This window comes from Calypte anna, chromosome 2 (genome assembly GCF_003957555.1).
Source record: "Calypte anna isolate BGI_N300 chromosome 2, bCalAnn1_v1.p, whole genome shotgun sequence".
In the NCBI taxonomy this organism is placed as follows: domain Eukaryota; kingdom Metazoa; phylum Chordata; class Aves; order Apodiformes; family Trochilidae; genus Calypte; species Calypte anna.
In genome coordinates, this window is record NC_044245.1 from 44,492,909 (window position 1) to 45,069,624 (window position 576,716).

General features: G+C 39.3%; 3 protein-coding genes across 5 annotated transcripts in view; 2 read left to right on the forward strand and 1 right to left on the reverse strand.

Annotated features, from left to right (window-relative positions):
* The first annotated feature begins 147,470 nt into the window (after nt 1–147,470).
* On the forward strand, nt 147,471–445,558 carry TPK1 (thiamin pyrophosphokinase 1). 3 transcript variants are annotated; one of them, XM_030446013.1, is made up of 8 exons: nt 147,471–147,695; nt 204,073–204,147; nt 260,033–260,102; nt 288,555–288,627; nt 321,853–321,954; nt 337,967–338,113; nt 380,015–380,126; nt 444,671–445,558. In XM_030446013.1, the coding sequence occupies exons 1-8, from the start codon at nt 147,653–147,655 to the stop codon at nt 444,787–444,789; spliced, it is 741 nt and encodes a 246-aa protein (XP_030301873.1). In that variant the 5' UTR covers nt 147,471–147,652; the 3' UTR covers nt 444,790–445,558. The 3 variants fall into 3 exon arrangements, with proteins under 3 accessions (XP_030301873.1, XP_030301874.1, XP_030301875.1); XM_030446014.1 differs by having other exon boundaries at nt 321,853–321,948; XM_030446015.1 differs by lacking the exon at nt 204,073–204,147.
* A 712-nt stretch (nt 445,559–446,270) lies between these two features.
* On the reverse strand, nt 446,271–449,400 carry SEC61G (SEC61 translocon gamma subunit). Its single transcript, XM_030446016.1, has 4 exons — nt 449,293–449,400; nt 448,406–448,505; nt 447,202–447,304; nt 446,271–446,383 (listed from the first exon to the last, which is right to left on the reverse strand). Exons 2-4 carry the CDS (start codon nt 448,497–448,499, stop codon nt 446,374–446,376), a joined length of 207 nt encoding a protein of 68 aa, XP_030301876.1. The 5' UTR covers nt 448,500–448,505; nt 449,293–449,400; the 3' UTR covers nt 446,271–446,373.
* Nucleotides 449,401–576,402: 127,002 nt separating this feature from the next.
* PRR22 (proline rich 22) overlaps nt 576,403–576,716 on the forward strand; it is a 2,236-nt gene continuing 1,922 nt past the window's right edge. The window contains exon 1 of the mRNA XM_030444640.1: nt 576,403–576,505. Within this exon, the coding sequence (XP_030300500.1) occupies nt 576,403–576,505 (103 nt within the window). The remainder of the gene's footprint in view (nt 576,506–576,716) is intronic.

A 576,716-nucleotide genomic window follows, 5' to 3' on the forward strand; every position in this document is an offset into this window, starting at 1 on the left:
ATAGTTGTAACCCCATATTATTAAGGGGTTTTGTGAGCTGTACAAGGGAAATGACATCTCTAAAAGTAACCAAGGGAAGTGTATTTGAAATTCAAGGAGCTGTAGCCAGGAACAATGCACCAGAGTGGGGTTCAAGCCTTAATTTTATTGCAAGAAATTCCTTTCACAGATCTGATTCAAGTATTTATGGCTGCAATTGGCATCTAACGGAAGACTCCCGGAGAAAATAAATGAGTTATCAGAACAATTTTCAGTGAGATTAGGCAGTTCGTGGCCTTCTTATGATAACACTGGTTTTGGCTAATGTATTAGAAACTATCTTACAGCAATTGTAATAGAGAAAAGACAGTGAAGTATTATTTGAGGGAAAACACATACATGCAGATAGGTTTAATAACAGAACAAACCTTTCTGCTATACACAAAATAAAAAGTAAGGCAAGCAGATTCTCTGTCTGTCCAAAATGCAAAGCTGGATCTGTTCCTTTCTTTGAATTTAGAGAACTGAAATGGGAGAGGAGTATGTGTTTCTTAGAACAAAGGATTTTTTTTTCTTCTGAAAGAAGCTATTTTAGTGTATGCCATTCATAATTACATAGGAAGAAAACACATATACTCACAAAACAGAGCTGCCAACTTGGTTGTTTTTTTGTTTTTTTTTCCATCTTTTTAGTACAGGCTAAGTGGGATGAAAGAATTATCTAGAAAATAGCCTCTGCATGTGATAATGTGTGAGAAAGATCTGGGTATATCACATCTAAAATAGTACCTTACATCATTGTCAAAAAAATGCAGCTTGAGAGCAGTTTCAATGACTGATCACTGTGGCCTGTGTTGTAATGACATTTAATTCTAAACCTCCTCTGGTTTAGCCCCATGTATTTAAGAGCAATAGGAAAGGTTGAATTTTTGTTGAATGACCTCTTGTGAGCTTTTTTGTTCTATATTTCTAAACATCTGTCTTGTGACTATACACAGAACAGAGATACAACCTGTTATTTTTCCATTTAAATGAGCAAATTTAAATTTGCTGTACTGAATAGAGTACAGGTATTTTTTGCTTTTTAAAGAAATAAGAAGGATTACTAAACATTAACAGAAAGATACAATATTTGCAGCTTGATAGCTCTACTGCTTTATTCTTCCTAAACACACTCCTAAGGAAACCAATTACAGCTATAAAATAATAACCCCCTCCATCAGGCATTAAGTCATGCAAGATTGTAGCCGTAGGGTTCATTTTCATTCATTCACTGAGTGGAGTTTGGGATTTCTTTATCGTTACTGTGTCTGAACAACTTCAGAAACACTGTGGGTAATCCTCATAAAGCAGTACCAGGTTGGAAGAGTTTGTGCCTATGTTTTCAACTGGACAATCTTTTCTGTTCTTTGAAAAATCTCTTCTCCTTTTTCCCCTTCCTACTCTCAATTTCTTCTGTCCCTGAACACAAATGAAAAGAAAAAAGCAAAATCAAATAAATATTTTGAGTGCACTCCCTCACGTTCTGCTGTAACTCACTGCCTGACCAGCCACTGTCCCCTGGCACCACGATGATGCCCTATGACTTTAACATTTTGAGGAAAAGCAGGTTAGCACCCTTTCTATTATTAATATCACATCAAAAAGGACACCTTGGCACTCAGAGAGAAGGAATGGGAGTAGCTGGGAGGGGAGATGTGGAATGAGGGAGAAGGTGTCAGGGATCTGTTCGCTTGTTCTCTGAAGAACAACCAGTTGTTTTCCTAATATGCAAGAATGAAGAAACCCTTATAGCATATTCTGTAATATTAATGACTAATTGCATATCATCTGACTGCAATTCCTCTGTGATAATTCATCATCATGAATTCAACATGACACTATGTCATGAAAAATCTTGTTAGGGACATAATCTTTCCCATTCTTCTGATTTTGTTAGCATTATGCTTATGGAAGGATGTTTGCTGGAGAGAACAGAGGAAGCATGTGATTTTTCCTCCTGAATCCCACATCCTAGCTCCCTTTCTGTGGCCCTCACATACAAATAATTTGTACTTGTGATAACATGGGGTTATCTGCTGAATTGTCAGTTTATATGACAAAACAGAGAACTATATGACAAAGCACAGAATCGTGTAGCAGTCATATGGTCAAAGGTCAGGACTGACCTCTCAAAACTTGAACAGAGAAGAAAGTTTTTAGATTGATAAACCCATAACACGTACAGTGATCAAGAATAAGAATAACTGTATGATTTAAACAAGTCATTTATCAACAAAGCATAATTCTAACAGGCCTAGAAAACTCAAGAAGAAAAGTGTCATCTTATTTTCACAGCTTTATCTAAAACTACTTCCTAGCTCACTATAATTTGAGTGATAACTAATCTTTGGTAGTGCTAAACAAAGGAAGGCTTTCCAAAATGAGATGACATGACACAACACAAAGCCCAAAGCAAAAAAAGAAGCAAAAACCAACAAAAAACACAACCTACTGCTCAACATCAGTCTGAGACCATAGCTCCTCTGACTTTTCTCTTGGGCAGCTGTTTGGTGGCTTCTGTAATTTCTGTCTCATGGTTCAGCTGTTTGCAATTCAGCAGAGAAGCAACAGCAGTGAAGGAAGTGCTCTGGCTAAAATAACTATAAAGAAAAGACAGGAGGTTTCTTTTTCTCGATTGTTTGTTGTAATGGTTTGTGTGACACCCAACAATGAACAGGACCAGCATGGCACAGGAGCAGGGAAGCCACTCTCCTTGAAAAAAAATGCCCAAGCCAGCAGTGTTTTCCTGGTAAATGTCCCTGAAAGCACAGCCTCAGGGCACAATCACTAATGTGGCAGAGATACAGCCCCGCAGAGGAAAAGTGAGTGGCTCACTGCATCAATTTGCTGTGCAGGTAGATAATTGTCAGAACACAGAGAGGAGCAGTGCTGGGATCCAGCAGGTGGGACTTGGGGATAGAGGACATGGCAGAAATGGAAGAAGCTATGGTGGTCAATCCAAGGAGAGGGGAAAAGAACTGTGGTATTCAAAAGCAACAAACTGCTGGATGAGGTCTGCTGTCTATTCTGACTGCATACGGCATTGGTGCACATTTCCCCCTTTTTCCCTGATGTAGCTGCCATGAGAAGGTGTGAATGTCCCAGAACTGCATTTCACCCTCCCTGAAGTTGGGCTTTTTCTCTGCTTGGAGATTGAGGTTCCATACTGGGGTATCAATGCAATGATGCAAGTAGAGTAAAAGATACGATTTGCAGGGTTTAACACTGGCCCGGCAATTAAACCGAGTAACAGACGCTCTCTATTAATCTCTCTCTCCTCCCTGATAAAGAAAGGAGAGAGAATAAGGGAAAGAGACTTATGGGTTGGAAACTAAACTACACAACTTTAATGAAACAGTAATGATAAATAGGAAAAAATTACCAAATATATACAAATATACAGGAAAATGGATACCACATTCCTGCGCCCTCTTCCCCCAATAACTCTCACGTCCCCACCGAGGCTGCAGGGCAGCCCTGGGAAAGTCCAGGCTGGACTCCTGGACTCGGCAGCAGTTGGGAACTGGAGGCAGGAACACACAGATATGGGCTGGCACAGATCAGGACCACAGGCAGACGAACAGACGGAATCCTTCCAGGATGCCGGGTGAAGGAAGGGAAGCAGGAAAGGCAGGAAGGGCAGGCAGCTGGAAGCTGGAAGAGTGGCTTGGCCCTCATGATCCACCCAGTGGCCCCACCCAGTGATCCAGTGGTCCCTCCAGCAAATGTCATTCAGTTGAAGAAACAGTGGAGTGCAGTCTATGGCTGAGGTGAAATCACTTCTGTGGGAGACACAGGTGAAACCAGAGAGATTTCCTATGCTGGATTCACCAGGGAAGAAAGCACATAATAGAACTACATCTTAAATCCATTTATCACTCAGTCAATGGGTCAAGTTAAATTAATCCCTGTCTGTGGAGCTCAGATAATAAGAGCTCAAAAAATTCCTTGTACTGACCCTCTGGTAGGTTCAAACTAGCAGAGTTTCTGGTTTATTGTAAGTTTCTTGGGATTGTAGTAGGATTTTTGTGTATGTACTAACTCATAATCAACAGTTGTACTTTGCTGGAAAAAAAACCCAGAATAAATGCTGCATGCTTTAGGGAGTAAAGTAGTTTTAGCAGAACTGTTCAGTAAATCTGGAAATTTGAACTACTCAGCAAGCTTCAAAACCTGTTCTTTAAAGCTGTGTATAGATAAAAATTAGATCAGTGAACCAATAGCCCATTCATTTGGGCCTGGAAGAGGCTTATCTCCTTGCAAAAAATGTTCAACATGATGCCAGTCTTTCTGTGTACTTGTACACAAAGTACCATCTCATTGATGCTGAGCATCATGGCAATACTTGAAGTTAACCACTTGATGAATACCCAACTTTCAGAAGCCCAACTCATATGTATCTCTATCAGCAGCAGACACCAAAACTGGAAGTTCCACTGAGGTTGAAATTGATTTCCAGATAGTAAAACATCAATGCCAGCTTGAAACTTCTTCCCATTAAGCTTCTCTACTGTGGTGCTTCATTCTTTGAGGATGAAATAGGGTGTGAGTAAAAAGGTTCCTAGCTTTACATACTACATCTGTCAGATTCATTTTTTAGATATGTTTAATGCAGAATTTGTTCTTGTGACAGTGGTTTTCCAAGGTTTCTTATATGCAACTTCATTTACATACACTCGTGGAAATGCAACTTCAAGTCTGGAAATCACTATGAGGTAGATCCCACAAAAAGATACAGAGAACAGCTTTCTGGGCCACATAAAACATGACTGGCTCCAACTGCAAGATCAAAACTTACATATTTGTAATTCATTTTATTTGTATCTAATTCCTAAAACAATACTTATAAAGCTTACACAGACAGCTTTTTTATTCTTCAAAAGCACATAGGAACTATTCATCCCATGCACTGTCTCATATTTCTTGGAATATAGCTCCCAAATATAGTTCTAATGTTTCAGACTTGCTACCCAGGACTTGTGAAGCCTTGAAAAAGTAGATTAATCTTATTCGACTACTAATTAAGAAGACAGAACACAACGCAGCAGAGACTTTCTCTGGGCAGCTGAAGGACATAGGTTATGGCATATTTGTAGTCATTTAGATATGGCTCTAGGGGAGCTGTCAGTAGATTATCTCATCTTCCTCTATGAACTGAGTTTTGCAGGTGGACTTCAACTCCCTTAATGAATGGGACAAAATAATACTGTCTATATCACTGAAAGGGAGATTGAGACTAGACATCAGGAAGGAAGTTTCTAATGGATTAGATTCTGTGTAGAAATTTTGGAATCACTGCTACTAGAGATCTTCAGGAAGAGGCCAGAGGAACATGCTAGGATGGCAGAGGCACAGATGCTCCTGCCATGAGGCACATGCACAGAAACGCTGTGCTCTCCAGGGCTTGATCTGTGTCTGTTTACCATGGGCCTCACAGGGACTCTCTCTCCTCCCTGATGTTTGTCCTCAGCAGGAGAGGTGATGGCAAGGGGAGGTGAGAGATGTGGTCCTGTGCTGGGCCATCTCTAGCACTCAACAAAGGGTGTGGGGAAAACTTCCATGGTAACTTGTACAGCCTGTGCCCATCTTTTTCCATACTATTTTCTTTTTAAGAGGGGGATTTGTTTTCTTATCTGATAACTAGCTGTCATGTGTATTTACTAAAAATAATGCATTTGGCCTTGCAAACTGACACTGCAGTCTCTTAGGTGCAGAGGAGTCATTGGACTTTGTTCCACAGCTCAAGACAAATAGAATTGAAGGAAAAAAGAACTGACTACAATCTCAAGTACTGATAAAACAATCAACTTGCACAAAGGGTATTTCAAGAGTACCTGCAACCTCACAGAATCAGAATCCATGCCAGACCAGATAGATGTGCTTCAGGGTAAGAGACAAAGCTTTGTTCAAACAAGTAGCGATAGGAGTTTTGTTTAGGATGAAAATGCAGGCACTTTCCTGTAATAAATGGGGTTATTTATTATTTTTGTGGTTTAAATGGGGCAACAACAGGCCCTTTGTGTCAATGAAGTGTCATGAGAATATTACCCTGCCAGACTATGGGTGATTAAAAGGGGATGAGACACTACTACCTAGCCCTGTAATCTAGAGGCAAAATGAAACAAGACACTCTACAATTACAATAAAGTGTTAACAACTCTGAAATCATGAAGTTAGATGTTAGTAAATCACTCTGAATCATTTAATAGAAAAGCCTGACAGAGGAGGGGAAAATGTGAAGAATATTGCCAGATGTCAGAGAAAAAATTATTTAATATAGTTCTACTACATGGCCATTTCTTGGCACCTTCATACAAAATACCACTCAAAGTAAGTAAAAGTGGCAAAGTTCATCTCACTTTATTTTATTTTATTAAATCCTTTTGAAGCCATGTTCTAATGTCATTGCTTTCCTACAGTGAGACTGAAATAAATTTGAGTATTGTGAGAGATTAACAGAATGCACTTCTTCATCACTTTGATGCAATAGTACATTATACCACCACAAGTTAAGATCCAGTGATATAACTCCTGAAGAAGTCACCTGCTAAAGACAGCTGAAAGTGTTAGAATTCAATCTCTTACAAAAAAAAATCTCTCCTCAATCCAGCTTGCATTGCTCTATTGTAGTTCTCTTTGCAAATTCAAATGATCACTAAAATAAATATTACCCCACAGAAAGAAGTGAAGACTAAGACATCTCAGCATGTAAAATGCTCAGGTAATCTTTGCCATTATTAGGGTTATGTTTTGGTTTTATTTCTATTTTTATCAAAAAATTCCTTAAGAAATGTTGGCATGTCTCATGGCTTTAAAATATTCTCTTTTCCCCACTTCTCTGCTATAGTTGATAATTTGACTAGAAATAGTACAAGAGAATTAACATTTAAGTAAATAAATGGTGCTCCAAGCTTAGAAATATTTTTATCCATCACTAGCTGTATTTATTAATATCTCTCTTTTTAAAACTGCATTTGTGCAGCTTGAAAAATTTGGTTTTGCTCTTTTTAAATGCAAAGAGAGCAACAACAATGTTACATCAGGCTAACAAATTATGTAGAGCAAAATAAGACATTTTTTGGGTACCAATTTGGGTAATACAGAAGCTGATTTAGGTCTTGACTGCATTTTTTCTTTGCAATGGATACAGCTTTAATCTGTGCTCACAACATAGAAATTACAATAAAGGTGAGGGTTAGAGAACTGAGGCAAGATGAGGAGGGGAGTCTAAAGGAGGATTAACAGAAAGCATCAGGAATAAACCAGATGCTGCACTGTTTTCCCAGAGCAACACACTGGAGTGTGTAGAGGCCACAGGCTCCTTCAGAAAAAAAAACATTTGGGGGGCAGGAGAGCTATGATCATTTAGATTAGATGATGTTCTGTAAAGGGACTAGTGAGAAGTAAGGGCCAGCAGGGCAAATTCCCTAATTGAAAGAGTAAATTAAAATCCCTGGGACAAGTACAGAAGATCCAAGATGTGTCAAAGAGAAGAAACCAAAAGCAAAAGGAAAGTGAAAATTCATGATTCAGTTAATAATGGACCTTTAAATTGGAACTGCAGGTGTTCCTCCTAGATTTTCTCAGTATATTCAATACATATTTTTTTGGAGACATTAGAAATTATGAAGGAGGTTATGTTCATATTTCCAGCCTGTCTCACACAAAAACTGTCTCAAGAAAATTTATTCTTTCACCCTTGAAAGTCTGCAAGGGTTAGTGTTTTCTTGACAGCCTGTTTACCAGACTGGAAAGCTTTGAAAATTATTATTAAAGAGTTTCAGAGCTGACTACCACTTGACCTCAACGATTTCTATGAATTCCTCACCAGAGAAAGTATTGCTAAGAGCCTGTAAGCACAGCAGAATCCAACCTCAGCACAAAGAGCTGATCTATTTTTATAAACGAGGACCATGGGGAAAAAAATTGACAGTGAAAGAAATTACTGAAGATTACAGTCCTACTCAAAGCTTTTAAAACACATGCTGAAAATTAAACTTGAGTGGGTTCTTTGACTTAAGCAGAATTGTTCATCTGCTTCAACTTAAAAACATATAAATGGAACTGGATCGGGTCACTATGATTTCCCACTTTTCTACAGAGAGCATTGATACAATTGAACATTTAAATCCTTCTCTGTCAAGGGGATGATTAAAACAATGTTTCAGTGAATCAAGTTCAAGTGTATCTGGGTTATGGAGTAACCTCAGTGTTAAAGTATTCTGAGAGAGAGATTTTGTAAGAAAGCATTTTCTTTGTCATCATTGGGATGCACAGCTGTTAGTGACCTGACTATTTTATAGAATGAAAGAACCAAGCTGTTATTCTCAAGAAGCTCACAAGCTGAGATATCTGCCTGAGAAGCTTAGGCTGAAATGTGTCAAAAATAAAAATAAACATCTTGAAACATCCAAAGGGAATAGCAAGATGAATCATTTCACACGGTTGGGACCTACCGTAGGAAGAAATATTCTGTAGTTTTAAAGTATACCAAGGGATGTTTTATTGGTCCATTAATGCACATAATAGGAGCACTGCAAAGCACAGAAATGATACAGAGGTGAATGAATCTCAGTGATGGGTGAAATGGTCCCTCTATGTGTAATCTCTGAGGTCTTCTGGGCTATTTCTGTGTGAAAGCAGGAGATAAATATCATTAACTTTTGTTGCCTTTGCTTTTGGGAGATGCAGTGATGTCAACTTCTCTGAGCCTTATGAATTCATCTTCACACATATTTTGATGCACTGTTTCCAATGTGTAGGGCAAGAATATTCTAAGAAATTTTCACAAAATAATATAAAAATGTGCTGTGCTAAAACACAAATATATCTATTTAGAAATGGAAATATCAGGTAAAGCTAGCGTTGTCACTTTTCTTAGCAGTTAGGAAGTTTTCTGTAAGTATTACTGAAATAAATTTGGGAAGGTATTTGATAGCAGCTGGTCGCAAGCACATCTTATTTATTTTTATGTCACAGCCAAAGATTTTTGGAAAGTCTATGGGTCACTATAAGGGTTTGAAAACACTAAGATAACCAGACATATTATTAGCATTCTTAAATTCAGTATCTAGGTTCAATGCCTTTTTTTGGAAACTTTTAGAAATAATTTTAAAAAAAGGTGGAAAACACTATGTAACACAATATAACACAATGAGATTTTACAGAGCTCATTCTTCACTAATCCACCCCAAACACATTAGCATGAATGATGAGCCAATATTCAGTGTCTTGCTGACTTGTTTCTGTTAGAGAAACTCATGATGTAGTCAAACACTGCTTGCATGCAATTTTTCTTCTTTTGGGGAATGTACACAGATTTCTATTTCCCTCCACAGAATAAAAATAAGAAGCAATTTCTTTTTCCAGCACTCCAAGCTGGCTCAGTTTTCTGGCTCCCTTTCAGCACCATTGTACTAGTGCACTATGAATTTTCTCCTTGTTTTCTGGCTTCTTCTAGTGGTTTCTTTCTTGTTTGTTTCTTTCTGACAGGCAAAACTCAAAAGCAGCACTGTCACATTGCATCCCCAGCCCCAGAAACCCAAGGATCCTGTGGCTCAGCTTCAGTTCACACTGTTCTAAAGCTCTGGATAATGTTCCTGCCATTTCACCTGTCCTAATCTGTATGAGGCTAAAATGCTTCCTTAATGGTGGTTAACATGCCCATTAACCTCTCAGACACTCAAGGTCTTTCTCTGCCTATCAGCAGCAATGCCTGCTGGTAGCCATCAGGCTTTTTCAGCCTGACAGCTTCATTCAGAAGCTACAATTTTCAGAGGGCTGGTGACCAGGAATTTCTGACAGCGAGCTAAACAAAAAGTACCCCATGGCATAACTCTTCCTACAGTACCTTCAGAAGCACTGAAACTTTCAAAAAAATATTTATTCAGAGCTGTGTTATAGTTTCAAGGGCTATGTTATTAGTTTCACCTAATATCCTGTTCTGTTTCTTGGATGATGTGGAAGTTTGAGGGAAATATGCAGTCTTCACCATGATCATGTCAGTCAGCTTTTGTAGCAGCAGCTTTCCTAGTAAATCTTTGGGAACCGGGATTGTTTTAGATTAGAAGTCCTCATTCACCTCAGCATTTGATACTTTTTTCTGTTATTCCAAATTAAGTAGAGACAATATGAAAGTTTCTTAGTGAGGAGACCTCTTTCTGCATCACAGATGGAAAAAGAAAGAATAATTATTCTGGCTAAGCGTATGCCTCAGGCAGAAGCAAAACAAAAAATGAAAGAGGGAAAGTCACCTGAAACTAATGTGTTTAGGAAAGAGAGCAGCTTGCTCCTTCACCACTAGCAGAGCAAGTACTGCTGGGTTACACATTTGAGTAAGGGATGATAGTAAGCAATCACACTTTCCCCCCTACTTTTTTTTTAATGTGCAAAGAATAATGCACAGACAAATTAGAAAGACTACAAACACAATGGAGACATAAAACATAGCCAGAGGAGAAAGTGGGGCTACATTTTTGTTACTGCACCTGCCTGCTTAGTCACCTTCCTCTCTATTTTTATTTCCAGCTGCTGAAGCTGGGAGGATAAAATAGAACTTTTGATGTTCAGAAACACAGGACTGAATGTCAGGTAGCAAAGAGTTTTTTTGGTTTTTGGAAGAAGAAAGGGATAAAAATCTCAAAAAATCAATATAAAAGGAACATGCATTTATCTGGTACTTTACCTGGGGTCATTTCTGAGAAGAAGGACCATTCAGAAACTGCAGACAACACAGTAGTCATTGAGAGAAACCAAAAAAGCTGATGTGAAAATTTGAACAGAATATCTGTCTCAGATCCTTTATCTGTTTAATATCCCAAACTGTCTTCTTGATGTACAGTAGCCAAAGGATCAAGTCATTTGTTAAATCAATAATGAGGAAGGCAGAACTCAGAAATCTACTTCATATCTGAAAGTTCAGTGTGTGTTAGACTGTACCTTTGCCCTGGCAGACACAACTTCAGCTACCAAGTAAAAATCTGCCTTCTGAACCCTGAACAACCATGTGTTTTCACCAACTCAGAACAGAAAGTCAGAGTGTTTTAGACCTCTCAGCAAACCTTGCCCAGAGGTACAGACTCAAAGACATTTCTGGGAGGGTGATCAGAGCATTCTCAGTGTGGCACAGCACTGATGTTCTTCTCAGACATCTCAGTTCCAAATCACAAGGCCAGCATGGAGAAAATTCATCTACCCAGAAAATTCCTGTTGCTTTCTAGGTAATAAGGATACTCATAAGAGAAAAAGACACCATTATTAGATAGCCCCGCTCTTCCTCAGAGAACTGTTGTCATATTTTACCAGTTTTCCAGGTAAGAAAATGAAGGCAGGTCGAAGTGACATATTCAAGGCAATCTGGCAGGAAGCATTTGCTGCTGAAGAACTTGCAGAGTATGACAGTCTTACACTGGATGTCCTCAGGCCAAAAGCGTTAGCTGTAGGACCTGCTCACCTGATGGGCAAATTCTCCAATCCCAAAGTGGTGTATTGTGGGAAAAAGTATGCTTTCTGCCCAGAAGAGGCAAATGAACTGGGTAGATCTGTACAGCTGTGCCAGCAAAATGGAGAGACCAACAAAGGACCCACATAAGTTTGGGAGAAACAGAGGACACTGTCTACTTGAGAATAACCTCCATTAAACATCAGCCTATTTATTTTCTGAGCAGTTGTCTATGGGGGCTGAGGAAGAAGAAGCAGATTGCTCATAAATTAGTCATCCTCATTAGTAAGACATGCCCCTCCCATTCAGAACACATTGTTAAATTTAGAAGCTTGTGAATTAAGAAACAGATGAAGCTGCTGCTGCTACTGATGTGAAACATCACTTGATTTCATTCAGGGGAAAAGAGAGAGGGAGAAAGAGACTGTAAAGGCTGCAAAACATAATCTGTGGTTAGATAGTTCAAAGACAGTTATTACTTGCCAGAAAGGCAAATGATAAGTTAATTTGACGTCCAAGCCAGAGTATGCTTTTTAACAGGATAAACTGGAGTTTGATTACTTGCTATACACTATAATTTAGTTTGGAGTTTTAGAAGAAAAATGTCCTCTTTTACTATTTTGTTAGTGTCTTGCAGTCTCACCATAGCTGCTGGTGCCAGGGCTCCATAATTATTTTCTTAATAATTACTTCCTTACTTTTTTCAATTAAATGTGTTATACACAGAATTGGGTGATTTAAAAATATAAACCATAAAAACTAGCCTGCTAAGCTTTAACTCAAGGTATCGACTGAATCCAAGTAATGAAGAAAGACTTTGAGAGAAATCAGCATAAGCCACATGGCACAGGAAAGCATGCTGAGAAAAAAATAAGAAAATTGGGTATAAAACACATTTTCCAGCATTTGTTGCAAGCCAAGAAATCCAGCTTATCAAAAAGATCAAATATTTCCTGAGATTTGTGCAAAAACAAAACAAGAAACAAGTGACATTTTATGTAATGACAGGGGTTTTTTACTGGGAGGTTGGAAGTCTTCGGAACACTTCCCCTTCAAGTACTTCAGATAACATTTTGACTGCTATATGAGAACAGTGAGTGCATCATGTTTGCTGAAGAACAGTAGGTTTTAGGTTTCTGAAGGGGTTTTTTTGTTTGTTTTCTTGCATTGCACAATACAAAGAAGGTACATCTAAAAATTTGCCACCTCAATTTTCTGCTGCTTGTGTCATAGTGCTGTTGCACTTCAGTTTCAGGAACTTTGAAATCTTTAAAGATTATAGAGCTGGAGCCTGCCACATATAAAAGGCCGTAAGCTTTCCTTCACCTCTGAGGTGGCAGCTGCCAAAGAAAGTCTAAAATAGCTTTTTGCAAGGAAAGGAAAGCCTTTGATGTTTTCTTATCTAAGAAACTAAAACTGAAAATACCCATAACCCAGTAAGTGTAGGATTGTTGGGTTGCTTTTTAATTTTCCCTGGGTTTTGTGAAGAAAAGCTCACAGTTTTCTGGCCTCTGACTTTCCATGGGGTACTTATCCTGCTTCTTTGGATGGTCACACCCTTTCCCACCACCCCATGCCTGTCCTTAACCATTCCAACTAGGACTGTGTCAAGCAGGAGGGAACGTGTGCCTGTGACTCAGCCCCTGCAAATCACAATGCAGCCTAATATACCAATGTGTGTGATTTTGCAGGAAAGTACAGAGAGTGATGAGGCCATCAGACATTCTGCCTGAACTCCACCATAACAGCACAGAGGTTCCTCATAGCAGGCAGAAGTAGCTTGTTAAACCATACCAGGTATTGGCTCAGAGAGCGTGAGCTAAGAGTCCATAGCTGTTCTCTTCCTTTGGATAAACCAGAGTATTTATTCTATGCAAATTAAGACCTAAGTCCATTAAAATTTAATTATGGAAATGCTGAAGTGGGTTTCCAGCAGAATGTGTCACTTTTTTTTGCATTTGCTGGCACAAAGCAGGAAAAACCAGACAGAAGTGTGTGGCACATTTCACTCGTGTCATTTAGCTGCTTTCTTCTCCCTCGCGTGCTTTCAGAGCTAAGTCACATAAGATTTTTACTGCTCTTACAATATGTTATGTCCATTTTTCTTCTTTGACAGACTGAAGAAGTCTGCAGAACCTAGTCTATTCTTCTCCCTAGTAACAAGCAACAGAACAGGAGGAAATGGTCTAAGTTGTATCTGGGGAGGTTTAGATTAGATATTAGAAGAAACTCCTTCACTGAATGGGTTATTAAACACTGGAATAGGCTGCCCAGGGATGTGGTCTAATCACCATCCCTGAAAGTGTTTAAAATATATAGAGATGTGGTACTTAGGAACATGGTTTATGCACTGGACTTAACTACAGTTATGTTAGTGGTTGGTGTAGTTAGGTTGATTGTTGAACTAGAGGATCTTACTGCTCTTTTCCAACCAGCATGATTCTGTGATTTCGTGTTCCTCTGACTTAAACTTTAGGTAAAGACTCATCCAGTCTCACTAAAATCTCATCCTATTTTATAACACAGTGTTGTAAGGAAGAAAGCTTCCTTTTGTTTGCCAGCTTGAATGATTGCAAAACAGAGTAACAACTAAAAATGGAGAAAGACTCTTACAGGTTTTATTATATAGTTGCAATAAGAATGATGCCATACTATTACAGCACATCTCTACATTTTGATATATTAAAGCCTTTCTCCAGTGTATATTATAAAACCACACAAAGATATTACAGGAATATTTGTAATACTATTCCTACTACTTATTCTTGATTGCTAAGGGTAAATGCTTCTCTTCAGGAAAGGACTTTAAACCAAAACATTTTTGCTTCTTCCAGGAGTCTCATTACACCTAAGAGCCATTCACAATCTGGGAATGTTCTTTTTTTGGAAACAAAATTAAACACTCTCTTCCAGCTACATACCTGAAGAATTTTCCACTCCTACTAAAAAGCACCTGTGCTTCCCTTCCTTAAATTAACTTGCTCTCTCCAGCTGAGACTTCTCCTCAGGTTTAGTCATTCAGCAACTGGAACTTATTTCGGTGAGGACAGAGTTTCTTTTTTTTGTTTTTGTTTCATTTGGGGTCCATCAGATTTGTGAGCAGTTCATGGGGAAGAAAGTGCTTTCTGTAATTTGTTAAGAGTCAGTGAATGTAATATGACCAGTAACTGGAATCCTTTATCTCAGAATCACAGAATCATCTGGGTTGGAAAGGACCTCTGAAATCATCAAGTCCAACCCATAATCCACTACCACTGTGGTTACCAGACCATGGCACTAAGTGTCACATCAGTCTCTTCTTAAAAACCTCCAGGGATGGAGAATCCACCACCTCCCTGGGCAGCCCATTCCAATGCCTGATCACCCTCTCTGTAAAGAATTTTTTCCTAATAGCCAACCTAAACCTCCCCTGGCAGAGCTTAAGTCCATTCCCTCTTCTCTTACTGGGAGCTACTTGGGAGAAGAGGCTTGCCCCCCCTGGCTACCCCCTCCTTTCAGGGAGTTGTAGAGAGTGATGAGGTCTCCCCTGAGCCTCCTCTTCTCCAGACTGAACACCCCCAGCTCCCTCAGCCCTTCCTCACAGGACTTGTGCTGGATCCCTTCACAGCCTCCTTGCTCTTCTCTGGACCTGCTCCAGCACCTCAATCTCCTTCCTGAACTGAGGGGCCCAGAACTGGACACAGGACTCAAGCTGTGGCCTCACCAGGGCTGAGTACAGGGGCCGAATCCCTTCCTTGGACCTGCTGGCCAAACTGCTCCTGATCCAGGCCAGGATGCCATTGGCCTTCTTGGCCACCTGGGCACACTGCTGGCTCATGTTCAGCTTCCTGTCAATCCAGACTCTCAGGTCCCTTTCTGCCTGGCTGCTCTGCAACCACTCTGTGCCCATCTCTTCTATTAAAAGGCATCAAGAAAAGAAGGGCAGTAGTTTAATTATTACTCCATGAATGTTTATTTCTCTTTGAGATGAAAAATGCATTTCTAGAAAACCAAATTCAAGTCCCAAGTTTTGCAGACTGTTTGGCTGTTGTGTGAGAGCCTCAGTAGCTATAAAGGGAATGTTTCCTGTGCAAATTGATGTTTATGTATGCAAAATGATATCTAAAATCACTGTGAACAACATGCAGAGTGTTTCAGACTTTCAGATTTGTAAATGTTTCTCTGAGTTATAACTGTATGCTTTTCCATTTTTATTTCAATCTTTGATCATGGAAAGCAGTAATAGCATTGCAGAAGACCATGTAAAGTAATAAATTATCAAGAAAGGCTGAGGCAATCTGTCCAGTCCGGAAAGGAAAGTTACTCTATATGGTCTTGATAATTTTAATTTTCTTTTTTTGGGTAACCTTTATATTCACAGTAAGTCTTATGGGAACTGCTATAGACTTCAGGTGCGCAAGTGCCATTTAGAGAAAGTCATGCAGGGCTTTTTGATTATTTTTTTCCCCAAAAAACCTGCAATAAGAACTATGATGTACCTTGCTGTTCATGGTAACCAAGTGTATAGAGTTTCAGTCTAGAGACAAGCTGTGTGTCAGCTCATACCCCACAACATATACCCATTAGTTAACACTTTGAATTACTGGAAAGGATTTGACATTGGGGTGGGGGTATTTTTGTTTGTTTGTTTGCTTGCTTTTTGCTTTTTGTTTGTGGGGGTTTTTTGTGTTTTGTTCTCGTTGTAGTAGTTTTTTTGTCTGTGGTTTGTTTGTTGGATTTTTTTGGCTTTCACCAACCAGAGACAGTCAGGGTATAAAAGGAGAATCATCATGAGGGAAAAAGATAAAGAGACTCCTCAAACTTTCGAGCTTGGATGAGCAGCAGAGGTTGGTCGATCTGAGATGCTGAACCACCTGCTGTTTATTTTCCCTGCTCTGCTCAAGAAACCTTCACTTTGTGCTTATTTTCTGTGAATAAACAAGATTACACCAAATGACAGATCTGACTTCTATAATCTATTTTTCATCTTAACAGGCACAACTTTGCCAGGCCATATTGGCTAACTGCTTCAGCAAAGTGGGTAATAGTATGGATTTGTAGTGACAATTTAAAGGAAGTGACAATGATGATTTGAAAGATAGGGTACAGCAGATGACACCTGTAAATCAGTGCTCATATTCACATGGCTGTGCAAACTAAAATGTCTCCAGCTAGCTATTTAATAGTTCTCAACAAAATAATATTTGTTTTTTAAAAAGAAAAGAAAAGAAAAAAAGAAGTTGTAGAGTCCCCCTTGAGAGCTGTCTTCCTATCCTAGAGAAATTGCAAATAGGGATAAGAACACTGTGCATGTATAATAAAAAAGGCATTTTTATACTAGCATATGAAAAATTATTAACAGGGCTTTAAACTAATTTGGTTTAAAGTTGCCTAACAGTACTGTCACATTTCTCTTTTGTCCTTCAAATGTTCAACAAATAAATGCATCATCGTGAAGATTTTTAAAAGGAAAACAGTTAAATGTAAGCTCATTAGCAACAAATGGTGATCCTTGTGATTGTTCTGCTCAAGTGAGTTGTGCACTGCCATTCGCAATGTTTCTTCATATATGTAGCTATGAATTTAGATAGGAAAAATGCTATATTTGTGATTTATTATAGGGAAAAGTGAGGACCTATGAAAGGGAAATATTCACTGTAAAAGCACTAGAGCAATTCAGACCATTAGTTTTAAATGGCAGATTTGTATGAGTGAGGGTGACAAAAGAGTGAATATGTGTTTCAGGACTTGGGCTCTTTATTGTAAGCAGTAATAACAAATATCTCAAGGTAAGTAGATAATCTTTTCCCCTGCTGACTATTATTTGTTATATTTATTAAAAAAAAAATCCACCCTTGAAGTTTGTTCTCTCTTTTGTTGGAGATACTAAGACCTCTAAGGTCACCAAAATCCAACTGTCAACCCAGAAAAACACCATGATCACTAGAGTATATCCTCAAGTGTCACATCTACACGTATATTTAATACCTCCAGGGATGACACCACCACATCCCTGGCAGTGGGTTCCAGTGCCTGACTACTCTTTCAGTAAAGAAATTCTTCCTGATATCTAGTTTAAACCTCCCTTGCTGCAACTTCAGGCCATTTCCTATAGTTCTGTCATTATTTACCTGGGAGAAGAGGCAAACACCCACCTCACTGCAACCTCCTTTCAGGTAATTGCAGAGAGCAATGAGGTCTCCCCTCAGCTTCTTCTCCAAACTAAAGAATTGCAGTTGCCTCAGCCTCTGTTCATAGAACATGTTGTCCAGACCTTTTACCAGCTTGTTTGCTCTTCTCTAGACATGCTCCAGCAACTCAGATGCCTGGGATACTGGGAATTTTGTTCCTAATTCTTGTTTATTTCCAAATTTTTTTCCCTTTCCAGGGTAACTTTCTAATGGGGCCAGCTCACATACTTTCATAGCTTGTGAAAAGAGTGAAGTCATACTAAATTTAGCCTACTGTTATGAGTTACAAATTTAATTTCATAAATTTGGAGCCTTCCATATATTAGGGGGGTAACTAGTTAAAGCATGTTCACTTCTACATAGAAAAAAATTTATTCATTAATAACAGATTAACCTGTCACTGAATAACTTCCACAGAAAGAGAGTATCTTCAGATGCACTACTGTGCCTGTAGGAGTCAGGTGGAGGTTATTTTTAGATTTGTGAAAATTTTTGTCCAATAGATCTGGATTTAATCAGCCAGGGCTGATTAAGCAGCTGTTTATTGTGAGAATAAAACACACCACTGAATTACTGTTCAAGTTAAGAAGGACAGGATGCCCCTTTTGATTTTTATATTATCGGATGAGTTATGAAGACCCCAAAAATAGAGTTTGCACTTATAAAACACTTCAGTGAAGTCATATTACTGCTGAAAGTGTTTGTGTTTCTCCTTGATCAAAAATTCAGAGGTCAGTGTTTAGGCTGAGGAAGGACAAAAGGTGATTTTGAGAGACCTGCATCTCTTGCAGATGCAGAGCATCAGCCAGCTCCACATGTTGTTTTGCAGTATTGTTGTCTGTAGTAGTGCCACTGAAGCAATCCTTTCACCTTTGCACAACTGTGCTGAGCTTCCAGTTTAAGATGCCTAGCTCTTCTGCTGGGGATTTTGTTCTCTAGGTTTACCTTCCTGTCCTGATAATCATCTTCAGGCTTGTCAGCTGCTGGTGACAACACATGCCTCACTGCAATGAAGAGACACCATGGATGCTTTCCTTCTTGGTTTGTAGGATCCCTAGGGAGGACGACAAGGTGAAGATGAGGAGTGAGGAATGACTGTGATGACAGTTGTCTGTGTGAGGAGAGAGACTGAATTTCATGGCTTCTGCACAGACAAGGTAGCTGTACTTCTATTTTGTTATTAAATTTATGTTAGCTGTAGCTTGGAATCAGTCTAAAAGTTGGGGGGGGGGTTAAGTACAAGGTAGTTTCAGTATTTTTTTAAATACGTCTTGAATACTGTGTATTGCCATCTATAAAGAAATTAAACATGCAGTTTTCAAGGTTTCTTCACCAGTTGTTCTGGATCATCAAAGAAATTACCTGCTCATTTTGTTATGCTGCAGCTTGTGATTCTAGCATATTCCATGGCCTATTTTTTGGATTAAATATATGACCTTAAAATGGTGATTAAATTATATATTTCTCAGGAAATCTCAAGCTTTGCTGTACATGTAACCAGAATCAGAACAATTTTTCTTCCTTACCAATGACAACTCTCATCAATCTTTTGGAGGCAGACAAATGAAAATCTAAGTTGCAATCCATGCATAATATTATAGCCACAGGTTACTAGAAAAAAAAAATTAAGTTCAGCTAAGTGAAACTTTGGGCCTCCTTCTACTAATAGAAGTTCTCTCTCTGCTGCACCTGTGATGCTGGCAAGCCCAAAAGCTAATATCTAGACTTTGGGTTTCTCTTACTGTGTTTGGAAGAAGAGAGCTAAAGTCTACCTATACGCTATTATGGTCACAAATACTGTAAAAAACAACACAAGATTTGGACAGAAACAGCAGCACTGTGTTCGAACAGCTTCATGCTGTATTATGAATTCCCTTCTTCTCGATCAGAAGTTGCAGGCAGGCTTTACTTTCTCTTCCTGTGTCCCCTCTCATGTGTTTTAAAATTAAATGTGACCTTTTTGCACTTACCAAAACCAGCAATGGTTACGGTGCTATTGTCAAGGTTTGCATTTCCTAGATCTTTCCTAAATTGAAAGATCTTCAACACATCTGAAAAGTCACCATTTCTATTGCAAAGTTGTTAGGGTTTTTCTCTTTTATCTTGCCTTGCGTCTCTCTCTGGTTTTTTTTGCACCCTCCTCTCTTTCCCACCTGCTCTCCAGCTGCACCTACTGCTAATTCCAGAGGTCTGTTGGAATTTTGTTACAATTATTGCAGAGCCCCTGTAGTCCCTAGTCATTGGTTTTGCAGACAAAGTTTTCTCCGTTGATTATTTACCTGGTCATCTGAAATCCTAGTGAGTAAATGATACGGAATATTGCTTCATTCTGAAAGAAACTCTTCATGTTCCTGATTTGTATAGTGTTACCCAAATATAATCTATTTTACTAACAACACAAGAGATGCCAGTAGATACTACTCAGCTCAAAAGCTTGCAGTAGTAGGCCTAACATACTATTTATTGTCCTTTAACTTAGTACTTGTACTTGAATGATAATAGTCCTACTGATAAGCAATTGGTATAAGTTAGCCTACTGTGCTATTATGTTTTAATACTCCCTACTACACACTGTTATACTACAGCAAACATTTTTACTGTGATACGAAATGTAGGTGATATCAAACTTCTCACTTCCTTACAGTTTAAAATAACAAACAAAACCCGCCAACTACATTTAGGGTTAAGTATAAAAGTAAAATATAGATATAATGTGTGTCTGTATAATTATGTAAGGGTGAAATGAGCTTGGTTCTACTCTCTCCAATGTCAATGAAGCCAGTTTTCTTAAGTGACAGAGTCAAGCTATGTATGACACTTAAGTATGTGTGAACTGGAAAACATCCAAGAGGAACTAGTATAAAATAAAAAAAAACTATGAAATAATTTGGAACAAAACTTTTCTCGGTGAAAAAGAAAAGTAATTATATGGTTAAAATAGCTGGATCAACCTTATTGCATGGATAAGTAACATATATTTTTTAAAAATATGATTAATCAGGGAATAAATTATGTGCTATGTAATGTATCTGGATACAGAGAAAGAAACAATCTCATTCTGTAGATCGTTTCTAGTCCAAATTTTCATAATCCTTGATTTTAGGGAAATATATATGAAAACCAACAGAACTTAACATTGCGAAAACCCGCTCTGCCTGAAACAACATAAACTCAAAGCAGACACTCCTGATGTTGGAAAGCATCACTTTTGCTACAGGAGCAGCATGACTGCCCCTCTGGGCCCAGTGTGGCTCCGATAGCCTTTGGGTTGTGTGAGACCTCTGATTCTCATTAGCTGCACCTCACCAGTACCCTTGGTGCTTGTCAAATCCCCGTCTTTGACTTCCTTTCTTAGCACTCTGTGCAATGACATTCAATTGTATGTTGTATGTTTACCTCTTCCTTTTAATTATTTTTTCTTTCCTTTTTATCTTGCATTTAGGAGATGCTATCATGAAAGCTGTCTCCTGGGAATGCTCCTAAGCTGCCTGGAGAGGTGTTTCAATGCAATGACTTAGCTACTTCTAGATTCTCTAAAGAAAACACATTTTCATTTTCACTTTAAAGCATACACATGTAAAGGAATTTTGTTGAAAAAGTTGTCATTTGGAGAGGGGGGAGTGAGAACTCAAGAGTTACTTGATTTTTTTTCCAGCTACCTCCCCTTGCTGTGTCCAGAAGAGTTGTATTTAATTGGTTGAGACTTCTGAATTTGTAGCAAAGCCACTAGTGTGCACACAGGTTGTGTGTGAGAGACCTATGAAGAGAGTCCAAAAAAAAAAGAAACAGAAGTCAGCAGAAATAATAAAAATGTTTGGCATATTTTTCTTTGCTTATTACCATTATTAATCAGAAAAAATTTGCATGTAACAATCAGGGTAATAAAACCTGTTTGGTTTTTTGTGAATTATGTATCTCTAGTGTTTTACTTAAACTAAATGTGGCAACCTGGACTTGATGATACACCTCCTATGAGCTCCTTTTTCAGACAGATATTTGGAAGACTTACAAGAAAGTGAGGTTTGGAACCTTTTCTACAAGTGTCATCGTGCTTTTCTACATTTATTGCCATTGCCTTAAGAATTAACAATTCTGTCCTGCAATCAAGTACCGGAAAAATTATCAGATAAGTAGAATACAAAATGTGAAATACAGAATTGATGTTTGATGAAGAAGGTGGACTTGGATTTGGTGGATTCAGATACAAAGCCTAGACTGTCAGGACATTATACACTCTAAATAATACCTTGCACCAATAATAGCTGCTCTAACTTGAACTGAAAAAATTATGCCTTACCTTTTATATTACAATATACAGAATGTCAGTACCACCCATAGTGAAATAGAATGTGGCTCGTGTCTTTTGCAAAGTCTTAGTAAAACAAACAAAAAAATATCCAAAATGTTTTAATTTCTTTAGGTATTTTAGGAGGAATAAACAGGTTGACTAAATTAGAGACATCCCTGGAGGGATCTCCAAGTTGGCAGGTAGGAACAAAAAGTGGATGCCTCTAAATCACAAAATGCAGATGCTTTGGAATCTCTGTTCCAGTCTCATACTGGTTTGTGGGATTTTGATCTAACAAAACCCGTACAGAGAAAAGTACCATCTGGGGAAAGTACCAGTGATATAAAAGGCCAAATCAATACAATTAATAGGTCACTTTTCTCAGGCTATTTCCAGACTATGTATTTGAAGCAGATTAATAGACAGCCCGAGATTGTTTCAGCAAGCAATTTGGATGAAGCTTGATTCACATTGAACAGGAAGACAAAAGACCCGGCACAATTCCCAGGCTTCAGTCCAGATCCTGTTAAACATGGAAACTTCAAAGAATAGGAAGAGAAAAGAGGAGAGATGTCTCAAGAAGGAAAAGAATAAGTAATGCAAAGACTATCACATTTTATTTTCCTGCGAAACGCCTTTGGAAAACTGTCCATTTACTTCTTGCAAACATAGAATCCAGCTGTGTATAGCAGCACAGCAGGCACTCAAAATTTTACATGAATCAAATATACAGCTGACAGTCTGATCTGTGTTATTCAAATTCTGTCTGCATGTTGGCTGAAGGAAAAATTTTTAACTAGAAATAGTTCAAAAACATGGGAGAAAGCTCCCAGAAATAGTCTTCTGGAAAAGACATGATTAGTTGTAGTTGCTTGTGTCAGCCCTATCAACATATTTTTTCCCCCCTGAGATTTTCTTCTTAATTCCTATTTTAACCATGCTCATAAGTGGAAGCTAAATGCCTGCATCTTGTTTTAGCTAGTATTTAATAGGCCTGTGAAAACAAAAACAGATCTTCACAGGTCTACATTTAAAGTGTTTAAAATTTGGTACTTAATGATTTTTAGAGAAAACAACATTAATTATCCATTACAAGGAGTAATAGTTCTTTCTCAAAGCTTACCTTCTCTATGTAGTATTTTAATTAGATGGTTTAAATGCTAGAAGAGCAGTTTTATTTACAGAATGAACTATGTCTGTTAAAATCCTGTTCAAAATTTTATGACACTGTATTTTTTAAACGTAAATGAAATTTCATACCTAATATATGGTCTGTATTTTTGCCTTCATTTATTATCCTGTCCCTCTTACAGACCACTTCAAACTAAATAACACATCATACAGGAACCCAGCTAGAATTGCTAATAACAGTAGCTCAATTACACTGCTGGTGGTACACACTGTTCATTCCTTCCAATAGGTTTATTCATCTATAAACTGGATTATATGCTATTGAATTAGGGACATTTTATATTTATAGACTTTTGGACTTATCATTTTCGTTGACTACTAAGTGATTATTTGGACTATTCAAACTTAAAAGTAGGAGAAATAAAGTGAAACAAGTCCCACTGCAACTTGGGCTGTTCAGGAAGGCAGTGGATACCTTGAGTAGGGTAAAAGAAGCAGAGTAATTCCTGGAGCATGTTAAGGAAAGGTAAAATTTGTACCATCCTCAGACAGTATTAAACTTCTGAAAGCTATCTATTTGACAGAGGAAAACAGAAAAAAAGGGAAAGCTTTTTCTGCATCCCTGCACATTTGCAACTAATGTCAAACACGTAAGACCTTTATTTTTGACGTTGCATGACAAACGTGCAGTTGCTTGTGCAGTATCTGTTTTGAGACCAAATTATAACAGAAATCAGGGCTCCACCCTGAGAAAAGGATTATCAGAAATATATTTTTTGTACATTAAAGAAAAAATAATATGCAGATTTGGCACACTAAGGAAAGCAACCAAACCAAGCCACATGCTCTGCGATGCCAGTGGGGGGGAGCAAGAAACATTAATCCTTTGGACAGGCAAATCTTAAAACTCCTGTGAGCATACAGAAATGTAACAAGATGAAACACTCAAAGGAGAAGATGCTGAATGTATCTTAAACTAAGTTAATAATGCAGTCTTGGAAAACAAGTAAGAGGAAGGCGTTTTGTGAAATTCAGCCAAAGAATTACAAGAAAGTACAGGAAGATCCCCTTAAATACTTGTGAAATCTTTATCATTTTCCCTGAGATTCTATATTCCATCATTGGGGGTTGGACTAGATGACCTCTAGTGATCCCTTCCAATATGAATCATTCTATGATCTGCTGTTCCACCTACCTCAGGGTGAGGAGATGAAAACAACAGTGTCAGCTCTGTGGCCATGCCAGGGCTGAGGCTGGGGGAACTGTGGTTGTTCAGAGACAGAACTAACTTTTCCATCTGTGCACCTAGGGAGAAAATCTTGATGAATGAATGCACAGCTTCTTGGGCCACAAGTTGAGAAATATCTGGTATTACAAACTGAAACTAATATACATAACTCTAAATTAGGATCTCTTGGGTCTTGGAAAGTTTTTTTGAGAGGAGAGGTTTCTCATAAGTGGATGTTTCTAATTATGGAGGTCTATAATACTAAAGAGCTCATAAGGTTTTTCCTCTTTGCTGGATCCCAGAGCTACTGTACTAGTGAGTAAATAAGGGAGAGATACAGAAGAGTGATGTGTTAGGTACATAAGGCATACCTAAGTGTATGTAAGCTTGGAGGTATTTTTTCATAGGCTTTAATCTGGCACATGCTCTTCAGTAGTTTCAGGTATTAGGATGACTGGGATCATGCTATTGGTTAGGAATAAGAATGTGACAGAAACCTTTTCAAAATATCAAGGCTACTCTGAAAACATCAGTGTTCATTAAATGTTATCAAGCATTTTATTCAGATGGCACAGTGCAGAAAGATCCTGCTGTGCAAGGCTCTATGTATACTCAAAGGAGAAAGAATTCATACCCTACTCACTCACACTCCAGGGAAGACAGACAAAAGGTGAGTAAGAGGAAGAATCTTTATTCCTGTTTTACAAAAAGAGCATGGAGAGGTAAATCACTTGTGGGGGTCATACAGAAAGAATATAATAGCATGAGGACATGTAAGGATGAATTTAGTACCTTCTGTTGTAGCTCTTTGTCTTTCGAGTGCTTCATAAGTCTGTGATGTAAGAAATGAAGATGCATTTTCTGAGGTCTCCATCATGGTGTGTTGTCTTTCCCACATGAATAAGAGAGTCTGTAATTTAGTCAGGTTTGATACAATGTTAGCTACAAACCTGCAGTCACAGAACATGTGTTGCTATTAGCTGCAGATCCAGATGACCTTAGAGGCCATTTGATCTTCCTCCACGTTTTGAGAGTAGGTGCTGTGGGGAAATGGGCTGAGCAAAAGGAATGGAGAATTCAGCACTAAATTAGTCATCATTATGATGTGTGCCTAAGTGTGTTGCACTTGGCTGACAGGCTGTAAGCCACGTTAAAGCAGTAATGAGGAGAGTAAGGTAGGAATTGAAAATTTTCCTTTTTGAAGGTTGTTACTTATAAAGCTTTCCAAAACTGAATTTTGAGAAGTAAGATGATGGATAGTGAATCATTTGAAACAAAATCTTATCTGGGTCTTTAGCTTATGTAATAGGATCTCATTTAACAGACCTCCTTGTTAACTCATTTAGGAAATTCAGGACTGGGGAATGAGAACACTGTCAGAAGGCAAGATGATGCATTGCATTGTCTCAGAAGCAGGTGTATTTATTTCATGAATAGTTTTCAAAAACATTCTGAGGTTTTTATGGCTTGCAGTTTCTCCCTTCATTTCCATCAATCTATAATTAATCTTGAGGAATGTTTGTGGTGCACTACTGTCATTTTGTACTCTTTGAGGCTGCTTTGAAAACCCGTTTCTCGCAGACACAAAGGAAGGAAATTTTTCTCAGGATACAGTGAGTTCAAGAATTAAGCATCAGGAAGATCATTCTTGAATCTTTCTGCAAAATATGTCTATAACAGACCAAAGACAAGAAATGAGAAAGAAAAAGTGTGCATATAAAGTGGAAAAGAAAAGTAGGAGCAGGAGATGGGGAAAGTATTTCTTTAAAGAAAATAATCCTGTCCTCTTATATACAGTTACATTTGAACAGGGGTAGGTATAGACACCTTTAAACATGCAACTTTTTCTGAAGTGAGGGATGAAAACTGGTTCTGGTTTTCTGATAAAATTAACAGGTAAATTTTGCAGTAGGCAAAGGATATATGCTGTCAGAGTGGTTGGATTCTAACATTACAAAGGAAACAAAACATTTTCATTAAACATAATTAAAATCTGATCAATCAGAAAGCTTTGGCTCTCATTAAAAAGAAAGCTCATTCTTTCGAAGCTTAGGTATATCTACTGTAAAAAGGAGCTGATTAATGAAAACTTATGTCAAACTGTGTGCGACAGCAAGTTGCAAAGTAATGGTATTTGCTTAGATTTGAAAGGGAAGGAAAAACATTGATTAGGAGCATATGAAATATTTTTAATGAGTATTCTTCTAATGCATCCTGCATATAGCAAATCTGTACTACGAGGTCCTGCAGTGTAAATATGTATATGCTTTGTAAACTGAGCTTTGCCAATTAGCCTAATTGGGATGCTCACTGAAGTACTAATCAGGTAGGATAAGGTTCTTGCTTGTGCTTCACAGATTCCAGGGAGGAGCTAATTGGTTCTTTCTCTGATGGATTTTTTTCAGGGTTTTTTGTGGATTTTTGGGTTTTTTTTGTTGTTGTCTGGTTTGGGGTTTTTTGTTTGTGTTTGTTGGGTTTTTTTGTTATTATTGTTTGTTTGTGAGGTTTTTGTTGTTGTTTCTGTTTTTGTGTTGTGTTTGTTTGGATTGTTTTAGGATGCACTTTCAGAGAGTAAAATAGGACGCCCATGGAAGAGAAAAATGAAAACAATGTACATCTCTCTGTAACCAAAGGAGTAGCCAAACTTTCAAAACCTGGGTACCCAAATCTTATTTTTTTTTTTCAACAGAGATTTTTTTATCTTGGCATAGCAAAAACTCCTGTTCTCTGCTGGATGGGTACTTCATTTCCTCATCCATCCTAGTATCCACACCATGTAGATTTTCTTCTGAATTCATCTCTCTTGACACTAGAGTAGTGTTTTGAATTCTAAATAATTCAGGCTTTTATAGGGAAGCATTAATATCCTTTATCTTTTATACAGCTACTCTACCTGTTAAATATTAGTTATCTGTAAACCACAACAGATTGGTGTCTCTTGTTCTTCCAAGCTGACTCTCTGCAAGGAGATTTTCCTCACTCTGTACTATTTCCAGTTGATTAGCTTCCAGTGCATAAGAGGATTTTATTTGATACCATTGCACACTGTTACAGCTGCTTACAGATGTACTGCTGTGCTGTCTCTCATTCTTCACTTCGTTCTTGAGATCACTTGGTTCTTTCTACATGATAATCCATTTTTTCTTTCCAGTGGTTTCATCCAAGTATGCAACATCCATATTTCTTATTAGTAGAGTTACTAATCTTTTCTTTGAGTAAAGGTATTGAAGAAAATCTGAACCTGGCATTTCCTACAACCTGAGATGTTCTCCTAGTGGCTTCCTTTTAGTTTGGAAGTTCCTTATTTCACAGAATCACATAATTTTCATTGTTGGAAAAGACCTCTAAGATCACAAAGTTCAACTGTCAAAGCAAAAAAATCCCAAGCAAAGGATTGCCTGTCATCTCCCTTTAATTCTTAATCCAACCTATAATCAATTTCCTAATTCCCGGTTTATATACTCTAGTTTATATGCTCCCCTTGAACATTTTATTATAATCCATGAAGACTTAATCTAGCATATTCCCCTTGTCAACAATAAGCCAGCACCTACTAAAAATGTCATCTGTACCCAGTACAATCTGCCTTTTTTTGTGTGTTCTCCATCCACATTGCAGAAACAATTATTCTTTTGGGCCTATCAAGGGTTCTTGAATTCTGAAAGCAAATTACAGCTTTTATTGGTAACTCCATCTAAGAAAAATCTTCAGGATGTTGTGGAAGTTGTTTTCAAATATTCAGGAAAGGCAAATATATGTCTCTTAAACTAACATCCTCCATAGAAACATTGGCATTCTGGCTGTGCAGAGACCAATTCTAGCACTGTGCAATAATTACAATAGATTACAGTAGACTGTTGGGGAAACAGTTCAGAAATATACAGGTTGTGAGCAATCCTGACTTACTTCACCTTAGGCCACATTGGGTTAATAGTTACTGAGGCCTAGTCAGAAGCTTTCTGAGAATGAGCTAATGGGAAAGAGATAACTTAATTGGCAACAGAAGAGGAAAATAATTATGGGAGAAGAGTGGTTCCATGGGAATGGAATGTGTAATTGGAATACAAAGCCACCTGCATGATATGATGGTGTAAACAAGGCTTCTCTATATAAGTGAGTGCAAGTTGTTAATGAACGATTTCATACGATCATATTGATGTGCACATGGAATCCTTAAGCCTCCACAGACTGTTTTCCCACAGTAGACTACAACTATTTAGAGGAACACACAGCTTTTCTACAACAATCTTCATTACTACCACTGAAGTTTGGTGACCTTTCTATGTTTGGTAAGATTTTTGGTTTATTTTTTTAGCAATGTGAAGGGACAGGATCATTCCAATTTCTTAAGAGATAACAAAGGTTTGATTATTTGTAGTAATTTAAAATAATGATTTTTAGTAGGAGGAGAGCTGGAAAAGTTGTAAGAGAACTGAAGGAATTGCCCGTCAAAGTTATTTCAGAATAAAAAGTCCAGAGGTAAATTTTGCCTGTTTGAAACAGGTCAGTTTTACTGAGCAATTATATCCCTAATAGCTGTGTAGAGACGTAGAAAATTGTGAGTTCAGTATTTCATGTTTCTTCTAAAACATGCATTTAAATGCCGCATTAAATTTCCACCATAAGCTTTGAAAAGTTATATTCAGTAAAAAGCAGATAAATGATGTATTGAATGTCATTGCAGAAGCCTTTTTCTTGGTCTTGAAATATTTTCTTTCGAATAGTAAGGCTAGCAAGATGAAAGAAAAAATTAAAATCAAACAGAAAACCTGAGGGTGCTTTGTTTCTTCTGTCTGAACACATGCAGTAGCAAAACAAGTGCAAAATACTAAAACATATATTCCAAAGTCATTAGTCATCTGTGGTCACTGTAAATGCTATTATAGTGACATGGGTGGCAAGCAAATCCAGACGTTGTGTAAGAGCAATGTCCATGTGCCAGTAGACATTAACTGACTAAAAGCTCCCACCTGACATTTACCCTGTCTATAGAGGTTTGCATACTTTCTTTGGTTTTTTGAAGTCAAGACAGGGTCGATTTACTTGTTCTTTATAGATACCAGAAGAAAGTGTTCTCTCTTAAATTCTGTTATTGCTGGATTTTGGGTTTCTGTCAGAAACAGTGCAAGAACAAACAGTATTCAGAAGATCTCACTTTGCCTCCAGCTAAATTCATAGAGTGTCAAAACAAGTGATTTATTTATTTATAAAGCAAATTCAGCTTGATTTTCAGATCACTAAGATTCATATTGGGGTGACAGAGTGGGGACTAAGTTACATGCTCGGTTCTTATTTTATTTAGCTTGGTTCCACTGTTAAATGTGACCCTGTGGCAGTTTATGGCCTCCAAATAGTATATAGTTTGAGTGAAAAATAGATCCATGTGGCCATAGTTTCAGGTAATGTTTTTCTAGACTTTTACACTGCTAAAAGCTTTATGGCTGCTATCAATGGGAGGAGAAGATGCAGTCTTTCAAATAAATCTGATCAGTGTTTACCTGATGATCGTCTCAGCTTATACCTATACTTTTGCTGTTATCTCAAAACAAAAATAAGATTTAAGCAGGAAAAAATATTTTAGTTAACTTTTCATAGCTAAATGGTAATTTAAGAGCTCCTTCTGTTAGGGTAGCTATGCAAGAGCTATGCAAGAGCCCCTCTATTGTTCCTCCTAAAATGGGAATCCAGAAGTTATAGAGTGAAAATTTTTTCTGTTTTCTGAAATTATTATTTTTTTTTTAGAACAGTTGTTTGCATTTTACCTGGGAAAAAGCCTGGATCTTTCAAAGTTTATATGAAAAGCCAAAAAAGTCTACATATTAATTTGGTGGTTGATATACATTAAGTGCAGTAGGTTCAAACCTTAGTCTTATTGATGGCAAATAATATGCTAGTAGCAAAAGGTAAGTTTTGAATCAGTGGATTATTTTGCCAATCTTCTCCACCCAGTTTTGGCAAGCTATTTCATCCTGCACTTGATCAGTTTGGGCCAGAGAAGTTAACTAAAAGCCACATGTTTCCACAGTGAATTTTTTCACAAAACCGTTTTTTAAATGATTTTTTTTTTCCTTAATCTTATCACTTTTTAAAAATATTGATATAGTTACTTCAGATTTGAGATTATTGCATATCTTGGTCAGTATCTATATATTCAGAATATGAGACTCTTTGGTTTTGGAAAACATTGAAAGGCGGATCAAAAGAAATGAAGAAATGTCAAATTTTATTAAGATTTATGTGTGTCTGGTTTTCACATCATAATGTAAAATGTTTGAGAAACCATCTCAGTATTTCACTGAACTAGAACAACCCTGCTTTTTTTATGTTTTCACTTCATTCACCTAAGGATGATCCAAACATGTAATCAAATGTTCATCTCAAACATTTTAATAAATGATTGTACAGGATCATGAACTCATAAAATCAGAACTACTTTGCATTATTGTTAATGCAGTTTCTTCTGCATCATGAGCAGCATATTGATATTCTGTAGTTAATAGGCTGCACTAGAATAATGAGCAATATATAGTGACATAAATAAGTCATTGTGGAAGGGAAAAGATGTATTTCTTATAAGGGAAAGCCTAGTTGACTCTGGTCTGCTTATCCAAAAAGGAAAAAGGCCATTGCATGTCTTTTTCTTGTGTCAGGCTTGCAGTATCTGTGAAAGAGAGTTCTCCCATACAGATAATTTGATTTCTGATTGAAACTTCCTGTGCTGGTGTTTTGTATCAGGAGGAAATTAGCTTCAGATCCTCAAATTCACCTCTCATGAGAAGTAACTGCAGTACAGCCCCTTTGCTCCTTTGTCACTGTGCCTCATTAAGTGAAAATTTGACCAAATGAAAGGGGAGCTCTAGAGATAGTCCAGTCCTCAGGCAACCCTAAAGTGAATTCTGTCATTTAACTACTGAAAAAAGTTCAGTAGTTCCTGCAAATGAAAAATCAGGGCCAGACTTCTTGTTAGACCACATTTGTTCAGGTGGAGCACTCTACTAACATGTCTACAATGTCTTCCCTGCTCTTCACTTCTTCAAGGATGTTGCTGGTGTGTCTGCAGGAGCCTGCACTTTGCTGTGCCAGCATACGCTCTGGGGCATTGGTTTCAAGTGCTGTTCAATACAAACTGCATATCAACTCTGCTTCAGGATGCCTAACTAAATCTAATGTAAAGGCTGTAATCTAGACACTTTATCTCTCTTTTATACCATTTCTCAAACTGATCCTAACTTCCTCTGTGCCTTTCAGCCTGTATGAGACCTCAGGTGAAGGCAGAGAACTGCGGTCATTTCTTATGTTCATGCTGTAGACCGATACTTTCCCAGGTTTCTGCAGCCAGCAGCCTAAATTGTTGACAAGTGGTGTTTCACAGTTAAATATGTGCTATATTTCATTGCTGTGCAGTGAGGAGCAAAGGTATTCCACGCATCACTTCTGAACTGATTTAGGCACTTTCTGAAAAAAAATTGTTTTATTTTCAAAAGCTTGCAAACTTTACCTTTGCAAGAGGTTCTGGGAGAAACAAAAGCCCAAATTAGCAAAATGTGTTCAACCAAGTTGGAGGAAGAAAGATAAACTTAGGAAAGAATGACAAATAGAACAACCTACATATCCTCATACTTGCCTGGAATGCACATGCAATAAGCTTTGTGGGACAAGCCCAGAAAAATCAATGCTCCAAATAAAATATCATTGGAATCCTCTCCTCATTTCACCTGTGGTCTCAGTAAGGAGCCATAATATATCCATGAATAATGTTTAACTTCAATCTTTTTTACAGCCATTCCAAACAGATGAGCAATTTTTGAAAAGCAACTGTTGAAGATGCACTTTTGCTCTTCATCAAAAACGTATAAAAATGAAATATATTGCAGTATTTATTGCAGTGTATTGCAAACCTTCATGGTGATCCAATACAGATGCTTTTTTTCTCTGTGGCACTGACCTTCAAAAGTGATGATGTGAAAAGCCCTAGATTTTATGACAGCTTAACTCAGAATACATTACAGCTTCTATAATAATATGTCTTTTAAGCTCTGCTGTAAACTTTAAATATGAAAAGAAACGCTGTACCTTGTACTCCACTGTAAAGTTTAAATATGAAAGAAAAGATATTCATGGAAATGTAAGCAGGATTTAACAATATTTGTGTGAAATGAAACTCTTATTTTATCTTTCCCTGCCACACAGATAGTTTTTTTCTGGATGTTCCATGAATTTTGCACTTGTTAGGTAAATCTGATTATCAACAATATTAAAGGCACCAGAGAAGCAATAGGTAGACCTGCATGATGCAGTTGTGCATAGATAAGCTGGTCACTTAGTAGATGGGTTTAAAAGAAGAATTCCAAGATGTGTGTGACTATATCTGTGGGACACAGGCTGCTCGTAGCTTTAGCAAACTCTGTAATACAGCCTTGTCAACTTGAGCCAAGCAAACAACTCTTAACAGTGGTCACTGAAGGACATTTGCTGTTTGTGTTCCAGTAATGTAAAGGTCAAGAGAGCTGTAGAATTGATTCTTCTCCGTAGTTCCCAATGGCCTATGGATCTTGTGTCTTCAAGATGCTGTTTGACTTCGTTTGTGGCAGCCCCTAGTACTATGACCACAGTCAAGAGCTCCAGAAAAGGTCACTGCTCTAACAAAGGAGTTACATGACTGGTTACTGCTATAGCCATGCAGGCACACATCTACTGCCAGCTTTGGTGGTCCCCCAGAAGAGCAAAGAAAGACACCACAACCATTTCTGGAAAAAGGATAGATGTCTTTTGGAAACCATCACTGAAGGTTGTCAGCTTTGATGCTGCAGCTCGCTGCATTTTGCTGCCAGAAGGAGGGGAAAAGGTGAAGCAGAACAGTTGACCAGGAATAACATTCACAAAGGCATTGAGAGAGTGCATGATCTGTCCTCCAACTGAATAGTTTTCATTATGTTTGGGTTCTTTTCTACATTTCTTTGTGTTGATTGACCTACTTGTCTCCTCCAGGGTTGAGTGGGTAGCTGTATGTGTGTGTATGTGTTGTTTTGTTGCCATTTGTTGCATACACAGATATCTTATCAGTCACAAATTATGGCTTTGTTTCGATGGGCAATGCAGTGAGCCACCTCTGGCTGAAATGGTACCCTCACCTCTGCACCTCTGTTCAACAGTGATGGCTTTGTGATAAAGATAAGGTGGTTCTCCCCTCTGCTCTCATGAGACCCCCATCCAGAGTAATGTATCCCTAGGGAGCCCTGAACACAAGAAAGACATAGACCTACTGGATCGAAACCAGAGGAGGGTCATGAAGATTATCAGTGGCTGGAGTAGCTCTCCTATGAAGAAAGGCTGAGAAAGTTGAGGTTGCTCCACATGGAGAAATATAGACTCCCAGAAGACCTTGTAGCAGACTTCCAGTACCGTAGGGGAGCTACAGGAAAGCTGGGGAGGGACTTTTCATGGAGCAATAGGACAAGGACAAGGAGGCATGGCTTTAAACTGGAAGAGTGTAGATTTAGGTTAGACATTAAACTGGAAGAGGGTTGGAACTGGATGAACTTTAAGGTCCCTTCCAACCCAAAACATTGTATGATTCTGTGATTACAGATAAATCCTTTACTATGAGAGCTGTGAGACACTGGAATAGGTTGTCCAGGAAAGATGAGGATGTCCCCTCCTGGGAAGTGTTCAAGGACAGGTTGGATGGGGCTTTGCAAAACCTGGTCTAGTGGAAGGTGTCCCTGCCCATGCAGGGGGTTTGGAACTATTCTTGACTAGATAACTAATCTTTAAGGTCCCTTCCAACAGAAACCATTCTTGGTTTCAGTCCTGTTCCTGGCCCATAGCTGGGCTAAGCTGAGAGACAGCAGCCAAATTCACACTGTTCACCACAGAGACAACATAGACAGGATTTGAGATATGCCTGAATAGCAGGTAGAGACAGACATGCAGAGTACTATTCATCTAGGAATGTCTTTATGAAAGAAAAGCTTTTTCTTTAGGGACACTAAAAGTTCCCCAGTGCATGTGACTCCAGAAACTGGGTGGCCACCTTCTCTCTGCCCAGATATTCATTGAAAAGGCAAAGATGGCTCATGATGGAAGGGCAATCAGACAGGGAGGAAAACAGTAGTTACCATAGGTAGCTTACTTCTGCACGGAGGTCACAGAGTACTCATTTCACCACCTCCTGGTTCAGATAAATGATCCCTCAGAGGATGCACTTTGCTTATAACTTTTGTGCTGTGAACCTTGTGTAGCTCACTGGTAGAAATAGTGAACACAAATGAAACTGCAGCAAGCCCAGAGATAAGATTGGAAAACTGCAGGACGTGAGATCCATCATTTGGATCACCCTCGGCTGTGCAGCAAGAAGATAAGTTTGAAGCAGTACTTGCATAGGATATTTTGTAAATCCTGACATCATTTCATGGAAGACATGCCAGTGTGAGCACAAAAGAACCTGAAGGCTTCTGGGATGCAAAAGTAACTGTTGAACACACTTTTGGGCACTCCTGTCAGTTTAGATATATTATCTGTGACTCTAGGATAGTCTTCTAGAATGGATGGCCTTAGCTGGCCCCCTTCCCCTTTACTGATGATTTTCAGTGGATCTCATTTTTTTTTTTAGGTAATAAATATTGACCTGCCTTCATCAGTTGTGTCTACTGTAATATATCAAACCTTTCATATCATCGTTCTGCCTGGAACCAATCCTGATGTTTCTATTCTATAGCTGCTTTTGGGACAGCTGTAAATGTTGTTTCAATATGGACATAAATTCAGCCTGTGCTCCAAACATCCAGTTGAGAGTGGTACGGGTACAGGCAATGTGGTGCTGAGATGAAGCAAACCCATTTGCAATATATTACCTCACACTCACTGATGTCTAACAAGATTGCCTGTTTTCTAATTGTTTAAAAACAAGGGTGAGCTTACCTGCACCTGTTCGCATATGATCATTGGATATGCCTCTAAGTTCTTGCAGCATTCTTTGTCTTTGTTGAGAGAAAATATTTTAAAAGCAGCTCAATTCTTTGGCATGAAATGTGTATCTTATTTAAATTATTGGGAGGGATGAAGGTGAAGATGACTTAAATAAAATATATACATTTTAGTCTGTACAAAGTATGAGAGTTTATGAGCACAAATAATCCCTGTGAGAAGTGATAAATAAAGCATAGTGTCCTTTTCAGTCATATTTAATAGCAACTTCAACAGTATGGAAGTCTGATCAAAATCTGCTGCAAAGAAAAGCATTTTATGCTGTGTGAGAGGGCATAATATTCTTAATTCTTTCACACCTGCTTCCTTTCCACAATGAGATTCCAATATCTGGGCCATGGAACAAGGAACAGATCAAAAAAAACTACCCCACTTTGGTACCTAACACTCAACAGAAGTGGAATTTAAGTTTCCCAGTTCAAAAGCAAACAATCCACACCACTTTTGTATAACTCATCAAATGCCTGACCACTTCCCTGACCTCTCAGACAAGAGAACATATTCAACTTATTACACACTTAATGGAAGTTACCTCCTCCCAGCTGAGACATGACAACAGCTCCTTTTCTATTATAATTTTAAAAAAACCCTGAAAAGTTTTCAAGTAAACTCCATTAGTCTGCAAAACAGAAGACCATGGCAACAGTCAGCTACTCTCTGTAAAGGACAGATGTTTCTAGCTGAAGAAGGCAGTAAATTCTTACACTGAGATAACATTATCACAAGCAGTCACCTAATTTTTAGCAGTAGTTACATAGGTTTCTAAGAATCTGTTTTGTATCCCCCCAGCCGTACCAGACTCTTGGCTGGATTAGGCTGAGCTTGGAAGGCTGGTACCTTATGTCTGATTTGTGTCCCCAAAATGTTAACTGAAATAGTATTTTCAGGATGCATCCTCTCTCTCCCCAGCTGCTCTGGGGGCAGCAGCTTTGCCTCTGGAGAGGAAAGTGTGGGTCAAGAGAACCACAGTGCTCCTCTCCATGATGCCCAGTATAAAATGGCTCCTCAAAGCATCTCTGGCTGTTGTGCCAGGTGAGTGGGGGGGGTCCCTTTGTTGTTGTTCTCTCTTCTGCTTCACCTGTGTCCTGTTTTCTCAACAGAGAAGAAGTTTGTTCTCTGAGACAGGTCACCCTCTCCTGCCTCCCTGAGTAGGACCAGCTTGGATGCTTCAAGGTTGTTGTGGGCTGTCAGTAATACCCTGGACTTGAGCACCCCCTTCTGTTGTGGGGTCTATTGGGGTACTTTTGTGGTCAGGAAGTAATTACCAGCTGAGGAGTGTGGGTTTCTTGTTTATATATTTCTATTGCACAGTTATTATTATTATTATTGTTATTTTTATTACTATTACTACTTCATTAAACTTATTCTAGGCTTTTTTTCCAACCTTAAAGTTTCTATTCCTTATTCCCCTTTTTATCTTCCCCTCGAAGGATAGCTGGGAAGATAACAGAGAGTGTCTGTCACCTGGTTATTGGCTAAAACCATGACAAGAAGAAAACTCCTTCTGTTTCTCAGTCTCCTGAAAAGCCTCAATGCCTTGCCCCCTCCTTCACTGTATGCCATTCCCATGGCATGCCAAATTTATGGGAGTGCTGTGACCACCCCAGGAGACTGAGCTGAGATGTTGCTGCTGCCACTCGGAACCTTGTTGTGCTTGTGACCAGGGGCCTTTCCTCAGGCTCAGTCTGCTGGCATCAAAGTTGAAGAAGCATTTATGCAAGGGTCGTGAATACCCAAACAGATATTGTAATCTATAATCCAAAGTATTAAAGAATTTATCAATACTACTTTTAATGCTGCATGAAGTAGCAGAGAAAGGTTAAGTCCCTACTGCATTGAAAGTCTCTAAAAGTTAATTTAACATACATCTTCAGAAGACTTTGAAGTTTCTAGCATGGTGGAGATAGCCTCACTGTACAGTCTGAAATAATGCTGGAGCATCATGGCCCAAAATTTAGGCAAATGAAAATAAAAGAGAAAAACAACCGTAGAGAGGCTAGTGGAATGGGAATTCCTGGGGAAATTGTTTAAGAGAGAAAGGGCTGAAACTGCAGGAAAAGTCATGTATTCCTTAGACCAGAAACAACAGTGTGTTCATTAACCTTTGGCAGTAACACTGTAAACAGTAAAGCTGTAAAAAAAAAAATGTTAAAAAAACTGTAAAAAAAAGTAGGGGGCAGGCGCTTCGTCACTGTGCCTGAGGCAGCCAAGTGGGTGATGGAGTGTAGGCTATGCCATTCCCCAGAGGGAAACAAAGCCTGTGAACATTTCTTTCTGCAAGCATGGACCTTAGCTGAAGGCTGGGGCATCTCGATCCAGATGGAAACAGCTGGGACAGAATGAAAAGCCATGTGAGCCAAGCTTCCCTAAATGTCCCAGAGAATAGACAGAAAAGATGATTCAAGGTTTTACTGGAGAGCAGAGAGCAGAACTCTGCAGGAAGCAAACAAAAAAAAGCCCAACAAAGGGAGCAAGGGGGACCGTCACAAAAACACAGGTGGAAAGCTCTTATAAGTAAAGCTTGTCACAGGCTCAGAAAAAGGAACAGGGAAGAATCTCTGAACTGGAGGAGCAACTAATAAAAAAAAAAATATCTATGGGAGCTGAAGGATCAATGGGGCACAGAGTGACAAGCAGCAAAGAGCTTGTAGGGAGAGCACAGGATTACTGAGTGGAACAGAAGGAGTAAATGGCCTTGTCTCAGGAGCTTTGGGCAAAGGGGGTTTACACGGGGTTTCAGCAGCTCAGAAATCAAGAGTAGACAGAAATGAGTCCTGCAGAAAGGAACTGCTTACAAACATGCAGGGAGCAAGTTCCTGAAGGTACTACCAGTGCTAGATTTCTCAAGGCAAGCTTGCCTCTGTTTAAACACTCTTGAGTGTTTACTGTGTACTTCCGAAGGAACAGGCCTCAGCAAATCTGCTGGCAGGGCCCTGAGGGTGCCATTAAACCTTAATTGCCCTTACCAATCTTCAGCTGGAGCTACCACCCACACCTGCCCATGGGTCCTGTAACTTCTATTTAAGTCAGGCGTGGTGGCTTACTCTCTCTCTGAGCTATGCTGTAAGTGTGTTTATGGTTGGGTCTGTCTTTTGCTGTCCTGGTTTACTGCCTGGGTTTTCTGGATGTACTCTGGACTTGAATATAAGTAGAACTGTCTCTAGGCCTGTGGTATGATCTGGTTAGCTTTGCTGGTGGGGTCAGCAGGCCACTGGTAGTTGCTAGTGGTCCCCGTGTGCCATGGATGTACCTCTTCACATGGAAACAGAGAAAGCTGTGTTAGTCTGAAGGTGGAAGATACAAGTTTGGCCCGTACATACAGCTGTGCTGGGCCTCCAAGGACAAGAACTGCAACTTGACACTTCAATACCTAGCTGGCCTCCAGACTTTCTGGAACACCTTGCAGGGGAACAGACTGCAGAGCTTCTGAGAGGAAGGTACGCTACCCAACGGTAAATGCACATACAGGTAAGAGAGATGACTTGTGTTAGTGTTGGTGACTGTATGATAGAAAGCCTGGTCGTTTTTTTTAAAAAAAAGTGCTTTCACCTTGAGTTTCACATAGAGCCTTAAAGTCTATGAGCACTGAGAGAAGTAAAGAGACTTAAAGTTGCTCTTAGAACTGTGTAGTGCCATACACTCACAATAAACAGGAATGCAATAGCAGTCTTTCAGAAAACGCACAGCATGCTGATAAGTCAGCTCATTGAGGTGTAAAAGCCCCTACCCCTCCAGTTACTCTAAGGAAGTGGAAGGCAAGTGGAGTAGGCAAGCTGGGGGGCAAGTGGAGCCAGACTCCTCTCAGTAGTTCCCAGTGACAGGACAAGGGGCAGTGGGCACAAGCTGGAACATAGGAAGTTCCATTTGCACATAAGAAAAAATTCTTTACTATGAGGGTGAGAAGGCACTGGAATAGGTTGACCAGGGAGGTTGTGGAGTCCCCTTTTTTGGAGATATGAAAAAACTATCTGGATACAGTGCTGTGTAATGTGCTCTAGGTGATCCTGTTTTAGTGGGACAGTTGGACTAGATGATCTCTAGAGGTTCCTTACAACTCTAATAATTCTAGAAAGTGGTATTCAAAGCTGGGAAGGTTTATATTCCTTGGTAGTGGGACTCCAGCTTATGGAGGGCTGGAAATGCATAATGCCTGAAAAAAACAGCAGCTTGGAGTAGTGTGTGATTTTCTTTAGGTGTGCTTGCCAGTTACCTTGTCATACCTGCCCTTACAAGCACATCTGGCTGAAAGCCTGTGACACTGCAAAACAAGACTATCCTCTTGCATGGGTGAAGGCGGGGAGGGGGAAGGTTTTCTAGAGTAGTCTTCCTCCTCTGGTAGTTCGGCTGCTGCTGCACCTCCACCTGCTGCAGTGATTGATCCCCAAGGCAAAGCCCTCTTGGTGTTAATTCTACATTCTTTTGCCTTCTTGACAACATAAGAATCCACACTTGAGGCAAATCATCTGAGCAGCCACAGCTGCCTACACTTGATAGAGCAATAAGGGAGTATTCAGCACTGCATAGTAACTGCTATTACAAGGGTCCTTTCCCTGTCTGGCTTTGCCTATGCAGCTGAAGGCAAAAATATTACAAATTAGTATAAGGTAAAAGATTTTATGAACCCCCATTAAACAAGCAGGATCTATTATAATTAAATATTGGACTATGATGAGTCAGTAATGATGACTCTGGCAATTTGCCCAGTATGAATACAGCTTCATTGTCACAAGCATTTCTGTTCTTAAATACATGTGAGATGTCTTGTCATGTACCACCACTGGGTCAGGACTAATTGTCTCTGGGGAATAGTACTAAGCATGTGAAATTGAAGAGTAATGTCATGCTTACAGACTGATACAAATAGTAACACCTTTCTCTGCAGTTTATACTCAGTAGTTCCTTTTTGCTTATCTTCTCCTTGAGGGTTTGGTAATTCTGCTTTATCTGATTCCCTGTCCCTGAGGTGAGACAGGCAGCTGAAATTCTGTTCGTCTTAGTGTTCATCTGTCCTTGCTCCTGTTTCCAAGGGACCCATTAAAAGTTATGAAATTTTTCCTGACTCTGGACTTGGTAAAACATCAGAGCGATCGTGCAGGATGTCTGGCAGCAGGGCAAAGCCACTGGCCCCTCTCTCTTACTTGGAGATGCCTTCCTTGGACAGGGAGACTATCAACTGGGAGAGGCATTTTCTAATGACATGTTGCAATAGGAAAAGGGGTAATGATTTTAAGCTGGAAGATGGTTGATTTAGACTGGATGTTAAGAACAATTTCGTTAAGGTGAGAGTGATGAGGCACTGGGACAGGTTGCCCAGGGAGGTTGAGGATGTCCCCTCCAGGGAAACATTCACAGCCAGATTGGATTAGGTTTTGAGCAGCCTGGTCTAGTGATAGGTGTCCTTGCCTATGGCCAGGAGAGTTGGAAGAAGATTTTTAAATCCCTTCCAACCCAAGCCATTCTATTATTCAATGCATCCCATTGCATGATTCAATTACATGCCATGCTGTCTTGCTCCCATTGATAGCACCCCATCCTGGACCCTGTTCTTTGCCATTTAATGTCTCCAACTCTGACAGCATTAGACTGTATGTAGTGTATGTGGGTTTTAGGGCAAAATTATGATTAGTGTAGCATCCGTTCATATGATCTCATTTTACTAACATTTTGAAGAGGTTCCTTACAGTTTCTAGGTTTGAATAGTTTAGGAATGTACAACTGAAAAAAAAAAACCGAACAGGTGACAATACCTTAAAATGTGTCATAATCTGATGCACTTACAGAGACTGATTATTCTTGTGTCTTCGGTTCATCTATAAAGATCAGGTATTCTCTGTAAATGTCATTAGACCTTTAGTTCTATATGCCAAGAGAATCCTATTAAACATAATGGAAAGTTCAAAAAGAGCATAGCAGGAAAACACTAAGCGAGGCAGCATTCAGTTTTTTATTAACTTTAGTTAGACGAACTTGTGCACAACTTGGTTTTCTCACTTGAATCTGTTAAATCTGCAAACATAGCCTTCGTAGATTTTAGTCTTAATTAAAAGCCAACTACAGTAAAGTAGATATTGTAAATTTTTAAAAATGTTCCTTACAGATATTAATTTAACAACCATTTTGTATTTCTTATGATAATAGAGCAAATATCAATCTGTGTTTTAGAAAAAAAACATTGTATGAGGTGAAATGGAAATAATATGCCATCAAAATGACTTGGCAATTTGTCAGAATGATAGATTTAACTAACTGAGGCCCAATTTTAAATTAACTATGTAAGTGGAAAAATTTCAATCTGTTTTGAGGACAGGTAAAGCAAATTTCAGAGCATGGTGTGAGGATCTAAGATGTCCTCCTAGCTACCTAAAATAAATTACCTTTAGTGTCAATGGTAAAATCATGTAAATCAGCATGGTTAGTACAGGTCCCCATTGCCAAGTGAAATGATGACTTCCTGCCAGTGATACATGGCTAATTGGCAAAAGTCAAGCTTTAAAGCAAGATTAGGATCAGTTTAGACAACTATTACTCATTTTTACTCTGAAAATAAATTAGAATTATTTTTAGGACCACAGGTACTTGTTTTCATGTACCATCCAGATGCCCTGGTATAAACGTGAGTTTTTCTTTTGAGTTTCAGACTGACCTCAGCTCTTCTGCAATGTCTTCCTCTCCTCTGCTGTTATGAGGAATGACATATGAAACGACTGTTCTCCAGTGCTATTTAAATGACTATCCTGAATGCTAGTCCAAAGTGAGTTTTTTTATTCTCTAAGAATAGACTAACCAAGTTTAGGACTGTTCAGAGTGAAAGCAAACACTTCATATCAATTTGAACCTTGGAACATGGGAAATAACAGCTGCAAGTGTGCATAAGTGAAAGACATCAGATACTAGATGGGTATTTGAGGAACAAGAGAATTGACTTCAACATCCATTAAAGAACCCAGAATAATATTTCTTAAAAATAAAGCAAATAAATATAGGATGATTATAAGTTTGTATCCTTTAAAACCATGTATTTCATAAACCTCATTCATTCTTCCCTAAGAATTAGACTATGCAGCAAAGCACAAGTGTGTATTATGTGGGCTGTAGCATAGCACACTTTAAAGAGGTGATTAAGAGTCATTGATTCCCAAAGCCATTATCATCATATGGTTGATTGCCATCAAGGTTGGCTTCAAGATCTGACAATGGTCTTGCATTTCCACGAATTGATCTCTTTGAAGCTTGTGCATATCTTTACATAAAATGTAAGTTTCACGGTATGACAGGCTTCATGCTGAGACTTGCACTTTGCTATTTCCACTGATTAAGGCACTTTACTTGAGTATTCTTCAGCTTATAGAAAGGAGGATGAAAAGGAGAGGAAACAAAACCAACAAGCCCAAAATTCTTCCCCTTTCTGATGTGGGGCAAGATAAACCAGGAGTAAAAGGCAGGACTAAATTACAAGTTTTTCCAGCTGCTGTTCTCTCATATGCTTGTAATGAATTGGTAGACTAGGCACCTGGCCTGAAACCTTGGACTTGGTTTAGAACAAGAACTCAGCTACACAGAGTGAGAAAGTCTTTGGGATTTGAATTTGAAATAGTAATTCGAGTGTTTCTCCTTATGTACTGGGTGTGTCTGGGATGGAGTAAATTTACAGCAGTTTGTATGGTGCTCTGTTTCATATTTGTGACCAAAAATATGCCGACAACACTGTTCCTAGGCAGTGTTGGCAGTGCTTACAGAGTTAGGGCTTTCTCTGCTTCTCATTTGCCCTCTCTCTCCCCACCTGCCCTCATGAAGATGTTGTGAGTGGCCAAGAGGCTGGAAGGGAATAAAACCAGGCATATGACCCAAACTGACCAAATGCTCTCCATGCAGTATCGTGTCATGCTCAGCAATAAAATGGAGAGAAGGGGAGTTTAGGGTGGTTAGCATCTTTTGCTCAGAAAGAGGATGAACATCATCATTCTGTCCATGGGAACTGGTTGAGTGTCTTTACATCTCTTTATGCTCTTTTTTTACTACTTTGCTTATTAAACTGCTTTTTTTCTTCATCCATGAGTTTCTTTCGTTCTTTATTTCCTCTCCCTTGTCATACTCAGGGTGGGAAACAGAACGGAATGAGGAGTGGTTTGTGCCTCCTGGAGTTAACCTCTAGTATCTTCCCTTGTCTTTTTGATGCTTTTCATAAACATGTTTCCTCTCTTTTTTTTCCTGGCAGTGTGCTAGATTAATGGTTGGACTTGATGATTATATAGGTCTTTTCCAACCAAAATTATTCCATGAAACTAATGCCTGGGAGTGAGGATTATTGTAAAACACCTGGCTAACAGGAAAATTGGCTGTGACAGTTTGAAACAAAGAGATAACTCTTCAGGTCTGCAGCCCAAATACTTTTCTCCAGATTGCCCAGAGTATAAGGCATAATTTTGCTCTAATGCATAAGCTGATGTAGGAACTGGAAATTTTAGGGATCAATAAAAGAGAAGCATCCTCTGGTGACTGCTGTTATCCTGTCACATCCTTCAAAGCAGGAAAGACTCAGTGCCTGGAACAGCTTGTAACTCTGTTTTTGGTAGGTTTGTTTTGTTTTTTAACAAATCTAGAAAAGAATAGTTAACACTTTGGCACATTGCAGTGTAGTTTATAATGACTTTCATTAGTATTTACTTTACTTTCCTAACCTGGTGCAGTTACCACAAAGCAGTCTCACTTTCTTTGTGATATCTTAATGGACAACAGATTTTGAAAGGGGGGTATACTGCCTCTAATTGTAAAACAATCAGGTGTCATAATCTCATCTTTACCCTGAATAGGATTTTTGAGTGGCCTGGTGCTTTCAGTGTGATTGTATGAGGACCAAAGTCTCCCGTGATTCCCTATAAGAGTGGAAAATGCTGTGTGGCTTTTGTGCAAGAAAACCTACACAGGTCTATACAAAGCTTATCTATTCAGCACAAAGCCATGCAGAACTCAAAAGCTTTTCAGGATTATATAAAAGGTTTGCTTCTGTTAATTCCATGAAACTTCTACTGTCAGGTAGCATTATAAACATATTGAAGTTCTGTTGTGTATGGGGCTCTGCCACGGGTTCTAGGCATGGCAGATCTGATTAAAGACTTCATTCTCATTTGTGCTTTTTTTACCTTTCTGTTGAGCAGAAGAGCTACTTCCAAGTCACTGCTTGCATTGCTGGATTTACTGGTTCAAACTGTAGCAATAACAAATAGACAATTTAAAATAAAAAAATTAAACTGGATCAGCTATTTACAAGTTTAACTGTAATCTTCCTAAGTATTCAAAGGCATTAGTCTTGAGTTGCTGTGTAATAAAAAATATTCTCCAGTTGAACTTGAGCAATACAAAAGTATAATAAAATACAAATAAAATACCAAAATAGAATAAAGGAATTCTACAGTCATGAAGCTGATCAGATATTTTGTTCTGTTCCCTGCAGAAACAGTTAAAAGGGAAATAGTGGAGCTTACTATTAACAAAATATAGTACATCTTGTACATTCTAGAGTCTGTATCTAGGTAGGTGAAATGCTTTGCAAAGAAGTGAGAAGCCAGAGCTGTTGTTTATGGTACCCAAAGACAGACTGAGCAACTTCAGTGGGTAACTAGATACATTTAAGCCCAGACTCTTGTTAAGCAGTAAAGTGAAGGAACCTCTCTATTCTTATTTATGCATTGTATTTACAAATTGAAATAGAGATCAGCCATATTATTATATGATGACACCAGCCAAATAAAATAGCTAGAGATTGGCAATTAGTATGTAAGAACATTTATTGGATAAACAATTAGATATATAATGCGCTATGGCAGATCCCTGGTTCTAGAGTTCTTGCCTGTTTGCTTTGTTTTGAGTATTAAAAACTTTGCTTGTGAAAAGCAAAAGAAAAAAGCAGAAAAGCAGAAGAAAGAAAATATCGGATGAACAGGATTTATACATCAGGTCTTAACTAAAGTGACTTTGTTTGCATATGCATTTACATCTCCCCTATGGAGATTAGGTTTTTAATGTGAATAATAGCAGGAAGAACTAGTAATTCCACGTACAAGGCAGTTCTTATAACTCAAGAAAAATTAAAGACTAGGTGAAATGACAAGCTTTTATTATGAAAAGTAGAGATCTTCAATTCTGGTGCTCAAGAAAGTATACATTTGTATATGTAAAATAGATTATTACTTTATGAGGGCAAAAAAGGGTAGAGTCCAGTACTGTTTTGATCAGTTATAGCTAGTGTGGTTTGCTTTATTTTTTTTTTCTTTGAAGTGTTTGCAATATGCTTTAGTCATGTTGAAGTACTGCATTTTTTGACCTCTCAATTTCCTACTTCATTGTAGCATCTTATTTTAAAGCTCAGATTCTACCAAGTAACAAGATTAGTCTTCTGCACTACATGATTGAGCTAAGAATGATTGAAGACAATCCTGGACTATTTTAAAACTGCTTTCTAGTTATGTCTTGGACAGCATTGTAAGTTGGAAGTATTTCTCTATAAGAAGAAAGCTACATGACACTCCTTCAGAGTTAGTACCGATATCTCTACTGAGTGAAGCACTGTGCTGTGTTGGTAGTTTTATTCACAGCTTTGAACACACTTCATCTGAATTTGTTGAGGCTTTTTATGTTCCTGTGCAAACTGATCTTTAATGCTCAAAGAGCAGGAGGGAGAAATGCCTGCATTTGTGGCCAGGCTATTCCTGGACATAGATGGAAATAACAGCCTTAATGTGGTGTGAATAACAAAGCTGTCCTGTGTGTTTTGATACCTGCAATGGCAGTGTGATCTGAGCATTCACATCAGTCTTCAGGCACCTGCTATTTGCACTGTGTCTGCTGCCCTCTGTATCACTGCCTGTTTATATCCACAGAGGCTGCTTCACACCCTGTGTTGGCTGTAGAGCAAAGGCAGCTTCACAGGAGGAACTTAACATAATCTCTAACATCTTCAAAGTTTTTCCATGGATCAGCACAGCTGGGTCTAACACTGGTGTTCTGCCATGATTTGGAAACAGCTTTTGTGCTGTGAGAACTCTTAAATAGAGTAATTCATCATAATGTTAGAGCAGCTTACTTGAGAGCTGACAGACATGATATAGTGGTTAACCTTTTAATATCTGGTAGAACTAGTTCTCAGCTCCCTCGCTGGGGTGCCCTAGAGTAAGTAAAATTTGTGCCCATGTTGCTGTCATGTAATTGGAAGCCAAATCTTTAGATTTGCCTCACACACTGCAGTGAGGCTACTGGACCTTCTGTCTGAAAGGCTCTGCTATAGAATTTCCTGGCAGGAGTAATTACATCTAAAGTCATACATACCACTTACAGAACATAGCATGGGGTAATAGTTCTTGCTTTTGCAAAGTGCTCAGTCTTTACTGCAGTACTTTAAAATATGAGTCATATGGAAAACCAGCAGTTGCAGACTTTATAAGTAGCCTTTATAACTTTGGTTTCATTTTAAATACATGTATTTTTAGACAATAATAGGAGAGGATGATGAAGGGAAAATAAATAAAACCAAGTTTGTTTCTGAGAACAACAGTGAGCCCAGGGAATGTGGTTTTCTCTATACCTGAATCATCATGGTTTTGCATTAACAACTGCACTTCTTTTTCTGGATAGTTCCAGTTAGCACAGTGGGGAGTCTTAGGTTTGTAGTGTCTTGTCCTGTGTGAATGTTTTGCTATCTCTTGTCTGGTTTGCCTTTCATCTTTCAATTCTCAGAAAAGACATTGGATAAGACATTTAAGTGCATGGGAGTCTGATGAAGATCTAGGGCCTATAAGGTTCTTCTGTGGTGGACTGACCTGTGAGCCCACTACTTATGCTACATCTCCAAGATGAAATCAGCATATTGTCATGTGAAACTGCCTAAGAAGACTTCAACTGGCAAATTTCTTTGCTATTTCAATAAGCCCATACATTCTCAAGTGCAAAACCAAGTCTCTCAACAAGACCTAATACTTCACAGAAGTTCCTGTCTGAAGACCTATCCATATTTAATTCTTGTAGCTAATTCCAAGCATTTTATCAAACAGGAGGCAAATAACATTTGGCTAAAATAACCACACTTGAAAACTTCTGTAATAAGATTCAAAATGAGATCATATGAAGGATCATAATATGAAGTCTAGGTTGGATGCCTATAGGGACTATGCAGTCCAAGCCTCTATTAAAAGTAAGGTCTTAGATTATTTAATTCAGAGCCCTATTAAGCTATGACCTTCATCTTCAGTGAAGGAGGCTTCACTTCTCTACACTAAGCAGCCTCTTCCCAGGTGTATTGATGTTATGGCTTAGGCCCAGAAAGTAACAAAGGACCACATGACCACTTGTTCCCCCTGTGCTCCAGGATGGTGAGGAGGAACCAAAAACACTGTGGGTCAAGGAGGAAGACTGGATGGTTCCACTTGTCAATTATGGCCCCAGACAAAGCAGACTCAACTTGGGACAAAATTTACCATTAAGCAAATCAAAACAGGGTGAAGAGAAAACAAAATACAGAGCTTAAATACTTTACCCCACACCTCCCTTCTTCCCAGGCACAAATTACTTTGTTCCCTGTATCTCTACCTCCTCTCTGCCAGTGGCACAGGGTACAGTGGGGTTTATGGTCTATTCCTCACCTCTGCTTGGGCACCATCTGCCCCCTCACCAATCTTGGTATCTGTTCTATCATCAGTCTCACCTCCCTGTCCCCTCTGCCCTGAGGTTTTATTTGTTTCTTGAATGTTAATCTCATTGTCACTGACAGGCTCAATATTAGCCACAGGTGGGGCCAGATTTTTTTTTTGAGCTGAGGGAGCTTCCAGCAGCTTCTCAAAGGAGCCACCCCTGAGGCCTCTTCCTCTCTGCCAAAAACAGTGACACATCAACCCAACACAAGCATTCAGTGAAGAATTTTCTTCAGAATGGCCTCTAAGGCAAATCATAATACTGGCTTACAAAATCTGTGCATAAATTGATTTAACACAGTAATTTTCTCATAGACCTCATTGTTTTGCATTGCCTTAGATGACATTCAAAATTATGAAATGCATGTTGTAAATGTTACAGCCAAGATAATTTCTGTTGCACAGAAGACAAAGGATATTTGCTGTCCAGTCTCAGCTCTTGGATGTGGTTCTTCATTGATAAAAATCTATTTTTTTTTTAACTAAGCTTTCCTGGTTTTATAAGGCAATGGTTGTTAGAGGATGGTCCTTTGTTTAAGGGCCTCTGTGAATCTTAGACAGATTTTTTTTTTTTCCCCTTGTCTGGTAGGCATATATCTGCCCCTGATGGGCAACCAGCAAAAGGAACAGGATACAAGATACTGCAGCCTTGCCCTCCTGTTACTAAAATGAAGGGTATTCTGCTCATGACCCATCTTTGTTGTGGTCTTATCCAAGTACAGGTCTTCTGGCCTTCACATTAACAATTCTCCATCCTACTTCTGAGAACAATGCCTTGGGAATAGTGTTCTCTTTATGAAAACAGTTTATTCTCTTAATTGTTTTAATGTTCTTTCTTCTGGTGCTTATAAACACAATTACAGAATAATCAGAATTGGAAGGGACCTCTAGAGATCATCTAGTCCAAATCTACCCCTAAAGCAGGATCACTTAGAGCACATTACACAGGACTGCATCCAGGCAGGTGTTGAATATCTCCAGAGAAAGGGACTCCAAAACCTCCCTGGGAAGCTTGTGTGCTGCCATTCATATTTCATTTGTACAAGTCTTAGCAGTTCCATCACAATCTCTACAGTTCAGAGTTGACTTAAGAATGTGCCATGAGTATATTACATACCTGTGTTTTCTTTGACTTATACAGGCATAAACTAATAATGATGGTCATCAGCAGAGACAGCAATATGAATGATTTACTGCCAGTCTTACTTATTTGGAACTGTCCACAAACCACTGAAAAAAAAATTTTAAATATTTTTTTTTCCTGTTGAAGGAAATCAATTAAACATGACTTTAGGGGAAAGTATTCTAATCTATACCTGCAATCACTGTCCAAGTTGGTACAAATAAGCTATTTCTAACATAAGAAGCAATGGTATAGGTCATGCTAAGGTATTTTTCTTTATCTTCCTTTTTAACACAGTGCTATGAAAGTGCTGCTCTTTCTGTCACATTGATACATCACTCCTTTCAAAATTTCTCTAAGCATAGAAATAATTTCAAACTCCTGATAATTTATTAGAACAGGTTGTGAGGATAAAACACTGTTTTTAATTAGTTTGGACATTAGTTTGAATCCATAATGCTTGAAAATAAGAAATATTACTTGCTGTTATTAAACCAAGGAGCCTATCATCAAAGTCATCAAAATCATCTTTGGCTCAAAGTGAGGAAATTATCAAAGTGTAGGAGATAGGTCACTTCTTGCCATTTGAAGAACAGGTTAAGGAAGAGGACTTTATTTTTATGGCTTTCCTGAATAAAAGAACTATGTAGCCTTTCAGCACAGGTACATAAAGGATAATCTTATCTGTCACACTGGGAAATAGTACTTCTTTATTATTTTCTTTTTATAGAAAACAGTATTAATAAGCCAATTACATTATTATACTGAAGTATGACACTGAATAAAATCTTTATCTGCTTCATACAAAGGACAATATTCTGCTGAAAATTATAGTTCTCACCTAGACTAACCTTCCACAGAAGCCATTTGGTGTCTGTTTGTTAAATACTTTAATAGGTAGGCTGGGTTATTCTGAACTGAAGTATATAGGCACTTCAAATCTAACACCAGTTAGCAGCCTGGATGGTTTTTAGACACCTTCATTGGTGAGGAAGGAAACTTCAAGGCATGAATGCTTGTCTAATAAATAGTTGTATGTCATGTCTCTTCACTAGCTACCTTGTGCAAATTCCAGCTGTAAAATGCCCACTTACATAGCTCGGTCAGCTTTATATATGTGCTGGTGTATCTCCTTGCTCCCACTGTTTCTAAGGCAGGTCAGAACCCTTATTCCTTTACAAGTGTCATATTTGCACTGTTGAGAAATCGAATTACTTCCCATTTTTAGGACTTTGGAGAAGGGCTTAAGTGGTGTTCAGATTTTTTTATGCTTTTCATAAATAAATCATCAGGCTGCTACTTTAAATTATCAAGTTAATGCAAAGGGAAGGCGAGACAGCATTTCTCTGGGCTGAATGCTTCTCGGATCATCCCTCAATAGGAATTACAGCTAACTGAGTGTGCAGAGCCAGCTTCATCTCCTTCCCATATAAGCTGCTCCAAAGCCACTTTTCCTTCATACCTAATAAGGGGGGTGAATTAATCTCTGAACCTCTATTTTGGATGAGAAAACTAGCTGCTCTGAAATCTCCAGGTGGATGGCCCTGTTGTGCAGTGGGTCAACAGAAATGCAAAAGCTCCTTATTCCTGCTGTGGTTTAGCTTCAAAGAAGCCCCATGTGGCACTCCTGGCACAACTGAAGTCTCCAGTGTAAACCTTAAAAGAGAGTAGCTGCATCATGTCTCTTCTCATATTTCCCATATCCCCCCATATTGCACATAAAGAAAATTTCAAAAGTGTTTTGTTAACTCAGTAGCTTAGTGCTCTTTTTTTTTCCTGTGTCTTTCCAAGACTTCTGTGCCTGAATTAGCTTGTACAGGGAAGTAGGAGAGGTTTTTTTCTGAGCAGAACAATTGGAAGTGTCCTGAAGACGGACATTATAAAGCTGGGAAGTTTGAGTACCCGGTCTTGTTGTAACCTCATTTGCTGCAGGTGTATTTCATGTAAGGAAAACATGAGCTCCCAGGGACTCCATCTGCATCTTACTGCCTTCTCTCTCCCTTCAACCTCAGTACAGGTTTTGAGGACTGTGACTGACATAAAAGTTATGCCTGCTCATGCCCATTGGCTGAAGAGAAACCTGAGAGGTGTTATAGCAGAGCTGTAATAAAACTTACCTTGAATATACTACCACAGGTCTTTACTTGCTGTTGCTTACTGAAGACTCACAAATAGACTGCCTCAGCTCTCCTATTATCTACATTCCCAGTTGTCTGGAGGGAGGCACATGGTATTCTTTCATACCTTTGTGTAATCAAGGTTGTGTGGTATTTACTATTTTTATTCTGTCAACCAACTGAGACCAATGTTCATCTCTATGCATCCTGGGCTTGTTCTATTGCTGTGGATAAAACAAATTCAGCAGGCACAGAAAAGGTGAAATTTCCTCTTATCTAAAGTGTTTGCATGCATTAGTTGAAAGCTACCTGACCTGTTATGCACTAGTAAACTCTTTTCTTTCAAACCTGTTATTACCTCTTCACAGTTTCCTGTTTTTGAGCTAATTTTCTATCCTGAAGCTATTATTTTAACCTATGTACCATAACTCTCTGTCTTATTCAATTATCTTCATTGTGCAACCTTATTACTCTTTGAAAATATAAGTGTATGAGACACTGCAGTTCCCTTGCTTCTGCTGCAGCAGTATTACCTCTTCAGAAATGAAAGTGAGTTAGTTTAAGCAGGATTCTTACAGGTCCACATTGGGTATTTAGAATCAAATTATTCACATGAACATCTTCATAATATGTCCTTAAAACCTTTCTTCACCCATCCCACTTCTCCCTTAACTGCACTAAGCAGGCTATAATTTGTTTGCCCCGATGCATTCTGTGGCTTTTTTCGTTAAATAGTGGTTGTAGCTTTCCTGTTTTGCAGTTCTCTGGGGTATGTCCTGTGACTAGAAAACAAAGCTCCATCTTCTTTGTCCTCTAGAAATCCTGAAACAAAATAACTGTTTAACAGATCTTCTATCTTCATCCCTGTTGCCACTTCCCTGGTGTAATTTTTTAGTTTACCTTTTGAGGCGATCAGTGGAAAGATAATAGTCAGTTGTTGCAAATTACTGCAAGAAAAACTGAGAGTTATAATAAAAACTTTCACAATGACAATGGTCTAACACTGGAAAAAGTCTCTGAACCTGCTTTGGAGTTCTTCAGAGCATGGCTGGATAAGGCCCTGAGCAGCCTCACTCAACTTTGGAGGCAGCCTTACTTAGAGTGGAGTGGCATTAGATGATCTTTGGAAGACCTTTCAGTCTAAGTTATTCTATGAAAAAATGTGGTTATTTTGATATACAGCTCAATCACACATTTGGTATTATGGATATTCTATGTTTTTCCAAAAGAGGAAGAGATGGTCATAAGCCTCTAAGTGAAGAAAACTGGGTTTCAATACTGTTCTCATCCAAATTGTAGTAAGGTTGCTCCTGATTAAAGTTGTCACAAATATAGATTAGTTTAAATTTAACATTCCTACTTTTCTGTCAGTTCAGGCAAATAGGGCATTTTTGTATACCAATAATGGTAAAGGAGGATTTCTTCCAGTTTCAGTCCCTGGTGAGCAAACAATGATGAGCAACACGTGTTTTACTGTTGAACGCCAATTTATTAATCATGTTTCCTAGGGTAGTGCTTACAGGCCACAAGAGATAGCAACCCTGCTGTGCTAAGTGCTCTGCTAGCATATAGTATTGTGTTCTATTATACTGCAAAACATGTAACCTTTCTAAATCACTTCATATCTGGAGTTCTAAAATACAAAAACTGAAAGAAAAGTACTGTACTGGGCTCAAGAAATGGGTTTGAAGAGCCTGTGAGTACTTTCTATAGTTTATTTAAAACAAAATTTAATCTTGTATGTATGCTCACAAAAGCCTTAGTATTAATTTCTGAAACATGTGTATTCAGAGAAAATAAGTAACTGCACATTTGAATTACGAATTTGAATTTAATGGCTTGCATTTTGTTGGACATGTAATTTAAAAGGCAGTGCTTTTGGATTCTGCTTTAATGTTTAACACAACTTACGTCACTGATAATGTGCATCATAATCAGTAGTACAGTGTGCTTTAAAAATTGTGCTGGTTCTACAGGTTAATTTAGAAGGTTGCATTTTATATTGCAGCACATATATTTGATTTTAGTAGAAAAGGTGAAGGTGCATACAAGACCAAAATTGTTTACTGGAGCAATCTGAGACTGCTTTCAATGAACTTTAGATAAGAGGATTCTTCATACTCCTTGGAGAATTCATAAGTAGGGAAAGATATTATGAATTATTCCCTTGGCTCTCTGATACAAGAATACAAGAAAAGATCAGCCCTGGTTATTTTTTTCTTTTAGACCTATTACTCTGTCGCTAGGGTGGAGGTATGTTTCAGAGGAGCACACCCAAGCAAAATCTATTTAGTTGTGTAACTGGCAAAGATGGAAGGGCCCCTGATAGTTATTTCTTAAAATCCAAGTGGATTGTAACTCCTTTTACCAAGAAAATGTTCCATTAGCTGTTACTATTATTCCTCATGTGGAAGCCAATGTTAAAGAAGAAAAAACAAAATCAAAATATTCCTTCAAGAAAAGGAGTACATGTGGTGTTGAGAGTACTGATAAACAGTGGAAAAAGAAAGATTATACCCTTGTACCTTTAGGTTTGATGGAAGTCCTTGACAAAGATGACTTCAGTGGTGTGCAAGAGGTGGAAGGCAGAATTCAGAGAGCCTAACCTGGAACTGGGGGAAGAGATGTTTCATAAGTGTGTGTTTCATAAAAATGAATGGGGTGATACAACACTAATTGTGAGAGATAGGCAGAGCCACAGGAGAGATGGTAGCAAGGAATGGGAAAGAAGCTATTAAATCATTCACTGTGTGATGGGGGCTGGGGCAATAAAGCAGAAAAGCATGAGAGATTAAAGAGGGAAAGAAAAGGAAGGAAACAGATACAAGATGTCTTAAAAACTGGGACAAATAGACACAGAAGAGAGCAGATGAGAAACATTTGTTTCAGAGGAAAGGGAAGTGTTACAGGAGAGAAATACTAAAGGGAGGTGAAAAAGGGTAAAGACAAAGATAGTTGTGAGTTTTCTGTGTAGGGCAGGTAATGAGCAGGAAAAATGAACCAAAATTGCAAAAACCACTCAGTAAAGTTGAACAACTTGCAGGCATTTGCTCAGAATTTTGGTTTTAATACTGGAGAAAATCAGCCTATTTATGTGATTTTCTCACACACTGAAGCTTTCCATGAATAGAGAGATTATTTGGCAACAGAGGGTATTGTCAAAAAACTGAACTGGTGCTGCTATTGTCATTAGCAAATGCTGAAGCTTGGGGAGACAGAATGGCTCTCTTCACAAGAGGAAGCATCAAAAGCAGATGCCAGCTCATCAGTGCAGCTGAGCTGAAGTCAGCAGGGTCAGATTGATGAGCAGGGAAGCAGGGTATAGAGAGGGTCTTTCTGGGTACTGGTGGAGGAGGTGGTCAATGACAGAATTTGGCAGCAGAGATAACCACAGATGGACTCTGGAAAACTTAAAAAAGCAACTGCAGTAGAGCTTTTGGGCCACTGAATGGCAGAACATAAATTCTTTTCCTACCTATGTGAATGACCACTTTACTGTTGTCTTCATGTTGTCTGTACATCCTGTACTTCTGAATGGGGTGGGTGCCCTAGTGACAGGATATAAAGAAGGTGGAATTGCTAAACACCTTCTTTGCCTCTGTGTACACTGCTGGAGGATGTCCTGAGGAGCCCCAGGCCCCTAAGGCCACTGAGGAAGTCAGGGTAAAGGACAAGTTGGCCTTGGTTGATGAGGGCTGGGTTAAGGATCAGTTAATGAGGCTGGACATCCATAAATCCATGGTTCCTGATGGGATGCACCCACAGGTGCTGAGGGAACTGGCAGATGTCATTGCTAGGCTGCTCTCCATCATTGGTAAATCATTGGGAACAGGAGAGGTGCCTGAGGACTAGAGGAAAGCAAATGTCACTCCAGTCTTCAAGATAGAGGACCCAGGTAACTACACACCTCTCAGTCTCACCTTCATCCATGGAAATGTAATGGAACAACTCATTCTTGATGTTGTCTCCAGGCACATTAAGGACAAGAGGCTTATCAGGAGCAGTCAAAAGCTTTACTAAGGGGAAGTCATGTCTGACCAACCTGGTAGCTTTCTATGAGGATGTAACTAGGTGCATAGATGATGGCAGAGCAGCAGACATTGTTTACCTTGATTTCAGTAAGGATTTGACACCATCTCCCACAGCATCCTGGGAGCTAAACTGAAGAATTGTGGCCTAGATGATTGAGATGGGTTGGGGACTGGTTGAAGGATAGAAGCAAGAAAATTTTAGTCAATGGGATGGAGTCTGTTTGGAAGTCTGTATCTAGTGGAGTCCCTCAAGGGTCAGTATGGAGACCAGTACTATTCAATATATTAATTGATGACCTAGATGAGGGAATAGAATGTACTATCAGCAAGTCTGCTGATGACACAAAATTGGGTGGAGCGGCTGACACCCCAGAAGGCTGTGCTGCCATTCAGAGGGACCTGGACAGACTGGAGAGTTGGGCAGGGAGAAATTTAATGTATTACAACAAGGCCAAGTGTAAGGTTTTGCATCTGGGAAATAACCACCCCAAGTACTAGTATAGGTTGGGGACTGAGCTCTCGGAGAGCAGCATAGGTAAAAGTGATCTGTGGATCCTGGTGGACAGAAGGGTGGCCATGAGCCAGCAATGTGCTCTTGTAGCCAGGAAGGCCAGTGGCATCCTGGGCTGCATTAGAAGGGTGGCTAGTAGGGAGAGAGAGGTTCTCCTCCCTCCTCTACTCTGCCCTGGTGAGGCCACATCTGGAATATTGTGTCCAGTTCTGGGCCCCTCAGTTCCAGAAGGACAGGGAACTGCTTGAGTGAGTCCAGTGCAGAGTGACCAAGATGATGAAGGGAGTGGAACATCTCCCTGATGAGGAAAGGCTGAGGGAGCTGGGTCTGTTCAGCTTGGAGAAGAGGAGACTGAGGGGTTACCTCATTAATGTTTGTAAATATGGAAAGGGTGAGTGCCAGGAGGACCAGGTAAAGCTTTTCTCAGGGGTGACCAACAATAGGACAAGGGGCAATGGTTATAAACTGGAGCACAGGAGGTTCCATATAAATATTAGGAAAAGTTTTTTCACTGTGAGGGTGACAGGGCACTGGAACAGGCTGCCCAGGGAGGTTGTGGAGTCTCCTTCCCTGGAGACATTCAAAGCTCACCGGGACATGTTCCTGTGTGACCTGCTGTAGGTGAGCCTGCTTTGGAAGGGGGTGTTGGACTAGATCATCTTTTGAGATCCCTTTCAACCCCTCAATTTCTATGATTCTATGATACTGGAAAAGAGCTTGTACAAGAGCTTCACTGCTCTCATTGTTTGAAACTTAATTCACAAAAAAAAACCTAGCTCTTAGCTGTTTGCTCTTTTGCTAGTACCAGCTTTCATTAGCTCTGGCCTAAACACTTGTCATTCTCCTCTATAAAATAGAATATCTATGTCCCAGATGGATGTTTTTGCTCTCTCTCAAACACTAACTCAAATGTGAATGTAGCTGACTAGAACTGTATATTTCATGTTTGTCCTCCTATTGCCTTTTCAAGAGTACCAGGAGCAGACTCTGGCAGCATCTGTTTTTTCCCCCGTTCCCTCACAATGATTTCTTGTCATCCTATGGTTAAAACACATACCCTGGAGGAAGCAGGGCTCAAGACTGAATGAAGACGGGAAAACAGGGGCACAGCTACCTGAGATGGGAGGTTCATCAAGGAGACTGGTTTTATTCCAGAGAGACTGTTCCTTACTGCAGCACTATTCTGATACATGCTGATGAAAAAGTCCTTCACCACAGGTCTTGATGCAGCGGCCTCCAAGACTAGCAGGGTGCTTTATCTGGAAGAGCTAGGATTGTGGCAAATCACACAGACCTTTTGGTCAAGTCTGAAATATGGCCACATCCCTCCTGGGTATCTAATGATCTGGACACCATCATAGGAAGACCTGGTCTGCTGCTTGCTCATGCACTGCTCTCCCTTTAGCCCTGGGTAACACAGCCAAAGCCAGCTGGGATATGTTTATACTTACTGGCATAAAAGTGTACAATGAAATTTTTTTATCAGAAAATTTAATGACTGGAGCCTGTTCCCTTGAAGGATATCATGATTTGTCCTCTCATTCAGAATTATACAGCACAAAAAGCTAGCAAAGAAGCACAATACTGCATTTCTAGCTCCAACCTATTTTTTGAGTATTTTAAGTGGTTATCAATAATGCATGTATTTTGCTACAGATTACATTCTTCAATTTGTTTAAATTCAGATCACTTTCACTGATTTTTCAACTCGCAGAACTTGTAGCATTATGCAGCCTCTGCAGAAATCTAAAGACAGCTTTTCAGTCCAGAAGTGTTCTTATCAAAGGAAAAATTTAGACAGAACTTTCCAGTAATTGAGATCTTGCATCCATTTATTCCCCTCATGGCACAGATTTGTCCTCTCTCAGCTGCAAGGGGAAAAGCAATTGAAACACACTGAGCACTGCGGAATCAAAAAAAATGTTTCCTGTTAAAAATGGTGATAGAGAAGCCTGCCCTCAAACTTTTATGATGGGGCAAGATTTTAGGAGTTGAGTTACTGGCATGTGCTGTGTGTTCAACAAACAGATGGGATCAATAAAATCTTCTAAGTATATTCCTACCTCACTTCTATAGCCATATATCTAGATTTAGGGGTTCATATATAAGTAAATTTATTCAATACCAAAAATCTTGGGGGAAAAAAAAAGGAAAAAAAAAGGGGGATTGTTAAATAAAACATAAGGAATAGGAGAGACAAAATGGTATGTACAAAACTGAGGAGACAAAAACATACCCAAGGAGGTGAAAAGACAAAGTGTTACCAGAATTGGGAAATGAGCAGTGCTGGTAGAGCAGGTGGGAAGAGTATATTTGCATTCAGGTTAGGTAATAGTTTAGTCCCCTAGGAGACGATGGTACCTGAAAAGTCTGTGCCAGGAGAATTGTTTCTTCCTGTGTTTGGACAGTAATTCAAGCTATCACAACTTTTCGTTGTCACAAAAGCTTTGATTTGAATATGCCAGTGTATGGGGTTGAAGTAAGGTATTTGCATTAAGGGCAGTTTGATGCTATTCTGTGGTGCACTGTATTCCTGTACTGTCTCATTTCAGATGCAGCTAGGGCATACTCACTGCCCTCTCTGATATGCTGAAGTCCCCAGCAGGGCCTTCATAGCCTACAGCCCATCTTGATAAAGGACTTCAGTACATCAGAGGAAATGTAACACAGGCTTCTGGGCTCCTGTATTGGGCTCCATAAAAATACGTATCCATCAACTCGTATCATTAAAATATAGGGAGCTTCCTACATACCTTAGAAAGACATAGCTTAATAGCTGGGCTTGCTGGATTTAGGGAGCTTTAGGGGCTGGCATGCTAGAAAGAAGCTCTGTAGAAAATTACTTGGGAGCCCTGGTGGACAACAGGATGACCATGAGCCAGCAATGTGCCCTTGTGGCCGAGGACAGTGGCATCCTAGGGTGCATCAATAAGAGTGTGGCAAGCAGGTCGAGGGAGTTTGTCCTCCCTCTTTACTCTGCCCTGGTGAGGCTACATCTGGAAAGCTCCATCCAGCTCTGGGTTCTCCAGTTCAAGGACAGGGAACTGCTGGAAAAGGTACACCAAAGGGCTAAGATGATGATTAGGTGTCTAGAACATCTCTCTTATTAAGAAAGGCTGAAGGACTTGGGTCTTTTCTGTCTGAAGAAAATAAGACTGAGGAGGAATCTTATCAATGCTTACAAATACTTAAAGGGTTTCTTTTATAAAGCTGGGTACAGTCTTTTTTCAGTGATAGAACAAGAGGTAAGGGGAACAAACATGAACACAGGAAGTTCCATCTAAACATGAGGAGGAACTTCTCCACTTTGAGAGCAGCAGAGCACTGAAACAGGCTGTCCAGAGAGGTGGTGGAGTCTCCATCTCTGGAAACATTCAAAACCCTCCTAGGAGCTACCCTGTGCACTCTGTTCCAGGTGAACCTGCCCTGGCAGGGGGTTTGGACCAGATGATCTCCAGAGGTTGCCTCCAGCCCTTAACATTGTGTGCTTCTGTAATTTATTGGCTAGTGTTTGGGAATTTACAGACATGTTTTCTCTGAATTTTCCTTTTTACTTTGATTTCTTTAGCACAGTTTTTTTATTTTGCTGTTACACTTATTCTTGCCTGATTATTAATAGTATTTGTCTCTTTTACTTCTCTGTACCTAGCACATATGTCTGCTTCTTGAGGCTCATTTGCACTGTCTTCTCCCACCTTTTCCTTCATAATCACTTTTTTCTGAATTCCAGCTGCCTTCTTCACAACCTGATTTTGTCCCATCATGGTCCATCTCTTGTTTCTTTCCCTCCCATGTGTGTGCCAAGACATTTTGACACTGAAGGCTTTGTTCCAGCATAGTTGTCATAAAAATGGGAACCACCTACCTTGCAAGTTAGTGTTCTTAATGTCTCCTATTTTCATATCCTAATTTACAATAAATTTACCACACAGAAAACAAGCCTTAGGCTCCTAAACTTCAAGATAGTTTTCAAAATGTTAGACATTGTGCTTTTTGGTTTATAGCCTTACAGCTTAAAAAAAAATAATAATAATAAAAAAGGAATATGTAGTAAAACATCTTTTTAGTTTTTTAGTATTAAATTTTTTAAGTTCTGTAAAATTATAGCATTTCTGAACTTTTTTTTAAAAAAAGCTCCCAATGAAAATGCTTGATTGTATTGAAGAGCAGTGCAAAATATGTTAAATGTTTTTACCCTTTCAAGAAATTGTTTGTAATTCTGAGCACATGCTAGTATTCTTCAAACATGTGATGCTTATATTTGCAGGACACAAATTTCTCCTACAAAATTGGGTAAGAAAGAGACTCAGACATGTACAGCTTCCTATTTTTATTAGATGTACAGCTTGGTTTATCATGAGAGCTGCTATATAAACTGCATATCCTAGCTGTGTTATGCACCCATGATTTTAGGTGGCTGTGTAAGAACAGCTACACTGAATGCAGTTGTCTTCATTTTTCCTTTTGGAAAAGCCTGTCTGCCCAGCCTTGGAGTACCTAATGCAATGTAGTGTACTATGCCTGCTATAGAAATCCAAATTAAGGAAGGTTTCATGAAGTACCCTTCTTCCACATCTTCCTGTGGGACTGAACTCGTGTGGCAAGCTGAATCCCAAAGACTGAACTGGTCTTTGAACTTCAAAGGTAAGGTCAGTGTCTCAAATTGAGGCTAGTGATCTGGATCAGACTTTTAGTTCTGTCAGATAAAAAGTTATTAGATATCACTCTGTGTCTTGCAAAGAGTTTGAACAAAAATAGGAATAGGGCCTGTACACATTGCTTACTCTTACCTTAAACTGATTCTTCTTCCCTGTTCTCTTCTATGGTCCATCCACAGACTGCTCTGGCCATCTAAATGTACATCCCTGCCTGGTAGACTCCTTGCTTTTTTTGTGGCTCTTAGCTACAAATCATGATAAAGAATGCAGTTCCTGGTTCATCACTGCTTTTAAATTATTCATAATTACAAGTATTCTAATTGGTTTAGATTTATGCTCTACTGCTTCATTTGTTTACTTTTATTACGATTTTTTTTGTCAGTGTGTACTATGCTTGGCAAAAATTCTTTCCTCCTGGATTCATAACATGGTTTAGTCATAGTTAGCAAATTAAAATTTCAGTGAAGCTTTAAGTAATCTGAATCTCAATAAACAACACCAGTGTTGATATTTGCTTTCTTCCAATTTGTGTCTAAACAAGCTTGGTTTTCCTTTGTCTATCAGTCAATTTTTCTTTTTGTTTAAGAATGAGGATGCATACTCTGGGGCCTGAAGCTCCAGGGTAGTCTTTTTTTAATACTTATTCATATAATTATTTTCATTGTGCATTTGGAAAAGAGATGCTGTAATCTGCCTGAGTATATCAATAAATTTGAATCAATGTCTTCCCTCCCAAGGGCTTAAGAGGAGACCCTGAGTTCTTAGAGCCTTGGGCATCTCATGAAATTCAAGTGCTAGTATGCTTAATGAAATCTTTAAAGGGAAGGTACGCATAAGACCTATTTGTTCAGTATTTTACTCTTTAGCAGTTTTACACTGCTACTAGGAACACTGGTTAACTATTCCACAGTAAAATCAGAGTTAATTTTTATGTATTTATAGGAAGGTATATAAAGTAATACATTTAAGTATAATAAAATATTATATAAATGTAATGTACTGATTGTAAAATCCATCGTTCTTGTTACTTGTATTGGGCCAATACCCAGAACTTAAAAAATAACTTACCATTAAACATAAAACCATCTATTTATTGGCCTAGATACCCCTATAAAATCAGTTAACTACAACTTATATTACAGTTTACAGACTTGTCAGTATACACAAATGGCAAGTTCAGTGATAGGATGCACATTTCCTCATGCTTCACCTGTGCCTGGGAATCAAGTATTAAAATTCACAAAATTCTGCTTGGCTGGGCCCTAAGAGGTTACCCCAGCCAGCTTCCCACTCAAAGCAGGGTCAACGTTGATTTCAGAATGGCTTTCTTAGGACTTTATACAGAAGGGTCTTGAAACCTCCACGGAACACTCTACAACTTGTCTCTGCAACCTCCTCCAACGTTCTGCTATCTTTTAGTAAATTTTATCTTTTATCTAGTTGAAACCTCCCCTGTTTCAATTCAGGATCATTGAGTATTGGTATCCTACAGTGTACCTCTCTAAAGATCTTGACTGTGTCATCATAGTCTTCCTGCAGGCAATGGGAGGTTGGTGTCAGATCTCCTCAGAAAAGCCCTGCTTCCTGAGCTTCTCCTCAAAGGGCAAGTGATTCAGCCTTCTGATTGTTTGCAGTCAGCATTTGCCCCAGTTTACCAATGCCTTTCTGATACTAGGAGGCATGTATGGATGTAGAATTTCCAGGAGGCTCCATATTTGATCAGTTCCCACTAGTAGTAGCTCCCTTTCTTGAACCCCATCTCTAGACACAAAGCCCTGGGAGGTCTTGTTGAAGACCAATACAAAGAGAAGAAGTTGAATACCTCAGCTTTCAATATATCTGCTGTCATTAAGCTGCCTACCCCAATAAGCAATGGGTCCATGTTTTCCTAGCTAATACTGCTATTAATAGAGGTAGAAGCACTTCCTCTTGTTCCTCATTGGTATCAAGTCTGGTTGAGCTTTGGCTTTTCTAAAACCATCCCAACATGACCAGAGTATTCCTTTACATTACTTTGCTTTCAGCTTGATTCCAACTCCTGTATATAGTCAGCCTGCACTGGAGCTCAGTCTCTGATAAAGACAGTCTGTTACATATAATTTTTTTTTTTTCTAACATCAGATAGGAAGGGGTTGTCCTAAAAGTCCTGACAGTTCACTTGAGGTCTAGTGGCACTAGAGGCACTAGTGAGCTGTCTCTCACAGTATCCTATACCAGGTTTCTTGATCCATATCATTGGTTTTCACCCTTCAATTAATCTCTGGGTTTTAAAGACTGATAGATAGTTAGTAGGCTGTCTTGTCTGATTCCCCTTGAGGCTACTCAGAATGATTCCTCTTCACCCAAATGGTTTCTTGTCTGCCTCAGTGCATTATCTGTTATGTATACATCAGATCTTATAAACCTTGACACTTCTTCCATCAGCTCAGAGGATAGCTTTCTCCCAAGATTCTTATTTTGCTTATTTATTTTTGAAAGAGTCTTTATCTTTCATTCTGTGTCTTAATAATGGAAGATGGAAAGCACTCTTTTGTAATCTTCCGTTCTCTGAACAAACCCATTGCAGTCACAGGGAGTGAAAATTTATCTTAAAAAAACAAACAGAAAAAGCTAATTCAAGTGATTAGCATGTATATTTGTCATGCCTTAAAAAAAAATCCTTTGTGAGGGATTATAAAGGTAATGCTAAAAGAAATAAATTGGCTCTGGCAATATGGATGTTTTACTCAAGCCTACTGATACTTTACAATTTTTCATTAGGATTTCTTCTTCGGCTTTTGTTTATATGAAATTTTTACTCTTCCCCCCACATCTTGTTACCGACTGAGCATATGCCAACCTTCTGTGCCATTTTTCCTTTGAGAACAGAGAAATTATTTTTATACTCTTATCCAACTCTGAACAGAAATAAGAAAAGCCATTTTTGGCTACTCTTACTTACTTGGTTAAGGTGGTGGCATGATTAATCAGTCCCATCTGAGAACATCTTCAGATGGTTGAGGTACTTAGTAATCTCTGTAGGGGAGATGATTAGAACAAGAACAAAGGATTTTTGAACATTTATAGTTATTGTGCAACTCTCTTTAATCTCAGATTGCACTCAATTTCATGCTACCAGCAGCACAACTGAGGAAGCACATGAAAATTAGTGAGAGAGAAGTTGACCAAGTAATTTGGGTAAAGGGTGACTTCATGGAGAACTGAAGCTTTCAGCAAAATAGACTGATCTTTATGAAATTATGTTTTATGGATTTAGAGAGCAACTAATGTTTCTGTAGCCAAAAAAAAAAAAAAAAAAGTGACAGCATGTAAATCACTTCGTTCTTGAGTAGACACATTGCTGCTTCATATTGCTATCTTCATGTTGGCTTGCTTCATTTGAAGTTCCTTTAATACTTTTTTTGCCTGGCTAACTCAATATAGGCTGTTCAGGTGAAGTTCTTATTACTTTCTGGTCTGTAAACACCTAGCTCCTTCCCCAGTAGCAGACTATAGCACCTATCATTTTACAGGTAAAAACCTCTCTCAAACTGGTGGGTCTGTGTAAGGCAATGGATGACATTACTTCTAAAACTGAGTTAGCATAAACACTGCAAATGCAATGAGATAGGGTGGGATGCTTAAAGGAAAGGTTATATAGTTCGGATTCCAATCCAGCCCTTTCCAATTCAAAGTGGATACAAAAATGTACACATATAGTAAGTATGCAAAACACACAGGGAAATGAACTTATCTATTTTTTACTATACAAGAAGAAAACTGCTCTATAATCCAGGCTCAAGAGGCAGCAAATCAGTGTTCCTCTTTTTTTATGAAGAGCATTTGAAACCTTTTTAGATGGCCTTTTAAATGCTTGTTTTTCTCTTCCTTACCTGTCCTTTTCATATCTGATCAGAAAACCTTTTTTTTTTAAAAAATAATTTTTCTTTTACACACTCTCACAATTAACTCGACATTTTTGGTTCATGAGAGATGGCATTAAACAATAACATCTTATTTCACTTACAGTAAAAAATAAGGCTGAGGTGCTCACCCAGAAGTCATATGTAATCCATGTTCCATCCAAACAGAGCTGGGTGGCCATTTTGTTAAACATTAATAGCTCCGTTATTCCTTTTCCACAGCTTGACTATTAGAGAACTACACTAGCATTTGATATGTATACCATATTTTTTTTTAATCCCAGATTAGAAATATAAAATCAACAGCAAGGAGTTTCGGCACTCAGCCAAAACTGCTTTGCCTATTGACAATAAAGACGACTATACCTCTTTCCTGGAAAAAAACTCTTAAAATACCCACTTTCATAACTGGAAAAACCTTTATGTGAGAAAACAACACGGAAGGATAATTTCAAAGTTTTATATTGATACTGCTGTTTAGTTGCATCTATCCAATTTTATTCTGTCAGCACTTGATTCTGTTCTCTAGAATAAGCATTTTCAAACTGCATATAATACCAGGCTGTCCTATGAATAACATGTTTATAAATGGGTGTGAGCCCCATTTATACTGGTTTCAAGCCACTGTGCCTGTACTTGAATTTACACTAGAGCCATGAACCACGTGGCACCAAGAGCAATCCTACATACCAGGCCAGATATCTCCTTAAGAAAAGTAATGCATAGAACCTGTATTCCCTCGGATGCCTGTTCTTTACATACTTGCTGACTGCAGCTGCCCTACCCCCAGACCTCTGTGGTGCAGGGCACAGGCTCCCTCTCACAGCTGTCCATCAAACCCAAAGCACTGAAGGCTCTAAACTCTAATGGAGTTATTGAAACTTGCTGCGACTAAGCTGCTTAAATGTACCTGTAAAATGTGTTGCATTACAATGGAGAAAGAGCTTACGGTTTTACAGCCCGTGCTGGGTTTTGGTTTTGGTTTGGTTTTGTGTTTGGTTTTGTTTCTTTTTAATCTGTTAACTGAGAGCTCAGTACCCTACTGGCTTTTATATATCTGTCTTTTTCTCCTTGTCTAATAGCATCATGCTCATGAGCTCCATTTCTTGAGGGATGAGCAGAAAAATGTATGTTCTTTAGCAATTGTTTGGCAATTGAAACTAATAAGTACCACAGGGAAACATGTCTGGTCTTTCTCTTAATCCCCAGTGTGAGGACTTGGATATTCTTTTGGAAGTAGTGCCAAGAAGCTCGCAGAATTCTCAGCTGATGTTACGTACACCTTCAGAGTTCATGACCCATGTTACAATTTGTCAGTGTAAACCAATTTCTTATATGTAGAGATTTTTTTTTTAGTAAAAAAGGTTAAACAAGTATGTTATTAAGCTAATTTATTACAATGTTATTAAGGTAGTTAAAGATGGAATAATATGGCCATCAAATTACAATGCAATGTCTTTAGTTTGATCACTCTACCAATTTTAATTCTTTGCCAAGGGAAGCTACTTAATATGGGTAGGACATTTATTTCTGTAACAGTAACTATAGTGCTTTCCCAAAGCTTTAACCTCAGCTGAAGGTTGACATGTACAGTAAATCGTGTTTTGAAAACAGTCACTCTTTGTTGGAAGAGACTTCGTGGAACTCAGACTTCAAACATAAGAACATGTTGACTAGCAAGTTAGAGTAACAATGAGAGTTAAAATACTCTGAAGCACTTCTGTCTGTTTACTCAGGATCTTTAAGTAGTTGTTGGCAGGCCTTTGAGACATGAGTTGGTGCCTCTATATTCAAAGATATGGATTTGTCACAGTTTTCTTTCTGTTGATCCCAAATTTTCTTATGTGCACAAAGATTAGAGCAGGAAAATGTAGAGAGTTTGGGGTGTTGTGAATAGCAAAACACTCCATTTTCTTCTATATTCCTTTTTTCTTGTTGGAATTTTCATTTTCCCCTGATCATGAGCAGGTTTTGTGGCTTCTGGGCTAACTGGGTGAATCTAAGAGTCCAGAATAGTCTCTGCAAATTCCTTTGGAACGCTTAGTGTCAATGTGGGAAGCCTCACCACTGAATAAACCTCTGTTTTAGCAAATAGACTGATATTTTTAAAAGTAAGCGTGGTGGGTTTGACCTTGGCTGGACACCAGATGACCCCTAAACCACTCTCTTGCTCCTCCTCCTTAGCTGGTCAGGAGAAAGTACAACAAAAGGCTCATGGGTCTGGATAAGAACAGAGAGATCACTCACCAGTTACTGTCACCTGCAAAATGGACTGGACTCAAGAAATTTAACTTGTACTATTGCCAACCAAATCAGAGTAGGGTAAAATAGGAATTGCTGTCAGTTCATCTCACATTGCCTCTGGCTCTCCTTTGTCTTCATATTCTTCACTTGTTCCAGAGTGAGGTCACTCCCATGACAGACAGTGCTTTATCAACTTCTCCAACATGAGTCCTTCCCACAGGATGCAGTTCTTCACAAACTGCTCAAGAATGGGTCCCTTCCAGAGGGTTCAGTTCTTTAAGAACAGACTGCTCTAGTGCCAGCTTCCCATGGGTCACAGACCTCCTTCAGGTGCGTCCACCTTTTCTGGCATGGGGCCCTCCCCAGGCTGCAGGGTGGAAATCTGCTCCACTGTTAACTCTGTGGGCTTCAAGGGAACAGCCTGCAGGGGTGTGGGTGGTGGCCAACTTAATGTGGGTGATAGGAATGTGCTAATGAAGTACCTTGTTCATCAAAAAGGATGGTGGAAAACTACTGAAAAAGAGTGGAAAAACACCAGAGGTATTGGTGGGAGAAAGCTGGGAGGATCCTTGGGAGGACCCTGGGGGAATGGCAAAGAGTATAAATAGGACCCTCAGATTAATAAAGGTTGTCTCAGTAAGGGAAACTTGGGAGTTTCCCAACCACACAGGAGAATCACTGCACCTCCTCCTCCTTCTTTACTTACATTTCCTGCAGAGTTAATAGAATAGAATCGAATCGAATCAACTGGGTTGGAAGGGATGTCAGAGATCATCAAGTCTGACCCTTTCACATACTGTCTTTCATTTCTCCTGGTTGCTATTCTGCAGGTTTTTTGCCTTTTCTTAAACAAGTTATCATAGAGTCACTTCCACCATTGCTGATGGGCTCAGCCTTGGCCAGCATTGGGTCCATTTTGGATCTGGCTGTCATTGGCTCTATTTAATATGGGGGAAGCTTCTAGTAGCTTCTCACAGAAGTCAACCAATGTAACCTGCTCCCCACACTCCCTACCTAAAAGTTGCCACACAAACCTAGTACAATAAGAAAGATAAAAAATGTCAGTAGTTATTTTTGAGAAGGCTATTTTCTGCCTGGATGAGAGAATGAAACCTACAATCGGCAAAAATGTGTTTTGTTTTGATTTGGTGGGGTTTGGTTTTGTGTAAAGTACCCAACTGCCTAATCTGTATTTCTCTCATAGAAATTTCTTTACTCATTCAGTGTTTCTTGAAATACTTGTGACCATTTTAATTACTAAAGAATAAGGGAACTAATATGAAACCTTCAGCACTGACAGGAAGACAAGAGTATGTTGGTTGCAGCCATGTAAAATGTGAGTTGCATTTATATAAAAATAAATTCTCATTTGAAATTACTTCTTTGGAACTGGCCTCAGATTCAAGTAAATGAGAGACTTCCCATAAACTTAATTTTCTTAAAAGTGTCTCCATTCTGCAAACATTTGTCTAATAAGCTCCGACATTAAAAAAAAAGCACAAAATAAAACCACACTAAAAACAAAACAAAATAAACCCAAAATCCAAACAAAAAACCACCACTAACAACAAAAATATCCAGGAGTCCCAAATTAACTAACCTTCAGAACAGAAATGTTCTACTTTTATAAGATTTTGTGTGAGTAATACTACTGGGTGATATTTCAAATAGTGTTTTGAAATCATTTGATAAGTTCATCTAAATTCTTTTATTGAGCAGAGAATCTGGTGGACAACAGCTGGATGTCCTTGGAGAAAAAAGAGGCGTTCAAAATCTGGAGTGTAGGTTGTAATCCCAGAAGTACTGCTCATGCTGCAGTTGAGGGTTAGGGATAGGAAAAGCAAGAGGAGAAGCAGACGTGTAGTGTAGTCAGCAGAGGTGATGTCTGTGAAGAAACACAGCTTGAAATCTTGGCATTACCTGACTGAGAAGCAGGTAAATATATGACATTAAAAGTCTGCAAGAAAGGGCTTATGATGTGAAAGGCAGAGAAGGCTTGAAGCTTTGCTCTGCATTAAAGAAACCATGAAAGTTTAGTGTTCTCCTTCATTTTTTCATCACAATTTGCCTGTGGTTCCTTTTCAGTGAGGGCTCTGCCCTCTCCCCTGTAAGCCACTCTCTTGAGGACTGCTGCAGCACACCAATACATTTGGTAGCTGCATGGTTTGTCCTGTACAGCTCTACAACAGGCCCACAGTGGCAAAAAAACCCTGTCTGCAATTATTGCCTTTCCTATCGATTTGACACAAATGTGGAAGAGAATTTCTCACCCAAGTGCTCTATTCCTTAATGCAGTCCTCTTTTCAAAACGTGGTATTCTTTCTCTCTGTATATAAACAGCTGTTCTGGACAACATTTTTATTTTCTGACATAAATTGTAAAAACATCCATTAATACTGGCAGAATAAAACATACATACAGTCTACTTTATTGTTCCTTTTTCAATTCTGTGACTAGAACATAATAGAGCAAATTTGAAGGAGGTAAGCTAGTTAACATGTAAAATGCAACAAAAACCTTTTGTGTGATGGAATAGTAACTTGTAAATCCCCAAAGCCATTCTTTTGTATTGCTTTAGAAAATAAGTGGTGCCAGGGTGTCTCATTCTTCCACCACTCTCTTGGCAACTTGAAATGAGGGATGTGCCAGGCAGTATGGCCTGAAAAATGCCAACTGGAAAAAGCAGATGCCAGATTTTTGGGCCCCATGGAGTCGTGAGCTTCTGTAAAAAGTCAGATTTGCCATTATTCTGTTCAGTATATAGCAAACGTAACAAGCTATGTCTATTTATAGCTCAAAGTGTCATGAATTTTAATGAGGAAATTAGTTGCCTGTGGATTATTTATTTTTTATTCCGTGTTGCTATCTTACACAAATCAAGCTTGTCTTATAAGTTAAATATTCAAAAAATGTTAATTTGCATATATTTTTCTGTACAAATCTGGGTTTACATATAGTGAGACAGAAGTACATAATGCCAAATACTATTAGAAAAAAAATTGTTGAACTAAATTGGGTAAATTTCAGCAATGAGAACAGCTGGAATTGGCCCTAACTCAGAGTTTTTGAGTCTTTTGAGATGTACAGTTGTCTCACTGGTGATATTTACCCATTATTATTTCTATATATGCATATTTTTTATTGATTTATTTTACATCTGCAGTAAATTTTATTAGCAAACCACAAATTTCATGCATTTAGTTTGGATAACAGATAACTAGAAATCAGTCTTCTTCCAATTGAGGTGACCCTTGGTGGTCTGTTTTCAAAAGCAGATCTCACTATGTGTATTCACATATGAATACCCACGCATCAGAGTAATGTGTAGACTTTACCTCTTTGGATTAATTTGTTTTAAAAACAGCACAACCCAATGTGACATAGCTTGAGCCCACTATGTTTAAATTCTCTTGTGTCTGAGGAGGGGAAAAATTTCTGTTGTGTCCACTGCTATCTTCCCCATGTATAAAGAGTCAGTGCCTCATGCAAAGAGTGAGCAATTGGGGCAATACAATAGAGTTGAGACAAGGTAGGTGAAAATAAAGTGGTTTGGGGGTTTTTTTGTTTGTTTGATCTATTCTGGGAATACCTCCTTTCCAAAGATCTTGCAAATCAGGGTTTGCCCTCTCTGCTGGTCAATGGAAAAGTTCACCCATGCAGCTATTAACACCGTAGTAGCCTTGAACTGCTATGCCTTACAAACAAAGGTGTAAATATATTATTAAAAGGATTTAATGATGCAAGATTCTTAGGTCAGAAATGCTGCTGTATTTCTTGATGGTTTAAGTTTTTTCTATTGCTCTGAATGTTATTCCTTCCCTTCACCTCCCTCTCCTTCTCCTCTGTCTTTTTCTTAAAAGCAAATTTTATGAAGTAATGGAAACACCTTGGTTTGGAAAGGGTGTCTAAAAGATAGGGGGGAAAAACAAAATTTGGTACAAGAGAGATTAGTATAGACTAGCTAAGGGTTTTCCTTAGCTACATTGTGTGCCTTTCTGCAGATGTACTTTTAATTCCAATGTGAATTTAGTTATGGTCTTGAAAATGCTTATCGTGTTTAAGTTTCATACGGAAGGCAACAGGGAATCATTACAATGACTCATAAGGCATGGGATACCAATATTGAAATAAAAATGTGTTCTTCCAAATGCTATGTTTCAAACAGTGATTCTGAATATCTACGACTGTTTTATGAAGCACAGTATTTTTCTTTAATAAGGAGATAATTGAAAACAGGTTAGTTGGGCTTGAGAGAACAAATGGTGTTTCTCCTGGCTGGTAGGGGATCATAAACATGTTTTTGACAAGGATTTAGAGAAAGCTGGGGCTGGATGAGGTCGTATAATAGAAGCTGGGCTTTCTGACCCCAAATACATATATCTGATGTGATGATTCTACACTTCAGGAACTGTCAGAAGAAAATCTCTTGGGTTATTTTTGTTACTGCTTTGACAGCAACTAGTGTCTTGAGGCACTTGGAAAGAAAAAGTGAACCTGACAGGACAGGAATGAACTGCCTCCATGACAGAAAGAAACTGCTGTATGTAAGGAGGTAATACACAGACCGCAGGAGAGTGAACATAAATAAGAATGTATATGAGGACAATATCTTTTTTATACTGAGTATCTTAGGGCATTATTTTTCCTTATATTTTTTTCCCCTTTCTTCCTGTTATGAAGAAGTGTATTTTTTTCAAGTTTGCATGTTTGGTTTTTTTCAGTAGGTATTATTATGAATATATTCATTATTCTATGTCTTTCTCTCCATTTTGCATACAAACCCCACATTGAAACAACCTCCTAATCCTACAGCATCTCATGATGCCCCCAGAATGTTTTTTTAAATGGATGACATGGACATAAATCCTTCAGTAACACAACCCACTGGAGGCCTCAGAAAGCATAAGCTGTGTCTGCTCTATACTCCTGAGGAAGCAATATTACAAGTTTAGTGGTTGAATTGTAAAGCTCTCTTATCACCCTGTACTTGTGTGCTTGGATTTTAGGATTGAAAGGCTCCTTGCTCTGGATTGAAAGGCTCCTTTAGATACACTGCTTGATTGCTTTAGTTCTGTTGGTGATGTGTAGAAAAAGGGCAAAATATTGGTAAAATGTTATTCAAGTCATTAACAGGGATTATGGTTAAAATAGTCTCTATGCTTTTTTGCTGCCTCTGTAGTAACTTTTATTTGCCTGTAGCTTATTCAACATGGCTTTTGCTTTCATACTTGTAAAACATTTATTTTAAAACCAAAGCCTAAAAACAAGATTAATTTTACACCATCAATCTCACTGTGATTTGTGAATCAGATTATTTTGTTGCTTTGTGAGCTAGTAGAAGGGTAAAAAAAATGGAGATGAGACTAGGTAGATTAAAAACTTTCAAATACAGACTTATTTTTTAAAAGTTGCTTGCACTTTTAATAGAGGACTTTTAGAGGTGAAAGACAAACGTGAAATACGGGGGAATGAAAGGTATAATCTGATGTAGGACAGTGATTGCATAGAACAAATTTTAAATACCTTTTTTTTTGTTGTCCAGATCTTTGTAGTACCATGTTTCAAAAGCAACTTGTCTAAGAGTCCTTAGGCTGTTGGCCACAGATTTCATAAAACCATGAGCAGAAAATAGAGCTGAAGGTTGATTTTTGCTGTTGTGGGGACAAAAACAAGTCTCAGCTGTAAATAAGGACCAGGTGTTTCTCACTGCCATAGCTAAGATTTTAATCTTTTAGCTATAAAAAATACAACACTGAAAAGTCTTTCTTGACTTTTTATGCTGTTCAGCAAAAAGAACAAGTGAAATTAGAGAGTGGAATAAGAAAAGAACAAGTACCATGTGTAGCGGCTCCATCAGTAGCATTTGGCCTGCCTTGGATATGGAAATTTGATTGAACAAACCACCTGAAGAAATTCAACCCACTAAGCTATAAATTTTATAATTTAGAAGAATAACTTTCTAATCTCTACAAGGGCAGCAAGTTTACACAAGTCAGAAGTCAAAATGGTTCCTCTCTGGAGTACAGAGGGATTGCTCTGACATCTCTCCGCAAGCTAGAAATTATTCAGACATTAAGTGTGTAGAAGAAAATGAACTTACCCTATTTTGAAGTGCTTGGGGCCCTTATTTCCCTGTCTGTCAGGAATCTGTGATATCCTAGTACCTTTCTCCTATACCTCCCTTCTACAATTTAGAAGAAGCTTGCTTTTCAAGATAGGCAAATCATGCCATGCCAATGACTTTTTCTCTTTGTCTTTTTTTCTCTTTCCTCTACTTTTTGAATGGGGAATTTTTTTTTTATTGTTTAGTATTAACGCTAGTACAGATGAGTGGGGATCAGCCTACTCCATTAGGAATGACTGGATCCATTCAGATACCATTGCACTGGTTGGCATATTCATTGCAATCGAAAGATTACCTTCAGTTGCATAATTGTGTTCATCAGTCATAGCATCTAAAGTAATAAGTTATCCAAAAACTACAGAACAGATTAGTCTTTCTTTCTCCCCGTCCCTAAGTCAAATGGACATAATAGCTGGTGCTAACAGAAACCCCTAAAGATCTTTGTAGCCTTTTCTTTTTCCCTTTCTACATTGTTTTTCTTCTTTTGCTTTTCAAACCCGTGTCAATGAAGAAGAAAAAGAATGTCTCAATCTGAAGAGCCAAAGCTGTGCAAGGGCATTGAAGCAAGACCACATTATCTATGAATTGGCAGTGAGGGATGTACACTGCATACTTAATAGCATCTTCAGATTATCAGATTGATCACCTCCATGGCAAGTTCTGTACAAACATGTTATAAAGGAAGACAGTCCTATCCCTGAAGAAGATGCAACTGAAGGCCTGTCCTCTCTACCCTCTGTTCACTTTCCTCTACCTCCTTTAATTAGGATTCTCCTGTTCCTATTCCTTGTTGTCTTTCCACTCTTCTTCTGAGGCTCCTTACCATGAAAAGATCACTTCAGACAGCTTTGTACTTCTTCTTGCTCCATTGGAAATGTCTTAGTATGGAGTTAGCTTATTTTGTTCAGGCTTCACCATGGCAGACCTCAAGCTGGGTGGAAAAAAATATTTCAGTGGGATATGGTGTAAGTTTGAACAACTGGTCTTGCTTTGTGGTGAGGCTGGGTTGCAGGATCTTTTGTTATGCTCTGAAAGTTAAAACAAGAAAATCAGGAATAAAGAATGAGTGTGCAAGCATGTAATGAGCTAAAAGGTCAAACAGATCAAGAAGCAGGATACTGTCGAGACAAACGCAGGAGCCTGTTTGTAGGGTACACCTAGGCTACAATTTCAATCATATTGGTGTCATAAATAAAAAAAGTATAGTAGCAAGCACAGGTTGCCATTGCTGCAGCAGGGAAAGCTGCCAAAGCTTGGTCCTTAGAAAGCACATAATTTTTAATGAGTTTAGATGAGTGCTTTTAGGTATGAAGCCACTTTTGGCCTGGCTGAATAGAATTGCACTGGACTAAATTCTTTAGTACATATTTTAAAAAAAAGCCATTTTCTTTGCAATTTTCAAAGAGCAGTGAAGGAACAAATTTTGACTGACATACTCAGTACCTATATTTTAGAGGATAGGAGACTACCCATTAATATTTTCAGTGGTAAAAAATTGAATTCCAAGGCTAGTAACCAAAAGCTTCAGCTTTCAGGAAATAAAGGAGAGATCTAGCAGCTGACCTCTTGGCTTACAAATGCTTTTCAATTGAGATTATTGAGGAAAAAATAAAAAAATACTGTGAAGATTTGAGCCTTTATTGTTTTGCAGTATTTATGCTAAATTCTGGGAACTACATTAAAAGCATCATGAGTGTACTGAGTGCAGGAAACATTGCACACTAACATTTGAGTGTACAAATGCAATACACAGCCTTGCCTTATATTATCAATTTATATCATCAAGAACAGTACACCTTTAATATGCAAGGCTTCATCTCCCTTTATCTCTGAGATGCTTCTGTGACAAGGGTTTCCATGTAAGAAAGATCTCCACTGAAAAGAACAGACCTGGAAGTGAAAGGTGGTATTTGGGATTTAGGATGCAGAATGGTCCAATTAATGCATACAGAGAGAGCACTTTGTAGGAAGCAACAAGAAAGAACTAAGCAGCTCATTTTGAGCTACTGTGTCAAGACAGGAGAGTAAAAAAACCCAAAACAAATAGGTAGTGAGGCAAGAGGGAATTAAGGAGGTAATTCTCTTCTCTCCTTATGTTAGCCAGCTCTGAACCCTTTAAGCAGGTTTAAATGGCAATGTAGCTGTATGCATATTTTAAGTTTGGAAAAAGGAATTCTTGGGTATTTTTAGGATGTTCCATTTTCTCATTTTTCCCCTACAGCAAACAAAGCTGGTACAGAACTTTTTTTATTTAGGAATAAATTACACCTTCAGAGTTAATAAAAATACATTAATTAAAACCTAATGATTTAGTAGATTTTTTTTTTGCACAAAATCATGTATTTTGGTTGATTTTCCCGTTTCATTGATCATATTTGTTTTTTCTAGAACTAGGAGATAGTGTGTTTATAGATAACTATTTTTATTTTCTTAAAGATCACAAAATATTATTTTCAAAATGTCGTGTTCTTGCTGCCTTACTCTAAGTTATCCAGATATTCATGCTGCTCAGTTACCTGTAAATATGGTGGTCTAAGCATGTTTATTGTGTAGGGCTGAATATGTCATCAAGCACCTCTTTCAGTAAAATACTAATTTTGTTCATGCCTATGTTTCATTTTACTTCCTTCTCTTTGCTTTGGGCAAGCTACTGCACTACTGTGGCTGTTCTTGTAAGACACTGTGACAGCATTCTTTGAGCCACAAAAATAATAAATTACAATTTCAGTCAATGGTTTTGACTGGATGAACTGGAGACCTTTGACATCTTGGAAAGAAGTTGCTGAGATACAAGTGCATCTATATAGGAAAACAACCTGATTCACATAACAAGGATGTTGTATGTTGCCTATTGGTCTGTTATATGCAAAATAAATTTATCTGGAAATATTCTGAATATCAGATTTTGAATAGCTGTGAAAATAACAGTACTTAACTTCTGTCTAATTCTTCCATGTGCAACTAGAAATTAGATGAAAGGATTTTTTAAGACTATCACCTTCCTGTGTTTTTGTGCTAGAAGTGACAGTCAGATTTGGAAGTGATTTTTACTTGCCCTTAGATAACAGATTTATTGTGACTCATAATCTTCTGTCCAGAAGTGAGCATTGTGAGATTTTTTGCTGAGAAGAATAGTATCTTGAAGGCAGAATCTTTCACCAATCAATAAAATTATGCCTTTCTTGACTGTAGAAAAATCAAACCTTAAGAAAAGTAAGGTAAAAACCTTACTAGCCTTGAAAGCAACAACTGAGTAAAGCTTGAAGTACTGCTTTAAACCTTTTAAAATCAAATTGAGGGACATACTTCAGAATGTACTTTGGAGAACAGTCTTACCTTAGCAAATGAATGAACCAGATACAATTAGGTTAACAGCAAGTCTTCTGTATCTGTAATATCCTTTTTTTTATTATTTTTTCCTTTTCATTTTTAGCAACCCCAGTGAAGTTGATTTGCTCAGGTCTTACTCGTTCCAATTCTCATCTAGAATTAAAAATAAAAAATAGAATATGCCAGTTGATGTCTCTGAAGATAGGATAGAAAAAAATGGAATTTATGTAAAGGCAGGCACATTTCAACTTTGAAGGAAAAAGCAATCCTTCCATTCTAGGGGAGTAACTTGTCCCAGGGGATTAATTATGTAGTAATTCTTGCTATGTACTATCAGTGGCAGAATAGCAATCTTTTATAGCAAACTCAGTTCTAGCTGTAACTTTCTCTGGGGGAAACCAGACTCTCCCTTTGCCTACAATTCAGAGATAGTAGCAAAAGTAGAGTTTCACAGATACTGCTGCACTATAATACAGTTTTACTCAGTTGATGAGATTTTTTTTTTTTTTCCTGGCAAGTTAATAACCTACCTAAGATGCCTAAATACCACTGTCACCTGAGGAAGATACAGAATACAGATGGTGGATAGTGAATGTGGCTTAGATCCCAAAGAATAATAGATATAACCAAGGGTCATTCTTTGGTGTGTGTATGGAAGCTGATATTTTATTAATTACAGGTTTTGCAGTCTTCTCTGAAGTGAGAAACATGGCCTGAAGCTAAATCAAGAGATTGTTTGAATATTTTGGCAGTACATTTCTTCTGAAACAGCTAGATGCAGTTAATTGGCAAACACATGCTGCTGTAGCAAGTGAATTTGTAATCCCTCTCAAACTTGGAGTATGAACAGCAGTTGTAATTCAGGCCCCAAAGCAAATAATCACAGAGTACATCCTCAATGACTTAAAAGTATCCTTTTTTTCACTTTTACCTTTGTATAGTTGTGCTTTTGAGAGTAGGTGGACCTGTTCTGTACATGTAGACTGTGCTTTGTCTTGTTATTTTGTATTCTGTTTGAAGGAAAGACTATGAGATAAAGCTGAGAAATCTGTTTAATATCTTCCTTGAAAAATAGAAGTTATGGAAAAATCTACTGTCTCCAACTTACTCTCAGTGTATCGCTTGAAATGCTGAATCATTACCCAGACAACAGTTAAGATGCTATTTTGTGATGCCCATTGCATGTTTAGTATCTGATACTCCTCAGCAGCAGGTTAAGACATAGTCAGGTAACGTTTTTTTTGCAGCCCTGGAAGAGAAACTTATTTCTTCCTGTCAGGTGAAACTTTTATTACCAACATATGCATGCTAATGATCTATTACTTGATCTTTGCAAGAAAGCCATCTGTGAACAATACTTGATTTCCTCTAACTGCAGGAAAGAGATCTCAGCATGACTTTAGAGATCCTCAGCTGCTTTTAATGTCAAGACTTACTCATAAGAATAGAGAGCAAGCTAAAAAGCAGGCCTGAAAATGTTTGTTTGATCAGTTTTTTTTTTTTAAATGTCACAATGGGGAATTCTGAAGATGTTTTCTCATAAGAACACCAACTTCAGCAAATGAAATAATGCTGATCTTGAAAAATCACAAGGATGCTCTGGAAGAGTTGCACCTTGAAATCTCCAAGTCCTCTTCCATTGCCAGTCAGCTTTTGCAGGTACTTCCCATGATTTATACGCCTATTCCCTCTTCCCAGTGTCTCATGGCTGGAGAACTTCTTCTGTAGAAGAGACTGAGTGCTGAAATTGTTGAGCTAAAACTCCTCTGTAGCACAGTAGTAGCTTATTTGAGTCAAAATGCTATGGGTTTGGATGCTCTCCTCCTTTGTAAAACCTCCTTTGGAAATGTTTCACAGAACATTTTTGCTGTCTTTATTAGGAATTAAAAAGTATATTAAATTTTGTTATCAGAATTTACTTTATTCAGAAAATTTATTCTTTAAACTTCACTTAAATGCTATCTTTTCTTGCTTAAGTTTTATTTCACCTTATCTTGATTCTCTGGCTTACATTCTTCAAACTGATACATTTTTGTACAAAATGTGTATCTACTTAAACATTCTTATTTATATAATTTTTAAAAATAGCAGCAGATGGATCCCTCCTTGGTGTTTGCAAACAGCAATAATGTTTGCTGACAAATGAACAACATTGTCATCCAGAATTGCTGTTTATGATGAAATGCAGCCTTTAAAAAGAACTTGCTGTGTACATTGAATAGTACCCGGGATTTCTGCAAAATACTCATCATGGAGGTTTCTCTCCCTACTGGAAAAAACAACTTAAAGCCTCCTATGTTTACCTCTGGATTGTATTTATCAGTGAAGGCACACATGTGTATACACACACTAGAAGGTTTTTTATGACTTGCACAGTGACTCCCTCGTACACAGAGTAAAAGGCTCCTTTCAGCCTGACTGAATTTTAATTCTGTTTCAGAGAAAAAGCAAATAGGAGACCATCAGTAAAACTCTGAGTGAGAGCATGGTCAGGGATCCTCAGCATAATCTGTGCAGCTGTGGGTGGCACAGCCTAGGTTCAAGCTAAGCCAGACCAGCCTGATTTGTCTCCTGTAACATTGCCTTTATCATTCAAAGATTTTATCAACTATAAAACTCTCAGGTTAGAGTTTTCCATGCTGTGCATTTATGCCTGACTGCTTATTTCTAGCAATTCTTGCTGAAAACTTCAACGTGGCACAGCTATTTATAGCATGATGATTAGGGCAAAATACAATGTTTACCCCACTTGAAAGAATAAATCTGAAAATAACTTTAAAACCACCAGCAGTGTTTTCTTCTTCTCCCAGCCCACCAAATTCCATGTTTTAGTGCCAGTGTTTGAGGTGATGGATCATTACCTGCAAATCTTCTATTTGTTTCCATGAAAAATAACCCATTTTTAGACAAGTCAAAAGCCTCTGAAAGAGACTTTCTGAGTATGATCAACAGAGGTTTTTCAACAGGGCACCAGATTTCTCCTGAGATTTATTTGCCCTCATTAACACCCTGGCCCCTTCATGGGGCCTTCTTCATACATGATCATACTGCCTCAGACTATCTGCTCTCATGCTGACTGAAATGGATCCAAAATTGTGCCTGAGGTGAGGTGGAAGCAACTTCAGGAACTGCAGGCTAAGGTGTGACCTCTCCTGTGCTTTCCATCTCTTAGCCATAAGGGGGAAGAGATTTAACTGAGATATGGAGGAGAGGTTTGAGCTCAGCTTACAAGAAGGTGGTGCAGGCAGTGTGACTAAAGCCAGAAAAGGAAACTAGTGCAGAGAGCTCTCTACAATGAAGATACCAGGAACTGGACTTAAAAATGAGTCAGGTGGTTGTAGATACAAGATGGCATGAATTAGATGTTCACTGCATAGAGAAGATAAAGCTGAGATTTTTCAGAGTAATTATTTGTTTGTATTTTTTCTTCCCACTTCAATGATCATTGAAACATGTGATGATATCTTAAACACTTCTTTTACACACTAGCAGCTTCTTATTCCTCTCGCACTCAATAAATATAGGAAATAGTCTCAGCCTGTTGAGACCATCTCTAATATTTTCCTTGTTTCAGCAACAGAACAAAACTTTCCTCATCTCTGTATCTGGAACATGAGAGCTGACATACTTGTGACAGTTTAGCTTCCTTCATAATGTGGGGTCAGCTAGAAATTTCTTTTGTTGAATCACTTCAAGTAAATTTCTAATTCCATGCCATGCCAAAGGTGTGGTTTCCTTCTTGGCTTAAATGGATGTACATCTATTTTTTATTGGACAGCAAAAGATCCCCATCTCTTTTCTTGCTGTTCAGATGACTTGCCTACAATATTACCTTTCCCACACCTTTCTGCTGCTTTTATAAAGTGATTCTTTCTATTGATTCCAAGTTTGTGTGTGCATTCCTGCCATATTAGAGACCTAGAATAATTTATTCACATATATTATTCCTCTGTCAACTTCCCTAACTGCTCATTCAGACCAATCTAAGTATTTCTTAGCTGGAGTCTCTTTTACACCCAGCATATGCTTATTCCTTGTCCCTTTTAGGAAAAGAATAATTTGTCTGCATTTTCTTCAAGTGCCCCTAGCCAATCAAAATCTTCTGCTGGCTTGATTTTTGCATAAAGTATTTTTGAGCCTGTAGAAAGTTTTGGTCTGAGCTTCCTTATGAAATTTCCATTCCACTTAAACATTTTAACACGTATCTTATTTGTACCTTTTTTTTACCCAGTATTCCCTATGCATGTACATTGGATAATGCAAAATATTTTTTTCTACAAGTCTGATTGCTTCTTTTGTCTAGTTCTGTGCAATGTGTCCCATTTTCAAGCACGCAGTATTAAGGAAATAGACTTTCTGCAATCTCTAATGGCAATGTAATGTCATATTTGATCTTTGGGAGATACCACTTGTGAGATTCCACTGACTGGGATTTTCTTTGCCTCAAAAGACAATTTTAAAGTGAAAAAAGGTCACTGGACCTTGGGGATCAAAGCCAGGTCACTTTATCTCTCTCATTCTTTTCTCCCTCATTTCTCCCTCATTTCTCCCTCATTTCTCCCTCATTTCTCCCTTCTCTCTCTCTCTCTCTCTCTCTCTCTCTCTCTCTCTCTCTCTCTCTTTCTCTCTCTCTCTCTCTCTCTCTCTCTCTCTCTCTCTCTCTCTCTCTCTTTCTCTCTTTCTCTCTCTCTCTCTCTCTCTCGTATGTTCTCCTTTTCCTCTCTCCCTCTTTTGCCTGGCAACATATCTGCCATATCTTCACAGGGTTCTATCATTTTGCTTGTGTCAATTGTCAAATAAAAATTGATGCTTGCACCCAATCCTTGCTGGTTGGACTGCGTTCTCGCAAATCAAAACAAAAAAATAACTTAATGTTACTTCAGACCGTAATTGTCTTAAACACTGACTTTCAATAACAACAACAACAAAAAATCAGAGAACTGTCTTTGCTTACAGCCTCACATGATGACGAGGCATGTGGATCTTTTAAAACTGTGTAATAATTGTTAAACAGGCCTAAAATAGCTGGGGCTAAAAATCTAAGGAGGTCTCTTCTCAGCCATTTGATATTGTGAAGTAAATGGAAAAGAAAGAGCTTATAAATTGAAGATACTGCTAGCTGATAGGTTTATTTCAGGAGGTGATAATAAAATTTTAGCTTAGCTAATCTAGATCATTATTTGCAGTTGTCCTGGGAAAAATTATCACCACTATAAAGTTTACACCTTTATAAAATAAGGCTGCAATCTGTTTTGTCTCCAGACAAAATGGGGGCACATTTCTGGAAACAGTAAACCCAACTATTTTGATGTGTACATATTGAAATAAAAATTTGATATCCCAGTTTTGTCCCTTCCCATGAAGTTTCTCTGCAGATAAGTCTTGCATACAGATGGTTGTGTATTAATGGTCAAAGTGGAAAGGCACATTTTTTCAGAAAAAATTTACCTTGTTTTTGTTTTTTTTTTTAAGTTTCACACATTACTGGTATGTAAAGTATTCTCCACTGTGTTATCTCTTCTTTAGAAGTTCTTACGAACCTAGCAAAGGGAACCATGGAAACCTTTAAGCATCTTTTGCTTAAAGCTGATAAAACCGAGGTCTGTCTCTAAAGATTTTGTTGAACAAACATACCTATAAAACTATTAGCAACTCTTGTGAAAAGCCTTTGTGTTTTTCCAATTAAGCTTACATCCTTATTCTGAATGTCTCTGCCTGGCCTTGTAACCTAAATATTAATCAGTTGTTTTCTTCTGTATTTGTTAAAAATGTATAACTTCAAATCCCAAAATATATCCAATTGTTGGTGGGTTTTTTTCATAGAATCATGGAATGCTTTGGGCTGGAAGGGACATTTATAGGTCATGTTGTCCAACCTCTCTACCATAAGCAGGGACATCTTTTACCAGATCAGGTTGCTCAGATGCCTGATCAGTCTGACCTCAAATGTTTCCAGGGATGGAGCACCTGCAGTATCTCTGGATAATATGCTTTACCTCAGTTAAATTAGAAACGCATGCTGCTAGGACACTGAGAAACCATCAAAGAAAAGAGGAAGAGTGCAGGTCTTCCACAGCAGTAGGCAGTTCAGAAGGATGTTACATGACTGGTCTATCAATTTCCTCCTTTACTTCCCTCCTTCAGACAACTGTGTGTCAGACAGCCTTACGTAGTTAAATGATGTTGTCATTGTTATGTTACACTTCTCACAAAACGGGAGCAGAGAATGACATGAAACAAGTCTAATCACCTATAAAATGTGAGTTTGATAACATTGAAGAGGATTAAATTACACTATCCAGACATTAATTGGGTGGAGTTGGATTTGAGGACTGATGTGGCACCTTCTCATCTGGTGTCTAGCTCACCTAGCTCTAATGAGAAATACTGAAACTATAACAGCACTAAAGCCAGAAGGTGGAAATATGATGCCAGACTTCCTTTTTGTTTCTCAAGAGTTCAGGATGTTGAGGTCTGCCTGGCTTGGGGTTGGCAAGGCAAATTGGGTCTCCCTTGCAGGCACCTTCCTGCCTCAGCCAGGCGCCTGGTGTGAGGGATAGGGCAGTGCCCTTAAAGCCAAAGGAAATACAAGCTGTTATCAAATCCATTTTTGGCACAAGTTTTCAGTGCCTGTTTGCTCAGTGGCTATTGAAACGAATAGTGCTGAGGCTATGGGAAGCTTTTAGGTGAAAAAATACTGGCCTGGCTTTCAATCTGGCAAACTCTTAATGCTGCAGCCAGCTGTGCTGTGGATGAAATGCACCCATGAAGATTACAAATAAAGCAAGGGCAAGCATAGAGTGTTCAGGCCAGGGCTCCCAGGAATTCTGTGGGCAACAGCCCTATTCACAGCACAGTCCTATTCTGCTTGCAATTTCTATCACCCATAGTCTAAGCTCCCACTTAAAGACTGATAGAAACATGAATTTGGATCCCAGTGGCTGCATTCAGATTGCAATGAGCAAAAAACAGAAGCTTACCAATCAAGTTTTATTTATTAAAAAAAAAAAAGAAGTGCAAACACAGTGCTGAGGCATTGTCTTTATAGGTAATAAAAAGTTTCTGTGCCAAGTGCAAAGGTTTCATGTACTTAAATACTCTATAGTTTGATATGTTTATTTAAAAAAAGAAAAAAAAAAAAGAGCAGTAGCAAAATAATTTAGCCTTTAGCTTAGTTTGAATTTTAAAATAGCTTGATTTTAAGAAATAAGCTAGTATTTTAATAGTGAGGTTAGTTTTCCAAGTTTGGTTTGGTTTGTTCTAACTAACTGCTCCCATATACTAATCTCTTTTCTTGGGTGACATAAAAAGAACACATTTGTGGCTAATTTTAACTTTGTATAGTGGGAATTATTTCAGTTTTGGGATATAACTACCATTTGGCTCAATGAGACTCAAACAGACAAAGCTATTCATAATTCCTGGAGGGAAAACAAGCTTCTATTTCAACAACACAGTGGCTTCATCTTCAGAATGATTTCCCAGGGCACGAAATATGTTTCAGTCAAGTCTTAAACCTTGTTCACAACCAAGTAAAATCTCTAAGAAGAGTTTTTCATTCTGATTTCTTATGGTTTCTTTTCCTCTTCAGTGGGTGTTAAATATCATAAAACATCTTATGTTGGAAAACAACACATCATATCTTTGTGACCCATCTAGAGCTGGTGTTTTGGAAAATATAATGAATGCCTATGCACCCACATGTGTTTTGTGTGAATATGTGCATATACCTGGTTGTAATGATTGAACTGTGGCTGCATAAATAAGACCCTGTTTGTTAGCTCTTTGTTAAACTCTGTCAAGGCTACATTTAATTTGTATAAGGTCTACCTTAGCTATGGTCAGTCATTTAATCTTAGAGGATGCCTGTGTTGGTCTGTTCATCAGAAAACATCCCAACAGCCTTTGCACTGAGAATTGTGCAAAGCAACCAACAATCACCATTTGTCTGCAGCCTCTTGAACTCCTGGCAGCCCTGCTGTTTGCCTTCTGGAAGTCCAGAAACACCAGCAATTTCCCCAGCTGTTCTAACAAGGGGAGGAATTGAGCTTAATCTCCTCAAATTTTATTCTTCATCCTTCTTGGCCATCACCAAAAGGTGCAGGTGGTTTAGATTCCCTGGTACTGGAATTGCCACTCCTCCTTCTCCTCTCCCCCTGCTGTTTGTCATGGATTTCCACCGAGCGTCCCTGGAAAAAAATCTTTACTATTAAGGGTGAACAAAACAGATGAGGGATCTGGCTGCAGAAACTTCTTCAGCCAGCTCCCATCTTGTTGATTTGTTTCAATATCTAGTCCTTTAAAAATTTACTTCTCAATATCCTTGTGCCATTCTTGTCACAAACAGTAGCACTGAAAGACTGCAGCCTGCTTTTTTTCTTGGCAAGAAAAGCTATGCTGGGCCTCACCTCATTTTTCATTTTAAGTGACACAGTCACTGGAAGCCCAGGAGAAGCATAAACTCCTTGAGGAGATGTGTAAGAAATAATTTATTTTTTAAAGTTAAACTTGGCAGTGAAGGTTCAGAAAGGCCTTAAGCTGCCTTATAAAACCCATGTCTTCTACTGAAAATGATGACAAGGGACTCACTTTTTAAAAGGTCAGATCTCTGGGATGGGAGATGCAGTGCTGTGTGGGATAGAGAGCTGTGCCACCCAGGAGGCACTAGGATTAATGTATTCTACATTGTGCCTCGTAATAATCATATTTAGTGTAAATACTAAATATTTTTGCTCCTCAGATTTAGTGCCACAATTGGATATAAGTTTTTCGTTTAGGAAATATATGTCAGTGTAGGAATTTGTAGAGTTTAAAGGCTTCTGACAACTGTCAGTTCAGAAACCTGTGACAAGAGACATAAAAACAGTGATGATAAATCCATACTAAGGGACAGCTTAACCTTTTGATCTTGAAATGTTTACATGTATTTTATTGTTTGATATAAACTTACACAAATTTACACATAGACAAGAACAAACTATTGTGAAATAAACTTACTGTGATGAGAATTAAATCAGAATTAATTTTTCTCCCTACAGAATACAAAAAAACAAAAATGAAGGATGTAAAGACATTGAACAATCCACTGACCTGTGCTGATATTTCACATTCTGTTGTCTACAAGAGTCTGTCACTTGTGCATCACATTCTTGTAGGTTACTTAAATTTTTAAAACTCAAATACAGTTTTGGTTTTTTTACCTCTGTGAAATTCTTAACATGATGGGTGATGGGATCTGTAAGTAAAGCTCTCCACTGTAATGCAAAGATGCTTTCCTAGGGCCAGATTAACTTATTGGTATTTATTGCCAACCCACAGGCTTCTGTACTGTGTGAGTGGCCTTATGAGATCATTTGCTAACTGCAAACTACTTGATAGGAAGCACACTAGTCACCAGGAACTGCTTGCTCTAAGATGTTTTTTCACTGCTTGAAGAGAAGGTGATGAATGTAAATGAGAATTCGGACAGGAATATTTATGGATGGATTTAATGATTGTTCTTTATTCATACATTATAATATTCTTCTACCATTAATGTAACCTTATGATAAGAAAATGTAGGCATAGAGTTTACTTGCTTCATATCTCATGACTGGAGTGTTACTGGAGTGTTAGCTTGAGGCTCTTCTGAAACAAGTGATTTGTACTAAGTAAGTTCTGCCTCTGCACTATTATTGAGAGAAATAATATTTTTCATAGTTTAAAAAAAAATTAAAAAAAAAAAAAGGAAAGGAACCTGGAGACGTACTTGATTAACTACCTGTGAGGCTAAAGCTCTGTGCAAAAGAAAGCAAGCTCTTCCCTTAGTCCCACCACATTACTTTGCACAGCCTGCTGCTAGCAGTCATGATGTAATTGTCTCCCAGTTTAGGTGGCATTTCAGGCATGGCTTTAGGAATGCTTACTATTTAACCATCAGAACCTGCAAAAGGATATTTAGTGCTCTTCAACACCAGAAGATACGACCCTAATTTAGCAAAGAAGATGTAGCTAGCACAACACTCATGCACCTGAATGCTTTTTTTGGGTTAGGCTTTAAATCATGACATATACTTGAAATTCAAAATCCAACAGTGCTCACAAATGTGAGGCCAGATTTTGACCCAGTTATTCAGACTGGTGCAACTTTGCTCATGTGGGTAATTGGCCTGAAGCTGAGATCACTGATTGTGAGCCTGGTATAAGACAGCATTTATTGATGAAAAGGTGCAATTTCATCTCAGTGGAACTAGTAGTTTAAGTGCCTCTCTCGAAAAGAACAACTTTCTTTGCTGAAATATATTTTTAAAGTACAGTTCTCTGAAGGATACAAATAGCCCTGAGAATACTGTTTTGGTCTTAAGATCTCTTGGTATATTTTATCTAAATTCATTATCAAAATACCAAAACCAGTAAAGAAAAACAGCCCTGGGAGCTCCTTCATATTAATAACCAATATACGGTATTCTGGGAAGAAAAACTGCACAGAGTGCAGAAGTTGAATTTTCATACAGGTCAGACTAAATCTATAAGGTTCAGTCATTTATGCTCCCCATTATCTAGTCTCTAAGCCATGTTTTAATGAGTGCTGATTAATTGGGAACACAATGGTCATGATGATGCCCCTTTGGAAAAGAATGCTTCTGTTCTCTTAAATAAGTCAGAATAAAAGAAATCTGCTTATCCTTTGTTCTTTGAAGTCTTGTAAGACTTTCATTTACAAATAAAAAAAGCAAATCACAAATTAAAATTCTTGTGGTACAATGAAATTTCTGGATTGTATGGGTAGTTTAAGTTCTGGTAAACAGGTAATGTATGCATTCAACAGATCATTCCTATAAAGAGCAGCCAGATCTGGAAAGAGAACACTTAGAAGTACAGGCCTGTTGATATCTTTTTTTTTTTTAACAGGTTTGTTTAACATTGTAGAGGCAGTGAATGAAGAAGAAAACTAATCTTAAAAATTATGTTAAAATGTAGAATTTAAATGCAGTGCCTGAAGTTGGTTGGAGTAAGAGGACAGTGTGAATAATATCCCTGCGTTACTTAAAATCATACATACTACATATTTTGATGGATTAATATTAAAAGTCTTTATATATATATTTACCACGAAATGGGGAAAAAAATATGAGGATTCCTTGGATATGTGGTGAGAAACAATTGTCTTTATTCTTCCTGTTTTGTTTGCTTTGTATTTAAAAGGACATATGGTAAATGCAAGAACCTGTGAACACAGTTGTATTATGAATAGTTCTTTTTTAATAGACAGTTCAGAGACCCCTTTAGGACTTTGTTTCTTCATTCTTGCTCAAATAGTTCTATTTATTTTAATTAGTTCCTTTTTTGTTTTGCTTTTTTCCCTGTGTTTTGTATATACAGTCAAAAGGAATGGAAAAAAAAATCTGTAGAAAGAGTTCGTAGAACTCAGTGTGGATGGAGGTATGAATTTTCTATTTTCCCTCCAGGGATAAACAGAGTGATGCATCCAATTTTGTAATACTTACTTAAACTTTTGTAAGCACACTATTCACCTTTCCTCAGACCAACCCATCCTATTTCCTTCAGCCACACCAACTCTGTTTGGTTAGTAAGTTACAAAGCTGCTTCCAAACTTGCTACACACATGCAGATCTCTTCATCTTTTTTTTTTTTCTTTTTTTCAACTGAGCTAAAAAATGAAGGCAACTGCCTTTCTCAAAAATAGCAGAACTGACCAACCTTTTTATGTATTTGTCTCTCTGCATACCAGTGAAAGCACAGAGAAAGCTTGTTTTCTTGGAAAGCAGAAATACCTGCAGGGTAAGAAATTGCTGCCTTCAAAGGGGAATGGGCAGTGTTTTATTAATGATCTTTTACTCTATATAGCAAGTACATCTGTGGTGGGGGTGGATTAGATCTTAGTTGCCTGCCTAGAGCCAGATGCTAAATATAGAGCCTAGGCTGCCAAGACTGCATCCTGTGTAGAGTGGGGAAGGGGCACAGCAAAGGGACTGTTTTGTGGTGGCTGGAACCAGCCTTTTTAGAAAAAACAGATATCCTGTGGGGCTTCACAACACCAGAACTGCCCAGCAGTTCCATCAGCTGGGAATAAAATTTGCACCACATGGAGAGCGACTTTCCAAACACCTTGAACTGTCCCAGGTCTCCTGCTGCTGCCTCTGACAAAGTGACAGTCACAGTCTGTGGGGAGAAATATTCAATATCATGTTGTGGTGGGGTGGCTTTGGCTAAGGGCTGAATGCCCACCCAGCCACTCACTCACCGGGGCACAAGGGAGAAAAAAGGCTCCTGGGTCGAGATACAGGCAGGGAGTTCACATTCCAGTTACTGTCATGGGCAAAAGAGATTTGACCTGGGAAAACTTAATTTTATTGTCATTTAAGACAGATTTGGGTATTGAGAAGTAGAAAGACAGGCATTAAAACAACATCTTTCCTCCCCACTCCCATCTCCCAGGCTCAGCTGTGGGGCTGCTGGAACTGGGTAGAACCAGTTGGATCTCCCCACAAAGACCCCCCTCATCAGCACCTGGGCACCTTCACCCAATAAACATATACAGCAGGAGAAAAAGCATTATTAGCGATTCCCAAAGGAAATGTGATAAGCAGATATGTGAGAAATGATGCATTACATAGAAGCAGAAACTGTGTTAAAATAAATCACTGAAAGGTACGTGAAGTTAGCACTAGTGGTAACGTGACCTTCCCTGAGATGCCTTGGAGACTATATGAGAAAGCACATGATGAGTTTCCCTCATTAAAATAATGAAAAGAGTCACTAAAAATATGTTGATAATACAGAATGTGACGTAGTGGATGCCAGTAATTGTGCCTTATGTAATATTACTAATGAGACAACTTGCAAAATGTTGCTTGATATACCTAATAATTAAAAATATTTGGAAATATTTTTTTCTCTTAAAATGAAAAAAAAAAAAAAAAAAGAAAAAAAAATGGAAGCTTTTCAGACTACCTGAAATACCAAGTGATACAGTATGGTTATTAGTGTAAAGCAAAAGCTTAATAAACTGCTGAGAGAAAAAAAGCATATAGTAAAGAAAAACAGCTAAAAGAACCTTTATGAAAAGGGCAATGGAACTGATAGAAAGATTATGGCTTATCTCTTCAGGAGAGCTCATCTAAAAGCTATTTGTCAAATAAGGATTGAAAAGGGATGTAATAAGACATCTTAGATCTGTCTGTTAGGATTTCTATACCTATTGTGTCATATCACCTCACAATAATGAATAAAATCATATTTTAAAACATGAAGCTGCCATTTGGATTAAAAGAGGCAATTACATTAGAGGAGACCATCTCAACAAATGGAGACTGAAAATATTTAAAGTTTAAGAAAACCTTAGTTTGCTAAAATTGTAGAAACAAGAAGGCCTCTGAAACACATGTGGAAATGGACAGTGCCTGATCATTTTGTTTGCTTTCAGACCTACAGATACAGCTTTCAAGATGGCTGTTTGCCACCAGAACACACTGTATTGCTGAGAGAAAAATGCATTTTTGGAAATGATGAATTTTGAAAGCCCTGGCCCCGCACAAAGTGCATAATTGCTTGCTTACATAATTATAATTTTTCTTACATTATATTCTGTTACTGCATTTATGTTATAGCATCTCACTACTTTAAAAATGAAATGTTGTTTTTCTATTATATATATACATATGTATATATATAATTATTATAATCCCTATCTCACAACAAAGTTTGAACTTTGTGAAAGGTTGGTCATCCAGAAACCACGCAAGAAACCCCAAACAAAAATTGAGAAAATGTGTTCAGTTATCAGAATGAAGATTCTAATTTCTAATAAATTGTGTATGGATATAGATGTAGATATAGCTGAGACTCTTATTGTCAGGCTTCCCTTTAACACTTATTAAAATAAACACTGCCTGAAGGAATGAAGATTAATGTGTGGTCTGCTACTAAGAATGAGCCAGGCTGCATTGTGAGGGTGGAAGATTCAGATAACCTGTTATCTGTGATGAATGGAATCTGCCTATGCTGCTCACAAAGGTTCTTGTTTTGTCACTGTGACTCATAAAAGGCTTTTGACTATGTTGAGTGGCTTTTGTTACTGTTTCGAGCTATTCTGAATGGCATTAATTCTGCTTGATCTTAAAGCACAGAAAAAAATCTGCCTTGTATTTAGTCCAAGAAACAGTATTATGTGTCAAGATAGGTTGTGAAAAAGATCGGCTCATTTTGTGGCTTATTCATAAATACTGTGACCTTCAGAAAAATCCCTTAGTCTACCCTCTAACTCTATTGCCCATTTTATAAACAGTCATTTTCAGTTTTAAGAGCATTTTTGAGAACATAATCTATCAGTAGTTTTAAAAAAAGTGAGATATGATTATGATAAGAGACAGAAAAATGGCAAAGTAAATGTTGTTCAGCTTCCTGTTCTTCTTTCTGGGTCATTTTCCCTAGCTATAAAGGCACCACTTGGAATATTAAACAAGTATACCTTAGTGCAAGGAAATGTTGAGGGCTTGGTGTAGGAATTACTAGGCCAGACCCTGCACTCCGTGACTTGACAGAAGATCAGAGTAGGTAATCTTAACAGTGTGCCTCACATCACAATTCAGATGATCTTTGCTGTCTCAGCTGAAAACACTGGGCAAAAGACCTGCTAATAGGTGACATGAGATTATATTTCCTTCAGCTCTTCTTACTTTGCATATTATTACCAGTTCTCCTGAGTTTCAATAGGCTGTATCAATAGAGAATGAAGCACAAAACTCCATGTCAATTTTCAGACATCTCTCCAAAGCTAAAATATTTTCATTTGAGTGTAAATAAGTGTAAACCCTTATGCCAGTCCTGAGTAGAGCTCACCAATGCAGCCTTTGTCCCTCAGAGCTTACAGGAGCATTGCTGTGCTGCTTTGTGGGATTCCCCAGGCAGTGAGCATGGAGAGGGACACACAGGAACGGAGACAAGTAGAGGAATTCCTTATTCAAGTTATTGTATGGTCAGGAGAGTAGCAGATGATGTCCAGTTTGGAGCTGGGTTTGTTCAGTGCAGGGATGTCTCCCAGGCCTGTGTTAGAGGACTGGTATGCAGGTCCACCAGGAGATATAGGAGAACTTCAAATCCAATCCATGATTGCTCTGGTTGCTTAATAAAAGTGACCACAAGGTGTTTAACACTTTGAGTTAGTGTCCTGTCCTGCTGATGATGACTTTGCCTGAAGCTCTGCTACCAAACCATGTCCATAGCCAACCCTCAGTAAAAGGTGACCCAAACTACCAAAGCAAAAAACAAACCACAAAAACAAAATGAGAAAGAAAATAGATTTTCTCCTGATAGATTTCTCCTTTCTCAAGCCCTAGCTAAAAAAACCCAAACAAACAAAAAGTGTCACTACTTACACCTTGTAAAGGCTATACAATTGGATGCCCAGGCTTTAAACAATATTATTGGATAGCTGATTTCACTACAACATGTCATCAAACTATTCTTGTGATAAGACAGGTGGATTATTGAAAGCTTGGCCTTAATATTTGGTGTTAATGAGAAATCTCCCGTTCCAACAACTTTTCTTAATTAGGAAACCCAAAGGATTTAGACCTTATTGTAGAAAGAAAATAAGACTACAGCAATTCCTGCCATTACATTTAAGATTCTAGCTTCAGTACATTTAAAACACTGGAGAAAATAGCTCAGTAGAAAAAGGCATAAAATATTAATAACCTATTCTAAAAATGACCATTTACAAAGGCATCAGAAAGGACTTATGACACTTTCCTCTCAAATCTTCTGCTTATATTGTTCTGTAATTAAAAATATTTAGATTTCTGGAACAGTTGGTTTAGAATAAGTCCTAGGTAGTCAGAGTGAAAAGTGATAACATATTAAAAGGTTTTTCAAATGTACAAAAAATAGCAAACTGAATTACAAGAAAAAATGAAATATTTTTACATTTAAAATTGAAAGAGGAAGTAGGCGGAAGAGAGGCTGTCTACACATGCATATCAATAGAAATCATCAAGTTTTATATCAATTGATCAAACTTTCCAAAAGTATTCCAAAATTTTGGTCAAGATTGAGATTTTCATGGCTAACACAGCTTTTCACAGATTTTTTTTCTATCTACCTAAAAATATTTATTTTGCTTTTATTGGAGAGAAAAGCGAAGTAAACCCAATCCAAAGAGAGTTCGTGTGAAAGGCAAAAATGTGAATTCTTTCTTGTCTCCTGTTTTCCTACAGTGGGAAAAATAAAGGGTAAAGGGAGATTCTCATTTAGTTCAAAATGAAGTATTTCTCTGAAAGTGTCAAGCAAAGCAATAAATATCTTATTTCATCTTAGACTGTAAAAAATAAAACACACTAATTTTTTTACAAGCAATGATAGGTTCTACTCTTTGCAGACAAGGCTGTGGTTCACAAAAGAGGAGCCAGAGGAGGTGCAATGTTGGAGATGTTGTGAAATGGGAAACTGGCTTGAGCTAGTTCATTGCTGTTTCTTGAAAGGATAGAATTATTGGAGCAATTATTCATACTGCACAGAGTGGAGATATTTGCTTTTAATATCCCTTTCTGCACAGAAAGAGGAGCAGGGTGGTATTCCACAAAGCAAGCTCCATTTCCCAAAATGCCAATGTTACTTTTATACCCAAAATAATTCTACATAACTTTATCTGTAACATTATTCTATCATTTGCATCCATGACTGGTTAACTAATTCCTTGCTTCCATTTAAAGTGGCAATGCTTAAAAAATTCACAACACATGCTCAAAGAGTCAGGGGCTCTTTGTTAGTAGGGGTCCCTACTATGGGTGTGTACCAGGGATCAGTGCTGGGCCCAGTTCTGTTTAATATCTTCAATTCTGTTTAATATCCACAATTAGTAAGCTGGGGGGAAGTGTGGATCAACTCGAAGGCAGGAGGGCTCTGCAGAGGGACCTGGACAGACTGGAGAGTTGGGCTGATTCCAACGGGATGAGGTTCAACAAGGCCAAGTGCCGGGTCCTGCACTTTGGCCACAACAACCCCATGGGGAGCTCCAGGCTGGGCACAGAGTGGCTGTAGAGCAGCCAGGCAGAAAGGGACCTGGGAGTCTGGATTGACAGGAAGCTGAACATGAGCCAGCAGTGTGCCCAGGTGGCCAAGAAGGCCAATGGCATCCTGGCCTGGATCAGGAACAGTGTGGCCAGCAGGTCCAGGGAAGTGATTCTGCCCCTGTACTCAGCCCTGGTGAGGCCACAGCTTGAGTCCTGTGTCCAGTTCTGGGGCCCTCAGTTCAGGAAGGAGATTGAGGTGCTGGAGCAGGTCCAGAGAAGAGCAAGGAGGCTGTGAAAGGATCCAGCACAAGTCCTGTGAGGAGAGGCTGAGGGAGCTGGGGGTGTTCAGTCTGGAGAAGAGGAGGCTCAGGGGAGACCTCATCACTCTCTACAACTCCCTGAAAGGAGGGGTAGCCAGGGGAGGGTCGGTCTCTTCTCCCAAGTAGCTCCCAGTAAGACAAGAGGGCATGGTCTCAAGTTGTGCCGGGGGACTTTTAGGTAGGGTATTAGGAAAAAATTCTTTACAGAGAGGGTAATCAGACATTGGAATGGGCTACCCAGGGAGGTGGTGGATTCTCTGTCCCTGGAGGTTTTTAAGAAGAGACTGGATGTGGCACTCAGTGCCATGGTCTGGGAACCACAGTGGTAGTGGATCAAGGGTTGTACTTGATGATCTCAGAGGTCCTTTCCAACCTGGATGATTCTGTGATTCTGAGTACTCTTTCCCAACCCTTTCATCTGTCTTGCAGGTGTCGTGCAGGCCTGTCTCAAGGCTGGGGTGTTGACTACTTGGGATGTGTTTCCCTCTAATTAGAGTCTAGTTTTGTCTGATTTTCACTGTAAAGTGAGCCCCATTTTTATTCTGCATGTTTCTTTTGTTCTGTTATGTGATTTTTTTTCCCCAGATTTTTCCTTGAAAATTTCCTTGATTTTTCCTAGAAATTTTACTTATTTCAATTAGTAAATTACATCAGTATAAGAAATATTATGTTCTTTCCAGGAACCCATACTTAGAGTAGATAATACTGACACAGAAAATACAAAACCATCTTCTTAAAATACTCTTTCTAACACAGACCTGCAGTATTTTAAGGATCAGCTTTATACTGTAAAAGGTCAGACTCCTGAGATGCAGCTTTCTGAGTGATGCAAACAGATATATTTCCATCAGCATCATTGATTTTCATCAGCTGACATTTTGCTTTTTCTCAACCCATAAAGCAAATTCTGCAAAGAATCACCACAAGCAATCCTGTTCAAGGGGACCAGACCCTCAAAACTGATGTTAAATGGGGTGTAGAACTTAGATCTCTTTCATATGGTTGAATTTGATCAATAAGGTGTCCACTTTGTAGTGCATGGCATGAGGTGAGAGCAGATTGGGGGATTTATCTTTTCCTAAAGGACATTAAATAACTTTAGAAACTGAAAATGTCTTACATTGGAAAGGAGATGACCCTAATGACAAGCAGAATTCAAATTATATTTCACATAAATACATACACAAAAAATGTTATGCCTATTAAACAAAGATGTAATATTATTAAATTGTGTTTAGTAAGGCTTGTTAACCACTGTCTGAAATAGCTTGTTTCAGCATTACTATGTTGATGTCTCTCCTGTTACTCTGACAGAGAAGAATACTTTGAGAAATTCAGTCCTGCAGCTTAGTGGTGGTGCAGTGTATACTTTTTCTGATCGATAAAATCTTAGATCTTGGTACACAACATTAAAGAACTTCGCATTACATAGATGTGTCTAATTTTCTATATATTTGATATTCTGAATGTTCTGTGCTCAAGCCCCAGAGTCTCTATGACCTTTCTAATTACAGTTCATTGTTTATGCCAGATGGCTGGATAAGCATCAGGTTGGTTTTGTTCTTATTTCATAAAATGAAATTATCTATCAAGTGCAAGTCATCAGAATTTAGCAGAGGGGGAAAGAAACGGTATCTGCTTGTTTTTAATGCAGAATTTGTGGCATTTCTTAAAACTATTTCTGCTAATAAAGATTTAATGGTAAAATTCAAGATGGTGCTCATATTGCATAGAAGGTAAACTCAGCACAAAATTTCTATCTAATAGAAAAGCCAAGAAGAAAAAAGCATCCTTCTCAATTGGCTTGAGAGCATTTTGGTTTGCAGAATTGCATGCTTCTTCCTGAGAGGACCATACTTGTACACAATAAGTGAACAGAGTGCCTTTAAAACACCACATAAACTCTTCTAATGTATGTTGAGTTTTCGAAACTGCACAGTAGTTTAGTGGCTCAGTAATTCTTACTGCTTGTTGCACCCTCGTGATCCTTTCAAGGACTTGCCATCTGGGCAATAACCTATTATTTTTATGTCTCAGATGATCCATTTCTAGTTCTCTGCACAGCTCTGGAGCCCTGCTTATTATTATTAGGCTGTATACAAAGGCTAAGGATACAAGCAGTGTTTGCAAAGTGCCATCTTATTTGCAACTGCTTCTGTAAAGAATTTCTACTCATGTCAATTACTGCATATTTAAATTTGGAGAAACAATTAATATAAAGAGCACCAGTATTTTCCATTTTAGGCTAAAACTGTAGAGATTTATTTAGAGGCAGACTTCATAACTGCATAACCTAGTAAAATCATGCTTGATTCTTTCACTTATCCAGTGTGAGAGAGACAATTAATTCTTCTGGAACTATTCAGGTACCATGAAGAGACAAGACCACTGCATTGGAATCTGACAGAGCTACCAGTGGTGTGGTAACAAACAAAGCAAGCTTCTGCTTATGCAGATTTGCATCTGCATTTTTTTCTTCTTTTTCACAGTTTTCCTCTTCATTTGCAGCTTGTTACATTTTGGAATAGTTTAGCACCCAGGAGAGACAGAGGAAATGGCAATCCCTAAATAGAACTAACTGGAGGAAGAGCTGCAATTGCTTTTGGATCACTGCTTACTGTAGGAGTTTGCCCCCTCAGAATCTTTGCCTTCTATTTGTCTTCTTTATGTGAATATTACCAAAAAAGTTGAAAAGGAGAAGTTTAAGTACCACCTTCTGGAGAATGTGGCAGAACATCCAAAGAGCAGCTCTTGACTTTTAAGTAAATCCCCAAACTAGTCATCCTTGAATTATTCTGTTTACTGTAGAGAAATTTAAGGTAAAGCCACCAGATGGACTTTAACAAATAGAGCCAAATCACAATTATCTGTTTCTATTCATACCTCTGTATGATTACCTCACTGTTACTATGCACTGTATGGCTGAGAAAGAGCCTAGAGCTTTTTCTTTTTAAATGTCAGTGTTCTTATATAGTGTGGTCCCGTTGAGAGGACATTAATAAAGCAGCTATAGTTTGATACTATTGAGCAGGAAATTCTTGTAGCTCTGCAGACTTTGTTTCATTAATATTTCTCTGAGTTTTTCAGTCTGAAGGGCACGTGTTTAATATGGATCATTCTCAAGAAAAGCTTTACACAGTCCTAACACTGACATCAAAAAGTGCTATATGTTTAACTGGTAAGACACTGGCCTGTCCTTAGCCTCCCTCCATTGATCCCTACAGCCAAAATAACATATTGCTTATTCACCTGCATAAATACTGGATGTTTACAATTTGGTTGGTCCCTCTTTTTCTTCCCTGGAGGAACACATCATGTAGAAAAAAGGACATTAAGCTTTAGTAGGTAAAATGCTACAAATAGGCATATTTAACTCAAAGACTTTGTTCCTTTGCAAAGGAAATAGCTCACAATATTACATGTTAGATGTAGCTCATTCAAACTATTCTCATTCACTGAGGCTTGGCATCTATTTTTTTTTTTCCCTGCTAGACACATTAATAAATAACAGAACCCTCGTTACCATAGATCTGAAATGTAGCACTCTGTAGCCTACCTCCTGGATATCTTTTGTACAACATTACTTTTGAGCTTAGCTCATTTCAGCAGTGTGTGTGGGAGACAGCAATTGATCTGAATGTTTTAAGAAAATTCACACCTCCACTAAGAATACTTAGCCTTTATACAACGTGTTTCTCCTGAAAGGTGCTCCAGTATAAAAAACTCTTTTGTCCAATAATTAGTTATTTTAGGGTTAAGAAGCCAGTGGTACAGTGCAAGTTGTTTAGAAGACCAGAATATTCTCCCCTTCTTCCCTCAGCCTCAAAGGGAATCTATGGCCAAATTTTCACATGTATTTAGGCCTTTAGGAAAACCAGCCTAGAGAAATTTCAAGAAGCCAAATCAGGTGGCTCACATATGGCTGAAAAAATGAACTGAGCCCCAGAGGAAATTTGTGCATACTTGAAAAATGTTGAAAATCCAGTCATGGGGCATTTTTTAGTTCATTTTTAGTTGGCTTGCAAGGCAACCTAAGCTGCTAAGAGCCAAAGATCCTTTTTCCAAAATGAGGAATTTGAGAAAATAAATAATATGGGTACTTATGGATATTATACTTTTTTTGCATGTAGGGCTACAATGGATGGCAGAGTAGGGGTGCTGCCAAGAGACAGAAATAGCAGCACCCCAGGGCTGGGCAGCACTGGTAGTGAAGAGAGAGGACCAGAAGGAAGGAAGTGCAAGAGATCATGAATATCTTGAGGAGGGACTAGCAAGTGGGTTGAGAAGATAAAATGTGAAGTGCCAGCAACCCTGGCAGCAAAGTTAATGGGCTGAATAACCTTGCAACAGGCCAGGGTTACAAGCAGGTATGTAGAAGCCACAAGCGGGTGTGAGACCAGATGATAAATAGAGCAAAAGAAAAGAGAAGGAGAAAGGAGAAAAGAGACTGATGGGTACAAGCACAGCACACTGCCAAAAAGAAAAACAGTGAGAAAAGTTGGGGGAAAAAAGGTGGTGGAGAATAGCAAAGGAAGAATCAAAGCCTGGAGATGAATACATACAGAAAAGTTCTTTTCTCCAGTGAGAAGAAGCAGTAATTGGGGAAGATGAAAGAACCACTAGTAGAAAATAGGACTGTAGTGGAAAGCTGCATTTGAAAAGTGGGTGGTAAATGGCAGCTAACAGTGTGGGAAAGGGCAGTTGTTGGGTAAAAGAGGTGGTACTGGAAAAGGGAACAGTGAAGAAAGGTGGTGTTGGGGCACTCATGAAAGAGCAGTAAATGCAGCAGCTAAGAAAATCAGCAGTCATCATGGGCAAGCAGTGAAAGGAAATGAGTGGGGTGGGAGAAGAGATGCTGCAGGTTAGTTGTTTGGCAAGGCAGGATGAAAATAAGGCAGGTGATGTCTAGAGCTGGGAGGAAGGTCAGGCAGCCAAGGAGCTGAATAAAAAAATAATATGTGTATATATATATATATATATAGTGTTGATAAGGTACTGTAATGTAGGACATCCTCACAGCCTGTGAGGTGCTAGCATGCTGCAGGTAGCATAGACAAGGGAGGTAACTTAGGAGGTGAGTGGGGTTGCAAGGAGTGCTGGTGAGGCTGTGAGGAAGAAAAGAGCCTGTGAGAGAAGGTAGGAAGAGTAGGCAGGGCACAATGGAGCTGGGAGAGTCAGATGAAGCAGTGACAAAAACTTTAAGAGCTGGACTACTGGAGGATAAAGCAGGAGGCAAAGTAGTAGATGAGGAGGCAGTCAACCAATGGCTGGAGTGAGGAAATGCCAAGGCATGTTGGGTAGAAATAGGTTGAGCAGTAAGAAAACCCATTTACCAGGAGAGATGGTGGTGGCAGGTGGGAGGCTTGAGAGGTAAATACAGCAGAGAGATCATTACAGGAAGGGTGACAGTAGGCTGCAGAGAAGACACGAGCACTTGGAGGAAGTGGAGCTGTGAAAAGGCAGACTGGGGCTGAAAATTAAGTATGTGATAGTGCATCAGGAGAGGTCAAAGGGAGACAGCAGCTGAGGCAGGGACCAGGAACAGCAAGGGGAAGGAGAGAAAATGAAGCTTCAAGAGGAGGTGAAAGGGAAGGGAGTGATTGTGACAAAAGGCCAAAAAAACAACAGTGCAAGAGGAGAAAGGGATGTTTTGGCATCTGAAACAGGCACCATGGTAAAGAGAAACTACTGAGAAGTAGCATGGTTAACAACAAATAAGGCAAGAAAGCAGGCTGTAAATGTGGCTGTGGAGGGAGGCAATAAGTGATGAACAAGGCTGGAGTGATGAAGAAGACAGAACTATCTGGTAAACATAATGCTGCAAAGCCAAGTCAGAGAGAAGTTGGGAAGAAAATGAGGTGATGCAGGAGTGTGCAATAGAGCTGGCAAAAAGGAGAAGTGGGCTAATGGGACAGCAATGCTGGATCAGCCTTGAGAGGTGGGGACAAGCACACAGATGGTCTGAAGGAAAGTGAAAGGACAGGTTTCCAGAAAATGCAACAGAAAGTTAATTTGGACTGGGAGCAGGCAGCAGGAGACAGAAAATGCACTGACAGAAGTAGAAATGACTGGTGTCAGTGCTAATGGTGAGCAAGTTAAATGGGCAGGCAGCAACTACTCCCACTGCTGTGCTGGCAGGGTAGAATATACGGCAGAGGATGAGGCAGAATCTGGTAACAGAAATATGCAAGGGAATCATGAAGCACAGAGCTGTGACAAAGGGTGATGAGTAGTTACATCGGTATAGAAGGGTACAAGCGCAAGTGCCATGGGAAAAGGCAAATAGATACAGCCCAGCTGAAAGAGAGTCAGAGTGCATGGTGTTTAGTAGGAGTGAGGACAAGTATGGGCCACTAAAGGACAGCTGTTTTGGCAGAAAATTGTACTGATATTGCTAGAATACCATTTACTTTCTCCATAGCAGTCTGTGTGGTCCTATGCCTTGTATTTTTTACTAAACCACTTTTAATACCACTCCAGTGCTTTAGCTTTTGCTGGGCAATACTTGCACAGCTTCAAGTTTTTCTGTTTCCCACTCTGCCTCTCCTCTTCCCATAATGCAGGTGGGGAGAGGACTGAGAAGAGGCACAGCCAGGACAGTTGACTAGAAGTAGATGAAAAAATATGCAGGCACAGGAGCAGGCCATCCATATGTCCCAAAAGATGAGTCTAATGTAAAGGAAGATGAACTTGGATGAATAGAGAGCTTTGGCTGGAACTCAGAAACAAAGGGAAGCTACGGCCTTTGCAAAAGGGGGCAGGCAGCTTCTGAGGACTACAGAGCCATAGTGAAGCTGTCTACCTGGATTTCAGTAAAGCCTTTGACACTTGTGTTGCCCCCACAACATCCTTAGGGACATCCACAACATGCTTAGAGATGTGGTTTAGCAATGGGCTGGTAGAGCTAGGTTAGGCTAAAGAGTTAGAGTTAGGCTAAAGGTTGGACTAGATGATCTTACAGGTTTTTTCTCACCTGAACAATTCTATGATTCTATACAAGGTCATGCTAAGCAATACTACTGGGGGTGGTGGGGGGGGAAGGATAGGGGAGGAAGGACAAACCATTGCTTGGAGATTGTTTGGGCATTGCTCTGTTTGTGGGAGGTTTTGAGTGGTTGCCTTTGCATAGCTGTCCCTCCCCCCTTCCCTTGCATATTAAACTCTCTTCACTTATTAGCTTCACTTATTAACTGTATTAACCTATCCTTATCTCAAGTTTTCTAGCTTTTGCTCTTCCTGTTCTTTCACTCATCCCGCTGGAGTCTGTGTGTGTAAATAAGCAAGCAGTGTGTGAGTTTTGCTGCTGCCTGGGGTCAACCCACCTTGGAGCTGAATATCTCTGCCTGGAAAGACAATGAAGACAGGCAGCTTAAGTAGTCAGGGAGGAAAGGCAGCTATGGGAAGTGCAAAAGGTAGCTGTATTAGAGACATAAGCCTACAGGCAAGTTTTTGAGAGCAGCTGGTAAGGAGGATGACAAGGCTTGCCAGCAAATCAAGTAGAAATTACAGGCAGAAAGTTGGTGATGTGGAAGTAGCAGGGTGCAGGTGGTGCAGCAGTGGGAGAGGTGTATGTCTGACAGGCTGGCAAGAGGAGGAGGACAAGCAGTGAAACAAGTGGGAAAGAAAGAGGAACTGGACAGCAAATGCACCTTCTAGGCAGCACAGAGGAACGAGGCAGCATATGGAGCAACATACTCAGGATGCTGCAGACAGAGGCTTGAAGAGTCATACTGAGTATAGGGTCCAAATGAGGTGCAAAGCTAGCAAGAGCCAGAGGCAGTGAACAGGCTGGTAAGAGATAACAAACATCATCCAGCAAGGAAGTTGAGTGGTCAGCAAGTCAGGTATGGAAATTATATGCTGGGAGCAGGAGGGAGAATTGTAGATAAATGGTGATGGGCAGCAACAAAAGGTTCAGAGTGCAGCTGAGAAGCATATCCTTGAGAAGCCATAGAAAGGACATGTTTACAAGCATAGGAAGCAAGTGGTAGCAAGAACAAGAGGGTGAGAGGCAGTAAGAGCAGAGAGTTAAGGGAGGTGGTGAAGGCAAGCAGCAAAAAATTTGCATGTGACAGATTGCCCCAAAAAACTGCCAGCTTCCTGGATTTAAGAAAGGTATAATCCACTGAGCAGGACTCTGGCAGGCTGGCTAAAAATGGACATTGTCTATTGGACAATGGACAATCTGACTGTTAGGATGTGAAAAGAGTTAAAAACTGGCTGTGAATTAAGTACTTGGGCTCAGTTTGTATTGGCCTAGCTGGTTTCTTAATAGGGGATTAGGAGGAATTTGTTGCTTTAGCTAGTGCTGTGTTAACTCATTACCCACTTATCAAGTGGGTAATGAAAAGGATAGATGCATCATTACCAAAGGCCATACGAAGGATTTACAAATAGGAAAAAAAAAAATTAAAAAATCATTATTCACTATTTATGTTCTTACCTGACTTGACTCAGAGATTTTCCAACTGGTCTCGTGGATCAGTAACATTCAATAGCAGCTGCATATATTTTGTCACAAGAGGTAACTTCAGGATTTGTCTAAAGCTGGATCACAGTAAGCAAAGATCAGTTTATCAGACAATATCCTAAGCAGGGGTAACGAGGAAACAATCCAGTGGAACTGACTTAGCCCTTTGCCCTTTTAAAGCAGGTGAACTCAATTGCATGCTGTTTGCAGTGTGCCATGTTTCAAGTGAAACATAAAGGAAAGCAGCCCTATTGACTTTGCCTGGAAACTATGGGCCATGTCCCTATCAGACAATCTAAGGAAGGCAGCTCAAGTCTTCTGTGAGGGAGTTACAGTGTTGGCCAAGTTATATTCTCTGCTCAGTGGAGAGAAGTGCCACAAAGTCCATCTACAGTGAGTATAGAAACTGCCTCTAATGGCCATATCCTTAAGCTTGCAGCGTCTACATATTTGGGGGAATAATCAGTGCCTAGACTTCATTAAAAAAGGAGTATGTACCTATGAGTTGTTGATCATCTGTTCCTCTTTGATGTCTGTTTGGTGGCCGATGGTTTGTGGTCTTGCCATGAATATGCTATGTATAACTAAGCACTTGTGCTGCCTGAAGGGTAAGTGATTAGAATACATTTATTTACTGCATCAAAGAGAACTCACATTAATTATTTTTTCCCAAGTGAAACTGATATTGTGAGGGACTGTCAGGGAACTAATTTCAGATTTTGTACCACTGCAAGTCAAGTTTCTTTGAAATATATTTTTAAAAGTTTACAAAAGAGTCAAGGTATTGCAGTTTTGATGTCACACTGCATAAAAATAGAAATGGGGGAGTTAACTCATTTTCTTCCTAAGTTACAAGCTTTACTGTACACACACCTCTGTATATAAAATTCTTAGAGATTAAGGCAACTTTGCCCAAGGGAATATAAGATAAAGGCAGTTTGTGGAAGACATCTAAACTAATGAAGTGTGATGTCCACTAAATTTATGACCTACATGTGTAAAACTGCACCAACATCATAATGTTAGATTTTCTTAAAAGTTTATTTAACAATCTGCCATCTCTGCTAGCTGGTATCAGGTATCATGAGTGTTTTCAACCACTGCTCACTGACTAGGTCATAGGACAACCCAAGTTGGAAGGGAGCTGAAGAGGTCTCTAGTCTGACTTCCTGCTCTAAACAAGAGTTAATTACACCATCAGGCCAGTTTGTTGAGAGTTTTTTCCTGATGTGTCGTGAAAACCAGTAAGAATGGAGACGGTACAGCTCCTCTGGGCAACCTACTCCACTATTTGTCTATCCCCAGATGAAGTCATTCCTTTATAAGCACTCTGAATCTCTCTTCTTTCAGTTTATGTCTGTTGGCCCTAGTCCTCTTGCCCTGTACCACTTTGAAGAGCTTGACCCCATCGTCTTGCTGATTTCTGACATTCCCCCCTGCCACAGACACTGAGAAACTGCTATTAGACCTGCCTGAAGCTGACTCTACCTGCCCTGGTCCCTCAGTCTCTCCTCACACAGTCAGTGCTCCAGCCCTGACTATTCTGGGAACCCTCCTCTGAACTTGCTGGAGTGCACTGATGTCTTTCTTGTACTGGTGGGCCCACAGTACCTATATGTGGTCTAGAAAGTTCTGAGTAAAGGGGAATAATAATTTCCCTTGGCCGTGTTCCTGCTAGGAGAGGTCAGGTTACTGTTGGCCACCTTTGCTACTAGGACATGTTGTGGTATCTTGTATGGATCACTGCCCTCTAGGGTTGCTCCCAACCAGTATCCCCAGTCTCTACAATTGCTGGGAGTATAGCTGAAGTGTGCCAGCTGGCAGAGGCAGCATCATGCTTGTAATGCTGTCTGACCATCAGCTGAGTTTTAACCTGTGGCTCTTTCCTTCGAGGGACTGAGGTAGAAAAGATGAACAGGTAGTCAAACACCACATCCACACAAGAATCCTATTTCCCAAGCTAAAATTACAGCTGCAAGCACTGAGCTTCTCCACAGAAACTCAGAAAGAACCATAAAATTAATTTATAGTGACACTTTCTGCATTTAGAAGAAACACATAGTTCCCAGTTCTTATTTTAAAAGAATATTAAGATATAGAGATGCTTTTCTGCCTTGCAGAAACTGTGGCTGGGCAGAATGAACTAAGAGTGTTCAAACATAAGGCACAGTGTTGGTCACCTCAATGGAGTTTATTATTTTTGAGACAGTGTTATTAGGATCACTCTCTCTCATTACCATGTTTCCATATGGCATCTCAAAGAAGTTGCTTGAAATAGATTAAATAGATTATCTCACCTCAGGTCTTTTCTTATCAAGAAAAAATATCATGTCATGTCCATGTCAAGGCATTGCCTGATGTGGCCCTTGCAAGGTCTAGGCTGCCACTTCACCATTCCTGGTGGGGAAGATATTAGATACACTTCATCTGTCAGACCATGAGCTAAGATGTGATTGCCACCAATGTAAAAGTGAAATTGGAAGCAGCTGATCCTTTGCTCTAGAAATAAGCAAACAGACCCTGAGAATCTTGGAGGAAAGATCACCAGGGCTCAAGTAAATATGAACAAGATCAAGCTGAGCTTTTTCACAATCAGATGAAACAAATAAACATGTAAAATGTAACTTAAAGAAAAAGGAAGATGAGGGTACAGTGCTTGCACAAAGCTGTATGTGTGGTCAGGCTGTCATAAAATAACAAATGCAATGGTAATGACAAACAGGAATGGGACAGAAAGTTGTACTCAGATGCATCTAACCTAGCTATTTAGATGATGAGCTATATAAATCCTTATATAAACCACTTAACCTTCCATCTTGCAAACACTACAATCAGGATGATATTAAATGTCAAGGAATCTGTTCATTCATTACACGGTAGGATGAAAGCTTGAAATGCTTCCTGATAAAAGGGTCACATGAAGTGTTTTTTGATTCATGCTAATATAATTTACTCAGCTCAGATGCATTGCTCAACTTGTAGAACTACAGGGTATCAGTTAAGTTATACATATATTAAAACGAACGTGTGCATTCTCCAAAAAACAGAAAAATTACAATGTTGGTGTAAAAAACCTAAATCTGGATTTTGGAACCAGTTCTAGGCCTACATAAGTTTTAAAAAAATTACATGATAGTATGTGTGGAGGACAACCTGGCTAAGTTCAGTAATGTTTAGTTATACTAAATGTTTCAGCTGTACATCTGTGAAAGCCACTTATTGAGAAAGACTTTCAGACTTTAATGTGTAACAGAATGATGAATATATTGAATTAAATCAGCCAGAAGATTCTAGGACAAAGTCAAATTAGCTCCATTAGTACCAAAGTGATTGAATTGAAAGACTTTTCTTATATACCTGGCATAATAAGAGCTTTAAAAGAAAAATCTAGTAGCTATTATCTCTTAGGTATGTATGACTTGAATGGTTTGTAATGAATCTGTGAAATGTATGCATTAAATTAACAGAAGAATACCTACTTTTTTATTTTACTACTGTCTTTTTCTGTTGTCTTTTTCTACTGTCTTTTCTCTTTTGAGAATGTGTAGAATTATGTAACTTCTAAATTAAGGTCTTTGTTTCCAAATGTGATGTCACCTTCTGGTTTTCCTGATAAAATAGGTTCCAGCCTGGTACCCCCTGGAAGCTACATATGATAATGTGTTTTGTGTCTGGTCTTACCACCTAATGAGTTGGTTCTACTGCAGCTCTGACATGACATAATATGGTCAGAGCAATTAAAAATACTGCCTTCCATTTATTATATGGGTTTTTCATTAGAAAAGCTTCTGAACTCCCAAATGATTTTGCAACTGGTCTCTGGTGCAAGATACCAATTTCATTTATTCACCAGCCATGCAGAAATATGGCTAGAACATACGCAATGCTGATGTCTCCAGGACTCCTAGTAGCCCCCCCAAAAGTTAGAAATGTGACACGGAATTATAAAGGTATTGTGTCCTGCAACAATATGTCATTATTATTATTATTATTAACCTTTCTATGACTGTTATTATCTAGAGGATCTTGAGGTCAGAACTTGATCCCCAGTCATTAATTAGTTGTACCCCAGCCAATTCTTTTCAGACTGTAGATGAGAAGTAATGAATGTGGTGATACGACTAAGGTGTGAGCAAGCAGAAGAAAGAGCATAAAAGGCAATAATTGCTGCATAATCTGTATACAGAGACCAAATATGATTGAAAGGTGACCTACTGTCCTTCACCGTACCCTTCTGGACAAGTTCTCCAACTGTGAGATGAGCTGATACTCTGGGTGAAAAACTGGTTGAAGGGCAGGGCTCTAAGGGTTGTAGTGAATAGGACTACATCTGGCTGGTGACCAGTCACCAGCACTGGTCCTCAGGACTTGATCCAGGAACTAGTTTTGTTCAATATTTGTATCAGTGATCTGGGTGCAGGAGTTGAATTAGCAAGTTTGCTGCTGATACAGAACTGGGAGGTGCTGTTCACTCTCCAGGGACAAGAGGCCTTGCAAAGGCATCTGGATATCTTAGAGCTTTGGGCAATCATAAATGGCATGAAGCTGAACAAGAACATCTGCTGGATTATGCACCTGGGACAGAGTAATGCCAGGCAAAAATACAACCTGGGAGAGGAGTGGCTGAAGAGCAGCCCTGCAGAAAGGGCTCTTGAAGTGCTGGGTGACAGGAGGCACAGCAGGAGTCAGCAGTGTGCCCTGGCAGCCAAGGGACCAAACTGCATCCTGGGGTGCATCAAACACAGCATAATCAGCTGGTCCACAGCAGTGATCATCCCACTATATTTATTGATATTAGTGTGGCCTCTCTTAGTGTATTGTGTGTGCTTTGGGTCACACCATTTAAAAAGGATGTTAAGGTACTTAATTGTGTCCCAGGGAGGTCAACAAAGCTGGTGCAGAAGCTAGCAGGCATGTTCATTGAAAAGTGGCTGAGGATTCTGGGTTTGTCTTGTTTGGAGCAAAGAGGGCTGTAAGGGGACCTCACAGCTCTCTACAGCTTCCTGAGGAGGGAAAGTGGAGAGGGAGGAGCTGATCTGCCTGGGACCCAGTGCCAGGACACATGGGAAAAGCCGTGTCTTTCAGGCAAGGCTCAGACTTGACATGAGGAAATGTTTGTTTATTGAGAGGGTACTCAAACCCTGGAACAGGTTTCCTAAAGGGGTGTGTGATTCCGCATGCTTGTCAGTGTTTAAGGGGCATTTGGACAATGCTCTTAATACTTAAATTTTGGTCATCCCCGAATTGATGATGCAGTTGACTAGATGGTTGTTGTAGGTCCCTTTTAACTGAAATCTTGCCTTCTATTCTTCTTCCTACATCCTTCCCACCTCCATCTTTCCCTAGCAGTACATGCCGAGGAAATCTCTGATGACATTTTTTAAAGTTATTTGCCCACCTCACTTTGTGGAAAGATATTCCCATCTTATCTAAAACCCTGGAAAATACCTTTTTCCTTTAGGATTTAGTATTTTGAGTCCTGAAAGAGTAAGGAAGATACTATTCTTGTCATTTTGTCCACTGATGCCCAAATTCATCTACAGGTTCAGAGTATGTAATTAAAGGCATTTATACCACAGATGCTCATTTGGTTGTAGTAATGCCCCAATGTGAAAGAAAGAAATGACACTGCATGAATTTTGCACAGCTATAGAGAGCATGTTGGATTTCCTCACCATTCTTAATGCACTGACAAGTGACATTTGCTGCTACCTTGCTTATGGTGAGGTCACTCACTTTGAATGAGTGGTTTTGTGTTCCCTACCATCATTTTTCTTGCACTTCAGCAGCTTTTTTCCTGCTTTGGCCTTCACTCTTAATACCTTTCTTGAAAGTGTTGGCAGCTCTCTAAGCCTTTGCCTTGCTCCTTCCAGTCATGACCTTCTTTTGTAGGCCCTCCATGCCCCTAACATCTGCTTAGTCTTTGTTTTCATCCTAGATAGAATTTGTCTTTCTTGAACCCAAGGAATGATAAACGTCTATAGTGGCACAGTGTATTCCCTCTCCTCCCCTCTCCAGGAGGTAAGATAATACCATGAATCCTAGGTCATGAGAGTGGACCTGGAAGTTGATCAGCAGTGACATCTGATGTGTGTTGTCTGATTAACAGCAGGATGGATTAGATTTGGTGGTTGTTTGCCTTTTTCTGGGGAGCTGTTTGGTTTTTTTCTGTTGGGTTGAGGGGGAAGTTGCTGTTGGAAGTTCAGTCAGTATACTGCCCAGTGATCCGATCTAGCAGCTCGCAAGCTCCATGTACACCTGTGACTAAAAAAAACCAATCTCTTTGCCAAAGACTTTACTGTCAAAATAAACAAAATATTACAGTTATTTTTACAGGCAAGTAGTTTCATATCCTGCCAGGAGGTCTATTTTGTTTCTCTTCTGCAGCTGGGGATGCATTTAATAAGGGCTTCCACCTTATTATGTGAAGTCCCATAAATTTAAAATACTAATTCATGCAGTTTTATTTTTAGCCTAAGATCAAGCTTTGCTTTCTGATGTATTTTTTTGTATGTGAATCAGGTCTTAGTATTCATATTATGTTGTCTTAGTCTCCTGCATGATATGAGGAGTCATAGTTTACATTCTGTTAGTCACCCTTGGCTGCTTTGTCTTCATCCAGGCGCAGACCGAGAACTCGCTTGCCCCAGAGGTGTCTCTGAGGAGGGTCTGCAATCTGCTAGATATAAATTGTTATTCTTCACTGCAGTCTAAATGTGAGCTTGCTGAGGGAGGGAAGAGCTAGGGAAGATGAGAGGTGGTCTGTGCAAAGGTGAGAGGTCTGAGACAAACGTTCAAGTCCCAGGTATGCTACAAAATTCCTTCGTGACCTTTTGAAACTGGCTTTAGTTATGCCTACCAGAGATGTTTGAAATGCTGTGGAAATGTTCCCAAGATAGTTAGGTACCAAGAGGAGTGCTGCTGTCACACAGCACTCTATTTAGGCTCCTTAAACTCTAATTGAGAAGCAAGGTATCTTATAGGCTTGAGTATCTCTACTTAGGGCTGCACTGTATTTGTAAACATCCCCTGAGGTTCTCCATACTTCAGCCTTTCTCTAAGAAATCCTTCTTTCCTGATCACACATTTTTTTTGATAAGCCACAGGGAGAGGTGCTATTTCTCATCCTACATTTGGATGGCAACTAACAATAGATGTCATAATCTCTGTCCAACAGTGTGATACAAATAAACAGAAGGAGTGATTTACTATTATTTGCTTTTACTGCTCTATCAGCCAGAGATAGCAAGCCAATTTTACACCCTTCAGAGTGAAAACATAGGTAAGCCTGCACGTAGAATGATAAGATTGTAGATTGGCTTAATTTTTCAAGGATAGCAGGATCTGTATCGCCTGTAAGGCATCTGAAGTGGTCTGGATTAACTGTCTTGTTCCAGTAGGGAGATAGATTAAAGGCAAAATATCAAGGAGGAAAATTAGACAGAATGTCACTTAGCATAATGGTGACCACCACCAAGTCAAACACCACTGGCTATAGTTCTCCTTCCCAGAGCACCTGGTTGGCCCCTAAATCTTCCCCTCAGCTGTCACAAGATGGGGCAGGAGCTAGTGGCCCTGCCAGGTGAGCACCCAAGGAACCTCTGCATTCCTGGCATTTCTTAGAAAGGGAAGAAAACAGGCTCTGCTGCCCTCTCAGTAAGTTCTGCCTCCAGCTTGCTGACCAGTGCTTTCCCCACTCTGAAAGCCACCTGGTTCCCTCCCTCTGTCTCTTTTTAGTGGTCAGCAGTTATTCCCCCTTAATTCTGAAGGACACTCTTTAAATGAGATAACCCGATGCTGGTTCACAAACTTGTGTGACAGCCCAGTCCAGCCATTCTGCCCCTTGTTCTCCCCCTCTCTGCTTCACAGTACTGTCAACCAAATGTTCAGCTGATACTGAATCATAAACACAATGGTCAGTAAAGCAGAAGGGGAAGAGACACAGCCCTTGCTTTCTCAGCAATGAGCCATACAGCCTAATAACTGATATAGGATGTTCCTAAAAAACAACTACCCTTCCAACCATTAATTGCATGGTGCTCTACATCTAGCATTTTGAGGCACGCTGGGGTTTTATTTACTGGATTTTTATCTTATTCTAGGCTCCTCTGAATTATGACCTGAATACTGTTATGCTACAGATCTGAAGGTCACACGGGCATGCTACAACTATGAAAGATTAATGAGATGCTTCATTAACCTTTGCTCTTTATACTATTTGGAAATATCTGTGTTATTTTCAAGAAGAAGTGTTACTGAAAGGGAGAAACATACTTTGGTATTATTAGAATACTTTTGTGCTGGAAGTTAGCACTGTTTTTACTTAACTTTCTTTGTCTGCTCATACCTTACACTGCATTCTCCTTTCCCTACTTTATCCTTTTTCTCAGAGGATCCTTTTTTCAGATCCTTTTCTATCCTTTTTTCAGAGCCCTGTTCTCACATCCCTCTGAGAAAAGCATCACCTTCTCAGTGGTGGAGGGGCATTCTACCAACAGCAGTCCTACCAACAAACACCCAAAGTTCAGATATTATTCAGGGAAGTTTGTAGTGTCATGACTGTGTCTTTAATCTTTCATTTTGTGTCAGTTTTTTAACATCTCTCATGATTTAACAGTGAGTTTAAAGGCAAGTATGTAAAATGAGAAATGCAACTTCCTATTCCTGTAGCTGCTTTATGACTGCTCTAAAGGAGTATGAAAACAACTCATATCTAAGAAAGGAAGAGTTTCTGAGTTTCCTGAGTGGCAGGGCAGTTTTAGATGAGCTTACAGATTTGTTTCAGTTATGTAGAAAAGAAAATTAATAAATGAGAAAAAACCACAATAAGTATAACTTTCAGTTTTTAATGTGTTCGGGTTTTGGCTTAGACAATGCCTTACCTAGTTACTGGCTTTGGGTTTTGTTTTGGTTTTTTGTTTTGTTTTTTTTTTGAGACTGTAGTTTGAATTCTTAATAAGAATGAGAATTCTGTATGAAAAATTTTCCAAAAGTGCTAAATTACTTTTTTAATCTCATTGGAGCCCAGTAATCCTCAGTTTCATGAATCATTTTGGTATCTGATGCTTTAGGGGTTACAGCTCTACCTCCAAAAGCTGATAGTTTAGAATTAGACAAGGTAGCAAAACAATTGATGTGAGTCTTATTTCATGAAGGTGAAAAAGCCACAGATAATTTAAAGGAGAAGCTTTCACCCACGTCTAGTGCATCATTAAAACTTGTATGACATCTTTTTCTGCTCTTCTCCCTGAGAGGTCTGTCCATGCCCTGGCTTGAATTGCGCAAGAGACAAGAGACCAAGCTCCTGTTGCCAGAGTCCCTTCTGCCTTAATAACAAGCTGGCCTGCCTCTCCTCCAAAGTAATTTTATTCTCCGTGTTAAAGAAACATCTAAAACAGTGACATTACAGTGTGCACAGGAAGGCTGGGAAGTTCTGTAGCCTATGCAAAATTGGGAGCTCTTTTATTTGTCTGTGGGACCCCATGCCATTGGTAAGGTTGTGTCAGTAACATACTGTGCTTTCATGAGAGCTGCTTTTTCCCTTCCACAAAAAGGAGGAAATGCTGCTGAAATGTGACTCTCTAATACTGCTCTTTGCTCAATAACGAGCCTGGTCCTTGATGGAGAGAGATGGCATTTGGAAAATGCTGATTCCCTGAAAATGAATTACGACTGGATGGGTGCTGTGTGTAAATCCCACTGTGTTTGAACCTCACTCAGGTGACAATCTCCTGGCCCATCCAGCCAGATTCAGCTAAGACTAAACTGTCACATCCCAGAAATTCTCTTTGAATAGATTAGTATTTAGCTTGTACCTAGCACTCCAACTTATATTTGCTGTCTGATAAAGGATCATGGAGTCTAGAAAAAAGCTAATGCAGTTGAACATTAAAAAATTATTTATAAAGTTGCACCAGGCCTTGTGTTGCCTTGCCAAGCCCTGCTCAGAAATGCCCATCAATTGCCTTTAACTGGTGTGCATAATCTCCCATTTCAATTCTAAGGCAGTTTTTCATTATTTCTTTGCTGTAAATATATCTTTCTTGTCCCCTTCTTGACACAGGAACTGGCGAAGGTCAAATGTTAGTTCCTCTTTTTATGCTGGACAGTTTAAAGTCTATAATGATGAGCCCTATATTGAACTTAGTTCCAGATGTTTTTAACTTAGGCTTTTCACAAACTGTTATTGATCTCTGCCTCCAAAGCCATAAATCCTTTTGTATAGTAATTCTGTAAATACAGCAGAGTTGGTGGGGCTTTGAATCTTCATTTGATCAAAAAGTTTCAAATCTCTCAGATAAATCTATAGCTCTCAGTGTCAGATTTGCAGGTGTTCAATCATCTTTCCTCGGACATTAAATCAAATGCCTTAAATTTATGCTACATTTTTTGTATGCTTACATGACACTGGTCATAAGTATATTGTCCCCAGGTGACAATTAAATAATAATTTGAATTTATCATTATGAGAAAGAGGCTATCCACTTAATAAATTTAACTCTTTTTCTTCTCTTCCAATATGTGGTCACAGACAGTTCTAATTTCAGGAGGATGGAGAGGGTAAAATAGTTGAGTCTGCCTGGTGCCTTCCTGTAAAGTTCTTTACAAACTGGATTAGTAAACACTAATCCCAATTCATTAGGACTAGTTATAACACATCTCATGAGTGTCTTCCTTGAAAATATTTGGATTGGGTGAAATTAACCTCTTACAGGCATAAAAGGAGGCATCACTGGATAGAATTTAGATGTACGGGCTGGAACTGATTCCCAAGTTATTGCCATGGCTACTTGTTTTTCAGCTGCATGACAATGTGACAAAAGCAGTTTCAACACTTTAAGTAGGAGCTGGAGACACTTCTTAAATTTGGTAATAGATGTTTGGATATAATCTGCATATTTTTACTAATAACACTACCTGGAACATGTCCTTTCTCTGCCTTTGTAAGGGTTCTCAAACCCTTTGTAAGGGTTTGGCTGGAAACAATGTTAGAGGTGAAGAGTTTGTTTGGTTTTTTCTGGTGAAATGAACTGTCATCAGATTTAGAATATATCTCTTTTATTGCACATCTTTTTATCATTCACAACAATAAATGTTCAAAAACACATCAGGCAAAATGCCTTCTAAAGATAAACACAAATCACAAACTCCTGACTCTATTAGGCATTAAAAACATGATTCATTAGCAATACTGCTTTTATGGCATTTTATAATTTTCTCTACTTCTGAAGCCTCATCTGTATTCTGCAAAAAAAAAAATATCTTTCTGTTTCTCTCCCGCAGAAATAATCTTATGCTTGTCTTTCTCTGCTCTATAGGCACAGTGTCCTAATCTGAAAGGTATAATCTGAATAAAACTCAGAGGAGCTGTTTTCAGTTTGAATTCGGCTTTAAAGTTTGCTGCTTCTATTTCAGACCTGGAGAAAGGGGATTTATGCCTTAAAGTTTGTCTCTGTCTTTCCATTATTTGCCCAAATCTCTAACTTCTTCCTTCCAGTCTTTGCTTCATTATATATTAGCATATCACAGCTACTGCAATACTACTACCATCAAATGAAGACAGTAACTACAGACATGAAATTATAAAGTTACCCTTAACAGGGCCCTGGATTTGCATTGTTTGCCATTCTTTTGGATAAAACCATCACTCTTTCAGCTTCATCTCATTCACTGTTGGCTACATGGTTTTCCCTCTAATATTCCTCCAGTCCCCAAAGAAATTATCTGAATTTAAGAAAGTGGCCTATTGGACAGATGAAACAAAAAGGCTCCAACTACGCTTAGCTAAATCAGGACCTTCTTATGGTTCTGCAATTCCTTTCCCAGCTGCATTCAATTTTTAAAAAATTATTCTCAATTTACCAAACAATCCTTAATTATTCCTTAACACCCAGAGTTAAGGGCATTGTATACTTTTCTATTCAAACAAAAATCTTTTCTTGACTATTTATCCCAGTTATGAAGCTGTTACTTTTTTCCATTCCTTCTTATTCCAAGGTGAAGAATGAAGTAATGAAAGTAATCAAGTGAAATTGTTTTATCACAAATAATAAAGCCAGTGGTTATTAAATAGTAGTTCATAATTTGCATTGGTTTTCTTGCATCTTTAATGAAAAGCTTGATAAGAAAAAAGCATAGAAGCCCACAGGAATGTTGTGTAATAATAGTTCTTCCTAGAAGATTTTTTGCAGGTTTGCAGATCCCTGTGGTTGATCACAGCATTTCTGCTGAGATACAAATGTTCACAATGTTTGAAAACATTGATAGGTTACTAAAACATCCTTCAGGCTATGCTTGTGTTTATGAAATACCAAAACAAAACACCATCCTCTTTGTGCATTTACTATCTTTCACCCCAATTCATAACAAGTGTTGCTTTCCCTCTGTGAACTAGAATTATCTTCGAAAAGGTTTTGTTTTTCTACAGTAGCTACCCAAGTTGCTGAAATACTGCTAGAGTAATCTGCTTGCTGGAGTGAGCTACTCTTGTATTTTTAAAGAGGATGAAGGGACAACCCAATGGCTGAAGAAACAGGGTTTCTTTATTTAAAATTCACCTTTGTCTCTTAGGGCCTGGACAACTGAATTATGCATTTATGCCCACAATTATTCATTTATATCTCTTTATGAATATACATTCATATATGTATATACTTTCATATAAATGTGTGTGTATACATATATATATATATACACATGCATAGAATGAATATATAAAATAGTTATTCAGAAGCTAAGATAGAATGCCCTTTGAGACTGGGCAATCTAAGCAGGAAAGAACTGATTGTACTTTCAGACTTTGAAAATACATCATAGCATACGTGAAGTGTTGGTTTTGCACCATGGAGACTAGCAGCAGAATTTAGAAGACCCAGTCCAAGTCATGTAATAAAGGATGATTTGAAGGATGCATTAATAATAAACACAACACTTGGATCAGTAAAGTCCAGCTCCCTAGCACAGCTTAGGTCAAGCAGCCCACCATATTAATCTGATGGAGCATGTGCTCTTAAAATCAGAAAATCTGGTTCAGGTCTCCCCGTGCTTTGCTGGCAAACAGCAGCTGACAAAAATACTGGATGGACTGGGTCAAATTCTACATTCATTTAGCAGATAACAACATCTGCTGGGCATCTGCCAGCATTCAAAGAGTTGGCCAGCTTGCAGTTTATCTGCGCTGCTTTTGTTTAAATTGTACCTTGTGAATGAATGTCCATGAAGTTCCAGGTGAGTGCCTTCTTCCATTTATCTTCTTTGCAAGAGAACAGAGAAACTCAAAATAAACTCACAAGGGATGAAAAGTAATTGGGAAACAACATTCTCTTCTGAAACACTCTCTTAAAGCCATTTAATTTAAGTGCACATCTGCATAAGGCTCTGCACTACATCCTGCTTACTTAATATTTACGTGATTTCATAATTTTCATTGCTTATATCTGAGTCCTGCTACACACTGGAAACACATTAACTCTTCTACAGTAAAGAAACATACAGAAAGCACAAAGAAAAATAAAATTATAAGACCCCTGGGCCGACTTGCAGCTTAGCTCATGTGGACCAAGGCAAGGGTGGCCAAGGTCACCTGGGGAAAAGGGTGGCTGCTGTTTTCTGTCAGAAACTGCATGTGAGGCCAAGCAGTAAGTGTACAGATAGCAGGAGCAACCTGCTGAAGACAGTGGTATGTTTTATCTAGGAAAGTTAAATCTCTTCCAGTTAGTTTTATAATATGTATCCAAACAAAGGGTTTCCTTACTGAAGTACAAACATCCATTTATTACTATTTCCCATAGAAAGTATCACTGACAACAGGTAGATTTCTACAATGTACTAAAAAAAAGCTTGCTGGTGGTATAAAACTGCATTTTCAAAGAGAAGAAGACTGTCTTTAAGTCTTGCTTGGTGGCTTTTGATGCATGATCACATTAAGACCCTGAGCTTTAAGCCACTGATAGTTTTCAAAATTCAGACAGTATGCCTTTATCTTTTGGACTTTCCTTTCAATGTTAGATGCATGAACAGTTCAGGTTTTTCAGCTTCCATTTGGTAGCCCTTAAAATTTGTCCTATTCAAAAATTGTCAAGTATCAGAGCTCTAGAGTTAGAAGGAAACAGAGATGACAGGACTACTTAGCTTATTTCCTTAGGTGATCCTGCTGCAATGATACAGGGATGGCATAAGACATAAGATGCCAGAATCCATTATACATTTTCTGTCCTGACATATTTTAGGTAGCTAATACAGGACTGGTTTACTTCTGAAAAAAAGCTTTGTGATATTTAGTAAAACACTTTTATTGTTAATATTGTCTCTAGTATGCTGGTTTTCTGTCATGTTCCACTTGTCTCCTCATCTTTTTGAAACTATCTGACAATTTCAACAGCACTTTTTTGGATGGGTAGGCCCTTCAGAAATACTGAGTCCCTGCAAACTCTGTGGTGAGAGGAGACTGGAGAGGAGAACTGAGATAATTGTGTGATTTTGTATGGACAGAGAGTCCACATAGAAGCTTATGCATGAGTCCATAAAAAAACAAGCATTTACTGTTTCTGATGTTCAGAAACTAGTTAGGGTTTTTCTTGTCTCGTGTCTGTGTTCATGACTGAGGATAATATGCCATCACAGTTAATCTTTTCCAGGTACATACATGTTATCAAAATGGGTTGTTGTCTCTATGCAACACACACGCAGTTCTCCTGGCAGTCTGCATGGAACACTTTTTCTTCAGTCTTTTATCGCTTTAGTTGCCCTCATTGGATTTCTTGTGATTTATTTCATATTTTGGGTTGAAGCCAGTGCTTTTCCACCAGCACCAACCGGACTTGCAAAATAAATCTTGGTGTAACAGAAGTGAAGGCAACAGCAGCACCAGAGTGGTGTTCACAGCTGCAGATATGGCCTTGCAAAGTTGATATAAAATAGTGCCATTATTACTCCCTCGATTCCCCACTCTGTAATGCTACTGTTCATGCATTTCAAAATAGCTATCACTGCTTTTTGCAGCAGTAGCTTAACACTTCATGCTTGTCTGGAGTTAATTGGCCGAGGATATACTGGGATCCCTTGATTAAGCTTTGGTATATGAAACACTTCAGCTGTGCTATGTTGGATCAGGGCCCCGTGGTGTGCAACAAAGCCTCTCTCTTGCCCCAGTGAAGCACCTTGAGCATATGCTTGGTTTGTTCTAGCACTTACTGCAGCTTAGCTACTTCCTTTGCAGTTTTAACTGCTCTTCTTAGCATGTCTTAGTGTATTTAGGCCAAACAGCCCATCTGATTGTCTGTAGTTAAATATGTAAAGCACTAACCAAACACTAACCAAACAGACTGACTTTTATACTAATTTTATTTTCCCTCAGTTTGTTTAAAATCAGTAGGAGTCCTGAGCATTTGAGAAGTCTGAACATGACATCACTCCTGGGGCATATAAAGCCTAAGCAGTGATATTATCAGCAAGTGAAATTTAGGAAAAACGAAGCTCTTCAGCTGAGTGTCCTTGCTGGAACAATGGGAAAAAAAAAAGAATTTCAATAACAAATCCATTTGTGTGCCTTCACCTTGCGTTATGCCACACTGCTGTAAAATCACTGTAACTCAACTGATTTAATAATGGCTAAGGAAATTGTCTCTATTAGGTAAGTCTGTGGTATATTCATAGCCTATATCCTGTGCATGAAAAACACAGCCCTCAGGCTACTTCATTGTCTCAGTCAAGGTAGACTGAGAAAGCGCTATCAGAAGCTACCACAGCTCAGCTCCAGCACACTGATCTGTATTGAACCCCAAGCAGAACTTGGGTTTATCACAATTTCAATTTTTATTGTAACCCTGTAATCCCAGGGAAACAAAAAGGCCTTAATCACTTCCCGAGTTTGACTGATTAGACTTTTCTTACATAAATGATAAGTGACCTCTTGCTTCCTGAACTAATGATTTCATCCAGAAGGATGGCTCCTGCTGGAGCTTGCAGAGGCAGCTAATTCAAAGACAAGACTCTGAGGTGCAAGTCTGCCAGACTGGAGTTAGCAGCAGAAATTGGCTGTCTGACATAGTTATTCCTTATATGATGCACCACTTATTGCTGTGTCTAATGTTATGACCATCTGAACTGTATTCTTTGTCAAAACTGCTAATATATATATATGTATATACATACATATGTATAAATTTAACAAGTAGCATACACACACAGAACCACATTTGTTCTATGATACATGTGTGGTGCAGGTGGGAAATTCTCCTTTTCCCTTGGAGGAGCAAAATCAACCTTCCACTACCCAAAATGTTTCATCTGGAAATTCAAGTGTATGCTTCAAGCTCTGCCCTCTCTTTGAAACAGTCCCCTCATTCAAACTGTGCCTCCTGTGAAGGGCCACAATGTCATCTCTTGGTGATTCACAGCAGTGTCATGGAAGGAGAAGGTAGAAGATCTAGCCTGCAGCTGAAAAACAATACTAAAGCTACAACTCCCACACAGCTTAACAGAACAGAAATCTTTTTTGAAAGACACATATGTTTTCCATCTTCAAGGTACTGCTCATAACATCACAGCTTTTTCTTGGTTAAATGAAAGGCCTGGATAGAACAGAACTCCTGAGAGCCATAGACTAAGTTTTCAGTTATGGAATGAGCTTTTCCAGCACAATGTACCTTATAATTTGTGGTCACTTTTAAAGCAAGTAATTAGGCATTACTATGAAGTATGTAAGAATAATTACACCCATTTAACAGATGTCTGAATGGAACAAAAGCAAAGCAGTAGCTGGTAGTCCCATAGGGAGCCAGAAGACTGGATTCAGTTCTGACTGGTGTATTTTAGTCTCTTTCATAACATAGCACATTCTCTTCCAACAGCAATTCTTAAAATTATTTTGCATTAGATCAACTTTCTTTAAACTGCTGCATTTGAGTGGATGTTTTAATTCACCCTAATCCCTAACAAGCAAATGCTAGATTAATTTTGGCCTTGGAGACTCTCTCTCTGAAATTGCTACTTCTCCCTCCAAGAGTGACCTCAGGAACATCGTGGTGACAATGCACAGCAGCCTCACTTCCTCATGCCCTGTGAGAGAGCTGAGCATTTAGCATCATTGCACTGACAAAAAGAGGCGTCTACTTTGGACTGGTGTAGAGGAAGCCTTTGAAAAATACTATTTCTGGTGGCAAGTAACTGTTTATTATCCAAAGTGCCCTGTTGCTAGGCATTTATTGGGTCTTATTTTGGTCACGCCACAGCTATTTTATGATGCAGTATGCTGCCTTTCAAGAAGAATCAACCTGGCTTTTTATCTTTCATGATTCTTTACTCTGTATTTTTCAATCCAGTTCCTCTACATGCTTTGAAAATGCTGACAATAGTATATAATTTTGGGTTTTGTAATTGTGAAGTACAGCCATTTTAACACCACACCCATTTTTAGAGGCTTACTTACCCAGGAAAAAAATTGTCATTAAAAGTTAGAGTCTCTAACTAGAAGCTGTTCATATCTGCATTACTGTAACACCCTCAGGTCTCTTAAGAGATCTTGCACTAGCCTTCATATTGCACACAGATACTATAAAAAAACAGTAAGATGCCATTTACCATTTCTATCCCTGAAGTCTCCAACTTTCTTGTTAGTTGCCTGACTCCTATCTGTGCTCATTACTTTCTTTTTTTCCCCCCTCTCATCCGTATGCTGTTTATTCTTCTTTCTATTTAGCTATTTTTACTCATAGGATTCATCCCCACCATGGTAGTGTGTGAAAACAGCAGATATGTTATTGTGGCACTGTACAAATATCACAATCCCAAGATGAAATACTTACAGACTTGCTTCTGGGGTGACTTTATTTAAAAAGGGAATTGTGCCTGAATATGTATTGAAGACAGCAGAACCAGGCTAGTTTAATATTAGTTTCACTATGAAAACAAACTTTCATACTCAGTCTTTCATCTCTTTTATTTACTTTCTCTTTATAGCCATGTAATTCCATATACTTTGAGAAAATGAATTATGTCTCATGCTAGCATTAACAATAAGAGGAATAAATGCAAACAGCGCATTATACAGGTAAACACTATGGGATACAGCCATTAGAGGATGCACTAGAATGCAAATTGTATGCTTCAGCTGCTGAAAAACATTGTAAGGTGTTAGGTGGGGTTTTTTTTTCATTCCCCTCAATTTAGTCCAAAGTACCCAAGATACTTGGTGTGTCTTTTACACTAAGATAGATTATGCAATGCAATTACTTTAGTAGCAGGAAACACTTCCCTGAAACTACATTGAAGTCAGTTTTATGCATCTGAATTTGGATTTCAAAACCAATCTCCTACATGTGGAAAATAAACATCCTCCCTCTGATCTAGGTAGAGGCTGTTAAATGAGGCTCCTAACTCACACTGGGTGATAGGAGGTGTGCTGGTACAGGGAGCTACTGGTGCAGCCTGCACAGTAAGCACTCCACTGCAAGTCGATGGAGTGGGTGGAGTCCCAGGAACCTGGGAAAATGTTGGAAATCTTGTACAGTTAGTACTGTGGGGTTTGTTAATGGTTCCACTGATAATCCTAACATTGGGCAAAAAAAGCTTGCTTTAGCTTTGCCTGTTAATTTCCAGACTGACTTTATTTTGCTCTTTTATTATTCTTTCCCTTATTCCAGGTTGGGGTCTCTTTTTTTTGTTTTGTTTTGTTTCCTTTTTTTTTTTTTTTTTATGGTCTTCATGAAGCAGCTGTTCCTGTTGTGGGCACCTGGTCACTGCTGTTGCTCATTTGCCATGGTCTCTCCAGGACTCTCATGTCATCAACACCTGTTTCTTACTCTTTAGAATGGTGACTAAAAGGCATATTAACCAGATCCAAGTAAAAAGCAAGCTCAGTACCTGCTTCTTTATCAAGTTTTTGGCCCTTAATTATTTTTTTTTCCTTCCCTGTTTAAATGAAAATAAATTGACCCTTCCTCTGATTTTGCCAATAATTACAGCCTGCAGTTTTATCTCTGTAAAACTGTACTCTAGTTTGTGAGCTAGATTTAAGTCTTAGAGCTCACACTGCATTAGTCTTCCTCCAAGGAGTCATTTTAGTACCTGTAAGGAAGTCTTTATTAACGTTATTGTTATTAATGTAGTTGCTGGAATGTTTGCTATTCTAGATATAAAATACATTATTGATTCCCTCCCCAGGAAGTTTACTTTGGCAGAGCTTTTCTTGTTGGACAGTAAGGAGGACTGAGTTTTTACGGTTTTGGAAAGCTTTGATAAAATGTGTAAAGAACCTCATGGAAGACGATACTAAATCTAAATCCCTCTGTTTCTAGTAGGCAGAAAATGCAATTAACCATCTTTCCCTGGAGTAGGAATGCACCAGGCTCCAGCAGGTGTGTTATTTTCGCAATATCAAAATAAAAACTCCAGTCAGCCTTTCACTATAAAAATAAGTGAAATGCAGAGCAGATGCTGTAATAACCATTAATTTACATTCACCAACTATATTTGTTATAAAAGCAGATGAGGACACTGGAAAAACAAGTTATTTTTGGTTCTTCCATGCAATATCACAAGAAAGCTACTGTAATGTGTTCAGCAGAGCAATGAATAAATATCAGCTAAATTTATCTCTGCTATAACCCTGCAGAAATGTATAATGAATTTAGTCCTAAATTCCACTTTGTGGAAGGAAGGATAAAATTAGAGTAGTTTATTGAACATCACCTGAAAATCTACCAGATCTGGTACTAAACTAACTTTAAAAACCTTAATAAGGAAAGCAGAACAATATGCAGACTTTACCTAAATTTTACTCTTCCGAATCTATATTTATAAATTTTGTAAGAATTAAATTTTAATGAGTTGTGTAATAACATCTGTCCAGAGGAACTCAAAAGGGAAGTAGCATTTCCCAGGTGCTGATTTCTGTAAGACTTCTGTGCACAGTGCTGGGCTTTTTCTAGTGATTTAACAAATGGTATGTTCCTCCAGAGCCACAGGTATGTGTGGGACCATGGCTACTGGGTGAAAGGGTCAAAAGCATCTTAGATTGTACAATATCTTTCATCTGTTGATGCTGAAGTGCTGCATATGCAATTAAAAGGACTTCATTATAGATCAGCTTAAGTATGCTACTTATTTATTTCTAGAGGTGAGTGCAAAAAAGGCTCAACCTGCCTTGTCAGTTTACTAGAATGGCTGAAAGTCCTCAGTCCAAAGCACACTGCTCAACTCCTCAAATAATTAATCTTTAAATTCATGGTACGTGTCTCATCTCTGTAGTAATACTTTTGACTGCCCTTCCTACTAGGAAGGGCAAAGTAGAAGAACAAGTTAAGTAATTTCAAAATGATTCCTGGTTTCATTTTTTCATGATACACTGGTCTTAAATCAGAGTTTTGACTTCTCTGCAAAGTTATCTTTCCATATTGAGACAACAGTCTAGCAGATAGAAGTTCTAATAAAATCAAGACATGTCCTTTTCCCCTCTGATTGTTACTCATGCATATGGGTGCTTATAATACTTTGCCTATATTTGCCCATATTACAAATCAGATTTTTTTTAAAGCCCTATTATTAACTGCTTTAATTTTGAATGGAATCTTGATTAGTATCTTTTACTGGTAGACCCGTGAAACACATCAGTGGGAATTCCTTAAGGCCAGCTATGAAGCCCAGCTCTTATGGGTTTTCAGCTAAGGAAAAAAAAGCCACACAAAAAATATTGTCAGAGGAAAACTTTAGTAGAAAAATATGCAGAGGCTTTTGTCCTACCATTGTTGAAAAGTTGAGACTTTTTTTCCCCTGGTTTTTCAGTGGAAAAAATGAATGAAATTCACTTAGATCTGCTGGTAGATTCAGTTCAAGGTGTGCATTTCCTGGGGGGAAAAAAAACCCAACCACATTATGCTTTAAACATTTCTGTTTTTTTGTTCTTCTTGTAAAACATAGCATCATGAGTAGTAAATGAGTAAAGTAAATGAGACAGTGCTTAAGAGTTTCATCCTGAGCACTTCTGAGCAGGGTGAGAGTAAGTGGTCAGTGACTTCCAGTGATTCTCCCTTGGCAGTCATGCAAAGGATGGGGTTGGGGAGGAGGGGAACTCTCAAATGAAATGAGGGAGGGATGATGGTTTGAGCTGCTTTGAGAGACAACCTATTGTAGAGAACGGGCAATAAAAGGAGAGAATGGGATCCAAGTATATGTCATTTTGTGTATATGTTAGCACAGTTCTGGCTTTAACCGTGACATGAAGGGATAATCACATAATGTGACTGGCAATTTTACACTGTCAGCTGCTTTCCGTGGAGTTCCTGCATTGTCACTGGAAAGCAAATACTTCTCTGGAGGGCAATTCAGAAAAGGAGCCTTGTTTAGCTGTGCAGAATTTATCTTTCAAAAATCTCTGTTTCTCTCATTAAATATAGAAAGTATCTAAACTTGTGCTTAAAGATAGATGGTATGAATACTTTCTTCTCTTTTGCCCAGCTTCCTCAGTGGTTCTGCTCTGATTTTTAAGGCCCTGAGTAACTAGATCATGTTTCTTCTCAAGGTCTGTCAGCCCTCAAGTGCACACAAGGGAATACATTTTAGAGACCAGACTTGAAGGGCCTGGATGCTTAGACACAGTGGATTGATTTAAAAGACATGGGATCCAAAAGTTGAATCTCAATTAACCAACTGATAATAGACTACTGAATGGACTACAAAGAGGATATGGTCACAGAGGCTATGACACAGGATTGATCTTGAGTAGCTACATGGAATAGAAAGTGGGGAAAAAAAACAGGCCATGTTGTGGACAAGTATTTTATATCCAGATTGCTATCTGGAAAGGAAACTAATTTTATTTGCATTGATCACAAGCCACAGAATAGTGTTTCCAAGAAAGTGACACTTCAACAACAAAGTGTATGTTTACATCAACACATAATGAAGAATAAAGCAAGTAAATCTGTGGGATGAAAGAGTTGGCATTGAGCTAACATCTCACTTCCACTGCTCTTGGCCCAGAGTGTGAGGCTGTGAGGAAAAAGAAGGGTTGTTCTTTGTATTAGTTTCAGCATGGCCCCGTGGACTAGATCACTGAATGGCTGGGTGCACTTGGTGCTCTCAGTGCACATTCTGCTGTAGTTTTGTCCTAAAGAAAGGCATGTGACACGAACTGAGACAACTCCACCATGTGTATCACAGGCCAGTATATGGCAATGACTGGGAGATGCTTTCCTGTGCTTTCCTGATCCATTGCTAATCAAATTGCTATTGTAGGCCTATCCAAACACAGTTTAAAGGGACAAATATTTCTTTTAAGCTTCCTGAATGGAAGCTCTTTGAATGGCTGAGTCAAGTTGCTTGAATTTCTTCATCTACTTTGTTAAATCAAACAAAGTTCATTTCCTTCAGAACACTTCTTTTCGTCTTTTCCCTAAAACTGTCTCCCTAATTCAGTTGAGCTTCTTTGCCTGCCTTTAGGAACACCAGAGCCTGGTGCATCAACACCCTATTTCTCAGTGGTCAATTGCTGCAGCACACCATAGGGGAGAGATGTTGATCCTTTGATTTAGCTACAGTTTGTATTTTAATTAATCAGAAGCAAGAAGGTGTCCAGAGCTGGAAAAAATTTGAGTGACACACATGTCTTTCACAGATTAAGAAAAAGAAGAAAGGTGACAAGTATTTTTAAATAAAAGATCAAGCCTGCTCTACTGTGGCTCATATGACTGGCAAACAGGAGAGCGTTGCTGTTCTGATAAGGGCTGCTGAGCTTCAGTCAGTGATGAGGTGTTTTGTGAACTCTGAACTAAAATCCCAACTCATGCATATACTAGTTACCTTGAATGGATGCCAACGGGCAATTTACATTTTTCTACTTCTGTAATTTATCTTTTATACATTTTTTACCCTTTTGTGCTTATGTCTCATTTCTTTTCCTTTTTTCCTTACTTTAAGTTATTATTATAATTCTTCTAAGTTTAGTAGGACTTCTCAGAAAAACTCATGTAGTCCCAGTGACTCCACTACTCATGGATCAGCTGAACAATTGCATCTTGATATGTCCAATGTCCCTAGTTTGTATGAATCATTAAACAAACACCAAGGAGTTAAAATGGTACTTCCTCTCAACCTGTATGCACAGCATGACACCCAATGACATGCATGTGCTTCAAACTTCCCATTATCTTTGTGCGTAAGACAAAACAAACTTTACCTTAGGTTCCAGACATTATAAAATATAATATATTTTATTAAAATATATTTTAATGCTTATATATATTACAGTATACATATAAAAGCATTAACTTCATAAACTCCACAAGAACTTGGCCAGATTTTCAAGTGTGGGTAATTTGATACTTGCCAGCCCTATCTGTGTTGCAACAGAAACTTTCTCCTTCTGGCCTGCTATTGCTATCCCCTGGAGATCCAGCTTTGGAGGAATAATCACCAGCAAATTCTATTTAGGCATTTGCCCCTCTCCTGAGATTCACAACAGGGCAGTGAGGCACATGTTTGTTTGCTTTTGATTCAAACTCTAAGCACTGAATGGTGAAACACACACCCACAAGAGTACCTGAAAGACAGTGAAAGCCTAGGTAGCACTTGAAGTACAAGTGACCTGAAGTGGATTTTTTCAAACCACGAATTTTCTTTAGAGCTAATGTGCTTAGATATGATGCATCTGAATTGGAATTTGGAGAGAGTGCAAACAAAAATGTGGATAGGAAAGAGACGAATAGTTTATTGGCCTTGCCTAAAATTCAGAGGTAACAGAACTTGGAAGAGAAACACACACTCAGATTACACTTGAAATAGCACACAAACCCCATTTTATTAACACTGCAGCAGAGGAAGGTACAACTCATCATTTACAATCTATATAACTTACAGCAACACAATTAATGAAATCTGTCTTTGCACATTTGGAGAATGCTAAAGATCATCTACTGAGAATGCAAGAAGTGACTGCTTCTAATTTCTTCTGTTTTCAGTTCCCTGGAATAATAGGACAACTGCAAAATGCAAAGATTTGGGTAATTCCTGACATTAAAACTGCTACAAAACACATGAATGACTGCAGGGTACAAAGCAAGAAAAAACTACCCATGAACCTGAATGTTGTAAACAACGTGTAAACACTGAATCTTTTGCTCTTGAGTCTGCAGATATGTTTTCCTACAGCACAAAACCAGCCTCATTAAAACACAAAACAGCAGCTTACTTCTGTGATTTTTGTACCACAGCACATACGCGTGTGTACGCATATGTTATATTTCTTATGGGTCAAACTTTTTAGCAGGGCCTGCAGAGATTAGTACAAGAAATAATAGTTTTAAACTAAAAGAGGATAGTTTAGATATTAGGAAGAATTTTTTGACAATGAGAGTGGTGCAACACTGGGACAGGTTGTCCAAAGAGTTGGTAGATGCCCTATCCCTGGAAACATTCAAGGTCAGGTTGGATGGGGCTCTGAGCAACCTGGTCTAGTTGAAGATGTCCCTGCTTACTAAATGGGAGTTGGACTAGATGACCTTTAAAGCCCTCATCCAACATGCAATGTTCTGTGAGTCTAAGATTCTATGATATGTTCACATCAGTTGCATAAACTACTCATCTGCCCATCTCTTAAGTAGATTCAGCTCCAAAGCGATGTGTATCATAATGCCATGTGATATGCAGTCCACTCCAAAACCTTCTGAGGACTGGTGGCAATTTTGGAGCAACAGGACTTCAGCAGTACATGTGAAGTGAGGCACTTCAGATGTGGTGAATGGGAGCAGGAGAATAGGAGGAGTGGGTCATTAATACTTCATGTATCTAAGCCTGTGTGCTATACAATGGTTCTTGAGATCTTTGAGGACATAGCAGTGTACATAGCAAGAGACTTCTGTTTTTTTTATTTCCGTGTTTCAGAATTTGGGATGCTGAGGTGTGTTCTGAAGAAAGCCCATTTTTGTGAGCACAAAAGAGGTGTAACACAGATGCTGTAAATAAACGGGAAGATACACAAAATAGGAAATGAACTCTGCTGGTAGACTGTCATCATGACAGTCTCCTCTGCTGGCAGAACAGGTATATGTGAAATAACAGTGTGTCATCTGTCCTGCTCAGTGGCAAAAGAGTTTTCTTTCCTGGACATAAAATATAATCATTGCCAGAGTTAGGAATTTAGTCTTGGCTGTTTCATTTATTTATTTTATTTGTCATGAAAAAATGATTGATTCAAACATCCTCAAAAGAAAACTGATGACCAGATGAAAAAGAATAGCTGAAACAAGGCAGAGAATTACAGGGCTTTCGATTTCTTTTGAAGAAAGATGTAGTTATATTCTTCTGGCTGTCAAAATTATTGATGGATTAATTTGTAATTCTTTGTGCACCAACCTAATTTCAATTGGTGACATGAAAATTTTATAACTCAAAATTTACTTTTTTTTATTTATTTATCTTAAAGATCATTTTAAGAATAAAATTTCAAAGCTGTAATTAAACTGAGTAATTCCAGTCCCACCTTTAACTAGCATTTATACTCACATGTTACATAGACATTGCAACCAGTTTTAAACAATCAGGTAATTCTGCTGCTGTCAGTTGTTATCAGTATAGTGCCACAGGTACACTGAAGAGCAGCAGAGGTGATGTAGTCATAAAAGCCAACTACAATGCCTACTTTTGCAGTCACCACAAATGGTAATGCAACAACAGATGGGAAATTTTCAGAGTTTTCATACAAGTGTAGTTTCAACATGTGCTGATTCCTGAAAAAGGGAAATACCCTGCAGAATATTCTTCCTTCTCGTTTAACAGAGGGTAAGAAAAGGCCCAAGAATTATTTCTTGTTTGAGTATGAAAAATGTCATTCAAAACCACGGCATCAAAATGAGTTATTCTAAATTTATGTGTATTTTTTCATCCAAAAGGTAAACTAATCAATTCAGCCATCAAGAAGGCAGAATCTGAATGATTAAAGGATCTTCTTCTTGCACAGAAAAAATAATTGACAGTTGCAATATTTTGTTTGATACAGCTCTGGCCCCCCCCAAATTTAAAAATAAATCCTGTTAGTATGTGGGTGAGAGTCTTGTTTTTATAATGCAGACCCTATAAGTTACAAGAAAATAATAAAAAAAAAAATTCTAGTAATGTCCTTCTCCAGATGAGCTGTGGTCTCATGATTAATCATGTCACCAGAAATCCAAGTAATCTATAGCTGCCTGTCTTTTATTTATCTGTTTATTGGCCTATCAAATGTTCCCATTTCATTAAGAGCCTGCTCTCTGTTGACTAGGTGCTTAACATTTCACATCACTGTGGCCTTTTTTTCAGGGTTCTCTGCTTCCTAGTGGAGTAGGCCCTGTTTAGTTTCTGCTGTCCTCTAGGCAATGCCACCCGTTAGCAGCATTCCAGTTCCCACATCAGGGCCTTGTCACCTGTGAGGGCAAATTTCTGATCAGAAGGCCTTCAGTGGAGAGCTATACTCTTTCCTGTATATAAACTATTTGTAGAAGCTCTGTACCTATGGGCAGACATGATCTAAAAATGTAAGTACCCCCTTTTTCCCTGCAGCACCTAGTCAGTGCCAGCTAGCTGACAGCGTCCCTGTCTTTGGGGAAAGTGTTCTGTTTTTAAAAATAGGAGATTTCTGAGGGCAACTCAATGTATTTTCCTTCAGGGTATGGTACTTCCCAGAGGCAAGTTCACAGTCTAAGCCCTAAACTGACTCTGTAGCCAGAGGACAGAGGGATTTCCAGAGGGCAGGTCTGAGACAAAGCCAGGTTTATTTGTCCTCTGGAAAGTCTGCTATTTTTCTCTTGACTGTAGAACCTAAGATGATCAAAGTTACAACAGACAAGTGGAGCTACCAAACCGGTTTAGTTTGGCAGAAGAGCTGCAAGGACAGGGGCAGCAGAGGGCCAGCAGCCTCTGATCAGACTTGTCATGAAGTGACAGGCTGTTGAGTTGTTCTGAGTGTTAAAGGATGAGAAAGGAGACAGATTCACAGCTGGAAGTGATTTTATTTTAAGTCTTTACTGAACATCAAAAATTGTGACTGGAAGGATAAAACAAAGGGAGGAAATACATCTTATGTTCCTATCCTTTCATTTTTTTCAGGTCACAAATTATTGGTCTCTTCTTTTTGTGCATATTGTTTATAGCTGACATTTTCAGAGGAGAAATTGCAGGTTTGTAAAGAAGGAAAAAGGAAGTGGGGAATCACAGAATTACCTTGATTGGAAAGACCTTCAAGATCATCAAGTCCAACCATTAACCTAATGCTCCCAAGTCCTTAACTAAACCATATCCCTAAGCACTATATGACTTTTAAGTATCTCCAGGGATGGTGACATTACCTTGCTAGCACTTTTACCAACAAGCATGGGCAGGCTGTCCATCCATTAGAGGTGGACACAGAGGAATGATCCCCAGGAAAGCAACCCTCAGCCCACCTGATCTTTTCCTCTCACCACAGTAGGGTACCTTTAAGGACACAGCATCCCCCCACAGTGACCATATAGGCTCAGGAGAGCTATGTATGGTTTTTTGCATCTTAATTGGCTCTCAAGCTACATCATCACTGGGAACCTATAAATATCAGGTCCCAGCAGTTGGGCCACATTTGCTGAACTTCTTGGGCACTTGAACTCCACAACAATTTGAAGAGGGGATCCAGAGCCAAGCAAGCAGTTGCCCACCTTTGCATAGGCAACCAGAGAAGCACTTGAAGGAGGTGCAAAGACAGAGGTGGCATGAGAGGAGAGGCACCACGAACTTCATGGCCATGCCTCAGGTGGCTGAAAGTCTGGAGCCAATGGAGGTGCACCCACCTCAAGCCAATGAAGAGCCCATGGACATGGACCCACCGCAAGAACAGAAGGAGCCTCTTCAGGATGGTGAGGGAGGGGGCACCTAGAGGCAGGCTGAGAGAATTGCCTCTGCTCCAGACGGTGCTGAAACCCTGGAGCTGGTTGCCCACAGAGGCTGAGGATGCCCCTGCCCTGAAAGTATTTCAGGCCAGGTTGGCGGACATGTTGAGCAACCTCATCTAGTTAAAGATGCCCCTGCCCATGGCAGAGGATGGATTTGGTGATCTTGAAAGGTGCAGAGGAAAAGGCAGCATCAGATGAGAAGCACCATGAGCTCCAAGGCCATTGCTCAGGTGGCTGATGGTGTGGAGCCACCTCGAGGTGAGGAAGAGCCCATGGAGTTGGACCCACCTCAAGAGCAGAAGAAGCCCAGGGAGGTGAATCCATCTCAAGATCAGGAAGAGCCCAGAGGTCAAGCAACCTCAAGATCAGGCGGAGCTTCTGAAGATGGATTCACCTCCAGGACAGCTCCTCTTGCAGCAAGGGCTTCCCTCCACAAGACCATCAAGGTGGTGCCATAGCTGTGCCTGGCCAGTCTGCAACCATTGGCTCCACCACCACAGCTGACACTGGCCAGAAGACCCTTTCTCTGCACCTGGCCAGCCTGCAGACTCACATTTTTCAGCTATCCAGCATCAACCATTTATTGATGGACACAACTCCTGTCAGCTCTTGCTTCCCATACACCATGTTCAGCCTTATCCCCAGACCTTCTGAGGGGCTGCCATCTCCTACACTCTGAGCCCTAGAAAAAGGGGAGGAGACAGCATGGTTTCCACCAGGCTGCTGTGCTGGTATGAGGCCCTCAGAAGGCCAATGCAATCCCTGGGGCCTGGACATGGGTTTTGTTTGGCCTAAAGACCAGAATGCTGCCCCAGGGGAGGCTGGAGAGGAGGCCAGACACTCCCTGGTCGAAGCACATGAGGACCAGCAACAAGTCAAGAGGAGACACCAGGCAGACAGCCACTTCTCCGCAGAAGCAGAAGACCACAGCTCTGCCAGTGAGAAGCACTGGCCTTCAGCATTATGGCCTTTCTAATGGATTTGTGAGTTCTTCTCAATATTGGTGCACACAATATTTTAAAACCACAACAAACCAAGAAAATTACTGTAAAAATAATTTCCCTCCTTCTTATTTTGCACATCGGCAACTGTGCCTGGACTCCTCTGTCCCCTCCTGCTCTTCCGGCACAGACAAGACACGGAGGCATGCGCTGCAGTCCCACCCCAACTCTTCAGGATGGTGAGGGAGGGGGCACCTGGAGGCAGGCTGAGAGAATTGCCTCTGCTCCAGAGGGTACTGAAACCCTGGAGCTGGTTGCCCACAGAGGCTGAGGATGCCCCTGCCCTGAAAGTATTTCAGGCCAGGTTGGCGGACATGTTGAGCAACCTCATCTAGTAAAAGATGGCCCTGCCCGTGGCAGAGGATGAACTAGATGATCTTGAAAGGTGCAGAGGAAGAGGCAGCATCAGGGGAGAGGCACCATGAGCTCCAAGGCCATTGCTCAGGTGGCTGATGGTGCGGAGCCACCTCAAGATGAGGAAGAGCCCATGGAACTGGACTCACCTACAGATGAGCCCATGGACATGGACCCACCTCAAGATAAGCAACAACTCTTGAATACCTCCAGGGATGGCGATTCCGCCACTGTCTTGGCAGCCTGTTCCAATGCCTGATAAACCTTTCGGTGAAGAAATTCTCCCTAACATCCAATCTAAACCTCCCCTGGCTCAACTTGAGCCCATTACTTCTTCTTCTATCACTTGTAACTTCATTGAACATAAATGAAGAAGATAAAGCCAAAAGAGCAGAGGAGAACCGTGAAGTGATCACAATAATTTGATCAAGTGAATTTACTTTTCAAAAATGAATATATGCATAGGATGCAGGATATGTGCATGAACATAAGAAGGGTAAAATAACGGAAAATAAAATCTGTCACCTCTCAAGGCTGTATTGTGCATAAGCCTTTTTTAGCAAGGTAACCTATTCTGAAAAAATCCCATTGATGAACCCCCAGTCTTGCCTGGCAGTGTATTACACTCTTTAACCATCATTTGTTTTCCTAATAGCTAATATAAATCTTGCATGCTGCAGTGTAAATACATTCCTCCTTGTTCTATTCATTGTGGAGAAGAAGAAGCAGGACATGCTTCTCCTCTTTGAAACAAGCCTGCTGTATATTTTAATAGCTATTGTGCTAAGTCATAAGCATTCTTAGTCTTTACACTCCTCACTTATTCAGACAGATTTCCTAGGCCACTGTTACATACAGTTGTTTTCCATCTCTATTAACAAAAGTGTTCAAAACTATCCAGAAAACTCCACTCAAGACCAGCTATATCAATTTCTGAGTAAAGTGAAAGTATGTCACTATGCTGGTAGGCAGCACTGTCATTTCCATAACCCAGGGTGATGTCTGTCTTATTCTGCCATAGGAGACCACTACTGATTCACTTCTTTAAAATCTACTGTAATAGCCTGATTTTTTTCCCCACAGTTAAGCATATAACTTCCTGTCTTATCAGTGAAACTATTGTTCCTAGCAAACTGTATTTTGTACTTCTTATCATGTAATTGCCTTAGTTTTTTCTCATTCTGGTATCAATTTCTATTGTGTGTGCATTTACATCCACCCTGAGATCATTAAAAAATGTAGTAAGCATATTCTCTATTTCATCATTCTTGGCATCCCTGCAAATGCTGACTGGGCCCAGGAGAAAACCCTTTAACACCCCTTGATACATCAACATTACTAGCCACTGCTATGACTCTCTGACTATCCTTTTCCAAATGAGTGCCCCTTTTGAGTGGTTCCATCAGGAAGCAATGATGAATCTCACACAACTTTTTCCAGGATGCCCAGTTCAGTCTTAGCTTTCATTTTTGGCTGCACTTCATAACGAACATTGGTATTTGTACAGCTGTCTTCTATCTTCCTGGTTGGCTGAATAATGGCCTGATCATTTTCCAACAACTTTTGTAATTACCCTTGAAGAAGTAAATTGCTATCTGTTATGGAGAGTACATCAGTCATTATGATAACTGTTCTGTTCTTCATAATATTTCCATGTGGGCTTTAATTGGCAAGCTTTTGTAGCTTGGCGAAGATTTCATGAACTTTCTGTCTGTGCTCTGAAGAATAAAGAACAAATTTCAAAGGCATAAAGACAATACTAATAAGCATAGTTGCTACTCACTTAGAATAAAGGTGTCTCTCACTCACTACATGCTCTGGGTTTATGGTTTGTTTGGTTTTTAAAAATCTCTTTACTGATGGATGACATTAGCAAAAATAGAGAAAAGTGGCTCTTCTAGCATATGCCTTTCTACACATTCACCTTTATTTGAATAAAAAAAGGCAGTGGAGAGCTCTCATAAGGCAAATTCATTACCTTTCCCATGAAAATTCTGCACCTTCAAAGTACACTGTTTCAGACTGCTGGCAGGACTGAAAGTTTCTGCTTGTGATGTTAGATGGCTCCCTGCCTGCTCACCTTGAGATAAAGTAACTTCTCTCGGAAAATCTATTGGAAAAATTTTGAGAACAGTTTAGAAGAAAAATGCCTGGAAGTTTATTAAAGGATAAATCTTTTGATAGCACCTTATAACAATGGCCTATTAAGCAAGTATCCTGGGTTTAAAATCTCACATAGGTTTAAAAGCAGTTGAAATAAATTATGATTACATATATGCAGTATCATACATCATAACCAATATAAATAGAGGTCTTATTTCTCCACTGACAGATCAGAATGTAACAAACACCTACAGAATACAACATCTTCCACTTTGCTTCTCAAAAATGCTAATTAAGCTTCCTTAACCACTTGGGATGCCCTTTTATTTTGGTTTGTGGGTTTTGTTGTTTGCTTGTGGGGTTTTTTTGGGGGGGTGGATGGGGATAACTATGACTGTTGTTTGGTTGTCAGGTTTTTTTTTTGGTATTTTTGTAAACAAAGTTAAGCAGCTTTGCCCAGAATTGCTACATGGCTTTAGGTGAGAAATATGGATAAAAGAGCTCTGGTGTTTAGATTGTTAATACCCAGCTAAATCCATCTGAGTGAATTTGCTTTTTCTGAAGTGTAGCATTGCATTAATTTTCTTTTTAGTTTCCTGTAGTAGTAAAAATGGAAAAAAAACCCTAATGTTTTTGAAGTACAAGAAAGCCTTCATTTTAGAGACCATTTAGGCATTGCTTATTTAGCAATCCATAATTTGCCATTTGCATGTCTCCATTTATGCTCTGCAACAGAATTAACACTTCCTCTATGTGAAGTTGAGATTTAGCTGATGATAGTGGCTCAGGAATACAAGGGACCTTGACATTCTGAGTCAGAGATGAGAACTACAGAAAATGGTGGAGAAAATATATTGTTTTGAGCACCAGCTCTTTGATAAGATGTACATGAGGGATTCTGACTGCTGCTAGGCCCACCTGCTTGCACTTTTGAAAAATACAGGAATATTATTCCTCATGACCAGGGACTTCTGATCTAATAACATTATTGTCCGTGCAGTTAATCTAATTTTAACCTATTATCATCTAATTTTTTTGTTGCTTACTTTTGTTTCTTACTTTTGCATCCAATATCAAGTAGCAAAGTAACTGCATCTTGCTCCAGATGTGATTTTATTTTAGTGCTAAATAGAACAATGCACAGATGATTTATTGGTTATTATATGGTATTGGAATCTTTTGAATCTAGAACATTCGTTAAATGTGAGATAATTTTTTGCTAAGGTTCAGCTGGTGATTAGCAAAACTGTCAATGTTTGTTTGCTCTTCTTGACTTCTTCAAAAAGGGATATGCATTCTGAAGAGAGGTAGCTTACTGGGGACTTGGTGGAACTTATTTACATTGATTTGGATGAAGAGGTTTGCCAGTTTTAACAAATACCAAACTGCCTTATTTTTTCTCACTCCTACTGTTCTCATGTTGGTATTCTCATGTCAGAGAATACTGACTCACAGTGCTGATCTGAGGGCCTGACAATTACTTTAAATGTGAAACATAGGACTGGATCTACTACTTTCGAATTTTTTTTCCTGCAAATATTGCAGATTTTTGTCTGTGTTCATTTCTGCAGCACTTTCTTGACCTCCTGCCACTTGAAGGATTAATCTTAATGTCTTTTGAAAGGAACCACTTTGCCAGAAATGCCACTTACCCACTCTCTTCCTGTATCAGAATCTCCAAAGGTTTGGAAACACAAGAAACCTGGGTAAGTAAGGAGGAAAAAAAAAAGCCATTGGATCATGGAAATACATACACAAAGCTACTCTTGAAACTCTTTGTCCTCTTCCCTGGTGAGAAGGGAGCTAAGGTGGTATCTGAGGAGATATAATAAAGTGTGGAGACCAGGCAGAAAAGATTAGCAGAGGCGAAGTGGAGGACTGGCATCAGTTCTTTACTTACACCAAATAGATTGCAGAGAGTAACTGTTGGTATAACAGAAGCTATGAAGTAATTTCAAATTATAAGTGTACAGGACTATTAAGATTCCCTCTTCTTGACTGAAAGCAGGGGCCTTAACCTTGGTTCCTTGTATTTTTCAAGAAACTCTGAGTTACAGAAACTCCTTTAACAATTTTTTTTTTTTACATTGTTAGCATTTTGTCTAAAGCACTTAAAAATTGTCAGTACTCCAGTACAGAAAAAAAGCTGGGTCTCCAGCTGAGTACCTTGGTAAGAGGCTTCAGTGTCATTGAGCTACTCAGACTCTTTCCTGAACCAAAAATCAAGTGCAGGCTTAATTAAGGGGTCAAATTCTGCTTGGTTACTGTTGAAAATTTAGACTTGACTAAACTGAGCTTGTTTTATATAATCACTGAGATCAGAATCTGGTGCATTATCTACAGAAACAGGCTTTAAAGATATTGGGAGGAGGATTAATACTTTCCCAATATTCTTCAGCAGTGGCATTAGCCTTGTAGGTAAGCACTAATAAAATTCCAAATTTAAGTCCACTTTTCATCACTACGTGGACACCACTTGCTGATGAGAGGATTCTGTGGAAATGAATAATAAGTAAGAACTGCCAAAATTTGTCTTCACTTGAATGGTGCCATGGTCCAAGTTACACAGCTTCAGTAATGAAAGACAAATGAGCAGTGATTATAATTTATTCTGTCAGGAGCAATGGTGGTATAAATGGCTCTGTCCAAAGTAATCAGAGTGCTGGCTATAAGCCAAAGCAAAGGAAAGAGCAACACATGGTGTTTTACGGATTTAGATACTTGTCCAGCTTCTGACTCTGGAAAAACCTGAAGTGAATGGATGTGATGGAATAGGGAGGGGGAAAACATGTTCCTATACTGTCATTTCAGAAGACAAATAGCTGTGAGACCAGATTTCTTGGCACGTGTATCTTTAGAACACAAACACCAATATTCTGTCTCTGGTATCCACTTTTTCTGTACCCGGGAAGATTACAAACTACTTTCCAGATTTTTCTCCATATGAATCACACACTCCCGTTCTTGAACTAAATGGGAGATTTGCCTGCTGATCATGTCCTGTTCATATCTCATTACTAAGTTAGGTTAAAGCCTAAAAGATTGTGTGAGAATATGAAATGCCTTCATCCAGGTTTTTTTTGTTGTTAGTTGCCTTTCTTCTAACCTACCTTTTCACTTTCTCTAGAGGGATTAATACTTAAGAGTTGTCTTGAAGCTCTTGCTGCATAGGCAAAGAAGTATTTTCTGATACTGCAATGCTGGTAGAGTGGTAATGTTAATAACTGCTCTACATTCTAAGTTTGCTTCTCACCACCAGGTTCCCAAAAGGAACACTGGAAGTGAACACACTAAAATTTGAGCTCTTTGGGAAGGTCTACAATTCCCTTGATTGACAGCTGTTGCACCCATTTTTTTCAGTTAAGGTGGACTCATTTGAAGGCTTGTTTTCTTTTTAACTATCGAAAGAGTTTAACAAAATAAACATCCCATTTATCATATAGAAATCCAGTACAAGAGTTATTGATGCCCTATTCACACAGAGTTCTCTACCTCATGAGGATAGGAAAATCTTCCATCAGGAGTGTTCTTTCCTCTATTTTAATTGGTACTTTAAGAGAAGAGTTTTAGCTCCAAATATCTTCCCCAAATCCAGTGGATTTCTTGCTTACAAAAAAGCTGGCGATGGACTTTTTAGGATGTCAGGCAGTGATAGGACTAGGGGGGATGGTGTCTTGAAGTGGACAATGTTGATCTGTAGAGGACAGACATTTTATGTGAAATTGGGAGCTTAACATCAGGTTTGAAACCTCCCCCAGGTGTTTGCATGGGTGCATATCAGGGGTTAACAGAAAAGGAGGGGTGTGCTTGGTTCTTAGCAGGCAGTACTGGTTTCATGTGACAGTATGTCCCAGATATAAAAGGGAGAGAAAACTGGAAGGCAGTCAGAGAATGACTTCTGGGGGATCATTGTAGTTTTTTCCATAGAAGGCCTCCCATTAAAATTTTTCAACTACTTCAAGTTCGATTTTGTGACAAGACTTGCTCTGTGAATCCTGTCAATGAGTTCAATATTGTAAGTAATTTGTATCTGTGTTTACAGTAGGGACAGTGTAATAAAACTGTTTCTAATAGGTTTATAAAGAGCTTGTGCTTGTGAATTCTTGCTGAATCTTGGACCTAACAGAAACAAATGGTTTCAAACTAGAGGAGGGTAGATTTAGATTAGATTTTAGGAAAAAGTTCTTCACCATAAAGGTGGTGAAATACAGGAACAGGTTGCCCAGAGAGATGGTGGAAGCCCCATCCCTGGAAGTTTTTCAGGCCAGGCCAGAGAGGGCTCTGGGCAACCTGATCTAGTGGGAGGTGTCCCTGCCCATGGCAGGGGTTGGAACAAGATGATCTTAAAGATCCCTTCCAACCCTGAAAATTCGATTCTATGATCTCTGAATAATCTTGGATTTTACACATTGCAGCGCCCTACAACCTCCCTTCCATCATCAGAGCTCTACTAACAATCTCAATTGTGTAAACATTCTAGAAAAGACTTTGAACAAATTTTATCCATCCTGAGGCGCTACACATTAAACAAGCTTATGAACCCTGTAACTAATGAAGCCACACACATTTCCTACTTCATTTAACTTAGAGTTTTGTGAAGTTCTCATTATTATTGTTCATGTTTTACATTTGTTGGATTTGCTGTGCCCATCCCTATACAGTGTGGAAGATGAAATATCTGAAGGGAGCTGTGCTTGCAGAAGGAAAGGATAAAGAAGAAAAAAGCAAATTATAAGCTACTTTCTTTGTTTTTAAAATCAAAGTCAGTTGTAACAAGAGACAGACTTCCTGAGCATTGCACCCGCTGTACTGCAGAGATAATGTGAATGACAGTCATTGTGATATCACCTTGGGGAACAGCTCCAAAAAGCCATTCTTTAACAGCCGTCTTATCTTCATACTGGCTGATTTATACACTTATTAATTATATATGGCATAAATTGGAGCCCAGTAAAAATGATTTGGACCATTTTAGGACAGGCAATATGATGTTTTGCAATCACTAATAAAAGGCTACAGCTTTATGTAGACCTGACAGTACAGAATACTAATAATCCAACAGTAAATTTGGTGCACTGCATTCTGCTGAATTAATATAATTGAATTTGCACTTACAGTACCAAAACTATAGGTTATTTTGCTTGATTGTAGAAACATATCAAATATACTAAAGAAAGTAGTCTTGTAATGTATCCTTCCTAAGTCTTCAAGTAATTTTGATTCCTTCTAGTTAGCTAAAACATGTTCTGATCCTAGCAAGCTGATGTACCACAAAGCTTAGAGCCTTGCTCCCTCCAATAAGCAGAAGCCTGATGCCACCCATGTCAATGGTAAATTGGTCTTTCCTTGTTATTCCTTGTGAAAGCTTCAATTTACTAAGCCTATGCCTTTAAACCCAAGCTTCCTTCTCCCTTGAGTGCTAAAATCCTCATGTACAGACAACTTAAGTGATGAGACTGGTTGTAAATTCTTAATAAAATTTTTCTCCCGTATTGTGGAATTTAGAAAGTGACCTGAAACAGGTGGATTCTCCACTGTCTCGTAACATGTGAGTTTAGGATTTTCTTCCATTATCATGGCTTTTATCATGAAACTGGAATAAATTTACCTGTTTCTCTGCCAACACTGGTGGAAACTGAGCTGTAAATAAGAAATTACTAGAGATACCCAAATTCTCTTTCTCACCATTCTATGTGATTTCACATAGATCATTATGATTTATGTAGCAGAATGTGTAGAGGAATGGCCTGAGCATGTGTACACAGCCCCATGTTTGAGGCACTCAGGTGCTAATTATGAGGTGGGAGGTGTGAGCTTGTGTTAAGCCCACCTGTGTTAAGCCTCCGCCCCCGCCCAGTTAGGGTTTGCCTCAGCTGCCCATGAGCAGGATTGGGGGGCCAATAAAAGGGGAGCTTCCCAACACACGCTTAGCTCCTTCTGTAGCAGCCAAAGGAGGAGGTCAGCTGAGTCTGGAGCAGAAGCACCCAATGAGGCTGGCTGAGTCTGAAGGCAGCAAAATGGGAGCGCTGACTGTGCACCTTGGTGAGAACACCTCTTTGACATCGGAGTGCTGTGCCCCTAGAAGGGTTTGCCCCTCCGCACCCCTCTACAATTTACATGACTGCATTTTGAAAAGTGTCCTTTCCTTTGCAAACCAGACTAGAGTATCATTTTAATTTATACCAAAAAAGGACTGAGGTTGTTTCTTATTCATGTATTCTACAAATAGGGTTTCTGCATAATGACATAGGCTTTTTGCTACTGAGTCCACATACTATGCTCTGATAGCAAGCTTGTATTCCAGGATTCAGGATGCTTTTAAATTATCACAGGCATTAAAGAATGCAATGAGTTATTATGGTCTGTTTCCTGCCTCTTGGTAATCTATGTGTTATTTACTGTACTTATGCTAATTACTTCTTCACATCTGCCATGCTTTCATTGCCTTAATGGTCAGAGTAGATATTTTACAATATAGTATGACTGGTAAAACATATTCCATAGTGAGAATGAGTAACCCAATATTAGATCTTTACTCTCTAATTTCTATAGAACTGAGGGGTTTTTTGTTTTGTTTTGGTCTTAAATCACAGAGCATCACTGCTGAGGTAAAATTTACCTCTAATTAAAACTGGCCTACAAGCCTTATAAAATATTTCTGTATAGCTAGTTCCTCTACTTAGGGTATGCAAATCTACTACATTATGCAATCAGCTTCTGTAATGATGCAGCTGGCAGAAACAAAAACATAATTCATAGCCTGCAACAATTTTGGAATGTTTTAACAGCCCTTCAACTTATTCTTTAAAGCAGTTTTAGGGTCATTGCTCCATTGGTAGATTCACCCTAAAACAATAAACCTGGAGTAGAAGCCTAAGTATACCTCTGTGAGGGAAATGGGGTCCAAGGGGACAAAGAGGAAAAAACTGCACCTTTTATATTTGTAGTCCCCATTAAAATGATACTAAATTGGGCCAGGAGTCATATTCTAGATCAAAAACATTTAGGAAAGAGTTTTTTTGAGAGTCAGCGATTTCCTTCTCTCCTCGAAGTTCATCTTTTCCTGGGCTACATCACTTGCAGTGTGTAGCCTCAAGTCTTCAATTCCCTTCTTCACTTCTTTCCAAGGTAGGAAATAATATTAATCAGCTTTTCTAAGGTGACTCTGCTCCATTATTTCAGGTATGAGGGCCCATGGGAAGACAAGGTTAGAAGACAACAGATAGGAAGAAAACTTAAGAAAGCAGCTGGAGGAAAAGAAAGGAATGAGGAAACAAATATTAAAATGAGAACAAAGGAAACACACAAAGTATAGAGATCCTGATCAGTAGTTATGTTCAGGTAAAGTATTGATTTTAAGTTTTTTAAAGTTTAAAAACTTTGGAGCATAGAGATAAAGGAGTTGCTAAATACAAGTTGCACTAACTTAAATAAAACCAGTCAGGTAGCATGGCTGGATGCTAAGCCACTATAATTTGGTGTTTCAAAATATACTGATTTAAGGCCTTGGTTACATGTGTGAATAGGCTACAAATCAGATTTCACAGTTAAAATTAATAAGCCACTATAAGCCATGTGATAAACTGGTTTACAAATGAACATGGGGGCAAGCATCAACCTTACAATCTGTTTTCACCAGAATTATATCCTTTGGTACTTCTGCCATTGCAAGGCTGACAAAACTTGCTATTAGGCTTAGTTTACAGTTCTGTCCCACTTACTGCCTTTGCTATAAACAAGGAAAGGAGCCCCTTAGCCTGTGCTAGTAACTTTACTAATTTCTTCCTTCTTCCAGCTGTGCTGTCACACTCCTCTCTGTCCTTTACAGTTCATAAGCAGAACCTTGAAATGCGAATAATGCTGCTTTAGTGATTATACCCCCATGACTGGGCTGATACATATTGAATCTCAATTTGAAACATCTTCCTCATTGGTATTTTGGTATCATGGTGAGAAAGCTCTTTGTGATATCCTCAATAGACTCAGAAAATTTCTGCAGTAGAAGCCTCGGCATGACTTGGCACAGGTTGGGGAGTGAGTAACTTCAGTGATGGCAGAAGAAATGAAATAATCTGAAATGGCACCAAATACATGTGATAGGCATTGTGGCATACTCATCTTAATTTCTCAAAGAGGAGGCAAGGAAAATCAGAGGTTCTGCAGGAGTAGGAATTTGCTGCATGTTTCATCAAATGCATGAACAGCCCAGCTGGATATGGTAGTCTGTCCTAAAATGTAGATGTCTTTTCTAAAGTGACAAGGTGCCAAAAGATGAATGCAATCAGCTACAGCAAAAATCTCATAGGGTGCTAATCTGCATTTTAGGCACTTCAAAAATCTCACCTTAAATAAATGGCAATCTGTTTTCTCATGAAGCAGGTAAAATAAGCCCAAACAACTAACTTGGTAAGTTTGTTCAATTTTGAATGCATTTTCTAGAAATTACTCTCTACATTTGTAAATACTGCAGTTTTGTGCATGAAGGAGCTTAATGAACAGAAATAGTTTCTGTTTCAGGTTTATACATTTCTTAGTGAATGCTATATGTCTGCCTTTACGCTTTCTTATGCAGCACACATTCTTTATTAACATATTTAAGGTAGATGCAGGATCATAGATAAAAGTGATATTGATGTTTTTCATTTGATGTGCATACCACTTTAAAATCAAACTCATTAAAGATAACAGAATGATCCATTGTCAGGCCTTCAGCTGCAGACCTAGAGGTGACAGACTATTTGGTGAACAATTTACTAAGTGTCTCACTCTGCCCTCCTTCTTAGCCATGGGCATTGTAACTTCATTCTATTAACCTTAATAGGTTTGCTTTCAAAGTGCTTTACTCTGAAGATTTAAATGTGAACTCTATCATATGTCATCCTGTAGCTAACTTAAGCAACTGAAGAAGATGCAATATATCTATCTATGTGCATGTTTGTATGTCTGTTCACAGGTAGTAGCAGCTAATGCACATAAAGATATAACACTTCACTGTAACTATTCTATTGTTCCATACAGTTTCTCTGGAATTTTTCTTTCTCTCAATTAAAGAAACATTAATGGCAGACATCTCCAACTAGTCTCTTTAAATGCACTAGCTGAAAAACGTTGTGCAAGTGAGAAGCTTGTTTTCATCACATAACAGCTCCAGCAGGTATATCTGAGGGCTGCCCTTTGTCCCAGCAGGATACTGCTTTCTTTCCACCTGGGACTCAAAGACAGAACTGGCAAGCATGTCATAAACAGATTTAGCATTTGAGTTGAGGGTAGGCTCAGGCAGCTTTGTTCAGACTAATGTGATAGAATAGAAGCCATTATCTTTTCTCTATTGCTGCCTTTTAAACTGCTCATCAGACAATGCTGCTGCCACTATTATAGAACCTAACAAAGACACTGAAGCAGCTGGGAGCCTCGCATCATTTCCATCCCATCGAACCCCTCAAGTGGCTCCCCCTCACACTGACACTATCCCTGACAGATTTAGGTCCTTGCAGGACTCAAACATTTCTTCCCTTACTTTGATGAGTTAGAGCAGTGCTTGGAGAGGTCAATACAGCTTTACATGTCAGCACTTTCTATCACCCTGGCTGTCATCACCACAGATGTGCTGTATCTGGCATGGCCAAACTTAGTCCAGTCAAGACAAAAGTGACACTAACAATTAGTGAACAGGAGCTAGCTCTGTTATCTCTGTTGAGACACTGCTCACTTTCTGATATCCACAACCTCAGGTTCATGTTAACTGCCCTGTATACTCAAATGACTGCAGGTAAAGGTTGCCCTCTGCAGTTTTCTGAGGCTACTTTGTACCCAGAGGGCAGGAATCAGAACCTGGTAGACCTCCAGGTGAAGCTACTGTGACTTAGTTTCTCTCACTATGAGTTTAGTGGCACATGCACATGGCCAGAGACATAGGAGAGTATTCATCATACCTCAGCATCCCATCCCATATGCTCACACATTCAGTCCAAAAGCAGGATACTCCTCTCCCAAATGCTGCTTCCTCGTGCCACCTACTGAGAGAGCTATGATTGTAGGAATAGTGCAATTAGCAAGACTCAAGAGTAAAGACATTGAAAACTAAAAATGAATGCATTTTTTGATGCTGTGGAATGCAATTACATAAGAAATTACAGTGTGCTGCAAATTACACATGGTTCTCAGAGGAAAATACTGAGTGATTTTCCACATTGACAGTCCAATGCTGAGAAGACAATGAGAGTTCCTATACATGCTAGGCAATTCTTTCAGGCTGAACAGAACACAGAATCTCACTGGGTAGTTCCTACCTTCTTAACTCTTCTTTTGCTGCCAGGACACCATAGTAAAGTTCTCAGATGTTCCTAGGTTGGTCAAACAGCTTGGCTAACAACTCAGCAATACGTAGTGTCTCCTGAATCCATGAAGTCAAGAATACAGTCATACCTACTAGACGGCACAATTTCTTTTACTGCTGTCCACAGTGACTAGATAGCAACAGATCTGATGAAAATTAGATACCTTTCTAAAAGCTATCACTTCAATACACAATCCTCTTTCCAAAATTTACCTTTCAACCATCTTCAGGACAGAATATCATTATGATCATAAGAAATCTTCTTCTCAATTTGTATAGAATTGATTGATAAACCAATGCCATCTGTCTGTTCATTATTAACAGATTTATTTGTTGAATTCAGGTTGATTTAAAAGCATAGGTATACCACATTAATGCCGTTATACATATGAGGAAACAAAGGCATAGAATGATAAACAGATCTCTAAAAGATATGTAATTTACTAATTTATTATATATACTCAAGAATATGAATCCATGTGGTTTGGTTCTGTCTACTCATGTCAGTAGTAGAGCATGGATTAAACTCAGGTCTTCCAAACAGTGTCCTTCCTGGTGAGCCATGGGATTATTATACCACGATTAATTCTGCTATACTGTGTGTCCTAATGTAATTCATCAAGTGTATCTCCCGCCTGCTCTACACCACTATAGAAACAGATTACACTTAATATTGTATGTTTGTACTGTCCTGTACTCTCTTCAGGACTTGAAACAAATGTGAAGTTGGCTCTGTTAACTGTTCCAGGACCTGGAGTTGAGGAATGTGTGTCATAGATTCTGTCTGCCTGTGTATGCTGGTGACTATTTGAAGGTCTTTTTTTTTTTTTTAATTTTTCCCATGAATGATTGTACCTTTCAAAATGGTGTTTGAGTTTTAAGGAGCTTGTGGGGACTTAAATTGTTCGCACAGGAGAATTGCAAGGATATAATGTCTGTAATAAAGCATCCCATTTATCTACTGATGTCTGCATTTTTTGAATTATAAAGCACTTAGGGATGTTCACACAATCAGACAGCTGAGCTAGCTAAACATTCCAAATCTTATTATTCTGCATAAATACTAGAAGAGGTACCAGAACGAACCATCCCAGCTGTGGATGGTTTTTAAGTCTGTGCTCATTTTAGTATAAAGTTAAATTGTGGAGAGGGGAGAAAATATTCTTATTGTTTATGTATTGCATGAATCCTGCTTGACAGCCTTGTACAGACTGTTCTGGTCTAGCAATAAATTTGGACTAGAAGGAGGAACAAACACCCCCTATTTTCACAAGCAGCTTGTTTCAGGCATCACCAAGAGGGAACCTCGAAAGGTACTTGAGCAGTTTTGATGCTACATATGTTTCAGTCAAAAGGCTTCAGACACGTTGCCAATTACTGAAATCTGCTCCAGTTTTTTAACAGTACTCAAAGTACTTTTCAGTCAAATGAAGAGATGATTCCTGCTCTGGTGAAGGACAGCAGAAGGGAAGGAGCAAAAAATAAAGCATGACATGATGATGTCTGGCATTACCAGAACAATTTGTCTTCAGTCTGGTGGAAGGGCATTATGCTGTGAATGCCAGACGCAGGCCCTATCATTTTGTTGCACAAAGTCCTAAATACCTTCATAGCCTTCAGTCTCAGCTAGATTGGATTATTGGAAATAAGAAAAAATCTGAAAGCAACTAATGCTACAATAAGACTTGGCCATATAACTGCACCAGGATGTACAGAGACTGATGATCCTACAGAAGGGCAGCAAACCCTGCAGGCCTTAGTGCTTTTGTATAAATCCCATTTAAATCCCTTGCAATTCATGTTCACTTCTCTCTTCTTTGCTTTTTAAATCCTTTATATGTTCTGAGTAAATGAAAGCTGCTGCTCTCCTACTCACCCTTCAACTCGTCTTGTCTGATCAGTTTCAGTCATGCTGAAGTGCAGTGCAGTGCAGTCATGTCGTAACTCTGCTCTATAGAAGATGCCCAACCAACTGCTTCTCTCAATAGTTTACCTAAGGAGGAAACCAAGTGAAGTCTGGCAAGGATAATTTTCACACATATAAAAATCTATATAAAATAAATTGCAGATTCTCCATATGCAGACCAGTTTTCAAGTCTGTACAAAATGAATAGAAAATGTATCAGGTGAAAGGCATGAATAACTAGCTGGCTAGTAACCAGAGGAAGTTTAAAAGGTCTGAACACCCCCTCAACCTTTACTGCCAATCATTCAGAAGCTTCCACTGTCAGACAGCCTCATCTGTCACTCAGGAACTACATCTGCTTGCTTATTTTCTCACTTAGGGTTGAGGTCACCTGCCCTCCTTTTAGCTAATCAGAGGAGACAGCAGTAATCAAAGCACAAGATCATTGCTCCTGGGATGTCTGTCTTCAATAGCCTCTCTATGCTCTTCTGCAGACCTTGCAAAGTAATTGGGCACATACAACCAGAGGAAGAGGGGAAAAAGCTTTTTTGTGTTTTGGTTTGAGATCCAGCTGGAGGAAAAAAATAGTGCTGAAACTTACATGTTACCTGGACAAATGGGTATAATGTTTACTGAGGAATTTCCCATGAGTAACAGGAAAAGAACCGGTTGCTAGTTTATTAAATGGTAGGAGAGTTAAACTGATATACCGGAAGGTAGGTAAAAGCTCTTATTTTTCAAAAAAGTAAATCTGCCTCCTGACTGCTTGTTGTCCTAAAGGGACTATTAATAAAAGAACATTCCAGGCTGTGTGGAATTACTCGTTTTATCTCTCTGAAACTACCACTACTCTACTTTTGTTAGGCTCTGCTAAACAGTGTTAAATAGCTCTCAGGTCCTACCTTAAGAGATCAGTGCATTTCGATACTGTCTGAAGCTCTTCCTATGGAGCTTACTCTTAAAAAAAGCTTTATACTGCAGATGAGAGGTTCGTATGTGAAAGAAGGGCAGTGAATGAAAGCCAGAGTTCAAGGAGAGAAAGCACATGTTTGTCCCTTGCCTGTGATGTGGGCAGGCAGTTTGCATTACTTTGCAGACTGCTGCCACATTTTGAAAGGATTAAAAGGATACCAGTGCCAGCCTGCTCTCTCAGGCCTGATTTGTCTTTGTAATGCCATAGTCATGAAGAAATGCGTGCTATGATTATCACAGTGAGGTCCAATTATTTTTTTTTTTCAGCAGTGGCTGCTAAAGGATTGCCTAGAATCCCAGGCCTGACAGAGGTGGAAAACACATCTTGACGAGATGTTTCCACAGAGAAAAAAAAGAACGAAAGGAAGGAAGAAAAAAAGATGCAGTGGAAATGGAGACAATTAATCAAGGAGAGCACAGGCTGAGCACACTGCATGGCAGTGCCCATACAGTCTCCCTTCTCGGGAGGGAGGGGAAAGCCATTTCCTCCTAACGCTGTTTCTAACCCGGTTCAAGAACAACGACACCGAAGCCCTAACAGCCTTTGAAACTCAAGTCCTGAGTGGAGAGGTAAGAAAACCTTCAAATGCCACACAGGTGTCCCACCCCAGGGTGCCTCATCAGAGGAGGCGACCCACTGGCTATGGGTCTGGGACTACGCGGGACACCCTCGGCCGTACTCCTCTGCTGCCCTCTGCAGTTCCCCTCAGCCGCCGCCGCTGGGAACAGCCGCGGGCTGGAGCTCAGTGGCTGCCATGGTGTGGAGAATTTTCCTAGGTGCATTTGGCAGGAAGACATGGCAGCTCCCGCCGGTTACCCGCAGACCCCTACCCTCTCTCCTTTCTTCCCCACAGGCTCTGCACAAGCGCTGGAGGGGCGGGGCAGGGGGGTGGGCGGGGCAGTCCCGTCCCTCACCCAAAGACCCAACAGCCGCCGCTGTTCCCTCCCGCCCCGCCTTCCCGTTGCTGAATCCACCGCCGAGCAACGGATGGCGGCGGCGATCGATCCTCTCGAGCTGCCTTACCCCTCCTCTCCCGCCACCGCCCCAGGCACCGCCCCGGGGGCGGGGGAAGGGCGAGGGGGAGGGCGGCTGCAGGTGCCAGGGGTGGCACTGCCGCCATTTCCCACCCGCTCGCCAGTAAACGGGGGCGGAGCTGCAGCTGCCGTGCTGCAGAGGTTCCTCAGAAAGGAAGGGCGCATCGCCAGTTGCCCCTCTCCCCTGGCCCCCCAGAGAAACCCTGAGTCCTCGGGGTTCTTTGTGCTTGTCTTGTGTACCTGCCCCACGATCAGGGGAGCCCGCGGCCATGGAGCGCGCGTTCACGCCGCTGGACTGCCTCCTGCCCGCCGGTACGGTACCACCCGCCACCAGCCCACCGAGAAAGGGGAGGCGAGGGGGGTGAGGCGGGGCAGAGTAGAGCAGAGCAAGCAGCCTTGCGGCGGGAGGTGCTCCTGGGGGCAGACCCTCGGGAGGAGTAGAGAGCCCCCGTCCCTGAGCGGTAACACTGTTGGGTTCCGCAGCCCCCGCCCCTGGCCGTGCTGGGGTTTCAAAGAGGCCACTGCCAGCAGCCCAAGCTGGTGTGTGCGTGGCCGCTTCCTCTGCCTGCGGGGCTGCCCCTACCCGCTGCTTACCGAGCTCTAGGCCGGCCGGGCATGAGCGTGCCGCGCTGTGCTGGTTCTCTTTTAGTGTACCCGTTTAGAGTCATTGTAACCCTTTGGGCGTTAAAACTTTAACCCCTTTGCATTTACATTTGAGTTTAACCAGCATCCTCAAGTAACTTGCCACGGTTTTCTTGCCTTGACAAAGCCCAGCACTGCAGGGAAGGGTCCCTTGGCAAGGAGACCCAGGGCTTTCCTCCATGTGCATTTGGAGTCGAAGGTCCAGAGGCTTCCTCGCCCATGGAGCCTTCTGCCTTTGCGTGCTTCTCTGGAGCCACCACGTGTACCCCTTTTGCCTCTGTTCTGCCTGGCACAGCCTTGGAGTTGTGTTTTTTTTGTAGTTTGTTTTTGTTTGTTTGTTTTTGCTTTTTGTTTTGTTTCCCATGCTTTTCTTGAGCATTCTGTTTTTGTTTATTAATTTTGAGACCTGAGAGGTGAGCAGTATTAATACCTATCATTATTGTCTTCCCAAAGGAGACAGCACCTGTAATAAGCACAGATTGATCTAGGTAGCTTGTACACTGGTTGGGGGTAGACACCTCCTTTACACCATGTGTTTGCAGTATCTAATTCAGTAGGGCCCATTTGTTATTCGGTGATACCATTATGAAAAGTAAATATTTTTATGGTTCTAGAATGTGATTTTAAAGCTGCATAAAAAAAAAAAATTGGCTTAGCAGCTGAATTCTAACTTACACTGCTCTTTTCTGCCCTGTTTTGACACTGACACTGAAGTTACCAGAGTGAGGTCTATGTTGTTACTCATTTACTAGTAAGATCTGGAGGAAGAGTTTATCAAAATGTAACAATTCAGTACGTTTTTTTACAGGTAGCACTTTAGGAGCCCGTTTAAACTCTTTCCGGTGTTTGTTGGTTGTTTGGGATTTCTTATTAGTGCTTTGCACAAATTTTTAAAAACTTCTTGGAGTATGTTCAGAGTGAGTAACAAGTAAAGCTGTAATGAAGGTGTTCCTGCCAGAAATGTATATATGACTTTGTGCGTGTGTGTGTATTTTGAGAGACATCCTTATTTTGAGTAATGGGCATGGAAGGCAGAATTTAATAGATTATCTGCTCTGTTGCATCGTGTGATGTCCTCTTTTTGGCAATGAGTAACTACTTAGCGCAAGTATATAGTAAGGTGATATGAAAATGCCAGTTAAGAATTTATCCCCGGGGAAGAACAGGCATTGTTATTTATATTGGTACAAAGATAGTTGTGCTTCATAGGCATTTATATGATGATAGGGCTACCATATGTCCCCAATTTCCAGGATTAGTTGTCTTTAATTATTTTATTTCATTATATCTGATTGGAGTTAAAGATTTTGGCTATTTATTCATAGTTTTCAGATGACCCACATCCATTTCTTTTATCTGTTTGCTTCAATGGGATATGTACTAGAAGTACACTTGGGACACTTTGAAGTGTCCAAATAATGTAGTGTCCAGTATAATATAATGTAACATGATGCTTCTTGGAGGCTAGAGGTGAGGTTAAAAAATAAACTCTTCCAAGGACACTGAAATACTATGGGCCTTGCCCCCTTGCTGTCAGTAATATAAATGTTTCTAAAGTTTCTAGTTGCTTTCTAAAGCCCTGTGCAAATGCATTGGCAGATTATGGTGAGGAGAATGTGAAAGGTTTATCAGCTATGTCTGGAAGTTATTAGTAGTGGGGTGGGGTTTTTGTTTTGTTTTGGGTTTTTCTGTTTTTTGTTTTTGCTTGTTTTTTGCTTATTGTTTTTTTTAAAGGTGTTCAACAATTATGCTGATATTTATGTGAAATAGAGTACAATGCAGGTTTTTGAACATATTAGGTATCTGAATTGGAATTTCGGGGCCATGTGTGCCTTGGTAATTTTAGTCAAGTGTAGTTATAATGAGTTCTTATTTGTATTCCTATAGCGGACTATGTTTCTATATAACACCTGAGTAAGGTCCATGTAGCTGATATTTGAGAACTACTGTGCTGAACTTGATATACTCTGGGACTTTGAACATTATTCATATTATTATTCAGTCAAACAGCTGCAGCACAGTTCAACATGACTGTGTGACAGCCAGAAAGCTCTGCTGTGTACTTCGGAACTGTGTTGATTCGCTTAATGTAGTTTAGAATGACTGACAAGGCAGAATTTAAAAGTGATAGCTCTAAAATTGAGTATTTCATCCTCAAGCAGATATATTTTTACTTCCTCATGAACTAAAGCCATTAAAATGGCTCATAGATATTCACCCTGAAGTCCTGTATGCTCCTGTGAAAGGGTCAGGCAGAAGCTTCACAGGGTAAGGCTGTGGTGCAGCTGTTGTAGAAAGCTCATAGTCAGTGATGTGACACTATGGCCTGTGAATCATGACGAGTAGCTTGGTTTCTTCTGGAGCATCCTTTGATAGATTAGACATTTCCCTCATGCTGTTTATACCCTTTTCTTGCACTATCATTGCCTCCTTCTGCTTGTCCCAGACTGTGCTGCAGGTGCTTCTTGCAGAGAGACAAGTGTTTCTAATTTATTCTTTTAATACCATGAACTTTAGGAGCTGAGTATGCTGTGCTTGTGACTACTTAACAGCAGAAGTACTGTAGCATCCTCTAATAAGATTGTCCCTGAATAATGCTTGAGATTTTTATAAGGGCAGAGTGCCAGTTTATTAGGTTCTGTTTTCTCACAGGGAATGTTTTATGTTTGCATGCCATAACGTGGCCTGGATTCTCATGCATCTCCAGGTGTGATTAATGATTTTTTGCCTTGCACAGTCCTTAAAATGGAGCTCATTACTGTTTTTTAATCAAGTGCAGTTATGTAGAAGCAGGGTATTTTCCTCAGCACCTTCCATTGGGAGTGTCTTGTTCAGGCACAGGGACTGCAAAGCAGAAGCAAATCTAGTCCTTCTGCTCTCTTCCATTCCTTGCAGGGGGTTTGTTGGAACTGAGTTTCCTATGACTGATAGGAGCCTGTGCTACCAGTGAGGGTCGGTTTCCTCTTGTCCCCTCCGTTGTGCTCCCAGTCCTGTGACCCAAATTCACTTGTGAACTGTGCTGCATTGAGAGCTAGTGATCAAGACTTGGTCTGCTCAGAAGGGGATGTGCTAGCTTTATCTCGCTGAAGCAAGGTCATCTGTATGTCATGAGAGACACAGCCACAGCAAATAGGACAAAGTGTGCTTCAGCATTATGTGGAAATATATAGTTGTCTCTTTGTGCAAAGGGACTATAAAACTCTGCATTGAATTTAAAGCAAAGAGAACAAGAGGAAACAACAATACGCTGTGAATGCTCTTTCATCATTCCTCAAGCTTGATTGTCTCTTGCCTTGCTATATGTCTTCTGGAAATGCTACTGACTGTAAACAAGTTACCTCTGAAAGGATTATATCACCATATTCCTTTTTAAATGCTTGAGGCTTAAACTCTTTCCTTACTGTTCCCTTTTTTTCTGACACTAAGAATTGAAAATTATTTGTAAAACAGTGACATGTTTGCCATTCACTAAATGACCTCCAGCCTAGCATAAGCATCAATAGCAATCTAAATGCCTTTGCTAGAGCCCTGCATGGTCTCCATGATGCATTATCTTGCAGTCTAATATACAAAATTCTGTGGTAAAAGTCAAGACAATCTTGGGGTTAGGAAATCAACCTGATGGTCTCTGTTAGCTGTTGTACATTAAAGGCATATGACATATGGAGTCCCAGACTATTGAGTTGTTCTGTAATTTTACAGTTCTTGTGTCACTGCTGCTCGGCCAGAGTAGTGAAGTTTTTAGGTGAGCCAGATTGTTTGAAAGCTGTGACTGAGTTCACCAAAGTTGAAAAATGTTAGTAAGCATGTCAGTCCTTTAAGACTATTCCAGGAGTTCCTCGATGAAATTACCAAGCACTTCTAAGTGGCTGTTACAGTGTTCTACCTTTTTAAATGAAACATTTTAAAAGCTTTGTTTTATATTTATGTTGCTGGCTTGCTCCTGCTTTTCATTTCATGTAATCAGCATCACCATTTATTTAGTCAAGATACCTGTGATGCCTCAGCTTGTTTTGAGGTAGCTGCAAATATTCAGCTTTGGGCCCTGCTGCTTGCTAATTTTTCTGGGTCAGCAGTTGTTCTGTAAGTATTGTTGTATAGATGACCTACAGGTGCTCTCGTGACTGAAGTATTGCAGATGCCATTTAGCAGACATCATTGTTAACCTCACCACTTACTGTTAGATCTCTGCTTTCACACACTGATAGCTTTTGAAGATATTTATTTATTTATTTATTTTAAATGCTTCATATTCAAATGTGTTATTTGGTACGGTACAGCAAGCCATTTGTAACCATTTGAGCTAATAGGAAGATGAATAGACATTTACTTATTTTGTATACACACAGAGCCCCCTTTTGAAATAGGTAGAGATTGAATCCAGTTGCTGTTTGTGTGACTGATATATTATCACCTTGTGCAGGGTCAGTGCACTGATAGTTTCATATCTTGCAGTAACTGTTAGGGCTTAGCTGGCTTTCCATTGAATGGGAATGTAATGGTGGAAAGGACTGAGGGGATCTTAAAAACCAAAACAACAAAACCAGCAACAAAACCCCATTGGAGGATAAGACAAATAAGAATATTGCTGGAGCTTCTGAGACAAACTCACATTCATTACTGCTGAACAGATAGTAAAACACTCAGATAAATTCTTTTTGTAAGATCTTGTTATTTCCCATCAGTTCAGGCTTTCAAGATCAATTTACACAGAGTTCTGTGAGGAGTCACTTAGAAGTAGCAGATTGAGCTTTAAAGCTAGGAAATACAGTAGATGGCCTCTTAATGTATCCTTTAGTCCTTTTTTTTTTATTTCTCTTTTTTCCTTCTGTGATTTAACATCAGATAAGGAAATGGAAAATAGCCTTATTCCAGAAATCAAAATGTTCGTCTTGTTTGTATTCAATTAAATATGTGCAGGATTGCTGGAAATTATTTGAAATTTAGTAGCAAAATATTAATCTTTTGAAGGTAAAAGAACTCAAGGAAAATATTGGACTTTCAGAAGAGACTTTTCTATCCTTTTTGCCAAGCTGATCTAACTATGATCTATGGAGAAGTTGCGTATGAAGCAAAGAAATGAGGCAATTTATTTACACAGGAGAAATTATAATACAGATTTTTCAAGATCCAAAATAACAGTTCCCAGGCATACTAGTGGGTGTGCTTTACATTTGAACATCCTGAGATATTAATGAAAGCTTAGTTTGTGTGGAAAATAGCACCATGAGTAAAACCTAAAATCAAAGTCTTGTAAAGGGAAAAAATAACAAACAAACAAAAACCAACAACAACAACAACAAAAACCAAAAAAACCCCCACAAACAAACCAACAAAAAACCCACCCAAAACCCAAAGCAAACAAACCACCTGAAAACAAGCAAAATGGTTAGCAGCTTCTCTGTAACTGTTCCTAGCTTCTAAGAACTGTTCTTTCACTTCTATTGAGTGGCAGGTTTGGATGTAACCTAAGGGTACTGCTACCAAGTAAATTTGTCCAGGAAAATTATTATCTAGAAAATTAATAAATTTAGTTCTCTGTGACATAATAAAAATTATCTATGCTGGTCTCAAAGTACATTTATTGAAAAATGTGGATAAAAGGAGAGGAGGAGACTTCCCCCCCCTTGTCAGCTCCCTTTGGGAGGAAGGGAACAACACAAGAAAACAACCAGAAAACCAACAACCCAGGAGTAGCTCTTACCCAGTACAAAATGTAGTAAGTCAACAGGAGAGGCCTCTTATGTATACACCTGCTTGTTGGTACTTTACGGAACATACCCCATCTCTAATCTCTATTGAGAGGGGATTTTGCAGTATGTCCCACAAGGTTAAGCTGATCTAGCACCACATAATTTAAAGATGAAAAGAACTGTGGGCTCTACCAAAGTGACTATAACTGATTACAGCAAAGGATAACCAGTTTTAAAGATTTTTGGCTTACATCTCTATAAATTACTGCTGTGCTGGGTTACATGGAAGTAATTTAAGGGAACAGCTTCTCCTTTCCACCCAGCTCTGACCTTAAACATGAGGAATACAATTAGCAGTGTTTGTGTAGTGCTGCTTTTGCATAATTAAAAAGAAAATGGAGAATTTCAAGTGGCTACAGGAACATTCAGTTACTTAAAATTTACATAGAGAGTATACATAGTACCTTTTGCATTGCCTTTAAATTAAAGATATTTCTGTACATCCAGATGCAACTGGAGTCACTTGAAGGCTTTTCCTGTCTTTTCCTAGCTTAGAATTTCATTTTGAATGGCAGTCGATTTTTTTCTCTGCACTAGTGCTGATTCTTTGAAGCTTGTGTTGATGGATTGTCTGCCAGCTTTTCTCTCTGGCAGTACAGAGGCTGGAGGGATGCACGTGTTTATCAGGCCAATTGAAATAAATGGGAAGCTGGCCAGTGAATTCAGTAGGACCAGAACCTGTCCCCTCACCTCTAATTTATTTTGTAGTTGTGACTGCTGATGTGCGTTCTATTTTGCTTTATTTTCCTTTTTTTTTTCTTTTTCTTTTTTTTTTCTTTGTGTGTGTGTGTGGTTTTGGTTTTTTTGCTTACTGTTAGCTCCTCTTTCCCCCCAAATTATCTAAGCATTGTTCATATGACAATAACACACCAATAAGAGAATAGTTTTGAAATATTTATACGTGCAGTTTTTTACCAAATTGTTCAGTGGCTTTGGTGGTTAATGGTTTTTGGTGCTTCCCTTTCCCCTCTGCTTCCCTTTCCCCTCACCCCCTGCCCGCCCCCCAATGTAGTTCACAGTTACATGTGGTATGGAAACAAATGTGAAGGACGAGTCTCATGCTTTTTCCATAGCAGAAGTGCACTGGTTTGTCAGTGAAATCTCTGTGTTTTTATGTGACCTTTACCTGTTTTTATGCTTATAGCTCCTTTCACTGTGTCAAGCAAAGCATTGATCTGTAGACCAGACCTAAGCACAGACCACAGCTCCAGCTGCTCAGGATGTGTTAAAAGGAAACTGAGTTGATACCACAGCTAGACAGTTGTTAAGCAGATGGTGTGTGTTATACTTGCAACTTTTCTGAGGTTGATTTGTGTCACAGAGCAGCTGTGCAAATGCAGATGAAATCTCCAGGTTTTCCAGTTTGAGACTTTACACTCTTGAGAGTTTTATGTATGGAAGAAAGCCTAAGGGGTAAAGGAAGTTTTTTAGTATAGAGTCTGACCTGTGTTTCAGTAATCTACGCGTATCAATATCTTGGTTGGCTTTTAACTACATAACTGAAAGCCTCTAATATAGATACTTTAACACAAGCAACACTTTGAGTTCTGGAAATCAGTGCTCTGCAAGCTGTCCGGGGTTGAGTGTAGCCTGGGCAGTGAAGTCTGTATCCCCATATGGAGTGCTTTCCCTACCCAGTTCACAGTTATAGTTAATAGCCATTTAAGATGTTTTGCCATACTGTGAATACAAAAAAGAAAAAGTGTTAAGGAGGGCAGCCTGACAGTCAAGCAGCTAAAGCTCTGCAGCTTGGACAGTTGGATTGCCAAAGGAAGTGGTGCAGTGGCTTAGCTTCTGCATATGCAACAAGAATGGGTCTCGGGCAGTGTGTGTGACCACCTCATTTCATAATGAATTGACCTCGATACACTGGAGATGATTGAGCTCTGCTGTGGAAGTGTCTGTATCGCCACTCCCTGCTGCAGCTGGGAAATTTACCTTTTAAGTTCCTTAAAAAACGTAGAACATCTTGATTTTTTTCCTCAAAGGGGGGCGATATTGAGGAAGGTTTTCTTAGGGGCAATTACTTAGGGTTTGGCTTTCTGGAATCAACAGTAGTGGTCTTGAAAGGTCACTGCTGCAAGACTTAGCTTCAAGCATTTGACTTCCACTGGGCTCAAAGTAGAAAGGTGGTGCTGTCTTTTTTCTGCTGTTATTGAGAGTGTTTTCCTATTAGCTCTTCTTTCTTTGTTCAGAATCTGCTGTGGGAATGACATTTAATACTGTATGCACAGGCTTTGAGCCTTTCTAATGACTTGAGTGACTGTGAACAGAGGATTTAAATGGTCATTTTGTAACTGTGGGAAATAGAATCACTGTTATTGAATGTTCTTCCTTAGCCTGACTTTTTGTAGAGTTTTCACTTGGAAACTCAATTTTTTACTTTCCTGTGTCTCTAGACTACTGTTCTTGTATATTGGTCTGTAGGATTTCTGCAGCTGTATAACCTGACTCATAGTAGAGATCTTTTATTTGAGCCTATCAGAGTACTTCCTCTTCTTAGTCTGTTGTCTTTTATCCTGTCACAAGGTCTTAAATTAAGTCAGTAGGAAACTAGATCTATCGTGTAATGTTTTGCTTTTTCTTCTGTGATTGTTTTTGTTATTTTTTTTTTCTCCACCTACCCCCCCCTCACACCCACAGCTGCCACGTTGACAAGCTCCAAGTGTAAGCCCAAATACACAGAGAACACAACAGTAGTCACTTAGGAAGAGCAACAGCAATGATAGAAGGAAAAAAAATATCTCTTCTTTTAGAGTACACTACACTTCCATGAGGAGGGTGTTCTGGCAGGGATGTGGGCAGTGTGTTGCAACACAGACATGCTCTGCACGTCTCTCTTTGTTGCAATGGGCTGTTTTTCCTGCTGTTGGAGTGTGAAGTCTTTGTGAAATTATCACTCAGTGTCTGGCTTCCCCGGAGAGGATGGGGACTGATGAGAGCTTGGTTGTGGACCTGCAGTACCACTCAGTGGAGATGACCATATGGTGTGGGAGAGGGCGCTTAGAAGGGCTGTCACAACAGATGTTTGATAGTATACTTATTGCCAAAAGCTCAGAGTGTCAGCTAGCTCCAGTAAGGTACTGTTAGAGCTGTCCCAGGGGTGCAGTTAAGGAAGGATGCTGTTTAGATAACACATAGTGTAATTTACTATTTGCATTCATATTGCAGTGGCTGTGCTTTGTCAGGCAGACAATGGCATAACAAGAGCCTGAGGTTGGACATTGGAGCCAAACAAATTCATACTTGAATTATGTACAGATTTTTAACACAGAGAAGAAGGGCCAGCCATTTGAGCATTGTAGTTAGAGAAAGGTGGATTCTTCATCAGTGTAAATCAATTGCAAGTCCTACTTCACTTGAAGCAATGCATTTCAGGCTATGCTTTATTCAAGAGGCTAAATTAGATTGTCACTGCAATCCTTTCTGGCCTCTGAATCAACAAACTGGAAACACTTCATCCATCAAAGAAGACACTTCTTTTCCTTACCATATAAGTTGTCAGGACAGACTTAAGAGAAAGGAAAGAATCTGGTATATCCTGAGGTGCTAGAGCAGGGACTGTCAATTGACTAATTTCATGTTGTAAAGGAGGTCTTTGAGAACTGGGAGTAGATTTCAGAGCCTTTGTTATGCTGTTCAGAAATTGAGGGCTGTACTTCTTTATATTTAGAGTAAGTATATTTAGAGTAAGTTGTATGTTTAAAAAAGACTTAACAATTTTTATGGGGTTTGTTTGTTATAGTACTTAGCTGTAGCTCCTAGGCAGCTAAGACTATACTACTCAGTTGGCTGAATTTACTACTAGTTACTGTAAGCTATCAAAAGCTTTAAAATTCTTTCCATATATTGCTTCCTTATTTACCTATAAATATAATAATTGTGAATCCCCCAAGGAGAAGAAGAGGCTTGAATATAGACAGCAGAGCAAATAGTTAAGCTGTACTTACACAATATTATACCCAGCTATTCTGTTTCTAACCCAGATTTACATTTACTGAAATAAATAGCCAGTTTTCCTTGAGAACAAAGTTGGAATTGAAGAAATGTAAGGCTTTGGAGTACTAAAAAAGGGACAAAACTGTAAAATAATGCAGTTATACAGCCCAAATAATGTAAATTAGAACAGCAGAGAAGAAATTTAAATCTAGGAATATATTGGGAGAGCTAATAATGTTTTGGGAGAGTTTATGAACTCACAGTTTTGCAGTCTGATCCTTTGCTGCTTAATCTCACCTTTTCTTATTTTCCCCAATGGGAAATACATATGGAAACAGCAGTAGGTAAGAGGAGTTTTGCTGCTTTTCTTGAGTGGAGGAGCCTGTTGAAAGAGTAGAATGTGGTAAGGGAAGCCTGCTGTTATATTCAGCAGTGGAGCCTGTCAGCTGCACAGAATTGTCCCATTAAAAGCTTCCTCAAGAGCCTACCTAACAGCCCTAGGAAATATGCACAGGTTCTGTTACAGCTGGATAAGAAATGAATTTCAACTGCAGCTAAGCCGGCTTAAATTAGATATTGGGGAACAGAAGTATAGGTAGCAGTCTGAAGAACTGGTATAAGTAAATTGAGAAGGTGATGTAGTCCCCATCACTTGGAGCCTTTCCTTTTTCAAATGTAGACAGGAATTGCCTAGAGAAGTGATTCTGCTTAGAAACAGAGGCATGGACTAGGTGATCTTTTGAAGACTTGGATGTAAAAGAAGTGTAAGGAATTGAGATGTCTATTTAAGAATCGTGTACCCAGAGTCAGAGAGCTTTCTATATGCATAGCAGGTGTTGGAAGGCTGGCTATTTCTGCAGACTTTCTCACTCAGGTAATACAAGCTTCAGCTGAGCTACTCCAGCTAGTAGGTCTTAGCTGTGTCTTGAAGTTTTCAGTATGGTAATTAAACCCTGCAGTACAGTAACTTTATTTATCCAAACATGATTTTTAGCAAAATCATAGGTAAGATAAAAAGTGCGGACATGTATGGAAAAGGGGTATCATAGAATGATGTGAGTTGGGAGGGACCTCCAAAGGTCATCTAGTTCAACCCCTGTGCAGTTAAGCAGGGACACCCTCAGCTAGATCAGGTTGCTCAGAACTCCATCAAGCCTCACCTTGAATATCCCCAGGAATGAGGCCTCAGCTACTTCCCTGGGCAACCTGTTTACATTTTTCCACCTTCATGATAAAATCTTTTCCTAACATCCAATCTAAATCTACTCTATTTTTAAACCCATTGCCCCTCATCTTGTCACTACAGGCCCTTGCAAACAGTCCCTCTCCCACCTTTTTATAAGCTCCCTTCAGATAGTAGAAGGTTTCTATTTGATCTCTCTGAAACCTTCTTTTCTCCAGATTCTCTTGGTGACTGCATCTGCCAATCCTCCTCAGACTCTGGGATGCATCTCATCAGGTCCCATAGACTTATGTATGTTCACGTGCCCCAGATGGCCATCAACCTGATCTTCACATGCAGTGTTATGAGATACAAGACTTATGGAAGTTCATGTGTTTCAATAACAGATGTCGAGTTGAATGTCCATTCTTCAGTTTTAAAAATCAGAATCAGTTTCAGGTTATCAAAACTTCTTAGCACTTGCAAAGTGGTGTGCAGCAAACCTTGGCACGTAAATTGGGTCTTTGAAACAAATTATATTCTAATTATCTAACTTTCTTTTGTTTGGGTGCTTTTTAGTTGCTGAGTACTTGAAGTCTGAGCTACTAACCTATAAGGCTGTAGCAGTTAGAGAGGCTGTGGAGCCTCCACCCCTGGAGAAATTCAAAGCCTGCCTGGGCATGTTCCTGCTCTAGGGGATCCTGCTCCAGCAGGGAGATTGGACTAGATCATCTCTAGAGGTCCCTTCCAACTCCTGCCATTCTCTGATTCTCTGATTGGGTATGTCAGTCAGAAATGTTCCTTGGTATCTTGCATCAGGAAGCACGTGTACGTATATTATGAATTATACTTAACTCTTGTCAACTCTCTGCCTGGGAGTTTTAAATTTATTTTGATGGTCCTGGATAGACATATCAAATGCCAGTGCTTGGTAATTTGTAACAACTGCTTCATAGGTATAAAATACATTGATATGGAAAGGGGAGAAGAGGCTGGGGAAGAGTGTTTTCTGGACTTCTGTATCATGAGTTGCTAAATAGTCTGGAGAAGCAACAGCTAGAGGTGATTCCCTAGTAAAGGGAATAGGAGTTTTGAAATCTAGTATATTTTTGTCTACTATCACTTCCACAGTAGGTTATGACTATAGAGGGTGCAGAAGGTAATATCATAAAATAATAGAAAGAAATGGAGCAAGATTCAGGAATTAAATACATGTGGTCTCTAAATGATATGCTGGCTTGAATTCACTAGATGGATGTCAGAAGACATTCTTTTTTATTTAGAGAAGACAACACCCTGCCTGAGAGAACAAAGATGACATTTTGTTCTCTAGGGGCATAAAACTAGTTTTCCTTATTATTCCTGACATTTTGCCATCGATGCTACAAGCTTCCTTAGAGGCTAGAAGTAAATAGTCTCCTGTGAGAGTGAAACATAAACAGAATGATCTTTAAGGCTTGAAATACACTTGTATCATCACCAAGTTCTCAAATGATATTGGAGTATGAGAATAAAACAGTGGAGAACAGTATAAGATACCTACGATATGTTACAGAGAAACACACAGACACTGAATAAAATAGAGAAGTCTAATTCATGAAGACATTTATATGAAGCTTTATACTAATGAAATTTAGGTTTAAGTAGAAGGCTGAACTTAAGTGTATTGTTGCTGTACTATTTTAGCAACTCCAAGCTCTTACAGCTCATCTATAACTGAGAATGTAGATGACAAAGTACTGTTCCTGCCCTGAATGTTTTAAAGTTTGATCTTGCACAGGATAGACCCCTGGCTGAACCTGTCACTGCCATCAAGTCCGACTGTGTATGGTGGTTTTCAGAGCCTGTGCAGAGGTATAGCTTACAGCACTGGCAGCCAAAAAAATAGGGACTTTTGTAGGTATATGCCAAAGAGGTATTTTGCTGATCATTGCATTTATATGGGAATTCAAGGACAGCTAAGCAAACATTGAGAAAACACTCCCATTATATTCTATCAGTTCTGCAAACCTGATAATTCATTTTAGTTCTTGACATCCTAGTGCTTTACTCCTCTTTGTATGTAACTAGGGAGGTTTTGTTCTGACATTCCAGATGTTCACTCAAGTTCATGGTTTTGCAGCTGTTACATACAGAGTTTGATTTTATTCTTCAGAACCATTGTTTTGTTTTTTTTTTCTTTAATATTACTGGTTATTCCCTTTTTATGAAGGTGTCTCTGGGGAAGACTTTTGTGTGCAGTGAAGTACAAACAGTAGTATTTTGTCAGTGAACTATTTCCAGTTATCATGAACCTGAAGGTACTTGGGTTCTTTTCTTTAGTCCTGTGCTGCATAATGTTTAGCTAGTAACAGTACTGACTTTTTTTTTTTTCCCTTTTAATGCTTGTGTTAATTGCAGATTTCAGGATAGCACTGTTTACTTTGTCAGAACCTAGGAAACAGTCCTTGAATACTTTGAGAAAGGATGTAATTGCTGTTTCTTAAATTGTAGCCTCTGCTTCTGGTAGTTGGAATGCCATCATCAGAAGCAGAGCAAAGGTAGCTGAACACATGTGGTGCAGAAAAAAGTACATGTCCCATCAAGGTAATTCTTTTGGGCTTGTTTTTCTGAAGTAATCTGTTGATTTGACTGCTGTCTTCAGCTCACAATAACAGCAGATTACAAAATCTGTGACAATCACAAGAAAACAGGATTCAGAATTTTATGGTATCTAGGGACTAAATTAATAATTGGATCCTTTTTGAAGGTAAACTGACCACTGTGGAAGGGAAGCTGACTACTGATGGCCTGCTGACAGTCTAGACCAAGTTTCTTTTTATGAGAAAAGCAAAGATAGGAGACTCCTTTGGTTTGAGGATGCCACCAGCATCTCCATGATACCATGTCTTTTCAGGTGACCCTTAACTTCAATCTTTATTAGCCTGTCTGAGGAAGTTGTATTATCTGAATGCCTTCAATGTGTGAAAATTTACTTTACCATCCTTTAGCACCTTTTACGCTTTTCAGATGGGTAATGTTACTACTTTAATAATAGTGTTATGAATGGGACTGGCTTTTGGGCATTTAAAAAACTCTACAGTATTAAGTATTTAAGTGCTTATACCATTCATGTGATTAAAAGTTACATATATCACAAATAAAAACGGTACCAAAGAGGCTGAGGTTAGAATTCGTGTACTGAAAGACATGAGTTTTTAAAGAATGAGTATTTTTTCTTATTAAGGGATCAGGTGCTGAGAGAGATGCATGAGTAGCACCTGTAGCATCTTTTGAAGGTTCTGTTTCCCAGTCATTTCAATATGAGGTAGTATATGTGGAAATAATTGGAAAATAACCTTGAAGGTTTCTGTGCTTATTTGAGTGTGAATGGATGTATGTCAGACCTAATTAGGTCTACTGAGGAAAACAGAAATGTCAATTGCTTTTTACCAATTGCATTCTGTTACTTTTGAGATTGTGAATGGGGTCCAGTGAGCATACAGCCTGTTTAAAATCACCTTTCTATCTTATGTCTTCTAGTTCTGTCCCCTGTGATGTATGGCATTTGATTTTTTGTGTGTGTGTGTGAAAAAACAAAAATTAGAGAACTGGAAGTTAGGTGTTTCCACTCCAGTGATTGCTTAGCTTAATGTGTCCAGGAGAGCAAATGTAATGTAACTCATTCAGAACGTTTAATGAAAATGGTTGTTAGTTTACCTTCCTGTGGTTCATGAGGTTACATCGTGAAGCTGTTTCTTTCATTTGTTGGAAACTTGATGATCTTCCCAGTACCTTGTCTAACCAATTTCTTAATTCAATAGCTATGATTTTATTAAATCTTACTTTAAATATGAAAAGGGCACATCTGTTTTCAAACCATGGTTAGATGTAAAAGAATCCATCCCTTAAGAATCCTCCCTTAAGGATCCTTTAAGGATCCCTTAAGAATGTATTAGGAGTGAAAAGGGTATTGTCTAGAAGTAGCATCACTGAGTCTCTGCTTGTGCTGGGAAGAATGAACCTTGCTTTAAAGTTTGTTTGGTGAATTTAGAGAAAAGTGGCAGTTTGTTGTTAGTTAATGTAAGAAAGTTTATATAAGGGCATGAGCTACACTTGTGTAAGTAAATTTTTACAAATCTCTTTAGGGGCTCTGTTTAGTGACATGAGAGCAGCCTACTCAGTTCAACTGAAATGTGTTCCTAACAAAAAGAACTTAAATAAAATAAAAGCTGATGGGAGCTGAAATAAGACTGTGCAACTTTTTGGTACAGATGTAATTAAGTTGGTTGAAAACCCTACCTTCCAGATATCTATTCAGCATTTTCTTGGAGGTGGTCCCTTACTGGGAGCAGAGGGGTGAGAGGCAAGACTTTTGCCTTCCAGTGCTAGCATTCGTAACATTGAAATAAGTGGAAAAAGCATATGAGGTCTAATTTTGGCCCTGATTTGAATAGTGAAGTGCTGTTTTGGAAACTGTTCACATCAATGGCTTGTTACTAGCAGATTTAAGATTTAAGAAACTGACTTCCTCCTTTCATTTTCTCACTTTGAAGAGATTAAGAGATGTCTTGAAATGTTTGGTTCATTGGAATGCTCAGAAAAGTGCACGTGATTCAACAAAGACGTGGCCAGGGCATGTAGCACCAGATGTTCCTGGAGGTTCTTCTGTAGGTTGTACTTCTGCTCTGAGAGTTCATTGTAAGTTTACTCAATTTTAGCTGTATTTTATTTCAAAGGATTTTTAAAAAAATTTTCTCATAGTCTATTTTATTATCTTACTGTAAGTGTAAAAACTTGAATACTTCTTACAGAAACAAGAAAGAGTAGAATTTCTTGTTATAATGCAGATAAACAGTAAAGCAGATACGTCCTTTAAGAGGTTTCTTTGCTAGTACTTCTTCCAGAAGTTTTTCCTAGAGCTGCTGAAGCTGTTCATGGGTTATGATGTTTCCTTGCATTCCATGTTCTGCAATGGAAGGAACCTTTGGAACTTTTTTTTAGGGCGCTTTGCTTTTAGAAGGTTATGTTCTTATTTTTACTTTTTTTTTACAGTTTTTATCCCAGCAAAGAGTACACCTATGTAAGCTGTGAGACAGTGAACCTGTTTTATGGAAGTTCTGAAGCAAAAGAAGTAATTTCTGTGCAGAATGCAATTGTACAACCACAACAACAATTGTACAACCACAGCTACAGGGGAAATTAAGATTTTCAGAGGCATTAGTGAAATTGTTGGAGAAGTACATAGCAGTTACTATTAAAGGCCTAGATGCACTATCTGGTTGAGTTCCTAATCACTGAGTGCTGAATGATAAAATAAGGGAAGTGTTTTTTGCATACCCAGTTTCTGTACTCTTCCCAAAGCATTTAATGCTTTTTATTGTCAAAGTCAGGATGATGAAGTAGACAGACCTTTGATTTATTGTTTTGGGGTTTGTTTTTTTTTTTTAGTACCTTGTATTTAATTTTTAAAAAACAAAAGGCATAAGTGGCTGTTAACTGGGGAAATAACATCAAGACTTTATCCTGCCCTCCTAGTCATATCCTCTTACAATTTGTTACTGCTGGAGTCTCTTACCCGACTCCAGGTAGCAGGGTGACAAAGTGAGCATTTCTCATCTGCTTTGGCGTGCAGAGGCAGCTGAGTTCAGAATCTCCACAGATAGTAACCACGTTGTTTTTGCAGTGGTTTGCAGTGGTCTGACCAGGATGCTAGTCAATACATTCAACTTAAATGAGGGGGGGAAAGTTGTATGATCAAGACAAAAACAGCATCTACATTATATTTTGATTAATTTTTCAAAATCACAGGATAAGTGCTGTACCCTTTGAAATCACTGGCAACACTCGTCAAGTAAAAGTACAGCAGACTTCACTTCCTTAAACAGGTACAAATCTGTATGCAGAGCAACTACATTGTGAAAATTGCCAAAAATAGTCTTACCCAGCTTGAATATTTTGCTCCTTCATCTTGCATAGAAGTTCTTAGGGCAAAAGGTAGCATATTAAAGTATTTTGTGTATGGTTTTTTTGGCTGTTAATTCTCAAAGAATGTGCGGAGATACAATCCTTCTGATACCAGTAAAATCCTAACAGGGTAATTTTCAGTGCAATGAATTGCATAATTTTCTTCTGTTACCAGAGCTATATCATCACTGGTTTTTTTTTGGTTGGTTGGTTTGTTTTGGGTTTTTTTGGTGTTGTTTTTTTTGGTTTTCTTTTTTTTTCTTCTTTCATCAGTAAGTTAACAGTTTGTATCATTTTAAATAGCATTTGACTAGTACAGCTTTTCTTATGGACTTTATTTCACATGTTTAACCATTCCTTATGGAACCAAAGCACACCTCATAGCAAGCTAAAGGGTGGAATAGCTTTTTGTCATTGAGGCTTTGTAGAGTCCTTGAGCTTACATGGTAAACTGTATAAATGCAATGAAATTCAATTATATTAATGATGATGATAGCAAAGCAGTGAGGAAAACAGTGCAGCAAAGTGATTAGATCCTTCTCTTCCTTAAAAAAAAACACAACAAAAACCCAAACTAAACACCTGCACAGTTCTAGTAATATTACTTGAGAGATGAAAGATGCATAAAAACCAAAGCAAAGTGGCTTGTAGTGTGCATATTTAACTTTCAGGATTTCAGTTTATTTTTGCAGAGTACCTACTTTATTACCTGAGCTCAGAAAAAAAACCCAAAACCCTAGCTGTAACGTACTGTATTCTAACCTTTTTTTTAAAAAAAGCTGTTATTAATTACAGACGTTGAAAAATAACAAGCTTATTTTAAGCCGTAGAGCATCACCATAAGAACAAAGTGATAAAACCTTGTTTGCTAACCAGTCTTCTACTGAAAACAAGTAAATATTCTCATAACTGTCAACACTGTGTGTGACTATGGGAAAAAAGCAGTACTGAGTCAATCAAGACATTCAGTGACAGAGCAGCATACCCTCTTCAGTTTAATTGTTCTTGAACTTACTAAAATGGCAGCTAATGAAGAGGTCACCTGAATGATGGGATACAATACGGATCCTTAAGAAGGAATGAAAAGTAAGTTCTGTTTTGTGTTACTATAGAGGGACAGTCAGTGTAGAGCTAGTACATGGTTGTTCTTTTGCTTTCAATTTTAGCAAGTCTCTTGTGTTTGAAAGCTGGTGGGTTATTGAAACCTAGCACCTCACTGAGCCCAGACTGCATGCCTGGAACAGGTGATTATTACTGAGTTGACTGTTTGATTCAGATTCATATTCCTTCCTCAAAACAGTCAGTTTGGTGAATATATTCCCAAATGGGAGAAAAAGAAGTTGATAAACTATTTTCTCTGCTTGGAATCTTCCATAGGAGGTTCTTTATCTTTTACACAAAATACTGTTGTTCTGTGAATGCAACATAGTTTTACAACTTTATTGGTTTTGTGTGACTCAGAGCAATCCTGAGACCAATTGTGATAACTATGTACTTCTCAATTAGCATTTGCATTTTTGAGCTCTCAGCATATAGCTTTTTTTTGCTTTTTTTTTTTTTTTTACATTGTAGACCCCCAAATACATCTCTCAGGCTTTGGGTGCCATTGAGTTTCATCCACCTCAAAGCCAGACATTAAATTCCATGAGATATCGGTCTCTTCCCTTGTGGTGATAATGACTTTGTATTTAGTAATCTTTCTCTTATGCAGTGGTTATTAATTAAAATAATAATATCATTCCCAGCATTGATCCTTGGGGACCTATGCTAGTAATATTTTATTCAGTTTGGTATGCTTCCTTCTGAAAAAAATTGGTATCATTTACCCATTAGTCAATTCCTTGCCGTTTAGCCCTCTACCACTGATCCTTGTTTTCTGTAGCTTAAGTGCAGCTTCATCACAGAATCACAGAAAGGAAAGGGCTTCAAGGGACCTCTGGAGATTATCTAGTCTCTGCTAGAGAAGGTTCACCTTGAGCAGGTGACACAGGATCATATCCAGAGAGATTTTGAATGTGTCCAGAGGAGACTCCACAACCCCTCTGGGCAGCCTGTTTCAGTGCTCTGTCATCCTCAAGGTAAAGAAGTTTTTCCTTATGTTCAGATGGAGCTTCATGTGTTCCTGGTTGTGCCGGATGCCCCTTGTCCTGCCACTGGGCACCACTGATAGGAGTTTGGCCCCATCACCCTGACAACTATCCTGTACATAATTGTAAGCATTGATCATATCCCCTTCTCTTGAACAAGACTAAACCCGGTACTGACCCCTGGGGGAAGCCACTAGTTACAGGCCTCCTCACCACCACAGATCACAACTCTCTCAGCTCTACCATTCAGCCAGTTCTCAATCCCCTTCTCTGTCCACACTTTAGGCTTCTCTGTCATTATGCTATAGGAAACCACATTAAAAGCTTTGTTGAAGTCAAGGTAGACAACGTGTGCTCTCTCCTTGTGTGCCCAGCTAGTCATGCCGTCATAGCAGACTATCAGATTTGTCAAGCATGAGCTCCCCTTGATGTATCCATGCTGACTACTCCCAATAGCCTTCTTTTTCTCCCCATGCTTAGATGACATCCAGAATGAGCTGTTCCATCATTTTAAGGAGGTAAGGCTGATTAGCCTGTAGTTTCCTGGGTCCTCCTTCTTGCCCATCTTAAATGCTGGAGTTTCATTGGCTTTCTTCCAGTCCTCAGGTACTTCTCCTGTTCTCTGTGATCTTTCAAAAATAATGGAGTGTCCCAGCAATGGCATCTGCCAGCTCAGCACTTCTGGGTGCATCCCATTGGGGCCCATGGCTTTGTGGGTGCTCAGTTTGCTTGTCATCTTTTGCCCAGTCCTTCTCAACCAAGGTTAAGTCTTCCTTTCTCTAGAGCATCTCCTGCCTCCTGTGTCTGGGTCTCCTGAGGAGACCTTAGTAACTAAGAGACTAAGCAAAGTAGGATTTCATGGCTCCACCTTCTGTGTTACCTGTCACCAGGGCACCTGCCTGCTTCAGGAGCAGGCCCACATTTTCCCCAGCCTTTCTTTTGCGACTGATGTAGTTGAAGTCCTCCTTGTCCTTCACATCTGTTGCCCGATTTAGTTCCAAGCAGGCCTTAGCTTTTCTTGTTGCATCTCTGCATACTCTGAAAATTTTCCAGGGTTTCTCCTAAGTGGTCAGTCCCTTCTTCCATATTCTGTAAACTTTTTTCTTCTGCTTGAGCTTTTCCAGCAGCTGCTTGCTCATCCATGCAGGTCTGTTGCCTTGTTTGCTCAATTTCTTCCTCATAGTCATGCACTGATCTTGAGATAGGAGGAAGTGGACTGGTGTTTGAGTACTAACCAGCTCTTGGACCCTCTCACTTTCTAGAGCTCTCACCAGTGTTTTTTCTCCAAGTAGCTCCTTGAAGAGGCCAAGGTTAGCTCTCCTGGAGTTCAGAGTTGTTGCTCTGCATCTTCCACACGAAACCCTGAGCTATACATGGTCACTACAGCCAAGACTGCCCCCAGCCTTCACGTGGTCAGCCAGTTAGTGCAAGGTCCAGCAACACCCCACTCCTTGTTCACTCCTTGACCATCTATGTCAGAAAGTTACCATTAATGCTCTGCAGGAACCCCTTGAATCATGTGTGCCTGGCTTTGTAGCCTTTCTAGCAAATATCAGGGTTATTGAAGTCCCTCAGGTGAACCAGAGCTTGTGATTGTGAGGCTTCTTTCTGCTTTTTGTAGAAAGCCTCAGTCAGCTTCTCCACACTGATTAGGTGGCCTGTAGTAAAGACACCCAAAAGTGTCTTCTGTGTTAACTTGCCTCTTAATTCTTACCCATAAGCTCTCAACTCAACATACATTCCTAGGCAGAGCTCAATACATTCCAGTTGCTCTCTCACACTATAGCCTCTACATCACTGTTCCCTTAAAAGTATGTAGTGATCCTTGACACCATGTGACCTATCCCACCATGTTCCTGTAGTTGCAATGGGATCATGGCCCTGTGACCACACACAAATCTCTAATTCATCCTGTTTATTCCTCATGCTGTGGGCATTGGTGTACAGGTGTTTCGGAGAGTGAGTTGGGTACAATGGTTTCCCTGCAGAGGTTCAAGATGATTCCGTAGCTGTAGAGACCATTGGGATGTTTTGCCTTGTTCTTCTTGAGAGGCAGCTAAGGAGCATTTGTCACAGCTCTGATTGGCCTTGCATATTCCCTAGGTGGATGTTATGGCATGAGCATTGCCATTTTGGACACCACCCACCAAGAGAGTCAATTTCAAGCCCACCTCACCAAATTGGCCTGCTGCCAAAGATTCCCTTTGCTTTATTAATGTCATATTCCCTTGATGTTCCAGATTTTATGGCATATCTCTTCTCCTGAAAAAATCAGTAAAGAAAAAACTCCGAAACATTAAATTCGACAGTTTTCCTTCTCTGACTTGATGTTCACCAAAGCACACTTGAATTATTTGGCTTTATCATGCCATACTTTCCAGAATAACTGCAGACACCATTGGTAGATGCTTTTTTAGTCTTTTTTATGATATTGTGCTATTAGCTGTGCAACTGAACAAGTCAGTAACCCCCACACAGTGATTTCCATCCAGAAAAATTTAATTCTTTTATTAATATGTAAATTGGAATTGACTGAGTAGAAATCCATGAAGTCGCTCTGTTGTATGCAAACAAGAAGAGATTTTAAATTTGACATTGTCTTGTTCAGATAAAATTCTAGTTACGTAATTAAATAATGCAGAATTGCTGTAAAATGCAATTATCAGTAGTAACACGTTATACTTCTCTAGTTCTTTAGACTGGAATACTGGAATTTTTACCAACAAAAATGTATCACATTTCACCCAACCCAGCAGAGTGAGTATTAGCTGGAGATAGTAGAGAAGTTTTATGTGAAAACACTCTTTATAAGGGTATAGGAATATAAAAAATGCTTTCTGGAGGAGTATTCATAAGTTGAGGGTCAAAAAGCCTGGTTAGAACAAGAGATGCAAGACACTTGAGTAACACACAGATGAGGAATACATTAATTTACAATATTGTTGTAAGGCATTTTTATTTATTTACACCATACAGAATAGCTTCAAGAGACCCATGCCACAGAAGTGCACAAAGTTGTGGATATTGTGCTCAAAAAAAAAAAAAAAAAAAAAAAAAATCACCTTAGCCATGTTCCTAGCATGAGCCTGCCTGCTGCCTGTGAGACATTTGTGCACATGTGAAATATTAAGCATGACTTTGACTTGACTTTGACTTAACTTTAACTAGCTTAGGTTCTGATAGTGGCATTTTGTGTTAGATACTGAAGGAAACCATTTATTCCACATTCTCTTTATGCAAGCATCATGTTGCTTACTGTGTTACTGAGGTGACAGATTTTTTTTTTTCTGTTTTTTTCCTGAACTTCAGGTCCTGAACCTTCATTTCTTACCTGCATGTTTTGATCTAAAAGCTGTTTTCTGGGAGGCACTGGGGAAGGCAGCTCACACATTTACAAATTATTTCTGAGTGACATGAAACCTATAGATTTCTATGGATTTCCTTTTGGATCTGGCTTTTCCTCAGTTTTTCTTCTGCATGCCAGTTTCTTTTCTACTGACTTGTATTTTAGTCTCTCCAGTTTCACATGCTTTTCTATGAAGTTGCTTGTACTTGAAAGTCTTCTTTCTCATCCCAGTATAGACAGTAAGCTCCTTCATATGACTTCTGAGTGTCACTTGTGTCAGTCAGTTTACTATTTATGGCATAGCTCCCATTCTCTATCCTTTGTCTTTTCACAGTAGGTATATTTGTTTCTGGCTTTCATTGAGCAGATTTTTAAAATGGCTTCTTAAAATCCCTTCTGACTCAGTTTTATGTGGGCTTTTTTTCCCTCCTGCTTGTACCTGGGATTGTATCTTTAATTTTTTACACCAGTTGCTATATAAATAGCAGTAAATTGAAATATAAAAAGTGCATACACGTGCATACAAATCTAGTTTAAAAGTTAAATTTCAAGAAAACGCTACTGGAGGAAAAAGAACACTTAGGAAAAGTTCATAAAGAAAATCATTGGTACTGTCATGTTATGTTTGGGTTTTTTTAAATAGGAATATTAAATTATGAAGCTAGATTATTTTTTGTTGGCTCCATTATGAGAAAATGGTACTGAAACAAGGCATTTCCAGCCTATTCCTTGAAATGAAGAAGGCTACATCGGTGATCTATTTAACTCACTGGGATGAACCTCCTCTAACAGAAAGTCTTTCTGCAGTGCTAACTTATCACATTTCCTTTTATCTGTTACACTTTTCCCTTGCTAGAGCTGTGAAAATATAGCTCCTTTTAAAGAAGGTTCAGCTCTTTGTCATTAGAATGAATAAAACAAAGGGAAGTGTTATAATAATTTTGAATCCACTAAAATTCTCTGAAAGACTTAATAACAGCTTTGCTAATTTTGCAAGAGGAAAAAGTGTTCTTCAGTGATAGTTTTGTCAGCTCTTTCTTGCTGAGAGTTAGGAACTGCCTTTATCTTCAACAGAATCTTAACTCAATGAAACTAATCAGGCTATGAAAATACCTTTCCTTTCTAAACATACCAACTCAGCCTTGCTATGGCTCATCAGATCACTCTCTGAAGCAAGATTTTCATGAAAGGCTTGGGAAGGATTTTGACTTAATCACTTTTTAATTAAATGCTTTTCCTCCTCCATCAAACTGTATGAGGGATCAATAAATCATGGATTTGTGTTATAAACAGAGTCTTTAGCTGCATTTGTTGAAATGGTGACTTCATCCAGAATATTACTCAGTGTTTTTGATTGAAGTCTATGAAATTGGCCGCACTGTTTTTGTTTGGCTCACTGGCTGTTTGAATTTCTTTTAATGTGTGTTGACCATCTGTAGCATTTTATTCCCCTTTGCTGTGAAGTTCCTCTGACAGCAAGCAGCCAAGTTCTGGTTGTTTCTGGTATAACTATTTCATGACAGTACTTTTAAAGAAAGACCTGCTTTTATGAGACTGTGTTAGAACTGTTCCAAGCTGCTGATGCTGGAAGGCAGGCACTAAACATCTTTCAGATATTTGGTTTTTGGGGGGGTTTTTTTGGTTTTTTGTTTTTGTTTGGGTGGGGGGGGGTTGTTGGTTTCTTTTTTTCCTCTCTTCACCTCCACCATTTGAAATAACTGAATGTTGGAAGCCCCTTATCCTCACACACAGGACCACTGATTGCAGCGAAGCTCTCATCATGTCCATGATGGTGGCAGCGCACAGCTGAGACTGCTTCTTCCTTGAAAGAGCAACAGCAACCAAAAATGTGAATTACTTCTGCTTTCCTGATGTAAATGGTAAACAATAGCTCTGCCTGGGGAAACGGGTGCCACCTCTAGTAAGAAACAGCAGCCAGGCCGAAATAGGAAAAGATAGGGAGTTTTGTATGCCAACAGGATGGCAATTTGGGGGCTGATAATTCAGTCAATTATGGATTGGGTAATGATAATACAAAATTCTGTTTCCTTAAAATGTTTCTGCGGTGGCTAATGTTTAAAGTTTATGTGACTGGCTTTTGAAATCAACAGGAAGAGTGTATGTTAAGAGGAATAACAATTAAAAGCTGAAAGTCAGTTGGCTTGAAATAAATATATGAAAAGCTTAAGATGAGTAATTTAATCTCTTATGGTGATTCATGAGTATCTACACAGATGCATCAGTATCTATCTGTAGATACATCAGTATCTGCAGGTAGAAAACGTGGTGGGTGGTAGTAAGCCCTCAAACGGCTCTAGCAAAAAATATTTGTACATGGAGTGTGTTTGGCCTGAGAACTGTCCTAAGGAAAAAAACATCTCAAGGAATATAGCAAAACAAACTGTGAACTGCATCCTGCTAGGAAATGAATTTTGCTAAGTGCTTCTACTGGGAGAAAATGGTTATAATTAAGGTCAAAATTCAGCCTGAGTCAAGAGAACACAGCTCCAAGTAATTTAACTTGGAATACAGTATGGATCTGTACTGCTGTGAACAGATAGTATTCAAATGCTACTTGGTCACGGAAAATTTGGTTGAAATGTAAGGATGTTGTTAATGGATTGGTACAAGTACTTTCAATCACATACTGCAGTTTTTAATGACTCAGCAAAATCTAAAGTGAAGTTCTTTTTCTTCTTCCTGTTAAAATTTTATTATCAACATTTATTGAAACAAGTTAAATTACTTAAGTAGACCAATAAAGATGGCAGAAAAGGGAACAATTTACGGTTGTTATAGGAATATCTATTTTGAAACTTCAGAATCTAGTGTGTTTGAAACTGATTTAGTACTTGCCTCCACAATTAGCTAGAGGAATGTCAGCAGGAAATTTAAATTGCAAGGTAGTACATTATTTTAGTTTCATCATAACTACAAGAATAGCAGAAATTCTTTTTTTTTTATTCACCATGAGATTTTTATTGCCATGAGAGATCTCTTATAAACTAAAGTTATACACATTTTTATCATCCTAAAAAAAAAAGAATTGCAATAGGAGAATTAGCAACTTCACAGAACAAATTAACTGAGCTTGCTGTTGATGCTGGTTTTGACTCCTGTAGGTCAGAAGTATGTGTGAGTATAAGGCTTTATGTTGGATGAATGTATTTAGAAATTAAACAAATTATTTTAATGCTATATATATATGTATATGCATCTGACAACTAAATATAGTCCATTGAAGTCAGTGGAAGAATTACAGCTGGCTTCTGTGAATTAAGCATGAAGTTCTTACGTGTCTCTTTTGAAAGAAGCAAAAATGCTCTGTTCTTCTCAGTGTAGCTGTGCAGTGTATGCATATGTCCAACTTTGGCTTGGGGAAGGAGGAACAACTTAAGCCTGTATTTAAAATTAAGTATGTGCCATATCTCTTGTTCCCCACAAAACATGAATTCTATTCTCAAGGGCCTTAAAACATTCACTAAAATATTTTACTCTCGTGCCATACATCTACTGCAGTAGCTATTAAATGTGCCGTTTTAAAGAGATACTTCTTTCTAGAAGTGTTCTTCAGTTATATCTTTCTATGGAACTGGGGTTGTACAGCCTTATTTTTTAAAGTGTTACTACAATGACTGTCCTCTTTTTTAAAAAAATTTAATAAAAAAGACTGTAGCTTTTTGTTGCATCCTCTTATAATTCAGTTTGAGTAATACTTGAAAGTAGGTTGATGACAGTGTAAATTATATTCAGAAAATAGATAAGTTGACATCTACTACTGTTTTTCCAAATACAGGAAAAATAATTATTTGAAGCTGTAAGACAAAATTAAGAAAAAAAAAAGACAACTTATGATGCTTTGCAATAACATGACTATTTTGTGGCACAAGAATGTAACCTTTCCTCATTAAAAATCTCACTCATCTTAGAACTTGCATTGTGCTGCTAATGCTTTTCTTCTACTACAAAGATGTTTCTTTTTTTTTTACAATAGTACAGGGTAGAGGAAGAAAGGAAAATATGTAGAGAACTAACTGCAAGCAAACAAAAGTGATGCTTTTTGAAGGATAAAGGAAAGGTGGTGGAGTTAATTGCGTACAGTTCCAAGTAGCTTTAGAACTAGCAGGAGGAAATTAGCTGTTGTGTGAAAACAGCATGAAATGTAATTCAGAGCAGCTGTCTAATTTATCAGCAAGAACAAGCTGCTCATGTTCTTAAACTGTACTCAATTACTCTATCCAACCTTCTTTGACCTGTTCAGCCTGGTAGTGTTTGCTTAAAACTAAAAACTAAAGAAAGTTTGCCAACCTTTTAAAATAAACTAAAAGAATCCCATGAGATTCCTCTGCAATATGCTTCTATTAATTTTAGAATTTATGTAAGTGCACTCGCTGCTTCTTTGGAAATATTATTCTCTACGTAACAGAGCAGAGTCAATCAACTTACATTCTTCTGTGACTCATAACAAATTTTTGCCAAAATGATAGCATATAACACCAAGCTAAGAGATTCTTTGCTATAGGAAATGATGGTGAAACCTTGAGATAAAAACTATACTTCTCTGGTAGCCCATTGGGAGTTCTCTTTTATTCTGCAATTGGAATATTTCCTCATGTACTGACCATGGCTCTGATAATACTGTTTTTCAGAAGATCTTTTATATGCTATTCCCTCTACATTCTGGTTCGGAATTGAACGAAATATATAAATCAACAACAGAATGGGTGTTTGGCAAGAATAAACCAGTGTAACACCAATTTTTAACCACATACCTCAATTTCCACTGTCAGTCTTATAAAATCCCATCAGCTATTGACACAAAGATGAATGTTCTTCCCAGAAAACAAATTACTCTCAAAATTCAAATATTAATATTGCTTTCTCTTTCAGTGTAGACAAGACATTTGTGCCACATAACTACAGAAAAGTTGACTCTGGAAAGGACCACTGAAGGTCCTCTCATCTAATCCCTCTGCTTAATCAGGGTACCTACAGCCAGTGGCCCAGAAATATGTCTAGAGGGTTTTTAGTATCTCCAAGGAGGGAAATCCGACCATGTCTCTGGACACCTGTGCCAGTGCCCAGTCACCCTTACAGTGAAAAAGTGTTTCCTGATAATTCAGACAGTACCTCCTGTGGTTCAGTTTGTGCCTATTGCCTCTGGTCTTGTAACTGGACACCAGAAAATTTTGTATATCCTTCTGGCAAATACTGTTACTGCAGGCAGAAAAAAAAAATTAATTAAGGCTTTCATGCTGTTTAGATGATTTAGCAAACGTTGCTTATTGTTCCTCTGAGCAGGACAATTGCTTCTGTAGAAAAGTTGCATGTCCTTGGTCATGCTGATCACAGTGGAGCTTTGGTCCTTGATCTTTTCACGTTATATCCTTTCTGCAACGGATTTGTAAAAAGCAGCCACCAGTCATTCCATAACTTTCCTGTCTTCAACCTTTTTCCTCTGTAAATTAAAGCTCTTTTGCAGTAGATAAAGCAGGTAACAATTTTGTTGAACCAATGTACTGCAGGTATATTTTTATCTGTGTTAGTCATGCAGCTTAGACTTCTTTGGTCGTTCTTTTGGGTAATTTTTAGGTTCTTAGTAGAACTAAGTTCTAGAAGCATATATATGCTTCTAGATATTAGAATAGATATATAGATATTTTCTGTAAGGTAAATAGAAACAGTTAAGGCTGCATATATATGAAAACCAAAACATACCTTGGTAATAGTTATAGCCATAAAGCTACAATTAAACCACACACTGTTTAGAAAACACTAAAACTGGGATTTTGGACAAAGGTATTGCCCAAGTGAGCTAGCTCTTGGATAGGACATTCATAGTGCAATGTGTCTGCAAAGGTAAAAGAGTGACTGTGTGACAGGGCTTAAAATACAGCTATGTACAAGTGGTCCTTGAAAAGTGACTGAAATTAGATACAAGCCAGTGCAAAAAGTAGAAGTGAAATGAGTTCAGAGAAGGAAGACTTTGAAATGAGAAGCAATGCCTATGGAGGAAAGTGAATCTGATTCACAGCTAAGTGCTGTGGCAGGTTGTTTCTGTGCAAAGGGAACTTTATCAGACTTCTGGTATAGTCTTCCAGTAGAAATTGCACTAAATACCATATTTGCTTCTGGTGTATACTAATTGAAAAGAATACTGAATAATAAGGCATGATACAGGAAATAAGCAGCATACATACTCAGAGCTGATTTTTTTAGCTTTGCAAGAGAATTCATCTGCAGGGTATGAGAGGAATTTGCTTATAGAGAGCACTTCAGTCTAACAGATGAAGGCATACCAAGATACAGTGTCTGTGTAAGGATATTAAGGACACTGTGAGAGTGTTAAAAATGTTCCTTCCTTCCTATCTGGTGTCATATTCCATCTTCAAACTTCTAAGTGCCTTCACCTTGCACAAAGCTTGCGTTTCTTGTCAGTGCCTCTGTGACCTTTCCTGACTCAACTCACATTGCATTGGTTTCTTAAAGAATCACCCACATCACTGAACACTTTTGCATCTGTCTGATCCTTTTTCATGCTTGGTGTATCCTTCCTTGCCTATGCTTCCTCTCTGCCTGTTTCTTCCTTTCAAACACAGGTTGCTGAATGGGAACCCACAACATTATCAATTGTAAAGTGATGTGGAATAAAACAATGAAACTTTTCCAGGGCATTCTTCTGTGCACTTGAGCTTCCTTTATGCATGGTTACACTGGTTTAAGCCCATTTTAATGTTGTTGCACTGAATATTGATTTTTAGTTCCCTTTGTATCCCATTGCATTGCTATTTTTTCTGAGATGCATGTAGCGCATGGCTATTAGCTCAGCCAAAGATGTTTCTTGTGTAGCCTGGTGGAGGTGCTGGGAGGCATCACAGACCTCAGGCTTAATGCAGGTGATCGTATTAAGCTGATGCCAACCTTATGTCTTGTCCACTTCTATGCACGTGGTATGTATGTGGGAATTTTGGAAGCACTTCATTATCTTCACTGGTCTAGAGTTGCTGAAAGGCTGAACACCAAAATGAAACACCAAACATCTTACAGTTCCTTAAGTCTGTGCTTGAGATCACATGAACTTGAACAGTTCAATGTGTCATTTGTACTCATGATTTTATTTTTGTCTTCTTTCCAAAGCAATAGTTGTTTTATCTTCCTTGTTTTCAACACTTTTCTGAGTCGTATATTCTGTCAGGCATTTTGGGGGAGGATGTGAAGCATTTCTGTGCCCCGTTCTATTTCTCTCTAGGAAGAACTTTTGCAATGTGAGGAATCTGGAGTAGGGGAGCATGAAAAATAGGAGGGAACTTTCTTTTGAGAAAAAGCAGATTAGTCTGTGTTTACTCATTAACTAATGTGGGAGCTGTATTTTTAAATAAAAATATGGAAAATAATTGTAAAAATTATTTCATTTTTTAATGATGAAATGTAAGCAAGTCTGAATCAGAAAAGGCTTCTTGAAAATCACTCGTGGGTGCAGAGTGCAGACACGAATCTTGATTGTGAACAACGTTAGCTAGTGGTAAAAACTACATCTCCTTTTCCCACAGATTTTTTGTGAGCAAAAATGTCTGAGAAATGTTTCAAGTCACCCTTGAATCTTTAAAGAGTCTCTTGCTGGAGAGAAAGTAAGTTGATGCCAGATGCATAATAGTTCCCAGGATTTATAAAAGAGAGAGACTTGAGCACTGTAGGGGATGAGAAGGACCACAGTGGGTTGGGACTGGCTAGTAAATCACAGATGGCAGATTTGGCTGCCTGAAGTGGTGTGTGAGATCAAATTCTCTTAGTCACGGCGGTTCTGGTTTTGAGATGCATGTGATTAAGAAGGGTTATTGGACTCAACCTTTGTCTATGAATACAGGTGGTTCTTCAGTACGTCAGGAGTGGTCTGGAAGTGAAAAAGCTGTGTTTTGATTTGGCAGAATAGACTTGAAAGCCTTCCATTAATTAAGAATGTAGTACACAAGTGTACAGTGAATTTGTTGTAGAAAAAAATGAATCAATTTGTCACCAAGACTTCAGGTGTTAGGATGCTAAGTTCAAGATGTACCTAAATCTCCATGTGCTTGATTTTCCCTTAAAAAGATTTGTGAGCCCATGCATAAGCCTGTGTGTTAGCCATAAATTCTGTTAAATGAACAGATAAGGCAGTAAGATGAGTGTGGTTTGTGACTTTATGGTCTCTGTCATTGACATGTTACACATCTGAAAAGTTTTCACATAACTGAAATGACAGACAGTTGTATGCTTTGTTTACAGGCATGCTAACAGACTAAGTTTCATCTGGTGATCTTGAATAAATCTTAAAACATCCAAATAAATCTTAAATACATCTAAAACTGCAGTAATATATTAAAATAACAGTAAAAACTCTTTTTGTTTGTTTGTTTTTTTGGTTGGTTTTTTTTGTTATGACTGTCAGTAGAAGAGTGGCAGGAAAGTGTTCCTGGTGTTTTTAAGACGGATGTTGGGTGTGCCTGATGTTATCATATTATTTAAGAAATGTTTTATTCTGGCAAATGAAAAGCTTACTGTTCCCTTCCTCACAATGGAGACCATTGACAGCTGAAGCATGATATTTTGGTGCTCTTAGGAACAGTAGGATCAACATCCACTGTTCTTCTTTACAGTGGCTTTGTTTCTTTGTTTCTCGTTCTTAGAACTTCCTATGTGCCTGAAAAGCTGCTTGAGAAGTAAGCCATGAATTTGCCTTGATAGAGTTTTAAGCTTGTAGTTTTCTTAATGATGAGGCAATTATTTTATTTTTTATTTTTTTTTAAGACTCATATATTGGTTTGCATTTGAAGGGACCTAAAAGATCATCTAGTTCCACCCCCCCTACATGGGCAGGGTTCACCTCCCACCAGACCAGTTTGCTCCAAGCCCCATCTGACCTTGAACACTTCTAGGGATGAAGAATCCATAACCTCCCTGGCCAACCTGTTCCAGCATCTGTACATGCTGCTGGCATGATTCTAAGTATGTGGCAAGTGACACTTCTGTTCCAGTGGCTTGATCTGCATTTCTCCTCTCTCCTTGTGGCAATTAGTTAGTAACCAACTCTTTAAATCTAGACCACCTTTTCTTATGTTCTTTCTTGGGCAGTACTGTTGTAGTGAAACTCTGATCTTCACTGAGGCCTATAGCTGTTACTTTAAAATCAGTAAATAATACAGTAAAATCAGTAATAATACAGTGTGAATGTGCAAAGAAGGAACGAAAATATATTGTTTATCATGTTATCAAAAGACTGTCCTTTCCTATAATCTTAGAGTGCTTTTATTTTTTATATACATTTTATTGTACATTGACCATTCCTGCTTCAAAGAAGGTGTCTTGTTAATGATCTTCCTGTCACTTAAAGGCAAGGATAACCAGGTGACTGGGGAGAATACAAATTAGAGTAGAAAGTCTTCCTTGTGTGTGTTGTTTTGCTCTCCTTTATAATATTTATTCTCCATAAATTGTAAATAACCTGATCTGACAGAAATATAGATTGCTTTACTACACAGTAATGAATGCCTTAAGTATCATGATCATTTGGAAAATTATGCCAAGAAGCAGAGAATTTTGTCTTCAGTTGTCTAAAAACATGCATTACAGAGCTGATCTTCATCTTTGGCATCTATCAAGCAGTTCACTGGAAGCAACAGAGCTGGTAAACAAAGACTGTTGGAGTAAAATGGTCCCCCATGGGGAGTAATTTAAAGGCGTAGTGACGTGTTGTTTTCAGAAGGCATCAAATTACATTTCCACTGAAATATTCAGACATTAAATGCATGTGTGATGGAGAGTTCAAGTTAAAAGAGACTGTTGCTTCTCTATTCATTGAAAGGCTCAACAAAACACATTTATCTCAGTCTTTCACCTTCTGGCTCTGTATAAGCCCACAGTACTTCTACCAGTTTGTAAGAACATCATCTAAGATGTGTCAGTGTGTATATTTTTAAAATTTTATTTTTATCAGTCTGTTTTATAGATACAAAACCAGAGGCTACTAAATAGCTACTGTTTTATTGTCTTGCCAACTGGTTGCTTTTATGTTTTCAAACACAGTATTCCTGTAATGTATTGATAGACAAGATACAATGTCCTCTGGTAAATAAGCAGGGAATTGCAACTCCAATTTTCTAAGGTTTTTTGTTTTGTTTACTCGGCAGCTCTCATTTGTTTGCATAGCTATAGATTGCATTTAATCCAGGCAGTGAACTGGGTTATCTGAAAACCAAAGCTGTGTCCAGAACCCTTGATGACAGTTGCTGCATTCTTTAAATCATAGAATTGGCTGGGTTGGAAGGGACCTCAGAGATCATCAAGTCCAACCCTTGAACCACCATTGCAGTTGCTAGACTATGGCACTGAGTGCCACATCCAGTCTCTTTTTAAATATCTCCAGGGATGGAGAATCCACTACTTCCCTGGGCAGCCCATTCCAATGCCTGATCACTCTCTCCGTAAAGAAATTCTTTCTAATATCTAACTAAACTTCCCCTGGCACAACTTAAGACCATGCCCTCTTGTCTTGTTGAAAGTCATTTGGCAAAAGAGACCAACCCCCACCTGGCTACACCCTCCTTTCAGGTAGTTGTAGAGAGCGATGAGGTCTCCCCTGAGCCGCCTCTTCTTTAGGCTGAGCAGCCCCAGCTCCCTCAGCCTCTCCTCATAGGGTCTGTGCTCAAGTCCCTTCACCAGCCTGGTTGCCCTCCTTTGGACCTGCTCCAGGACCTCGATATCCTTCCTGAACTGAGGGGCCCAGAACTGGACACAGTACTTGAGGTGTGGCCTCACCAGGGCTGAGTACAGGGGCAGAATCCCTTCCTTGGACCTGCTGGCCACGCTGTTCCGGATACAGACCAGGATGCCATTGGCCTTCTTGGCCACCTGGGCACACTGCTGGCTGAAACTCCATGAAGAGCTGCAGGTGTACTCACTTGGAAGATGGTTTAGGAAGATATAGAGGTGGGTTGTGTTCCAGGTTTTACACATCCTCTCTCAAAGGAAGATACTATTCTCGTGTTTTGACAGCTGCTTAGCAAAGCTAAACATTGGCATGGTAAACTGCAACAAACTGCTGTGAGTTTGCAGAAGTATGAACACATCTTTGTCCAGGGAATTTTGGAAAATTTTAACAAAATGATTTTTAGATTGAACCGTTTTTCAGGATAGAGATCTGATAAATCTATCATCCTTTTAGGCACAGTTCTAAAGAATCTTGCTGTTAGTAAGCTCCTGGTTACCAGAATTTTGTGTTAATGTCTCCTGGACTCCCAAATAGCAAATTGTACTGCAAATCTCATCTACATGTCTTTCACTGTTGACTTTATATGGATATACTGCTTCTATTGGGATAATATCTAATATTATTTTGAGTTAAATTAGGCTAGTAGACTGTAGATAGTGGATTCTTTGTGTACAATGTGATATCCATCTTATGCTCTTTACCATCAGGACCCACATGAAGTTACTTTTCACCCCTCCTTTCTTCTGTATGCTGGATTCCTGCCTGCTTCCCCTTCCAATTACAGCTTCCTCATCAGTGCTGTCTTTGTAGAGGAGCAAACTGCTGATTTGGTGGTGGTTGGAGTCTTATGGGCCAGGATGAGATGTTAGATGGTGAGGGCTGTGCTCTGGAGGGCTATATGCAGTGAGATGCTCTGGAGAGCAGATGAAGTGGGGCCAGGGCTGGGGAACACTTAGCTGGGGAGGGGTATTGGGGGGGATACACTCTTGTGATGTGGGCCTGGTACCACATAAGGGGTAGGATCAGATGTGGAAGCTAAGACAATGCCATGTGGCATTTGGAAGGAGAGAGGCTGAACCATGTGGAGCAAGTGCAGCTGAAACTGCAGCACTGCTGAGCTGTTCCCATGCCTTAAAGGGGAGGAGGCAGTTTTACTTCTGTCCTTGCCCACGGTCATCACTGCACACGCATGGGGTTGGATGGGCTGGTCAGTAGAATGAGTAGCAGCTTTGTCTGACCTGAAGCATTAAAGGAACTGCTGTGCACTGAGATGTGATGCAGCTTGGCTGGTGTTCATTTGGGACTTGCAAAAGGTACCCGAGACCCGTGAGCAGACCATGAGCAGTGCTGTATCTCTGCTTGAAATTGTTCCTTGTGTAAAAAATAGCCATCTCAGCCAAGTAAGTTTAGTGTCATTGTGCACTGATCTGATTTTGTGAGTATTTTTTGTTTTGTTTTGTTTGTGGGATTTGGTTTGAAGATGCAGAGCAGCTGAAGTGATACACTGCCACGCTCAAAAAACCCCCTAACATACTCATTTGCAGAATCACCACCTTTCATGTTATATTCTTTTAACCTATCTAGCAAAATTCTCTTTACAAGTGTTGCCACAGACTTTCTACTTTGTTGACTGGTGGATTCCTAAACATTCCCTCTTCCTGATAGCTGCTTAGTGTCAGATTTCCTACCCAGATGTGTATCCTGGCTTTTCAGGTGTGGGGAAAAAAAAAAAGAAAAAAGTACTAGAGCTTTGGAGAAATATGCTTTAAAGGAGCTTGTCATTGTTTTCCAGTTTTTAGAGGTCTCACCACATTATAAGCAATTTTTATGTTGTCACTCAAGCATATTTCAAATCTACATTATTTTAGAAGTCATGGCTTTTAGTTTTGAACTGGATATTCAAAAACTGGAAACACACATTACAGGCTCCTTCATTTGTTTTTATGGTGGTAGCATTTGGTGCCAAATGGGGCATTTTAATCACTTTTTAAATGATGAAATTATGTGATTTTTTTTTTCCATTCCACATCAGAGTAGTAAGGTAATTAGAAGAAAAAATTCATTTGTGTGTCTGTAGAGGTATACTTAGCAGTCCACTGAATTGTCATTTGAATTTCAAAATGCTGTGAGAAGTACAGGTTTATTTTAAAAAGAAACAAAAGGCCCCAGAAAGAAATTTTTTGCAAGGCAAGCACCATATGTAGTTTTATTGTATTGTATACGGTGGTGATTTTAGCTTTAAAAAGGCATACAGAGTTAGAAGTACACCAGCATCTGCACTCTGCTGTTTTTTTTTTTCATCACTGAAACTTAATTGATTTTAAAACTACAGGTGTGCAACTTTCCTCATTAAATTTCATACTACAGTTGATAGGTAAATCCATCTAAACAAATATCTTTTCTCTAGAAAAAAAACCAAAACACACTCCCCCCCCCAAAAAAAAAGTCAACTAAAAAATCTGAAGTGTTACTGTCCTGTTTTGAGTATCATTATAGAAAAAAAAAAACTAATGAAGGTAGGTTATTGAAATATTGAAGATACAGAAATTTGATGCATCTTTTATAAAAGTAATATTTAGGGAAAAAAGAAAAAAGACCTTTGCATTTTTTGGAATTAGGGTGTTCTTAGAAGCCCATCAAATGCAGCTGTTGAAGTGTGACCACTTTTGTTGGTATTGATTATTCCAGTAAGTCCAAAGATAATAAGAGTACATGCAAGAGGGAGTCTTGGGATAGGATAGGCCTAAAAGTCAACATGGTGAATGTGAAAGGAATGCTGGGAAGAGGGATTGCAATGTAAGAGTTGCTTTGCTGGAGCTTTAGTGTCTTTTTTTGCCTCAATGAAGGTAAAACATGCACATTTCATACCTGGAATTTCTTTTAGTAAATTATCTCCTAATGATAAAAAGAGCCTCTTCTTTTACTGTACGAGGAAATATAGCATGAGGGATCTGTCTGGTGCAAGATCTCTGCAGAGGGCTCAGACTTATGAAGTCAGCCTGACATTGTAACAAACCTTGAGATAAGGCTGGGATGGGACAGGGTCTATAGTGGTAGGATGAGGGGTAATGGTTTTAAACCAGAGGAGGGTAAATTTAGATTAGGTATAAGGAAGCATTTTTTTACAACGAGGATGGTTAAGCAGTGGAACAGGTTTCCCAGAGAGGTGGTAGAAGCCCCATTCCTGGAAACATTCAAGGTCAGATTAGATTGGGCTCTGAGCAACCTGGTCCAGTTGAAGATGTCCCTGCTTTCTGCAGGGGGATTGGACTAGATGACTTTCAAAGATCCCTTCCAGTCCAAACCATCATATGATACTAAATTCAGGTTTGACGATACATGGTAGTGCCAGTGAAATGTATTTGTCCATCTGTGAGACTGTTTTGCTAGTCATGAACTATGACCTTGTCCCACTGCTTCCTGAGTCTCCTCCCATGAGTCCCACTGGTGATGATCCAGGCAGCAAAAATAGTTTTGCCAGCTAAGAACCTGCCAGCTAACTGTGTGCTTAATATTGATTAAGTTGCCAAAAATTTTGTAAGCCTTTTAATTAATCAGAGCCCTTAAGGATGTATTTCTATTTGACTACTTATTCATTACTGAAAGTGTTTGCACTTTTAAATGTGTTTTAAAACTGTTCTAAAAAGAAGTTGATGGCCCCTCAGTTCAATCTGATATAAACTGGTTATCATTTTACTTCTAGGCATGTGTTTTCTTCCATTAATGCTACTAACGTTGGCCATGGTCAGACTACCATAAGTAAGACCTGTTGCACTGCAAGTTGTTCCTTCCATGCCTAGCAGTGTCTTTGATTATTAAAGAAAGTTTATTTTCTTTAAATAAAGGATTTGACTTTTAGATGAGGCCAGAGGCTATTAGTTTTAAATGCCATCTTTTTTTCATTAAAAAGGCTTTTCTGTTTAAAGTCCTTGACTTATTTTAATTAGAAAAGTAATATTCAGCTTTTAATATTTTTATTTATTTATAATTCATTGGTGCTTAATCCATCAGCTAAATACAGAGCTATAATCTCACATGGCAAAGTATGCCTTGCTGTGTGTATGGGTGTGTGTATCAATATTTTTGTGCTTCCATAGTTTGTGTTGGTTTTTTTTTTTTTCCTCTGGCATCCTCTGCTTGCTCTAAATTTGTCCTGATGCAGAATTTATGAAAGTTGATTAAAGATTTATTTACATTCATGTGCAGAACTGGAAAATCAATGTAGTTCTGAAGGGACTAGTGTTCATCCTACTTTTCTTTCATTCTGTCCATAATTAGAGATGCCCTTTGAATGTGCTTTTGAAAATAAAAAGTTGGTTTTGGTATGTTTTCCTCAGTTTGCCTACATTCAGTTGCAGTGCTACCTTCTGTTTTAAAATCAGACAGATGAACCATCTGCTGGAGGCACATGAGCATTGTAGACAGGGTCAAACCTACAATTTATCAGCTGTATCCATGCTAGGTGTTGTCATATTTGTCAATAACAAACTCTGGTTTGGTTTTAGGGGGGAAGTGGGAGGTGGCATAAGAAGTCTGAAAGCTTTCAAGCTGAAAGTAATGTGTATTCCCAGTAGGGTCTTGCTGACAGGAAACTTGGTTTTGGTTGTAGTGCAGTTATAGTGGAGCAGAAGTGCAAGTTGTCAACCACAAAAAGTACACTGAAACAGCAGATCTCAGTTTATTTTTTTATCCGGTGAAATTTCACACAGAGTGCAAGGCTTTCCTTTAACATCCTCCCTAACCTTGTGAGTCCCAGTTAAAGATGAAAAGAAAGATAAAACAAAGGAAACCACACACCTTTTAAAAGTTGTCTTTTCTTGCCTTGGAAGCTAAAAGTTCACACCTTTGTTGAGCACTGATGCCAGTACTTTGATGCATTTATGTCTACCTACCAGTCTTTCTGCTCCAGGTGAGTCCCATGTAAAGATGATTCTCCCAGGTGGGGGACCCTGTAATGCCCTGACTGTGGGGGGGAAAGGGTCTGTTAGTGAGGGCTCCTTCCTCAAAGATTCACTTGCCATGGACTGTTGTGCAACTGATCAAGAGATGGTGATGCTGGTGATGAAATGTTTGGTTTATGCGTTTCCCAAAGATTTTCTTCTGTCACCATCATCAGCACACAATCACATGTTAAAGTTTTAGTAACTGTGGTTGTGGTCAGGGAGTGTGAGAGGGACAACAAGCAGATTCATTTCATGGCAGCTGTTGCCATTTGCTTAAAAATACCAGTTCTGCAAATGCTGAAGTTTTTTTCTTTTTATTTAGAGTTAAAAGTCTGCAAATATGTTGTTGGTCTAATCTTCTAACTGTGGGAGTTTTGGTGTCTGTTCTTGGTCAAATGATTTTTGGGAAAAAAAATTGGAGTAGCTTTGAAGCTGGTAAAAGAGAGATTCTTTTGATTTTGTGGGCCATTATGATTTAGGCCTGATCTTTATGCTTTCTCAGGAATAGATAATAGAGTAAATTGAAACCTCAAAAATATCTTTTTTTTTTGTTCTTGCTAGCTTTATAGTTCTCATTTTTATCATTTCCATAATTCCAGAAAAGAAAAATACCATACTACTTCCTCGTTTTGAGCCTTTAATCTAGTGTGAAATTGGAAATGTTTACTAAAGTTTAACATTAGAGAAAGTGATATTTGAGAATAAAGCATTCTAAAATGGTTCTAGGTAACACAGACACTATACTATTAATATTTTCCTGAATAATTTGATGTATAATACAGAAGGGCTTTCCATAACAAAATTTGAATCCCTACGTAAGGTGCTGCCATGTGCAGGAGCTTTTGTTTGGAGGAAGAATTATATATGGTAAGCAAAACTAATACAGAAAATTCAGGTTAAATTTTTTTGGCAACAAAAGAGGATCAAAAAGTGTGATGGTTTAAAAAGGTGAATTTTAACTAACTAGATCAATGTTAGGCAGAAATTCTTTAAATCTGTCTTCAGTTTCTGGCCTGGACTCCTATTTCCATGCAGAAGCCCACCAGTTTCACATGGACTGTGTCTGGTTTTGCTGTGGTGGGTTCCAGTGTAGACTGAAGTTATCAGCTCAGCTGAGAAGAAAACCCTGGGGAGATAGTTTCAGACTCTTAACTTATTCACTGGAGAACACTACTTCTCATACAAGTTGCTACAAATCTCTGTACTTTGTGAGGCCAACTGTGAAATGAAAATAATAATACTTGTGCATCTTTATAAAGTGATTTCAAATCTACAAATAGAAATTTAAGTTCAAAGCATTAATATTAAACACTTTCCAGAGAGAGTAATGAAGAAGAAGGAGGCTTAGCTCCTTTTCTTAGTATATTTCCTCAGAATGTATTAACTTGCTGGTCAGGCAGTATTTTCTTTGCCTTTCTGGATCTGATAAACAGCTGATAAAAGTCTTTTACAGCTAGTGTTTATTCTGCAAAAATTACACTTTTAGATATTCAGCTATAATTTCCTCTATAAGTTGACCCAAATGTTGCTTAGCACATAAAAAAAGTGCTCATCAAGATAAAAACCATTTAAGTTTTTAACAAAACTTTTATCTTAAGGGGGTGGCTGTAGGCTGATTACTAGATGATCAGCAGTTCTATAAATTGAACTACTTCGTTAGTCCATGAATCAGAAAAAGAATGCCAAAGGTTTCCTCATGCAATCATAATACGGAAATCATTAGATTAAGAAATAGTAATAAGTGTGATACTATTTTAATCATCCTTGTGATTTTAAGCCTTTAGGATTTGCATTTTCAAGTGTAGCTTCCTTGCTGTAAAGGCCAGAAAATGGTTTTAAATAAATGAAAGTTAATGGCAAGACTGTACATGGAACTTTTTTAATGCTGAAAATGGCAAAATTCCATTTATTTTAAAATCTATCAAATGCTTTGAAGTTCAAGCCTTTGAAGCACTGTTAAGTAGTTGTCTGTTGGATTTCAGTGATGTGGTTAAAGTACCAGTCTGACCCACGCTGCGCTGGTCTCATGCTCACTAGGACACTGATTTGACAGAAGTTCTGGTGTAAGACCTAAACACTGTTAAAATGGATGGAAATGTGTAATTTCCCTGGAATGGGAAGGGTGGCTTTAAGGTTTATTACTAAGCCTGCACTATGGTGTTGTTTGCAGTGGGTCATTGGTGTTTTGGGGCTGGGAATGCTGAATGGTCAAGATGTTTTTAAAGGGCAGAGATAAATCTGTGAGCTCTCGATGCTTCTTTCTCTGTTTCATTCTTCTTCATTCTTCTGTGAGGATAAGTGGACAGCTGTGCATACTCAGAAGATGAAGTGACTTTAGTAAGAAAATATTAAAAGAAGCTGGAGATCTCCACAGAGTTTTTGAAGAATCACAAAAAGCTATGATAAATTTGGACAGTATAGCAGTATAAGCATTAGATTATGCATGGTCCATTTTAAATAGTCAAATAAGCCAGAAGACATCAGGATTATGTTATTTTATTGTGGTCTTTATAGTCACTGTAGGTGAAATAATAAAGATATTTACAATATAAAGTTGTATATAAGGAACCTAAATTAGGGCTCAGAAAGAGATACTGCTTATTTAAAAAGAGGTGTTCACTAGGGCAGTCATGTTACTTTTCTGCTGTGTGGATTTATGGTTTTGAAATGGTTATGCCCCGTAACTCTTAATTAAGCTTGACAGTTTTAGCACTGAAATTGAAGGAGCTGGTTGGAAAGACAGTCTGCAAACAAGGGCCTCTCTTAATGGTCTCAAGGCTTGTCTTTGTTTACAGGCTTTACTGTAAAGTGGAGGAATGAAGAAAGTAACAGTTATCTTTAATTATAGATGATCTGCAGTGTCTCAAAGCTAGGGATTATAAACAAGCACAAATGTCTTATAACACAAGCAGTTATTATAGATTTTGTGTAGTGACTAAACCTCCCAAACCTTATTTATGTGACAAGTATCTTATGGGAACAGATTGTCATAATGATTTGTTTGGTATACTTGTGTAAGTACTCTACTTGAGGTAAGTAGGTTAAGAAACATCAGGGAGAGCGAGAGGGAGATTGATTACTTTCATCAAATGATCTCTCCAAAATCAGAACAGGAGGTAACTCTCAGTGGAACAGAGGATCCCATATCCTCTCATAAGCAAGCCCCCAGCCCTCCCACAGTAATCCACAGGAGGAGGGTCAATGGGAACAGGCCACTGCTCCACAAAAAAGAAAATGGAGCAAGCGTGTTCCTCTAAGATGTGCACCACCTGCAGGTATGGGGCTCTGCAGGAGGATCTGGTTGTGAGCAAGATCAAGGACTCAAAAAAGCCAAAAACACCACCAAGGCCAACTCTCCTCAGGACAGCCATCAAAACTAACACTGAAAAGATAACTCGAGGGGTCATTTTAGTAGGTGACTCCCTGCTGAGGAGAGTGGAGTGTAGAGTAACAAGGCAACCAGGTGCCTCTAATTGCCAAGGAGTGTGTGTGAGCTTGTATCAAGTCCACCTGTGCCTGGTTAGGGCAGGCCCCCTACTGAGCATGAGCAGGACCAGGGGGCCAATAAAAGGTGAGGCTCACACCCACAGGGCAGCTCACTCTTGGGCTAGGCAACAGAGAGGCCAGTAGCTCTTCGAGCCACAGGACTGATCTAGGCTAGTTCTACTCTGTGAGCTATAGACTTAGAGCACTGCTCGCAAGTCTCTATTGCGACACCTGGTTAGACCTTGAAGGGCCGATCCCTAAGAAAGGTTCGTCTCGCTACAGTGGAGGACCCCATATGCAGACCAAATCTGCTTCATACGGATTTCTGCTGTCTCCCTGGTGCACAAAGCAAACTTTCCAGCCTTGTGAGTCCTTTAGATTATTACCCACTTCTGATCTTTCAGGTGGGTTGTGCTGATGTAAGAATGAGAGCACAACCTTGGCTGCCGTGATCACAAAGGGCTTGAATTTAAGATCCTCAGGGCATCTAGAAAGATGTATTCCAAGCTTACAACCCTGGACTTCAGGTGTGCAGAATAATTGCTTCAGGTCTGTGCTGGCCAAAGTACTGTGGGACAAAGCCCTGGAGGAAAGGAAGGTCCAGGACAGCTGGTTAGTATTCAAGGATCACCTTTTCCGTGTCCAGGAGCAACGTATGCTGACAAAGAGGAAGGCAGGAAAGAATGCTAGGAGACCTTCCTGAATGAACAAAGATTTCCTGGACACCCTGTCACACAAAAGGAAACTCGACAAGGAATGGAAGAAAGGATATCTAAAATGGGGAGCTTATAAGGAAGCTGTTAGAGCAGCAAGGGGCCTGGTTAAGGAAGCTAAAGCTCAGTTAGAACTAAATCTAGCCAGGGAGAGTTGGGCAGATAGGAACCTAATAAGGTTCAACGAGGGCAAAGGTAAGGTTCTGGAGCTAGGGAGGAATAACCCCTAGTACAGGTTAGGGACTGACCTACTGAAGAGCTCTATGAAAAAAGATCTGGGAGTCCTGGTGGACAACAGGATGACCATGAGTTAGTGATGGGCCCTTGCAGCCAAGAAGGCCAATGGCATCTTGAGGTGCATCAAGAAGTGTGGCAAGCAGGTCAAGAGAGGTTATTCTCCCCCTCTACTCTGCCCTGGTGAGGCCCCATCTGGAATACTGCATCCACGTCTGAGCTCCCTGGTTCATGAAGGGCAAAGAACTACTGGAGAGAGTCCACTGCAGAGCCACTAAGATGATTAGGGGACTGTAGCATCTGCCATATGAAGAAAGGCTGAGATAGCTGGATCTGCTCAGCCTGGGGAACATGAGATGGAGGGGGGATCTTACCAATGCTTGTAAATATCTAAAGGGCAGGTGTCAGGAGGATGGGGCCAGGCTCTTTTCAGTAGTGTCCAATGACAGGACAAGGAGCAGTGGAAACAAACTGGCAACACAAGAGGTTCAAACTAAACAAAAAGAAAAACTTCTTTTCCCCAGGGGTAACAGAGCACTGGAACAGACTGTCCAGAGAGGTGGTGGAGTCTCCATCTCTGGACTCATTCAAAACTTGCTTGGACACAATCTTTGCACCTCTAGGTGAACCTGCTCTGGCAGGATGTTGGAAGAGATGATCTCCAGAGGCCTTTTCCAACCCCTACGATTCTCTGATTCTGTGATTATATCTGAGGAATAAATATTTGATGGTTGCAGAGATCACTTAAAATTTATGTAACTCTTTTAAACTCAGTTAACTTCTAAAAGCAAAAGTCAGCCAATCTGGTTGAATATTATGTGCAGTTAATGGAGGGGAACATGAAGAACAAAGCATCTAAAATCCTACTTTGTTGGATTTAGACAACTTACACTGTGCTTCAGAAATACTTCCTCCTTTTGTGACTCTAAGAGCTGAATCTTCAGAAAATAGTAAGAGAGCCACTCTTCTCACCTGAAAAAATGCATTGCAAAACCAGAGGCTAGGCTTTCCACTGAAAGCACATCACGCATTATGAAGAAGGCAACAGTGGATATGGTGTTCTTGTAATACCATGGTAAAGTCATGGATGATTTATTCAAGGTGTGAAAGAGAGTTTTCAGTAAGTAAATGTTGCAGAAAAAACTATATCCAGGTCTCTGGACTGCAGAGTCAGGCTTACACATGCTTCTCCTATTGACTGTTTTATGACAATAATTAATTTAATTAACTTTCAGTGAAGGGAGGGAAGGATCTACTTCCTTGAGAACAATACCATGCCTGAGGAGGACAGCACTGTCTTAACTGAAGCAGGATTTGGGTATGAATTCTGTGACAGAGAAGGAACCTAAATATGGGTCATCAGCATCCTTAGGGAGCACCCCAGCTAATAAATTAATCCATGCTAATAAAAGGTTCTTCCTAGTTTTTAAAATTGATGTGGCTGACACTGTGAAGCTGGGTCTAGTCGGTGTACTCAGAACAATTCAGATGAGATCAGTAGATGTCTAGTTGGTAGATAGCAGTGATGTTCTGAGATTAAAGGAGGTACCAGTTTCTGTCAGTCTCTTAAGCTTCAGGTGTATCTCGATGCAGATAGAAATCACACTTTTATGTGCATAGAAAATGTTAATGCAAATAATTGATGTTAAGGGGAGTACTGGGTGGCAGCAGAGCTGTGCTGAGTAGTCAGGCATTTATATGTCTGTGTGCATCTTACTCTTTGGTTAGTACTTCTAATATGTAAATAATTAGATATTTATTAAATTTTATTATTACTATAGAAAATCATAGAATCATAGAATCATAGAATCCTAGGGGTTGGAAGGGACCTCGAAAGATCATCTAGTCCAACCCCCCCTGCCAGAGCAGGGCCACCTAGAGTACATCGCGCAGGAACGTGTCCAAGCGGGTTTTGAATGTCTCCAGTGAAGGAGACTCCACAACCCCCCTGGGCAGCCTGTTCCAGGGCTCTGTCACCCTTACAGTAAAAAAATTTTTTCGAATATTCAACTTGAACCTCCTATGCTCCAATTTACACCCATTACCCCTTGTCCTATCACTGGTAATCACTGAGAAAAGCCTAACTCCATCTCCCTGACACTCGCTCCTTACATATTTGAAAACATTGATGAGGTCACCCCTCAGTCTCCTTTTCTCCAAACTAAAGAGACCCAGCTCCCTCAGCCTTTCCTCATAAGGGAGATGTTCCACTCCCTTAATCATCTTCGTAGCTCTGCGCTGGACTCTTTCAAGCACTTCCCTGTCCTTCTTGAACTGAGGGGCCCAGAACTGGACACAATACTCCAGGTGTGGCCTCACCAATGCAGAATAGAGGGGGAGGAGAACCTCTCTTGACCTACTAACCACACCCTTCCTAATGCACCCCAGGATGCCATTGGCCTTCTTGGCCACAAGGGCACATTGCTGGCTCATGGTCATCCTCTTGTCTACCAGGACCCCCAGGTCTCTTTCACCTACACTGCTCTCCAGCAGGTCAGCCCCCAACCTATACTGGGACATCGTGTTGTTCTTCCCCAAATGCAAAACTCTACACTTCCCCTTGTTGAACTTCATCATGTTTCTCTCTGCCCAACTCTCTAGCCTGTCTAAGTCTCTCTGAATGGCCGCACGGCCTTCCGGTGTGTCAGCCACTCCTCCCAGCTTAGTGTCATCAGCAAACTTGCTGAGGGTACACTCTATACCCTCATCCAAGTCGTTGATGAAGATATTGAACAACACTGGTCCCAGTACCGACCCCTGAGGGACTCCACTAGTCACACACCTCCAACCAGATTCTGCCCCATTGACTACAACTCTCTGACTCCTTCCTTTCAACCAGTTCCTGATCCACCTCACTACCTGATCACCAAACCCACACTTGGTCAACTTATCTACAAGGATGCTGTGAGAGACGGTGTCAAATGCTTTACTGAAATCAAGATAAACCACATCTACCGCTCTTCCATCATCTATCCACCTAGTAATTTCCTCATAGAAGGCTATGAGGTTAGTCAAACATGATTTACCCTTGATAAAACCATGCTGACTGCTCTTGATGACCCCCATGTCCTTGATATGCCTGGAGATAGCGACAAGAACAAGTTGTTCCATCACCTTTCCAGGGATGGAGGTGAGGCTGACCGGTCTATAGTTACCCGGGTCCTCCTTTTTGCCCTTTTTGTAGACTGGAGTGACATTTGCTATTCTCCAGTCCTCAGGCACCTCTCCTGTTACCCATGAAATACCCAAAGATAACTGTATACCATACATAGGTGAAATAACATGGTGGTCTACTGTTTGCAGAGCCGAATGTTTGCCAGAGGATTTTGCTTTATACCAATCTGCTCAAGTAAACTATTGACATCTGCCTTCTCTGCCTTGTGAGTCCCTGAAGTCACCTTACCCTTGCATTATGCTGATTGAGCTCATGATAGTGGCTGAAGTTCTCAAGTCAGCCAGGGAGCTTCTGTGCCCAGTTGTTTATCTAGAAATAGAGACATCCTAGATAAAAAGTATTGTTAGTATGGTGTAGTCAATGTCATGCTGTGTTTTTAAAGTGCAAGGAGGTCATTGCATTGGATCTGGCTGTTAAACATCTAGAAAGTGAGCAACTTTCTTGGGTTTTCTTTTAGTGCTGGAACTTACTTGTATTGTAATGGTAGTTGTGGGGGGACTAAAGAGGTCAGTCATAGGTTTTGAATTTTATTTAAGGTGAAGATACAGTGCTGTCTACCTTAAAATTTTAAACAGGAAAGTAACATTTACCATAATAGTATCAATATTTTCATAGCAAGCCTATGTGTCTTAATTCTTGTCTTTTAAGATCTTCTGATTGATATTGAACTTAGAAGGTATAAAATGAGTACTGTCTCAGAAAACTGTTTTTCTGTGAATAACAAAGCAAAATATTTATTTATTTTTATTTAGTATATTTATTTTTAGAAGGTAGTTGCAGTGAACTTCATACACTTGTAAAATTTATCTGGAATACAAAAGATCCTGTCAGATTCTGCAACTTGTGGTCTAGACTTCCCATTCTGCAGAAAATTGTTCCTCCTACTGCTGTTTTTTTCATCCTCATCTGGCTATTTTTTCCATGCCACAGGATGAAATATATCTTACTAATCTTGGGACATTTACTTTTCTGTGCCCGTATCAGAAATCTTTGTCTTTTTTGGATAGCTGGACAATTTGAGTCCAACCAGTTGTCTTGAAAACTGGAAGAGCGTGACTGACTAGGTGATGACATCTCAGCTAAAAAGACCCTGCTGCTTCCAGCTAATTCTGAACTTTGATGTGCTCAGGTTGAAACAAAAGTCCTTTTGGCACAAAAGCACAGAATGATGGATGGGTGATTCAGCAGCATCCCTGGAAACAAGCAGCAAGGGTACAAGGTGAACCAAGACTAAGATCTTGCAGTAGCAAGTGGTGCATATGGCAGCATGGCTCTTCAAGAGCCTGTTAGGGTTTATGTGCCTTGCTACCTCCCCTAAGTGACTGGTTACTTCAGTGGGTCTGTTTTGAAATGCGAGTTGGTAATGGGGCACAAGCAGCATTTTCATGTATTTAATAGTAAGAAGTGTGATTGTTGTATTTAAATAGAAAGTTCTCATGTTTCAGTTCAGTTGAATGTTGCTCTGGAGAGCTGAATCCTGCTGTGAAGTTCCAGTGTGATGCTGGACAAGTTATCTAAAACTGAAGATTCACTACTGGGAACTGTGTGATCTTAGTCTGCTTGATCAGACTGAGTTGTTTGACACATAAAGAGCAAAGTCCCAAGCACTCAGAAATGCATCTAGGGACTGTAGGTGTTTGTATGAAAAAAAATATCCCATCACATATTGAGATGGAAAAGTCAGACCTCGCAGTCTCCAGAGAAACACAAGAATTAATTGGCAAGTTTTCAATGCAAGGCACAGCGACCTGCTAGGAGCAGCAGCGGTCAATAATGTAGGTGGGTTATCCCACGTGTATGGCTGTGTTTGTGACACTGTGGAAAATTAGTTGTTTTGAATTAATCATAAATTTTTGTAGAGGGCTCTCCAGAGAGTACCACATTGAAGCTTTTCAGGAAGACTGTTTGCATAAATCTCCTTTTCTTTCTACTCCTTTTGCTGGAAGAATTTTTGTCTGGAGAATTAAGACCTGTAAAATATTTAAAAATCAATAGAATTTACATGAAAAAAAATTAACACTAAAATGCATTGATATGGCTAATATAGCCTATATGAAAGGCAGCTGGGTATGCATATTTGATTAATTAATTCAATACTTTTAAGAACACGTTTGTAAGATCTTGTGATCCTTTTGCATAATGTACCCTAATTTATTATTGGAGTTGTCCCTCTTATGAGGAAAATTAAATGGCTTGTTTGGAGGCTTGGGACACACAACACAGTGTTTTATAAGCAGTGGCTGTAATTAATGCAATAGTCCAAGCTTAACTTCTTCTGAATTAACACTGACAATTACTATGTTAGCAAGATTGTAGACGTAGGGAGTGGATTTTACTGGCTGAGTTGAAAGAAGTTTTTCCATTTTCAAAGTAACATTTTCAAAGTTCTGCAGGAATTGTGAAACTTTAAATTGAAGTGTTTACATTCAGAGTGTGGATTCAGGCTGCATAAGTTTGAAATAATCCTTTTTCAATTCCCTGGTATCCCAGCAGAGTGCTGGGTTTCCTGGTGAAGGGATGCAATTCTGATGGAAAACTTAGTTCAAGAAAGAGAACAGCAGAATGAGAAACATTTTTGTTAAGGCACACTATTTGTCCAGTACAAAGTGATGATTTATTCTGAAAAGTAACCTTAAAAAATGGTATGTTGGGATTCAATGTTAAGTGCTATTCCAGGAATTCATAATGCAGATAAGGTCAAATTTTGGGTCAGTGTTGCCCCCCCACCTTCCCTGCATGACAGATACAGGTGTTGGTTTGCCTCCTAAGTATAGCAATCTGAAGAGCTGAATTTTGATTATCATAACATTAAAAATATATGTTGTACATTTAAAATTAAGCTAATCTTGTGGCATTAGTCATCCTAGTTTGGTAAAGACATTGTTTAAAAAACAAAAAGTTGATAAGCCAAAAGCCATATGACTACTGATATGTTTGACTTAACATTTTATTTTGGATCAGTTTATTTGGATCCCTTGCTTTTGAAGGAAGTCTCCTGATCCAGCTTACTGAATGTGCTTTGCTTTACATTGCAGAGAGGTTTTAGAATATGTAAGCTAATTTCCTTTTTCATTAAACTAAAAATGTGCTCCAGGAGTGCACATAAGGTTCTACTGCTAATAGGTATTTGGTCTACAGGATCAGACTTGACCTATCCTGAATTAGCCTCCCTTGCTACTTCTCTTCCCAAAACATGCTTAGTGTGAATATCATACCTTTAGCATCAACAGTTTTGCACCATAAACCTGATTTAATTGTGCAATGCTCCTTGCTAAGGTAGACATAGATAGCACTCACCATCAGTAAGTTCTCAAAGACATTAATTGATAAAACCAGAATCTTGTCTAGAAAGTGCATCTGTGTATCAGGTAGGAAACTACAACTGTTGTTGTTTCAATGTCTAAAAAACAATAAACAGTCACAAGGATAAAACCCTTTTAGGAAACAGGGTATGGTCCTTTGTCTGAAAGACTCATTCGCCTTAGGTTTTTGTCTAAAAAAATATTTACTTGCTTCATTTACCATGTGGAGGTGGTTCAAGTTGAGTATGTTTGAGAAGTAGATGAAAGCTCTTAAAATAAGACCTGAATGAAGTGGTACATTTCAATAAGCTGGCAAATAGCTTCTTATAGTTTCGATTTTGGGCATAACACCTGGGGACAGGGGCTTGATAGAAAATGATGTAGATTTTGCTATCTGAACCTTCATTTAAGCAAGAATATGGGCTACTTTATTAAAGTAGTACCTTTTTTTTTCTTTAAGCGTTTGTTAACATTGTCCACTCCAATTAAATAAATGACTTTTTTTTTTTTCTTGATGTTATAATTCATACCTTTATAAGCTCTCTTGTTAATTTTCCCATGTTAGTGAAGTCTGCTTCACTAATAGAAAATTCCATTCCAGCTTTTGTTTCACTTAGTAATGCTTAGCACCACACAGGAGCCAAGTTTTTTAATCAACGTGGTACGTTAGGAAAAGTTTTAGCATAAGTGACATTATCTGTTTTATTTCGTAAACTGTATTTCAGTTACATTGGAGAGGTTAAAGCATTAATTGAAAAACCAACAAAAATCCACACCCAAACCAAAGTCAAAACCACACCAAACCAAATCCCAACCACCAGCATGAAATCTGCTTCAGTAATTTGGTTTTAGTTTTGTTTATTTTTTGATCTGTAGCAATAGCCTTCCCTATGTTCACCACAGTTCTGCAGGAACATTATTTTATGTTTGTTGGTTTCATTGACTGATAATTTAATAGTTTACTATCATAGGTTCCCATGAGATGGAACTTACGGGAAATCCTTAGAATCACAATTTCAATGCTAATTCTTCTGCAGTAGAAGAAACTTCAACTGCCATAAGAAGAGCTGCCTCAGGCTGTTGAACTGCTGTCTTGTATCAGTGCTACTGCTTTGGAATTGTGAAAAAATGCCTTGTCCCTTCCCACATATTCTGACATTTAGGTAGGCAGTAATTGTTCACTTAAAAAATGAATCTGTGGGGTAGGAATTTCCTGAATGGTGTTACTTGAAACCAAATATTATTTTTTTTTAAATCCTGGAAAGTAGACTACTGTGAGAACAGCAATATGAAAAGAAGGAAATTTTCAGTGCTATCATTTAGAATTTTTCTCACACAGAAGCTTCTTGTGTGTTTGGACTCCCACCTGTGTGATCAGGAATGCATGTAAACCAAATCTCTGTAGCATCTTTTCAAGGGATTTTGGTTAATGTCTTGGATACCCAGATGTATTTCCACCATTACAGAAATTTTCTGAAAATTTTTAACCATTTTTCAACTTCGTAGATTAATTATTGAAATCCTTTGTTACTGGTAACCTGCCCATACCCTCTACCTCCTTTCTTTCTCTGTACTGAACTTACCTCTTCGTGGAAGGCGCTTGATAGATTGTTGTGAAGGAACGGAACAGCTCCTCTTCAGGCAAGCAGTTAAACACAAAAACCAAGACATGAATTTCTTAGCAGAATACCCCTTCTGTGGTCAAAGCTCTGACTCTGGAGTCATACTTTGTTTGCACCTTGAGGCATGCTGGTATCTTAGAACAGTATGTCCCCTCCTCATGTGTTCCTGCTTACATTTCACAAAGGCTGGCAATACCAGTGATTTTTATCAAAGGCTGCCTTGTTTGAAGCAATGAGAGCTTTTTCCCCTTGAAAAATTCAATAGCCAAGAACCTTGCAGTGTACAGAACAACTTCTAGCAGTGTTATTCTGACACTGAAAGGAAACAAAGAAGGGACTTGTATTATCTTATTGGCTACAAGAGAAAAGGTTGTCTTTAAAAATATGTATGCCTTTTGTATATGCTTTGTGACAGACAAGGATCCTGAAGACTGGCATGTGACAAGTGGAAATCAGTAAAAAATGCATTAAAAAATTATAAATATTTAAAGAGTAGCTAGATTAGTATAATGTGACAGAGAAAAGCCAAGAAGGCTTTCAGAATAGAAAATGTGTGCTCTAAAATATACAGGCATTCTTCCGAGTTAAAAAAGGGTAAAAATGCATTACATAGGCTGTCAGAGACATTCACAACAACTTTGATTGAAGTCCTAAGCAACTATGAGAAAAGCTTCATCAAAGAAGCGCAGCTAAGTAAAACTTGGAAAGCAAGGAAAGGAAAAGTTTTCGGAAAGGGTGAGGTTATTCACTGATGGTGGGAATTACAGATGTAATCGTTGGTTGATTTGCAGCTTAGTAAAGTAAGGAAATGGTCCTCTGTGTTTCCAGCAGAATTAAAATGATACAGGTTTATCTGAAGACTATGAATTTTCTAAGTTTTCTTAAAGACCTTTTTTTTTTTTCTGTTTTTTTTTTTCTTGTAACTTTGATTGATGTAGTTCTGCACTTGTTAATATATATGTCTCTAAGTTATGCCTGTAATGCGGCAAGGGTAAGCAGCAAATAAGAAAGTAAGCAGGTAAGACTGGAGATGAGCAAATTTGGTTGCTTAAATGCAAGTAAAAATCTCCTAGAGTCATTCTCCTGTTGTCCTGTCCTGTAGCAATTGAGTCTGACTGTGCAGCTAATTCCTCTCCAAGAGGACTTACACTGGGGCACTTGACTCCATAAATTTTCTGTGTTGATGTAGACATGAAGAATAAGATGGAGGTTTTGTATGAAGGAATTAATTTTTTTCTACTTGTGGTGCAGATGGCTGAATTTGCTCAGACTGCAAAAGCTGCAAGAAAAGTACATAACAAAAAAGAAAACTATACTAAAAATGGAAGAAGCTGTGCAAGAGACCAACTTGTTCTGCCTCTAACAAAAGGCCAACAAAGCCTTCTTCAGAGGAGCTATCTGTATCTGGGGACAGGTTATTTTCACTGGTGAATTCTTGCTTACAGAGTTTTCTCTTGCATTAGTCCAAGCAGAGCCCAATTTCATTAATGTTTGGGTCAGGGTGCTAATTAGCTTTGTGAAAAATGGATGGGTAAACAGTCCAGGAATAGATGCCTCCTAATTTGTTAAGGGCTTTTAAAGATAAATGGCTTTGAGGCAGATTTGTTTTCAGGTGAATAGCCAGTAGAATACTCAGAGCAGTGGCACAGTGAGCTCTCATCAGTTTTTCTCAGCATGATGGATGTTGTATATTCTATCTGTCGACGTGGTCTTTGCCATCAGAAGTCCTGATTTATTAATATTTTAGGGCAATGGTTGTAAATTACTACAGCTCAATTTAATTACTGTTTTACATCTACTGAGGACTGAGCCCTTTGTCCAGCTTTATATTAACTCAGCAAGCACCATTAAAATATTGACATTTAGATTTATTTTGATAGCATTAATCATATAATTTTATCATATGTTAATTTCAGTGGTTTGAAATTACTGGAATGTTCAGTTCTCTAAAAGCAGGAGAAACAGTTTCCATTTGTCCACTTTTTCAACTCATAACAGCCCTTAAACAAACCCTAAACAACCAAAACCACAAAAAACCCACTGTAGTGAAATGAGGCAACCAGGTGCCACTAATTCCCAGGGAGTGGGCATGAGCTTGTGTTAAGCCCACCTGTGCCTGATTAGGACGGGGCCCTACTGTGCATGAGCAGGATTAGGGGGCCAATAAAGGGTAAGGCTCAAACTCACAAACTCAGCTCACGCTGGCACTCACAACCTCGGCATGCTTGGCTTTAACTGCTTCTTTCAGCACTGCACTACCTTCATTGCTCCACTAGACCTCATCGCCATCAGGGTGAGGCTTCTGAGTCTCAGAAGCAGCCTCGGCATTGCTTGGGTTTGTCTGTTACTGCGTGCTAGCCGGCTGCGCCACTCAAGCCTCACCCTCCCTAATCAGGCACAGGTGGGCTTAACACAAGCTCACACCCACTGCCTGGCAATTAGTGGCACCTGGTTGCCTCATTTCACTACACCCCACATCCTAATTCTGTGTGGCAGGGGCATCTGCTTCTTTGCCACAACTGGACACGTGAGAGCCAGCAGCTCTTTCGGGCCTCACTGGAAGCTCTTGGAAGTGTCATCTCTGAAAGCTGTGTGGACAGCTACAGCCAGGACTTGGCTTTAAAATTGTACCTTTATGTATTACCAAAGTCTTCCTGATGTGCAAAACAACTAAAATCTACTGCATTTTCATATGCTGATATGGCTTTAGGGTTTAAAACATACACAGAAATGCCTTTTTTATGATTCACCAGCAGGGATAGGTTTACAGCATTGGTGTCTATATGTATTATTCTATCAGTAAAAGAACCTATGATGTTTGCTGGCTCTCTGCAGTGGAGGACACCACTAGATGATTGTTTAATATAAAGAGCTGGCAGCCTTTCTTGCTTAACCATCCCTAGGAGATCTGCAGCTGAGGTCCCATTTTGTGAGGCAGCTGGAAATCAACACTTAGTTGGAATTTATAGTGTTCTACCTTTTTATTAAAGTTCAAGGACAAAGCACAACTGTTCAGACTACACAAAGAAAAAAAATTCCTTTGTTTACTTGGTCCTCCAGCTTCTCTATTCTTTTCTAAGTAAATTTATTCCCCTTTATATACATGAAATAAATAGAAGTATGTACTATGGATGCAAAGATGCAAGTGGAAGTAATGAGGGAAGGTGTTTAAAAGCACTATACTGACGATGGCTGCGATAAACATGTAGCCTTTTTACTGGAGTAAAAATTATTATCTAGCTATTCAATAGTATTTCTCTTGATACTTTCAAAAGAGTACAGTATGGTTATTTCTGTTTTCGGGAGCTGAGACATGGAATGGGCCAGTGGAGAAATCCTTTATCACTCAAAAGGCGAGATGCAGAATAGTGGTCTCCCAGTCTGCTAACCCTCACTTCATGCTCCTAACCATGCATTAAATTTGTTATTTTAAAGGTTTCCCCCTCCTTACTTTTAGCCCAAGATGTTCCTGTGCCTTTGGGACTTTGACCACCTGTACAGAGTCTTAGAACTGCTGAATCATTAAGCTTGGAAAAGACCTCTAAGATCATCAAGTCAAGCCAAACCATGTCCCAAAGTGCCATGTCTACATGTTTTTTAAACACCTCCAGGGATGTTGACTCCACCACTTCCATGAGCAGCCTGTTCCAATGCTTGACCATTTTTTCAGTAAAGAAATTTTTCCTAATATCCGATCTAAACCTCACCTGGTGCAACTTGAGCCCATTTCCTTTCATTCGATCTCTGATTACTTTGCAGGAGACCAACACCTGCCTCAATACAACCTCCTTTCTGGTAGTTGTAGAGAGCAATAATGTCTCCCCTCCCCTCTTCTCCAATCTGAACAATCCCAGTTCCCTCAACAGCTTGTCATAAGACGTGTTTTCCAGACCCATCACCAGCTTGGCTGCCCATCTCTGGACACCCTCTGAACACACCTCCAGCATGTTGTTCTTGTAATGGGTAGCCCAAAACTGTACACAGTATTTGAGGTGTAGCTTTGCCAGTGCTGAGTACAGAAACACAATCACTTCCCTAGTCCTGCTGGCCACGTTGTTCCTCATGTAAGCCAGGATGCTATTTGCCATCTTGGCCACCAGGCACATTGCTGTCTCATCTTCAGCACTGGGCAGCTTTCCAGCCACTCTTCCCCAAGCCTCCAGCGCTTCATGGGGTTGTTGTGACCGAAGTGCAAGACCCAGCACTTTGCCTTGTTGAGCTGCATGCAATTGGCCTCAGCCCATCAATCCAGCCTGTCCAGATCCCTCTGCAGAGCCTTCCTACCCTCAAGAAAATGAACACTCCTGCCCAGTTTGATGTCATCTGCAAATTTACCGAGGGAGCACTCAATTCCCTCATCCAGGTCATTGATACAGATATAAAACAGAACTGGCCCCAAAGCAGCCTTGGGGAACACTACTTGCAACTGGCCAATAACTGGATTTAACTCTGTTCACCACAAATCTCTGGACTCTGCCATCCAGACATTTTTTTATTCAAAAAGTATTTTCCCTGTGTCTTATGGCTTAAGACACATCTTTACCTGTAGCCTCCTGCCTCTTGCTGCAGTGGATCTGCTCAAAAGAGGAAGAGGTTTTCTTTTTTTCTATTTCAGTGGCTTCACATGACTAAGTAATACTTCATTAATCTCATTGTCTAAAGATATCAAGCTCCAGGGGAAACTTGTATTCTGATATGACTGGCAAGATAATTAGGAAGTGAAATAATGCAACTGCCACCACAGGCAACCATCATAAGACTTAAGTATTTTATGAAACTGAAGCGTGTCATATCAGAAATGCTTTTCTTTTAGGGCTTTGTAGTTTTATTATCAGCCTTCACAACAGACATATTGCTAGGGCAAGAGGCTTTAGGACTCCAGTAAAGTTGGATCAGTTCAGGTTGTGGTAAAGCCATTGATATTTTTAGTCTGCAATGTCACCTAGACAACATAGGCTGAAGTTCACTTTTCTTTGTACTACCTTTGCTTTCAAGCCTCTTGGGTGTGGCCTTTCATTCTGTATTTGAGAGGTATCTGCCTGAGTGAAGCTAGAGCAATTAAAGCTGCTACATGATATGAAAACATAGTTGCAAAAAACCAGTGATGACAGCAATAGTTCTGCATCCACCAGGAAAGTGGAATATTGGACCTAGATTAGAGACAGCTTCATACCGAGCCTGCTACAGACTTCCCTGTTAATAGAGGCCAGGGTGAAGATTGTATCTCTAAATGCTGCATCCAAGCAGCATTAGAGAGATTAAATGAGCTATATAGATGTGGGTCCTGCTGAGGATGGTAGCAGCAGCAGTAGAGAGATTAAATGGGCTGTATAGCTGTGGGTCCTGTTGAGGATGGCTTTCAGTGGGTAAAAGTCACTTATAAATTAAAAGTTTACAAAACTGTACAAAGTATAAAGGTGTCTAATGTAAAGTTCTGGCAGCTTCTCTGTCTGAAAATGATAAAACCTAGGAAGCAAGAAAACTAGTGGAATTGCTCTGAGGTAGATGGACAAACTCTAATATGGCAAAATCAAAATAAAAAAGGTGAAAAAAGATCAATATTCTTGCTAATAAGAATCAACATTTATCTTACAGGAAGCCTGAAGTTTTGCCTTCTGATTTTGAACCAGACTTTCAACAAAGGTCATTTTCATTGTCTGTGGAGCAAAGGTAATAATAACTTACATACATCTTCATTTGCTTATTTACTTAGTATTAGCTAGCTAAAGTACTTCATGTCTGTTGAATTTCAATATGCCAATTTCCTCTTAACTACAGCAACCTTCTGGCAGGGGTGTGAATCATCAGAATATGTCCCTTGTTGCTGAATGCAGCAAATGCGCTGATTGTACAAATTCTGCATCTCTGCATTGCTTACATCACTGGGAACTTTATAGAGTGATCTGTGTGAGATTGGGGCCTTTCAGAAGCATATTAGGAATGATCATTGTCTTGCTGAAAACGCGTAGTAGATCAGTGGTGCATTTAAGTGTCTGGAAGAAATACACATGTCAAATTTCACTACCCCTTTTTTTAGTATGCACAGTGCTAATCATCATCTCTGGCATGATAGCTGCAGATTTTCTGACGTTTTGTTGAGATATGTAAATCTTTTCATGCTTTGAGCTATTAATTCCTCCCTCCAGTGCAGACATGTAGTGCATCAGAAGCTTTCTGGCAAGCCATAGGAACTGTCTCTACCTTGTTACCAGGCTGAAAACCTTGCATAGAAATTCCTCTTAACTGACTGCTAGAGGTATTTGATTTCACCATTGGCATAAGGGCTGACAGGGAGTAGCTGTACCATTTAAAGGAATTGGAGTAGGGTATGAAATGAGCAGGGTGTATTCATAACACTTGATTTGACCGAACCGAAATTAGGTGTCTAAATAGGTACAGGAGTGGGAAAAGAATGGAGACACTTGCACAGGATGATTCAAAGCATCTGAACAAGTGCTGTACCTGAAAGTGTCTCTCTTTCACTTGAAATACCAGCAAGAAATGGCAGCAAGAAGTGCTCAGTGGAAGGGCTGTCAAGTGTATTTTCTAGATGTGATTCTACATCTGAAAGATATATCCTGTATTAAATAACAAAGGGAAGAAGGGTAAGTATTTATGTCTTATTTCTTTGTCCCAACTTTTCTGTTTTGAGGGTTAAGGTTAAAAAAGAGACAGCAAACCAGACGTGCACAGTTACCAAATGGCAGGATTTAACATCTTGTAGTACCTTGCATGTATTCCTTTTATGCTGTGTTCTCTTAATCAGTCTTTTTTCTGTCTTTTGGAATTTTAAATCTCCTTCTTGCAATCAAACCTGTGCAGGGTGATTTTTGGGTCATGGAGAGCTTTTTACTATGACACTAATGGGCTCTTAGCTGTAGTGCTTCAGTGGAGGGTTTGGATAAGAAGCTGAATAAAATCAAGTACAGCTGTCTTACTTGAGACCACCTCAATGGGTTTCTGTTCTCTGAGCATAATTGTGTTGAAAGTAATTACTGGTGCTGTGAACAGTTTTTTTAAGAGTCTGTAAGAGTCGGGAGCAGGAGTCCTATTTAAGCTAATAAGACTTTTGCTGGTAGGTTACTTCAAGAAATAGGCATATATCTAAGTGGAATGACAGAAGAAGGTGATGACAGTGAACCCGAAATGTTCTTCAAAACATCTCAGCTTTAGTAAACCTCATTGACTCCAAGACAAGGTTGTGGCAACATCTGACTTTCAGTCCTAGTGGACTACTGCAGGTGTCAGCAATCCTGTGCCTCCTGGACCTACATCTGAAAGAATGTCAGCAGAAAGGCTGTTGCAGGACTAGGAGAACCTGAGGTTTTTGTTATGTTAACAGAAAAATGTTCTGAAAGAGTGATGCATCCTTAGAAGCAGTGTTTGATGACTAGTCATATATATTTAAGATCTCATAAAGGAGTGCTGAGGAGCAAACAATGGAATTTTTGACCCACAGAGTATTGCCAACTATACAAATTGGGGAGAAAAGGGATATAAAAATGAAGAGAGAAAAAAAAAATAAATTACCAGCTTCTCTTAAGTTACAGCAATCTTGAGCATTATACTGAGTGCAGAATGCTGATACTTATGTGTTATTTTCAAGTTTGTTGTGTCCTATCGAAATGACTTGTTCAAAGATCATATCTATATGTGTGGCTGTGTCAGGCTAAAATCATTCCAGGTGTAACTCCTCTTGACCTCAAGAAAAGCTGATTGTAGCTAGTTAGCCTTTGTCTTATTACAGACTTGTGTGAAATTTAGTTTTACTGACATTGAGAACAACTATTTCAGTCTGTACAAGTATGCATGAACCTCCTTCCCTGTGCTTTGTGAGAAACATTAAAATCTGATTTCTTCATTTCCAGGGGACAGCTTTTAACACTTTTACCGTAAAAACTAATTAAGTGAAAATAGTGAGGTAGTATAAGCTAAAGTCTACCATGATTTTTTTCTATTATATTCATTACAGTAGTAAACCAATCTAGAACATTTTCCCTTTGCATAAGGTACTGCCATACAGTACTAGTGCTGTCCTTAAGATGGTATAGAAAAAATGCTAGAGAAACAATAGTTTGTAAAAGCAGGATGAAGAAAAATATGGAAGAAAACATTGCTAGTTCCCCAGAGATTTATTGAGCTGGGCTTAGTGGGGAGAGGAAAAGGCAAAAGGAATTCAAGAGAATAGCTCAGTAAAGTGGTAAGGTAAGGTAAAAAGGTATCTCAGGAAGCGAAACTGGCACAAGGAGACTGAATATTGACTGAGTATAAGGTGAGAGTTCATATTCAGAGGGTTGGGAACTGTGAGTAAGCAAAAAATTGTATCAGTCAAATCCATCAAAAGTGCTATGACTGTAGCTGTTAATGCAGCCATTTTTAACAGTGGAAGTTGTATGGCTTCCCTTGCAGTCTCAATCCTATTAACTAAGGAAAAAATGTGGAAGAGACCAGGGCTTTGCCTTTCTCAGAGTTGCACATTTTTTGTGTCAGGAAGGTTCTTACCTTAATAACCCTGTCACGCATCCTAAATTCCTGCATGTATTTCAGTAATGTTTCTAACTCCTGGTTAGAGTCCTGTTCAACAACAAAAAAATATTAGGGAAAAAAATCCAGTTTACATTAGTCTCTAGGGCTACTTTGCAAGTGGTTTCAAATGTAAATATGTTTTTAACATAAATGACAGAGTTGAAAGTCTGAAGCTGTTTCTGCATTACTTTTGAAAAGTAAGGAGGCTGAGGTTTTAGTGCCTGAAAACAGAAGGGGTTTTACTGGAGAGTAAATAGAAGTTCCTGAGATTTTGATACTGCTCTTTAAAATCTCTGTAATCAGAAATACAGTGACTCACATATGCCAAGAATTTTAGCAATATCTAGTGACTGCATGTGCTTCTGTCTGTTTTTTTGATGTCTCCCTAGTGATGGACCAGGAAAAGAGCAGTATTATTGCAGTGCTAAGAAATCACCTCTGTAAAATTGTCTCAAGTTCAAGGTCTGAAAATTGCTTCTTGTTTCTGACAACATTGCCCTTACAAGCTATGCTGCTTGAATGATCCAGACTTGTCTTCATCTCCTCACTTGATGGTAGCATGCTAAAAGGCTCTGCACTGAAAAGTACTTTCTGTTCATAAATGGTGACAATGACAGCTGTAAAGAGCAAGAAATTATGCTCTGAAAAATAAGATTACTATTTCATGCATCAGAGTAAAATGGCAACATTCTACAGCACTCTGATGAAGTTCCTACCAGTGCTGTATTTGTGAGAATGGCAGGTTTGTTGTCAAATAGCATCTGCTGATTTCCTTGTGGAGAAAGACATATTGCAATGTTGTTTCTTCCTTAGATTCTATTTAACCTCTGCCTGCGTATTCTTAAATCCATGGGTTTACTGATAAATACAGTTGCAGAATTAAAATACTGCTTAATACAGTTCTCTTTCTCTGCTGTACTAGAGTAAAACTACCAACATCCTTTTCCAGTGGGCTGAACCCTGATTTGTGGGATGTGTATTTAGTGTTGGACAAGCAGATGAGGTGACATCTATGAGACCAGGCTGCAAAAATGTCTTTTAGGAGTGCTTCCCTGAATAGTCTCTTTAAAAAGACCATTCTTTTCAGTGAAGGAATCTGGGATCTAGCTTATTGTACTGCAGTACAAGGCACTTCTCTTCACGCAAGGTATATAGGCACTTTATGTCACTTTGTAGATCATGACCATGGAGGAACTCCATAAAGATGAGTGTTGCTCACTCTAAGGATATTCACGCAGCTCCATATTTTTAAGGGCCTATATACTGAGATAGCAAGAAGTATTCTACACCTGGAGAGTATTAGCTCAAACACAAACTATGTTAGAGTGTCTTAATGAAGGCAGTATTTGCTTATACTATATCTGTTGAAATTCCTTATCGATATATTGTGTTTTTTCAACTTTCTATCTCTATCAATACTCATTTTACAACAATCAAATTGCAGCTGTTGGGTTTTAAATAGTATCTAGAGTGTGAGGCAACTTTCCTGTCATGGTCTACTATTTGGACAAAAAGCTGCTAACAAATGGATTGTTAGCACCTTGAGGTGACTGTGAATCACAAAATGTCTCCTCTTCCTGAGTAATAAAGTAAGAAAAGGTACTAATTTGTATCATAAATTCCAGAGTCATCTGTCTTTGAATGCCACACACTCCCATGCATTTTATGTTCCATATGTTTTTGTCTGCAATATATTTGGTGGTTGATATTTTGAATGTGTTCTGTTTAGGTCCAAGAGCTGTGTATAAAGGTAAATGAGATACAAATATAAGTGTCAATGCAAATAAGAATTACTCAGGTAAAGATACCAAGGAAGGTAACAGATTAGTTGGAATAGTTTGATGGTGTCACAGCAGAGGAAAGGGTTTTGTAGTTTGAGTAATAGGAGGGAAGTAACCCGACTTTTCCTGCTTTAATATTTTTTCTTCTCCATGATTGGTATCTTTTTCTCCATTGACTTTAATGGCTGAACCTACCTACACTTCTGAAATTATTGTTATGTGCAGCCATCACTTGCCCTCTTACCTGTCAGCAATGAACTTTCCCTTGTTGGCATATGGTGCACGTTTTTCTCACCTTTTATTTTCATTTGTAGCTGAACTTACTTGTAATATATCTTAAATTGGTACTAGACCCAGAATTGGCAGCTGGCATAAAACTTGAGTGAATTTAGAGCAGCTACTATTAATAAATGGGAAAATGTTCATAAAAATGGTGATTGGGATGTCGCATAGACTTGTATGCTTTATTGCACTTACCAGCAGGCATCCAGGCTAGCAGTAACTCTTACTGCTGCTCTCAGCTAAACTGCTCTGTTCCCCCCTGAGTAATATTAGACTCCTGATAAGTCAACATTTAAGTTCATTTTTCCATGTTCAAATCAAAACCGGGATGTAATTTCTAGTTTGTATTTAGTAACTTAAATTTGCTGTTCTGTGCCATGAAATTTAGATTTTAATAACATTTTCTTTTGGTGGTGTGCCTTTTGCTGGACTGTATGCAGTGTGTTAATGTCCTTCACTACAGGAGTTTGAGAGAAGTTACTTCAAGGATTCTTGGAAGTAGGAAAAACAAGATCTGGCCCTGATTGGAGGTGACTTAACACCACGGTTTAAGCTTGCAAACTAAGTAGTATCTTAAGAAGTAGTAGTAGTTTGTACTACCAGGGATTTGAGGAAGAGAGTTTTTCTAGATCTAGTGTTGCCCATGAGTCAGTGTGTAAGCTTGACCTCTACCAGATTCTCAGGGGTGCCCTGAATATTTACATCTGTTTTTATAAAACTAAGCTTAATACTCCAGAGATATATCACAATTCTCCCATTTGTGACATAGATTGTTAGTGGCTTTCTGGTTCAGAATCATGGCTTTTGAGAGGTAGCCTAGGTGTGTGGACATTTTGAAAAGTAGGTCTCATTGATTTTTGTGAATGTTTAAGTAATTATTGGCAAAGCTGAGAACAGAACTCATCTTTCAGGCTTCTACACAGCTCAGGTTCTCTCACCACAGTCATATGTGTGATGGAATGAGGTCTTTGCATAAAATTTGAGACTTACTAGGCTGTGGAGTTTATTTGTTGATTTTAATTCTCTGCAAGTCCAGCAGCAGGAAATTCTGAGACCTAAAAGGAATTTTTGTTTGGTTTTAGTGGATTGGAGATTTTTTTTTGAAAATGAAAAAAAAGGGTAATTAAGATCCCCCTCTGTGATGCTTTGAAAAACTAAATCCCCCCTAGCTGAAGTTCAGAGTAACAGAACAATAGAGAATTTCTTTGAAGTACTTGTGAAAAGCATAACAGATGATTACAGCACAAGAAAAAAAATGGGGAGGTTATTACAGTGCTTTTTTTTCTATTTAACTGTGATGCAGATCCTGTTAGGGGAGTTTTATTGTCACAAGATTTGCTATATAGAAGTCTTTGATAGCATCACTTGGTATATGTTTTTACCGTGATGTTTCCCAGAGGACAGTCAAAAGAAGGAGCTTTGGAAAATACTGTCAGAGGAATGCTTTAGAGCACCCTGAGCAGAAAGGTGGGCATAAGGCAAAAGGAAAAAAAGGTGATTAATAATTTATTTTGTTAGTGATTCAACAAGAGAAATGGTCTTGGGAATGAACCCAGGGATCAAGGGTGAATTCATGAGGTTAGCATGAGTAAGACCTGTAACAGAAAAGAGCAGGTTCTTAATCCTATAAAAGGAACACTTGTATTTTTAGTGCTTCAAGCTACACAGTGAAAATTTTTTAAAAGATTGTTTCTCTCTAGGAGTCTCCCAGGGCAAAACTATTATTTTCATAGCTAGAAATTAGCATGAATCCACTACTAGGGTAAAGATGTAAAGTTTTGTAAAAGATGGATGTTATCTAGAGTTGTTGGCATCAGGGTCTTTTCACTGTCTGTGATGGCCTTTGTATCAAACCACTGTGTTTGAGTCTTTGTTTTTCTCTTATTCCAGGGTTGCTTTACACGAGACAAAAAAAAATCCTTACTGGTACAAACACCTCACTATTAATCTTGGTCTGATTGTTACTTCAAATTATGATTGTTTTTTACAAGTGGTTCTGCTTTTTAAAAATTTTTTATTTACCTATATCTCATTAGGTTTCCAGCCTTTAAATTTTAATAGTTTTGATTACTTTCTTACCACAGCTCTAATGAGTAATTCAGTCAGTGAACATTTAACTCTTCTGTAGTAAGTTTAGACTAAGCTTGTATTAATTGGTTACTTGTCTGGTGGACTGTGCATCCCTAAATGTATTAAGTGCCTGAAAGGACAACAGTAGTCCAAGAATATGAATGTTGGATTGCTGTTTTTCTCATCTAAATTATTTACATACTGTCTTGTGCTCACCCATATTATCAAGAGTTAAAACTGAACTTAAAATTAATGTCAGTCAGAAAATAGCTAACTTTTCTTCTCTGCTCGTTGTCTCTGCTCTTTTGTACAGGTAGGCTGTTTTGTTAGAGTTCAGCATTACATAACTCTGTTAATAAAAAAAGTATGTACATTTACATTTTGAAAACAGCATAGTGAGCTTTTTATTGGTTGGCTAGGTTGCCACATAGCACACCATATACGTTCTAAAATGGTTGATGGACTTGTGTCAAAGACAGCTTTCTCTGTGATCCTTCTGTTTCTGTTGAGTACTGCTTTTCGTGTCAATACTTCTAAGCATCTTGAAAGTATTTTGGTGTTACATTATTCAAAAGGTTGAGATGCATGCAGATGTGTTTTGTTTGAGTTTGGGATCATGGGTGTTAATATATGGGATAGAGTATGGATGTTCAGCTGTTGAACATCCATATTAGTTGAACAATATCATATTAGAACTTTGGAGAGTTGTTGCGGCTTTTGTTTTGTTTATTTCCGATTGTACCAAAGATTTGCTCACATAAATGCATGAAACTGTTGACTTTTATTCAGCTTCATGTATTAACACCACCAAAAAACTTAGCACATAAAAATGAAAAAAGTACTGTGGCTATAATTAACATGTTTTTTTTTCTCACAAGTTAACAATTCTTCATTTAACACACTGCAATGACAACAGCAGCCTGCCTTTGGTTTCATTGACAATGAATCACATTGATCTTCTTCCTGAGATCCAGTCTATGTTCCTTCATTTTAAAACCATTTCCCCGTGTCCTATTGCTGGACACTCTCATGAAAAGTCCAGACTTCTGTAGGTTCCCTTCAGGTATTGAAAGGTGGCTATAACGTCACTTTAGATTGTTCTTTGGGTTGAACAAGCCCTGATTCCTCATCCTCCCCTCATAGCAGAGGTGCTCCAGCTCCTGGATCATCTGTGTGTCCCTCCTTTGGACTTGTTCCAACAGATCTACGTCCTTCTTACAGTGGGGACACCAGAACTGGATGCAGTATTCAAGGTGGGGTCTCACAAGAGCAGAGTAGAGGGTGAGAATCACCTCTCTTGATGATCTGGCCACACTCCTCTTGATGCATTCTAGGATAAAGTTGTCCTTCTGACCAACATGAGCTCAGTGCTGGCTCACGTTGAGCTTCTCACCAATCAACACCCCCAAGTCCTTCTCTTCATGGATACTCTCAACCCACTCTATAACCAGCTTGCAATTGTGCCTGGGATTGGCCTGACCCAGAAGCAGGACCTTGAACTTGGACGTTTTGAACCTTATGCAGACTGTCCCATGTCTCAAGTCTGTTAAGGTCCCTCTGGATGGCATCCCTTCCCTCAAGTGAATCCACCACACAACTTGGTGTCATTAGCAAACTTGCTGAGGATACACTCAATTGCATTGTCCATGTCACTGACAAAGATGTTAAACAACACTGGACCTAGAACAGACCCTGAGGAACTCCACATGTCACTGGTTTCCAGTTACTGGAAGTTTTATGACTAGGAGCATCAGACTGCTGACACACTCGATACTGATTTTCCATCAGTTACTTGGAGTTAATTTGGCTCAGGCCTTCATAAAATTCTTTCTTTAGAAAGGGCCCACTCCAGTTTCCACTAAATAAATTTTAACATTAACTTAGATGTCCTGGATATTGTGTTACCACAAGAGAGAATGTTGGTTTAATGTTAGGTTCATTAGCTACTGTAGAGTATGAGTATTATTCTGTTGGAATTTATTTTGAAAAATTCCAGCTTCTTTGATCTACAACCACTTGCTTATGTTCAGAGCCCAGGACCTGTCTCCTGGGGACTTCTGTTTCTGACACTATGAGTTTTTCAGCAGGTAAGTAAGTTTTAACTTGTGTCTGAACATTCAGTTGTCTTCCAACCTTTGTAACATTATCAAAGCGCTTTTATTAGCTCCAGTTGTCCATGGTGTTAGCTAGGTGTTTGTGAGGTGTAATTAGCTATGAATGATCAATAGTCAGGTTGGTTGGTAAAGTCTAGAACATGAGTCTTGCAATGTGATTCATTTGAGGAGGAACAAAGAAAGAGGCACTGATTTGACTTTGCAAATCCTTGAAGAGGCCTCAAATATTTTGAAGTGAAAGAACTAGAGAGTCTCAGAGTGTATCCAGACTGTGCTACTGGACAATGTAAGAGACCAAAGAAAGAGCATGCATTTGTAACATGCTGTCACAATGACATAAAATTGATTTGGGGCTGTGCCAGTTCTGCACTTAAGATAATGATCTTAAGATTTTTACAAACAATTTTGGGTAAGTGACCCTTTGAAGATAAAGTTCAACAGAATAACACAACTAATGTTTAATACGGGGTTCAGGTGGGTAAAATCCACTTGTGGTGTTTGGGAACATGGTTTAAGCAGTTGACTTGGTTGAGTTAGGATGGTTTGTAGAATTAAGTTCTGGTTGGAATTGGTGATCTTGGATGTCTTTTCCAACCAGAATGATTCTGTGATTCTGTAGAAGCTGCTTTGAAGTCCATTAAGGTACAAAGAAAAAGTAAGTGCAATATCTGGCTTAGATAATTTGAAAAGAAAGAGATTTGATTACCTTTTGGTTTCATATGCCCAAACTGATCTTAAATGGGCTCTGTCTTTAAAGGGAACAGTGACCTTCCTTCTAAAATGCATTCACTTTTACCCACCCAGGACTGGGAGAAAAGCCAAGAACTGAGCAACTGAGGCATGCAGTCATGCAGCACATCTTAATGGCCTGGCCTATGTTTCATCTTGATTTAAAACCACTGAGAACACTGAATGTTTGAACAGTCCACTTACTGTCTTGACAGCTAATCCAAGATAAAGGGAATGAGAATTATACGTGCTGTTCCTAGGAGAATAAATATTAAGTCCCTTATTCTTCAGGGACACCATGGTTGCAAATGAACCCTTACAAAGCAGGAATGTGGTATACTCGCTTGATCTGTAAAAATTTACAAGTTGAAGAACTTGAGAAGTCCAGAGAAGAATTTTCAAGGTAGTCCTACATCATGGAGGTCTTGAAATGATCTCTCTCTGATTTTCATAGTTGTTTTATCCTATCCCAGTTTAAGTAAAGATGGTTGCTGTTCTTTCCAAACGATAGTGAGGCAAATGATGGCATTGGTGTTCATTTCATCAGGTGTGGAAAATTGTGTCCTCTGTGACAGGTGCTTCATTTAAAGAAACCTCAGTGGTAATTCAGACTTAGACCTTTTCACTGCTAAAAAAGATGTGAAATAATTACAGATCTGGAACATGATTTTTTATGAGGTTTCTAGAGAAAATGATTAATACCAGCAGAATGTTCATAAGAAGTCACGACATTTGGTCATTGCTAAATGAGTTGACCTGAGCATCACAATGACCATTTGCCAACTATTTTTAGCTGATCAGTGTAATCATTTTGACAAATGTAGGCAAGCCTGTTATGTAATATCAAAAGGCATATTTAAATTGCAGGAAAGGCTTTAGATCATCATTAGAAGCTTCAGCTAGGATTGGTAATCTCAACAAGAACTTTGAAGTGCTGAACCCTCCAGATATCTCAAAGAACTATCTGTGCTGATTCATTCTACTTACCTGCCTGTTTTTCATAGTCAGAGGAATTTTGTGTCTTGTAGACTGCTTCTTAGTTTGTTTTTTTGAAGTTGGAGAACTGTTTGAAAAGTTACGGTGCAAATGGAGAGCTTGCAGAGACATGGCAGAGGGAGAAGAATGTGCCAAAGTACATAGGGCATTATTCTGTAATCTTTACTTTCTAAGGAATAAGATTATGTCAGGTGAAGAGAGATTTCAACCAATTTTAATTCCTGGGAATATCAGCATATTACTGAAACAGACTGTTCTTTCAGTTTGCCTATACATTGTCCTTGGTGTTGTAATAAAAATAACAGCGATACAAGCAACTGGGAGAAGCCACTGTCTCCCTTTTTAATTTTTTTTGTGAATCTGTCCTTCCATCTGCTTCCTGAAACAGAGGGGAAAGTGCAAGAGGGTGGATGAATCACAGAAAATGTCCACTAAATGTCACAGTGACAAGATTTAAAGTTGCACTTCTCATTTTGCTTAAGTAGTAATTGTCTGTGTTCCCCAGTTGTATCTCCCTTAATTTGGAACATTTAGATGGAGTTTCTTAAGTCAGTACCAACACTTTCCTACTAGTAAATGGACAGAGATCTCAATTGTCTTCTAGCTCTCCACAGAAATTTAACTATATCTGCTAGGGACCTGAAATGAAGGGGGTGAGGAGGGTTCAGTAGCAGCCCAGATATGAGGTTCTTCTATCTTCTGTTTCCTTAGCCAGTTTAGTGGAAAAACAAGAGACAAGTGAATAGATACCAGTGGCAACTGGTATCTATACTCAATCTAAGTGTTATCTGTCTTCTACCTCAAGTCTTTCCATACTAGCCATTTCATACCTTCTTTTTCTATTTACAAAATCATACACAATCAGAGAACTGTCACTATCAGAAAAGATCTTTAAGATCACAGTCTAAATGTTAACTCAGAAAAAACCATGCCCACTCTAGCATGTACTATAGCATGTCTACACGTTTTTTTAATACCTCCAGGGATGGTGACTCCACTGCCTTCCTGGGCAGTCTGTTCCAATGCCTAACCATTCTTTCAGTAAATAAATTCTTCCTAATATCTAGTCTAAACCTCCCATGGTTCAACTTCAGGCCATATCCTCTAGTCCTATTGTTTTCCTGGGAGAAGAGGCCAACACCTCCTTTCTCTCTGCCTGAGCTCCTTTCAGGTAGTTGTGGAGAGCAAGAAGGTCTCCCCTCAACTTCCTTTTCTCCAGATTAAACAACCCCTGTTCCCTCAGCCTCTTCTCCTACGACTTGTTCTCCAGACCTGTCACCAGCTTGGTTGCTCTTCTCTGGAGACATTTCAGCAACTCTGGGATAGTGAGGAGCCAGACCTGAACACAGTGTTTGAGGTGCAGCCTCAGGGTAGAACAATGAGGTTTAAGACACTAGAGACCGCAAAGCTATTGTCTAAATTGGAACTTAACTTGGTTGTTGCTTTCCTTGACCACTTCTGTTTTGTAGGCCTATTTACCTTTGTCATAAAGCAACACCCTTATTAGAACTTGTAAAACCCAGATATATATTAACAAGGCATCTGAAGTTGACCTTTTGTCTGGGAGGAAGATTGCAAATGCTCTTGACAGTGATTTGTGAAGTTTGCTTTCCTTAGTGAATTTAGGCGCAGTTTAGTACTAAATCTTACTTCTAAATCATGCGTTTAATTTTATTGATTTTTCTTTAGATCTATAGATTTGAGTGAGCATTAATGTGAGTCATATTTCAGTCAGTGATTATAGTGCTTGATATCCTCTGTATTCACCTTCTAGAATTGCTTTGGCAGCAGTACTGACTTCACAAAATGTATAAGAAACAGCAGAAATAGTAAATGCACTAACCATTTTGGCTGATGCAGTTCAACATTTTAAATTTTATTTGTGACCCACTGTTCATCTCTAGCAATTTAAATATACATACATATGCAGTGCCCTTTTTCAAAATGTGCAAGACAATAGGTAGGCTCTAGTGTTACTAGTGTAATAAATCTTCACTAAAAGAGGTCTCTCTTTTATTGCAAGTTTATGCCACTACTGTTTTAACTTAGATATTAAATTCAAAGGTGTGCAAAATTTGTTTGTTGAAGTATGCTGCAAGTCTTAGCAATTTTCTATTTTTTATTTCTTTTGTAAGTATGCTGTCTTATCCCTTCTGGGACTGCTTAAAATAACATGAATAAATGTACACTGAACATTTCTCCCTGTTGATGCAGTAGCATCTCATTGTCTAGGGCACATCTTTATCAGGATAGTACAGGATGCTGTAATTGATAACCCATCTCACTAGCCATAAAAAGGTTAGGAAAAAGGATCTTGAAAACACTTTGGGGCAACAGTTTCAATTTATGTTTTTATGTGTTATATATGACTACAGCAAAGAACTATCCAGCTAATTCCTAGCTCCAGAAGAATGGCACAATCATTGCCTGAACACTCAATGCACTGCTAAAAGGAGGATATAGAAGATTTTCTTTGGAATAGTTTGAGGTGTGTTTCTAAGCCTGCAAATCTTGTTATTCCTATTCTTATTTGTAGCATCATGTTATAGAAGAATAATACCATTGCTTCCTATGAATCATTGCATTTCTTTGAAGTAACTAGGGCTTAATGACATGTTTTCATTCATAGACACAGTTACTAAGCTTGTAGAAGAGGACCTTGTGTAGACAATCCTATGAGACACCACTGTAGATGTTCAGGTGAGAGTTAGAAGTGTGTGTTACACACTGGTGGATGTTAGTGGATTTGGTGATTTCATGCTTACAACCTCAGAATTATAGAGAATGGCAAAAAATAATGTTCTGATTAGAGACAAACCCACTGTAATACAGGCTGAAGATTTTTTGAGCTTTCGTTTGGGAAACCAAGTGCATTTCCCATTTTCATTTTTCCTCTGTGTGGAGAGAACAGAATTATTTTCAGTCTTTGCTCCCTTCGGAGTTGCAGTGATTTCTTTTATTCTACGATCTCTTAGGAGCTATTGGCTTTGCCCCACAAAATCCAGAAAAAGGAGGATATGAAAGTAGGACTGATGTCTCTATGGAATAACTTTTCCTGCTGTGTCCAAACATGGATAAGTGATTGTCTAGCCATGTTTCTAGAGAAGGTCACTTAAAAGGTTTTTCTAGGTCTAAAGGTTTTTTTCAGACTGTTGTTGCAGTCTACCGGTACCAGTGTAGCACAGATTTATTTTGCATTTATTCTACATCCACGCTAAAAGCAGCTGAGAGAGAAGTGAGTGGGAAGATTGGCACACTGTATTTCTATGGGGGAATATATGGCATATTTGGGCATTCCAAGAGAAACATTGAAATAGTAATATAAGTAGTATTTTAACAAAACATAAATAAGCATAAGAATGCTTTTTCAAAGTAGCCTGGAGAGCTTGTGCCATGTAAAACTAGATGTTTCATCACCTTTAGTTCTTTGGAAAATCCTATCAAATCATGGCAAAATATGTGTTAATCTAACTTAGATTCTGAGACTTTCTTTTTCTCTATTACGAATGTAAGTTGGTGAAAGATCCTGTTGGGCCTAAATGTGAGTGTCCATACAAAGCAACTCTTTTTTTTGTCTGTGTGTGCTTGGTGGCTGTTGAGAAGTATTAAAGCAATAATGCTCATGGTATCTCATAATTTCAAAACTTACAGAGTCCTTTGGTCGGTAAGGCAAGAGGCCAAAAGCCTTTATCAGCTATGGAGGTTGTGTATTGCTCTGCAGCAATGCACACCAAATACTGTCTTGGTTTTGGTTTTTTTATGATGCATTAAGGTTTAGAGACTAAATGTGGGTAAATCTTTGAGCTCTTGCCACCAAAGCACTGTAAAGGGTTAAAACCATTGGTTAGCTTTTTGGTGACTTCATTATATCTTGGCTCAGTGCCCACCTCCTTAAAGTATGATGGACTGTGAGTGATGAGCTGGCAGACCATTCTGGATGCCAGTTCATATGGAAGAATAAGTCACAAATCTGTAAGGTAGTAGAGCCTTAGGTTTTGACAAAAAAACTCAGGCAGACAAACCCCAAACAGTTACTTTCCCAAGTAACACTTTCTTTGGATAAGTATTCTATGGAGAAGTTCAGTAAAATGAATCCCAAACATTAGGAGCCATTTTTCAATCTCGGCTTTTTTTTATCTGCCAACTTTCAGTTGGAGTTTAATCTATTTAAGTTCCAAATGAATGTGAATTCCAGTTCATTGCCCACTGATATTATTTAGGCCATAATACTTGTGAGATAGATTTTATTGACGCATTTGAAAGTTAACCCTCTCCTGTGCTCCTGTGCAGATGATAGCTGCTGAAAGCATGGGCTGCCACACTTACCTTGTCAAACTATCTAATGTAAAATCTTTAGATACATGAGCAAATAATGATGTTTTGGCCTGCAAATAAATAACATTTGTCTCAGAATTTTAATGCCTTTCAGTAGATTCGAGAGTAAGTAAGTAATAAACTTATGTATAATACCAAGATACTTGTTCAGATGCTTCATATTAAGTTACATGATATTTTATGGGCAGCCAAAGAATACCTGATCCTACTCATGTCAACACTAATTGTTTCCTTGGCTTGGGTCAGTTTCAGAAAGGAGCAGTGTTATCCTTGACTGACTTTGCTATTCTTGCAAAAAGAACCCATTGAGCTCCAGTGCAATGGAAGCCTGAGTGAGGGTTTCCCTTCCCCAGGAAAAGAAGTTAGACATTTCCAATAGGATGAGCTGTCTGTACAGAGTTAATAAGACAATTTCTTCCTCCTCTCCCCCCTCCCCCCTCAAAGATGCTGTAATGGAAAGCAGATATGGACAACTGCTTCAGCTGCTTCACTGTCTTTATCTGAAAGTTACATTTTTATAAGTAGCTCATAAAAGAGTAATAAATTCTGATTTGTGAAAAGCCATCTGGTTAATAGAATGCTTCAGAGCTATTTATAATAGCATCTATCTATGTAATTAACAGTTATAAAACATACTGCTTGTGCCTATAAGATGCATATTGCCATTATTAACCCTTCGTAAGGGATGTATGGATGTATTCTAAAATCCAGAACAGATTTTCTTGGAAGAAGGCATATTGAGTCAGCTCTGTACCATGTCTCCAGAAACTGCCTCTTTTCACCAGTGTGTGCTGTTCTGGAAGGCTTATACCATGGCTTTAAACCTGGTGATTAGTACTATGTCTTAAATTAAGAGCTTAGTGGGGACAAGTGCATTGATATGGCCTGAGTTAGGTCAGCCTGAGCAATGCATTCCTTTACAGACCATATGAGTGTGTAAACCCCATCTTCCATTCAATTGAAAGCACAGGCATAGTGTGAAGAGAAGAGAGACAAAGACATGATGTTTTGTTCTCATGTCTGTATCGACTCCAGGTGTCTGGAGCTGAATTTCAGGTAGAGCTTTGACCAGCCTCACCCCCTCTGCTTGTTTGGGCACAGTTTGCAGGTCCTCAGCAACTTGCATGGCACAGCTGACCACATGTAACATTGTTAGGATCTACCAGGGAGTCACCACCAGCTGGTAAGCTGAGTGTGAGGAAGTGTCACACTGTGTTCTGTTTCAACTGCTTCCATGCCTTGAGAAGGATGTTCAGGTTCTGAGCCTTTTTCATGTCTTCCTCAGTGATGTTCAAACTGATGTCTGAGAGGTGAAATACCATACATCAGTTCCTTAAGCTAGATCATTTTTGAAGTGCTCAAGTCTCCTTCCACTTGAGACAATTTTCCTAAGTGTTTCTTTAAAAGCCTCCCAGGGCTCCAGGAGAATAAAAATGCTTAGCTGATCTTGTGTGAAAAGAAAAAGACTGCAAGCACACAGCAATTTCAGAGAAAGTGGCAGGAATTTTTAATGTGACTGAAAGTGTCTGAGTGACAAATTAGTAATAAAAATGTCATGAATTAGACTGTTGTAGAATCTTGATAATCAAAACTACTTGGGTGAGACTAAATATATTCAGATGATGGGAAGCCCAGATAATGGGAATCAGCTGAACAGAGAGCGATCTGGCAGCTTGTTGTAAAGGGGGGCTGAGAGAGATGGTGGGTGTTTTGAATAAACAAGCACCTAACATAATTTACAAAACACAATCCAAAAGGAGTAATGAAAAGACAGCTGGATCAATAATTTTCAATAGTAGGGAAATATCAGCTCACTTAAATGAAGGAGAACAGCAGCAATGTTAGGACTTCTCCTTTCAGTTTTGCTGAAGGGACTGGTGACACTTTCTGTGGAAAGAGAGGAGGCACTGGGAGGTTTTCTCTATCCTCAACATAGCAAATTTAATATTAATAAATGCCATTTAGCAGAAAATATGCTGAAAGTGCTACAAGTTACCCTTTGTAGGAAGATGAAAGTTTGACAGCAAGGGAAAAAGTTGTGTATAGAGGGAAGGAATAATCCAGTGTCAGGATCAACTGTTGTGTAAGGATGAAAAACCTTCACCCTTTGTCAGGGGAGTTTTTTTTAAGCAAGAGCTTTTTGATTAATTGGTTGGTAAATTGAACTGACTTACAGGGATGCTGTGATCCTTTACATTATTTTTTCTACTTTTTCTAATATTTATCCCTCTCAAATAGGAGAGGGCTTATTCTTCCCTTCTCAGGTAGGTTTGTAGGAGAAGTTTTTATACTAAGTACCTAGTTTAGTGTTTTCATGTGTAGCAAATTTAGTGTGAGGTGAAGGGGCCTTTGGTATGGAAAACATACATTCCCTGAGATACAGGGATATAGAATGCAGCATAAAATGGCTCTGCTATGCACGAGAAGAAATTCATAGAATCATAGAATTGGCTGGGTTGGAAGGGACCTCAGAGATCATCGAGTCCAACCCTTGAACCACCGTTGCAGTTACTAGACCATGGCACTGAGTGCCACATCCAGTCTCTTTTTAAATATCTCCAGGGACGGAGAATCCACTACTTCCCTGGGCAGCCCATTCCAATGCCTGATCACCCTCTCTGTAAAGAAATTCTTTCTAATATCTAACCTAAACTTCCCCTGGCACAACAATTGGCTGAAAATAACCTAATTCTTTTTTTAAAAAATTAAAAGTACTTTTTCTCTTGCTGATCCATTCTTGTCACAGCATAGCTATGCTAAACACAAGTGTGATTCCCTTTGTCTTTTCCAATTTACTAGTGTAATTACTATAATGTGGGGTTACTGAGCTATCCCATCTGTGGTGCAGTTATGAACATTTGTGATGGTGGTAATCACAAAGCACATTACTGCTACAGAAAAACTGATATAGCTATTTTTTAAGATAGGACTTTTCAACACTGTTTAATTTGAGGCACCTTAGTTAGCTAGCTAGGGGTCTGTCACAGTGAAGAGTGAGGCAGAGCCACTTTGAGTACATGATTTGTGTGCCTACCCTAACCTGAATTCTCACCTGAATCATCCTCTTGAATAGTTACCTTTCTTGTCCCTATGATTGCTATGCAGAGATTTTTAGGATCAGTTAGCAGGGGCAAATCAAGGTCTGCAGGCCTATTTGATGCTTTAGTTCCCTTGATACTTCTCAGAACAGTTTCTTTCTGCTTGTCTTACATGTGGCACATAGAAACTTGTCAGACCATCATTTTCTGACATGCCCTACTTGCCCTCAGCAGGTAGCTCAGCCTGGTTTCTGATGACACAGTTCTTTCTCACCCTTTTCTTCACATTCTGCTCCATAAATGGTTCATATGTAGATGTTTCAGGCTTCCCCCTGGAGAAACCTTGTCTTCTTCACTCACCAGGAATTTACTCTCAAATTGTTATCATGCTTGAGTGATCAAGGGGTGCACACACCCAGGGTGGCTGTGACTTCTTCTTAAGGTCAGAACCTCATATCTTAATTGATAACTGAAGAACAGGATGTGATTTGTATTTAAGTGGATTTTTCAGGAAAATAGCAGCTTTTCAATTACCTAGTAACTTCTAAATCCCCTGTTAGCATGAGAGGTATTTATTGCTATAGCTGCCTGTTTCACTTCCAGCTGTAAGATACTGCTCACACCCTCCAGAAAGAAGCACAGTCTTGCTTCCAAAAATAAGCAGGTTTCCCACAGGGAAATTGTGAGTGGACAAACTGGGCTTCTACGCTTATCTCACTGCAGGATATGCAAGCATAATTATTCAAAAGTTTGTGTCTGCTTTACCACCATGACAAAGGAAGTGTGTGTAGCAGATTATTTTTGCACCTGGACTAACTCAGTAAAATATTAAATGAGCTTGTCTGTTGCTGATAGATGAAAGTCATTTTACACAGAAAGACAGTACTGGTGGTTATGAAAGACAGGCTGGTTGAGTTGAGGGCTGATGGTGCTCAAAGATTGCTGTGAATTAATAGATCAAATTCATATTCCAGTTACCAGTGCATAACCAGCGTTGCAATTAAAGACTCAGTTGCAGCTTTTTTGGTAGCTGCTTGGGTGACTTCATCAACTTGTGAGTGACAACACTTTTATGGGACACGGGCAAGTCAAAGCCCTTGAGGTATTTAACGTTGTACCTCATACTACTGCACTTGTAACAAGTGGCAAGGGTATATACTACACAGCCCAAATACTCTTCCATGCTTTGTAGTAAGGAGTTCAGTAATTCCCTAGCAAATTTCTAACTTAAAAAAAGAATTTGTCTGCTTATAAAGACTGTTTTTCTGAGTGACCCAGTAGTAGTAAGAAATGATATATTTCAATGGCTAGAAATGTACAGTTTCCATTTACATTTTCTCTTAGGTCATCATTGTGGCTTGGCAGCATGGTGCTCTGTGTGTACTAGCCATCCTTATCATAGTGACATGGAGAATGGTCTTTTCTCAAGCAACTATCTAAAATTTCTCTAAAACTTCAGCATATCCATGTCATTTCCATTAGTAAGCAGCTTATAGCCATGGGAGATTTCTACATAAATATTTAACCCATCAACAAATAAGAAAATAGGTAGAATCACACATAAGACAAGAATTACAAGGTGTTCTTATTTAATGATGCTAGGTTTCTCTGACATGGAAATGCTCATAATTTAGGTACTTGTATTTTGGCTAATGGTTACTTAATGCCAAAACCAAATTTAAGTAGCTAAAAACCACTAGGCAATACATTAAAAAGATTAGCAATAACATCAAATAAAAGTTGCAATCTGGGACAGGCTGAAGATAACTGAAACCAAGCAAATGAGGAGGCTGTTAAGGAACCTAGCTGATACAGATATAGCTGTAGGACTTCCTCCTTACTATTGGTAGTAAGGTGCTATTGGTTGATCATACTATTGGTAGGTGCCAGTGTGAAATTAGAAGGAGGGGTAAGGTATTAGAAGGCAGCACAGGTATTTTTCTGAATGTTGGGTAACTCTGTGATACATATCTGTTAATGAAAATGAAAGAAGATGTCACAGAGCTCACTGCCTGGAAGAATTGTTGTTAGGGTGAATAAGAAAGCATTGAATCATTTTGATCACAGTGCAGTGCAAAGCATCAACTACAGCCTCTCCTTGACCACGTACTGTTAACGTTTTTGTATAAATTCATGCCCTGAGGTTATTCAAAGAAAGCATACTTGCACAGTGTGTATTTACACATTGGAAGGATGTTGCAATTCTTTGTGTCAGCTCATATTAGTTGCTGAGATTCAGGAGAATAGCCTGTTTTTTCTTCATCCATGTAAAGTTATATTATGAAAGTGAGATGTGGCTTTACTTTTTTTTTTTCCTCCCAAAATAAGTTTTGAATTGGTTGATCAATTTATATAAACTTAAGAGAGGGATTCAAATTATCAAAAAAACTAAAGTGCATTAAGCTTTTTAAATATTGGTAGCTGGTTGAAAGAGGGAGAATAATGTTCCTAATGTAGCTTCTCACCAAAATTATAGCATAAACTTACTGCTATATACCAGAAAACCACCTTGTGCAAAACAGTAAGAATGCAAGACACGCGAAAAGAGATTATAGAAGTTTTGTTACTTAAGAAAACCACCAGTGTTGCATGGTTGCTATTCTGTCCCCACTCTCCTTTGTAACAGTCAAATCCTGGCCCCCATTTGTTTTTTTTCTCAGATGTGATACATGTTCACAGCAAAATTGATGAAAGTAAATAAAACACAGCTGTGATGGCTGACACTCCTTTCAAAAAAAATGGGCTAAAAATCAATGTGTGCTAAGTGCAGGTGGATAGAGAGAGTGGCAGAAGAAAGGAATTGGGTTTTTTAAGCTACAAAGAAGCAATGCTCTCAGTGGAAAAGTAGAACATAATGTCTTTGTTTTTATAATGAAGTTTCATGTAACTTGACTAATGGCAACAAAAAGCCTTAACAGTTATATGCATGTTCTCTTTGGAGGAAAAAGAAGGAAAAGGCTTCTGTTCCAGAGATGGAGTGAAAAGTTCTCTTTTTAAAACCTTTCTAATCTGAAAGGAGATTGACCCATCTTTTAGTTAATCTTGTAGACACTGACTTTATTATGGTCTCTGTCTACATTAGTGGTTGCTGGAAATAATTAAAAATAAAAGGAGAAGATCATAACGGAAGGTAGGACAAAATAATTTGAGTACAGTAATGTAGGCTTTTAGATATTGTTGCATATTGTTGTGCATTATCTGATTTATTCTTCACTGTGCAAATGACTTCCTTAAAACAACTAAACCACGTAGTGCAAAAAAAGGAAAAGTGATGATATCCCTGATGACTTGCTTCTTTTCATTCTAATGCTATGAACAAAAGCAAGAATTAAATCCAGGGCACAAAGAATGGAGGGTTGAACCTATTTCCTAGCACAGGAAATAGCCTGATACAGTAGGCACTGTTTTGCTTTTGTAGTGTAACCAAAACTGAGTATGCCTCTGTAGAAGAGGACTTGGCTTTTCCCTTTTTTTGGTAATGGAAAAAAAGGTAGATTTTTTTCAGCCATATGAAATCTTGAAAGAAGCCTTTTGTTTTAATTTCTTCTACTAGTGAGCTATCTAGAAAGCATGGGAAGAACTTACTCTTTTTCTCAGTCTTTTGCATTTCATGCTGAGGGTGAGATTTTCTCCTGGGAATCCAGAGGAGATGCTTAGGATCATTAGGGATTTGACTTTGAAAAAGGATGCTTGTGTGATATCTGAGGTTCAAAGATTTATTAAATGCTTGTATACATAAAAGTTGAGCCAGCATAATCAGATAACCTGATTCTGCAGAACAGAGATTGCTCCTTTGGTTGCCATTTGATGGGCAGGTCCTTAATTTGCTGTTGCTCACTGGAGTGTGGCTGATGAGACTTTTTTAATAACCCTTCTTGGCTTGCTTTCACTGTTCTCTATTATTTTAAATGTGTTCTAGTGCTTCCAAGCGGTGACTGGATTTGGCAGAACCTGTATCAGTGTCCCATCAGATAGTTCATTGCTCTTGCAAAAGCAAATGGTTGTGCTCACTTGGGCAGCTCAGAGCTGTGAAGCAAGAGAGAACAGGAGTCTGGCTGGATTTCCTAATGCTCCTCCTTTGAATGAAAAAGTCTTTGTGCATTTCTATAGAAACTCAGATAACAAAACCAAGAGGCAGCAGAAAATCACTTCTTACTAATTTACTCTGCTCTCTCAAGCTGTAGGTCTTGGGCAAGGCAGTGAATGAATAAGTGATCCCTGGGATGATTTCAGAAGATTGTCAAGTGGAGATCAGGGAAGGAAGTGATTTCTGTCTGGGATTGAGTGTTTTGCATTGGTTATGCTGTATACCTCTCTTTACTCTGACCTTGATGGCAGCCAAACTGAGCTCTTACCTTTCCTTATCCTCCTTCAGTCTCCATTCTGAGCCATCTCGACTTAAAATGATAATAGATCTTATTTCCCTCATGAGGGCTGAGTTTTGAATCCATTCAAGGCATCTGCAGCACGAAGTTTAACCTCTAAAGATTTCTGGATTCCCATAGGGGTGGCAAAGCTGTGTATCAATAACAGGTATCATAGACCACTATGCGAGCAGTAGTAAGGCTGTAGTTCCTGAGGGAATTTTTGTTCTTTAAGAGGGCTGAGAAAAGAATCCTTTTTATGTATCCAGCTTTTCCTGAAAGAGTGATGCAAGCTAGACAGCAATGAGGCTGGAATTAAGCAGTGAGAATCTGATGCCACGAGTGACAGACCATCATACTAATCTATTAAAAACATTACTGAACCACTGGAGGAAGCCAGCTACTTATAGTAACTCTATATGTGATGATACAGAAACTGTTCAGGAAGATGGTAGTAGGTGCAGACTTCATGGAAGGCTCTTTTTAAAGTCATTGACTTAATGTCTGCAAATTTCCAATATAACAAAGTAGTAATATTATCAGATACCAAGATTACATTATCAGATTACCAAGATATCATCACATCTTCCACTCTCAAGACCATAGGAGATCTCATGAAGTAAAAACTGGTTTGGATCTTGACCTTTATCAATAGAGAATAAACAGAGTTTCTGTAGCATTTTAAGTTTTGAGTCAAAGACATTTTTTTTTACTTGTTTGCATGAAGACTCACCTACAGCATTTTGCCTAGAGTAAAAAGAGGATCTGAAAATGGAGTGTAAGTCAGTTAAATGCTTCTTTTCTCTGGCAATGTAGAAGAGACCTTCACCAGAACAGCGTGGAGGGTCTGTAAATGTGTTTATTTTCAAATAAACTTGGCTTTTGTACATTTTATGTATGCAAGTGAATTGTGACTGTATGTTATGTGTTGCTTGTGAATAGACTGAGGCTCACAAAAATGACTAGACCTAAGTTTGCAACAAATAAACTCTTTTGAAATTAATCCATGGGTTGAAGGACAGAACTGAGCAAGGTTACAGAAGTTCTGTATCACTAAAAAGGCCAAAGTGTAGCAGAGGGACTAATGCTAATTCCTCTTGCTTATTCTAGCATCTGAAACAGCTACCCAAACATCAGCTTTCTTGTGCTGATCTTACTTCTTTTAGTTTCCTAAAGCTGTATCATCATGGCCACAGTTTTGTAGTAGTGCTGAACATCTTAGAAATTTGTCACTAACTGAATGTTAGTGTTCCTAACAAAAGAAGAGAAACCAGACCTCAGACATGGATGTTTAACATGCAGAATATAAGATATGCATTTATATATAAATTAATTATTTTTCGTGCTAAAGATGTGACCACAGTCTGCCTACTGAGTATGCATAAAGCTCACCACTTTTAGCTGCTTTTTTCTACTAATAATTTTTGTGGGCCATCTACATAAAGTTGACTAGGAAATACAAATTCCACCAGTTGAAGTAACACTGAGTTCTCTGTGCTTCCTGTGGCTTAAGGAGATGATTTATGACTCTGCGGTATAAGGAAGCTAAGTACCTCAGTAGTGCAGTGGACATATGTGTCCATAATGCCCATTAAAGTTAACGGGAGTTTCCAAGCTCATCTTCAGCTCATAAACTGACAGAGTGAGTGGTAGGGTGTGCTAATATCCCATTGCTTCTGCTTATGTTGTACTCTTCATGGGAACATCTTAATGGCTGTACAGAAGGACTAAATCACATGAAGGTATATAAGAAGCCAATGATGAGTCAGTAAGTAGATTTAATAGAAATGTAGTAAATGACTCAGTCAATCTGATTTGTGTAGGAAGCAAGTCTAATGGATCTGTGATAAAATATTTCTGGTATTAACTCTGTCAATTCTGCAGCAAATACAACATGGAAGAGAGGAAATGAGAATATTTTTTCAAATTGCTCACATGACAAAAAGCAAGTATGCAGTTTCTCACTGTAAGAGAAGCAAAAGAATAGGGAACTCTTTATCCCTCTCCCAACTTAAGTATATGGGCAGACTGAATTGGTTACCAAATTCTTTACTGATGCTATCTATATGATCTCAGTTTATGCAAGGCATAAACAGTAGTAATGGTGAGATAAAGGCAACTCAGTCAAACATTTTATGAACAGCTTGTTTCACGTTGCAGTCCTGAACATCACTTTTAAAACCTGTTCTGGTGGGTTTTAACTGCATTTGTTTACTGTTACTTTTAGAAAATGTTTTTTTTAATTTTTATACACACATATATACATATATACACGCATACATTTGAACTCTCCTATATGTACACAGTTTCCTTGCAGAAACCAGAGCAACATCAGCAGAGCTGTCTCCTAGAGGTTCTGTTTATAGTGCTGAATGAGCTCCATCTGCCACTCAATGACCAGTTGTCCTGGTGGTGAGCTGGCAGCATAGAAGTGTCCAGCCAGTGTTCATTTGGTGGCAGTGAGCAGTCAGCAGCCACCTGTCCCTTTCCCTTCCAAAGCAATGTGTGGTTCCATCACAGTGAAGACAACTGATAATTTCTTACCTGAACTTGTCAATAGGATTGAAGTTTGGGAGCATATTGGAGTAACTGCCCTTCTGCCTCATGTCAGGAACACATAAGGAGGTGCTCACTTCTTGGAGCTGACTTTGCTGTTATTTTTTTGGGTGCAAGTGTTGCTAGCATGTAGAAGCTGGAGGCAAGAAGCATAGGACTCTATATAGTCTGCTGTTAATGATGCTGGCATTGGATGCATAGGATCCCTGACTATTTCCAAGGTACAACAGGGTGTCTGGTATAGAGGGAACCTAAAACTTTGATTCTTTTATGTCTTTTGAGGAAATATAAAAATGGTTGTATAAAATTAAAAATGGTTGTATAAAATTATCAGAGAAGAAGGGGTGGAATAAAGATTAGAAAATACCAGCAGTGAAAAAAGGAAACATGGAAACTGTTATTCCAGTCATCACCTATCACTGAGGCAGCTCCAATGCACAAAAATGCCTGTCTTGGAGGATTTTGATCTTTTTCTTGCAATACTGAGGACAAAAGCAGAACTTACATGTTTCTGCTAGTACAAACAGCACCTCACCCCCATCATAAGTGTCATCAATGTTTTCTATCCTCAGGGACAAAAACAGGGCAAAACATGGAAGACACACTCTTCTGGAAAAGCTTGCATATGAAAGGCTGTGTGTCCTTGGATACAGAGAATTATGCTTACTGGTAGGAGCAGCAGGTGTGTGCAGAAAAAAAGTGGATCTCCGATTGAAACAGCATCCTAGAGGAATTCACTATGTTTGAACAGTAGCTGGAGCAAGCAGGCTGTACACCTGCATTTGTCTTGTTAAGCACCCACAGACCTTCCACCATGAGGTGGTGTGAGAGTCTGAAATGCTGTAGTGTTTGCATGACATTGAATCTATATATAATTATCATGTACTGGAACCACTAGTTAGGAGTAACAGCTGAATTTTTAGATGACATCTTGTCTTGTTTTATTCAGCTCACATATATGTTATTCCTAAGTTATCAGCCTCTGCATTAGTTGACTTACTGGCTGTCATGTAGTCCTGTTGAAAAGAAAAATATATTTGGAATGCAAAAATACTGGTGGGTCGGGACACATTTCAGCCATGACCACCACCCTTGGATATAAAAGCATATATAGATTGTTGGAAGTTTTTTCTTCCAGTTGGTTCTTTTTTTCCCCCACTAGCAAGAATCCTTGAATGTTAGGGAAGAAGCTATGAAGATTTGAATGGTATGTGTTTCTCCCAGCTACTTCCCTGTGTAGCTGTCTCTGAATTTCTTCATCTGAAAGAACTGAAGACAGTAAAACATGTACTGAAGGTGCAAGTCCCACAGAGAATAGTTTCTTCATTAGTTTTTATGTACCTGTTACCATATAAAGCAATTTTTTTCTAGCTGGACATGGTAGAAATATTGACAGTGCTGAATCATGTTTTCTCTCTCTTCCTCCTCTTATCCTCTGCCCATATCCTGGTTCAAAATCCATGTCATTCAGCAACTTTGATTAATCCCTCATGCAAAGAAATACCATGCTATTTTTCATAAAAAGCAAGGAAAAAAAAACCCGCAACACACTTATGGGCTACCTTCAATTCAGACATGAAAAGCAGGAGGGTAACAAAAAGACCAGTGTCTAAATCCATAATTTAAGGTTGATAATATCTTGAAGAATACCAGTGGGTACTTAGTGCTGTGATAAGTGGGACAGGAGAGTCCCAGCTTTAAGCACTATGTATTGTCTTTCACTTAGGAAACTGTAGGTCTCTGCTAGTGTTTATTAGCGAAGATTTGTAGCAGAACGTGTAGAGGAATGGCCTGAGCATCTGTACGCAGCCCCATGTTTGAGGCACTCAGGTGCTAATTACGAGGTGGGAGGCGTGAGCTTGTGTTAAGCCCACCTGTGTTAAGCCTCTGCCCCGCCCAGTTAGGGTTTGCCTCAGCTGCACATGAGCAGGACTGGGGGACCAATAAAAGGGGAGCTTCCCAACACACGCTCAGCTCCCTCTGGAGCAGCCAAAGGAGGAGGTCAGCTGGGTCTGGAGCAGAAGCACCCAAGGAGGCTGGCTGAGTCTGAAGGCAGCAAAATGGGAGCACTGACTGTGCACCTTGGTGAGAACACCTCTTTCACTTGGAAGCGCCGTATCCCAAGAAAGGTTTGCCCATCTACATCTGGCTCTACACATTCTGTTACAAAGATTATTACCTATCAATAAATTATTAATAGCAAGCTTTGGGTTGAATGTAATTTTTTAAGAAGTGTAGCCAAGGGGGAGGTTTCATTAAAAGTAGCAGAGATTATTGTAAGCATCCAGTTCTGAGAAAAAGAGCTTTGTTTGACAGCAGTGCCATCCTCTTCTGCAGTCAGGATGTGTTTTTTTTATAGAGCCCCATTTCTGCTCCCTTATCAATCTTAAATTCCTCCTGAAACTTTCTGTGCATGCTCTTCTTATTCTCATCATATACCAGAAAAGGAATATGTACTTTTAAAACTTCCTCACCTGTTTTAAACTACTTCTCAAGCACCTTCAGAAATCCTAGTAAATCCTAATCCATAGAAATTATTAATAAATTAGAAAATAATTATGGTGGTTAATTGTATGTTGCTATTTTTGGTTTGAATCAACTGGCAGAGCTGAATGCTGATGAAACTTTCTGGTGTGGTGAGAAGACTGTAGTCATTTGTGATGCTCTCTTGCATGGCAAGCATAGCTTTGGGTTTACGAACATTCTTGGGCTGTAGTTTTACACACCTCAATTCAGGCTTCTCCTTTTCCTTCTTTATGCCCATTTTTCAACACCAGGTACATTTGCTGTAGGAGGGGAGGGGGCAACCTTTTCTCTTTCTGTCTTTTTCTTTCCTCCTGCTTTCCTCCATTTCCAGAAGGGACCAAGATGGTTGCAGTTCTCTGGGTCTGCAGCTCTGTTTTACACATCCTGTGAGACAGGAAGGAAAGTGTCACAGAAAAGCCAGAACGTAGTCTGTTTTGAGTAGCTTGTGAGCTCAGGGACACTGAGGAGGAGGGGAAATAAAGTTTTGCAGCCATTCAGGTGATGGGAGGGTGATAATGCATGAGGTCTATTCCTGACTGTCTCAGGTAAAATCATACTATACCATCGTGCATTCATCTGACAAGCCAAACCACTCTTCTTCATGCAGCAGGAAACAAGATACTCCAAGGGAATTAAGGGAGAAAGAGACTAAATATGACAGTGGTCACTCAGTGCCTCTTACTTTAAATACAGGACTGAGCAGGTATGAAGCTTGTTTGCAGGGTGACCTGGCAATTCTGTTTAAGCAGCCACTGCTGCTTTCTTTTGGAGTTGGGGAGGTGTGTGCCTCTGCCAGCACAGTGGGGGGGTGTGCCTTACAGCATGGGACAGCACCAATGCTGCTTTGGCTGACAGGTAGAAATTGAAAGGGTGAAAGAAACAGCTGAATCTCTTCCTATTCTGACAGCTGTCTTGGGACATGACAGAAAGAAACAAAAACTGGAATATGTTCGACCCCTTTTCCGTGTTGTGTTTAGTACAGTGCTAATTCTTCGTTGAGTTTCTAGCCAATAAGGACTTGTATTGGCATGGTATATATTCAAGTCTTCTGTGTACGTGTCATTTCAGGGGTAATATTACCACATAGCAGTGCATAGTAAATAACAATCTTTCTTTTTGTTATTGCAGTTTAGGATGGTAATTTAAATACTTTGGGTGAAGAAGAAAAGGTCAAGGTGTGAAATTACTTCCTTGGAGTTACAAGGGCAACACAGCTGTGAAGGAATTGTACCTTATTATTCTGTTTCAATCTCATGCTGAAAAAGCAAGATCATAATTCTTTGTCTTCAGATATTTTTTAACAAGTATGGTCTGTCTGGTAGAGCTTTGAAGGAAATGTGTATATTCCCTCTTATGAATATATGTGTGCATTCCCACAACTCAGATCTCTCCAGGCTTGCGCACACACACACACTGTCCTCTGTTTGCACCAGCCTTGTTTGTAATATATTAGCTTTGCTTTGGTTCATACCCTGGTGAAATGGTGAGAATTAAAATAATGACACTGGTTTACGTCTTGACTTCTTTTTATTATTATTTCTCAGATGGGTGCTGCTTTTATATTTGCTGAAACCGGTAAGGTCTTAAAATTAATTTTGGAGGTTTTTTTGTAGTTCAATGGAGATAGTGAAAAATGTCTGCATTTTCTCTTCAATGTTTTCCACAAAGCTAAATTCCCTCTTCTCCAAGGGTCTTCTCCCAACAACAAATGTCATTAATCTTTTATGTATTGTAGCTTTTGATTCAGGGCATTTGTTAAGAATCCATGCTTCTTTAAATATATTTGCCTTGGGAATTATTTACTAGATATAATGCCAGTGTAGCCACATGACATTCTGTACCAATGGGACTGTTTTGAAAACACTTTCCTGAATTATTTCCTATGATCATCTTCCATTTACCTTTGTCTCGGTTACAGTGACTTTTACAGGTGAAAGTTTACTGTGAACTTAATTATCTATTATTCAGGTACACTGTATTACTGCAATAAATGCTGACTACTGTAATGGTTCCTTCCTTACCCTGGTCCTGCATTTGAACTGCAGATTACCTTCCTAAAAATATGCCAAGGTTACTTTGTTTTGTTCTAAATACCCTCACTATGGGATGGTTTGTGACTGACTGTTGATTTCTTAGAAGTTAAAATGTGGAATGCTATATTGCTCTTAGAGCAGGAAAAAGGCTGTGGCTAGACAGACATTTCTAGCTGAGATTCCCTACTTCCAGTAGTCCTTGTGCACGACCCTGAGAGTAGAAGATGTTCACATGTACCATCATGGAATCCCAAAAGGCTCATGTTTAGAAGCCTAATTAAGATCTCAGTGCATAGGTGATTTCTTTTCACCCCATGGTGTTGAGCACCTCTGTGTTACCTGTCTGTGCCAGCTTTGACTTTTGTGAGCAAAAGTTACATGTAGTGCATCTAAATTTGTTAAGGAAGAGCCTCTGTTCCTTTCTAGAAAATAAAATAAAAAAAAACCAAACAACAAAGCACACAGATGCTAATTTTTTGTTTTGCTCAAAATCCTAAATGCTATTCAGAGCCAACTTTCACGTTTTCATTGAAGTCGTGACACTTTGCCTTCCCAGCTCAGCAGGAAGAAGTGGCTTCCTTGACTCAAGCTGTGATTTGTACTTGTGCTTCTGAGAAACCTGACCTGACTGAGCACAGATACTTCAGTCTGAAAGATTGACCCGTGACTGAAAGTGGTAGAGAATCATGTATTTATTTATCCTTTCATCCCATTGTCACAGTTGGCTTTAATTTCTTACATAAAAGTTGACCTGAAGTATATTTACTGGGTTGTACTGTCTGTGCCATAGCTTACCTTGTACTCATTTGTCCTGGTTTGGACCAGGATAAAGGTGATAAAGAAAGGAGAGAGACATTAATAGAGAGCGTCTGTTACTCGGTTTAATTGCCGAGCCAGTGTTAAACCGTGACATCATTGTAAGAGATGCCTTACTTCAAACCTTCATTGACATTGCATGTCCCTAATTTTCAGTGTTACCTCCAGCTATGAAAAAACAGTACATCAGGATATGCCATGAAATGAGCCTGGAGAGAGGGCTTTGGAAATGGCAGCCTGGCACTAAGTTTCTAAACCCATCTTTAGAATCTTAAGTACTAACATTTTGCTAATAGCAGAGAATATTCCGTCACTCTATTAGGCTTCTCTTGTTCTCAGAGCAATTTCCCTCTGTTATGTTGTTTCAGGTGTAAAATTAATGTTTATAATCTGATAATGTTCTTTTAAAACAGTTTTATTACACCTGTACATTTTTTTAATGTGCAACTTCGTATGTTGCAGGACCAACCTTTTTGATTTTCAAGTGTCTTTTATAAATCATGGCACATTGATATACAGTCACATCAATAAATTAAGTTAAGGGACTAACCTAAACAAATGCCAAAATCATTAGCAGTTAATTAACCTTATGTACTTCTCTCCAAATTGACTTTGGTTTAATTGACGATGTGGGCTCAGCTCACTTGCTCTGTGCTCATGCAAACAAACAAAACTAACATGACACAAAATTGAATGAGGAGGAGGAGGGGGAAGAGGGAAAACGAGAAGTAGAGAAGGTATGCAAATCCAACAGCAAAATATTCACTGTGAGTTTGCAGGAGCAGAAAGGGGAAAGGAGGGGTGATGCTTGGGGCTTTAATGTGCTTCTCTTGCCCTTGGCCCTCAGTAAGAATATCCTGTTGGGCTGGGAGGCAAAAGTTTCAGCTTACTAGGGTTTGACTGGGAGTCTTGGTGGTGTTGGTATTTATTCTTTCTAAGCAACAGCAAGAAACCCCTCAGGTTCCTAAACCTGCATGGTATCTCTTAAAAAATATATGTTTTTAAGTCAACAAGAGGGTCTTGGAGCTATATTTATTAATGTGCTTTTATTGAATTTAATAATACATGTTCTGTTTTTATCATTCTTCCTTGTTTCCAAATCACAGAAAGAAAGTCCATAGTTCACCTAAGCTTGCTGGAGAGCATGGAAATTACTTCACGTTGCTTCTTTGACATGATCTGAATTTAAGGTCGCAGTAGTTTCATGTATACGATGAAGTGCAAAATTAGTTGTGCTTGCTTAAGTACTGGCATGTTTTTTACCCTCATCCAGGAACCTGTGCCAGGTTGGCATCTGAGCCTGTATGCACTGGGCAATGTGTTAGGTTCCAGACCACAGAGGAAATCTGTATTTGCATCCTCTGAGGGGGCTCCCACAATATTCTGTGAGTCTGGCATGTGTTACTGGTGTGAATGATTTTCAAGATCTGACCTGAATTTGACTTTGTGGTGGTGTTCTAGTGTTAATGCTTTACTGCTTTCACCTCCCCTTTGGAGCTATGCAGATGTAACCCAGTCCTGCTACCTGTCATCAGAGAGAAACATCTCTTTCTTTGGTGAAACCACAGTGGTTGCTGCTCTGTGTGGGATGCTCTTCAAACTGATGGGCTAAAGTTCTTTCAACAATCATTAAGAGAGGCTCAATGAGTTTTAATCACCCTACTGAATATATATGATTCAAAAGTATTTGTCAGAAACTTTGTTGAAAGAGCAGAATTTTCACTTGAGAGCCTTTTTTCTCCTTCTTTTACTGCCTTGTAAATAAATATTGCTATTCTAATATTCTTCAAATAGTTTAGCATAACCTATTACCTTGAATTTCATCACACTTAATATCAAGTTCTGTATATCTAAAATATTTATTAAAACATTTCTGAAACACCATTTGCTTTTGAAAAGATACTCCGTTGACAATCAATAATGTTTTCCTGGCTCCAAAGAAAATTTACATAAACTAAAAAAAATTTGCCTCTTGTTAGAAAAGATGCTAAAAGCCTGTAGCTTGCTAGCATATAAACAATGCTAATATGCGTAGAATCAATTTTTATGTACATAAATAAATAAAAAGAGCAGACTTTGGTTTGAATTTTTACTGGTTTTGTGTTGTTCTAGTTTTTTTTAAGACAATCCCTAGAGGTTCCAGTAGTTTTGAAAGACTCATCTTGTCAAATAAGAGAATATTGAAACAAAAGCTGATTCTGACATGAATGATAATAAAATACAGTATGCTTGTAGATCTGCGTTAGCTGTGAAAGAATAACTTCCATTTTCTTTCATTTTGAAAGTAATTTGTGACTACTAAACTTGTCTGGATGATACTGTTCCTTTTATAAACGGGCTTGGGTGAAGTTCTGCTTGATCTAGATTTATTAAAAATTAATAGGTGTATTTTTGTATTTTCTTTCTTCAGACACTTAAGTTTGATGACTTGGAAGCTGTGATGGAAATTGTACATTTGAGAACCTCAACAAATAAGATGTTAAAGCTGTATATTTAAATATATAGGAAATAGGATTGTCCAGTGACAATACTAATAAGAAAAATGTATGTATGTAAATGTGCACACAGAACTCCCATTTTGCTTATTTCTCCTGGGTTCTTCCCTCATCCCATTTCCTAAGTCGAGGACTCCTTGAGGGAGTTTGCTGTGAATGTACTGCAGGGCTGCTGGGAAGTGGATTTCTGTGTTAATTTTGGATGTTTTAAGTTTGCTGGTGACTTTTTCTTCTGTAATGAGATTTCCTTTTAGTAGCTAATGCTGACTTTACTGCACTTGGACTGCATTCTCTGTTGCTTTTGATGTGTAGCAAAGTTACAACCACCATAAATGCAGAAAGGATAGAGGAGGAGGTAGAGTAAACAATTTATTTTCATGTGTTTGGAATTACCGCATAACTCTCAATGGCAGTGGAAAGTAGAGTTTAATGCTCACCTTTAAGTTAGAAGAGAGGAAAAAAACCCAAGCAAAAATAAAATTATGTATTTAGGCTTCCTTTGTGTCTGTTTTAGTAACTCTTGATTGAGATGATTGAATTAGTAGGGGAGAGATTTCAATATGTGTTTTCCTAGAGCAATGTGGTAAGAGATATTCAGGTGATCTGAGTATTAGAAAGAATACTCAGAAACATCCCTGTGAAAGCTAGGAGCATGACATGATTTAGATTTGGGTAATTTGAGGCTTGCAAACATACCTTTTTGAATGGGAAGAAAGTGGGAACCTTTATCCAGTCTCTAGCTTATTCTATAGCTTAGTTTGTCAGAAGTTGGAAATTTTGGTTAAAGCTTGATTCCACCTGTTTCCCAGATATTATTGTTTAGCTTTGGGGTGAAAATACACTAAATGTGTCCTCTAGTTTTGTTTCTTATTGCTCAGTTTAAGTTGAAAAGTAAAGCAGAGTTTCAATTTCTAATCACTTTCAATATTGCAATAACTTGTTTGCTTTAACACTATTTTACTTATCCAGCTCTCCTGAGCCTGAGGTGCAGTATCATTTGTAAGGTAGTTTAAAGACCAAAAAGAAATGGCTCAACTTGTAATATCTAAAAAATAATTGTTTTGAAGCAGTGATATCTAGTGCTTCCTGAGTTCAGGCTCCTGAGGCCATTTATGTAGCCCAGTTGTGACACCACATTTAACAGTTCTGCAAGAAAAGCATTTGATTTGAGTTAATATTGAGTAAAAGGAGTGTATGCTTGCTCAGAAGACTAGTAAATGTTCAGAAGCACAGCTGGAGTAACTGATCTCAATTGAACATAACATAAAAACTGTGGATAATAGTTTAACACACTTTGATCTTCATATTGTCAAAGGCATAGCAGCTTTTTGATACAGATCATGCACTCTCACAAATAAAGTTCATATGAAAGGTTTTTTTAATGTATAATTTAAGATGATTGAAAACAATTGATGGTTCAGCAACTTCTTCTACCTCTCTTTGCCTACTGAATTTTATTAATGTGCATTTTCATGCTTGGCAACTATCTTGGAGACACATGTTTATGGAATTTTCATCTGTCTTTTCACTGTTGGTTTGAGTATTCTCTCTTTGATAAAATCACATTTCAGTGCAACAGCATAAATGGCTCAGGATTGAACTGATGGTGTACAGTATGAACAAAACAGTGCATGTGTGACTATGCACAGTGGCATTTTAAATAGCTGTAGCTGCATGGATTCACATCAGCTGAAGCTGCAACTTCTCTCTTCTAATGGTAGGACAGCTTGGAAATTGGATCCAACTTCCTTGTAGGAGAATTATGTTTAATATAGCATGGCTCACTTGATTATAGGGCTCCAGTCAGATCGGGACACGAGCCAAGCTGCTATGAACCATGTCACAGGAGCTTTAAAGATCCATCGATCACCCACAAGACACACTCCTGCTATTATGGCAACTCTGATAACAAAATCTGGTTTTGCTTTTAGGGCTGCTTTGCTAACTTAAAACTTTAACTGTTTTCAAAACAGTCCATACAGCTAGAGAAAAAGGGAGAATCAAATATTTTAAAATGTCAAAACTACTAAAAGAGCAGTTTAATTTTGCTACACAAGAGTAAATACAGAAAAAAAGCCTAGGTGGAAATTTATTATGCTTTAATATTTCAAGCAACAGAAATATTTAAAGTGTACTGAATATGTTGAATATTTTGAGCAGCAATCCTTTCTTTCTCATTGCATACATTATACTGCCCCTTTTTTCTTATATTGTGATTGCATTTCTCTACATTACTACAACCATTTTTTTAAGAAAAGTTATGCCTTTTAAAACGGGAGCATTCAGTTTGGAAATGGCTTCTGTTTTTACTGCTAAATATGTTTTCAGAACTGATTTCCCTGAAACTTTATCTATCAAAGGGATATTGCAAGCAATACATTCCTGTTATGTATACAAAAGCCCACTACTTAAATCCAAGGAAAATAAAATTTTAATAGGCCATGCAATTCTATCATCTTTTTAAAAAATATGAGGATAGTCAAAATCCAATTTTAAAATAAAATTGGTGCCTGTTTGGACTGTAATCCCTAACTTGATGTTGTGTTATATGCAAAGTAAAACCTTTTACAGCCTTATTCTTCCCTGACTGGTCTGCAGGATTCTCTTTCCTCCTCTAATCCTGCTTCATACTACAGGTATATATGCTGCTGTCATTTCTCCCTTGGTTCAGGCTGTGTATTCGCAGTTTGGAGTTGACATCTGCATCCTATGATGGCTGTAGCTGTGAAGTGTCCCTTTCCCCAAGCCTGAGTGTTGTCTGCAGGGCTCTGGCTGTGCCTGCTTTGCCTGAGCCCACCCCTGGTGTGGCTGCACAGACCAAGTACCCCCACGGGAAGCTATTGCAGGACTATGCCACCAAGCCTGCCACTTCCTCCCCAGCTGAGCAGTCACAGTCACGGGAGGCTGGGTCCAATCCATGGGCAAGTACAGAAACTTTGCACCCTTTTTTCTGATCACAGGTCAGGGTCTCTGCTGAGCTGGTAAATTAAGTCTTGCATGCATAGAGGAATGGAAGGAAATGATGAGTTTCTTCCCCAGAGGTTATATTTTATTAGACATTGTGCAGACATAAGTAAGAGAGAGCTGCTGCATTATGGACCAGCATTAACAACCTACTGGTTGCTTCCAGTGGGTATTGTGTATTTTGTAGATATTATGTTATCCATTTTCTCTCTGCTTTGTTTGTCTTGTTTTTATTACTGTGGTGCCTAGAGAGTGCCTACAAATGTGCCAGTCATTGTAAGCACAAAAAAATCTCAGGTCTAACCCTGTTCATATTAAATTGTAGAAAACCCAACCAAACAAAAGAGACTGACAAAAGAAAAAAAATATGTAGTAAGGTACCTTGCTTGCCAGATGCCCCACAGTGCTCTGATGCATTTGTCTGGCTGCCCTGCTTTTTCACAACCCAAATCTTTGGTGGCTTCTGCAAAGTTCCTGTACAAGGGCATATGGGCTGCTACAAGGGTATTGCAGAGAGCTTGGGTATTTGAGGCTGAAGAAGAAAGTGGGTTCTGCTCAGTTAGATCTTCACAAAACAGGAAAAGGAAGCAGGTAAAACCTGACTACCCTTAGCTGAGGGTTTATTTTCTGTTACTGTCATTACTTGCCACCTTGATGTGTGGTGGTATCAGCTCTAGTGGTGGAGTGAAATAGCAGCTCAGTGCCTCCTCGTGTTCATGTTCCAAGTTCTTACACTTCTCTACACTGAAAAACTGAGTATGCTTCTGAGAGCCTAACATAAAACCATTGCTGTGAAATGATTTCTGTTGCTTAAGGAACATTCACAAAAACCAAGTATGCTCTACCTACAGATTAAAAGGAAGTCCTTGATGAGAAGTGGTTTTACCATGCTCCTTCCAGGCAATGATTTGACATTGTCAAGGAGAAACCCTTTTTGCTCCAAGTTTGCTCAGTGGTTCTGCTGTTCTGCATCTTATGTCGGTCTGTAAGTAGTGAAGGTGCTCAGCACATTCAGGATTTGCCCTAGTGCCCCTTTCAAGTCTTCACACAACCTTTTCTTACTATGATTTAATCTGGTTTGTAAATGTTCTTTTTATTTTTAAAACTAAATAGGCACCTCTAGTAGTTGTTTTGTTAACAGTGGTAAGAGCAATGACTATTCTATCCCTGGCTTATAGCCATTAGGGAAAGTTAAGGTCTTGTATAATCTGTTCATAAGTGGGAACAGCCCTCTTTTCTATCTAAGCAAGTCACAGCACCCTTGTTCTAGCAGACTCTGAGCTATGAGTTAGAATTTTTTTAGCCTTATCATTGTTTAAACTGCTCCCCTTGCCTTGTCAGCCTTTGGAGTAGAAGACTAGTTCTTAATTTCTCTGGCAGTTTCTTTGTAAAATGGCTCGATATTGTGGCAGAAAATGGCTTTTTTTTGTGTCAGTAGTAACCGAAGGCTAATATTTCAGGCATGAAGGAGTAGAAGGGAGAGACTTCTTGACAGCAGGCTGAAAACAACCCTTCTCTCTGGGAGACGTCAGCCTCTGCAATTTTCAGGCAGTGCGGCAGGAAACATTACAGAATCCTAAGGGACCCAAAGCATGTAAAAAATAGTACTCCTTAATACCAGCCTCAATCTGCAGTAGCACACAAGTGAAGAGCAGACACAGAGGCTTTCTGGTCATTCTTTTGTGCAGTGTCTTACCCAGCTGACACTGCTCCCTAGAAAATTCAATATCTGTAACCTGGTATGACTGGACACTAGACTGACAGAAGTATATGAATTTAGCCCTGAACATCTCACTGCAAGAACTTAAAGGCACCATTTGGATAGTTCCTAGCTGTTCTCAGGGGAATTAATGACAAACTTTGCTCCAGAGGTGCTTAATTAGGTGCTTCACGGAGTTCTGTTTGCACTGAATAGCAGTAAATTCTTTAATGAGTGGAAGAGTACTGAGCATTCAGTAAGTAAGTGGAAAACTGCGCATAATGAATACTATTATGCAAGCTGTTACCTCAATAGTAAGAGTTTCCATACTTTTTTTAAGCAGGTGTATACTAGCAATATGCTGTTTGATCATGTTTGCAACCAAAGCACTTAGCACAAAAAGTGTGCATACCTACCAGCTGTCAAGAATTTCCATTTTCTCACTACGTATCACAAAGCATCTTTGCCTGCTGCTGTTCTTGTCTGCATACCAACAATTTACTAATTGCCATGCTTCTGCCTTGCAGTGACATCTGCTGCCATGGGTGGACTTGACAGAAAGCTAGTTCTTAGCTCCCAGGTGTAATTTTCTGCACCCAAGTTGATCACCGATAGCTTCTCTGTAATATAGTCATGTTCCCTCTCTTCTTCCTGAATCTGATGTTATTGCTAAATAAAAAGCAATGCCCTTTGGGCCAGTGGTTGGAACCCACATGATGCAAGTGATCCAGTTCCAAACTTGATACCCACACTGCTTTTAGCACCACTGATGTGTTAGTTTGGTCCCTTTTTATTGCTGCTCCTTCATTCTGCAGGTGCAGTGTGACACGTGGCTTCAACATGAGGAAGTGTATGGGCCATCTTCAGAACTGATACAAAATCCACTGTGAATCGTTCACTAATCATTCACTAATGGCAAATTAGGATGTATGTTTGGAAATGTACAGTTTGGGTTGAATGGAAGGGATTATGTGACTAAAACCCAGCCTTTGATGAAGAACCAGTATTTGCTAACTGTTTCCTTCATCCATTAGTAAGGGACATGATGCATTAGTGGGGAGCTTGATTATAGACCTGACTCTTGATGACATCCCTAATTCACATCTGAAACTCTCTGCAGCTTGTACTGGAGGCAGACTTTATCAGATAAGGTGACTCCCTTCTCTTCCCCTTTTAAATCTCTGTTTGAGCTTGTTTATTCCATGCCCTGGCAAGAAATTGATGGGTTAGGACCAGGTGGAGGAGGGTCCAAGTAACTCACCAGTGTCAAGGTGAATGGAAACCAGTGATCCCTCTGCTTAAAGTAAGAAACCCAAAAGTTAGGATGAGGCTGAGTGCTTTGGAAAATTATGTCAATAAATTACAGATGTGTTTGAATATAAACATAACTCTGATTCCCCATTTCTCCCTCCCACCTAGCTGCTTTGGGACTCAGTCTTGCAGGTAGCCAAATGCAGAGACTGGATGAAGAGAGATCCTGCAAGTGTGATGCTTGAGTTATTTTAAAGTAAGACATAGATCTGTGAGTTGCAATCTTTTGTTCTTTCCTCGTGCAGATTTCCCAATAGTTCGGTCAAGGACTGAACAAGAGTAATTGGACTGGACGTGTATATGGGCTCACAGGTATGCCACAAATCAAATGAGTTTGTGAAAAAAAAATTTAGCAGAATTGCTGCTGGGTGGGAATTCAAAGTACAATAGAAGAAAACTTTAGTGATATCCTCTTAGATGAGAGATTTTGTTAGTTTATAGTTCAGTGGAATATATTTTCCACTGTCAAAACAGATAACTTATTTCAATAATAGAAAAATAACATTGTTTTTTCCAGCATGAAAGTAATCCCAGCAGGGATACACATGCTGTACCATGCTAATACAATTCTACTTTAATACAAAGTAGAAACTTAATATAATTCCTGAGATGTTACTATTGCATTATGAAAAATGAGTTTCAGCAAAAGCAAAATGACTTATGTTCCAAACAATATTATTAAAGTTTGCAGCAGGTCTCTTACAGACTGCAATAATAATTTAAAGGTTAATTTTAATTATTTGTGGGGTTGGTTTTTTTTTTTCATTTTTCTGTACAGTTACTTTTAATTATCTCCTCTTATTGCAAACATTTCTTATGATTATTTTTAACAGAACAGTGGTTTGCTCATTCTTTTTTAGGTTTATCTGTTTTCAAGTGCATATTGCATCATTTTGTTGTTGAATGAGTGGTGTCATTCTTTTTTAGAAGGGGAGAGACTGGGAATTCCCTGGTGGATTAAACTGTATCACAAAGTAAAATATTTCTCTGAACAGTTTGTTGCTTTCATTGTATGTCAGGAAACTCACCACTCATTCCTGGGAAGAAATGAGGTATAATTCTGTTTCCTATTTGTTATCCTTCTTTACTCTCAAAACCAGATGAATATATTCTTGGGGGCAGGTGGGTGTCTCCATCTCCTGCAAAGGCTTTCTCTTCAGTTTGTTAGGGGGGAATGGGAAGGTGTGTAATGTCAGCAGTGACTTCTCACTGTCACCCTGCTCTGCTGCTGGAATGAGGCAGCCTCATTGCACCATCAAAAGGAAGTGCCCTATTCTCCACTCTACAGTGGCTTGAGAGATTTGAGGTGAACAGAGTGACAGCAGTGGTGTTTCTGCCCCTCCCTGGGCACAGACCACCCTCCTCAAGGCCTTTCTGGAACTTCGTGATCTTTCAGGTCCCTTCCAACCAAAATGATTTTATCATCCTGTGCCTGCCTGGAGTGTGATGTGAGCTTTGAGAAACTGCTGGCACGGGAGTGCTTGGCTTGGCCATCTCATCCTGGGTGTACAGAACAGTGCATTTGACACTTACTGCATATCAAGACTTGCCTTATGAGAGCCTGTCCTCTTTTCTTTGTTTTCTGAATGCAATTGTACAAACCCCCTGAACGTCCACATGCTTCGGGTTACACTTTCTACTTTGCTCTCACAATTGCTGAATTTTAAGTAAAGTAAAATAATGGTGTGGTTCAAAAAGCAGACACTTAAGTAGGAGACACTGGGACTGGGGACCAGTAGTGCTGGAGGATGGACACAATAAATAAAGAAGAATAGATTATTTTAATTTTGGGGTGTTTTGTTTGTTTGTTTGTTTGTTTTTTGTGCATGTGGGAGGAAGAGTGAGTCTGACAGAGGGTATTTGTGTCATATTTGATGAGATTATGTGTACATCTGGGAGCTGGAATAGGTGAAATGGCAAAAAGGTAGCTGTATGGAATCAAGACAGACAGCAAAGAGGGGAAAAGGAACAATATATAGAACTAGGACTTTAACTGTTATGAGCACCTTGTATTCAGACAGTGGTTAAGTGTGGTTTGAATCCTGGTGTGTGAGGAGCAAAACTGCTCAGCTCAGGTGACTCCACTGACATAGGAGACCCAGGGGGTGAAGATCTGTTATACTCAGGAACCTCTCAAAATATCGTTAAAAGCAAGTACCATTTGATGGCTCCCCATATAGGGCTTTTGAAACTGTAGAAATTAGGAATGGAGTTGGCTACAGGAAGAATTAATCACATAATGAAAGTTTAACCTACTTCTGTTTTTCACAGCTATTGATTTTGGTTTGCTAAAAGAGCAACAACATCAAATGTTTCTGAGACAGGAAAGCGAGCTGTTAAACCAAATTTCTGAAACTCTTTGTCTCTGCCAGGGGACTATTGATAAGTTGAACTGTAACTTGTTTAATACTCAGTTTTACCTGTGCACAAGATAAATGAAATCACTAGGGTCTCTACTTCTCTCTTTTTCAAAATCTTAGTTCAGTCTATAAGGATGGCAGCTTGATCATCTTTTCGTCTCTCACAGAGAAATCTTCAAGCAAAAACCAGCTCTAAATTAGAAATCTATTACAGTCTCTGGTGACTGTTTCCAGGAGGTGGTTAGGCCTTATCTAGGTTAATCACTGCAACAGCAGATAGTTTATTGTGTTGTTGTTGCTGAAGGTATGCTTGCTGCTTTTATGGTGCAGGTGTACCACAAAGCATCTTGAGAATCAAGGAATCAGAACTGTCTTTCCAGGTCTCAATGACAGCAAGTACCATGTATAAAAACCAGGGCACTGCTATTACTGTTTCTTGCTAGGGAGAACAGACCCCCAGTGATATGTGGTTTTATACTGCAGAAAAACAGTTGTCTGCCTTAGGGGCTTAGCCATCTAGTATCAAAACAGGAGGAAGATTAATAGTTGTTTTTTTTTTTTCTCCCCAAACCTCTTAAAGGGAAGGATCCTGCTCTAAACACCTGTCGCTGGCATGAGCTGGTTGAACTTGCCCTTGAGTGTCTTAGCTAATACGTGTCTTAGCTAATATGTGACCAACATAGAATTTGGAAGTTAACTAGTAAACAGCAGTGAGGAAATAAATACTTTAAGCAAATGTGCTTGCTAGGAGGGGGTGAGGGACATTGGTTTGGTTTGGGGGTTTTGAGTGTTGCTTGTCTTTGTTTTGGTTGGTATTTTTTGGGTTTATTTGGTAAGGCTCTGATATGGGAATTCCCCCACAGAGACCAGGGGGAGTTAGCAGAGGACCTGGTCAAGAATGGATGAGCAGAAGGAGAAAGAACTGAGTATCCAGGGAAGACAGTTCTTTGAGAACAAGGGGATAAGAGCCAGGTTAAAAAGGCTGATTTCTGTGTAATTCTTGTGCTTCAAAGCCCAATAGTTAATAATACTGTAGGCTCTAAGGGCTTATGAAAGATGAAATCCAGATTAAACAAGTAAAAGAGTTGTTTTAAACATTTTACCAGGTCTTCACTAGCAATACTGATTTAAGCCAGGCCGAGTGAAGGAACACACTAGTTCAAATGAAAACGTCATTTGTATTAATCTGGAATCTCCAGCACATCTGGTAGATAGGGTAGCATGGGATTGGTGCATTGACTCAAATCACATTTGAGCATCCTGTCTCCTAATCTTTTTTGTTGCTGATAATGAAGTGTTTATTATGGACAGAGCTTGTAAATTAACTAGACTATTTATATTCTTTTTTAACAACACTTGACTGATTTAAATAAAGAAATATCAGATATACTTAGGATACTATTTTCTCCCACTCTCATAAGCCTTGTTTCTATGGAAAATTTAAAAGGATGATAATTTCCAATTAAGTAGCAACATTGAAAAAGTATCACTTGCTACAGTGAGATTCACAGCTTGCTTTTTTTTTTTCACTGAACCATTTTGAGAACAAAGCAACAGATATGATATACAACCTATTATCATTTAAACAAGTTGGGGTTTTGCTTGTTTGTTTCACTGACGTATGTTTTTAAAGCAGACTTTCAGAATAAACTCAGGTGTGCTAAATCTAAAGATTTATTTATTTAATGCACAGGTTTCCCCTACAAGGCGAAAATGGCCTCAAAGAAGAGGCCAATATTTTTATTCAATAAAGATTAAATGGTTTGGCAAAATGCTTCTGTATTAGCATTAATTTATAAGGGGCTATTATACAGTTAGATAGGAGATAATTTAAACAAAACAAAGAATTCCTACCTGGTGTTACGGTCTGGTGTAGCATTAACATTTGTTTTGGATGCATGAGACAAAGTCCAGCTGCCAAAGGTCAGGTGCAGGCATAAACTTTTACTGGACAATAGACACAAGCAAAACTACAGAGCCAGGCAAAAGAGGGAGAGGAAAAAGGAGAAGATTTAAGAGAGAGACAAGTGGGAGAGAAAAAGGGAGAGAGAGAGAGAGTCACCACCAGGGGCCCAGCTGCCCAGTGAGTTTCTTTAAGATGGCGCTGATCCTGCCAGGGCCCGATGCAAGATGGCGGTGGGTCAAGAGATGACAAAACAGCCACAGCATGGACAGCCATATATACCCCATATATTCCTTTTGTTCCTTTTCTTTGTCTTCCTTCTGTGGCTTCCTCTACCCTGGCCAGGGTAATGGTGCCTGGAGGGACGTCCCAGCATTGCAGGCCCTCAGGAAAGGGGAGCAGTCTCCACCCAGCAGTTCTTATCTCTTCCCTTGTGTCACCCTCTGCTCAGCTCTGGCCAGGCCAGGTCCTCAACCCTAGCCAGGGCTATTCCCTTTAAAATTGCTCTTTGGAGGTAAATTCCAGTCAGTGAGATCAGCAGACTCTCACACCTCGTTTACATTTAATTCACTTCTGAACTTCAAACTTTAGTAAGTCCAGTCTCTTCTTCAAAATGAAAAGTATGAACTAAAATTCTAACAGTAAAAAATTCTTTTCATTTTGCACTTCTATGACTATTTAGCCTTGTTGCTCATGGAAATTTAAGGCCTGAAGCAGTAGTTCTGTAACATTTTTATAAAAATCATTTGAAACGTACGGATCAGCTTTGTAACAGGAAATTAAATATGAACAAATCTGCTAGTCAGAATAGTTTTTGAGTAGTCCAGGAGCTTGCTGGTTTTCCTAAAACACTGAGCAATCCCAAATTTGAGGTCTGCTCTGAAACTGTACTTTCCTATTCACTTTAAGCTTCTTTTCCCTTTAGGGCTTCTTAAGGAACTGCCATGATGCTGTTTCAGAGGTAGAGGACAACAGCTTCACAGGAAGAACTGTGAAGATTTATAAATTAATTACCTTACACATGTTACCTGGGGCCAGCAAGTGAACAGCATCCTATCAGTTTTCCTTTTCCATTACACGTTCCTGTGGAAGAATATCAAACCCAAGGTCTGAGCACTTCAGCATTTTCCATGGAAGAGCAAAATGGAGAGAGAGATCTGATGGTTTAATGATATTACTCAGATTACTCATAGGTAGCTCTCTAAATAATATCCAAACTTTATGTTCCCCAAAACATAGGAGTAAATTATGGACTTCCCTATGCTAAAAAATCTTCCAAAAGGATGGGTTTACATCCAGTGAATTTATAAATTTATGGTTTTGGTCTTTTGCTTTGCTGCTATCTATTGGTTTTTCAGATCCCCATTAGCTTTGCCTGAAACTGGCAACTAAAACAGGCCTTGAATTGGTCCACATATATCAAGTGCACAAAACTTTTGGTTTTACATCTACTTTTCCTGTTTAAAGATGACTTAGATATGAATCATCTCAGGACTGAAGTGAACTAATGGCATTATATTCCTTAGCTGCACTGTCATCTGGAAAGCTGTGTACCCTCAGGAAAACCAGAATATAATTTTTCCAGTGAATATTCTCAGCAAAATTGTCAGACAGTGTTTGATTTGTTTCTTATCTCAAAGGGAGAAGTAGAGGGCACCCTGAGCACTGATACAGCCTGATGTTCTTCCCATGAGCTTGTTGTGACTCTTACATTGGTTGTGCATTATAAGTGCAGCCACTGTTCTGTTTGCAGCCTTGCTATGAGGAGAGTTACTGCACAGAAGTCCCCTTGAGAACATACACTCCATTTTATTCAGTAAACTCTAGATTGCATCTTGCAAATATTTTTACTTGGAAATTTCATCTTAAGGTTCTCTTATAGGCTCATTAAAGAGGGGTATTGAAATCAATACACTTGTTTCTTCATCACTTTTATGAACTAGGAAACTACTGTTATGCCATCTTCATTCATAACCAGGCTGTTTGCATATAGATGTTGATTTTTTTTTTCCCAGGGAGAAGAGTATTGTTTTGCCTTTGCATTGTATAAGAGAATTCAGATGAAAACTTCCATTTTGCATTCAGAAGTAAAATATCTAGTTTGGTTTGTGGCTGATTCTGCCTGCCCCAAAAAGTTTTCCTTATGAGGACTTAATGTATCATTTTATCAATTTAACTAAAAACTTGCCAAAAATTATTTTTGGTGGTGATTATTTCTTTTGAAAATATTAACTCACAGCTTCTGCACTGTTCTAAGAATATCATATTTTGCTCTTCTTTATGCTTTTTTTTTAACTTACCTTCAAATATGAATTACAAAAAAGCATTTGACAAAATTGTACCCTGGATTTGATCTTTTACGCCTATATGTTATCTTATACAAGCTGACCCTCTTTCTTGACTGTTGGAAAATACAGCAAAAAGAAAGTGCCTAGCAAAAATATTATTTCAACTTCAGATGTATTTTTGTTAGGAAGATTTTAGAGATCAAGATTACTCTTGAATTAGGTAGCTAAAACTCTTCTCCTAAAATTACGATAGCAAAATGGCATTCAGGGTCATCCTTGGAACTGTATTTACGTGTCAGTATCAGAATAACAGCAATGCAAATCCACTGCTTCCATGAAACAATTCTGATTTAAACTGAATCAAACGCTAGTGTGTATGTACCTGTGGCTGTGACAGATATGCAGTAAAGCAGGGCAGATCAAGTGTACTTCAAGCTAACTTTGTATATCTGTTTTCTTGAGGAATTCTGTAGTTTATGAGTTAAGCCAATGGAAAAGACATGGGAGCCAGTCTGATACAGCGGGGTGAAATTGTCATAAATGGAGTAGTTACATTGTCTGCTCCCAAAGTTTTTGACAAGTGATTGCAAGATAAGGTATTTTTATATTACCAAGACTATAGAAAATACCTTGTAAAGAGCAGTTCCACATGCTTTTGGAAACTGTATTTACCATCGTAATTTTTCTATCTCTAGTTTCTTGTTTGATCCTCTTTCTATACTTTCTGCCTAATAACTTAGACCAACTATTACTGTTTGTCACGATGAGGAAGAAGGAAACACACAATATAAGAATCCACCAAGCTCGTTTATTGTATTCCAAGTTCAGGTTAATATACTCTTGTTAATTAGCTCATACATATTGCAAAAGCTGAGCTCGTGATTGGTGCTCTAATTTGAAAGTTAGTTTCATTCTCTGTTACTTTTATTCACTGATACAGACGTTTCTACATCCTGCTTTACTGATCACAATGTGTTGAGCCGCAGGTACAAGGACACTTGTGACTCTAAGGTTGCAAACTGCTGAACTTGTGCAACCTCAGCAAGTCAGAGAGCTTGCACTCTGACCCTTGCTAAGTTGTCTGCAACTTTGGTCAAGTCTGTATGCCCTTGTTCGGCTAACCAATCCTCCACAACTGTTATTACTATTTAAACTATTCTTCTGAACAGTTTAAATAATTTTGCAAGAAGATGTCAGTGCAACTTTGATTGGTTCGTAAATTTGTGCATTGTAATATTCTAGTTGTCTTGAAACAAAATTGGAGTTTCTGACTTTCATGAGTTCTGAAATTTCCTTGACACACAAAATTTTTTTCTTAGAATGTGATATAAAATGGTTGTGTGGAAATTATTCTGGGATGTTAAGGAGCAGTGTGTGTGTTTTAGTAGCATAAGAACTAATATATTTTTTGCTGTTTAAAATAAGTGTGTGATTAATTTTTGATGAGTTGCAGGCTATTGCAAATCCAGTTTAGGCAAACAAAATTTGAAATATAAATGTGTTAGCTGAAAATATTTAATCATAGACATGACTCTGAACTTATGCTTATCGCTTTACTCTTGCAGGTTGGCTTGAATTAATAATGTTTATTGTTGAGTGTAAGCAAAAGTGACAATAGCACTGACTCTGACTGTGATGAGGAACACAGTTGTCCTGGTGGTTAGAAGCAGCAGGCAATTCTTTATCCTTCTTTGCTCTCTTGGCACATCTGATCACCCTTTTCTAAGTGTTGCATTCCCACCCGCCCCACATCTTGCTTACAGTGAGGTAGCGTGAAGTGATTGCATGCAGGCTGCATTGAACCAGCAGTCCCATATCAAAAAAAGAGCTTTTTTTCACTTTACAGTTTGTTTCTTTGTGTGAATGTGCATGTTTTAGTACTAAAAAAGGTGATCTTTTTTTGGTCATTTTTTTTTTTCCATGTAGGGATAGAGTAAGTTTGCCTGATAGCCACACTGACTGGCAATTAAAATTGCAGGTAGTGGAGGTATTTCATCATGTTTGTAGCTTTCTGTCTTCCTTGTGTCAGAAATCAATGTTGCAGCAAAGAAAAATGTGAAATGAAGAAATAAAAATGTGCATTCAAACCTTGAAGTCAGTGAATGTTATACTGAATTATTAAGCAACATAATTTTAAAACTTCAGAAATTAAATTGATGTTGAAGCCTCTCCATTTCACTTGGTAGTCAGGTAGTAGATACAGAAGAAAGCTGGCTGCACATACTTCTGATTACTTTACCTTCAGTTATATTTTGATGAAAGTATCTGCTTTGGGTATAGGACAGAGGTAGACAGGTTATAGTAAAGTTTGGTTAGTGAGGCACATTGAACTTAAGAAGCAATAAAAGAAGATGGTATTTTCAGGCTTTGGAATGGGCTGCCCAGGGAAGTAGTGGATTCTCCGTCCCTGGAGATATTTAAAAAGAGACTGGATGTGGCACTCAGTGCCATGGTCTAGCAACCGCAACGGTGGTTCAAGGGTTGGACTCGATGATCTCTGAGGTCCCTTCCAACCCAGTCAATTCTATGATTCTATGATTCTATTTAAAAGGTAACTTGATGGGATATATTTTGAAGGATGTCTGGCATGGTGTCTGTAGTGGTTTGATGATTGTGATTCAGTAGATCCTTCATCAGCAATTGGAGCTTACATAGGCAACATTTGGATGAGAGGTTTGAGTTACCAGCTGCATGTCTTCTGGGGAAAAGCTGCAGTCCAGAACAAGCTCCAGGGTACTTGGGTGTTAGTCTGAAAACCAGATTCCAATCTTACCCTTGACATACTGGCAAATCTCCAGGGAATTCCTGGTGCTGGAGACCAGCCATCAAGAAGATGAAAATACACTATCCTAGAGAGCTTGGATTCTGTCTCACTCTGGAAAAGGCAGTATTTAAGATGCCTGATTTTCAGCACCTTGTTTCATTTGTGAGGATCTTTGGTTTGACAAATTAGTCATTAGAGTCAAATAGTTTATTAGGAAAAAGAGTCAGAATTAACACTGTGTATTGTAGTAGGTTTTTCCCTTTTGTTTTTTCCTCTTAACAAATGGTTTTGTATTGTTACTTTGTAATAATAGATGTGTGAAAAAAAAAGCTGATAAAATATTACTTTATTGCTTTAGTTGTAATTTTTCAAACTGAGAGCAAGAAAAAGGAGAAAATAAAAAGAATCAACTTTTTTTCTGATTCTTCCTTCAGTGGCATCAATTCGTAGAGCCTTGTCCTGAAAAGGTCACTTCGATTTTGGTTGAAATGATAGCAGCAAGTACTTTCTTTTGTTATTTGGGCTCTCTCCTGCTCTTTGCTGTGACACAGTGCTGGGCTGCTCCTGCTTGCAGAGCCTGTTCCAGCGATGGGCAGTGAGCAACAGAGCTTGTGGGTTCGACAGGTTGACAGGAAAGGGAAGACAAAATCATATCCTAAGTGAGCGTTGCAGGAATATTAAATCTAACAGCTGAGAAGAGATTACTCCTCGCCCAGCAGCCTTGAATATGAATCATTGTAATGAACTCTGCTTGGAAGTGTAGCTGAAGACAGTCCAGAAACTCAGTCTAGTGAAAACAGTTTCTCTCCTGACAGCATAGTACTCCTACTATATATTCTGATACTTGGTTTTTTGGATTGCAGTTTTGCTTTTTGGCACTGAAGAATTTGTTTTTAAAAGGGTTGATCTACTCTCTTATTTATTTTATTTATGTTTTTTATATTTCTTTCACAAAATTAGCATTAAGATTTTAAAATTTTTAGTATTTTTTTAAAATGTAGGATACTGTTTTGACAACTGTAAATGAGTTTTTTTGATTAGAACTCAGGGGAGGTTTTTTTTCTGTCAGAGAAATTGTTTAATTTTCCCTGTGTTCCATTTCCGTGTGAACTCTCTAGAGAGATGTGTTATCTCTGTGACTCTTGCTCAATATTGAATCAATGAGCTGAGAAAAGAATAGTGTTTCCTAATTCATCATCACATTGGTTCCTTCCCTGTATTCTCATATTTAATTATTTAATGAATTCTGCCTCTGCTTAGCTGAGATCTCGATGTTTACAGCTCAAAGCAGAGTGATTAAAGAAGCACAGCAGTTTTGTAGGAAACATAATTACCATAGTAGCTATACAGTACTTTTTCATCTAAGATCCATAATCCAGTCCCTATGGAAGCAGGCTGCCCACTCTGGTGTTGGTGATCCGTATCCTTGAGGATTACTGGGTTTCTGTGTTCTTTGTGTGATACAGATGGTTTAAAAGTGAGGTGTGATGGGCCTTTCTAGGGTACACAGACAATTGAGTAATGGCAACCTTTTTTTTTTTTTTTTTGGCAGCATAGTAAAAGTAAAATTTGTTCCTGGTCTGGAAGTCTACATGAAAACTTGAAAATTACTGATGGCTTAATAGATAGGTAGATAGATAGATAGATAGATAGATAGATAGATAGATAGATAGATAGATAGATAGATAGAGTAAAAAAAGAGTAATTCTTAGTGAAGTTCCAAAGGATGGGCTCAGTCCTAGAAAGTGCTGGATACTGTTACAGAAGGCTGACTACTCTTGCTGCTGCTGATTATAGCAGTATGAATGTGCATCTACAGCAGCAGCCTAGAAAGCACCCAGATATGTCTTTGATTTCATTTGGAACCACAGAATATCCTGAGGGCAGGTGACATTCTCCATTGTATGTATTTAAAGCCCTGTACACTGCTTCAGATTTAAAACACTGGTGACAGGAGCTAAACCTTATCAGTGATAGACAAATTAAGGATAGACCTATTTTAAATAATTTAAAAACCTCTTAAGAAGACCAGATTCCAGCTGCAAAGCCAAAAACTATTCTGGATGGACAGGTGATTTGCTGAACAGAAGTGCAGATGGCTAGAAGAGACATGTCTGCAGTGCACTCTACTTGGTCTATAACAGTAGTTGCCTACAGTCCTGATAACACACGTACAGACACATGGGTGGGAGAAATAGTTTGAGGTGCAAATAGATCTCCTAGCTACATCTGCAGCCATACAAAGTCATGGATTTGCTAAATGTGTTTTTGCAGTTTCTGCAGGAAAGAAAGAGTAAAAGAGAAAGCACATAAATACAGGTTGTGCATTTTATTGCTGGTGACTGGTATTTCTTATTAATGCTGATACAAAAATATCTTAGCCCAACATGTCAAGCTAACTAAGCAATTCTCTCCATATCTACCATGTTCTCATAAATATATTACTACCATCTCTCCAAGATATTAATTAAGCAGGGTTCTCTTACGTGTAGATTAGGCTGGCAGGTTAATTATGGTTACCCGGTTACTGAATCAATACATGAATGAGGGAAGCAGATTGCATGCCTATAACTTGTGTAAAATTAGAAAAGGAACAGAGGGGATATACGAAGGTAGTTTAAGGAGAGGCATAATAAATTTTAATTTGGGCAAAAGCATGGATTAATTTCAATATCTGTTTTAAAAAGGAAAAAAAAAATGCTAATTGCAAGGAATAATGGAAAAGGAATATTTATAGGAATAACAAAGTTATGCTTTACTTCCCCAGGCATTTGTACTGTGTATAAATTGTACCCTTTTTATGCCCTCACCTTACTCAAGCTGCAAGAGTTGCATCTGTTCTGCAGTCTCTTCCCCTGCCCATATTTGAAGGGCTTTTGAAGGTGTGATAAAATACTTTCTTCTTTTCTGTAAAAAGCTTCAGGACAAGTTAGCTCAGAGCCCAAAGTTTATTTTTTGTGTTATAAATGCTGCTTGTATCCTGTCTCACAGTGAGAGGAAGTTAATTCTATTTACTGAAAGAGTAAATAGAAATATATTGTAAATAGTTTCCATTATTTTTGTTGTGTTAGAATAATTTTTGTAAAAACATATTCATTCATATAATTAGCCCTAAAATTGGCCTCTCAGCTGTGGTCACTAAAGAGAAATATTTCAGTGGTTCCTAGCAGGAGGAGACATCATATAAATTGAAGGACATTATTCAGGCAGACTTTGGTTTCTTCTTATGCGTTATCTACAAAAAACCGTTTCAGAGATATCATGGCCTGATAATATGGTCTTGACATAACTCTTCCTCAGCATAGGTGGACCTGAAGGATATTTACTCTTGCCGTGATTTCAAACACTACTAGATAGAACATATACTGCTCCCAGTAACTTGTGTAGCCATTACTGGCTACATTAAGTTCCCCCTTCTGTACTCTTTCACTAAGCAGCCCAGTGAATCAGTTGATTTTTTTGTTATGTCTCCATTTGTACTTTATGTAATGACACTGGGGTTCCATAGGAAAGGAGTTTGCCTAATTTTAAAGGTGGTAATTTGACAGACAGAGCTATTTCTGGAGGAGTGGAGCTTAACACAGCACATTCAGGTTGGAAGGGCTGAGTGGTTATGCCAAGGCACACAGATTCATACGCTGAGCTTGTCCTGCAGAACACTTGTGCTCTTGTGTTCTTAGTGTCACTCTTCTAATCACAGAAGCATGAAACATTACCTTGGGGCTCTCCACCTGAGCAGGGTGGCCAAGGACATGGGTCTCATCTGCTTTCAGTTATGCTGGTTGGAAAAGCTACTGCCCCCAGTTGCATATCACAATGTCTTTGCTGGAGGTGTTGCTCCTTCTCATCCAGCAGAACTAAGTGAGCTACTTGGAGGACCATTCCTTAGTCTGTCTTACTTCACAGAGGAAGGATTAACTAAAAGCCTTTAGATAATGTCTTTACCATCTTAGTTCTTTCTGACACACACAAGCAAGAAAGTACTTCCATGTGCACCTGGCATATTTGAGAGGTCTCCAGTAACATGATAGTACCCTTTGGGTCAGAAGAGAAGGTGTGTGCAAGACCTTTTGTGTTCTGGCTGACCACTTAAGTTATTCTCACCTCTACCACCCATTTTGTACACACTGGAAGATGACTTGTCTTTGGTCAACAAATGTGTTGACCATTTGAATTTCATCCCTCTGTGACACTTTCCAACTTTTAATTTATTTTTTTCATCTGTTTAGATTGTGAACTTACTAGACGAAGCTCTCTCTGTTTTTACCATACCAAGCAAAACAAAGCCGCAATCTTGTTCAGGTCCTTTAGTTTCTGCTGAAATAATTAATGAGGTTTTGTATGAACTGTTTCAAAGTGCCTAGAGACTGCTAGATCTGCCACCACTGTTGCTGTGCTGCACCTCAGCCAATTGTTGTTTGTAAAGCAATTTTGTCTTTAATATAAAAGCCATTGTATAAAAGCAGTTCCTATTATCTTTTTATAGAGAATTTTCCATTCCCTTTACAGAGAATTTTAAGCTTAGGATTTCTGACTAGCTCCTTAAACACTTTCAGATAATAATGACACATCTTCTTCCAGCTAAAATATATCATTACTTCTATCAAGCAAGGCTTGGTTCATAGATACAGCAATAATATAATTTACAGTTCTCCAGCCAATCCGTTAATTACCTGCTAGTTACTTCCCTGGGCCTTTGGTTCATTCCATTGTAAGTTATTAGCTTACTGGTGAAGGATCAGTACCTTATAAATAGTTCCTCTAAATAATTTTACAATGCTGCCTGACAAAGTTTAGTCTGTTATTGTTATTTATAAGAATAAATATGTGTGGGACAGCTATAAATTCTAGTTACATAAAGCAACTATTTTGATTTGAGATATAAAATAGTAGACCCCTATCCATGTGAACAGCATACACGTGTTGTAGACCTGTTACTTAGGGACCTTCAAGTCTTTCTAAGAAGCTCAGTAGTTTTATGTGTATCAGACTGATGGAAGATTTTTTTTTTTTTTTTTTTATATTTTGTTTTGGTTTTTTGGTCATGTTGTTTTAAAATAATAAGATCAGGTGAAGAGATTTTAGGATAGGCTTGTGGTAAGTTCATTGAGATAATTTAAAGTAGTTAATCTGTCTGAAATATAATTGAGACAGATAATAGACTCTTTAATCTTGCTTCTTCTGTATCTCATCCTTCCTTTTTTTCCGAGAAGTCATAAGCCACTCACTTGTTTAAAATGTGGGAGAATAGCTACAAAAAGTATTGTTCTCTGAAGGAAAAAGCTTCAAATGTGTTTGGCCCTGGGAAGCATCATTTAGGTAGGTTTTGTGCCCAAAGTTAGAAAGCAATTTCCCCACAGCCTTCTTACAGTTTATGTTATAAAGAGTGTCTGAACTGATAAATTGCTTTTGTAGCTCCAGAGGAGAGAGTAATGAAGGGAGTATGTAGTTTATTAGGTCTTAGGCATTATACCTTATAGCTACTTAATAAACTGATGGACAGGGCAGCTAATTTAAGGACAGGTATTACACACTGTTCTTGCACTGGGCCATTACTAAATTCTGTGTGAGCTCAACTTCTTGTGAGAAATCAACAACTATGTCTAGGTGAAGGGAATGACATTAATCCAGTTTCAGTTGTAACCTCAAGTGCGAGAAGTTAAAAGCTTCTGTCAAACACAAAGGCAAAAAATGTTGTTCTTGCCTTTCGATGTTTATATTCATCAAACTGAATGAGGAACCTGGCAAAAGCCCAAAACAGTGAATCACCATGAGAAGTAGCTGGCCCCCACCATAATTTAGAAATTATCTCAACTAATACGATTTGTCAGGATCAAATGTGCTTGACCTTAGCTTGTTAATACGGGTTTGGATGTTGTCTGGAAGGAGTGGATGAAGTAGCATGAGTCAGAGAAAAACATCATCTGCACAAGAGTTCTGGGAGAGGTAGTGCTTACTGTGGTGCTGGGTACTTTAATACTATGATAAGAGAGAACAGGGGTCATGTGAGCTGAAGCAGTGCTTGAAGAGATACTGACAAGTGCAACACTAGTTCTCCTGCACTGCACATTCTTGCAGCTTGCAGGAAAAAAACTGCTGTACCCAAAGCTACCTGTGAGCATCATGATGATAGTAGCTTTTGTGCTGTCCTGCTGTCTTTTTTCCAAAAAGCCTCAGCTTGGTACTGTGTGGTGGATATACCCATAGAGAACATTCCCTGTGGAGGGAGTTCACCAAGCCAATATTGATGGCTTAAAGATGAGAGCAGATATAGATATGAAATTGTTGTCCTAGTTTGTATAGGCTGGTTAAGTGGGTGGCTAAGCTAGATGGAAGGGCAGATTGCCCACCTAATGGGTGCCAAAAGGAAAAATGTAGCTTTGTATGGCTGCTGAGAGGAGGTTCTTACTGAGAAATAAACACCAAAGCAAAGTGGCTTAGCTGAAAATTGTATTTTCAGCAGCAGGAAGTGCATGATCTGATTGTACCTTTCTTTTCCAAAGCCTGAGCAGGCTGGTTTTTTCTTTGTTTCTCCTGCTTTTCCCTTTTCCCTCATCCCCTCTGATCCTCTTGACTTTTAGCCCTCTGAGGTCTACCAGTCAGTCTCCATTTGCTGGCAGACTTGGAAAGAATGCTCTGCTCTAATGTAAAGTTTCAGCTTCTTTTATCTTGCATGCCATGGTTATCTCACTTGGGCATCTCAGAGCAGAAGTGATAAAGACTGCTAAGACAAGGTGGTAATTTTCAGTCTGTATTGGCTTATCATATTTTTTTAAATTGTATGAAAGAACTGAGTGCTAGTTAAATGATGATTAATAGGGATGCGTATGAATAAAATATACCAATTTAAATCTGATTTGTAATAATAGTGTTAGATGTTTCTCTTTTCTCTGACTTAAGTCTATATAAACAAAAGGATAAAAAGAGAACAGCATGTCTGTGCTTATTTAAATCAATTGGAATTAGTGGCATATGCCCTTTACAGTTCCCAACTTATTTGGAAGCACTGAAAATTATTCTTCCTTCTGTGCCCAGGTAGTTCAAGGTTTAAAACCAAAAGCTAACCTACCTCTCTGTGGGACAGTATAGGAACTGTAGTAAAGTTAACATTTTTGTGTCATGGGAAGGGAAAGAAAAAACAGGTAGTGTTTTTTTCCCACTACTTCCCTTCCCCCTGAGATTTTATGCAGATCCTTATAGAGCCACCATTGTGAACTTTTTGCCTCGGTGAGAAGATTGTTAGTTTTAAGGTGCAAGTTCTCGCTTTTTTAGACCTGCCAATACCTGGAAGGTTTGAATACTTGCTCCCGATGCAGTTAGTTGACTGGGCAATAGGTTAGGATATATAGAAATAAGCTATTTGAAAAGTAAAGTGGCACAGTCAGATGAAGATTGTCATTAGTCTGATGAAACCAATTCAGTCCAGTTAGAGAAACAAGGGAAGTAGTCAAGTATAAGAAGCTGGAAGCCATATGAGTTCTCAGGTTTATTCCCAACACTGAAGTGAACTCTTGAGTTTACACAGAAATGCCAGTAATGGAGTAAGTGCTGAGGTTTTTTTGTTTGTAATGCCATTATATTTACATTCTGTTTCTTTACTTGTAGCTGCACTGAGAGCTTGTGCTGATGGAGGTGCCAATCATCTCTATCACATCACAGAAGGAAATCAAGACAGGTATGGTTACAGTAAACATGAAGTCATTACAGTAATTCCTTCCCAATGGAAGTAAAAAATGGAGGAATAGGATCTGCTCGGTTACTAAAGTAGCTGCCTGCTCTGTGCATGGTATTTTAATAAACTGTGGCAGCTAGTATAATAATTTCTCCATGATATGTTTCATTTTTATTCCTAGATACAATTTTTTAAAAACCCACAGGTCTTTTTTCCTCTTAAAGGCTCTGTTCTCAGTCTGTCTTACTTTCCACATACATCAGAGCTAGGCCTTTGATGCAGACTCTTAAAAAACTTGCTTTGTAAGAGTTGACTAGAGGAACATCTAATGCCTCTCACTAGGAGCTGGAACTAAATGTGAATGAAACTTTTATCCTTCTTGTGAGGGCTTAGAGGAAATATGTTTGCTTTCTGAAATAAGATGGGTAATAAAAAAGGAAGTCTACCTTTTTTAATTACTTCTAAATTAGAATCAGGGCATCATTCATGAATAAAAGCAAGTACAGAGGTTATCTATGAATGTATATGCTAGGTTAGAAAATATGACTGAAAGGAGAATATGTTCTTGTTTCCTGTAATGACTTTTAAAATAGTAAAATATCCAAAGTTTCTGCCCCAGAAGTGTTGAGCTGGCATTGTGATGCAAAGCACTACATTCCAGTGGTTTCTCATTTTTATAGTGGAACTATGAAACATTGTGTAATCTGAGGTTACTAAGGTACCTTTGTACTTGTCTTTAGTGTTTCCAGTTGTTTTGAGTAAGACTTACTAAATAAATACCTTAATAAAAGCAAAGGCATTTATAAAGCTTCTTTTGCATAAAGGAAGGAGTCTGGTATCTGATAGATCTTACAAATTTATGAACAATTTTGTTCATACAGCAAAATCTGAAACAGATTTTGTTTTTCATGACATGACAAGCATATGAGGGAGGGCAGTTTCCCTCTGTCCTTCAAAATAAAGACCAGACTTGGAGTTATAGCCTGTAGTCTTAAAGTAAAAGTTAAATTTAGAAATCTTCCTTTGTCACCTGTGAGAAGTCTGATGGCTGAGATCAACAATTGTGAAAACTGAGACTGAAGTCTAAAGGACTGCTAACTTTTGTAGGAGTATTTCCTCTGTAATTCTGTATTTCTTTTTTCCTAGTAGTTGCCCAAAGAGCCATGCACAACTTAATCTTGAATTCAAACAGAGATCTGCTTGACTTGCAGCAAGAAGTTTCCTTTGATTATGGTGATGCTTTCCAAAGAACAGCATTATAGACCTTTCATTTTACCTCCTCCTGTAATCCATTCATCTCTTCTACACACTATTATGTTCATATTAAATAAATATAATTCAGTGGAAAATGGATTATTATACCTTTAGTGAATAGTTCTTTCAGTCTTACATACTTGGCCCTAGGAGTATTCTTTCTCTCTCTTTCTTCTTCTCTTCTTAATTGCTTTGGGTAATTGTATTTTACCTTCAAAGTGATTCTTTTGAAACAAAAAATGACCTGCATAATTTTGATTTTTGTCTTTAAAGAAATCATTCCACTGGAAAGAATATTAATTTCCTTCTCTGGAGTATTTTCCTTTAAATTCCCTGTCCAGTGTTATTAAAGAGCTGTCTGCTCAGACTCTACTGACATGCTAATGTTTTTTTTAATGCTGTCTTAACCTTCTTTTTTTAAAACTCTCTTTTATTCAAAGCACTGATATCTAATTGCATTTTATCAAAACCTAAAAACTGAAGTCCTTTAATGCTAGAGATATTATTATATCCAAGAGATACATATAAAGAACTTGATTGATATTTTGGGCTAGATTATCAGTGACACCAAAGTGTCCTTCTGCTGCTCTGGCAGTATGAAAATTCTTTTAGAGTGGGAATAAATCATAACACTCTGGAAAAAGGACAGTTTTCAATATGAGATTGTTACAGGGGTGTTTTCCTTTGGAGATAAGTAGCTGTTGCTATTCTGCAAGGTCCATTTCCAAATCCCAGAAAATACAGGGCTAGATATTACCTCAAGTGATCTGTCCTTCTTTCCATCTGCTTTCAGGTGAAGACAGACCTATCTGTTCCCTTCCTGATGCATACCTGATGCATAGCTAGTTCTTACAATTCTTCAAGTGAGAAGCTCCCTGCAATCTAGTTTCCTCTGCTTTACACTAAAATATGCCCAACCTGCTTGTCTTTTCTTTTTTTGATCATATTTTCTTATTGTTCTTATTGGCCTCTCCAGTTAGCCTTTATCTATCTTAAAGTGCCGTGGCTGAAGCTAAGCAAGATGCTCTGCAGGAAACTCACCCAGTGCTGAACAATTCTTTAACCTGCTTCTCATGTCAAGTCTGCCTACACTGCTGAATGAAAAGCACCAGGAGCAGATTCAAGGGCCTCCCATTTCCTGCCTCCATCAGTTTTCTGTTTTCTCCGTTGGTGTCCTGACTTGTTTCTGTGCTTGAGTGGTTCACCTATTCCCATGAAGCAAAGGAGGCTTTTGCAAAGTGCTGTGTAGGATGCCTTAGCAATTTGACTTTAGGTCATGATATTCATTATCCCTGTTTAAAAACCAAACAAATAAACAAACCCATGAAAACTTTCATTTCTGTAACTGCTAATGAGAAGAAATCATGCTGGGTTTTTTCAATGATGTGTTAAAACAAATTACTTTCTAGAGCAGGAGGAGTGGGAAGAGTAGCCAAAATGGTAGGATAACTTTTCCTTAGAGAGGCCTGTTCTTGAGAGATGTCAGTCTTAAGGACAAAGGAAAGGCAGGAGGGAAGAAGGTACTGACTCCTGTGCTCTGTTGCTTTTCTCTCCCTGGCTCTACATCCCAGAAATGTTATTTTCCTTAGACGATGCTTTTCCTTTGTTAAGTCTGCTTCCACTGGGAAATAAAGATTTCTGCTAAACCGTTCTTGATTGATGAACATTTGCAGCTAATCAGAGTTAAAGATGAGTCTTTATGGGTTTTTTGCTCTGCCTTATGATGTTTGCCTTGCCTCTCCTGTTGTGTATTTCTTGAATCCCTATGAAGCAGTCTTATACATCTCAGTTAGATTGTTTCTTATCTATCACACTACAGTAACTTCTTTCTCAACACTTTCTGATTAAATCTTAAAGCACTGATAAACCTGTGTGTCACTGGCTTGGGGATATATGAAGGTGAAGATGTGTCAAAAACTATCATCATATTGGCACCTGTGAAAACAATCATTGGCATTTGTGTCTCAGATGCTATTTTCCAGAGAGATATCAAACCCACCATGTACTCAGGATTTGCAACATTAAGAGCTTCAGGTCAAAGAGGGGAGCACTTGGCTCCATAAGAGGAGGAATAATCCTGTCATTAAAAATACTGGCTTCTGGGGTTCTGTTTAGTATTTCAATATATCAGATTTACTGTATGATGTGAGTCATAGAATCATATAACTGTTTTGGTGGGAAAAGACCTTTAATATCATCAAGCCCAACCATTAACCTAAGTCTACTGAGTCCAGTGCTAAATCATATTCCTAAGCACCACATCTTTACATCTTTTAAAGACCTCCAAAGATTCAACCACCTTCCTGGGTAGCCGTCTTCAGTGTTTGATTCTTTCAGTGAAGAACTTTCTTCTAATATCTAACGTAAACCTCCCCTTGTGCAAGCTGAGGCAATTTCCTCTTATCCTCAACTTTACTAGGGAGAGGAGACCAACCCTAATCTCTCTACAACCTACTTTCAGGTATTGTAGAGAGCAAGAAGGTCTCCCCTCAGTCTCCTTTTCTCCAGACTGAACAACCCCAGGTCCCTCATATGCTCCTCATAAAATTTGTGCTCTAGACCCTTCCACCTGCATTGTTGGCCTTCTTTGGAAGCTTTGGCTTTTTTGTAGTGGGGGGCCCAGAACTCAACACAATACTCAAGGTGCAGCCACAACAGTGCCAAGTACAGGAACGTAATAATTTCCCTGGTCTTTCTGGCCACACTGTTTCTTATATAAGCCAAGATGCAGATGGCCTTCTTAACCACCTGGGTACACTGCTGTTCATATTCAGTGTCAACCAATAGCCCCAGGTCCTTTTCTGCTGAGCAGCTTTCCAGGCACTCTTCCCAAGCCTGTAGTGTTGCATGGGGTTGTTGTGGGTCAAGTGCAGGACCCAGCACTTGGCCTTGTTGAAGCTCATACAGTTCACTTTGTCCCATCGATCCAGCCTGTCCACATCCTTCTGTAGAGCCTTCCTACCCTCAGGCAGATCAATGCTCCTTCCCATCTTCATATTATCTGCAAATTTACTGAGAGCACACTCAATCCCCTCATCCACATCATTGATAACAATAAACAGAACTGTCCCAACACTGAGCCCTGGGGAACACCGCTTGTGACCCAGCCAGCTGGATATAACTCCATTCACCACACCTCTTTGGACATAACCATCCTTTTTTTTCAATTGGTAGAGTAGACTAAGCTAATCCATGAGCAGCCAGTTTCTCCAGAAGGATGCTGTGGGAAACAATGTCGATGTCGAAGTCCAGGAAAACAACATTCTCAGCCTTTCCCTCATCCACTAGGCAGTGCACCTTGTCATAGAAGGAGATCATGCAGGTTGATCAAGGAGGATTTGCCTTTCATAAACCCATGCTGACTGGGCCTGGTCACTTGATTATCCTGCACCTGTTGTATAATGGCACTCAGTCTGCTACGTAACTTTCTCCACCAGCACAGTCAGACTGACAGGACTGTAGTTCCCCAGATAGTCCTTCCAGACCTTTTTGTATATGGGAAACATATTTCATAGCATCATAGGAATCATAGAATTGTAGAGTGGTATGGGTTGGAAGGGACCTTAAAGACCATCTAGTTCTAATACTGCTGCTGTAGGCAGATGACACAGACCTCCACCCAGTCTGGTCTTGAACAGGACTGTTCTCAATCCATTCTCCCTCCAACCTTGGGATTGCCCTGACCCAGGTGCAGGACTTTCCACTTTTTCTTGCTGAACTTCATGAGGCTGGCAGGGGCCCACCTCTCAAGCCTACACTTTTGCTACTTTTGCCTACACTTCTGCTACACTTCAGTTTGTCTCTGTGAACTGCATCAAGTATGAGAGTAGAGGTGAAACAGAAAAAAATGGTTGTGTGTTTTGATGTAGCATTTTTAACATATAAAACATTTTAACATATAAAACATACGTGAGGTGAACTTAGGTGATGCAGAAAATGCAGATGCCACTATATAATTCTTCTCAGCTCCAAGAAGCTCTACATGTAAGCTTGAACACTAAGAACATTTATTTCCAGTTGACGTAATGGCTAAATTTCAAGCATGAACCTCAGAAAAATGATGAGGCTGAGCAACCTGTAGTTCTCTGAGTCCTCCTTCTAGCCCTTCTTGAAGATGGGAGTGACATTTACTTTTCTCCAGTCGTTGAATACTTGTGCCAGTCACTAGAGTTGATCAAAGATTATCAACAGTGGCCTTGGAGACATCAGTCAGCTCCTTTATCACTCATGTGTATCCCATCTGGGTGCATGCACTTACATATGTCCATTTTGCTTAAATATTCCTTGGGCTGATCCTCTTCCAGGGTGTATCTTTCTTCCTCCAGTCTTCTGTGGTCTCTGATGCCAGGGATTCCTGAAGGCTGCTCTTGCTAGTAAAGAAGGCAAAGAAGGTGTTCAGTCTCAGTCTTTTCCATGTTTGTGTAACCAGGTCCCCTGCCTTGTTAAGCAATGGTCCCAGATATTTCCTAGTCTTCCTTTTGTCACCTATGTACTTAAAAAAGCTCTTCACATTGTCTTTGACATTTCTGGTCAGACTCAATTCCATCTGACCTTTAGTTTGCCCAATTTCATCCACCCTCAGGCACGTCTCCATGCATTCCAGCTGCTCTCTCACATAAAACTCCTCTTCCTCATTTTCCCATCCTGTCTTTCTTTAAGAGCCTGCATCCCCCCACTGCTGCACTTCAACCTTGTTTCTGTGATCCCAGCAAGGTTGTAGCTCTAAACCTGCACACAGATCTCTAACTCAGCATGCTGCATGCATTTTCCAGGGCTTTATTTTGCCTCAGTACCTTTAAATGGAATCAATAGGCTTAACATTTGAATAGGAATACTAAGCTGATATAAATTCAGTGAGAACAAGCAGCCATGTATTTGCTTATGTGAAAGGCAGAACGAAAGATTGTAGCAGAATTGTCTGTATATTTTGGTGTCTTCATGTCCACATTTTGGCCATTAGTGAGGGTTAGTAGTGTTGATGCATCAGCTGTTCTGTCTTCCTTTTGTTCAATTGACTATTTGTAACTTACACTGACTTTGCATAAAGATCATAAGAAAAGAAATGGTGGGGCAACAGCTACAGATACCCATACGTAAAATGGAATATTTGTCTTGTTTCTCCACTCGTGGAGATGTGAGTCCCTCATAGGATTAGAGGATGAAAGCTCATATATGCTTCACTGTGTTCCATATTGGATTAGAAATAGGATACTTATGAAAGTAATTATCATTGTTGTAGCTTAGTATAGGGTTGAGAGGAATTCTTTGCTTGAACTCTTTGGATTAAACTGGATATCAGATAGCTTGAAAACAATCTCCAGTTTAATCCAAAGAGTTCAAGCAAAGAATTCCTTAGGTTGGATATTAGAAAGAATTTCTTTACATAGAGGGTGATCAGGCATTGGAATGGGCTGCCCAGGGAAGTAGTGGATTCTCCATCCCTGGAGATATTTAAAAAGAGACTGGATGTGGCACTCAGTGCCGTGGTCTGGTAACTGCAGCAGTAGTGGATCAAGGGTTGGACTTGATGATCTCTGAGGTCCCTTCCAACCCAGCCAATTCTATGATTCTTTGATATTCAGGCAAAATTTAGGGTGCTGTTGCAGAAAACATGGAATTTTTTTCTAAGTATAGTTAGACCAGATGAGTCCAATAGTCTTTTCTTGTCTTTAAAATCTATGAATTGTATGTTTTAGGGAGGATGTGAGATAGTAAAATGTGAAGCTTTTACTTTATTGATGTTGATATACATACAGCCATGCTTCAATAATGTAAAAAAAAAAAAAAAAGACACTGAAAATGTGAGGTCAAAGCTATTTGAAATGTCTCTCCCATTGCTGCTGGCAGTGAAAAGTTCTTTGAATTGAGGGATTACAGTCTGAAATCCTAGAAAGTTGAAAGCTAGGGAAGTACTTATTTGACAAATGGCTTAAGGAAATCTTTCACATCAGTCATTTTTGCCTGACCTAAAAAACTGTAGCAGTGTTTAAAGATCAAAATCTGGATCTTGAGTTTATCCTAATAAATTGTGCAGGAACATTCAGAAAACCTATCCCTATCCATAGACTGCTCCTTCAAGAAATATCTGACTTGAGATCCATTTTTAAATCCTAGCTTACTTTAGGAAACTACTTGACATCAAATTTCAAAACAAAAAACAAAGCAACTTCTCATTCTTGGGAAAGATGGGTCTGCTTGGAGTTACATAATGTGTTTGTTTCAGGTTGTGCAATGAGAAATCCTCAAGATACATCAAGGTGATATAGTTTTCGGGTTGCTTTTTGTTGGTTTTTTTTTTTTTCATTTATATCCTCAGTTTAATTAATTTCACTCAATTACATTTTCAAATACATTTGTATCCCAGTAGCTGTGCATTGTAAATATAAGTTAAAGTTTGTTTTGGAGATACCAAGAGTTGAATATCAAGAGGTACTCGTAGATTCACTCCTCAACTAAAATGAAGATTGCCTACCTGTACTGGGAGGTGTTTCCTGAAAGTACTAGGACAATAACATCATTAAGCATATCAGGCCTATTTGGTTTCTGAGGCAAACACTCGTCTAATTTATGAGAGATGAAAATCATTGTTGCTTTTTTTTTTTTACTGCTGTGTTTCTCTTGATATTAAACAGCAGTATAAACCCAGACCAGGACTAAGTCACTATAGTACTTTATTTCTATTCAGTTATTCATCAGATGCTATAATGGAAAAACTTGGGAGTTATGTAGCAATAGTTAGGATTCACTGAAGAATTTTGCTGGTCAATATAGAATTAGAATAGTGTAGAATAACTGTAATATTCATAGATAATAACAATGGGAGGTGAAAGTGTTGTCTGTCGTTGTGACTCCTGAATGTCAGACCTCTATATAAGTCTCATCATACTCTTACAGAAGCTATCCAATAGGTAGCTTTCCATCCCTGGTGTGCATGTGTGCACGTGAATGCATGCATGCCTTATTTCTTTTGTTTCAGAAGGCACTGAAAAAAACTTACTGCCTTAGTGCAGGACTATGATTTCTTTACAGGAGAAGAGTGAAAAATAAAATCACTCTTAGGTAGAACTTCTTGATATGATTTACAAGTAGAAGAGGCAGATGTATCAGGTTTCATCTAGAGCAAGGGATTATTGTCTGCTGGTTAAAATGGAGACTCAAAACCTTTGCTTTGTTCCCAGTCTACTCAAAGTCATCCAGTAAGTTCCAAATCATCTCAGATGCTCAGTCTGTCACCCTTAAAATGCTGGCACATAGCCCTTAAGAAGGACTAAAATGCTTCTCCTTGTTCATGTGGTCTCATCAGAGTTTCTGATACTTCCTTGTTAAAAGCTGAGCCTATAAAAGGGCCAGATGACATTCTTCCTGAAATCAGTATTTAAGAAGGAACAGTTAAGTCCTAGGTGGCAGCAGACTTGATCTCTAGAACAGTGAATCTGGTAAAAAGAGGGAAGAGAAGTGGCTGAGGAAAGAAGAATATAGGGACACTGTCATTTAATCCCAAGTCTCTCAATCAGAGGGTTTGTATTGTTTCAGCTTCTTCTTCAAATAGCTGTATTTGTGTCCCTGGTGTACTGTAAGTAGAGGAATAGCATCTTCATCTGGTGATTTCTGTCTTTATGACATGATAAAAATCATTTATGTCCACCCTGCTGCTAGAAATCAGGACTTTGTAGTGGTAAAATATGTGGGCATTGAGTCACCACTTGAAAAAGCAGCTTGGAAAAGAATCTTGACTTGGGCTAAGAGAGCACAGCACTTTACAGTGTTTGAGTTCGTACTACCTAAGGAGAAATTATCAGGATCCAGGGGAAGTTGGCTCCTGGGGAGCAGCCTGGAAGTGTGTATCATTAGGTTGAAATATATGCCTGTGTCTCTTTTGGATCTCTGAATATCCATAGAAATGAAGAATTAGGCAGACAATGGTTTCTTTTATGGAACAATACCTTTTACAAGTGCTTGGGGTGTGCTTGGGGGGGTGGGAATTTTACCATGTTTGAAACAAAGCAAAACTAGAACATTCTTACAAGCCTCAAATAAGGATAGGTTTTGCCTCAATAGGACTTGTCATTTAAAATTTAAAATATGGACTTTATCTTGAACATGGCAAGACTGATCTTGAATTTCAAGGAAGCTCTGTCAAGACTGATAGGAATGCCAAGATCAGTGTTCAGTCTTGGAGCACACAAATACATGTGCTGTCAGTGCCCTAAAATGAATGTTTATAAATGACCTTATAGTTGACTGCTCTGCACTGTTGCCCTTCAGATATTTAGAGAAGGATTACTAGTGCTATAGCACCTGTTCACTTTTTCAGCTTTTTTTTTTTTTTTTCATAGTCTAGAAGATTCTTGGAAAGATCTGATAAAGTCTCTTCCAAGTGACTTCAAATTACAGAATATTACATAATGGGACTGAACACAAATAACACCCATAAGTATATTATTCAGATTAGATTTTGCTGTCTCCAAAATCCTGTTTCGGTAAACTTATTAGTGGTTGTTGGAGCATAAACATATTCTGGATGTGTATTTCTTGGTTTTCTTTCCTATTCTCTTTCTTCAATATACTCTACTCTCTTTTTATAAATATGTGAAAGCCAGAAGTTCTGACTTTTAACAATTTGCATTCAAATGGGTGCCTTTACTTTCAGAACAGATGATTGTATACTTCAAATTTGTTTAAATGTAGTGTTTGTGAAGCCAGTAGCTTGTGAATGGGGGGCTTTATGCATTATAGAGTATAAGAAGCACAACTTTAAAATATAAATCCATTTATCTTTAAACTATTTTCCCTAGTTCTTCTGCTAAGATTTGTTTCTAAATTTAATTGCATTCCAAGAGTTTCTGTTTTACTAATGTACTCTTACAGCTTTTCATTTTAAAATGTTTTGTACCACAGTTGTTTTCGCAGAAAATGTTATCAAGACCAAGGAACTCTGTTCTCAAATTATGCTCAAGGCTGTTTATTAAATTGATTATTTAGGGCCAAGTGATGAGTACTCTGATCCTTTTCAGGTGAGGAGAAATCATGGAGCAAAAACTGCAGAATCAGTTGCAAAACTCTCCACATGAAGGTTTAAGCATCAATTAATCACTTGAACTAGGAAAGGCTGCCAGGCAGCTCTTCAAATTCCGTAATAGAAGACATGAGGATTAATCCTTATTAAAAAGTTACAACTGTGAGACAGCATAGAATCAGTTTTGTTCTATTACTGGATATAATTGGTTCAAGCGTGTGGGTAGTGTGTTCAGTGGTACCTCCAAAAGTGCTCTTGGTAACATTTATATTCAGAAAAACTCAAATTGCCTTCAACTCATAGTTCCTGTAAAAAATACACTGCTGGGTGTGCACACTCTTCTACAAGCAACACACTACTTGCCTTATTTAGGTACCAGTCTGGTCTTTATTTTTGCAAAATGGGAGAGAAAGTCTTCTCATGTTTTGATTTAGTTATATTTTTTTGAGAGAGATAATTTGTTGTCTCTGTCTTGGATGCAGACTTTATTTTTAAAAGGTTTCAGGCAATGTACCTGAAAACCGTAGAAGATATCAGCCATACAGAAATACAGAGAATTCTGAGTTTTGAGCAAGGAAATAAAGATCTTCTGAGATAACAGGTGAAAATACAGGGGCCAGTGATGTTAAAGATTATCAAAAGGCAGTTGGAAATGGCATAAGCTGTACCAAAGTATCTTGCCTGCCAGTCCCAGATAACTTGTTGCTTAGCTTTTCTTCTTTAATATTTAATTGACTTAATTGGAAAGAGATTAAGTTTTAGATGTCTAAATAATTCCACCTCCTCCATATATTGCCCCGAATTCTTGCAATGTAATTAATGCTTTATGTGATTCATCACTTCTCCATGGTGACTGCAAGCAGGGAAACTGCCACAGCTGGATGTAATGTATTCAGCAGCCTGGTCCTGTTCCAACAGCCCGTGAAATGGATGGAGCAAGAGTGAGAATCTCTCTTCTACTTTGTCAGTAACCAGGTCCTCCAAAGACTGGGACATGATCTGTTTTTTTATCCTGTGCTTTAAAAACAAACAAAGAAACAAAACCAACCCAGACCAGCTTTTTGTTGTGTACACAGTGTGAGCATCTATTACTCTGATTGCAGATTCAGAGCGAGCATTGGCAATAGATGGAAACTGTAACTGCTTTTTTTGTATTCAAAATTAATTTGTGGTACCCACACAGTGATCATTTTACTTAGCATAATCTTTGGAAGCAGTAACACCAGGAATGAAATTCATCCTGTACCAATAAATTGTTCATGAGTAATGTCCCATCTACACTCTCAAACTGCCTGACTTTTTCTGGTTGTTAAGAAGTTGTAACTGAAATAAATTCCCTTTGAAAAAAATGTAAGTGGCCCGTTCAAGGTACCCAAATCATGTGGCTCTGAGGAATGTGTAGGTCAGATGTTTTGGATCAGATAGAGTACACATGTGCATGATGTTTGCTCCATATTTCCTTCATTGTGTCTTTAAGCATCTTGATCTCTGTGTATATGGTGTCTGGCATGTAAAAAAAGAATAGAAGCAGTATATGATCCTCTAGCTGTTCCCCTTCATTTATTCATTATAGGCATAGTGGATAAAGAGTGGCTGTCTAACTTAAGGTAGTATTAGGGATTTGAAGCTTGAGACTGGATTATCCTATTACTGTGAACAGAGCTAATAGAAAGCCAGTGGAGAAAATTGATAAGGATCAGCAGGTTAGAAAAGGTATCTTTTTAGAGTGCCTGATGTACAGAACAGTGACCCAGTGGGTAGCAATGGCAGTGGATAAAAGGATCCTTTGGACTTCTGTCTTTCTTTGGCATGAAATAGAGAGAGCTAAATGGCCTTAAGGTGTAGCTCAAAATACCTAATATGAGTGTAGTAAAAGGTTTTAGGTTGTTTTTGGGGGTTTTTTTGGTGTTTCTTTTTGTTTGTTTGCTTGGTTGTTTTTTTTCATATGCACATAGGTGGGTAGTAGAGTGGTTTTTTGTTGGGTTTTTTTTGCAGCTGGTGCATGTTAAAGTCCAATGACATTCAGCGTGCTATCAGCCAGCAGTGGGCCAGAGCATTAAAAGCATTGCCTGTGGTTGTCATCTCTGTGCAGAAATAGAGTTACTATACAGAGGCTTGAAATCCTATGGTCTTTATGCAGTGATACAACAGAGCTCTGAATATCTCTGTTTTTCTGTCAACAGGGCTTTTGCCTCCATATTTGAGAGGTGGCAATTGGTCCTGACAAAAATTTGAAGAGAGGGAAAAAAACAGGGTCTCTGAAATAAACCAGCCTAATAACTCCAGTGGAGCAACCATTATTCTGTCACATGAGAGAAAGAAAGAAAGAAAGATTCTATAGTAGTAAAGACAAAAATGTGATTTGCCTCTACAAGTTCCATCAGTTATCTGAGGAAGGATTGATATTTTCTAATTTTATAATCTGTAGCAGGTGTGTTAAATGCTGGTGACAGATCAGATTGGAATTGTTTGTATTAAGCTATTTTGAGTGGCAAGAAAAAGACAGACTGTCCCAAAAATACAGCTGGAAAAGAAATAGTAACAATACAGTGCCATTTTTCTTGATAAAATATCATCTACGGGGTTTGACAACAAATACTTTTAATTAAGAAAGTGGCAGATGGGGTGTCACTATCTTTTCTATCTGATTTTAATTTTAGGGAAAAAGAAAACTGTGCAAATATAATCGCAGGCTGGTTTTGTGGAGGAGGGAATCATGTGAGGAACATGCATGAATTGATGGGGGTGTTAGCTCCCAGAGGGAATTCTCAGGATGATGAAGAATCCATTTTGAAGAGTTAACATTGCCAAAAAGTGGGTTACTGAACCCTTGTCCACTCTGCAAGTGTTCTCTGTGATTGGCACCAAGGGGCCAGCATTGATCCATCACTCAAAGCTTTGCAGCAAAGCAGTGAAAGAGACTGCACGGGCTGTGGTTCTGTCTCCCATCTTGTGAAAAGGTTACTGCTCTCTCATTTCCTTTTAGAGTCAAAGCCTTTCAATTTGAACAGCAATTTCTGACAAAGACAGGAGCTGGAACTGTGCTACACTGTCATTTGGCTTGGTGGAATGCTTAAGCTTCTTTCTAACACATAGGAATTACTTGAGCAAATACCTCGTTGTTTCCTTACTCCTTCTCTGCCCCACAGTGAATGTAATAGGGGAGAGCATCCATGATCACGTTTTCTGTAATGAAGCTGTCCTCTGGGGAAACTCCTGTGGCATCTTTTAATGTAAATGTAGTATCTATTTATGTTCCTAATTGGTATGCTATAGCTCTTGTTCATTAAGTGACCACATGCAGGGTTCTCATTTTTCATGTGTTCCCCATAAAAACCTGTGCATGTCATTAAATTTCAGCATTAATGGAAGTGTTTCCCATCAGAGCAATAGTCTAACAGCACATTGTGAGTATGCAGGGGAGTCCCAAGGTCACAAACTCCTTTCAGAGGTTAATTAAGTCTGAAAGAAAGGTATTCTGTTCTAATTAAATAGTAATGAATAGGAGGCCAGGAATATTTGGTATATAATGCAATACCATGAAGCTAAGCCAAAATCATCTGCAAATTTATTATTTTCTTTCATATTCTATTATAAAATACCCTTGGGTGTCAGTGTAATTTTTATTCTCAAGCTTGCCTATGACAGAAGGGGGATTAAGTGGTCAGCACTGTCATGCATATATGTGATCATAATACACCTCGGGAGCATTTCTGAGAACTTTAATAGCATTCCTGACATACTGAAGAGGGCTTTCATTAGGAGGGTGATGCCTTCCACATTCTGCAGGATCTCATTTTTAATCAGAGCAGAGAGTGCTTTCTTTGCCACGTTCACACTGTATAAGCTGTGGCAAGTTTTGACTTATTTCCGTAATGCCAGCTGAAATACAATCATGTTCATGACCCTGTACTGCTGAGAAGAAATCACTACTCGATTTCTCAGCCTGGCCTTTGGAAAAGCTGCATGGGCTTATTGATGCTGTAGTCTGTCCTGCTCAGACTGTTGAACCAGCTGTGGTCCCATGGCTCTGGGTGGGCTGTTTGTGTTTACCACCTCCCAACACTTCTGTCATGGACCTGGAGGTGGTGTTTCAGGAATTAGGGAGCCACATTGCCAAACACACTGGTGTTGTGTGATCCCCAGGAGCCATTGCTTCTGCAGAAAGTACATGTGCCACACCTAGAGGGCACGGAGCTGAATTTTAAGATGAGAACAGTCCAAAATCTTTATGACTTTTTTGTCAGCACGCAAATACAAATTTCTGGTTTTTACCACTGGATGGCTGAAATTGGCTAGTGCAGACTTGTTTTGCATCTGAGTTAAATAGGTATTTAATGACCTCAGATTTAGGAGATGGTTTTGCTTACAGTGAAATACAATTAAATAGAATTTTCTGTTACAGAGATTCACTGGGAGTTTTTCTGTCGTTTCAGTAAAATACGGGTCTCTTACCTCATTATCAGGCAGAGGGATCTATTCCCCCCACCTTTACACATTTTTTGAAAGCTTACAAACCTGTGAACTAATGACTTCCTGGTATTACAATGTGTGGAAAAAACTGTCTGGTAGTGAATTTTACACCAAAGGACTGGGACACACTGTCATCTAGAACCTCACTCTTTTATTAAATGACATCTTTAATGACAGATCCAAGCACGGTTCCAGTTTCACCAGAGAACAGATTGAGAACAGCCTTGAGGAAAAAGACTTGGGGATGTTGATTGATGAGAAGCTCAACATGAGCCAGCAATGTGCACTTGCATCCAAACTGTAGCCTGGGCTGCATCAAAAGAAGCGTGGCCAGCAGGTTAAGGGTTCTCTCCCTCTATTCTGCTCTCATGAGACCTCACCTGGAGTACAGTGTCCAGTTCTGGAGCCCCCAGCACAGAAAGGAGATGGAGCTGTTGGAGAGAGTCCAGAGAAGAGCCACAGAGATGAGCAGAGGGCTGGAGCCCCTTTCTTATGAAGGCAGACTGAGAGAGTTGAGGTTGTTCAGCCTGGAGAAGTCTCTGAAGAGACTTTATACCTATCTTCTAGCACCTGAAGGGAGCCTACCGAGGAGGGACTTTTTATAAGTTAACTAGTGGGTTGAAGTTTAAAAAAATATTAAATGAAAATGGTAATGATGATAATAGAGCAGTAGGGTAGCAGTTAAAAGTTTTATAAATATTTTTATGACCATAAAAATATTGTGAAGCCAATGCAGAGGAGGTATTGTTAAAATTTCTTACAGTAAATAGAGCATCAACAGCATCAGAGCTTACATTAGAATTTTTTTTCAGCTGCTATTCCTGATAGAAAATTACTCATACAAAGCCCAAGATAGAGGAATTTTAGATTTTATGCTACTTATCCAGAATGGAGTATTTTCTCTCTAAGTGTGTTTTTAACACAGGGACAAAAAGAGGGAAAGGAGGAAGAGTGGAAAAAAAAAAACATTAACAGAGACCTCTATAATTAATCATATGTATGTTTGTAATGTTTCTAATGCCTCAGTCACATGTACAGGGTTTTTTTTCTGTGGTTGCCTTTTATGAATGCTCTTTATGAGCACTACATTTACCTGCCTAGATTTGATATCTGCTAGCTATCTAAATGCTATCATTTGTGCTCTAAATACTGTGTAGGGAAGTGACAGTAAACTAAATACTGGAGGTACAAACTAGAGGACTGACTCGTGTTCTCTTCAGACCTTCCCTCCACAGTATGTCTGCCTTGCTTTTAATGAAACATTAGTGCTTACAGCCAGATTAAGCCACAGACAGTAGCAGTTTGGTAGATAGGTCCCAGCCACATTCTTGGTATTAATGGCTTAATAGTGATAGCACATATCTAATTGCTTTCCTGAAAACACAGTATAGCACCCTCACCTGACTAATGAGTTGGGGAAGGTGGACTCACACATATTTGTTTCTTGAACACAGTTAAGACTGTGACTGAAACTGGTGTTGTCCAGGAAACAAGCACAGAAGCACAGCAAGCACTGCCATTGTAACTACTCTACTACCAGTCTCTGAGCTATTTTAAAGCTAGCTCAGATTTATATACACTTCAGTTGACAAAGTTCTTAATGTAGCCAGTGTGGCCTTGGAGACCCTTCACAGTGCTCTCGTGATTTCTCTTGGTCATGCTTGCACTTTCTTGGGTTGTTTTTTGGCTTGTTTTGCCTTTTATTTTTATTTTTAATTTTTTTTAAAGCTAAGATTATTTTTAAAATTGATCAGACTTAAATGTAGTAAAATATGATTAATTTTACATGCTTTTGTGATCTGCATAGCCTGAATATAAGCATGAATTTGCTTCTGAACTTGAGTTTTGTGTTGAACCTTGTGGTTTCTGACTCACCATCTGTGTTGCATGTAATTGTGCTGGTTTTACATGGAGCTGATTCAGAGTTTCCCTCTCCCTGAACAGAAGAGCTGCTGCTTATGTGTGCTGAGCAAGGCTGTACATCTGCAGGTTTGGAGAACTGGGACCTAGTGAGGATTTCAGTATGTGACTGCAGATTCCTGGTGCTTGTTAGTAATTTCTGTAAAGAATTTGCAGTGGTAGATGTCTTCTAATGTGATACGATTCAAGAGTTCTTTGCCATTCTTTAACTCTTGCCAAAATTCCCTGCCTTGATATATTTGCTCTTAGTTCTCTCTCAGGAGTTAGAACTGTGAAGTCTGTACTAGAAACAGAAGCCAGCACAGACTGCTATGGTTGTTCCTCCATTTGTCATAGCTCGGACACTTGCTCTGTCACCCAAACCTCATCTAGGAGGGGCAAATGGGAAAAGGAAAGGAAACCCATGGACTGAAGTTAAAACAGATTTAGCAGAATAATAATAATAATAATATTCTCCTCAATGCTAGTAAAAGATATGAAACTATATTCAGCTCCAGGTAGTAGTTGGTAGCCATGCACTTCTAGCAGTGCAGGCTGGGTGCCCACCCTGTGAACCAGTACAGCTCCAGTGACAACGTGGTGGTCACAGCAAGTGGAGTTGGAGGCCTCAGGTCCAGGACCACCGATGATATGCATGGGACCCTCTCAGAAAGGCAACCATGGCAGAAGCCTCCAGCATCCTTGCAAACTGCCCAATTTATAGTGAGGGTGACATTTGTGGTATGGAATACCTCAGTTGGCTGGCTTGGGTCAGCTGCCTGGGGCTTTGCACCTCATAGCTCAGGGCACCTGCATGGTTCAGACCTGCCCTCAACCTTGGTCATGACGGAAACCCACATAGCAGAGCATTTATTTCTTTTGTTCTCACAGAGCTGGACTTTGCAGCCTCTCAAAACTACAGTTTCTCTTAAGCAGAAAAATTATTTTAGAGTTGTGTCCCAGAAAAATCAGGACATCATTATAGGTTATGATTAGGTTAAGTTATTTCCTTGGTAAAATTAGTTTAACAAGCTGCAGGTGAAATATTAGTAGATCAAATGAGTACAGTGTGGCCTCAACAGCTACTACACAGATATTAGACAATGTCTGAGAAGGGGCACCCTGCTTCACAGTTTTAACATTTCACAGATGTGGGCCAAATTATGACATAATTAATATAAATTAGATCCTCCACTCCTGTAACTTGTCTTGGCTCAGCTAGCTGATGGTGAGTTCCTCCAGCATTAGGCAGTAGCTGCAGCTGGGAAAAGATTGTACCTTCTGAGTATCTGTGACAGCTGGTGCTTTTGGAGGGTGAAGGGGGCTCAGAGAAAGAAGGACCTAGGCATTTGGCATGATACTTTGGTCAGTACAAGATAAAGGTGGTTTTCATCCTAAGGAATGTTTCCTACACTTACACTGGATACCATGGCTGTGTAATTACTCTCTACCTTTTTCAGATAGGCCTTCCAGGGATGTGCAAGGAGCTTCGCTGTGGTAGTGATGGCTAACTTCCAAAAAGCCCTTTTCTTTGGGAGGCACTGGCACCTGTGCTTGCCTTCAGGAGGAGGAATCTGACTGCAGCAAAGCTAAGGGAAGATCTTAAAAAGATTACACACTTCCTTACACTTTGGGAAAGCAGACAGCCTGTATGATGGCCAGGGTGGCACTGCCACAGGTTTCCTTATGTTATTAGGTTTCATTACATGTAGGTTTGCTCACTAATGAACAGTAGAAAGAAAAATATAGGTTCAGCAAATCACTCTTAACCAGATATCTTTTTGCATCTATTAAGGTGCAGAGCATAGGTATGAACTGTTTATTTTAGCAACTTAAAGATTTTACAGAACAGCAAGAGAAAGTTGAATTTCCATTAGGTGAACACATTTTATTAGTCCTTCAGTCTTTGTCCCATAAAAAACATAGAATAAATAAAACCTCCACAGAAAAACTATTTCAACTATGTACATCATGTTGTGATCAGAAGGCAGATTTCCTTATAATGGAGAGTCACAACTTTACTTTGTTTCTTAATTTCACACATGTCAGGGTTAGGTCCAGCCAGTATCAACCAGGCCTTTGATCACTCACCCCCCACCCTGATGGTGGGACAGGGAGGAGAAAATCCACCCAAAGTTTCAGTAATTGAGATGAGGATAGGGAGATTTTCATTGCCAAATTACAGTAATGGACAAAAAACCAAACAGACTCAACTTAGGAAGGAAAAAACCTAATTTAATCTAAAAGAAGAAAGCAGGGCCAGATCTTAATACCTTCATGCCCTCACCCCTCACTTCTTCCTGTGCCCAGATTACTTCACTCCAGTTTCCCCTTCAGGTGGCACAGGGAGTCAAAGAGTAGGGGTTTAGGGTCAGTTCATCACACGTTTTTTCTGCTGCTCTTTCCTCCTCTGGGGAAGAACTCTTCGCATTCTTCCCTCTCATAGGAGAGTCCCTCCTGACCCCTCCGACATGAGTCCCTCCCACAGGTGCAGTCCCTCAGGAACTGCTCCAGCCCAGGCTTCACACAGAGTCACGGCTGCTGTGGGAGCAGTCACCTCCTCTGCCACGGGGTCCTACATGGCTGCAGATCCACATCTGCCCATCTCTGCAGTCAAGCAGAGGCTGCTTCCTCACCTCAACCCACCTGTGACACTTCAGGGCCTACAAATCCACATTTATCCCATCATAGATCTTCAAGAACTCCCCCATGGTGTTCCTTCAAGGACTGTTCCACTGAGCTCCTCCATAGGTTGCAGGGGGACAGCTGCCATCTCACCATGGGCTGTGGGGAAATCTTGGACACCTTTCCCTCTCCTTTTTCACTGGGCTTCGTGTCTTTTCTCTGGCATTGGTCTCTCATTTAATCCTCTACTCTGCTCTGCAGGTCTTTTTCTTTTTTTAATATTTTTGCGGTTTTGTTTCCCCTTTCTTGATTATGTTACTAGCAGTCACATCCAGCTTCCCACATCTGCTCGGCCTTGGCCAGGCTTGGATCCAGGCTTGGATCCGGGGGAGCTTGCAGCAGCTTCTCACAAGAGGCACCCCTGTGGTCCCTCCACTTCCAAAACACCCCTGTATAAACTCAAGACAATATACGTTAGGTAACTCTAAAATAAGTTTTTATTCTTTAATCGTGACTTTATCAAGGCATATTAATTGAAGTTATACTCATGAAAGTGATTGTTTGAAATACTTCTAATCTTGAAAAATAGAAATGCTTGCATGTGTGTGTGTGTGTGTTCATGACTGCGAAGCATCTGACTTTGTGAACTAAGATATCCATGGTGGTACTTGGACTCTGTAGAGGAGGTGACACTGTGAGGAGGGTTAGAAAAAGATTAAAGTGAGTAGTGTCTTGCTGCTACCTGAAGAAGCTTTACCCAGCTGTGGTGCTCCAGTCTATTGAAGACAGGGATATTGGAATATTAAACACTTTTCCACCAGTTCCTTCAGAGCTCCTAAGGCCAACCTTTTGCCTTTGTGATTAGTACTAACCTTGAAAGAATTTTTATTAAACTTTGCAGTATCTTGTCTAAATCCAAGTTCCAGAAAATGAAATAGGGTCATCCATTTTGCAGCTAAATCGTGTAGAACTGGGAGAAATATTCCCTTGAGTTAATCTGATGAAAGTACGCGTGCTTTTTGGTAAAGGTTACTCAGCATCAAATAGAGCCCAACTCTCATTTTATATGCGCATTTATCTTCTGCTATCTCTGTAATTAATGCTTCTGTACTGTGCTGGGCAAGAGGTACAGATGCCTTTTGAAATGCTAATACTCCAGTGGAAGATCCTGGTTCTCTGTCAGCTTGGGAGAAGCTGCAGCAGAGGTCAGCAGCAAAGGGTTTAATAAAACTTCTGCCTCCCAGTCACTTACCAAATTTCAGCTGTACAGAGGCAAAAGACTTCAAACATCTCTCTGTTGTTATGTGTCTTTTCTACATTCCTTGTTTCATGTTCCCTAAAAAGATTAAGTGATATTTTGTTCCTCTGTGTAGCCTAAGCGTTTTCAGGATCCTCAGTGCATTGTTTCACTGCAAAATATTATGCACCTTATCAGTGTAAGGGCTCAAAATCTGAAGAAATTTTATGAATAGATTTATGGTACTCAAGCACATCTTCACAAGAAAAAAAAAAAAAAAAAGCACATAAAAATGGTTAGAAGTATATCCAGTGGCTGCTCTACAGGCAATTAGAACCCAAGACAGAAAACATTTTCATTAACCATACAGGAGTCTTCTCCTTTGCCTTTCAGTAGCTTGTCAGTTGTCATCAGATGTTCTGGTTTTCTCCTTAAGAATTTATGTCTTCTGATTAGGGGTTTTAAAATAAATTTTGTCTGACAATTCACCTTTTATGGCTGGTTTTCCTCCTTATAGATAAATGTGATGTCTGTTTTCTGTCCTTGAAACAGAAAAATAATCTAAAAAATTATGTGAACATAGAAATCAGGGAAGAAAATGTGGGCCCAAGCAGAAGCATAATTAAGGCTTTTGAAAACCTTTGGATTTCACTTTGCCTGCTTGGAAAACATTTCCCAATAAGGGAATGAATCTCTTCTCATTGCACTTGTGAGTGGTTGTGTAGAAAGGGCTCTAAAGGATTTCTGCTACAAGCTACTTATTGCAGATTCAAGCCTTGAAGAAGCAAAAAATGCTACTTCAAACTCAAACCATTCCTGCTTAGGGCATCTTTCCCATGTTGGGAACTACATAGACAAATGCTAAATTCAGGATATGTACTTGAAATACTCAGGTGAGAGCAAGTAAATAATGGAAGCAAACAAATTCCAGTGAAGGTCTTTCACATATAACTGGTGGATTGCACTTGAATTTTAAGCATTCTTACTGGTAAGTTCACAGAAAGGACATATAGACTTAAAATACTAGTCATACATTTAAAATGGTATAATTAGTTTTCAAGGCATACTGTTGGAGTTGTTAGGAACTGTCTAATTAGGAGGAAAAAATATAATATGTATATTTCTAGTTCTTCTGGGAAAGAAAAGAGATTGTTTTTCTTGTCTTGAAAAGTTTGTTCTCACCTTGTAACAGCAAAATCTAACTCATTGGCACTCCATGAAGGAGCCCCAAGCTAGCTCTGGCTTCTAGTGCTGCCTTACTGAAACTAGTATCTAAATCTGAGTTTGGGTTGTTGTGACTGCTCTGCTCTAAGTTTACCAAGTTTTAGATCCCATCCCTTTGATTCCTCACATGCAGTCCAAAATGTTATCAATGAACAGTTTACCTTTCTCTATTGTAATGGCTGGTTTTGCTCAAATTTTAGGTCAAATTCTGCCATCTGGGTCTTTGTCATGAATAGAAGGAAAAGCTTTAGGTGTCTTGTCAGCCTCTATATTCTCAGTCAGATATCCTCACCTATTGGAAGGAGTCCTGGTTACATTACTTATCTTTTGTTTCCTTTTCTCTGGCCTCATGTTCTAGAGGACTTAAGTCTGGCACTTCTGGATGAGTACTTAGGCTTCCCCAGCTTTGAAAATCGTGTGCACAGGAATCATCCATGCTGAGGTCCTGGTCCTTATTCTGCCACTGAACCAATATGCTGCCCTGAGCCACGCTTGCCTGTTCTAGGGTGAAAACTCAGAGCCCAACCCCCCATCTTTGAATTCCTTTTGCTAAGGATCCAACAGCAAGACATGGTTCTTGAGCCTCTGATATGCCAAGTTTCTTCTGGGAGGTGCTGAGTAGTTTCATCTTTAATTGGCTCGAATTTGATGGTCACAGCATAGCATTCATATATCATTTATTTTAAGCAACATTTCAGTCTGCAAGTAATAGAAGAGAAGCCACAAGCACTTAGCAGCAGTCTTGGAGTTGCTTGTCCTGTGAACACTGGGTTTTTCCTGAATTGTACTTACCTGGAGACAGGAGAATGTTCAGTGCCATGGAAAACAAGCAGTCAGTTTTTAAATCTTGGAGCTTCGCTTTAGTTTGTGCTATATTGATTATAATTGGAGAATAGTTTCAAATATTGACAATGAAAAAGAAAAATGCCATAGTTTTAGCTATCATTATCACTTCTTTGTCACTGAAGCAGAATAAGGTTTCAAGGTATTGTGTTAGCTGCTTGATTTTTGTTAATGAAGGTGGGAGTTGGTTGTCCCCTGCAGAAGATGTTCCCCTGATGTGTGCTTTGCATAACAATTTGAACTGAAGGTAATATGTTCTTCAATTTATTTCAGATATTTTTTTATTATTTGCAAGGTGACACTGCATACCAGGCAAGCATAAATGAATGCATTATTGCCCTCATATCTTCACACACTTTTATCTTTTTCTTTAAATCATAGCGTTTGCAAATAAAATAGTACTTTTATGTTCTTTAACGCTAGGCTCTTTAAAAAATGAGGTGAAACGAGGCTGTTTTCCAAGGTTGCCAAATATTACTAAGTACTTTTAACCACAGAGCTACCTGGCTGTGACTCACAGATTTGGAAACAGTCTGCAAAAAATTCTGGCAGAGTCAAAGAATCTGATATCTATGTATGGCCTGATGTATGCAAAAAATTGCATTCTTTGATAAGATGGAATCCATGTTCTCCCCTGCCCCACACCCTTTTTTTAAAACATATTGTTAAATCTTATTTGGATTTTATGTGATGGTAGAATGTTGTTTGGAAATTATATTCTGTGCAAGCAGTTGCATCATGAACATTAAGACTTTTTAGGGTCTTTGAAGTAGGCGTGGGAAATCGTTTTTTGTTGCTATTGTGTCTTTCTGAATGCATATAGCAACTAGCACAACACTGTAGTCAGTGCCACCTTTATACAAATATTATACAATGGTAAAAGAGGCTTTATGTATTCAAATAACAGTGATGTGAACCATGGAGTCAGAAAAAGTAAGCTGGCTGACTTAAAGAGAGTCTTGGTTGGGAAGTAGATGGTATAGGAGATAAGGACTGTGATTTAGTTGTTTTTTAAAGGCCCGATGACAATAATAATTCATGGAATCTTTGTGTGATCTGTTCAAAATAAAAAAACCCAAAAATGTGTGGCTTGTTTTGGTTTGTTGGGTTTTTCATTTGTTTGGGGTTTTTTTTGTTTTTTTAATGAAAACTTAGAAGTTCTTTACTTATATTGGTGCTTAGACTTTGGCTTCTGAATTTCGGATGTGGCCTGTAGTTGTGGTAATCTTGCTAGTAATACTGAGCACCTATTTTTAGACTGGATAGATATTAACTCTGAATATATCTTGCAATCTGACATTTCACCTTTCAAAGGAACTTGCCTCTTTCTGCACAGCTAGATGGGGCAGCTAAGTATGCTGCATGGATACAAAAAGTGGGACCTACCTGTGCTGTACATGTGTCTAGGACTTAAAAAGGCATTTTGATCTTCACAGCAGTTAAAAGTGTACTTTTAGCAGACTTAACACCTTTATGATGAGAACAGCTCCTCAGTCACCCTTCTAATCAAGACCAACAGTCAATAGGACAAGCTGAACATGCATCTTAACTGTTAGCAAATATAGATTTGGGGGTATTAATTTTATATTGTTGGGGGTTTTGTTAAACTGTGATTTTAATACTTATCCTGAAATAATGCTAGAGTGCTCTGTCTTCTGTATTGCCAGATACTAGATGCTTATGAAAGTCAAAGCAGATTTTAATGACTTTGCTTCATGGTAAATCAGCAGCATTTTATCTTCACTGCATCTTTTCTACTGGGAAGTAGCTTGTGTGTCTGTTAGTCTAGGGTAAAAGGCACCTGTTTTGAAGTTTATTTTTAGTAGTGAATAAAAAGCATAGGGAACCCACTTTGTGCTGTCAAATGACACAGCTGGGACACGTACGGCTGGTCTGCGTGGGATTGTTTTCTGTGCTGTAACTGAAGGAAGCAGAGTACTGCAGATAGTGCCTTTAAATGTTCATGTCTCTGATGTTAACATTTGTTTAAAAAAGGTTAATTGCAGACAATTATGTGCTAAAGGAGCTACATCACAAGAAAAGTCAATAGTACTAGGAAACTGTAACTTTGAATTAATGACAGAACTGAACAGTTATGCCAGAGCAATTTATTTAAGGAGGCAGCACAATTTTTTCATCATACACTGCCTAAATGTGATGTGTTTTTTTCTTTTCTTTTTTCATTACTGTGTAAAAAAGGCATATTTACCACTCCATACTGAATTCTTAAAGTGACTGAATTAAGAACCAAGTATTCTGGTGTTTTAAGTTTAGCATGCTGTTCATTAGCGTTGAATATTTAAAAGTAAAACTGACTGAATTAAGCTGTGTCTGTTAGATGGCTTTCTTGAAGGCAGAAGGCACAGTTGTGCTTGTTTAGCATGAGAACCTCAGAGTTTAAATAGCTTGCATTTATTTTGTAATTTGTGTCTATGGTAAGTCTATTACTGTTTTATAATACTGGTGACTAAAATTTTATTAGTATATCTCGAAACCATAGCAAACTAGCTGGAGTCCCTTTTCTTCCCTCCTGCTTCTCAGCTCAGAATCCTGAACCTTCATTAAACTGTTCGGTCAACATTTATCCTAGCTCAGATCCATCTCAAAACTTCTGAGAAATAGTGCTGCTTTTTCGTGGCAAGCTAGGTAAAACTTTAAAGGTTTTATATTGAAACTTTGTTTTTTTTTTCAAAAAAAGTTATACACATGAAGCATAAGCAGTCTGCTGTGGAAGTACCTTCAGGTCCTTATCTGAAATCATTCCAGGCCCTTCTGACTCCATGCTCATTTTAGATGGATGCTATATCACCCTCAAATACCCTGATGAGAACAAAAAACAAAGCAACAAAAAGCAACAACCTAAAGCCAAATAAAAAAAACCAACAAAACAGACAGTTTAAAAAAAACCAAAACACCTCAACTCCCTAAAAAAGAAAAGAGAATGAGAAGAGAAAGAAAAACTGCATCTGGCCCAAGGACTGTGTTTTTTGTTTCTCAGTGCATCATGTTATGTTGCTTGACAGCTCTAGAAAATTCTTGGTAGACTAGGCTGATCTCACATTAATTTTATATTTTTGGTCCCATTAGGATTATAGGGTTGCTTCTGTCCTGATAAATGTCAGTGTAAAGCAGCAGAGAACGAACCTTATATCATGACCATATGTCGTGACCTTATATCCACAGTAACAATCGCTATTGAGGCTGGTAAAACATGGTTCTGAAATGCAGTAGACTGCATCATCTAGACTCTTTAGTAATTAAAATTTTTATTTACATTTTGAAAAGTAATTAAAGACATCTCTTGCCATCATGGGCAAAAAGCAAACCTCCTTCCCTTACAGATATGTGCCATATGTACCACACATGTCATATACGATACAGTTATGCTACAGAGTAAGAATTGTTCCTGAATTTCAAGTCAAAGGGTAGGAAAGCATGGACTAAGCTAATATAATAACTGATTTAAAATCATATTTAAAAATAAGGGTGGCTGTTTCAAATTTTATGGAGGAGCCTCTTGTCTTACTTTTTTCCAACATAATTTCTTCTACTCTCATATTAGTAAGCATGGTAATTCAGAGCCTGCTCTCCTGAACCGGCCTGTAGCCTGGAGTTAATGCAAGAGTATACCAAAGCAAGAAAGTGAAAACCAAATTTTGCAAAATATTCTTAAGTAACTTTATAATGAGAGTTTTTTCCGTTTATATCTCTCAACTCTCTCTCCTTTTTCTGTATCAGCTAGTGCTGATCTTCTCTGAGTTTACTTGGTCTAGGAGAACTTATCACACCATGACTCTTCTTCACTTGCATTAATTGAAGAGCTTTGAATTCTGCTCACCTCAGTGAATAAATTTCTGTCTCAGAACTCAAAAACCCCCTCAAATGCAGCTTTTGACTCTTGACTGAATGTTGGCTTGCTTTTGTTGTTTGCATAGTCAATGAGCTACAAAGAGTAGCCATCCTCTGAAGATAAAGCTGAAGCATTTTATGATGTTTCATAGTGTATATTTTTAAAATCGATTAGGAGTGACTGTCAATTTTCCTTGTTTCTAGTATTTCTAAAAAGGAAGGGAAAGAGAATAATAAGGAATTCTTCTCTGTGTTCGTTAATGTGATGCTTAGACTTTTGAAATGTTTACGTTTCCACGCACAATTCCTTATTCTCTGTTAGTCATTTCTGGGTTTTTTGTGGCTACAAGCGAACTTCTTAGAGAAAGTATGTGTTGAAATGGGGATTCTCACTTCCTTGTTGTGGAGCCACATTCAGGCAGCAGAGCTCGGAGCCCTGGCAGAACATGTGAGAGGTGCAGCTGAGATTGTTACTTCTTTTCCTTGTAAAAACTGAGGCAGAACTTCAGCTAGCTTTTATCTTGGAACTGGTTTTACTTTGGATAAGAGCAAAAGCAATGGAGGAACATCTGATTCTGAGAAGAGACTGTTTTGGCTAATTCTGCTCCCAGTTAACGCCTCTTGAAGCACTCTGAAGAAGTGTTTAACTATTTTAAAAGCACTGCAGTCTATAGTTACTGTAGAGAAAATACAAAGACATTTTAGGATTTATGGTAAGACAAAGAACCTTGTGACACTGTCTTTTTCATAAGCCAGTGTCATACCAAGTTGGGTTTTTGTGACACCTGACCGTTGTTCTTCTGCCCAACCTGCTGAGACCTTTCTAAGGCTTGCATTTAGGGCCACCACTTTACACCTAGAGTGAGTTTACTTTTAAAATAAACTGAAAGAGAACACCCGTTGTTTTTCAGATTTGTTGTTCTCAGTATTTTATTGAGAAATTTGTGGAAAGGTAAAAAGGCAGCAATTTAAAATGTAACTTTTGAAAATACAGTATTTCGTGTGTGTTCAAATGGTTAGTCTCATGATGAAGGAGCAAATTGGATATTCTGGTTACTTTTTGTTGGTTTTGAACTATTCTACCTTGGGCATATAAAACAGAGCACTGAAGTAGATACATTTCTTCTAGTTGGTTTCTGTGTCCTTGACAAAACCTGATGCAGAAGGGACTGGCCTTCCCCCCACCATGTGTGTAGAAGCATCCTTTTTTTCTGTGGGGGCTTTTATCTTCAAAAAATAAGCTGTTCTTATTTTCTTTAAGCTGCTGTTTCTGTAGCACAGTTGAAGTTTTATTATGAATTTGGTAAGAATTTATATAATAAATATATTGAAGTATTCTGAAATTGAAAAAACAACAAGAAGCAAGTTGAGATAAATACCACAATGTTATAAATTGCATCAACATTGCTGTGCAGATGATTTGACACCAAGTTCATATGTATTTTTTATATCTAAGATACAATTTTAAAACACTGAGCATTTGGCTCCTATATTTTGGGAGGAGTATTTTAATAAGCAAGAAAAATATTTTTAACAATCAAGAAGAGCAGAAACAAGCTAACACCAGTAGCAACTAAATTACACATTCTTTTAACATTTCTGACATGCCAGCTGTCCAAGAAGCATCCTTATCATCATCTTCTAATATCCTCCAAGGCTCAATGTGCAGCACACAGATATGCTTTTACAAACACTATACTGACTGAATGATACGTTTGAAAGATATTTGAGAGTTATCTTTATAGAACCATGCATATACAAGTCTTGCCTTACTGACCCAAGGAGATGTATGAGCATCTCAGCAATGTGTAGATCCCTCAACAAAGAGAAGACACTAGATTTGCCAGTATTACAGTTGATCTGTTACCTTATTTTGTATCACCTCATATCAATTCTTGTTTTAACATGCTTTTAACTAACTCCCATTCCCTTGAGAGCTTAATGCTTGTATCCCGTAGTGCTACTGAGAGAACAAATATTAAATATAATAAGATGGATTAATTTTTCATTTCATTGCTTAATGTTTTTTTTTCAGCTTCTTGCCTGATTACATCAGTGGTGATTTTGATTCCATTAAGCCTGAAGTCAAGGAGTACTACAAGGTCAAGGTAAATTAAATGTCTTTGATGAGTTTGTGTGTATTAGAGCATTGTAGGATCCAACCTATTAGTGCCCCCATTGGTCATTAAGTGATTCTGGCTCCATTGGTTTCTTTGAGGCTTCAGTTGTGAAGCACCTTACTAGCTTAGATGTTGCATTCTGCCAAGTGCTCTACTAATGCCTAAAGTAAATAAAGGAGGTGTAGTACTGCCTGAGTGATGCGTAAGGTGAAGTTTCTTAGCACCGGCTCAAGAAATGGAATTTATGTTGCTGGAGATTATAGCAACTAGAAACTGAGATAAAACTCCTGAAAAATCTGTGACTTCTTTTCCTCAGTGAGATACAGAGAAATAAAGATTAAGTTCCCGTGGTTGGCACCCGTATGAAGAGAGAGTTTCTCTGTGATTTTTGTATGATACAACGATACCTTTTTAGCAGGAAGCTGCAAATGGAGACATCTGTCTCTTTCATCACCCACTGAAGCATTGAATTATGCCTCAGCTACTTCTGTGCTTCACCATGGAGTGCCATCCTTAATGGGTTTTTGGAAATATTCCTGCATACATTAATTTATTCCCAGTGTAGTCACCACATTTCCAGTGAGCAACATAAATGTAAATTCATATTTATTTGCTCTTAGGGCTCATAGTTCTGCTGATAGCTGACTAGCATTTAAAACTTTGCCTGCCCACCTGTATGGAATTTTGTGCTGGGCACACTTTTGGACAGTCTTGGACTATCACGGCTTGGACAGAAGGTTTCTGCAAATTTAGAGTTCACCTCAGTGTACCAGCTTGCCTTTGCAGCAGGCTACACTTGCAAGAGCAGTGTTTGATCCTCTGAGCTAGGGGATTCAGAGGTCTGTGATATGCCTGCTGCTTATTTGAAGTGTGAAGCTGAAATTTCTCTAAATCTCTCCTGATGGACTTGGGATCAAATGGCTGGAAGAAAAGTTTTCAGGCTGTGAGGGGAGAACTGGAGGAGTGTGAAGGACTGGTTTTTACTCCCTTTTTGGGAACTATGTGGGGTTTTTCTGTGTTCTACTTTGTTGATTAGAAAGGAGAAATATGTGATGGCTGTCTGTCTTGGGAGAACCATATAAGAAAAACGCCTGGAGATCTTTAGTTTACAGTTTGGGAAGTAAAAAGAAAAATCTTTGGATTAATGCTACTCATCACAGGCTGATGAAATCACTAAATTCATGAATCAGAAATTATGAAATTCGTGATCTGTGAGTAAATGGGGAAATCACAAAATGCACTTCTCTGTTTGGCATGGACATGGCTATTTAAGAGTCTTAGAGACATAGTACTTAGGGATATGGTTTAGCTAAGGACTTGCTGGTGTTTGCTTAACAGTGGGACACAATGGTCTTGAAGGGCTTTTCCAGCCAAGGCAGTTCTGTGATTCTGTGAACTAAATATTTACTTTTCCTTTGAAACGTGTCTGTAGGTACACTTTTTCAGGGCACTAGGTCCACATCACAAAATAACAAGAATATTCTCTTGGCATTCCTAATGCTTCTGCTCCCATGTACTGACAAGCCACCTTTGTACCTTTCCTCCAGGCAGTGCAATCCTGCCTGAATTTTCATGTTCACATGCACCTGGCTTGAGCTGCTGCTAGGCCAGGGTTAGAAATGATTTAAACTGTAGCTATAGCTTTGGATTCATCAAAATTCACACTTTCTGTGTAGAGTATTTTAGATGGTAGTGTAGATTTTCATGTTTTGGTGGTCCTTGCTTTTTTTCATTAAAACCTAAAGTAACTTATTTCCAAGTGTTATACAAAAGAAAAGTGACACTTTTTGAAGGTGCTCACTTGGGGTATGTCCAGAGCTCTGCTGTCTGACTGTAACATTACTGTGACCTGCAGAGAAATGGGAGTGTGGGGGATTGTATTACTTTGTACATGTATAACCAAGTATAACTCATTATGGCCAGCAGAAAGGCTGAGCTGTTAAATGCATGGAGTAAATACGAAGGAAAGTGAAGCAAGCAGCAAGTGCTGAGAGGTATTCACCCTCTGCAGTCCCATCTGCCTTTATGTATGACAGAGAGAGAAAAGTCATTCACACTTTTCTGTCCTTTAAGCCCAACATGTTGTAGAGTTGTCTTCCAGGTAAAGGGAAGCAGTGCTAAAGGAGCTGGGAGTTCCTTTGATATTTTGGTTATTGGTATCACTGAAGCCAATGGGTTTTGCTTAAGCCAGTTCAGCTGGTGGTTTTAGTAGAGCAAGGATAACATGGCAAGTGTTTCCATTTTCTTTTAAGGAGGATTATTGCCACTGTGTTGAGGGATCTTATTGAAATAAAGTACATAAATGTGAAGCAAATAAATCTTTTTAAAATTTATCTTTTATGTGTGGAATGCTATAGCAACAAGTTCTAAAGGCAAAAATGCTTCTTTTCAGTTGTGCTGGAAAGTAATTGTGTAATATGCTTATGGGTGGGATGTGTAACAGATTGAGTAGGTGTGTTATGCTTTTGGAAGGGAATAAGTAAGCATGCTTGCATAGGTTATTCAGCTTTTCTGCAGTCTTGGTTTTGCCTCACTGGCTTGCCAAGTAGGTACTTTTAGTCTTTTATTCTTTATATTAAAAATTTCTTACAATATAAATAATATTAAATAATATTAAAACTGGATGAAATTGCGTAACAACTGAAATTGGAATATCATGTTTAAATTTTCCTTTTTAAATCAAATTGTACTATAAATGAAAGATAAAGAATAGCAATTCAATATTCTTTATTCTGTATATTTTCTGTCATTGTTTAAACAGGTATCAAGGAGAGTTTTCCTTCCTTCATGATAAATATGCATGTTCATATGATCCCATAATAGATACACTGGCAATATTTCTCTGTATAGTCTGAAGTGCATTGGAAATGACACTGCAGAAAATAGAGGGGATGTGGTGATATTTCTGTCATTGCACTTTCATCTGTTTCTTGCTTTAGTGGAATGTTTCTATTATTGAAACCTTTTAAACATTACTTCAAAGTTAAAGCAGCAATTTGTATTGTTAATACTCAGACAAGTCTTAGTTTCTGAAGTTTTGAGACCAAAATCTAAAATTATACCAAATCTCTACTTACACCTAGAGGCAGAATGTTAAATCCAGTATCCTTTGAAATCCAAATTATGCTATTTATTAAAAATCTGATTTAGCTTTTTCACTGTGCAAGCACAGTGGTTTATAGGGCTTCTGTGGACTTAGGAGGCTCTGCTTCAGATCTGTAATTAAATACTGCAAACTCATTTACAAGTCCACTGTTTTCCTTGTTCTCTTTTCTTTTTAAGTCAAGTACAGCTGCTTATTTTTGCACACAATTCTGCAGACGTAGCACTTTCCATTTCCCTTTTTTAATTACATTTTCAGGGTTTAATGTTTATCAGGGCTGTAGAAATGCTTAATAGGGATGGCATGGGTGTTGTCTTCTTGTTTGATGATACACATGTAATTATATTCATGAAATGTGTTTGTACATTGCTAACTTCTGGCTAAACTGCATGTTTTAGTGTCATATTTTCTGCTTGCTTTTTGAGGACAAAATTTTAAATTTTGTTAACTCACAATGTTAACTGGCTTCCTTCAGTTATATTATCATAAATTAAATTTGAGAGTTTCTGGTTTTAGTTTACTTTTTATCTCTAATTCTTAGTATATTTTCTGAAACTAATTTTTAATATAAAATGTGAATTTCAATATTAAGTTTAACTTAATTAAAGCATTCTTTTTAGACTGAATAATTTTCTAAGAAAACACAGTTAATTTTGGGGCTTGATTTCTTTGTGAGAGGTTTTAAGATTTCAAAAGGAGCTGTAAAGGCTGTGCAGGTGGATCTCAAACAGTTCAGTCTTGATGCTGAACTGACTACTCCTACTTGCCAATCACCACTTAAGTCTTCAAGGAGTCCTTTGTTTTATGTGTCTTGCTGTAGACATCTCTGACCACTGTAAAAGTGCTGTACATACCTCAGTTTGGCTTTTGATATGCTGAGGGTGCCCAGTGACACCTGGACTTAGAACCAAGTTGTAAGTTGTAACTTTTTCTACTAATGTACATTAATTGAAAGAGCCTCAAGACAACCTTAAGAGCCTTAAGACAAGCCTTAAGAGCCTTAAGACAACCTCTGTCTTAATAAAAACAGAGGTTCATCAAGTTAAAGGGATTTATAGGACTAGAATGGTCCTGTTATTCATAGTTCAAACTGTACGTGACTCAATATGCCACCTAGGATTTTAGACTGGAAGCTATCTGTATGTCTTAGTCATATAATTATTCAAGGGGAACTTTCATAAGATGGTTCTATTCTTGAATATTGTGTCAGAGGTCTTGTCAAGATTGCATTTCCAGGTGAGTTGGATGGGTGATTTGTGTCATGCAGGTCTCTTATTCATGCTAAACAAAAGTAATAACGTAATGTTGCAGAAATGTCATAAACTGGTAATAGATACTGTGTTTGGTGTCACATTTATGCAGGCAAATATGTCATAAAATCAGAGTAACCCAGACAAGAAGTGCATTCAGACAGTGTCTGGGCAGAGCTAGGCCACCACAGAATATATTTTAAAAGATATGCATGTGCAGTGATGCTCCTTTGATCTTCTGTTTCATCTCCGAGTAATATAAGGCTTAAAGTTCTCTCAAGTCAGAAGTTAAAACATTTTCATGTTTAATTGCTTCATAGATTAATTTATTTTTTCCCAAAATTAGTCTATACATTTTTCTTCAAACTATGTGTGTGAGACTCTGCAAGCATCCACCAAAAAACTGTGGAAATATGTTCCCCGTGTTTACTGGGGAGAATATCTGTCTTTTGTTTTTTGTTTTTTTTAGTTTTGATCTTGACTTTTGATAGTCTCATTTGATTCTCCTGATTTTTTGTATTGTGGTAAATAGTGGATGAACATACTTCAACCACTTCTTCACTCCCCTTCTGATTGTATTTGTATGATTACACGCATCAGTTCTGTAGTGTCTGTGTGCATGGATAAACCAATGGAAAATTGTATATGCTGTCAAATTTATGGTCTAAAATTATGCAGAGCCTGTACAGATGTTTTGTTTCCTGCTGAGCTAATATATGTATAATGGCTGGTGAAAAACAAAACAAAGATAAATCTCCATCCAGTTCCTAATACCACTTTTGATGCTTTCACCAAGGTAGCAGTTTCCAGAAAACAATATATCTCTTTAAATGCAGATGAGATTTGTGAAAAAAATCCCAAACCCAACAAACAAATTCAGTTATACAGCCCTGAATCATTTTCAGGTAACGTGTTCTTTGTGTTATTTTCTGGTGTTGCACATCACTCCCTTTGAACCTAAAAAAACCCATGAAAGTCCTACTTGTATTGTAAGATCAATACAATATTATTCAGATTCAGTAAGTTTTGAGGTCATTGAGAGTCTCTGTTTATGTTTACTAGGACGTCAATCAGGCCCTAATTTATCTAGTATGATAAAGAATGCAATTTGACCAGGTTCTCATTCCTTTTTAAGAAAGTGCTTTTTTCCTTTGCAGTAATTTTCTGCTTGTTATGTAGCTTTGGGATACAGTATATAGAAACTAAGAGATCACACTTTTATTAGGGGTGGTTTGTCTTCCTTTTGTTCCTTTTGCTTTAGTCTGAAATGACAGTTTGCAGGTTACAAGTTTGTTTTCTTATTCTCATAAGTGCCTTAGCTGAAGCTCAACTACCAGACAGTAGAATGTGCAAGAAAAAAGTGCACCATATAAAAAAATTATGCTGGTGGTATTTTAATCTTGCATCCAATTTCCATTTCATATTATGTTGCAGTATGAGATTTATTTCTCCTTTCCACCGGTTATGGCCCAAGGAGGGGAAAGGGTGAATCTATATTGCAATAGACTTTTGAGTTACCTCCAAGAGTCTTAAAAAATTTAATCTGGTGTTAATCTTTGAAAGAAGTCATTATTCTGGTCTGTCAGCAAGTGATGGAGAAAATAACAGAAAAGTTAAAAAAATAGAAATGCATTGAATTAACTTCATTTCTAGTGCAAGGAACAAAAAAAGGGTGTTTTAAACAATGACAGCTTAATCTGGAGAAGGAAATTGAACAGAGTTGTTTCATGATTAAGCCTCTTCACACAAAAGAGACAGCTTTAATATGGTACTAGCGGTTGAAGACTCAGATTAGAGGTCTTTCTAGATGTAAGTAGGACTTATACATCCATCTTTTCTTTTTAGTGAATTTAAGAGAAAATTTGTTCCTGGAGCACAAAGCTTGGTGCCTATGCCTATGGACTGCTAATTAGAGCAGTTCCTAATGAAGCTGCAGAACCCACAACCTTGCAGCTCATCAAATGTTGCTGCAAACTTCAAGTTCATCCCAAGTACTCTATGGGATTTGTAAGCTCGATTCTGTTATGAGAGAGCCCATTAGCTTGCCAAAGCACAGCTCTGGCCAACAACAGGAACACAAACCTGCTCATTAACCAAGAAGAAGATCCCTGAAGTCCATATGCTACAATTTTTACAAAGCAGCTTGGCAGCGCTTGCAAATTATTCTATTGTGCATTTTCTCAAAAAGGAGACAGCTCTCATGTCAGAAGCAGAATGAAAAGATGCAGCCTGTTGCCCTTTTAAAAGTAGGAAGGTTTGTTGGTGGGCTGGAGAGGAGGAGGAGGCAGAGGAGGAAGGCTTCTGACATGCTTTCATGTAGCAATCATTTTGGTCCATATTTCCCTGCTTTAAAAGGAACAGGTGAACTACTCAGGAATATTCTCTCTAACCTCCAAACTCCAGATTCACCAAGGCACCATAGGCTTTGCTTCTTTTTCTTTGACACAGCTTTGCTTCTTCATCTTTCACACAGCTATGAACTTAAAAAAGGCACAGTAAATTGGGATACATGAACCAGGGCACCCACACCTTTAGTTACCCTCATATGTTACCCTCATGGGGTTTACACTTAGTTTACCATACAGTTACACAACCTTCAGGATGACAATCCAGATGGAAGAAGGTTAGGTTCGGTCTTTTTGTGTTCATGCAATTAGATGAGTGCTCTACAAGCCTCCAAATGGAAAAGAAAATAAATGATGTGTTTTTTCAGGCAGAAAAGTTAAATGCTTTTGTAGCTTGTCAGTGAAATAAAGGATGAGCTATTGCTGCCACATTTTAATTTACTGCTATTAATGAACATGGAAATGTAAGTTTCTTTTGAGTTTTGATGTGACATAAGAAGGAGGTGGAATTCAACAGCAAAATTCAAGTGCAGCTTCTGAAACAGACAATTATTTTTCCTCACTGAATTCTGAGTTGGTCAAAAACATGCAAAGGAAAAGGTTTGGGGTTTTTTAGCTTCATTGAGAAATAGTGTAAGATGATAAAAGTTGCATTCACGTATACCAGGAGGAAATACAACCTAAGATGTCATTTTTGAAAGAAGGCCACTAGTGGCAAGGAAATACCATTAAAGGGGAGGGCAGAGGGGAATGAAGCTCTGGTTTTCTGTTTCAGCTCTGCTGTTTTCCTTTTGCAGTCTGTAGAGCCCTGCAAAAAAGGGGTTGGAGGAAGGTTTGCTAAGCTTACTGTGCAGGAAATCCAGTGAGTCTCAGGACCAGTGTGAGTTACTTTGTGTTCTGGTGTGCCCTTGGGTTCCTTCGTTTGAAGATGCTGTGACGGTCTTTGTTACCATTTCTAATCATAACTCCAAATCTATTTGACAACAAGTTAAGGATCTTCTTTTATTTTTTAATCAGTCTTCAATGTGGTGAAATCAGTTAAGAGAGAAAAATGAAATGTCAGGGGAGAGTAAAATGAGGAATGTAAACCAAGAAAAAGGCAGATACTCTTTAAAAATTTAGAAAAAAGATAAGAATTTTAAGAGACAAAAATGAAGGTAACATCAGCAGTAGAAAAGAAAACTGTATAGAAATTGAAAATTTTCCCTCATACATCAGCATATCAGTTCTGCTATCATTTTTTGCAGCCAAGAAGAAGTGAGTGTGATAAGATAAGCACATGCACATGGGAAATGCATTTTTCTAATCTAAAAGTAAGATATTGGAAAAATAAGTTTATTGGTAATGAGTGCATGGTTGGGGTTTTTGGGGGGTAGGTTTTTTTGTGGAGTTTTTTCTTTGGATTGGTATGGTTTAGTTTTTTGGTTTTTTGTTTTGGTTTTTTTTTTTAAGGGGAAGGGTTTTGTTTTTTTAATGTCTTAAAATGGTTTTATTTGAGGTTAAAATAAGATGATCTATGTTTATCCCATCCTTGACCAAGCTTCCATGGGAATTTCATCAGGTGAAGAAGAGAAAATAATAAAAGGAGCTTAAAACATAGGTACCTGCAATGAAAGTTGGAATATATTTACAGTCAATTTACAGGTGTTAAGACTGTTTTGTTCAAATTCTGCAGCAGCAGCTGCTGCCATATATAATGTGTCCAAGAAACTGTTAATCCAATTGAAACAACTAATTTAGTAAGTATTTACTTTGCACTTAATTGATAATAACCATTCAGGTAAGGAATTACCAATTTACTTTAAATTAGTCATTAAGATAACCAGATTTTCATTTAATTGATAAAAACATAGCTTTCAAGAAATGCCTGGTTTTGAGAGCTGAAAATGACCTTGCTCCCTTCAAGATCAGTAGTGGGAGAACACCTTGAGAGAACAGAATAGTGATTAATCCTGTAATGCAATTACTTATTTTGACCCAGGTCCATTTTTTTCCTGGCATTTAAAGGACTCCTTTGACATATAACTATGCAGGTAGAGTTTTCCATTTGCTTTATTTACTGTCTGCTGTTTCGACACATAATAAAATAAGGCTGATATACATTAGTGGCTTAGATACTTTATATTTTGATCACCGTTGAAATGGTATTTGTAGGAAGAGGACAAAGTTGGAGACCTGCTTATGGTTTGCAACAGACCGATAACTGTGCTGGATATTTCTTTCCCAGCTGGGACTCCTGTAGGACTAGCACTGAGTTTGTAGTGAGCAATTTGCTGTGAACAGAGGGAAGGAATAATGCTTTGTAAAGGTCCTTGTGGTCCCATTCCCTTTCCCTACATCCTCTGGTGGCTTATTTGGATTCTGCCTCAAAAGTATTTCTGAGGGGGAAAATGTCAGCCTTTGCCTAGAAAATCTGATGGGATAATAGCACTTGCAGGAAGTACCCATTCTAGCTTCAGATCAAACACGGATCTATTTCTTGGGGTTTTGAGATACATTTCCTAATAGGAATTTTAACATGGACAGTGGTGGAGCACTTTCAGGAATCAGAATTTGTCCTATATTCTGTACTTATCACAATTTTTTTGAGCAAATAAATGTACTCCTCAGTACCTAACACCTCTTCAAAGCTGCATTTCTGATCTGTCATCGTTGATTTCTTTCACATCTGAATGTGGGGAAGGTCTCTAGAGTCATCAAAGAAAAACTTTGACAAGGTAATACTGGCAGTATCTTGAGGTCCTCCCAGACTGGATTTGGGGCATATATGTTGGAAGGAAACTGGGAATATCATAGTTCAACTTCTGTTTTATTCTCCTACTGGTGGAATTAAATGGGAGTGAGAATAAAGGGGATCAGAAACACTTTGAAGTGCTTTTCTACATTAAAAGCTCCCTGTTCCAAAAAAGCTGTGTATCCACCAGACCTTAAATAAATGAAGTTTTGCCTGAGGGTCAGGGTGTTGCAGGGGATTTCCCTACAAGTGCTGGAGCAGTTTCTGCTTTGCCTTGGAGAGGGGCAAGGGGAGGTTTACAAATGTCTTTTGTAATTTGTTGAGTGTTTGGACAAGCTAAATCCTCCTTGCTTCAGGCAGTTATTGATTAAAGCAGATATCCTGCCCTTAATTACCAAGTTTAAACTGCTCTGCATGCTTCAGTCCTTGTGCCACTCATTGCACTGCTCTGGCTGTGCCTTGCAGCCCTGGGCTGGTGGGTAGCAAGTATCTGCTCCCACAGAGTCATTCCCGTGATCCAGCCAAGGGGGAGAGCCCTCCAGTTTTACCATTTCTATGGATTTTCATGTGCTTGGAATGAATGTACCCTCAGCAATGCAAATAGTTGTCAGTGGCCAGACTAAGTTTCTTTTGGTTTTGCCCCCCTTCTGTAGAAGAACACCCTACTTGCTGTGAACCTTCAGTAGTTTAGTGCCTCAAATGTAAAGCAAGCTTCTTGCTTCACTGGAAAGTCTTTCTGAACAATTTTTCATCACAAATAAGCAATTTGTTCCAACTGATTGGAGCCTGTGATAAAATGTTGATTGTAGTCCATGGCATCAGGCTTCCAAAGAAAGTGTAATGCCATGCAGCAGGGCTGCAGGAGGCACATCTGACTGGTGTCCTGGTGTGAAGTGCTGCTCCCATCCAAGTCAATGGCAGTTCCTCTGATTGCAGCAGGATGTTCAGGGTGGGTCCTCCCCTGAAGCAGCTATCTGAACAGAGAAGCCCAAAAGCCATGAGAATAGCCCAGTTCACCTCTAGTTATTGAAGTGAAGTAACCAATAGATTCACAAACTTTTCAGCTCTTTTAAGACTGAGACAAATGATGAGGCTTTCAGGATTTTGAACAGGAGCATCTTAGGAGAGGAAACAGAGACTACGTGGCATTAGAGTGAAAGTCAGTGATTCCTCTGTGATTGTGCCCTCCTGAGCACAGGTCAGCTTGGTGCAGGAGTTTTTGTGTCAGTGCTTATACCTAAATGCTTTGCAGACCCAAAGTGCAGGTAGATGCTCAGGTAGAGAAATAAAGTGATAAGGGAAAGAGAGCAATTGCATTTGACATTTTTTGACAGGTTATTCTTGAAGTTGGTTCTGTATGGTGTGAAAAAATATAGGCATGGGTTGACAGCTTATAGGTGCTGTGAAATTGCTCAGAATTGTGGCAGGAGTGGTGGAGTGGGAGAGAGGCACCAGTGTACGAGTGGTTAGATTCAGGGAGGAAGTAGTATAAAAAGTGTAAGGTTCCTTAGGGAGCACTATTTATTACTTATATCATGTACTTTTGTAGCAAATTCAAGATGCTTTGGAAGGTTAAGGTAAATCTGATATGGTTTGATAAATACTGGAAAATATTGTACAGATGAACTGTCCCTAAATCATCTTACTGGTGTTTACACTCTCTTTCCTTTAGTTAAATTCACTTTCAAAGAAGTTGCCCATAAGATAATATACAGGACAATGCCTTCCTATCCTGTTATCTGTCACTAGATCATTCATTTCTTCCCACAGCAAGCCATTCTGCTCTCCTGTGTTTTTTTTCCAACACTACTTACAATGATTCATTTGTTTAAAATAACTGCACCAAATCCTTTCTTGCTGGAAATTTTGTCTGAGTTATGTAACAGCATTACAATTGGACCCAAAAATCTGAATTAAAACATGACAAAAGAGACAGGCTTTGAAATGGCATTTTCCAAAATGCATTAACTGATGGGTTTGTGTAATAATGAGTTGTACAGTGCACAGCCATGCTTTCTAAATGGCCACCTCTCCTTGAAAGTGATACTGATGAGGCCATGCAATCACTGTCATTTCAACAAATCATGTACCTGGGTGCAGGGAGCCCATCTTTGGCTTTTGATGATGCATCAGAAGACAGTTTAGGGTGTAGTACCATGTAGTACCCTATGGCTGCAAGCAGAAGTGTGATGAGACAGGACAGCTTTTCTAGTTGCTGCACTCACACACAATATAGTTCTTGAAGTCTGCTTGTAAGGCACTTTTGTGAGTATCCTCTTCAGAAACATATAGTGTCCTCTAGGTACCTTTCATTGGTTAGTAAGTATTTAGCAGCTACCTTTTGTATTACTATTACAATATTATCGCAAACAAACAGAACTGATTTGAAAGATAAAAATGTAGGGGTTTTATTTCACTGAATTAATACATTTATATTGAAATGTAGACCGTATTAAAATGAAAAATGTGGCAATTTGTTATTAAATTCCCCAGTTAAGTTTAAAATAATTCAAAATAAAATCTTTTTAAACATGAACTGATAAAGTTTAAGGGGGAAAGACAGAACTGGCCACTTTACTATCTGAGCGTTTTCAGCTAGAGTAAGCTAAAGAAGCTTTTGGTAGGAGTCTAATGCAGAGTCAGAGATTTTTTTTTATTATTACTGCTTTATTGTAGTCATTTGACTTCAGTTCAGTGCTTAGGTTTGAAAAAAAGAAGAATGGTTTATTTTCTCTTTCAGTGTATGAATAAAAATAAGGTATGAGGTGATGAAAAGTACTATTCATAAAGTGCAGAAGGGCTTGGCAATGAGAAATGATCAATATTATTCCTAGCTACTGAGTTCAACCACATGTGTCCAGTAAATCAGTTCACTTTTAAATGCAAAATATCGTTAGATCATGTCTCCAAAGCATATAAGATTGCTTTATTTATTAGAGGATAAAGAAAGAACTAGGAGTTAGAGCGTGGAACAAAGGGAAGTACAGTTTAATGTGGATTGGAGCAGTGGCTGGAAAACATACATAATCCAGCTAGAAAATTGGATAAGGTCAGCAAGGAGTGACTGGAATGCTTTGTTGACAAGAGCCTTGGAAGCAAAACAGAATAACTAAACCAGTTATTATTGGTATGCAAACAGATTTTTACAGCTTTACTAATAAATACGGCAAAGAGGCAGGCAAGGATCAAACAGAAATACTACAATGCATGCTCTGACCATGAATTGTAGCAATAAAAAATAAAATATAATGTGAAATATGTTTCTAATAAACTACAAACAAAACTAACTGTTGTGGGTTCCTATTTTTGTGTATGAGGGAAAAAATGCTATCTAAATGGTAGAACCCAGGTATACCTGACTGGTGGATGGCAGATAAATTTTCAGCATACAGTCTCTGAACAAACAAGAAGTAGTATTTTAAGTGTTGTTCTTGTAAATGGTAAAACATCTTCTGGTAGATTTGGGCACTAAAAATTACTTTGGCTAGGATGATCAGTAGTTGACTTCTTAAAGTTGGAGATGAACAGAAGGTCTCCAATTTCAGGTAGTTTTTTTTTTTTCTAAATAAATGTTACATAATTGTATTTCAAAAGGTGAAAGACTCAGGAAATGGAGAGCAGAAGGTCATCTGTATAGGAGCTTATGCACTAAATGAAGAGAAGGCAGATTTCCACCCCTGTTTGGCTTAAATAACTTCTGTCTGGAACTGTTTTGTAAACAAAATGTGAAATATAGACAAGAAGGATTTCAAAAATAGCCATGTGAACTCAGAAATGAAATTGAGAGTATGGAGTGGTCACATGAGGTCATGAGGACAGCATGCTTGTTGAAGGTCAACATGTTATTGTACTCCATGGCCACATGATACCTCTTAAGTTTTTGGGAAAGAGGACAGAGAAGTTGGTGAAAAGCACATTGGTTAATGGGAAGGATAGAGAGAAAGTGAAAATCACTGTTGTTATCAGAAGGCGACAGCTGACAAGCCTGCTTGCCCTCCTGTTAGCATCCCAGTTTTGACATAAAAGCAGGGTCATGAGACTCAATTTCCAGCTACCACAGCTCCATCTCAGCCTCACAATTGCATGTGGAGCAGAGACAGTCTGAATGACACTGGAGATGTATGAACCTGCTTCACACTATGGCAGCAGCAAGAGCAAAGATGGTCCCTTGATTAAGAAAGGATTTAAAGCCGATAGCAGTATCTCAGTGCTATTGTAGAAGGTTTTGATACTGCCCCTGGAGCACTGTGTGCAACTCTAATAACTCATCTCTAAAAAACATGAACCTGAGTCTGAAGCATGCTGAAGGGCTGCTTAAATGAGCAGAGGGCTTAATAAATGGTTTGCTGAGAAAAGGCTAAAAGAGCTTGTCTTGTTTAGCCCAATAAATTAAAGTAAAATTATATATAAAGTGGCTAAGCACTAGGGTGCTTAGATAAAAAATAATACTCATTTAAGATCCATGTAAGATTTAAGCTGCAAGTTAAAAGTGTGATCTTATTCATTGGAGGAATGGGCATTCCAGGATTATTGTAATTGGGGAAGAAGAACCCTGGGTGATTTTAAAATGGATGCTAAACATTTTATGAGAAATATATAATGACGTGTTTCCTATGGCAGCATTGGATTGAATTTGATGAGACAGGGCAATCCTGCCTGTCTCAGATGTTAATGAAAATCTTTTATTGTCTGGTGATTTGGTTTCCAAAGCAGCATGATTTAAAAAAAAGAAAAAAGAAAAAAAAAAAAAAGGAAAATTACAAAAAAATGCAAAAAAATGATCATGTGGTGAATCAGAGCATTTTCTAGAAGGAATAAAAAGTTCTATAAATTTGAAAATCTAACTACAAATATGTTTCAAGAGATACCTGGGAGGGTAAGTGTATCATATCATTAAAGAATAACGACAAAACTGTTTTCTGGTTAGAGCTGATCATGACAACCTTCTGAGGAAGAGCCCTTCTTTAAGAAGATAATTTGTTATCTTTTTTTGATCATCAGTTGAGATGCTTCTGTCACCTTGGTGAAACCAGTTTAATGTTCATGAACATAATCCAGGCATATGGTTTTCAAGTTGTAATTCCGATCATTAAACATTAAAGGTGTAGATGATTGTTTTGTTTGGGTTTTTTTAAACCTGTTTAGTCTGCAATAATAAAATAGTCTAGAAGCAAAGATGGATTTTACAGGCATTTTAATATGACCTGATGTGATTTGCATCTGTTGTGGAGAGTGCATGTATTTCATTTTAATGGCATTATTGGTTAATTTCACAACTGATAAATTAAATGTTGTTAAATGTAGGATGAGAACGGGCTAAATTGAATATTGATAACAACATTTCTTTTTCAGTATTAGAAAATTAATTTGATTATTGTTAGAAATACTGCTCCAGGATTCTTATCTCCAAATATGATAGGCCTTTATGATTTCTAAAGAATAGAGGAAAAGCTAGAATTAAGAAAGCATAAACATGTGTCCTAAATTTTTATATTAACATATATCTGATTCACAAACTCAAATCTCAGTCATTGTTTTAAAAATATTCAATAAAATGACAATATTAAGGTATATGCTTTTAAAATAAAATTAAATTACTTGCATTTTTATGACTGCTGGCATTTGCATTGTATGGCATAACAGTGGAAAACGAATCTTCGTGGAAAAACATTTCATGGAAAATAGAATCTTAACGCAGAGCTGAAGTTTACTTTTCACTTAACAAAATGTATTAATCCATTTGAGCAATAACTATGGTGAACATGTGCTTTTCAGTGGAACTTTAAACGTTTGTGCCTTTGAACAACAAAAAGTGCAAACAAAATTTTCAGATCAGATCTCCTGTTTGAGGTCCAGACAAACCAGCCACCATGTTTCATGCAAATTTTAGGTAAGAAGTTCAGATAATCCATCATACAGGACAATCTACAGATCTGTTAATCTGATTACTCCAAATGAATATCCTTAGAGGATTGTATTTGAAATTAAGTGAAGTAGAGATCCATCTTTGTTGTAGACAGATGTAGATTTTATCTGCTGTCTCTTGTGTCCTTGTATGTCAAGCAGCTTCCACATCTCATGTCTGGTTTGAGGTTATGGAGTGGATTAAATCCTGTAGTTGTCACTGATACTTTATTGCTAATTATTATTTATGTTATCCTTTTATCAAGTACTCTTGAAATACAGTGCAAAAAGAGGGAAGGCATTTTCTTCAATTAAGACACAACATGGTTATAGAGTCATGGAGAAGAGAAAAAATGAAAGCAATGTTGAACTTTTAATTTTTTTTTAACTTCTTCACAATCAAAGATAATGTTTCCTTGCCATGCTCATTCCCAAACCAACTGTCTAACATCTCTGGTTTCTGGTTGTACTATATGGTATGAAGCTTAATACTTCTGGCTAAATTCCCTCAAAGTCACTAGTAACATTCCTTGTCTTTTTTCCTTTCTCCTCTTCTTCTCAATCAGCACAGTTTGTTTCCAACTTTTGATGCCAACCTGATTGGGTGATCCCTGGGATGTCTTTATCATGACTGACCTGAGCACGTCTGCAGTTTGATCTGCAGTGCTCCCGTGCCTAAGAACATGATGCAAAGGTGTCTGCAACAATTCTACCCAGGGCTGGCATGGAGGGAGCAATGCTTGTGCACTGCGTGTCACTTGTGTGCTTGTAGGTCATAGGCTGCAACTTGTCAATACAGGAAAGGCCTTAACAACTGTTTGGGAAATACACAGAATGTTTGGCATTCAAAGTTTGGCATTTGGGATTCAAAATCCAGAGCATTGCCATACCCTTGATAATTGATTACTATGTGTAATTATAGCAAAATGTAACTATTCCACTAGTCATCTTTACCATCCTGTAGTATGAAAAGTAATAAAGTCTGCTATGATTCATTTTTTCAGAAAAAAAAAAAAAAGCCACATCTGTAAGCATACTAGTGAGCAAAAAAAAGCTACTGTTTTGGTACAATCAAATGGTTATTCCTCCCAACCCACTTTCCTTCCTAGAGTTTTACTAATAGCTTACTTAAAAGCAGGTGCTTGATTTAATACTGTTAATGCTATTTTGCATCTCCATTCAGAAGAAGGATGGCCCAAGATAAATCAATATTAGAGGAAGGGATGATGTTAGTTGAGGGATAAGGCATGGTTACAGGAAATAGGATAGTACAGATTATCACTAGAATTTCAGTTCATCAGGGATCCTTGCAAGGAACCTTTGTCCAACATTGCTAGGCCAATTTATTAACTCATTGATCCATGCCTATGCATTTCTGAATAATTTGTTTCCCTTGACCCTTTACTTTATTGATTTAATTGTGCATCCCTGCACTTAGTCAGTCAAATGGATTATGGTTTTGTTATCATTTCTGGTGTCACAGTACCTGTGAGCCATATATGTGCAGGTTCTTTTCTTCCCTGCCTCTACCCCTGCCCCCCACTCTGTTTTGAAAACAGTAATTCCAGATGGAGGCTGTGCTCCCCATTTAGGTAAAGGCTGTGTTTTCTTCCAGCACAGTAAGTCTTCTCAGAAGTTTTTCAAAGACTGGTCAAGGACTCTCACCCTCCCCCTATTGTGTCTGCCAGTTGTGGGTTTGCAATTGAATGAATGGACCCCTCATTGGATAAGGAACTGGCTGGATGGTTGCACCTGGAGAGTTGTGATCAAGGGCTCAGTGTCCAAATAGAGATGTGTGATGAGTGGTGTTCCTCAAGGGTCAGTACATGGACCAGTTCTATTTAACATCTTTGTCAGTGACACAATAGTGGAATTGAGTGCACCCTCAGCAAGTTTGCTGATGACACCAAACTGTGTGGTGAAGTCAACACATTGAAGGGAGGGAATGCCATCCAGAGGGACCTTGACAGGCTCAAGAATTGGGCTTGTGCAAACTGCATGAATTTCAATAAGGTCAAGTGCAAGGTTCTGCACGTGGATCGAGACAATTCCATAAATGAATGGGTTGGGAGGAGAAAGAATTGAGGGCAGCCCTGAGGAGAAGGATTTGGGGTTAGTGGTGGACCAAAAGCTTAATTTCAGTCTCTAGGAAAAAAAGAGTAAAGAGATACTCAGGGTTAGGGATGGTGTATGTGTCTGTATGTGTTCTTCTTTTTCCCCCTCTTTGTTCTGTGATGTACAGGTTAAATACTTATCAGTGTCTGGCTCAGTCTGCTTCATCCGGGTGTTTCTTTTGACAATGCCAAGCCAGAGGTTTGAGATGTCTTCCAAGTTTTAAAAACATGGGTTCATTTTTTTAGCAAAGACATCTGATGATGGGAACCTCAGTTCTCTGGCTTCTTGTCAGGCCAAGAGGGGCCTGTGAAGAGCTGAGAGAAGTAGCTGGAGAGACCATGTCAAGCTGCAAGCCTAGGCAGAGAGAGTATGGCTTTCATTGTGGTGATGTTTTGTCTTGCTTTGGGATGTTGTTGGCCCACAGGAGGGGCTGCCCTTTGCCACACAGCTTGACTTGGGAGCTCAGGTACAGACACAGTGGGTTCTGTCTGAAGCAGCTTTCTGACCAAGAGGGTTAGACAGAGAAACTAAGTTATGAAGAACAGGGATGGGTTGCTAATGAATAGGGAAGCACCGCTGTTGGAAGCAATGGTTTGCTACTTTCCTCACAATTTGCTTTTTATGCCGTCTGTATTTCTGACTCTGAGCTAGTGACTCACTCGTTAGTGACTTGAAACATGGGAAATCAAATAATAGAATATTTGGAATGGAAGAGAAAAAAATGATAAGTTGGTGGTGCAGCAGGAATATCCTTACAGATCATTAACATCTGTTTAAATTCACTGGATATTTCCAAGGTGATGGGGAGAGGTTAAATATGAAATAGCTATTAGGTGCACAGTTTTTAAAGAAAAGAAAATTGGATAAGAGGAGCAGGCAGCACATCAGTCTTGTCAGAGATGGGCTGCTCACAATTGAGTGATTGGCAGCTATTGACAGAGCTTGCAGAACTCTTTCTGAGATGAATGTAGTCTGTAAAAATAAGTATCTGAGGTCAATAATTAATTGTTTACTCAAAGCATGTGAGGTACCGTGAGAAATGAAAGCAAAGGTGAACATGGAATGATGCAGGCCTCAGTAGCAAATCCAGCTGTGGTGTCTGGGAGTCTTTTACTTGGAGAAATTGACTTATTTTCCTTGAAGCAAAGGGGAGATCTCGCCCTTAGTTATTGCAGCTCAGCAGAAGGTAAAAGTTTGGTTCAGTGATGCATTATGAGAAGTGTAGATATTGGTTGAGTTCTGGTTGCAGACATGAGTGAGGATGGAAGGTGCTGAAGGTATGAGGCAAGATAATTTGTATAAATTTCAAGATGAGCTACAAAAGGCTAGAATTAAGATCTGGCTTGAAGTTGAACTTTATGTTATACAAGTGAAAATAAAAACTCATCCCTGTTTCTCACCTCAATTTAATTTTTGCAGAGATGTTTTTTTGAGAGTACAAACCAAGGTGTTTGGGGGATCACAGCCATGTGCAACTACATCAAACATCCTAATGTTGAATAATAACAGCAATCTGTCATACAAACTTATCAAAATAATTGGCTGTGCTTCATTGATAATGTTGATCAGACTGCATGGCAGCACCTTCTGTCACCAAAATGATTTACAGTAAGTGTGCAGATGTTATTTTCAGTGACCTAATAAATCTTCTTGAATGAGGGACTGTATTTCATCTTGCACATTATAGTCTTTGCTCCTTCTAAACTGAGCTTTGTTCACTCTCCACCAAACTATTTGGAACAAATAAGTAGTTAATTGAACTATCTGGTGCTATAGCACCATTTGAAGTTTAGTATTAGGCAAATTTTCCTTTAGCGTGGTAGGAATGAAGGAAAATGCTCCTTCTGTCAGAAAAGGTGTGTTGCAGTCTTTAGCAAAGACTGAACACAATTTTTCCTTAGTGGTATGTTCTTTGCTAAGTCTGTCAGTAGTTCTACTTCCATTTTAACAAACTATCCAGATCCTTTACTTGCTTAATAATAATTTGAATAAATTGATCACAATGGTGTTAAGGTTCTTTACAGTGAATTCATTAAAAAAAATATTTTACATTCTACTAGACTTCGTTCAGATACTAATTTTAGTGTTAGACTGTCACACTCAAAAAACTATCTGATTGAAAGCTGCATTTTTAAATTCCATTTGTGTTACATGCACAAAAAAAAGTTGGAAAGAATTAAAGAATCTAGGGAACAAAAGTACTGACTTCATATAGAAGTGAAATCTACAAGTGTAACACTGGTTCTTCAAGTTTACATGAAGAAGATATTAAATTAAATATCTACTTTCCTTTATTAGTTGTATAATTTGATTGGGAAAGCAGCTTTCATTTTTAGTCTCTTGCCAAACCACTGTAGGTCTTCAATGAGATTCATTCAAATTAAAAAAGAAGCAAGTTTTATACTTCCTCTGTGTGGTATTTTTATTTTGACTTTATACAGCATGTAATTCTAGACTTCTTAGTTTTTGAATTTCTAAAGGAAGCAAAAGCTTCTATGATAGCTAAACTGGGGATTAATGGATGAGTATTGCTACCTTTTTATGCAAACTTTGTTTTGTTTTTTTTTTCCTGTAAAATTCAAGGTGAATAAATCAAGTATTTAAACAGTTTTAATACAGGAAACGCACAGATGCTTATGCATGGTTATGTATTAAAAAACTGTGTAGGAGAGGTGAGTGTTAGCCTTAAGCAGTTGTTTATCTGCTGATCTGTTTAGGATTATAGCTGATTAGGAAGCATTAATTTATTGCACACTTTCAGGATTGTGATGGGGAGAGACCAAAACTTGCAGCATTGAGATGGAGGAAGACCCAAATCAAAGCCTAACACTCATAGAATCTAAAACCTTTTAGTACCCAAACATGACTGGGGAGCTGGACACTGACAACTTGCCCAGATCGTGTACAGTTCCCATGGCAGCACGAGTGGCTGAGCCCTTAGGTGATGAATGTTGTCTTAGTGCCTTGATCACAAGGCAACTTCCTTCTCATCCTTTTGGATGGGGATTTTAAAAGTAAAGACTCTCGAGGAGATAACTGATTTCAGTGAATGGTGAAAGTAGGGCACTGTCTGCAGATGCCATGGGTGGACAACTAATAGTTAGGCAAACATGGAATTAAATGTGTAGGGTGAGTTTTTGCTTGTTTGAGGGAAAACTGTGAAGTGTCCAAATGTAATGGAATCTTCTGACATTTGGAATACAATCTACAGCTTGAAAAACAAAGTATCTCAACACAAATAATTTTTGTGGTCCATTGTGGGCACAGGACTGCCATCCCATTATCTAAGAAAAGGTGCAATTAATTCCTGCAAAAAGAACGTGTCTTATGTTCTCTGTCAGAAGAGAAATGCTGCTTTGCATACCACGGATATTGCTTATCTATAGGCTTTAGTTTTAGCTTCTCTCTCCCTAGATTCTAGGGATTTTGAAACATGAGTTTAAAGAAAGATTGTGAAAGAGAGACACTGTTACTGGGCATCACATGTACTGGGGATATGTACTTAGATAATTCCTACAGTCAAGGACAGATACGGTTGCACAAAAAATCTCTGGTAAATATCATGAGAAACACCCATCAGGATCTGTTGCAGTGTTGTAGTTTCTGCTGGAAAGAGCAAAACCTCTGAGGCTTGAAAAATATTTTAATTAAACCGAACACAAGACTTGAGAATGTACTGAAAAAAAAAGTTTCTCTGTAGAAAGATGGACAGGATGACTGAAAAAGGTTAGTTTAAATTCAATGTTTTATCACCCAATTAATGTATTAATTGCCTTCTCACAGCAAATCCAGTAAATTCAGCCCTGGAAAATGTTTAGATAGTGTTTTCTTTGCAAGTGTCCACATACCTTCAGAAATATCTGACAAACTGAAATATCTGGCAGTCACTAGTGTTCATCGTTGCTTGAAATTGCTCTGCGGGGCAAGGCTTTTGGGTTGTAGAGTAAGGTTGGGTATTGATCTGCACATAGAGCTGTTCTGTGCCTGCTTAGTGCAGACATTACTTGCTAGCTGTGAACTACGTTGTTGGGAAAACCTTGCCAAGAACTCACTAGTTGGCTTTGCAGGAGCAGTGGCTGTATTCGGATTTGTTTAGATGCTAAAACCCACCAGAGAAGACAGAGGCTTTCAGGTGGAGCCTGTGCTCAGCTCTGTTGCCCAGTGACTCTGGTTTGCAATCACATCGGGTATCATAGAGATAGAGACACTGTCTGTAAACCCCACTTGGAAAAGAGCCAAATATTCTGCAGACTTCAAAATTTGGGGGAGTATGTGTCTGTCTGTCTTGTCCAAGTGGGTCCACTTCAGACTTAACAGCTTAGGCAAGGTTCAATCACAATAATTATGTGGAAGACTCACATGGGTTAAAAAAAAAAATAAAAATTGCCTCTCCAAAAAGTGCACGTATAGCCAGGCTGAGCTTCTGATGTCTCTTCTCACAGGCTTTTGAAGCTGTGAGCTTTTTTTAGATTTCTGATCAAAATGCACAAGCAGATCTTAATACCTTTTTTTTATTATTTTATATCTAACAGTAGTATTTTAAAATAGAGGATGGGTAGAACGAAGGAAGGCAGAAAAGGAGAAGCTCCCAAATGTGATTATGTGTTAGAATAGGGCATTATGGGAATTTAACATTGTGCTTTCCTGATACTGGAATCAAAGGATGTTAGGTCAGGTTCAAACAGAAATACTGTCAGCCTATAAAACTGATGGGAAGTTCAAAGCACAGCAGGATGCTCCTGAGCCTCATGCTTTGTCAAGGCAGAGTTCAAGGAAATGTCTTGTCTTGTGTCTTTGAATGTTCCAGATAGTCTGTTAGGCCACTCTGCCCTCGTGTGTGCACCCAGATGCTTTTGACACTTGCATTTGTGTTTTAGGGTAAGATGTAACTCTCCTTTTTTTCTGCATTTAGTTCCAGCAAAGCAGTTACATCTCTTTGCATGAATGTCTGTGGCTTGCATTTTGAATTATGAATGTGCCCTGGTTCTGCCATTGCCCTTTGTCAACAAAAGATGCACAAGTCCAGATTCTGGTCACAATCATGCTGGGGAAGACCATGGGATCTGATCTTTCACAGAGATGTCTGTTAAGGCTAATTAATTTCATGTGTACACTGCAGCATTAATAGAGATAAGACTGGGACCCCTGCTTTCTGGAGATGGACATATACCCCTTAAAATATATAACTTATCCAGTGCACTGTGACTGATCACAGCTCACAGAATGGTTTGTAGAATGGGTTCTGAGTGGACCCTGTTAGAACAAGATGATTGCATAGTGCCTTTCAGCAATCACTGTTGCTACATAACGAAAGTAAAGGAATATCCTTCTAGGAGAGATCTATGGTGTATCAGTGCAAAATCTCTCTTGCAAAACTCTTTGTTGTTTCCAGTCATTGCTGTTATCTACACATTATTAATTTTGTTTGATGTAATGTTTGTCACCTGTTCAAAGCTTGAAGCATTTCACCTGTGAAATGCAAATATTTTCAGTACAGCAAGCCAGATATTCTGATATTTAATTGAATAGTACCCTGAGGAGTTGCTTATATATCACGTGGAAAAGAGAAACAGGGAGAAGGATGTACAGCCCAGTTGCAAGATGGTATCTGTTTCTGAATCTGCAACTTCTGTCTATTGAAAAAGCAGGCCTTCAAGTATATCTGGAAGGTAAAATTAATTTCCAGTTTACTGTGTAATCAAGTGCTCTCAGACCTAAAAATTGAATGCTTGTTCAGCAGTCTCAGATTTTGATTCAGAGTAGTTGAAGTCTTCCACAAATCAAAAATGTGGCAAGTGTGTGAATACGGTGTGTGAGCTTTAATTATTCAAATCTCTACCTTGTTTATGCAAAAATATAGCAAATATCCTGAATTTCACTTGGAAGTGTGTTTGTAGAACACTTGATAGTGATGAGGTCAGAGCTGCTCTTCTGGGCAGTGGTTTAATTTCCCTGAGCTTTCCCTTATGTCTGTCAAAACGTCAGCATATCAGTTACTTGTCTTCAATGCTCCCAGGTGGTTTGGTGATGGAAAAGGATTTTAAAGCTAGTGGTCATCATTGTTGTTATTGATTTAATTTATTTTCACTTCTGTTAGTGTTGCAATATCACTTGTTGAAATATAGAACAATTTAGTTTTATTTTGAATTTGGAAACCTGTTTCCAATGATCTACATGAAGATTAAGCATCTCTTTATAATTCTCATACCTATTCAGTTCGGTTCAGTACACAAAATTATAGATAACCCAATACAAATGTGCCCTTTGACTTTTGCACACTTTGCAACATTCACCCTTCTGACATGACCATGGGATAGGAACTTTCCTCCGGTTATTTTTGAAAAGCAACATCTCTTTTATGTGTTAATTTTCTGCCTGTAGTTAACATGGAGTACTTGTGGTTAAGAACAAAGTATGAACATTATTGAATTAATGTTTCTGGTATCCTATAAAAATACAGTTAGGACGTAGACCTAGTGTAGCACTGCTGGGAGATAATAATTTCTCAGCAATGTAAACCTGCTGCTTTTCTCAGGTACCAGCGTGTACTGGAAATATTATAGTCTGCCTGTCCCAGATGATCTTCCTAGAGAAAGCAAAGGAGACATCTGTAAATTTAAATTAGCTGTTCCTTTCATAGAGGAGAAATACAACTGAAAAGAAGGTTGTAAAATTGAAGGAGGAGGAAGAAGAGCCAGGCATACCATTTAAAACATTGAATACAGAAGCTGGCCTGACTTGGGCTAAAGATACGGATAGCTTAGCATTAGCCTTTTGACTTATATGCAATGATCCTGAGACAATGGGATATTGTAGAAAATTAGTAAATTCACTCCACAGAAAGTGTCTTCTATTTCTTGTAATACACAGCTCTGAGGCAGAAAGATTTTAGAAACTGACAGAATAACATGGAATTAGAAAATGAGTGTTATCTAGTCACATACCTAGACAAGTTAGATGTTAGTACAAAAATTAAAGACAGCCAGCTGTTCATAGGGGAAGACTAAAAAGCAGTGGGAAGTAATCGGTGACTTACCTGAAGAATTAATCTTGAGGCTAATAATAGTGTTTTCTCTAACACCCCAGTACCAAAAAGAAAAATGAGCTGCTGAATTGTATTGACATAATTTGTATTTTGGAGTTTTATCTACAGTAGGAGAAGATTTCTCTTTTCAATTTGCTGTCTTTAGGTAATCAAAAGCTTTTAATCCCAGATTTGTGTAAGGGTAATACTTTTGTGAGTAGAGCTCATATTTGGGCCTAGTTTCAATTCTGTGCAGTGATCAATATTGTGACATGCAGCTCTACTCTCACAATCCAAATTATTTTCTGATCACTTACATACCTCTCAAACTAAGGACATACTGGTAGATACTAGCTAAGGAACAAGAATGCTCTCACATATGTCCTGTCTGGAGGTGAGGGAGAGACACTGGCTGTAGTATTGGTCACATGTATTTAAATAAGCATAATAATTTAAAAAGCCTTGCCACCCAGGTTAACATTTCTTTTGTTGTTTTCTATGCATTTTTCACAGTCACAGTGCTCTTGGGTCCCAAGGTTTCTGGCAAAGGATCATATTAAGATATTATTTAGGAAAGCTAAATGTTGCCAGCCCAAATACTTGAAAGCACCGCAGTACAAGCCTTGCTGTTTTCTCCTTTTTTTTTTTTTCCTTGAGAAGAATCTTGAATATTGGCTGTTAGTGTGGAAACTGAAGTCTATTCAAATAGAGTGTCTGCTTATTAACTTTAGTACTTTAGAGTGTCTATCATCCTATGTGATAAAAAGCAGAAAGTGTTAACCTGAAGCCCTTTTTATTTAAGAAAAGGAAAAAACCAGCCTATTTGGTTAGTGTGCGTAAAATGTTGTGGGATCTGAGATGCAAATAGCCTCTCTCTCAGTCCCTCTCACATTGTAAAAGCTGCCTCAAATGGCTGAATTGCAAGGAATCCTGCATGCCCTATTTCTTCGGGTTTGTGCAGCATAGGATTTGTGGTCAGGGCCAGCTTTTCTGTTTCCCAATTTGTTTCAGGAGAGTGTTTTACTTGCACTGTCATTGGTATGAGTACCAAAAGATAGTATTAGTTTTTGCATGTGTTCAGTTGCAGTTACAGCGTTTTAGAAATGCTGTTTAGAAATTTAGAAATGTTACAATTCTTATTCTTGGTTAGAAGTGCACACAAGTCAGCAAAAAAGATTCATAGGCACAGCTGTGTAGTGGCTCACACTGTCTCCAGTCAGTGGCTTGTGCTTTCCTTCTGCAGAAACTATTAGCACTGCAGAGTGCTGTTCCAGCACTCTGATTTTCTTTACAGAAAACACCTTGTATCTTCATACATAAATGCACACAGATAAAGCAGCAATTCCTGTTCCCAGGTTAATTTCCAAGAAAAGGAAATCACCTTAATCAGTCCTATCAATAGGTTAGGATCCAAAGGGACTCCTCAGCTTGGTAGACAAAAGCTTTTGTCAGGACTAATTATAGAAAGAGCCCGACCATCAATTAAAAATCCTCTCACTGAACCTGTGTTTTTCAGACAAGGAAGGACACATAAGGGAAATTTCAGAGAAGATCCAAAAATAGCAGGTGGCTGTCACTGCTGTACTGTGCTCAGTTTTAATCATCAGATTGTAGAAATAATATGTCTGGGTTGCACAGGGATGCACAAATGTAGGTCTAGTGCTTAAATGCCAGAAATGTGTATGAAGAAATATGAGGGATATATGAGACTGCAGCTCCTATCAGACTTCTCTACCTCAGTTTTCTCATGCAACACTCTTAAATTTCCATTTGGTTATATGAAAGTTAAAACCCATTGATGATCTTCTGATAAATGTATTTCAGTGACATATGTCTTATTGCACTTTCTAACCTGTGGGTAAATATTTAAGACGTTTGTTTTCATTCACCAAACTTAATGAATCAGAAGAATTTGCACTAGTATGCATAAATATTGGGAATTTATTGAGCAATGGGAATATTAGCTGTGCTATTTGGGTTTTTTACCTGGTTTTGTGGTTTGGTTTCAGTTTTGGGGGGGGGAGGGTTGGTTGGGTTTTTTTTGGTTGTTTGGTTGGTTTTTATGGTGGGTACTTTAGGTTGGTTTTGTTTGCTTTGATTTGTGAGGGGTTTTTACTTGGGTTTGGTTTCCTGGATTTAGAAGTCTGGTTTTCTGCTTTTCAGTTTATTAGAAGTGGCAAGCAAGGCATGTTGGCTTTCTTTGGTGTTGGTCAAATACCAACTACAAAAAGACTCATTTTTTGTTCATTTTAAGTAATTGCCATGATTTCAAGAACAATTTCTGTTCTTGACTTTTCTGTTCAAAGGGGATAACCTAATTAGTGCAGAAGAACTCTTTCATTCCAGCTATCTCAACATCAAATGAACATTATAAAAAATCTATCCTCTACCAGAAGCCACATGCTGCCTCATTAGAAACAAAAACAGGAAACATTTTATTTACTTTGGAAAAGACCACATCGAAATAGAAACATGGGAAGCGGGGAGAGGCTGCAGCTGTTGCACTCAAAGTTTCAACTACAGAGCTCTTCTTTTTTAAACATTTGTCAAATTTCACAAGTTCATGTAGCTTTTGGGTTGCAGAGGCCTGCATCTATTTACATATATTTATTGGTTTTATTTCATGTCACCAGATATTACTTGCTTAATAAACCCGATCATGTTTTATAAAATTAAAAGTGATGGTCAAAACCAAACATTCTTGCTTTATTTTTCAGTAATGGGGCTCTCAGTTCCTTTCAGAGTGCAGATTTCATTTATCTGGCTTCCAGCACATATGCTTCAGCATGATTATAAATTCTTTTAGTTAATCTGAATGGCAGTGCAACTTAATGTCCAATTGGACAAGTCAAAACATCACCCAGCACAGAACTGAGGTCCAAGCAATCTGTACAGTATTAGCTTTGCACTGTTGCCAAGCAGTCAGCCAAATCTGAATCCAAAACATGAAAGAAAATGTGTTTCACTTAATTATGCATTTTTGGCTGTTTAAATATCAAAAATAAATTTCACCAATTACACATACTTGTTTTGTTCTCTACTAATAAAAAAAAAATAGTCAAAAGGCAATTCATACAATTAAGCTGATAAAAAAAGAAGCTGTTCAATACTTGTTGTTCAGCAGTATTTGAAATTCCCCAAAGAAATCAGTGAATTTAACTGCTTTGCCTTCCATACTTACATCCTACTCCCAAAATTCAAAATATTCAATTCACTAATTCCTTCCTGGTTTGTAATTCATAGAGATACACCAGCTCTATAGTTTTGCTGCTATCTTACTAGGTCATTCTCCAGTCATTTAAAGCTTGTAGGATGTCTATGCAGTTTTTATTCCTATCAATTAGCTCGAGGTAGATGGTTCTATTTCTGCGTGTCTTTCGCCAATTCTGTCTCTTTTAATGTTTTTAGAAACCTCATGTGACATTCTAGCCTGCTCCATCTTTATCCCATGCTAGACCTGGTTTCCATTCTGGGAGAGTTATTTTGGATCAGCTGAGAAACCCTGGATCCACAAGAAAGATGGCCACTGGCTGTGTGACTGCTCTCTCTGCGACAAATATTTACCCAACTAGGTGGTTTTTTTTCTTTCTGGTACTGACTGAAGTGCTCTGGTTTCACACCACCACTCCCCTGTGATGGACAAGGTGGTGAGACATAAGATCTGTCATCTTTTTAAGTTATCTGATTATGCATCCACAAATCTTCTATCATATATCTATTTTCTCTGCTGGACCCGATCCAAGACCTGCAGTCAGACCCTCTGGTCCCTTTCTGTTCTTTGATGCCCAGTCTAGAGCAGCACTTTGCTTGAGTCCATGCATGCTTTTTCCTACAGTTCTTTTCCAGTATCAGCTGCACTGAATGCAATTCAAAGTGTAAATCCTTGTTATACTTGAGTATGAAAATATTTGGGAGTTACAAACTCTCAGGTGACTGTTGCTGGTATATGAATAATGTGGTGGTTTGGGCTTATTCTCTGAGCGATAGTGCAAGAGAATACCAGCATGGAGTCAAATGATTAAAGTTTGTTGGGGCCAGAAATTTACATTAAAAAGAGACTACTAGGAATAGTAGGAATACTACTAGTATTCCTCCTTGCTAATTGAACTCTTCAGGCTCACTGAGGTAGAAATATTGCATGCGAATACAGTACAAACAGGGGAATTACATGTTAGGGAAGTCTGGAACACATGATACATGAGAAAAGGCTGAGCTAAACTAGTTTGTTCATCCTCCCAAGAGAAAAAGTGAGCAGGAAGGCATATTACCATCTTCAGCTTCCTGATAAGAGTAGAGAGAGGAGACAGAACAAGAGTCTTTTTTATGGTAAGCAGGGTTAGGAAAAGAAGCAAGATCCACAACTTGCAGTACAGGAGATCTCAGTTTGACACTGAGAAAGAACATTTCACCACAAGAGTGATCAAGCACTGGAAGAAGTTGCCAAGAATAGTTGTGGAGTCTCCTTCCTGGGAGATGCTCAACCTAGATAGGAAAGGCCCTTGACCAAATATAACCTGCTCTGAGAGAGAGGCTGGACCACATAACTTTGAAAAGTCCCTTATAACTGTGATGGTTCTATGAATCTATAGCTTTTCCCCAGTTGCTCTGTGAGATTCTGGGATTGTCTGGGTTCTGGGTTGTCTGTTTGGATAGATGAGGTCCAGGTGAAGAATAATGTTTAGAAATGCCATTTAATTTATATAAGTTCCTTAAACTTTATTTGTCTGTGCTTGAGAGGCTCCATAAGCCTCTTCTTCTGTTTTAACTTGAGGATATATGGTTTTCCTGGGTCTTAGATAAACACTATGTGTAAGTGCACCTGTGTTGAGATTGATACCTCAAAATTGATCCTCAGACAACAGGAATTGTTAGAAGACTGAACTGGATGTCACTGATACACTCAGTGGGCTCAGCCAGACAGAAGCTTCAAAGGATAGACTCAAATGGCTTGCTGTAGAAGGGTTGTAAAAATAGGGTACAAGTTAGGATATTTTATGTGTTCTGTCCTAATTATCTTCTCATACTGAGAAAGATTAGAGAAAGAAAAAATACAACTTTTTTTTTAAGAAGAGATTAGTAAAGACATGGGGGGAATGGACACCTACACACTGCTTTCTTCAAACACACAACGTGCTGTGTGATGCCTACTCATTTTTTAAATGGGAGAAATTCTGAGATGTTCAGATTGACATTTTAGTGCCTGTCTGATTTCAGTGTCTGTAATATAGGGTTCAATAATCCTATTATGTGTGCCTGGCACACTCCTTCTTCTTCAGTGATGTGCCTCCCATAATTGATATAAGAACAGCCAAAGCCTAATTCTGTGTGCCTCATCCTATCATTCAGCAAAGTTATATCGTCACCGGTTGCAATCTATTGTTTTCTTTCCTCCTGTGTGGTATTGATTTTTCTAACCTTTCCTAATGTTAAATTTTGTTTGGCTTTTTAACTTTCTTACCAAAGGTTAATGTTATTAAGTTGAGCAGGGATCTATGAAACTACAAGTGTTACTGATTATCTTGCAATTGTTAAACTGTCCTTTCATTAAACCCTGACTGCATCAGAAAGCTCTGTCTTGGTGACTTTTGTCATTCAGGAATAATAAGGTGAAGGTTGACAAGAATTGCATTTGAATTGTTGTCCCATTCTGGGGTGTAAAATATTGGACTTGATATGTCAGGAGCAACAGATTTATCTAAAACTCTCCTTCCATCAGTGAACATGAATTGCACAGACATCAATTCCAGAAAGGTTGTAAAGAGGATGCAGGAAGATTTCAGTCCTGCTGCCTGTCCTCTTCCCCAGTACACAGTCTGGCCACAACTGTCTTTGTGCCATTGTGGCAAAAGGAGGAAGTAAAAAAATCTGTCAGTTCCTCAACTCCTTATTTGCTTGCTGTTAAAAGAGAGTGAGAAATCACAGGCTAATTTGAAAGAAGCGGGGGCTTTAACAGTGGCACATAATCAACATTTTGCAGTATGGTCTGCAGCAGTACATGTATAAAGTGTCAAAAGATGCTGACAGTGAGTAAACAGATTCAGGATGCCACTGTTTTGGTTTTGATTACTGCAGCCAGAGTACACTCTTGGTATCAATATCATGGGCACAGTAATTTGCCTTTAATAAGTTGTACGTTTGACATCCCATTTACACATATAGATTGCATTTCTATGATTTGTATTTGAAGCCTTTTATTTTGAATATGTGCAAAAGACAGTAGCAGGGCTGAACTAAGGATGTCTATACATGATGCATCAGCTTTCTTTAGCTGCAGTAAATTAGCTAGAGTGTTCTTCAGCCATCATGCTGACATTAGCTTGCCTTGGTAGCACATTTTGGTTGTTCTGAAGTCTTTTTCCAATCAAAGAACATCCTGAGAAGCTAGGCAAAAACTAACATTAAGTGAAATATTTTTAGTAGGAAACATAAAATTATAAATACTGAAATAATTGAGGCTGTTGTAGATCACTAAAAAACCTTAACAAACAAAAAAGAACAAAAAACAACAACACAACCAAAACAAAAACAAACAAAACAAACAAACAAAAAAACACAAAACCAATCAACTGAAAGAGAAACAGACAAAACAGACAATTTTGGTCTTACTTGGGTGGAAAGCAGAAGTGCAGCCTACCTGCACCTGGCATAACCTGACTGTCAAAGGAGGAGATCAAGCTTGTTAGCAGGAAGGAATATTTCAAACTGCTGGGGGAGAGTGGGGGTTAATTTTTTTTTTTTTATAAATTGGTACCCATAAACCACTTCTACCAGCACTATGAAGTCAAGGAACAGACCTGGCAAAAGGTAAAAGACTTTCTTCTCTACTGCTAGTTTAAAAGCTGGTAACTCAGGTTGGATCTCTTCTCCCAGGCTCAGCAATAGCTGTCCCTGCCATTGATGTAGTCTTCGTCATGCTGCTCAAAGGTGACTTGTAGAAGACTGGGGAGTTTCTGTCCACAGTTTCTCACAGCTTGGTCTCTCTTGCCACTGTCTATGCCAATAATGAGACTGTCTGAGAGGACCCCTTTCATAGTAGATGAGGGACCTTTTCATTTAGTAGATGAGGAACCTTTTCATTCAGAGAAACTTTGATTAACAAATTCCCTTCAGTAGTTTTCACATCTAATTGTAAGCTTCCTGGGTGGCCCTGAACATTCCTCTGTCTTTCTTGGGCTCCCTTCATGTCTTTGGCTGACATTGCACAATTCCCATGTTCATTGCAAACTCCAGATGGCTTGTGTCACTTCCCCTCCTGCCAGTTTCACATTTCTACCTTGTCTGGTGAAGAGTGGAGTATGTCAGCACTTCAAATTATTTGACACTTATCATTGACTCCAGGCTCCAGCTGCATTTTCCTTAGCTTCTTAGTGGAGGCAGTAGCAGGACTTCTTCAAGGGAGTTCTTTGATTACATGTGTGGTTGCAGCTATATGATGCTTCACCTCAGCAGGCCTTTTATTACTACTTGAAAAGTTATTTAGAGCAATATCAGAAAGGCTACCCCTTTAAAACAGGTTTCCTATCAGAAGTTTTTGAGGAAGAGAGGAGGTATAATGCAGAGCATGCCATTATCTCCTCCCTTATCTCTTCCACTCCATCCATATTCCTTACTGCATGATGGATTTGTTGGATTTCATATGCACTCTGGCCATGTGTGAAACATTTCTCTGTTCGTGTATTTCTTCCTAAGGGAGAATCATTATTATGCTGCACATAATCTAAATTCCATCCATGCACTGGGCTTGGAAATTCTGTCTTCTATACCTTTATTTTTACCAGTAAGGTAGATGCAACTTTACTGGTAAAAGATTTACTGGTAGAGGCTTTGAAGGGTTTTTTTGTGATGTAACAAAGTAATATGCTTTTTACACACAGGCACACAGACTAGGATTCCTAAGTCTTGGTGGTTTTCTCTTATCTGTTCTTACTGTGTACATAGCACAAACATAAAATCTGTCAGATAAAGACAAAGATAGGAGTCTTTTAAGGTGGCCTTGAAGCAGTAGGAGAGGGAACCTCTACATCTCGCTTGGATGGTCCTTATTTTAATTTATGATGCTGTATTGGGTATTTTTGTATCTTTGAAATCTCATTAAATAGTGACTTTATGTGGTAGATATACTCCACCTATAGTTAGTCAGCATTTTATTGGAGATATAGGACTTGCTTTAGCTCTCAATTAAGAAATCTGAACTCCTTATCTTCTCCACTTTAACACGCTCTCACCCATATAACCCCACTGCAAGAAAATTGTGATTGTATCATTGCAGATTAACTAGTACAACTGCACTGGTTCTGGAAATCTTGAACACTTTTCTATGCTTACATTTATAAACATTTTAATGTATGTAGTAGAAATGTAGTAATTGTAGCACCAGAGAGGACAGTCCATTTTCCTGGAACTCATATCCTGTAAGTTGCTGGTCACCCAGTGCTCACTGTACTGGAATTTGTCAGTTTAGCAGAACATCATAGAACATAATTATCCAAATTCACAGATTGACTCAGTAAGTTTTGAATATCTACCCCTGTGCTTATCAAATTGCTGTTTCATAATAATTTGTTCAGCTGGGACCTATGGTCTTTTGTCTCTGTAAGTCTTTTTGCTTAATTTTGCATCTTCATGCTAAGACTTTTAAGAGTTGTTGACTGCAGTTAATTTCACCAAAGACAATATTAGTTCTCAAAATGGAAAGATAACTTACATTATTTTTTTCTATTCTGCTGCCTCTTCACTAGGGATGTGAGATAATTGAGACCATGGATCAGGACCTCACAGATTTCACCAAGTGCCTTCAGATACTCCAGAAAAAAATAGAGAAGAATGATCTCCAGGTAAAGGTGACACATCTTTTGTCTCTGGTTCTTAGTAAATGATTCTCCTTTAAATGTGTTTAGGTTTATGTTTTAAGTTTGCACTGAAATGAAACATTTTCTGTCTCCCTGCCATTCTGTGGTTTTGACATAATTTACTGCATGCCATGTGAGCATCCTCTTCTTCTAAGAGAAGCTATACTCATGTGTCAACAAACAAGTGTTGGCTTTCTTAAAAGGCAGCTTCTATTGATTTCTGTTAATGAACTGCCCAAAGTTCAGAAGAGCTGTTGTGGCTGGTGTTCAAAGCAAGAGTCCCACTTTGGCATGTAAATACGTTGTCAAGTCTCAGCATTGATGTTCATCTCCCTTCTCTCCCCTCCCAAAGGTGGAATGGGAGGAGGAATCATATCCTGCCAACATTACATGTGGTAAACAATATCTCCTGAGAAAGGTTCCTCTAGAATCAAAGGGAACCTTTGCAGACCAAACAGCATGCTAAACTTAAAAGGAACCGTATGAAATTGTCAGCTGCTCGTTTCATAGGAAAGGCAAAGGAAAAAACATTCCCCCTCCACTTCCACAGTGGTTTTGGATGCCAGATTGATTCATCTTTCTCTGATAGAAAGCTGAAATTTCTAGGGAATTTTGAACATGATAAGTTGATGGAAGATGTGCTTGGGATTGCTGCCCTTTACTCCCCATGGAGCAGTCATTCATAATGGCTGAGCTCTCTCTTCTGCTCTGTACCTGTGGGTGGAGGAAACTGAGCAGAAACTGCTGCTGCATCCTCTGACCAATGTTGAGGGCAAGAGTCATGTGAGAAAATTAATGGCACAAGATGGAAGAAGTTGCATAAACCTACTCATTTCCCTTTTCCATTGTAGCAGGATAGGAAAGTTATCTGGTTTCCTGAGATCACAGTACCTCCAACAACACAAGAGTTAGAAATGCCAGTATTACTTCCTCTTCCTTCTTTCCTCTCTCCAGGCTGACAAACAATTGCCTACTTTTTGCTTAAGCTGTTTTGAAATGTTTTGATCTTTTTAAACAAACAGATATCCATGGGACGTTTCAGAGTGGTGTTGCACAACGTCTGTCTGCAATTGCATCCCCTCTTGCTGCCCTCATTACATACTGTTGTTCATCATGTTGGTTTTTTTTGCCCATGAGTATAAACTTGAGGTGGAAGGGTTTCTCCATACACTTCTCTTATTTCTCTGACTGTGACACTCTCCTGTGAGCCAGGAAACTTTATATGACAGTTTAATTTTTTTCCTCTTAGAATTTATGATCACAAGAACGCAGAGGGGTGTCTTTGTCAGCTGGAGGCTTGGTGATTCTTCTGGATGTCCTGATAATGCAGTGCTTAGCTTGATTCCTGCTCCCACACAGATATTCTGGGCATTTGGAGCATATATTGGCCTTAGTTTATGGATGTAAGCATAATGAGTGCCATCAGAATAGATGAGCCACCTATGCCCAGGATTCATTTCAACTTTGGCCATTAAGGTTTTTCCCTCTTAACAGAGTTACACTTAGAATGAAACAGAACTTGAATGTTTCCTGGATTTGGTTCATTATCAGTCCCAGCTGTTGCTATAGAGGGATTTTTCTTAAGCTACAACAAGGGTTTTGTAATGAATAATCAATGTGTGATTAAAATAAGAGCAATGGGAACATGACAGCTACAGATGCATTTCAACAATAAGTAGCCTATTTGTAAAACTTCAAATTCTTTTATCACTCTCCTATGCAAATCCCTGTTAAGCTGGCTGCATTGTAATCCTTGATGATATTTTGTAAAGTACAAACCAGGGTATAATTGCAGCAATTGTGCAGAGTTCATTCCGTTGCAGTAAACCTGAGATTTCAGATCAGTTGTAATATTTTAATGCTGTTCGAAATAAGAGGTGCTTTAAATACAACCTGAGTTTTTCAGAGGTGCAAAAAGTAACACGGATATTTTTTCGTAAACTAAGTACCATGTTCATTAAATCCTAGCTGTTGCTTGCCTACAGTGTCTGTTCCATAAAATATAATAAGATGCCATCAGCTGATTCATGCACAATAGCTAAAGCGTACATTTCTATTTTTAGTCTTCTGCATTTTCTGACATAAAGAGTTTCAAGAAGTTGCTGAGTCAATGTAGGCAAATAATATGTGAAATTTAGGTAAATGGAACCCCAAACTGTATCACAACTGTATTAATTTTTAGTTTGTGTTCAAATTTGTCCCTTGATCCAAGGCATTAGTTATATTTTGTAAGCTGGAGGCTTTGTGATTCTTCTGGATGTCCTGATAATGAAGTGCTTAGCTTGATTCCTGGTCCCACACAGATACACTGAGCACTTGAAACACATACTGGCCTTAGTTTATGGATGTAACCACTTGGCTCCCCTGAAACTCCAGCCTCTTTAAATACCTAAATTTGCACTTAATTTAGATGTCTTTATGGGTGGCATTGCTGGCATTAAAAATGTCAAGTGGTAAGAAAACAGACTGTTTAAGTCATAGATCTGAAATCTTTGAGAAGACAAATTCTTCAGAGAAGAAAGCTGTCACTGAATTCTGTAGTCTGCTGGGAAGTACACAGAGCTGAGAAGAAAGGCAGAACCAGGGTCTGAAGACTAGATTGCATAAAGAACTTCATCTGCATTTGGATTTTTGGGCTGAAGTAAAAATGTCAAATGTAGGATTTTTTCTTTCTGGAAAGCTTTCCTTTTAACTAGGAGTATCAACTAGGTATGTCTCCACCTATTATTTTTGCTCACTCAGTCTGGCTTATCCACAGTACCTGTCAAAGAAGAATATGACAGAGACACTACAGATCTGTTTCTCCTTGATTTAGTGTTGAAGTTACTAAACAAGGGAAGTATCTCTTTAGTATCTAAAATTGATGCCACAGTCATGCTGTGTTTGCTGCTCTTTCTGGGTAGCAATATGTTAAGCTAGGAAATTAATTACATTCAATGCATACCATGGGTCCACAGTCCTGTAACATAGTTTATCTGGATGAAATTCATCTGTGAGGTATTTGAAACCAATTTTCCTCCATTGATTAGAGAATAAGTTATCATTTATGTGCTATACTGAACAGATAAGATGTCTGCACTGATCTATCAGTCACATCGACAGAACTTCTACATCAAGGAGCTTTTTGAGCTCACATGAACATATGATATCAATATTTTGTTCCAAAGATTTAAGATTATGTAATTTATTTTCCATGTCTCTGCACCTCCATCCTCCTCCTTTTCTTCATTCCTGCTCACCCAAATAGCTTTTGAACAAATAACTTTTGGGCAGAGGAATAGAGTGCAGAAAGTTAATAATGTCAAACAGCTTTCTTAGAGGTCACCTGAGTAGGAGTGAAAGTGAGATAGACACTCAGTGCCCCCACTGGGAAAAAGACTGCAAAATTAGTTTTAATTTTATTGGTTCTTGGAGAATTCACTTGGAATTTACCAAAAGGAAAAATGCACTTGTAGTTGACATTCATCTGAGACACACGTCTGGGAGAAAACATGCTTTGTTAGTTCTTGAGCTTGTTGATTGATATAAAAAGAAGTAATTTTCTTTTCTGGGATAATTTCCCAAATTCATAACTGCCCTTTACTTATGTTTATAAGAGCTCTTAGAATAGTTTTTGAATCCTCAGAGTCATTAGTTCTGTTTTATATTGCATATTTTAGTTGCATAGCCACGTCATGTAGGAAGCAGCATTGGGGTAATTTTCTGATAACCAAGTCACCTAATTATGTATATTTATAATTACATACTGCAGTGAATGTTAGAACAATCAGTACCCGTTATACGTGCAAGCTAGAATCAGTCTTAATTTTCCCTCTCCACAGCTCTAATTAATTTGTGAATTGCATTATATTGGATGGGTGATGCAGTGAGGTACCACCAACAGAATCTGACTCCTGAAGCTTCTTTCCAACCTAAAGTCTGTTAGATATTTCTTTGTCTTTCTGCATGACTGAGTATGCATACATACACATACATGTATGTATATGAACACACACATTTTCTGGCAGTATACCTTCTTGGCCCTGTGTGAGGCTTTTTTACTGTCTTGATAACTCTGTCTTCATTTCTGCCATGTGTTTCTTTTGTGTTGTTCATGATCTATGGAACATTTTAGTGTGCACATTTTGCTTTACTGCTTTAATGACTATTTTATCCATTCTGAGGTCACGTGGGTACTTTCCTTTCATAATTACAAGCCCTTCAAGTAAACTTATTTGCAGTAATTTCTGTCTGGTACTGCTTTCTATTAATATTCTCTCATGTAATACAAGGAATTAACTGAACTGGCAAAATGATAGGCATGCTCACAGTATCTCTTATTCAGACGTTACCAGATCTTGCATTAAAAGGGAACGTTATTATCTTGAATTTCCACATGGAAAAACAGAAGTAAAGAAGCAACTTGTCCTCACTCTTCCAGCATGCAAGTGGGGATGATCCTCTAATTCCCAATCTTTGTCTTTTCATCACAGTGTCATGCCAGTGAGAACTGGAAGTGTCTTTGTCAGTTATGCAGCTCCAAGAAGAATCCTCACAGTGTGAAGCTAGATCTAAGCCATTATCTTTATCTCAGAGTTACAAACTCTGCTTTCTTTAACTGTTTCCTCTAAAATACCATTTAGTCTTAAAACTAAGCTCTGGGACGTTTCATTTAAGTTTATCATCTTTTCTGCTTAAAAGAAAGTTAAAGCAACTCACTTGGTTATATGGGCTGAAGATATAAAAATTTAATTTTATTGAAACCTGCATGCCTTTTAGTGGTTTAGTGTTAGTGTGTTTAAATTGATAAAAGCATTGGTGTCAATATGAAAAAGTAAAAATATCCAAACCAACTCTTCTGAAAAAACTCTTTGCAGTAAAGGGATACTATACTAACATTTCCATCTTAAAATTACACTATAAAGGCTCAATCTTTCTGCAGTCTAGAGTGATACTTCATTTATGTGAACACAAACGTTCTTCTCTTTGCCCTTTAAAAGGCAGTGTCAAATCAGTCGACTTTCTTTTCTGTTGAGGGAGGCTAAATTAAACATAAGTGAAGTCCAGTGTTTATAATGTGAGGACAATGAAGGTTTTTGTACCACCTTCAGCTATGCAGTGTTCAAACAGCTTATTTAGCACTCTGATTTTTGTGAGTTAGTAATCTCCTTCATAAACCTTTCCTGTCAGAAAGAAACAAATAAATCTAAAGTGTTTCCTGTTAATTCCCAATTCTAGAATGTAGAATACCACAATACCTTTCATAGGAGTAAATCTCTCCTGTAAGTGGTACAGACCTTGAGTGCTGACTATTTTGACTCTGACATTCAAAACCACCCTCCAGGAATGTAATATCTAACCTATCTTTCCTACTGCTGAGTTATTTTAAGGCTTCCCATTGTAAAGGTATGGGAAAGTACATTTCTTGTAATATAGGATATCAGAACTTGCCAGTTCCCAAAGAGTAACACCCTAATTTAATGCAAGGGAAGCATGCTGTCTACCTGTTCCATTGTAGCTGTAGGCATCAAGACACACTGAATATCTTAGTTTTAGAATAATTTAATGCAAAATGAAGGTGTCTAAAAGAACACAATACATCACCTACTGCAAAATTTTCCTATGTAATTCTTGTGCACTGTGCTGGAGCTTGTATTTTGTCTGTGAAGATAAAGAAAAAAGGCAGAAGATGTTGGGATTTCTGGAATCATAGAATCATAGAATTGGCTGGGTTGGAAGGGACCTCAGAGATCAAGTCCAACCCTTGATCCACTACCACTGCAGTTACCAGACCATGGCACTGAGTGCCACATCCAGTCTCTTTTTAAATGTCTCCAGGGACAGAGAATCCACTCCTTCCCTGGGCAGCCCATACCAATGCCTGACCAGCCTTTCGGTAAAGAAACTCTTTCGAATGTCCAACCTAAACCAGCACATCTTGAGACCATGCCCTCTTGTCTTGCTGAGAGTTGCCTGGGAAAAGAGACCAACCCCCCCCTGGCTCCAGCCTCCTTTCAGGGAGTTGTAAAGAGTGATGAGGTCTCCTCTGAGCCTCCTCTTCTCCAGGCTGAACAGCCCCAGCTCCCTCAGCCTCTCCTCATAGGATCTGTAAAATGCTGGAAAAATGCTTTGATTTTTGTTTGTTTAAAAAAGATAAACCAAAAATCAAACTTTGCAGAGGGGAAGAAGAAGCGGCAAAATACCCTTCATTTAGGAAGTTCAGTGGATGGGAGAGATCAAGGATATACTCATTAACAATCCTGTGGAAGCTGATAAGAAAGCCAGCTACTCTTCTCGCAGCTTAATCAAAGGATAAATGTATTCAAATCAGAAAATATGAAGCTAGTACTGGTGATTTAGTATTTCTTTTGTAATCACCAATATTGTCCTGTTTATAATTATTTTTGATAGGAGAGGTAATCCTCCTACCCCCTCCAGTCCCTTCTGCTTGACAGGAGGCACAGCATCCCTGATAGTAGCTGTTGTTGATGTAACTTTCCCCATGCTGGTTAAGTGGTCAGGGTACACTGACATACCACTCTTCTCAGAAAGACTGTTGTACTTATTGTCAAGAATAAATGGCAGGGCTTTTGACTGTTGGTGAGATAGTTTCATAAAAACCTTTTATCAGTTCTCTACATCTGTGAGTACAGAAACCCTGGCTTTAGAGGGAAGTTTCATAACTTCAAAAACTGCAGCGATCTGGTACTTCAAACAGTAAGTGAATCTACAAATTAACCATCTTGTGGAGATTATTTTTTTATCCTGTTCAAGGAAACTTTTTTAAACCTAAGTAGTGCATACAACGATGCTTTCTTACTAGTTTTGGGTTTTTTCTTCCATGATATTTTACCCCTTTTTGTAACATAGTTTAGCCTTCAAACTGTGGAGAGAAACAGTGACATTGTAATATTGGTCAAATCTTTTGAAGCTGTGGTAGGTCTTACTCTTCTTCCCTTTTCCTTACCCAGAAAAGAGTACTAGGGGCAGAGGGGAGAGGAAGGGATTAGTTTGTTGCAAAGCGTGTGGCTGCTGCTACAGACAAATGGTTTTGCCTTTAGTCACTGTCTTTTGAAATCCTGTTATTTTCTGTAACCTTAAACTCTGGAGCTTTTGGCTGGCACTAGTAGTGTTCAAGAAGGGGCAAAGAAGCTTACAGTAATTTAACTCTTCACAATTATTGTGAAAATGTGGCAGCCTGGCAAGACTTGAAAAGCCCCTACACTATTGCACTGTAAAAAAGGCAGTAGCACAAGCTCAGCTGAGGTAGGGATTGAAGGACCTTCATGAGCTGCACTGGCAGACAAGCTTTGGTAGTTCTGATGCTCATACTGTACTTTTTTTTTATCACCTGCCTTTTAGTTTTACTTTGTCACTACTAAGGAGGAGATTCAGGGAATGGTCTCTTCAACTTGCCTAAAGAACCCATCAAGCTACCCTTTTAAAACAACTGAGCACTGAACAATTAAAGCTCAATATTTTGTGCAAATTAAATGTGAGCATAAAATGTTTACAGCTTTACAAGTGCCTCCAGTTTAAGAAATCATGCTTCATTTCTTTTTAAGTGCATGGATAAATTTATATAGTCTAGAGGACAGTGTAGAAAAATGAAATCGTTTTTCTAATGGGTGTAAACTGACATTACTCAGTTTATGTTATAACAGGCTATGTTTAGCTTACCTGCTATAAATACTGAACCTGCTCTGAAAAGCAAAATTGGCATCCAATACTCTAACCTACTTCCTTCAATATAAGTGTATCTCCAGCCTCTTACAAACAAATGTATAAATTCAAGACTTCTTTCTGCAAATCTGCACCCGCATGGAAAAAAAAGAAAAAATCTGTACTGCCCAAGTATTCAGTGAAATCACTCAAAAGAGGAACTATTTGCAGAGTAGGACCTGAGAGACACGGGGAAAATATTCTGTCTTCAGTTTCAGGTCTTATATCTGTCCCTTGAGTATAATAGGACAGGCTATTATCCCCTTGTTCATCATGAAGATTAATGTTCAGACCAGCTGAAAATAGTACTGTTCTATTGGGATCTATCCAGAGATCTTCAGACCTGTGTGAACCCAAGTTTAAACTTTTTAAATAGCAGAGCTATCGTCTTGTCCTAGTTAGGCACAAATGCCTCTTTTGTCATTATCTCTTCTGCAGTGCTGCACCAGGAGAATGAGGATGCCCTACAGCTCTTGTGTTATTCGTGATGTCTTTCATACAGACTTCCTTGCTGAATGAGAAGATATGCAGGGAAAGTGTCTGAGCCATTAATTCTTAGTCATATGAAGGGGAAAAAAATCCCACCACCCTTTAATGGGAATGGAATTTTTGTAAATTTTCTTTCCTTCATTTTATACATAATGTTTTCCTTTAAAAATCTGTGATTCTTTTCTTAAAATTTGATTCCTAGATTTAACAAGACTGAATGGAAATAAAAATAGGTAGAAAATTAGTTTTGAAGAAAAGGTGCATCTGGTTTTGGAAGCCACAGGAAAGGATCTCAGTATTGAAACCTCATAGTTTCTCATAGGATCTCATAGTGTTGAAACCAGCTTTTTCTGTTCATCCAGGCCTGTGGGCCACTGGTGAAGCATTTTATCTATTGACCTTTTTTCCATAGAAAACTTCCCCTCTTCTTTTATATTGGCCCAGGCTTTTTTAACCTCCTTTGTAGTCTTTCCAAGGGTCCCAGGCTAGCATTTGGGCAAAAGCTGAAACATAACCACACAAAGGCGAAGGAGAGGGGGGAAGGGAAAGGGAAAAGGGAAAAGGGAAGGGGAGGGGAAGCAAGGGCAGAGGAGAGGCCAGGCTGGGGCTGCGCAAAGCCAAACACAACCAGTTCCCACTGCAGGGAATCGCCATGGGCAGGCGGGGAAAGTGCAGCTGAGAAAGGGCAGAAGCTGCCTGGCTGTGAGACATGAGGTAAAAAGTGTGAGAAACATCCCTGTGAGCCCTGGAGGGGAGAATGAGAGAAGGAGCTGTAGCAACCCTCCTTCCCCCCCACACGATATTCCCCTAGAGAGTCCCCTGGAGAAGGTGGATATCTCCTGAGGGAGCTGTGGAAAGCCCATGCTGGAGCAAGTATCCACACTGCAGCCCACGGAGGACCATGGTGGAGCAGCAAGTGGAGGCCCCCCTGCTAAAGCAGGTGGATGTGCCTTGAAGGAAGCTGCAAGCTGTGGAGAGTAGGCCATGCAGGAGCTACGACTTCTGGGGAACCCAAACTGGACCAGTTTGGTTCTTGAAAGAGTGTGGCCCAAGGAGCGGACCACATGCAGGGGTAACACATGAGGAAAGTAAGAGAGGAGCTGGTAGAGACTGACCACAGACCCTTTCCCCTGCACCAGTCAGGGGAGGGAGGAGGTAGAAGAGTCAGAAATGAAGGAGTGAGCTTGGGCCTGGGAAGAAGAAAGATGAAGGTGGTGGAAAGGTAGTTTTAGTTTTGTGTTTGGTTTTTTTGTTTGGTTGGTTTGGTCTTTTTGTTGTTGTTGTTGTTGTTGTTGTGTTGTTTGTTTTTTTTTTTCCCAAACTTTATTTTTAATTGACAATAAATTAAGTTAACCTAACCCTAATTTTCCCCAAGTCAAGTCTGTTGTGTCCCTGGTGGTAATTAATGATCTCTCTGTTCTTGCCTTGACTCCTGAGGTTTTTCTATCCCATTTTCTCCCTGCTCTTTTAAAGAGGGGGAGTGAGAGAGTGGCTGGGGTGAGTGCCTGGCTACCAGCCAAGGTTAACCCACCACAGACCTGTAAAGGAAATCAAAGAGAACTTGTCAGGGCTCACAGAGGTCTTCAAAAGTGCACAATCTCTCACTGATCTGTGTCCTGGGATAAATGCCCTGTTTGTGGGCTGGCAGGCAGAATTTAAAATGTCATTAATCCATTAGGTCCTGAGTAGCCAGGAACCATCCTTCACAATGCTGTCTCTGCCCACATACAGGAGCAGGAGCCACAGTCCAGGTGAGGTTCCCTGATCCAGATAGTAATCTGTACCCTCCAGGGGGAATAGCGGAGGCTTTTAGGGAGAGGCTTTTGTTTGCAGCAAAGAGCTTGTTTCCTCTGAAGTGCCCCTCTTACCTGCTGACCCCACAGGGCCCGGTTCACCTTCAGCACAGGCTGCCTGCTGGCTCTGGGTGAGGAGTGTGAGACAACAGGCATTAGCACAGCAGGATTGGGGTCCTGCCGGCAGGGAAGTGGTGGGTTGTGGTTTTATTGTCCTTCTGATGTTGTGACAACATGGAAATGTATTGGAGGGATGGGAAGGAAGGCTATTTTGGATGATAGTTTTGTAGCTGCTGGTTGGTTGTGGTTTTATATACAGATCAAGTGCGTTCAGGAATAGCAATGTTTATGGATTGTAATCTGAAAGGAAATAGACAACAATATTTTTTAAAATATGATTTTTGGCTTTATACATACTTGTCTGAAGAATTTGTAAAAGATACATTTTGAATTACACTCTGGGTTTCTTTTAGGTGAAAACTGACAGCTGAGTTAAGGGAAATGTGAAATACAAAGCTCACAAATAACAGATTTTCTTAAAGAAGATAGGATCACTGTTGGTTTTTTTTCCTCCCTTGAGTTGTCCATTGATGGGAATTTTCAGTTAGTTTGTTTTTCCCTTTTTTTACTCCTACAGGCAGTATACAAAGAGATTAAAAACACAGCATGTGCCAAACAGTTTTTGGCAGTATATTCAAGTGGATATGAGATTGTTAGAGAGATTTTCCAGACCATTTTAGCATAATCTTTGAGGGCCTCTTGCATTGCTGCTAATACAAATCCAGGGCTTGCTTTCTTAGGGATATGATAGTTTAGAGTGATTGGTTTTAAATTTCTATGGGGATGATACAGAAGTACGTGCTGTAGATTACAGCGGTTCAACTGTGAGAGAAGAAAGGTTAGCTTGATATCTGTGAATGTCTTTTAAAATTGTTTTAAAAGAATAGATGATTATATGATTCTTCAGCAGGAATGTGTTAATAGTCCTGGAATGTTCATGCACAGAATAAATACATCTGGGACAAAAATAGCACATTTTTCTCCAAAGCCACGGTGAAGAGATTGCTCTGAGAGTTTCAGTGCACTTTCACCTACTCACAACAGCATGGCAACAGTCTGGAGCAGGAACAGGCCCTTCACCCAGAAAATCTGAAGCAATATGGAATTCCAATGACCCTCACCTCACACACAGCAGGAATTGCAGAGCTGCACTCCACCAGACCGGCAGTAGCACAGCAGGAATTATTGCCGTCTCTATTCTACCTGAGGCACAGGGAGTACAGATTGATCAAGGTCATACAGGAATATTCAACATAAAAGTAAGCAGTCAAATTCAGATTTCTTGGGGTCCAGTAGTTCACATGGATTTTGTAGATTAGGTTTCTGTAAATGAGAAAGAATAAAGTCAACAGTTATGAAGTTTATGTTCTGCAAAATTTACATCAGATGGTGCTGTATTCACCCGCAGACATTCCATTTACCTGCAGGAAAGACCAAAGCCAAAGCACTGAAATGAAATCAGCTCATTTGATGAGAAATGCAAACACAAGTCAGTAGTAGAACCAAAATTAAATTGTTGCCAGCTACTCAACTCTGTGACTGGCTTTTAAGATGAGCCTTCGCTTTTCCATCTTAGTATCATGCATATTGCTTGTTTTAAACAGACAAATGTGATCCATTTGCATGCTTATTGTTATTAGCAGAAAGAGTTAACCTCTCATTTGAAATCAAAGGGGCCACTAACAGAGAAAACAGTTGCATAAAAATGCAAGAAACTAAACATAATAAAGAAATGCTTTCTGAAGGATATAGAACTGTATAATATAAAGACCAGTGGAATCAGAGATGTTACAGTGAAGCTGGCTGTGGGTTATCATCTCAGGTACACAGACAGAATGGCAGACTTTGACTGAGAGCTTTTGCTCCCATGAAGAGTCAGATGGCTGAAGCCGAAAGCAAATTCTGGTTAGAGTAAAGAGCAAAGCTCAGATGCTGCTGTGTAGCTTGACATATAATCAGGTAGGAAATTATTGCCATATCTTTCAAGTAAAACACTGAGCTAGAGGTCTGTACTCAACTAAACCAGAAAATATCTTGTTACATATTCAGCATTGGGTTTGGGGATTTCAATTGTTCATTAGTTTTACATTTCAATTTTGTGGATCATATAAAAAAATGTCCATGATCTGGCTGACACAAGAGCTCTCATACAGCTATGGGACAATGAGCTGAAATCTACTCTGGCTCATTTTTTATTGAGATAAGTGCTTGCTGTGTTTTAAAGTCATCAGTATTGAAGCTGATATAGAGATCAGAAAGTATATATCTGGATTTTCTAACCACATCCTGACTTGAAAAAATTGCCTCATGAAGGAAAAAATGCTTTACTTGTAACCTGGTCAGAATTTATGTAGAGTCAAAGGAATAAAGCAGTAATAAATGTAGCATTCACACTACTACTTAATTGCTTTTCAGCATAAAATACACCATCTCAGCATATAATCTACCTTAACATATATGCATGCTACTAAAATAATTCTATTCTCTATATCATATTAATCCAAAATTTTAAATTAAAGGAATAGGCTCATGAATGCTAGGAAATGAGGAAAGGCTGTGAAAGGTGAAAAGGTACTCTTGAAGTGAGAAGGTTCTAAAAGGAAGCTGTCTTTTAATCAGGTAGGATATCTGACCTGTAACTGGCATAGAAATATCTTAGGTATTAGCTGTGGGTGATCTCCATGGTCTCACATAGAGGGAGGTGTATTCATGGCTCTAGAGCTTTTACAACATCTTGATTACTGATGTCTTCACTTTTTTCTTGAGAGGAGATCTTCCTAGTGGTTTATTCAGTGCTTGTGGTTGCTGTCCATGTAAATGTGTTCCATTTCACCTGCACCCCCTCTCTGAGACTTAGACATGTTTGCAAGTTGTCTGAGCTCATGTGTAAGGAAGTCCTTTGAGTCGTGTGTCCAGAGCCCCACCCATATGCCAGGGAGAGGATTTCTTATCAGAGATAACAAGCACATTTTTTACAAGAATAGGCAATCTTTGCTGTCAGTTTGAACCTTGAACTTCGGTCTTAGATGTCATGATGGTGCTGACATTAAAAAGCCAGATATTGCACTCTTTTTTCACCCACCCCAGGGAGTTCCCGCTTCATGTTTCCTTTCACCCTTCTCCTAAAATATATGTCCCTTAGTCATATAGTGAAAACCTTCTTTGTGTTTAACTCATCTACAACAGAAGAAAGAATGTCAACTGGCTCAGTTTTCACAGAAAGGTAGTGTCTAGCAAGCAGTTTACAGAAAGCTATCCATTTATGCTTCCCTTCTCCTTTTAATTACCCTGCTGTTTGATAGTGACTGCTGAAACACTTTAAAGAGAGGCTAATGTATGAGTCTGTCATTTAAAGATGACTGAATCCCACCATTAGATCTTCAATTCTTTCTAAATTAAAGCTTGATCTCATTTAAAGATGCAGTGTGATATATTTGAAGTCAGGTTATAGATAGTCTAAAAGAATATGGTGCCCTCCACACTGTGTCTGCAACAATATAAGCTTTCCTTTGTAGTTATTTAAGATTTTATATCCTTTTTTTTTCAGGAAATGAATGGTACTATGTGAAAACAAATTGTATAAGGGGACTGGTGACAGGACATTTAAGTGAAGTATAGACATTTCAATTGAAGTACAGTGTGCTAGTCAAATGCTGCCTGCTGGGCTGATTAGAAGTAACAGTATAATTCTGTAGCCTGTGTTATACAGGAAATCATAGTAGAAAAATTACTAGTCTCTCCTGTCTGGAGTGTGGGAATATATAAATGTCCTGTGCTTTGATATTCGCTTTGTCTTAGATTCTGGAATGACCAAGAGCCGTGTATGTGCTTTCATGGCACATTCATTTTCTTAAGTGCTTGGCAGAGTGAAAGGAGCAGTGATTGCAGGGAAGAAACTGATTGTTTTGTTAGTTTGTGATTTTTGTGTTGTGCTTTTTTAATGGAGATGATAGCTTTAGGATGAAAAGGCTCTTGAGGTTTCTGTTGGACTTCGCCTCTCTGTTTTGTTACGTAAGAGTGTGTATACCTAGACCTTCAAATAGAGTCTTTAACAGTTCTGAAATGTCTGGATGCCAGTCACTGCTGCCAAGACTACCCAGTGAAAGGCAGGACTGTAAACCATGACAGAACTTCTAGGTTTTAGCTTTTCCCTCTGCCTAGTCCTAGTCTTTTTATATTCTATCTGGGTTGGTTTTTTTTTTTGCTTACCTGTCATGTACTTGTGGTTTTCATTTTCACAGTCTTTGCAAACCCTAAATAATAGCTACATTCCCTTTTCAGATATATTATTTTTCTCCCAACATGCCACAACACCAAACCTCTCTTTTATGGATGCCTTTTCAACAGATATGCACCATGCTGGATTGGTTTTATTTTCTTACTTTTTGGGCACCAGTCCACAAGATCACTGCACTGTTGGTACTGAATAAGGAATAGGACTTTGGGATCACTTCTGTCATACTTTAGAATACTAAAATTATGTTATGGCTAAGCCTTAGTACATTTTCCATTTTATTGATTCCAGCACAGACACAAACTGGTTTTATTTGACTGGTGATGACTGCAATTAAAAAAGCTTTTGCTGTTTTGTGTCCTGTTTAAGGACAGGCTTTCCCACCATTCATATTCTATTGGTCACCTGATAGGTCTGTGTGATCTGTAATGTGCACAGAAAATACTGGCTGTCTTCAGCACAAGAACAGCTTTTTTTGTTTAAGTGCTTGCTGCTAATATAATGTGTTATGTTGAGACAGTCTGACTTCTCAAGTATTTTCCTGGTGGTAACGAGAAAGATGGTATAGTTCCTCACCAAAAGGAAATGAGTTTAATTTTTCATGCAAACCAATATTCAACAGAATCATAAATCCCTAGCCGTGGTAATAAAAATAGAAGCTGATATTATTAATACATCATTCCAGATACACAGAGCACTATTATGTGGCTCCTGGGTTGAGTAAAACTTCATGTAATGACAGCAGCCATAGACTTGAGCACTATAAAGTTGGAAACTTCACCAGATGGCCATTTTCAAGGCAGCTTCTAAAGACTCTATTGCTGCAATGTGTTAGGGCTCCAGATAAGATTTAACTCAGTGGTAGCTTTTGAAAACACAGTTACTGAACATAACTGTTCCACATTATGGAAGAAATAATACTGATACGTTGCACTCAGTGATGTTTTATCTGAGGACCCAAAAGCTCTTAACCAAGGCTTTCTGCTTGTAGGAAAGAAAGTGTTCAGAGGCTTGATGAACTGTGAGAGGATTAAGCAACCTCAGTCTGACTCTGTGCAATATTACAAGCAGTCAGGTGGTGCTCTGTGCAGGTCTGGGATGGGACAGGAGAGCACTCCTCTTCCTCTCCCTGTACCTGACTGCTGGGAGGTGTGCCAGTCACTTGGGGTGGAACCTGCTACTTCAGTAGCACTTTTAATCTTAAGTAGAGCAAATCTGTGAGTGAGTTTGCTTGTGCTTTAAAGTGCACAGGAACAAGAATGACATACAGTGGCATTAAGTTGGAATTTCCTTTATTCCCTCCATAAACCATGAGGATAATATTGAAATGATGTTAAGATGTGTGGATGAAGGATACTAAGACTCAGATGTGCCACACTTACCTGAGGGGCTTAGATGTGGAGTGATATGTCTTAGGCTCTGTATAATCAGGGTAGACAGATAAGTACGTGCAAAGACTGGCCTGTATTTTAAGGACAATAATTATGTCTTTTTTTAAAAATACCCCATGTTTGCCATGAATTTAATGAGTTTAATACTCAGCCTTAACAGTCTCGTAATGGTATTTATCAGTAATCGGAACATAGCTGTGTTTGGTTTTGTATAATCAGCAGGCTGTTTTTAGTTTTTTTTCTTTTCTTCCTCCAAAGTTATTTTATTGTAGACTTTCAGGGTCTAGAGATCATGCCTGAGTTTTCTTGTTGACTGTTTTTGTTTTATCTTTTAGATTGATGCAATCGTGACTTTGGGTGGACTTGGAGGACGCTTTGACCAGACAATGGCATCAGTGGAAACACTTTTTCATGCAATAAATATCACTCCTTTTCCAGTGATAGTTATCCAGGAGTGCTCACTGATTTACCTGCTTCAACCTGTAAGTGCTGTGAAAAGTTACTTAAGAATAAAACTGACCTTTCCCCACTCCTGACCAGGTCTTGCACCATTAAATGCTTCTGTTCTTATTTTTTTTTCTGTAGAGTCAGAGAGTAAATATATTGCAGGTAAATGTACAGCAAATGATGGACTTGGAAGTCCTGCCTTGGAAAAGATTGTATTTAATTTGTTCAGGATAGATTTATTTAAAAGGGGAAGAACACAGAAATCCAGAAGACATGAAAACTGGATTAGGGATTTTGATTTTAAATGAAAAAAAAGTTTAAAAACTTTTTAATTAGATTCCAGTAAGTTAAAATTTAGGACACAGTCCTTTTCTAATGTTGAGTAGAAATAAGGATATCTGCAGTAAGAGAAACAAAAGAAAACTGTAGGAGGAAGATATGAGGGACTTCCTGACAAAAACATCAGGCAGAGCTCTCTTATGTGGTCTGAGTGGAGCTGTTCATTATGATGGCAATCCAGCTTGAATCACCAAGGGAATTTATTTCAAATGTGTTATTTTTGTGGGTTTTTAGGTCTGTTATTCCATTTATTGGTTCATAAAACAACCCTCAACAAAAGATCTTGTGGGGCTTATGCTTTTAAGATTTAAATTAAAGGCAGATATAAGCCCCAAAGACTTTTCTCTTACAGTGATTCATTTATTTATTAGGAAGTATCTTTATCTGATGTCATGGCTTCTAGAAGCTTAAGTAACTTGCCATTTTATCTTGGAGAGCTTATTTCATTAAAATAAATAACATTCACTGATAAATTTGACAAAGCCCTGCACCACGTGTGCTTCATTGTAGTTTGTGAAAAACATTAATAAAGTTCTACAAGGTTATAGATTGAAATTCACAGGGGCAGATGCTTTATTAATAACTTTGAAGCACTGTGTCTGCAGGAAAGATAGTAAGCACAGGAGCTCATTTGATAGTGTAAGGAGGAATGGGTGCAGTACTTCACTGACCACTGTAAATCAGTTTTAGGATATTTTTAAGAATGTATTGAAAAGCTTAAGTAAGAAGCAGAAATTCCCAGTTTAGCTTACAAAACAATTACTTGGACTGTCAAGTCTTTTAATTCTTTTCATTCACCTTTTCCTTAAGTGACTTGAAAATGCCATCCCTAAGGCTGCTTTCAGAAGAGTCTTCAATGAACAATTAAACGCTTTTCAACTTGAAAAAAATCCAACATGTTCTTCGCATTTAAATAGAAATAGTATGTTGCTAATTGTGCTTGCTGGAAACTTGTCTTTGTTCTGATTTTAACAATGCCATACAAGAATCACAGAATCAAAGTTATTGAAACTGGAAAAAACCTCTGAGATCATCAGGTCCAGCCTATCACCTAACACCACCACATCAGTCAGACCAAGCATTTTGTGAGGATCCTAATCTCAGAAATGCTCTTTTTCTGTACAGAGTTCAGAATGATATTTTTCTCTTGTAAACAGTCACAATCATGGCATTCTCTCTTTCTCCCCCCCTCCCCTTTGTAATTTAAAATCAAAGTAGGAGGGAGCTGAACACAGTGGGAGACTCACTGACTTTTTGAAATGCAAGTCTGGAAACTGTGCAACAAATGAAGTAAGATTTTGAGATTCAAATGCTAATGCAAATGCTACAGTTAAGAGTATTATGTTTTTTCTGTGGAAAGTAGACCTGAAACTTCTCTCTCATGGGGAAGAGGAATGTGATCTTTACTGGATTCTTTAGAAAAATATGACCTCATTTTTGCTTCAAAGTAACATGAGCCCTTCACTCACTGTAGCAGGAAACTAGTATTCATTCTCAATCATGTGTACCTAGGTGGAGGCTAAAATACTGAAAGCAGAGAAACTGGTAATTGCATAAGCCCTGGGAAGAATACAAGGGGAAATAACAAGTCAAGCTGATGAATTTAGTTACTAATGCAGAAACTAAGAGGATGGCTATGTGAGTAGGTAGCTAAGTACACTATAAAATCTATTAAGTAGTTGCTTTGAAAGTTATTTCACATTACGATGTTGATACACAGGAGGGCAGCAGAAGAAATACATCAATTTTTAACACACTTGTAAAGGCCCACAGTGTTGTAGGAAATGTGTTTATAGATTTGCTATAAGTCTTCAGGGTTTTAGAGCAAGACAGCAAGGTCTATGTCCTATAGAGAATCCATTGCAGACTACCAAACAAGGAGGACCAAGTAAACAAAGCCTTTTTTTATCAGCCAATAAAATTATCCAAGGGTAATTGGCATTTTGAGGACTGAGGCATCTTTTGGGAAATAGGGAGACAGACAGTACAAGCTTCTGAAATATACAAGGAAGATTATTTTTGGATGTAAAATGAAGAAAAATACAAGGAAGTAAACTCTTTTATATTAATTTCTGAGAGGTGGAGAAGAGAAAAAACATGGGAAGAATTACATCCCACAAACACCTGTCTCCTTGGGTTTTAGTTTTTGTGTGCCATGCAACACTAATTAGGATAAGAGTCTGAAACAGGGAGACTAAGAATTCCAGAAGGTGATTCTTGCTCTGAAGCTTTTCTAATATGATGATGGGAATTTTTAAAAAAAGTTTCTCTGTACTGAATAACCATCGTATTTCTTTCTGTGGTGGGGGGAGAGATGAAAGCCTGAATTCTTCATAAGGAATAATCACTCTTTATAAGCGGGATATTTTATGCAACAGTTCATACATTTTATGCTTGAAATTTTGGTAATATCAATTACCATTAGATTATACCCTGGCTGAAGAGCATTAGGCCCTTTGAGTCATGTTTATCATGCTAGCCATGCTCAATATGAATGGCTTAAGGTTTCACATACATACTTTCTCATTTTCTGCTTGTGTGCTTCTCAGAAGTGCAGAAACATTAGCTTCTGTACACTAAGCATAAATTATCTTTTATCTGTGAGTTTTATGGCAGTTTGTAATACAAGGTAATAGGATTTATGACCAAGAAATGAGAAGATGTCCAAGAGTTAATGAGGCCTGTCTTTTACATTATACTGAGCAGCTAAGTTTTCCCCATGCAGGATTTCAGTCCTGGGATGTAGAGAAGAATTGCTGCCTACACATGAAAATGTGATACAGCAGCATATTTTTGTCAGTAAACTTAAGTCTTTTGAAAGAGTAAGAGAGAATACTTTGATAACCCTTTTTCTTGCACGCAGATTTTCTTGCTGAGTGCATGCCTGCCTTCCCTGTGAGAAATGATGAATAATTTAACATCATAGATAGTAGTCCAGCAGCTAAATATGAGCAATAACAATCAGGATTCCCATCCCTTATTCTTGGCTCTTTACTACCATTTCATTGGAGAGAAGCAAATAGTATAGTCTTTCTATCTCATCCTTTTCTAGTTTCTAAATTAGATAAAACTCAGGTCCTTCTCTGAATGGGCACTGTGAGGTTCATGCTGTATTTTTCAAAATGCCTTTACAGCCTCAGCTCTGCACCAAGATGGAAGATAGTGTTATAGTAACAACAGTATTAATAAGGCCCTTAATTAACATAAATATTGCCATACAGTAGGCTGTGCAGCTAATTAGTTGACTTGATCCCAAGCACGGTTTTAGTGTGAGCCAGCTATCTTTCTTTCACAAGGTGCCTGGGCACAGTTTGGGGTTAGCACAGATCAGTAATTGCTTACTTAGCATTTGGATGGTACCATCTTGTTTTGGGGACAAGAGAGAACAGTGATGTGCATATGAGCAGTGCTGTGCCAGCTGAGTTGAGGAGCAGAGAGCATTACCTGAACTGTTTTACAGATGCAACTAGGCATGGAGATCTGCTCCTGGGGACACTGATATAGATATGTGAGGTAAAATACAAGACTGGAAACTTTACTGGAGTTTGTTGCTGCAATTCCCTATGCCAATGTTATTTGGTTTACTTTGTGTCCATGCTTTTAGGGTAAAGTTGAATGGGAAATTCAGGGATTTTAACTTACGAGTTTTCTTCTGGAAGACAATTCCTTGAATTTCACAGGAACTTCAAGAATGAGTTATCAGATCAGTTCTGTATCACCTCATCTGTGGAAGAAGCAGGTCTGGGCTTGCACTGGAACTCAGTGGAGAACATCCTTAGTGAGTGTGCCTCTTCTGGGGAATGATGTTGAAATTTGAAAATTTGAGGATAACCTTTAATGCCTCCTTTTTCTGCCTTTCTCTTTCTGTATTATTGGTATATTTTGTGGGTAGATTGAGTTGCAAAAAGGTCCCAGTGTCTGAGGAAGAGTTTTAAACATGTATTTACTGTTTAAACATATATTTAATATTTCAGTAAAATATATAAGTATATATTTAGTACTTTAAATACTGATTGTCCTGAAAAGGTAAAGAGTCTTTCCTGATTGGTATCCGCTGAGATACCAAGAGCACTGTTGGAACTTAATCTAGTAGAGAAAGCAGCATGTCTGTGCCTCAAGCTCCTTGTAGTTCACTTGAATGTGAATCTAGGAAATCTGCAAATATCCAGCTTCTTGTTCTTTGGCAAATACATCTTTTGTGACTTTTCCTATGAGATAGCCAGCCATTCAGCTTGACAGAAACACCACCAATGTCAAACATATTAATGATGGAAAGCCATTCTCTGAGAAATGGACACCTTCACAGAAACTCTTTGCAGAAAGGGAGTTTTTGTGCTTGCAGAACTTCAGTAGCACATTTAAATGGCTTCTCAGATATAAAGCTGCTGTGTCAGTGGGTTAGCTGCCTTATTTTCCTTCTTTGGCAAGAAACTTTGAGGATTTGGTTACACCTCCCTTCTGTTCTTAGAAAAAGACAAGTTAAGAGTTAGAACCTGTGTTTTTCTTCTTCACTGGGACAACCCAGCTTGGCTAATGATCACTCATATAATGTGTGTTCATAGTAGATGTGTGTAAATGAGATCATCAAATGGCTCCATCATGTTTGCCACAGGATTTCTGTTTTACTGGATACCAAAGATCCAAATTTGATTCATTTTTTTCAATCACATCTTGAGCTAGGTAAGAGTTAGTTGCTATCCTGGTTCTCACTGTTACAAAAGGATTATTTTAGTAATTAAATTATTAGGATTTTTCTCTTAACAGCTAAGTTCTTTAAAATCTAGTTCTGGTTCTACTCCTTAATCAGCAAATATGTATTATTAAATATACAATATAATTACATAGCATTTTATAAATAATAATTAGCTTTTGAAACACTCATATTCTTTTTTAAGAAGTTAAAGAGAAATCTTCGCCAATTTTTTAAAATATTTGGAATTATGTGGGTATTTTTGTAGACTTCTTTGCTGAATAACATCTAATAATTACAGATTACTTTTGTATGATGAAGACATATGCAAAATATTTTTAATAATATCCCAACATGCCAACAGCCCTTGCTTAGACAGATTACAATAACTTCATAAGTCACTTTGTTAGCTTGCAGATAACCACTTTAAAAAAAACCCACATCTTTCAGAGAAGAAAAGAAAATAGCAAGCCATCATTGCCAAATGAAAGAGAATCGTCTTATGATTCTTAAGAAACAAGTAATACTCTGTAACAGAATGTTAATCACACAGCTGTTTTTACATTCACATCCTAATGGTTGCCTGCAATAAGATAGTGGAAGGAGTCTGATTGGATTATTTATGTATTTCTAAATTCTTGAGTCATCCAATTTGTTTCTGAATCAATATCTGGCATTTGGTAATTTTCAGTGCATCTGCTCTCAAAATTTTTCAGGCTTTGTTCAGATTTTTAATTAGTTACTGCAGTAGCTGTTGGATGATCTTCTAGGAAAATCTTGACTCTAAATAAAGCTCTTCCAATGAGGTTCCTGCTCTCTGTTTTTGCCCCTAGCTTTTGTAATATAATCTTGTTAATATTATAATATCTGTTTTGATGCTTTATGGAAACCAAGAGAAGTTTTCTGTTGCTGAACTAATTTTCTTAGAGCAAGGCTTTTTCCCATACCTGTCAATTAGTTGTGTATCCTTTGAAGTCTTAATCCTTTTTATCACCACCATTAACAAACTTCATTTTTGCATTGCTCTAACACTTTGGGATTTTGTGTGCAATAATCTTCTGTACTGTGAAATAATTATTCCAATGCACAAGTTCTCTGCTTTATGTTAAATGATCAGCAGCAAAATGTAACATTTGACATCTGCTTACCAGGAGGAACTGGTGCTTGAAGGAAGATAAATAGGAAACTGGTAGAACCTTCTCTTGTTTTGTGCTAGTGGTAAGCTAAGGAAAATCATAGCAGTATTTTTACTTGCTGTGTGTTATGTTTAATATGGTAATGTTTTTCTGTGTTTTTTGTGTGTTGCTGTTTAATCTTTCTTCTGCAAATAAACAGGAGAAAGCTAGAGAGTGCATGCATGTCCGTGTTCATTCAAGTTTTTTTGCTTGTTTTTTTGCAGTTAGGACTTTGATTCTGTATTGGGGTTGGGTTCTTTTTGTTTGGTTTTGGGCTTTTTTTGTAAGCTAAAGAATTCTCAAGGTTTTTGTGAACAGAATTTTGACCCCCCAAAAATTATAATTTAGAAAAGATTTTAAAAGATGGTTTCCAAAACTGATCAACAGAATTAAATACTTTTCAACAGAATTAAATACTTTGTACATAATTTATTAATCTTTCTACAGGGTGCCATATTTTTGTATTTTAAAAAAGAAAAATTATTCACTGCTTCTTATGTGAAGGTCTTATAGGATGGAATTTTACAAATTGATTTTATAGCATTTTTATGATTATTGCTGTGGTTTAAAATATGTGTCTACCAGCTGACACCTAGGAGGAGTAAGATAGTGTTTAGAAGTTTGAAGCTTAACCATTAGACATAAAGTGACTTAGAGATTGTAAGGTCTTTTTTTTTACTTTCCTGGTCAGAGGCCACTCCCCTTATTACTTTACCATCATACAACAAGATCTTATTTTCTCTTTCTAATCTTGTTTTTTCTTCTTTCCTTTTTTCTTTTTTTCCCCTCTAGATTTTTCTTAGGTTGTATCAACTGTCTTTTCTCAGTGTATCACAATTTCTTAATTTTTTATTATTTTAAAAAATATGTTTTATTAACCTAAGCAGCTACTGCTATCCTGAAGATTTTTTGCAGGATTTGTCTCCTCCCAGCAGTTACAATTCTATTCTATGAAGCATTTATTCATCAGTGTTCCTGTGTCATTCTGGCCTTCCTCTTGAATCTCACAGTATCTCCTCTTGGAAATTTGTACCGATGATCCAAGTGTCCTCTCTGGTGTAGTATTGCAAACTATTGGGGTGCTGTCTACTGCAGCATTTCTGTGCATCACCCTTAAATTGTTGCTGAGTTATAATTCTTTGTTCATTTTTATTGTGTTAATGACATTTCTCAAGTCCTAGGGTTCTATGCTGCCAACAAAGTGGCACTGCCTCTCTGAAGGCATCGGTTTCACTCCCTCCCTGTCATTACAGAAAATTCTGTGGGGAAGCTAATGAGTATCAGTAGCTGTGATCTGACAGCCTCCTCTGGAAAGAAAATGAATGTCTGGAAAATATTTCATTGCATATGCTTAAAAATATAGTAGGAAAAGTCAGTATTGTTGTTCTTGGACTGAATGCAAATGACAGTAAAAATTGAAGTAATAGTAGGTGAAGAATTATTAGCTACTACTACCAAAAAAAAAAAAAAAAGCTAAATATGTAATGGTTAACCAAGCCTGGAGGGTTGATAGGTTCTTTTAGAGGAAAGTTTAAAAATTATCCTTTCTGCTCTCCTCTGAGTACTGGCATTAGCTGAAGTTGCAGAAGGTGAGCATGCATATTCTGGCCTCTGTTTTATTTGAAAATACATTGTCTCATAAATTTAATCTCGTTATGAAATTGCTTAGGCTTTTTCAATCCCTTACAGTATCATTGTTAATTCTGTATCTGCCAGGGCAGTGGTTCAACTGTATGGATTTTCTACTGTTGCCCTTATTGTTAAAAAAGGATCAGTGCAGAAGAATGATAATATGTAGTAATATCTGAAGCTCTAGGGAAAATGCTGTACTATCCTGATAAGCAAGATTTAGCTAGAATAATCCAGCCTTGCCATGGGAAATTATTTACTTTGCAACCCAAATTTTATTTTTGTTGGTAACAACTGGTTACATTACTTCAGCACTCTATCTATTGTAACAGAACATCCCAAGAAGAACTTATCAGGGATTCAGTTCTTCAGTGTTTGTAAGACTGTAATGTGTCTGCCCCTCTCACATCAACTATATTCAAAAATATTTATCAAGAGATCAATTGGGCCCAGTCTTCTGCATAGGAAGGAGCATGAGCTTCCTACTCCTAATGCTAAAATCGAGATACTCAGAGTCAATGTGTTCCTGTTAAAGACAAAAAAGGAGTCTGGAAGTTGGAGACTTGGCAGCAGAAGCTTCTTATCCATCCTCAGGTCTGAATTTACAGAAATGATACAATGCCTGAACAAGCATCTGGGAGAACCATCTGCATGTCAGCAGTAGGTGAAAGCAGCCAGTAACAGTGATTTGAGATACCCTTCTGCAGGAGATGAAGGCACCCATCTGCTGACAAACATGATTTCACAAAATTGTGTTGCTTGACAGAAGCCTGGACCCTTAATGTTGTGGACAGGCTGCTAAGGCTCCTCTGGCCTGTAGATTGTTGTCTTCTGCTGCTCATCTATGTGGGCACCAGTAATGCTGCCAAGGGGAATCTGGAGCAAAGCAATACAGAGCTGGAATCCCCTGATAGAGAAGACTATGTGACAATATTCAGAAATTGTAGTTTTGTCCACTCTGATTTCTCTTCATGTTTTTGTTAATCTTACAAGGAGTGATTTGGTTTAGTCTCTTGTGTCACCTCTCAGGAGAAGTCCTGAAAAGAGAAATGATTGCTGTCTCTAAATGTGATGAAGGAGTAAATACCAGGGAGATAATGGTCTGTTTAAGCTGAAGGCCAGTGTTAGAGCAGAAGTAAATTTCAATACACTGCTTTGAATTAGTGGTGGATAAGTTTCCATCAGAAATTAGAGAAGCCCCTAATCACTGGTCTGATGAGATTCTGCAACAGGTTTCGAAGAGGAAGTAATGAGGAGAAGGGGGACAGTTAGTTAGCTCATTAAATTGATTTTATATTCCTCAAAAAAATGAAAACTTTCAAAACTTGCCAACAAATGACCTTCTTATGCAGGCTCTGTGCTTCAAACTCTCCTTAATTTCCTGCCTTTTAAACTTGAAGCCTGTCATTTGCATTACTCATTTTGAACCATGTGTCACATGAGCTGTGGTGAGCTGTGGCCAGCCTCTCAGCAGTGCTGGTTTGCAAACAATTTGCCTTAGTTCCAGCCCCAACCGTGGAGTCTGTTTCACAAATGTAGTGTGGCTGATAATTTTACAAATATAGAACACATTTAAGCATCTGTGAAAGCATATTAATGAAATCTAAGCAGGTGCTTAAGCACATAGACTGTAGATGTAAATATATTATCTCTGCTATTGTATAATTCCAAGTTAAGATGTTTCTCATCCATGTGTCATCCAGTGATGCTTCCTAGAGAGTATCTTCATTTCTCTGGGATCAACATCTGAATGGTTAATTTCCATTAAAAGTCCCCATCCATTGTTAATTGAATTACAGCATTCAATTTCATCAACTTCAGGTACCTGGGGGAGAATAAGGAGCTACATCCAAAGGGGAATCCTTTTATTCTGATGAAAGAATAAATTATCAGATTGAATAATAATTAGCTTCCAGAATTCTCTACTAGTAACCACAGTGTTGGCAATGACAATTGCCCTTGCATTATGAGTCTGAAGTCTTTCTACCTCACAGCAAGTTAAAGATTTTTAGATATATGCAACTAAAGCTGCATTGCAGCAGGTAATCCTCCTTACACTCTTAATAATGAGGTCACCTTATTCAGTTCTTTCTCAGCTATTATGTTCCTTTTGGGGCAGGGAAAAGAGGAAGCCTCTCTGGTAAGAAAAGTACATTTTTCTCCTCTTTGCAACTACTATCAGTTTTTCCTCAGCTGAGGGAAGTACTTCACAGTGAAGTGAGAGAGCAGCTGAAGATCTGAAATTAGTCTTCTGCAGCAATGATGCCACAGGCAGAGTCTCATTAGCTGGAAGCTTGGTGGATTTCTTGAAGGAAGAGCTGCCTGTCTCATTTATGCTAGAAAATCCTAGGAACTGGGAATAAAACCAATAAGATATACATTCACTGTACCCAGGGTATCAGCTGAAACTTCAAAGCAATTAAAAGAGCCCCCAGAGAGGACTCAGTCGCTCTGAGGGGCCAGTATGTCTCTGCATGAAGTCCCAGACTCTCCTGTCCATTCAGGATTTACTGGGAGTTATTTTCATGTATTGTAGGTGTGCAAGCTATTGCATTCAGCCTCAATGCACCCATGCTCAGATTCTTGAAATCCCCTGGGGAATGTCGAGAGTCTGGTCTAGTCCCATTGTGCAAGTGAAATGGCCACTGGCAGAACTCTTGAGCAGCAGCCTGAATCATTTTAAACAAATGCAGCTGCTCCGTCTGTGCCAGATATTGTATGCCACAAATTAAGGTGCAACTAAAGGAAGCAATTCATCGTCTCATCTACACATATTTTACCAGTTTTTTGTAATCTGAATAATATCAACTGAATTCATAATGTTAAACAGCCTGTATTACTTCTCAGCCTTTCATGTGTCTAACTTACGGATCTCCTTTCTTACCTGTTCACAAGGGATCAGTGATACTACAGAATTATCAGGGCAGAACTGATTCTTCATTATAATTTATTAATAGTAACACCCTTCATGAAAGTCTCTCTCTCTCTTTTTTTTTTTTCTCTTTTGTATTTAAAACTAGCTCCAGATAGCTGCACTAAATGTGTTCTGTCTCCTTGGGGAGGCATTGTGCTGTTGATTTCAAAAATAGGGTTTCCAACAATAGGCTAGGAAGCTGTTAAGTGCTACCAGTACTGGAAGTATATTGAACTGTCAAAAACATCCCTAGAAAATTAAGGAGATAAAATACTAAAACATTGATTTTTTTTTTTTTTATTCCAAGTCACCTGGCAATTTTAGCTATTTTGTGTACTCTGTTAAAAGGCACTAAATGGTCAGACATAACTGTCAGCACTATGGTGAGCTGACTGACATTGGTAATACAATTCAAATGTGCACCTGAGATGTTCCTTATGCTCTTTTGTGGCAAGCACAGCAACGTTCACAAGCATCAGCCTGAGCCACGGTTTTCAGATAATGAGACAAATCTAAATGCACATTTCTGTAGCATGAGATCCCATGCATGATGTTCAAATCTCTCATCTTGAAAGACAGTTGGAGCTGATGTTTGTGAGACAAGCTGAAAGAATACCTTCCGTTCAGTGAAACTGAATTGAAGCCTTTTTGGCATCTCCTCCTGGAAGCCCAGATCTATCTCCTGACAAGAGCCTGCATTATTTGCAGACAGTTAGGTGGGATTATTGATCTGCTCTAGGGTAGGAAGGCTCTGCAAAGGCACCTGGACAGGCTGGACCAGTGGACCAAGGCCAATAAAAATGAGGTTTTACCAGGCCAAATGCCAGGTCCTGCACTTGGGTCACAACAACTCCATGCAATGCTACAGGCTTGGGTAGGGGTGGCTGGAAAGCTGCCATATAGGAAAGGATCTGGGACTGCTGGTCAACATCCGTTTGAATATGAGCCAGCAGTGTGCCTAGGTGGCCAAGAAGGCCAACAGCATCCTGGCTTGTATCAGAAATAGTATGGCCAGCAGGACCAGGGAAGGGACTATCCCTCTATACTTGGCACTGGTGAGGCCGCGCCTCAAGTAGTGTGTTCAGTTCTGGGGCCCCTCACTACAAGAAAGATATTTTGTTGCTGGACTGAGTTCAGAGAAAGGCAACCAACCTGATGAAGGGTCTGGAGAGCAAGCCCTATGAGGAGAAGCTGAGAGAATTGGGAATGTTAAGTTTGTACAAGAGGGGACCGAGGACCTGGGCATCCTGGTGGACAGAAGGATGGCCGTGAGCCAGCAATGTGCCCTTGTTGCTAAGGACAATGGCGTCCTGAGGTGTATTGCAAAGGGTGTGTTTAGCAGGTGGAAAGAGATACTCCTACTCCTCTACTTAGCCCTGGTAAGGCCCCACCTGGAGTATTGTGTCCAGTTCTGGGCCCCTCAGTTCCCGAAGGACAGGGAACTGCTTGAAAGAGTCCAGCACAGAGCCACAAAGATGACGAAGGGAATGGAACATCTCCCTTATGAGGAAAGACTGAGGGAGCTGAGTCTGTTCAGCTTGGAGGAGAATGAGAGGTGAACTCATTAATGTTTATAACTATGCAAAGGGCAAGAGTCAGGAGGATGGAGCCAGGCTCTTCTCAGTTATGTCTAATGATAGGACAAGGGGCAAAGGGTGCAAACTGGAGCATAGAATGTGCCGTCTATACATAAGGAAGAGCTTTTTCACTGTGAGGGTGACAACAGTGAAACGGGCTGCCCAGCGGGATTGTGGAATCTCCTTCAAAGTTCTCCTGGATGCCTCCCTGTGGGACCTACACTCAGTGATCCTGCTCTGGCAGGGGGGTTGGACTCCATTTTTTCAATGTCCCTTCCATCCCCTCACATTCTGTGGTTCTATGACCTTGTAGCTCTCTACAGCTACCTGAAAGGAGTTTGTAGGCAGGTGGGTGCTGGCCTCTTATCTCAAGTGAATAATGATAGTACTAGAGGAAATGGCCTGAAGCTGCACCAGAGGACATTTAGACTAGATATGAGGAAGAATTTCTTTAATGATGGAGCAGTTAGGTGATGGAATGGTCTGCCCAAGGAGGTGATGGAGGTGATGGTATTTGTAAACCATGTACATGAGACACTTCAGGACATGCTTTAGTGGGTGTGGTGATACAGATATTGATAAATTTATTTATTTGGGGAGGGATGTTGACAGTTGGATGGTTATCTTAGAGGTATTTCCCAACTGTGACAATTCTGCAATTCTGTGATCTGGTTGCTTCCATGCAAACTTCAGTTTCATCTGGGTAAAGAAGAACAAGATTTTCTCTCCTTGAAGTTTGACAGTGTTTCTCAAGGGACTCTGGAAATGAAGGCATTTTTCAAGTCAACTTTTATAACTGTATGTATTTTCCCATCTGAGGGGTAAGAATCCAATGTTTAGTCAGTTAGAGCTTACCTTAATATGCTTTCTTTTGACTAATTGTTTTGACTATTCCTTCCTTATAGTCATATTGGAGTGGGGGAAATGCTGGTGAAGTAAATCTGAAAGTAAGTGTAGTATTCAGTTATGCTTCATACTGATCCATATAGTTTTAAACTAGTGTTCGATACTGCAGTAGCATGATGTCTTTCCTTCAGATTATATAACTCAGTCAGATTAGTAGTGCTACATGTATCTCAAAATTTAGGAGCAGATGACATACAAAGTGTTAGGTGGAAATAGTTATTTTTAGAAGAATCCATAAGGCAAGGAATAATAACATACCTTTCTTTTCATATAGTTTCTGATACTCCTTTAGTGAATCATCAGACTCCATCTCATGTCACACTTCTAAGCTGGATCTCAAGGTATATTACTCTTATATTGCAGAGAGAGAGAGAAAGAGAGAGAGAGAGACAAAGGCAAGTGAAATGATTTGCCCAGATACCCAGGGAGTCAATACCATATTGAAAATTGAATCCAGTCTTCCAGGTTTCTATCTCCTGTGACCTGTCAGCTGGGACCTTTTGTCCCACTTCTTGGTGCTTGTGACTTGATTAGGAGTGACCTTAAGAGGTGATAGAAGTTTTTATTGCAAGCTCTTAATCCTCTCAGAAAAATCACAAAAGCTTGCTTTTCTATGGAAGTAAAAAATTCATCCTAACTTTCTTAGGAAAAATTGTGAATAAGGTAGCTACATGTAAGTTAATTATTTCAGTTGTTAAGATAGTAAAACATCTCATGTCTGAATCTGAAAACATTATGGCTGAGCTTGAACAAATACATAAGCTAATTGTAAAAGCAGCTTATCTTCTTCTAATGAAGAAGACATATAGGAACCAAAAGAAAAGAAGAGCTTTTCAGGGAATGGCAGATAACTGTTAGAAATCTATATCTTTTAGCCTTCTGCCCCTGTGCATGAGCAATGAATGTTATGCCATTTAATAAAACATTTTCATCTCATCAGAATATTAAAATTTCTACTTTGATTGTCATAACAGCAAGCAGTTCAGAGGAGACATTAGAGGATGGATGTTTGTTCCCTCCTGCCTTTTTTAATGCATTAGAGATGTGTAGGTTAGAAATGTAGAAAGGAAAATCACTATAGCTATCAGAGCCTTTCATAGGTGAATGAGCAAAAGAAAATCCCGGGATATCGCATAACAGAGCTTACAGCAAGATTTGTTCTTATTCTGTGAGGTTTCTAGGAAATTCATATATCATGTCTCAGTCCAAAGAGCTGTCATGAAAAAAGCCTACTCAAGCATAGCATTATATTGCTGGTTCTTTAGTATGTAGTCAGATAAACTTTTGTGGCTGGATGGAAAGGGACATTTCCCCCCTTTCCTGTAAGAACTAATATCTAAGTGTAGATTTTTTGTAAATCCCTAAACAAGTAATTGAGTCTTTCTCAGAAGAGCTGCTGACCTACATATTTATAGAGGCCAAATTTCTTAAACTTAGTTGAAAAAAACAGAGTTTGAATGCTCATTCACCACAGTTGTATAGAACTAGCATATATTTCTTTGGGTTTTTTTGTTTTGGTTTGGGTTTTTTACTGATATTAGGACACTTTACAAGCATATGTCAAATGAAGTTAAAGTTCAGCATGGAGGAAGCGACTGAATACACTGTGAGAAAATCATAATCATGTCTGTCCTTTGGTAGAAGGAAAGTAGAGGAGGTTTTTAAGTGTTGGTTTGGGCCTTTAATCTAGGCCAAGTTAGTAACTTTGGAAGCAGAGGGAACACATTTGCACTTAATGCTCTACAGGAGTGAAATTGGTGAAAAGATGCAAAGCAAAGAAAGAGGCAGTGCAGATCCTGCAATTGTATATGGACTGGAGAGTTAAGTGCTACAGACTTTAGAAAGTCTAGAAAAATAGATGCAATAAATGAGATGAAGAACTAATGCAGTATGGATATGGTGGGATAAAAGTGGGACAGTTTTTTTTGTCCTATTGTATTGTTTAGGAAAAATGTTGAGAAGCTCATAATCTGGGTCCATTGTAGATTGAAAAGGCAATTGAAGTGAACTCCAGGGTCATAGCCCAAGTCACATTTATGCCTTATATTCAGAGGATCCGAGTTGTTCCTTGCACTTTACAGTTGAGGACTTCCGCAGAATCTGCAGAAAATCCTGCACTGTGGTCTCAGCCATCCCAGTAGTAACCTTCAGAGAAACACTGCCCAGTCAGTGTGTGAATGCAGTGGATTTCCTGTGAAGGACTATGAAAATTTCTAGCAGCTGGATATGTATATTATTTCAATTGTTCCTCCCTACAGACACACACACACTCACACTCACATTCACTCTGCTTCCCCAGGCAGTGTTTATTCATGTGAGGGACAAAATTAAGTAAGGGTTCTTTCTTGATTTACTGGAGAAGAAGGGAGAGTTGCTTGGAGATCTGTTGCATTGTTGTTTGATTTAGATATTATGTTAAACCAATGCAAATATTCAACAATATACCTAGGAAGCACTACATTCTGGCAAAATCTCAGTACATGGATCATGTGCCACCTTGTAATAAGACTGTTTTGTTATGGAATTATAGAATCATAGAACTTTCAGGGTTGGAAGGGACCTTTAAGATCATCTCGTTCTAACTCCCCGGCCATGGGCAGGGACAACTCCCTCTTGATCAGGCTGCTCAGAGCCCTGTCCATCCTGGCCTTAGAAACTTCCAGGGATGGGAAGGAAGGATTCCTCGTGGCCCTTCTCTGGATATGCTCCAGCACATTCTCCATCCCTGGAGGTTTTTAAGAGACTGATGTGGCACCCGGTGCCATGGTCTGGTAACCACAGTAGCAGTGGATTAAGAGTTGGACTTGATGATCTCAGAGGTCCTTTCCAACCCAGATGATGCTGTGATTCTGTGATCTGCTTGGCTCTGCTGGTCAGGTGTCCTGTAGCAGACCCCTACTGTAACATCACCTTCTCCCTTCTTTCCTTTAATCTTAACCCATAGGCACTTGATCAGTTTGTTACCCTTTCCCAGGTGGAGCTCCATTGATTCCAGTTGGTCTCTGATGTAGTGAGCAATACTTCCTCCCCTCCTACCCTGCCTGTCCTTCCTAAAGAGCTTACTTACTGATAATTTCAAATCCAGTATTTGAAAAGTGACAACGTATGCATGTCTGTAGTAAATTATTTCTTAGCACCTAGTGTGGGTTACATGGGTAACTTGTGTTCAGAATTAAGTACATCTTGGTAAATTTGTGTCTCCTTTTCTCGCTGAGTGTACAGGCTTTCACTCAGTGAACATTTGTAAATGTGCTTATCTCTGACCACCTGCCAAGGGCCAGTCAAGTGAGTAGATATACTCACTTGAGACCTTTATACAGAAGTTTGCCCAGACTGCTCTGGAGACCGGGCACTGTGGCAAGTACATGGCTGGTGTAGTAAGTGGAGACAGCCAGCTGAGGAGACAGCCACTAAAAGACTTGGAAGGGAGTCAGAAACAGAAGGAGGTAGGGTGGTAGGATGAGCATTTTTTCCCACCTGATCCCCATTTCTGCATCACAAAGCAGTGAGTTGGCCAAATCTGACAGAAACAAATTCTTCTGTTTCCAGGGACAGAGGGGGTCAGGCAAGGCACACAAGTCTTTTCAAAATGGGCTCTAATTGACACTACCCAGAGCCTTAGTGTCCATTGCCTGCAACTGAGTGGCAATTAAGAAGTCAGACTTTTTTCCATCTTAAGAACTATTCAAAGGAAGCAAACAGAATTGCTTCCAGTCTGGTCCTCACAATTGAATAGCCCAGGTCAAAATAAATGAGGACCAAACAAAAACAGAGTAAGACAGAGCTTCTCAGAAGTAATTTAATCTCTGAGGGACTAACATGATTTTTGTCAAGAGGTATTACTTATACAAAATATATATCATGTAATGCATAAACAGGATAGTTTGTTGTAAAGATTGTAGATCTCTTTGTGTAACTACAAATACATCACAATTATTAAATTAGTCGTGTAAAAAAGTAAGATTCTCTGATTTTAGGACCTTTCCCCTCACAAAACTCCTCAGAAGATTTTCTGCTGTGTGGGTGCGTTCTTATATACCTGGAGAAAATTACATGGTTTTAAAAATTGAGTTTTACCCATTAAGGAACATTTTGCTGAGTTTCATTATACACCTATAATATATTCTCAAAAATGGAACATGATTTTTGAAGAGGAAGTTATTAACTATGGTGTGATAACTATTATGATCCCAGGAATATGATGGATGGAAAGAATATTCTTGTAAGTCATTTGGGGCCAGTGTTTTGTGCCATTTTTTTATATTGTCATAGGGAAGAAAAAATAATATAATGATACCTGTTGGAAATTACTTGGGGGCTTCTTCATTTGAACATTGATTGATGTCTCTGATGATGAAAAAGGGTGTCTCCATTTTATGATATTAAGATAAATTAGATACAAACTGAGTAAGAGTTTTAAAATACAGCTTTCAGCTAGACAGCAGTGCAACAATGTTCTTGTAAACTGTAAAGTAAGAGAGCTAAAACACTCTCAGAGTCTTCTCCAAATGTCTGCCAGTGTATTTTGGTTTCTTTAAATGGAAAATTAGTGCAGTTTTTGCTTTACAACATCCCAGATATATATATCTTAGAAATAGATGTGCATTTTCAGGATTGTGTATGCTGCCATCTACTTCAGTTAAGTTTTAAAAAGATGTAGTTGTGCTGTGTTTAACACTGTTTGGATTTAAGGCACAAAATCAGCAAGAAAGTGCATGTGTTTATGAGGAAGCTAATTGGAAAGAGGAAGAAGAATATTTAGCACTATCCAAACTTTTGTGCCCATGTGGATAAAAAATCTTACACTTCTCTAAGACAGTTTTGTAATTGTGCTGCCCAGAAGAATGCAGTTCTCTGCAGGGGGACAAGACGTCATTTGCAGGAATTAATTTTTAAAAAGGCTACTCTGACCCTTCTTTGGTTGAATTTACTGCATTAAAAATGCTAGAAATAAACACCTACATTTCTGCATGTGTATTACTGCTATTTTTGACAATGGTGAGAGTGTTCTGATTGATATTTATGATGGGTATGAAACGTGGGTGTATTTGTGTAAACAGGTAATAAAACCACACGGACTCCTATAATAAAGAATTGAATTTAAGATCATTTGTGAGTTCATTAGTTTACCCAGCCACATATCAAGATGTTATGGGCAGAACACATTCTAGTAGAAAAATTTCCTATTAGGCAGCAAACACACACTGTATATGTCATACATTCTTATTATTGCTTCTGAATTCATTAAAATTTTAGGCCTTAAAAAAACTTGTCAAAATGTTTTGCCAGGCTGGGAAATATTGCCTTAATGTGGCTCAGCTTAGCAAATGTTATTGGCATTGATAGAATTTTGAATAGTCAAGTAAAAAACCTACATTTTTCAAGTCTAAAATGTGAAGGATTTTGTGTATTGTGCTGGTTAGTGAAGGTCAAGTTAGATCTAAACTTTCTCCAAGTTCAAGGGAGGTCAGATTGGAGGCTTGGTACAAGACCAGCCCTACTGTTCCCATATATATCATAGAATCATAGATAGAATCCTAGATTGTCAAGTTGCAAGGGATCTCAAGGATCATCTGGTCCAACCCTTCTAATATTATTGTGTATATGATATGTCCCAGCACCCCGTTGAGCTGAGACTTAACATTTTCCTAATTGGGGGAATCCACCACTTCCCCTGGGAGACCATTCCAGTGCTTGGCTGTCCTCATAGTGAAAAATTCTCCTCTTGTGTTTAATCAGAATCTTGCCAGGAGCAACTTGTGCCCATTGCCTCTTGTCTTGTCCATTTGACTCCTTGTAAATAGGGAGTCTCCATCTTCTTTGTAGGTGCCCTATAACTACTAGAACAAGGTCTCCTCTAAGCCTTCTCTTCTCAAGGCTGAAAAAGCCCAGTTTTCTGAGCTTGTCCTCATATGGCAGCTGCTCCAACTCTCTGATCATCCTTGTGTCCCTTCTCTGGACCCTCTCCAGACTGTCTGCAGGAAGGATATAGATTGAATGGGGACCAAAACTGAACACAATACTCGAGGTGTGGTCTGACAAGTGCTGTAGAGCAGGATGATCTTATTTATGAATAAGAGAACTTGCATAGGCTTGAATTCATATGCTTACTGCAGTATGAATAGCTGAATTCAAACAATAGTTTAACTCAGATAGGTCTCAGGATGTTCTGCTTGATGTAGAGGACAAATGGGAAAATACTCAGAGGAGAAAGTCAAAATAGAATGGGGAGTGAACATAGTTGGGAAGGTGTGGGGGGAAGAGAAGGGAGAATTTAAGATACAGAAAAGAGAATGAAGGTGTGGGAAGTCTATGGGTTCTGTGCTTGTGTATAAATTATATGCCCAGTAGAATTTGACAGCAGCACTTAGGAGTTTGGGATGTTTTATACATATGTTATATTGTAAATAAGCATGTGGTTCTACCAAATGAAGGGCTGAATTGTTGCAGTTTCCAAAAATATAAAGAAACTCTTAAAGGAGTTTTGGTCTCCTATCCCAGACTCCTTGAGTCTGGGATAGGAATGTATAGGGAAAGAGTTTTACAGACATGAATATCCTGTATATATCACATTACAAGATAAAAATGCTATTTGACTCTAAAGATACCTGTACTTGTAGTTGTCTACAGATAATTATATTGGATCAAATGGGAAATCAATGATTTAGGCAGCTGATCAATATGAAATGAGAAAGAAAAAAAAAAAAAAGCATGGCCAAAAGGCAGGAATGTTGGCATTAGAAAAAAATGAATGCTTCTGATTTTAAACAGTGTTATATGTGTAAGTCATTGTCAATTTTTTTTCAGGAAATGTCTATTGTGACTTTGCTGAGCTCCCACTGTGCCCCAGAGAATTTGATGGTGATGTTAGTGAGAGGAGAGGCAGATAAGTAGAGTGCACTTAAAAACACACCTCTAAAATGTAACTGATATGCAGGAGAAACACCATAGGAGCATGACCTACAAGACAGTTTCCTGTTACAGCAATGGTCTGTGAGATATGGAAAAGGGAGCCTTTAGTAATAAGAGCCCCTCCATCCTCAAGAAATGTCTTTTCTGCCAGACTTTGCTGGTTATCTGAAGCATCTTAGACCTAAAATAAATATCAGAACATTTGGTCATCTTTACACCCCAGTTAGTAAAATTTAATTTAAACTAAAATCTATTTTTACTGGACCTCATGGTGTCCATGACTTAGGACTGCTTGAACAATTTTTTATTATTCTGGAAACAACTAAAAGCATTAGCTTCTGTTTTGTAGTTGTCTCTGCCTAAAGCAAATATTTATGATCTAGTTAGGTTTTCTTGAAAATAGGCTTTTATGAGTAAATACTCATGGATGATTTGCCATCCTAAAATAAGACTGTTGTCAGATGTTTAAAATGTGTGGTTCATGGGGAAGAAGGTATGCATATGTTGACTTGAAAGCTAATGTCTGCAATTGTTAGTAAAACTGAGGCACCCACAGACATACCTCTAAGGACTTAATCTTGGGGAAAGCATGTTTGTTTAATTTAGTTGGTTCTAGTGTTTGTGAGCACAAAAAAAAGTAACATGACAGTTCCCTAACTTTTTCAGTGTAAAGGAAGGAGGTCTTAATCAAAGCAGATCTTTCAAAACTAGGACTATTTTTAGAAAGTCTAAGCTGAACAGATATCAACTAAAAAATAACACATCAAGAGACATGGAGAAAAACCTGTAACTTAGTCAACAGAAAATATTTTTATGTGTTCTTTTACTGTTCTCATCAATAAAATACCAATATACTGCTGGCTGGTTCATTGTCACTGTAAGAAAAAACAATTGGATTTTGGAAATTGATTTTCTTAGAAAGGCATTGAGAAGTCTTAGTTTCAGATAAGTATTTTCCACACTAATTTGGCTTTTCTTATTCATTCTTATTTCAAGCATAATTTGTACTGCAGTGTATAGTCCATAATTAATGCAATGGACTCAGTTGGATAACTTTGAAACTGACAAGAAATAGTCCTTTTTCACCTTCATTTTAATATTGCAAAGTTCAGCAAAATGAAACAACTTCTGCAAAAGAATGAGTAAGAGATGGTCCAGAAGATGTCCTTTTTCAATATAATAATAACACTATTCTATTTGATGATCCATTAATCACTCATAGCTACACCAATTTTTTTGGTAGGAAAAGCAAATAATTTTTTTGTGACCTTTTATTTCTGCTTGACTTATAAGACAATCTGAACTTTTTAATTATTTCTACCATCTGCTTTAGGAATATTAGATCTCACTCAGGGAGACGTAGGAGTTCTAATTTCAAACTTTTTTCCCCCCTTATATATGCCACTTTCATGAGCCTTTGTGTTTTGTTTTTTTTTTAGTTAAGATTAACATGAAAGCATGAGCATCTGGGGCATGGTGCAGGCTGAAGCCACCCACCCCCCACCACCCCAGCCAGGTGACAGCCCCAGACCTGCTCATCAGGCATCTCCCTGATGGGGATGGGGATGGGGATGGGAAGGGGGGACAGGGAGAGAGAGAGGGAGGAGGAGGGGAGGGGGGTAGGAGGATCAGGATCATGGGTCAATACCTGGCCCAGGAGGGCAAGGCCATTGGAATCTGGTGACCCTGGGCAGGGGCTGACATGGGGTCCTGGGCTGCAGGCAGTGTAGTAGGAACCTCAGGGGGTTAAGCAGGGACAGGCTGGGCTGTTAGTGTCTTAGGCCATAAGAGGGTGATGAGATGGGGATTTGGTGTTTAAAATCAGTGACATTTTTATCAGTGAGTTCACCTGAGATGGAGCTCCAGATGCTTTTAGTTACTGAGTGAGTTAGGCCCACTCCTCCATACAGAGCTTTTCCATTAAGACCTCCATCCTAGGGGCTGTTTGTTACTGCTGTGTGCTGATTATGGTTGGCTCCTTTTCTTGGCCTTTCTGGGCTCTGGAGGACAAAGTGTTGCGTGAGAGGTGGATGTGATATGCAAAAGCTATAAAGCTGCTGGTGAGGGATGTCACATTGCCTTGACAGCAAGTACATTTTAAGTCTGCTGATTGACACTTTAATAACTTCCCTTGCTTATAGTTTTATGAAACCTGCTGGTTTTTAGCCAATGCAGAGATATTTCCTCAGGAACGTGAGCCATGGGTCAAAAGAGTTATTTACGCCAGGGAGAAAAACTGAATAGACCCATGTGCTGCATGGAAGTATTGGGTTCATCAGGGGAAGTGTGCTTAGGGCATGCAGGCATGCAGAGGCAATTACCAATAATGTTGTTTGAATATGAATATGAATAGAGTCATTCAGGCTGCCTCAGAGTAGGTTTGGGTTTTTTCTTTCTCATTTTCCAGCAGGTGAAGGAACTCTCCCCATCAGACAGGTATTGTGAAGCTGATCTTTAGACAGCCACAGGAAAAGCATCCTGTGGTGCCTTTCTCTGCCTCTGGTTAATAAAAGCTAATCTGAAAGCAGGAACAGGTAGAACGGGTTACCCCACATACCTGTCATGCTTACCAGCTGACTGTCTTATTTATACAGGGTTCCCTGTGAGAGTTTTCCAAGGGGGGTTGAAATTTGTGTTTTAAATTAAAACCAATGAGCAACTCTCTTTAAGGGTAGAGAGGGACTGCCAGAAGTAGAATTATAAATGCCTTTTAAGGATCTAGGATGCATTGATTGATTTCCTCATCCTCTTTTCAAGTCCTGAGTTTGCAGCAGAAGCCTCTGCAAAAGCCTCTGCAATGTACTTCAGTAGTGATTCAAATCCATGATTGTCAGGATTTGTGGAAGTAAAAAAAAAAAAAAAATAATTCTTCCAGTCACTGAAATTTATGGCAAAACATTGCCATGCAGTGAAACTAAGATTTGGCCTGTAGCCTCCTGGGTTTTAGTTGTGCCGCATAATTACATGCAGTACTGCAGTACTGTTCCCACAAATGGAGACTGACTATATGCCAGTAATTTGCAGAAACCACTATGAGGTTTTCTGGGAGATGGTGAAAATTAAATACTATCAGCTAGCTGGTAATGGGCATTTACTGTGTACAATCTAGTCACTGAAACATGCGATCTTTGATTCACAGAGAACAGATTTGTTCATTTTGTTCTGGATCTGCAGATGGCAGTGTAAAGAGATTATGCATTTTTGGAAATATCTTGAAATGTTTTTGCATGATATTATGAAGGCAGCAGGGAAGAAGAAATTCTTGAGATGGAGTGTAAAGATTCTGTTTGCCTATGAAGCAGAAAGTACTTTAAAATTGTGCTTATCTTTAATAAATCCCCATGGTGAGCTCTGCCTCTGTCCGGCTTCTTAGTCTTACAGTCAACCATTTTTTTAATAGAAGTCTTAAGCCTTTGTTATGGAAGCAAAAGAAATGGACCCTTGTTTCTCCCTTGCTGAATGAATAAGTGCCTACAGCAAACAGGTTTTCATCTCTCAGCTGTGTAGGTGGGATCAGTTAGTGGCCTGATTTAGGAAATGTATTATCCTTCTGTACTTCACACTACGTATCCCTGATATACGTTTGTTTACTGTAAAGCTCACATCTGTGGTCAGATTAAGTTTCAATGGACAGTCAGTCAGCTCAAGATGTAACCAGAATTTCCTTTTCTTACACAGCATAGCAGCTTATCTTTAACTTAGAACATGTTAGCGTTTATCTTTCAACAATTTTTTTCTTTACCATCAACAGAGTACTATATAAAAATGTGCATGGTATGAATGAGATTATAGATACATGGATGTGTAGGGATCTGTCACACAGTCAGAGGCTTAAGGGCTTTACATTCCATAAGAATCTAAAATCACATTCTAGATATCTCTGGATGTTTAAAACTGCAAATTAACAGCATTTGCGTGCATAGTGTACTACTTACCACTTGTCCTTCTCTGCGTATAGACAAAAATGAAGATTGAACCCATAATATAGAAAAAGTGAGCTAGAAGTATTCACCCTTGGTTTTTGGGAGATTGTCCTTCCCAGGTTTAACTACACCCAATTTATAGAATGGGCTGTTCAATGTTCAAAACTGTAGAATCCATTTTTTAAAAAAATTAAAATTCAATGGGTTATAGAGATGTATGCTAATAAACAACATACACAGGAATGCAGGTCATACCTGCATTCACTGTGGAGAGGTAGGTAAGAGATTCAGCAAAAATGCAATATAATTTCAAGTAATACATGGCTCTAGATGTATTTATCTCTGATATTGGAGTACAGGAAAAGAGGGTAATTATTCACAAAACACTTTGTCTTTTGGGCAGGGGCAGAAAATGTATGTAATGCATGATTGCTTGCATACACAAACATTACTAGTTGTCCAGAGGTTTTATATATAAACTGACTCGTAGACTTGCATTACTTTCAGTGATAGTTGGAGTAGCTCATAAGAATATCTTGTATCAGGAATAGTGTGGCCAGCAGGAGAAGGGAAAAGATGGTGCCCCTGTACTCGGCAGTGGTGAGGCCACACCTCGAGTTCTGAGCTCAGTTCTGGTCCCCAAGGACACTGAGTTGCTGGAGCGATTTCAGAGAAGGGCAACCAAGCTGATGAAGGGTCTGGAGAAGAAGCCCTCTGCGTAGGGGTTGAGGGAACTGGGAATGTTTAGTCTGGCAAAGAGGATGCTGAGAGGAGACCTCATTGCTCTCTACAGCTACCTGAAATGAGGCTGCAGGGAGGTGGGTGCTGGGCTCTTCTCTCAAGTGAACAATGGCAGGACCAGAGGAAATGGCCTGAAGTTGCACAAGGGGACATTCAGACTATGTATTAGGAAGACTTTACTGAGAGAGTACTTAGGCACTGGAACAGGCTGACCAGGAAGGTGGCAGAGTCACCATCCCTGGAAGCATTTCAAAACCATGTAGATGAGGTACTTCAGTATGTGCTCAGTGATACAGATACTGATATATGTATTTCATTCAGGGAAAATGTTGACAGTTGGACATGGTGATCTTAGAGGTCTTTTCCAACTGCGACAGTTCTGTGATTCTGTGATATATGACAGGCAAATGTTTACTTGAAGCTCTTTCTGATTCTTCTGGTTTTAAAAACAAACAAGTTTTGACTGCCTAGACATTTCATTGAACATGCAAATGAAATATATGAAGTCTGAAAATACTTAAATCTTATCTATACACATTATGTCTACTGACACAAAGTGCACAAGTACAAAAAAGAAAGAAGCATAGGCATCAAAGCTGTGGCCCAAAGTGCTTAATAATACAAAACTTTGAAAGTTTGAGTGGATTTAAGGCTACCTCAGCTGAAGATGTCAGGAAACACAATGTCATTTTTAACTTCTACCTGCTAGTAGTTTAAGATGCAGTATCCTCTAAGCAAGCTTGCTACTTTGAGCATAAAACTTTAACTACTGACACATTTCTTTTGGATGTAGCTGCAGTAACTCTAGGTTAGAGGTAATAACTCAAGTTTAAGTTTTGTTAGGTCTTTGTTTTCCAGGATAAAGAAGTACATTTATAAAATTCTTTCAGAAAATTATTAGTTGCTCTGATAAAAACTGCCTACCAATTACACATTGTGAAGGAAAATTTCAAGATTACACAGATGATAGCTGCAAAAATAGCAGATGAAAAAGGGCATAAGCAATGAAGAAGCTAGTAATTCTGACATTGAGAAAAGACTTATGAAAAATTAATCCCTTTGCAAAACAGAACTACCACTAAGTTTATAGCTGAAATTATCAGATGTCCATGGACTGTCAGAAACAGAGCTGTCTGTTGTGACTTCTAGACTGAAGACAGTCCATCATCTCAGGAAATTAGTGGACAATCTGTGTAATACAGATCTTTCCGTTTCAGCAGCTGCAGATGGTTAAAAAAATTAAAGGAATATTCATACATCTAGCAAATAGGCAAAGTGGCTGTATAGAAGCAGTAAGACAGATACAGGTTTTATTTTTGTGCACAAGAATCTGTAACATTTTCACACTCTGTTTCTGTTATATTGTTATATTCATGTTATATTCATTTACTCTAGAACTGTATATATCTTCCACAGATATTTCTCCTGTGCTGATCTGAGAACAGATTTCTGTAAAGAGTCACATTTTGCAGTATCATGCAGTAGTAGAAAACCTAAATTCTGTATTTTAGCATTAAAGTTTTCAGAAAGCTTGGATTTAGCTTTGCATTCAGATTATTCTCTATCTGAATTTGTCTTCCCTGACACATGGATTTAACCATTTCCTAAGAGAAAAATATGTTTCTTTCTAGAGCAAAACAAGTCAGTAGCATGTATGAAATGAAGAAACATGCATGGTTATTATTCAGGACTAAAGGGAAAGGGAGAGATTTAGTAAACAATAAGCTATTTGTTTATTTATTCTTTGATCTGATTAGGTTTTATATCTTTAGTTAAAGTGTGATTCTGTGTAAAACAGTAGTAGTTTTATTATTTAGATCCATATACACATTTGTGCATATGATTATAATGGTTATTTCTTTCAGTGTGTCCTAGGAGCTATGCCCAACTTTAGTAGTAGTTTTGAGAGCAGCCCAACTCATACAGTGGAAAATTGCAGATCCAACAGTATGCCACTCTTAATCTTTTTTCTATGCCAGGAAATTTAAATTTTTTTTAACCTTGTTTTATAGCAAGAAAGAAGTTTACATAAAGAGGGTAAGAACAGATCAAATAGAGGAGAATGTGTGAATTGTGTATATTAACTTGAAAGCAGGTCACAAAATGTTGCATTATATAAATTTCACATTGAGTAGGTTACATTTCAGTTTTGGGAGCTGAAGGGAAGGTAGCAGCTTTGTTGCAGTTGCCCCTTAAACCTGGTGTAGGGTTCCTGGAAAGAAGTTAGGACTAACTTCTTGTCTTGTGTACTGCAGAGTCAGCAGATCAAAGCAGCAGCAATCAATTTGGGGCTGTGCACCTGTGATTCCTTCTTCTAGAAGCCTGTAAACAGCAGTCAGTATAAAAGTCAGTCTTCTTAAACCAACCTTCTATGTAATTTAACATTAAAACCCAAACACTTAAGGAATTTGATATGGAGTTTGACTGCTGCATCTAGTTGTGAAGTGTTTAGTCTTAATCTTCTTTGTTGATGGCAGACCTATATTTTCTAATACCCTCAGCAGGTTCCTTAACCAACAACTCCTCCAAAGCATCTGCCCTCCTTGCTGGAGTGACAGGTCCTCCTGTATCACCAGAATCAAACTCTTTGGATCTGGAATTTTATCTGGCATCCTCTGAGCCAATTTTCTTTTTTTTAAAGTTAAAAAGTAAAATCTTTACAGCTGTTCAGCTTTCCCTTACATTGTAGCAGTCCCAAACTAACTACTTAAGAATAATTTATCCTGAGCAGATGTTTTGTTGCCTGCCAGTTTTCTGTAGAACGTGCCAAGATAAACCACTGTAATTGTAGACTAAATTGTGCCACTGTATGGCATTTACAAATTGTTGCAAAGGACATCACCTAAATAGTTTCAAGACATCAAGAATTAGCTTTCCAAAGTCTTGCTGAATGTAATCATTTGCCACTTCCTGTGGAGGCCCTCTATTATCAATTTTTTCTTAGACCTCATGCATCTCCAGTCTCTGTGTCTACATTAACAAATAGTGCAGACCAGTAGAAGGAGGTTCTTAGGACTGGAACATCTCGTAGTGGGTGGTGTCTACACTGCACACATTTCAGGGTGATTTGTTTCAAACTTGCCCTAGTCTGGGTTTGTTATTCTGTGAATGCCCACTAGTGGGTAGAGTGCTTTACATGATCTTCTGGAAAGCATCTTCCAGAAGGTTTGCCCTGCCCAGAAGGAATTTGCTATGTGTGCTCCACCTTACTGTGGATCAAAGCACAAAATGTGGAGACAGTCCATGGTTTTTTGTTTGTTTGTTTTCAAAACCAGAATTAAACAAAAAAAACCCCACCCTCCATGGTTTGAAATAAAACGTTACTGTAAACACACTATGAACTGTGAAGAGTAAAGCATACTAATATGTATGTTTCTGTTTTGCAACTTTATGACCTTTAAGTTTTCCTGTATTTTATATATAAGCATACTTTAATTAAATTCCTCATCACCTCTGGGTGGATATTTTTGCTCCTATGGAAATTACTTCTGCAATTTAAGTTTGCATCTCCTTCATTTGAACTCTAATTTTTCGATTTGTCCTTTACTACCAGATTCAAAGTTACCTTTAAGTTGCTGGTGTCCCTGACAGATGTCTTTGTCTGACCTGAATTCTCCTTAGCACCTGTCAGCTTTCCTTATCATTCTTATTTAAATCTTAATAGCTTTATAATTTTTATTTGCCAGAAGTTTCTGTCCAGTTTGATAAAATTCTGCTGCTTCAAAAACTTGATGCCCCAATAAAATTTTGCTTTCAGTTCTCTCATTTAACACAGTCAAATGTGACACTTCTGATATGTAGCTATGTTTGCATTTGCAATTGAGAGAAATTTAGAGATCTTAATCCTTCATTCTCTCCTTTTTTTCTACTTGAAATCTAAATGCAATCTTCCAGGTAGACAGATGTGAAGCAGGTGGGGGAAACAACTGCATCTCCAGTTTGATCACTAAAAGATAACTTATCTAAAATTTAAGATCTATGGATTTTACTTAAATTTTAGCATGGCACTTAAGGCCCAGATATGACAATGGAAATCCTGATGCAGTTAAACAGCCCATTTTGATGGGCTTTTACAGTGTCTTTACCAAAATGGAAGGATTTGAATGACAGAAAATTAAAACCCAAAGGTTTTTGACATCTTCTTGGCATTCTCAAGGCCTGTGGGCAATACTAGGATGGTGACTGAGAGCAAAAGAATAGATTAAATCGTTTCCTCACCAACCACCAGTGTTAAGACATTGATGACTCACTTTCACCAGAAGTAATGTTTTCTGGAAGCTAACAGAAAACACTCATATCCAGAATTTATGGGGTCCTTGAGGCTGGTAAAATGCTGGCCTGAAACTATCTTAAGTAAAGGAAGGAGAGAAGGAGAAAAAAGGGAAAACAGGCTGTGCAAATTTAGAAGGTGGACCTGTATGTTTTTCTTTCTTGTATCCCAAAAAGAAAAATTAAAATCCTTTGGTCTGAAGCAGAGGTGGTGGCCAAGAATCATGTATAAGTTGTTCACATTTGAATGTAGTCACAAATAATTATTTTCCAAGAAATTCTATCTTGGAGCTAAGACAAGCATATACTATTTTATTGTCCAAACACAGACAAAATTATTAATAACGTATTTAATTTTATATGTAATCTCCCATTTAACTTCTGATGAAATTAATTTGACAAAAATACTGAGACATTAACCTCTCATATTAATTAGCTGAAATTACACAATTTGGGGGCCTTAACAAGATAGACTTTCTAAATTAGTCTCAAACATCAATAGTGATTTAGATTAGTAATATATTGTAGAATATATAGAAGTCTACAGCACTAGCTGAATGAAAAAACAAATTAGCCAGCATTTTTTGGTGTCTGCTATGCTGAAGCATAACCAAAGGAACTTACCTTCCTTATTACTTAAATATTCTTCCATTAAGTGACCATGTGAAACCTCTGGGTGCATTTCAGCTACTCTAGGTACACACTAATTATCTAAGCAAGTGCTTTTCAAATAGCTAGCGAGGATGTTGTGACTATTTAAAATAAAACCTATAAATTGAATCCTTGTTATTGTAATCAATGTTATTGTGGATGTTTCATTAGAATGATACTAGGTTAGAGGGGTGTGTTTTGCCATTCTCTTCCAAAAGAAATCTGAAGTGTTTTATTGTCTGATAATGAAGACCATATTATTTTCTTCCAATAGTCAAGGTGAATTATATTTTAAAACAGCATTTTTCTCTCTTAAGGGCATTTTTAAAATCTGATGTGTTTTGTGTTTCTTTGCTATATTAGCTAACAAACATACTCTTGACCAAAGTTCGAAAAGTTTCTAAAAACCTCCAAAAAACCACAGAAGAAATGGTTGATCAGTCTCCAGAGATTCTGTTAATACAGTGAGCTGTTTGTCTCCTTTCAGCCTCCCACCATGCTTGGCCCTGTAGCCAGAACATATGCAACTAATTGTATGTTAAGCCCTCCTAAAGGGCCACCTGGGTATTGCTGGCTGTTAACAACTGTTTCAAGAGACATCCATTGAAGGCTGTAAACTGCTATGGTGATTGTCACCTACCTGTCACACATCCCTGTTGTAGGGTTTTAATATATCTTATAAAAACAAAAACGAAAAACCAAACCAAAAAAAAACAAACTAAAGAAAAACAAGAAAAAGCATTTTTGCTGTGTTTGTGCAGAGTCAGAGGTGGGCCTGTGACGGGAGTTTGAGGTCCTCTTGAGCACTGCAGTGCAAAGGATTCCTAATGGTGGGTTTGTGTAGCAGAGTGTGTAGAGGAATGGCCTGAGCATGTGTACACAGCCCCATGTTTGAGGCACTCAGGTGCTAATTACGAGGTGGGAGGCGTGAGCTTGTGTTAAGCCCACCTGTGTTAAGCCTCCACCCCCGCCCAGTTAGGGTTTGCCTCAGCTGCACATGAGCAGGATTGGGGGGGCCAATAAAAGGGGAGCTTCCCAACACACGCTCAGCTCCCTCTGGAGCAGCCAAAGGAGGAGGTCAGCTGAGTCTGGAGCAGAAGCACCCAATGAGGCTGGCTGAGTCTGAAGGCAGCAAAATGGGAGCACTGACTGTGCACCTTGGTGAGAACACCTCTTTGACATCGGAGTGCTGTGCCCCTAGAAAGGTTCGCCTGCTGGTTTGTGTCTCCAATTCTCACTATGGTGTAATATAGTCAGCAGCAGGCCATGAACCAGTACCTCCTTAAAAAACAGCCATGAAAGTTGTTGATTTTTTTTTTATCTGGAGGTTGAAATTACTTCATCCTTCCAGTGAACCATTGTAGGCTCTCTACAGTTTGTCTTGGGTAATATTAATTAAGAAGCAAATTTGTAAGTCTTGACTGAATAGAACAGAGCTGTTGGAGACAAGGAAAGGGATGGAGACCTATATAGAAAAATCTTTCAAAAGAGCATCATATCCTGAGCTTCTCATTTGTGAGAAACACTGTAGAGTAGTAATCTCTGCTTGCCTTGATGCTGGAAAAGGTCACTCTGCAAATCTTATGTGTGTGAGTGTTGCATGTGGGCTGCTTATTTCAAGTTGTCAGTATTTATTGCTGCCTGTTTCCAAGTCCTAAATAGGGTGTTTAAATATTAGGTTTCTTTCAGAGATACTGGTGACGGAAGGTTGCCATACTGTTTTAAAAATTTTCAAATTACTCTTCTGAAATGGTTAGTCATAAGAAACTTATGAGTAATTAACAATTTTCTGCTATTTCTCAGAGCTTTTTTTAATGCAGTACTCATAAAATCATTTCTGGTTTAGGTTTTGGTTTCATTTTGTGTTTTGTTTTATTTAAAGGGAGATCAAGGTTACCCAGGGAAGTTATGGTTGCCCCATCCCTGGATGTGCTCAGAGTCAGGGAAGGTTGGGAAGGGCTTCATACAACCTGGTGTAGTGAAAGATGTCCCTGCTGAAGGCAGGAAGTTGGACTAGATCATCTTTTAGGGTCCCTTCCAACCCAAACCACTCTGTGATTCAGGGATACATGTAGGTAAGAGCTTCCTATTGAAGCATTTGCTATCTGTTTTAAGTTCGGGATTTAAGTTCCTCTCCTGTTCTCTCTTCACCTGTATTTAGTGTTTAAGAGTTTCCAGGTTGGGGGATAAGACCATGAAGGCATTCAGTACCTTCTTAAAAGAAATCACAAAACACCCAAACCTTCTTTGTACTAATGCTGACTCCCCTACACCCCAAGCCAGGAGCCATGTAATCTGTATGTTCACTGTCACCTCCCCAGGAAATCTGGTGGAGGAGAGAGAAGCACTGGGGGAAAGTCAGCTGCTGGCTGCAGGGAACTGATGGGCACTCACTCCAAGATGCTGATGCTGACCTGGGGGAAACAGAGGCACAGCCCAAGGAGCAGCTGCAGGAAGGAGATCTTCAGCACCAGCAGCTGCACGTACAAGGTTGATGTATTAGGAAGCTGAAGCACTTCAGCTTGCTAAGAAGTGATGAAAATAAATCCATGGCTCATTTTTGAGGGGTGAGGAGAGTGTGCACGTGCATATATTTAAAAAAGAAGAAAAATTGTCATTAGATATAAGGAGACTGTCTTACTATTCAAGGTAAAACTTTTTTCCCTCAAGTAGATGGAGAAGATGAGGATAATTGCAAAGAAAGATATATTCACTGACACCCACACTTTATTGTTTTTATATAATGAAGATGGCTGTCTCATTCCATATATTCTCCTATGAAATTTGGCTAAAATGTTCATAAGCATAGGGTAAAGCTGAGAAAACTCATATACCTGCATTTATTACATTTCATTCATCATAATTTATAATTTAAATTGAGATGAGTGTATGGGATCTGAGGATCCAAAATCAGCACTAGGAAATGCAGAGATGTAATTTCGAGAGGATACTGTGTCTACTGTGGGAAATTTGACAGCCACCTTTTCTTCCTGCCTTGTTCCTGGGACACTACCTAGTTATTTGAAAACCAGACAAAAATGCAACTTCAAATACCTTTCTGTACCATGTACATCCTTAGGGATTTCTTGGAAGATAATGTATTTTCTAGTAGCAGTAAAGCTCTCCTTGTCTGCAAACTTCCACTGCCTTCTTGCTGGTAATGTCTTGATGCAGGCAGCAGGGTTTTCATTTTGAAGTCTTAAATGGCTTGAATGCAGTTCTCTTCTAGTATTAGCCCAAAGGCATCTCACTTCATGGAGCAGAAGCAGCAAGGAAATTGTGTGTATTCTTTCCACCAGAGAGGTGTAGCTGGATATCCTGCTTTAAGCTTCAATAGAAGATTGGAGAGGAAGGAATTATAGTATTCAAGAGCAATACACCTGATTCTATAAACCATTGTTGATTGTTGTAATTGCTGGGCTGGCAATTAAGTGAATGACAGATGCTCTGTATTAATCCCCCTCCTCTCCCTGATAGAGAAAGGAGAGAGAATAAGGGAGAGACACTAATGCTTTGGAAACTAAACTACACAGCTTTAATGAAACAGTAATGATGGGGAGGGGTGAGGGGGGGAAGAAAAAGAAAATCATATATATATTTAGGTGTTTCTTCAAAACTGCCCAGCACTCATACAATTCAAAAGCAGATATCTGAGGGACACTGCTAAGTAGCTCCCTGAGCAGATTAGTTTTCTCTCTTGAAATCCAAGATAGCAATTCTGTTGACCCTTTTTTCTCATAACATGAAAAATTTTGAACTCAAGCATGTCATGTTATGGATGAACATGCTATCAGCATGTTGATAATTTTTGAATACTCATTTGTGGGACATATGAGGCCTGCCCCATAGGTCTAAGGATGGCAGAGGGTAAGTGCAACATAGGGATTTTGTTCTTTTATTGTCTGCTGCCCAATACAATTTCTTCAACCTTTCAGTCATATTTTACATATGCCAATATAGTTCTCTTGGGGTGCTCCCTCAGAATTATAACTGTGATGACAAATGAGGTGCTGAAAAAATGCACTCAGGCTTCAGAGGTTCAAAGTGTTGTGACAGAATGCTAGACTGACTGTATTTATTTGTGGTAAGAAATCACTGTCAAAAATTTAGGACTCAGGTTGGCCTACTTTGAATTATTTTAGGGTGATTGTGAATGCTACTCTTTATTTGATGACCACATCTGTCACTGATGACACTGATGACATGGGTGCAGTTCCCACTGAAGTACAAGTATACTGAAGCTATATCCATTATAGCTGTTGTATATCCAAAAAGACTGTTGCACATAAAGTTCACACCCCTCTCTGAGAGTGATTCATAGAAAAGGAAAATAGAGCTTGGGGTAGTATACTACCCTGTTTCCCTATGACATGCTCCAAGAAAAGAATGGATTTTTGTGTGGACTGTAATCTCCAACTGAGTACTTATCTATACAATATAATGGGGAGAAGATGGGAAAATAAGGATAAGAAATAAATGTTTGAAGTTTCTTTAATTATTTTTTTCCTTGATCTGAGAAAAGAGATCTCTGAATTTCACAGTTCACAGAGAAGCCATCAGTCATTGCTAGCACAAGATCTGGGACATAACACTTCTTCAAAGCCTGCTATTTTAAAGCAGAAACCATTTCCCTGTCTTCTGAAAATAGACAGGTTTCTTATCCTCGGTCAATTAATATCTTTATAGTAACAACAAATTATTCCTTCCTGTAACAGAGATGAAGAAGAAAGGGTGCTGAATGTTGTCTCTGAAGTTCATTCTTCACTACTTGAAGCCTCTTTCTTATTTAGAAGTCTGTCACATTGACAGACAGGATTGAAAAGAAGAAAGTAGCATTTGTGAGATTCCTGTGCTTAATGCAAAGAATTCTGTCCATCAGCTTGTTTGTGCTGGGAGACCAGGCATTTATGAACCCCTCAATCCTATCATGAAGACCCCAGATATAAAGCCAGTTCTTCTGGAAGAATGGTGGTATATAAGAGAATCTGGGGGCTCATGATTTGCTGCATCTTGTGACACAGAAAAAAACAAGAGCAGCACATGGATGTAGATTGAAGAGCACAAGAAACTGTAAGATGTTGACCATCAGCCTGTTGATCATTCTTCTTACTGATTTAATAGAGAACAGTTCCAAGTGCGATTTTTGGAATAGGAGAGAGAGGTACAGGGATTTGCCAGTATGTCTGGGAAGACTTCTGAGAACAGATAAACAGCTTTGAATCTTGGGGGAATTCTCAAAGGCACCTGCTATAATAGTCAGCCAAGATTCAGATGGGCTTGATGAAAGGAAAAATTGGTCGGTTTATCTCTTTCCACTAAATATGATGTGATCCTTTCACAGGATGGACTGTGAAGAGCTGTGCTAAAGGGAAGACATATAAGCTGTAACAGAGAAAGGAAAGCAAGAAGCATAGAGAACAACTAAATCAGAGGAAAAAAGATATCAAATATTGTTAAAAAACATATGCTAGTGAACACTGATACACATTAAGGTAACCATGCTTCTTTCTTGTGTAGTAAGAGACTCTAAGCACATTCAAAGAACAAACCAAAAAGGACCTAGTGCTATATATTCACATTAAAAATTCATGTCTTCTTACATAGTATAAAAGTGCCCTCCAGCCATATTTACTAAGTCAGTGTTACACAGAGGAAATAATTTTTTTCCACAAGGTAGGTTAACAATATCTTTTAAATTTAGTTAGCTCAAATGCTTCTCCAATACCAAGGAAAATAAGAGAATGTAGCCTAGGTAGAAGAGATCCTCTGGACTCTTCCGCTGTAGATATGCAGAAAAAAGAATAAGCAGTGACACTAAATGTATTATGAAATTATGCTGCAATTTTCATCACTTAGGAATTATAGAATATTAGTGCCCTTAGTAGAGAACCCTATAGATGGACAATTTAACTGCATCATTGTGTAATAATTATACAGGCAGTATGAAATCTTCAGCAGCTTGTCTACTTTTCTCTCTTATCTGAAATCTATTACACTCTGTAGTATCATAAATGATTTAAAGAAAATGGTTCTGATTTTTTTAACGCATCACTAAAAATGATAATTAAACCTATAATGATGGGCCTGCTGACTATAGAGTATCAAATGCACAAGCTGAAGGATAAAATATCACCCTGGGACAGCGTAAGGCATTCTTGAATGTAGAGAAGAACCAGCCACTTATTGATTATTGTAGGTTCACACTGCATTTGTGGCATGTTTTGCATTGATTTATGGTAGACTGAAGAAGTAGTTGTGGAATTCTGTTTGCAAGGGGAAGTTTCAAAAGATTGAATTTTTCTATAGGGAAGTATTCAGAGACCAAGAATTAGTACTTAAAGCATTTTTTGATCTTTAATATATATCTACAAAATATTTATCTACCCAAACTCCCTTTTGATGTAAGTGTTGTATTTGCTTCATAATGTGTTTTCATCACTTCATTTTGTGTACATGAAAGCAGTGTCTACACTGCTGGTACTTTTAACTCTGAAGGGAAATACAGTTGTTCAATTTTTGTGCCTACAGTTGCTGTTGTCTTGTCAGTCAGATAGTCTCGACTGTAGAAGACAGAGAGGTGTTTCACTTGCTCATTCTGCAACAGGTGGTGGGCAAACAAGGGATGCACCTACTGTGCATGTCATCCAGTGCTACATGTCAGCAATACTACATGAGAAATCATAGAATCATAGAATTGGCTGGGTTGGAAGGGACCTCAGAGATCATCAAGTCCAACCCTTGAACCACCGCTGCAGTTACCAGACCATGGCACTGAGTGCCACATCCAGTCTCTTTTTAAATATCTCCAGGGATGGAGAATCCACTACTTCCCTGGGCAGCCCATTCCAATGCCTGATCACTCTCTCCGTAAAGAAATTCTTTCTAATATCTAACCTAAACTTCCCCTGGCACAACTTAAGACCGTGCCCTCTTGTCTTGTTGAAAGTTGTCTGGCAAAAGAGACCAACCCCCCCCTGGCTACAGCCTCCTTTCAGGGAGTTGTAGAGAGTGATGAGGTCTCCCCTGAGCCTCCTCTTCTCCAGGCTGAACAGCCCCAGCTCCCTCAGCCTCTCCTCATAGGGTCTGTGCTCGAGTCCTTTCACCAGCCTGGTTGCCCTCCTTTGGACCTGCTCCAGGACCTCGATATCCTTCCTAAAAATGTACTCTCATGAGGGTTTTCTAGGTGTATAGAAAGAAACATGTGCAAATGTGTGAAACTATGCTATCATTTTCACTTTTTGAATAATTTGTGCATTAGATATACAGTAGCAACCACTTGAACATATAAACTCAGGGTACAGTAAGCATTTTTGTTTTAGTGCTCTTTACATCCACAGGGATATCTTTCTAGAACTTTGTCATAAATGAGTTTGAAGAAGATGTGTTCATTGATTTTGTCTAATAATGATATTAATTTATTCTCTCTCTACTGCCTAGGATTTTCTTCATTAAGAGTTGTCATTTTATGAAGTGCTGCTTTTGAAGGGCAGGCTTGGGGTGGATCTGTTTTGCAAGTAACTGAAATACTGAAGTCCATCTATTTCAGTACAGAAGCACTACTAACATTTGATAGTAAGGATCAGTAAGGGTCCAACATTTTTAATACTGGAGAACAATATATTTGTTAGCTTCTTTTCCATAATGATTAAGGAGTCATTGGTAAGATATACAAGAGCTTTAAGCTTTTCACTAGAATTGTGGAAACTTTAATTTTCAACCGCAAGAAAAAGCCTGGTTGGCTCAAATAACATTCTGTGAATAGCATTCATGTGGTATCAACTTGGCATTATGTAAATTTGTTTGAAAAGAAAATCGATGATATTTTAGGTTTATAACAAAATAGCTATTCTTAAATACATCCTTTAAAAAAAAAAAAATGTCTGCTTTTATCATACTCAGAATGTCAGCCTAAAAGCTTCTTTTTTTTTTTTTTTTTCCAAGCCAACCCTTGGATAACAAATAATTAGTAGAAATATTTCTGGAACTTTGTTTTTACTTTATTGCAGATCATGATATTTTATTTTAGCATAAATGTTCTCAGCTTAGCTTCATCCTTTCTTTCCTCCTCCTCTATGCTGCTGTCTTTGGTGATAGTGTTGATTTCCACCCACTCCTCAAGTCTTTTATCTATATACCATTTTCTTCACCAAAATGATTATGTGTTAAAACAGGCTGTGGCTTTTGCCTTTTCCCTGCGTAATGCTATGACATCTGGTTTTTGGTTTTTTGGTTGTTTGTTTTTTTGCTGCTGCTGCTGTTGGTGTTTTCAAGTGTGTGCTGCCATCTATGGAGTAATTATTGAAATAAAGGTGGTATAAAAAGTTGTTTTTTTTTTTTTTAAATTATGGAAAACAAGGTGCAGCTCGTGTAGGAGGTATCAGAGCAGATGGCCAGACCCCAAGAAAACCTGTTTCTCTGTATTCCCAGATCTCACAGAAAGTACAGGTGAAAGTATACTGTTTAGAAAATCAGCAATTTCTAGGAGTTAAGTTACTCAGTAGTTTTATTTATACTGGAGAAATTATCAGGGCAACCTGAAAATTCAAATAAGGGTTCTTTGTCTTCTAAATCCTGTAACTCATTCCTTGTCCTTCCTGGTTACCTTTCACACTGGTTTCCCTCCTTCCACTTCAGAATGCAGTAATGAAGATTAGTCCCCATTCTCTCTCTCTTTCATAACATTTTGTCACTTTATATCTATTTTAAAGTATATGTTTATATTTATATTCACTTTGGTCTTGAAAGTACTTGGAGAAGTAATTTTCTATACTTTTATGAAGTATTTTTTGGGTATCTGAGCTATCAGATTTTATCTTGATACCACTCCTATAATTTTCAGCTTGCAATTTTTTACTAAGGATTTTAGCTTCTTACAAACTTGGATAGGGTTAGGTGTATTATTTTCTAGCAATCAGACGTCTATTTGAGTTAAGAGATGTGACAGAGTACAGCCATATCTTTAGATCTTTCCTAAGCAAAACCAGTGTTGTAGCAGGTATAGATTTAACCACTACTGCTTAAATGCTTTCTTATAACACATTAGAATTAGGAAAAATTTAACCTATATGGATGAAGCATTCTTAAAAATATCTTCTGACATTTTCTTGTTATTGCTGGACTTAGAAATTGATCTTGTTTCCCAGCATCAGGGACAAAATGAAGGAGAAAAAAAATCAATGCTGAAGATTGATCAATGTTTTTCAAAACTGACTTAATAAGATAAAAATCAATGAAGCTGTATTACTTGCCATTATCTTACCACCAGTATCACTCAAACATGGTAATATTTGTTAAGTTAAATGTGAAAATATCTGAATTACCTCCTTCAGAGGCAAAAAAAACTTTAGAAGGAGGGATTTATTTAGTCAAACTTTGGTTTCCTTTTAATCCTAATTTCAGAACTTTGAGTTCTGCAGAAACCGAAAAGAGTTCCATATTTTGTCTCAATATATAATTGTTCCTTTAATCACAGTGACTTAAATAGAACAAATTCTTACTTGTATTTGCAAATTACAAGTTCTGATCCTTCCTTCTTCCTGCAAATATCAGTTCCATCTTGATTGGTTTAAAGATCTGTGCTTGAAAAGTTGAAGATAAGTTTGAGCATGTGATTTACCTCATGGCAGACCCACAGTGCTTTGAATTTAAAGCCTTGCTCTACAAATGCATTGGCTGACTAATCTTTTTTGACAAAAAAAAGAGTGGATTATTTGGGGTTTTTTGCTTGTTAGTTTTCCCAAGGATCATTTCCCTTTTCTGTCCTGAGTGTCCCCAGAGTTCAAAGAAAAGTCTTTAAAACTGTCTTGTGTAGTATCAGTGAACCAATCCCTAAGCCAGGAGTTTGGCTAAACAGTTCAGAGGTTTTTTAGAAAATAATTATTTCGTATTTACTTGCTGCCTTGGATTTATCCCTTTGGGCTCCTAGTTTGAAATTTCTCATAACAGTTGAGGGCTAGAAAATGTCCTTTTAAAGAAGAAAGTCAAGATTGTCACATAACCCCTTTTATGTGTAAACTGGGATTTTAGGAAAGTATCAGACATTGAAAGACTCCTGCTAAAATCCTGGATATTGGTGAGGTAATGGAATCTTGTGTTTTAAAATTTTATTTCATGAGCACAGAAAGACAGCTTTCTGCATAAATTTCTATTGAATTGAATTGCTCTCTGCAAGATGTGCCAGAATGTCATAAAATAGGAAGAGCAAACCTAACAGTAGGTAGACACAGTATTTAAGAATACAAGACTTAATCAGGTTCTCTGTCAGGATACTTACTTTTTCTTCTCTTTTTCATATTTCTTTACTAAATGAGGCATGTAGTGAGTTTGCTTATCTCCTCAAGTCCATCCCTCTGTTCTCTCTTTCAACATCAGCTTCATTATAGACAATATCTGCTGTCACATAATGAGAAAGCTTGTATTTGTACCTCTCCTCTCCCTTCCCTCCTCCCTTTGTACTGCAAGAGAGAAGTAGCATGGCATATTGCATAGCTAAAAGGCTATCAAGCTTGAATTTGTTACAGCCCTGAATTTGCTAGGCAAGCATTCACAGCCACTAAGAGCTACATGGATCGTCACCACATGAAGCTGGATGCCCTGAGAAGATGGATGATATTGGATTGGTTTTCTTGTTGCTCTGTAAACAATCAAATAGGCTTAAGCTATGCAATCTGATACTCCCTAATTGACAGCTTTTCCAAGGCTCATTTGTTTCCTGAGAGCATGACATGTATTGAAGTCTTTTCTTCATAATGCATTTGGCATTAACAGGAGAACCTGTCGAATGCCTCAGACATCAACATCTCAGCAACAAGATACTTTGTCTCCAGTTTTGACTTTCTAAGTAGTGACTTTCTATTTACACGGGCAGTTGGACTAAGAGGACAGGACACAAGAAAAAGCTTAAATACATTCCCAAAATAAAATTTGTGAGAAAAACGTGTTTTCTGCTTTGGACATTTACCTGAGTTTTATGATTTCACTGTTTTGGGGGTTTTTTTCTTTTACTGTAAACCTTGGTTTCTTACATAAGGAAGTACTCACTGAATGCACATCAGGTTACAGAGAGTTTGGGGTTTTTTTTATTTTGGTAGGTTAATAAATAGGCATATCTGACTTATATAGTGATGAAGAATTTGTGTGTAAAAGACATACTCAAGCGTTTAACCTGCCAGTATATCTGTAAGAGAATGAAATAAAGCTCCAAAGAAGTGTCTGTTTCAAAGAATCTGAATTCTCCCCCAGATGAAGCCCACATGTGATTGAAAAAAATAGATCCCCTTTGCAGAGGAGACAAGAGGATGATTTGTCCACTGAAGTTACTACTGGTTTCATTTGCTGTTTTCTTGTAATTACTTTTTACAAACACTTTATTAAACAGTTTCTTAGAACAGCAGTCATGCCAGAACTCTCACATTTGGGTGTTTTTTTCCATTTTGTAAAAGTATCTACTCATCTGTGCAACTGTTCATATGCTGATACTTGGCAACATGTTCATACAGGGTCTCTAAGTAGTAAGATCTTAGTTACAAATCCATCATCATTAGTAGCTACTTCTTCTCCTACATCCCATGAACTTGATAGTTAAAAGATCATCTTAGATGCACAAAAAATGTGTTTTAATTTCACTTGGTTGTTCTTACTTAGTTTCAGTGTGTTACTCTAAGTATTCTGGTTAATTTCTCTAGCACCTGGTGAAGTTTTTGCCTGCATTCTTCCTTCTGGGAAGAGTACATGCCTGAGAAGTACAAGACATTTTAGCAATGTTGTCAAAATAATAAAGGAATTGCAGTGGTGCTTTGACTAGCTCTGTTTAGGAAGTGAAACATGGCTGTTTAAATGAGGAAGAAAATGAATAAATGAGTCAAGATGCCTTCATTTCACAAGAATAAGGACCCTAGCTTTAACAGAAATGCTTCTTCAAAAAAATACTAGGGAGAAAGGAGTAAAGCCAGGTTCTGCTTAGAAAAGCCCAGCAACTAACTTTTTGAAAGCTCTGGGGTCTGGAAACTAGACGCATGTACAGAGTACATTACAGAATAATCTGTAAGCATCAATAGTCTGAATTCCTTCAGCTGAATATTCCTGAGCCTTTGGGGAACCTTCTGGACATGCCTCCATCTAAATACTTCTTGTTCTATTCAAAAGGTCTGTTGGTAAATACCATTTGGGTCCCTGGCAAGCACTAACTCCAGAGACCCTTCTGTTTTTCAGGGCAAGCACAAGCTGCGTGTGGATACAGGACTGGAAGGCTCCTGGTGTGGCCTCATCCCTATCGGAAACACGTGTGAGAGTGTGACCACGACGGGCCTCAAATGGAACCTCAGTAAGTCAGATGTCTCTGGGACAATGAATGCATTTGATGTTATCCTAACTGCATCTTTGCACCAGTGCTGAAGGACATTCTGTGTTTGAAGGTGGAGCATGGCACTGAATCTCTGCCAAGCCATTTTTTCCTAGAAATTATTAAAACAACAACAACAAAAAAAAACCCCAACCAAAAACAAAGCAAAAAACAAAGAAAAAAAAGAAAAATATATTTAAACCTGAGATATCACAGGCAGAAATGTGTTTTCCATTTGGGAGTTATTGTGCTGTTTAAATAGAACATTTGTTGAGGTCATGATACATTACCATCTTGATACATTGCCCTCCAGGGAGGAGAAGCTGCAAGTGCCTGTACTCCTGGTTATAAGCCATAAAGTTACAACAGACAAATAATAATGTGATACAGATTATTAAAGCTACTTCACTTCCCTGAACTCCTTCCTGTATATTATCTGTTTGTCAACTCTGAAAAAATAGGTTTTTTTCTTATTTTAAACTGGGAAAAGGTGCATTTGATCTACAGCAGGGACATTTATCTGTGAAGAAAGGAGTTTTCTTAAACAAAATTGAAACAATGTTCATCCTCCTGCCCTATCCTCCCACACTGAGTCATTCAGGATGCAATTACTCAGGAAAATAACAGGATATTTTAGATAAAGACTTATTAGAACTTAAGGGAAGCGAAGCAGTTGAGTCTGCTGCAAAGCAGTAGTTGAGACTGCTCTGGTCTTGTAGTCTGATTTACATGGCCAGACTTTAGAGCCATCCCATGTAGAAAGGTCATGTGGTTCTCACAGTGCAGTGCATTTGTGGGGTAATAATGAATCTGAGGTTGACCCACTGTGCCAGCAGCAGAAGGTGTGCTGGTTTAGGGAAGAAAAAGTTTAGGGAGTGTCTTGTTCTACTGAGGATTTGAGAATATGTAGTTGAGGAAGTGGTAGGCATGGTAGCTCACTAATCACAAAAGATATAAATATGGTGTTAATTTTAGGACATGAGAGACTTATCAGGTGAAGAGCTGTCTGGCTAGTGATACTTCCATCCTTTTAAACTGGATGTTCTCTTTATTTGAAAAAGAGTCAAATATCTCTATTTGTGCTGATACCTACAAATGACAAGTTAAGGTGCTGAAGCTTTATCTGCTCATCTGTGTTGTGCAGCGAGTTCTGTGTCCTGTTGGAGTAAGGGACTATTCATTTCTCTGTAAAAATCCTACCCTTCAGGGTGAGGTGTAAATCATATGTAAATCATGAAAGAAATTAATTTGTTGAGGCAAACAACAAAAAAGGACTTTTTCTCCAGTTTGTGGTATGATGAAGCTTTTGATTTTTAGTGAAGCTAGAAGGGCAGTCTCTAGAACTGCCAGCTTGGACTTCAGGAGAACAGAGTTTGATCTTTTCCAGACCATGGTTGAGAGAATCCCTTGGGAGGAAGTCTGAAGGATGTAGGAGTATGCCCAGCCTTCCTGGGCATACTGCAAGAAGATTTTTTTAGATGTACAGGAGCTGACCATCCCCAAGTCATGGAAGACGAGTCGACAAGGAAAGAGACTGGCCTGGCTGAAGAGAGAGCTTTGGCTGGAACTCAGAAACAAAAAGAAAGTTTATGGTCTTTGGAAGAGAGGACAGGGAACTTACGAGGATTACAAAGATACAGTGAAGATGTGTAGAGGGAAAATTAGAAGGTCCAAGGCCCAACTGGAACTAAACTTGGCCAATGTGGGGAAAAATATTACATAAATGTTTCTATAAATATATCAACAAGTGGAGAGCTAGGGAGAATCAGATACAGAGTGAAACACAGTGACCAAGGATCAAGAAAAGGCTGAGGTACTTAATAATTTCTTTGCATCAGTCTTTAATAGCAGAACTAGCTGTTCCCTGGGCACACAGTCCCTTAGGATAGAACACAGAGATGGGGAGCAGGTTAGTCCCTATGTAATCCATAAGGAAATGGTTAGGGACCTGCTTCATAAGCTAGACACTCACAAGTTGATGAGGCTGTATGGTTTACAGCATAGAGTGCTAAGAGAGTTGGCAGATGTCATTGCCAAGCCCTCTCTCCATCGTATTTCAGAAGTCCTGGCTAACCAGGGATGCAGACTGGCAAATGTGACACCCATCTTCAGGAAAGGCCAGAAAGAGGATCCTAGTAACTATGGACCTGCCAGTCTCACCTTGGTGCCAAGGAAGGTTGTGGAATGGATAATCTCTGGAGCTATCATAGATCAGTTAAAGGTCAACCAGGCAATCAGGCGCAGTCAGCATGGGCTCATGGAAGGCAGATCCTGCCTGACAAACCTGGTCTCATTCTGTGCCAAGGTGATTTTAGTGGATGAGGGAAAGGCTGTTGATGTAGTCTACATGGACTTTAGTAAAGCCTTTGACACTGTCCCCCTGTAACATCTTCATGGAAAAGCTGGATGCCCAAGGCTTGGATGGGCATATACTCTGCAGGGTGAAACACTGGCTTGATGGCAGGGCCCAAAGGCCCCACCTCGAGGACTCTGTTCAGGTTTGGGCACCTCAGTACAAAAATGACATTGAGGGCTTGGAGCAATTCAAAGAAGGGCAACAAAGCTGGTGAAGGGCTTGGAAAACATCCCCTATGAAGAGGGACTGAGGTCGTTGGGGCTGTTTAGTCTGGGGAAAAAGGAGGCTGGGGGGAGACCTTATCACTCTTTACAAATACCTGGAAGGAGGTTGTAGTGAGCCTGGGGCTGGTCTCCTCTCACTGGTGAGAGATGACAAGACAAGGACAAATGGCTTCAAGTTGCACCAGGGGAGATTTACATTGGATATCAGGAGAAACTTGTTTAGAGAAAGGATTGATAAGCACTGGAACGGGCTCCCCAGAGAGATGATTGAGTCTCCATCCCTGAATGTGTTTAAAAATCATCTGGATGTAGTGCTTGGGGACATAGTTTTGTGGTGGGTCATTGGGAATAGGGTAATAGGGTTAGGACAAGGCTGAACTCAATGATCTTGAAGGTCTTTTCCAGCCTGAGCATTCTATGATTCTATGATTAATTGAATATGACCTAAGAAGTTTGATTTTTAAAGTGATTTTTGAGTCCTTAAAATAGTTGTTTTACATATCCAGACAGCAAACTAATTCCAGAATTTCAGTTTTGTCTGAACAGTCAAACATGATGCACTAGGTGAGAGAGGAGCCCTTATTTTTTGCAAACAATAATTTCCAGCAACTCAAAATTCATATAACACTGCAGTACAAGAAAGACCTGGCTTTGCATCAAGGCTTTTAATATTTAACACTGATTTCTATGATTTCTGTTTGAGCATATCTAGATTACTCTGATTAAAATTTGTAAAACCTTCAAGGAACAGTCAAATATTATCTGCGTCTAGTCTACAGGTGCTGTCATGAGACTTCATAGCTTGTGAATAGAAAAAGACAGGCTAAATACCTAAGACAAAAACTGTACAGGGGTTGGGATTAGGCTACCAAAGGTCTCATTTTAATGGCTGAAACTCATAAATCTGAAATTTGTCTGCCAGCAAGGAAAGAATGACATCTTAATTATATTTTTAATATGGCAGAAGTAATTTTTTGTGTTTCTGTGTAAGGATGTAACTTGCCTGCATGCTTTTATGCATACTTATCTTATTTAGTTACTTGCTAACACTTGGCACAAAAAGAACTTTCATTTATTTTAGTTCTCATCTTATGGGTGAAAGAACTTGGAGAAGAAAGTGAAAAAGTGATTGTAGAGAATATATTTTTTTCCATACCTACTACTGCATGTCCTTGTGTATTGTGTAGCACACATTCAAAACATATTATAAACATACTGTTTCTACTCCCAAAGGTATACATATCCTTTCTCTATTAAAATCTGTGGTACAACACAAGAATCCAATAATGCTTTATTTGATTTGACTCACCTGATTGCTTTCTGATAACAGCTCTCATGTCTAATAAATAAATAACAAAAAATCCAATAACACCAGAATTACCCAACATTCTTCATTAGATCCTCAGTGGTGTTTTCATGAAAATAAGTAAATAAGTATAAAGGTAGAAATCAACTGCACTGCTCATCAAAAAAGAGGATGGAGGGTAATGGTAGGTTTTCTGTGAAGTGGTTCTTCTTCTGGAAAATTCCTGTTGAAAATAATCTTGCCAACTAATTTACTCTTCATCCCAATGGCCTTTGGTATGCTGAATGTCATACCTGTACTGAAAATGCTGGCATATGTATATCAACTGTGTCTGGATGAGATTGTACTTTCCAGATAATTTTCATGCAAATTTGCTTCTTTAGGCAGTAAAACAATACCATTCAAAAGAATGCCACTGTCATTTTACTTCAAAAGGCAATGGCAATACAACAGAAATGAGACCTTTCTCAAACTGTAGCAACAGAGCATCCACTGACTACTAACTTCACAGGCAGACAAACTGGATCTCAAAATGTTTTTGACGCTGTTTGCAGTGTTAGTAAAATTGAAATGCCTGTACTGTATTTTTTACTGGTTTACTTCACTGGAATTTTGTTGATGTGTTGTGAATGGCACAAAAAGTTTACAGAAGCAGAAGTTTTATGTTTTAGGAGAATTTAGAGTCTTAAAGATGAAAGAAAATTAGTAACTCCATAAAATAAAGTCAGAGGGTGAAGGGCTGTTCTGGGAAAGGCTGTAAATCAGCTGACAGCTATCTGTGTCCTAGTTAAGGTATTTGGTTAAGCACTCTGTAACCTGTTTCAGAACTGAAGTAGTTTATATAGTGCATTTATGTCCTAGTTCACTCTGGCTGAGGAAAACTAAGCAGCACTCCCAGGAGTAAAGAGTTTCACAGTTGGATTCCCCTTTCCTCTGCTTTCCTCTTCTTCCCTCCCTTCTCATGTTCCTCACTGGTAGAAGATTCCCAGTTCATCAACTGGAATCTACCTTCAGAGTTTCAGTGGTGTATTTTTTTCTCCTATTCATCATAGCTCTAAGACCCTGGATAGGGCAGGGTGAGAAAAGTTTTGGTTTTGCTCCCAAAGCTTTGGTTGGTTTTCACCTTCTGCTAGACCACAGAGGTGCTGCTGTCTGCCCTCCAGGGTTGCATCATTTATTTTGAGGCAAGGCCTGCTGAAATACTTTTCCAATAAAGTAGATGTTCTGATGGGGGCAGCCTGGCATCCCACTGGTTTACTGCAAGTCACTGAAAGCAACAATGAGGACATTGCTTACCATTGCGTAAAATTATTTTGAACAAAAAAAAACTCTTTGGTGTACATTAAAGGAGTGATGAACGTAGAGCTCTGTTGTGCTGGGCCTCTAAAACCATACTTCCATTTTTCCTGAACAGCAATTTGACAACTCAGCCAAACTTTGTGAAGGGGCTTGACATGGGGATTTGAGGTCACGTGTTCAGTTCATTTCCACATATTTATGTAAATATTTGGAACTGGGTGTGAGTGAGTGTAGATTTGGTACCAGCTCTTTAGCAAGGTAGCACATCCTGATGGGTTTTTTTTTGTTTTTTTTTTTTTTGGAATATCCCTTTTAAGGTAATAAACAGATATGCTTTTCCAGATCACACCATTGAGGCAACATTACTGCTTTAGGACTCCAATTATACTAAGATTCATGTGAGTATCTTCATTCTGAACTAGCTCAAAGCACTTCCAGTTGTAGGGTTAGCCCAGCTGGATGGATGTCTCTAATGGGACATAGGGTGTGTTTATATGACCCTTCAAAACACCAGTAATAGACAGTAATTGCCAGAAAGGAGTAGAATTAAAAAGTCTGACTCATTTCTCCAGCACAGCTGTTCAGAGAGAGGATACACAACCTAAATAATACCATCCTGAAGTAAACTGGAGACATTTATGTCCAGCTACATTGCCATGGCACATTGCAACTGTGGAAACTTCACAGTATCATATAATGGCTAGGATTGGAAGGCACCTTAGAAATCATCTATTTCCAATCTGAAAATTTCAGTTTCAATATAAAAGTTGAGAGAGTTGTCAAGAGACAACAAAATGCTGTTCATTTTATTGCATCCCCTATGCTACTTCAAGTCTCTCCCTCTGGTATTGGAAACATAACTTGGAGATGCTCTGTTTCAGCCCAGCTTTGGTGCAAATAATCCTCACATCTCTGGGGAAGTAGACTGGAGAGAATACTAAAGTCACATGAAAATCAAGCAACCTGCTGTTGCTGGAGGATAAGGGTTGTAATGATGAAGTACTTGTCTGGGGAAGATGAAGATCTGCAGAAAGCTACCATTTAGACTTGTAGTGGTCTAAAGTAATTCTGTGGATTTCAGCAGTGGCTCTGAATTTTCTTTGGTGAGTGCAGGGACAGAATTTGTCCAAGAAAGTTTATACTAAAGACAGTTAACCCTAAAAGCATTCTCATCAGACAACCTGCCCCTATGGATACTGGGAAATAATCTCATTCAGACAATGGCAGAGGCAAAGCTGAAACATAATGGTGTGCTTGAATGGAAGTCAGTGAAAAATTGGCCAGAGTACAAATGCTTGTTTGTCATAGCCTTTGCAAATATACTTCAATTGTTTTCATATTTAAATGTCTGGAATCAAGCTTAATAAATGTAAATGTCATACTACTGAGAGATTTTCAAAACCAAGAAAACTCTCTGAGGCAGGCGGTGAGTTATTACCAGTTCACAGCGTTTCTGCAGAACTACAAAAGGGCAAGGACCAGTAGAAACACAAATCAATCATGTCTGGCTAGAGTCTCCCAGAGTTAAAAAATGGGATGTGTTTGTCTGTGGTAACTCAGTAAATGAACAAGTGTATTATTTAGATTTTTGAGGGACTGTTCAAGTAGGTTGGTGTTACTGTTAAGAGTGGACTCCTCCTTTCTAATTTCTTTATGGACCTGTGAGTCCTGTTTAATTTTTTACCACACACTGGTGCGTGTGATTGATTTCCCCAAAAACATGTCACTGAGGGAAATTATGTCCTCTAAAGGGATCTATTTCTGTACCTTAATGGCAAACATTTCTGGCTGTTGCCTCTACAGTGACTCAGTTCCTCATTTGTGGCACGCTTTGTAAACACTGAGCACATTGAATCTGAGGGGGCTCCTCTGCTCTCTTCCAGTTTTTGCCTCAAGATGTTTATGGAAAGGAAGAGGTGGATTTTTCCTTACTGTTAATGAAGTTCTGGAGAGGACAATAGTCTGGAGGTTATTGTCGCTGATTTCTGTTGTGCGCTTCTAAAAAGTTCTATTTTGGCTGTAAGTTGATTATAGAACCCTGTTATGTAATTAATGAGCTGTTAACAACTGACTGTAGTGGGTGTGCTCTGGAACTATTAATTTTAAACATAGATACCAATTACAAACCACTGAGCAAATCTGTTATTTTCAGGTGGGTTGGAAAATACAAATTACCGTGTCTGTGGGGCAGTAAATACACATGGGAGAGTCAGTGCAACAGCAGGAAGGATAAGAAAAAAGGGAGGTAGAGTGGCAAAACTGGGAAGAGAGGAGGTTGCATTTGAGATTAGAAATATGTTTTGGAGAGAAGAAAAGGCAGATAACATCAAAATGTGGAAAGATACATATATGTATATACATATACACAGATTGAGAAAATGAGAACAGAGGTATTTTAAGTAAACAGCAGCTTCCCTTTTAAAGCACTGTTGTGGGACAAAAAAAAATTCAGTCTTGTTATTTCTCTGCTGCTAGCTCTCTCATTTTCCACTGCTGTCCAGGTATAATAACTTACTTTAAAGTGATAAGTCCAAGTGATGCAGGCCTGTCCACAGGATCATCCTGGGAATTGATTCAACAGCAAAAAATAGCATTAGACATTTGATTTGAAAACAAGGAGGAAAACGCTTTACTTGCCCTCTCACAGCTACCAATTTAAGACTCTGAAATAAGGGGAAACCAGAAACTGAGAACTAAAATTAAGTAGTGTTTCTTGATGTAATCATTCTTATAAATTCAGGATACCAGCATCATTCAGTGTACCAGGTGTATTCTCTGGGGAAGAATCTGGAGCCATAGATGAAGGTGCATTATGTGTACAACTTCAGCCTCTCCTACTGCAGAAACAGACATGTGGAAGGAGTAAGGTGAAATACTTCTGCAATTTTTATTGTCTTGTGGTTCAGGCAGTGGTTTGTGTTGAGTTTTTATTCTTGCAAGTTAGCCATTACTTTCTCTTAGCACTTGAACTGAGCTCTCAGCACCCTGACATTTCTTGGGAGCTCAGCCATGGCGAGCTGCCATGGTACTGCTGCCATTCTGACCTCTGCACAGAATACTGCAAAATGAAAGCAGTGGTATCATCCTTAGGATGCTCAGTTCTGACATTAATGTGTTTGTGCCTTTGCTCTGTAACAGTTTAACAGGTGCAATGGCATTATAATTTTTGTTGTAATAAGCAACGTAGAGAAACCCAGGAGGCATTCAATATGCACGCATTCAACGATGTTAAAATCTATGCAGTCAATAAGGCATAAAGCACTATGATGAATCAGGACTCAAAGTGTGTCTGTTATGAGATTACTGTTCACTGAAACAAATCTGGCCTGCTTGGTTTATGTGACTATATAATTAAAGGATGAAAGCTAAAGAACCTGAATTAAATTTCACAGGCAAAATTTAATTCTGGCATCCCGTTGCTCTCAAGTCCATGACTTTGTGGCCTTAGCATTTCTTAAGAGTCGTCTTCCATGTGTAGTATATCCAAGTGAATGTGGGTCCCATGTGCTATTGATAGATGACTGCATGTAGGGAATCACATTGTATCAGTACAAGTCCAGTTCAGTATGTGGTATCTGAATTTCCTGTGCTATCTACATTTTGAAGCTTTTTCTCAAATTTAATAAGAAAATATTGGTAAAATCAATGAAATCTTTCAGACAAGCCCAAATATTTTAGCATATTATAAGTGGATGGTGATACATGTCATAAAACAAATAATACATTGAAATAAATAGTGATGCATCACCCCTGAAAAATGTAAAACCACTTATGTAAGCTCTTGCAATTTTGCTGTGTTGGGAGGTCCTGCATAGCAGCTTCTTCAGAGAGCCTACTACAATTAGAATTTTTTTTCCTTTCTGTATTCTGTAGATACAGTATGTGATAAATGCATTCTCATGCTGTTAAGCATTCAAACACAGCATTTATAATCTAATTGCCAATAAGAAATCCCACAATTGTACATTTAGGTTTCCCAAGCGTAGGGCATAACTCTGTAATTTACACAGGAACCAACAACACCACTCTATCACTGTTGACTGGCATGCCACTTAATGATGCTCTTTATAAGACAATTTTCTAATCAGCTGTGTGAACACTCATCAGGAGTTTTCTTCTTGATTTAAAGCAGAGGAGTTGGAGAGAAAGATAGGGTTTGTTCTGCTCATAAAAACAAATGGGGAGGAAAAGTAATTTATAAAGAGAAATACTGGGGTTTTTTTCTATTTTATGAAACATTAATACAAGAAAAATGTATTTTTAAAGAAGGCAAAACATTATTATATAGAACTTTGATATTATGAATCTGGATTATGCATTTAAAAGCTCAATGTAGAATTAAAAGCTCTGGTGTGAATGAGTCAATATTCCTCAGGGTATTTCCTTCTTGTATTTTGAAATTGGATAGTCATAGCTTAAACATTAACTTTATGGTTTTAAGGAATATTCTATTTCTAGTAATCATTTAATAATAACTATGTGATTTGATACTGTAGATTAAGTCTGTTGGGTTTAGTCAGCTGAAGCTGGTCAGTTTTGCATTCATTTCACACGTCAAATTTTAGTTTTCATCCCAATAAATTAGTCAATTGTCTCCTGCACTCAAAGAAAAAGTAATTATTCCTTGCCTTATTCCTATCTATTTCATTCCTTTGTTCTTTGACAGAATAGCTTTTATTTTTAAAATGTTATCCAAAACACATGGAAGCTGGATCAAGTGTGTCATGATATGACTTAAGAGGTCATATCCTCTTAAGAGGATGAGCTTGAGTTGACCTGTACAATTTATTAATAGCTTTAGTACACAGAAATAAAGTATCTTTTTAAAATGTATCCTCAACTAATCATTGAAAAACCTTTGTTAACACACCTTGCCATCCTGCGGTGTGCATATCCAGTTTATATTTAATAATTAATGTTTTATTAAAACATTAGAGTTTAATTCTGAATTTGTGAAACTAATGGTAGAATTGCATGTTAACTTCAATATTTGTATGTTAATGTTTCCTTCATTAAACTTGGGTAAGTTAAGCTGCTGATTCACCAGAAGGTTTAGGTATCCGTGTATTTTCATAGGTGTCACCATTTATGTGAAATATAAAGCGATTATTCAATGGGTAAAGTTTAACAGTATGAAAGTACTTACTACAAGTCAAGCTCTGCAGTGGGAGATAGAACCTTCAAAAATACCCAAAATGGCTCTTCTGTGTGTAAAATGAGGTGGCAGTGACTTCAATCTCAGTCTCTGGGGTTAGCTGTCAGTGCTGTTTCCTATTCAAATCTCTCTTCTCAGTCTCCAATGCTCTAAAGCTCTCTTTTCTAGCTTTTCACATTTTTTATGTATTGCTGCTTGGCTGTAGTAATTTACATTAATTCCTTCTGATTTTACTGTTGAATACCTGGGCAAAGTATGAGGACAGGGTAATACAAATGACTTTCAAATATTTCTCACATCTTGTTTCTTTACCTGTAGTTCAACATATGCAGTTTTATACCTGTACAGCTTTCACATCCATGCATCAAATAGATTTTTCATTTGAACATTCTGGAAAAAATGTTCTGGATACCTACCAAGATGTTTAAAACAATCTTAAAGTTTTCATTAAAATAGCCAAAAGCATTAGAAGGGGATACATGTCTGAACATCAGCAAGAGATCAAAATGCTGTGGATAGACTGAATCAACCACAATGGATTTGAATTACTTTTTTTTTTTTTAACGGTGCTAAAAAATTGTCACACTTAGGTGGTTTTTGTGCTATAAGTAAAGCAAAATTTTCAATCCATGTTAAAACCAATGTATGCAGCCAACGCAAGGCACTCACTAGGGAAGAGACAAGATTTTCCACATCATGTCATGTGCTGGAATGTATGCAATATGAATAGCAATACAAATCTTAGTTGTACTAGAATAATTAAATATCATTTCTTTCTATTGTAAAATATGAAGGGTTGCTGTGTTTACCTTGTAACATTCCAAAAGCCTGCAAACTGTTTTTTGGCAAATGCAAATCAACAAACACTGGCAATACTCTGACAGACAGCTTTCTGTTGTGAGCTTAGTTAGAGATTTATATTGTGCATTTGTAATACACAGTGGGAAGGTTGGTTCAGAGCCTGTGTGTTCCACTTTCTCTTCGCTGCTGCTTTTTGTTACCTTGTGTGTTTATGTTAGTATAGTTCTGGAACAGACCTGGGGCATTTAAGACCTGTCTTGGATCCTGCTGGTAATTATTTTTATATCCCAAATAACTCAAGTAAATATTGTTGTAAGTGAATCTTTGGTTTGGATCATGTTCCTTTTAATGCCTTCAAAATTAATTTAGTGTCTCTGCTGAAATAACCTCAGAAATATTTTATTCACTGTTGTGAAATCCATTTTTTACAGTTTATGCCATTCTCTACCTTCCTGGGGTAACAATTCCATAAATGTTTGTCAGTCTTGTTTTTGCACCCAGATTTCTTGAATTTTTCTTCCAATTTTGTCATCTGCATCCTCTGATGCAGTTTTCAACAAATCCATCAGAAGTTACTATGAATTAAGACAGTCTTTAAATTAATCATGAACAGATCATGAACAAACCCAGAAAATCATGGCACAGCATCACTTGCTGACTCAGTGGGTAGCATACTAGGCTGAGGATCCAGCAGTAGGGCTGGAACACATCATTAGCTATCATTATGGTACAGTCTCTCTTATCCTATTGTTTATCTTGTTAACTCTTTGGGGTAGGACTCTCTGCTACTCTGGTTCTGTACAGTGCAGCCTGTCCTGCCTGGTAGTCGCACACTACAGCAAAAAATATAATTAATTGCAACTGGGAGATGTCTTCTGGAGTTACAGTTGAAGTTAATACCACGGAATGATTCCTGATTTTAAATACATGCATATTCTGTGTGTGCTAGAGAATGCATCTGGGTTATTATCCTCAGAAATTGTGCTGTTGAAAGAGAAGAAAATCAATGTTTGACATACAGTGCCATCTACAGAGTAGGTTGTGCAGCCTCCATTTCATTTTTGTCAATTTGTTCCTTTCTTCTGGGTTGTTTTTTTTTTTCAGCACAATTGACATTCATATCTAGAGGGCTTATTAGAAAGTTTTAGCAGAACTGGAGGATGAGGATGAGAGCTGAAGCCATGGAGTTTGGCTGAGTACTTGCTGAAGTGCAGGGCTGCAGTTCCTGCTCTCTGAGCTGCTGCTTTTTGGGAAGCTGATTCTGTCATGAAGGATACCCAAACGGGAGTTGGTTTGTGTGCCCACTCACTACAGCTGTAATCCGCAATGTCTGCTCACCAGGCTTCATCAGCAACTCCCATTATTAACTTGAAAGCCTAAATTGTTGGAAATTTTTTGTGTTTGTTTGGTTTTTTGTTGTTGTTTTTTGGTTTTGTTTGGTTTGGTTTTTAAATATAGCTATTTCTAGAAATGCTGTAACTGCAGCTAACTTTCCTAGCAAGCACTTGACCTACTACAGCTGTCTGACAAGGTCACAAAGCCAGAAAAAGTAGGAAAGAAACCAGGAAAGTCCATCTAGAATCATGTTGTGAACATTAGGGACAGTAAAGCAGCCTGTCAGCTATGCTCTCTGTTAAGAGTCAGTTTAAATCTGGGGAAGAAGGGGAGAGAGTCCTCTGATGTTGTTAGCTAAGCACATGCTGTAGCAAAAACTAAGTGGCTGCTGTGTGTTTGCATGGGTTGTAACGACTGTATTGGCATTGCAGGGAAAGTTGGATTTAATCCCCCAAATCTTTTGAGTGCTCTTCAGAGAAATGTTAATTTTGGTGCAGAAAGCTGGATATTATAGTATTTTTTTTAAAAGACAGAAAATGTAAAATAACACACAAATGTCACTGCTTCAGTTCTCAGTAATCCATTATATGTATATAATATAGCAAATGAAGTTATTGTAGTCCCTGCAGAACAAACTGTTGTCTGTCCTCTTTTGTCTAGCTTCTGAATGTTGGAAGTTGTCTGACCTTTAGGCTACTACCAGCTCAGGACTCATTGTCATCTTCAAACTAGTGGGGTTGAAAAAGAGAACTAGAAGGGGAGGGTTGAAAACAAATACTAGCACCACCTAGGGCAAATAAAAAAATTATTTTCTGGTATCTGATCTTGCAGATGAGAAGGAGGGGGAAGAGAAGGTTTTTTTTTAATAGTTAGATGTGAAATTCAATGTATTTGAAGTAGCAGCAAAAATAGACTAGAAGGCTGAGTGTCTGAAATAGCTGAAGTTGCACGTTAAATGGAGTTTATGAGACTACTCTGCCATTTCTCACCTGCATTGTCACAGCCAATACAAGTGACTGTGTAGGTGAGTTGGGGTGTATGTAAACAATAATTCCTCTTTATTTAATGCACATTAAACCTGAAAAGGGACAGAAATATGAGTTAGCAGAGTGCTGCAAAATGTGAAGGTAATTATGTAGTAGTTATCCTCAACATTTCCATCTTTAAAGTGCTTTGAACTGCTTAAGTATGGCAGTTACTGCAGACTGTGATTAGATAAATGGATGCAAATTGTAATTCTAGCTGATGAATGATTGATGATGGCTTTATATGTTTATCATTATATACTGTTGTAAACATCTTCTTCAGCAAGGATGGAGCCTGCAGGAAAAATGATGTATCAAATATGAATTCAAACTGTAATATTATAATGAGTATACAAAGCCAATATTGTATGCTGGAGTAAGCAAAGAACTGTTACCTGAATAACTGGTGAACTTTACCATTGATATCAAAGCTCTGAGCACCAGTCTTCTTCGAGGGCCTGAATACAAGCACACCTGGGAAAGTGGATTAATAGGAGAGAGCTTTGTGTGCATATGGGGAAAATACAGTGTTGACTGATGGCTCTGGATGGGGAGGACATGCTGATCCACTGCTCAAAAAGAGATGTAATTTCTCTTCATTCTTCTGTTGCTTCTCACAGTTCTTGTCTTTCTTCTCAACTTTGCAATGTGTGATAGTGATAGAATCATAGAATTTTCAGGGTTGGAAGGGACCTTTAAGATCATCTAGTTCCAACCCACCTGCCATGGCCAGGGGCACCTCCCACTAGGTCAGGTTGCTTAGAGCCCTCTTCAGCCTGGCCTTAAAAACTTCCAGGAATGGGGCTTCCACCACCTCTCTGGTTGGTGGAACCAACTGTTCCAGTGTCTCACCACCCTCATGGTGAAGAACTTCTTTCTAACATCCTATCTAAATCTACATTCCTCTTGTTTGAATTTATTCCTGCTAGTCCTATCACTACCTGACATCCTAAAAAGTCCCTCACCAGCTTTCTTGTAACCCCCCCCTTCAGATACTGGAAGGCTACAATAAGGTCTCCTCGAAGCCTTCTCCTCTCCAGACTGAATAACCCCAAACTCTGTCTTCATTGGAGAGGTGCATCAGCCCTCTGATCATCCTCGTGGCCCTTCTCTGGATACACTCCAGCACATCCATGTCCCTCCTGTAAAAGGAGCTCCAGAACTGGATGCAGTACTCCAGGTGGGGTCTCACAAGATAATTTAAACAAAACAAAACAAAGAATTCCTACCTGGTGTTACGGTCCAGTGTAACATTAAAATTTATTTTGTTTCAGATGCATGAGACAAAGTCCAACTGTTAAAGGTCAGGTGCAAGCATAAACTTTTATTTGACAATAGACAAAAGCAGAACTATAGAGAGAGTCACCACCAGGGGCCCAGCTGCCCAGCGAGTTTCTTCAACATGATGCTGATCCTGGACAGGGCCTGATGCGAGATGGCGGTGGGTCAAGAGATGACAAAACAGCCACAGCATGGACAGCCATATATACCCCTGAGTTCCTTTTGTTCCTTTTCTTTGTCAGTCAGCTGCTACAGAAGCCAGGGGCATTGGCACAAGAGAAATTGCAGATGGGCTGCGTGGAGGGGTGGGGCTGTCTTCTTCACACAGCACATGGGTCTTTCCTCCTTCCAAGCTTCTCCCCACCCAGTTCCAGCCCCCTCAGCCAGGTCCATCAGCATCAGTACAATCAAGGTGGCTTCCTCCACCCTGGCCACGGTAATCGTAGCATTGCAGGCCCCCAGGAAAGGGGAGCAGTCTCCACCCAGCCGTAAGTTTTTAGTCCTTATCTCTTTCCTTGTGTCATCCCCTGCTAAGCTCCTCCAGGTCCAGGCCAGACCCTCCACCCTAGCCAGGGCTATTCACTTTAAAATTGTCCTTTTGAGGCAAATTCCAGTCAGTGAGATCAGCAGTCTCTCACACCATCTATCCCTACATTCCGCTCATGGGAGTTCTCCCACTAAGTTTCAGTGATAGCCACTTTGTCATAGCTTTCCAGCAGCACAGTGGCCCTTAATTCACCCTGTTTGTTGTGTTCATTTGCATAGCAGCACTTCAGCTGCCAACCTCTTAGGCAAGTCCCCTGTGATTCCTTTGGGGCGTCTTGGTGCATCCTCCTTGGCTTGCCTGAGGGCAACAAGTTGGGAGCCCTTACTAGGACTCCATCCTGCTGCCCCACTTTTTGTTACAGGCAAGCATGAGATTATTAGCCCCTTCTCCCTTCAAATCTAGTTTAAGGCCCTATCAATGAGCCCTACTAATCCTGCTTCAGAATCCTTTTCCCCCTCTGTGACAAATGCATCCCATTATTTGCTCATGGCTCTGGTACCTCATATACCAAGTCATGATCATAGAACCCTAAGCCCTGTTGACAACACCAGTCCTGGAGACATAAATTGACCTGTTGGGCCTTCCTCTATATTCCTGCATTTATTGCTGATGGAGGAGGATGCAAGTTAAGCTCCTGATTCCCTCACCAGTTGCCCCACAACACCCTGCAATCTCGTAAATCTTTCACCTCAAGATAAAGTCAGCCTTTGTGAATTTCTTGTGCCCTGTAGATGGGTAAGATCTATGAGATATTTACAATGCATTATTTGACAGCCATGGGAGTGAACTGCAGACACGCCCCATTGTAAGAGCCATTTGTGACACAGGTACATTTGGATAATTGGAAGTTGATGGGAACAGAGAGACAAACGATGCTTCTAGTAAAGCAGGGTGGCATAAGAGGTCTATATAGTCTGAATGATGCTATAATTCTATCTAATTTTGACTTGCCATTTGCTACTTATTAATCACAGTAACAACATTTGGTAGTTGGATTAATTTAAAGGGATTTTTATTGCAGGAACTTCAGTTTAATATTAATTTCTTTGTGTATCATAGAATGTAAAAAAGTAACCTGTGATAATTAAATTACACGCTAACTCTTAAATCTACATAAATTGTTCTATTCACTGAGGTAAAAATAAGCAGGATATTACCAAAGAAAAGGCCAGATCAAGCCTCTGCTCCCTGCTCTGTTCTTTACATTACTTCAACTGCAGTGCTGGTATCTGTCTGTTATTTTTCCTGTGGAGCTGTAGAACTGACAACGAACTTGCCATCTTTTCTGTCACGTACCTGCCCTTGGGCTTGTATAAAAGAAGTGAATTAGGTTCTCTTTTGTTGACCTTTTAGATGCAAGGGAAATGGTAGTCCTGATTGCTTACACATCAAGTGCTGCCTGGCTATTGTCTGCATTAACCTTTGTGGAGCCCCCTGATGTGATTCTTGCCCTCGCACCAGCACAGGTGCCAGAGAGAATTGAGAAGATATAAATTGGACATGCCATGCAAAACAGCTCAACTAAAGACATTTTTCTTCTGCACTGCAGAAGCGGTATCGTGTGTGTGTTTAGCTACTTAGCTGGTCTGTGAGTCCTATAATTTGCTTAGCCAAACAGAACTTCAAAACAGATGGTTTCTAAATTTGGCAAAAATCACCATTTCAGTATTTTTTCCCTGTGCAATCTGCAGTTATGAAATTAGTACTGAAACTACTTGAAAATTAAACTGGAAAATAAAATTGGGATCTTTACCAACTGAATACTAATTTCAAGAACATACAAATTTTAGTATATGTTAGGTTTTCATCTACATACATAGCCTAAGATTTATTTATGCTCTGATTTAGTGTTTCTTGCTTCTGACTTGCATCAACACTACCAAGTCAGTCAGTTGGAGTCACAGGTGCTTTAGCTTGCAGCTGCATTTACTACTAAAAAGAAGAATGACAAGTATCCTCCTTTGCAGAGGAAGAAGTGGAGAAATATAAGAAAATAATCATTGTGCTTACATAGCACCTGCCATCAGCCATCTGTTAGGTGCTTTACCCAAAGTAAGTGCATTACATTATCTGGACAATGTTTTTGTTGAGAGAAACTGCTTCATTCCCACCCTCTTCATTGAGGAAGCTACGTCCCAGAGCATTTATTTGGTCTGAGATTCTAAGTGAAGCTAATAAAAAAGTAGGAGTACTATTATCCTGGACTTAGGGATTGTTGTTTTTTTTTAATAGAAGTAAATTAATCCCAGAGATTCATTGTTTGATATTAAGTATTTCTTTATTTAATGTATTTAATATTATCAGATACACTTACAATTTTCAAAGTGTATATATAGTAAAATTATATTTAGAAATACTGCCTTCTCTTAAAATATATATGGTCTGCTAGTCATTTTATATGTGCTCATCCCTGCATGTAAAAAGATTGTGTAACTCTGAAAATGGAGTTGCACTTGGTTTCCTAAAAATGTTTTCCCATTAATGGTTAGTTGCCAGTGTGAGAACACCTGTGTACACTCAGGTAATCTTTGAGATAACTCATTGCCCAAGAACTGAAATTATCTTGGGTTGGGGATTACTAGAGGGAATTTTAGAGATATGACTCATTTGATTCAAATCTTTGCTCCCTCCAGTAAGCGTGCTGTGCAGTGCCCAGCCAGACTCCAACATGCAAGGCAGAGCTGGGCTGTGTAATCATTGCCACAGGATGCTATGCAGACCACAGCTATAAATGAATTCAGAAGAAAACTTGACAAATTGAGGAAGAAAGATCCAATAAACACAGTTGTACTGTCTGCATCTCAAGAAGTCCTAAGTTATGGGTCCTTTGAGGAAGGGTGTCCCAAGGAAAATACCATATTGCCCTGCCTTTAAAGTTCTTTGCTAAGTACTTTGGATCGTTGCCTGAAGCTCATGCTTTAGTGTCCTATGTAGCTGTTTTTGTGCTTTTTTGACCCTTAAAGTCTGTAGCTCTTTTTGCTCCTAAGAGAGCAGTTATACCCTTCCCTTTGACCTTCTTTTCCTAGCTGTTTTGCTCCTGTCCAGATTAGGGACTCATCATTTCAGTTTAAATTGTGCTTCCTTGGACAGAGGACTAGAACTGTACACCCTTCTTCAGAAGGCATTCCCCAGGATAATATACTGCCTGTACCTTGGTGATAATATGTGTTTATCTCAGCTGAAAACATCTAACCTGCTACATCTTTTTTTAACATCTCTAGGCTCTTTCTACCAGTGCAGTATTGGGCTTCTGTAAAATACAGCTTTGCCTTGCTTGCTAAATTATCAAACTTTGTTGGCAATAGAGAGTCTGTTTCAGCATTCTAATGGGCTTTGGCTGCAAAGGTGTCAGGGGAGAACATTTGCTCCTTTATTCGAAAACCTACTTTCTAGCTGGAGTTTCCAAAAGTAGCAACATAGATCCATGGGTGTCAATGAGAGTGGGTTTATGGGCCCAAAGCGAGGAGTCTTAAACAGAGAACAAGGTGAATACCCTTCTTATTCTCTCCTCAGTTTTCAGAATTTTTAACAGAAAAAAACTCTTTGGATTTGTTTGGGTTTGGGGTTTTTATTTAAACAGAAAGCTGGTATTTGTAGCTTCCATTTTAGAGGCTGAAGTAAATATACATGGTGTAACATGGTGTGCAACTACAAGAGCACCGAAAATCTTGGGCTGTAAAAGCAGAGGTGTAACTGGAAGCAATAACCCTATTGTGCCTTAGGATGTTGATCTTTTTAAATGCTCTTGTTAAGTGATGGATACTGACCACAAGTGCATTTATAACAGCTTACCTGATAGGTGGAAACTCCATACAGCTTTCCTTAAGCCCTTTCTGAGAAACAATCAAATTCACTTTGAGTTCTCTTCAAATTCAGACCTTTTGTATCTTCTTTGGGGCGTAAAATCTTTGCTGGCTCAGAGGGAATGCTTTGGGGCAGGATATAGCTGTGAATAAGCCTTATGTCTAGCCCATGTTGCTTTTAGAGTCCTGGGTTTTATGTAAATCAGTTTTAGGACTGAAACTGCAGATTAGATGTTCCATGGATACCTTCTTGGCATGTCGCATCACTGACTTGAAAGGTAAAACTACAGTGTAATAGCCACTTGATGGTGCTTTCTAAAGGCTTTAATGTCTCTTTATTTTGCTGCAGAAATAGTAGCATCTGGCAGGAGCATAAGGTCGAAGAATTCTTATCACAGCCATTCTAACTGTGACTTTTATGCTACTACATAACATTTATGTACAGGGTCATAGGAAGGGAAGGTGAGTGAAACTTCTTTGCACATTAAAGTAACAAAATCCATCATTGACAGCTTATATTTTTTTTTCTGGGAGAAATGCCACTTTGGAAGTTTCATCTGTTGTCATAATTTGCAGCTTGACTGGTTGTTCTTGTGATCACTGGCCTGTTGTATAATACCCAAAATTTCAATAATCTGTTTGTGTTGAATTAACTTGTAATGAGTTCACCTTTAAATCTGTCAAATATTTCAACTTCAAATTCAGAAAGGTAGTTAATTATGCCACAGGAACCAAAATGTATTAATTTGTCTCATCTTCCTAAAAGATTGTAGTAGTTTAGCACCTTGCCTTCAAGGAACATCAAGTGGATGATATCTTTCACATCCATATATCTAACTTTCACCATGCAAAAGAAAACCTCTTTTCAGTCACTTTTTTCAATCAGATGCTTTGACTAAAGCATTACAGAGCTAATGTCTTGGATTTCAGAAATCAAGTAGCCTCTGTGTAGGAAGAGTGATCTGCAATGAGTGATATGAAATGAGTGATTTTCCCCATGTGATAAATCGAAAAGAAATTGATGGGAAGAGATGATGCAGAAGCTTTTGTACTCTCATCAGCAGTTCAGCTAACATACGGGAGTAGCAGGAAATTTTCAAGCTGCTGATTGTATTGCTTCAGAAGAAGAAAAATTATCCCATTGCTTGAAAATGCAGTGTTTTGTCTTGGGAAGAAAAATGCATTCAATTATGGTACTTAGTATTTTAGACCTTCTGCTCTATCAGATCAAGGTTTGCCGGAGCTAGCAGAGGCTGATTCAAATATATCATTTCTGCCATAGCCTGGAGATGACACTGTAGTCTCCACTGTCACTAATCTGTCCAGGAGTAGCAATCAGAGCAATAATTACATGTGAACTCCAGAGTCTCAGAGGCAAAGCAAAGAAGATTTTTCTCCATAGAGAATTTGCTGTTTTGAACAACCAAAAGCAGCAAATCAAATCCTCCAGCATCTAACTGATGGAGGTCACCTGATAGAATTGGATGACATTTTGTATCAAAGCAAAGCTAATTATTAGTAGAATCATATTGCCTTGCATGTTTTAGTTGTGGAACACATACATATTCATTATTCTGACTCCTCTTGAAAGACTTAGCAATTTGGTATTACAGTTAGATAATTACTAAATACATCCTGTTCTTCTGGAACTTGGATGAAATGCAGGCTCAGGAGCCAACAGGGAATACTCAGCAAAGCTAAATAGCTCTAAATCAAAAACATATGAGAAATTGCTTCTTTCTGCAATGCTCAGCTTCACTTTGGCTAAGATGGTGTGTGGTTTTGTTCAGCAATGGTTGTGTGCAACTACACTGTGTTCCTTCAAAGTGAATGCCTGGGCAGCAGCGTGATGCTGCTGCTGCAACTTGATTGCCCTTGTCCTTGGCTGCCTGCATAGAACATAACAATATATAATATGCAATAAATACAAAATACAATATACAACATGCAATGTCCACAAGAGGTGTGAACCATTACAGATGCTCTTGATCTGAGGACAGTGGAAGACTCAGAAATCTGGATAGTTTAAGTACTGAAACTGTAGACATTTAAAATAGAAAAGATATAACCACTTCTTTGGATATCTTTTGGGGTTTTTTTCATGCATATGGACAGTTTCCCTGAGGAAAACTGTCCTCAGTTTTCCTACACCTGCCTAGACTAGGGGGTATTTGCTCTTACCTTTAAATTTGATTGGAAAGTTACCAAAACTACAAACTAGGAAGAAGAGACTTCTGGTGAGATGGGTGGTGCCTTTCCCATAATTACCTCTAGTTCTGGTTTAAGGATTGTTTGTCTCACAAGCCATTTGTACAGAATGTTACCAGCTCTTGGTTGGCTGTGTATGTATAAGCCCTAAATGAGTAAATGCATGTGCAAACATAGGTGCAGTGAAATGTTACCTATTAAAAATTGAACTCATAAAACCCTGTTCTAAAAGTAATAGACAATCAGCATCTTCTTTTGTAGAGGAAAATCAATTTAAAAAGAAACAGCTATGAATATAATTAAACATCGTAACTCTGGTTTATACATGTTTAACAGGCATACTAATACTTACCTACTGTATCTCACAGGAGCCTTTGGAAGTGTAATTAATTAGTGTTTATAAAAGTACACTGAAATTCTAAGATGATAACAAACTCCAAGTGCCTTATATTGTTGCTGTTGTTTTATGAGCCATTTTGAGAGAAACCTGGTAGTTCCAGACATCCAGAATGTGTTTTAGTGTTCCATCATAATTTTATATTCACATAAAGTTTCTGGTTGTTTCCCTACAATATTTCTCCTTCTAGACTCAACACTTAAGGAGGCTGTTTGCCTAAAACCCAACATGTGTAGTTAAAGCAACTTTCAATGTTATGTAAATACCATTTCTTTCCTTCCTAAACCTTCTCTGTTTTAATTTCCTTTGGAATTGGTCAGGCATGAATCATAAGTGCTTAAATAACTTACAGCCAATCTCAGTGACAGTATTAACATAAATTCAAACTGTGCAGTACAGCAGTATTCAGGGTAGCTTATTAACTAGTGCAAAGACTGTTAAAAATCTTGTGATAAGTCTCAGTACTTTCTCTTTCCTCATTACAGCAAATGAATCCTTCAGCATGTTATTTTTCCTAAGGAAGTTTAGCACGAAAAATAAACAAACAGCTGCAGAGCCCCAGTTTTCAGTAGGAATGGAGATTTAGGGGGCAAGAAGGGTCACCAGAAAGGATGGCATCACAACTGCATCATAAGGTGTTTTAAAGATGAACTATTGATCAGCTCTGAAACTAAATGCATATTTATTTAATGAGAAAATTACAAACCTTTCTCTCCATGTTCAGGGGAGAGGAGTAGAGATATCTGATCAGGTGGCTTAGAAGTGTATTTTTACTTGTGCTGTGTACCTGCTCATTTTTCTTAGGGTTCACTTTCGTACCATAATTTTTAAACCCAGCAAATCCTTTTTAAGATATTTACATATCTGGATTATTTCCCCCTTTTTATAGATACGTTGAAAAGGAGTATATGAATTAGGTTAATCAGCACTCTTTTCAACACTGTGCTTTCTTCATGCCTCTGACAGTTTTGAAATGGAGGAAGTCACAGGCTTTGTTATGTAGCAAGTGTTTAGTGCTTCCATGATTTGTGTCATCTGGTGTCAATATGTGTACCTATTGCTATGATCATCCACTGCCTGTGTTCTGGATACTTGTTCCAGTATACTCGCTGGATTTGATGTCATAAGAAGAAGCTATTATTATTATTATTATTCAAGTTTTGATTAAATTATGGATTAGAAGCATCATAGTTCAGCAGATGTGGAACTTTGCCGAGAATCGTCATCCCCAGGCATTTTTTCAGGTCTTGTGAGGTAATCTGGAGCACTCCTAGCATGCTTTTCTGTGCTTCATTTTCCTCGCTTCAAAACCATGAGTAATACCACTGATACCCTTTCAGTGTTGCAAGACCTACTGATGAAAATTTTTGTACAAAAGCTAATGGTGTTTTTCCTGACTGGGTCACTGGATGTGCTATTTAACTGTGGCAAAAGAATGTACTCTTAAGTTGGTTTGCTTAGCTTCTCATCTTCTCTCTGTCTCAGTTTCTTTGGTAGTATTTTGGGGATAGGGTCAGTCATGGGTTTTGTTTGTACAGTACCAAGCACAATGAGATCTGGAGGCAATGACTGCTATCACACTGGTAATTAAGACTGAACTTGTGAAGCTGACAAGATGATTATGTTAATGGCCTGTAAATCCATTTTGCACAGGACTGCATTGTTCTTCACTTGTTGATTTCTTGTATTTCTGTCATTTTGATCCTGTGAGTTTTGTTACTGTGTAGAATGCAACCTGTTGATTTTTAGGCAAGTTGGGATACCTTGAGAGAAAACACAGTAGCCCTTGGTCAGGTTTTAAGTATATTGGCTCCACTTGTTTCACCAAGTTTAAGCATTCTTAGGTATTTTTTTCTCTATTTTTATTGCTAAATTTACAAGCTACTTTGCCTTTTCTAGTGAAACTCTTAAGATCTTGTGATCAAATGACAGACAGCTAACTTATTCTTTATTTCATCTACAATGTTTGCATGGGCTATACATTAAATTCTGTGTAATTTAAATTGTGTGTGGGAAAAAATTGCCACTGAATACTTTCGATTGTAGTTTTGGCTTTAAGACATATGAGACAGTGTTTCTGCTCACTCTCTTTAAGCAAGTACTTAAACATACAACAACTTTAAAATGCCTCAGTTCTCATCAGATTTAACAGTAGGGCTGCTGAAAGGCTCTTGACAGCTTGAGGGAATGGGATTTTAGCAATGCGTTTTTAGAAGACAGAAGATTAAGCCCAAGAGATCTGCAGGCAGTAAAACTGAATAGATCATCAAACTACACAGCCTAAAAGTTGCTACTCTGGCCTTTGGCCAGCTACACCCTATAGGGCACGCAAAGGAGCCAGCTGCAGTCATCACCTGGCCCTGCATGCCCAGAGAGTGGTGATGCTCCAGCACTGCCCCAGCCATTTTGCTGCAGCAGCAGTCAGTCCTGAGGACAGCCTAAGAGATTTCAGAAGCATCCAAGCAGAGCTGCTGAGTGGGTAAGGGGTTTGCCTGTCTCTGGCCTCTGCTGCTTTTTCACTCAGTCTTTAAAATTCTGCTGTCCGCAGGTTTTTCTGGTGTGAAATGACCTATAAATATATCAGATTCTTTGAAGATATGTTGTCCTATGCCAGTCAAAAGGATAAAGAAATACTATCCTTACTAGTAAAAATAATTGGAGAGGTGCCAATGAGGAGCCAATTTAAAGAAATTATTGCAGTGAAATAGATCCCTACATAATTGGTATTTGGTATAGACATATTTATGGAAGTAGCTGTTACAATCCTATTAAATACTTAGCCGAAGCACTTAGCTCTGTCACTTTTATTAGCAGAGTTTTGCACACTCTTTCTATGGTAATTTGAGCTGTGTAATTTTTATCCTTTCTGTGACTTCCTTCATTGCAGAAAAACATCTTTAAAACTCCCATCATCTTCTTTTGTGCTCATGATAAGCAGATTGCATTGACATGGTCTTCACACAGAAGCAAGCACCTTTTTCTTGTCCTGCCTTTGGCAGTATTTTCTCCCTCCATCTGGACAGATCTGCTGGGTTTTTTTTTCCTTCCTTCATGCCAGAAACATAGTGCATATCTAATATATTGTGTTCAAAGAAGCCAAATTTGATTTTTGTAATACAAGCTCCTCTCTCTTACCAAGTATAGATCTACAAATACTGTACTATGTCCCCTACAGCTATTCTCTGTTTAGAGATTCTTCATCATGTGTTGGACAGATGGCATAATCAGTGGGTTATATCAGAGCATTAAAAAAAGAAAATCTTTCTTGCTGCTTCTACAGAGACTGTTTTGAATTCAGTGAGATGCAACAGTGGTAAAACAATCTTTCAATGACAACTCTGAACATGCTGGTGGGGAGGGTGTTGTTTCATTTGAAAGTCAAAAAATACATAGTAAAAATGGCATCATAAAAGAAATATAAAGGGCTTCAACAGAGCTATGAAGGTTTCAGGGCTAAGGCCCTGACTTTTCAGAATTGTTTACTCTCTCAGCTGTCACAGATCACAGGTGGATCTCCATTTGCAATGCTGATACAAACAATACAGCACTGCTTTTCTTTCCGCAGAACATTTCTTTTGACTGCTCCATCATTTCTTATGAAAGTATCTGGTGCCTACAGAAGCCTTGCCCAAGCATCAAAGATCCTTGTCTTCTTAGTGAGCGTGTTAGAAAACTTAGCATTTGCATCCTAAGCACTTGCTAAGAGGACATTCGTAGATTTCTAGGGCATCTGTTGGGCCTGTCAGCTCTGCAGACATGAAGTTTGAATATTGAAGAACTTGAAATGTTTGATAACTGTTAAATGATATTAAAAATTGTGTCTTAGTCCTCAACCTACACAAACCCTAGTGTATGATTGTATTCATTGTTCCCATCCATCCCTGTCACTCCTGCCTCCAAGAGTCCTAATGCAGATCCTGTCATAGGTCCCAGTTTCTCACAAGGAAGAAATACAGTCAGCAAAAAAAAGCAATGCTAAGCTGCCAGTATGCACAGGGTAGTAAGTATGGTTTTGAGAAAAGGTTGGGAAAATGATGAGGATCTGCAGAGCAGAGCAATGTAAGGCAAAGTCTTGCAAGCTCCTAGCAAAGAGCTGTGCCACAGAGAGGAGCATGGTTCGAGATGGGAACTCGAACTCCAACCTTCTTGTTCCCTGGTTATATCACTTGAGTCAAACTGCTTCTATAACACTGCTTTAGGTTATTTTAGGCCTCGAAACTGTGGCTTTCGAAGCTAATCTTAAATCCCTGTTCAGGTAAACTTGAGCTATATGAGAAGGTTGCTCTCATCTAAAAAAAGGTATTACACAAGAATAACTGTACTTTTTAAAATTCATGTCCTATTTAAATCTGAATAATTTTTTCACATTAGCAAGTTGTAAAAGAAAGGAAGTTTTTAATTTAATCTTTTAACAGTGAAGACGATTATAGTACAGACTAGAAACAGCCATTCCTGTCTTTGTTGCAATATTCAATTCTGCTCTTGACACTGTGTGGGAGGCAGTTTGGATTGTGGGACAGGCTTGATATTTCTGCTAAATGATCAGCAGGTAAATGATTGTGCTGATATTTAATTGTCACTTTTTAGGTTCAATAGCTTAGAAGTCACTGTGACAGATGAGGTGATGGTTACATCTCAAAGCTGTTTGGTTAGCATTTACTTTGTTTGCTTCTGTGCATTTTTTCAAAGCTGTCTCCATAACTGTGATGACTGAAGTGGGGAGCAAGGAAAAGGAAAAGATTCTCCAGCTTTGAGTGCACTCTGGCAAATTCAGAAAGTCATGTCAGAGGTTCTTGACCCAGGTTTTGACCAGAGAAGTACACACTGTCCTGTGTAGTATTGCAATATTCAGTGAAGGAAATGCAACAGCTCACTGAGAAATGGGACTCCATATCACTGTGAGAAACACTAGCTAGCAGTTTGACAACTCAGAATTCATTGCACAGTCCTTTTTCTACCCATACTATTATCATTTTCTCAAGTAATTGTTACTGATCTCCTGGACAGATGGTTATCAGAAGCAGGGCAACTTGCCCTTATTCAATATGCTCAGCAACACTGACACTGTTTTTTATTTGTCCATGCATTTTGTTGTACTTCTTTCCCAGGTAAAAACATGGAGCTGTGAACAGCTTGCCAGCTGCAGAAGTGCTTGTGCAACTAAAGAAGGTTGCAAAAGGGAGGGAGCAAGTTCAGTTGAGAATTGCTTGCCAGCTTTACTGCAGAATTATGATTAAAATGTTTTGTTGAGAGTTTAATATATGTGCACGTGAGAGTAAACAAAACAGCTTGGGCTGCCTTCTGTTTCCTTCTGTATTTGCTTAGTGTACAATTTCTCAAAATGTCAGATTCACATGATATTAATCTGACTTTTAACTCTGCCTCCTGTTGCACTTTAAATGAGCTTCCAGTGGAACACTGGAGTTGAGATTTCATTTACATCTTCCTTTGCCTAACACTGATCCCATATCACTACTTGGGAATTTTTTTCTAAGCGGATGATAGAGTGAACATGGAAATGATGAGTCCACCGGACAAGCCTATGAAGAAGAAACCAAATTCCTAGTGAAGAAGAAACCTAAAGAAGAAGAAACCTAGTGAACCAAAGGGTTCTCTGTGAACATAGGTCACTCTTTTCAGTAAGAGTCTATCAATATACAGCTCCAGTTCTGGGCCCCTCAGTTCAGGAAGGACAGGGAAGTGCTTGAAAGAGTCCAACGCAGAGCTACTAAGATGATTAAGGGAGTGGAACATCTCCCTTATGAGGAAAGGCTGAGGGAGCTAGGTCTCTTTAGTTTGGAGAGGAGGAGACTGAGGGGTGACCTCATCAATGTTTTCAAATATGTAAGGGGTGAGTGTCAGGGAGATGGAGTTAGGCTCTTCTCAGTAGTGACCAGTGATAGGACAAGGGGTAATGGGTGTAAATTGGAGCACAGGAGGTTCAAGTTAAATATTCGAAAAAATTTTTTTACTGTAAGGGTGACAGAGCCCTGGAACAGGCTGCCCAGGGGGGTCGTGGAGTCTCCTTCACTGGAGACATTCAAAACCCGCCTGGACACGATCCTATGCGAAGTGCTCTAGGTGGCCCTGCTCTGGCAGGGGGGGTTGGACTAGATGATCTTTCGAGGTCCCTTCCAACCCCAAGGATTCTATGATTCTATGATTCTATGATTAGCAATTTGGATGGGTGTAAATCAGCAGCTGTAGTTTGTGTTGCTCAAAGTAGTGCAGGCTTTTTTTTAATATATTTTAGATATTTCCATGATGTACATATAATCAGATAGAATACCATTGCATCCACACCTTCACAGCAGAGAATCCAGGAATCCATACACGCCCACATAATCCAGTACAGACAGTTTTGACATAGGTACTTCAGACTTTTAACACTTGTTGCATTTCTCTTGAATTATAACTAGAAAAATATGTAGGAAATACAACATTTACAAGAGGAGAAGGGGTGAGGAATTAAGGGATGAATTGTTTGTCCACAGTAGTGCTGTTAGGAAAATGTAGATACCCATGCTGTGATTCATCCTGCCAAATGTTAGGGGTCTGTAGCTGGCTATTCACAGTTGCTCCTTTTATAGTGAATAGATGAGTGGGCAGTGTAAAAGCATAATGTATTTGATTTACTTCAGATGTTTACCTTAAAATGAGTCACACTCCCTATACATCTATAGTCTTAGGGCATTGTAGGTGTTTGCATTTACTCAGATTAATGTCACCCCCATTTCCTCTCCTGTGTGAAGTATTTTTCAGAAGGACAACTTTATAAATGGCCATAATTCTTAATTCTGTATATTTTCAGAGCATTTTCATTGTGGGTGCAAATGTACATGTTTGTAAGTCTCTACTTCATTCAGAGATTTTTCCTCTCTATCATACAAGTCAAAATGCTTCATCCTCGTGTCCAGCCAATACAAAAGTGGCTGTATACAGAAAGAGTGCAGTCTCTCACCTCTGATAATGCTGACAAACACTTCCTTAATGTATTCTTAGTGCAATTGACTTGAGGAAAAAAATTGGTGTTTTAGTAAATGGTACAACTCAGAGAACTGAAGAATTTGTGCAGTTGTGTCATTTTCATGGTAGCAAAGATGCAGCTCTTGATTTTCTATGTTTTTAATGGCTGCAAATCACAACCTTTAATCAAGAACCTTTAAAATAAACTTTAAAGGTCAGTTTCACAAAGGCAAAACACACCCAGCAAGATCATGTGACCTTTATTTCTCTGATATGTTTTGTTGTGTTTCTTTTAGAACAGAAGGCAAATTAGTTGTCCAGGTTTAAAAGCAGCCCTGTTTGGACTCCCCTCTGATCCAAAATCAGCACTGTGGATTGTGGTTTGTTGTTTTCCATAGTTAGTAAAACTGTCGATCTTTGTGAAATCTATTTCTCAGTTCAGAAGGTTTGTACACCCAGAAATATGTGGTGAATGTTGGGGAAAAAAAATTAGATAATTGACATGAAAACTATGGAGAAGAGTGGTCCTTGTTTTTCCCAATTTCTTTTAACCCTCTTTTCTTCTTTATCGTGTGTTGTTGTTCTCTTTTGTAATTTTTCATTTATATCTGATAGATTCTTCTTGGGTTTTTTTCTATGCAAATAAGTCTCTCTTGAGCAACTCAGTTACTCAAAATGTAATATCCTGGGTATTAAATAAATCTCTCTATTTCTGAACTACTAGTAGTCCTGATAGTGACAGCTCTGCTCCCTCCTGAGCACAATATCATGTTTTGGAAAGACCACTTCTATTAACTGGAGTATTTTGGAGAGATTTTTTAAAATGTGACAAAAAAGTACATGAGTCCTGTTGTATTCCATACCTTGGCACATGCTTAAGCTCTTCTGAATCCTTGGAAATCTTAGCATAAAGTCATTTGCCTCTCTGCTGATTTTTCAGCCGGTGAAATAGTTACTGTTTTGGCTTTCTGAAGTTAACTTTACTGAAAAGAATTTTTACTTTACTTAAATGATAGAATAATCATGATTTCCAATCAGGATTAATAGATGTCATTGTATTCTTCAACATGAAATTCTCTTCTCTATTTATGACATTATATCTTGGAAGTTCTGCTTTCCTAAATGCTTGTTTGACAAATCTATGACCTGAATATTTCAAGATCCACATTTCTAGTTTTTATAAAAAATTAAATGTTGTGCCCTAAACCTATTGCTTGACTAAATACAATTTCTTGAGCATGTCCTCTTCCATGGTGGCAGTAGAAACAATGCACTGTGTGTTTCTGCATATGAATGGCAGCAAATATAAAAAGAAAATTTAGAATCCAGAGGTTAATTGCTGATTTATGTGTAGCACTCATTTGACAGATTCTAACGTGATGAAACAGCAGGTTTTCCAAATGCAGCATTTTGGACACATTTCTTGTTGATTTGTTTTTCCTTAATGCAGAAATTTGGTTTTGAATTTATTTGACTTGCAGAACATTAAACTTTGGCACTTGAAAGTCTCTATTTCTATTACTATTTCCATTTTCCTTGTTTTATCGTGGCCTGAGGCCACCTTGTTTGGCCATCTACTCCCATTCTTTGTGTTCTCACTTTTGCCTTTCTCCAGTGAGTACCAGATCACTCTATGAAACCACCTACAAGTAAAGGAATCTTTTCCAAGGAGTACTAATGAACAACTTTTTCAGTAGTAATAATGGCCCATAGTTTAGGAGGCAACACACAGTAGCACTGAATTGTCAATGCACTTTACAAAGCAGCATTCCTACAAACAGAATAAAAAACATTCATGTGAAATATATATATATGTCTTTCATGGCTGAAAAGTAGCTGATGTTTTGCATGAGCTTCTAGAGCATGTTAAACCTCAGTCAGAGAGAACTGTGATATAAAATTCTTGCAAAGCCTAAAGGTCTCAGGGATGTAGGACAGCTTTACTAGCCAGAGAATTGATGCTGCGTGTAGGAGACTAGTGTGCTGAGAGTTGCTAATATAAACTTATGTACTTCAGTATAGACAGGTGCTGAATGTGAAATGTGACTTTGAAACATGCCATGTACAATTTAAATATTTCCTCAGACAAGGAGGTTGTATAAAATTTCAGTCACATATTTACAAGGAGTATTATAAGCCTTGGGCAGCAGCAGCTACTGTATTTTGCTTTGCTTAGCTTTTAACTGGTATAAATCATAAATGACTCAGCCTCAGCAGGGTACCTGCTGATTTATCTTGTAACTACTAGAAGCCAGAATGAGCTTGATTTTGATTTTATGCACTTTTTACATAAGAAGCAAGAGGTAGCATTAAAGCTGCAACATCTCAAGAGTATTCACGCTGACTTGTTTGACCATGTGTGTGTGATATGGGGAAACTTGATGAACCTTTAGTTCTTTAGATGGAAAAGAACAGTCTCTTGCTTATGCATCATTACACAAAGTAGAAACCGACTTTTCCCTGTTTATCTCAGAAGTTGTGACATGTGAATGGGTTACAAGAAAGAAGCTAGGCAGTATCCCTGCCACCTTTCTGCCTTCTTCCTTGAGATATACCTTTGCATTACAGAGTTAACTAAAAAAAAGAACAAACACCCCTTGTTTACATTAACCAATGTATGTAGCCATACATGCAGTGTAAAATGAAGGATAGCACTAGAGTGCAATATCCTGCTTTGAGATAAGTTGCCTACAGTAATGCTCAAAGGCATAGGAGTATGAAGATTTCTGTCATGAGGGATGGACTAGGACTGATTATTCCAGGCTTCATTCAAGGAATCTTAGTTATTTGCCTGTCAGTACTGCTGTAAAAGAAGAATTTTTCTGCTCTTTCAGTATCACATAAAGATTGCTTTACTGGTATTAAGCTGCATTTTTATAGCAGAAAAGAAGATGCTACTGGAAGTTTCCCCTTTTTGTGGTGACTTTTGGCCCTACTATATACTATTGACAGTTCTCTCTGCTTGCAGTATCATTTGCACATCATTAACAATTTATATTCCATGTCAAGTTTTAGATAAGCTAATGACAAGTTGGATAATATATGTGCTCATTTGCACACACATAAAAATATCTTGGATAAAGATATACAGCAAACTGCAGAAAAGTTGCCAAATACTTTATGGTTTCTTGTACTTTATTGCTTAATTGACATCTTGAGAATAAATTGTCTTTGTAGAAGTAAGAAACCTTCCCATGTGAATCTTCAATATCTTTTCTCATGGGGAAAAAGTTGAAAATTGAGATCTATGTTTCCAGGGGCAGGGGGGGTTCTGTTTTAACAACACAAAGCACTTACACAATGCTATCTTCTAGGAGGACTTATATAAGTGGACATTTGCATACATAAAACTACACATTCTTATATAAACATCTCTAGGTATAGTGTACATATGTTTTGGTGGCTAAGAACGTATAAACATGTTGTTGTCAGACATGTCAAAAAAACCTGAGAAAACTATTCAGTAACCCCTTTCCAAAACAGTACATTTGTATGAAAAAGCAGTGATCCATATTTCTCATCCTGAAGAGGAAAACTAAAGCACCTCTCCCAGCCCAGAGCAGTTTGGGTGTTTAATGTGTTCACCACCTAATAGACTGGTTCATTGCATTGCTTTCCAAAATTCAGCTTATTTATGCACATACAGAGAAGGAAGAAAAACCCTGCCCACCTCACCATGCCTACTAGTGAGGATGTGGCCATGCAGGGCAGGAGTAGTGAGATATAGCAGCTTTGGTTAACACTGACATGGGTTGAATGGTCTTGATATTAGAAGGCAAAGTGGTGAGGTTTGACAGGTTGTATTTACTTCAGAGAGCTTTATAGCAGGAATGCACTCTGTATTAATAATGTCTAAAGACATAGCTGCCCTTCATCTGCAGGCAGCATCCCAAGAAAACATTAATCATGTTTTCCTGAAGTAGCCGAATTGATTTCTTGGAAGAAATATTTGTCTACTCCCCAGCCACCTCGTAACCCATCACCATGTGATATGAGCAGCTAATGAACAAATAATTACTCCCTGTTGATCTCTCAGGAGAAAGGGGATGAATATTTCTTATGGTTGTTAGTGTAATTAACTTCAGTTTTTACAAGGTGTAGTGGCATTTTGTTCTATTACCTTTGTTATGGTTGAGGTTTTTCCCTTCTCTTTTTGATTCTTGGGTTATACAGAAAGTAATGTCCTATTTACTATGCTAGGAACAGCTTACATTTATTTATTGTAGGTTTTAAGATAATATCTGTTGTAGCAGCCTGTGCAGCAACAAGGAAAGGAAAGCTGTGCAGTTTTTGTTTGCTTCATTTGTATTTGTACAATTTTCCCCATGATGTAGCTCAGTCCCATCCAGCAAGTAAGAAGATGGCAAAAAATGGGGCCCATTAACCCAAGCAGAGCAAATGATCTGCCCTATTGTAGGAAATGGGATAGCCATTTTATCAACAAGGACGTTTCTGTCTTCTGAGCTTTATTGCCTAAAATAACATGTACTTAATTATTACTAAACATGGTAGAATTAGTTAAGAGATTCAAATACTTAACTTTGGGACTGTCTATTACACACTTACCTATTGTGTATATATGGAGCAGCCTAGTGATTTGCATTGGAACTGCTTGCCTATGTACTTCTGTCTACTGCTGAAAAAGAGAAGGGTTTCAGTAAAGCCTATGTCCATGCTTTAAGCACTTGAATTAACTGCAGCATTGGAATTAAGCTTGGTCTGCTTTACAAAGGCACCAAGTACAAATAAGGGAGGAGGAGGATTGGTGTTGTCCCATTTTGATGGATTACCATGGCAAGCTTTGTAAATCCTTGCATCGTCCCCTTAGGCTGTGGCCCTTGTGAGGTTTTGATGCAGTCTCCTGGGAGAAGTGCATCACTACTACCCCATCCTCCTGTACTGGACTTGCCAGTCCATTAGTCTGCTGTCAGAGCCCCTGTACAGATTCTGAGTTGCTTCAGGCCAGGTTAGCTTTAATAGTCTCAGTTGGGCTGAGCAAATCTGGTTATTTTTTGTTTTCAGAGGAAGTAAGGGGAAGTCAATGTACCAAGCAGGTGAAATGAGTGGTCTGACATGGAGACTTGCCTGTACCTGAAAGATGTCTGCCTTTGGAGCTTTGATCTGAAGGTTAGGGTCTGCCACGACTCAAAGTCTGACCAGCTAAATTTTCGTTTTGTATTGATTTTTCCACATTTTGATCAACAGAAAATGTTCACATACCAGGTTGAGTTAGCTTGAGTCATTCCCTCTAAAATCACACCATTTATACCAGGCTGCTTTGATTGAGCTCCCATCTACACATAGGAGACATGCCCCAGGTGAGCTGGTTATTACAATCATGATTCACACCAGTCACATTTAAACTTCACTTCTGTTTTGGCTGTCTTTTGATTTCTTCCAGTCCACAGCATCTGCAGGTGAAGTGGCAAGAATTAATATTGCTTGGCATTTCTTACCAAAAGCTATTTAGTGGTCTGCTTCCCCTAGAAATTTGCCCCTGTAGGTGACATAAAAATGAATTCTCTTGCATCTGAGAAAAGTGATCTACAATACAGAAGAAAATATAAAGTCCTCCACTTTGGCCACAACAACCCTATGCAGCGCTACAAGCTGGGGACAGAGTGGTTGGAGAGCAGCCAGGCAGAAAGGGACCTGGGAGTCTGGATTGACAGGAAGCTGAACATGAGCCAGCAGTGTGCCCAGGTGGCCAAGAAGGCCAATGGCATCCTGGCATGTATCAGAAACAGCGTCACCAGCAGGTCCAAGGAGGTGATTCTGCCCCTATACTCAGCCCTGGTAAGGCCACACCTTGAGTACTGTGTTCAGTTTTGGGCCCCTCAGTTCAAGAAGGATATTGAGGTCCTTGAACAGGTCCAAAGGAGGGCAACCAAGCTGGTGAAGGGACTCGAACACAGATCCTATGAGGAGAGGCTGAGGGAGCTGGGGCTGTTCAGCCTGAGGAAGAGGAGGCTCAGGGGAGACCTCATTGCTCTCTACAACTACCTGAAAGGAGGATGGAGCCAGGCAGGGGTTGGTCTCTTTTCCCAGGCAACTCTCAATAAGACAAGAGGGCATGGTCTTAAATTGTGCCGGGGGAAGTTCAGATTGGATATTAGAAAGAATTTTTTCACGGAAAGGGTGATCAGACATTGGAACGGACTGCCTGGGGAGGTGGTGGACTCTTCGTCCCTGGAGACATTTTAAAAGCGACTCGATATGGCACTCAGTGCCATGGTCTAGTGACTGTGGCGGTAGCTGATCAAGGGTTGGACTCGATGATCTCTGAGGTCCCTTCCAACCCAGCCTATTCTATGATTCTATGATTCTATGATATCCCCCTCTTCACCCCTGGCTTCTCCTTCTGGAGAGTACAGCTTTCAGATCTGTTTAAAAGGCCCTACTGTTACTCAATACATCCAGGATATGAAGATAATTGCTTAACTTCCAAGATAGAGACTAATATTATTTACACCTTTCTACATTGCTGCCATTAGGCCTTCCACTTTCACAGACTCATGATCCACTATATCCAAGAAAGTCATAAGCAGTGAATCAGAACTAGTTTAGAAGTGGCCCTCAGAAACCTCTTCTAGGGGCATCTCTACCTTCTACTTTGAATCACTTTATGCTTTTAGTTTAGGTATGATCTAGAAGCTCAAAGTCAGGCAACTCCATTCCTCTGTGATGGAAGGCAATGGTGGGGTTATTCTGTGCAGTTCTGTAGTTCTTCTTATTTAATCATAAAATAACATGTCTAAAGAAAATTTTATGACTTTTTACTCTTGGGGCTATTAGACGAAATCTCATGATTCAAATGCTTTTGCATTGTGCTTGTTTGTGGGGGTGATAGCAGGCAATGAAAATAAGACAAAGCTAAAGCAATATTTAAGAGTTCATGCTAGTTTTAATAAAAATAACTTTTTAAAAATAAAAATAACTTTTTCATAATGTTGGTTGAAGTCTTGAGGCCCTTACTTTGCTTATCTCCAGATCTTCCTTGGGCCACTTACATGGAATCTGAACCACAAGTCTCAGCATTTGGAAGTAAATATCCTGTAGTGACCAATTCAAACTTTCTTTGAAAACAGATTGCTCTATCAATTACATGGCACAGCAGAAGTTCTAAGTGAGCTAATATTGGTCTAATATAATGGCTTTATGTATACAGGTCTGTAAACACACTCTATTTATACTGGCCTGATTCCACATGAGAAAGCCTTTGTTCCCCTATGACTGGCTTTTTTGTTGTTTCTTTTCCAGTGTAATTCAAGTCTTAAGAGAAACTTAAGACTGAAGACTTAAGACCCTTTAATACTGGACACATGCACAGTGTGTTATATTGGCAAAAATTATACTGCCTTAAATTTTTTAAGAGGGGGCATCTCTTTTCCATGCATTTTAATAGCATTTAAGGTGGAGAAAGGGTTAGAATTCTTTTCAATTTTACTTTTCAAAGACAATTCCTTTCTCTTTTTAAATTTATAACATGTTCATTAAATGGCTGTGAAAAGTGCCTTATGGATTTACAAGATAAGTAAACTTGAGTAGTGATACTGTGCAAATTTCTTCTTTATTTCTACATCTCCACATTCACATTCTGTAGGACTGATTTCCAAAAGAGAAGATATATATATGGAAACCTGACAGCTGAAAACACCATCAACTGGGAACTTGGGTTCTGATTACACTGTGGAGAAAGTGATGTTTGCTTTATTCTGATTTATGAGCAGTGCAATGACTGGCCAGTTGCTGGGACAGGATCAACTATTTGCTTTCCTACATAGAGTGATGAAAGGCATCACAAAGCAGTAGTAAAATTTTTTTTTTTTTTTTTTTTTTTTTTTGTGCCTCAGCTAAGTGGATCATGGTGCTACTCATGAGCAGCAATCTATCTTTGCTGCTCTAAAGAACATGTTAACCTTTCTGAAGACTGCATCACACTGTAGGGTTTTGGCTTGGAATTTCTTTCCCAATCAGAGTCCTCACTAATAATGCCTATTCAGTCAAGAGTGAAAAAAAGGCCTGAATATCAAGACCAGCAAGCTCATGCTGTTGCTCACCTTGTGAGATTTCAAAGCTTCTCAGACATCAGGGCTGAATTAATCATCGCCACAACTTGAGCTGTGCATCAAATAGAAACCTGTCAGTGCTGTTGGAATAAACACTGTACCTAGTCAGGTTCAGAATATTCCACAGGCAAAACCACTTGCAGAGCTGTAATTCAAGGCTTTGATTAAGAAACCCTTAGTACCAAAGAGGTAGGAAACAGGAATAAAAATAGCTGCTGAGCACGTGTTTCAAATGATATCTTAATGGATAGATACAAGGGAGGCAAATAATTCTCATGTTAATTGTCAGCATTGGTTGAAAGTATCTAAATGATGCTGTTCACAGTGCTTTTCATTTCTTCTGTGAAATGCATGCATATATTGTATGTATGAATGAAAAATCCATGTATATAAGGACTGATACGTTTGAAAAAATATTTGAGCATTATATTAATGAGTAGCTACTTGTCTCAAACCAATACATCATGATATTCAAAGCTTTATGAAAATTATGAGCAAATTCTTTTACTGCACTATTTTTAACTATTTCATAACCTAGGCCAAAAAAACGTTTGGAACTATGAGAATTTATATCAATGCAGTTCTCTGGCTGCCTGGTGGGTTGGGTTTTTTTGTAGAATAAAACAAGGAAGTGTGTTGAATTATTTATTAATTTGTTTAGATTTAAAGCTAAAATACATTAATTGATTACATATGAACTAATCATTGCTTTTCAGTGCCCAACAGGTTTTTTTTTATGTGCATAAAGAAATTGAAGGAGTTTTGACTGATGTAGAAAATAATAGTACAGTACAGTTTTAAACTGTAAAAGTTATAGGTATTATTCCCCAACTAGGCATTTCCCATTCTACCATGACCAAAATGGTCACCTCAAATTAAGCCCCATATTAAGAGATGTAACTTTTCAAGAGATACTTAACAAATTTCCTCTTAAAACCATATTCAATAACTATGTCTAACTAATATCCATTACAGATAAAAACCTCCAAAAGACTTGGATATAAAGACTACTTATTTCACTCCTTTACCCATTCTTAGGGTTTTTTTATGTGTAGCACATGCTACTACTACAGTTTTTTTAAGTATTTGGATTTGTACCTCTAAAATCAAACTATGTACTTTGGAATCTATCTGTGTTATATCTCATGGTTCATATTTCTAAACTGTTGGAATTACATTTTTCAGTTATTGCTGTGATGTCTAAAAGCTATATTCAAGGCTTGAAAAAGCAGTGTACAAACATATAGTATATAGACAATTCATGCCTCAAAAGGCTCTTGCAAAAAGACTTACAGAAAGAACCCAGTACATTGATGAACAGAGGAAAATACAGCAAAGAGAATGCAGCAAGATAAAAGGATTTGCATTAACCAGTGGTCACAACTAGTGCTGCTATCTCCCTCTAACCATGCTAGTGAAAACATTTTCTTTTCAAAAAAAAAATTAAAAGTTAATTTTTATTTTAAAAAATATTAATTTTTAACAGTACTGCTGATTTTTCCATCTGCCACCTGATACATTTATTTGAAGTGCTGATGAGACATACTGGTTTGTGATGACCTTTTTTAATCATTAGATGAATTTATCTATCTAACGTGTGATTCGTCTTACCTAATAGTATTTCAGTATGGTTGTACATGTAGGATACACAGCAATATCACCTAAAGGTGTTTTCCTGTGTTTTCTCTACTCAGGAAAGAATTTCAATATAAACATATCTTTCTTCTCTATTGTTTTTATATTTTTCCAGGACTCTAATACTGTTTGAATTAAATCTTTCACACCATATGATTTCTTTTGTTTCACTTGTTTGGTGACATAAATGTAATAATTCCTAGTAACCTTGATTAAAGGGTTTCACTGCTTTTTAAGGGGGATGTGCATTTTTTTTAGTACTTTTACAGTACTGATTATAGAAATTACAACAAAATATTGGCTACACTTGCTCATGGCTTCTACAGCAGGAATTAATATTTGCTTTCTATTTCTTTTATGGTTTTAACACAGTGTGTAGGAAAAGTTTCATTTCTGTATAAAGAATGACAAAGAAAAGGAGATTTTGGCTGCTTTCTGAGTTGTGGTGCATTGGATTCCTGGGATGGACATGGGCTATGATTTGCAAATATATTTTGTCCAGTGTTGTGTGCTTACAAAACACTTTTTTGTCAGCTGTGCATGTTCACAGTAAGTGGGCAGTTGCCAGGATATACAAAATTAGATCTGAATATGCAGCTATGCAGTATCAGAGCCTGATCAAAGCTGGGTTGTTTGTTTGATTTTTTGGTTTGGTTTTTTTTTTTTTTTTGGTTCAGGCATTAGTATCAGCCAGAATAATCTGAGACTTGATAAATTGGTTTGCATATCAGTGACTACATTAAGTACGAGGCTGAATAAGGCCAAGGTGAATCAGAACATGCAATCTTAATGCCTTTTCTTCAGATGTGTCCACGAAACATGGAGACAGCATGTCATTACTTCACTGGTTGTGTATTAGCATAAAACTCACATTACACCAGGACCTGTTCTGGTTTTGTTCTTTTAGAGCATTCAGTATCCCACTGCTTTAAGTCTTTCTCTGATCTACAAAGCTAACATCACATGGGGCAGATGGCTGTGGCATACATTAGGAATATATATTCCTATATATTAGGAATGGCAAGTGATTTGGAAATCTGAAACTCTTTCTAGAACAGGCTCATCTTCACATGTTTTGAGCAAACTCCCCTCTTGCTTGGCAAACCATGGGGGCTGAGTAACTTGGAATAATCCATGTTGTTATTTTACCAAGGGAGAAGGCATTTCTTGGTGTGGGGAATAGGGTGGGAGCAGGATGCATGTGATAACTGGAAGAAGGAGCATACTTACCCATGCAGGAGACAAGAAGAAGACTGAAGGCTGGGTTTGAGAGGGAGGAGGAATAATCAGGGTGCCACAAGGTGAGGATATTGGGGTTCCCAGCAATGCAGGCAGGTGAGAGAGAATTCAGACAGCTCATCCATGAATTGAAATTAAGTAATGTGCATTTAAACATAAGTAACATTGGTATTTACCTTTTAATAAGTGGGTGTGTTTGACAGGGCTTTAAAATGTCCTTCATTTTAAGTTGAAGTTGTACAAGTTGTATTGTAAAAATAGTGTAAAACCCAGTAACATCCCTCAGGGGTGTTGGGGTAACCTAGCACGCACTGCAGATGCCTGCCAGCCTGGTGCTCAGGGGCATCATGGAGTTTGATGTCCAGCCCTTCCTCTCTTCAGGGGCAGGGAACAGCATTAGTTTCACATTGCTGCTAAGGACCTGGCTGCTGCAGGGGTGAGGTGAAGCTTCACTGTTCCTTTCTTAGCTTTTTCACCTCAAAATCAGTCTGTGCTCTGCTACATCTTAAATGGGGCTGCACCAAGGGACACACCCTGCCTCAGTAGGTTGCTGCTCCAGGCTGGGTGGAAAAACCAGAGCACCTCATAAAAGTTAAATATTTCTAGACTTGAACTAACATCACTTCTATATACAAAGAAAGCGTTCCAGATTTTAAAGTCAGATATCTGTGCATCATCCATGGCTCTTAATTTCTTATAAAAGATTATAAGTTCTCTGTCTCTATTAATACTAACTCTACTGTACTGTACACCTATTATGGGTCCAGACCTTACCATCAGATTTTCAAGTCAAGGCACTTGTATAGGAAATCTATTTTAAGTCATTTACAGAGGCTTCTAAAATTCTGTTGCTTATAGTCTTTCTTAAATAATTGTATGGTCTCAGTGATGGCAGCTGAAGTACCTGGCTTTACAGACTCAGGCTTGCAAGCCATAGCTTTAATAAAATTTTGTTAAAGTCCTTTTTATAAATTGATGCTCCTTCAGTGTGTACCAAAAACCAGCGATGATAAGTTTGACAGGAAAGTTTATTAGCCTTTCTTTAGGATAATCTGCAGTATGCACTTCCGCTTTGGTGCCCATAATTAATGTGATCAGCCCAAATTAATTGCAAAAATGCTGCACCGCTCTCTAGGTGTTTAATATACTGCATATATTTTTGGATAAGTTTACATGCTAGATCTAATTTCAGTGGATGTCTGTATATGTACACTACTTTTCATTACCATAACAGAAAAATGAAGGCAACTGGTGATGATTTTCTTTTTTAAATCGTTACCTTGGATTCTAATCCTGTGATTGCTCTACACAAGGACAAAGCAAGGGTGTTTCCTTTGGGCATTTATAACAGTCATCCCTACCACCAACCTACAGTTACCTGAACATAAAAGGAAAAGCTTAAATAACACAGTAAATTTACACCCTTATTACCACTTGACAAAATTCTAGCCATAATTTTATTTGACCATATACACAATATATGTTTTTATTTAAGTAATAATGACTGAGGCACAGAGCATTTCCTGAAAATTAATGGCTGGCTAAAAAATTTTATAGCCCAAATGCAGCCAAGGGCTATTAATCCCAACTGGTCAATTCTCCATGAAATGCCTTCTGTCAGAGGTCATTTGTTACATTCCCATCCCTCCCACCCACCGATAAAGAAGTAAAATTAAATGCTACTTTCCTTCTATGGCATCACTGAGCCTTGAAGTAGCTGCCAGAAGCCCCTGCTGGAAAGTGGTGCTGTCATTGCCATAGTAATGAAGGCTTTTAGTGGATGAGAGATGGAGAACCTTTCAAGAACAGTCTTTTGCTGTCTATTACTTTACATTTGATAGTGAATAAAGCTCTTCAGTTTGCTTCTTGGACCTGACAAGGAGACGAGAAGATTGCTATGTTCCCCTTGCCATTACAAAAGATGTGGGCTTAGGAAGATGGGGGGACTTTGTATCCCATGTATATGGTGAATCTATCTATGATGGCTGCCATCCTTCTAGGATCTTGAATTTTTTTCTTTAATATTTAGACCTGAGTATTAAGTACTTGTGTCTCTAATTTTTTTTCCAACTATACTTAATTGATTGTTGGTAAAAATTGGTACATGAGAGGCTTCAATAGGTCTGAATGATACTGTTCCAGACTAGAGGACTAAGGTCTGTGTAGTGGTTGTTGAAGAGAATAATTAAGAGATTAATGAAATAACAGGAAAAGAATTTCAACAAGGTGACAAAAAGGTCATTGCTAAGTGTTTGGGTTAAAAAAAAAAAACAAAAACAAGCACACAAAACAAAACAAAAAAAGTCCTCCTTGAATTTTTCACATGGTGAAGGGACTTTCTTAGCTAAAAGATCTCTGTTTATTTCTGCAAATCATCATGTCCATATATTATCATATGTGGAAAATCTGTCATAGAATCATAGAATCATAGAATCGACTGGGTTGGAAGGGACCTCAGAGATCATCGAGTCCAACCCTTTTACCACCATTGCGGTTGCTAGACCATGGCACTGAGTGCCACATCCAGTCTCTTTTTAAATATCTCCAGGGACGGAGAATCCACTACTTCCCTGGGCAGCCCATTCCAATGCCTGATCACTCTCTCCGTAAAGAAATTCTTTCTAATATCTAACCTAAACTTCCCCTGGCACAACTTAAGACCATGCCCTCTTGTCTTGTTGAAAGTCGTCTGGCAAAAGAGACCAACGTCCACCCGGTTACACCCTCCTTTCAGGTAGTTGTAGACAGCAATGAGGTCTCCCCTGAGCCTCCTCTTCTCCAGGCTGAACAGCCCCAGCTCCCTCAGCCTCTCCTCATAGGGTCTGTGCTCGAGTCCTTTCACCAGCCTGGTTGCCCTCCTTTGGACCTGCTCCAGGACCTCGATATCCTTCCTGAACTGGGGGGCCCAGAACTGGACACAGTCACCAGGATCTGTCACCCAGCACTTTCCCTCTGTTGCCAGCAAATTCAAACACATTGCTGAGGAAGTTAATTCTGGAACTCTGATGGCAAGGAATGACAACTCAGGGGACAGGGGGAGAAAAAGCCCTCCATCTCTTGGGCTGAATCTTGCACAGCTATACCTTAAATCATACCTCTGGCAGTTTTTCACTGTCCCCCCTGATATACACTGAGGTTGGCAAATTCCCCCACTCACAGAAAACTTTTGTCAATGGTTTTGAGAGATGTGAAAGAAAAGCAGTTACTCATTGCCCATTCAGCCTGATCTGGAGACAGACATTTTAGGTTATACCTATTTATCTGCTTGATTGTGCAACAGTTTCTTAGATGGCAGTTTGGAAACTAGAGACTTTATTTCAGTTTCAGCCCACTACCTCCTTGGGAAGAGGGATAAGAGAACTGGACTGTTCGAGAAATGGAACAAGCCTTTCCATAGTTAAAATTTTGACTTAAAATAGGACAATGATCATAAAAAATACAAAACTGACCTCTGTTTAAGAAGTGGAGTTCAAGTGTTTGGCTTTCAATGTTCAGTATCTGTATAGAATGAAGATGTAAAAAGCCTATTATTTCAGTTTAAAGCAAAACAAGATTTTCAAGATATCCCAAATCATATTAGTACATGAAAAAAATACTGCAGTTAAGTGTCTTATGGCTGTCCCTGGAAGCCTGCATCAGAGATAAGAGTTTCAGAATATTGGATGATGAAAAGGGTACAGCAAGCTAAGACATGCTTGACTACATTTTTTTTAAGGAAAGGAAATTTGGTCATCTGGGACTTGTTCCATGTCCCTTACCCAATATATTTTTTGTAGCACTAATCTAAAAAGCACAACCAAGTAAAAGCGGATTAAGTTCCACATTATTAAAGATGGATTATCTTTTCAAGTGTTTCGTTGTCCAAACTGTGACAGGGATCCCACAGTCTTGCAAATAGTTGCACACAACTTGTCCCATTCTGCACAGAAACGAGTCATGTGCATGGCTCTGCCTATGGATACTGGCATTTGCAGGATCACAGCCTTTTTCATTAAAATTATGCTTCATCTTTAAAGCAAATCACTTCTAAAGAAATTACATTAACTTGATAGCAACAACTTCACCAGGCTGGATTCACAATCTGTTTTTTTTAATTATGGAAGTTAATTATTTTTCTTCTAATAATTACTATTGAATTTAATTTTGATTTTGTTTTTATCAGTTAAACATCCTAAGTTTCAGGGATTCACTAAAATGTGACACATCATTATGAGCCTTATTATGAATTATTCACAGTAATTACTGAGTTGTTGCAAACTTCTTTATAAAATTTCAAGTACCAGAAAATCTGGTGGTGATACTGTTTTACTCCTTGGATGTTCTTAAAATAACTCAGCATCAACAGATTGAAAAAATATGCAATTACAGAGTTATTAAAATGCAGATTTTTGGCAGGAAGCCACTGTAGTCTCACAGCTGTCTATTTGCAGGGAAACTGTCCTGAGCCTGTGGTTGCTTCTTTGAACTATCATAGCTGATTGGGTCAGTGCAGAGGCCTCTTTAAGGACTAGGTTCAGTAACTTTTCACCTCCTAGGTCATGAGCTTCATTTGAAATATATTTTTAGGCAGGAGGGATTTACAGCAGGCCATTTTTTGTTCCCTGTTGTGCTGGTGGTAAGTCCAGTGTATGTCTTCTGAGACTGTGTATGTGCTATGTCTACACAGATGGTTCCTTGCATTAGGGTGTGGACCACTCAGCTGGCAGGTGTAGTAATATAAAATTTGAATTACACTTTTGAGGTCAGCCTAACATGCCTTTTCCCCAGCCAGAACACTGACTTTAATCATTGCTGCCTTCACAGTTTTCTGAGAGTAGGGCATCCTAGAGTGAAGTGCAGATGCTTTGCTTTAATGAAGTAAGCACTGTTATCTTTGTCCTAGCCCCCATAATGTCACTGAGTGCCCCAGCTGATTTTTCTTTCTCTTTGTAAAATGATTTGGGAGCAAAAATTACAACCTACTTTCAAAACCTTAGATTTATTTCAAAAACACTTTCAAAGTTGGTGTTCAGAATGTTGTGTGCAGATGTTTAACACCATTGCTGGCAGCCAAAACCTTCTTTGTCTATGGTTTAGCATCCAGATAGGACCAATATGTGGTGACTCTTTCTCCATGTCTTTTTTTCCCAAGATGCTTCCAGTATGGACTTTTGTTTTCATTTGTTTTTCAAATTCTCTCAAGAAGCAGAGTAGTTTATTTTGGGTTTTTTTCTCTCCATGAAGCTGTGAGATGAGCTTAAGGCCTGAAAAGGAGGTAAAGGTTCTGCAAAATAAGTGTGTAGCACCCAAAAAAGGCATGGAACAGCAGAATATGCAAGTTATCCCTGCTGTGAAACTGAGATGATGCTCCCAGAGTGTTAAGAGGCAGAATTTCACATTTTCTTTGATAAAGTATAGTGGAAGAGCCTCCCTGCCTAAAACTCTAAATGTCTGGTGCTGTTGGCAAGTTGCTGGCTCTGTGAAGCAGATGCCATTAGTATCAATGTGGGTCTGCAATAGTTTCCCACCAGACAAGTGACATTTAGAGATTCAAGATTGAAATAACTGAGAAAGCAAACAGCACTATTAGAGAATATATATTAGTTAATTAGTTTAGTATAATGCTGTCCCATTATATATTGGTCTACCTGGTAATACCTTAATTTAGTCCTCATATAAATACCTTGCTTCCCTGGACACAGACTTGTGTCCAGTCTGTGTTGTCCCCAAAAATTTACAATGTGGCCACAGTATTCATAGATTTTCTTAACTGATAATGAAGAACCTAAAACTTTTAAGACATTAAGTTATCATTTAAAAGTTGGGTGCATCCTGAGAAACTTTTATGGGCAATAATACAGAACAGCTTGCACTGATATCTTGGAAGGATGAAGATGCAATTAAAACCCTAACAGAACCCTTTAACCTCAGCTCTGCTGATGCATACTGTGTTATACAGGAAGTGCTTTGAAGTTACCATGAACAAAGAAAAATAAATCTGAAAAGCTTAATTTTGAGGCTCTCCAGAGGTATAAGCACACCGGAGGGCTGCAAAGATGCAAAGCAGCCATGTCATTAAACCACTGAATTGTCTTTCCCTCTGCTGGTGTTCCCGAGCCAACCATGCAGCACCTGGAGACTACTTTAGTTTATGCCTATAGATACAGCCTCCAGAAGGAGTTCAGCTGCTGCAGAAGTGGTGAAGGTCAATGTGTTTTTCTTCCACCCTGACAGACTTTTTGGCAGCAGAATGAAGGACATGGTGAAAAAGGAGGCACTCAGTGTGGATCCTTTGACGACAAGGGACTGTACCCTACTGAGCAAAAGGCAGGGTACTGCCCTCTTCTTGGTCATTTGCACAGAAGTAACTCCACTGATTTCAGTTCCCAGTCCTGATTTCTTTTCTTTGGGTAGAGAAGTGTGCCCCTAAATACAGTAGTGGATATTATTTATGTTGCTGGTAATCACAGTTTTCAGAGTCCTCATGGGAGGAAGTACAGTAAAATCAGAACTGTCAGAAGTACTGAAGAACATGAAGTCACTTCCCTTCATAAGTCACTCCAAGACACTTCCAGGCATGTAATTTTCAAGGTTCTGAATCAAAAGAGCATTAAAATGGTGGGCTGAAGCTCTGGAACCCTGACCTTACTGAGGCTCCTTTAGAAGGTTTGAGGAATGAAGGGAGAGAAAGTTTTTCTTTCTGTAGTAACCTAGAGACTGAATTTCCATAAGGAAAAAGACCAAGTGTCAGAACCTGCCCACTTTCTCCTGTGCCTTTTCACAAGTGAGTAGATTTTAATTCCTAGGGAAAGCAAAAAGATAGTAAAATGCAAAGGAGGTTAGTAGGGGATTTCAGTACATTGTGCACTCGTTTTGCATTGGTGTTGGTCAGTGCAAATTTAACAGCAGCTTTGGCCATTAGATACTTTCTAGAATTAAACCAAGAAGGAAGAAGGCAACTTTTGCTTACTTTTAAGTGGGACTCTGTCTGGGTACTCTTCCCCATTTTTTCTCAAGGTAATCTATTACTGTATCTCCAGAGAAAAATTACCCACATCTAAGCATTAAAAGAGCAGTGTGTGGATGTTTCCAGGGATGTATATAAAACTCCATTTTTTCTTTTGCTGTATGCATGGAGGTGTCCTGTATCAGAAGATCTCTAGATATTAAAAACTAGACTGATTATTGGAGAGGGCAGCAGGCAATTTAGGGCACATCGTGTTTTCTTATGGCAGAAGCTTTCTGTGAAAAGCAGTAAATTATGTTGATAAATTGCAGCCATCAGAATGTCTAGATCGCTTCACAAGATGAATTTCTAAACATAAACCTCTGATTTGGGTATGGGAGGGTAGGAAAGAGGTATTAATTTGAGAGACTGGGGGAAAGATAACTTCTGCATGTGCCATTCCTTGAAAAGTATCACAGTATTTTCACCTTTTCCTACTATTAGCTCATTTGTGACCCTAGTCACTAGGGTCAGACTAACCCAATATTTGTTTAATATGACAAGTAAAAAACCTCCCTCTTCCATAACCAACCTGCCACAACACTGGAAGAGACTACACAGTGTTAAGACTGAGCAGTTTATGAACTTCAGATCTTTCTTAACAAAGGTTTTCCAGTTTTGGAGTTCTGGTTGTATGCCAAAAATATAAAGCCAGCTTGGCTCAGGCAAGGCATACCAGAACCAGAAGCCACCTTTATTTAATCAAGAGACAAGAAAAATTACCAAAATTATAGTAAGAAAAACTTCTCTGGGTAGAAAAGAGAGTTTTCATACTATGTTATTATTGATGTGTCTTACTATCATTACAGTTATGAATAAAGAGATTAATTTAAAAGTAGAAGGGCTTACTAGGAAAAGTTTTGCCTTCGCTTTTTTTTTTTTTTTTTGCTTTTTAAATCAAGAATTAAAGGCACTGGTGGGTCTGGATGTTACAGAATGTTTTGGGTTGAAAGGAACATCTAAACTTGCTTATGGTGTTTTGAGAGGTTACAAATTTTTCTGGCCTTTTTCCATGGTGTTATATGGTTAGAGGATTTAAGAGGAATCCTTTGGACTTCAGTTCAGCACATCACAGCCTGGGTGCTGAGGTATCTATTACTTTAGCAGCATGCCTGATGCCAACTAATCAGCTTAGCTTAAGGATGTGATTTAGTAGCTCTGACCAGTAGCCTGCAGAAAGGAACAGCAAAATAGACTGACTAGATAAGGTTCGAATTGGATATGAATTTACCCTAAAGATGAATGTTCAAATCTCTTGGAATAGCAGTTGGCCCTGCAGACTCACGTGGCCTCTATATTTGTACTTATTGAACCCAATTTCCCTAAGGAGTGACAGAGGTCTGCTAGATGTTTTCAAAGCAGGAAATACATTCAAAGTTTGCCTCATCTTGACTTGCAGATTTTTTGCAAAGATGGTCCTGGAGAATAGCCTTCTATAAAGAGTGAGAAATTTGAGTTACAGGATTTTCAGAGAGATATACACTTAAATTAGTCCCGTTAGCAATTAGAGGGTTTTGAGGAGAGGGTTTGGTATTTTTAGACCATCATAATTCTCTGTGAAACTTGTTAAAATACTGGTGTTAATGCTGCATCAAACCGAGTGTGCTGTGACATACGGTCTGATACTAGTATCTGCAGATGATCTGAATTTAATAGAAAAAATACAACATTTTATTCCTCTTCTGGAGGAAAAGCTTTCTGTATTGACAGATACTGCTGTGCATGTCATTTCCTAATCTTATCTCCTATGACTTTATTACACAGAAGTGAATGCATATATGCAACAGAAGGAAAACTACAGCATAGCCTATTTTCTAATGATGGTAGTTCCTTTAGGTTGAATGTAAGCATGGCATATTCTTAAGACATACTTGTAAAACTTTCGCTTCCAAACAGCAGAAATGAGTAGTGGTTTCCAGCAAGTCTCCTGGAGCTCAGGAAATGAGTATGTTACTCAGCACTAAGAAAAAGATCCATTTGGGATTTGTACAAAAGTTCTTTCCTCCATGATGTATTTTAATATCTCTGGTTTTGCCACAACTGCCTTCAAGTTGGTATAATTTCCCCTTTTGTTATTTTTTTTTCCAAGACTCTATTTTTCCGTGCTAATGGTGCAGAACTTAACAGTCTTCGGAAGACAAACTAAAATGGGATGTCTCTATTGGGCATGAAACATCTCCTGTAGGAAAAAAGTGAGAAAACCCAAATGATGGCGTTCCTCCTCTTACTAAGTGAAAGGAAGTTTCTCTAGATGTTACCTTTTGTTTCACTGCGAAAAAGGCTGATGGAATCAATTAGAGCTTTTTATTCTGATTTCAGACCTGAACTAAGAAAGCACAAAAGCAGCAATGCACTTTTGACTGGTATACTGAAATATAATTGCACCGGTCAATAAAAAAATTGCAATTGGCTCTGCAGTATAAGGGAGAAGGGAATGAGAAGCGAGCAGGCAAATTCTGGCTCACCTTAAATGTATGCATAAGGAGCATGGTGTGTATCAATGAACGCCCAGATAGGACTAGGCCCTGAGGGTTATATTCTCATTACATTACTTGGTCACAAATTGTGAAGGGGGAGTAAAATAGCAGTAAAAGAGCTCCTAAACTTATTAACTATTTTCTATTTGAGGAAGATTGTTTTGAAGCAAGACATCCAGGAATCACTGGGTTACTGTTTATATAATCATAAATTTGTGTCAACAGAAATTATTTTAATAATTATCATTATTATAAAAAATAGCAACTCTTATCTCCACCAATGCATACGTATTGCATTAATGAGGAATTTTCCTTTTTTTTTTATTCACCCTTCTGCTCCTTCACACAACACGCTGACTTAACTCACTTTTCCTCTTATCTTCCCCCCAGCTGTCAATCACTGTCACATTACTTTGCATGATACGCATCATGAAAAGCATCTTTTTCTATCAAGTAAGCCAATTCTAAAACTGTCTTCCCAGGGGCTACACAGATTGTGTGAGTTGGAGTAGCTCAGGAAAGAGTAAACTGGACAATAACAAAGGCTCCCAGAGCTGCTTCTGCCTGCCAATCTCTCATGCATGTATTCATACAGTGCTATATATAGGCCATGCCTCTAGGGCCAGAATGACGTCTATCAGCTCAGCAGCAGACCTCCTATCCACACCATTAATCACAGTAGGAGGAGGGAAATGGCTCATTATGCTACATCAGTGATATTGTCCATTCTGTCTTCCACAAATTACAAGGAGTGGTCTCAGTGTTGCATTTAGCATCCCCTGACTTTTGAAGTCCGTGATCCAAGAGAGGGAACAAAACTTATAAACAGGACTGTTTGCCTGTGGGTGACAGAAGTTAGGCAGCAGGCTGCATTCAGTGAATTTAGAGAGCTATAGCAAAGTAAGTGTTCCACTTTTTCCTGCTGTTAAATCCTTGGTAATGTTCCTTCCCTCCCCCAAAATGATAGATACGAGGGACATTTTCTGTTCTGCAGGATTGTTTTCAAGTCTCTCCATCCACTTCCAGTACAGTTTGTGTGTGTGTTATCTGTAAGGCATCTTTTATGTCTTACAGACTTCAGGTATATTTGAGTAAGAACTTCCTGCAAGTATTCTGGCCTTCCTTAAACATCCTGTGCTTTGCTGGAAAACCCCATGATTATTTATGGGTACCCTTTCAAAGCAGCATTGAGAGATCTATCTGCCTGGCTGCCAATGATGTTAGAAATTATATAACTGCATTTTTGGTCACAGCTTTTAGCCTTGGCAATTTACTGCTCTCTTTTCTGCTTATGAACCTATAAATGAGCCCTGTACTTCAAAAACCTGTATCACCTAGGTTTTACTCTTGCACATGACATGACATGACAAACTTCTTGCCATGTACTGACTGCAGCACTCATCTATATCACTTCTCTACAGACCTTGCAAGATTTGCCAGCTCTTCCTGGAAATGTTTGTGTTTTGCTTGGTGTTTTCTAAACCCATCCTCTAGTAAGGTTTAAGCTTTTATCAGACTTTCTTCCTGGCTGATTTTGAGGATCTCTGCAAAGTGCTTCCCTTGGACTCATGAAGCCTGCATTGTAGTGCGCATGTGTGTGATGATATTTTGATGGCTCCTAAAACAAGCCTGCCTGCACTGCTGCCAATTCCATAACAGATTGACTTTTTGATAGATGATCGTGCCTTTGATGTAATTTTTCAGTGATCACCAAACCTGACATTGGGTCCAAAGCTTATGTGAGAAATCTGTAGGTTTTGAAGGTTACCTCAGAGATACACCAGCCTCTTCCATATCATTGCATGTTTTGTAGTGATAAGTAGTTATATACCCCTAAAGTTATGATATTGGGAGGAATATGTGCCTATGTCCACATATTCTAAGAGGTGAAATAGAGCTGTAGGTCTTGCTTGCTTTGAGACTGCATTTGGTTAGGTATGAAAAGTGTGTACTCTGATCAGAATAGCCCAGGATTAATCTTTAGACGTGAATATATTCTTGGGTTCTTCTGTGTGCTTTGTAATTATGTAGACATCCCACGTTTTTTTTTTCCTTGGGTATTGTAGGACATTTAGGATAATAGAGCATAGAAGAATTTAAATTGAAGGATTATAGTTATTTTACATTTTTCCTACGAGCATTAGTCATAGATAAATCCATCTGTTAATGCACTGCATGGAAGACTTGTTCAAACTATTGGTGTGAAACCCCATAGCAGTTGTTAAAGGAATGCTTCTAATTTGGGAATACTCGATTGTTGATCTGACTTATTCTAAAGTAGCAATTTATATTGATTTTTTTATTATTATCTTAAGCAAACATACCTAGTTAAAATAAGTTTAGAACCAACGCAGGAATAAACCCTGACACCTATTATTCTTTCCCGAGGATAAAGAGGTACTCACTCATACAAATTTTTAACTGTACTTATATTCTTTTCTAACACTTATGCCACACCTATAAAAGTTTCATTATACTTGCTGCAGATGGCAAGTTAATCAGAAACCTTTTACAGTATGATTTTTTTCATCCTTCAGATACTTTTAAGACAGACATGAACTTAGAAGAAACAAGTTGCTATCATTGTTTCCAGGCCTAACAGAAATGTTTTTTAATTAATTTTTAACAAAATTGCTTTTCCTCTGAGATAATTTTGCTCTGAGTCAAGTTTTCCTTATGTGGAGAATAAAAAATTGTTTAATTTATTATGGTTTTAAACAACAGGCCAGATAGTTAATTGTGAAATTCTGATAGGTATCATTCATTTTTTGAAGTGACTACAAAATGAGAAAGAGTAGAAAATGTTGAGTACAACCAAATGGCCATAATGGGAAAAACAATGTCAACTAAGATCCAATCACATTTAATAAACTTAATTTTGAGTTCAAAGTAAAATTCAGAAAGGTGGCTTCCTCAGCTGTTAATAGATATATTTCTCCTACAACACCCCTCAGACACTAGAATAGCAAAAGTTTGAAGATTACAGAAATTTCAGGTGACATAAGGTACATCCCAGGCTATAGATCATATTTACTTTCCAGAAGCTCACTATAGCCAAAAAAAAAAAAAAAAAACCAAACCACTGCTTGAGGATGGCAATTGCATCCATCATGGTCTTTAAATCCCAAGTGCGAGAAATTGGTTGGTGTTGGCAGAAGCAAGGAAACTGTAATGTAGTTGGCTTAGTCTTTTATTTACATGTGACTCCTGGATTTCTAATTTCTTTTCCTTTCCATTCCCTGCAGTGTCTTAGGGGGTTTATCAGTAGGCTAAAGTCCTCCATAGAGTAAAACTCTTATCAGGTCCTCCATAGAGTAAAACAGAGAGCCCACTGACATACATCACTGTGCCAGGGAGCGACTGCTGAAATCCATCTTGACCAATGTGTTTTAAAGGTGAACAACATATAATCAACTGGACTCTTGAAACTTTGATGTGTTTGCACTATGTAGCACTACATTAATTTAGTGGCACTTCTGGCCTCTGCATTTGGGGGTCAAGACTTTACATCACCTGGCCCAAGCAGGGCAGAAGCCTTTAGTTCCACTTGATGCAGGCAGAAAACATGCAGGCAGCATTCTCTAGAGGAGAAGAAGCAAAAGAAAACATCCCCCAAACCACTGAATCCTTAACAATCACAGGTCCTGGAAGTGCATGGCATTTTTCTGACTGTAGAGGATGAATTGCTAGGCACTTTGGAAAAGGAGAGAGGGAGGGCAGGGACAGGGGGAGTAGGGGAAGGCTGCTCAAAGGTCAGGAGGAAGGAGCACACTAACACAAACAGCATTGTTCATATTGGAAATCATTACTTGAAATCAATCAGACTTTGGTTCCAGAGTGCACAACTAAAGGTTCTTCAGGAGCTAGTTTTCCACTCAAATGAAGTCTTTGACAGTCGACGAGACTTGGGACTTGTCTTTAATGATTAATATCCCTTTTTTAATTTTAGGGACAAACATTATCTAGAAGCTGTTTATATTCAGTAGCATTGACAGCAAATCTGATTCTTGCAGCCCCAAAAAAAAATAAAAATTCAACTTCATGGTGAATTTTATGTTCTGTCTCAGAGGTTGCAACAGATAAATTTTGCTGGATTCCTATGAGCAAGTTTGGAGGAGCTACAGATCCATGAATGTCAACAAATATTATAAGTTTGGCATGCAAGTTTGAAGATAAATGGAATAGAATAAATAAGCATCAGTAATGGCTTTATAATTGAAATAGTATAGACATTAGAGGTACATAGGGTGTTAGTAATCATATTAATTATTTGTTAACAGAAAGACAAGGTAATAAAATTAAAAATCAAAAAGCTTAGTTGTTTATATGCAGAACTAGAGGGACATTTTATAACAGAAATAATTGCTTTTGCTTCATCCTCAGGGTGATATTATCTGTGTCTAATTGTTTTTCCTAAAGAAAGCAGAGCTGTCTAAAATTCTAAGTAAAGCATAGCAATTGCAAGAGTGAAAATAACCACATTTTAGAAACCTCTTACAGCATTCCACCCCAACACAGTGAAAGAAAGCAGCTCTGCTAGGAAGGGCAAAGATAAATGGAATTACTTTTCTATTAGAAGTATAATAGACTTTATTAGTCACCTGTGCTCAAAATAGATCCACTGTCAGGGAAAGCAAGTACCTCGTGAGCTGTCAGAAGCACATCAGTGTGGGTTTTTTAAATAATAATTACCCACTTCCAGAGACATGTTTTAGACAAAAGCACAGCTGCTTTATTGATGATGCCTTTTGTACAGAAGAGTGAATATTCTAGTTTGTTCATTTCATTTTTCCATGTAAATGTAATATCCTATTTCCATAAAACTCTTTCAGAAAATGGTGCAGTTTGCTATTAAAGCTTGCATAATAACATTATTTGTCAGGGTTTTAATTTGATCAAAGTCAGTTATTTGTAAAGTGCTGGTAGGTAAGAGAGGCTGATGCTTGCATTTGAGGCTAGGATTCCTTGCCCTCTGTACAACCAGAGGTTTGGGATTTGGTGTGGCAGCACACACAGAAGGTAACTTGGTTTTTTGTACCCTGCCCAGTGCTCAGAGGTGAAGGCAACTTTTTGATTCAAAGGAGCAATGTGAGGACCAGATCCACTATTCTGGCACAATTTAGTAGTCTGTCTTGTCTGGCAACTTGACTGGCATGAGGTCTGGGAGCAAGAAACTCTGCAACTGGTAGTCAAGAGATTCTGTGGCACATGCATGGCTCCTGTGGGCCACCCAGGGCTCTGAAGAGAACAGCTATGGGCTCTTAATTCTGGTGGGAGCTGGGTTCAGGGGAGAAGGGTTTACATCTGCAATATGTTGAATGCCTCCCAGAGTTTTGAAGATCTGCTTTCATCTTCATTATTGTAACATGGCATATTATGTACAGCCACCTTTGTTCTGCCACAAGTACTGGTTCCAACATGCCACTGTTCAGCTGCTCTGCTTTCTGCCCCTACAAAACCCAGCAGAACCTCGAGTTAAGAACGGAGCCTTTACAGAGCTTTGTCCAATTACATTTAATCTAATTTTGGCACTGGAGCCCAGTGACAGAGCAACTTGTGCAGCAGAACATAACTCAGAATATGGAGCTGAGCTAGTGCTGGCAGCAGGGATAAGGAGGAGAAGCTAGAGTGGTTAAATTTGGTTTTCAGGGCTGGCTGGCGACTGGCTTTATATCAGCTCCCTTAGGAAAACTGCATTCCCCACCACAGAGAAAGAAATCAGTGCTGGATTTTATGGCAGACTTGATATTGTGGACTCTTCCTATGGACTGGTAGGCAGTGGAGAAGGTTGAAAGGCTGAGACTGCTGTGCAATATTTATAGCAGTGCTGTTGTTCTTGTTGAACAACATCTTGTTGATGTTACAAGAAAAACCTTTGTACATTTTTGCAAATGAGGGAAAAAAAGGTATCATACAGAAGGTGGTAGACTTGTATTATGTATGTGTTTTTAAATCCTCTTTTACTGCCTCTGCTTGTGAACTCATCAATCTAAAAGTGACAGGATTGATCAGTATTCCAGAGAACAGAAGAGAGAAATAATCAACTATGTTAATGTTAATTACATTGTGTTCTGGCTAACTAATATCACACTTAAAAACCTGAAGAATAGATAGGTTTCTGTGAGATGGTGTTTGGTTTTTTTTAATATTTATATGAAGTGCAAGAAAATTACTGTAGCTAGAGGCAAGATGTTGATCAAGGTCAGTCCTGGATCTGGTTTGTTGAAAAGCTTTCTTGGGCCGACTTGTTGAAGCCTGTGTACATGGACATAGTCTACTAGCCCTGAGATTTCAGACAGAAAAAGATTGCCTCTCCTTCCTCTTCCCTAATCTTTCTTCCCTGTCTCCAAACGCCCTATCACAAGGAATATAAGGAGGATTTCACTCCTCTCTGCAGCACTGCATGTGGTCATTTGCTAGGATCATTTGTATATCTTCCACTAGCAAATTCAGTATATTTCATCATTAGATGCATTTGACACTGTCCCGCATGACATGCTGGTCTCTAAATTGGAAAGACCTGGATTCAATGGATGGGCCACTCAGTGGAAAAGGAATTGGCAGGATGGTCACACTCAGAGAGTTTTGTTCAGCTGCTTGATATCCAAATGGAGATCCGGGGTGAGTGGCATTCCTCAAGGGTCAGCACTGAGACCCGGGCTATTTAACATCTTCGGTGCTGACATGGAGAGTGGAACTGAGTGCAACCTCAGCAAGTTTGCTGATGACACCAAGCTGTGTGGTGTGGTAAACACACTGGAGGGAAGAGATGCTATTCAGAGGCACCTTGGCAATCTTTAGAGGTGAACCTGCCAACCTCATGAAGTTGAATGAGGTCCTAAGTGTGAGGTTCTGCAGCTGGGCTGGGGCAGTCCCAAGCATACATACAGGCTGGGCAGAGAATGGATTGAGCACAGCCCTGTATGGGGAAACTTTTTGGGCTTTGGTTAATGAGAAGCTCACCATGAGCCAGCAATATGTGCTTGCAGTCCAGCTGTACCCTGGGCTGCATCAAAAGAAGCCAGCAGGTCGAGGGAAGTTATTCTCTCCCTCTATTCTGCTCTCATGAGACCCCACCTGGAGTACAGTATACAGTACAGAAAGGAGATGGAGCTGTTGGAGCAAGTCCAGAGAAGGGCCACATGGATGACCAGAGGGCTGGAGCCCCTTTCTTATGAAGACAGACTGAGAGAGTGGGGTTGTTCAGCCTGGAGAAGAGAAGGCTTCAGGGGCTTTATGGCAGCCTTCCAGTACCTGAAGGGGGCTACAGGAAAGATGGAGATTGATTTTTCACAAGGGTGTGTAGTCATAGAACAAGGGGCAATAGCGTTAAACTGGAAGAGGATAGATTTAGGTTAGACATTTGGAAGAAATTCTTTAGTGTAAGGGTGGTGAGATACTGCAACAGGTTGCCCAAGGCAGTTATGGATACCCCCTGCCTGGAAGTGTTCAGGACAAGGTTGGATGGGGCTTTGAGAAACCCGGTCTAGTGGGAGGTGTCCCTTCCTATAGCAGGGGAGCTGGAACTGGATGACCCAGTTCCAACCCAAACCACTCTATGATTCTATGAACTTGGAGGTGTTTATAGTACATGTTTTTTAGGCTGTTTGGCATCATGTCAAACCAAAGCTTCATACCTAAATACCATGACATAACACCATTGTTTTAATTAGTCCCAGGTTTCAGTGTTGCAGCAGATTTCCAGCTTTGTGTGACCAATTAAGGTCTTCAAAGCATGGCAGCAAAATCGGATGATGTGCACCATAAGGTGCCTTATAGATAAGTTTAGAACTAAGACAATTGATTAGCTGTTGCATCTCAGCATTAGCCTTGCCTCTTTTTATTGTGAGGATAGTGTTCTTTATCATACAAAATGAAGTAGAGACAGATCAAAATAACATAAAGGTGTTTTGTCTACATTATGTGCAAGGTCTTCCTTGCATTCCAGACCAGCTAGTTCCCTGATTTTTTTATACTTAACAGTTTTGGTGAATCACTTCTACTATGGTAGTACTGGTACAGCTTTGTAATATCTAGACTGGAAAGGCAGCACTGAAAATAGGATATACAGTTTCTGTGTCAGATTTTTGGGGTCACTTTAATTAAGAGGTTAAAGTTATAAACAGCAGAACACATTTTGTTAGTAGTGCTAAAATGCTAACAGCCCTAGAACCTTCCTGCAGTTAATGGCTCTTGTTGATTTTGGTGAAACAGCAGTAGCAGCAGAAACATCAGTGTAGAAAGTGCTGTGTTTCAGCTTATCATTTTAAGTTGACACCAAGCAGGTGATGTGACAGGAGGAGTTCTTACAGTACCATCATGATTGCAAAACTGGAAAAATATATGGAAAAATGTGTGCTGGAAATAAATGTGAAAACTTTTTGACATCCATTTGCATTTCTGAAGGCTCACTCAGTACAGGTGGTTTCAATCCAGAGTAGAACACACAGTTCTGTTAACATATTTTTCTCTCTTTTTAAATGAAAACATTAAGCTTTGACAGACAGAGCTTTTACTGTCGCCTCCTAAATTCCCATTGATGCTCAGAGGCAGCCTGTGCTGCACAGTCCCTGGCCACAGTCTGCCAGCTTCTGAACCAACAGAAAAACCACCTGGTCCTGCCTGCTGGGCCCCCTTCACCCTCCATCCTCCTTCACCCTGTATCCTTTTGATCCCTTCATGAGCCCGCTCATACACATCTGTTGAGACTACAAAACCATTGTTCTGTGCTAGAAAAGCAGGCACAAAAAGTTGCAAGTTATAAAAATTGCCCAGTGCAGTCTCTGCTTAATCAAAACTCCCCTTGGCCCTGAGGGAATCCATGCCATGACAGGCTGTCCTGTCCCCTCCCAGCAGACTTGGAAAGCCTTTATGGTGCTTCATAACCTTCTGTGTTATGTCAGTATTGCAAATAGTTCGTGTTTTATTGCGAATTACTGTTATTTGCAATTTCCAGTTTTGCAGCTCCCACTGCGCAGAGATCAAGGACCCAATTTCTCCTTTGTATACATCACTGTAAATCAAGATTAACTCCAGTGAAGTCAGTCTGATCACAAGTGTAATACTAGGAGGAATGAAAGTAAAATCAGGCTATAAACTATTTGGGTTTTATTTTTAAATAGTAAAATTAATGCTGCTGTTTTGCAGACACAGGGTGACCTGAAAGTACTTGCTATTTCGTTACTAATGCATCTCTATTTAAATGCAGATTTTTGCTCCTAACACAGAACTTCAGGGAAATCCTCTTCAGATAAACTGTAATAGGATACCAAATGGTATTTCACTTTAACTTGTATTTCAGGTTATTGATCTTAATTTTCTATCATTTTGATGCAGCATTTGCCCAGGGGGAAGCAGGCTACATTCATTATACTAACGCTTTTAATTAATAATTAATTATGTTGAGATTCCAAACGTCCATGCCAGAAGTGACAATCTGCTTGTACTCCTGTACTTACTTCTATTTTGGATGGTGGAAATAAGCAAGATGTGACTTTACATATAGCAGGAAGTAATTGAGACACACAGTTGAGAAAAGGAAGCATAGTATAGATCTCAGGGTATCTGTGGGACACTCTTACTGTGATAGAGTGGTTTGTTCATAGCCATTTGTGGTCACATGAAGTGGGCACCCTTGTGCTACACCACTGCACTCAGGGTCTTTCCCAAAGGCTTCCATTTCCTTATCTGTCTTTGGATAGAGACATGAGGCATGACTGTTTGGCCATTCTCACACCAAACCCACTTCCTTCTCTAAATAATTCTTCTGGTAAGGAAGGAATTGCACCTCATAAGCTCTTATTCCAGCATGGTCATCAAACACTGCAGTTAAAAGCTCTTCTCGCAGCTGTCCAGATTTTGCCATGTTTTTGTAGAGATGCAGGAATAATTAGAGGGCCTGCTTGTTCAATGGAAACTTTCAAATTAATTACATAATTTGCTTTTGCCATATATATGTTCAGGATGAAATTGGACCACAGAGGAATATATGCACCACCGAGTCAGCTGGCAAGAGATGGGGTGCACCTATCTCAGCATGGGAAAAGGGTCTTCTTTCAGGAGTTAGCAGCCCTCACTGAGAGGCTTGAAGGGGAAAGAGGATAAAACCAGACTCACTAGAGGTGAGCCCATGAGTGGCCATCAGTCTGCAATCCCATTGAAGGTGAGAAATGCTGATATACATGGGGACAAAAAAACAGCTCACAAATAGTTTAGTAGTCAGTAAAGTTTTTGGGAATGGTGAAATACCAAAAGTGAAAACTAATTGCCTGACTCCCTCTCTGAAATGCTTATGTAGTGAAATGAGGCAACCAGGTGCCACTAATTACCAGGTAGTGGGCATGAGCTTGTGTCAAGCCCACCTGTGCCTGATTAGGGTGGGCCCCCACTGCACATGAGCAGGATTGGGGGCCAATAAAAGGTGAGGCCTGAGACACAAGCTCAGCTCAGTCCTGAGCAAGCCAGCAGAGAGATCAGTTGCTCTCAGAGCAACAGCACTGATCCAGGCTAGTCAGCCCTGAGGGCTATAGGCTCAGAGCAGTATTCATGAGTTTCTGCTGGAACACCTGGTTGGACCTTGAAGCGCCGTGCCCTAAAAGAGGTTTGTCTTGCTATATGCTTATATACCAATGCACGGAGTATGGGGAATAAGCAGGAGGATTTGGAGATCTGTGTTAGGTTGCATGGCTGTGATGTAGCTGCAATCACTGGGACAGCTCCCGTGACTGGAATGTTCTCAGGGATGGCTCTGCACTATTTGGGAAAGACAGACTTAACGAGGCAAGGTGGTGGTGTTACTCTTCATGTGCAAGAGCAACTGGAATGTACTGAGTTCCACCCAGGGGGAGAGGCAGAAGGGGTTGAAAGCTTGTGGGTGAGAATTAAGGGTCATACAAATGGGGGTGAAACTGTTGTGGGTGTCTACTATAGACCACCAACCCAAGGAGAAGACGCTGATGAGGCCTTTATAGTCAACTGGAAGTACCCACTAGATCACACTCTTCAGTGCTCATAGGTGACTGTATTTTATAAGGAAGAAGAAGGGCTGTAAGTAGGACCACAACCCTGGAATTCTGCAGAGCTAACTTTGTGCTCCTTAAGATCTACCTGCAGGAATCCCTCTTGAAGGGAAGGGTCCCCAAGAAAGTTGGTCAGTTTTTAAATATCACTTCTTTCAAGCCCAAGAAAGGTGCATTTCCTTGAGTAAAAAAAAATGGGTAGAAGTAGTAAGAGACCTGCATGGATGAACAAGGAACTTTTGAAGAAAGAAATTCACAGGTCGTGGAAGAAAGGACAGGGATGTTGTCAGAGCAACAAGAAAGCAACAAGAATGACCAAAGTCCTCTTGGCACACAAACTAGCAGAGGAAGTAAAAGAAAAAAAATAGAAGTTTCTTCAACTATATCAGTAGTAAAAGGAAGAACAGGGAAAACATGGGCCGGGCTGAATGGGGTGGGAGTCCTGATAACAGAGTATGCAGGACCCTTCAGAGCTACTTCCCAAGGGATTCTATCAAGTAGCCTCCTAAATGAATCAAAGTCTTCCTTTCAGAAACCCAAGGTGGTAGTTCTGCTGTTCCCCCTCCTAGCATCTCTAACAATAGAGAATTCTACTAAAAAATAAGACTCCCAACCATATTAGCAGTATAAATATGATAAAAGTTTTGAAAGTATGTTTCTAGGCTTTTTGTTTGACTTTTTAATTTAGCTTGATTATTTATAGAGCACATTTTGTTAACATTTCCAAATGTTGTTCTGGCTATTAATTTTCAGTTTCTTACATCCAAGGCTAATATTTCCCACATGGCATCTTTGGAATTATGTATTTTTTTAGAAGTATGAAAAGGCAAGCAATAAATTAGTGGAAATGGCCAGTCCTAGGGTTAATGATACCTCCTTTGTCATATAATTTGTTCAGTAAAAGGTATGTTTAAGGAAGTTTGTGATTATCCTTCTTTGGGAAGCTCACCTATGAGATTTCTTTTCTGAATGATTTCCAAAATTGTCAAACAGATCCAAACACCTGCTAAACAAAATAAAAGCTGCTAGAAAAACATTGGTGCACTAACATGTCAAAATAAGCCCTGCCTATGACCATGGTTTGGTCTGAATTAGCCTCAGACTGAAATGAGAGTATTTCATTTCTAGTTAGAACATAGGGCATATCATAAACTGCGTCATAACAGATTTCACTGTTTGTTTCTTGGTTTAGTTTTCGTTTGTTGTTTGTTTTCAAAAGGTAAGAATAACATTGGCTTTTAATTATGAAGTGCAAGCTGTCAGACTTCAAAACCACACACCACAGAGCCACTGCTTAGTTATCTTCTCATGCAACTACTCATGACCCTCCAACTTTCTTTGGAGGCTTGGCCACCTTGGCTCAGTGCCACCCGGACATGCTTGTGACAGTCAGTAATGAAAAACAGTACAGCTACATTAGAGGAGATGGGCAGAGTATTTTTCCCATCAGCAGTCTATTACCAGGAAACACAAGTTCAATTGGAACCAAAGCACTAAGCAAAACTGCAGGGGAAAAAATATCTTAACACTGCTGGAAGGTTATGCGGTGTATTGTTCTTCAATTAATCTCTCTTGGTTTTATCCCCATCAGCTCTTGAAAGTTTTATTAAAAACAAAATACTGTTTTTTGTCTTAAAAAAAAAAAAAAGGTAATCTGAAAAAAAGTTTCTAATTAGAGAATTCTAAAAATCCCAGGAGTTTTGAGATGTAGACTTTTTTATATATCACAATGAAATGTTTTACTAAAGCGTTTTTGAACCCATAAAAATTACAAATACTTAATATTAGAAAATAAAAAAGTTGTTTTCTTTGGAATGAACTTAAGACAAATAATCCCACTATCAAGAATATGTTTTTTCATAACAGGTTTTTTCCCAAGGTATAAGCTCTTGTTTATAACATATGGCTGAAAGCCATTTGAAAAATAGGTAATGGATCAAGTGTGAGCTGATAAACCTTCCCACTTCGACCTTGTAATTTTCACATCATGATATATGATTCCTAGAAGCACTATTTATGTACATCCTCTAATTTCCTTTACCAGCTTAAAGCTAGTTTTTTGCAATAGTTACTGCTAATTTATTGAATGAAAAGCATGCATTTTTAATTATGTCAGCTGAAATGTTGGCTGGTTGTGAAACCAAGTACTTGGAACTGGTCCATTTGAGCCACATGAGTCAGCAGTACTGTTATACAGCTTTTGCATGTTTCCTCTTCAGTATTTCAAACTGTGATCCATGCCGAGAAAATCTGGTAGAGAAAGATAAAAGGCTCCATCTAGCGGGCAAGAACTTTTTGTTTACAGACAAAAAAACGCTAAAGATTTTCACTTAATTTTATGCATGAAATACTGCTTTTGATTTTGCTTCATTAAGCTGACACGTTGTTCTTAATTCTTGCCTTCTGCAAAGCCATTATTTCATATGCAAATCTGAAATACTGGGAAATATTCTGACACTCTTGAGCAAAAAGCAATAAATGATACTAAATGAGTGGGTTTCTATAGAACAGTTAATGTATGAAAGTTTACCTCCCCCTTCAAGCTTCATTATGCATTAACCAAAAATGGATAATCGACATGTCAACAAATATTTTAAACTATTTAAGGCTCTTTCCTACTTAAAACTGACTGATAACATTCAGAACTTGATCATAACATTTACAACAGTATTTTGGGAGTATTTTTTATACCAGGAACTCTGCTTGTGTGTTACCTCATTTTTAATTAAATGACCAATTTGTCTGCTAAGGATGAAATGTGGGCTCTCTGGCAGATCAGTTCAGTGCATCAGCTTCTGTCTAGGAACAACCTCATTGGCTTCTGCTCTTTCCCAGATGCTAACTAACACCAAAACTCATTCATCCTGGCATTTGCCTGGGAGCCTGCCTAGCTCTGGCACTATTGTGTCCAAAATCATCCTAATAGGTTCTAGCACCTTGATTTTAGGTAATATGATTGAGCAAGCATAGTACTTTTTTTTTTTTTTTTCCCCTTCTTGTTGAACTGCATTGCAGTTATGCAATGAGATTCAAATGGCTGTACTCTTCAGCAGTAGTGAAACTGTTAATTTTTTCATTCCAAACACAGCTAGCAGCTGCAACTTCTATACAGTTCATTTCAGGCTAATAACAAGTCCAGGAGTAAGAACAAGTAATGCCAAGTGCAGATTTGGCAGAAGACACTGAACCACATTGTGTATCAGGAGACTCTCTCTCATTTTCAAGCCATACAGCCTGGCAAGATCAAGTCCTCGGATGCAGCTTCCAGCAATGGGTAGACAGTAATTGTAACAACCCATTGCTACAACTAAGTGTACTACAGCCCATGTTCATATCCACTATTTGAGTATTTGTCTCCCGTGCAAGTCACAAAATAAATCATTTTGCACACCTCTTGGTCACAGGGAGATCTCCATTTTTCCATGGCCTACTTGATAGCAAATGCAGAAGATTCCTCCTTCAATATGCAATTTGGCATTTCTGACAGGCCACACAGACTTGCTGATCTGCCTGAACAATTAATTGTCCCCAGCTGCAGCTCTCCTGGTATCATCAATATGGAAAAGTAACTCTGGCACCGCTGAGTAACAGCTGTCATTTGGCTTGTTTTACAGACTAAAACAAAGGGCAGCAGAGCTCTTACTCTGAACCTTTCTAGAAGCAAGGACTAATAGAGAACTGAGTAGTTCATTTGTATGCAAAATATAAGAAATTGTATCTCCAAAAGGGAGGAAATGGGAGATAAAAGTTAAACTGGCTTGTTTGTGGGCAGCTTTTACCTTTGACCTCAGCTTGTAGGAAGTCTCAGTAACCCTTAAAACACATCAGCTAAAACAGCTTAGGGCAGTTAAGAGTTCGTAGATAATCCAAAATTATCATTACAACTGCATTGTTAGCCATGTTAAACTCTCCTAAAATTGACATTAGCTATTTAGTAGAGCAATACCACTTGGTTTCTAATATACTTGGGACACATAACTCACTGGCCACAAAACAGAAGATGCAAGTCACTTCAAAGCAGATGCCATGGAACTTTGGAACTACCTTGTTTTACTAAATACTTTTTCAAGCACTGATACTTCATCTGATACTAATGAAGATACAAATTTCCAGATGCAAAACTCTATGGAACATTCAACAATCTGTTTTTATAATAATCTGTTGTAAATTCAAATGCTATTTGGGGATTAGGCATTAATTTATTCCTTCTACAGGTCATCAGATAAGCTTAAACAAGCTTTCTAATTAATATTTAGCAGAGCTATTTTACATGTTGTTTATCTCTGTTAGCTTGTTTGTTTTTTCCCTTCTTTAAACAATCAGCAGTCCTTACAACAATAAATGCATATCAATGCATTTTCTTCAAGAGTACCACTAAATCTTTAATTTATTTTTCATAGCTAACCAGGTGCTGAAGTTTGGAACACTCGTCAGTACTTCCAACACCTATGACAACTCTGGAATTGTGACCATTGAGACAGACAAACCTTTGCTGTGGACGATGGCTATCAAAAGATAGGATCAGCTACATCTGTGCCTTTTCTGGTATGACTCAAATTACTGCACACTTCCACTGAATTAAGACAGTAAAGCTGTTCTGGAAGATATAAGCAGGCAGTTATTTTAATGTACTGAATGGAAAATAAGTCTGAAATAAGTCACCTGAGATCAAGTCAGGATTAGTAGCAATAATTGAGTACTTCATTCTGGTTCTTCACACTACTTAATCAGAAGACAGAAGCACCCACTTAATAAAATTACAAAGAGAAGTGAATGTAAATAAAATCCTACTGATTATCTGGTTAATTCAGACTATCTTTTCAAAGTATTTTATTCCAATACTGAACTATTTTTCCTCTTTTTGCCAAAAGGAAATACAGTATGCAGTTGCACATAATTTATTAAAAGGTGACAGCATTAAGAGTAGTTAATCCCATTTTTCTGTCCTGGTTTGTAACATATGTAGATGCTGGTGAGGACTTCTGAAGAGTACTAATTGAACTTTCTATGTATGAGGCAAATCTGTGTACTGCAGAAGCTTCAGTTTTGCAGCAATAGCAACATCAGATTTTCCAGTACTAGGTGCTTTTAAAGCCTGTAATAAAGTATCTTTTTTTAACTTTTGCAAATACCAAATTTGCTTCCAATAAGCTTTTTGGAGTGAAATATAAATTTCACAGTCTCAGTCTGAGGAGGAAGAACATTGCATCTAATACAGCTTTGCAGGCTTATTTTTTAAAATAAAAACCTTCAATCACTTTAAAAGGGAAAGTTCCAGGCAAAAAATGCAGAGCCCTTTATAGTTCTACATGCAGTTGGCTCACAGAACCAGTATCCAAAATGGGTGTTAATCCTATCTGACAGTATGAGCAACCTGTTGAATCACTGAAGGACTGCCTAGTGCCTCTGACTACTAAATTAACTTCAAACTAAGTAACCAACTAAGTTTAACTTTCTTAATTATGCCATCGTAACAATGATTAGCAATGCAAGTTCTTCATTTCATGGATTTTTTTTCCAGTCAAGTCCATAGTATAATCTAATAGGACTAACAAATGCAGAGAGGAATTATGTGCAATAACGATGATGATTCCAGAAATTAGTGATAAAAACTTCAGTTGACCCTCTTTTAAATCACCACTTGAGAGGATACTGTTGTCTATCTACCTTTTTTTACTAAGCAGTAAATTAAGCACGAGAACAGCTTCTGAAGAAGAGGCTGGATGGTTGTCATGCTTGGAGGCTGTCAATACCCTACTGAGCAAAGCCCTAAGCAGCCCCATCAAAATGCAGCACTGACACAGCTTTGTGCAGGCAGCTGGAGTAGAGACTTCCCAAGGTTCCTTCATCTGCAAATTAGCCCATTATCATTTATAGAAGTAACAAAACACTCTATTACTACTAAAAAAAAAATTTTAAAAACCCCACTCTACTACTAAAAAAGAAGTCTGTAGTGGAGATAGGTATGATTGTGTACACTATAGAAGAAGATACCATGAATGTTTGAGAAACCCAAACTGAGATTCTTTAATAGCACACAAGTTACAAAGCTGTAAAATCTTCGCATCAAGTGTCAAAATGTCTTGTTCTTCATGATGAATATTCAGCCACCTCTGTGGAAAGAACAAAGTAATCAGTTCAACTAATCAACTGATCCCATCTGAAGATTAATTTATCCTCCCACCACTGCCTTGTCAGGACAAACATTACTGAGGCTACAGTTTATCTCCTACTTTCAAACATTTCTCCTTTCCTAGAAGGTTGCTCTTACAGGTATAAGCAAGCAACACTTCAGAGTCACAGAGCAGCATTCAACCTGTTCCATCAGAAAGGGGATTACACCCTACGTGTAAAGCTATGGAGAATCTGAGGAATTCTGTTTGGTGGTGTTAGTATGTCAGCACCAAGGCTGCCAACCAACTTCAGGTTGATATTTTCATTCCATAAGGTATTTCACAAAGTGCAGTTACACATAAAATGAAGTTACAAACATATCTGTCAGTGAGTAAATGAAACAAGACCAACTTTGTGCTGTGCTTTCTCATAATAGCCACTCAGTTTTCTGTACTTTATAATCCATGCATTTACTTCATACCCAAATTACAAACTGGAAACAGTAAGAGTACCAAAGATCCAAATCAGGTGAATGTTCTATGGATAAACACACACTAAGAAACTGAAAATTAAACATTCAGGTACGCAACAGAAAAAACCCGAAGTGCTACGGATCTGGTATTTTGCAGCACACTAAATTAACAATCTACTTCCTAATAAAGTCCTTTGAATCAAATAAAACTTGTCATATTATACTAACATGTGAAACGCACCAATTCTAAAGTCTATAGGGTCCTATAGGGCTTACTTTTATATTCATTTTTACCTGTTCAGATTTAAACAAAATTCAGTGAAACTGAAGGTCACATTTACTTACACAATGATATTGTTGATTGGTATGTGGATCAATTTTACAAAAAACCCAATAAATCCCATTATTGCAAAGCCTATTGCTGTTGCCATGGCAATCTTCTGGAACTCTGAAAAACAAAAACAAAAAAATTTAGTCTAGAAAACCTTGTGTGTGGCATAGAGGAGATGTGCACTACAGTGACCAACAGAGAGACCTATCTACAGAAAATGGTTAACAGAGGAAGCAGTTCAAAAGCAAACTGCAATGACATTGAGGAACCAATCTGCTTTTTCAGAAGACAGGTGAGTTTTTAGGAGAGAAAATGCTGCTTTCTACAAGTGTTGGCTGATCTCATATTTGTTCAAGAATAAGCAGTATCAGAAATATCCATAGACCCTAACAATTCATGCAACATTTATTCATTTTCCTTCATAGCCCTACCAGCCCTGAAAATAATTCCAGAAAAAAGCATCAAAAATGGAAAAGATGCATTTGTGTCTGTCACAGGAAGATAGACTCTTAAGTCCCCACTAAAATAAAGTGATATTCTGAATTATTTTAAGACAGCAACCATGAGGCATACTAAGAAGGTAAGCAATCCCCTGCAGGGATTGCAGGTCTGACAATGAATGAAATTCCTTACTGACCTCAAAAAGGTATCAGTAAACTTCATTCTCAGCATGAGAGTAAAGCAGCGTAACTGCTACCACTAAGGGCAATCAGTAACATTCTGGTTATGGTTACAGCTTCTCTCTAATGCCTCTGAGAAAGTTCAAAGCTATTTCTTCTATACTTCTAGCAACAAAATTCTTCCTGCCCCAATCAGGCAATAACTTACAGCTGTGAAGTTCTAAATGGGCACTGTCCTAGCTCCTTTCAAGATTTCCCTCAAGTTGACTGCTGTCAGTCAAACCTGACTTGCATCTGTTTTTCAAAGTGCACACAAGTTCTTTCAGACCAGCTTACCCAGTACATGAAAACTATTATTGCCTATCTCAAAATTACACACTCCAGCTATATCAGCCTACTTCATATGGTGAGTTTCAATCCCACTCTCACACACCCGAGTACACACCAGAAAAGGACACATTCAAGTTTACTATATTCAGAACCATTGTCCATTTAACAACTGGACAAATGTTCAAGTTTGAATCTCATATTGGAAGCTAAGAAACACTGGAAAAGACTTAAGATGAAATAATAGATCCTGGTTTATTGTGTACCTTACCTTTCCTGTCAGGCTTGGTGCATCTTTTAACAAGTCGTATGGAGTCTTTTACAAACTGACGGCTGGGTTCTACAAATTGCATTACCTGATCCATGATTACCTGGAAGGATGAACAGATTTAGGACTGGTGCTGCCACCTATATCCCGAAAGAGAACTTTTTCAATTATAGAAGTAGAAGGAGCATGACAAAATTTTTAAAGACTTGAAAAAACTTAAAATGTCATATTCCAATCTAACTGGACTTTAACAGGCACTTCCACTTTGCAGAAAATAAAGACAGCGTCCGTATAAAAAGAAGATAACTTACCACTGACTACAAAAAACCCCAAAAATTATGTCTTTCAATATAGAAAAATACCACTTTCAATATAGAAAAATACACTTTCAGCTTATGGCCTACACCGTTTCTCCTGAGAAAATAATTCCATATTGCTAAACAGAAAAAAAGTCACACATCTCAAGAAACCCCCAGGCCAAAAGCTGGCGGAGGGTTGGTGAGCACCATCAGAAATAAACACCACGGCCTGATTTTATTCTCAAACCACGCATCTGCCAGCGCGGCCGCCCCAAGCAGGACACCACGCCCGGGGGGCTCCTCAGCACAACCCCCCCGAAGATGGAATCCCTCACACCCGAGCCTCTCCTGTCTGCCCCTCGGAACCTGTCCCCGAGGCCGCCCAGCCTGACCCGGCCCTGCTCTCCACCCTCCCCGGGACAGCGGCCCGGCTCCAAGGGGAGCCTCGCTTTCCCTCTCCTCTCCTCTACCCCCCCAGCTCTCTGTCAGAGGCCCGGAGCTCCCTTTCCTCCCTCTCCCTCATTCCCTCCTTTCCCCCCGCCGGAGGGGCTCTGGAGGTCGACACCGAGAAGGGGTAAGAGGGTCCCTTACTGCTCCCGCTGCGAGGCGAAGGCCACGTCAGACACCGGCGGCGGGCAGTGACGTCCCTGCCCTGGTCGTGCGGCACCGCCCTTTTCCGGGAGGCGGTGGCACCGATGGATGGGCGGGGACCGATGGGCGGGAAGGGACCGATGGGCGGGCAGGGAGTGAGGCGGGGGTGTGGTGTCTTTGCTCCGGGCTTTTCAGCTCCGCAGGGGCTGTCCTCCCTGTCCCCCGCCCCACCAGCAGGGAGGCTGCGGTAGTGCCGGCGACCGGTTCTTCCAGCGGAGGCAGCGGCGTGGCGTAGTGCTGGGTCAGGGAGCCCGTGGGCCTCCCACGCTGGTGGGTTGAGTGGCCCAGGGCGGGCTGCAGCCCGGGGGGAGACTGCGGCCCGGGAGGGGGAAGGTGCGAGTTGCATCTTCCTGTAGCCCGTCCAGGCGGCCCGGAGGGGTTCTGACAGCAGATGTGCTGCTTTTCCCTGCGGTTGCAGCCATTGCACCCGGGAGCCGTATAGGTGGTAGCGATACATGTGACATAAGTGCTGCTGGGTGAGGGAAGAGGGGGAACCAACGCAGGAACCGTGTCGGGACTGGGGCTGCCCGTGAGTCAGGCGTCTGTTGATCTGTAGGAGCATCGTGAACTAAAGGGGTTCATCACCTTTGAAAACAATGAGTCCTGTGGCTTTTTGAGTAGAGGAGTGTGTAGCACAGTGCTTAAAAACGAGAAAGCTTTTTGCATTTCAGCACCACCTGTGTAATGCGGAACACTTACTTGTATGAGGGGGTAAAAAAGGCTGTAGCTGCCTAACTGATGTTAGGCAGCTTGCTTCCTTGCTGTTTTTGGAGGGAAAATCGGATCGAGTAAAGGATAAGAACAAAAGTAACATTTGGTGATTTTTTTTTTTTATCCTTGATTTGCTTTTGATACTACTAATGTTGGTTTAGAACTCTGTTCACAGCTGGCTGCCACCCTTGGGTGGATATCGATTACTTAAGCTTTTTTAATTATTCATCAGTCATGTTACAGGGCTTTTGCCGATAGATTACCCTAACACTTTATTTATCTTAACTCACTACTAAGTTTAAATGTGCACAAAATATTTTCTGGGCTTAACCTTTTGCTGGCAGCCTTCATGTTAAGACAACATATCGTCTCATCACAGCAGGGTGTTGTTTGGGTATTCCATGAATTTTTCTGCCTTCTTTGTCTTTGGCCTTAGGGCAGGTCCCTTGATGTTACAGATCTGCAAATAGTAGCTTTCTCTTTGGTTTTGCAGGGTTATTGGCTTGGGCTCCTATACAAGTTTTCTTCAAAAGCTTTGCTATAATTGGATTTTGCTTCATATCAGATGTCATCTAGCACCCTCCAATGGGGTTGTAATTTTGGTGGCTGAATTCTGTTGGACCTTTTCCATTGGCATGGGAATTTCCATTTCCTTCCTGCCAGCACAGGAAGATCAGTCAGTTAGGCCTCCCGCAGCAGACTTGTACCATTGGTCTCTCATTTTTGAGGCCAGTGTGCAATCTGCAAGGATGAGCAGTCTTTGGTTTGGTTTGGTCCCTTCGGGGTCATGGTTAATTGTTAGAGACTACCAAGAGAAGCAGCTCACATTTCCAGCTGTGCTGCATGATGAACCCTTGCTGGGAACCACTGCTGCAGAGGTACGGTTTCTACAGCACTAGGTTCATATAACCAAATGGCAATGATTGGGGGAAAAAACAAAACAAAACAAGAAAATACAAGCATGTGAAACCGTGACATAGACATAGACTTCTGGTGGTTGTAAAGTTATGATGTAAAAGCATTTGTTTGCAATAAAGGCTTATTCCCACCCACTCTCAAATTCTCTATTTTAAGTTTCCTGGGGAGAAAGTTATGAGAATCTTGGTTGTTAGCATGATTACCTGTGATGAGTAGAAAATCCAGTTGTCTTCTTTCTCTGCTGTCCCTCACTCACCCATCATGAGCTCCCTTTCCTGCCAGCTGAAAGTTTGGGGCTTTGGAAGCTTGGTGGAGAGTCAGAGACCCTTACTTGTGCACAAGACCCATTTGTGTTCTTCTTCCAACTCTTATATTTATATTGTGCTTGAAGTAAGACTTGGTCTTCAGAGCAATTATGTTACGTTCTGTATGTCTTTACATAGAGACAACTACTATTTACGAAGATGGGAAGAAGTTCACCTTTCCTGTAAATTGTATTTTTTTTTCCATTTAAAACTAGACTATTACTGGGGTGCTTTCTTTCTGCTTCTTTACGATTCTTGCCAGGCTGGGGAAGAAAGTGTGCTTACATATGTAAATTTTCATGATGGTTTTACAAGTGTGCATTTATGAAAATTATTGAAGCAGTAAATAATCATTCAACAGAGAAAAAAAGACAGTTGTTTAATCATATATTTTAGTATGCTAGTGCTGATTTGCTTCTCGATGTTAAATTTTAGTAAACTGGAGCAATGTCCTTTTCTCTGCCCTACCCCCTCCCCAGTCCTGGTATATGCTCCCAAGGATAAGACAATTATTTTGATGATAGTTTTGCTTTCCTTATTTACACATTTGACTTGTAGTTTGTTTCTTGTCCTTTGGAGGACATGGAAGACACATATCTGCTTTTAATTACTGGCACATCAGACATACTGTGTACATCTCCCTGCAGACTGGGGTCCTTATGTCCATACTTAGAAGGGGGAGGAAAATAAATATCTATCCACTCCTGCTTCATGCTGCCTGCCCCATAGTAGTCCCTCTGCAGCCTGTGGAGCAGGGTGAGGTTGCCAGGAGCCAGAGGCTGCCAGCAGTTTGAAGAAAATGTAATTATGAGATCAACTGAAAGAGGAGAAGATGACACCTCCAGTGTAGAGGGGAAGCTCAGCCTCTCCATACTGAGACAGCACCTGTACAATGCCTGCATGGTGCAGGGAGAATGGAGCAGCAGCTCTGTATGGCCTGCCCTCCAAGCTCCCTTTGTGTTGTAGGCAGTAACCCCACTTTCCCCGCCCTGCTGCTTCTCCAGCCTCAGGATAATAGAAAGAGCAAAGTTCCTGCTCCAGCTCAGGCTTCTGTGAGGCTGATGCTTCCTGGCCTTAGCAGCAGCTCGATGGTAGGGGGAGTGTAAGTGAAATGAGGCAACCAGGTGCCACTAATTCCCAGGGAGTGGCATGAGCTTGTGTTAAACCCACCTGTGGCCTGATTAGGATGAGCCCCACTGTGCATTGAGCAGGATTAGGGGGCCAATAAAAGGTAAGGCCTGATACACAAACTCGGCTCACACTGGAATTCACAATCTTGGCATGCTTTAGAGTGAGGCTTGAGTGGCACAGCCAGCTAACACGCTGTTATACAGACAACCCAAGCAATGCTGAGGCCGCTGGTTTGAGACTCCTCAGAAGCCCCACCCTGATGGCGATGAGCTCTACTGGAGCAATAAAGGTAGTGCGGTGATGAAAGCAGCACTTAAAGCCAAGTATGCCAAGATTGTGAGTTCCAGTGTGAGCTGAGTTTGTGTCTTAGGCCTTACCTTTTATTGGCCCCCTAATCCTGCTCATGCGCAGTGGGGGCCCACCCTAATCAGGCACAGGTGGGCTTAACACAAAATCATGCCACTCCCTGGGAATTAGTGGCACCTGGTTGCCTCATTTCACTACAGGGAGTGTTCTCTCTGCAGTCCCGTTTTCTTGTTTTAGAGTATTTTCCATGTCCTTGGCTGTACTGGTCCTGGCTGTACAAAAAATGATACATTTGAGATACAGGGTCTTTCTGAGCTATCTCCTTCCCATCCCAGCTCATTCCATGGTGGACAGCAGCTCCCAGGAGGAATGGCCAGAGGGGTGAGTGAGTAGGCAGGAGGCACAGCCTCCCAGTGCTGTGCCCTGGGACATGAAATGCCTGATTTGTGGCAGCGTTTGAGGTTGAAGGAGAGAAAGCAAAAGAGTGGTCACTTTCCCCAGTGAAATTTTTGGTAGGGATGGATTGTTTGAGTAGAGTGGCCTTTGGGGACAGAATCTTACTTCATGAATTTAAGGAGGAAATGGTTATCCTGAGAGGCAGCAAAGGCAAAGAAGAAGACAGAAAACTGGGAAGGTAGCAGCTTGAGGACTTACGTATGCAAGGTAGACAGGCCACTGGGGACAGTGGGCATCAGAGTATGCTTTGCGGAAGAAAACTGATGTAACAGAGAACAAAAACTACACAGTAGTGTGAGATTTACAGCCCAAACAATGGGAAAATGCAGAGAAGGAGATGAGCAAGCAAGGTAATGGTGTGGGAAAGGTGTTAGGAGACATACTTGGATGGAGCTGCCTGTTGCACAGTACTGCGGGTAGATGCTCCTTAGATTTTAAAGGCAACAGCACAGTAGTCCCACAATGGATGGAAGTTGTGCTAATGTTCCATAGCTTGACAGCTGGCCTTGTCAGATGACTAAATTGCTATAAAATCCAGTCTTTAGAAATTGCCAAGATGTATGAGAATTTTTATTTCTTAATTTAACATTATAATAAATATGTTTGATTAATTTATATCTTGAGAAACCTTTGGAATGTGCTTCTGACATTTAATAATTGTTTTTAGCTTTTCATTCTCCAAACAACCCTGAGTCCCTGTTTGGACTTGATAAGCACGTCTGCATGATTTACAACAGAAAGAAAGATTATTTCCCTCCTCAGTAGCTGTGTGGATTCAGGGGAAGGAATAAACAAAGAATTAATGTTAGGAAGGAAATGATAGCTCCGATTTGAGGTTCAGAAGGAAATGATGAAGTGCTTGTTGTCCGTGTCTTTGGGTTAGCCTCATTAATTACAGAAATGCCACTAGATCAGGTTTAATGTCACAGCTGTGAAAGGGAACACTGCTAGTCAACAAGCCCTGTCCTTTGATTTGTCCTGCTTAATATTCAATGGAGATGAAATGTAGGGATGGGGGAGGCAGTGCTGTTAAAATAGATATTAACCACTGTTAGATTTATTGTGTATAATTTTTAAGATGACCTTTTAAACAAAGTCAGTGTTCAATTTTGTTTAAAAGACCTGATGAGTGATGGCACTTGGAAGATTTGTGTCTGTATAATGACAGGTGCAATATGGAAGGAACAAGGGCAGTATTCTGTAATGGCATCACTAAACGATTCTTCAGAATAAAAATGTCTGAAGATAAGGTTTCTAGATAGCAAATACAAGGAAGTTAAAAGAGGAGCAGTTATGCCTCCATCAGGTGTTCAGGTCTTAGAGGTAAAGAAAAAAACAAATACCAGTTTCTCTAATGCAATGCTTGAAATGGTTTGTTTTGTTTTAGTGCAGCTGCCAATGTTGTCTGTGATTTCTCTTATTTTTAGCCACTTCTCAATTCTTTGAGGTGTGCCACTTCTAAAGTTCACAGTTTGGTTTTTTGTAACAGGAACATTCTCACATAGTTTCTGGAGTCATACAACAAAAATAAAGTAGCAAGGAAAATATCTTTAATGAACAGTGGGCTGGAAAATGCTTCCACTAAGTTTGGTAAATAGTAGCTGATGATACAGGTATGTACCTGCCTTGGCAATTTCCACCTAAAGATTTTTGTCTAAAAAAAAAAAATTTGAATGGGCCTGGGATTTTTCACTGTTTCAGTTAGTAGGTGCTCAGTTTGGGCAACCTTGATGGGGCTTGCTGCTCAGCAAGCAGAGAAAAAGTGTCTCTGAACTGTAGGTCCTTTAAAGATGTCTTAGAAATACCTGAAAATGCTTAGAGAAACAGATTTGTGTGGCCATTAGTAGAGTACATACTCCTCCTCACATACAAGGGGGGATCTGAGGAAGAATCTGCTTTTCACAGCATGAAAAAGTTGTAGATCTTTCTTGGCTGTTGTCCAAATCTGCAGCAGTCTTGTTCAGTTTTCTTTGATCCTGCCCAGGAAGTAATAATATTCAGTGGGTTACTCTGCTTATTTAGCTCCCAAATCATGCTCCAGGTCTTTATTGGTGAAAAGGATTAGGGGAATCTTCTCTTCTCCTGGTGCAAATGTGTTCAGCAGTTTTTCAACACAAAATTGCCAGTAGTTCCTTAACCCCATCAATAACAGTGACAATTAGAGCATGCAATGAAATATCTGGAAATCCCATTTCTCTCACTTCCTCTCCCAGTAAGATAAAAATTAACTACTTGCATCACTGGAGAAAAGAACAGAAGCCTGCAAGATGGAGTTGATTTTAAATATAAAGGATCTGAGAATCTAGCACTTTCTGATTACTTTATTACCCAGGTGTCACCTCCTCTTAATCATGAAGTTGTTGTTTTAAAACCACACAGAATGTTGAAGGAAGCAGATTTAAGAAATTTCAAAAGTGAGGGTCTCTAGAACTGTGGTGAGTTTTTGTCTGCTTTCCAGCTCCTGAACCAGTCCAAATGCTTTCTTTAATAATTAGATGGAGAAATTTCAGTGGCAACATCTCTGCAATTTTGGCAACAAGTGACAGCCCCAGGCTTTTTTAATTAGCACCTTTTTGAAATACCATGCTCATAACTGTTCAACTCCAGCTCACTTACAAGTGTTCATTCTTTTAGCCTCCTCAGTCCCAACTGAGCTACCCGTAGTTAGCTTCTGGGAAGGTGTCAAGTGCTTAGGTAAAAAACCTTGATTAGTACATCCTACCTCTGGGAGTGAGGTAAGGAGCTGTTAGTCTGTGTTTCCCTGCAGTGATGGGGCCAGGAAATACTCAGGTATGGTAGGTAATGTAAACAGAAAAAAGGAAATTGTGTGTAGTGTGGCGGTGTTAGAGGTCTGACCTGAAGGCAATTATGGCTGAGGAGCCAGAGAAAATGCAAGGTAAAACAGTGAGGGACTGGTTACATTATCAAAGTACAGAAACTCTCTTTTTTTTTTTTTTTTTTTCCACTTTCTTTGTGCTGCACTTCTGCGTTAAGCCCAGTTGGCATTTACATTACATAGAAAAACATCCTTTGACTCAGGATAGAGCAGTGTGGTTTTCTGTGTCAAACTGTCTCCCCAAGTTAGTTTGATATCTCAGCTGAAGGAAGTGGTGGATCCTCAGGAGCCTTGAGTGCAATATGAAGATGCCTGAGGGTTGGCATCCCAGCTTCGACTTCACTGTGATGGCTCCTTTGTGTGTCCACAGAGGTTCTTGTTATTCCTTTGGGGATGCAGTGTTGATAAACCAGTATTTAGACTCCTACAAACCAATTATAGACATGATCCTGACAAACATATTGGCCTCCAAACATGATGTAATTAATTATGAGTTAATCATTAGGCCATTAAATGTATGTTAAATGCTGAGAAATCTAAGGCTTCCCTCTGCTGTATAAATTTAAGGAGTTTAAGGACTAAGAAATCTTTGTTATCATGCATTCAGCATGGCCTTTAAAATATGCAACTTCAATTGCAAAAATTATATGTCTTTTATTACACCAACAGGGTTTTAGTTCTAATTTTCCTGGCAGTCTGTAGCTTGTCATCGATTGAGAGATTATTGCAGAACTTGGTACACAGAAAATATCCAAGATACCTTTTGCTATTCTTTTACCCTATAACAGAGAATACCTCAGTTTCCAGGTTTGTAGCCTGAGAGAGAGACAGTGGATATGAATTATCAAAAAAATAAACTCTGTGAAGCTTTTCTAGATAGACAAGACTTGAATAGGCCCTGAGGGCTTTGGAAGGGTTGAGTAATATTAGATATCCTCAGAGTGTAGCTCCTCTCTTACAGGAGGGATAAGGAACCACAGCTGGAGTTAAATGCAAATTTTATGTGGGTAGCAATTTGCTCTGGAAATAAATGGCAAACACCAGTTTGTTCCTGTCTTAACAACTGTTAAGAAGCAAGCACTGATAAATTGTCATTTGTCACTTACAGTATTGTCTACATTGTCTTCAAACTCTGCTGACCTTTGAATGTAGCATTGAATACAGAGGCTCTATAGCCTTCTCAGGCTCTTAATAATCCCTGCAGGTTGTTAATAGGATGATCTTTAGAACTTTCTTGGAGATGCTTGAAGTGCCACCACCCTCATCAAAAATCCCCCTCAAGGCCAGTCTGTGGAGTAGGCAGTATTTTATTCCATTCCTTCAGTCCCAAACCTTACATATGTACAATGCTGCTCTGCTGGCTACAGCTAGTGCTCTTTGGAAAAAACCAGCTTCCTTTGGCTATTTTCAGTGAGAATTGTTTGTTACAGTACTGTCCCAGAAGGCCTCAGGAGCTTGGAAAGGGGACAGACAATCTCAGAGTGTCTGATGGCTCCAAGGTCTATGAACACACTGGGTACCTACAGGTTAATTTATCAGCTCCTGGGAACTTTCAAATTGTGCTTCCCCAAATGGGTCCTCGGATAGTAAGCCAACAGTAGCTAACTTTGTCTCAGGATTTTTCTCTGACAGTTTAGAGTTTAGAGGACATTGCTTTCGAAAGGTCACCTATCAGTCTTGATTCTGCTGATAGGTTGCTTGTGTGGACTAAGACCGTGGTGCTGGGGCATTTTTGTAGTTGCAGCCTTTAAGCATCTCTATAATTGAAGTAAAGAGTAGAAAGTTAACTGGCATTTATTCTGTGGAGGGCTCCCTGCCTTCCCTCCACTTGGGAGTTTTCCATCTGCCATATACGGTCTGAGGTAACATTAAAATTTATTTTTGTTTTGGATACGTGAAACAAAGTCCCACCGTAGAAAAGGTCAGGTGCAAGCAGATTTTATTTGACATATTGACACAGGCAAAAATATAGAGCCAGGCAAAAGAGGAGAGAGGAAAAGAAGATAAATAAGAGAGAGAAAAAGTGGTAAGAAATTGGTAAGAAAGCATGAGAGGGGAAAAGTGGAGAAATAAAGGGTAAGAAAGTGGGAAGAATGAGAGAGTCACCACCAAGGGCCCAGCTGCCCAGCGAGTTTTCTTCAAGATGGCGCTGATCCTGGACAGGGCCTGATGCGAGATAGTGGTGGGTCAAGAGATGACAAAACAGCCACAGCATAGCCATAAATACCCCTGAGTTCCTTCTGTTCTGAAGGGGCAGCTGTCAGCCAGGGTCGTTAGACTGCCTGGAGGGGAGCAGAAGGGTGTAGTCTCCACCCACTCAGCAGCCTTCTCCCAGCCATTCTCCTCTCTTCCAGCCACTTTTGCCAGTACATAATTGTGCCCCCAGGGGCGTCCCAGCATTGAAGTTTGGCCCTTCAGAAAGGGGAGTAGTCTCCACCCAGTCACTTAGTTTCTTATCTTTTTCCTGGTGCCATCCTTGCTCTGCTCCAGCTCCCTTAGCCAGGTACTCCACAAGTACAATCAGGGTGGCTCAGTCGTGCCTGGAGGATGTCCCAGTATTGAAGGCTGGCACTCAAAGAAGAGGAATAGCTTCCACCCAATGGGTCTTATCACATCCCGAGTGTCACCCCCTGCTCAGCTCTGGCCAGGCCAGGTCCTCCACCCTAGCCAGGGCTATCATTTTAAAATTGCTCCTTTTGAGACAGTTGCAAAGTCAGTGAGGTCAGACTCACACACAGAGGTAGAGAAGAATATTCTCACTGATCTTATTTAGCACTAGCAAGATCTCAATGACATCTGGCACCATCTCCATCCTATGCAACTCAGTATTTTACAGGTTGCCAGGGAGAACAGGGCTTACTCTGACCTTTGGCTCTGGCTTCTTTCAGCATCAGCCCCCATGTTAGGTTATGGGATAGAGCTACACATGTTGGAAAAATTTCTTATCATTGCCAGTCTCAGTAAAGTTTAATTCTAGGAGACTGACTGTTACTATATGCCCCAACAAAAGGCCATGGCAACCCAAGGTTTGACTTTTGAGCATTGACCTTCCAGCACTTTCTTTCAGTGTCCCTTTCTGGATTGTTTTTCCACGGACTCCTTTTTCAGAAAAGCCCAAGAAGTTAAGATCTTGCTGAATTTAGGAGACCAGGACAGGTTCCTTTTCTCTAGGTGAGCCATATAAGAAGAGTTCCTTCTTGGTACTGAAGGAAACAAATGATGGGGAGTAGAGATCCATTGTAGACTGTCAGAATCAGACTGTATTTCACAGTAGATATTTGGGTCAGCATCCTTTCTGGCAGTGATTACCTTTCTCCCCATTTCATAAAATGTTTCTATATTTTAGATGGTTTCATTGCAAGAACTGATGCTTTTTCACTGATCAAAGTTATTTCCAGATGCTGCAAAGAACGGTTGGAGTCATTTGACTGCCCCAAGGCAAGTGTGTATGTTACTCTTTCCAGCCATGTCAGGGTGGCTGCTAAACTGAGTACTGTGCACAGAGGGTGTCTGCAGGTCTGGCTCAGTGTCCCAAGACATCCCTTTGTGGATGTGATTGTAAATGTGCCTGTGGCACTTCTGAAATGACAGAGATGGCAGCTCCTAAGGCACTATGTGAAGAGACACCTGTATTTCTTTGACTATCACCCATAAGGACTAGGAATATCAACATGGCATAGAAGCAGATGAAAAATACAAGCAGTACTTGAAAACCTTCATTTTATTAAGACAGACAGAAGAATTACAATTGGAATACTGAAATTTTCTGTACACAGATGCATTTCATCCTATACAAATCCAACTGATTGATACCCTGTTGAATTTTAAAATACTCAGGGTTATTTCGGCTTCACTACCTTTTATGCTACTGTTTGGAAAAAAATTTTATTTGTTTATATCTGAGCTTAAAATGTCATTGCAGTAGTGCATTTAGCTACTGTAGCAGATGTTGGTGACATTTTATAGAGCATAAATAACAGCTGTGAGTTGTGAAGTTGTAATTCTGTCAGGGATTCTTGCAGTTTGTCAAACAAAAAGAGCTTATCTTGACTAACAAATATATATGTATTTGTCAGAAGTTTATTTCAGGCATTGCTGAGTACCCCTGCTTTCATGGAGCTAAATGTCATGGAATGTAGATGCTGCAACAACAAAGCTGAAGATGTCCTAACACCCAAAGCAATTCATACATCTGTGAAGATGCATCAGCCCATCATATTCAAATGAACTTCATAGATGTACTGTGAACAGGGTATTCCTGTCTCAGGAAAAACTGGTCAGCTCACATGTTTTAAATGAGTCTTAAAGATGCCTATTGGTTTATTAATGACAAGTAATGGGCAATCAGTGAAATAACCTTTCAGGATCAGTATGAGCAATGCAACAGGTGAACCCCAATACCAAAAACAAGATCTTCATGAACACCACCTCTAGATTTTTAAGCACTTCTCAGCGGCTCATCCCCAACAGATAAATGAACAAATATTCATGGTTATGTGCACCCCATGTCAGTGTGTGTTCCAGGTACACACTTCACATCCCCTGTGGTCTGGATGCAGAAGGAAGGGTGCACGGTGCTGTGGGCATCTTTACCACTCATGTTTGCATCCTTCCTCTGCAATTACCCCAGTTACTGTAATCTTGGATATTTTTAGCCTAATGTAAGCATAAGCTCACTAACCCAAGCTTTGGGAGCAGATTTGGTCTCAAAACTGTAAAAAAAACCCAACTCAAAACCAATGGTAGACAGCTACGTTGTAACTGTCTGGCTCCCTGTGCTGACTGTGGTTATATATAAGAGAAGAATTTGACTTACCTGAGGTCTATACACATAATTGTCATCTCTGCCTCTTTTTCTTGCAGCTATGTTCTCTTCTTTTCAAAGAATCACAGAATCATTCTGTGACCTTGATCAAGTCCAAACATAACCTAACACTGCCCATGATTACCCTAACTCTTACGTAGTCCAGTGCTTAACCCACATCCCTAAGCAGCACATCTAAACATCTTTTGAACACCTTCAGGGATGGTGATTCAACACCACCTTGGGTAGCTTGTTCCAGTTTGATAACACTTTTGGGAAGAAGATTATTCTAATATCTAATTTAAACCTCCCCTGATGCAACTTGAAGCCATTTCCTCATGTTTTTTTGCCTGGACATTTGTGTGTGTGTGGAATGAGGGGAAGTGGGGAGTCTACCTGTACTTCAGCAAAGCCTTTGACACCATCTCCCATAGCATTCTCCTGGAAATCTGTCAGCCCATGGCTCAGACAGGAGCACTCTGCGTTGGTTAGGAATTGCTGGAGGCCCCAGAGAGTGGTGCTGAATGGTGCTATCCAATTGCAGCTGCTCACCAGTGGTGTCCCCAGGGATCTGTGCTGGGCCCAGTTCTGTTCAATATCTTAATGATGATTTAATGAGGGGATTGAGTCCACAATTAGCAAATTATATAGACAATATTAAGTTAGGGGTGAGTGGATCAGCTGTAAGGCAGGAGGCTCTGCAGAGGGACCTGGACAGACTGGAGAGTTGGTGATTCCAATGGGATGAGGTTCAACACGCCAAGTGCCGGGTCCTGCACTTTGCCACAACAACCCCATGGGGAGCTCCAGGCTGGGCACAGAGTGGCTGAGAGCAGCCAGGCAGAAGGGACCTGGAGTCTGATGACAGGAAGAACATGACAGCAGTCCAGGTGGCAAGAAGGCCAATGCATCCTGGCTGGATCAACAGTTGGCCAGCAGTCCAATGGAAGGGATTCTGCCCTGTACTCCCTGGTGACCACAGCTTGAGTCCTGTGTCCAGTTCTGGCCCCCAGTTCAGGAAGGAGATTGAGGTGTGGAGCGGCTCCAGAGAAGAGCAAGGAGGCTGTGAAGGGATCCAGCACAAGTCCTTGAGGAAGGGCTGAGGGGCTGGGCGTGTTTAGTCTGGAGGAGCTCAGGGAGACCTCATCACTCTCTACAACTCCTGAAAGGAGTGGGACCAGAGGGTCGGTCTTCTCCCAGGCAGCTCCCAGTAAGACAAAGAGGTTTGTTGGCTATTAGAAAAAATGTTTACAGAGAGGTGATCAGGCATTGGAATGGGCGCCCAGGGATGGTGGATTCTCCGTACCTGGAGGTTTTTAAGAAGAGACTGATGTGGCACTCAGTTGCCATGTCTGGTAAGCACAGTGTAGGGATTAAGGGTTGGAACTTTTGATGATCTCAGAGCCTTCCCAACCTGAATTGTAGTAAATGAGGCAACCAGGTGCCACTAATTGCCAGGGATGGCATAGTTGTGTTAAGCCACCTGTGCCTGATTAAGCAGGCCATAACCGCATGAGCAGGATTAGGGCCAATAAAAGTGAACCTGAGAACACAGGCTCAGCTCAGTCTGAGCAACCAGCATGAGGTCAGTTGCTCTTGGAGCTATAGCACTGATCCAGGCTAGTCAGCCCTGAGGGCTAGAGGCTCAGACACTACTTGTGAGTCTTGTGGAAGACCTGGTTGGACTTAAGCACGTGCCCTATAAAAAGTAAGGCCTGATACACAACACATTCAGCCTCGGCATGCTGACTTTAACTGCTGCTTTCAGCACTGCACTACCTTCATTGCTCCACTAGAGCTCATCGCCATCAGGGTGAGGCTTCTGAGGAGTCTTGAACCACTCCTTGGCATTGCTCAGGTTGTCTGTATAACAGTGTGCTAGCCGGCTGTGCCACTCAGGCCTCATTTCACTACACTGAATGATTGTGTGAAGGTGGGAACTTTTTAACTTTGGTCTGTTATTTGGATGTGTGAGCCCAGGAATGCTTGCCTGCATACATAAATGTTCATTTTATATTTTCTTAGATTTCTTGGATTTAATTTCAATTTCTTAGATTTCATTTGTTGTCATAATGTATGGCTTAAAAGACAGTACTTTTCAGGCAGTACTTAACAAGGGTCTTCCAGCCTTCCTTGGACCCAAAAAAGCAACAGAAACAAATCAGCTTTGAAACCTGTTTTTACCTCAACAATTGTCTCATAATCAGTTGCGAGATAGCTTTTTAAGGCTGTGAAAAATTTAGGCCAGTGAAAATTTTTTACTTATTGGAAAATATTCTTTAAGAACATCTATGTATATTACTTTTTAAGATTATATATGTATAATAGTAAGTCAGAAGAGGTACTAAAATCTTCCCATATGAATGAATATTGAAGTCTTGCTGAAAAATTTCATAAGATCTTGCAAAAGATCTTAACTGATTCAAGAGAAGACATTTCATTCCTGTAGCGCACTTTTCATTCAACCATTTCAGCGAATCTGAAATGTTGTGTATTGTACCTCTGAGACTGCAAATGGACATTGAGCCTTTTTTGTCACTAGATGGCATTATTATCCTCTAAACAGTAACGCCACAGGCTGCTTTTTTCATCTAAAGAGATTTTCGAAGAGTAGATTTAGTTTATTTAGGTAACTTTTTTTTTTGAGTTCGTAATGTGGCAGGTTATCACATTTTGAAATGGAAAAAAAAATCTGAAAAGAACATTAAACTTTGTAAGCCATGTAGGAGCAGAGTAGCTGCCTGCTATTAGACCATACAGTGTCAGTCCAGTCTGGCAGAACCTGTTGGATGCCTTAAGACAAATCCACTCTAAGAACAAATGTGGGCCAGGACTCCAACTGAAAGAAGTTGAGTCATCAGCCCAAATTAGTATTGAAAGTTAAAGAGGATGTTCAAGGACTTAGCCTGAAACCTTTTCTGTAAGTCTAAGATTTTACTCTGTGCCAAAAAAGATTTCTTGGCTCTTCTGGATGCAGCTAAATTGTCCCTCCAGTGACCTTTGGAGCTGTAAAGATGTTCTTGAAAACCAAACATAAACTTTAGAAAAAGGTACTTTTACAAATTTTGGAAAATGTCCTAACAAAGGATACCCCATGCAATGTGTAGCCAATTTTCTTGGTCTTCATATTCCTCTTAAGCATGCATTATTGGCCAGGACAAATGTTTTAGTTTCCATTTTATATTGTGAAGAAAGGTGATGAAGTAGATTATTGAAAATAAACAAAAAAGAGTCCTTTTGACTTCCTAGCTAAAGGTGCAAATGAGTAAATGATAGGATAATCCAGCTGTATCCACACCTTGCCAGCTCAATACATTAACAGAGCCAGTGTCTTTTTGCTGCAAGAGCCAACTATGGTTGTTAGTGACTGTGACAGAGCTATGAAACTCAATCCCAGTTCAGCACAGGCCTATAAATTCTAATAAAAAGCTCTCCAGCTTTTTTGCTTGTTTGTAAAAGAGGCTTGTCTGTAACATTTCATGGCTTGTAATTAGATTCTGTGGCTCAAGCAAAGTTTGAGAGGAGAAGAGCTCAGTAAAGATCGGGTGAGAGTGAGTTGAAGACATAAGAAAGGAGATTCAGTCGAAGAGGATGAACCTCCAGTATGAGGAATGAGAATTTGGGGGTAACCAGTGATACGGTGAAGTAGGCTGTTGAAGTGGGAAGAGTCGATTTCAAAAAGCAACTGTTCACCTTTTCACAATGCATCAAACTGAACCCATGGCTATCTTTGTATTTGCCACCTAGCCATTCCCTTTGTACAGTTGCAAAAAGCAAATGCTGCCATCAAGACTGCAACAGAGCCCTAAAAATTAACCCAAAGTCTTCACAGCCATACAAATGTCTCCAATATTGCAAGGATGGGGAAATTCATTGCAGATGAGAGAGCTCAAATAAGGGTGTCAGGAACAAGAGAGAGCATAGAAAATCCTGACAAACCTGCAGAGGCACAGCAACAAGCATTAGAGAAGCAGAGGTGGCTAAGAATTAACAAAGCAAAGCTAACAAAATCTTGAAGAACTGGTAGAGAGAAAAGAAAGAAAAAAAAAAAAAAAAAAAGAAAAAGCCCTAGAAGACCTTGACAGTTCAGAAAGAGGTCCTGCATGAGCAAGAGAAAGCTCAGAAGAAAGCCTGGAGGAACAGGTGAGGGTCAGAAAGCCCTGGAGAAATCTCAGGAAGGTATTTTGGAAAGCAAGGGAACTTTAAGGAGAAAGTTCTGTGAAATGGGAAAGAGCTAAAAAAAATCTTTCTGAAGAAGATGTGCAGTGTCAAAAGAATACTGAAGAGACTGGGTCAGTCTGTAAAATATTCTCTGGAGAGCTGGAAATAACTGGAGAGAAGAGCTGAAAGAACAAGCAAGATTGTTTTGCAACAGTGGAGTGAGAGGAGAGGAGAAGAAGAGAGTGCTGATCCCAAAGCTGTTCTGAAAAAAGGCTGAGCCCTGGGGGAAGTACAGAGCAGCCATAAAGTTCACTGAGGCCACCTGCAAAGTACACTTGTGATTTTCTCTGAACTGGGGTAATTCTCAGAGGTTGATTTGTTGTCTGACCAAGGATAAACTGAGGGAGAAATGTTTGCTGAGAGCTGAGTTCAGTTTGGAGTCACCTGCTAGTGCTCTTTCTTTTAAATTAAATTTCAAAGGCAGACACATGGAATTTGATGTTATTTTAAAACTGTATTTTAGGCCAATATTTGAATGGGGTGCTTTGACCCACATGCAAGCTCACATGGCCTTCCAAATAGAGTTACTTTGTGGGGTAATTCTCATGCACATTCTATTTCTTTCTGTTTGTATACAACTCGACACTCTTAATGGCTCCTTTTCCAGGAGCATGAGAGATTGGGCTTAGTCAAGTGGTGGGATCATTGCTGAAGGGAAGTGGGTATTTAATGGGCAGTCAAAAATGGCAGAGCAAATTTGCAGCACAGGAGACAAAATTAAATGCTGTGTTGCTTCTACATATGGTAACTTGATGGGATCGGTGTCTTAATTGCTTGAGGTCTGAGGGGTAATCCTGCTTGTCCAAGCTGCTCCCCACAGCTGGGGACATCCTGATGTCAGCAAGTCCTTAAGGAGGGCTGGCTTTCAGCCACCCAGGCTATGCATATCAGGTTGGAGGCTTGTCACTCGGAATCTAGAATTGCTTCTTAAAATGCCTGCTGCATCTATCAGTTGTTGAGGCCTGCAGCCATTAACAGAATTTGAAAAACCTGAGCCTTCAAAGAAAATAAAAACAAATCATGGGATAGTAGTAAAATAATGAAATTTAAAGTGTTCTGGAGTTATTGGCTGTCTTATTTATTTGAATTCTGAGCTTTTAGTCAAATAGGCTCTTATTTTCAGGCTTTGCAACTGTGAGTGCTGGGAGAGTCAAACTTCATTTATTTTGAGGATCACTGGATTCAAGGATTAGAAGTATATAACAAATATAAAATATTGTAAAAGTAGAGTGAAAATATTTTGGGGTGCATTCTATATGCAACAGCCCAAAATAAAATCAAGAGACTGTTCAGACTCAAACCTACATGGAGAGAGCAGAAGCAGCCCTGGTCTAATTGCTGCAGTTGTTCCTTCATTATGGCATGAGGCTGATTCAGGTTATACTTATCAGAAGGAGCAGAATTTGGAGGCAAAGGAGCTGCTGGGTTGTTTTCAGGGAGAGAAATTCAGAGGTGTTTGAGTTGAACTGAAGTTTCTGAAGCTCTTTGCTGCAGAAGGAAATAGAACTGCTGGAATAACTGGGTAAAGTGCCACTGTCAGTTTTATTCTGTTGGAGGAAAACTTACGTGAGTTTTCTTCTGTATTTGTGAGTGGTAAGGAGCTAATTTAGAGTGGGTCCTGCATTTTGTACAGAAAGCTACTTTTTGTGTCTCTGTAGGGAAGGAGGGGGTCTTAAAATCATGGAGACATGTAAAATGCAGAAGGGCAATGCTGAGCTTACTTGTGTCTTTCTGACCCTTGTTCCTGATAAATGACTCCTTTGAGTTCCTGAATGGGACCTGCTCCTGAGTTTGGGTGAGGAAATTTTAGTGTTACAATGGCACTTCAGAAACAGTGCTGAGAAAAACAGTGAGAAATGAGTGTTGTTGGGTACTGTCTCTCCTCTGCCCACCGTTATAATTGTAGAGAATCATAGAATCATAGAATTGGCTGGGTTGGAAGGGACCTCAGAGATCATCGAGTCCAACCCTTGAACCACCGTAGAGCTGGTCCTTGTTCAGAGAGGGAGAAAACCTGACACTTGCTGGGCAGAATCAAAATCTTTAGATTTCTCTATTCATTTAGAATATAGTCTAAAAGTTCAAAAGAAATAGTAACTGTAATGTGGTTTGGCTTTTAACTGTTGCCTTTGTGATCTCAGCTTTTCAAAACAGGAATTTATATCCTTTTATAGAGTAGCTCAGGGCACTTTGCAATGGGGAGGACCTGTTCCTGAGTGTCAGCTCTGGCTTCAGGGCCTCCTGTAACACTGGGAGACCCATGATAATCAGAAGGTGGGATTGGCCCTGGCTACACTGCTTGTTTAGGGAATGGCAGTCTGGGAGATGAGCTGCCTCCTTTACAGATGGACTTGAAGCATACAGCCCCTGGGAGCATCTTAGTTGAGGGACATTTTTATGTGTGTGTTTTCTCCTCTCTCTCATTAAGGTCATTGTCAAGAAACAAATAAGTCATTTGCTCAGGAGAAGCAAATGGGAGTTTTTCTTTCCATAGGGGACGTACTCAAAAATCTGTTCATGTGTGTCAGAGAGGCTAGAAAGGGAAGATGGACACAGAAGGTGTCCCAAGCACTGAGGCATTTTGTAAAGTTTGTACACAATTCTCTAGGGATTGTTTTTAATGGGAAGAAATAGAAAGATTCTCCCCAGCATGCTAGAAGTCATTGATTTTGGTGACAATTGCCAGGAGTTTTGGTCCCTACTCTCTGAAGAGGCTATCTTTCCTGTGTCCCAGCTCCCAGGCATCTGAGGCACTCTGTCCTCTACATTGCTCATTGGTGTTAAATGTGCCAGCACTTTGTAAGGCAGTATAAATATCCAAACTACCTCTTATGGGAGGGGATTGATTTTCAGGGCATGGATGGGCTGCTTGAGCAACTCTGTATTCAGCTGGACTGGGACATTTTGGTGGAAAGGAAGATTGTTGAGTTTGGTACTTAGGGCCAGATAGTGTGGGCTTTCCTAGACAATCATTTCCAGGCAATGAGTCACCATCACAAGAAGCCTGCAGTCTATAATCAGTCTGGTGTGTAGCATAAGCCATTTGCTTTTTTTGGTTTTTTTTTTTCTCCTTGCCTTTAGTAATATATAATTCTTCTTATTCCTTGATGCAGGCTGACATTTATCTAATTTAAAAAGGACTGGAGCAAGCAGATACCTGGGCAAGGATGTTGATTCTCCCTGGTCTTCTGTGTTGTGAAGGAGAGGTAGCTTCCCTCCTGCCTACCTGGGGGGTTAACATTTTATGAATCCACACTGAGACCCAAGCACAGGTCCTTGCTCAGTGGCAAAGGTGGAATGATAAAGAGAACAAGGGAGTGCTGCAGATGCAGCTTTGCCTGTGACCAGGGGAAGGTCACATAGGTGCTCTTGAGCGGCAGGCAGCTCCTGCCTGTTGGCAGCAGAGGCCAGGCCAGGGCACACGGCACATCCACCCAGAGAGATGCTGCAGGGTGCTGCTTGCCCCAAGGCAGCTGAAAGGAAAATATATTGTAGACTTGCTCCAAAAAATTCCACGAGTGCCTTTATGGTACTTATTGTTAGACAGGATGCCAAATTCACTGATGTGGCTGTGTGGGACATGCAGATGGAGTTAGCCACAGTGAAAGGCCACCTTCAGAGAGACTTCAAAAGTTTTTTTTGGCACTGGACAGAAATGTGGATTTCTGACATCCTGTGATGAAACCTGTTGTGGTCTGTCTTAAAAGAGGAGAGTGTAATAGTCACTGCCAGGTCAGCCTTATTAACATTATAAGGCACCACTTTTGATTTTCCTTTTGGTACTATGCCTCTCTCAGGAGAGGAATTGAAGAAGGATGGAGCAGTGCTGAGTTAGACATTTTGTCCAGAGGAAAGGAAAAAGCAAGATAGCTAAAGGAGAAATGCTGCAGTAGTAACTATTGCATAGAGGACAGTCATTTAGAAATACTAATTGTTAGAATAGTTCTGATAATTACATGAACTTGTCAGACTGTACGATATCCTTTAGCTTCAATCTGAATTGCTGTGTGGCCTCCTTCCTGTAGCAGGAAAAACCTCAGTTCACTTGGAGATGTACATCCTAAGAGTCTGCAGGGTGTTCGCTCAAGTGGCCTGTGGAATCCTACTGCACCATGCAAGATCAGTAAACCTGCCAAACTGGAGGCAAAATTTGAGCAACAAGTTAGCCAGAGTACATTTTAAAGACTACTGTTACTTTCATAGACCTGGTAGTATTGATCATATTCTTAGACATCTTCAGCCTCCCCCCACTCTCTGCTTCTATCACTGAGCTCTAACTAACAGCTAAACTTGGGGGAAAGCCCTCATTGAGAAGAACTGCAGCTTTCCATGTGTGTGTATTTGCTGTGAATAGAATGGCATTTATTTCTTTAGCCTTTCAGGGTCAAATGAAATGGCCAATGCTGCCAATGGAGTAGAGATCATGCCAGCTCAGGGCTGTTAAGCTGAGCTGCCATGAAGGTGATCTGGCTGGATATAAATTTCCCCTTTTTAGGTTATGGCTTTGTTCTGAGGGTTGTTGCCATTTCTGATACCTGCTTTCTCATGGACTGTGTCTAATGCAGGCAGTCAGTAATCCAGCATGTTAGGCTGACAGTGTCTGTGATGGAAAAATGAACTTGACTCCTGAGGAAAAGGATTATCCCCTTGTAGTGAAATGAGGCAGCCAGGTGCCACTAATTGCCAGGGAGTGAGCATGAGCTTGTGTTAAGCCCACCTGTGTCTGATTAAGGCAGGCCCTAACTGCACATGAGCAGGATTAGGGGGCCAATAAAAGGTGAGGCTTGAAGCACAGGCTCACCTCAGTCCTGAGCAAGCCAGCAGAGGGGTCAGTCGCTCTTGCAGCAATAGCACTGATCCAGGCTAGTCAACCCTGAGGGCTATAGGCTCAGAGCACTATTCATGAGTCTCTGCTGGAACACCTGGTTGGACCTTGAAGCACCGTGCCCTAAAAGAGGTTTGTCTTGCTACATCCCCTAGTCCCTCTAAGGTGGTGGACGGCCTCTGTTAAACCAGCTGTGCTCCTTGGCAGCGCTGACTTTTCTGGAGGGTCAACAGGATGCCTGACCAGCATCTATCCCATGGCATCTGAGAAGCCTGAGGTTCAGTACAGTTACTGCTGTGAGAACAGAAACCACACTGCTGAGCTTCTAACCATTTTGGCTGACTCCGATGTTTAGTAGTTATAAAATCACAGTTCTAGCTGAGATGTGTAATCTCAGATGTGGGTGGGATTTATCATGGAAATGATTCAATTTTAACTGTCTTGCTGGATATTAGCTCAAATCATAAGTGAGAAAGTTGCATCGTAAACTGACATAACTGAACACTGGAAAATGTAAATTAATGTATGTAAGTAAAAGAAGTAGGATATCACTAAGAAGTCATGACTTTTAAACACTGTTGAAGTAGATCTGAATAACTGACCATCTCTGTCAACAGCATCAGCGGCTGAAATACTGAATGTCGATAAATAAAAAATGGACCATAAAAACTTGGGTAGATTAGAATTAAAATTCAGTATCATTTATATTTTACTCCATTTAGAATGCTTCTGCCTTTTTGACTTGTACAAGAATGGATTATTGAGCCAGCCTCTCCAGCCACAGATATGCAGGATATTTACTCATGCGAGAGGCTGGGAGTGAGAGCAATCCAAGTGGGCTTTTCTCTCATGAAGTGTCTCAGATTTTATGCAGAAACCCTCTGCATTCCAGATCCTTGTCCTTTCCTCCTAGTACCTATTCCATGTGCTGTAAAGAAAATTAATTTAATTGGGGAAGCTATGAAACACTGACTAGGAGAGACCTTACATATTCCTTTGCAGCACCCTCAGACAGCAGTTTGAAGCCACCTCTTGGAGAAATTGTTTTCCCCATCCTCATTTCCTGGGCTTTCAGCCCACTCCCATCCATTTCTACCAGAGAGGATGGAGGACAGGAGTGCTACAATGAAAGGGAATTCTGTAGGCCCCTTGTCTAGATTGTGGGTTCCTCTATGTAATGAAAGCTTTGTTAAATCTGTTTAAAATTTTGTTAAAGGATTTTCATGCTGAGGAAAATTAATCAATTTTTACTTTGGACCATGTAATTCTTTAGAGGTTTCTGTGTTAATGTAGGCAGATCATGGCATGTGTTTTAGAGCTAGCAAAGTGTTCTACAGATTTTTTAATTTTATTCCCCCACCTGACAGTGATAGCTGAAATGTACAATAGATTTCAGGTGACTATGTTCTCTTTGTAAGGAATTATTTATGTACCTGTTTTTTACTTTAGAAGTCAACATTACCATATCAATCAACACAATGCAAATACACTGTATCCTCTTGAAAGCAAAAGGGTGTCTTGGGTAGGCAGGACATCCTGATCTCTAAGCTATAATTGCAGTAGCACAAAGGAATTGTAGCTCCTTCTATAATAGCAGTGGAGGTTTTAATCATTTTAGTGACCAGAATGAGATACACTTTGAATTAAGCAATAAGGGGGAAAAATGCCTAATAATAAGAGAAATTGATCCTGAGCAGTGTGGTCAACATACTATCAGCAGAGGTATTAAACAGGTTAGATGAAATGTCAGGTGTAATGATGCACTGAGTATGATGTAGTCTGATGGGGTCACCCCAGCTCTCCCTCTTCATGGTTTCATTATCCAGGATCCTATTATGGACCAGTGCTTTTACTACATCAGCTGATTTCTTCATTTTGCACAAGGTTTTGTCATTGCCATCTGTTATTTGGTGGTTAGGGTATAGCAAAAATGTCACAGACAAAGATAATCTGGTATATGAAATGTGTGTGCGTTGTCTTGCGTGGCCTGTGCAGCAGCAAATATTTATGACCCTCAGAGTGTGATAACAGTTGTATCAGAGTGAGAAGCCCTGGTATGGAGCATTCCTTGGAACTGAAGGAAAGGATCAGCTGGGAGAGGCCCCCAGGCATGGAGCAGGGGTTCCCTGGTGATCCTGCCCCTGCCATCAGGGACAAGAGGCTGTGGGGCTATGCTGGTATCACCCTTCCTATAACTGGGGGTGCAGAAACCCTAATGCCTCTTCTACCAGCACAGCCAAGTAGTGATATGCAAGCTCTATGGTGGGAATGGTGCTTGAGATGCTGGTGGCATCTCAGGAAACCAAAAATGACATGCAGTGGCTTTGTTGCAAAACCCTCAAAAGAAACACTGGTTGTACCATAGCAGCACTTGAGATACAATGCTCTATGAACTGGAGATAAATAGATTTGAAAGTATGTTCTGGGCATCTACTAAACTTTCTTCATCAAATATCATTTTGCTGGTAATGCATGAGTCACTGAGTCCTGGGCTGCATCAGGAAGAGTGGCCAGCAGGTTGAAGGAGGGGATTCTCTCCCTTTGCTCTGCTCTGCTGAGTCTTCCTCCTGCAGTACTGGTCAAGCTCTGGGGTTCCCACAGAGGAAGGACATGGAGCTGTTGGGCTGAGTCCAGAGGAGCACCACGAAAATGATCAGAGGGCTGAAGTACCTCTACTATGAAGGCAGGTTGAGAGAGCTGGGGTTGTTCAGCCTGGAAAAGAGAAGGCTCCATGGAGGCCTTAGATCAGCCTTCCAGTACCTGAAAGGGAAAGCAGCCTACAGGAAAGCTGGAGAGTGATTTTGGTTTTTTGTTTGGTTTTTTTTTTTTTTTTTTTTACAAGAGTATGGAGTGATAGAACAAGCTGCAATGGTTTTAAAATAAAAGATGGTAAATTTAGGTTAGACATTAGGAAGATATTCTTTAGTGTCAGGGTGGTGAGGCACTGGAGCAGGCTGCCCAGGGGTGCTGTGAATGTCTCATCCCTGGAGGTGTTCAAGGCCAGGTTGGATGGGGCCTTGAGCAACCTGGTGTAATGGGAGCTGTGCCTGGCCATTGCAGGGAGGTTGGAACTAGGTGATCCTTAAGGTTCCATGCAACTCAAACCCTTCTCTACTTCTAAGCAACTGCTAATGGAAGAGTTGGGAGTCATGGTAAAAACAGCATCCAGAAGGGTGGGAGATGAGACAATCCTGTTTGAGCAGAGGTAGCAGCAGGTAGGTTCAGTGGTGTGGAGTGTGTAGGTGAACACCAGCAGAAGATTTCTGCATGGTCAGGGAAAATAATGGAACATAAAATTACTGGTTTCATTTCTGGTTCTACACAAAGACATTTTCAGATTTGGGTGATTATTCTGCCTGGATTCACCAGTACCTATTATTTGAATCTTTGAGTATAAGAGTATATAAATTAAATCCTTACTGAATACATGAACCTCTCTGACATCAGCACCATGTCAGGTTCTGCAAGTCCAGCCCCCAGTAACTGGTCACAGGTTGCAGAATTTTGACCTCACTGCAGGAACTAGCAGAAAAAGAAAGGGAGGTGGAAACTAAACATCTTATGCAGATAGACACTTGAGAAAATAACCACATTGCCATAAGGAGAAGCTTACCTTTGCTTGTGCTCAGGAGGTTTGCATCAGCAACTAGTAGGAACTTGCCTGCTTCAGCAGGATTACTTTGATTGAGATGCAGAGCATACCTAGCAAATCAACTGATGGAAAAAAGTATCTTCCCACTGCACATGTAACATTTCATACAACCTTTTTTCAGCACTTGTATTATGTGTTTGTCGATTGAAGTAAATTTTCCTAGCTGGTGGTGGGCTGAGTGCTTGGCTTTTTTTCCCTTTTTAATTATCCAAAGAGGAGATGCATCTTGACAGTAATATACAGATTTCTCTGCACTGCCTTAAGATTGTTAGGGTGTTTTCACCATTTTCTGGACAGCCTATGTTTTTATTTCTGTAATACATTTCTCTATGTGCAGATTTTCCAGCTGATGGATCAATACCTACCAGAGCAGTGGCTTTAGTGATGTGGGTGTTGGCACACAGGGAATAGCAATCCTTAGTTCATTTAACAGTGATCACTGAACTTGCATGAATAATATAAACTGCCAAAGAGGCAGTGGCAGGAAAACCTGAGAAATGAGCTCTCTCTGAAGACGCATTCTTAAAATACCTGAATATATGCAAATAACCACAAGAAAGAGTGTTGCAAGATTTCGGCAGATATTTCCTTGGTCTTTATGGGAAAGTTATTCATTTAAAAACCTGTGCAAAAGATGCATATTTTCTGTGTTCAGAATCATTTCATACTTCTAGGTGTGGGAATGAAGCTAGAGGATAAAGTAATTCTGCTGGAGGCAATTAAAACAGAAGAGAAACTATCGCAAACCAAAAATAAGGAGGAAAAAAATATCCTTTGAGTTTCACTGAACTGAATCCAGAGAGATGGAGAAAGGAATCCATATAAATCAGAAAATCTCTTTTTTCTTCCTGTAGCTTACAGTGACACTAGGTTTATAACACTTAAAATGCTTGGGATATTCTGTATGGCACTTGTTTGGGTGAATACTGAGAGGCAATGGATGCTGTTCCTGCTCTATCTAATGCTCTTTTAAACTCTTGACCTTAAAATATGAATTATGATTTTCTCTCTCTGGAAAGCCTCCTACAGGAAGCCTGTTCTCTGGATGCTTAGTACCAGGAGTTAGTAACAGCAGATGGTGGATAACAGGAATGAGCAGGCTGGGGGTAGGTTATTGTTCAGGAGCAGACAACCCACTGCCCGTTTCAACACAGCTCTGAGCTGCTTCTGGTCTGCTCTGCCTTGCCCTGAATTATTTAGCAAGCCTTGGGCTAGCAATTTGTTTGCTTGAGAAACATGGGGGATTATTTCTTTAAATTTTTGGCTGCTCTGATGCCTTGCAGTTTCCCAGAAAGTGCTTTTATAGCTTTATTTGAATTTTGACCGCATTTGACTTGAACTGTAATCAATTACTGCATTAGCAATAAAATAAGCCCAAGTTAAAAGAAAAAAGCAAAAGCCAGAAAACCAAACCAACCAAAAACCAAACAAAACCCAAAAAAAACCAAAACCAAAAACCTTGTAAGCTTTTATTAAATACTCATTGTCTGCATCCAGTGTTCCCACACTGAGTGTGACCACTCTGGCAGGAAATCTGTCTGTGAGGCTGCTTCTCTCGTTGCTGAGAAATGAACCCGGTGCCTGAGCGAGGGGGGAGGCAGAGCCCCATTCTCAGGAGAGGGGGCAAACATCACACGCCAGCTCTCAGAAGGGATCGTGCCCTTTTGTGGGCTTTTTCTACTGAATGCCAAAGAAAGTTGTAGCAAAGCTGAGTGGCCTTTTCTTGGGAACAGGGGATTTCTTTTTTATTTACAGAACTCCACAGTGCTGCTGGCACTAAAAAATAAGTTCAGTGATTTATTTGGTTCCTGGGGTCCAGTGTGTTTATTGCTACCCTTCATCCAGGCAGCTCCACTGTTATTTGCAGGTTCTGCAAGATGTTACTAATACTGAATAGTTCACTCACGTTGACTGTAATATATTGACATTTATTTTTGCAAGAGTGCCGTGAAGTACGGAAGACTTGGACTCTGCAGAAGATTCATTAGCCCCTTTTTTGTGTTTTTTTCCTTTTCAGTGTTAGTGAACTGCTTTTGTTTTCCATTCTTTTTTCTGACGTTGAACTCTGCTATGCATCTGAAGGCATATGCCTTTAAAATGGACTGGAGAACAATCTTGCTTCCTGTGAAGAGTCTACCTACCTATTTCCCTTTAATTGATTTCTGTAGCAAACATGTACCAGCTGGTTTTCCTAAACTGTTGCCCACCCAAGCTAAGCATCAGATTTGCTGATCGATAAACTTTGCTACTGGCTTAGGGCAGTGCAAGTCATAAATTAGCTGATCAAGCTCCAGTGTTCTGAAGTCTAGCAGACTGTTTCCCAGTTTTTACTGGTTCAGCCTGTTTTTATGATCTACTATGAGTAAACATAATAGAATACCCCAGTGACATTGGCTTATTTATGTACATGAATCAGAAGTATTAAGTGAAAAGGTGCCACATTCAGTTCATCTTCTGCACGCAAGCAGGTGGGACTCTGTGGATGGGCCAGACCTCTGTTCCCTCTGCTAGGCAATGCAAATTGGAGCTGCTTCTGTAGGCATTAAAAGATTAAATGCTATTTCCATATATACAAGTGAGAAATGCAAACGTGCATTTAGAGATTCAGTGTCAGAGTTCATAATAGGAGTTTTCAGTGACTTGCTTAGTCTTCTTACGTGCCTTTTTAGATAAGGGTAAGGGTTATAAAGTCAGCATAACCTTTTCCTCTTCCTTTTTAGATCTAGATCTGTGCCTATTTAGGGAGTGCATGTGCCTGGAATGAAAACAGTTTACTTCTGGATGAGCATGTCTTAAAGCTCTAATGTAGAGAGGCTGTAAGAAATCTTAAAAACACAGATTTGAGGTTTGAATCTACAGTTTCTCAGGATCCACCAAACTCACAGCTCACCAGTAAAATGCAGCAGCTTGTGTAAATATGAAAAATGTCCCACTAACAGGTGTTTCAGCTCACAGGTGGAAATACTATATTTATGTATATATGAAATCTCTCTTCTTGTACAGACCTGTGAGTGCGAATGGGCTTCAAATCTTTAGAACTGTGTTGGTGTCTAATTCTTCCTGTAATTTTACAGGAGTGTTATTTTGTCTCTGAATTATCTTTTCCATGAGTTGAACTGTAGATGTCCTTGCCCTCAGTTCCTCAGCTGGACTGTAAGAACAGAAGGACTTTAACTGCTTCATGAGAAAGGCTGCTGATACTGATACCCTTAAGTACCTCACAGTCTCAATGCATGCATGTTGAGATGGGGGTCTACAGCCCCTGGTGGGCTGCAATAGTAGAGACTGGTGTTTGCTCATGAAATAGTTTGTATGAAATGGCATTAAGACCACTGATGGAATTGCCTCCAGGCTTATGATATCCTCTGCAGTTTGGTACCCAGCCCTCCCCTGTCCCACCAGGTTGAGGAATTTAAGGCAATCTGGTTTCCCACTGAAGCAGCAACATTGCCTTAGGCCGATTCAGACCTTCAGTAACAGATTTATTTTATGCACATGGCATGCTGTGCTTGTTGTTCTGCTCTAATCAGATTGGCAGCACCTCCTAAGGAGAAAGATGGATCATCAGCAGCAGGCATGGGTAAGGAGGTTGCCATCTAGATGGCAGTATTACTTCAGAAGAACATTAGAAGTCAGCTCAGTTCTGCATGGATTGAGCCTGGTTGACCTTACTTAGCAGGAGGAGAGTATGCCAAGAACTTATCTTGTGCAACCTGTTAGTAAACTTCAAGGTTTCGTGAACCTTAAGAACAGTCATTTTATGTCTTTTACAAACCTGTTTCCCCTGGGTCTGCAGTTTGTCAATATTTAATCCTGTGGCTTATTAAATTCTCAGGCCTCATAAAAGGTATTGATCTGTTTTGCTTAACCATTTATCTGACTGGTTGTCTGCTAGTGTAAATCAGGAACAGTACTAAATTATATTGAAGTCCAGACCTTATGCTCCACAGTAACACATCGTTAATATATGTGTATATAATTTTTCATGCTAATACCTAAATAGACCATTTTGTAAATGACAAACATTACTAAATACTTCCGTTTTAATTTTTACCTGTCTCTTGAAATCTGCGAGCCAATAAGTATTTCTTTTCTGAAAGGTATGTGTATCCCTGCCAGATATTATCTCCCTTCTGTTTTATGGTTTCTTTATTAAAAAAAAGATCCAGAAAAGGACCCTGTGGTCACAGCTGTGTCATGCCATTGATAGTCTGCTCATGCAGCCTTAAATATTGCAGCTATGTCCTATGTTATTCTAAACCTCTGCAAAACTTGGTGTGTACATATATTCAGTCATGTGGATCTGCCTTTGGGTTTGAACCCAAGATATGCCCACTCATGTTTTTAGGAAGTGTACATTGCCCTTTATTTTTGGGTCTATTTTTCCACCTTAAGCCGAAGCCACTCAGCCTTTGTGCCCAGGCTGCTGCTGTTCCACGCCTTCCTGCTCCATGTCATCCTTCAGATGATGAGATGAGACAAACAAGTCCCTAAAACTAAACATGAAATCCTGTTTTTGCAGTACCTAGACTTGCATGAATTTCCCAAAAAAGGCCAATGAAGATACGTGTCTGGCAGAGTAAAGGCTATGCTAACACAGGCTGTTGTTCAGAGTTGTAAAGATCAGGTAAAACAGGTTCAGAGACTGTGTGCATGTGTTGTGAGGTGCATGTATAATATAAGGTTATTCCTTGGCTACAGCAAGTGTTTTATTGCTGTATTGTTTTTCCCTGGAAGAAGTGCTCTTCATAAAAAGCTTTTAAACCAACAGTCCCTGCTCTGTCATCCACTCATCTGTGGGGTCAGGAGTTACCCTCAAACATCATCTCTAACATTGGGTCACTTTGCCAGGTCTTGATTCCTTCTCCCCACCCCCAGCTTTTTCTGCTGGAGAAGGATTGTTCTCACTAATCATTAATTTACTGAGTTTCATGGTTTTTCTTTGTTTTCAGTTTCTCGTGGAAAACTTGTGGACTTCGGGCTCCTCTTATCTCACTTGGAAGTTTATCCATGCCTAGCCTACTGCTAGTATTTCAAAAGCAGAAACCCTGCTCTATTGCCTTTTAAAGAGGAAAAAACAAGCCCTAGGGAACTACTTCTTTCTTTAACCTCACTTTTATTTAACCCGTGTTCACTAACAAATATATCTGAAGGTATTTATGGAGACTTATCAGACCCTGTGTAACCTGTAGCTGTTCGGCATTCTCTGGAACAACAAAGTCTTTTCTCTGATGCTGTAAGAAAAAATCTATATTCACATGAGTATGTGTGGTTTTGTTATGTCCTATGTCAAATTCTAGTATGTACTAATGTGTACATTATCTCTGAGTGCAGATAAAAATTTGTTGTTCAGCAATGATTTTTTTTTCAAACCTTGCTAAGAGCAGGAAATCAAGAGTCACTCCAATGTAAACAACACTGAAAGTTAGCAGAGTTCCCATGGGGCTCATTAGCTTCTTTAGTATGACGATACAACCCTTTACTCTTAATCCTTAAAGATAAAAAATGTCATACCCCTAGTATGACAACAAAGAGTTGGGAGATTTACATAACTCTTTCCCCTTCCATTCACCCTGTGAAGACTATTAAACTAAAACTTGAACATGGAAAGTCACATATAATGAGAAGAATAACTAATATTCCAGAAGCTTAATTTTTCTTTAAGCATTTACCAGCATTTGAAAGTTTATTTTAAACTTTTTCTTTCTCCAAACATCTGTTGTGCCTTCTGAAATTGTTTTGAATAGACCCAGGAAGTCACCCAAAGATATTTTTTTCCCTCCCCCCACTGCTACTGCAGTTTGTTATTAACAGTTGCCAACTATCAGTAAGAAGGGTCCTCATTTTCTGGAAATGATTAAAAAAAATACAAGCCTAAGTTCACTAGTTTAAAAAATACTGTTTTTTCCAGAAATGCTACTATTTCTCTGTGTCCAAAGCTGGAAAATCTGTTTCACATGGTTTTGAACAAAAATAAGCATTTTGCTGTCTTTGACAGTGGATCATAGTCATAGAAGTCTTTTCTAAAGATGTCTTTTTCAGCATTCATTCACAAGCTTTAGGCAAACCAGGCACTAGCTGCATCCATCACTTCCCAGTGGCACAGGCATTTGCCATTAGGTGTTACCAGAGTGGATCTCCAGGCTGTACATCTGCCTGGAGACACACTCCCTGCACAACCCCAGGCTTTGGAAGAGCTCAGCCCTGTGCAAGACCTGTAGGTCAAATCACAGGTTCTGAAATTCCCCATTCTTGTAGGATTTTTTAATACACACACAGACATAATTTTTATTTTGTATATATATGGCATATAACCTGAAGGTGCTGCAGTGCTAATGCCATGTGTATGTATATATATATGATATATATGTGTGTGTGATTTAATATACAATTAAATATAATCAATTAAAATATTAATTACATTAATAGTTTGGTGCATTATATACTCTGTTTTCTACATACAGCATAGCAGTGCTAATGTTTCCACAGCTGAGAGCTGTTCTGGTGTCTAGACCAAGGTTTTTTCTAAGTTTAATGTGTCGGGGGGAGGTCAGTGGGAAGGTGTTAGTGAGGCGCTTTGGGATTTTTTTCTTCCTTCACTTCAGACAGTGACTCAGCAGTCCTGATTCATGCTGCTGGGTATACTTATAAGTACTTTAAAGATGGAGTCTTCAGTCAAACTATGTATCTTTGTTTATATCCCTTTGTCAAGAGAGCAAGATATAAATTCTCAAGATAAAACTTCAAGAGATTGTGCTTTGGTGTGGGAGCTTGACTGATTTTTACTGACAAAGTAAAAAAATAATCCAGGGATTCCTGATGAATTCAGCAGATACTTTTCCATCTGCCTCAGCAGATTATGTAAAAAATAATGTAGTTTTCAGCATCAGGTTTTGAGATTCATCCTCTTGCCACACCAACTCCCCAGTTTCTTTCTTAAGAGCTCATCCGCTTGCCTCTGGGAGGATTTCTGCCCTTCTCACAGTGCCTGTAATTACACCAGCAGTAGAACACCTACCCCTGCAATAAGCATGGCCCAAAAGTGAGCAGGGGGTGAAGAGGAGGTGTGAAGTTCCAAACAGCAGCTTGAATAAGAGTGTATGAGCAGAGTCGAACCCAGACAGAGGTAACAAAAACTGCTCTGTGTTAGCTGCCTGTGGATGGGGCTGGGAAAACAAATCCTTACTTAGGGCCAGAGTCTGGGAAGGATTTCTTATTCTGTTTTACTACTGTGTTGTAATGTTAACTTTGATTCATACCCCCATTGAACCCCTTGTCTCCACTGATGATGAGACGAAAAGCATGCACTTATGCATCACGATGCTAGGTAAGGGACTCAAGTTCAGTACCACCACTGATGTCTGCATCTTTCTGGGTAATGCTAATAGAGGATATGGCTCTGGAGACAGTGGCAGGTAAGTCCTGTAGTAATTCCTGTAAGCTGTGACTACAGATCCTATGTCAGTCTGCAGGACAGTAAGTGTCCAAAGTCTGCAAATTTTCTTTCTTTTTGAAATGCCAATGGAAAGCAGCCTGTGTGTCTTTCCCCCTTCTTTGATAGCAATGATTTTTAACAATGCTCAGATTGGGCAAGAGACAAATTCACAAATTAAGGTATTTTTCTCTAGTCTAGTGCAAAACACCCCATACTAAGGCTTCTTCACAAAATGTCCAGGCTTTTCTAGGCTTGCTCTGCTTTGAATGGTCTGTTAAAGTGTGTTTGTTTGACAGTCCATTGTATGTGATTTGCAGTTTCCTCAGCTACAGTCAGTCATTCATCTTGTTTATAGGTGTTTTGAGTCATTTATCAAACAAATAAAAATTAATTTAGACTTGTTAAATTGTGGAGACCTGCCAGGATAAGAAAATTACCTGAACCCTGAAGGAAGACAAATAGAGAGCAGCAATGCATATTTGGAGTCATTAACAGTCCCAGGAACAGATTTTTCTAATATATAGAACAGTGATTTTTGATATCTCTAGTAGCAACTGGCCTATATTGTGTCCCATCCTCCTAACAGCATTATATTTCTGAGTAACATTCCTCATGCTTTCTCTACTGTTCATGCAGTTATGTGCTGCCCCAAATACACTGAGTTTCAAGTCCAGCTAATTGATGTGTTTAGATTTCTTTGGAGGGCAGCAATTGTATGGTTGGCTGCACATCCTATGTATCACCTAAGTGAAGGATGTGGGTACAGCTGGAGCTTCATTTTCATTACCTCATGGGACTGAAATTCTTGTGAGGAGCACCAAGTTGGCAGGATCTGAGGTGGTTTTCTCAGCTGTGTATGTCCTACGAGACCACTTTGACTCCAGAACTATTTGGTGACAGCCTCTTTGATACACAGACCAAGTGGTGGGTCTCCACTTAGCTCCTCCAGAGACTGATTTTGTTTTGAGAAATAAATCTTTTGTTAAAAGAATACTATTGAAAAGATGTTGTAAAACACTGTTTGGGAACAACCTGGTTTCATAGGAAGTTGAAAGCCATCTCACGCCTTAAATTGCACAAGTAGCTCTGAGTGTGGTTTGCAAGCTCTAGAGTGATATACCTCTGTATTGATCCTGGTTAAAGCTTTTCTTGATGTACAAATATAATTTAGGGAGAAGAAATTCCATCTCTGGAAAGTGTTAGATAATAAACTTGTTGGTCTGTTTCTCCTAAATGTTGTTGAAGGTTTTGTTAAATGTTAGCAGCAGCCTTGGGAATTTCAGAGCTTTGAACGATTAATTTAAAAAAAACCCCAAATGTATCTTCCATCCTGATATGTCCCGAATGTCTGGTTCCTTTTGACCAGCTAATCCACACCTATACAGGCATGACTGGGTAACATAGGTGCCAGTCAGTAAGAAGATAGATAAAATTAACGAAAACAGGGATTAAAAAGGAAAAAAATATTCTAGTAAGGCAGGAAACTAATCTTTAAAGGCAAGTGAGGTCCATTTCTTTTGGTGCTTTTCCCCTTTCCTGTACATTTCCTAGGAAGTATATCTTTTTCTGTGCCAAAATGTTGGCACCCATTTTGACTGAGCATCAGAGTAACCCTGCTGTTACCCACTGTAACTATAAATCACCTCTGGTTATCAAAACACCCTTTTACTTGCATGGTTCCTTCTTAGTTTCTTCTTTCAATTTATAGATCTTATAAAATCTTTCAATTAGTGTTCATTACACAACTTTAAAAAAAGTGTAAGAACAAAAATAGATATGGAAATGAGTGTCTTAAAGTAGAAGATGACAGCAGCAATAATACTGTCTTGCCTTGAGCTATGGAATAGCTTTTCTTTTTGAAAGAAAAGAACAACTGAAAGAATAATTATTCTGGAAGAATAATTATTTATTCTGATTTGTTTATTTATTAGTATGTAGTAACAAAGAAATAAGTAGTTGTGCTATAATGATGAAGCAGATGATACCTGGAGTATTTATTTTTACTACATTTTGGGGTTTTTTTTTCCCCCTTGCTCTGTTGTCCTGGGACTTGCACTCCAAATAAGCTAAAAAATTAATTTCAACTTTATAATACCTGGCAGCCACCATGAACCAAAAGCCACTTGTTCAGGGAAGCAGCTTCCTCCAGGTGGACAGAGTTTCCTGCTAAGAGAGTTCATCCAGTGATTTTATTTTTTTAATAATGTTGCATTGGTGATAGGGACACAACAGTGGCTTCATTCCAAAACATCCTGTCAGAGGGAGCATTTCTAGTGGGGATAAAAGGTTAAATGTCTTCTCCCCCTTCCCTGCACATTGCTGACTACCCTTTCATTATGGTGGATGGTGACTGAAAACACTGCTGCAACATCCCCTTTGGTGATCTGCTGCCCTGTGAGCCACATTTAAATGTCATTTGAACCCAATGAATGAGTAAAAAGAGCCATTTGAGCATGTTGCAACTGTGTCAAGACTCAGGATTTCAGTCTGAAAGGGAGCAGGTCATGGCTGCTGACTGATTTGTGTATACTTGTGTATATTTGTGAAAGGCAGAGAATATGTTTTAAAGTCATGGAACAAGCTAACGGTTTGGGGTTTTTTTGAAGCTATGACTGAAAAAGAAGCCTAAGCATAGAGGACAGCTCACTATAGCTGATGTTTAAGTTATCAAAGGAGGCAAAGGCAGTGTGAGGAAAGAATATTAATTATGGAGAACTGTGAGGGCCACTCTTTAGTTTGGTCCGTGTCAGTGTAACCACAGGAGACATTCCTGATCCCAGGTGCAGAAGAAAGGCCACATCTCTGCTGATGGGAAGGAAAATCTCATCATCATTTCAAACACACTTATTGAACTGCACTCCACTGCCCATTTTCCCCACAATGGCAGGTCTAAAATAGGTGAACCTCGGAGGTCTGCAGAGCCCTTTTGTAACGATGCCACCCAACCTGCTTGTGTAACCCTCAGCATGCTGCCTGCAGCTGTAGGAGAAGGCTCACCATGCTTCATGGTGAAACAAGCCTTCCCTTAAAGGTATCATGAGGTGCTTGTTCAAAGGAAGCTGACGAAACTGTCGTGGTTGGGGAGATGATGAAACTGAAGCACAGAGGGGCTGAATAATTTGTTACCCAGTGAGGCAGACAAGGCTGGTGACAGAGCTGAAATATAGTTCTTCCCAGATCAGAGCCTCATAGCAAAAGAATTAGGTCTAAAGAATTAGGTCTGCTTCCCATTTGTTAGGAAGCATGGGATGAATGCTAGGGGATTAAACAGGTCAGATTCCCATAAAGTTTTGCCTGAAGTGAAATTTGAACAATATGATCTGGTTTACTTCACCCTTTTTTTTAAAATTATTTTTAGTTTTGTTTTTGTTTTGTGTTTGTCTTCTGATTCACCTTTGTGGCTACTTCACAAGGTGTAGCCAGGCTGCCACATTACTATGGCAGGTTAAATAACAGGAATTTTTCCTGTTCCAACATTTATATGCCAATTCAAAGCATACACTCCTTTTGTTTCTTTCTTTTAATGCTTTAACCCCGAGTTAGTCTGCATCTACTTGGACAGCTTTTCCCAGGAATTGCGGTCCTGGTGCTGATTTTAAGGCATCAAAGGGAATGCCGGGATGTGGCATTCCTGCATTCCTGCTGTAGGTCTCGTGGGACACTGTGGTAGGCACAGGCCAGTATCTGTCTGATGGAAAATGAAATATTTTAGATGCTAGAGATTAAGCTTTTTTTATTTTTTTGTAAAAAAAAAAAAAAGTCTGTGTACAAATCCCTGTTCCATTGTCCCATGCAGCCCTGCTTGGAATGTACCTCCTGCCCTGTGGGTTGCAGCAAGGAGGCTGGACTGGCTGTCAGTCACATCAAGCTTATGGTTTTCTAGTGGTGTGGCTGTTTTTCCCTGGCAAAGAAACACCAGGGCTTTGTTCAGTTGAGGAGTAGATACACAAAGGGGGAAATGTCTGAATGTGGCCAGAACTGCTAGATGCAGGAAAGCCCATGGCTCTGCTCTCCAGAGCTTGGGAGAAGGCAGAGAGCTGAAGGGAAGTAAAAGGCACCGGAGGAAGAAGAAGATGTTCACTTGTTCCTTGGCTACTCAATCCAGAGAATGCCTTTTAATTTGTGTAAGGTGCAAGCTGATGCTGATCTTCTTTGGGATGTTAACGTTTTGCTGAAACACAAGATGAAAAAACTCATGTGCAAGAAGTTTTGGAGAGGGACAGGTCCAGCCTTGGGGCACCCAAGTGCTGTTTCTGAGCCCCAGGGGAAGAACGACTGAGCTCTAGCAAATGCAGGAGATAAATGCATCTGATAAATAACAAATCATCTTCATCCACAAAGGCTCATTCTGTTCACATTATTTATCAGTTGTTTGTCAGATATGCACGAACATGCCATTCACACCACAATGAATGTAAACCAATAAAAATGGGACTAATTTTAATAGATACCTGGAGGTGCAAACCGTGAGATGCCAAGTCTCAGTTAGTAGAGTCTGGCTCCAGATATTTTCTGAAATGTGGCAAAGGAAATATGTGCCTCATAATAACCTTAATTTTCAGATGGAAAATGAGAGAAATGAGAGTATTTACTAGCATGCACTAACAAGACTGCCACTGGCTTTCTGCATGTGAAATAAATTTTTATTGTCCCCCTCCACCTTCCCGCAGGTGACTAGTTTGATCTTGCTTATGAGTTGTGGGTTTGCTTCCAAGTTCTCAGACAGTCTCCTCTAGCTCACAGGTTAATAATTATACCTCTTTAAAGGTATCTTTCATGTTAAAGAGTTGCAAAGTATTTTAATGCCCCGTGCCAACATCTCCTCCTTCATGCAGCAGAAGGCACAGTAACTTAAACCTGGGGAGAATCAAGTGAACAAAGCAATTGGCTCTGTGTGTAAAGAGGTTTCTTCACCTATAGCCAAAAGGGAGAGTGTGGTGGGTGCTATGCTCTGCCAAACCAGCTTCCAGTCTCTGTTGGCAGAAAGAAGACAAACCCTGTGCCTAATGGAAAGCATTTAAATGCTGAGGACCGGGAGGACAAAAGCTGGAAAATGGGCCAGGGCAGCTGTGTGAATACCTTTGTCTTGACAAAAGCCTTGGACAGTTCTTCGTTGTAGCTGGCACTACTGTAATTGCATATCATCAGTGTTTATCTTTCACAGATGTCAGAAAACCTGAGGGGTTTGAGCTTACAGTTGGACATTTTTGCCCTACTGATCTTGAACCTTAGCTATTCTTTTTTCTTTTTTTTTTTTCCCCTCACATTTTTTTGTTGTGTAGTTATGAGAGTGGAAACTCTTTTCTATCATTTCAAATGAGGGCTGAACTTCTCACATTCTCACTCACCTCCTGGAGCTGGGGTTTTATGAGAAAACTGAAAAAACCCACAAAACCCTGCAAAAAAGGGACAGTATTTTCACATCAGAAGATAGAACTCCTCGTGGCATGTTTCAAAAAGATTGGTATAGACACTAGGTAGAGGTGTCCCTCTTCTGAGGCTGGAAATGTACATACTTCTACACTGCTTCCACCTTCCATATAGCAAGGCTTCCCTTTACTGTTTATTTTCTTTCTAGTACTTCTTTGCCCCTAACAGAGAGATTGATTTATGAACTTGACTCCTTCTAGTGTCAACAGAGTTGTTCCAATAGATGTGATAAGAAGCCCCACATCTTTAATTAGCAAGCTGTATTTTTAATGGTAACTTTTGCACATCAGTGTAGCTGATGTTTTCCCAGCTTTGACCTTTCTGGAGGAAGGAAAATATTCCATGCAATCTGCACTTTTCACTCCATGTTTTAATAACAAGATCTGGGAAAGGAATTAGCTCTTCAAGTGCAGAGGTAAGCAGTTAATGCTGCTACATCTAGCAAAACATTGCTCAGCTCCTCACTTTGATATAGTTCACTTACCTGAGGAAGGCCTTGAGGCTATGAAGTATCTGAAAGGTTACCATGAGGATATACAGGTGGGATATTTAAGGTAGTGCATATAACTAGGTAATGCAAGAATAAAGATGATCCAAATATGTATAAATGTCTAAAGGAATTGGCAATCTGAGAAGGATGGACCCCATACACCTTAAATATAGACTCAATTAATTATTAGAAAAATTAACTCATGTCCTGGACTGCATTTCCACACTGTGGTAACATTTTTGGAAGATGATTTTCTCTGGTCATTCTCAAACTCTGTATTTCCCCCAGAGTAAAGCTTCATTTATTAAAAAAAAAAAAAAAAAAGTAAATTAGTCTGTTTGGATTTAAAAGACAACTGAGATGCTAAAAAAACATACTCCAATCAGGTTTAGGTTTGTGTGGTTTTTCTGGCACTTTTCCTCCAGGAGTTTAGGATCTAACCCAGCACCAAACTTTTGCAGAGGACACGAGAAGTCCCCTTTGCGCAGTTCCCACACTCTCCCCAGGCAGCATCCAGCTTTTTGGACATAGCAGTCTGGTTTCCATACCTCTGCACGAAATTTAAAGAGTGTGATCATTTGCTTGCAGGCTCATTTGTGGGAATCAAACCACTCCACATCAGAAAGGAAAAGCCTGGACATGTAACAGAAAGATGATCCCAGTTAATAACTGCAGGCAGGGCTGTGCAGTGGCTTGGCAGTGATGGAAGGGTTCTTGTTTAACTCTTCTCTGGACTGGAAAGCCAAACATATTTTATAATGTTGCAAAATGTTAAGAGGTTTTAGGCCTGGACAGATTTATCCTACACCTGCCAGCTAACAGCCCTGTCCCCAGGACAAGATTTCAAAATCTGCTTCAGGCTGCACTGCTCTCATTTAAAATACAGAAAAGCAAATTCTAATCCCAGTAAGCTCAGTGGTACTGTGGATTTTAGCTGGATCAGGACTTTTTTCTTGCTCATTCTTCTGAAGTACCAGTAAGCAACACACCTCACCAACGTTTGAAAGACTGAAGGTTTTAGCTGCAATACTGATTAGCATATCTTATAGGCTTATGTGACTACAGCTCTCATACTGATCCAATAAAAAAGTCTTTGTAATGCTCCTGACCAACATATTGTCATCATGTTACATGGAAGGATAATAGAGAGATTCAGTGATACGTTTAAAACCCAGAGTGAATCTGTGGCAAAGTCTGCCCCCTGTGAATCTTCAGTCTCAGACAGTATTCTCACCACTGATTGATCCTCTTCTGCCAGATCATCTTACAAAGAATAAATATTAGGAAAGAATTCCAAATGTATAAACTATTAAACTAAAAATGTAGCAGCTTCATTGAGAGAAAGATAAAGAAGGTGTAGTTCCAGAAATTCACTCTCTCTGAACAAATGCTGAATGTTTGGTAAGTCCTTGGTGATCCTTAAAAGCCCTCCTTAGTACTCCTTCAGATAGATAACTTTTGTTATTTGGTTGACTTATCACATCAAGGGTCTTTTTTTTATGAGGCATATGCTGAGTCTGGTCCTTATTATATTACAGATACAGTGTAAACAGATCCTACAGAATATAATGGAACTTTTCAACACTCAGCAAAACTGAACATGTAGTTACTGTTAGAGATGAGGTCATGCAGCATCATCCCTGCGTTTTGGCAGGTGTGATGCCTGGTGCTGTGCCTATATCCAGGTATCATCCATCACAGTGGAAGCTCTGAACCTGAAGCAAAGAAAAAGCTGTAGTGGGAATCAGAAGAGGTTTGCATGTTTATGGAGATCATGAAAGTACCCATAATATCATTCCTTATTTATAGATAGCGTATAAGCTTTCTGTCAGGGCGTGAGGCAGGTGCTAGCACTTGGAAATTGAAAAGGAACCTTGGTTTTGTTTTGTTTTTTAAATGTGAGTGTTCCCATGACAATATGAAAAGAGATTTTGTTGTGTCTTTCTCTGATTGATGTGGCACTGGTCACTTTGTGCCAGGAGGCTATATTAGAAGCTTTGCAGTTCTCTTGTGATTTCAGGCTTATTCTGAGTCCTGAAGGAAGTTACACGCAAAATTATTGAAAAGTCTGGCAAAGATCTTGGCATTTTTTGTTTCCTCATGTAATTGGCTACTTAGGTCAGTCTGGGAGGCAGGTTCAGCCCATCTTTCTCTTTTCTTTAATCTTGTTCCCCACACATTTACTCATCCTGAACATTTAGTGGCCCGTCACAAACTGGCAGTGCCTCTCTTGTGACTCACACCTCAGTCACTTGTCCAGAAATGAAGCTGTCCCAGAGACTGTAGAAACTTCAAACAGCCCTGGGAGGGTGAGTAAAACCCCCTTAACTGAACTTTCTCCTTTGTGACTGGTGTGATGTCTTTATGGAATCCACTGGCATAATAAAACAACATAAAAAGCCAAGCAAAAAAACCTCATGAAAGTACCTATAAATGGATGTTGCTGAGATCTCAGACACTTCTCTTACTTTGAGCTTGAGTCCACAGACAGAGATTTGCCAGTTTAACCTGGAAGGAACTGTGGTCCTCCCCATGTGTTGCCCATGGCACTGAGACCTGACTGTAGTGATTGCTGTGTTGCAGAACAGCACATGCTCTTGCCACATGTGGGCATATTCCTGTAGGGAAAGCCTGTGTATAGTAAGCCCTAGAGGCAGCAGGAGAGCTGTGTATGTTTGGAGGAGTTATGTCACTTAAAAGTTGCTCAGTCAAGTCAAGTAGGATCTGAAGTCATGGATCATGGTGTACACCATGGCTGTTTACTGGCCTGGCACTGAGCATTTGAGCTATCATGTTTTCTACATCTCTTCTTCTTGTAAATATCTATGAATGGTCTCTGGGTGCAGGGGTAACCAATGTGTTTTTTATGGTGTCTGCAAGTAACAAGCAGGAAGGAGATGTACAAAGATGTCATTTCTTATAGAGACTGTCTCTTCTTGTTTGTCTAATTTGAAAAAAAAAGCGGGGGTAGGGAGGGGAAAGCAGACACAAGCATTTATTTTCTTGCTTTTTGAGTATGGAGAATGTTTGGCGTAATTTGAATGGAAATGTAGGGGTAAAGGTCAAGGTTCTATAAACCATTTAACTTCTGGCACTGCTAAAGTAAAAGAAGTTAAAATAATGAATAGACATAGTGAAAATAAGCAACTATCAGGAGATACACAGAGGAATAAAATTAATACAGAGTTCTTTAGTCGAAAGTTAACTATTAAGACATGAACCTGGAACCATTATAAGACTGGTACTCTTAGGAGTAGATGTGTCATATAGATTAATAATTGACTGAAGACTGGAAATTCCTGCTTGTTTTTTTCATCCACAGGAGAATTCTTTTATAATATTGAACAGGAAACTAGATCCAGATCCTCAAAGGTATTTAAATGTCTCTGTGTGGATGTAGCCCAAATAGAGAGCAAAAAACAACCCCCAGTCTGAAAAGCTTAAGGTCTGTCTCCTTAGCATCTTACCTGGGACAACAGCAGTTGAGAAATGAGACAGAGAGGGGTCCGGTCTAATGCTGATGTTTCTGAATATGTAATGTGTTTGCAGGTAGAAAGTAATTGAAAACAAAACCTGTTAGCCAGGGCTGTTTGTCTACAGAAGGAGCTGAGAACTGTTTCTTTTTTTTTTTTTTTTTTTTTTTTTTTTTGTATAATTGGCTAATAGTTTGAGCATTTACCTAAGAATGGAGCTATCTGCATCAGTTCTTATCTCAGGGCAAAAGGATTTATTCCTGCATCCTGCTGATTCTGAAAGAATGCTCTAACCTCCTGGTCACTTTTGGCCAACATAAAATGACAGCTGGAAAGAGTGGGCTGGAAGGAGGGAGAAATAAGCAAAGATCACTGGTGCAAAGCAATGTGGTGATTGCTGCCTGGAACTGTTCCCTTCCAGTGTGTGACTGTCTATGATGAAACAAGTTGAACACATTTACAGTATGGGAAACGACATCTCAGATCAGACTTCCTAGACTTTGCTCCTGATGAGTGCTGGCAGTACCAGGGCTAACATCAGCCTCCCTTTTTGCTCAGCCTCCTTTGCCCCACAGCTCCTGCCAGCTCCAGAACAGCCTGATTTCATCCCACAGCCTAAAGAAGAATTGTGCAGTGGGTGGGCGGGAAAACACACATGCCTAGGGAATGGGGGAGTGGTTTGAATCGTAACAGGAGTTGAATCTGCATCCTTCATTTGTGTATTCTAGCTACTAGGACATTGTAAGTAAAGTTAAATTACTGTTCTGTTGCTCAGATGGGTGATTACCAAGATAGGCTTTGTGCTCTGGATCAGGGATTTTATGGAGGATCCTGCATTCCAGAGAAATGACAATCCTGACCTAACTTCAAAGACTTTTAGTAACTAGCTCCCAAGACACACTGTAAGCTTCCTGGACCACCAGCAATCTTCTCTGACTTGGTACTGTCTCTGCATTGAATTTAATGGCACTGACTGGGGCAGGAATGTAGCTGCATGTTGGGGGTAACGACACTGACAGCCTTGCTGCCAGCTTTCCTCTTCTCTGCAGTGACTCAGTAAGAGCCTGACTTCATGAAATTCCCTTCCTTCATTTAATCTGCCATGAATAAATCTTTCAACTTTGTATTTCCAACAGCTTGGCAAGTCCAGCTTTCTATGATTCTATGATTCCAATTCAAATTTTTTCTGGAAAGGTAGTAAAAAGGTTTATTTTTTTTTAATCCCTATTTTATGGTGCTGAGATGATGAGTGAGCATGTAGATTCATATCCTTCAATCAGCATAAGAAAAATGCATTTCCTACTGATGTAAACCCTTGCTCGATTTCACAAGCCCATACATGCAAGCAGTGATTAGTTCTCTTCGTCAAGGTTGCAGTTTTCACAGGTTATTACAGTTCTAGCATGGCCAGCATAGAATTAACTTCCATAGCCTCTGGCTTTAATTCAGGCATAAAAGGGATTAATATGAAGGAAAAAACCTAACATATATATCACCCTATATAGCTTTTCCATCTACTGCTGCATATGTAAGAAGTAATTAGTAATAAACTGGACTGAAGCTGGTGAGATCAGGTATCATATAGAATGTACTGCTTCATGTGAAAGGATGTGCTCTCCAGTTCAGGAAGACTTTTTAAATAAGATTCTCATGGGCTTATGATTTCAGATCAATATTTCATGTTACTTACACTTCAGTTTGCTAGAAAATTATTTCTTCCTTATCTCTTTGCTCTCAAATTCTTTTCAGTGGACTAATACAAGATTTTAGGAAGAAATTCTACTAGTGTTAGCTTGCATAGTCTTGCATGTAGATGCACTAAAAAAATTAAGTTGCACCTACAAGAGGTAGAAATGGTGCAAATATTGCTCCTAACTAGCAAACACCTTCTTTCCTCTTTTCATGTTACTAATTCCAAAGTCCCCACAATATTATGATGGACTCTATATATTTTATATGTATCATATTAAAATAGCTGTATTTGGTTGGGTAACAGATGCTGTCTTTTCCCAACTATTGGTCTCAGAAACCAAAGCACAGCTTCTGTGTGCATTTGCACTAAAGCCACCAGTGACTTGTTTCTTGCAACAGACAGTGCAGGCATTAGATGAACAAGCAAGGCAGATTCAGCTTAAGAGATAAGAATGTTTGATTGTTTATGTACTTTGAATGTAGAGGTGATGCCTACTGCAAGATTTCAGCAGACTGCATAAATCCAAATTACCCTCCAGGACATACATTTGCACGGTATATGGTACAGATAACACTTAAACTCCAAAGAAGTGTGAAAATAATTTTGCTCAGAACTGTTGGAATAGATCTAAGGGATGTCACTTGATCTATGTCTTCTTGCATCCATTCACACTTGAATTTTGCTCTTTAAATATTTCTCTGATTTTTTTGTTACGTTACCAATGTAAACCCTCTCTCCAGTGACAGATTAAATAGGACAATAGGAATGCATCCTGTATAGATAAATAAAGAGATAGACAGTCAGAGGAATAAATAAAAACCAAGTGTTCTGGCCCAGGCAGAAGATCATGCTGTCCCTATAAAGCCCAATGATCTATAGCAGCCTTTCCCATCTTTGCTTCCCTCTTTCACAAGATAAATATCAGATGATTTCATGACATGACGCACAAAGTTCATGTCATGCAAGGACCACTTTGACACGAATAAACAATGTCAGATGTAGCCAGTGATAAATGTTTACTTACCTTTCTGGCGCACAAAAACTGAGGAGAGATGAGGGAACTAATGTGTTGCACCCTTTGAGGGTTCAATAGAGATTGATGAGGTGTAAGCCAAAGCATCTCTTCTCTGTAACTCCATCAAAATTTAATTTGATATTTATTTTTCCTGAGAGGCTTTGGGTGGTGCAGTCAGCATTAACAAGCAAGCAACTGACACTAATAAAGGTCATACTATAGAAGTTAAAATACAAGGATTTGTGGAGTAGCTAGAGAAGGTCAAAGACAATGAACTGAAGCATCAACTTGTGGGGAAAAAAAGCAGCAATTTAGACAGAAAAGATTTTTTTCTTGTTTAATAAAAGGTTTGTTTAATGTTTCATAGGAGGTAGCAGCCAATGGCTTAAGAAGAAGGTACTTAAACAGCACGTTGCTATTTGGAAGAGCTTAATGACATTAAATGTATGTATTTTACAGTTTTCTACTGCCCTGTCTTGACTGTACTGATTCAATGGTGCTGCACCTGTGGCTCTGAAAGTTAGCTGTAGCTGAATTGCTTGGGCTTTAGTATTTGCCAGGAGATAACAAATCCTGTGTGATGCAAGCTGAGGAAAAATTACTCCTGCGTTCTACTGGTGCATGCAGACAAGAGCTTCTGTGTTCATGAAATAAGAAAACTAAATTTTATGTTTTCTGTTTCATTGCAACATGCCGATGTTTTTGCAGGATGGTCATTAACTCTCATCATGACCTTAGCTACCCTGGGGAAGAGGTGAAAAGGTGGTATTATCAGAAGGGAAGCCTAGGTTTATATGCCATATCTTATCAAACATTTGAATTGAAAGCCAAAACACCCGTATGGTACTTTTGCCCCAAGGGTGAATGCTCTGGAGGAAACAGAGCAACATAAAACTGATTCATAAGTAAAGCTGGCTAACCAGTTTCCAACGTACAGCTTTGTATATAAAGCAGGCTTTAAAGTCTGTGAATAGCGTCAGCATTTTAGTAATTCCTGTACTGGCATCTCTGACCAAAGATGCGAGGATAGAGGAGAGCTGGCTCCTAGCCTCCCTGCAGCCCCTCAGCATGGTCAAGGACACAGGACCTGCAGGCATGCACCAGGAGTTCACTGAAGGAGAAGGGCAAAGCACGGCCATGCTTGTGAAACAGATGGCACCTGGCTTTTGTACTCTCAACAAACCAGCCCCTCACCTGAAAATCGCCTTTTTTGAGAGCTGGTTGCTCAGCTAAGGTACATGATGGTTTCCTGTCTGTCACTGCCTGTGCCCATGTCCTGCAGTCCTGGCATCCACCAGCATTGAAATCTGGGTAGTTCTAAGGCACTGAAGATGAGATTCTCCCTTTTGGTGAATTGGTTTCTCACCCAGTCTTATTGCCAAGGACCACAATGCGTAATTTGGGGGCCTGGATAACGTGCAGGTGAAGTGGGCCAGACAGTGACTAACTGTAGTTGAAACAAAATATTTAGGAAAAAAATCAGGTAGAATCATACAGTTGTTTTGGTTCCAAAAGACCTTTGATCATTGTGTCCAACCATTAACCTAACTCTGCTGAGTCCAGTGTTAAACCATGCCTTGAAGCACCACATCCAAACCTCTTTTAAACAACTCTAGTGATGGTGGTTCACTGGGCAGCCTGTTCTAGTGTTTGATAACCCCTTCAGTGAAGAAGTTTCATTCAAATACTCAATCTAAAGCTCCCTCGGCATAACTTGAGGCCATTTCCTCTCATCCTTTCACTTTTAATTGAAAGAAGAGACTGACCCCCACCTTGCTACAACCACCGCTCAGGTAGTTGTACAGCATGTTGAGGTCTCCCTTCAGCCTAAACAGCCCCAGTTTCATCAGATGCACCTCATGAGACTTGTGCTCCAGACTCTTTACCAGCTTGGCTGCCCTTCTCTGGATACAATCCAGCACCAAAATGTCCTTCTTGTAATGAGAGACCCAAACCAGAAGATGGTATTTGAAGTGCTACCTCACCAGTGCTAAGTACAGGTTAAAAGGTTGAGCAAAAGCTGGTTTCAGGACTTCTCCAGGTACTATAGTGGCTGTATTGTTTGATCTACATACCTAACATTTGCATTTCTGATATCTTCCTCACCATACATAACAACCTGCTGAGGATGTTGACCATCCTGTCCTTCCAAAGATGACTGATGTGTGCCTGCACTCTCACATGAGTTCATTCTTTCAGCTTCACCAGAACTAGTTGCTCCAAATATCCAACTCCTGCTTCTTTACTTCAGGCTAATATACAGGCAATTGCAGAAAGGTCAGGGGGTTTTGTGTGTTTTCTGCATCCTTAAGTACTTCAACCAGTTTCTCAGAAGACAGGATCTTCCCTTGTAAGAGTTGCATGATACTTATGCATGCTGAAGACTTTTTACAAATACGAATACATTCTCAGAAGTTCCAAACCAATATAACGGCAGACCGGATTTCAGTGTTGCTTTTTAATTTCAGATCTGAGTGACATGTATCCATTTTAATTTGCATTAAAAATGTTGCCTAGACAAACATACTGCATTGATACTACCTGTAAAGTTGCTTTGTTCCTTGATGAGTGCAGTGTTCTTTGTTTCCATTAGTGATGTATGGCAAGCACAGTAAAGTTACGTGCTTTCTTACTGCTCCTATTGTGCTGTGTTCTAGGAGGAAGAGCAAGGACTCCACAGAAAGTTGGGCTTTCTGTAGCTGTAGCCCTCAGGGAACTGGCAATTGTCAGAATGTCTGGAATTGTCAGACCTGCAGGGAAATTAAGTCTTGCTGATGTCACACTTACACTACTGGTCACTTAAATTTTTTATGTCACAGTGGCCTTTGGTGACTACAGTGTATCTAGCTATTTCATGAATTATTGTCCAACCAATATACAAAGTTTCATCAGAAAATGTAAAGAGACATCAGTTGTTAAAGAGATTAATTTACCACAAGATATATTGTGATTCTCAGTAAATTATTTGGGTTTTCTAGGTAACTAAAAATGGGTCTTAAAATGTAATTTGTTGATTTTTAGTGGGTGACAGATGACACACTTTTATGTTCTATTTGTAAAGATATGCTGGCCGAATCCTTTGTAAAGTCCTAAAACAATCAGTACATCTGACCTACAGGAGAGGGGGTACCTGTACCTTCAGTTTAATGAGTCCTTTGGAGAGTGGAGGAAGGGAAGGGAGTGCTGGGGAAGGGAGTGCTGGAGCTGCAGCTTGGTGCTGGGTGACATTTGGGACCACTGCTCTGCTGGTGCCTCTTCCCAAAATGCTGCCAATCCATCCATGTGGCCCTGTGCCATGTCATGCCTGAGCTCATTCTCACAAATAGGCAGTGTGACAGCAAAGCGCTGCCTCCTGCCTTTTGCAAAAGGGAGGCAAAGGTCTGACAAGTCCCAGATCACAGAGGGACTGAAAAGAAGACCAATGAATTGGGTCCAGGTCCTCTAGGCAAGTTGGAATCCTGTGCTACTGAATAATCCCTCTATCAAGATCACTCTCCATCATCTGCTCTTGTACTTTATGTCGGGATACTTTCTTTCCCCTTCATTTATCAGACCTCTTACTGATGTCTTCTTGCTGCAGTGTTTCTGGATAGGAGAAACAGGTGCAATTGCTTCTGCCCCTGCTAGCATAATATACAGCATGAATACAGACACTGTGCTTGGCCAAGAGCCCAATGCACTCAATGAAGCAATAGAGTTCTTTGTTTCTGTGCTTTCTTGGACTTTTGCCCTGCTCCTTGAAATCAGTTCAGTGGAACCTTAAGCCAGGCTCTGCCTTGTCCAGTGACAGGCTTCAAAGGATTGCTGTAAGGTACTTGACTGCACAGCTTCTCTTTCCTTGCAGATGATCATTAAACTGAGAGAGCATAATAACAGTAACAGCTACAGCAATAATGTGAATGCAGTTATTCAGCGGAGTGCTGCAGGCAGCAGGAGGGAAATGTATTTACTTCAATGCAAGGGCTTCAGGAACTCTTGCACCTGAATATATGATCACTGCATATGATTTTTATAACCAGATGAAACTTGGTGTGAATATTCATCAATGGTACATAGACCTTATGAAGAAAATGTTGTTCCTTTTATTGGGTTCAATATCCCTTGGCTCCTGTGCTGGTCACTCACTGTTTGTGTTTAGAACTAGTATAGAAAATCTGGCCATGCCATTGCTGCTTTGGGTAGGGAGGCTGGTGCCCAGGGAGAAACCTCCTGGTTCTCCCATGCCCACTGAGAGACCAGGTGAGATAGCAAGTCATCACAAGAAAGGTAGGCATCATAGGAAGAGGGAAAGGAGAAGGCCAGTACATCTGATACTGCTGCTACTAACTTACCCATCCAAAGTCAAATCTGCCCCACTTACCCCATGCTTTCTAACAAAACCAGGTATTTTAGAGCTCTGCATTTCTGCTGAGTTTGTTTGGTCAAGGGAGTTTGCTTTCTAACATCAGGAGGAAGAGGTGAAGTGATGACACACTTTGGTCCCTACCCAGGACAATATAAAGGAATAACTTTGCCCCTTTAAAATAAAGCACCAAGCAGAGAAAATAGGACGGAAGAGCAAGACTTATCACCTGTGTTTATCTTATTTCAACAACATTGCTTTTCAAAATAAGCATGCGTGCATAAGACATGACTTGATGTCTTTTTGATCAAAAGAACTCCTAGTGCTGAAGTTACCCTTCTGCATGCTGGAGCACTAACAAAGACATGGTTCAACATGTGCTGTATAAATTAGGCATGTGAAACAACTCAGACAGTATTTTACCTCTGTGGCAATAAACTTGATCAAAATAGAAAAGAGCATTACAATAAACCTGTCTAAAAGAGAGATGGAACAGCTTCCCCACAGCATTAGCTCCAGGGAAAGGAAGAGTGCTCTCTAAATGAGTTACAGCTGCATGCAGTACAGCTGCATTGCCCATTATGTGTTTTGACTGCTTGTAATTGCAACCTAAAGAAAGTATCTCCTTTTCAAAGAATCTACAGCAGTGATGCTCTGGGCATCCCAATAGCATCACTTGTATTTTTAATCACCCACCCTAGAGAACCTGTAGCATCAAGTATTTTTCAGGTACTCACCATACTCACAGCTGAAAAGGAACTGCCATTGTAAAATAGCTGTGGAGAAGGAAGAAGAATGTTGGGTCTGTGTTTGCAGTATCAGAATGTCAGAGCATTATAGCCTAAGTGGGTAGGTTAGCTCATGGGCTGGACTGGAAGTGAGGAATTGAACTAGACCACAGAGGGACTCGGCATCATGAGATCTGTTTGGTCTTTGTCTGATTCTCTTTTTGGCATTCTCTTCAACACTGGGAAGTACAAGAGAGTCTTTATTATTTGGCTACCTAAAACACAAGTGGCTCCAGCTTTTTGATGCTCTCCAGAACTGGTTAGAATATGTATGAGACAGAACAATTAAGCAAGCTACTTCTCTTGAATTTAAATGGCTTTCTTGAAAATTGAATTTGGTTTGGGGTTCATGCCCATCTGCCTTCAGAGAAGAGGCACATGAAAGTAATGCAATATGAGTCATAAAGGCTGCATGGACTGAGGCATATATTCCCAAGAACTAAGACCAAGTGCTGTTGGGACATAAGTTCTGTTGCAATTTTGAAATCAGGACACTATAGGTGAGCATCAGGTTCTGTCAGGTAGCTTCTTTCCTTTAATGTGAAAGGTGGTCTCTAGGGAAAGCAAAAAGCTCATTGACAATGTTATTAAATATTGTACTATCTATAGTTTTAACTGTACTACACCTAGCTTTGGGTCACAGTGAGGAGAAAACACCGTATACACTTGAAGGAGAGCTGAGAAAAGGGCACCTCTTCTAAGGTTCACATCTGTTCCTCTTCTCCCAGCTGTCTCATTTATAGTTATTTTGCATTTTTTACTTTGATGCTCAGTATGGTGTGTCCCTAAAACATGCCTCTGCCAAGGGCATTTGCCCTTGAGACCTGAAGGCACAACCTCCACAGTATTCCAAGCATCTTTAACCCTGGCAAAGCCTAGAAAACTGCAGTCACCAGCCAACTTTGGCCCAGCCGTACATTTATTTTGGCGGCAAGGGTCAACATAATAAAATTTAATTTGGCTGTGCCGTAAAGGAAAGTAGATGATGGTGCCAGCCTCTATTTAATCTCATTACTCATGTTTATTACCTATTCTGCCAGGGAAGTAGCCAGAAATACATACAGAAGATTTGATGGTGTACCTGTTTCTTCAGAAGAAAGAAATATGGTAGTGTCTACTCTATCTTGGTGATGATTCTTCACAACTGTTTTTGTCCTTTACAGAAACTGACATTATCTGGTGTATTTAGCTTTCAAGGATGAGCAATGCACACTTCTTTGTGTGTGGTTGATTTTACCAGCGATAAGTTAAGTTCAGATCAGAAGGTCAGCCTGTCTTGTTGGTTACCCCAAAGTCCGAGTCCCTCTGTCATTTTGTGTATGAGCCTGTGAGGGTAAAAAGAAAAAAGAGTTGTCATGATTATAAGAGGCAAATATACTCCTTGGAAGGAAAAAAAACAGATTTTAACTTCTCTAGCAGGGAGACTTGTCTGAAGGGTACAGAGAATATTGTACACGGTGGGGTGTGGTCTTGAAAATTGAGACAAAGAAAATGCCAGCACACTGCTGAATGCATCAAAAGTAACCACATGGTCACCAAAGAAATGAAATGACCTTCCAGAACAAAAAAACCTAAAAGGCCTCAGGGTAAATGATGAGCCTCTGCTGTGGGAACTATATGAACTGGGAAGAGTCAATCAGTGTGGTCCATTGGGAGGCTGCTGTTCCATAAAAGCCTGCACTGAACAAGTTTACACATGGGCAACCCTTTGCCAGCAAACTGCATTTTTGAAGCAAACTTACTACTTCAGACAGGATTCTCATTTTTCATTAAATAGGGCTTGTTCCTGGAAAAAAAAAAAAGGAAAAAAAAGGAAAAAGAGAACAAAAAGAAAAGAAAAGAAAAAAAAGAAAAGAAAAGAACAAAAAGTAAAGAAAAGAACAAAAAGTAAAGAAAAGAGGAAAGAAAAGAAATTTAAAAAAAAAAGAAAAAAAAGAAAAAAGAAAAAAAAAAAGAAGAAAAGAAAAAAGAAAGGAGAAAGGAAGTTGAAGTCTTGCATGTCAAAATGTGTTTTCAGAATTTTCAAAATTAAAGTGTTGAAACATTTGTTTCAAAATTGGCAATATCAGAAAGGAGATCTAAAAGTTACACAGAAAAGAAACAAAATGTTTCCTTCTAAATCCCATTCTAAAGAAGGCTTGGAAAATGGGCATTAGGATGAAGACTGTTTATTTACATAGCTTTAGCTGGATTTATTTTCTGAGTAGAGATTATACCTTACAAGAACCTGAAGATCAGCAACAGGAAAAATCAGTTGCAAATATCATTGGGTGTGGTATTTACAATGAAGTAACCAAGATTATAACAAGGTGTCAAGAGTAAGCTATTTTTTTTTCCTCCTGAGGAAACGTATGCCCATATTTTCCAAGAGGTGTGTATTGTTGCTGCTCATCACAAGGGAGATAGCTCTGATATAAATAAAATCCACTTACTCATCAACAGCATAAATAAGATGCTCACTAAAACTTAGCCAGGCAGCAGAACCCATCTATGGAGGCTTCCAGAATGGAGCTGGAGGTCACAGCTCTGAGGCTGACAGCTGGGTAGGGCAGTGGAAGAGGTCTTGAATCTCTCCCTGCAGACCAGATAGAGTCCACAGAAAGTTGCTGTTTCTCCAAGTTTCCCTACAAGAAGAGAGGACTGATAATTTGCCAGCACTTGAGCCCAGCAGGTGTGTGTAAGAGTTGGCTGCTTTATTTATCTTGGAATGCAGAGACCCTAAAACTACTCAAAATTTCACGTTGCTCAGCCAGACTGTTGTGCTGTTTCTCTGGGAAAATGTCCCTGAAGTTTTTCTGGAGGCTTGGATTAACTCTGCTATCTTGCCAAGGACAGTTGGAAAGGAGGAAAGCATGGGTAGATAATACCTAATGAAAGGTAATCATAAGGGCCTGCCTCACCATGTTGTTCTTGTTCAAAAATACCATTTTGTTCTGATTTTTTTAGAAACTCGAGGTGCTTTTCAGTAGGCTGTTATACCACTAGTTGATTCCAGAGAAGCCTGTTATAATTGCATTTTCCAGAGTGTAATCCATGTCACCAGGAGAAGTTGGAAGCTGGAAGCTTGCAAATGACAGACCATTGCTCTATTAAGCTAAAGGAGACATATTAAGGGATTGTTTTCCTGTTATCCTATTACTTCTTTGGAAAGCAAAAAGTAGGATTCTGTTTTCACTCAAAATGTGAAGTTTTCCTGATATTTCCAAAACACAGGATTTCAACTATTCTATTTTAATTCCTTGTTCCTGAAATGACCAGTCCAATGCAAAAAGGCCTTGAAGTCACTCCAGATGTAATATACTCTTTTTTCAAAATCTGTGCTTATGTAGCTATGAAAGCCAAGTGGATCTTACCTACCTTACCAAATATGCAAAATCTGTGACATTTACAGCAGCACTGGACAAAGTTAGAAAGATTGTGGTGATATGGCATCCTTGCACATCTTTAATTAAGCTTGAGAATATCTGAACAGCCTTGTATGTAGTAAATAACAAAAAAGTCCACTGAATGCTCTCAGGCCCAAGCAGTGACACTTTTCCATAATCAGAGTTCTTTAACATGTGCAGTCTGTTTCTGATTTTTGTGTGTATGTGATTGAGAGTCACTAGGCCATAGCACTTCAGATTTTATTTCCTTAGCAGCAGTGGTTGTAGACCGAGGCTCTGGCCCCCCTTACATGGATATATGTGGGCCAGGAGAAATATTCCTTGTCTTCAGCCCTTCTGGGCATGCAAGCCAAGCAGAAATAATCAAGACTGCGGTGAGAGAACCAGAAAATTAACAAACATGTAGACAGCATACCTCAAAGAATTCAAGTTACTTGTAACTAGCCATCTTTTCTTCAAATGATCTACATGTCTGCACACTCTCCTGAGTACTTCAAGCCATATACCACACTCATCACCAAGAGGTGAGTTACAAAGACCTTCATGAAAAAAAACTGAGCTTGATGCAGTTCTGCTAATTGAGCACTGTTCCTAAATACCTCTGACTGCTTAGTACTGATGAAAGAAGAAGACGAAACTGAAAGAAATCGGTCAAGTGTCAAGGCAAGATAATGTCCTTGGGTGGTGGGAGTAACTTTGTAGACCCTAAGGACTAGTATGAAGAAACAGGAAATAGACCACAAGCAGGGCACTGCTGTTAAGAAAAAGCTGCCATGCACACCTTGGTGTGGCTATTAGCCAGCCTTGAACAAGTAGGATCAGGAGCCTCATATCTGGCCATTCCCCAGTTCTCCAAGGCTTCGTTGCTGGTAACAAATCAAAGATACTACACTGAGACAGATGCTGTCAGAGAAATACAAGCTGACAGTTTCAGTGCCCTTTTCTTAAGTAATAATGTACATGACTGTATGGCTTTCAGCCTGTGAACAATCTTATATCAGTGTCCAAGAGGTCTGTTTCATTTCATTGTCTCTTTATTATGTATCACAGTCCTGGGATTGAGACCTACCCCTGTTGTCACACAGGAGGAGGTGCGGGATCCTGCAACTTTTGCCAGAACCTGACTGCAAGATACAAGATTTTTCTGCAGGAGCTGGTGTATAGGCATGGGTGTGCTACATGAATACTTGTTGCTACTTCCTCGTAAGAGGTGTTGAGCATCTTGGTGCAGATACGGGATTGACCCATTGAATTCTGAGTGATAGCTGCCACACTCCCTCTAACTTCATTTACCCAATGTTCCTGTGATCTCTCTTGATGTTGAGCAGTTGTGCCCACAAAGGCTATGCTGTTTCCTTGATAACTCTTAAGTACCAAGTTGTTTAGGTGATACATTCTGGGTTTAGAAATCTGCTGAATAAATGGCCACCAGCAGATGGACCACAGGTGTTCAGTGGGGTGACCTGATACTCATAGGAACAGGTGGCACTGGGTGCAGAAGTGAAACACCATCCTGGGGCTTTCACAGCATGTAGGTAGCAGGAGGATCACACTGCTATGTATGAGAGCTCTGTGAATATCTAAAGCCATAACTGGGTCCCAATGGAAGGAAAAAATAGTAAGATGAGAAAAGAATGGTAAACTGCAGCTGGTTATTGACTGATGCCAGGTAAGTAAATGGGTTCTACTCATTCCATGAGAGGATGTGGAAAGCATGTGTTGATTCTCATGCGTGCCCCATGTTTGGAGTAGGGCTTTGACCTGCATCTATGATCTATGATAGGCTCATAGAAAATCAGTCCTTGTCTCTAGGCCTTTGTGACTCAAAACAGCTCAGAGAATAAACCAAACTGTGCTTCATTAGCAGAAGGAAAAAACATGGACTGTTCATATGGTTATCTGGAGAGACACTTTAATGCCATAGCACTGAACAAGCAGCCATTGCACTATTCAAAATATTACAGATTGGTAGTCTGGATTTCTTGTCTCTGAATCTACAGTTTTTGTGCTGAGGGCAGCAGCATGCAATCCCACTTACCTCTGTAGCAACCGGAGTGGACTTGAGATTCTGAATGGCATTGGCTTTGTCCACTATCAGCTCCTTGCACTCTCCTGGGCTTGTGAGTCCCTCTGAAAACTGCTTGGTTAAGTGGACAGTGAAAATAAATATAGTTCTGGTTATTTCCTGCTATTCTATCTTCTCCTCATTCCTCTGCAGTTATTTTTAGGTGCAACCTTCTGTTCTTCAGGATATTGACCATGTTTGGGGTAGTTTGATTTCTTTTCCTGCTTTGCATCAAAGAAAGGTACAAATAAGAACAATCAGATAGTGGGCTGACTATATTCAGAAGACTGGACACAGGAGAAAAAAGGGTGAGTATAGCAGGGAAGGAGAATCAAACATCATGGGAACTTTCACTCTGCAAAGCAACTGTGGAAAGCTTTATGTACAAATTAAAATAATCAGTGACTCCATACCAAGTTATTAGGCTCCTACTATTAGGAGGTAGTAGTGGAATTTTAAATGAATATTCAGACCTAGCTGGATGCATCTCAATTACATTTAGAGATCAATCATTTATTTCAAACTGTAGATGTTTAAATTCTGGGTTTGTTTTTTTTCCTTTTACTTTCCTAAAAAGAGATTTAAAATAACAGCTAGAGTTAATCTTAATGGGTTAATTCAACTCTTTACGTACAGATGAGCTGGAAAGAAACCTTGGAGTCAAACATCTGTGAACTTTGGGGAACTCCAGATTCATGCTTTGCAGCTGAAATTCATCTTGGTTTTAAATACATTTTTGTGACAAATGTCAGAACTTCCCATGAGCAATTTCTTCCCCCTTTGCCACCCAAGACAAACCAGGACATTGCCATGGAGCTTTTATTTTCTTGGTTTCTTTGCGTAGTAGCTTATGGCCAATCCAAATTCTCTCTTAATGTAACCTGAGAAAATTCCCTACCTATGCATCTCCCCTGCTTGACTGCAAAAAGTTAATTACAGCCTCTTCTGAATTGTTAGCCTTTCCTTTTTCTTTCCCCCTACTTCAGCTTACTGCACTGAATTTTGACTTGATATGAATTACAGCTGGGTATCTGATGTAAATACATAGTAATTTACTTTCTGGCCCAGTAACCTTATTTTATAGCACATTATATAATGGAACGTTATGGAACACACTGATAATGTTAATGTGAGGGGCCAGGTGTCCATGTCTGTTAATTATCTTAAATTTCCATTCAGTATCACTTGATGCTATTAACAGGTTTGTCCTTCATTTAACAGGCAGCAGGGAGGAGGACTGAGATAACAAATAAGTGCTAATAGAGGAAACCTGAAACCAGTGTATAACCTGGGGTGTCACTCCCAAGCAAGTAATAAAAACAGAGAAAAAGGGCAAAAGGAAAGAACTTCTCCCAGCTGATTTGATCTGCAGGTTAAAGTCAAAGCCTATACATGGATTCTTCTGTGTATGTATACATATATATGGTTATATATATATATATAACACATACACCAGCTTTTATAAGCCTATGTGGTTGCAGGAAAATGTCACAGGAAGTTCATGCATTGGAGTATAGACAGTTACAGCACTAAGCTGTGCATCTGATAGCTCAATCAGACTTATTCAGTGCTTTTATTAAACCACTCCCTGATTACCTCTGTGGGGAAGGATCCAGGAGCTTAAACCACCAGGAAGGTAGCACTACCTTAAACACCAAGGACAAAAAGATTTCTACTACACAGATCATGATCTGTTGAAGCAGCTCTACACTAAGGGGTAATGGTGCTCTCTTGCTCTCTCACAATCATCTCTATTGGTAACATATGGCAATATCAAACTTATATTCAATGGATTAAGTTGTAGCTACAGAAGAGGCCCCATAGCAGCTGTAACCACATATCTGTTGTGTTTTATTGGTTTGAGCTTTTTTTCTAGGTTACCACACTTTGACCTTTGTATGAGTTTCTGTCCTTTCTGCATTGCAAGTTAACATGGACTCCATCATCCTTGTACCTTAGTGCTTTGCAGTTTCTTTTCTTCATAGCTACTTTGCAGTGTGAAGAGATGCTTAGATTCCCATCTCCTCAAGGACAAGGAGATACAACACACTGATGAGGATCATAGGGATGATCTTGCTGCTACCATTCATTGTCACTGTTGGCTCCTCTATTCTTTATTTACATCTGTGTTTTATCTGGTATCTTCTTGGTCTTTGCCTTTAACCATATATTCCTATTATTTACTGTCTTCCTTCTTTTCCTATTTCCAAGGTTTATTACCCTGTTTAAACATGGCTTCAGCTGAACTACTCTTGGGAGCAAGCTGAGAGACTGCCTGGTGACGGGCTGCAGCAACACCTGTGCCTGTGTATCGGATGGGATAAATGTAGGTATTCTTCCAAACTCAGTCACAAAAGGCATGATTGTTAAATCCAGGACCTCAGGGTATTTCTAAAAATGTAGTTGTATCAATTTAATTCAACTGTGATTATCTTTCTTTTTTTCTTCTCCTCCCCTCACACCTGATGCTACACTTAATTAAGATGATGCAAAATTTTTGGTGGACACTGTCTTGGCTTAGAGGAGGCTCTATTGATTTACCTCTGTCAGAAGAAACTGTTGCTGTCACCAGATTCCCATTTATTGAGATAATCTTGGAGAATAATTGTCTCACTCTGTTTCCAAGTCTTTGCAAGAAATGCACATATTTCATAATATCTTTGTTGTTGTTATTATTTCTTTCCATCTTTATTCCTTGCTTTTAATAGCAAATATATTTTATTGTCTCAATTGCAAAGGAAATCACCCACGCTGTTTATTTTGGCTCATCTTCTGTAGGATCAATCATCCTGGCAGGATGACATATGATGGCAGTGAAAGTGCAAGACATTTTTTTCCAAGCCAGTTCTTTGCTTTTTTGGATCTAGTTCCAAGCTTCTTAATGCCACAAAGAAAATATTATTAATATATTGTGATTCTTGGCACTTTCTGAGTGTGCTGTTGGTGCTGAACATGACTTCCCACATGGTATGTGTAGTTTCAGGGCCAGGTTCCCATTACCCTATGTACATGTCAGATCACTGTAAATATGATGAAGCCAAATAGTGACATGTTTTTTCATAGTTTCTCAGGATTAGGTTCTGTATGACTGTGCTGAGAAACCACCTCACAAAGTCTGCTTCAACTAACAAATGTTTCCAGTGGCATCAACATTAGAGAAGTGGCAGTGCTGAGCTCACTGGCAGATCCCTGGCACTGCTGTGTTTGTGAAGGCCTTGTTTCCTTATCTAGTTACTGACACATCTTTAATTTATTTAGCATACAGCAAGTCTCATTATTCATAATAGTAGTTGTTGAGAAACAAGTATTTTTAAAAATCTGCCTGTACATGCTTAATGAACATGCTCAAGGGAAATAAAACATTTGGGATTTCTATTGAAATTCCTCATTGAACCCAAAAGACTTTTTTAAGCAGGAAGAACAGTTACTTCATGCAGAAAATATGTTTTTCAGTTACCTTGCTCCTTCTCCTCTGAATCCCTTTCTCAGTTGCTATGTGAGCATATCTTCACAATTTTAAACATAGTTTAACTGTGTTATACTGACCATGAACCAGTGAAAGTGAGAAAACTATATGGGTTTCCATGCCACATTTGTATGTGGTATATACCACTGGTGCAACTCGTTCAAGTTACTACCATACCTACCAAGATAGGTGCTGGAAGTACCTGCTGAGCACCACAGGAAAGTACCTAACTTTGGATACGTGTTCCAACAACTGTCATAGTTTTACAGGTGGTTTTTTGCCATCTAGCATGGATGGCAGGTTTGGGGTTGTTTTTGTTTTGGGTCAGGACAAGGAGTACCAAGTTACAGATTGCCTATGCTATGCCACATTCCATAGAGTCCATATTTTAACTTATTAGGACACATCATGTTTGTGCATTAATTACTGGGAGAAGGGGAAGGCAAGCATCTTTCTCAATGTGTTGTCCTCAGTGAATTTCCAGTATGATGTCTAGGCAAGCTGTGCAGTAGCAGAAAGTCTGCTTCTCCCTGTTGTGACTCCTACTTTCCCCAGGAGGTAATGCCAATCATTTTTCTTTAGTAAGAAATTTTTATCATTAAGTGACTACTGATTCTGTGAAGGTATCAAAATAATGAAAGTTATGTTGGATGCTATTGTACAACAGCAAAAAATGAAGAACCTCTCCTCTCTCCTCTCTCCTCTCTCCTCTCTCCTCTCCTCTCTCCTCTCTCCTCTCTCCTCTCTCCTCTCTCCTCTCTCCTCTCTCCTCTCTCCTCTCTCCTCTCTCCTCTCTCCTCTCTCCTCTCTCCTCTCTCCTCTCTCCCTCTCCCCTCTCCCCTCTCCCCTCTCCCCTCTCCCCTCTCCCCTCTCCCCTCTCCCCTCTCCCCTCTCCCCTCTCCCCTCTCCCCTCTCCCCTCTCCCCTCTCCCTCTCCCCTCTCCCCTCTCCCCTCTCCCTCTCCCCTCTCCCCTCTCCCCTCTCCCCTCTCCCCTCTCCCCTCTCCCCTGCCTCCCGCCTCCCGCCTCCCGCCTCCCGCCTCCCGCCTCCCGCCTCCCGCCTCCCTCTCCCCTCTCCCCTCTCCCCTCTCCCCTCTCCCCTCTCCCCTCTCCCCTCTCCCCTCTCCCCTCTCCCCTCTCCCCTCTCTCCTCTCTCCTCTCAGCCAGATTTGAGCCTTGCCTGGCTGATTTCTGTGCTGCAGTCTCTGCAGTTGCCTTGTTTGGATGTGGCCAAATTGATGAGAAGCTTTCAGTGAGGGAACTGTCTGTCTCCTGGCTTCATGGATGAATCACTGTCTGCATACCTGCCAGCAGCACCTTTCTTTAGGGCTTACCTGTTGTAATGGTGATCTCAGTGGAAGGCATGAGTCACTCCAGTGCTTGTGAGTCACCAAAGCCTTAGATAACAGTGCATTGGAAGAATTATGGCATGTAAAAGGAAACTCTATAATGCCGTTATTTTTAAATCCATCTCAAGGCTATTGAACCAGGGTCCTAGTGTCTGTGTGCTCTAAGAATTTTGAGATTCTGTAGAATTATTATTTATAAAATTCCATAGACCTTTGAGCTCTCTAAAGCCCTATCTTCATTTAGAATTGTTTGCCACTTTCTGGAGAAGTCTTTCAAAATGAAGAATCATACAAGGATGTTTAATTTAGACTCCTCTAACTTAACTTTAGGATGAACTCCTCCTTCCTGGTGACTGATTTACATGATCTTGGGCTGAAGTTATTTGGGGTCTTTGATTTTGATTTTGACTGGAACCTAGCTTTAGTGTCTTGCAGCTATTTCAGATTAAAACCTTGAACCATATGACATACAACCTCTGAATTTGGCCTACTGTTGTAGCTGTTCAAAGGGACTGCTATTTGCAAAGCCCAGCATATGAGCTCCCTGTTTGTGTTTTAATTCAAACTGGCCTTGGAAAATGATATAAACAGACTGAAATAACAAAGCTACTTCTCTTGTTTTACTTGTAGAGCTGAGAACTGGCTAAGCAAATGTCAGCCAGATTTAATTCAAAAAGAAAAATAGCCTTCTAGCTTATGTGCCAAACTTCACTTTGAATAATAAAGAATCCCTGAAGTTTGTTTTTTTAAAACTTAAAAAAAAAAAAAAAAAAAAAAAAGGGAGTGGGGGCAGGGGTGGGGGAGTAGGGAGTAGGATGTGGATTAATTATTTTAACTCAGTGATGCTAGACACAATAGGGAGTAGCTCTGCACTCTGTATTGTTTAGGAGTGAGTGACAAAATTAGATCTCCAAGCCTACAAAATTAGTTGTATCCCTTGTCCTCTTCTGGAAGAAAAGGAGGCCATGGGATAACTGTGCGGCTGTTCTGCACACTGGTTACCCAGTGGACCCTTTTTTTTGGCCACACAAAGTGCACTGGTATGTTGTGTTTCTGTTTTAGCATGAGTGGAAATGATGCAGCAGGATAATGGTGCCAGAAGCATGGTAAAAAAAAAACAAACCTCTTCTAGAAAGTACTTATTAAGCTGGTCTTACAAAAGGTATTTAAAAGAAATAAGAATACAGCTGTGCTTTTCTTTTTTGCTGTTCTTATCTGAGAAGGTAATCTTTCTCAGGGGCAAATAAGGGAAATCTTCAATTAATTTCTGAGAAAGGGAGCAGAGACAAGAACTGAGCTTTCTGCTCTCTGTGTTTGTTTGTGTGAGAGTGGGAAGACTATGGAGGAATAAAAATATTCTCATTTTCCCTGGCTATTCATTACATGTCTGCAGCTTGCTTAATTGAACTTTGAGAGGCTACAAAGCAGGCATTAGGAGATACTGTATTTTTTGCCCCAATCAACTTTGCTAGTGGCTCAAAATTGTTTATTGATGGAGGGTAGTCAAAACAGAAGTAGAAAAGCAATCTGTAAACTGTCAAAAAGCCCAAAAAAAAAGCCCTGTGACTGCTAGTTCTTGGTATGCTATTAACTATTGGTCACAAGTATGCTAACAGTCTCTCTTCCTCTTTCAGAATAGCTTTTGTGATAAATGTGGTGCCCAGAGAAGGTCCAAAGAAAGTGGTAAACATAAAGACAATTCTTTTCCAGCTAATTGCAAAGTCTAGGAAACTAGTTTATAACTGTGTCTAGGAATATTTCAGTTAGACAAATGCATGTTTTTAAACTGCTGTGTCTAACTTTGCTGTTAGACATGTCAGAGGTCGAGATAAGAGCTGTCTTTTGAATATATTTTAATGGAAAGCCTACGGGTTAATCATCGCTCAGATGAAGTTGTAGTTAAGTGTGTGTGTCCAAAATGCTTTGGTCATCTATACCAATACTGAATTGAGCCTCATGTGATGATTTTGCCATAGTGAGGACTTGAAGACACACTTGTTTTCATGGCTGTGTATTCTACTTTTACTGACACATTCCTAACAATATCAGTGGATGCTGAGCAATTAAAACCAACTCTTCTTGATTTGGAATTCTGTTAATAAGTGTCATGGTAGATTTACAGTTTACTACCTGCTGTATCAAAAGGTTATATCAAGGGCATAATGTCCATCTGTAATCATCCAGAAATACAGATGCTGGGATTTTTTCACAGCTGCAATAACATTACTGTAAGATGTAATGTGTGGGACCATTCATATCAGCTTCATAGATCATAGATAGTCCCTGGAACAGGATGCCAGAACAGATTCCTAATCCTGTCCCCTGAGTTCTGAGTGTGTTCAAATACCCAGAAAGCTCTCTCTCTGAGGATGTCTGGTGGAGAGGGCTGGTGAAAAATAAGCCTGAAGACACTTGGTCCTCTTCCTTTCAATTCTCTCACCTTCACTAATAAGCCCCTCCTGGGACAGGACCTGATGGGTACTGTGTGCCTGTCCTCTTCTTTCTTTGTGCCTCAGCTTTGCATTCTATTCTAAAAGTTCTGCATTTACTTATCTGTTTAGTTTTGGCAATTCCCTACCATCCCATGTGTGATTATGATAAAAATGAGTTTGGGAGAAGCTCCCTTAATAGTTTTGTTTTTCCTTTTTGATGATTGATTTCTCCTGACCAAAAAAGCCCAACACCCTAGAATCTGATTTTAAAGACCTTTTGCTCCTTGTTGTTTTTTTTAGACAAATAGCAGATCTATATTATGGGAAAAAGCCACAGGGAAGAAAACTCTGTTTTCCATTGTGTATGAAAATATTTTGCACAACTTGTAGAGAAGTGAAGTAGGATAACAGAAGCTGAGTAACAAGGCCAGTGAAAACATCAGAATTTTATTAAACTCCCAGTGCCAGAAGGCCAGGCTGTAAAACAAGCACTTGCTGTCTGTTCAGGTCACTCTACAGGATTCCATGCTGCTAGTTTTGCTTTAAAATGCCTCTGACTGATGTGACTGCTGTTAAACCTGCCTCCTAAAGGTCAAGCTGACTTCTGGACTGGGCAAAATATTTATAGATGGTGGTAAAACACCTCTTTTTTGCATCTTAAAATGAGGGCTGAATTCTAGAGCAGATGGATGGATCAAGCTTCTCCATAAGTTTGTGGGCCTTACATGTATGTTACTTAGAGAAAAATTTTATCTACTTTTCCAAGTGTTTAACACACAAAATGTTATGGAATGGGCTGCCCAGGGAAGTAGTGGATTCTCCGTCCCTGGAGATATTTAAAAAGAGACTGGATGTGGCACTCAGTGCCATGGTCTAGCAACCACAACGGTGGTAAAAGGGTTGGACTCGATGATCTCTGAGGTCCCTTCCAACCCAGCCAATTCTATGATTCACAACACCAGGAAACACGGGATTAAGACTCACAGAGGTAGAAGAGGGAAATGACATTGCAATTCTCTTCTTTCACAGTCCTAAATCAATGCCATTTTGCACAGATTCTGCTACTTTGTCTGCCTGGATTTGATAGGTTTGAGGTTTCCTGCTTAGCTGCACTCCCCTCTCCAGCCATCCTTCCCTGTTTCCCCTACTTTTTCCTTGGTGCAGTTTCATTCCTTCAAGATGGCCAGAAAAGTCTTTTGGGAGCTCTGTCAAATCTTGGCACAAATTACTTTAGCAGTCAGGCAGAGATGAACTCTCACAGGGCTTCCAACAACATCCAGTTTCAAGTGTAAGTTGCAGCATGAATCCAAACTTGGACGTAGCCTTGACTTCTTTCTCATGAACATGACATCTGACTGATTTTATGCACATATTGCAAAGTACCAGTCTTTGTCTAGACCCTGATTTACTTAGCATCTTGAAGAATGAAGACAATGCCAGCTACATCTGCTTCTCTGAACCATGTAGAAGATATGTAGCTCTCCAATGTAAGCATAGACATCTGTATGTGAAAAATATTCTCTAAATCTCTGCTGAGGAAGTAGCTAAAGAAGTCTTTTAGTTTAAGCAGTTCTAATAAAAGCCATCCAAAGCACCCAAAAGGAACATTATTCAATTCTTTTAACTTTTACCTGAACACTGGCAAGCATCCACAGACCTGTCCTGAGCCTCAATATGAATGGCTTTTGAATCTGGGAAGCAGTTTGTGTTGAAGTGGTGCTTGGATCTGTAATGACAGCACATGCTCAGCTGGGTAAGATCAGAGCTAGACAGATGAGAAACCTAATACTTGGTTCTCCTTGCACCAGACATGTGGGAAGATATTTTTGTTTAAATTAACCAGTGAGGGTGAAATGTTGCTGAGATTCTGGGAAACTTCTTCCTGAGGCTTGAAAAGGTGATGCACTGTGGTAGACAAAAAGCAGAAATAACAGTAAGCTCTAAAGGAATTAAGTCATCTTGGCTGGGATGAACTAAGATTTGCCATGTGGATTCATCTGTGCACAGTGAAGAGGAGAGCCAAGCTGAGCACATTCCTTAGCTATCATCAGAGTGTAGCATCTCACCACACCAGCCAACAGACAGATAGGTCCAGTCTGGCACTTTTCACCTGTCTGCCCAAGGTTAAAGCACGTCATCCCCGAGTTTACCAGCTGGGGTGTGCTTGTGCACAGGACGCCTTTCAGGCAGCATATTAATTCCAGGATAGATTCCAACAGTTTCTTCTCCTTTCCCTGATGAGCCACTACATAGGTTGACCGTCCTTTCCTGTTGCTTCCAGCAGCAGCCAAGTTACGTGAACTGTTGTGTGACTAAGTTTAAAAAATCCTTTCTGCAGGCAGGAAAGCATTTGTGATTATCTCTGACTCGGGGATATTGCTTCAGTCACTTTTAGGTCTTGAGAAATCAGGCTGGAATTTCCAAATGTTTGTGGGATGAAGAGTGATGGCCAGCGAGGTTACTGAGGACAAAGATTGCTGCACCAGGGAGCAGCTGAGTACCTAAGGTTAAATATCCCACTGACTATAGAAGATCAAGAATGAAATCCCAACAGCTATACAGTATGCCAACTTTCATAAGACTATTATGCAAAACAAGCCACTTTCACAGCAGGGCATCCTAGACTACATTCTTCACTGACAGTCATTTCTGAGCGGGCTCTTTCTCCCTTTCCCATGTGGAGGACAGGCTAAGGAGTCTTTACATCCTCACTGGAAAGTGAGAGATCATTCTATTGCCTTCTGTTGCTCTGGACTATATATTATGCTTTTGAAGATGATGTGAACACTATTATTTTTGATTCAGAGACTAAAATATTCACACTGGACTATTTGTCATGATACTTTTACCGCCCAGCTTATAGGCAATTTGCTGATATGGATTAAATCATTGTTTTTATTAGAAATCCCTCTTTTTGAGGTTTAAGATTTTTCCCTTAAAGACTGTTTTGATGACACTGTTCTTCCTGCTTTAACATTGGCCAAGAATTAATGTATGTGGAAAGTTTCAGCAAATATATTCCATACTTTCTCCAAGCTAGCTGAGTGTGAAAAGTCTGCCACAGGGAATGAGCAGCATGCAGTGTCTGGTCAGAGTGCTGCACTGAACATCTCAGACAGAAGAAAGAGGACTCCAAACCAACATTTAATCTTCACAGTCCACAGACTTCAGGGAAATCCAAATTTAAAATCTCTTTTGCAACCAATTCCCATGCCTCTCCAGAGTTGGGTCATCCCTTCTCTTGCATATCTGAAGTTCTTGTGATTTCAACCAGTTTGGAATATTAACCAGCATAAAATACAGTTCATGGCTTGGTGCCTTTTTCAATTTGATGTGCAGATGGTAGCTTTGAATTTCAATGCTTCTGTGAATATTAAACAGCCTGAAAATATCATTTTGTTAATGTAACATTGGATGTTGTTGATATCCTATCCTGAAACACTTAAAAAAGGAAGCTGGGTGCTTATTACATTGCTGAGAGTGACTGTGTTAAGGTCTCACTCCTGAAGTTATTAATCAGCTTTCTAAGTCTGCAGACTAAATATGGCTTGCTATTATCTCCTTCCCAGAGTCACAGCAAGCCTCAAAACGTGATGAGAGGTTTGACTCTGAGGAACTCTGTTTGGCTGATATGCAGCACACTGGAGTGCACCCTGAGCATGTCATCTGCTCACCAGCTGCCCGAGAGCCCACTGCCATCTGCCTCCTGCCAAAGGAACACACGGAGGGAACTGAGGGCTGCATGGAGCTGATGGGCTTGGGCAACCCGAAAGCCACCCTGCTCTGTGTTTTCCTTTTGAAATCAGATGGGGAAAGTCATTGTGGGAAAGAGAGTGCATAAGCAGAGTCCATAGAGGTGGTGCATAAAGACCAACAAGTAAGAGAGAAAACTGTCATGAATAGCACCCTGATTTAGAAATATGCAGAGCCTACCCACTCACAAGACTTAGATTAACCTCCACAGCCACATCAGTAGCTATATTCCTGTTACACATTACAGATTTTACCTTGGTCTATGAATTTGGTATAATAGCTCTCTTGGTTGACTATCAAAGGCTGAAGTGATTGCCCTCTCCCATCATGATGGCACTGGCATCCCAATATAGAGTTGATAGTGCTGGGTGGATCAGACTGACTCACTGCTGTTGTCAAACTGTACACTGGGTTTCTAGATATTGCTGCTCATCTCTGTAGTGTGTGTCTGTCTGGCCTAACTTCATTAGCACAGTCCCTAAAAACTATGACCTCTTGGGATATTTCCATTTTGGTTTGAATTTTCTGTACACAGGCTGCATAGATGCTGTCAGAATCTGAAGGTAGAGTGGGTTTATCAGTACTTCCTTATTCAATCTCAAACTGAAACAGCTTTTTCAACTGCAAAGATCCTTCCAGACTAAAACCAGGCACAATCCAGAGGCCTCTAACTTTCTTACTTAAGTCTACACTGCTCTGATTATAGCTGAAAAATATATTTTACCAGGAGCTGGCAGTTCTTTTACAACTTGCTAGAAAAGCTCACTTTCAGAAGCTTGTCATCCAAGGTTTGGTCTAAAAGAAACTTATTTGGAAACAAATGTTTCCAGATACTTTCTGAAATGAATCACCAGCTTTGATTTAAAAAGAATAAGTAGCTGAAACAACTGAATGAGTTCTGGCTCGTGGCTAGATCACACCATGGTGTTTCTTTCCTCTTCCAACCACCAGCAGAAGTAAACCAAGTGCACATCTCATTGGCACTTCAGGCTTGGAAAGGCCTCTTGAGCAGGGTAGATGGAGGTGGCTGGAGTGAGGAGGCACAGGGGGGCTTGTCAAAGCCTGCACATTGTCAGCTAGGCAAATCTCAAAGGGATGCTCCTGTTCAGCCTCCACTGTCTGAAGGAAAGGTACCAGGCTGTGAAACATCCTGCTCCACCTTTCAGCTGTGCCAGTGACCCTGAGATAGTCACCTACTTCACTGAAAAAGGTTTTTTAATTTCCATTCTAAGCACTTCCAGTTCACAATGAGCTGATAAGACCTGATAACTGCAGCCATCAGACTATGGCCAAGAAAACACATTCTTCCAAAAATGTGTATTTATTCTTGCAGTGGCAACCTGGGCTTCCCTGATAGGAAGAGGCCGAAGGGTTCGTAGGAAGACAAGTTTCTGAAGAAGGTGCTAGACCTAATAACACTTTTAAGAGTGCTTTCTGCAGTTGGCCGCAGTTAAATTACACACACAATTTGCAACAGTGGAATAAAATTCATTAGCTCTCTTGATTTTTCACATGGCTGGATACTTTCCCACATCAGACAGATATCTCAGTATGACTGAAAGAAGATAAAGGTTTTTTTCTTTCTCATCTCCCTTTACCTTCTTCATCCCACTTGGATCCTCTTTCTCCTTCTGTAGAAGAAAGGGGCAAAGTTGTAGCCTATGAATTTTACTGAATGCAAAATGGAAGTCATCCATGTGTGGAGAGCAGCCATATGATATGTAGATCACAAAATCACAGACCATGTTGGGCAGCCTGAATTTATTGTGGCTTTGGAGACAGGAGGAGATTTCAGTAGCTGGGAGGAGAAGAGCAGATGACTCTTGCTCCCAGAAGGAATCTGGTTTTGGCCAGGGGACAGATATGGAAGCTAAACTTTAGCAGAGAAGCTGGGAGAAGGCAGAAGTGGATTAAAGATTATAGAGACAACCTGGCCAAGTTAAAATCTTGCTAGCCTGTTTTACTGAGATTAATGCAAGCGGAAGCTCAAGAGTTTATGTAGTAATACCATTACAAACCTATTTTCCTGTTCTTTTTATGTAGGTACCAAGTGGGGTTTTTTTTTAAGGGCTGGCTAAAGAATATTTTTATGTTTGAGTGACTGTGATTGCATGCTGCAATCCAGGGCAGACATTTTTCAGTATCTGGGTACAAATGTCTTGCATAGGAACATTAATCTCTCTTCAGTTATCAAGGAAATTTGCATAAGCAAATGTCCATTTTCAGGTGGTATGCATTTTTAGGTTAAAAAATATTCCTAAACTACAGAATATACATGTAAGGTACACTTTAATGAGAGGCTTAGTGGAAAGCTTACCATTTGTAAGTTGGGTCTTGATAAATTGTGAGTTGCCAATGTCTCTAGCTTCACTTGTGAGGTAACAAGGAATTTTATTTAGTTGGGGTTCAGCTATTACTCTGAAAACAAGCACCAACAGGTATTCATGCTCTTCACTCCTCTTCTCCTTTCTAAAACAAACCAAGCCAAAAGCCCTTCTAGACATTTTGTAGCAGTCTTAATGTCTATAGGAAGATGAGCAAGCCCCAACATTGCCTGTATACTGGCTGTTAGAGTCTTGACTACTGTTCACAAATATTTTATTGCTGTCCCCATAAATTCTCTAATTTTCTGAGGCTCCTGTGCCCGGAGGCTCCAGCCAATTGTAAGAACAGGTGTGCACCACTTTGTTCTTCTCAGGAGCAGGTTATTTATTCAAGCACCCATTTCTACAGTGGCAGATATCAGATGAGCTAATTTGTGACCTACCTCTCTGGCCACCATCAACTTCGTCCTTGGGAAGACAATAAGGGCTATTATGGCACTATATGGAAATGCTAGATGATTCTGCACATAGCCAGGCTCTACATTTTGATATCCATCTTATGGAAATGGAGGCACTCTGCCTCAGGCTGCCAAGCATTTGGAGCTAGATGCTGCCCATGTTGCTTCTCTAGGGCCTGCAGAAGAGAGAAGGGGAGGGGAAAGCCCCATGCCTAAAATCTGCTTTCACAGATCTGATTATACAGTTGACAAGGCAATAACTTCCTCCAAAAATGTGAATTCACCTTTCTAGAGGCCACCTCATCTTCCCTGAAAGGAATAGATTTGGAGCTTAGTAGCCAGACACGGTTCTTAAGAGGATGCTAGAACTAATGGCAGTTTTTAGAGTACTTTCAGAACTGGCCCTGCTTTATGTATTGGATTGCACACATGTCTGCAACAGTGGAATAAAATTAATGATTTGTCTTTCTTCATCTCCCCACCACCACTGTTCCTAGAGAAAGGGCCTTCTGTGTCTGGGTGTGTTGGTTGAATGTGCAAAAATACTCATGTGTGATGTACAGTGGATCAAAAGTAAGGCAGATTGTGAGACATGTCTTAAAAAAACCAGCCTGTCAGTGATTGGTTTTGAACTGTCTTAAAAGTCCCTTTAATTGGACTGAACAAAGGAAATGTCTCCAAGACATTTTTTGTCCAGCTTCTGATAAGATAGCATGATGCATGCTATGTTCAAAAGGATAATGTTTTCTCCCAAGTCAGCTTTTACAGAGGAAAGTAATTCCATTTTTTTCTTAGAGCAGCTCAGACAGAAGGAATGAGACTTTGGCATGCCTGTCGAAAAGGGTGGGGTACCATAAAGAGGAGGACATTAAAATGGAAAAAATTACTCCCTTGAATGTAAAAGATTCCATTATCTTTTGGATATGATATAACTCAGTAAATTCCTTCTGTTTTCACAATCCTGGAAATTGTTAAATTCTCACTGCAAAGGAAAGTATTGTAAGACATAGTTCCCTTGAAATCCCAGAAAGGTTTTTACAGTAAATGTATGCAAATCAAGGCTTTGGGTTTTAAAGTCTGACTTTTGTTAGAGGGGGGAGAGGGCAAAGATCACCAAAAATGTTTCTCAGTTTTCCACTTTGGAAGGATTTCTTCAGTGGAACTAATTTTCTAAAGCATCAGCTAAAGTAGGAATAATTAATTCTGTGTGTTTTCATACTGACCAATAATGATAGTCTCCCTCTTCTGATAATTGCTGCCTTTTTCACTAGAAATGTGTGGGTGTGCAAAAAAGAAACTGCAATCCCATCTTTGCATTACCCACTCAGGAGATGGGTCTTTCTTTGCAGTGACACCAGATGGCAGACACACCTGGTGCAAATGGCTATGGGGCATGCCCATAGCAGGAGCCAAGCAGTTCAGTCTACAGAAAAGACACTTCTGCAGACATTTTTACCTCCTGTGGGTTTGGGATCAGCTGGCCAGAAGGCAGTGGGTCTAAGCTGGCAGTGCATAGTTTTGCTCTTCAGCTTCAGGGACTCCTCTGGTAATGCTGGTTTCATCAACAGCCTCTCATGCTGACTGCCTCTCTTCTTAGTTCTTCCCACCAGGATTTCCAAGGCAGCCACTTACAGTAAACTGAAAACAATATAAAAGACTGTAGACTTGATGACAGAATGAATACTGCAGACCTCTCAAGGGGCCAAGATTCTAAATAGCAGTCCTTCATTACATGATACATGATTATTTTTCATTCTTTTAAAATACAGCGAAATTCAAATCTTCAGACCAGGAGAGTTTTGTAACTAAGAAGCTTTGAAGTGGAGTAGACATGGAAAGCCAGGGAACATAAGCATTTCAGTGCAAGCCGCCTAATAAAGAACATATGGGCGAGTGATAAACTGATCTAAGACTTCATGTAGCACTTGGATGTGTCCAGGTTCTAAACATTTTCATAAAATGACTTTAATAGGCCAGTTGGACTATTATAGCTGGGAGGGGGACAGGGAGTGCATGTTCTCACATGTTCCTAAAGTCTTCTACTGAAAGCTCAGGTGATGGCACATCTTTTTTCAGGCAGTCGAAAATGAGACATTTTACAGCTGTAGGCACATGTCCCCTGTTGTGCTCTGACCTGAGGAGCTGTGGCTTTTGTCCAGTTGTGCACCTCACTGGCCTTAATTATTCAGGATGGGAGTAGTCTGGAAATACCTTATCTCTCATACTCTGTACCCTGACTTGATCACCTCACACAGTCTGTCTTCTTCATGCATCTGATCTCCCAAATCATTTCTTGACTCCCAAGTTCGTTCATCTCCTGGCTCTCCCAGCAAACATTCATATATCTACTTTATGATTGCTTTTTATGGATTGAGCAATTTCTGGATTTTTCTTAGCCTTAAATCACACTTTTTTCCAAATAAAATTAAGGAGGTGACAGCACGGTGCCTTTTTTATTTCTTTGTTTGTTCCACTTCCTGCCAAGAGTGAGACCTGGAGTGACATGGGTAGGGTGTAGGTCAGGTTCAAGAAGTTCTACATGTCCCCTTGAGGTACCAGCTCACATGAAAAACTGGCAGTATGAACATTAGCTGTTCAGTTTCCATGTGTCAGGTAAACCTTCTGTTTTGTAAGTGTTGAGCAGGTACCTGTTTAGAGAGGTATGCTCTGGGTTCTTTGTTATTAACTCCTAAGTTAATTACTCTTATCAACTTTTCTACACCAAAAAGAGAACATGTGACAAGCTTGGGAAGGGGTGACAAGCCATTAGGGCTGTCTGAACAAGCTCACAGATGCAATTTGATCTCTAAAAAGTCCTTTCAAATCTAACAACCTTAAAGAAAGTTCTTACCTGTTTTGGGAAGAAAGAATCTGTGTGTATATGCAGCTAAAAGACCATGAAAACAAATCACTCAGTGTACACCTCTCATCCTTCACTGCCCTAGAAGGTAAAGAAGGTTTCAAGACAGTCTGGATAGCTGCAGTTTTCAAAGCTCTTAGATAAGCATCCCTGAACTGAATATCACAAAACTAGGATTTTATTCTAATTGCAAGAAAATTTAAGTAAGCCCCAAAACTGTCTCTTTTATTCCATAAAGTCTAAGTAAACCCCTTCAATTCCCTATGCCTGCCCCCTAGTTGAGCAGGCTTCATAATGGTCTGTCTGGAAGGGTAGAAACTGAAAGAACAGCACAGGAAAGATGGCTAAGTGGACATTCATTCTAAAAAACTCATTTTTTTTTAGAGAAATGTGGGAGCTGCTAATTTAAAGATGCCAATAATTGTGGGTGGGCAGCAGAAAACCACAAATGAAAAAAATAAACCAACAGGAAAGCATTTGATAATTAACTAACATACTGCACTGAAAATTATCTGGAAAAAAATGTTTAGCTTAAGGTTAATACTTGTTAAGAAAGCCATTATTTTGGTGATTTGGCATCTGATGAATTAGGAGAACTCACTTGAGTAGCATCCCATGACAAGTGGCTGGCACGTGAGAAAGATGAGACTGGTCTGCCCTCAACTACAGAGTGACACCACATCAAAATAGTATCTGAAATGTTTGTTTGATTTGACTGCTGGGCACAGGTCATGCCTTGCTGACTGTACAAACATGGTCTAGATGGGTGTCTACAGATGAGCAAAATTTCAGGGGTAATACTCCCTGTTCGGATAAGGCCACTATTTCAATTTCTGGTTTGATGCTAACAACAAATGGTCTAGAAGCTGTCATATGCTAGGTACCTGAGATCAGGAAATGAAGCTCAACAGCAGCTTGAAAGGTTACTTAAAGATGAGAGATCTACAGGTTGTCTCTCCACCGCATTTTTCAAAGTGCCCTTACAAAGAGCATATTTTTCAGAGCCCCCTTATTGAAGAGCAAGTTCTCCTCTGAGGCATTGCCTTTTTAAAATAGTATACTCTAATTAGAGAGAGCTGCTTTCTGTCCTGTCTGCTGACTGAGAAATGCAGTTTTCCTGCTACTGACAGTCATCATCTCTCTTGCAAACCACCGACTACCAAACTCTAACTACCTCCATGTGGCAAATCTGGTGTACGAGTCCTGAGGCTGCAGCTCGGTCTGCAGCACCTCATGACAGGTGGCCAGACAGAAGGACCTGGCACTTGGACAGAAGTTCAGAGACCTGGCAGTAAGAAGAAAGAGTGCTGCTCACAAAGTTTGTTGTCTCAGAATTACAGTATCCCAGAACATTATTTTAACAGTCACTTTTAAACACTGGCTTTGTTGCTTCTGGCCTCCTTTACCAAGGCTGGCATTTTGGCTATGTGTCTTTTTAAGGCATAGAGAGAGAATGCACCTGCATTGCCAAGCATTGAGAAGGCTCAAAATATGGTTTGGGAGTGCCCAGCCCACATGCATCCATGCATAAGCCCCAAACGTAAAAATGATGTACTGGACAGTGTGTGTGTGAAATACCAGACCTCCCTCCAGGCTGTCATTGTGTTTCCAAGCCTGTCAATGTCTTCAGAAACCAGAGCTGTCACAAATCCCCCATTAGGCAAGGGTTATCTGGTCCCACATCTGTCACTTGAAGTGCCGTGTCCTAGGCTACATCTACAAAGGACTCATTTGCCAACGTGAGTATTTCATGGAAAAGGAGACAGTGGGGTGGCAGGACCATCTGCTTAGTTTCAAAGGACCAAATCAGGGCTAGATAGTAATTACAAGCATGTTACAGGGAAGGTGTAGCACAGGGCCATTTTGCAAACCCATCAAAAGTGAGTGGACCAAGCTGTACTTGAAGCTACACTGTAATTAACTGTGAGGAGATTTTTCTTCAGTGATGATACTCCCTTGGAAAATGGTAAATATAACTTGAATTTCTACAATATTCTGTTATCTGAAGATATCCTTTTCTCTATGTGTACATAAAGCTATACAGAACCTTCATAACAAAAATCAGATTTACAAGCTTACATTTTGTAGCCATGGAATTTAAAGCCTGGATGTTCCAAACTGGATGTCATAAAACAGAAGCCAGACTTGAAAAAATGCTAAGCCACTCACTGAAGTCAGTTGGTGAGTTTAGTACTTCTGCTTCCTCACATACATGCTTCTGATTTATAGTTCAGTAGGAAGACATTTTCCTCAATCTCAGTGGTTTCAGGGGGAATGTGCTCACTCAGTGACACTTATAATTCTAATCCTATAGCTCACACCCCTCTTGAATCTATGGGAAGCCTGGAAAAACAATGTAAACCACCAAATACTAAATTTTGACGTATGGATGTTGTTCTCACAAAAGAAGAAAAGAAAAAAAGAAAGGAAAATTGAAAAATTTAGTGAGAAATTGTTTTTCTAAAGCTCTACTTCTTGGGGTTTTTTTGGAAAACAGTTTCCTTTCTAAAATCTAAACATTTTCATTTTGGATCAAAGATACAGATATATGGTTTAAAGGCATTCAATTCTAAAAGCTCTAAAAGAAAATTATTCTAGTTCTGCTGAATTCGTCATAGCGAATAAACTCTTTATGCTCATCCCCATGTGTCCATTTGCCTGATCTCTATAAAAGGTGACAGAAATACATAAATATGCTGCACACTAGTGTTCTGGTGCATAAATATTTCTGCTTTCCCATATGAAATATACAATCAGATTCTTTTACATAGTCTCCTTGGTTTTTATTGCTTGTAAGCCTGAACTTAAGACAGTAGACACTATTTTGTTTTGAGCTGCTATAAATTTTGACATTTGTCTAAAGGGATAATTCATGTCGTGCTGTAGAACTTGTTTGAATTCCAGAAGGAAAAATGCCTTGTTTTGAAAGAAAGGCTTGTATAAAATCACAAATCTCATATGAGAAGACAGATAATAAAGCCAAAAAAGGGAACAAAAACAATTCCTACAAGGCAGACCTCTCAGCTTTGAATTGCCTGATGTATGAGCTGTCAGAAATCTAAAGTTCACCATGTGCAGAGAAATGTTTTGCAAAATCCCTAAGTTAGGGCTTTCTTGGCAGAATGAATTTCCTGAGCAGCATTTTGAAAAATTTCAGTGCTTACAGTTGTAAAAAGCTCTCAAAATGGTGTATTACCACAGAAGTAGACATGCCATGTTAGGACCTATTTTCAAGATTTTGCTAGTGCTGGTGTAATCACTATTTCTATACCATTTCTATAGCTAATGAATGCATCTATCCCTTTAGTTCAGCTGCAGTACATGAACTTTATAAATATCTGTGTATCAAAATTATTGAGTATTTAGGAGCTAGAACACAGCATCTGAAGCCTCTCTAGGAGGAAGACCACTCTAGATCCATTGCTAGAGATGTGCTATTTCTTCAGTAGTCTAATATGAGTGGTGACTGACTGACAATATCGTGAGACACAGTCATATGTTTTAAGGCTCTTTGTCCAAACACAATGAAGACACCCTCAGGTTTTGTTAGCACTATTGATTTATGTGGTAGGATCAGCCCAAGCCAGGAAGGTAAGTACCAAGCACTAAGAATACTTTAAACCAAATCATATGTCTTAAATCAGCTTCTGTTTAAGGAATTGTTTTAAACAAAACCAGAACATGGTTGACAAACAATTTTGGTCTATTGTGCTTTTTCTGAACTCCTTGTGGTAATTTCCCACGTAGAGGAGGGTTGTGAAAGAGGGGTACAGGACTTTAGAGGTTCCAGCCAATCCCTAATCTGCATTTAAATGCAATGTGATCAGACCTGGTCTCTGAAATTAGTTAACCCAGATTTCCCTTCACCTTCCATAAGTCTCATAGGATCACAACCAGCTGTATGCAAATGAGAAATGTGGGGAGCAGAGACTACAAAAAGAAAACCCTCAGCTGATGCCTGTTTAAGAGAAGGGGAAGAGGTGTGATAACACAGGAGCAGGAAGAGTCAGACCTGATGATGATGATGATGATGATGATGATGATGATGATGATGATGATGATGATGATGATGATGATGAAGTGCTGCCCACCTCAGATACTCCCTCTTCCAAGGATGTTCTGTGAGCTAATGACAGTGTCTTGCAGCTTCATGGTAGCCTAGCTTAGCTTGTCCAAAGATAAAAGGTCCACAGCAAAACCTGTCTGATGCCTTCTGACAAACAGAAGATGGACTTAATCAGCATATCTCATGGGATCCTGTAGTCGCTGAGATAAGCGTTGAACTTTTCACTGGATTGAGGAGACCTATGTATTCTAGCTCACCAGTTAGTGCAGATCTGGTGGTTGAGAAATGGGGATACAGGCATAGTGAGTGCAAGTTATTTCTGTGCACAGGGCATTAGTTTAGTGGCTTTATTACGTACTTAGCTTTGTACAAATATTTAGTGTACCATGGGACACTGACAGTGATGCCATGAGCAGCAGCCTCGTGATTGCCACTTTGGTCCTAGGGAATGATGAATCAAACTATGCCTCAAAAATAATGAAACCGTTTTGCATTGACTCCTCCCAGTGTATGCTTCAGATACTCTGCTCAGCTAGTTAGAAACCTTATTTTGCAGCTAAGGTGTAGTTATGGGTCATTTATATTGAGTGTGGATTGAAGATTTAGGGGAAATTCAGGGATGTGGTATGTTCAATGCCTAAGATGGACTGTGATTACATTGGTGGAGCTGCCAAGGAGCATTTCTCTGTGGAGGGAGGCATTTAGAGAAGGGTGGTTCCCTTGCAGTTGTGAAAGAAATATTTCTCCATGTTATCAAAGCATAAGCCTGTAGCTCAGCTGGTCCCAGTGGATGGTGAGGGTAGAAAAGATTCTCATCTTCTAAGTAAAACTAATAAGACTTCCAAACATATTGTGCCTCTTGAGTTCAAGTAACAATAGGCTTAATTTTCTCAGTTTCAACTCTTCTCACTGAAATGAGAAGTATTAGTTCCCCAGGGGGAGATCTGAGGCTAAGTAAAACAAGCTGTGTGCAATTACTGCTTTCTGAAAAGCAGGAGGAGGGGGCTGGTGCAAATGCTAAGGTATGGTTCTTGGTAAGGTTGCTTTTTTTTCAGAGCAGCACTGAAGGGAAATCCCCACAGCCCTAATTCAGCTAAGCATCTCCAAGTCACAATCTGACAAAAAAACAAACCAAAACAAAAAAACCCTCACAACTCTAAATCAAAATATTTTCTACTGCATCTTATTTTGCCATAGCATTACTAGTTTCCAGAGAGGGATTCAGTGAGGAATAAATAGCATTTAACAGTCAGTGGTGTTTGAGGATCAAGCATTGCTCTGCACACACTTGTGTTTCTCCCTAAACTTGGAGCACGTGCAGGTTCTTCCAGGTTTGCGAGTTTTCCATCTCTTCTGCCTGTCCTGTGCCTGCTCCCTGCCATGTGTCTGAAGAAAGAGAACATCTACTTAAGTCTGTTTAGGAGATTGTTATGATGGATATGTCAAGAAGACTTGGCTCATTGTCCTCGTTATGGATCTGTGGGCATTTTGTAAAGACACATGTTCTCTGATGGCCTCCTGTGGCTGTGCCAGAGGCAGTGGTTTCCCAGCCTCTCCCCAAAGTCTTCTGAACTGCTGAAAATATGACTACTGACTTCACTGTCCTTTGAGGGCTTGTGTTGCAGTAAGAGAGGGCAGCAGACAGGCTTCCAGCTGGAGTAGCCCCCTGGGAGTGCTCCTGTTGTGTTCATGTCCTCAGCCTTGCTGCTGGATGGGCTGGTGGACACAGAGCTATGGCAGCCTTGCCTCTGCCAGGCTGCAGGATTGAGCCATATTCCATAGGAGCAGCATGTCCTCAGGAACACCCATCTCTCTTAAATTACCCAGTGACAAGATGTATGAGAATGGTTCAGTGCATTAGAGAAGGTTCAGACTTGACATTAGGAAACATCTTTACCAAGAGGGTGGTCACACACTGGAACGGGGTTCCTGGGGTGCCCAAAATTCCTGGAGTCATCACCAGCTGGTTTATGCTTCTGCACATACTGGGGGCATGCTATTGTGAGGTCAAATAGGCATTTTACTACTTTTCAGGATGATTCCTAATCTCTGTGTCCTGCAGTTTCTCTGTCTTCCCCCTGGGCTGCCAAGACAGCAGTAGCATCTCCCTGTATCAATTTGTAAATGGCAGCAGGGCCAAGAAACAGGCTGTCTCTTTCACATCAGCAAATATACTTGTTCTTCTCAAGCTGCCCATCTCTGCAGGCATCTTTTCAGGGCTTTTAGGCTCCCTGTGAGCTGGGATCCATTCAAAAGACTACATTTAGCCTGCCACTGCAGTGGACCTGCCCATTTTGGACATTTGCAAAGTGTCTTCTGTTCTGCTTCCAGCCTCAGTGTTCCCAGAGGCCAGAAAGCTGCTAGCTAGAAGGCTTTCAGATTATGAGTACAAGGTTTATATCCATTGGAAAGTTTTCTTACTTTCCCCTGTCTCTGACCTATTCTTCACCTCTCCTTTCCTTCACCTCAGCCCTTTCCTTTCAATGAGGATGGATTTTGTTCTGCTTTGTCTGAAATGGCTGGATTTTAAGAAAAGGGCTAGTTTACTTTGTCCAGAGGCACTGTGATTGTAATAATTGCTGCCCAAAACTCTTGTACTTTTGAGGACAGAGGAAAGGAGGGTTGAGAAAGGGGTTCTTGAAGTAATGTTAGTGTTTGAAGTTAAATCATGCAACTCTACAATTGTCAAAACACGTAGTTGTGTTTAATGAGTATCTTATATCTTTAGTGCAGTTTTTAAAATGCCTCTCCTTCCAGTCAAGCTGCCAGGGATAATTTCAACACACATTCAGGTGAGTATTTAATTTCTGATGAAAATACTTCTGATGAGTAATGCCCCTTACAGAACCTATGATGGATAGCAAGTTAAACTGAGTAGTTAGACTAAGCTTTGTATAGCTCTGTGGTTACTACTCACACTTCTGACACTACTTGCTTCTTTGTTGCTTACTTGCAGCATTTTTTTTAATTGTTCGTATAGTTATTAGACTTTGAAAATAAAAAAACTGAAAATGCATCACGAGCTGTTTCACATGAAGCAAACACTGAGATAGTAACCTAGCTATTTATTCTGTATTCAAAGAGCAGCACACATTTACACAAAGCCTTGCTGCGGTTTACTAGAGCAGCAGCTTACAAGGGGATGGAGTATTTTATAAAAGGGATCTAGAGAAAATGAAAAGAGCACCTGCCCATGCAGTGGTTAGTGGTAACATAGGTCCATGTTGAGCTTCAAAGCAAATAGCTAAGCCCTTCCAGCAAAAAGAAGCATGACTGCTGAACCAGTGCATGCCTTGGAGCCCAGTGTTCCAGTTACAGAAGTTATCTTTATGCTGTACTATTTCACTGTGAGTCTCAGAGTTATCTGTCTGTTTCTAAGAACTGCAGTAGTTGTGGGATTAGAAATATTTGGTCATTTTTATTAATAATTGCAACAATAATTTCATCTGTCCAATTCATCTCTAACCCTCTTCAGCAAAGAGGGGAGAGGGATGTGTCCTCCCCAGCCTTCTGGTTTGGGTTACTGCCTCACAACCTGCTGATGGATAAGCAACTGAACTTTACACAACAGACAAATTCTCAAACTGTTGAATTACTGTTTTAAAAAGAGTCTGGAAACATCACCAGCACTTCCACCATGGAGACTTTTGCTTCTACCTATGCTTAGTCAGAGTGAACCAGGAGAGGGAGAGACACAAAGGTGGGAGGTCTTGGTGGTGAGTGAGTGTGAGCAAGGTGGTCATTGCCTGGTGACATCAGGCACTGGGGTGAAGCAACTGAGGGGTTTTTCATGGCTAAATGGGTTACCTTGTGTCTGCCGGACTGGTAAGTGATTACTTGGGAAATACTGAGTAAAATGCATGATTTTGTATCTCTCTGCTTTGCCAAGAGCAAAGTGCCCACTGCCAAAGCAAAACAACTGAGAATAAACTTCACCGATCATGCTTCCTCTCATGTTTTTATTGGGTTATCCTAAATATACTCACAGACAAATACAGAAATTAATCTTATTTACATGTAGACTGTAAAAATATTTTTTTTCCAAGAAATTGCGTTTTTCCCATGTTAAGGAACTGTTAAGGAATTCCTTTTTTTTTTGGATTTGGGATTTTCTTAAATTCTTGCCAACATAATGTATACTGTCTATGAATCTATACCTAGAGAATATAGTCCCGCTAAAGTCAGGACAATTATTTTTTGCTCCTGGTAGCTTGAGAAGAAATTTTATGTACCACAGCAGATCCCAGCTTCCTCTGCTCTGTACTTTAGGGGCTAGGGCCACAGTTTCCACCACACTGCTCCACGAGTCGCAGCAGTGAAGCTATTTGTGAGGCTGGGCCATGGACCATATTGTAAATCAATTTTAAGAACAGGCAAGACAGTGGGGTGGGGAAGAGCAGAAAACCACCTGGCAAAACCAACTCTCCTGGAACTACAGAATTGCATATTCCTATACAAAGTGAACATCCCATGGGCAGTAGGGTTGTTTCAATTCAATGGCTTTTTACAGCCACGTCAGAAACATTTTACACAAAGCACAAGAAGCAGCGGGGCAATCGAGGAGTGAGGCAACAAAGAATTAGGGAGGAGGTCACAAAATCTGAAATGAAATGTCACTGTGAGAAAATGATCAAAGCATGCACCCAGGGAAGATAGATGTAGGCTGCCTAAAACAACTGTGCAATTCTTTAGGGACTCAGTGGAGTTTTTGCTGGATCTGTGTTGCAATTGTTCTCATGGATCATGCTTTGTAAATCCATGGCTTGCTGTAACTTGCAGCAGTGTGAGCTTGATAAAGTGCAGCTTGGGTCATTTGGTACTTATTTGAGCAGTTTAAACTTGGGAGCTTTTTTCTCCCAATAAAATACAACTGAAGAGCAACACTCCAGACTCTTGACAATGCAAATTTAATCCCACAGATATCAGAACTGAATAACAAACAGAGAAAGAACAGTTGAAGAGATTAAAAGGACTAAATAAATAGCTTTTTATAGAAATAATTTTTTTAAAACTTGTGGAATGTGGTAGGAAACTGAGGTGCAGTAGTGTGTTTGTGACCATCAAAGGAATGCAGTTCGAAGGACTTAAGTAGATTTTTTTTCTGGTGGATTTTTTAAATGGAAAATTTGCAGGTCATCTTCCTCTCAGTGCTGTGGTCTCTGCTTTCTCCTTGTCAGCTGTTGAGGAGTGGCTTTTGTTCCCACATCTCTGAATGTTTTTGATCTGGGTCCCTGCTCCAATTTCCCAGCTGTTACTTGAAGGCCATTTTGAGGTTTGGAGTGTCTCCCCTACTTCACTCATTGAGCTCTCTGAGAAAACTAGGAGATTTGCCAAAGCATAAAGGGTCAGAGGGAATCCCCCAAACCATGGCCACCCTTGCAGAAACAGGAAGCTTGGCAACTGCAGCCTGCTAGTCCTAGGAAGCAAAGTCATTTGTTTATCCATAATATCAAGAGCAGCACCGTAAATCTTTTTTGCATGGGCAAGACTTAAAGCTTGTCTCATTCATGTCAGTGGCCTCATCCCTGCAGCATCCAAATCACTCAGCCTGAAAAATCCCAGGCACGACATTACACTTGCTGTTGAACCCTCCCTTCTTTTCTCTCAGATCCTGCAATTGCTCCTGTCCCTGCCAGAAGTCTGAACATCTACTGGACCCAAAAAAATGGAGAAAAACAGGAAGAGGAATGCAGTGATGTTGTTCTGCAGTAGGATGTGTTAGACATCCAGAAACCCCAGTGGGTAAGCATGCTGTCTTTCAGATGACAGTCATACAGTGTGTTGGAGTCTGGGAACCTTTTAAGCTAAAGAGTAAAAATAGATGCATTCAAAACAATATGGAAATAGTCACCATTCTCTTTGCATTCGGTCATAAGATGAGTTCAGAAGACACTGAGTGATACCCAGCAGATGAACAATTGTTGGCTATGTCGTAGAATCCCACCCTGTGTCAATTATCAGCAGTTTGGCTGTGTTAAATTATAGCAGATGTGTGTGCCATTCGAAGATCACTGTGCTGTGTCCCTCCCCATGGAATCACTTCTCTTGGAATACGTTTCATGGATTATTGCAGTTTCTGCTTTTGCGACTGTTAGAAAAATGAAAACACCTTTCTATGCGCAGTAGAAAGGCTGAGTTCTTGCCTAAGAAGAGTTTGTTCAATCTGCCTATGGTGGTTACTAGGTATGTGCATCTTACACATCATATTCTTGTTTTTGTTCAGCTGCAAAAGACTCATGGCAACCCTTATAGCTATTAAGATTCATGATTACTACCATGCTAGTATGGAAGACCGTTCACTCTCATCTTCCAGAGTCTCTCTCATGATCTGAGAAGACGTGTTGCTCCTTCTTCCTTTTAGGCAACATTTTAACTTTATTCACTGCTATTTGCTGTATCCTATTTTTTTATGTTTACTCTCTGTCTTCTATAGACCAATTACCCACTTACTCATCAGCTAGCTGAGTTGTATCTCAATACATACACATATCCTCCCCCCCTCCAAAAAAAACCAACCAACCAAAAGAAGCTGCATACCTATTTGGAAATATTAGGTGGGGTTCTTATGTTTTATAGCATGAGAAAACAAGCTATCCAAATATTGTAGTAATTTTAGTGTTGCAGCATCTCTTACATAAAAACGTGAGTTTGAGGCTCATGGGATGGCATGTATACTGGAGAATTTTTAACTTTAATATATTAATATATTCCTAACTTAAAACTGAAATAAAATTCATCTGCTGACACTCCTTACTTCTAACTTCATTGTATGTAGCCAGACCATGTGAAATAATGTGTAAACCTAGTCGTGGAGTCCATGGAAAAGGAGTGAAATCACTGGAAATTCAGCCCACATTCAGTCAGGACCTGGCCTGAGTTTACTTGGCTGGTTTACAAACTCAAGAGACCTGGTTCAAATTGTGGTTGATGAATACTGTCTGCTGTTACCCTTTCATGTGGCAATTTATACGTGGATAATTCTTCTCTTCCCTCCCTGAAGCTGTTCTTTCTTGAGCTCTGTAGCACCTTTTTTTGAACTTTTTCTGGATGCCACTTGTGAAAACGAGGAGAATTGTGTATAGGGAAGTTAGAAGAGAAATTTTTACGTTTGAGGATTATCTTAAGAACCGAATAGAAAGCTCAGATGGTAAACTAGGAGCAACTAAGATAGAAAGAAAATAAAATTCTTAAATAGAAAATAAAAAGTTACATGTATCAGTCACGTCTCTGGGATTAAATGTCAGGAAGTTACATGTTCTCCTCCTTGTTCTGCCAGCTCAGACCTTTCATTTGAGAGTGTCAGTCTAAACAACTCCCTCCTGTTGTTGATTCCAACTCCTTTTTCCCACATTGCCCTTCTTCACCTCACATGCACATGTTTGTTTTCTGAGTTGTAAACCAGCTGCAACTCAGAGATTGGCTAGAATTAGCCCCTTTTATTCTTTCACAGTATGGTTCATTGGTGTAGTTCCTGATCCCACCCATGAATGCTTGAATTGGGAAGAGTGAGAGTATGGAGCAAGGCTGGGAACTCCTTTAGCTGGCATCAGCTCCCCAGGACAAGGTTTTTGGGCTGATGCTCTGAATTAACACCTATCACAGCCATGTTTTTTTATGTTCTGTCCCTGCTTTCCACCTGTCTTATGCCAGAAGACTTTGCACATGACCATCCATCTCTCAGAGATGTTTGGAGAATTAAATAGCTAGTACTGCTTCAGGCAAAGATTTCTCAAACTAATACTGGGCTTTTAACATTGATAGGGGCCCAAAGTATCACGAAATAAAGATCTAAATTTTTGAAGCATAGTGCATTAGACAGTGACTGTACTGAAATAGATAGATTTATGTTCACTTCCAGAAGGTCAGATGTGATGGAAAAAGCCCTCAATTTCTTCATCAGTTCAGCTTTCATGGATGGTATTTACTGTCACTGTTTGTCTCTTGTTTCTCAAGTTGTTTAGGGGATGAAAGAAAAGCAGGAAATGTATCCTACACAAGATTTTAAATAGAAAAATATAAACCTCCCTGAAATGGATTAGCATAATGTATTTAAAATTTCAAAGGAAAACAGACTTTTTGGCAAAACATGCAAAAGGGTAGAATTACTGTTGACACCTTTCACTCAATTCTGAAAAGCATGTTTGTTATGTGCTATCTACCAATGCCCCAAACCATATGGCTTTGAATTTTTTCATCTCTGATGATCAGAATCACCCCAGCACTCTTTTTGTTCCTATACTCAAGCTTCTTACTGCATCAAAACCATGTGAAGATATCAATGAGAACTAAATCTAAGTTAAAGCCTCAGTAGTTGCTTCCTAACAATGCATGGCTAGCTTAATTTGCAGGAGTCTTTTTCATCCTTATTACACTCTTTATCAGGAGATAGAGCTTTGGTTTTACTTGTGGGCAGAGACAAAGAATGAAAAATATAATCCTCAAGGTGGTGAGAACTGTAAGGTTGCAAGATCATTCCTATTTTCCACAGAAACCCTGCTATAATACTCATGATAAAACATCTGGAAGAATTTGCTTTTGAGAGTAAGATATTTTTCTTTCAGATATTGAAAGATACAATTAATATTTTGATTACCAGAAAAAAAAAAAAATCTACTTGACTTACCAGGCAGATGAACAAGCTGTTTCCATTTGCAGAAGAAGGGAATATGTAGCTCACACTTTGTACTTTCATCTGCTGCCTCTACTTTGCTGAAAGACACATTTCAGATGAAAAAGTGGTCCAGTATTTGGTCTGCCAGTTCCAGGAGTGTCTAAGGAGTTCAATGTTTTCTTGTTGAGAGGAGTGGAAACAAATAAAAAGAATCACTAGGCCTTAGATGTCTGATTTGTAATATTTTTGTGGTACCATATTTGGGAGCATTTCTGGTATAAATGTAGGCACATCCTGAAGTAGAGCAATTTTGTTGACTGTAAAAAAAAAGAGCCAAGTAACTGCTTCTCAGAAGTGCTGAAATCATCTTAAGGCAGGGCAGTAATTTGAACCTTGGAAGGGCCATAAAAGAAGGACAGAAAGTTTTTGTAAAACGCTGTCTCTTTGAAATGGCTGTCTTGAGTCTATGCTCTGCATGTCCTGAAGAGCAGCAGAGTGGCAGATTAGATGGAGGGATCAACAGAGGAAGTAGAAGCTATACAGGATGCAGGATGGGCTAGAGCTGAGGTCCTCTGAGGAGTCCTAAGAGTGCCCAGGGGCACAGCAGCCTCCACCTATGAGTCAGATGCTCTTGCATGAGGGGGAGTAGACAGCTGTCCTAGCCAGTTTTCAGCAGAAAATCATGTTTATCACTATGTTTTGGGAAAGAAAGAGCAGGTATTGCACCTTATCTGCTTATCTTCTACTTGTCCTTTTCTGTTGTTTCTCAAAGCATCCTTTGTACAGCTGCCCCATGCGTTCTTTGCAACTAAGATCAGCTTATTTGAGCACTGAACAGTATAATTTCCCCAGATTCCTAGGAATATGCTGGAGCCAATAATAACAAGTGATTCCTAACATTTGACTTTTAGTGGGCATGTAGTGATAGGATGAGGGGGAATGGTTTTAAACTGGAGGAGGGTAGTTTAGGTTAGACATTAGGAAGAAATTCTTTAGTGTCAGGGTGGTGAGGCGCTGGAACAAATTGCCCAGGGAAGCTGTGGCTGCCCCATCCCTGGAAGTGTTCAAGGCCAGGTTGGATGGGACTTGGAGTAATCTGGCCTAGTGGGAGGTGACCCTGCCCATGCAGGGGGCTTGGAACTAGATGATCTTTAAGGTCCCTTCCAATCCAAACCATTTTGCAAACCTACGAATCCATCTCCTGTTATTTCCAGTCAGAGATCAGCAAATCAAGGGGATTTAAGCTTCTAAATAATTTTAACAGGTTTCTCACCTTTCTGTGTCTCTTTTCTCATTTGTAAAAGTCATTCTTCTTCTCTTAACATTAACTGCAAATCTGTGATAAATTTTGAAACACCCGATTGTTGTGGAGGGAAAATGCATCTGAATACAATACATTATTAGGGGTCTTGGACACACAGCATTATCTCCTTGTGTGTGTTTCTACTTCTTACTTACTTGGGATGTCACTAGTTAAAAAGGGAGAATGTATGATGTCCAGGCAGTTCATTATGCCATTGGAGTACTAAATTTTTTTTCTGAATAACACATTACAGATTTTATGGAAAAAACAGTCTTTGTCATTTTCATGGCTCTAAGAATAATTCAGTGATTTAACTCCTTGGAAATATATTTTCTTTTTCATCTGCTCATTTCCTCAGTCGTTATGAGAGAGAGAGTTTTCAAAAATATTCCAGTAAATGAAGCAAAACAGGACAAATGACTGAATGTTTGGAATGTAGCACTATATTTCCTTGGAAATCCTCAAAGCAGATGAAGTGATAGACAGAAATGTTTCACTGGAGCTTCAGCCTCAAAAACTTATTTCAGAACAGCTGTAGCATTGGCACAAGCTTCCACATTATGTTTTCCCTTTAATCTATTAATTATTTCCTTCCTCCCCACCAAGTATTCCATCCTTTGACTTAAAATGAAAATGAGTGAATCCATACACACCTAGAAAAATATGAAACTCCAGTCCTTGTCTCATGGAAGCCTCATGGAAACATATTTATATAATATGGGTATGGTGCTTGGGAACATGGTTTAGTGGTGGGTCATCAGGAATAGGGTGATAAGGTTAGGACAAGGCTGGACTTGCAAATCCTGAAGGTCTTTCCCAGCCTGAGCAATCCTATGATTCTGTGAAAACTAAACTGATTTGCTTCAACTAAGAATGTAGCCTTTAATCTATTGTCCACCTACTAAAATGAACAACCTAGAATTATTTTTTACCTGAGTTTCAGATGGACTTAACTGCATACATATTATAAATCTTTTTTTTTAGACATTAGGAAGAAATTCTTTAGTGTGAGGGTGGTGAGACACTGGAAGAGGTTGCCCAGGGAAGTTGTGGCTGCCCCCTCCATGGAAGTGTTCAAGGGCTGGTTGGATGGGGCCTTGAGCAACCTGGTTGGGTGGGAGGTGTCCCAGCCCATGCAGGGGGCTTGGAACTAGGTGATCTTTAAGGTTCCTTCCAACACAAACCATTCTGTGATACTATGAATTTATCTCCTGTTTTGCTTTTTTTTGGTTGGTTGGTTTGGTTTGGAGTTTTGTTGGGGGTGTTTTTTTGTTTGTTTGTTTGCTTAATCTAGCCAGCATTTTCTTTCCTTTCAAGCTTTAAACTTGACAAGGCAAGTGTGTTGACAAGGAAGTTAGCTTTCCAGCTGGGAGGAATATTCCATGTTTTCTCCCTAATAATTTTCCATGGTTTTGATGTGTGCCTTATACTCCTTTTGTCCAAGTAAAAACACCAAGATACTGCATCCATGCAAGCTGTCTGAGGTTAGATTCGTTTCAGGGATTTCTTGCCCAGATCATGTACTGCAGGTGAGAATCTTCTATCCCAAATGGAGGATCAATCTTCATTTCAATATTTTGCTCTTCATATCTGCTTGTTCCCCTCTGCTAGTTGAGGACCCAGTAGAAAGCCATGACTTTGGAGGAGACTGGAAGCTTGCCTAAAACAATCAGGACTGGGCTGCTCTTCTTTAAAGTCTGGATTTTGTTGTGGCATTGAGTCTAAACAGCATACATTAATGTAGCTGATGCACTGGAACCAAGGAGGGAAAGCATGAAACCATGTTCACCTCTGCTAGTTATTAATGTTCAGGTCTGTGTCGGTGGGTTTTTGCACCTCTGCCAGTTAGGCTTTGAAGCTGAGCATGCCTAACAGGCTTGTTTGAGAGAGGAAAAATGATAATAAGGTGTCAGAGAGAGCAGATCCATGGGAAAATAATGATTATGAAAAACATGGTCAGGGGGAGGAAAGCAATTCGTAAGAGAACGAGATCAGAGATCCTTCTTTTCTCTTTTTGCCTCCACAGGGAGCAGGGAGTGCCCTTCAAATTTTCTGTATACTACAGGCTTTTTTCCACTTCAAGGCCAACAAGGACCATTGCAATAAGTCAGTCTGATTTCCTCTGTAGCACTAGCCACAAAACATCACCAAACTAAGCCTGGATCAAACCCATGCATTAGGGAAATGGCAAAAGGAGCCATGTTATGAAAAATCAGCTGTTTCTGCTAGGCAAAATGTGTGTTCTTCATGTAGCTGGCACTTCCTAATGCTTGAATTTGGTGCATCTGCAGAGCCTTGGCAGAGGATCTGCCACTCAGGACAGTGACCACATGCTGAGGCAGTGAGACAGGAGGTGGGAAGGTAAGAGATGGTATGTTTACTTTCTGTTAAGAAAAGGAAGAGGTAAATTTACATCACTGTAGAGATAAAACCCTGCTGGGCTTAGATCCTGGCATCTGCCCACAATCCCAGGCCAACCTAACTCAATTAGGCATTAGAAATGGAGTAAATATGGACAAACATAACAGCTTAGGTATGAGATGTCTTCAATACAAGAAAGCATAAATAGACTACGATTTTGCAGATTTGGTAAACGAGATGATGCAAGGAAGCAGCTCTGTGAATGTATGTATGGTGCACAGCAAAGGAGTGGTAGGTCCCACAACCATTGACATAGTTTAATATTTCTGTACTAAATTTAAAATATTGGTGTAAAATTATGAATTATGGTACAGTACTTTTAAAAGTTTTAAAAAAAAAGGAGACATTCTTCACTTTTGGCCTACAGTACTTTTAAAAGTACTTTTTTTTTTTTTTTCTCTTCCACAAAACTTAAGTATTCCCTTAATTCATTACTGCAGGATATATTGGAATCCAGAACTATAAGTGATTTATTAAAAAGATTATTTTAAAAGTCCATGAAGGATGGGCCTACTAGTGAATCAGCATGCAATCTACATTTGAAGCACTAATTTGCTAGCAACTAGGAGAGCATTGCTGTCACAATTACTCTGTGACAAATACTTTATATATATGTATGTGTATATATACGTATATATATGTGTAGATCTGTTATATTTCATTGGTCTTTTACTCTGAGCTCACATAGCTCATACGTCTGAAACGGGCCAGTGGCTGGGGCAGGTATTTCAGTAATATAATATCTGGCAGTAAGCCAGATCTTGTGTTCCAGAATCAAGGGGAATGGATCCAAAGGCATTTCAGAACCTTTCCACTGGATTCTCCCAAGAAAGAAGTGGCTGGTACTAGTTTTATGACAATAAGACTGACAATCTTCTGGGGTTTTTTCCATGTTTTCATTTTCTTTTGGTGATTTAATTTGTACAATGTCCTTTATTAAAAAAAACAACTCACAAACACAACTCTAAGTCATTGCATGAAACTTGTCAGTCCCCAAGGCTTGTTAAATACTTGTTCAAAGTAGATTTTGCAAAGTTAGCAGCATACTGGCAACTTGATTTCAAAGGTGGGACTTGTCAGATTTTATAAGAAAGCTTCATGAATCTTTCTTTGTGCTTCCTTTGATGGCTTGAAGGGTTAAGATTAAAAGAGGCCAGGTTTCAGTCCTAGGAAAACACTGTGAACTCTCAAATTCGCCAGGTATATTGAGATAGCAATGTACCAATAAAGCGAGGAGAAAATTACAGACTACCTGAGCAGGAGAAGTACATATATTTGGTTGCAGGCATAAACTCCATCATAGCTTAGACCCAAGAAACTCTGTTGAACCATCTTATTTTCTCTGTGTGAATAAATCCAAAGCAATGCCATAAAAATTCAGCAGAGAGTCATTCTGATATTATAAGGCAGCCTGAATTTAAGGAGAATTTGGTCCACCAGATGGAGGTCTCATTTTGGTAGTCAGCAGCCTTTCCAGTACTGAATGGTTTTTTTCATGTGAAATTTAACAGTATTTCCCCATCCTCATTGCAGTTCTTTTAGAGTTCACAAGGTGCATGCCTGGGAAGTACACAAAATTGCAGACAGGGATTCTAGTACCACTTCATAGGAACAAAATCTACATCAAGGTTGCATCTTGTCTGGTGATACTGACAGAACATGCAGAGTGAGAAAATGTGATGCTGAGGTGTGCACGGTGCCAGCATCTCATGCAAATTAAATATTCAGTCCCTTGTATTTCACTCGTGTCAGTGATTTCCTCATCCAGGCTTCAGTGGTTTTAAAAGTGCAAACCTGCTGCTTTCTTGATCACTTGCAGGGCCACTGGGACCAGCACTCAGTGTGCTCTATGGGAGTCAGCAGCTGCTTAAATCAGGGAAGGCATGTGGCTGATTGAATCACCTGTCACATTGATTTATGGAGCTGGAAGGTCATTTCTTCGTGGCTTGTAAGTGATTTTCTTTGGGTGAAAAATACAAAAGAAGAAATTGTAGATGACCTCTTTATTAAGAAAAATGTAAAAATAATGAATAAAGATAGATTGCTTTTGATAATTCCAATGGAAGAAAAAGACCTTTCACACATAATGGCATCCAGAGATATTAAAAAAAAAAAAAAAAAAAGGTGAAAAGAAATCCTCAGTCACCACTGACAATATCTTCAAAATGTACTGATCTATCTAGTGGTTTCTGACATGGTGGTTAAGGGCATTGCCACTCCTCTTCAGAGTGAATTTAGGTATATTCTCTGCAAGATCTAGGTTAATAAAAAACCCGTTTACATCACGTTCAGCTTCTCACTCTAGGTCTGGTGTTGCCATTCAGCTCTTCATCTTCATTTTCAGCACATATTTTTGTGAAGTAAATGCTCTCCAGGACAAAGAAATAGGAATCTGTTCCTGTAAGAATACAGTTGGCATAGCTGAGGTACTACTGCAAAAGATCTATCCCATTTTAGTGAGGAAACATTTATTTGTCTGAAAGAATTTATCTTTTTAAGCTTATAGTTGGAAAAAAATATGAAAGGCTAAATAAAACTTTCATTTATCTCCATTACACTAGTCTGAGTATGTCTGGAGAAGGTTTTTTTTCTAGCGCACTAGAAGTCACATGCAAGAGCAAAAGTTGGCCTGTTTGTTTTATTCTTTAGAGAGACTTTTCCTCATGCCTTTCATTCCTTTCACCCATCACCCCTGAGTAGGAATGTTGTTGATCAGATGAATGAGATTGAGAGCAAAACTCCAAGACTCATGAGTGCAGCATTTCACCCTTGGTCTACAGGTATCACACGCATCCCATACTTCTCCTGGTTTTGTGGAAGCAAAAGGCTCACTGGTCATCAAGTTATACAGAAAACAAGGCAATGCCAAGGCTGTTACCCATCACAAATCCTCAAAATAACCAGAAATGCCCCATGGGAGACTCAGCTAAAATAAGTTAAAGCTCAAACTATGCAGAACATACTTCAGAAGTTCAAATCAGAGTTTGTGGAACTGCCACTCTGGTACAAAGTCTGTTTTTCTGGATTTTCACCTCATTAATGAATCAAATACCAGAAAATTTTGTTCCACAGACCTATTCAATTGATGAGTTAGCAGCTGAGTTTGGTTGCAGTTCTGGCAAAAGAATTGTGTGGATCCACACGGAAGAATTGCAGAAATATAGAATTTATTGAATGTCTTACAGGTCTGCTACAAAATTTTGATTGCTTGGATTAAAAAAAAAAGGACAGAATAAATGTATCAGTATATACTGTAAATGTAGATTTATTTCTTTACCACTTTGCAGTGATAAGTAAAAGATGATTTTTAAAAATGTATTTTTTCCAAAGAGCTGACCGTGAAGCACTAGTGATTGCTCTGAATGCCATCCCCTGGGACTATAAAATCAGGCAAGGTAGATTAATTGAGATAAAATATTTTTTTTTTTATATCTATATATTTATCTATATATATACACACACACACATTTATACATATATATAATATTTTTTCTTTTAGAGACAACTTTTTTTTCCCCTTTTTTACTTTCCATAAATGTTAATCATGAATTTTCCATTATTTTGTGCCCTTTCAAAGTTCTAGACTCCAGTCAGGACAAGAAACACAAGTGCAGTAATTCTGTGAAAGAAATTAAGCCTTGGCTTCTTGGGAAGGAAGTAAGTAGCATTATATTTTCCATATAAAAATAAAAATAAATATGTGATTCCAGTTGCAGTGACCTTTCAGATTAAATGAACAACACAAGAGCAAAAAGCAATGTCTTCATGAGAGTGTGGATGGTGTTGGCCTGATTGCTGCTTTCTGGAGCCCTGTTAAATAATTTATGCTTGTGTGAAGTGGATGTACAGTGCTACCAGATTGCAGGAGAACATTTACACACACTGCACAGGAGTTCAGATGTCAATATGAGGCACCAAACTGAGGGGATTAAAAAAAATGATCAGTAGAATGAGTAGGAACAAAGAGGAGAGGCCGAGTTTTAAGGTTTTTTGGTTTTTAATGGCAGTCAGTGTACCAAATAGTACCTCCTCCTGAGCTTCTACACATATAGGGATTCAGGAAAAACAGCACTGGGATGTTTCTTATGCTCCTTATAACAATAAAAACCTTGTAGCAAGCAACTGTCTTGAAAATGTCACAGCTCATTTGCCATAAGCCCAAGAGATGTGGGTAGTTTGGATAGAACTGAACATCTAGTTGCTCATCTGAAGCAAGGTTGCACTTCAGACTTGAGTTACGGTTTTAAGGCTTGTTTCCTTTTCCCCTCTTCCATGCCAGATGTTGCAAGTGACTTTTAGGAGGGAGGAAAGGCACCTCTGTCCCTGTCTGTCCATGGGAGAAGCTCCCAAGGCCCTGCCATGGTAGGAGGGATCTGCCAGGAGGAGCGGGTGTCTCCTAGCAGTATTTTGCCCTCAGAGAAGCCTTGCTCAAAGGCCCATGCTACTCAATTGCAGGCAGCTTTCTACTCTCACTAGAGTTCACCATGTGCCTGGAATGTCTGGTCAAGATGCTCAGACAGAGCTGATGTGCGGGATCTCAAAGCTGAAGAGAATCTCTGATGTTTTATCGTGAACATGATTAAGTGAAGTACCACTATAGAAGAAGAGGAAATGTCAAAGGGATGAAACTCAGTAGATTCTCAGTTTTACCTGTCCATTTCCAAAATGAGGGGGAAAAGCAATGAAACGGAGTTTTCCTCATTTCTTGAGCAAATTCCAAGCATCAAATAAGCACAATTTGCTCTTTTAAATAATAATATATTTTAAATCATACATACTATATGTTTATTTATATATACACTTTTAGTTGTAACAGTTATTTTTGGCTTTTGTCACAGAGTAGTTTTGCTTTATTTTTGGTAGACAGCAGGGTCTATTCACCAGCCTGTGTTAGCACTGCAGTTCTCCTTGTTGACTTTCAGACATTTTATATTGCTCAAAAGTTACTGTTTGCTTTATCTTGCAGATGAAATACAGATGGTGGCACAAGAAGGGTCTTTTGTTGGTTTTGCTCAGGGTTGCTCAGGGAGTTGGTGCAGGGCTGAGAGTGACCACCACGCTAGTGGCAAGGATCTTAGTTCTCAGACATGGCTGATGTATTTCAGCAGTGCATCAAAGCAAAGGAGATTCGCTGCCTCTCCAAGGAAAGTCCTGCAGAGATATCATCTACAGCACCCCGTGTTAGGGACAGAAAAGTTTTTTATTGTTTAAAGCATTTAAGGTATTATCACAGAAAACTTGCCTACAGCTTGCTTATTTGTAGTTCAGATGAGCAGATGTAGTTTGGTTATCATGTTTGCCATTTTGAAGTATGGTTTTGTAATCAGTGACCTTAGTAGCGAGCAATACCTTTTTTTCTCTGCATGGCAAGGCTTGAGGAGAGAGAGGTTTGGTGTCTGGTTCTTGTCTTGAAACAGCAGGCATCAGACCCAGAAGCATTTTGGAGTAATATCCTAAAGTCCTTATGTATGACAAGTGCTACATAAACCAAAGGTAGTGACAATACCATCAGATAGGAAGTCATAAATTCTGAAAGTAAGCTGGTCCACTTGTATACAAAGTTTAGGTTAGATTTATTGCAGGATTTATGCTGTAGTGTAAAAGACTGAGCCATAAAATCACTTGACAAGCAGTTATCTGGAGAAGTGGTTTCAGACTGTGTTTGGCAGAGCCCTGGTGTCCTCCTGGAGGGGCTCATGACAGGTAAATAAGAAAGCAAAGCACTGTCAATAAAATGAAGTTTCACTGGTCATAAGTCTAAGCCACCACTAAAAAAAACTTAGAAGGGTGCAAATCAATTTATTTTGAAATCATTAACCTGGTATATTCTGTACTAAGGCAGGTCTTCAGAAGGATAGCAGGTGGTGGGGAGCATAGCTCTTTCAGAGCTGGACCATGGCATTTTTTCTCATCAGAAGTAAAAGGAAGGAGCCATGATCTCATAATGGCCAGGCATAGTATCTTGCTGCAGAATTATTGAACTGGAGAAGAAATTGGTTGGTACTATGCAAAAGTTACTGTTGTACCAGGTCTTGGGACACCTGCATTTTATTTTTAGCACTGTGTAACTTCAGACAAGTCACCTTGTTTTAAAAACTCTTGATTTCTTCCCTGTAAACCAGAGTCGATATACAGAGATATTGTGGAGCAGAATTACCCCTCAAATAGGTTTCCTTCATCTTCCAGCTCAGGAAAGCAACCTTCTGAAGCACTTATCCTACAGAGAGGGGAAGAATCCCGCAGCTCTCTTAAGTATTCCTTATATTAGAGGCAAAGGTGAGTGACATTTCTTCATGAGTGATGCTGGCAGTCCAGGAGTTGATATCATAGGTGAGGCTAAGGTAGCAAACCAAAACAATAGAAAAGACTTAATGTTTTGTCAGAGCTATATCTGACATGGCTTTTGCAAGTTTAGCTTCCCCACTAATGACCACTTTCCTGCAATGTTTTGGAGATATGAGTAGCCTTGAGATTGTCACATCAGCATTCCTTCTGAAGTCGAGCTTTAATTTCTATTTCTATTTCTACAGTGATGTAAACTTCCCCAAAACACTGCTCTAGTTTGTGTCTGAGGAGATAAGTCTGGAGAAAATCCATTTAGCTTTGCTTGGGAAGAACAGTACTGTGTTCAGACTATCAGAGATGAAAGTATTAGTATTCCAGATCTTTAATTATTTTTATTACATTTCTTTCCATTTATTTTTCATGCTTTTCTGCCATTTAGTGTTCAGACACTAATTCATGGAAAATGTACCACAAAATATACCACCAAGCTGCCTGATGGAGTAGTAAACAGCTCACAAGTGAGTTTTCTACAGTAACTGCAGAAACCATATGTATTTTCCCAAGTAATTTAGCTATTTGCTATTTGGAATACGTAGATAAGGATGGATGAGGCAGACTGGAAGGCGCTGTTCTTGCCTTGACAGTCAGATCAGCTGAGCCAGAACCAGTTTCATAATAAATTATTAATTTTGAACAGCATGAAGGAAAGAACTTTGAGTTGCAAGGGTCTTCTGCATTGCTGCTTTCTTCCAGGATGCCTTTGCAGTCACAATTAAGTCTACAAGAAAATATGAGATTGCTTTTCTATGATGAAAAAAAATCAGTCCAAATTTCTGTGCATAGAAAAAAAAAAAAAAAAAGTGCACAGGGGTTAAATAAGTCATTATTACCAGGTACAGTGTAAAGAATTGAAGTTGGAAGAAGTGTCAGGTGGCTTTCAATGCAGTGTTTTGCCAGAAAAAATTTAAGTGAATTATGAAATCAGTAACAAATTGTTTATGTCAGTTCCAGCATGGAAGTCTGACCTGTGAGATACAATGCACCCTTTAAGCTGCAGCCAAAGATCTAATTAATAATAAATCCAACTACTACAACCACAATTTGTCCTTCTGGGCCATGGAGGTTTAGAAGAAGTAACCTGGTAACACAAAAAGTCAATATGTGGCTTCTTTCACTCCAGTATGCATTTTTCTCAGTCACAGGGCCAGTGACCAGGGCAGACTTTACTGTGGATTTCTATCTCTGAAGTAGGAAGCACATATCCTACTGTAGCATGGATTAAACATTTTACACCTAATTTAGGGAAAACTTGGGATTTCTTTGAGGAGGTAGGAGACAAGACAGTGACTGACATAAAATTCTTGCTACCATTCTCATCTATTGAAATTTCTTTCCATGGTCTGGAATGAGAGATTTTCATATCATGTTGTAGATTATCAGTTTTAATCCTGAAAAATAGACAATTACATTGTAATTGTAATAAATTGCAGTAAATTATAATAAATCCAACACAATCTACAGTACGTAACCAAGTTCCAGAACCACTTGGCCAATTTTAGAATTAATTCTGGTAGAACACATGTCAAAAGGGGCCTCATCATACCTATTCTAATCCTAATACTGTTATTTAATGCAACAGTAGGGAGCAGAATCAGTCCTTCCCTGAGCTGCTCTAGCTCAGGCTGTCCAGAGGACATCCTCCTTTGTCAGCTGTGCTACAAAACTGTAGACTTGGGCAAAGGGGGTGAAACTGGAGAAAAATCCAAATGTTGCAGTCTAAGATGTCTACTGCCAGGCTGAGCACCCCTGGCAAGGGCTGCAGCAGCTGGTGTGGCAGAAACAGGGCTGCAGGATCCCACATTAGCAGGGTACTTTGCCCAGGGTAATGAAGCTGTTCAGATATTGGCTGGAAGGATGCTGCTGCTCATGTTTGGTTTCTGTTGCTTTGGGGGTTTCTACATGGCACCCCATTGCCTGGCAAGGACAGAGCCTCAGGTGGTGCTGAGCACTCTGGGGTCCTAACTCCTACCAGGTCCTCAGGAGCTTTGGTGAATTATGATAATAATTAATGTCACTTTTGTGATATTTTTTCCTTTCACATGCATCATGTCCCTTCTTTGTTGGCTGCTGCAGGCATAACCTCATCTCTCCCCACCTCCAGCTTCCACGGAATAGGTCTCTGATGCTGCAAAAGATTCATTCCAGCTGTGAGTAAGAATGAAACTGATTTAAATGTGCTTTTCCATGCAGCACAGAGGTTCGCAGGGAGTGTTTTTGAAAGGAAGTGTGTCTGGATATGGAGTCTGCTTCAGTTTCTGGACAGTAATTCTAGGCTTACTAAGGTTGCAGTGCTATCCTAGATGCACTGAAGTATCTCAGTAAGCATCCGATCTACTCTGAGAGGTTGGAATTTCACTCTTGAGATATTTGGGATGATTTCACAAAGTGTGTTACTTGAAGAAAGGAGGAACTGCAACACAGGGAACTTACTGCACTGCCTTTGGCTGGCAGCAAAGAGAAAAAGCTGGATTAATTTTCTGCAGACCTCTAGCAATGTACTTCTCTGGGCTGTTGCCCAGAAAACTGGCTATTTTTGAGTAAGTCCTCCTTTTGAAGCAGAGATTGCTGATTATGTGGGACCCTGGATGTCTCTCTCACACTGCCTCCCCCATAAAGTCGATGTCAAGTCCCAAAGCTCCATCACAGCTCAACTTAGATTCGGCTGCTCGGATGGAGCCTTCGCCAAGTAACTGCTAAGCCCATCGCAGGAACTGCTCTTCTCTGCTCACTGTGCCCTCAATGAGGTGCCTCAGCCTGCTGCTCCCTGTTGCTGTCATCACCAGGTGCTGTTACTAACTGCTTACTCCCTTAAGTTGTTTTCCAGTTGCCTTGAATGTGAAGCCAGTGTCCTGTAGCCCCAGGGACCCACAGGTGCTCCTTGCTCTTGCTGGAAAACCTGAGTCTTGCTGCCAATCCCTTGTGCTGGGTTTTCTGTGCCTCGAGGCAATAAGCCTTTAACACTGTGCTGCAGCATGAGGCTGGCTGTTTCACACATTATTTTGACAACTATAATTTGCTCAGTTTTATGGCATGGCTCCAAGACCTTTCAGACCACACTGGCTTCTCCTCAGCCTCTGCCTTCACCTCTACCAGTGGTCTCACCTTTCTTATTTGCCACTCTTCTGCAGCTTTAGGGAGCAGGACCTACTCGTTCACTAAGCCTCAAGGCATCTTCTGCTATTTTTCATATGACTCTCCCTGAAACATTCCCTTTTTACTTCTTTACTTCCCTCCCCCATGCTTCACCTCAGTGTGCTGGAGATACCTCTGCATGCAGAGCAACTTTTGCAGGCAGGGTCCAAACTGTGTCAGTGAAAGCATTGGGGAAATTTTCCCATGTAATGAATACACCTCACGTGATGCTTAAATCAGATTAGAATGGTGCCCAAGGTGTGTTTTTAATAAACAGAAGAAAATCCTCTCCCACCCTACCACCTTCCCCTCCGGTTATAGAGTATCTCTTTTAAGTTTGTCTTTCAAGACAGCTTAAAAATGCTCTTTTGGCCTGCTGATTCCTTTTCATTGAATAGCAAGAAAACCACTCCAGTCCTTTCAATCCCTGTGAGCCTCAATATATCGAGTTGCAAATAGAGAATTTCCCTCTTTTAAAATTTAATCTGGCATCAAATATCCAAGAGTTAAATTCAGCCACAATTCAAAGCAGGGTAGATTTTTGTTTAATTTCTTGGTTAAACTCAACTGTGGGAATGGTACACTATTTGCTGTTAGTATTAGCTGCATGGTATCTCTGGAAGTATAAAAGAGATAGGTGGTAGAGTAAAATGGCACAAAGTGTTTAAAAGGTCTCCAGCTAAGAAATGTTATCAAATATCTCTGTTTTGTTTTAATTTCTTCCATGTTAAAACACATCTATTGTAAACTAGCATAATTCTGTTTGGATGAAGGTGAGAATGAAAGGAAATATTCTAACATTTTACTTCTTTTTTTTTCCTTAACCTATGCAGAGAAGGAGTTTCAAAGCCTCAGCCACACTTGGCATCCCCTTGTGTCCATCTGAAGGACATGGAAGGAAGGCAGAGAGTAGACCCTGGGGGGAGCAGGGAAAGCTCAGCTTGTTGGTCAGGCTAGCAGCAGGGCAACAGGAGGATTGAGTTACAGATCAGCATCCTCTGCCTCCCAGCTGAAAGCACCACTCTACCCCTCTATTTAACTTTAATAGAGGGTTTTTCTGATCCCTCAGTCAGCACAGTGGAACAGCAGTCTAGCCTCAGAGGGAATGTGATGTGCAGCACTTAAGCATTTCTTGCTTGATATACTCTTTAATATTACTTTTTTATGAAGTGCTTTTTAGTTTCAAGGAGGGGTTGATAAAACAAAGGGTAACTGCTGAGAGGATGTCTTTTCTACAGGAGCAAAGTCCATATTTACTAAAATCTCACTTAAAACATTTGGTTTTCTGAGCTGGCCCACAGAGGGCTGCCTGGGGAGCAACCCCTTGGGGAAGTGATGCTTGTAACCCTACAGCAAAGGCAGACTTGATGCCTCAGGAAACACCACTGTGCCAGTATAAGGATTTTGGCAGCATATCCTCTGCCAGCCTGGCCTAGCCTTGCAAGGTAAGGCAGGGCTGTAACCCTGCCCTCTCTCCAGGGGAGTTTTGCTAGGTTGGGATGTGTATGACAGTCCCCCACAGACAGCCCGACTGGCTCCTGCAAAGAGCAGAAAAAGGGAGAGGGAAGAGGCTGGTGAGCCATCCTTTTTCCTGCCTATAGCTGCTCTGTCTTGGAAAAGGTGCCAGGCAGTACATTTTATTTACCTCTTGTATGTGTGTAGCTCAAAAGAAACGTGTGGTTTGTAGACTAACGAGGTCGGGGAAGGAGCATTGGGAGGAAAATAGGAACCTAAAAGAACTTATTGTAAAGTGCTGACGATGACCAGGGGTGCCTCACAAAGATGCCTCCTGATGGCCCTGACACCCCTGAGTCCACACGTCACTGCACCGCGGGGAAGGAGCCACCTCTCCACAGCACCTCCCCATCCCCACTCCAGGCTGGCCTCTCCCCCCTGTGCCTCAGCCCCAGCTACAAGAAACCTTCTCCATCTCCATATCCCCAGAGCTCTGCTAGGGGCTCCCAGCCAGAGCTGCCACTTCTGTGAAGATGGGGGAAGAACGGAGAGCCAGTGGAGTCCCATTTATGTTGCCTCAAAGCTACATGCAGTATAATGCAGGCAAGGAAAACATTTCCAACAAGCTCAGGGGAAACCCACACGTGATGGGAAGGCAGAAGGGAAGGGAGGAGGGATGGGTTTGGGACAGGCACTCAAGCTAAGGATTTCTTGGCTAGTTTTATGCTTTCATGCCTATACTTAAAAATGACTCAGTTGTTCTTCCTCATATGATATAATGGGCCACATGAGAAATTTCCTAGGTTAAAAAAGCCTCACACTTGCATAACATCACTTTTTCAATATGTGTTTCTCCCCAGTGAGCAATCCAAGGAGCAGAAAAGTTAAATGCTGCAACTGCCAAAGGACTTGCCTCGATCAAAGAGCCCAAAGAGAACAGAGTTCCTTGTGTAAAATTCCCCTGGAGCACAGCTCAAGATGATACAGAAAGGCAAAGGCTGACTCCATGTTTTATGGTGCTAAAAAGCAAGGGTTGGCTCACCTGGGGAGTTGGGTGTTCTTTGCCATGTACCAGACACTTACATCAGGGCAGGGGTGGTGGAACTAGGTGGTCTTTAAGGTCCCTTCCAGCTGAAACAATTCTATGATTCTCTGGTCCATGGATGTCTTTGAGGATTTCATAGACTGGACTATATATCCACTGATGGGAAGAGATTAGGATTTATGTGCATTCTGAGGAACACAGAATTCCTGGATGAGAAAAGAAGCCTTGTCTCGAGCTCCCTGTCCTGACCACCAAATACCTTTTCCCACTGAAATGCCATCAAATAGGGACTACCTGCCTGTGCATACAAGTGAGAGCAGTCTGCTTCATCCTCCTGTGGATGGAGACATGGCCTCTCACTTCAGTAAATGATAGAGTCTCAAAGTAACTGCAGGGTTAAGTAATCATGTTCTCTTCAATTTAAAAAAAAAAAATTACAAAGCAAACCAAAACCCAGAAAAAGCAATAAAAGGGATAGTCAAGGGATAGTCAGGGCTGGCAAAATTGCAGTGTGGGAAGGATGGGAGACAGAATTCAAAGAGCTTTTGGTTCATTAGCAGACAAACATGTTGTGACAGCTCATTGTGAAACAAATGCTTTTCTCCATATGAAAATGCAGGTGTTTTTAAAAACAAAGACTGAGGCTGAAATTACTTTCTGTGGCTTGATGCCTGGCTATGTGGCGTCCTTGATAATCACTGCTTTACCTGTTCACTCAGGAGCTGGGAAATCTAATTCCCCATAAATAAATTAATGTATAATCACTCTGTCTTTGTGCAGCATGGGACAGAATGGGGACCTGGGCTTCTAGGGACTACTGCAGCATAAATAATACCAGAAGGATAAGTACCTCGCTGTGTGTAAGCTTGGTTTGGTTTATATTTGGTCTTTTATGGGAGTTAGGTGATTAACTTATTTTTTAATGCATAATGTTGGGTCCCATCTCAAATCTTTCCATTGCTTTTCTCTGCAAAGGGTTGATATATTTCAGGCATTCAGTTACTCTGAAAAAATGATGTGCAATAGTTCTAGGCATGGCTTCACCTGAAGTCCATTGTAACAGATACCTGGCCACTGATTCATAACCTCGAGCCATGAAACATGCATCTCAGGCTCTAGTTCTTGTATAAAGAAACACACAGATCAACTTCTGTGGCATTGTGGGAACTCAGTGAGTCTGCTGAAGGTAGAATAGATATCAAGGTTTGTTTTGCATTATTAAACCTACAAATAACAGTGGCTGGGCAGTTTTTTAGAAGCTCAAGGAAAGGCTGAGATTGGCTTCTGTTCTTTTTTGAACCTGAAAATGTTTGTGGGGATTACTTTGAGTTTATGTTGTTGAGAAGATAAAATGTTTAAACAGGGATTTTTTTTTCCTTCTTGTAGGGCACCCATATTTTTATTCTGTTTTTTCAATTTCTATTGATCTTGAAATGATTAATTTTAATTTACATATTACTATTTTATAATGGTTTATCTGTTGGATGTCTTCGAAATTTATAACTTTGGCTATAAGACTCAATAGTGGAATTAATTAATTTTGCAAAATGTTTTCCTCTTTTTGCCCCACTTCAAACTGTAAAAATTTCAAAACATCAGTATATTCTAGGAAGTAGAACTGGGTCATTTCTGACCTCTCAAGTCCTAGGCCCATCATGCAAATCCCTTACACATATTTTGGAGTTCAGTTCAGGTTACTAGGGGTTTATGCATGTGTTTAATAACTTTGTTATAGAGCTATAAAAAGAAAAGAACAGCTTCACATTGTGTCAAAAATATTACCACGTCCTCTTTTCAAGCCCAAATATTATGACCATAACTATAATTTAGAAAATTATTGCAACTGTCCATTAATTATTTTCTTGGCACTGAGAGCAGCCCCATATAGACTGGAACTTTCTCAGCTGTTATTCAGTGCTACACACATACAAGCATATGCATATGTATACATTTAAGTGCACACATGTATCTCTGAGTACATTTAATGTATAAATTAGAATATATTCTCTTTCACAGGCTTCCAGCCGTTGGAACAAAAATATCCATAATATGGCTGAATAATTTTATAAACAAGATCATACTGTATTATGTTTAAGGTAACAGGGAATTAGCCTCTTACCCACAAAATGTCCTGTTATTCTAGACTTCAGATCCACTGAATAATTTACATTCAATTGAAAATCAATAGTATGATAATATCTGCATGATGCCTAATTATAAATCGGTGGGCTTATTCCTTCAAAAAGCTCTAACATAGATTCAATAAAAATTCAAGAATGTGTTTCAGCATTAAAAAGAGTGGAGACCTGTAAAGGTGAAAAGCATGATGCCTGAAAATCTACAAGCTTTATTTGATTAAATTTCCTATTGCAAATACTGTCATGGAAATCAAATCTCAGAACAAAAAAGAGCTCTGATATTCACCTGAAGTATTTTAAAAAACACATACTCTAAATGAGCAAAGCTTCAATTTTGATTTATAAGAAGTTGCTCATCTGTGAAGAAGAAAAGTAAATGTTATGACCTAATTTACTTTGCATAAATAGATGTAGTCCATTTTGTGGAGGTCATTCAGAAAGAAAATGCATTTGTTATTACTTTGAGAGGAAAGAAGAATGTCCTGTTTACAAATGTGTCTACTGAATTAAAGATTTTCATATTGTTTGGTATTGCTGCATTAATTTATAAGGCTCCAAACTTGAAGTTGAAAATAGGGTTTTTGTATGTTACTTTGAAGACAGCAAAACTGCTCATAAAACATTTCCTCTGAGAGAAACATCAAAAGCACTGGAAGAAATTTAAATGATAAGTGCAATCAAAATTTTCACTCCTACCAAGTTCCAACAGGCTGCCACAGAACTAAGCCTGGGAAGGAAGGTCTGACAGAAGACCTTCTGGAATTGTGCAGTGCTGTATCTAAATAACAAAAACAAGTCAATACCTTAAATGTATCTCTGTATTACAACTGCAGATATATAAGGTCACCATGGGAAGCTATATAAAATGCTGCAAGTGTTCTTAAACCTTTGTTGCAATAACAACTTTGCTTCAATTTGGAGCTATGAGGTAGAAATAATAACTGCATCAAAATGAATGCCTCTATTCGTTAATGAGGGTCATAATTCAGAGAATCTTTATTGTCATGCTCTACTTAATTAAAAAAAAAAAAAAAAAAAAAAGGAGAAGAAGAAAGTGAGGCTCTGCTTTTGGTCAGCTCTGTTGAGCCTGTGAATAAATGTGAATAAGAGCATACCCAGGCCCCAGGAAAGTACTCATACATGCTCATGGGAGGTAATGGGGCTACCCAAGTGTTCAAAGTTATGTTACAGACACACAGATGCTTTCAAGCGTATTACTGACTTCAGACCAGAGAAGTGAAAGAACAGGATTTCAGGATAACCACCATAAAATGAATTAAAATCTTGTGCATGAATTTGAGGACTCATGTGACATGAGCCCCTCCAACCCCTCAGCTTAATTTTTCTGGCTATTGACTCTTTGTTGGCTTCCAGGACTGAGTATTAGGACCATAACTATGATTTAGAAAATTATACTGATATATAATATCTCATATAACTGAGTATTAAGACTGTTACAGGCCAGCTCCTGCAGACAGGTAGCCCAAGATGGGTCTGTATGCTTTTCATGCATCATAGGCTTTCTCTTGCTACTCAGGGTACTTATGCCACAGTTTCAGACAAGGGCCCCTCTTTCTTTTCCTTCTTTGCATTTTCTTTTGAATAGTTTAGTTTTGTCATGCATTATTGAGGATTTTGTTTTAGGAAAGATGCAAGATTTTGGATTGAAGCATGAAGACTTCACTTTTCTTTCCTACACTGCTCATTTTTGCACAGAGCACTGGAACATGAGATCTTGAGTGCTGACCAGGGTAAATAAGTCAAAACTTCTCAGAGGTTACAGTGGAAAGTTACTTTTATATTACACTAATTAGCTCCCAGGTGAGCTTTCTGGATTGTACCCTTGGCTGGTTTGATCAGGCATAGCCCCTTCTGACTTGAATGGGAACTGTCTCTTAGTCCTGCCCTGGGTGCTGGCAAAACCACTTCCAGTTCTGGAGAAACCCAGGACATTTGATACTGAGAGTGCCACACACCAGGCAGAGACCAGGTAGAGGCTTGTGGGGTAATTTCTTATTTTAATTCGTCTTGTTTGGATTCTGATGAGAATCCAATTTTCATTTAATTTTCTGCAATCAAGCTAGAAGGTCTCCTGGCTTCTCCAGTAATCAAAAACCTTAATTTCTTGGGGTGGTTGCAAACAGCTTCCAGAGCCCCATTTCCTAAGGCAGAGCTCTTGAGCACGTGAAGCCTTGGAGCCAGAGGTGCACAGGTTTTAGCAGCTTTGGCAGCAGGATGGTAACCCTCAGGCCTGTCTGTTCTGGGGCTGAGGATGCTGCTGTGGAGCAGATACAGATCTGAGCTGCTTGGAGGCCAAGGGGTTCCAGGGTCTGAGGGCCACTGGTTCAGACAACCTCTCTCTGGACCCATGTGCAGCCCAAAGTTTTGGATTCAGTAGATGTTCAGTGAAAAGACATTGTTTCTTTAAAGCAGTGGTATTTTCAAGGAAACTTTGTTTCCTTGTAAGATTTCCAACCGGCACCACCAAAAAGCCCCTTGATTTATTATAAATTCTTGGAACACACATCAAAAGTCTTTATGGATTGAGCTCCCATTTACTTTGAGGAAAATCTGTGTTGTATAGCTGATTATATAACTAAATGTAATTACTTATTCCAAAGTATACACAACAAAATCTCAGCATTTTTTGCCTATCGTCAGATCTTGATTATTAGAGTTTATATATGAATTTTCATCCATGCCAAGCCTGATGTGACCAGGCCAGATGTTTTTAGACCTAATTCTGTTTGAGAAATATATAATAGCACAATTGTAGGTCTGTGTTCTGCATATTAGAAAATCAGGCAACCGGAGCATGGGAATATTTTTTTTTCCTCTCTGATGTTTCTGTGTATGAATCCAAGATAATATGGATTCTTTTATGCCTCTTCACCTGGGGGAAACTGTAAGAAGCAGTATGCAGTAGCATGAATTTCAAGACTGGAAAACTTTTTGTCTCCCCACCACACTGCCCTACCCTCTACCTCATCGCCCCTGCCCATGATATGAAAAGGTTAGATGTATGATACAGAGTATTTGTGGTTCTGCTTTGAAAAATGAGTCAGTATTGATAACTTCATCTTCGTCAAGAGATCCACCCTGTGACCTTCTAGATTCATGGTTGAATTGCTCTGATGATAAATAGGTGTTTCTCTTTAACAGGCTTGTCTGTTCAGGAAGTGGCAAGATGTCTGAGCTACAAAAATATGACCCCTGTGGTGACTCTGCATCAGCTGGGGAAAGAACGATGCTCCAGATGTAGGACCACATCATTCTCACAAACCCCTGCTTGGGGCAACACAATCTGGTCTGTCCGGTGCTCTTCCTTCTGCGTGCCAACTGCTTGGAGGTTCTGCTGTGTTCAGGCTGTTTCCTGTGGCACAGGAGAGGCAGCTCACCCTGCTGTGATAAGAGTTGGACTCTCTGGTCAACAGAAAAAAGTAATGTGGCTTATCATTTTGAGGATTAATTTGTGATTCAACTTCCTAATCTGCTCTGAGGCTTCACCATTGCAGGCCAGTTTTGGAAATGCAGGAGGTGGCTGGCTGAATATTATTTCATTGGCCTGAAAGAAACATCTGACTAGATGTCTGGTAAAAGCTTTGCTTCAGAACACCTAGCAGTGAAATATTAACCTTCTTTAGATGGCAACCTTTGAATTTGTCTTTGCAAACTTAGCCCAGACTTTGTTTGAAGGTAACTGGTATGTCACGCAAAGCGAGTATGCTGGAATGCAACAATGCAAGATGAAGCTGGAGAGGCATGCTCGTATTTGAAAGGCTGCAAAAACCAGACAGAGAGCAGACACACTTAGAGAGAATTCATTATAAAGCCAGTGAACAAGGAGTGAACAATACCACTCATTGCTCATGCGATCACTCAGGGCTTTCATGGATATACATTGTTCACTCCGGTGATTCAGAAGGCAGGAAGACACAGCCTCCAATAGAAGCAAAGCCTCAAAGTGAATGTGAACTCCTGGTTGCTTTCAGATTATTTCTCAGTTTACCCCTTGTCCTCACACTCTTGAACCCATCACTTTCATACCCTATGAAAAAGTGAAAAACAGTATGTGTAAACAGTATGTGTAACATAAATACATATTTCGTCTAAAGCATCTTCATCTGAAGAGGAACTATGTACTTTTACAGCAAATGCAGATGTTAAAGACAAAGCTCAAGTCATAATGCAGGCCCTGGGCAGAATTGGAGGTGTTCAGACCACCCAAATTTAGCCACCCAACTTGGCTGGTTAAGCTAGCCAGCTAAGCTATCCAGGTTCCCTCTGGAGTCAGTGGAAAAATAGAGGGGGAGAGAATGACTTGCTTCCAGAAGAAAAATCAGTTAAGCCTGTGTCAGGCTTCTGTTCTGAATTGCCTCTAGGAAAGCTTCTTTATTAAGGGAGTTTAAGGAGGCAAGCCAGGTAACTTAACCTAACCAGCTAGGCTTGGTGCCTAAAATCAGTGCTCTGAATATACCTCTTGTTGTGCCATAGAAAATGGTATCACATACCTTTATGTCTGTATTCAGTATCCCATGAAGCCAGAAAACAAGTCCATTCTGCTTTTCTCTAGTTTATGTGTGTGTGCTCCCTATCTTTCCAGCATTCTATGTTCCTCTTTCCCTTGCACCCCTAGAGACCCACAGGTCATTTGCTTAGGGGCTTGGAGATATTCACACACAGTGCACATGTCATCTAGTAGCAGGTGTCATTGCCCTTTATTCTGTTCCTTGTCTTCAAGTCTTTTTACAGAACTAGAGAATAATATTTACAGCTAAAACTGTCTGGCATCACAAAGCCATTTGGAAATCTGATCAGGTAGGAGTCTGCTGGAAGATGATGAATCGATAGAACTGAAATACTGTGTTGAAATAGGTCAATTTTGTTGGCATTTTTAAAGGAAACCAGGCAACGTGACAAGCTGCCTGGCTCACTGGCAGGTCAGCCAGCAGGCAGGCAGGTCCTGAAAGACTTTCTGTTTTGCCAGAATCACCACAATGCCAGCTTGTCACTGTGACATTGAGCATAGGGACTTAGCAACTCTTTGGTATTTATCACAAAGTGAAAAATCTTTTTCCAGTCAGCTCTGACATACCTAAAGTTGTGTTTTGTTTTGTTTTCCTTTTCCACCTCCTCCCTCTTCCCATTACTAGTGAAAACCAGTTCATCTGAGGATGAAAAAAAGCTTGTTTTGTTTTCCCTTTCCCTTGTTCTAGTGCCTTAATTATTTCCGATCTCAATGTTTATAGTTTGGAAGTGAACTCGCTTTCCTGCTCTTTCACCTGATCCTTCCTTCCAGAAGTTCTATCTTTCTGGCACTTAGAGAACATGATTTCAGCTACAGTCTTGCCAACAGATGAGCTGCAGGCAGCTGCCTCTCATCCCACTGCTCTCAGCTTTGCAGAATTACTCAGACACAGCAAGGAAAGAAGGAAGCAAGCTTAGGCCTTGGATATCTTTTCATATTCCAAGGCTAATTTTTTAAGGGACTTTATACAAGGCTGATTCAGGTAAGGGAGGGGAGGTGACAGGGACAGGATGGTGGAGCAACTGAAGTAGTAAGGTCTAGAGCCAGAGAACTGAGTCTCTGCAGGCACATCCTGTTGGAAAGGGGTACCTGGTCATCCTGGCTGGAGAATTGGAGTCAGCCCGGTGTGATAACAACATCCCTGCCCTGTCTGCTGCTGGTTGTGGAGTTTCATGTGCCTTGGCCACAGTAGCATGATGGAGTCACAGGGCTCAACAGGACTTTGTCCTGAGCAGTGTTACTGTTGACAACCAAGCCAAACCATTATGTATTGAGTTAATGCTTCCTCTGTAGCCTAGGAGAGGGAAAGCTGGCCAGGACATCTGTATTTTTCTTGAAATCTCCACAGAATGCGTCACTTGGACATTAAGAACTCTCCAGAGATGAGAGTAGGAGATGTGGTGCCATGTTGAGGCCAAAATATACAAAAGCCCATATTAGATATCATTCCAGTGGTATGTAATCAGTGTTCCTTATCTGAAGGAAGGCAAACTATTTGCCTATGCTTCTGCCAGGGAGCCTGTCTCTCTGTTGTAATATATAAGGAGAACTACCTTTATTAGGAGTATCCCAACTGCTTTGAGGGGCCAAATGGCAAACACCCTCCCCCTGTTCTGTCCTTCATCCTGGCCTTGTTCATCTCATAATGAAATGATGTAAATGTGTGCAGGAAAAGTGTTGACAGCTGCGTATCTGTTATGCCTAGCTCAACATGCAACTTTATTATCTGTGAGCCATTATTTTTTTTATTGTTTTCTCTCTGCCAGGAATTCAAGGCAAGAAAATCCATTTCAATCTGAATAAAATGACAGGCAACCCCAATTTAGTAGAGACCTCCTCAGTTCACCCAGAGAGGCAGTGTAATAAAGTTAGACAGGGGTAGGTGCCCATAATAAATCAGCTCAGGCTTCTGTGCCTCCTATGCATTTATAATGATGATGGTGATATTATACAGAGTATAATGCAGAGTACCTTTTATCCAAAAGGCCCCCACATTTTGCAAACTGTAGACAACATATAATATTATAGCTATGTAACATTGCAAAACTTGCATGTGTTTTATAGTAGCTTCGATTTAGAAGCCTTAAAAACACCAATGGATCTATGTTTAAACAGGAGATGTTCCAAAAAAAAATCCTCTCTGATATGAGATAAATTCAATGTAATCACATAGTTCCAAAGCTGTGAACCAAGTATATGCCAGCCTCTGCCCCAGAAAGCATTTAAGCACACACTAAACTTGGCAAATGTGCACTGCCCCGTTGACTGCAATGCCCTGGCTAAAGATAAGCATTTGCTTAAAGGCTCCCCAGACTAAGACTAGGAAGCAGTTTTTTGAAGATTCAAACCATCAGCAAAGAGGGAAAAGAGGCAGGGAGTCTGTCCATTGGTTCTCAAGTTTAAAACTATTGGATGCTGCTGTAATTAAAGAAAAATGCAACAGATCTTGGCAGGCAAATCGCAGTTTGCTTTGCTGGCTGGGAATACTTACACTTTCATCCTGAAAAGAAATACTCTGCATAAGGCTTTTGTGTGCCACCCTGCTTGTTTGATGTGAAATGGAGGGCACACACAGAGCCAGGGCTGGCAGCAGGTAACTTGGTTTAAAACCTCATGCAATTTCCCTTCTGTTTCTCCATCCTCTGTTTTTAGGCACAATCTGATGCATTCCAAAATCAAACTGATGTTGAGCCCTGAGGGCAAATAATCTATGGTAGAATTGAGTTAGCAAAAGTGAATTTTATCAGGCCCTGTCCTTGACAGCTTTTTATATGCTACAAACAGGAATGGTCAGGTGTCCTGAAGGAGCTGCATTGTCACGCCATGAGCAAGCCTGTCAGCAAGGCAACAGGTCCTTTGAGACTGGTGCTGCCTGGTCCTCACAGCACACGGCAGGAGTGCCTCCATTCAGTGAAAATAAAGCCTAGTTCACCATATATGTGATAAGAAAAGAGATGTTTTCTTAGCTGGTGTCTGCATCCAGCTCATTCAGCCATGCAGGAGCCATGTGAGGGGGCTTAGGCAAAGGTAATGGTGAAAAGGTGGTGGTGCTTGCTCCTTTCACTGATGAGCAAAACCAGTTAGCAGTGGCAAACAGCACTGTAAGTCTTGCAGGCTAACCTGTGTGGGGTGATGAAGACACTGAGGAGATGCCTATAAGGAGAATTTAGCTGTTTCTCAATTGAGCAGCTACATGTTTGTTCACCTCTCATAAACAGGAACCTGAGAATTTCAGTTCCATTTTTGAAAGATGAGACAGCCCCCAGATCTTTCCACTTCTGGGAGCAGGAGCAAAGAATACGTTGCTGATCTTGAAGAGCCTTTCAGAAAGCAATATGCAATCTGATCTTGGGACTGGCTGGAGCTTAGGGCTGATGCCTCTGCTGCCACTGAAGCTGTCATGATCCTGGAGACTCCTTGGCAAGGCACTCACACTCTGTGACCCCCATCATGAGCTGGAGGACTGATGCAGCCACCTTAGCACAGCAACTTTTGAGGAATGAGGAACTCCCTTCGGCACAGTGTCCTGCTGGTGCTTTCCCATCTGAACCCCGGTGTATGGCCAACCTATCCTCTCACTTGTCAGCCTTCAGGTAAGCCTCCCTGTAAGCAACCTTGGCTCCATGGTTTAACATTTCTGAGTGTAGGAATGGACATAACTTCCCAGCTGCTTGTTTTTAAAAGGTTTGGATTTACGGGAAGTAGTTTTATTTGGAGAGAAATACAAAAGCAATTGGAGTTTGGCTGGGGATAGACATGGTCTAAAATGGGTTGGATTTTCTTGGAGCAGGAAGCTACCCAATATAAACAGATCTAAAAAAAGGCCGTGAGGAGTATGAACGTTTTCTCCCAGACGACTTCTTCAACAACAAACTTGTAATTAAACAACAAAGGTAGACTGATCAGCTTGTGTCACCCACTCGACACACTCAGATAACTCAGACTCTCCCAAACACTAATACACACAGATGTAGGAAGCCAAATTTGGCATAACCTGAGTACGGTTTTTTAGGGTGCTTCACCAGCACATGTCAAATAAACACTGTTGCCAGGATGTGAGTCAAGAACCACTTTTAGCAGGCACACTAGACTGATCAAATATCTGAAAAAATCAAGCTCGCATGGAATTATTTTATGAAGCTGAATGAGATTAAAGCATTAAAACAAATAACTGTCAAATGGTTAAATCACAAGCAACATTTCCCTGGTTCTTGGTGAGACTGCAACTTTTGTGGCCAAATACATGGTGATATCAAAGGCATTGTTTTTATGGAAACATTTCTAGAAAAAGAAAAAAGGAGGAGAAAATTTTTTAAAAGTCACAGATACTGTACTTGAATTTAGAACATTATGTAGTATCTTCCACATACTTGTAAAAACTTGTTAAATTACATGTAAGAGTGACTTAGGCCTTGTTTGCAATGGACAAGCAGTCTAAGCATCCAAATACCATCCAAAAATGGAGACTGTAGCAGGACTGGGCATGGTCCACCTTGCAGGTAACATGTCCAAGGAGAAAGGGCATATGCCTTTACATTGGGAACTGACCTTTCTTCCCCCCTCTTTTGGGTAAGGGCCTCTTCACTTTTTTCAGAAACAGGTAAAACGGGTAAAAAAAGCGTCTCCAAAGATGTTTAAGATTAACCCTCACATCTCAAAGAAGGCTAATACAGAGGCAGTTATGATAGTCTAGGGTATGAGCTTTGCAGGCATCATCAAGGAAGTGAAAATGAAGACTGTTTTTGGAAGGAGTCAGATGGAAAAGACACAAGGTACAAGTTAGTCCTGGTGAGATTCCGACTGGGCACAAGGAAAATCTTTCACAGTGAGAACAATCAGCCATTGGAATAATCTCCCCAGGGAGATTCCCCAACACTGGGCACTTTTAAGACTCAGCAGGACAGGGTACTGGGCTGTTTTGTCTAGATGGTGTTTTTGCCAAGAAAGGCTGGACCAGATGATTCTTGAGGTCTTTTCCAACCTGGTATTCATGATTCTATGATGGGTCACAGATCTACTATTGAATTCAATTCAGTATTAATATAAATCTAGTTAGATGGTTTGGAAAAAAAAAAGATATTAAAACCAAAGCCTGAATAGTTGTGATTAATGCATTTCTCGAGAATATAGTTTAAATTTGTTGTTCTAAATACTTATGTATTTCCATTGCTGAGCCAAGACAAGCTCACAGAATCAAATCAGTGTATTTTTAAAATTCTGTTCAAAAGAATGAGGACTGACGAAATTTGGCTTTTCTGAGCATGCTACCAGTGCAAAACATTATGGCATCATGCTGATTTCATAAGTACCATTGCATTAAATTGTGAGCATCACACCTTCACTGCCAGGAAAATATACCAAAACCTCTGAAAACTTGTTCTGAAGAAAATACTTCAGAAACTAATGGGTTGTACAGCTCTCATCACAATTTTTCCTCTTTCAAAAGCATTTACATTCTCTGGGAGAAGTATGCAGCAGGATGGGGAAAAAAAAGAAAATCCTTTCTAAGATGGAATGGAGATTTGTCTACAGCTTGAGGAATTTTACTGCACCTTTTTATATTATCTGCAATTAGATCAACATCTGCAAATGTCAAAAAATGTTTCTGGAGAAGTTGGCCACATTGTAAAGGCATGGGGTAACCCTGGCCATGCAGGAGGTCCTTCATTATTTTCTTTATGGAAAACAGCACTTGCTAACAGGGCTCCAGAGCCTACAGACTGCTCGAGTATCCTCCTCTAGTATTTGCAGCAGCATGATCTCCTGTTGAACTGTTATGCCATCTGGAGAACCTGTGGTATGTACGTGGTATTCCATCCCTGAGAGTTATCTTGCTTTGCTTTCCGGACATGGGAACATTTTATAGTAATTTGTAGTCTTTATATTTAACGTTAAACATCTTTTACATTATTTTAATCTTTTATCACTTTTGCAGCATGTGCAAAATACATTTTCCTTTGTCTCCTGATTTCTGGGGCAATACAAAAGCTATGCAACCCTGAGCCACCTGCCAGATTCCCATGTATTACAATGTTTTCGGCCAGCTGCTGTGGTAGCTGTTCATGCCAAGGGCAAGAATTCCCCTGCTCTGGTTTTAGCTTTCGGGAAGCCGAGAGCCTGCTTTCAGCCAGTGCTGAACTGTGAGTGTAGAGGCCTGAGTCAGCAAAAGTTAAAATAAAAGGTCAGACTGCTCAGAGCCCATAACCAGCTGGTGGAGCCCAGGTATCATGTCCTGTTCTCCTGCCCCTGTGTCACTGCAACCCCTTTCCTCCCCTCTCTACTGCCCTGTCTCAGTCCTTTGCTGGGGGCCTTCTAGGCAGAATAGCAAAAATATAGGCATAGTGATCCCAGGATAGATTTTTGGCAGCAAATGTTCATGTGAATGAATGCTGGGAGCTGGTGGTGTACCTCTGGGTGGGACACTCTTAACCCCAGCTCTGCCAGGGACATGCTGTTGAACTGCATGAAGTAGAGCTTTTTCCTATTTTAAGAGCTAATACTGACCTTGCCATGCTTCTCTCTTTATTTTTTTCCTTTTTTTACTTCACAATTGGATCTCAAGTAGGCTTTAATTAATGTTCTTTTCTGTTGCCTAGCATTTCTAAATAATTTGCCTTTTTCTGGTGGGCACACCACTTCCTCGTCAGAGTATTCAGAGATATTTGAGAGTGTTCAGAAAACAGTGGTCTACTTCCAAGTGACCATTTGCTTTGGGTACCCAGTTCAAAATCTATGCTGGGTATGGGGTTTTGATTCTTTGGAAATTCCTGGCATTCCCCTCTGGAATTCAAATGTCTCAGATGGGACATCCAAGATCATCGGCTGTTTTTCTGAAAAAAAAAAAAAAAAAAAAGTTAGACCACAGAATGCCAGGAATATATTTAATCCCACTCATATCCACCACACAGGAGAAATACCATCAGAGCCTAAAGAGCTTGTTTCTGCAGACTGCTGTTACAAAGGCAGACCATGACTAATGACTCCATAGGCACTGTCAGAAAGCATCTTAAACATGCACACAGAGAAACTTCCTTCTCAAAACTGGTTTGGATCTGAACAAAATCATTGTTTCTGCTGAGCTAACATAGCTCAGTGACTATTTCCATTTGGGTTCTGATCTCAGAAAAGGCATGACAGTGCAGAAAAAGGGAAATCCAGGTGGAAAAGGCAAATGAACGAATCTGTGGGGGGAAAAAAAAAAAATACAACAAACTGATGAAAAATATACTGTTTAAATTGCTGTGAATGATCTCTCTGGATCCCTCAGGAGGTGAAGAGCCTTATCTCTTACTGCTCAGCCACTGAAAGAGTCCAAGAGGAGAAGAGGACATCTTTCTAGGATGCTATGATCTGGGAGCAAGAGATTTCCTGCCACTTGTATCTGGAGCTCTAGAGGCTCCAGTAGTGCAGACTTGGGCTTCCACCAACACAGCTGAGAGCTGTGGAGAAGGAATGCTAGAGAGGTAATGCCTCAGTGCAAAGTTCTAAATACAATTTCTCTAGCATCTCTGAATATTGCAGGGTGCAGAAAAATATGAATGAAGCCTGTGTGGGATTCCTGCACATGAAGTTGTGAGGAAAAAAATGGTACACCTTGTGCTTACTGAAAAAATATTTCTGACTGCAGAATTAAAAGATTCACGTGAATAATGCTTCAGCATGTTGAGATACTTCTGGGTATCTCCTGAGGAATTATAGATCTGACAATAAATTAAAATTGCATTTCCTCATGGAGCCTTTACTTTTCAGCAGAAGCCTATGCTGCTCTTCAGTGGACCTGAAAGCAGATAGAGAGATACCACCCATGGGTTCACTTGTGTTCCAGGCTCTGTACAAGGACCTGAGTGTTCAGTGTCCAGTGGGGCTGCTCAGCAGCACCTGCCCAGCCTTATCTGCCCAGGAGGGATGATGGGATCTGTAGGGCAGAGTTGATCCAAGGATATGTCCCGCTGTTCATTTATCCATTGATTTTTTCACAGCCTGAATGGCCAAGTTTCACGTAGGACAGTGCTGCCTAAGTGTTGCCTGCTGAGGTCCTTCTCAGGTAGCAGACGTGGGGCTTGTTTGAAAGAAATGAGAAATTTAAATTAGTTTTGACCGTGGTGAGCAATGGATTACAGCAGTGTATTGTCATGGCAAAACCACACAAAAGGAAAGGATGCCTCTGAAGTAAAAGTGTTAATGTCCTGTCCTTTTTTAAGGCTGCTGAAATGGATAGCTTCCTGCTTGCTGCTTTTAATTGTTTTGGTAGCTGCTTGTCTCAGAGCCTGACCTCTGGTTTGCTGCTGCTGGGCAGAGGAAATCTGGGGCTTGTGGCTGTGAGAGCAAGACAGGGCTCCTATGTCATTCTTTCATTCTTGTTTTTCAGGCCTGTCCATCTCAGACCGAGCTCTTTACTACATAAGCAGCAGCTGTGGGGACATCTTTTTCCAGGCAGTTTTTATGAAGACATCCTTTCCCAGGAAGCAGTGCAAAGCTAAGGAATTGAGCATTTGGACTGCAAAGAGAAACAGTGTCTTTTTCTTCCTTGAGGGTATGCCAATACAGGGGGGAAAAAAACCAAAAAACAAACATACAAAAAACCAAACAAAAAACCAAAACAAAATGAAAAAAACAAGCAAAAAAAAAACCCCCATCAGCCAACCAACCAACCAAAAAAAAAAAAAAGAAAGCCAATGAAAGAGCGGAGCCAGTTCTCACATATTTAATCATGTATTTTTGGGGGGTTTTGTTTTGGATTTTTTTGCTCTGCAAGTCTGAACAACTGGTTCTGCTCATTCTCACCTTTTTCCTGCTCATGCTAGTCCTGACTTTTCCTGTGAGGCATCTATTTCTTGTGAAGTAAGTGGTGTCTTAAATGGAATTCTTCAGCAGAAGCACAAGAATAAAAAGGGTATGATCACTTGTCTTCATATGCAAAAAGAAACTCCTGCAGCAATTCTGAAGAAATTCTTTATTTTTGGCCACTGCTCTAATCTGCTGTTTCCTTGTGTCCTTCCCTTCATACCTCCCCCAACTCAGCTTTGATTTATCAAATAAATGCCAAAGCATTTTATTCTTCTTGCACAGCCAAGAAAAGCAATGCATGTCCTAATGCTTATTTGCCTGGAGTGTGGTACTTTAAAATACTATTTGTTATAAACACCTTTGTAACTGGGTAACATTTTCCATCAATTTCCACAAGCTTTGGATCAAACCCAAAAGACATCTCAGTGCTGCAGTCATGGTTAACAGTCATAACAAACTCATAGCAAAGTGAGTTGTTTTCTTTGGGGAAACCCATTTAGTCAGAGTGTATCTGAAAGGTAACACACCTGCTTTTATCTTGCCAGTCTCTAAACTCAGAATGTGGCGTGGTGCACAAATATTCATAACTGCATGCTGACAGCATAAAGCAAATTTTTGTCCCTGTAGCACCCTTCCTCACCTTGAGTGGAATTGCCAACAGTCTTGCTAGTTTTGATAGAGCTTTTTGGGTGAGGAGCTAAAGGCCATGAGTAAGGCTGTCATTCTTCACCTGTGTTTTTAAATGTGTATAGCAGAATCCAAAAGTCATAAAAGAAATCTTGAGCACAGAATAATTTAGGCTCTAATAGACCTCTGGAGGTCAGCTAGTTGCTGTTCACTTTTAACTTTACTTCATATTTTTTTCCCAATTCCTGTAAAAGTGTCCCATTATTGAGACATACCATGCAAACTATTAAATGAAAGCACCCGCAACATGATTAATAAGAGCTCGTTCCTACCCTTCTTTGATGATGTATTACAGAACCCCCTCATGAGACATGGAACACAGCAAAAAAAGCAGATTCTTTCTTGATGGACCGCATCAAAATATACCACGAGAAAGTGGTATATTGCTCTCCATGAGAAAGTAAGTTGAGAGTTGAGGTCCTCAAAGAAGTTCCAGGGAACTCCAAGAAGTTCCAGGGAAAACAATGCTATACTTTAAAAAATGAGCAGTTCTGCTGTGTCCTAGATATAATAACAAATAATACAGAAAGCCCATCTCACTTGTAAACAACCAGACTTTTCAGTGAGGACAAGCAAAGGCTTTAGTTACAGTACTTAGCATGTATAATTAGAAGGCTTTCTTGGTTACACTGGAGCAACCCAAGGCTGTCAGTGGAGTTACACCAGTATACCTGAAAGATGTTTGACCTCCATTTCTTCTCAGACTTACTTAAAAATACCAAGCTCTTCAAATGGCAAGTGTAGCCACATCTTGTACATCTGTTTGAGTGCTAGCTTTTGTTTGCCCACTGCCAGGGTTTACTTCTCTGCAGCCCAAACATTCCTGGGCAGGAAGCTTCATGTCTGCCCAACCTGTGGTTTTTCTGATTTGTATATGAAGTACTAGAGAGACTAACTGGTTTGATGGATGAGTGGTGTCAAAGTTAGACCATATGCCCTCCTTGTTCTCTGCCTGTGTCTGTGAATGCAAGAAAAAAATATTCTGAGATTTTTCTCTATTCTTTCAAGGATCCCATTACAGAGTGTGCTTTTGCAGGGCCTATAATAATGGAGAAACATTTAAAATAAATCCTTGGGGTTAAAGTTGGCAGCTCAAGTGTGTCTATACAAAGGGTTGCATGTGAATTAGGCTTTCTTCTTGAGCTCATTGGCATGACATCAGTTGAGCATGCAGCTCTTGTAGCTTTCCTCCTACCCCAGAATTCTTCTGACACTCCAGTCTGAAACTCCAGCTTTAGTTAAATCTACAAGGATATCTTTCATGCCTTGAGTCAACTTTTTTTTTTATATCATAGTTAGATCTGTGTGTCTCATGCATGTAGTGCAAGACAGCCAAAGAGTATGTAAAGAAGTTTGTAACTTTAAGTTATAAAACAAAGTTTCCAACTTAAAACTTTAAGTTTCCAACTTCCAAAGCTGATTAACTAATTCACATCTTTTTAAGGCAGAATGAGCCCTCCTGAAATACAGCAATGAGTAGCCCTGCTCCTAGATCCTAGGAGAACTTGGTGGTGACAAGTATCCTCGAAGATGAAGAGGAGAATCTCTCTGATAACATAGACCTTCTGAAAGAGACTGAAATCTGTGGATCTAGCAAATTAATGTATGCAAACCCTGGTATGTTTGTTAATGTAATTTTAAGACTTGAGAGCAACAGAGTAATTTATGTACCAGAAATTGCCAAACTCTGGCTTACAGTCATCTGGCTTATAGTTCCCATGGGTTAGTGGCACCTTTTTCTTGGTTATGATAGTTGTGCTAGAGTGAAAGAAAGGGACATATGTATGTACATATTACTTCATTTAAGTGTTAATTTAACAGAGACTCAAATTTTTTGATTCTTACTACAAGAGCATGTAGTTTAGTCTCAAAGGCTGAGGAGACTTGTGGTGACACTAAGAGGAAAGGCTCAGGGACTGGCACATAGGATTCTTGTGATAATGAAGAAAATCCAGAGGAAAACAAGATATAAAATATCTGCAAGAACACAAAGAAAATTCATCCAAGGCTGTGCCAAACCTCTTCTACTACTCTGAGGTTGTCTTTTCCCAGGCCAGAGGTGAGAGGATCTGCCAGGTACAGCAGCTGGAGCTGTAGGGAAGTCCAATTCTTTTTGTAATGTGAGAGCAAAGTGTTGCAGGGGGTTGCACCTTATCACAGGTACTTGACATCTTTGCTGGGTTCACTTGCCTTCATCTCACATGGGTGTGCCACACCTATGAGCCTCTGCCCAGTAAAGCAAGTGCTCATGCACAGGAGGCATCTCAGGACATCTGAATGGTTTGCTTAGAAAACCAGACTGTTTTCTATATTAAAAATTCAGTAACAATAGATTTGCACTGACTATCATCTTCATTAGCCCTACCTGCCTACAACCTACATGCTGTCCCCATGGATGATTTAATTCCAACAGAGAAAAGGGATATGAAAGAGAATAGCATGTGTGCATATTAATAAGAATCGTTCAAAGTATGGAGTAGTTTAGGAGAGAATATCTAAAGTTTAACTACAATTTCAAGCAAAAAAATCTGTATTTCACAGGCTTTCCTGCGTATCCTTAGCAGTGGCTGTGAACTGGATGTTAAAAAGATACCACCTTAATATAAGACACTGGCCCACAGGATTTTGCTTATGTGAGGGCAGGCATCACACTGGGACAGAAGGTTTAATTGAGCTCTTTGGAACTGCCTTTGATCTGCACCAGAAATACCCAACATAATGTCTCTGACTGGATTATATTTTAAACCTCAGTTCCTCAAGCATTTGGAATTGCGACTCTGCATTGTCCTCCCAAAAAGGTAAATGCAAGACTGGTACTTTTTCTGGTTTTGCTTGTATCAGCTCTATTTTAACACCATTTAACCATTACCTGACCAATTTGGAGCTGCTCAGTGTACCACTAAGATAGTTTCGTGTTTTCATTTGGAGAGAATATAATTTGTGATAACTCCATTCATCGTTTTACGACTTACCCAAAGGTCACAATTAAATCTCTATTAAAGCACTGGGCCTCTGGATCAGTGATTTGTCACAGATCATTTCATCAAAAGGCTCAAATAACTAATTGCTAGTGAAAAGGATGAGTCAAATCTTCTAGTGGGCATATGGGCATGTATATAAGATGAAATGTATGGGATTCTCATTCCTCCACAGGCAGAATCTTAAGGCTCTTCTTTTGCGAAAGGTTGAAGATGTTTACATGCTCTTAACTGTTCCACTAAAAATAAAACCAAAAGTCTCAGTGGAATACTTTTAGTCAGGTCCAATAATAATATTTAAAAAAACAAAATCACTGACTTTTCAGCTTTTCAAAGTTTGCAAGCACATGTATTCAATTTACATGTATTCAACTTCTACTACAGGAAATTGTACAGACTTGGGTAAAATAATTTTTAAAAATATATATATGTATGACGAGAAAAGACTTCAGTAAGTAAAAAAGGTACCTTCAGTTAAATTTTACAGAAATTAAGGAATGGGCCATAGAATATGATTTTTAACTGTGTTCAAATTCATGTATGTAGGAAACCATTTTCACTGTTTCTCACATAGGGTGAGATCTAGAATATGCTACTCTCCATCCTGTTGGGTAGAGATATTTTTGGTACTCTTTGCTATATTATAAATGTACTTCCAGTCCGAAGGTAACAATAATTACTTTTATTTATTCTGATATTTTTATTATCAGAGTGATACTTAAATGATTCTTCAATGATCTATATAAATAGAGACTATATATAAATAAGAGACTTGTTCTGCATTTGCATGTATGTCCTTATGTAATGAATATGTTCCCTTTCACAGTGTTTGCTTACACAGGACATGCTCTATGCAACCAAGCACACATACAGGCAGCAGTGAACAAATGTAGAAGCAAACACATACAGATGTTGTTGAGGTGCCAGTTGTTAGAGATACAGCCTTTTGGGAACCTGGCAACTCTACACAACACCTGACAGATCTTTTTGTTGTGATAGAAGTTCTGCCCCAGTGCCTAGGTGTGTAACTGGTGCCTGCTTTGCATAGACAACTTGATTCTGATCACAAAAACAATTCAATATATTTATGTGTGAGTATGTGCATAGTCCTGCCACTCGGTACTATCACAATCATGCCACACACTGCCATCTTCCTCCAAACCTATTGCTACCTGATTGAAGGTTGATATATTTGTCACAGGAATGCAGTAGGCATCAAAACATATAGCTTCTGAGTGCTGCATTTGGTGACAAATAAATTTAAAAGAAACTAGTCTGATTGTACTGGTGTTGTCTCTTCTGGGGATTTTGTATATTTCTGCACTCCACTTCAAAGGAGAGGGAAGAGGCAACATTGTTCTCTGAGAAAGCTGACAGCCATCTCAGGAGCATAGTCCAACACCATTCCATACACCTTTCCTTTTCCCTTTTCCCTTTCCCTTTTCCTTTTCCTTTTCCTTTTCCTTTTCCTTTTCCTTTTCCTTTTCCCCTTCCCTTCTCCCTTCCCTTCCCTTCCCTTCCCTTCCTTCCCTTCCCTTCCCTTCCCTTCCCTTCCCTTCCCTTCCCTTCCCTTCCCTTCCCTTCCCTTCCCTTCCCTTCCCTTCCTTCCCTTCCCTCCCCTTCCCTTACCTCCCTTCCCCTTCCCCTTCCCCTTCCCCTTCCCCTTCCCCTTCCCCTTCCCCTTCCCCTTCCCCGTTCCCTTTCCCTTTTCCCCTCCTCTTTCCCTTTCCCTTTTTCTTTTTCTTTTTCTTTTTCCTTTCCCTTTTCCCTTTCCCTTTCCCTTTCCTTTCCTTTCCTTTCCTTTCCTTTCCTTTCCTTTCCTTTCCTTTCCTTTCCTTTCCATTACTTTAACACTTGATGATTGTGCAAAGGTTACATGGTTTCAGATTTTCTAACCATAACCCTTTCTTGGAATATGGAGCCAGGAATTTCTGTCCTTGGCAGTCATGAAAGCCCCACAGAAGCCAGTGAAGTTGTAAATGAGACCAGCATTTGACCTACTTCCTATTACTGTTTTTTATGTAGAAATCTACTTTGCACGTATTATACTTATGTGACTTGCTGTACCTAAATAAAGCCTCTTCAGGAAAAAGAACGTTTTCTATGCTGCTGCAGATCTAAAGAAAGACTGGGTAGGTGCCTGGAGATAACTTCAGACTCTTAATCAACACTGGCTCTTAGAGTATATGATGTTACTCAGGCTTCCCTAATGAATGATGATTTGCTTATGTGTGCCCTGGCAGTCAGCTAACAAGGCTCCATTAAACAAAATTTATATTAATATTGTCCTGCCTAAGTAATGATCTATACAGTCCACTGTCATTATGCTGAATTAGCTGCAGAGACAACTTGAGGAAACACATGTTCAGCAAATATCTAGATGTAGAATATGGAGTTTAATGTATGCATCTTTGGCAACATATGTATGATAGACACCTGAGAGTCTGGCAGTTCAGTAACATTTTATCAAATAAGAACAGGAATTGTCTTAGATCTCTAGGGCTCATAGGTTGCCTTTTCTTTTCCATCAGCAGCTCATGCCAGTGTAGATCCTGGAACTATGTGTGCATAAATGAGCGTGTGTAGCTCAAAGAGAATAGGATAAAGGGGAGTATGAATTTCCCAAAACTACCAGGTTTAAAAAAGGGGTAAATTACTGGTGGCATGTTTTTGAGTGACCCTTGGGATCTATCATATATCACCCTTCAGGACACGTATTTCTAGTTCCATCTGATCACCCTGTTTTGTAGCTTTCATGTTCTCTCATGCATTGCCTAAAGCCAAAATTATTCAGCTACTAGGTCATCTTGTACGAATGCTTTTCTTTCTTGAGAGAGCTCTTTCAGAAAGGTACTTCAACCAAAGTTGTAGCAGAGATTCCTAAAGGATGAGATACTGTTGACAACCTCACAGACAAAACCAGCATTACCCAGCACTGAGCCATATCACAACAAGAAAAAAAAAAAAAAAAAAAGGAAAATTTATTCTGCAGTTTCTCTGTAGCATGTTCATGGAAATTTCTTAACAGATTATATGGCAGTTTTTTCTCTGCCTTTTGAGTGCTTGCATTCACACAAATATGTTTGTACCACGAATTATCATTGCAACAAAGCTCCAACAAATATGGTAATTCTGAAAATATTAGAAGTCCATTTAAATGTATGGCTTTGCCAAATACAGGTCTGAGATAGCAAACACCTTTTATCATCAAGCAAACATGACATTGCCAAGAAGTTAATCTCTTCTCTGCCTCTCAACCTCACAGTAATACCACTTTGTTCTATGATAACTTTCAGATAACTAAGAATTCTGTGGTGAAGCTTCAGGATGTGGGAAGTATTCAGCAGGTGTCATTCCTCACTCTATGTTGATACAACATCTCTGTGATATGTAAACTTGTTCTTCTGAGAATTTTCATGCCCTCCTCTTGACTTTGGAGATCAGAGTAGCCAGATGTGTTGTGGTTATGTATCCATGGTTTGGGGGACAATACTGGCAATCAAATCTGCTTCATTTCTTGCTGGTTGCTCCACTCGGGCTGTGTTATCTGTAATGGAATAAGCTGACCCTATGTGGACTGCAAGTCCTGGGAGCACTGCTTGTCTCCTGGGGTGGGCAGGAGCCCCAGACAGATTCTGACACTGAGATCTAGTAAGACACAGGTGTCCATGTGTTCTTTCCCCAGCTATCCCTTTCTGCCATTTAGACACTGCTTTCCATTGCAAAATAACCTGGGTGTGCAGGCTGGGTTATCTTTGAAGAAAAAGCTGAATAGTTAGCAGGTACTTTGCAATAAACCTACTCGGCTGACCCAGAAATGGAAAAACATTTATCAGCTTTTGTTTTTGCCTTTGCTCTGCAGGTGGTTTCTAGTGCTGGGTGGTGACCCATCACCTTTGAATCTGGTGTCACTGTCTGTGGCTCCACCCATTGTATTGGTGTGGCTTTTCCCTTGGTGCAGGTGCACAGTGATTCGTCCATCATATACTGTTAGTCTTGAGGCATAGAAGGTTTCGTGCAAAAGATGTTTCTGGGGAGATAGATGGATGAATATACAGAGGAACCTGTGTAAGCAGCGATAGATAGGCTGGCGCTGGAGTAGGGGAAAATTTTCAAGCCCTTTTCAGTGCCCTTTAGAGCACTAAAAGACCCTAATGGCTCAGACCAGCCTCACCTGGTCCCCCACATACACTCCCTACCAATGCACCCATGTGCCCTATTTAAACACAGTTCTGGGTCTTTAGCTCTTGCCTGAACTATGCTGTGGGCATGCTTGTACTCAGTTTCAATCCTGACCTGATCTCCTGGGTGGCCCTCCAGCTCTGTCTCTTGTCACAGGAATGTGACCTGGACCTGGTCCATCAGCTTGCCCTGTAGGAATTGCCAATGTAACATCTTAACCCCACCTTGTTTGTGCTCTGTGTGAGAGCACCTTAGTGAGGCCACTGATTGCACTGGGGTCAACCCTGGCTTCTGGCTTCTCCTCTCTCATGAGGCAACCCCACTCTTACTGAGCTGACACTCTCATAGATCTTGGCAGGAATGCTCATTTGAAATTTTGGCAAGGGATTATCTTCTGTGCTGCTTGGTCCATGGGATGGCAAACTGATGTTTGGAGGGCCGGTGTGCTGTGAGGTCCTTCAGCTTGCTCCACATTGTGCTGAGTACACTGGAGAACATTTGAAATGTTTCTATACTAATTCAGGCAGCATGAGGAATAATCAAGAGAAGACAGAAGCTTTGTCACAGTCCCAGAGAAACAACATCACTGACATAAGTGAAAGCTGGTGGGATGAGTCCTGTGACTGGGGTGCTGTGATGGATGGTTATAGGCTCTTTAGGAGGGATGGGTAAAACAGGCGAGGCACAGGGTGGCAGGGCTGTATATAAGGGAGTGTTTGGATTGTTTGGAGCTTGTACTTGGCATCAACATTGTTGAGAACCTCTGGGTAAGGATGAAGAGGAAAGTAAATTAAGTAGATGTTGTAGGAGTCTACTACTGACCACTCAGCCAGCACAATGACACCTATGAATTTTTCCATAAGGAAGTAAGTGATATCTCTGGATCAGCTACAACTGTCCTGATGGCTGAATTTAAATCCCCAGACCTCAACTGGAAATATCATAGAGTGGACACAAACAGATCCAGGAAATTCCTGAAGCATGTTGAAGACAACTTCTTTGTGCAGGTGCTAAGAAAGCTGACTGGAATGCTGTCCTCCTAGATTTTTTGTTTGTAAACAGAGATCTGTGGGTGAAGTAGTGATTGGTGACTTCTTGGGTCAGAGTGACCACTAAGTAGTTGACTTTCAAATCATCAGAAACAGGAAGAAAACAGCCAGCAAACCTTTGACCCTGGATACGGGGACTTTTTAAAAGCTATCTCTTAAGAGTGCAGAAGCAGGCAATTCCAAAGTGTGGGAAGTCAAGCTAGCAGGCCAGAAGGCCAGCTTGTCTGAGAAGGAATTTTCTAGAACTTAGAAAAAAGAAAGTGTATGGACACTAAAGCAAGGACAGGCAACAAGAGTACTGTAGACATGCTGCTGCCCATTTTAAGGAAAAAATTCATGTGGCTAAAGCTCAGTTAGAATTCAGGCTGCCTACTACTATGAAGGCTAAAAAGACCTTTTTAAAATATGTTAACACCAAAAGGAGGATCAGAGATGATATTTTGTTATTGGATGAGGTCAGCAACCTCACAAATAGGAGGTATATAAAGCAGAGACATTGAATGCTTTTTTTTCTTGTCTTCAACGCTGATGATGGGACCTGGGACCTCAGGAGCCCTGTGTTGGGAAACTGTGACTAGGGGTATGACAAATTCCCAGCTGACCCTGAAGTTATTTGTGACTTGCTGCTCCAGCTGGATGTGCATAAGTCTATGAGGCCCAACGGGATTCATCCCAGGGTACTAATGTTATTTTAGGACCTCTCTCCATGATTTTTCAGTGGTCATGAGAATCTGGAGAAGTCCCAGTCAAGTGGAAGCTGGACAATGTTGTGCCAGTTTTCAAGAAGAGTAAGAAGAAAGACCCTGGTAATTACAGACTTGTCAGTTTCCAATGTTGTGTACAATTATGGAGAAGGTTATTTGGGGACTTATTAAAAAACACTTGAGAGACAATTCTGTCCTTGGTTCATGAGGCAAAACTCCTGTTTAATTAACCCTATTTCCTTTTATGACAAGGTCACCCACCTAGCTGACAAAGTGTAGCCAGTAGAGGGAGTGCTTTTGGATTTTGGCACAGCTTTTGATACTGTCTTTCACAGTATCCTTCCGGACAAAATGTCCAACACACAGCTAGACAAACCCACAATATATTGGGTGGGCAATTGGCTTACAGATCAGGCTGAAAGGGTTGCAGTAAATAGGTTTAAATCAGGATGGTGTCCAGCCACCAGTGGAGCTCCACAAGGCTCAGTTTTTGGGCCAGTGCTTTGAATATTTTCATATAAATGATCTGGATGTGGGAATTGAATGTACATTGGTTTTGCTGATGATTTGAAATTAGGAGAAGCTGTGGACTCGCTTGAGGGCAGAGAGGCCTTACAGAGAGATCTGGATAGATACCTGGGCAATCACCAACCACTTGAAATTTAATCAAAACAAGTGCAGAATTCTCTACCTGGGATAGAGTAATCCTGGTTATATATGCATATTTAGGGATGGGAGTCTGGACAACAGTCCTGTGAAAAAAGATCTGGGGGTTTCAGTTGATGACAAGTGGTATATTAGTCAACAGTGTGCCCTAGCAACCAAAAGGGTCTATGGTGTCCTAAGCTACGAGTAGCCATCAGCAGCTAAAGCAGATGGGGGCCAATGTTCTTTACTCTCTACTCCCCCACTACTGAATCCACAACCACAGCTTGGAACACACTGTAGTTGTCAGTCATTGTATAGGCCTTCTCGGTGGGAGAGTTTATGGGGGTTTTCTCTTCATTATCTTCTAACCTATTTGCTTCTCTGGAGGAACTTAAAACATTTGAGGCTGCCATATCTTTGGTAAATTGAACTGGTTGACTAGCAGTATGTTAGTTAAAGTAGGTAGAATTGCTTTTATTCTCCTTGCAGAAATAAAGAACAACACATTCCAGATTTGTGGTGGAATTACATTTTTAAAACTACCTAGAGGAGTACTGTCCTGGCTACAGTGGACAGCAATTCCATTCACAATGCTTTCTTTTGAAAGAAAAGGAATCCATTTCAAATGCCCAAAACACAACCATCTGACCATGGCCAAGTCAATTTGTACTAAGCATCCCCCTATGGTTGATTATAGGCTATGTCTGGCTCTACTCCTTGTTTCACATGGAACAAGATGCTGTGGTTGGTCCTCTAACCTACACACTGTCGTAGTGGTCATGCCGTGGTTACAGGATTTCCCACTGCTCCAGAGTCATTGTGTGGCTGTTATATTAAGGCCAGATGCTGTTCCCAGTGTCACGTTATCCCTCGGGACAAGGCTATTCTTGGGCGAGTTGCTCCACAGATAATTCCTCCCCAGCACTCAATAGATTTTAATGATATAGGAATCAGGCAAGGTGTCAAATGAAATCTGTAGTCCTCTCTGGTGTAATTGCAAACTACTGAAGTTAAATTGCAGAAGGCAAGAAACAGTAACCTAAATCCACCTTGAATTGAACAATACTTGGTAGGCATATAAAAATTCACAAGAGTAAGGATGGCAGCATTTAATTCTGAGTGCTATCTCTCGAGATAATTTACTTCCTTTGAAGACTGAGTATCAAAAGAACTAAGTACTTGTGCACATATCAGTTCATTACAGACATTTTTGAAAGCAGCTGTGAAAATATTTACCTATCTGAACTTGAGTAAGCCTCTGGTAAGTGCAAAACAGTGTCAAGTTTGTTCTGTATTCTCTCAGTTAATGTTCTAGTGTCTGTCTTCATAGAATCATATGAATTATTTAGGTTGGAAAAGACCTCTAACATCATCAAGTACAACGTCAACCCACCATTATTCCTAGTTAGCTCACTGAGTGCCTGTGACAAGACGGTCTCTCCCACAAAATGCACAAATTTCCCAGACCTGCTCATCACAGCTGGTGTCTGGGAAGTGGAAAGCCCCCAAAGGGACAAAGGCTACCCACCCAGAGATTTCTCCTCATGGCCTGTAGAGTAACTCCCCGGTGCTGGCATCCCAGTGGGGCAGCCAGTAGCAGACACCCACTGCAATGTCTGATTTGGCTCCTATCCCCTCATCCTCACCCAGAGGCTCTCAACCACACCATGTCCAAACAAAAGGGCTCTACCAGCCAAACTCTCCATACCAGACAGTGCAACCCCTGCCCCTGGCTGGTCCTGCCAATGCACGCTCACCACACTGTGCCCTCCAGCTCTCCAGGTCTGGCACTCTCTCCACTGACTTCCACTAATTCCAAGGATGTCCCAGCTCAGGGAAGGGATCAAGACCTCCAACCAAACTCGCATCCCCAGCCCTTGAGAGCCATCCATAGAGGCCAGGAGCACTCCAGCCCCCCCGTTACCCTTTTTCTCCCAAGCAGGAGCTGGGACCCTGTTGGGGGGTGGAGTGGAACATTGGGAACCCCCACATTCTGTCCTGGGAGACGTCAGAGAGTCCTTAGCAGCCAACAAACAGACAGAAGGGACCATGGCCTGGATACCAGTGCAGCACCCCCAGTGTGGCTCCCGAGCCCCCCCAGCTCTGCAGTTCCTTCAGTCTTATAGGCTCCCAAAACCCTTCTATCCCCAAGGTAGGAATCAACCCCAGTGCCTGCAGCCCGGAGATGGACCTGGGGGCACAAGCAGAGGTGACCGCTGGCTCCTGTTGCTATTTCAGGATCAGCAAACCTCTACCCACACCCCAGATGGGTGCAACATTTCCCCACAGCCTGGGCACCCCCAGGGTGGGGGGCACCCCAAGACCCCCAGGTACTCACAGCACCCCATCTCCATCAGGATCTT

Bases quoted from the DNA above. Each gene is read 5' to 3' on its own strand.
- TPK1 (XM_030446013.1), top strand. From the start codon at position 147,653: ATGGAGCGCGCGTTCACGCCGCTGGACTGCCTCCTGCCCGCCG. The intron at 204,148-260,032 runs GTAATAATAACT...CTTTACTTGTAG, and splicing joins TCATTGTCTGTGGAGCAAAG to CTGCACTGAGAGCTTGTGCT. The intron at 321,955-337,966 runs GTGACACATCTT...TTTATCTTTTAG, and splicing joins AGAATGATCTCCAGGTAAAG to ATTGATGCAATCGTGACTTT.
- SEC61G (XM_030446016.1), bottom strand. From the start codon at position 448,499: ATGGATCAGGTAATGCAATTTGTAGAACCCAGCCGTCAGTTTGTAAAA. The intron at 447,305-448,405 runs GTAAGGTACACA...TTTGTTTTTCAG, and splicing joins CACCAAGCCTGACAGGAAAG to AGTTCCAGAAGATTGCCATG.